General features: G+C 38.9%; 8 protein-coding genes across 11 annotated transcripts; 4 read left to right on the top strand and 4 right to left on the bottom strand.

Annotated features, from left to right (window-relative positions):
* Positions 1-224,916: 224,916 nt before the first annotated feature.
* Positions 224,917-255,812, bottom strand: LOC145982075 (phospholipid scramblase 1-like). Of its 2 annotated transcripts, none has more exons than XM_083115670.1 (9): positions 255,647-255,812; positions 247,905-247,963; positions 245,858-245,983; positions 242,030-242,140; positions 240,684-240,901; positions 235,825-235,989; positions 231,865-232,026; positions 230,415-230,491; positions 224,917-227,909 (listed from the first exon to the last, which is right to left on the bottom strand). In XM_083115670.1, exons 2-8 carry the CDS (start codon positions 247,939-247,941, stop codon positions 230,456-230,458), a joined length of 855 nt encoding a protein of 284 aa, XP_082971796.1. In that variant the 5' UTR covers positions 247,942-247,963; positions 255,647-255,812; the 3' UTR covers positions 224,917-227,909; positions 230,415-230,455. The 2 variants fall into 2 exon arrangements, with proteins under 2 accessions (XP_082971796.1, XP_082971795.1); XM_083115669.1 differs by having other exon boundaries at positions 224,917-230,097; positions 255,647-255,811.
* A 3,531-nt stretch (positions 255,813-259,343) lies between these two features.
* On the top strand, positions 259,344-292,385 carry LOC145981705 (phospholipid scramblase 2-like). The gene is made up of 7 exons (XM_083115107.1): positions 259,344-259,568; positions 273,237-273,329; positions 276,678-276,797; positions 279,437-279,591; positions 283,931-284,095; positions 285,508-285,645; positions 290,911-292,385. The coding sequence occupies exons 2-7, from the start codon at positions 273,272-273,274 to the stop codon at positions 290,950-290,952; spliced, it is 678 nt and encodes a 225-aa protein (XP_082971233.1). The 5' UTR covers positions 259,344-259,568; positions 273,237-273,271; the 3' UTR covers positions 290,953-292,385.
* A 31,110-nt stretch (positions 292,386-323,495) lies between these two features.
* LOC145981698 (uncharacterized) lies at positions 323,496-324,548 on the top strand. The gene is made up of 2 exons (XM_083115096.1): positions 323,496-323,899; positions 324,526-324,548. The coding sequence occupies exon 1, from the start codon at positions 323,585-323,587 to the stop codon at positions 323,888-323,890; it is 306 nt and encodes a 101-aa protein (XP_082971222.1). The 5' UTR covers positions 323,496-323,584; the 3' UTR covers positions 323,891-323,899; positions 324,526-324,548.
* A 4,636-nt stretch (positions 324,549-329,184) lies between these two features.
* LOC145981742 (uncharacterized protein F54H12.2-like) lies at positions 329,185-330,516 on the bottom strand. Its single transcript, XM_083115149.1, has one exon. It carries the CDS (start codon positions 330,514-330,516, stop codon positions 329,185-329,187), a length of 1,332 nt encoding a protein of 443 aa, XP_082971275.1.
* A 4,587-nt stretch (positions 330,517-335,103) lies between these two features.
* On the bottom strand, positions 335,104-339,342 carry LOC145981741 (uncharacterized). Its single transcript, XM_083115148.1, has one exon. It carries the CDS (start codon positions 339,340-339,342, stop codon positions 335,104-335,106), a length of 4,239 nt encoding a protein of 1,412 aa, XP_082971274.1.
* Positions 339,343-343,345: 4,003 nt separating this feature from the next.
* LOC145982048 (immunomodulatory peroxidase-like) lies at positions 343,346-458,741 on the top strand. 2 transcript variants are annotated; one of them, XM_083115631.1, is made up of 16 exons: positions 343,346-343,404; positions 396,684-396,908; positions 408,569-408,742; positions 411,174-411,391; positions 415,557-415,727; positions 417,410-417,574; positions 420,109-420,333; positions 420,837-420,964; positions 427,398-427,511; positions 429,956-430,088; positions 433,956-434,083; positions 438,837-439,039; positions 442,694-442,863; positions 445,806-445,914; positions 449,063-449,144; positions 457,882-458,741. In XM_083115631.1, the coding sequence occupies exons 1-16, from the start codon at positions 343,394-343,396 to the stop codon at positions 458,035-458,037; spliced, it is 2,412 nt and encodes an 803-aa protein (XP_082971757.1). In that variant the 5' UTR covers positions 343,346-343,393; the 3' UTR covers positions 458,038-458,741. The 2 variants fall into 2 exon arrangements, with proteins under 2 accessions (XP_082971757.1, XP_082971756.1); XM_083115630.1 differs by lacking the exon at positions 343,346-343,404 and adding an exon at positions 375,704-375,894.
* Positions 458,742-482,863: 24,122 nt separating this feature from the next.
* On the bottom strand, positions 482,864-542,738 carry Mcm3 (minichromosome maintenance 3). Of its 2 annotated transcripts, none has more exons than XM_083115637.1 (16): positions 542,542-542,738; positions 537,910-538,022; positions 533,929-534,137; positions 522,228-522,358; positions 520,507-520,606; positions 517,249-517,387; positions 512,438-512,671; positions 509,702-509,866; positions 505,395-505,593; positions 502,813-502,961; positions 499,712-499,867; positions 496,185-496,335; positions 491,774-491,914; positions 489,737-489,826; positions 487,924-488,090; positions 482,864-483,940 (listed from the first exon to the last, which is right to left on the bottom strand). In XM_083115637.1, the coding sequence occupies exons 1-16, from the start codon at positions 542,611-542,613 to the stop codon at positions 483,739-483,741; spliced, it is 2,418 nt and encodes an 805-aa protein (XP_082971763.1). In that variant the 5' UTR covers positions 542,614-542,738; the 3' UTR covers positions 482,864-483,738. The 2 variants fall into 2 exon arrangements, with proteins under 2 accessions (XP_082971763.1, XP_082971764.1); XM_083115638.1 differs by having other exon boundaries at positions 487,924-488,087.
* Positions 542,739-543,007: 269 nt separating this feature from the next.
* On the top strand, positions 543,008-576,101 carry LOC145981977 (androgen-induced gene 1 protein-like). Its single transcript, XM_083115491.1, has 5 exons — positions 543,008-543,251; positions 544,803-544,937; positions 545,296-545,513; positions 551,630-551,781; positions 576,021-576,101. The coding sequence occupies exons 1-5, from the start codon at positions 543,093-543,095 to the stop codon at positions 576,071-576,073; spliced, it is 717 nt and encodes a 238-aa protein (XP_082971617.1). The 5' UTR covers positions 543,008-543,092; the 3' UTR covers positions 576,074-576,101.
* Positions 576,102-576,716: the final 615 nt, after the last annotated feature.

Below are 576,716 nucleotides of genomic sequence, written 5' to 3'. Positions count from 1 at the left end.
CATCAGCTATTCATTGATTTCAAAAAAGCATATGATTCGGTCAAAAGAGATAAATTATATAATATATTAGTAGAGTTTGGAATACCTAAGAAGCTTGTTAGTATGATAAAAGTATGCACCAGTGAAACAGAAAGTAAAATTAGTGTGGGTATTAATGTGTGTGACAAATTTACAATTCATGATGGGTTAAAACAAGGAGATGCATTATCTCCATTGCTCTTTAATTTTGCCTTAGAATATGCTGGTAGGAAGGTAAAAGAAACTAACGAAGGAATAAAATTAAATGGTATGACTCAGTTGTTAGCATATGCAGATGATGTAGACTTATTAGGGGATGATATAAATACAATTAAGAATAATGCTAAAATATTTTTCAAAACTGCTAAAGAGATAGGTTTGGAAGTTAACAAAGAGAAAACTAAATACATGCTTACAGGTCTAAACCAAGTGTTAGGTAATAATCAAAATCTAATTATTGATAACAACTCGTTTGAACCAGTTTCAAATTCACATACTTAGAAGTAATATTAACAAATGAAAATTATATTAAAGAGGAAATAAAAAGTAGGCTTAATTCAGGAAATGCATGTTACTTTTCTCTTCATAAACTTTTGTCTTCTCTTTTAATATCTAAGAAACTGAAAGTTAAAATATACAAAACAGTAATTTTGCCTGTAGTACTGTATTATATGGGTGTGAAACTTGGTCCCTTACATTGAAAGAGGAACATAAATTGAGAGTATTTGAAAATAAGATCCTTAGGAAAATATTTGGACATAAAAGGAATGAGAAGACAGGTGAATGGAGAAGGTTACATAATTTAGAACTACATAATTTGTATTCATGTCCAGACATTATTAGAATAATTAAATCAAGAAGACTTAGGTGGGCAGGCCATGTGGCACGAATGGGAGAGGAAAGAGAAGTTTACAGGATTCTTGTTGGGAAACCTGATGGTAAGAGACCTGTAGGAAGGCCAAGACGAAGATGGAGGGACAACGTTGAGATGGACCTAAAGAAAATCGGTAGGGATGGAAAATAGTATATAGATCTTGCTCAAGATAGGGACAGATGGAAGGCCTGTGTTGCTGCAGCCATGAACCTTCGGGTTTAAGAAGGCTAGAGAGTTAGTTAGTTTAAGTCGCTTTTCTACTACTTTTGACTAATCGCGACGATAAATGCTGATGAGATTAATGAAGGGACGATCACAAACATATATGGACGACACAAGCCCCAATGAGGATTATAGCCAGAGACTCGCTAGTCTGCAAAATGCAGTACAGGGTGTACTACGTGGAAGGGTGTGTTTGGAATGGAGTCGACCTCCGTAGCAGAGTGGTTAGCATAGCGCTTTACGTCGCCAGAGTTCCCGGGTTCGAATCCTGGCCTGGGCGTTTTTTGCGAGTGTGTGTCTATCAATTTCACCATATCATCACAATAGAGCCGCTGTGGTCTGGTCTGTATGGTGTCTGACTGCCACACGGGAGGCCTGGGTTCGATTCCTGGGGTGGGTGATCTAAAGTCGGAATTTTTCCAGCGTTGTTCCCCCATAATGCGGCTCCTGGGCTCACCCAGCCTCAAATGAATGGGGGCAAGGATACCTGGGGGCAAGGGTACCTGCGGGCAACCGTGGGGGTAAAGGCGGCTGAAGCGTGGTGCTGATCACATCACCTCCAAAATGGCAGCGATCGATTGATTGATTGATTGAATTGTTTTATTTTACTTCGCTTTTGTGCCACTTTTGGCTAATTTGCGAAGATGGGAATGAGTGATGACATGATGAAATTGATGAATTGACACTCACAAACATCCATGTCCAGGCCGGGATTCGAACCCGGGACCCCTGGCGGCAGAGATCGAGAATATGTGGGGCCCTGCTTCCACATGTCCTAAAGTGCTATCTGCATGGGGAACTTTGCCTATATCCCCTCATCCTCATCTTCGCGATTATCCAAAAGTGGCAGAAAAGCAAAGTAAAATAAACAAAATCAATCATTAGAAAGCATTACCCGTTATGCATCCTGTGAACCTAATACAAAGTCAGTGAACACTTTTACTGGTAGTATTTATGTATCCCACTGTACGCTCGGAACCAGAATCCTTGGCTTCGAAAGTTATTTTTTTAGGTTTGATGTAAGTCTTTTCTACCATCACTGTTTGGCAACACTGCTTGAACGTGAGACTTGCATTTAAACGCCACTGCTCGTATACAGAAAGGCTCATCTTTGAGGTGGGTGGTGACTTCGTTGCAGAACGTCTTGGGTGGTCACTGTGGAAGACGTAAAGATCATCCTCGCTCTGTAGCGTCTCAGTGTTTAAAAAAAGTGAATCCCTTTCCTAAAGATCACACTCGGATTGATAACGTGGCAGATCCACAGGTTACAACTGTCCAAATCACGGTGGTTGCACAGGAAAGCAACTTTTAAGCTGGTTGGAACTTGTTTCGTCTTGTTTTTTTGCTTGTTGTCTACATTGAAAACTACCTGTTTTGCGGTTAACCATTCTCCGCTTTTATTTGTGGCACAGAGCCAAAATTACATGGTTTCGCATATTGGGAATGTGAGCAACGACTGAAGCAGTGACAACCAATTTGTACAGCTTTTTTTTTTATTGGAGCGAGCATGGGGCGTGACGTCATCTGCAAATTGTAAACGTGATCTTGTTTATGTTTATGATTTGACGGGGACAATGTTTGATTTCAGTCCACTTTGTGTTCGGTGTAACAACTGCTCACAATGTGCAACTGCCAGGAATCGAACACGGGACTCCTTGAGTACAAGACGATGTATTTAAACTATACAACATGTAATTCCGATTTACATGGCATTTCTGGGTTGTTACGATTCTAATGTGTTATAACAGCTACCAAAGAACAAAAAATATATAACTTATATACTCAACTAATATGAAATCCAATACTACTGTTATACGTAAATACATGAGTGTCACACATATATACTCATGCATGATGAACTGGCAACAATGTGCAAGTGCAATATTCTGTGCTTAACAACGAGCTATAAATATGTTTATGTCGTTTCTAGAGAACTGTATATCGATATTGGTTAATGAGAGGAGTTAATATAAGGTATCTGAACTCAATATGGCCTAGTTCCCAATATAGCCTATTTACTGTTTCCAAGTAGTTACAAGATTATTTCAACAGATGACGTTATGATGTGATTTAGACTATCTGAATGACATGATTGAACCTGTTGTCCGTACCTACATGCAGTAACTCGAAGACAAAGAAGCGAAATAGCCGAACCTCGTCATTGTGTTCTATGTGATCTAATATTGTATGTGGAAGTTATTATTTACTACATCTTCCAAGTAATAGGTGTTTACATCTCTAGGCCATATTATGATAGCTCATAATTTGTACTTTACAACAATGTGCTTAGTTTAGACTTTAATCTTAAGTCCTGTTTATAACGAAGGAAAAGAAACACTATATGAGATAGACTCAATATGGCCTAATGGCGCAATGGATATGTGCAAATGTGGCATTTGTTACTCTTATGTTGACGTAGAGTGTCTGGGAGTCACTAAGGATGATAAAGGACCTTTCATTTGCCCAGACTGTGATGTGTAATCCATGGTCTTCTGGTGACAAATTATGTCACGTCACTTCCTTGTTTATTGGTTTGTAAACATGTTATTTCTTTGTGCAAATCTCATGTGTCATTATCTAAATAAAATGTTTAAGTGTATCAATATACTTATCTACCTATAAAAATAACATTGTGGTACTTTCTTTGCAATTTCTGTTGCATTTTTTGATGTGAAATAAAATCTTCCCTGCACCCATGTTATTTTTTTGAACTGACTCCAATTTTCAGTAAACGTCCAGAAATGTTCCTCATTTGAATCATGCAACTAGTTTTACCTTTCTGACTTTGTACACCACTAGAAACAATCGCAAACCTTAGGTAGGCCATATTGGGTTCACGTACCTTACGTTGTATTATGAAGGTCATGAGGATAATGACGTAAGAATTATTGAAATTTAATTTTCCAAGATAAAATCGGACAATCACTCGTTTGCTCAAAAAATAGAAATCTCTGCATTTATATGTTCATATACTAAGAACAGAAATACTTTGTTTCTGTGAAATCCAGAATCTTCGTTGTTTTAATTCTCGTATGAGTAACAATGGCCGATTAAAGCTCGTTGAAGACTGATAGGTTTTATTTTATCTGTCATATCTGTTCTCCATTTATTCTTACATTAATTGACAATTTATTGTTTGTTTACACATTTAAAGCCCTCTATATGCTCAGAGTAGGGACTGGACATACAGTGCAGAGAGCCTCCCCCCGCGGATCGAACCCAGAATATCTGGATTACTAGCCAATAATTTTATGTCAAAATGGGAGCGGGCGAATGTGAGATACTGCATAATTTTACATGTTAACGAAAGTTCGATCTTCATAAATTGCTATGGTAATTTATTGTTGTTTTTATACAGGGTGATTCAGAATTCCTATTACACACTTCTAGGGGTTGTAGAGGGGACTTAGTAGATCAAGTTTTGATAAGGAACCCATGTCCAGAAACGTTCCGTTTTGGCACTACACAGATGACAAGATCACAAAATTTCACATCTCCAGCTTTACCTGCGTCACAACAAGAGCTGCTCGATGTGGCGACCCTGAAGGTCGTTGCAAACAGTGTACCTCCAAAGAATGTTTACAATTACACGCTCAAAAATACCTGGTGTGTGTGCTAAATCGTGTTTGCTGCAGCCAGAACTTGTACAACCAGGTATTCCTCCGACATTTCAGGACACTACATAAACAAGACTCTTCATGTGGCCCCATACGAAAAAGTCGAGGAGTTAGATCCGCGATCGTGGTGGCCAAGGAGTTGGTCCACCGCGACCTATCCACCTGTCCCCGTATGTGTGATTGAGATGTTGTCGGACGTCATGGAAAAAGTGTGCTGGTGCGCCATCATGTTGGAACCACATGTGCTGTGTAAACAGATTGTAAACAGAGAACGTTGGAAGCAGCACACATGACATCAGGTGGATGAAGACGTCTCCCTCCGTCAATGTGGGGTGCGTACCGTGAAGCGGGAGATGTGAAATTATATGATCTTGTCATCCGTGTAGTACCAAAACGGTACGTTTCTGGACATGGGTTCCTTATCAAAACTTGATCTACTAAGTCCCTCTACAACCCCTAGAAGTGTGTAATAAGAATTCTAAATCACCCTGTATATTTTAGAGGGGAGCGATTACATTTTCCCTCTTCTTAACCCAACCGTGGTGATTTAAAAGTGTATAATAAGATAGATTCTGTACTTCGAAAAGAAGAAGTTCAGAATGTTAACAAGGAACGGAACTTTATGTGCTAAAAAACACAGAAATATTTATTTTTTTATGTGTCATAAATCTTGAAAATATGTGATAAAAACAGGAAAATATGTGACAAAAATAAAAAAATTTGGCAACAAAAACAAAATATTGCATGCATTTTAAACACCTGAAATCAGTTTCTAAATGCTTACCTCTTAGCGAGCTATTTTTTGGAAGAGTTGCAGTGGATCACCATAGTTTTTCCAAATTCTCCATTGTAAATCTGTGACGATTATCTCTAAAAAGCATCTTATATTGTGAGAAAGATCGCTCCACGTCGCAAGAAACAATTCTTGCATATTTGAAGCACGAAATGCCACTAACGCTGAAGTTTTCCAAAGCTTCCTCTTCCTCTACTTCACCTTCCAAAACACGTGCAATTTGGCACAAAGTTTGAAAACCTTGTTTTTTCCCCAAAAATTCTGTACATTTAGACATTAGCACTTGTGCGTTAGATTCAGTGGGGGTAATATTTCCCCTTAATAGGATCGTAGGTGAGGCGCCAGAAGTCTGCCAGCGAGCGTGTTCAAAGACAAAACAAACCTAACACTTTCGATATGAAAGAGGTGCGGAGAATAAAAATTTTTCCTTCGAGGATTTCGAGGTAGCTGAAGTCAATGAGCGATTTTATGTATTTAAAATGAAAATTTGCAAAATATGTATTTACATACGGAAAACTGGAAAATATGTGTTTTTATGACAAATAAAATTTGCTGTGATGACATATAAGGCTATGATCAGAATGTTGTCAAAAACGAGGGTCTCTATCTTATAGCAGAAAAAACATTTATTTAACTAAAGTTCCGTTCCTATAACTTCCGCAACCAACAGATAACATTACCCGGGGTTACGTTTAGATTAAAGTGTAAGAATTTTCTGTTACGCTCTGTTAACTACAGATTCCTACAGAAGTGACTGCATGCTTTCTCTTCGTAGTGAATGCTTGCCTGTAACATATTATAACTGTAATTGTTGGCTTGTGGTGAGACAGGAAATGACGCATTATCCAACATCGCGAGATAAGTATAATGCAGCGGATTGCTTGTTGGCGTGGTAGACCTCAGGGGCTCATGTTACCCTAGTGGTTAGCGCTCCCGTCTTTGGTGCTTTCGGTCGCGGGTTCGATTTATTCAGTTACAAAGCTTCGGTGTTAAGGCGAGGAGGGACAATTACGCACTAGTTGTGCATTTATTTCAATATCGTCTGATTGGGCACTGCTATTTAAGAAAGGGACTAGTATGCAAAAGAGTATGAATTTCTCTCCATGTTGCAAGTGGAAACTGTTTTTCAAGTTGATTAGTAAGCTAGACACGATGTTTGAAAAATATGATTAATAAGTATTTACAGAATCCCATGTATTCCTTATGGGAAATTGACTTCAACTTCAAATTACGGCTAATCAAATGGGAGTTTCGACTTTTCCTTATACTACGACATAGTTCAACGTGTCCTTTTTCCGTCCATGTACTTTTCTACGACATTGGATGTTTAATATTCCCGAGAGAACGGAAAAAATGATGCTTCCATAAACCTAGAGCATTTCTTCTTGCCTCCTACGGCCATCCTGCCAGTGTTGCCAATCCTGATGTGCATAAAGGAGCTACATTTCACCATTAATAGAGCTATAGATGACTTACAAGGAGCTAGATTAACGAAGGCTGCTATTACCGTTAGCTTTAAAGTAATGGCAATTTATTCTTAGTTTTCACCGCCTAGATTTGGCGGCTTCACCCATCTCAATAATCCAATGATGTTCTTATGAAATCGAAAATAAAGGATTCCCGGATGATAATATTGTCATCTTCACCTTAGCCACAGCGCTATATATAAAAATACCTGGGGAGGAAATAGGGGGTGGGTGACGCAGCCTATATATGAATATCACGTCACGTGCAAAATGTACACTTATGGGCCGGAGCCAGTGGTGGCATCATGGTGGGGCAGAGGGCGGGTGCCACAGTTCACAGTCAACCGAGTGCACGAAAGAGCCAGATCTAGCTCCAAAAGAGCGAAGTTGGCAACAGTGATCGGCAGCTGGCCCAGCGAGAAAGACCTAAGGGAAATTGTCCCCCCTCGCCTTGGTTGACAAGAAGTAGAGGTAGGATTCAGTCTAGCGGCAATGGGACTTCATATGTTGACTATGCTTAACCAATGAAAATCCACGTAAAATGATGCGACGGACTTTGGTTACCAGCCTGAATAATCAAGTTGAAAGAACATAAAATAAATATTACTTCGTTATTCTATTCTTGGAACGCCAGGTCGAAATAGATCGGAAGAGTAGGTATAATCTCATATTAAAATTTCGCTAAAATCCATCCATGCAAAGACAGCCCGGTAACTGCTTCTTGCAGGCGAACGAGGACACAAATCTCCAAGGGATATCCATTGGATATCCACAATGTCCAGAACAGATCCATGGATATTATGGATGTCCATTGGATATCTCTTAGATATCCAGTTCTATGGGATATCCAGAACTGGATATCTGAAACGACCAATTCTAGGTATCTAATACATTGTCCAAACATGTATAGAAGTGGCTGTCAGAAATATTGTCCAATTCCAAATATCCAATACGTCTCCAGATCGTGTCCAAAATGGGATATCCAAAACACATCCAATTCTGTATATCCAAAACTTATCCAGACCTTGTCCAAAATGGGATATCCAAAACACATCCAATTCTGGATATCCAAAACATATCCAGATCTTCTCCAAAATGCGATATTCAAAACACATCCAATTCTGTATATCCAAAACATTACTAGATCTTGTCCAAAATGGGATATCCAAAAACATATCCAATTTCTGGATATCCAAAACATATCTAGATCTTGTCCAAAATGGGATATCCAAAACACATCTCATTTCTGGATATCCAAAATATATCTAGATCTTGTCCAAAATAGAATATCCAAAACACATTCAATTCTGGATTTCCAAAACATATATAGATCTTGCCCAAAACGGGATATCCAAAACACATTCAATTTCTGGATATCCAAAACATATTTAGATCTTGTTCAAAAATGGATATCCAAAATACATCCAATTTTGGATATCCAAAACATATCTAGATCTTGTCCAAAACTGGTTATCCAAAATACGTCCATTTCTGGATATCCCCTAGATATCACGTATGCGGACAAATGGATATCCATGGGACATACAGTGGATGTCTATCATATATACTAGAACTCTGGACCTAAATATCCAAGAGATATCCACTGGATATCTTTTGGATATGTGTGTGCTGTATGGGATGGTGCTTGGACCTGATGCCAGGATAACCCTCTTTATAGGGTCGTGTTGCCCTGTGTTTGCCCTTATGCGTTCTGAGTGTCCCTTTGCAGCCTCCGCTTGTAACTATGTTGGTATTTTGCCATTATATTAACAATTGATTTAGGAACTTTTTAACAAGCATATTTCATTTTATTTAAGCTCAATTTTGTTCTAGGGGCTTATCCCCATATCGTGTGACTGGCAGAAAAAGTGTATGTGCGGAAATGTTCATAATCAGTATCACAATCAATCAAGCCAACTATTAAAAGGGCCTCCCCGAGGGAGCAGTGGTATCGTTGTTGCCTTGTAATCAACGGGTTTCGGGTTAGATTCCCGATGAAGGCACATACTGGTTTGGATCCCACTTTAAACTGTAGATCCAGTCCCGATTAGACTTTCTGCGCATAAAGTGGACTCGAAAAGATACTCAAGCAATCAAAACCATGTATAGAAATTCCAAGTATCTGTAAGTTTGTGTAGCCGGTTCCCGTGGCGGAGTGGTTAGCACATCTCGCTACGACGCCAGGGGTCCCTCGTTCGAATCCCGACCTGAGCATGGATGTTTGTGAGTGTTGATTCATCAATTTTCACTCATCCTCATCTTCGCAAATTAGCCAAAAAGTAGCACAAAAAGCGAAGTAAAATAAAGCAAATCAATCAATATTGTCCCTCCATCTGCTTCTCGTCTTTCCACCAACAAGAACTCTGTGAACTGGTTTATTATTGATAATTAAAGAATATTCCTAAGGCGCTCGGTAATTTCAGTTTCGTGACAGAACCTAATGTCTGTTTACTTTTCCTTCAATTTCACCAACTGTCCACGGGCTCATTATTAACTGCCTGGTGACAGATCGTAATTAAAACATTAGCTACGCTCCGCCGAGAAACTGTCCCATTTATTCAATGGCCGCTGCTCCCAAAAACAGATTGACACCGTGAGAGAAAGCTGACCGCGGCTTGGTAAGACACTTCGCATTTTTACCTGGTTGAAATTCAGTAGGGGAAGAAAATATCCATGTTTATGGGAGACATTAAATCTCCAATCACGTTGATATAGGTCTGGTCTTGCAAAAACGAATTCCAGAAGACTCATGCCCAATGCATTTTATGTGATATTTATGTAAATACAGTAACATCTCGTTAATCCGGACCCCGATAAGCCGGACTTCGCTTAATCCTTGCACACACACACACACAAAAAGCAGAATGCAAGGTTTTAAATGTGACTAGAAGTCAACAAGAGAACTTCCCAAAAAAAGGGCAGTCAACCACTGATGAAATTCTGTTTCCGTCACTTTGTACTGTACTGTATAGTGTAATTAGGCCTATGCGCTTTAAATACACCATAACAAACGTGTTTTGTTGCTATAAAAAGAGTTTTAATGCACTTTCTACTGTTATTTTAGGTTATTTCAGTTAATCGGACCTCATTAAACCGGTCAACTTTTCCCCCCATTAATCCGGATTAATGAGGTTTTACGGTATTTTAACAATAACTATTATTATAATTGTAATATAGCACGTCATTTCACTGTAGTCGTTAATCTCGTCGATGCAGTAATCACAGACAAAAAAGAAAGATAACGAACGAAGCGTTCCGTTTCGTGAAAATTTCCACTTCGATTTCTTTGTTCGTTGTCTTCTTTTTCTTTTTTGTCTCCAACTACTACATCGACGAGATTAACAACTTCAGTGAAATTGCGTGCTGTATTACAATTATAACAATAGTTAATATGAAACTATTTACATAAACATCAAGTAAAATACATTGGACACAAGTCTTCTGCATTTGTCTTCCCTTTTAAAATTTTAACAAACTCAAATTGTAAATGATAGTCAGCTCGCCCAACCGGGACATTTTTAATTCAATACACGTGTCTTAATAATGTTTATTCAAAGATATTAAAAGAAACAATGTGTGCAAATGAAATATTTCCATATAGTTATTTTACGTATGATCAAGGAATGGATATATTGTTCATAACGTCAACAATATATCTGCTCAGCTTAAGAAAAATAAGCAACCATTAAAAGATAATCTTAATTTGTGTATATATCTGCTGCAGCTGTCAGAACAATCAAATCCACAAGACAAGACACATAATGAATTCTAGTTTCTGACACCAACTGATATTGTGCAAAGAATGCTAATTTCTAACAGGGATGTGATATTGTGTCAAACTAATTCTTCATAGTTGCGTTCTACTCATGCGTTCTACTATCTTTCCAATGTGGCTCAAAAATGGCTTAACTTCGGATTATTGATGAACGAACATACAATAAGGGCAGTTGCATTGTAACGGGTGTGACATGACAAATTAACATTCATTTCTTAATTATTTTCTTAGCACCTTTAAATATGTAACTCTTATCAATTCAAGTAATTTCACTTTCCTTGATGAAAGGTATTTAATTGCAGAATATTCCTCCCCTATCTCAATTCTCAGCTACAGAAAATACATTTTTTGTATGTGTGACACTTCTGAGATATGACTTTTAGGACCTTCCTTAGTCTTTCAGAAAACTCTGTGAAATATAAGGGTTTACTGAAACAATTTCTTTATATTTTCACAAAGAAAACGTTACTCGACATTTAGATGCTTTTAGTTTCTAAATATATTACTGTTTCTGTAAACATTTTTTGCCTGTGAAGGTGTGACAAAATTTGTGACAGGTGTGACACCATGCACATTATTTACTTTATAGGATTATGGAACAATGCAAAGGCTATGAATATTGTCATAAACAGATTCTACAAACTATGATTTGTTTGAGAAATGAAGGAAGTATGATGCTTCAGAGCCTAAGACACAGGAGCAATAAATGAGACCATTAGAACAAAATTAGAATTAATTAAGTTTTCTTATGGCATAACATTATATCATAATGAAACTAAATTAAGTGGAAATACCACACGTAAAATCCCACTCATACTAAAAATGTAATAGGTTTGAGCCAATATGTTATTTAAAAGCCATGAAACTAATATTTGTATTCCAAATTCTGCATAGTTTTCCCTTTAGTTTCATATATACAGAGAATTCCCTGACATTCGCTACGAGACTCGGCGGAAAGCGGCCCGGCATCAGCGCTTGTCTTTCCCGATGAACGGGTCCGCGACAGTCGCACGCTACACTGTTTTTCTTTTCGCTCTCTCTGCCTTCGCTCACTTTTCCTGTCTGTTGACATTGCAGACTGACGCCAGTATAATCCTACCTCGAAGTTGTGTTGTGTCGTGGCTTAATATGGCACCACAAAAGTTTACATTACAACAAAGGATTTATATTGTCGAGTGTTACTTCGGAAAGAGGAATTGTGGAGAAGTGCGACGATGTTTTGCAACGAAATTTCCTGGTGTTCCCGTTCCACATAGGACCACTATATTAAACCTCGTTAAACGATTCGAGTAACAAGGTCAGTTCTGAATAAAAATGGAAAGAAAAATGGGGAAATAAAGTATACAAAGACAATCCGCACACCATCCGTGAGTTAAAAGAGAGTATTGTACGAGAAATCGGGAGAATTACAGTAGACGAACTTGCACGTGTAAATGCCAATTTCCTTGGGAGATGCCAGGAATGTGTTGCAGCAGAGGGACAGCATTTTCAACACCTTCTGTAGTAAAGGTTAGTACACAATACGAAAACTGTAATTTTAATAGCCGACTCTAGCGACTGTCGCTGATCCGTTCACCGGGAAAGACAAGCGCTGATGCCGGGCCGCTTGCCGCCGAGTCTCGTAGCGAATGTCAGGGAATGCTCTACTAAGTGATACTTTGAATAAAAATAAGTTAACCTTGTTTGTCCGCTTTCACATGGAACGGTTCATAACACAACGCGGGCGAAGCCGCATGTGGGTTATAAATATAGATGCTGATATAAAAACAACATCGAAATTAGCATTTTAAACAATATCCGCGTTGAGCCCTTCTAAAGGTACATAGGTGCGTGCAGTACTTATGCTTGTCGCGAAGGCTAATGCAAGACTGGGGACCAAAAAAGCGAGACGTGAAAATTGAAGATGACGAGAAACCGTTTTGCTGAATTTACGATCATTTTACGACCAGTACCTAACGGAGAATGGAGTACGAGGCCTTAAATTATGCTAATGAGAGCCGCTTTGATATTTCTTAATGTTCGCAGCGAGGATTTTTGCAGGTGCGAATGGTCCGTTGGTCGAGGAGCTAAATACCGGGCTATGATGGCTACGGGCTGTGCCAATTGCAGCAAGGCTATGAGATTGCTTTTGTTCAATATTCTCACGTACTTTTAGTTGCTTAAATGGTGCAAAAAAGGAGGGAAATTTACTGAAGCCAGCTTGTTATTCTATTCTGTGCATGTGGAAAACAATCTCTTTTCTTTGAGGTGGGGCGGTAAGGTAAAGATCCCCGTGCACACTGCACCGTGCATGTAGGCACATATACAGGCACGTAGTCAGGGGAGGGTGGCCGAACCCCCCCCCCCGAAATCCTACAAATGTTTTGTTGGTTTAGAAACCTACCGCTTTTTAAAATTGTTTCGTAGCTGCAACGCGGCTGCTGAACTAACTCTCTAGCCTTCTTAAACCCGAAGGTTCATGGCTGCAGCAACACAGGCCTTCCATCTGTCCCTATCCTGAGCAAGATCTATATACTCTTTTCCATCCCTACCGATTTCCTTTAGGTCTCCATCTCAACGTTGTCCCTTCGTCTTCGTCTTCTTACTGGTCTCTTACTATCAGATGAGCTCCCTGAAATAAAATTCTGGTCACGGGAGTCTCACACATTATCGATCTCGGCCATTTCTGGAGGTGATGCGATCAACACCACGCTTCGGCTTTACCGGCTAGGTCAGGGGTCTTCAACTCGTCAGATAGTGCGGGCCATATTAATAATTTTAATGACGTTCGCGGGCCACGAAGTTACACTACCGTATTGAGAAGAGGTGCTGCCATTTACCATTTACTTAATCCGGTTTTTATGTTAAGTACTTAATTTTTCACGGCAAAGGGCTCTGCGGGCCATGGGTTGAAGACTTCTGGTCTAGGTGCTCAGCTACCCATTTATTTGAGGCAGAAGGCACAAGGCCGGAAAAATTCCAACCCACACCGGGAATCGAACCCGGATCTCCCGCGTGGCATTCAGACGCTCTACAGACAAAACCACTGCGGCTCCTATGAAGTGAATGCAGGAGGGTCGTTGGTTGTGATCATCGATCTGAAGTTTGTGATTTTTTCTCAGAGCCTCATGCATCTACATTTCCATGCGTGTGCCATGAATATATGTATATTTTTAACCGAATCATAAAGAACGTACATTAACTACAGTTAATTATGTACGTTAATTCCTTAAAAACGACCATTATTTTTTTTATTGGCTCATTTTGGATCACAGTGGAAATTGATTTTCTTTGACCATCATTTCTTGACTGAACCTTTTACAGTGTTGCAGTGTCCTACACCGTGTCCCAAAAGGTGCTTTACAACTTTGGTGTCATACAGCACAACTTGTAAGTGACATAGAGGAATATACTTTGTTATAGGTGATTCACCTGTCCTGGACAGAACATTTCCAACACGTTGGATTGGAAGAGATGGTCCAAATGACTGACCTCCTAGATCCCCTGACATTACACCCCTGGACATCTTTTCGTGGGGCTATGTCAAAGACGCAGTGCACATCACTCCTGTCAGAATAAGAGCTGCCATAGTTAGAAGAGATATGCTAGAGAGGGTATGGACAGAGTTGGAATTTCGATTAGATGTACGCGCCATCAGAGGTACGCATGTTGAAGTGGACTAATACACAACAAAACTTCATGCGTTGGTGAATCAAATGGGACATGGTATGTTTCATTATGTCAATTGTGAGTTGTGCTGTATGACATCACAGTTGTAAAGTACCTTTAAGGATACCCTGTATTTTCTAGTACGATAATTTATTCATAGTACTGACGTTAACGAATAGGTAAACAGTTCCTCCTAGGGTCCGTATGAGGGTTTTCTGAGGAACCTCGTTTGAAAACTCTGTTAGAAAGCATGTAGGTGGACTTGAAAGCAGTTAATGATTTCTGACAAGTCGTCCAATTGCTACTTGAAGAACAAAAACCATCGCAAGTGCCAGTTAAGGCCTTGAGTACTGCATCCGGGAGCTCCACAAGTCAAGGCGGTTTCAAGGCTTCGATTCGGGGTGAACGGACAATGTTCAGTCATCGTCGGAATCGGGAAGCAATTAAAAGAAAGGCAACTGTTCTGTCGTGCACGTGTGTGACCAACATGGTTTTTGGGGGTTTTAGGAAAGTGTGCTGCAACAGGAAAAACTACCCGTTGAATTTAGGAAGGGGAAAATTACGCATTTTTGTGACTACTCAGTGTTCACTACCCCTGTCCACTTCTGGTGACTCCATGGTATCCCATCACTTTTCGGTTAACATAGCAGCAGCAAAAGTAACGCCATCTTGTATGGGTTTCGAACCAGGGGACCTGGGTTTGCAACGTGGTAGGGTATTCTCTGCACTAAAAAGGCTGGCTGTAAAGTTTCATTATTAGACCGCAAGAGGGTGATCTGGTCTGTCACGCGGGCAACCCAGGTTAGATAATTTTCTGTTACAGTTGAAATCCTGATTCGAACGTCACTTCAAACGGAGTTCCGAAAAATCAGTTTCCCTCCGACAACCACATGTCAAGTCCGCGTGGAGCCCAGTGTACACACAGAAAACTAAATTCATCATATCGATTGATGCACTAAAGTGTGTTTTATGGCTTCTTCAAAGAATCTGATTCAAATTTGATGCATTTGGATGCATTTTTGTATGTCGTGGAAGAAACACCAAAGTGCATCATTTGATTCAAGTGAGGATTTATTTCAGTCGAGATGCACTTCAATGCATCAGTTGATGTTCCTTGATGCTCCTCCCTGCATCTTTTTGGTTGATGCATTCTGGTACATCAAAACGCATCAACTGATGCATTGAAGTGTATGTCGACTGATAGAAATCCTCACTTGAATGGAATGATGCACTTTGATGTTACTTTCACGACACAAAAATGCACCTAAATGCATCAATGTAAATCTGATTCTTTGAAGAAGCCATAAAACACACTTTAGTGCATCAATCGATGCATTCTGGTGCATCAATCTATATGATGCATTTAGTTCTCTGACTGTATCCTCCCCTCAAAGCTTTCCCACCAATAGCGTCCGTTTTAGGAGCTCACAGTACTTGTCAAGTCCACGTGGAGTAAATTAGATGTTGCCAACTCACTTTCTTCAAGAGATTTCTGAACGTAAGGTAGCGGTTATCTTTGCCAGGTTGCGTTATTGTGTTGTACAATTTTTATTATAGAATGTGGAGGAAACCATGGGAGTGTAACGTTGTCGCAGTTCGTGTTGTATGTTTTAAAACTTCAGGTAAAGGTGACAACAGCGCTTCTCAGAAAAACAAATGCTGGCTCGAAACCAGATCCGAGTCCGGTCGGCTTCCTCTTGGGCTGTCAAAGATACCGAACTGACGTTCGAATCAGGACTTCAACTTTAGATGATGCCTGACGCGAATTTGTTCAGTGTCCCTGCGTAAGTGCATCTTAGATTCTCCCAGCTTCTCATCCATACGTGCCTTTGGACGACCTTCGAAATTTAAGACGACTACAGCGTGATACTGATCGTAAATTCCAAAATATGTGCAGTGAGGATATTAAAACATATTCGCTAATGAATTATGCAATATATTTTGGAGGAATTCATCGGCAAATTAAAAGCATTTAGGAAAGAAAAGGAAGCCCTTAGGATTAGCAGGTATAAACACTAGAGCATTGTGCAAAACATTATTTGGGAAATACAAAATATTAGCCCTGCCTTCATTATACGTGAGTTGAAAATTTAATAGTGGCAACACTGCTGTATACTTTATGAAATGATATTATATGCGAGAACGAATATTACGACACGAAGCTCAATAGAACATGCACCTACATATAACACTCGAAATAAACAACATCTAAAAACAATCCTTCACCACACTAACGCTAGTTCAAGAAGAACCCGAACAGTGTTGCCAATTAAAATATTCAAACATACGCCAAGTGCGATAGAAAAAGAAAAAAAAATATGATAAGTTTGAAAAACAAATTGAAGAATTGCGTAAGATTGTAAATTACCAGGTGTATAAGCTTAAATCTGCTGTTTGCTCATAGATGGCGTTAGTGAGCGTATGAAGCTACCATGAGCACGCCATACCTGGTGTTTTTATGAGTTGGACATCTGCCAACACAAATCAGTGCACATCGTTAGCAGGTGCAGACAACAACAGACAGTGTTCCTGTGGTAAGCATGTCTAGTTTTGTGCCAGAAAAAGAGCATATGCGGGAAGCTCTGCTTTTCTGCTTCCATTTGAAGAAATCGGCTGCCGAATCGCATCGAATGCTTGTGGAGGCCTATGGTGACAGTGCTGTATCGGAAACAACGTGCAGGGATTGGTTTCGTCGGTTCAAAGACGGCAATTTTGACCTGAGCGACAAGAAGCGTGAAAATCGGCCCAGGAAGGTTGAGGACCATCAATTGCAGGCTCTTTTGGACGAGGACGATACCCAAACGCAAAAGATGCTTGCCGAGCAATTGGGTGTTACTCAAGCAGCCATTTCCATGCGTCTACGTGCCATGGGAAAGGTTCAAAAGATCGGAAAATGGGTGCCGCATGAATTGACCGATCGGCAGCTGGAGAGACGCCAAAACACATGCGAAATCTTGCTTGCCAGACAAAAAAGAAAGTCTTTCCTGCATCGGATTGTGACTGGTGATGAAAAGTGGATATATTTCGAGAATCCTAAACGCAAGAAATCGTGGGTTGATCCCGGCCAACCATCAACATCTTCCTCGAGACCAAATCGCTTCGGCCGGAAGACGATGCTGTGTGTTTGGTGGGATCAACAGGGCATCGTCTACTTTGAGCTGTTGAAACCTGGTGAAACTGTCACTGCCCACCGCTACCACCAACAACTGATCAATTTGCACCGTGCTCTGTGTGACAAAAGACCGGATTATCAAGAAAGACATGACAAGCTGATTTTCCTCCACGACAACGCCCCATCACTCACGTCAAGACTGGTCCAAAACTACTTGGAGACACGCAACTGGGAGGTGCTACCCCATCCCGCCTATTCACCAGACCTGGCCCCTTCCGACTACCATCTGTTTTCGTCGATGGGCCACGCCCTCGCTGAGCAGCACTTCGATTCGTATGCAGACGTCCGAAAATGGCTTGATGAGTGGTTTGCCTCGAAAGAGAAGGACTTTTTTTGGCGTGGTATCCACAAATTGCCCGAGAGATGGGCAAAATGTGTAGCTCGCGAGGGCAAGTACTTTGAATAAATTTCTTGTTGCTTTCTATGAACAAACCATGTGTTTTTCTGACTACAAAACAGCAGATTTAAGCTTATACACCTGGTATATAAATTTTGTAATTATCCAGGGTGATTATAAAGTTTCGATCCATTTTTGTGAAAAACAGATATTAGAATCAAACTAATAATGACAATGGAAAACCTAACATTTCTAGCATTGTACAATGTTAGAAGAAGGTGTTTCGTGAAGCGGTGCGTCGTTGGGAGTTTTGTGTGGACGTGCAGGCTGGGCATTTGGAATAAGACTAAGTGCAACCTGTGATGGATTATGTGTTACTCTGAGGTTGGTTTTACATTATCTGTAGAAGTTTTGATAGATTATGTGTTACTAAGTGTTAGGTTTTCCATTCTAATTATTGGTTTGAGTCTAATATCTGTTTTTCACAGAAATGGATCGAAACTTTATAATCACCCTGTATTTTTGTATTGTAATGAACTCTTTGGGATGTGGTTTATAAGGATTGATAAATTCATTCATTCAGTTCATTCATATCACCTCCCCAATGATCGAGATCAAATGAGTATGGAGTCCATCTCTATGTTGCTTCTTGGCATTCTTGGCTTACTGCAATGCACGCGGGAAAGCTCATGGTATATGAGTGAAAAACTGTCCCCTTGTGAGTCGACCAAGAGGCTCAAGAAGCAGTAACATGGCCCACAAGTAACAGAACTCTCATAACAGCAACTGTTGTACAGCTAGTGAAAGGTTTCTGCACATTTGGTCGCTTGCATTGCATTACTTCCCAACATGGTCGTGCGATATAGATCACCTATGTTAAGAAGACAATTAGTTGTCCGTACACTGCACGTAAATCAAGTTAGTGGGCGATCAGACAAAGCCATGCCAACCGACGCAACCTGCTTATCTTTTGTCAGGTTCAATGAAGCGTATTCACTTAAAAAACGAACAGTTTTCCTCCATAGGGAAAGGGGGGAGGGGTACAGCTCCCTTTTCGCAGAAGGAGAGCAGTGTTGCGTTCTACTTTTCAATTTATCGAAGTATGACCCCATACAGCTATCAAATCGGCAACACCACCTCTGATCTCATATTCAATCATTCCTTGGTGTCCCCTTCAATTTGTGTGTCCTTCAGAAGGTTACGAACGTAGAGGCAATACTGTGAAACTTTCTCTGGTCGAATGAAAGCAGCGTTGCCAACTCCCGATCAGGAAAAGTGCTGATTAAACTCTTGCATTACCCTAAATGAGACTAAATTGTGCTAGGATCTATTGTTATTATTAATATTAGTATTTATGTTATAATTATTTAATTTTTATTTATTATTTTAGGATGGCTTAGTTCTTTAGTTGTTTATGCATCTACGTATTATGGGGAGAGTTGTGAACATGGGTTGGATTTACTGTAGTTAAACAATATAAGCAGCGGTAGCTCAGTCGTTGTCGACTTCCGTGGCGGAGTGGTTAGCACAGCGCGCTACAACGCCAGGGGTTCCGGGTTCGAGTCCCGGGTAAGGCATGGGTATTTGTGTTTGTCCAGATGATAAGAAACTGAGAAACTGTAACAATTGAAAAGTGTAAAAGTGAGAAAAAGTGTGAATGGTAGGAAATACCTCCGTGTAGGGGGTATTTCCTTAAAAAAAAAAGTCGTTAGGGTATCTGACCATGCGAGAGACCCGGGTTCGATCCTCGGCGGGGGAGAACCGGGATTTTTTCCACCTGTTCAAGCGGCTCCGGCGCCCACACAGTGGGTACCTGGTGGAAACTCCGGGGGTAAAGGCAGCTAGGGGCGTGGTGCTGATCACATCACTCCCACCTTTGGCCGTGATCAAGAAAGTGTGGGGCCTAACTGCACACCCCCTATACACCTTAATAGCGTGGTGCAAAAGCACAGGGGAGCACTTTACTTTCCCTTTTTTGTAAACAATATTTGAAATTTCCCTCATCAAATTATTTACAATTGTTTAATCAATGAAATGGGTTCAATATAGCTTGAAAAAGTTGGATTAGGAAATATGTACCGATTTTTTTTACATAAAATGATCCTCTTGAGTTAAGTAATGAAGGGTCCCTATAGAAAAGATTAAAATGAAGAGAGTGGACCAGGGTGTGGCTGGAAAACTTGTCTCTGGATCGACTTTAAAGATACCTTGATTGATTTGCTTTATTTTACTTCGCCTTTTGTGCCACTTTTGGCTAATTTGCGAATGAGGGGATGAGTGATGACACGATGAAATTGATGAATGGACACTCACAAGCATCCATGCCCAGGCCGGGATTAGAACCCGGGACCCCTGGCTTCGTAGCGCGATGTGCTAACCACACCGCCACGGGGGGCGGCTTTAAAAATACTTGTGCTAGGTTTAACACCATTATGCCAGGGTTGGCATCACTGAATGAAAGGCATTAAGAAAGTAGGTCGTCGCAGATCATTTTTTTCTCTCTAAGAATCGAATATGCATGCGGAATTGGCTTGCTGAAAAAAGTGACCAAACCTTTCCCTATGTGGATTGTTTGCTTCGACAAAGAGCCACAGCTGTGGTAGATGTAAACTAAACATGTTGCTTGTGCACGTGCATTAATGCTTCCTTGTGGTAAATCAACACTGCATTGTAGTCGGTAGGTTTGTCCCCGGAGATTAAGATGCAATAACGGAGTCAAGTTTTTGCTTCGGGATGCCGAAAGCAGGACACTTTCCAAGCTTGCACCGTGTTGCTTTGCAATTCATTTGGGAAGAGATGGCTTTGTTTTCCTAGTGTGTTTCCGCCCTTTCACTGCACTTGGTGAGGCTTAGGTTCTTTCGGCCGTGAGCAAAGTGTCAAGGGTTCGTGCCCTTAGCGGTGACGGCGCCAGGGAAAAGTGTCTGGGGGAGGGGGGGCAGTCACATATGCATTTGAAATGTGTCCCATCAATATGACCCACCCTGTGGCTTACCATATTTTCTTGGGTCCAACCCAGGACATATTCGCGATCAACTCACTGCTGAATTTCATGGTTTTTTACAAGAATAAATTGAAATTACTTAAAAGCCTTAACATTTTATTGGAACATTATTAATGTTATTAATTATTATTATTGTTCTCCACAACTCTAAGTATTAGATACTAGAATTATGAAAATTGTCTACACTTAAAAAGAACTTTTGTTCCTGAACATCATTATTTTCTTTTAGAGTGCATAGCAATTCTTTGGCAGAAGATGGTATAAATTTATGGCTTTTTCTTTCCTGAAGTTGACAAATTAATTGAGAATATGTCTGAAATGCTTCTGTTCCTGTGATAGAATTAGCTTCCAAAAATATTTCAAATACAATTCACTTTCTGGATTTTCAAAAAAATCAAATAATAATTTTGGGCGTTTGTCACAAGAGAGGAAGTATGCGTTTAGCCCATCAAAAATGGCAAGAGTTCTTTCTATTGTGCTGCTATGGGATAATACTTTTTTGTTAACGTTAAATACACACTTTCTTTTGCCCATTGCCAAATGCAAAGCCCTTGTAAATACTTATAATTATCAAAAACGTGTAGACGCGTTACTTTCCACGCTTGCAAGACCACCACGCTCACGGAAGTACGAAAACGGAAGCGCTCGGAAGTCGATATCTCGAAGAAAGAAAAAGTATAATCGATCCTTGCCGGTCATAAATTCTGGTCGTGAATATTCAATACCGATAGCTATTTTCATGTTCAGATTCTCAAAACCCCGGACATTTTGCAATCCCGGACATCACCCCGGACAACACTAAAAAACCAGGACTGTCCGGGCTAATTCCGGACGTATGGTAAGCCTAAGTATGTAGTGTGTTTTGGGTTTGTGGACGTTTAATTTAATTCTTGATTACGAGTTAATCTCCCCTGCCCCCTTTCCCCCCTCTGGCGTCGTGGCTGGCCCTCCGGCTTGCTAGTCGTAAGAGCTTAATAGTGGTCGAGAATGAACTTTGCAGTTAGCAAGGTCGAAGGTTCAGGGACGGCGCTACAGGGGGGCTAGGGAGGGCTGAAACCCCCAGAAACAGGTCTCAGCCCCCCTGTATTTTTGTAGTACGGTAGATGCATTTCGACTAAAAACTTAAAAACTAGATGTTTACATTTTCCATTATAAATCTTCCATTGGGGCAAGTACAGTGTTCAAGTACATTTTCTATAGTTCGGTTTGATCGCAATGTAGTAGTGGTTGAATACGCCAACGTCGGTCGGTATTTAATATTCATAAATTGTTTGCATGTATTTAGAATAAATTTGCATATCATTAGAAAAAATACATTTATGTATTTGCATATTTATAACTTTTATGAATATATAATTATTTAATTTATGAAAAATATGTATAACATCATATGCATAGCGTTTAGTACCACTAATTACCTTCTATATACATATTTTTCATAAAATAAATAATTATATTCATAAAAGTTATAAATATGCAAATATATAAATGTAAATTTTTCTAATGATATGCAAATTTATTCTAAATACATGCAAACAATTTATGAATATTAAATACCGATCGACGTTGGCGTATTCAACCACTACCCAATGTTACTTTATTACAATGTGTTCTAAAATCAAGGGGGGGATGAAGCAGCTGGAAATATGCCTGGATAGGATGTGATACTAAGTAATTTGCCAATCATGAGGCGCAATCTTTGCTACGAAATCTGCTACCTGCCTGGTAGGTGGACGTATTCATTGGTTGTGATATTGTTCTTGGTTTGTTGGCATGTACTGCTAGATGTGTACAATAATTATCCTCTATAAATAATTTCACTATATTTCGAAATAGGTCTAAGTGGTGTGACAAATGGATTTTTATAAGCAAGGTGACATTCAAAATCTAAAACACCGTCATGTTTATTTTCTGTTTATTAGTTTCTCATTCGAATACCAACAATTGCATTAGTGTAGCGATGTTCTCTCATTGTCTCATTGGTTTCCTTTCATATATCCTTATCGCTTGAAATATTCTACAGGAAGAAATACGATGTTAAAGAATTAAATAATACACAAACTACCTAATTCTTAAATGCTAGGAATTGGAAATACAAGGGTTGGGGAGTAAGTCATGGCAAGTAATAATTCGACAATCGAAGGATGTATTAAAAATTTGTTATATACAACTGAAAGAGTATCCATTATGGATATTTTGTTGGTAGGAATCATGAAAGAAAACCCATTCAACCCTGTGACAGACACATGTATTAATGTACAAGTTACAAAAACCTGTCTGACCCTGTAACATACACATGTGCACATGTTACAAAAACTTGTCTGATTATGACAAACCTTCGAAATAATCTCCCGTATTGTCCACAGCACGCTGCCATTGATGTGGAAGAGTTCCTGCAGTGACATCTACGACGTGCTGTTAGGGAGAAGCGTCCAGATCTACTGCATAATGCGATCATACTCCACGATAATGCAAGGCCACATAAGGTAGCTTGTGAACGGGACCTACTGCGCAGCGTGCTGTGGACAATGCGTGAGATTATTTCGAAGGTTTGTCATAATCAGACAAGTTTTTGTAACATGTGCACGTGTGTATGTCACAGAGTCAGACAGCTTTTTGTAACTTGTACATAATACATGTGTATGTCACAGGGTTGATTGGGTTTTCTTTCATGATTCCTACCAACAACATATCCATAATGGATACTCTTCCAGTTGTATACTATAACAAATTTTTAATACAGCCTTCCATTGTCGAATTATTACTGGGTTGCCATGACTTACTGCCCAACCCTCGTATTAAAATTTGGCTCCCAGCCCCGATAAAACTGTTGCCTTGATATCAAGGGGTCTCGGGTTTGATCTCCAGTGGAGGTAACATTTCATTAGGTTGTTCGGATTCCACTAGAATCTGTAGCTCACGTCCCGATTGGCCCGTGCAAATAGTGGGCCTCAATACAAATTCCAATCAACTAATCATTGCAATACGGTGCGAAAATCAGCATGCTTGGGCAATTTTATTGCTCGCAGCCCTAGTCCTACATGTTAATTAATTATCATTTGTGAGGCTAGAAAATATAATTTCTACAGTAATTACCGTCATAGTGGCCAAATTTGATTCCATGCAGGACAATCAATCTTTGAAACACATCTAAAATTATTGATCCAATTTTGATCAGTATTTATGCATAATACATTCTGAAATAAAATTATAATCTTCAGCAGTTATTTTCATTAATCAAAATGCCAAGTGCAAGTGTTGCAACTATATTCGTTACTTTGTCAATATATTTGTCTCCTATTGGAGGTTAATTTCTAGTGATTGTTTCCCCCTTGAGAGTGGCACTTCCTAAGTGGACGATATTTCTCGCATCCTCCCCATTTTTAGCCCTAAGTTCTGAATTCCAGTCGTTGAACAAGACAACGTATGATATTTCATCATGGCAGAGAAAATTGTATCATTAACACAATTTTTATTGATGAGTGGTATTGTTTATTTTGTGCCTATTTTATGAAGTTAGTGCCGGTTTTCTGCAGCACAAAAAGCTACAATCTCTCGCCGCTCCCTACTGTTGTGATTTGGACAGTTTAGAGTTATGGAACACTATGAGGCAGAAAGGAACTCAAAATATATAAGGACAGGGTTCCTATGCGTCCTGGAAAACCTGTAAGTAGAGTAAATATGTACTTCTGACGACAACTTTGATTTCTTGACCAAACGACCACAAAAAGTTGAAAAACTCACTTTCTCTCCCCGTTCCGCGCCTCATTTATTACGCTGACGACGTTTCACGGGTGCAAAAAGGCTGTGATGAGTGAAAGAGGAGCTCTCCTCTTCTCCTCCTCTCCTCTTCTCATCTTCTTATTTTCTCATTTTCTCATTTTCTCATCTTCTCATTTTCTTATTTTCTCATTTTCTCATCTTCTTATTTTCTCATTTTCTCATCTTCTCATCTTCTCATCTTTTAAGGACCAAATGTTTGTAGATCGTGATCTTCGTAAACCTCTCTTCTTATCCTCTTATTTTCTCATCCTCTCATTCTCTCATTTTCTTATTCTCTCTACCTTTAGAATATTGTCGTCAACATTAGAGATGAAGTTGGAGTGCTGGAATCAAGGGGGCCAAATGTTTATATATGGTGATCTTCGTAAACTTTTCTCTCGGGGGGGGAAGGATGTGGCATATACACACGCGTGCGCTCTCATCTTCTCATCTTCTCATTTTCTTATTCTCTTATTTTTGAAAGATGAGTGTATTTTATCGTAATTTTCCAAGTCTGGGACCAAATGTTTATGTATTGCGACCTACGTAAACCTCTCCTCTCATCTTCTCATCTTCTCATTTTGAAAAAATGAGTGCACCTTATCGTAATTTTCCAAGTCCGGAGCCAAATGTTTATATATATCGTGATTTTCGTAAACCTCTCCTCTCATCTTCTTATTTTTGAAAGATGAGTGTATTTTATCGTAATTTTCCAAGTCCGGGACCAAATGTTTATGTATTGCGACCTACGTAAACCTCTCTCTTGGGGAGGGAACGATGTGCCACACACATACGTGCGCGCGTGCGTATGCCTCTTATTATTTTCCGTATTGTGGCGCAAGCAAACAAAATAATAATTGTTGTTTTTAGGATGCCTGGCCCCTATAACCTCGCCGGGGGTGCATGGTGGGGACGAAATCATCACGAGTTTAGATTTGTACTGTAAATATTGTCAAAAATTTAATCAATATTGTTTATTCTCGATACTAGAATCTTACATAAATTATTCTCTAAAAACAAAAATCGATAATCCTATGCCAAGCCCCCAAGGCACTCAGGCAATTTCTAATGTTCGCGTGGATAGCGACGCTCGGTAGAATTTTTCCTGTCCCACTGTGGAGCAATTGTGTTTCGTCGCCCAATGTAACATTTTCATCACGGACCAAACTATCCACAGCAACCCCTCCCCGAACCCATTCACCTTGCATCCTCTTTCGCCCGAAGAGATTCTATTTTTTTTCAGCTTTCCCACGGTTCTGAATGAAGAATCCATCACATCCCCGATAACAATAGAATCAGGGGGGAATATGACGGAAGCAAACACAGCAGCAACTTCCGCTTTTTGAGTTTTATACTGGGAATCGTTTGTTTCACACACCACACCCTGACGGGGCGTGGAATAGAGGCTGAGGGGAAATGATCGACAATACATACATGGGTGGAACTATCAACGTCCCGTTTATTGTTATTTGTCCCCACAGGATATTGTGCGCATCACAAAAGTTTTTTGTTGAAAAAAAAATATAGCATGAATAAATGAATCAGCCAACAAGGGTTTTATTTGCTAGAATATTAACTATAGCTCTCATTGTGTTTTCACCAAAAAGAGTTGCGTGGAGTAGGAAGGAGAGAAGGAGAAAAAAAAAGGAGTTCCTATATAACGTACCAGTTTCTTTTTTTGTACATTATTATCATAGTGAACGTCAATCGTGGCAGTTCAGTATTCTTAATTGTTTATCTGGCAGTATACATATATCATATATCATCGTGGAAGTTTTAGTGAGCTACAAGTTTTATTTTGAAGTCTCTCTATCTCTCTTGAAAGGTGAACGTCAATCGTGGCAGTTCAGTATTCTTAATTGTTTATCTGGCAGTATACATATATATCATCGTTTTCTCTCCACCTCTCTTGAAAGGTAAGTTTTTATTTTCATGATATATTAATATTTTTGTTTTGCGTCTGACACACACATATTCAGAGGAGTCATAAAAATTGACACATACTTACATGTCGTATATTTTTAACCCCCTACAACAGTGCACACACACATACATACATACATACTGTTTGCGTCTAATATATATGTGGAAGGAAAAAATATCTAGCATTTTTCAACTTTTTTTTCCTTCTGTTTCAGTGTGCTTTCCACTACCACCACCACAACCCCCCCAAAAAAATTTCTCTGTATATATAAATAACAGAGAGAAAAAATGGAACCGCAACCAGGTCCCTCCGGTCTTTGCGTTAAAGTGGCATGTCGCAACTGCGGAATATTAATTTCTAAACGTAATATTGCCAGGCATTTGAAAAAATGTCGTCGACCGGATCATGATGTTGTAGTCCCGCCGGCAAAGAAATCTCGCACTGATGGGCATGAATGCGGTGCTTTGAATAAAAGTGCACGCATCATGACCTATAAATCTGGAAGCGATGAAAAGTATGACTCGAGCATCTTCCTCGACAACGTGAAATCTCTGGTAGTCGATAAATTACGTGATTGCCTCGTCAATGTTGCAATTAAAATTCATCTCGTCTTGACCTTGCTGTATGAGAAAGTTGTCTCGTCCGAGTCAAGTACTTTTAGCTTTTACGTAGGGTGTGAAAGCTTACACGATGACAATAACGAGAATCTTGACGAGATAGTGACACGGCTATTTAAGCACTTGACACAAAAACAAGAAGAGTTTGAAGGTAGAGGAAGTGGGTGGAGTCTTTGCGGTCACAACCACATGTTAGAACTTCGAGTCTGCAATTTCAAACCATTACGCAGCACTCCTCAAAAAAAAACAAAAAAACAAAAAAAACAAAATGCAGTGTTGAACATACAAAGTAATGATCAGAAGAGTTTCCTATGGTCTGTCATCGCCGCATTACACCCAGCTAATAATGTTCACCCCGAACGCCTGTCCAATTACAGAGGATACGAGGGAAGATACGAGAATATGATGAGAGGAATTTCCTATCCTGTGCCCCTGAATAAGATCAATCAAATTTTAAAAAACTATAGAGAGGAAAAAGGAGAAGATATCGATATTTCTGTGTTTGGGGTTGACGATTCCGGCAATATTCGTGTGTTAAGACCTGCTAGAACCCAGAATAATGTAATTCGACTCTTGTTTGTAGATGGCTGTTACAGTTTAATTCGGAATTTCTCAGGATTAGTAGGAAGACAGATCACCAAGCATCACGATAAGATCGAAATTTGCGATCGATGTTTGAGAATTTTTCGCGAGGGAAAAAAGGTGAAAGAACAGCACAAGTGTTTTGGCTCCGTGAATGCAGAACCCGAAGATGTCATGCCGGAACCCGGAACCAAGATGAAATTTCAGAAACACCAGGCTCTTCTCCACCATCCCGTCGTCCTTTATGCCGACTTTGAAAGCTTCCAAGTTCCCATGACGTCTTGCGACCCTGATCCCTCTACCTCAAGCACGACCCAAATTTTTCACCACGAGCCTTGCAGTTTCTCCATCTACGGGGAAAAATTGAATGATGTCATCTTGTATTGCGGACCCGATGCGGCAAAACATTTTGTTGAGAAGATAGCGGAATGCGCGAGAGGACTTGCACCCAGCCTGAAAGGCTCTTACGTTTCTCCACCCGCTCTCACAACAGAACAACAACAGAGACATGACGCGGCGACAAGATGCGAGGAGTGTAACCAGACTTTCACCGCCGAAAATTACAAGGTTGTCCACCATAACCACCAGAATGGATTATTTCTAAGCACCATCTGTAATTCATGCAATCTCAAAATTAAAGAATCGCATTTTATTGCCGTGTTTCTGCACTACACGGAGAAGTACGACACGCATCTTTTTGTCAAAGAGCTCCACAACATAACTTCTCGAATCAGCATCATTCCGAGAACGAGCGAGAAGTATATTACAGTGAGAGTGTGGATCCCTCTCGAAGAAGAAAAAAGTGTGGAAGTGCGAATCCTGGACTCTTACAATTTCCTGTCCTCCAGCCTCGCAAGCCTTGCATCTCAACTTGGCGACGAAGATCTTGTGGCCACCAAGCAAATGTGTTTTTCGGGGAGAGATGAGAATTTGAATCTGTTGCGTCGCAAGGGCGTCTACCCTTACGAGTACGTCAACAATTTCGACAAATTTGACGAAACGGAACTTCCACCCCGGGAGGTATTTTATTCTTCTCTCACGGGGGACGTCTGTTCCGAAGAGGACTACGAACACGCTCGTAGTGTATGGACGACATTCAATTGCCAAACTTTTCGTGATTATCACGATCTTTATCTGAAATTGGACGTGACACTTCTGATGGATATTTTCGAATCGTTTCGTAAGAGATGCATCACAATATACAAGTTGGATCCTGCGTATTTCTTCACCACGCCGGGATTGACTTGGGATTCGATGATGAAATACACCAAGGTGGAACTGGGCCTCATCGCAGAGAAGGAACAGTATGCTTTTATGGAGAGTGCGATACGCGGTGGCATCGTCCAATGTCCCCGACGCCATGCTCAGGCAAACAACCCTCATACGCCTGGTTACGATGCATCGAAGCCCAACACCTATATTGTCTATTGGGATGTCAACAACCTGTACGGCCACTCCATGTCCCAGTGTCTTCCCATCAGCGACTACGCGTGGATGACCGAAGAGGAACTCTCCTGCGAGGATTTTCTCAACTGGAGCGAAGATAACGAATGGGGCTGTTTCTTGGAAGTGGATCTCGATTATCCCGAAACACTTCACGAGAAACATCATGGATTGGCCCTGGCCCCCTCCAAAAAGAAGCCACCTGGAGGATCGGAGCCAAAACTCATACTAAGCATGGAGAACAAGCGGAATTACGTTCTGCACTACCGACTCCTCCAATTTTACATAAGTCACGGCTTGCAGTTGAAGAAAGTTCATAGAGGATTGAAGTTCCGACAGAGCAAGTGGCTCGAACCGTACATAGCCGAGAATACGCGACGCAGAGCGCAATCGACATCGCCTGCAGACAAGGATCTGTACAAACTGTTCAATAACGCCATCTACGGCAAGACGATGGAGAACGTGCGTAATTACATTGACGCAACGTTGGTTACGGACGAAAAGAAATTTGAAAAGATCGTCGCATCCCCCTACTTCAAAAACTTCACTATTTTCGACGAGAATCTAGTATTCGTCGAGAGGAGCAAGAAGCAGGTGAAGCTCAACAAGCCGATTGCCATAGGTGCCACTGTCCTTGAACTATCAAAATTGCACATGTACCAATCGTACTACGATCAGTTTCAACCTTTTTATAGAGATAACATCCAAATATGTTACATTGACACGGATAGCTTCATTTTTCTAATCCAAACACCAAGCCTCGAACATGATCTGACTAAGATGAAGCATCTGTTTGATTTTAGCAACTTACCACCAGGCCATCACTTGCATTCGGCAGAAAACAAAATGACGATTGGAAAGTTCAAAGATGAAGCGGCTGGTAATTACATCAGCGAATTTGCGGGGCTTCGTGCCAAAATGTACTGTGTAAAGATTACAGAAGAAAAAGAGATCAAGAAGGCGAAGGGGGTGGGAAAAATAAGTACCAGCAAATTTAGTATGCATGACTACAAAGAATGCCTTTTTCATGGTAAAAGGCAACTCAGCACCGATCATCGCATTGCAAGTAAATTGCATGATTTGTACACGACGCGCGTAACCAAAGTAGCATTGGATGCAAGGGACAACAAGTTACGTGTTCTCAATTGTCAAATCCACACGCGAGAGTGGGGGTACTACAATGGAAGCGATAAATGTGACGTGTGTTAACCGTAACCCCATAGCCATGAAGTCTGCTGTGTTTTTGAAGAAGAATAGCATAGGGAGGAAAAGAATGAAAGTGGAAGCCCTCGGGCGATAAAAAATAAGAGTTGAATTTAATGAGCCTCGTTTTGGAGCGGGCTTAACAGCATAATAACAGGTTGCAACTTTTCATTGCCCGAGGGCTCCCACTTTCATTCTTTTCCTCCCTATGCTATTCTTCTTCAAAAACACAGCGGACTTCATTAACACTTAATGTGTTAAATAACTGGCAAGGACAATGAATCTCTTTGGTTTTCGCAAAGAAAGCAAGATGGACACTCCTTCAGCAAATTCTAATAACCTTTTACCTTCCGTGTTATCTAAACTCAATGGTCTACTAATTGTACATCTTAATAGTATATGGACGGAAATAAATAACGATGTGGGCAAGATGTTTTATGTTTTTAATAACAATTTACATTTCTATGAAATTCCGATCGACGGGAAACTTCAAATCACCGTGAATCCGGAGAACACAGGCGAAATCAAAATTTCTACCGGCAAGAACATTTTTCGAATGAAGCACGACAAGATACTTTCTAACATTACGTACGATGTGTCTGCAGGAGATTATCTTTACGTGGAACTCCTCGGAGACTACGACAAACTTATTCCTCTCTTCGTAGAATTACGAATCGTCTATCCTATTATAAATAACCGTTAACCAAAAATGCCTAACGACATTTTCGGCAACACCAAGCGTGTGGACCATGCAGAAGAGATTCTCATGTTGGACATTCGAGTTAAGAAGTTGAGGACTGATTTGATCGCTTTGCAGGAAACCTTAAACAAAAGTTTAGAGTCGGAAATCGCTACGCTCCAAACGCAATGTCTCGACCCTATTCTGAAAATCGATTCCGAACTGAAAACGCTGATAAAAAATTATGTCGACGTACCTTCTTACGACAGCGTTCAAAATATACAGTTGAACGTGGATTCGCTTCAAAATGATTTGGCCAAATTACAACAATTTCAATCGAAAAATGAAGATTTGGAAAAATTGAAACTCGAAATCGAAGAACGAACTTCCGCAATAGAAAAGAATTTCTCTGAACTTCAAACTGTGGTGAACGATATAGACGCAGAACGCTTGCATGTCGTTGTTTCCAAATTACAAGAAGAATTCACCAGCACGTTGGAAGAAATTAAATCCAAGTTGCAGACTTTGGAAGATACAATGACGAACCTACCATCGTCGGACGAACTGCAGGTCATCGGTAAAAGCGTTGCGAACATAAAAATTCAACTGGAGGCTTATCAAGATTTCGAACACATTCAAACCACCATTGCTACGCTTCAGGCGTCTCTGGAGTTGATCAACGAAGAAATTAAAAATATTCACGCTGAAGCAAGTGTGTTGACGAGTATTCAGGACACGTTAAGCACAGTTCAGCAGAAGATCCAATATTTGGAAAATTTGAACGTCGAATCCAATCTTCCTCATTTTCATCACGTACTGGACAACATACAGGGTGACTTGGAATCGTTACGAACGAGCGTGCCTTCGAGCGAAGATTTGGAAAAATTGAAAACGGCGGTGACGGCACTATCCGATTCGAGTGACATCAAAAGTTCGTTGAGCGATCTCGAGAGTAAAGTGGCCAATCTCCCTACCTCCAAAGAATTACACGCTTTGAAAAGGAACATATCACGTATGCTGAAACGACTGGAAACGGAAACGGCGAATGTGGAACAGATTCGAGACGAACTTGCTTCGCTGGTGTCGACGCTACCCACTTCGCAGAGCGTCGCCGACCTTCACACGCAGTTTACAGAGATGCGAAACATCGTGAACGATCTTACCGAGAAGAGCTCGAAATTGAATCAAGTCGAGAACCTTCAGAACATTGTGGTCAACATCAGAGATCAAGTTGGAGTGCTGGAATCAACGCAGGAATCAACACTGGCCTCTTTCGGTGCCAAGTTGCAAGAACTCAACGAAAGCTACAAGCAGTTGAACGTGGAAGTGAAAATCAAACCGTCATTTTCTACCGTAACGGATACCATAGTCGAGCATTTGGTGCCCGTACAAAACACACTGGGTCAGCTTCACAGCAACCTCGTTAGCATCGATACTAAATTCGCTAAACTGCATTCTCTGCAAGCCATCGAAATCAACAGCGTACCCAATCAACAGAGAATCTCCACGTTCGTCGAAGGTAACAAACTGTACATGTTGCATCCTTATCATCCGTACTACAAGTTTCTCCTCGATGGTACGATTCAGATAAACGAATTTTCGTACTGGTCTCACGGCAGAAAAGCTAGCGTTCCCACCATGACTTTGATATCGAATCGTGGTGTCCAGAAAGCAGGAAATATTCCTCTGGCACGTTGGAACGAAACGCGCAACATATATGAAATACACGAAGACGAAGATCTCACTGTTTTCGACGTGAGTGCCGGCGATAAGCTGATCGTTCAAAACACGAGCGAAGTACCACCCTCTTTGAATCCCATCACGCTTGTGCTTCTCTTCAAACGTAATCTCTAAAAATAATAAAAATGTCTAGGCAAGCTATCGTCCAAGAATTGCATAAACCTGCGCGCCGCAACTACAAACGTTTGGCTGTGGTAACCAAGGGAATTGACGACCTCTGGGAAAGTGACCTCGTGGAGATGAGTAGCGGCAAGTTAAAAAACGTACATAAATTGAACAAGGGCAACAAGTACCTCCTCACCGTCATAGACACGTTTTCGAAATTCGCATGGGCTCTACCTTTGAAGGCAAAAACAGGAACGTGTGTCACGGAAGCATTCAAGACAATTTTTCGCGAAAGCGGCGGTAGACAACCACGGTTTCTGCACACGGACAAAGGGAAGGAATTTTACAATGCCGTATTCCAAAAGTTTATTCGGAAACACAACGTTCAACATTACTCGACCTTCAGTGACGTCAAGGCCAGCATCGTGGAAAGATTCAATCGCACTCTGAAATCGCGCATGTGGTCACGCTTCACGCTTCAGGGAAGCTACAAGTGGGTCACTATTCTTCCGGAACTTGTTAACGACTATAATCACACACGGCACGCAACGATAGGCATGAAGCCAGCTGACGTTACCAGGTCTGACGAGCAACGTTTAATTTCTAGCGTTTACTGTCCAAAGTACACACCCACGACAAAAAAAGCTAAATACAAAATTGGAGAACAGGTGAGGGTCAGTAAATTGAAGCGAACGTTCGACAGGGGTTTCACACGAAACTGGAGCACCGAACTTTTTACCGTGGTTCGAGTTCTACGCGGGAACCGTCACACGTATATAATAAAGGACAGTGGCGGTGAAATTTTATTGGGGCGCTTCTATGAAGAGGAACTCTCTAAAACTAAATACCCCGACACGTATCTTATTGAAAAAGTTTTGCGCAAGAGAGGCAACAAACTTTTGGTGAAATGGCTGGGACTTCCGGAAACAAGTTGGATCGATTCAAACGAAGTGATTCTATGAGTACGTGGAATGTTGTGAAACGTTTACCTAATTCGGAAAGTCAAACGAAGAAAAAGAACGGTGAATTGCTTCCCGACAGCATCCGCTGTTTGATCGTAGGTCCTTCGGGGTGTGGGAAAACGACACTGCTCGTGGACAATTTTCTCCTCGCACCGAATTGGTTAGATTGGAAGAACAGGCACCTGTACGTGTTCTCGAAAAGTTTGGAGCAATCCAAATACCAGCAACTGATGAAACTGTACGATGGTCTGGACATTGCAACGTTCGCCTCGGAAATAAAACCACTTGACGATTGTCGTGAAAATTCAGTTGTTGTGTTCGACGACGCCATCCTGGAAAATCAAAATGAAATTCGCAACTTTTTCACGCAAGGTCGTCACAAAGGAATGGATTGCTTCTACCTAGCTCAAACGTTTTCCAAAATTCCAAAACAGTTAGTACGCGACAATGCTAATTTCATATGTTTGTTTCGTCAAGATCACACCAACCTCAAGCATGCCTACGATGACTACGTAGGCGGGGACATGAACTACAATCAATTTTCGGAAGGCTGCTCTTCTTGCTGGAACGGTGACGATTTCGGATTCGTGACGATCGACATGACGAGGAAACCCAACGACGGAAAATACAGAAACAAAATCAACGACTTTCTAAACGTTGCAACGTTGTGAGAAACGACGTATATAAATAACGTCATGAGGAAACGAAAAATTGAAGACGAAAATCTCAAGCTTCGCGATTACCTCGCGAAACGCTTCAAAGGTTGGAAATCCGAGAATCGCGGATTCTACGAAGAGAAGAAACGTCAGGATCAACCTGTGATCGATGCCATCAGCGGTCTAGGTAAAGAAATTAAAAGTGTCACGGAACAAAATAAAAATTTGATTAATGAACTCGTACCACTCGCAGCTAAAAGTTATGCCGTACCCACACCCATTTCAAGCATTCCTTCGACGCCGTTCGAACTGAAGGATGCACCGGCACGACGTCGAGCCATAGGCAGCACGTCGTCGTCTTCGGATAAAATCGAGTTGGGACCTTTGGCACGAGACTACCTGAGCACGGGGAAGTTCGACAAGGATGAAGTGTTCGGATTGTATCCCAGCATGGAAACCAACGAAGGCGGCGGTGTGGTGTGGAAGATTGGGAAATCGAAGGTGACCTTCGAAGGCAACGACATTAAAGTCAATTTAGGCGACAAGGATAGTTGGAACAGGTATCCGGGTACGGTGGGACTGTGGGAACTCGTCGCCAAAAAGCAGCCGAAAGATTACACCGACGAAGATTACCAGAGTTACAAGGAAATTCTGATCATGACGGATGCCTTGTACCAGAACAACGACGCCTCGCAGAATAGGGTGAAATCGAGCAGCGGTGAGAAGTACAGGAATCTCATCAAACCGATTTGGAACCAGGTCAAAACAGGCAGCGGCGTCAAACGCTACAACACGTTACCCAAAGAATTCGTTTGGGTGGACGACGTTAGGAAACTCGTGGACCGATTGTTGGTGATAGCCGGCGAGGAGAATGCAGGCAACCGTAATTTCTACAACGAGAAGGTTGGCATCGTGGACATGATCAGCACGAAACTTTCCAACTTCATCGTGAACGACGACAAGGGCATAGGTTACCTCATCAAAATCATCAACACGCTGCCTCCTAAATTTTGGAACGTGGCCGAAGGAAAGGGGCTTGTGAACGACATCATCAACAAGTTACCTTTCGAGATGCATTTACCAGGCTACCAGTACTGCGGACCGGGTACCAAACTCGAGAAAAGATTGGAGAGAGGAGACAAGGGTGTGAATCTGTTGGACGCGGCATGCAAAGATCACGACATCGCCTACAACACCACACAGATGGATCTGGATGCACGTCACGAAGCAGACAGAAAGTTAGAGCACGCAGCTTTCGAAAGATTCGTCAGCAGAGACGCATCGCTGGGTGAACGGGTCGCCGCACTGGGTACCACCATCGCCATGAACACGAAACAAAAATTGGGGTGGGGTATATAAATAACATACAGTAAAAAACAACATGGCTTGCATAACTGATTTGCCGCACGAACTACTATCTAAAATATTCAAAAAGATAGTAAACGGAGATGTTAATAAACTTGTAATCATAGCAAGAACGACGCCGGAATTTCGCATCCCTTGTGAAATGGTTCTCAAGGACCTTCTTCGGGAGATCAGCGGCCTGAGGTGCGGTGATCTCAACATTCTGCTTTCGGCTGCAGGGGAGAAATTGAACGATAGGTCGGACGAACTGTACGAGGCAAGGCAGGGAAGAAGACGGTATACTGATGATTGGTACAAGTCTATGCAGGAGACGGAAGATATCACTACGCACATCATCGCATTTTCCGAAGCACGGACTTTCTTCCTCTGTTAAAAAATAATAATATATATATATACATGTCAAAAACTTGATATATAAATAACACGCATCGTGAAAAAAAATAATCTTCGGTATATATAAATAACACACATCGTGAAAAACAATTAAATTTCTCTAACACCCACACTGAAATTTTTCTCTTCTTCGATATGACAACTGAAAAAATGAGTGATCTCCAAGCATTAAAACAAATGCTAAATTTGTCAGTCGAGTATGTAAAAATTCGGGAATTGGAAGTCGACAAATCTTACACGATAACTTCTGGTTCAATCGTTTCTACCCAGTATGGCCCCAAGGTACGCCTGTTGCTCAACGCACAATACAGTTTATTTTTACCAGATCGATATGTTAATATGTTATCGGACGAGAAGCTATCTATTTTAATCGAGAACAAAACTCGAATCGTGTACAAGGGGACAAAGGAACTTTTTGGCAAGAAAACAAAGCACGTAATAGAATTTGTGTAGCGACTGCGGGACCGTGAAAAAAAAATCTCAGAATATTTATATATAAATAACATACCGTAAAAAACTACACAAGAAAAAATCTCAGAATATATATATAAATAACATACCGTGAAAATAACACATAGAGCATCAACATGAAGCCCAAGGGTGTCGTGTACCAGATACCATATTCAAATCTAAAAAATCTAGGTACCCTCGATGGGTTACTCACCAAGAAACAACGCGAGAAGAAACGTTCTTGCTTGTCGAAAGGACACGGAATGAAATTGCTGCTCAGCACACCTCAATTGAAAAGATTGCAGCGTTCGCGGAAACAGCAAAAGATCGGAGGTTTCATATTCAGCATCCCGGCCATCCTGGCAGCATTGGGGGCCGTTGGAAGTTTGGCCGGTGGAAGTGCCGCCATTGCGAAAACCGTCATCGACTCGAAGAAGAACAAGGCGGAATTGGAAGAACAGAAACGTCACAACCTGGCCATGGAGAAGAAGGGGAAAGGTATAACCAAAAAACAAAAAAGCAACCTCGATGCTTTGAAGAAATATAAAAAAAAAGAAACAGAAGCACTCACCAACCGAGACATTGAATCTCTGATCGAACCGTTACAAATCAAACACTTCAGAGGAGTTTTTATGTCCGACTCGTTACCTTCGAGCGTTAAAAGAAGAGAATGCGGAGTAGTCAACTTGGACGGTCAAGAAAATCCAGGCACGCATTGGATATGTTACCACAAAAACGACAATGATAAAGCATTCGTTTTCGATTCTTTCGGAGGTGTTCCACCTACAAATTTAGTTCATTATCTGAAAACAAGCAAAACCTCCATATACTACAACGACGAACGCATTCAAGATTTCGGAGACGTGAACTGCGGTCATCTCTGCCTCTCCGTGCTCGCGTTTCTCTCTAAAATAAATAACCCTACGGTCGAAGATTTCCAGAAAGCATTGTGGAACCTGAAACAGCATCACTAGGATGGGCGTGTTCCATCTCACGAGCGAATCTTCAATCTTGAAACTCACGCTGCACGACGACATTGTCTATCCTAAATCCGTGGCTCTGCGTGCATTCTACAGCATGTACCTCATACCTAATGTTACGCAGCACAACAACAAAATTAGCGTCGGAAGCGAACACATCGTCGTCACGCCAGGACAATACAATCTTTCCACTTTGCAAGCTCAGTTACCCAAAGGCACGTACTTTTCTCAAAATTCGGTCACGCACAGAGTGGAAATCCTGTCGGCGACGGAGACCGTGGACCTGGGCACCATAGGAGAACTTTTAGGTTTCGAGAACAACACAAAACTCGAAGCTGGCATCAAGCACGTGGCAACAAACATTCCTAAATTTTTGGCCATAGAGACTCTGAACGTACACTGCAACGTGGCAGAAGGTATGATCACGAAATCCTCGGACGGATTGTTAGGAAGTCACAAGCAGACGGGAATCATAGCCACTTTCAAACCAAGTTCCGAATTCATGGAACCGATCATCTACACGCCCTCTTCGCCGATCTATTTTCCAGTATGTCGCAACCGCATAGACGACATAGAGTTGGTGGTGACGAACGAGAAAGGAGACGTGGTAGATTTCGCAGGTGCAACAACTACTGCCATCGTGGAGATCAACGTATAATAAATAACCATACATGTAAAATGGAGCAAATCGAAAGTTACGAATTGCAATCTTTCCCTCCCAACCGTCGCACGTTCGCCAATCTCAACGAGGCGAACAGGGAGATCGAATACGACGTTGACGTAGGCGATGGGTTCATTCATCCTCACAGAGCGGACCTCTACCTTCAATTCGACGTGGTGAAGAAAGAAAGCGGAGACACGTTTCCCGCAGCAGCAAACTTGATACTCGTAGACAACTTCGTGCCTCACCTGTTCTCGCAGGTGGAGGTGAGGAAACACAACACCGTCATTGACAGAATAGATTATCCAGGCATCACGTCGACGGCAGTGGGAACTTTGAAATTATCCAAAACGGATGCAGCATACTATCAGGCGGGAGGATTCGAAGCCGGGACCAAAATATCGACGAAAAGTCACACGGTGCTCTTTCCCATGCGTCTGCTGCCTGGTTTCTTCTCGGACTACAAGGAGATCATGTGGAAGGGAGGACTGCGCGTTACGTTTCGAAGAGCAGCCAACGACAACGACGCACTGATGCGATACGCTACTTTGGGTCCGGACGGCACCACGCCGATAGCCAACACTTTACCCGAAGCAGCGAAATGTGTCATCCGAAGCATGGAATTGAGAATGCCGGTGGTGGAATACGAAACGAACTACGCCCTCAAGTACAAAGCGGAGATCTTGAAAAGTCCGCAGGTGCCGATTCACTTTCACGGTTACCAGTGCATGCAAAAGATGGCGTCCGGAAGTCACATGGAATTCGACGTAACAACGCAGTTCAACAACATACAGTTCGACATGCCAGATTTCGTCGTAGTGCTCTTTCAGACCGGGAGGGACAAAAATCAGGAAAAAGATTCCAGCAAATTCGACGACTGCAAGATCAAGAACGTTTATCTGAAGAATGGACGCAACGAAGTGTTCCCGCGCGAGAATTACAATCTTGACGTGACCAAAAACGATTACCTCAAACTTTACGAAGCGTTTTCGGCTTACAAACGCGTGACCGAGGGAAGCGTGGACATGTACTACACGCCCAGCGAATTCAAAGCACGGAGACCCATGACCGTCATCAACACATCTAAGAGAAAGCAGGTGGTGGTCAACGATCGAACCAACATCAAGGTCGTCTGCGAGTTCCACGATGCCTTGCCCGAGGATACCCTATGCAGCGTCATCCTGATTGCAGAGAAGTCCTTCGCCTACGACGTGAAGAATGAGAGGATCACAGAGCAGTTTTAACAAGTTTTTAACATCTTTTCTTGCACAATAAGAAATTTTCTGCACTAGCACAATCAGTTACAATGCCACAATACGAATTTCACTAGTTCAGATCAGTTACAAATGTCAATTTCATTAGCAATCAGCTACAATATCTTTTTGCACTATAGCACGAGACAATCAGAAAATTTGCACAAAAAAAAATTGTTGTTGTTTTTACACGTGAAAATTAACAATAAAATTACTTTTTTATCGTTTCAGATGCTGTCGAAACATCAAAAACATATACACACACACTAGAAAATAAGCATGCAACTTTATTTGTAACACACACATACATTCTCCATCTTCATCAAAAAAATATTATAATAAACATAATTATTTTTATCTATCTCATAATAAAACTCTATATCCAAAAAATATCACAACATCAAATAACACTAGAGTCGTTAGTACACGTTGCATGCATTACGGAGGTCCTCTGTAGGGTTTCATGGAAGTTTGGGGGAAAAAAAAAAACACGTGAAACTCTACAGAGGTGCGGTAATCTATAACCGCAGCCATTAGAAAACTTTTACATTTTTGGTTGGGCACCACGCACCCTGGCGAGGTTATAGGGGCCAGGCATCCTAAAAACAACAATTATTATTTTGTTTGTTTGTTTGTGTTACAATACATAAGCGCGCGCACGTATGTGTGTGGCACATCGTTCCCTCCCCAAGAGAGAGGTTTACGTAGGTCGCAATACATAAACATTTGGTCCCGGACTTGGAAAATTACGATAAAATACACTCATCTTTCAAAAATAAGAAGATGAGAGGAGAGGTTTACGAAAATCACGATATATATAAACATTTGGCTCCGGACTTGGAAAATTACGATAAGGTGCACTCATTTTTTCAAAATGAGAAGATGAGAAGATGAGAGGAGAGGTTTACGTAGGTCGCAATACATAAACATTTGGTCCCAGACTTGGAAAATTACGATAAAATACACTCATCTTTCAAAAATAAGAGAATAAGAGAATAAGAAAATGAGAAGATGAGAGCGCACGCGTGTGTATATGCCACATCCTTCCCCCCCGAGAGAAAAGTTTACGAAGATCACCATATATAAACATTTGGCCCCCTTCATTCCAGCACTCCAACTTCATCTCTAATGTTGACGACAATATTCTAAAGGTAGAGAGAATAAGAAAATGAGAGAATGAGAGGATGAGAAAATAAGAGGATAAGAAGAGAGGTTTACGAAGATCACGATCTACAAACATTTGGTCCTTAAAAGATGAGAAGATGAGAAGATGAGAAAATGAGAAAATAAGAAGATGAGAAAATGAGAAAATAAGAAAATGAGAAGATGAGAAAATGAGAAAATAAGAAGATGAGAAGATGAGAAGAGGAGAGGAGGAGAAGAGGAGAGCTCCTCTTTCACTCATCACTGCCTTTTTGCACCCGTGAAACGTCGTCAGCGTAATAAATGAGGCGCGGAACGGGGAGAGAAAGTGAGTTTTTCAACTTTTTGTGGTCGTTTGGTCAAGAAATCAAAGTTGTCGTGGGAGTCACAAATTTACTCTACTTTAAAATATTCCTTCCAGGCATGGAAATGTTATAAAATTTCACATTTTTCCAAGCTTTACCTGGAATTTTGGAGATTGCCCTGGAAATTCCTTTGCCCCATTTTATTTGTATGAATTACAATAAGTTTTCATTTGAAACAGGCCTCTGTCATGACAGTGGTTTATTTACTTATTTCACGTTGCTGTCTACTGTAGTCATAGTTTTGTGATAAGTTTTATTTTTGTGATTGAAGTATAATGCCCCGCGCTTTTGCATTATTTTCTGTCGCTCAGAGGTAGAAAATATGATGATGATAATAATGGTTAAAAAAAAAGGGTTTGCTATCCTAAATATTCCAAGTTTTCCAAGGATATTATTCTTGTTTATTTGTAATACAAGATGGTAATTTTTTTATAAACTTAAAAAATAAATATAAACTTGTGTTTATTTTTTCTACCTTTGTATTTTTTCTGTGTTGTTGTAAAAATTAAATATCCTTCATTATACTAAGAAATGAAAGGTGTGGAAAGGAGCAGGTGTAGGGGAGTTGGGAGCCTGCATTAAAAAAATTTAGAGCTTTTTTTTTAATAAAAGAAAATATGTAATGATGTGTATTTTGCCATGCTAACTTTCTACACGGGGTGTAAGTGCACCCAATAGTCAACCTCACTTCCACGTAGTACACCCTGGACTGCAGACTAACGAGGCTCTGGCGACTGGCCCCATGGCCAGTATAATTTTGTTTGTGTTGTCCTGTGTTTGACCTTATTTGTGCTGAGTGCTCCTTTACAGCCTCAGCTTTTAACGAAAGTCAGAAGATTTTAATATTTTATGATTTTAGTTCTGCAACGTTAGAGTTGTTACGTGTAACGATAAGGGGCTGGACCCCGTATAATGTGACGGGTGCAAGATAGCCTTAGTGCTGACGCACCCAAAATTTTAAATTCAAATTCAAATTCAATTACTTTCTACACTTGTCCTGGAGCAATTGTAGAAAATCCTTGAAAAGTCCTGGAAATGTCCTGGAAAAAATGCATGATTTTGTGTAGGAACCTGAAGGACCCTTCAGCAGCAAAACTGCATACCCCCATCAACGGCTGCTTGCGACAAATCAAGTGTTACCTTCGTCATCGAATTGGTAATCCGAGTTTGAGTGCTCTATCTATTCTGTCCTTTGAGTTGCAAAATCTTTGGATTTAATCAAGGTTGTAGCAGCTCATAAAAACAGACCTACAGTATCGTCGTTTCTTGCTGTGGTTATTTTCTTATTTGAACAAAAAAGTACTCGCACACTATACGTAGAAAGTGTGTTACGTGTAGTATTTCTACGTACATTCAGCGAGTTAATAACGTTATGGTGTTATTCATGTGAATAGTAAGTCCACACATAGGCGCCGACTCCATGGGGGAGGGCGAACCCCCCCCCTCCCCATATTAACGATGTGGTGACAGAGCCCCCTAAATCATTTTGCTTAAGAGGATCTAATGTATTATTTTGCTTCTCTTGTAAAGTTTACTCTGAATTGTGCCACATGAACTTAACTTGAAATACACATTTGAAATGTTCTAGACCATCAACTTGGGGGGGGGGGCTATGACCAGAGACAACATGAATTATTACTATATACTAAGTATATAATTATGAGTATTGTTAACATTTTTACTAAAAAAAAGTTTCAAAAGAAGATGTGCATGAACTAGGAGAGTGGATGGGACGTTCGGACTACAAATGGCTCTCACATGACATTCAGAACGAGATCATTGATATATTAGGGAGATCTGTTTTGCGCTTCGTGGTAGCAGATATTAAAAGTCGGGAATGTTTTGCTATTATGGTTAACGAAACTTGTGATATATCCATCCGCGAACAATTGACATTCGAACAGTAATTGAAAATTTTAATATTTTTGAGGAATTCATGGGCTTTTATGAGATTCCGAACATTGAAGCCAAAACTTAAAAAATGGAGGGAGTGAGTCATTCATAAATTTATTTCAGTGATCAGAGCCCCCCGCCAATAATTTTGACAAGTCGGCGCCCCTGATCACACTCAATAATGGCTTAGGAGAAGAAAACAATATAAGTATTGCATTTTATTTGACATTAAATATTCGTGTCTGGAACAAAATGCAATGATTTATCTTTGGATCCGACTGTAAAATGTGTCACTGGTAAAATTATACCGTAGTAAAGTATCAAGTAAACATCTTTTAGCCGATATACGTTAGCCCCCCCTCCCCAAAGAATTTCACTCCGAAATCTGTAGCCCCCTCCCTCCCCCGTTATTACAGGGTGGCGCCGTCCCTGCGAAGGTTTCCATGTTAGCTTGTTTCATGTTTGTTGTGTTCTTGTAATTGTCGACCTCTTCTCTTCTTAATTTCTCTCTCCCTGTCTCTGGCTTTCCTCTTTTCTTCTCTCCCTCCCTATCTCACGTTCATCTTCCCCCTACATCTTCATTTCCCCTCAAAGTTATCTGGTCGGTAAAGTTTTCTGATAAACGATGTTCAGGTCAAGAACACAAAATGGAAATATCAAGTAACTTAAAAGCACAAACATAGATGGCAGCACACAAAACTCAATAACTTTAAAGTGGAATAAACCTTTCAGCAATGAACATTTTTCAATAAATGCGGTAAAAAAAATTGGACAAAAAACCTATAGAATATAATAAGTCATGAAATGAAATTGGGATTCAGCAGAGGGGCAAAATTAATGGCTACTTCTAAATAGCGCGTGTAGAATTTTATAATTTCTTCTCTAATGGTACTGTCTCTAGTACGGGTTATATAAGCGCAGGTCACTTTAATTGTTCCAAAACATGTGTTCGGCCTGTAGAATATTTAATCGACTCCTTCCAAGTACAAATTTGGGTAACAGTTCGTTATATCGGAGACACATTTCTTCATTTTTACAGAAGAAACTACTTACGGAAATTAGTTTCTCCAAGCTTTCCAACCTTCGTCGAGGTATTTTCTTCCATCGTGGAATATATTTGACCGGGAAATCATGTATTTTTCAGAGCAATATCTCACCGACGCACAATTGCCATTGCTTTCATTTGCTTGTCCTACGACAACCAGATGCTGCGTACGTTTGATGACGTAAGCCCCTGTCAGTGTTTCCAACCCCCTTTTTCACTATGCTTGCCTAACCTAACCTTATTGGAAATGGTTCGTGGGGCTATCCGTGAATGGTTCTTGGGGCTATCCGTCAGCTACCCGTGCATAATGTAAAATTTTCACACGTGACGAACACGATAGTAGGTATTTTTCGGTGAAGAAGGTTGGAAACACTGCATACCCATAACTTGAGTCAAAATGTGCCCGCCATATTGTGTGTTACAGAAGCGAAGAAAGCATAATGGCACCTTGAACTAAGTTCCGCAATACACAATTGGTAAGTACGAACCATGCAAGACACAAAATATCCAATTTTAATGTGTCTCCGATATAACGAACTGTTACCCAAATTTGTACAACACCTAACAGAAAGGAAAGAGAATTAGTTACCGAAGCACGTTTGGAGCTCGACAGACAGTCGTTCCACTGAGCAGTAAATCAAATATTTATCACCTCGCATAGCATTTATGATTTCTATATACCCCGCAGCCTGAAGCATTCTCCCACTGTACTGGAACTACGGATGCAAATCTCGAAAAGAAAAAACCGTCAAGGGGGAAAAAAAAACAATCTACTAAAATGTACTCGCTCGTACATTCTATACTGAGCGTTACACCAACAGAAAAAACTAGCCATGTATTTAATCAGGACGCTAAACGGTCGTTTTGGTTAACTCTTTGCCGAACGATTATAAAACGGTAACCTATAATTTATCGCCACAACGCTTCAGAGAGAGGATTTATTTCTTCTGGTACCGTGATTGAAGGCATATGTGGATGACGTAATAGTCTCGACGCCCGCGGACCAATGAGGGTCCATCAGAATTCTTCCAACGCACCCAAAGTGAAATGCGAGACCAAGATTGATGTCTTCTGGCCGCTTCTGACTGTTGGGACCTGTCTGTTTAGCAGATTCGCTCTCAGGCTAAAACCTGGTATTTGTTCACAATGAGGACTTCTGAGAGGCGGATGGTCAGCGAGCACTGAAATTACCATACAGGTCAGTGACGCGACCCGACACGCCCTCGGACAAGAAAATAACACATATAACTTGTGTGTGTGTGTGCATATGTTAGAGAGAGCTCCCCCCCCCCACACACACCCTGCGGTCTACTCCAGCAGCCACAACAATGTTTGATGGTCTGGTAAATACCTGCGTCTTGAGAAACCTGGGCCATAGATGTGCTCCCTGGAAAATACAATCGTTGAACGAAATACTTCCCCCATAAGACTACTAGTATTGACGCTCTCTGAGGTAAGAATGTTTTTCCATGCCTGTACATCGGCACCATGGCCATATATATATATTGAGAAATACCGTGAGGGCCCACTTTCAGGAGCCCAAGAATAACTAACTAACTCTCTAGCCTTCTTAAACCCGAAGGTTTGTGGCTGCAGCATCTATCTGTCCCTATCCTCGGCAAGATCAATCCAATCTTTTCCATCCTTACCGATTTCCCTTAGGTCCATCTCAACGTTATCCCTCCATATTCGTCTTGACCTTCCTACAGGTCTCTTACCATTAGGTTTTCCAATAACAATCCTATAAACTCTTCTTTCCTCCCACCTAAGTCTTCTTGATTTAATCATTCTAATAATATATGGACAGGAATACAAATTGCGCAGTTCTAGAGCCCAAGGATTGTAACATTTTAATAGTTATAGGCCGTAAATTATAAAAGTAATAACTATTGCTTGATACTGATTATTATAGTTCTATAATTATTATTATTTGCATTAAACAATTTATATTAATTGTAATCAAAATCTTACTTTTAAACAATTTAATTGAATGTACACCTAATACATTAATAGCATTATTATTATTATTCATTATGTTTATTGTATGAGAACATTGATATTTCTATTTTTAACTTTTTTAAAATCTATCAAAATATGTCTCAATTTTCACTTTTTTTTAGACAACATACAATTAATTATTGCTAATTAAAGGATATATTTCCCATAACAAATTCTGAAACAAGTTTAGGTTATGATGAAAATAGCATTATTGGAATTGAAGAATATGTGACCAGAAAGGGAGAGAGTCTCTCTCTTTCTATCCTTCTTTCAGAGAGAGAAAAGAGAGAGAGAAAGTCATCCACTATAAATAAACTATGAATATAATGTAATGATTATGTAATTAATGCAAAATGTTTACTAAATCAATGGAAGGGATTTGAACCCGTTAAACCCTCCCCTTACTAACAGTAGTTAGTAAAGCGAGGTCCGAATTTAACAAAAGTAGAACAAAACAAGAAGCAAGGAATTTGGTCAGGCAGCCAGGTTTAGGTTTCTGACTCATATTTCTTTAACCGTTGCAGATACGGGGAAGAGTTCCAAATGAGAAACATTCCACGTTTTGAAATGAGGGGGTTTTGTACCAGTTATATTTTTACACGTATTCGTGTTGTGAGGCTTGTCTTGCGCTCAAATTTGTAAAATAGGCCAAAAGTAAACTTGATTTGTTATTACAACATATATATTTCAATGAAACTTTAATATATATAACATTGGGGTATGGAAGGGGATTCTTACAGAATGTACAGAGTTATTTCTGTCAGACAAACTTTTGACCTTCCCAACTGTTTATCATGCATGCTGGGAGATGATGGTGGTACTTTAAAAAATATTTTTAGCTTTTTGAGAAGAGCGGGCCTCTTAGAAAGTTTTGAGTCTCTCCTTGCCTTTTATATGTATTGTGAACGTCCTGTGCAAGTCCCTTTACAACCGGGGCTCTCTACAGTCACTTTTAACTTGAAGGTAAGGGTACAGCGCCTTGAATAACGTAGTGTGGGAAACGGCACTGTTCTGCGCTCTCTGGTTGGTTCCACTCGAAAATGATTCGCTAGAGGCGCTGGTGTTGGACCCGGTGCTTGGTACTCGTCTGCTTATAATGGAAGTAAATGGAGTTTTCGCTGCAACGTCTGATTCTTTTACATGAAGCATTTCTATGAATGTGATAATTGCTATGATATTTGGTACAGTGGTCGCGAAGATATTAACAAACATTCTAGACAGTCGACCACGTCCTGTTATCGTCATACTTTCGTTAATAATACGGGAGAAAAAATACGCGTGGAATGCTCTTGGGAACTAAATTTTTGTGTATGAATTAGGTTCATTATTATCATCATTTCTTTTAAAGATATACACACTGAAGCATTTGTATTTTTGATATTTACTGTCTCTTTTCTTCCGCTTTAAACTAATCGCGGCGATGATGATAGTGATGATTGCATGGAACGACATGGGAAACCCCAAAAACACTTTCTCAGTGCCATCGACATGAGTGTAAGGCAACTTTCAAACCAATGGTACAAGCGACACGGGATGTTCACATTGTCGCTTCTGCGTCGCTCAAACTGGGCCATTTCCTCAATAGCTTGCAACATGTTGCCGTGGTTTGTTGTTCGCGCATACGCGATGCAATGAGTGTCTTGCTTTAGTGAGATTGCGCACCAAAGCGACAAGCGGCACGCGACACTTATCGCTTGAGGATTTCACCAACCGAATGCTGGCCTGTGCTTCCCGTCATGCCGCTACGATGTGAAATGTTGCTCTTGATTGGCTCGTTTCCAAGCAACATGTGTCGCTTCGGTGTGAAAGTTGCCTTGGACCGAAGGACCCGTGTCGCTTTGGTGTGAAATCCTCGTATCGTTTGTCGCGTGTCGCTTTGGTCTAAAATATCCTTGAGGAAACGGCGCAGCAGAGCTTGTGTCCCTACAGTTCGAAAGGCTGCATTGATTACCGACTGCTCGCTTTCAAGCGACACTTGTGGTTTGTCGCCTCGGTATGAAACATCTCTCAGGATACTATTTATGTTCTAATAACATAGAAAAATAAACTCTAATACACAGTCCAAGACCTAACGTCCGGAATCACATTGCGATGTTTCTTCATGTGTTACTCAGGCATGCTATTTATTTATTAATTTTATTTTACTCTTCTTTCAAAATTAATGCCGTTTCGTGACTGCAAATCACTCCACAAATATAACTGTTTCCATCAATTCACGTACCGCCTTTCAAGACAAACAAATCTACACAATATTTTCCAAAAACTAACAAAGCCGCATTACTTTCATTAGAAAATTAGCATCGATTCTGATCGCACTGCCATCTATGTTATCATCAGTCGCGGGAACCAGTTTCTTGGGTCGTTTTCCACACTACGTTATTCAAGGCGCTGTAGTAAGGGTTTTAGATAAAAGGGCTTTTCCTCGTACACTTTGAAGAATACAAAATAGCCATATGGTTTCGACGCCACATGTAGATTTCCTCTGGCGCTTTCTATCACTGCAAGTGGCTTCTCTTTTCTGACCGCGTCTATCTATTAAGGCTTCTTGATTGTAATTGACGTGGAGGTAACCTACGACCTACCCTATTCTAAGTTCGACTCATTTTTCTTCGGTCAACAGCCATGGAAAAAAAAAGAGACCGTTTCACTCGGGGCATTCAGTCCACATTAATGCCACCGGCAACATCAAAGAGGAGAAAGTCCATCCATGAAGCAATACTCAAATTCGACGAAAGGGGTCTTCCCAATCGACTAGATTTCTCTGCAGGTTTTATGCCTTCTTCCTTATTACTTAATGCTGTCCGGAGCGGATGTCCTCCGCCATCAATGTATTTTGCTTCCTTCCGCGCCTCTCAACAGCCATTATGCAAGACCTTCCTCTGGCCAAGGAAGAGGCCAGCTGTTAGGCGACCTCTATTCCCCCCCCCCCCGTTCACTCACAGACTGGACGTAATCTGCCCGACTTATGTTTACTAATGTCTCTCTTTCCTCTTCTGAAAGTGACACCGCTATTTGAACCTTGTAATTATTCCTTTCACATATGGAAATGGGTGGTTCATGAGGGAGAAGCAAGTTTGTAATCATCCGAGATAGCACAGTCTTTACCGCAAGAAGCAACTGTTAAGCCACCAAATGTTATCAACTTTTTATTACTAAAACCACGTTTACACTGAATGTTACCAACAAATGTTATTAACTTTTTGTTACTAACACTGTTAACAACAGATGTTGGCAATAACTTTTGTTAACATTTTGGCTGCAAGATGTCGAGTGTGGAGGAAATTGTACTCGCTGCGGCAGTATGTGCCATTTTGGAACAACAGAGGGGACCAAGAAAATTCTTGGTGAGACCTTCACTGCGGGCAAGAGCTAATAATAGCGGAAGTGACCTGTTGGTTTTTGTCTTTAAATTGTGGATAAGTTTGGTCCCAAAGGACAGGCTTCTCGCGGAACAGTTCATCTAAAGCCAGCATCACACGGAACTGGATTTCCAGTAGGTATGCCCTAGTTGACGCTGGACTGGCTACCAATTTGCAAGTTTTCGCCTCACACGATACTTATCAGCGTACTTGTCGATAGACTTTTGTTCCCATACGAGGGAAGTTGTAATGGCGGCCGCGTGAGATGTAAACAATGTAAGTAGTATCGGAATTAGATATGGCCGGTCGCTATTTAATATTCGCAATTCATTTGCACGGGTGTTAATTAATTTGCACGTACTTAGAACTAATTTGCACGTACTTAGAATTCATTTGCAGGTACTTAGAATACTTTACATTTATGTATTTGCATGTTTATAACTTTTTATGAATATATATTTATTTATTTTATGAAAAATATGTATATAGAAGGTAATTAGAGGTACTAAACGCTATGCATATGGTTTTATATTCATTACTGCAAAGTATGTAATGTATAAAATGTTAATATTAATGTTTATAATATTGAAAATAAGTTTTCTATGGTTTATGAACCGCTATGAACGGTGGTAATGGGTGTAGGTACAGGTCCAATTACGATTGGGGACGGTCCCGGTACTCGAACCCACGATATGCAACGTTAATAATTAGTACTATGTAATAATGTATGTTATTATGGTATGAAACACGATGGTTTCACATGTTAGACAGAATACTGTCTCAGAATCTCGACTCGGCGGTGATGCCAGACAGAGAGAATGAATTAATATTCAGCGCAGGTAGAGGAGAAAGGAATTTGGGGAGTGTGCGTTCAAGGTCAAATGACGTCAGAACGTCAGAACAAAGGAAGAACCCGATTGACCAATCAGAACCGGTTTTTTCAAGGTTAACCAGTACGCAAGAACAGGGGAAAGCTATGCAATACTGTAGGGCAGGGGAGGGATTCAACCAGACAACAAAGGATGTCTGGAATGGCAGCAAGGGTCAAATCTCTGAAGCTATGCGTCGCTTGTAGAACCGGTTTCCGCCGCCAATTAATATTCCGCTCAGGTTTGCCTTCAAGGCACAGGACGCTTTAGCGCAGGTTTTTTTTATCTGTACTATGAAGAAGGGAGAGCTATTAGGGACGGGGCCTACAGTTTTCACCATTTGCTTTTATCACGGGGTAACGAACCTAGGACCCTTTGATTATTGATTTAGGTAGTAAATGTATGTTACTGTGTGCTATTTAACTTAATTTTGAGTTTATTTTTTACCAAACTTTGACTTTATGTCAAACATTTTCACAGCTTATCCTTATTTTTACAAAAATAACACTATTTGTACTATTCAGGCAACATTTTTTATTAAATTTTGGACTCGCAAAGATATTTTTACAACTTTTTAACTTATTATTTTACAATTTTATGTTAATTTTTTACCAAAATAACACTATTTGTACTATTCAGGCAACACTTTTATTAAATTTTGGACTCAAAGACATTTTTTCAACTTTTAACTGATTATTTTACAACTTTAAGTTAATTTTTTACCAAAATAACACTATTTGTACTATTCAAGCAACATTTTTTATTAAATTTTGGACTCACAAAGACATTTTTTTCTACGTTTAACTTATTATTTTACAACTTTATGTTAATTTTTACCAAAATAACACTATTTGTACTAATCAGGCAAACATTTTTTATTAAATTTTGGACTCACAAAGACATTTTTTCAACTTTTAACTTATTATTTTACAACTTTATGTTAATTTTTACCAAAATAACACTATTTGTACTATTCAGGCAACATTTTTTATTAAATTTTGTATTTACAAAGAGATTTTTTCAACTTTTAATTTATTATTTACAAGTTTATGCCTATTTTTTTACTCAAATAACACAATTCTATCTGTTCAGGAAAGACTTTTAGTTACATTTTCGACACACAAAGTGTGTGTTCTCAACTTCTATCTGTTTATTTCACAAGTTTAGGCTTATTATTACCAAAATAACACAATTCAATCTGTTCAGGAAAGACTTTTAGTTATATTTTCGACACACAGAGTGTGTGATCTCAATTTCTATCTGTTTATTTCACAAGTTTAGGCTTATTATTACCAAAATAATACAATTCAATCTGTTCAGGAAAGACTTTTAGTTACATTTTCGATACACAAAGTGTGTGATCTCAATTTCTATCTGTTTATTTCACAAGTTTAGGCTTATTATTACCAAAATAATACAATTCAATCTGTTCAGGAAAGACTTTTAGTCGCATTTTCGACACACAGAGTGTGTGATCTCAACTTCTATCTGTTTATTTCACAAGTTTAGGCTTATTATTACCAAAATAATACAATTCAATCTGTTCAGGAAAGACTTTTAGTCGCATTTTCGACACACAAAGTGTGTGTTCTCAACTTTTATTTGTTTATTTTACAAGTTTAGCCTAATATTTACTCAAATGACACTATTTATATTATTCAGGCACCATTTTTATTACATTTTGGACTTTCAAAGACACACACACACACACACACACACACACAGAGAGAGAGAGAGAGAGAGAGAGAGATTTTTCCAAGTTTACAGGATTATTCTCCAAGTTTACTCAAATAACACAATTTAAATGTGTTTTGAATTATATTTTGTACACATGAAGTGTGTTTCGTCAAGTTTTACCCTTTTATTTTACAAGTTTAGGCTTAATATTACTCAAATAACACAATTTAATCTAGTCAGGAAGGATTTGTTATTATATTTTGGATGCACAAAGAGATGTTTTCAACTTTTTTACTGATTTTTTGCAGGGTACGTATTAATTTTTATTTATTTTGTTTTGTATCATATATACATTTCCAAATTTTTAACTTAGAGTTTAGTATTTATTTAAATTTTTTCAAAAACACTAAAGAAAAAGTACTTTTAGCTAAAATGTAAGCCACAGAATATATTATTATTATTATTATTATTATTAGGGTTTACTGATTTCCACTATGCTATTTTTGGTTCTGTATTTCTATATGTATTTATTTAGGTCCGGTTACGCCTGCTACGTAGGAAAGTTTGTTTATTTTAGAGTTTGCTGAGTATTTTGTTACTTTTATACTAGGTAAAGTTTCCAAAATATATCAGGTAGGGCTCCATCCATATACTTTTGTTTTTGCTGTTTGGAGATGATGCGATCAGCATCACTCTCCATCTGCTTTTTATTTTATGTACCCAATATTATTTTGAGGCTTAGTGAATTCTAGAGCCTATTTATGCAGGAGAGAGGAGAGAGGACTTGAAAATTTTGATCTCAGATAACCCACAACTATTTGTCAGAGTATTTTAAAGGATATTTTATATTTATTATGTGCCACTAGAATATCAAAGCTTGCTTAATTTTTATGTCTGTAACGCTGTTATTGTATTTCTAGCTAAGGCTTACTGGATAAAGTACACGAAATGTTTATCATTTCAACTATTTGCTTTTATACGAAGCCAAATTTTTAGTGTAACGAAAATTATTGTGTGTCTATAAAGACTGAAATCCCTTTCCCGATGGGTCCATAACTGGACGCTTACGAACATTGTTCCTTTTATTTTAAAAAAATATAACCATTTATCAATATATTGACAATTCACAGGACAAGACGAAGTTCACAGACGACTGACTATATGGACCATAGGTCCACTTGCTAAATTTTTTTCTATGCTAGAAGAATAATTTAGCCTTATAGCCTTTTTCAAGGTATTTTAGAAGTATTACTGGGTTTTTTGGGTGCATCAACATTTGGGTTATTTCCATTTGGTTTATTATACGAGGCTACAATCACTATATGTCTATGAGGACTAAAATCCTCTGATTGAAACTAAAACCTTAGGCTGTAACTAGGGACTTAGTATGTGTATAACGACAATTTATAGGACAACACGATCCTTACAAAGGATTGTAGGTGATGTAGGCCCACACGCCAGAGCTTTGTTAATCTGCAAGAAGCATTTACAGCTAATGCTACGAGGAAATGAGGTTGATTTTTTACTGTTTCAAAAGAATGCTATCTTTTTATACACCCAATATTTGCTTTTTCAAGTAACTACATGTGCCAGAAGCACTTACAGGCCAACTCTAACTAGACTTATGTAAATGTAGCAAGAACTATATTTCTGAGGAAGCACGCAAAAGCAGATTACCAGATTAAAGTATCAGAAAAACAGATTTTTCTATGCAAGTATATTTTTATTGACTGGATTATTTAACAGATCAAACAGGAAGACTGCAAAATTCATTAAATGTAGGTCTATCGTATAGGTGGTTTCAGAGATATAAAAAGAACAAATATAAGATTTCGCTTGTTTTGCTTCTGAGGCTAATCGCGACGCTAAGGGTAAATGGCGAGGAAATGTAACGGAGGAGAAACACTCCCAAGAGTTATGGGCTGCATGTAAGTTAATACCACAGAGATATTACAGTAGGTGTAGGTTCTACCACCAGAACTTTTCTATTATAATAATACTGGTTATGCTGTACTGTTAGCTAAAGATGCTGATATTTGAGAAACTTAAAAGCTTATTTGCAAAATTTTAGATAAATAATAATCTGTTAGACTGTAAACATATTTTATATCCATTCTGCTAAAGATCCGATGACAAAATTTAAAAATTGTAATCGCCCAGACAGGGACTCGAACCCTGGACAGATAGGTTAAAAGCCTAATGCTATACCAACTAAGCTATCTGGGCACAAGGTATTTTTTTTTTTTGAAAAGTTAGTTATGTTAAGAAATATATTGAAACATTTGAGAACACTTTTGGTCTGGTTCGACAGAGAAGGAGACAACATTTCCAAATTTTTACAGACTGGGTGTATTTTTCCACTATAGAGGCCTTCACTATATGTAATTCGAAACGCTAAAGTTCAGCTAGCTTCCAAAATCCAAAATTGAGGTAAAGATTGTGTTTGGCGAGATTAACAAGTTACAATTATATCCAGTTACGGACAAATAAAGCTAAAACTCTCAGATTTACTGTACTAGCCAAGTTTTAGTAACATTTTCCTTCACTATAGTACTAATACCAAAGAAATAGGTATATTTTATTTATAATTTGACAAAATGTACTAGTATTTAATTCACAAAGTTAGGTAAAAAAACAGTATTTTAAAAAAATATTGTTGCTGCCTTCAAATTTTATGTTATTTAGCCACTAACAACTGGTTTACACTGTTTGACATCCTTTAAATAGCAAAAGAAGGAATTATTTGTTTAGTATTTTTACTACTTTATATTTATTTAAGAAAACAATTGTACAGTTTAACTTAATTTTTAACAAATTGTTACTAATTTATATATCAAAGTTATGTTATTTAGAGTGTTTGAAGGCGTATAAAGTTAATATTTGTACTTATCAGTGCAACTAACAATTATATTTTACACACAAAAGATAATGTTTACAGTTAAATCACTTGAATCAGAGAATAATATTTTACAGTAATTGATTCATTCAGCACTAGTCAGTACTTTTATGCATCAGAAAGTTTTCTTAATTTTCTATTATGCATGCTATTTTGTGCTATTCTTAAAATGTATTTCTAAGGCAAACTGGTTTAATTTTCTGCTTATAATGGAAAGTTGACATAGTTTTCGCACAATGCTTTGTACATTTGTTATATTCACTACTTACAATTCAAATATTATGCTTATTTAATGTATAACTAACTAACTCTCTAGCCTTCTTAAACCCGAAGGTTCATGGCTGCAGCAACACATGCCTCTCATCTGTTTCTGTCCTAAGCAAGATCTATATACTCCTTTCCATCCCTACCAATTTCCTTTAGGTCCATCTCTACATTATCCCTATATTTTGTTTTGGTCTTCCTATTGGTCTTTTACCATCAGGTTTCCCAACAAGAATCCTGTATATTTTTTTTCCTCTCCCATTTGTACCACGTGATCTACACATCTAAGTCTTCTTGATTTAATTATTCTAATAATATCTGGTTCTTTAAAGACGGTAGAAAGAGAGTGAGAACAGATAGATTTGATAGGCGGGTGATCCAAAACATAATTTGAAACAAAATTATTTTGAAATGTTTGATTGTCTTGTGTTGTAGTTGTGCTGTCTAGTATGTTTGTGTAGTAGTTGTGCTGTCTAGTAGGTTTGTTTTGCGTAGTAGTTGTGCTGTCTAATTTGTTTGTGTTTGTCTTGTGTAGTAGTTGTGGTGTGTTTGTGTTTATATTGTGTTATAGTTGTGAAGTGTTTGTGTGTGTCTTGTGTAGTAGTTGTGCTGTCTAATGTGTTTGTGTTTGTCTTGTGTAGTAGTTCCTCCATTCATATTGGGGGTTAGGCGTAGAGCTGACAACTCTGCACTGTAAAAAGCCATGTCAAGAATCAGCAATATAAGGCCATGGATGTTCCCAAGGTAAAATATTCCGGAGGTAAAATAGTCCCCCGTTCGGATCTCCGGGTGGGGACTACTTTGGGAGGTCCCTGGACTAAGGATAAGATCTACGTTAGGAATAAGAAAAATATTAAATTAGGCACCTGGAATGTTCTGAGCCTTTACCGGCCTGGGGCATTTCAGTGTACAGTTAATGAGATAGTCAAGTATAAATTAGATGTAATAGCTGTCCAGGAAGTTAGGTGGCCAGGAGAAGGGAATTGTAAAACTAAAAATTATACTTTTTTCTATGGTGGTACTGAAAATCATAATTTTGGAACAGGCTTTTTTATAAATAATAGAATTATCTCGGCTCTTAAAACAGTAGAATTTATTAATGATAGGATATCATATGCAGTTTTACAGGGTAGGTGGTGTAAAATTATTTTAATAAACATACATGCACCAACGGAAGATAAAGATGATAATACTAAAGATGATTTTTATACAGAGTTAGAACAGGTCTTTTATAAATTTTCTCAGTATGATATGAAAATTCTGTTAGGTGACTGTAATGCACAGATTGGGAAAGAAGAGACATTTAAACCCACGATTGGTAAAGAAAGTCTTCATGAATTAAGTAATGATAATGGTATAAGATTGATTACTTTTGCAACCTCAAAGAATTTAATTGTGAAAAGTACCACTTTTAAACATAAAGATATCCATAAATATACCTGGTCTTCTCCAGATGGTAAAACTCATAATCAGATAGATCATATTCTCATTGATAAGAGAAGGCATACTAGTATAATTGACGTTCGTACGCATAGAGGTGCTGACTGTGCCAGTGACCATTATTTAGTAATTGCTAAATTAAGAGAAAGACTCTCAGTGATAAATCATAAGCAACAAAATCTAAAAGTTCTAAAATTTGATACAGGAAAGTTTACTGATGAAAGAATTAAGAAAGATTACCAAATTAAACTGTCAAATAGATTTGATGTTTTGCAGGATTTAAATGATGATGAAAATATAAATGAAACAGACGTAAATAAGAATTGGGAGCACATACGTAATGCAATAGAATCAGCAGCTAAAGAAAGTATAGGATACCATAAACCGAAAAAAAGTAAGCCATGGTTTGATAATGAATGTCATAATCTAATAGAAATAAGAAATCAGGCTAGACTTAGCTGGTTAAATAACTCTGATGATACAAATCTAAACAATTATAATAGAATAAAGCGAGAAGTTAACCGCACGTTTAGAAGTAAAAAAAGAGATTACTTGAAAAGCAAAATTAACGAAATTGAAACAAACAGCAAAAATAAAAATATCAGAGATTTATATAAAGGTGTAAATGAGTTTAGAAAGGGGTGGCAACCTAAAGTAAACTTGATAAAAGATAAAGACGGTGATTTTCTAGCTGACCCAAGCGATATTCTAAATAGATGGAAGAACTACTTTAATGACCTTTTAAATGTCCATGTAGGAGATAAAGCAGAAGTGAATGAAGTACACACAGCAGAACCTTTAGTCCCAGAACCTAACTTGACTGAAGTTAAAGATGCTATTAAAAGGCTAAAGAATAACAAAGCACCTGGCATTGATTTAATACCAGCTGAGTTAATTAAATATGGTGGAAATTCATTAATTTGTCAAATTCATAAATTAATTTGTTTAATGTGGAATAAAGAAGAAATCCCTCAACAGTGGAAAGAATCCATAATTGTTCCTGTGTTTAAAAAAGGTGATAAAATGAACTGCAATAATTACCGTGGAATTTCTCTACTCTCAACAACATATAAAATATTATCTAACATTATTTTAACAAGACTAACCCCATATGCTAATGAAATTATAGGTGATTATCAATGTGGATTTAAACGCAACAGATCAACTACAGATCAAATTTTTCACATCAGACAGACACTTGAAAAAAAGTGGGAATATAATCAAAATGTCCATCAGCTATTCATTGATTTCAAAAAAGCATATGATTCGGTCAAAAGAGATAAATTATATAATATATTAGTAGAGTTTGGAATACCTAAGAAGCTTGTTAGTATGATAAAAATATGCACCAGTGAAACAGAAAGTAAAATTCGTGTGGGTATTAATATGTCTGACAAATTTACAATTCATGATGGGTTAAAACAAGGAGATGCATTATCTCCATTGCTCTTTAATTTTGCCTTAGAATATGCTGTTAGGAAGGTAAACGAAACTAAAGAAGGACTAAAATTAAATGGTGTGACTCAGTTGTTAGCATATGCAGATGATGTAGACTTACTGGGGGATGATGTGAATACAATTAAGAATAATGCTAAAATATTTTTCAAAACTGCTAAAGAGATAGGTTTGGAAGTTAACAAAGAGAAAACTAAATATATGCTTACAGGCCGAAACCAAGTGTTAGGTAATAATCAAAATCTAATTATTGATAACAACTCGTTTGAAACAGTTTCCAAATTCAAATACTTAGGAGTAATATTAACAAATGAAAATTATATTAAAGAGGAAATAAAAAGTAGGCTTAATTCAGGAAATGCATGTTACTTCTCTCTTCATAAACTTTTGTCTTCTCGTTTAATATCTAAGAATCTAAAAGTTAAAATATACAAAACCGTAATTTTGCCTGTAGTATTATATGGGTGTGAAACTTGGTCCCTTACATTGAAAGAGGAACATAAATTGAGAGTATTTGAAAATAGGATCCTTAGGAAAATATTTGGACCTAAAAGGGATGAGGAGACAGGTGAGTGGAGAAGGTTACATAATTTAGAACTACATAATTTGTATTCATGTCCAGACATTATTAGAATAATTAAATCAAGAAGACTTAGGTGGGCAGGCCATGTGGCACGAATGGGAGAGGAAAGAGGAGTTTTCAGGATTCTTGTTGGGAAACCTGATGGTAAGAGACCAGTAGGAAGGCCAAGACGAAGATGGAGGGACAACGTCGAGATGGACCTAAGGGAAATCGGTAGGGATGGAAAAGAGTATATAGATCTTGCTCAAGATAGGGACAGATGGAAGGCCTGTGTTGCTGCAGTCATGAACCTTCGGGTTTAAGAAGGCTAGAGAGTTAGTTAGTTAGTTAATAATATCTGGACATGAATACAAATTATGTACTTCTAAATTATGTAATCTTCTCCACTCATCTGCCTCCTCATCTGTTTTAGGCCCAAATATTTTCCTAAGGATCTTATTTCCAATTACTCAAATAAGCTACATCATACGTAGTACATAAGAAGAGCAAATTAACATCATCAGCAGTAAACCGTCATGCAACTTCTACCTGCTGAAACAACTAAGTGAGTCTAATTTATCAGAAAAATGCCTACATTTCAGCCTAATTTACCTCTACATTAATAATACTACCAGAATACTAAGGCTTCAAAAGTGAACACTAAGAATAATGTTCAGACAAGTATAGGGCATCTTGCAAAGGATTATTACTCCCTACATCTACAAGTCAATAACAATTATTCTAAATACTACGAACTTGGACAAAATATAGTCAAATACAAAACACAAGAAGGAAAATAATTACAAGTAAAACAGCAGACACTCAATATCTCAAAGCAATCAGGTAAGAATATTCTACAACAAACTGCCTCATAACATAAAACTGCTAAGTCCCCAAAACATATACAAATACAATCAATAAAAACTACTTGAAAAGGGAAAACTGTCTGCAGTCTCACAGACTTGATGTAAAATAACAGCAAAACTTAGAAGCATGCACAGTCAATAGTGGTCAATTTGAATACAGTTCACATGCAAACTCTCATGAAAAGGTTCAAAACAGTCTCTCAGCTCAGTTCTCATCTATACTTGGACAACAAAATCCTGCAACAAATTCTCAGAAATCCTACCTTTCCTACCCTTGCTTGAATAGCTAAAGTGCAATCTTCATACTAAAATATTGAAAAAAGGCATATCTATGTACATAAAAGTGTGTACACATGTGTTTGTCTGTGTGTACTCTTAGATAAATTGATAAAAAAAGCAATATAGTTATAAATCAAAGACTATACCTTCTTCTTCTTCTTCTTTTCCCTTATGCCCACTTAGGCGTCGGGTCCTTTCAGCCACTTCTTGAAAGAAGTTCTATCCTGTGCCAGTCTTTTCACTTCGTCCGGTGTCTTCCCTCTCTTCTGTGCCAGTCCATAAATGTACTGGTTCCAGTTCAACCTGGGTCGTCCCCTTCCTCTCTTTCCTTCTGGTCGGGCCTCAAATATTTGTTTCGGTTTACGCTCTTCCTCCATCCTAATAAGATGTCCCAGCCAGCCTAATTCCCTCTTCTCGATGATTTCAATCAGTGGTTCCTGATTCAGGCATTCTCTTCTTATTGTTGTGTTTCGTATCATATCTCTCCTTGTCTTTCCTACAGTTTTTCTTAAGAATTTCATTTCTGTAGCAGTAAGTCTGCTCTCCAATTTAGTTTGCATTATCCAGCTTTCTGATCCATATAATAGCGTGGGGAGATAGACTGTTTTATATATTTTCATTTTTGTTTCTTTACTAATCTCCTTTTTACCTATAATGGTGTTACTAATATTATAGTACAGATTATTTGCTTTCTGAATTCTGTGATTAATTTCAGAGTCCATTTTCCCGTCCGCAGTTAGTATGGTTCCTAAATATTCAAACTGTTCTACTTGTTCTAAGGTCCTATTATTCCAATGAATGCGCATCCTTGCTGGTTCTTGTTTAGTGAAGTGCATGACTTTCGTCTTGCTAATATTGATTTCCATCTTTCGTTCTTTGAATGCTCGGCCCCACTCTAGGACAGCATTTTGTAGGCTGTTGCTATCTTTTGCTAGGAGAACAATATCATCAGCGTATACTAATGTTTGTACCCATACCGGTTTCATCTTATAATTTCCAATTTTGCATTTTCTTGTTGTTCTTTTGCATTGCTTTATAATTTGATCCATGAATAATATGAAAAGAAGAGGACTAAGTCCATCACCTTGTTTTACTCCTTTTCCCATATTAAATTCCTTGGAGGATTGTCCATTTATTCTAACCGTTCCTTTAACGTTCTTATATAGACTTTGAATTATTCTAGTCAGTTTTGACGTTACTTGGAACTGATGAAGGGCCTTCCATATTTGTCCTCTTGGTACTCTGTCGAAGGCAGACTTTAAGTCAATAAAAGCTGTAAATATTTCCCCTCCTCTGCTTAATATCTTCTCTATTGCGTTCCTCAGGGAGAAGATTAGATCTTGAGTTTGACGATGAGGCCTGAAACCTGCTTGTTCTTCTTCCAATTTATCTTCAACTTGTTGCCTTAATCTTTTTTCTATAATGTGTGAATATAGTTTCTGGGCGACTGGCGCTAAGCATATTGCTCTATAGTTTGAGCAATCGAGGGTACTTCCTTTTTTATGTATAGGAATTATTACATTCTGTTCCCAATCTTTTGGTATTTTCTCTGTTGCCCATATCAGTCTGTATAAATCCCATATCCATTTTACTATTTCCTTTCCTCCATATTTTATAAATTCTGGATGTATATTATCCCAACCGGGTGCTTTACCAGTTTTTAAAGATTTAATTGCCTCTTGTACTTCTTTTAGTTGGATTTCTTCCTCAGCTTCCACGTTCTCATTTTCTTCCCTCATGAGTCTTTCCTCATACAATTCCTCTTCTTCTCTAAAGGTTTCCGCATAATATTCATTCCACGTATCTAAAATTTCCTTCATATTGGTTTTCACCTCGTTATTCTTGTTTTTGATATTCCTTATTTTCTTTCCTCGTTTTCCTTTCAGATTTTTCAGCACATGCCAAAATTTTCTTGGATTATTTTTATGATTTTCTTCTATTTCCTTTCCAAATTGTTCCCAGGTTTCCTTCTTCGCTGTTCTCACTATCCGTTTTGCTGTATCTCTTGCCTGTATATAAGCTTCTTTGTCCTCCATTCTTTTGGTCTTTAAGTATTTTAGCCATGCTTTCTTTTTAATTGAAACTTTTTCTTTCACATTATCGCTCCACCATCTTGTCTGCTTCTTTTTATTTGTTATCTTTACTATTCCACATATTTCTGTTGCAACTTCATTGAGGCTTTCTTTCATTACTTTCCATTTATTTTCCACATTCCATTCTTGTCCATGGTTTTGTTCTTTTTCTCTAAGTTTTTCTTTCAGTTTCCTCTGAAACTCCTTTCTTTTATTTTGGGTTTCTAATGTTGATATTTTAAGTTTAGTAAGGTTTATCTTAATTGGTGCAGGTAGTGGTTTGAATCGGGTCGTCATTACTAGTAGTCTATGTTGAGTACCGAGTTCGGCGCTGCGAAAAACTTTTACATCCATTACATCATAATGGGTGTTTTTTGTATATACGCAGTAATCTATTGTGCTCTGTGCTCCTCTGCTAATTGCTTCAAAGGTAATTTGATGTATTCTTTTATGCGGGAAGAAGGAGTTTCCGATGCGGAGCTCGTTATCAATACAGAACTCCAGCATTTTATCTCCATTGCTGTTTCGGGTCTTTTCAGCACCATACCTTCCCAAACTTCCATGTCCTCGTCTAATTTCATTTCCCACTCTAGCATTCCAATCTCCCATTATAATAACGTTTTCCGTTACATTTCTAGCCTCATCTAATATTTGTTGGAGGGAGTTGTAATATAGTTCTTTTTCTAGTTCATCTTTATCCTCTGTAGGAGCATATACTTGTATAATGGTAATCCTACGGTTTAATTCCAATTCCAAATTCAGTCTTATTATCCTAGAGTTAACTGCTTTCCAGTCAGTTACTCTAGTGTTCAGTCTTTCGCTAACAATAATTCCCACACCTTCTTTTGCTCTACTCCTTCTTTCTACTCCTGAATACCTGAGAACATATCCTTTTTCCATGTCAACCTCTCCTGATCCTTTCTTTTTTACTTCACTAATTCCTAATATTTCTAATTTGTATTTCTCCATTTCCTTTACAATCTCCACTTCCTTTCCTGAGAGGGAGGTGATGTTCCAGGTTCCAAATCTCATAGTCCGTTTTACCTTGCATTGTCGTCGTTGTTTACTCTGTTCGGCTTCTATTCCTGTGTTTCTCTGAATATGTATTATTTCACTTCATGTGGGTTATTAGCCCTACGATGAAGCTAGGGCAGTGGGAGGAGTGCTCCCTTTAAGCCTCTGCCCTTGCTTGGTTTTCTTTCTGGGTTTGCTCCCATAGCCTTCGGGTCAAAACCCTTACCACAAGGCAGTGGGGTTGTAGCTCTTCCGCCTCTTAGGATGTTGGGACTCTACAGTCTTTTCCATCTCTAGAGCCGTTGGCCGGTTTTCTGTTAGGGTTCCTTCCCTTAGCCTTTGGGGATCCCTCCCCTCCCTACAAGGCAGTAGGGGCAGTGCTTATTTAATGGCGACACTTCCTCGCCATGTCACAATGCTGTCATTGGGCTTTTCTGGGTTTTTATTGAGTATGGACTTGCCAAAGACTATCCTCCCCAGGCCCTGTTAGCATTGTCGCCTCGGTCCGGGACTGCTTATTTGGCATTGCCTTATTCGCAGCTAACCACCATATCTGGTGGTCGTTCGCTATCCGCCACCTGCGACCCGCCCAGTTGCTGAGGCTCGCATCGGAAAAAAGCTTCATTGAGGCTTCTACCGCTGGGGACTATACCTAATAATATTAATTTCAAAATAAGCTGATAGAAAAAGATATAATAACTACAGTATAAGCTAGGAACATAAATTGAGAGTATTTGAAAATAAGATCCTTAGGAAAATATTTGGGCCTAAAACAGATGAGGAGGCAGATGAGTGGAGAAGATTACATAATTTAGAAGTACATAATTTGTATTCATGTCCAGATATTATTAGAATAATTAAATCAAGAAGACTTAGATGTGTAGATCATGTGGTACAAATGGGAGAGGAAAAAAAATATACAGGATTCTTGTTGGGAAACCTGATGGTAAAAGACCAATAGGAAGACCAAAACAAAATATAGGGATAATGTAGAGATGGACCTAAAGGAAATTGGTAGGGATGGAAAGGAGTATATAGATCTTGCTTAGGACAGAAACAGATGAGAGGCATGTGTTGCTGCAGCCATGAACCTTCGGGTTTAAGAAGGCTAGAGAGTTAGTTAGTTATACATTAAATAAGCATAATATTTGAATTGTAAGTAGTGAATATAACAAATGTACAAAGCATTGTGCGAAAACTATGTCAACTTTCCATTATAAGCAGAAAATTAAACCAGTTTGCCTTAGAAATACATTTTAAGAATAGCACAAAATAGCATGCATAATAGAAAATTAAGAAAACTTTCTGATGCATAAAAGTACTGACTAGTGCTGAATGAATCAATTACTGTAAAATATTATTCTCTGATTCAAGTGATTTAACTGTAAACATTATCTTTTGTGTGTAAAATATAATTGTTAGTTGCACTGATAAGTACAAATATTAACTTTATACGCCTTCAAACACTCTAAATAACATAACTTTGATATATAAATTAGTAACAATTTGTTAAAAATTAAGTTAAACTGTACAATTGTTTTCTTAAATAAATATAAAGTAGTAAAAATACTAAACAAATAATTCCTTCTTTTGCTATTTAAAGGATGTCAAACAGTGTAAACCAGTTGTTAGTGGCTAAATAACATAAAATTTGAAGGCAGCAACAATATTTTTTTAAAATACTGTTTTTTTACCTAACTTTGTGAATTAAATACTAGTACATTTTGTCAAATTATAAATAAAATATACCTATTTCTTTGGTATTAGTACTATAGTGAAGGAAAATGTTACTAAAACTTGGCTAGTACAGTAAATCTGAGAGTTTTAGCTTTATTTGTCCGTAACTGGATATAATTGTAACTTGTTAATCTCGCCAAACACAATCTTTACCTCAATTTTGGATTTTGGAAGCTAGCTGAACTTTAGCGTTTCGAATTACATATAGTGAAGGCCTCTATAGTGGAAAAATACACCCAGTCTGTAAAAATTTGGAAATGTTGTCTCCTTCTCTGTCGAACCAGACCAAAAGTGTTCTCAAATGTTTCAATATATTTCTTAACATAACTAACTTTTCAAAAAAAAAAAATACCTTGTGCCCAGATAGCTTAGTTGGTATAGCATTAGGCTTTTAACCTATCTGTCCAGGGTTCGAGTCCCTGTCTGGGCGATTACAATTTTTAAATTTTGTCATCGGATCTTTAGCAGAATGGATATAAAATATGTTTACAGTCTAACAGATTATTATTTATCTAAAATTTTGCAAATAAGCTTTTAAGTTTCTCAAATATCAGCATCTTTAGCTAACAGTACAGCATAACCAGTATTATTATAATAGAAAAGTTCTGGTGGTAGAACCTACACCTACTGTAATATCTCTGTGGTATTAACTTACATGCAGCCCATAACTCTTGGGAGTGTTTCTCCTCCGTTACATTTCCTCGCCATTTACCCTTAGCGTCGCGATTAGCCTCAGAAGCAAAACAAGCGAAATCTTATATTTGTTCTTTTTATATCTCTGAAACCACCTATACGATAGACCTACATTTAATGAATTTTGCAGTCTTCCTGTTTGATCTGTTAAATAATCCAGTCAATAAAAATATACTTGCATAGAAAAATCTGTTTTTCTGATACTTTAATCTGGTAATCTGCTTTTGCGTGCTTCCTCAGAAATATAGTTCTTGCTACATTTACATAAGTCTAGTTAGAGTTGGCCTGTAAGTGCTTCTGGCACATGTAGTTACTTGAAAAAGCAAATATTGGGTGTATAAAAAGATAGCATTCTTTTGAAACAGTAAAAAATCAACCTCATTTCCTCGTAGCATTAGCTGTAAATGCTTCTTGCAGATTAACAAAGCTCTGGCGTGTGGGCCTACATCACCTACAATCCTTTGTAAGGATCGTGTTGTCCTATAAATTGTCGTTATACACATACTAAGTCCCTAGTTACAGCCTAAGGTTTTAGTTTCAATCAGAGGATTTTAGTCCTCATAGACATATAGTGATTGTAGCCTCGTATAATAAACCAAATGGAAATAACCCAAATGTTGATGCACCCAAAAAACCCAGTAATACTTCTAAAATACCTTGAAAAAGGCTATAAGGCTAAATTATTCTTCTAGCATAGAAAAAAATTTAGCAAGTGGACCTATGGTCCATATAGTCAGTCGTCTGTGAACTTCGTCTTGTCCTGTGAATTGTCAATATATTGATAAATGGTTATATTTTTTTAAAATAAAAGGAACAATGTTCGTAAGCGTCCAGTTATGGACCCATCGGGAAAGGGATTTCAGTCTTTATAGACACACAATAATTTTCGTTACACTAAAAATTTGGCTTCGTATAAAAGCAAATAGTTGAAATGATAAACATTTCGTGTACTTTATCCAGTAAGCCTTAGCTAGAAATACAATAACAGCGTTACAGACATAAAAATTAAGCAAGCTTTGATATTCTAGTGGCACATAATAAATATAAAATATCCTTTAAAATACTCTGACAAATAGTTGTGGGTTATCTGAGATCAAAATTTTCAAGTCCTCTCTCCTCTCTCCTGCATAAATAGGCTCTAGAATTCACTAAGCCTCAAAATAATATTGGGTACATAAAATAAAAAGCAGATGGAGAGTGATGCTGATCGCATCATCTCCAAACAGCAAAAACAAAAGTATATGGATGGAGCCCTACCTGATATATTTTGGAAACTTTACCTAGTATAAAAGTAACAAAATACTCAGCAAACTCTAAAATAAACAAACTTTCCTACGTAGCAGGCGTAACCGGACCTAAATAAATACATATAGAAATACAGAACCAAAAATAGCATAGTGGAAATCAGTAAACCCTAATAATAATAATAATAATAATAATATATTCTGTGGCTTACATTTTAGCTAAAAGTACTTTTTCTTTAGTGTTTTTGAAAAAATTTAAATAAATACTAAACTCTAAGTTAAAAATTTGGAAATGTATATATGATACAAAACAAAATAAATAAAAATTAATACGTACCCTGCAAAAAATCAGTAAAAAAGTTGAAAACATCTCTTTGTGCATCCAAAATATAATAACAAATCCTTCCTGACTAGATTAAATTGTGTTATTTGAGTAATATTAAGCCTAAACTTGTAAAATAAAAGGGTAAAACTTGACGAAACACACTTCATGTGTACAAAATATAATTCAAAACACATTTAAATTGTGTTATTTGAGTAAACTTGGAGAATAATCCTGTAAACTTGGAAAAATCTCTCTCTCTCTCTCTCTCTCTCTCTCTCTCTCTGTGTGTGTGTGTGTGTGTGTGTGTGTGTGTCTTTGAAAGTCCAAAATGTAATAAAAATGGTGCCTGAATAATATAAATAGTGTCATTTGAGTAAATATTAGGCTAAACTTGTAAAATAAACAAATAAAAGTTGAGAACACACACTTTGTGTGTCGAAAATGCGACTAAAAGTCTTTCCTGAACAGATTGAATTGTATTATTTTGGTAATAATAAGCCTAAACTTGTGAAATAAACAGATAGAAGTTGAGATCACACACTCTGTGTGTCGAAAATGCGACTAAAAGTCTTTCCTGAACAGATTGAATTGTATTATTTTGGTAATAATAAGCCTAAACTTGTGAAATAAACAGATAGAAATTGAGATCACACACTTTGTGTATCGAAAATGTAACTAAAAGTCTTTCCTGAACAGATTGAATTGTATTATTTTGGTAATAATAAGCCTAAACTTGTGAAATAAACAGATAGAAGTTGAGAACACACACTTTGTGTGTCGAAAATGTAACTAAAAGTCTTTCCTGAACAGATAGAATTGTGTTATTTGAGTAAAAAAATAGGCATAAACTTGTAAATAATAAATTAAAAGTTGAAAAAATCTCTTTGTAAATACAAAATTTAATAAAAAATGTTGCCTGAATAGTACAAATAGTGTTATTTTGGTAAAAATTAACATAAAGTTGTAAAATAATAAGTTAAAAGTTGAAAAAATGTCTTTGTGAGTCCAAAATTTAATAAAAAATGTTGCCTGATTAGTACAAATAGTGTTATTTTGGTAAAAATTAACATAAAGTTGTAAAATAATAAGTTAAACGTAGAAAAAAATGTCTTTGTGAGTCCAAAATTTAATAAAAAATGTTGCTTGAATAGTACAAATAGTGTTATTTTGGTAAAAAATTAACTTAAAGTTGTAAAATAATCAGTTAAAAGTTGAAAAAATGTCTTTGAGTCCAAAATTTAATAAAAGTGTTGCCTGAATAGTACAAATAGTGTTATTTTGGTAAAAAATTAACATAAAATTGTAAAATAATAAGTTAAAAAGTTGTAAAAATATCTTTGCGAGTCCAAAATTTAATAAAAAATGTTGCCTGAATAGTACAAATAGTGTTATTTTTGTAAAAATAAGGATAAGCTGTGAAAATGTTTGACATAAAGTCAAAGTTTGGTAAAAAATAAACTCAAAATTAAGTTAAATAGCACACAGTAACATACATTTACTACCTAAATCAATAATCAAAGGGTCCTAGGTTCGTTACCCCGTGATAAAAGCAAATGGTGAAAACTGTAGGCCCCGTCCCTAATAGCTCTCCCTTCTTCATAGTACAGATAAAAAAAACCTGCGCTAAAGCGTCCTGTGCCTTGAAGGCAAACCTGAGCGGAATATTAATTGGCGGCGGAAACCGGTTCTACAAGCGACGCATAGCTTCAGAGATTTGACCCTTGCTGCCATTCCAGACATCCTTTGTTGTCTGGTTGAATCCCTCCCCTGCCCTACAGTATTGCATAGCTTTCCCCTGTTCTTGCGTACTGGTTAACCTTGAAAAAACCGGTTCTGATTGGTCAATCGGGTTCTTCCTTTGTTCTGACGTTCTGACGTCATTTGACCTTGAACGCACACTCCCCAAATTCCTTTCTCCTCTACCTGCGCTGAATATTAATTCATTCTCTCTGTCTGGCATCACCGCCGAGTCGAGATTCTGAGACAGTATTCTGTCTAACATGTGAAACCATCGTGTTTCATACCATAATAACATACATTATTACATAGTACTAATTATTAACGTTGCATATCGTGGGTTCGAGTACCGGGACCGTCCCCAATCGTAATTGGACCTGTACCTACACCCATTACCACCGTTCATAGCGGTTCATAAACCATAGAAAACTTATTTTCAATATTATAAACATTAATATTAACATTTTATACATTACATACTTTGCAGTAATGAATATAAAACCATATGCATAGCGTTTAGTACCTCTAATTACCTTCTATATACATATTTTTCATAAAATAAATAAATATATATTCATAAAAAGTTATAAACATGCAAATACATAAATGTAAAGTATTCTAAGTACCTGCAAATGAATTCTAAGTACGTGCAAATTAGTTCTAAGTACGTGCAAATTAATTAACACCCGTGCAAATGAATTGCGAATATTAAATAGCGACCGGCCTTATCTAATTCCGATACTACTAATGTATCACTTCACATTTTTAAAAGCCGATAACTATTCAACCGACAGGAATAACGTTTCGTATAAAACGGTATTAGATACAAAACAATGGCGCTGCTTAAATACATAATTTACAACGTTTACTGTACACGCATGGAAGAATATTTTAGTTGTTTCAAATGTAAACACCGTGAACTCGGCATAGATGGTGTAACTCAACGCGCCTTTTATGCTGTATACGTTATACATTGCTGGAGTAATACTCGGAAACCACAGACACAAACGCTCCTTTGCACACTCGCAGATTATCTTCACGTGGCGAAACTTTGCTCTGATTGGCTGTTCCACAGAATCCAGTCGAGGAAAGCAAGTAGGAATTAGAACATGTGCTATTCCTCCAAACCAGTCAAGCAGTCAGCCAGGCGGCCATGATTGCTACCTAGAAAGTTAGTTCAGCGCCAACTAGGGCATTCCTACTAGAAATCCAGTTCCGTGTGGTAGGGGCTTTAGTTGAGCACTTGATCCTTTGACCACTGCATCTCACTTAAAATATTTTCCATGATAAATAAATTACAAAACACACTGCGCACTCGCTGGCTGGCTGTCACTGGCGTGATGGTGGCGGGAGGGGAAGCGGGTAAAATGCTGCTAACATCGAAAGGCTCTGGTAACATGTGTTGGTAACAAGTATTGCTAACATTCTTTGATCTTTACCGACTTCTTGTGGATAACAAAATTTCTGTTGCTAACATGAGATGTTGATAACCAATTCACAAACGTTTTTCGAAATGTTACCAACATTTGTTGGTAACATGTGTTAGCAACTCCGGTGTAAATGCGGCTTTAGTTAAACGTCTAATTTAATTTATAATAAAATAGTGGGCGACAAACTTGATGCTTGCCTCCCTGATGGCGTAGTGGTAACGTCTTCGCCTTGAGGTGACGCGTTCGATACCCGGTTTAGGCACAGTGGTTCGGATCCCACTTTAAACTGTAGGTCCAGTCCCGATTAGCTTATCTCTACATAATTAGTATTTATATTAAAACTCAAGTGCCAGCCTCCGTGGCAGAGTAGTTAGGACAGTGCGCTAGGATACCAGGGGTACCGGGTTCGAATCTCAGCCTGGGTATGGTTATTCTTTGTGGTCGTACTTTGATCAGTTTCATATCACTCATTTTCATCTTCACGATTGAATTGAATTGAATTGACTTTATTGCTGCACTCGGAGAACTAAATGCATCATATCGATAGATGCACCCGAATGCATCGATTGATGCTCTAATGTGTGTTTTATGGCTTCTTCAAAGAATCAGATTCACATTTTTGATGCAGTTGGGTGCATTTTTGTATGTCGTGAAAGACACACCAAAGTGCATCATTTGATTCAAGTTAGGATTCTTTCAGTCCAGATGCACTTCATTGCATCCGTTGATGCGTTTTGATGCACCCAAAAGCATGTTTTTTGATGATGCACTTAAACTTTTCGTCTGAGCTACATAAACTCTGTAGCTCAGACCAAACGTTTAAATTCATCATCCAAAAAGATGGAGGAAGGTGCGTCAAGGAACATGAACTAATGCATTGAAATGCATCACGACTAAAATAAATCCTCACTTGAGTCAAATGATGCACTTTGGTGTGTCTTTCACGACATACAAAAATGCACCCAACTGCATCAAATGTGAATCTGATTCTTTGAAGAAGCCATAAAACACACTTTAGTGCATCAATCGATGCATTCTGGTGCATCAATCCATATGATGCATTTAGTTTTCTGTGTGTGGGCAAGGTTCAGCTGTTGCTGGTCTACCACCTAAGACCAAAAAGTACAGATTACAATTAAAATGAAATTCAAGATTACAAAGAAATTTGACAAGAAAGTACGAGGGGAGAGTGAAAAGTCTTGAGCCTCACAGGGAAGGTGTGTTTGAGCTATAATTTCTCATTAATAATCACCCCCCAGATCAATGCACTATGCATTCTGTGCTGCAATTTGTTTAGTCATCTGGTAGAATGATTTTTCCTTCGTCCGTGTGGAAGTGACGTCCTCGAAATGAATTCTTCATAGCAGGGAAAAGATGAAAATCTGACGGGCAAGGTCGGGGGAATAAGGTGGATGGGGAAGTGCGGTGAAGCCACACTCGACCAAAGCAGCCTGTGCAGTGAGGCCTTGCCGACAGATATACCGACGGCCACTCTCTTCTCTGACACTTCATTCATTTTCAACCTGACAAAAAATAGAAGAAAACATGTGAATTTCATAAAAGTTCGCACAGGGTGTCCTAAAACTCACACCTTACATCCTCCAAAATTTTAACTACCTAGCATCACTCCTTCCATGTGAGGCTCAAGACTTTTCACTCTCCCCTCGTACAATAAAATACAAAAGAAATAAAATCCCATACAATAGAACAGAATAAAAATAAAAAAATAAAATAAATTCAAGATTACAAAGAAGTTAAACAAGACAGTACATTAAAATACAATAGGAATAGAATCATATAGAGGGTGTTTCATAAAGTGCGCAGTTTTTAAATAGCTTGTCATTTTTTGCTTGAAGGTTGGCAACACTGTTCTTATAATTTTCGTTATCTCTTAACATTCCCATTATTAATTGAGCAATTGAGCGTTGCTCGATAGTGAACCTCTCCATGACAACTCAACTGAACATCTGAAGAGAAACAACAATTGCTCATTTAATAATCGGAATGTTAAGAGATAACGAAAATTATAAGAACAGTGTTACCAACCTTCCAACAAAAAAAAATGACAAGCTATTTAAAAACTGCGCACTTTATCAAACACCCTTTACAATGGAACAATGTTAGCAGTGAATTAGGTAATAAAGTAATTGAAGTCGAGGAAGTTGAAAAATTATTTCTGGCAGCTCATAGTATTTTTCATATGTTGATTTACCTTGCTTCTGTTCGTTGATCAGTGATTCACGGAGCATATCGCGTAAACGTATGAAGTTTTGATTTTTGGTTACATTTGGTAGTGCATTCCAGGCCTTAGGCGCTGCGTAACTGAGAGAGGCCTGATAGACTGAAGTTCTGCAACGAGGTATGCTGAAAAAGACAAAAGTGGCCGAAAAGCGAAGTAAAATAAACCAAATTAATCATATAAAACATTAAAATACTGACCAAGGCAAAATTTTATAGTATAAATGTCACGTACACAAACTGCATTGTTGTTGTTTGAGGTAGAGGATCATAGATGGCAGCGTGCAAAAAGAACGACGCATATATTTGATGATGCATAAAGCAGTTTTGAAAGTGGACCAGAGATGGCAGCACTAAAGAAAACGTCTACCATTGTAAAAATAGAAAAAGGAAAGCGCTGATGTGGTGAAATAATGATTGTAAATATTAATACTAATTATAATGAAGAAATAAATGAACTTAGCACAATAACAGACTATAAATAAGGTGGAAAGGGTAATTAATATTCAGTAATAGCATATGTGATCATTATATAAAAGTAAGGAAGTCCAATAGTAATTACGATTTTGAGTCTATTTCGGTTCCCACGAACTGAGAGTTTCGTGCGGCTTTTGGGTTGTTTTTCTCAGGTGTAGCGCCATTTCACGGCAGGCACCCAAGCACTTTTGGTAGGCGCATCTATTGCAGCTCCAAGTTAAGGTTAGCGCCGGCCAGGCGGCGATCTTTAACTAACCCCTTTCTCTTTGTTTGTCTGGGAGATCGATATTTCTGTCAATTTGGATAAGATCGACAAAGAAAAAATACACAATATGTAATAATTACAAGAAGCAGCAGCATTAGTAATTGCAAGAAGCAGCAGCATTAGTAATTACAAGAAGAAAAAGCCTTAGTAATTACAAGAAGAAGCCTTAGTAATTACAAGAAGAAGCCTTAGTAGTTATAAGAAGAAGATGCCTTATTAATTACAAGAAGAAGAAGCCTTAGCAATTATAAGAAGAAGAAGTCTCGGCGATTACAAGAAGAAGAAGCCCAAAGAAGAAGATTGGCTACAATTATTAAGAAATAAAAATAGAAGAAAAATATTGTATGAAAAGATTTCCAAAGTTATCTAATATTTGTACCCTCCGTAGTGGGTTAAATCTATTGTTTCTTTCCATATATTCGTAGTGTTAGTCACCCTGATCTGTACCCAGAGGTATCTCATCGTTTCTATCCTGTGCTAAGCTGGTAGATGATATAGTGAGAGGACGTGGAATAAAAAATATATATATACTAAAAATGTAACGTTTCCACCCTCTAACAGGATCTTCTTCAGACGAAATTTCACAATAAAGTTTCGTCTGAAGAAGACTAATTTTATACTATAAAATTTTCCCTTAGTCAGTATTTTAATGTTTTATTAACATGAAGAGAAGGCTTAACTGTGTTAACAAATCAATCAATTAGTCACGAAACTTGCAAATATCTACACAACAGCGAAAGCAAAACCACACGAAGATTCACGTGCTCTGGATGGAATTCCAATTCCAATTTGGAATATCATGGCGGTTTTTCGATGGTAGAGGAAACTTCGAAAATTCTAATGTGGAAACTAAAAATCCCATTATTTGCCTCTTCCTTATCTATAAAAACCCAATTTGAATTGACAGGCATAAGCGCCGATTTCTTCCGATATTTGGGGGGGGACAAAGCTAAGCAAGGCATAAAAACCGACTTTTTCCGTTTGGGGGGGCAAGTTCCCCCCCCCCCAGTAGTAGGGACAAGCTTGAGAAAAACCTTTCAAAAATTGTGATTACAATTCACTAGCTCTGAAAACACAAATACATATACGAGGGTATATCAAACTTTATTATCTGGACAAGAAATGAACTATATTTTGATTACATATATATAAGATGTTCGTTTCTAAATTCACTGTGTGCTCAAAAGAAGAAATACTGGCATGCTGAACACTATAAAGACTCGGCTGGGTGGTAGACTCCACATTTTTTGCCCATTCCAATAGAGAATCCCGTTTCTTTGAATGCAAAGTTCCTAGGTGCAAAGGTTTTGTAATCATAAATAGAAGAAATAATTCGAATTAGAAGTCTAAGGAATTAGGGACCAAAAGTGTTTTCACGCAAAATCCTCACTTAATTTAAGGAATTTTCATCACATAAATAATATGTTGTTCCAAAATGTTAAAATTTATACATTGGGCCCCTTACAACGGGGCCCAAGTGAAGTTTGGGGAGCCCGGGGCACCTCCGGCAACCCCCGTTTCGGCGCCCCTGTTGACAGGTGCCGGAAATTTTAAATATCTTGGGACCCGAATCGAGCCGTAGAATAGGCTCTGAATTAGAAGTAAAAAAGAAAAAATGAAGGAACATTGCAGTGTAATAGTAATATACTTGTACTTGTAATAGAAAGTAGGCTTTACATGCCCCGAATTTAGCAGTCAAAATGTAACCTTAATATTTTATTTTATTAACACAATATGTACTGTATAATTTGTATTCAAAACACTTCATCACATTTCAACACTGTCTTCCCACCACATTAAATGATGATGTGCCAGCACTTCATTAATTCAGCTTGAAAAAATACAGGGTGTTCATGAAGTCCCGGTACCATTACCAAAAAACAGAGCACGGAAACTACATGCAATAGAACAATGCTGTTGATTGCAAAATGACGGTCACCCCCTCATTGGTCCAAGGATGTTCGAGGTATTCTAGATAGGCATTTCCCTGGCAGGTGGATAGGCCGTGATGGACCTTGGCCACCGCGCTCTCCTGATCTCACACCCTTGGATTTCTTCTTCTGGGGTATGTCAAGGATGGAAAAGCGTATATAGATCTTGCTCAAGTTAGGGACAGATGGAAGGCCTGTGTTGCTGTAGCCATGAACCTTCAGGTTTAAGAAGGCTAGAGAGTTAGTTAGTTAGTTAGTTGGGGGTATGTCAAAGATTGTGTTTACCGCACTCCTGTTCCAGACGTTGCTACTCTTCGAAGAAAAATAACAGAGAGTATCCTAACTGTTACTGGTGATACGCTGGGGCGGGTATGGGCAGAAGGGGATTACCGCCTTGATGTTCTGAGAGCAACTTGAGGGGTGCACATTGAGGTGTATGACATATAAACGAGTTGTAGCTCATTTTGCAATCAACAGTATTGTTCTATTGCATGTAGTTTCCGAGCTATGTTTTTTTGTAATGGTACCGGGACTATATGAACGCCCTGTATATTTTTACTGAGTGAGTTATCACCAATTCTTGTCTCGTCGTTTGCCCGAACTTCTTTCCACAGAGTGCTTCCTTGATGGGTCCAAACACAATCACCCGATACGAGATCAGGTGGCTGTATCGCACGAACTGTATGCGGCCGAGCATTACCATGTTGGAATCACGGACAACTGAACAAAAGTTGGCGTTTTCACCAGATTGCAGGTTTCCAATTGTTCTGAAGTAATAGATCACGATTTGTTTTTGATATTAAATCACCTGGACATGGAACGTTCAAGGATTCTGCCTATTTATATAGTTCTAGAAATGTGTGAGCATAAGTTTCGCTGACCTGATGATACGAAACACATGCATATCATAGTGCCTCGTCATCCTGCGATGATAAGTGCCCATGTACAATGGGTCTTGTTGATGTATTCACATCAGAATGGTGGGCCTGTGACAAGTGAAGTACAATCTTCTAATATGGAAATTTTAGTTTTCTTACAAAATTAAGGCTAATTTTTTGACTCGAGTCCAGCGAAGGAAAGCTATGTTCTGTCCCCGTAGTATCTGGAGCAAGGCAACGAAAACAAGTCTCTGCGCAAACGCGAGACGGCTGGACGAGGGAACAGGGTTGCGGGGTGGGGGAAAGCGACTTCAGTTACAGATGACGCGTTTACTTGGCTAACGTCCAAGATCTGAAGAGAGCTGCCGCCACGAATGTGGGTGGGGATAAACAGCGGGCGAGTTGTTTTCGTCCAATCACACTCAACCTTCAGCCAATGGGAGCAGCTGTCATTCTGCTCGTCTACTCCACGTGGAGTCTGTCACATGACTGCGCATGCGCTGTTGCTGTACTTTGCAACTTCAATGTGGAGACCGTGGGAAGACGGAGGGACAAGGTGGCGTAGAGAAGATGTGTGGCAACACTGTGCGTTGAATGTGATTGTTGCAGCTGCTGGGCGCGCTCCGTAGACTTCAAAGCCAGCCGGTCGTTAACGTAGCTAGCGTGTCGTAGCGGCTTCGCCCATTCGCTTTCTCCCCTTCTCTGCCCTTATGCGCGGGCCTTGGTCCCGAGATTCGCGGTAAAAAGTACACACACAAGTTTTCTGAATGTCTTAAAGGAGAAATTCTAGCAAGATTTAATTTTTAAGAATACATAATAACAGCCGACCTGCGTGGCGGAGTGGTTAGAACGACGCTCTACGAAGCCCCGGCCTAATCATGTGTGTTCTTTGTGAGTGTCCGTCATTTTCAATCATATCTCATCCTCATCGTCGCGATTAACCAAAACGAGCAGAAAAGCGAAGTAAAATGAACTAAATCAATTCAACTTACAGTATCAACTAGCGATGACGATATTGGAAATTTGATATCGTCATATATCGTGAAGAAAATATTGTCACAGACTATAAAAAAAAGTAAAGTGCTCTCTTGTGCTTTGCACCACGCCAAGAAGGCGTAAAGGGCGTGTGGGGTTGGGGCCCCACACTTTCTTTATCTCCACCGAGCTGGGGGTGATGTGATCAGCGCCACGCTCCTGGCCGCCTTTACCCCCCGGACTTTCCTGCAGGTACCCACTTTATACGACGCTGGGTGGACGCCAGAGCCGCTTAAACAGGTTGAAAAAGTCCAGGTTCTCCCACCCCGGGGATCGAACCCGGGTCTCTCGCATGGTAGTCATACGCCCTAACGACTGAGCTACCGTGGAGACATACTATACGATATTTTTTCCGTATCTTGATATCGGTAATATATCGTCTCCACGATAAATATCGCCAAATATCGTGACGATATATTGCTGACACGATATATATCGCTAAAATATCGTGACCTGCGACGCCAAGGGTCCCGGGTTCGAATCCCGCTCGGGCTTGGTTGTTTGTGAATGTCCATTCATCATTTCATCACTCATCCCTATCTTCGCAAATTAGCCAAGAGGCACAAAACGCGAAGTAAAATAAACTAATTCAATCAATCCAAATATCGTGACGATATATCGCTGACACTATCATGGGCGTCCGGAAGGGGGGCAAGGGGGGCTGTGGTCTCCCCTGGAAAATGAAAGTCAAGCAAAAATTTTATATTTTTCACATATAATTTCATTTCAGTCACAATAATATGTGTTAATTATTACATGAATACGGTAAATTCAAATTTAAGCAATGTTTTTTGAGGGAGCAACACTATTATTGGAGATAATGAGCATTGTTTGCCCCCCTGAAAAAAAATACCTTCCTTGCCCCTCCCTGGAAAAAATCCTGCGGACGTTCATGGACACGATATATATCGCCAAAATATCGTGACGATATATCGTCTAGTTGATATCGTCTGGACGATATTTTTTTCAATATCGCGATAAATCGTCTGGATGATATATTGCCCTATCAACTTAGGTCTTCCAAAGACATTTTCGAAAAGTTCTTGCTGAAATAAAGGCTTACGGTCAAGCATTCTTTTTAGCTCAAAAAAGGGGCGGAAAATGGCGCCCTTGGAACCCGATCACGATTGAGCAACCCGCATCGTAATCACAGCTCCTCCGAGCTGAAATTCTCAACACGCCTACTTTGCATATACAAATAGGATGATTTTTTTTCGTAGCTCGGAACGGACAGACTTTCATTCACGACCGTACGTTCACATGTTCTTGGAGGGGGAAGGGAAACTGGGGCAAGTTTACAAATCGGAACAGCCTTGCGAATTCCGTTGCGTAACCTTGCGCGCACGTGCTTGGCCAATTGGCGAAACAATGCGACGAGCGCAGGTGACGTCCTCCATTGTTGTGACACGTGGTGGGTGCGGCCCCCAGGTATCGCTTTCTAAGATTGGCGTATGCTGAGTCCAAGACATGGACTACCTCACTATGACACGTGATCCTAGGCTATTGAGGAATGGAAAAGACTAGGCTAGCCTAATCCCCCGGTATAAGTAGTTAGGCACATCAATTTTGCTTTCTCTTAACGTCTTCAAGAAAGTCACGTTGCCATCCCAACGGCAGCCAGGTTGCAAACTTTTAAGAATTCAGGTTGCAAACTTCTAAAACCATTGTTTTTTTTATCTATCGTGTGCCTCTCAGTATGTTTCTTTAATAACTTCATATTATTAAATTTATGTGATAAGAGATCCGTGATTTAGGAAGTTTTTAGTTTATTGTAAACAGTCCTTCTCATATACGAGGGCCATTTTTTTTCAACTTCCGATTGACCATAAAAAAGAGACAAGTCTAAGCCAGTTCTTCAATGCAGGGAAGAGATGAAAATCACTCGACACCTTCTGGAGCAGTTTAAATGGGAAGTGTTTGATCACCCGGCGTAAAGCCCCGACTTAGCGCCGAGTGATTTTCATCTCTTCCCTGCATTGAAGAACTGGTTACGAGGCCAAAGCTTCCACACCAATGAGAAGCTTCAAAACAACGTTCAGGCTCATCTCACCACTGGCGGCAACGTTCTTCGCAGAGCGGATCGGAAAGCTCATCCCACGATATGACAAATGCCTGTATCTTCACGGCGATTATGTTGAAAAGTAACCAGGTATGTACATACATTTTGGTAATAAATTCATTTTGTTACTTACACTTGTCTTTTTTTTATGGTCCATCTGGGGTTAAAAAAAAGGCCCTCGTATATTATTCCATTTCCACGAAAGTAATGAATAAAGTAAAAGGTAACAAAAGCCATGAACTGAATAATAAAAATTGTTCCAGTATTTCAGTAGGATAAAGTTATCATATACAAACAATATTCCAAGGTTTTTGCTGAGATGTAAATTCTGGATGTGAAAATGTCGTGAAGACATCGAATTTAGGAAAATGTTGGAAAACTAAGAAAGTTTTTCTTTTTGGTCAAAAGTAGAAACCCAACACATTTTCCTATTTCCTTGCACGTAGTTTCCAAATAAACTTAATCGTGCATTTAGTGGTCAAAAAATATTCAAAAGTACCCAGAAAATGTGAAATGTCAGGCAATTTGCTTTTACTGATGTTTGCTATAAAGACCTAAGTAATTCTTCTATTATAGACTAACATAATACCAGGGATTTAATCATATGCTGTGCAAAACAAACCTTGAAAATCCTGTGTGGCTATGTTCACATGTTGTCCAACTTCCATGGTGAGCTGTGAGTTCTTTCCTTTTCCATTGATAATGCTTTACTGTTGAGCATATGTTCAACTCTTTTACTTTTATATTTCTGTGTACTGTAGTTTCTCCCAACAATAATCCTCGAACTGTCATTTAGTAACCTATAACATTGATGAAAATCTTGTTAAATCTCGGATTGCAACACTATTCCAGTTTTCCTGACTTTTCCAGCGTGAAAAAGTTTGTGTAGCTAGGTGATTCCATTAATATTTACACAATTAGCACATGTAACAATGGTAGTCTTGTACATTGTTAGTGTGACACTCTTTCCTCTTTTTGTGGAATACATTTCAATAAACTTTTTAGTTTCATAAAGTACATTATGTTATGTTTCAGCATGTCTCACTTCTTCAGAGCGTCCTCGTTCTTGGAAAACAACATTTACCAAACAAAGATATCATGCAATTCAAGGAAAACCTGTAATTTGAAGCGAAGATTGATTAAACCCACCACTGCCCACCAATATTAAAGTGCAGAGCACCAGTCGATATCACTGTACCCATGTCTCCCCCCCAACCACTGCCATTCCATCAAGGAGAAACAGTGCAGCGTCAGCAATAAGTAAGCACATCTTGCATGTATCATGCTCAACAGGTGTGCAAACTACTTAGAACTTAAGTACTAATAGGACCAGATGGCCCTACAACGAACTTAAGTGGTCACCTCCCCCACGCACAGAAAAGTAAAATGCATCAGTTGAAAGCTAAAATGCATCTAATGATGATGCAACCTGATTCTTGGCGAGAGCCCAGAAACACACCATCGATGCATTTCGGGTGCACCTATTCCATCTGGTGCATTTAGTTTTCTGCACTCTTGCACCCCTTTTGCGAGACATTGCACATTTCAAGTTCAAGCTACGAGCCTATACCCCATACCACCCACCCTGCTCTACCAAGCCACTGGCCAGTTGCAAAGAATGCCAAAAATGTGAAATCTTGTGGTGCCTGTCACTACATTATTAACCCACCCACCCACCTTACAATGAATTATCAGCATTATAATTTTTTGCCAACTTTAACATCTGAAGCCAGCCTCGCAAAAGCTTCGTGTCGGTTCACGACTTGTTTCCCATTATAAATCAAACATTGAACCATTAGAATAGAATATCAGACAAAAGGTACTTAGCATGGAACCAAAATGGTCTCTGAAAATTTTAAAATGATTCATTGGGCAAATATGCCTCCTATCACTTATTGTTTATTTGTTAGGTTTCCTATATGCACAGCATAGCCTATAGTGTTTCTATAAATTTGAACTATCAGACAAAGTTCAAATTAGCCAACTGAGTTGGAAACAATGTAATCGAATAACATTATAACTGTTCAACAATTAGAAAATGAAAAAATGAGCGCTCCAAAATTATGTATTCTAAAGCAACCATTGTTATTTTTATCTATCGTGTGCCTCTCAGTATGTTTCGTTAATAATTTCATGTTATCAAATTGTATGTGATAAGAGATCCGTTATTTAGGAAGTTTTTAGTTCTCGTATATATTATTTGATTTCCACGAAAGTAATGAATGAAGTGAAAGAGCACAAAAGCAATGAACTGAATCATAAAAATTGTTCCAGTAGGATAAAGTAATAATGTACATTCTTCCAAGGTTTTTGCTGAGCTGTAAATTCTGGATGTGAATTGGTCAAAAGTAGAAACCCAAAACCTTTTTCCTATTTCTTTGCAAGTAGTTTCCAAATAAACTTACACGTGCAATTAGTGGTCAAAAAATATTCAAAAGTACCCAGAAAATGTGAAAAGACAGGGAATTTGCTTTTCCTGATGTTTGCTATAGAAGACCTAAGTACTACATATTAAATTTAAGTAAGGGAAATATGCTTCTATTATATAATAATAATAATACGAGAGATTTAATCATATGTTGTGCAAAACAAACCTTGAAAATCCTGTGTGGCTATGTTCACATGTTGTCCAACTTCCATGGTGAGCTGTGAGTTCTTTCCTTTTCCATTGATAATGCTTTACTGTTGAGCATATGTTCAACTCTTTTACTTTTATATTTCTGTGTACTGTAGTTTCTCCCAACAATAATCCTCGAACTGTCATTTAGTAACCTATAACATTGATGAAAATCTTGTTAAATCTCGGATTGCAACACTATTCCAGTTTTCCTGACTTTTCCAGCGTGAAAAAGTTTGTGTAGCTAGGTGATTTAATTAATATTTACCCAATTAGCATACGTAACAATGGTTATGAAAAACTAAATATGCTGACCAAGGCAGTAATTTATTTTATTAAAAACATAAACTAACGTAACGTTTCAACCTTCTAGCAAGGTCTTCTTCAGACTCTGTATCAAGTACAGAGTCTGAAGAAGACCTTGCTAGAAGGTTGAAACGTTACGTTAGTTTATGTTTTTAATAAAATAAATTACTGCCTTGGTCAGCATATTTAGTTTTTCATAATCATGGAAACAAGGCTTAATGGAGTTGTAACAATGGTACACAGAAAAAACTGGTTTGTTTGGAATTACCAAAAAAGTTTGGTTGAGCTGTTTGGTTATGCTTTTTGTGTCCGATAACCAAATGTTGCTTGTAATTACTAAATAATTTTGTTTAAGAAAACCAAAAAAAAAAACAGACAAAATATGGTACTCGTAAACAAAATGATGCATATGTAAGTAAAGAGAAACAAAACGTTTGGTAAAATTTGCTATATGTGCGTGAGCGTGCTTTCGAATTTGAAATAACTTTAACATCTGAAGCCAGCCTCACAAAAGCTTCGTGTCGGTTCACGACTTGTTTCCCATTATAAATCAAACATTGAACCATTAGAATAGAATATCTGACAAAAGGAACTTAGCATGGAACCAAAATGGTCTCTGAAAATTTTAAAATGATTCATTGGGCAAATATGCCTCCTATCACTTATTGTTTATTTGTTAGGTTTCCTATAAGCACAGCATAGCCTATAGTGTTTCTATAAATTTGAACTATCAGACAAAGTTCAAATTAGCCAACTGAGTTGGAAACAATGTAATCGAATAACATTATAACTGTTCAACAATTAGAAAATGAAAAAATGAGCGCTCCAAAATTATGTATTCTAAAGCAACCATTGTTTTTTGATCTATCGTGTGCCTCTCAGTATGTTTCGTTAATAATTTCACGTTATTAAATTGCATGTGATAAGAGATCCGTGATTTAGAAAGTTTTTAGTTCTCGTATATATTATTTGATTTCCACGAAAGTAATGAATGAAGTAAAACAGAACAAAAGCTATTAACTGAATCATAAAAATTGTTCCAGTAGGATAAAGTAATAATGTACATTCTTCCAAGGTTTTTGCTGAGCTGTAAATTCTGGATGTGAATTGGTCAAAAGTAGAAACCCAACACCTTTTTCCTATTTCTTTGCAAGTAGTTTCCAAATAAACTTACACGTGCAATTAGTGGTCAAAAAATATTCAAAAGTACCCAGAAAATGTGAAAAGACAGGGAATTTGCTTTTCCTGATGTTTGCTATAGAAGACCTAAGTACTACATATTAAATTTAAGTAAGGGAAATATGCTTCTATTATATAATAATAATAATACGAGAGATTTAATCATATGTTGTGCAAAACAAACCTTGAAAATCCTGTGTGGCTATGTTCACATGTTGTCCAACTTCCATGGTGAGCTGTGAGTTCTTTCCTTTTCCATTGATAATGCTTTACTGTTGAGCATATGTTCAACTCTTTTACTTTTATATTTCTGTGTACTGTAGTTTCTCCCAACAATAATCCTCGAACTGTCATTTAGTAACCTATAACATTGATGAAAATCTTGTTAAATCTCGGATTGCAACACTATTCCAGTTTTCCTGACTTTTCCAGCGTGAAAAAGTTTGTGTAGCTAGGTGATTCCATTAATATTTACACAATTAGCACATGTAACAATGGTAGTCTTGTACATTGTTAGTGTGACACTCTTTCCTCTTTTTGTGGAATACATTTCAATAAACTTTTTAGTTTCATAAAGTACATTATGTTATGTTTCAGCATGTCTCACTTCTTCAGAGCGTCCTCGTTCTTGGAAAACAACATTTACCAAACAAAGATATCATGCAATTCAAGGAAAACCTGTAATTTGAAGCGAAGATTGATTAAACCCACCACTGCCCACCAATATTAAAGTGCAGAGCACCAGTCGATATCACTGTACCCATGTCTCCCCCCCAACCACTGCCATTCCATCAAGGAGAAACAGTGCAGCGTCAGCAATAAGTAAGCACATCTTGCATGTATCATGCTCAACAGGTGTGCAAACTACTTAGAACTTAAGTACTAATAGGACCTGATGGCCCTACAACGAACTTACGTGGTCACCTCCCCCACGCACAGAAAAGTAAAATGCATCAGTTGAAAGCTAAAATGCATCTAATGATGATGCAACCTGATTCTTGGCGAGAGCCCAGAAACACACCATCGATGCATTTCGGGTGCACCTATTCCATCTGGTGCATTTAGTTTTCTGCACTCTTGCACCCCTTTTGCGAGACATTGCACATTTCAAGTTCAAGCTACGAGCCTATACCCCATACCACCCACCCTGCTCTACCAAGCCACTGGCCAGTTGCAAAGAATGCCAAAAATGTGAAATCTTCTGGTGCCTGTCACTACATTATTAACCCACCCACCCACCTTACAATGAATTATCAGCATTATAATTTTTTGCCAACTTTAACATCTGAAGCCAGCCTCACAAAAGCTTCGTGTCGGTTCACGACTTGTTTCCCATTATAAATCAAACATTGAACCTTTAGAATAGAATATCTGACAAAAGGAACTTAGCATGGAACCAAAATGGTCTCTGAAAATTTTAAAATGATTCATTGGGCAAATATGCCTCCTATCACTTATTGTTTATTTGTTAGGTTTCCTATATGCACAGCATAGCCTATAGTGTTTCTATAAATTTCAACTATCGGACAAAGTTCAAATTAGCCAACTGAGTTGGAAACAATGTAATCGAATAACATTATAACTGTTGAACAATTAGAAAATGAAAAAATGAGCGCTCCAAAATTATGTATTCTAAAGCAACCATTGTTTTTTGATCTATCGTGTGCCTCTCAGTATGTTTCGTTAATAATTTCATGTTATTAAATTGCATGTGATAAGAGATCCGTGATTTAGAAAGTTTTTAGTTCTCGTATATATTATTTGATTTCCACGAAAGTAATGAATGAAGTGAAAGAGAACAAAAGCTATGAACTGAATCATAAAAATTGTTCCAGTAGGATAAAGTAATAATGTACATTCTTCCAAGGTTTTTGCTGAGCTGTAAATTCTGGATGTGAATTGGTCAAAAGTAGAAACCCAAAACCTTTTTCCTATTTCTTTGCAAGTAGTTTCCAAATAAACTTACACGTGCAATTAGTGGTCAAAAAATATTCAAAAGTACCCAGAAAATGTGAAAAGACAGGGAATTTGCTTTTCCTGATGTTTGCTATAGAAGACCTAAGTACTACATATTAAATTTAAATAAGGGAAATATGCTTCTATTATATAATAATAATAATACGAGAGATTTAATCATATGTTGTGCAAAACAAACCTTGAAAATCCTGTGTGGCTATGTTCACATGTTGTCCAACTTCCATGGTGAGCTGTGAGTTCTTTCCTTTTCCATTGATAATGCTTTACTGTTGAGCATATGTTCAACTCTTTTACTTTTATATTTCTGTGTACTGTAGTTTCTCCCAACAATAATCCTCGAACTGTCATTTAGTAACCTATAACATTGATGAAAATCTTGTTAAATCTCGGATTGCAACACTATTCCAGTTTTCCTGACTTTTCCAGCGTGAAAAAGTTTGTGTAGCTAGGTGATTCCATTAATATTTACACAATTAGCACATGTAACAATGGTAGTCTTGTACATTGTTAGTGTGACACTCTTTCCTCTTTTTGTGGAATACATTTCAATAAACTTTTTAGTTTCATAAAGTACATTATGTTATGTTTCAGCATGTCTCACTTCTTCAGAGCGTCCTCGTTCTTGGAAAACAACATTTACCAAACTAATTTCAAGCGAAGATTGATTAAACCCACCACTGCCCACCAATATTAAAGTGCAGAGCACCAGTCGATATCACTGTACCCATGTCTCCCCCCCAACCACTGCCATTCCATCAAGGAGAAACAGTGCAGCGTCAGCAATAAGTAAGCACATCTTGCATGTATCATGCTCAACAGGTGTGCAAACTACTTAGAACTTAAGTACTAATAGGACCTGATGGCCCTACAACGAACTTACGTGGTCACCTCCCCCACGCACAGAAAAGTAAAATGCATCAGTTGAAAGCTAAAATGCATCTAATGATGATGCAACCTGATTCTTGGCGAGAGCCCAGAAACACACCATCGATGCATTTCGGGTGCACCTATTCCATCTGGTGCATTTAGTTTTCTGCACTCTTGCACCCCTTTTGCGAGACATTGCACATTTCAAGTTCAAGCTACGAGCCTATACCCCATACCACCCACCCTGCTCTACCAAGCCACTGGCCAGTTGCAAAGAATGCCAAAAATGTGAAATCTTGTGGTGCCTGTCACTACATTATTAACCCACCCACCCACCTTACAATGAATTATCAGCATTATAAATTTTTTGCCAACTTTAACATCTGAAGCCAGCCTCGCAAAAGCTTCGTGTCGGTTCACGACTTGTTTCCCATTATAAATCAAACATTGAACCATTAGAATAGAATATCTGACAAAAGGAACTTAGCATGGAACCAAAATGGTCTCTGAAAATTTTAAAATGATTCATTGGGCAAATATGCCTCCTATCACTTATTGTTTATTTGTTAGGTTTCCTATATGCACAGCATAGCCTATAGTGTTTCTATAAATTTGAACTATCAGACAAAGTTCAAATTAGCCAACTGAGTTGGAAACAATGTAATCGAATAACATTATAACTGCTCAACAATTAGAAAATGAAAAAATGAGCGCTCCAAAATTATGTATTCTAAAGCAACCATTGTTATTTTTATCTATCGTGTGCCTCTCAGTATGTTTCGTTAATAATTTCATGTTATCAAATTGTATGTGATAAGAGATCCGTTATTTAGGAAGTTTTTAGTTCTCGTATATATTATTTGATTTCCACGAAAGTAATGAATGAAGTGAAAGAGAACAAAAGCAATGAACTGAATCATAAAAATTGTTCCAGTAGGATAAAGTAATAATGTACATTCTTCCAAGGTTTTTGCTGAGCTGTAAATTCTGGATGTGAATTGGTCAAAAGTAGAAACCCAAAACCTTTTTCCTATTTCTTTGCAAGTAGTTTCCAAATAAACTTACACGTGCAATTAGTGGTCAAAAAATATTCAAAAGTACCCAGAAAATGTGAAAAGACAGGGAATTTGCTTTTCCTGATGTTTGCTATAGAAGACCTAAGTACTACATATTAAATTTAAATAAGGGAAATATGCTTCTATTATATAATAATAATAATACGAGAGATTTAATCATATGTTGTGCAAAACAAACCTTGAAAATCCTGTGTGGCTATGTTCACATGTTGTCCAACTTCCATGGTGAGCTGTGAGTTCTTTCCTTTTCCATTGATAATGCTTTACTGTTGAGCATATGTTCAACTCTTTTACTTTTATATTTCTGTGTACTGTAGTTTCTCCCAACAATAATCCTCGAACTGTCATTTAGTAACCTATAACATTGATGAAAATCTTGTTAAATCTCGGATTGCAACACTATTCCAGTTTTCCTGACTTTTCCAGCGTGAAAAAGTTTGTGTAGCTAGGTGATTCCATTAATATTTACACAATTAGCACATGTAACAATGGTAGTCTTGTACATTGTTAGTGTGACACTCTTTCCTCTTTTTGTGGAATACATTTCAATAAACTTTTTAGTTTCATAAAGTACATTATGTTATGTTTCAGCATGTCTCACTTCTTCAGAGCGTCCTCGTTCTTGGAATACAACATTTACCAAACTAATTTCAAGCGAAGATTGATTAAACCCACCACTGCCCACCAATATTAAAGTGCAGAGCACCAGTCGATATCACTGTACCCATGTCTCCCCCCCCAACCACTGCCATTCCATCAAGGAGAAACAGTGCAGCGTCAGCAATAAGTAAGCACATCTTGCATGTATCATGCTCAACAGGTGTGCAAACTACTTAGAACTTAAGTACTAATAGGACCTGATGGCCCTACAACGAACTTAAGTGGTCACCTCCCCCACGCACAGAAAAGTAAAATGCATCAGTTGAAAGCTAAAATGCATCTAATGATGATGCAACCTGATTCTTGGCGAGAGCCCAGAAACACACCATCGATGCATTTCGGGTGCACCTATTCCATCTGGTGCATTTAGTTTTCTGCAGTCTTGCACCCCTTTTGCGAGACATTGCACATTTCAAGTTCAAGCTACGAGCCTATACCCCATACCACCCACCCTGCTCTACCAAGCCACTGGCCAGTTGCAAAGAATGCCAAAAATGTGAAATCTTCTGGTGCCTGTCACTACATTATTAACCCACCCACCCACCTTACAATGAATTATCAGCATTATAATTTTTTGCCAACTTTAACATCTGAAGCCAGCCTCGCAAAAGCTTCGTGTCGGTTCACGACTTGTTTCCCATTATAAATCAAACATTGAACCATTAGAATAGAATATCTGACAAAAGGAACTTAGCATGGAACCAAAATGGTCTCTGAAAATTTTAAAATGATTCATTGGGCAAATATGCCTCCTATCACTTATTGTTTATTTGTTAGGTTTCCTATATGCACAGCATAGCCTATAGTGTTTCTATAAATTTGAACTATCAGACAAAGTTCAAATTAGCCAACTGAGTTGGAAACAATGTAATCGAATAACATTATAACTGTTCAACAATTAGAAAATGAAAAAATGAGCGCTCCAAAATTATGTATTCTAAAGCAACCATTGTTATTTTGATCTATCGTGTGCCTCTCAGTATGTTTCGTTAATAATTTCATGTTATCAAATTGTATGTGATAAGAGATCCGTTATTTAGGAAGTTTTTAGTTCTCGTATATATTATTTGATTTCCACGAAAGTAATGAATGAAGTGAAAGAGAACAAAAGCAATGAACTGAATCATAAAAATTGTTCCAGTAGGATAAAGTAATAATGTACATTCTTCCAAGGTTTTTGCTGAGCTGTAAATTCTGGATGTGAATTGGTCAAAAGTAGAAACCCAAAACCTTTTTCCTATTTCTTTGCAAGTAGTTTCCAAATAAACTTACACGTGCAATTAGTGGTCAAAAAATATTCAAAAGTACCCAGAAAATGTGAAAAGACAGGGAATTTGCTTTTCCTGATGTTTGCTATAGAAGACCTAAGTACTACATATTAAATTTAAGTAAGGGAAATATGCTTCTATTATATAATAATAATAATACGAGAGATTTAATCATATGTTGTGCAAAACAAACCTTGAAAATCCTGTGTGGCTATGTTCACATGTTGTCCAACTTCCATGGTGAGCTGTGAGTTCTTTCCTTTTCCATTGATAATGCTTTACTGTTGAGCATATGTTCAACTCTTTTACTTTTATATTTCTGTGTACTGTAGTTTCTCCCAACAATAATTCTCGAAATGTCATTTAGTAACCTATAACATTGATGAAAATCTTGTTAAATCTCGGATTGCAACACTATTCCAGTTTTCCTGACTTTTCCAGCGTGAAAAAGTTTGTGTAGCTAGGTGATTCCATTAATATTTACACAATTAGCACATGTAACAATGGTAGTCTTGTACATTGTTAGTGTGACACTCTTTCCTCTTTTTGTGGAATACATTTCAATAAACTTTTTAGTTTCATAAAGTACATTATGTTATGTTTCAGCATGTCTCACTTCTTCAGAGCGTCCTCGTTCTTGGAAAACAACATTTACCAAACAAAGATATCATGCAATTCAAGGAAAACCTGTAATTTCAAGCGAAGATTGATTAAACCCACCACTGCCCACCAATATTAAAGTGCAGAGCACCAGTCGATATCACTGTACCCATGTCTCCCCCCCAACCACTGCCATTCCATCAAGGAGAAACAGTGCAGCGTCAGCAATAAGTAAGCACATCTTGCATGTATCATGCTCAACAGGTGTGCAAACTACTTAGAACTTAAGTACTAATAGGACCTGATGGCCCTACAACGAACTTAAGTGGTCACCTCCCCCACGCACAGAAAAGTAAAATGCATCAGTTGAAAGCTAAAATGCATCTAATGATGATGCAACCTGATTCTTGGCGAGAGCCCAGAAACACACCATCGATGCATTTCGGGTGCACCTATTCCATCTGGTGCATTTAGTTTTCTGCACTCTTGCACCCCTTTTGCGAGACATTGCACATTTCAAGTTCAAGCTACGAGCCTATACCCCATACCACCCACCCTGCTCTACCAAGCCACTGGCCAGTTGCAAAGAATGCCAAAAATGTGAAATCTTCTGGTGCCTGTCACTACATTATTAACCCACCCACCCACCTTACAATGAATTATCAGCATTATAATTTTTTGCCAACTTTAACATCTGAAGCCAGCCTCGCAAAAGCTTCGTGTCGGTTCACGACTTGTTTCCCATTATAAATCAAACATTGAACCATTAGAATAGAATATCTGACAAAAGGAACTTAGCATGGAACCAAAATGGTCTCTGAAAATTTTAAAATGATTCATTGGGCAAATATGCCTCCTATCACTTATTGTTTATTTGTTAGGTTTCCTATATGCACAGCATAGCCTATAGTGTTTCTATAAATTTGAACTATCAGACAAAGTTCAAATTAGCCAACTGAGTTGGAAACAATGTAATCGAATAACATTATAACTGTTCAACAATTAGAAAATGAAAAAATGAGCGCTCCAAAATTATGTATTCTAAAGCAACCATTGTTATTTTTATCTATCGTGTGCCTCTCAGTATGTTTCGTTAATAATTTCATGTTATCAAATTGTATGTGATAAGAGATCCGTTATTTAGGAAGTTTTTAGTTCTCGTATATATTATTTGATTTCCACGAAAGTAATGAATGAAGTGAAAGAGAACAAAAGCAATGAACTGAATCATAAAAATTGTTCCAGTAGGATAAAGTAATAATGTACATTCTTCCAAGGTTTTTGCTGAGCTGTAAATTCTGGATGTGAATTGGTCAAAAGTAGAAACCCAAAACCTTTTTCCTATTTCTTTGCAAGTAGTTTCCAAATAAACTTACACGTGCAATTAGTGGTCAAAAAATATTCAAAAGTACCCAGAAAATGTGAAAAGACAGGGAATTTGCTTTTCCTGATGTTTGCTATAGAAGACCTAAGTACTACATATTAAATTTAAGTAAGGGAAATATGCTTCTATTATATAATAATAATAATACGAGAGATTTAATCATATGTTGTGCAAAACAAACCTTGAAAATCCTGTGTGGCTATGTTCACATGTTGTCCAACTTCCATGGTGAGCTGTGAGTTCTTTCCTTTTCCATTGATAATGCTTTACTGTTGAGCATATGTTCAACTCTTTTACTTTTATATTTCTGTGTACTGTAGTTTCTCCCAACAATAATTCTCGAAATGTCATTTAGTAACCTATAACATTGATGAAAATCTTGTTAAATCTCGGATTGCAACACTATTCCAGTTTTCCTGACTTTTCCAGCGTGAAAAAGTTTGTGTAGCTAGGTGATTCCATTAATATTTACACAATTAGCACATGTAACAATGGTAGTCTTGTACATTGTTAGTGTGACACTCTTTCCTCTTTTTGTGGAATACATTTCAATAAACTTTTTAGTTTCATAAAGTACATTATGTTATGTTTCAGCATGTCTCACTTCTTCAGAGCGTCCTCGTTCTTGGAAAACAACATTTACCAAACAAAGATATCATGCAATTCAAGGAAAACCTGTAATTTCAAGCGAAGATTGATTAAACCCACCACTGCCCACCAATATTAAAGTGCAGAGCACCAGTCGATATCACTGTACCCATGTCTCCCCCCCAACCACTGCCATTCCATCAAGGAGAAACAGTGCAGCGTCAGCAATAAGTAAGCACATCTTGCATGTATCATGCTCAACAGGTGTGCAAACTACTTAGAACTTAAGTACTAATAGGACCTGATGGCCCTACAACGAACTTAAGTGGTCACCTCCCCCACGCACAGAAAAGTAAAATGCATCAGTTGAAAGCTAAAATGCATCTAATGATGATGCAACCTGATTCTTGGCGAGAGCCCAGAAACACACCATCGATGCATTTCGGGTGCACCTATTCCATCTGGTGCATTTAGTTTTCTGCACTCTTGCACCCCTTTTGCGAGACATTGCACATTTCAAGTTCAAGCTACGAGCCTATACCCCATACCACCCACCCTGCTCTACCAAGCCACTGGCCAGTTGCAAAGAATGCCAAAAATGTGAAATCTTCTGGTGCCTGTCACTACATTATTAACCCACCCACCCACCTTACAATGAATTATCAGCATTATAATTTTTTGCCAACTTTAACATCTGAAGCCAGCCTCACAAAAGCTTCGCGTCGGTTCACGACTTGTTTCCCATTATAAATCAAACATTGAACCTTTAGAATAGAATATCTGACAAAAGGAACTTAGCATGGAACCAAAATGGTCTCTGAAAATTTTAAAATGATTCATTGGGCAAATATGCCTCCTATCACTTATTGTTTATTTGTTAGGTTTCCTATATGCACAGCATAGCCTATAGTGTTTCTATAAATTTGAACTATCAGACAAAGTTCAAAAATGCCAATTGAGTTGGAAACAATGTAATCGAATTACATTATAACTGTTCAACAATTAGAAAATGAAAAAAATGAGCGCTCCAAAATTATGTATTCTAAAGCAACCATTGTTATTTTGATCTATCGTGTGCCTCTCAGTACGTTTCGTTAATAATTTCATGTTATCAAATTTTATGTGATAAGAGATCCGTTATTTAGGAAGTTTTTAGTTCTCGTATATATTATTTGATTTCCACGAAAGTAATGAATGAAGTGAAAGAGAACAAAAGCTATGAACTGAATCATAAAAATTGTTCCAATAGGATAAAATAATAATCTACATTCTTCCAAGGTTTTTGCTGAGCTGTAAAATCTGGATGTGAATTGGTCAAAAGTAGAAACCCAACACCTTTTTCCTATTTCTTTGCACGTAGTTTCCAAATAAACTTACACGTGCAATTAGTGGTCAAAAAATATTCAAAAGTACCCAGAAAATGTGAAAAGACAGGGAATTTGCTTTTCCTGATGTTTGCTATAGAAGACCTAAGTACTACATATTAAATTTAAATAAGGGAAATATGCTTCTATTATATAATAATAATAATACGAGAGATTTAATCATATGTTGTGCAAAACAAACCTTGAAAACCCTGTGTGTCTATGTTCACATGTTGTCCAACTTCCATGGTGAGCTGTGAGTTCTTTCCTTTTCCATTGATAATGCTTTACTGTTGAGCATATGTTCAACTCTTTTACTTTTATATTTCTGTGTACTGTAGTTTCTCCCAACAATAATTCTCGAACTGTCATTTAGTAACCTATAACATTGATGAAAATCTTGTTAAATCTCGGATTGCAACACTATTCCAGTTTTCCTGACTTTTCCAGCGTGAAAACGTTTGTGTAGCTAGGTGATTCCATTAATATTTACACAATTAGCACACGTAACAATGGTAGTCTTGTACATTGTTAGTGTGACACTCTTTCCTCTTTTTGTGGAATACATTTCAATAAACTTTTTAGTTTCATAAATTACATTATGTTATGTCTCACTTCTCCAGAGCGTCCTCGTTCTTGGAAAACAACATTTACCAAACAAAGATATCATGCAATTCAAGTAAAACCTGTAATTTGAAGCGAAGATTAAATTGCAGAGCACCAGTCGATATCACTGTACCCATGTCTCCCCCCCAACCATTGCCATTCCATCAAGGAGAAACAGTGCAGCGTCAGCAATAAGTAAGCACATCTTGTATGTATCATGCTCAACAGGTGTGCAAACTACTTAGAACTTAAGTACTAATAGGACCTGATGGCCCTACAACGAACTTAAGTGGTCACCTCCCCCACGCACAGAAAAGTAAAATGCATCAGTTGAAAGCTAAAATGCATCTAATGATGATGCAACCTGATTCTTGGCGAGAGCCCAGAAACACACCATCGATGCATTTCGGGTGCACCTATTCCATCTGGTGCATTTAGTTTTCTGCACTCTTGCACCCCTTTTGCGAGACATTGCACATTTCAAGTTCAAGCTACGAGCCTATGCCCCATACCACCCACCCTGCTCTACCAAGCCACTGGCCAGTTGCAAAGAATGCCAAAAATGTGAAATCTTCTGGTGCCTGTCACTACATTATTAACCCACCCACCCACCTTACAATGAATTATCAGCATTATAATTTTTTGCCAACTTTAACATCTGAAGCCAGCCTCACAAAAGCTTCGTGTCGGTTCACGACTTGTTTCCCATTATAAATCAAACATTGAACCTTTAGAATAGAATATCTGACAAAAGGAACTTAGCATGGAACCAAAATGGTCTCTGAAAATTTTAAAATGATTCATTGGGCAAATATGCCTCCTATCACTTATTGTTTATTTGTTAGGTTTCCTATATGCACAGCATAGCCTATAGTGTTTCTATAAATTTCAACTATCGGACAAAGTTCAAATTAGCCAACTGAGTTGGAAACAATGTAATCGAATAACATTATAACTGTTCAACAATTAGAAAATTAAAAAATGAGCGCTCCAAAATTATGTATTCTAAAGCAACCATTGTTTTTTGATCTATCGTGTGTCTCACAGTATGTTTCGTTAATAATTTCATGTTATTAAATTGCATGTGATAAGAGATCCGTGATTTAGAAAGTTTTTAGTTCTCGTATATATTATTTGATTTCCACGAAAGTAATGAATGAAGTGAAAGAGAACAAAAGCTATGAACTGAATCATAAAAATTGTTCCAGTAGGATAAAGTAATAATGTACAGTCTTCCAAGGTTTTTGCTGAGCTGTAAATTCTGGATGTGAATTGGTCAAAAGTAGAAACCCAAAACCTTTTTCCTATTTCTTTGCAAGTAGTTTCCAAATAAACTTACACGTGCAATTAGTGGTCAAAAAATATTCAAAAGTACCCAGAAAATGTGAAAAGACAGGGAATTTGCTTTTCCTGATGTTTGCTATAGAAGACCTAAGTACTACATATTAAATTTAAATAAGGGAAATATGCTTCTATTATATAATAATAATAATACGAGAGATTTAATCATATGTTGTGCAAAACAAACCTTGAAAATCCTGTGTGTCTATGTTCACATGTTGTCCAACTTCCATGGTGAGCTGTGAGGTCTTTCCTTTTCCATTGATAATGCTTTACTGTTGAGCATATGTTCAACTCTTTTACTTTTATATTTCTGTGTACTGTAGTTTCTCCCAACAATAATTCTCGAACTGTCATTTAGTAACCTATAGCATTGATGAAAATCTTGTTAAATCTCGGATTGCAACACTATTCCAGTTTTCCTGACTTTTCCAGCGTGAAAAAGTTTGTGTAGCTAGGTGATTCCATTAATATTTACACAATTAGCACACGTAACAATGGTAGTCTTGTACATTGTTAGTGTGACACTCTTTCCTCTTTTTGTGGAATACATTTCAATAAACTTTTTAGTTTCATAAAGTACATTATGTTATGTCTCACTTCTCCAGAGCGTCCTCGTTCTTGGAAAACAACATTTACCAAACAAAGATATCATGCAATTCAAGTAAAACCTGTAATTTGAAGCGAAGATTAAATTGCAGAGCACCAGTCGATATCACTGTACCCATGTCTCCCCCCCAACCATTGCCATTCCATCAAGGAGAAACAGTGCAGCGTCAGCAATAAGTAAGCACATCTTGTATGTATCATGCTCAACAGGTGTGCAAACTACTTAGAACTTAAGTACTAATAGGACCTGATGGCCCTACAACGAACTTAAGTGGTCACCTCCCCCACGCACAGAAAAGTAAAATGCATCAGTTGAAAGCTAAAATGCATCTAATGATGATGCAACCTGATTCTTGGCGAGAGCCCAGAAACACACCATCGATGCATTTCGGGTGCACCTATTCCATCTGGTGCATTTAGTTTTCTGCACTCTTGCACCCCTTTTGCGAGACATTGCACATTTCAAGTTCAAGCTACGAGCCTATACCCCATACCACCCACCCTGCTCTACCAAGCCACTGGCCAGTTGCAAAGAATGCCAAAAATGTGAAATCTTCTGGTGCCTGTCACTACATTATTAACCCACCCACCCACCTTACAATGAATTATCAGCATTATAATTTTTTGCCAACTTTAACATCTGAAGCCAGCCTCACAAAAGCTTCGTGTCGGTTCACGACTTGTTTCCCATTATAAATCAAACATTGAACCTTTAGAATAGAATATCTGACAAAAGGAACTTAGCATGGAACCAAAATGGTCTCTGAAAATTTTAAAATGATTCATTGGGCAAATATGCCTCCTATCACTTATTGTTTATTTGTTAGGTTTCCTATATGCACAGCATAGCCTATAGTGTTTCTATAAATTTCAACTATCGGACAAAGTTCAAATTAGCCAACTGAGTTGGAAACAATGTAATCGAATAACATTATAACTGTTCAACAATTAGAAAATTAAAAAATGAGCGCTCCAAAATTATGTATTCTAAAGCAACCATTGTTTTTTGATCTATCGTGTGCCTCTCAGTATGTTTCGTTAATAATTTCATGTTATTAAATTGCATGTGATAAGAGATCCGTGATTTAGAAAGTTTTTAGTTCTCGTATATATTATTTGATTGCCACGAAAGTAATGAATGAAGTGAAAGAGAACAAAAGCTATGAACTGAATCATAAAAATTGTTCCAGTAGGATAAAGTAATAATGTACAGTCTTCCAAGGTTTTTGCTGAGCTGTAAATTCTGGATGTGAATTGGTCAAAAGTAGAAACCCAACACCTTTTTCCTATTTCTTTGCAAGTAGTTTCCAAATAAACTTACACGTGCAATTAGTGGTCAAAAAATATTCGAAAGTACCCAGAAAATGTGAAAAGACAGGGAATTTGCTTTTCCTGATGTTTGCTATAGAAGACCTAAGTACTACATATTAAATTTAAGTAAGGGAAATATGCTTCTATTATATAATAATAATAATACGAGAGATTTAATCATATGTTGTGCAAAACAAACCTTGAAAATCCTGTGTGGCTATGTTCACATGTTGTCCAACTTCCATGGTGAGCTGTGAGTTCTTTCCTTTTCCATTGATAATGCTTTACTGTTGAGCATATGTTCAACTCTTTTACTTTTATATTTCTGTGTACTGTAGTTTCTCCCAAAAATAATTCTCGAACTGTCATTTAGTAACCTATAGCATTGATGAAAATCTTGTTAAATCTCGGATTGCAACACTATTCCAGTTTTCCTGACTTTTCCAGCGTGAAAAAGTTTGTGTAGCTAGGTGATTCCATTAATATTTACACAATTAGCACATGTAACAATGGTAGTCTTGTACATTGTTAGTGTGACACTCTTTCCTCTTTTTGTGGAATACATTTCAATAAACTTTTTAGTTTCATAAAGTACATTATGTTATGTTTCAGCATGTCTCACTTCTTCAGAGCGTCCTCGTTCTTGGAAAACAACATTTACCAAACAAAGATATCATGCAATTCAAGGAAAACCTGTAATTTGAAGCGAAGATTGATTAAACCCACCACTGCCCACCAATATTAAAGTGCAGAGCACCAGTCGATATCACTGTACCCATGTCTCCCCCCCAACCACTGCCATTCCATCAAGGAGAAACAGTGCAGCGTCAGCAATAAGTAAGCACATCTTGCATGTATCATGCTCAACAGGTGTGCAAACTACTTAGAACTTAAGTACTAATAGGACCTGATGGCCCTACAACGAACTTACGTGGTCACCTCCCCCACGCACAGAAAAGTAAAATGCATCAGTTGAAAGCTAAAATGCATCTAATGATGATGCAACCTGATTCTTGGCGAGAGCCCAGAAACACACCATCGATGCATTTCGGGTGCACCTATTCCATCTGGTGCATTTAGTTTTCTGCACTCTTGCACCCCTTTTGCGAGACATTGCACATTTCAAGTTCAAGCTACGAGCCTATACCCCATACCACCCACCCTGCTCTACCAAGCCACTGGCCAGTTGCAAAGAATGCCAAAAATGTGAAATCTTCTGGTGCCTGTCACTACATTATTAACCCACCCACCCACCTTACAATGAATTATCAGCATTATAATTTTTTGCCAACTTTAACATCTGAAGCCAGCCTCACAAAAGCTTCGTGTCGGTTCACGACTTGTTTCCCATTATAAATCAAACATTGAACCTTTAGAATAGAATATCTGACAAAAGGAACTTAGCATGGAACCAAAATGGTCTCTGAAAATTTTAAAATGATTCATTGGGCAAATATGCCTCCTATCACTTATTGTTTATTTGTTAGGTTTCCTATATGCACAGCATAGCCTATAGTGTTTCTATAAATTTCAACTATCGGACAAAGTTCAAATTAGCCAACTGAGTTGGAAACAATGTAATCGAATAACATTATAACTGTTCAACAATTAGAAAATTAAAAAATGAGCGCTCCAAAATTATGTATTCTAAAGCAACCATTGTTTTTTGATCTATCGTGTGCCTCTCAGTATGTTTCGTTAATAATTTCATGTTATTAAATTGCATGTGATAAGAGATCCGTGATTTAGAAAGTTTTTAGTTCTCGTATATATTATTTGATTTCCACGAAAGTAATGAATGAAGTGAAAGAGAACAAAAGCTATGAACTGAATCATAAAAATTGTTCCAGTAGGATAAAGTAATAATGTACAGTCTTCCAAGGTTTTTGCTGAGCTGTAAATTCTGGATGTGAATTGGTCAAAAGTAGAAACCCAACACCTTTTTCCTATTTCTTTGCACGTAGTTTCCAAATAAACTTACACGTGCAATTAGTGGTCAAAAAATATTCAAAAGTACCCAGAAAATGTGAAAAGACAGGGAATTTGCTTTTCCTGATGTTTGCTATAGAAGACCTAAGTACTACATATTAAATTTAAATAAGGGAAATATGCTTCTATTATATAATAATAATAATACGAGAGATTTAATCATATGTTGTGCAAAACAAACCTTGAAAATCCTGTGTGTCTATGTTCACATGTTGTCCAACTTCCATGGTGAGCTGTGAGTTCTTTCCTTTTCCATTGATAATGCTTTACTGTTGAGCATATGTTCAACTCTTTTACTTTTATATTTCTGTGTACTGTAGTTTCTCCCAACAATAATCCTCGAACTGTCATTTAGTAACCTATAACATTGATGAAAATCTTGTTAAATCTCGGATTGCAACACTATTCCAGTTTTCCTGACTTTTCCAGCGTGAAAAAGTTTGTGTAGCTAGGTGATTCCATTAATATTTACACAATTAGCACACGTAACAATGGTAGTCTTGTACATTGTTAGTGTGACACTCTTTCCTCTTTTTGTGGACACATTTCAATAAACTTTTTAGTTTCATAAAGTACATTATGTTATGTCTCACTTCTCCAGAGCGTCCTCGTTCTTGGAAAACAACATTTACCAAACAAAGATATCATGCAATTCAAGTAAAACCTGTAATTTGAAGCGAAGATTAAATTGCAGAGCACCAGTCGATATCACTGTACCCATGTCTCCCCCCCAACCACTGCCATTCCATCAAGGAGAAACAGTGCAGCGTCAGCAATAAGTAAGCACATCTTGCATGTATCATGCTCAACAGGTGTGCAAACTACTTAGAACTTAAGTACTAATAGGACCTGATGGCCCTACAACGAACTTAAGTGGTCACCTCCCCCACGCACAGAAAAGTAAAATGCATCAGTTGCAAGCTAAAATGCATCTAATGATGATGCAACCTGATTCTTGGCGAGAGCCCAGAAACACACCATCGATGCATTTCGGGTGCACCTACTCCATCTGGTGCATTTAGTTTTCTGCACTCTTGCACCCCTTTTGCGAGACATTGCACATTTCAAGTTCAAGCTACGAGCCTATACCCCATACCACCCACCCTGCTCTACCAAGCCACTGGCCAGTTGCAAAGAATGCCAAAAATGTGAAATCTTGTGGTGCCTGTCACTACATTATTAACCCACCCACCCACCTTACAATGAATTATCAGCATTATAATTTTTTGCCAACTTTAACATCTGAAGCCAGCCTCACAAAAGCTTCGTGTCGGTTCACGACTTGTTTCCCATTATAAATCAAACATTGAACCTTTAGAATAGAATATCTGACAAAAGGAACTTAGCATGGAACCAAAATGGTCTCTGAAAATTTTAAAATGATTCATTGGGCAAATATGCCTCCTATCACTTATTGTTTATTTGTTAGGTTTCCTATATGCACAGCATAGCCTATAGTGTTTCTATAAATTTCAACTATCGGACAAAGTTCAAATTAGCCAACTGAGTTGGAAACAATGTAATCGAATAACATTATAACTGTTCAACAATTAGAAAATGAAAAAAATGAGCGCTCCAAAATTATGTATTCTAAAGCAACCATTGTTATTTTGATCTATCGTGTGCCTCTCAGTACGTTTCGTTAATAATTTCATGTTATCAAATTGCATGTGATAAGAGATCCGTGATTTAGGAAGTTTTTAGTTCTCGTATATATTATTTGATTTCCACGAAAGTAATGAATGAAGTGAAAGAGAACAAAGGCTATGAACTGAATCATAAAAATTGTTCCAGTAGGATAAAGTAATAATGTACATTCTTCCAAGGTTTTTGCTGAGCTGTAAAATCTGGATGTGAATTGGTCAAAAGTAGAAACCCAACACCTTTTTCCTATTTCTTTGCACGTAGTTTCCAAATAAACTTACACGTGCAATTAGTGGTCAAAAAATATTCAAAAGTACCCAGAAAATGTGAAAAGACAGGGAATTTGCTTTTCCTGATGTTTGCTATAGAAGACCTAAGTACTACATATTAAATTTAAGTAAGGGAAATATGCTTCTATTATATAATAATAATAATACGAGAGATTTAATCATATGTTGTGCAAAACAAACCTTGAAAATCCTGTGTGGCTATGTTCACATGTTGTCCAACTTCCATGGTGAGCTGTGAGTTCTTTCCTTTTCCATTGATAATGCTTTACTTTTGAGCATATGTTCAACTCTTTTACTTTTATATTTCTGTGTACTGTAGTTTCTCCCAACAATAATTCTCGAACTGTCATTTAGTAACCTATAACATTGATGAAAATCTTGTTAAATCTCGGATTGCAACACTATTCCAGTTTTCCTGACTTTTCCAGCGTGAAAAAGTTTGTGTAGCTAGGTGATCCCATTAATATTTACACAATTAGCACATGTAACAATGGTAGTCTTGTACATTGTTAGTGTGACACTCTTTCCTCTTTTTGTGGAATACATTTCAATAAACTTTTTAGTTTCATAAAGTACATTATGTTATGTTTCAGCATGTCTCACTTCTTCAGAGCGTCCTCGTTCTTGGAAAACAACATTTACCAAACAAAGATATCATGCAATTCAAGGAAAACCTGTAATTTCAAGCGAAGATTGATTAAACCCACCACTGCCCACCAATATTAAAGTGCAGAGCACCAGTCGATATCACTGTACCCATGTCTCCCCCCCAACCACTGCCATTCCATCAAGGAGAAACAGTGCAGCGTCAGCAATAAGTAAGCACATCTTGCATGTATCATGCTCAACAGGTGTGCAAACTACTTAGAACTTAAGTACTAATAGGACCTGATGGCCCTACAACGAACTTAAGTGGTCACCTCCCCCACGCACAGAAAAGTAAAATGCATCAGTTGAAAGCTAAAATGCATCTAATGATGATGCAACCTGATTCTTGGCGAGAGCCCAGAAACACACCATCGATGCATTTCGGGTGCACCTATTCCATCTGGTGCATTTAGTTTTCTGCAGTCTTGCACCCCTTTTGCGAGACATTGCACATTTCAAGTTCAAGCTACGAGCCTATACCCCATACCACCCACCCTGCTCTACCAAGCCACTGGCCAGTTGCAAAGAATGCCAAAAATGTGAAATCTTCTGGTGCCTGTCACTACATTATTAACCCACCCACCCACCTTACAATGAATTATCAGCATTATAATTTTTTGCCAACTTTAACATCTGAAGCCAGCCTCACAAAAGCTTCGTGTCGGTTCACGACTTGTTTCCCATTATAAATCAAACATTGAACCATTAGAATAGAATATCTGACAAAAGGAACTTAGCATGGAACCAAAATGGTCTCTGAAAATTTTAAAATGATTCATTGGGCAAATATGCCTCCTATCACTTATTGTTTATTTTTTTAGGTTTCCTATATGCACAGCATAGCCTATAGTGTTTCTATAAATTTCAACTATCAGACAAAGTTCAAATTAGCCAACTGAGTTGGAAACAATGTAATCGAATAACATTATAACTGTTCAACAATTAGAAAATGAAAAAATGAGCGCTCCAAAATTATGTATTCTAAAGCAACCATTGTTATTTTGATCTATCGTGTGCCTCTCAGTATGTTTCGTTAATAATTTCATGTTATCAAAATGAATGTGATAAGAGATCCGTTATTTAGGAAGTTTTTAGTTCTCGTATATATTATTTGATTTCCACGAAAGTAATGAATGAAGTAAAAGAGAACAAAAGCTATGAACTGAATCATAAAAATTGTTCAAGTAGGATAAAGTAATAATGTACATTCTTCCAAGGTTTTTGCTGAGCTGTAAATTCTGGATGTGAATTGGTCAAAAGTAGAAACCCAACACCATTTTCCTATTTCTTTGCACGTTGTTTCCAAATAAACTTACACGTGCAATTAGTGGTCAAAAAATATTCAAAAGTACCCAGAAAATGTGAAAAGACAGGGAATTTGCTTTTCCTGATGTTTGCTATAGAAGAACTAAGTACTACATATTAAATTTAAGTAAGGGAAATATGCTTCTGGGTCAATCCATATGAAATCATACCAGCTGGTTGCTTGACCATTTTTAAAAAAGTGTATTTTTTGAGTGGTGTGAGCCTCATATATTGACAGTTCAGAACCACTTTTATTTTATTTTTACTATCACCGATTTGAAGATGGCGGGCATTCTTTTATCATGGCGCGCGTCATTTTCTCCATTCGTAAGCATCAGCGGCAACTTTTTTTTCTCAGCTCTGGTAAGTCCTACGACAATGAGACAAAATCTGTGATGTTAAGCACATTATAGGCTACAATTATATTTCTGTGTAATTTTCTAAATATTATTCCTTAATAATAAATTTTAAGGTTAAAATTGTGTATTTTAATCGCTCAAAATGACATTTTCGGACATTTTTTTGAGGGGAAGGCAGTTTACTTGACGAAATCTCAGCTATGTGAGAGAATGGAATGAAAGGCCGCAAAATGCAACTGCTGGAGGTTATCGGAATCGTGTTCAGCTGGGGTTATCTTTACGAGCATGAACAGCCCACGATTGCACAGTACTGATGTCTACACATTCATCCCCATAAAGTGTCCTCAGTCTCAGATGAATGTCAATTTCTAGCACATTTTCTGCGTTTAGAAACTCTTATCACTGCACGCTACTTCAGGTACTACACCGACATTGCATGGTTACATGCTGCCATTTTCCTCGCAATAGTTCAGCACCCCCTGGCGATAGAAGTTTGAAACCTTCAATTGAGAAGCGTGAAAGTCTTATAAGTGCAATGTATGGTTGCTCAAAATCCAAAATGCGTTTACAAGGTAACAAAGAAAATAAAAACATAGGAAGCGTTACATTTCAGCACGCCCTCGTATATATACTTTATTGTAGATCCATTTCAGGATTGTAATGTTGTTCATTGACATTCCAAATTACAGTTTGCAGAATTTCAACACAAAATGTTAATAAGAAATCAAATTAGGCATGCCATATTTAATGCAAAATGTTGAATATTTCACGAGTTTTGTATCTCCTAAACCAATTGAATCTCAAACTCAAAATTTTTACTGAAGTTACTTATCCTGAAGTACTGTATTGTATACAAATTTCAGATTTTTAAACAACTGCCCACCAGAGATATTTAACCCTGAACTTGGACTTTTTTATCCAAAAGTACATGTTTATGACCCTGTAGAAAAACAAATATTAAAGTCTCAAGCTTCAAATAATTTTGACGTACTCTATTGGTACGCAGGTACTTGCGCAAAAAAATTCAAGTGTCAAGTAAACTGCCTTCCCACTCAAAAAAATGTCCGAAAATGTCATTTTGAGCGATTAAAATACACAATTTTAACCTTAAAATTTATTATGAAGGAATAATATTTAGAAAATTACACAGAAATATAATTGTAGCCTATAATGTGCTTAACATCACAGATTTTGTCTCATTGTCGTAGGACTTACCAGAGCTGAGACAAAAAAGTTGCCGCTGATGCTTACGAATGGAGAAAATGACGCGCCCCATGATAAAAAAATGCCCGCCATCTTCAAATCGGTGATAGTAAAAATAAAATAAAAGTGGTTCTGAACTGTCAATATATGAGGCTCACACCACTCAAAAAATAAACTTTTTTAAAAATGGTCAAGCAACCAGCTGGTATGATTTCATATGGATTGACCCTTCTATTATATAATAATAATAATAATAATAATACGAGAGACTTAATCATATGTTGTGCAAAACAAACCTTGAAAATCCTGTGTGACTATGTTCACATGTTGTTCAACTTCCATGCTGAGCTGTAAGTTCTTTCCTTTTCCATTGATAATGCTTTACTGTTGAGCATATGTTCAACTCTTTTACTTTTATATTTCTGTGTACTGTAGTTTCTCCCAACAATAATCCTCGAACTGTCATTTAGTAACCTATAACATTGATGAAAATCTTGTTAAATCTCGGATTGCAACACTATTCCACTTTTCCTGACTTTTCCAGCGTGAAAAAGTTTGTGTAGCTAGGTGATTCCATTAATATTTACACAATTAGCACACGTAACAATGGTAGTCTTGTACATTGTTAGTGTGACACTCTTTCCTCTTTTTGTGGAATACATTTCAATAAACTTTTTAGTTTCATAAAGTACATTATGTTATGTCTCACTTCTCCAGAGCGTCCTCGTTCTTGGAAAACAACATTTACCAAACAAAGATATCATGCAATTCAAGTAAAACCTGTAATTTGAAGCGAAGATTAAATTGCAGAGCACCAGTCGATATCACTGTACCCATGTCTCCCCCCCAACCACTGCCATTCCATCAAGGAGAAACAGTGCAGCGTCAGCAATAAGTAAGCACATCTTGCATGTATCATGCTCAACAGGTGTGCAAACTACTTAGAACTTAAGTACTAATAGGACCTGATGGCCCTACAACGAACTTAAGTGGTCACCTCCCCCACGCACAGAAAAGTAAAATGCATCAGTTGAAAGCTAAAATGCATCTAATGATGATGCAACCTGATTCTTGGCGAGAGCCCAGAAACACACCATCGATGCATTTCGGGTGCACCTACTCCATCTGGTGCATTTAGTTTTCTGCACTCTTGCACCCCTTTTGCGAGACATTGCACATTTCAAGTTCAAGCTACGAGCCTATACCCCATACCACCCACCCTGCTCTACCAAGCCACTGGCCAGTTGCAAAGAATGCCAAAAATGTGAAATCTTGTGGTGCCTGTCACTACATTATTAACCCACCCACCCACCTTACAATGAATTATCAGCATTATAATTTTTTGCCAACTTTAACATCTGAAGCCAGCCTCACAAAAGCTTCGTGTCGGTTCACGACTTGTTTCCCATTATAAATCAAACATTGAACCTTTAGAATAGAATATCTGACAAAAGGAACTTAGCATGGAACCAAAATGGTCTCTGAAAATTTTAAAATGATTCATTGGGCAAATATGCCTCCTATCACTTATTGTTTATTTGTTAGGTTTCCTATATGCACAGCATAGCCTATAGTGTTTCTATAAATTTCAACTATCGGACAAAGTTCAAATTAGCCAACTGAGTTGGAAACAATGTAATCGAATAACATTATAACTGTTCAACAATTAGAAAATGAAAAAAATGAGCGCTCCAAAATTATGTATTCTAAAGCAACCATTGTTATTTTGATCTATCGTGTGCCTCTCAGTACGTTTCGTTAATAATTTCATGTTATCAAATTGCATGTGATAAGAGATCCGTGATTTAGGAAGTTTTTAGTTCTCGTATATATTATTTGATTTCCACGAAAGTAATGAATGAAGTGAAAGAGAACAAAAGCTATGAACTGAATCATAAAAATTGTTCCAGTAGGATAAAGTAATAATGTACATTCTTCCAAGGTTTTTGCTGAGCTGTAAAATCTGGATGTGAATTGGTCAAAAGTAGAAACCCAACACCTTTTTCCTATTTCTTTGCACGTAGTTTCCAAATAAACTTACACGTGCAATTAGTGGTCAAAAAATATTCAAAAGTACCCAGAAAATGTGAAAAGACAGGGAATTTGCTTTTCCTGATGTTTGCTATAGAAGACCTAAGTACTACATATTAAATTTAAGTAAGGGAAATATGCTTCTATTATATAATAATAATAATACGAGAGATTTAATCATATGTTGTGCAAAACAAACCTTGAAAATCCTGTGTGTCTATGTTCACATGTTGTCCAACTTCCATGGTGAGCTGTGAGTTCTTTCCTTTTCCATTGATAATGCTTTACTTTTGAGCATATGTTCAACTCTTTTACTTTTATATTTCTGTGTACTGTAGTTTCTCCCAACAATAATTCTCGAACTGTCATTTAGTAACCTATAACATTGATGAAAATCTTGTTAAATCTCGGATTGCAACACTATTCCAGTTTTCCTGACTTTTCCAGCGTGAAAAAGTTTGTGTAGCTAGGTGATCCCATTAATATTTACACAATTAGCACATGTAACAATGGTAGTCTTGTACATTGTTAGTGTGACACTCTTTCCTCTTTTTGTGGAATACATTTCAATAAACTTTTTAGTTTCATAAAGTACATTATGTTATGTTTCAGCATGTCTCACTTCTTCAGAGCGTCCTCGTTCTTGGAAAACAACATTTACCAAACAAAGATATCATGCAATTCAAGGAAAACCTGTAATTTCAAGCGAAGATTGATTAAACCCACCACTGCCCACCAATATTAAAGTGCAGAGCACCAGTCGATATCACTGTACCCATGTCTCCCCCCCAACCACTGCCATTCCATCAAGGAGAAACAGTGCAGCGTCAGCAATAAGTAAGCACATCTTGCATGTATCATGCTCAACAGGTGTGCAAACTACTTAGAACTTAAGTACTAATAGGACCTGATGGCCCTACAACGAACTTAAGTGGTCACCTCCCCCACGCACAGAAAAGTAAAATGCATCAGTTGAAAGCTAAAATGCATCTAATGATGATGCAACCTGATTCTTGGCGAGAGCCCAGAAACACACCATCGATGCATTTCGGGTGCACCTATTCCATCTGGTGCATTTAGTTTTCTGCACTCTTGCACCCCTTTTGCGAGACATTGCACATTTCAAGTTCAAGCTACGAGCCTATACCCCATACCACCCACCCTGCTCTACCAAGCCACTGGCCAGTTGCAAAGAATGCCAAAAATGTGAAATCTTCTGGTGCCTGTCACTACATTATTAACCCACCCACCCACCTTACAATGAATTATCAGCATTATAATTTTTTGCCAACTTTAACATCTGAAGCCAGCCTCACAAAAGCTTCGTGTCGGTTCACGACTTGTTTCCCATTATAAATCAAACATTGAACCATTAGAATAGAATATCTGACAAAAGGAACTTAGCATGGAACCAAAATGGTCTCTGAAAATTTTAAAATGATTCATTGGGCAAATATGCCTCCTATCACTTATTGTTTATTTTTTTAGGTTTCCTATATGCACAGCATAGCCTATAGTGTTTCTATAAATTTCAACTATCAGACAAAGTTCAAATTAGCCAACTGAGTTGGAAACAATGTAATCGAATAACATTATAACTGTTCAACAATTAGAAAATGAAAAAATGAGCGCTCCAAAATTATGTATTCTAAAGCAACCATTGTTATTTTGATCTATCGTGTGCCTCTCAGTATGTTTCGTTAATAATTTCATGTTATCAAAATGAATGTGATAAGAGATCCGTTATTTAGGAAGTTTTTAGTTCTCGTATATATTATTTGATTTCCACGAAAGTAATGAATGAAGTAAAAGAGAACAAAAGCTATGAACTGAATCATAAAAATTGTTCAAGTAGGATAAAGTAATAATGTACATTCTTCCAAGGTTTTTGCTGAGCTGTAAATTCTGGATGTGAATTGGTCAAAAGTAGAAACCCAACACCATTTTCCTATTTCTTTGCACGTTGTTTCCAAATAAACTTACACGTGCAATTAGTGGTCAAAAAATATTCAAAAGTACCCAGAAAATGTGAAAAGACAGGGAATTTGCTTTTCCTGATGTTTGCTATAGAAGAACTAAGTACTACATATTAAATTTAAGTAAGGGAAATATGCTTCTGGGTCAATCCATATGAAATCATACCAGCTGGTTGCTTGACCATTTTTAAAAAAGTGTATTTTTTGAGTGGTGTGAGCCTCATATATTGACAGTTCAGAACCACTTTTATTTTATTTTTACTATCACCGATTTGAAGATGGCGGGCATTCTTTTATCATGGCGCGCGTCATTTTCTCCATTCGTAAGCATCAGCGGCAACTTTTTTTTCTCAGCTCTGGTAAGTCCTACGACAATGAGACAAAATCTGTGATGTTAAGCACATTATAGGCTACAATTATATTTCTGTGTAATTTTCTAAATATTATTCCTTAATAATAAATTTTAAGGTTAAAATTGTGTATTTTAATCGCTCAAAATGACATTTTCGGACATTTTTTTGAGGGGAAGGCAGTTTACTTGACGAAATCTCAGCTATGTGAGAGAATGGAATGAAAGGCCGCAAAATGCAACTGCTGGAGGTTATCGGAATCGTGTTCAGCTGGGGTTATCTTTACGAGCATGAACAGCCCACGATTGCACAGTACTGATGTCTACACATTCATCCCCATAAAGTGTCCTCAGTCTCAGATGAATGTCAATTTCTAGCACATTTTCTGCGTTTAGAAACTCTTATCACTGCACGCTACTTCAGGTACTACACCGACATTGCATGGTTACATGCTGCCATTTTCCTCGCAATAGTTCAGCACCCCCTGGCGATAGAAGTTTGAAACCTTCAATTGAGAAGCGTGAAAGTCTTATAAGTGCAATGTATGGTTGCTCAAAATCCAAAATGCGTTTACAAGGTAACAAAGAAAATAAAAACATAGGAAGCGTTACATTTCAGCACGCCCTCGTATATATACTTTATTGTAGATCCATTTCAGGATTGTAATGTTGTTCATTGACATTCCAAATTACAGTTTGCAGAATTTCAACACAAAATGTTAATAAGAAATCAAATTAGGCATGCCATATTTAATGCAAAATGTTGAATATTTCACGAGTTTTGTATCTCCTAAACCAATTGAATCTCAAACTCAAAATTTTTACTGAAGTTACTTATCCTGAAGTACTGTATTGTATACAAATTTCAGATTTTTAAACAACTGCCCACCAGAGATATTTAACCCTGAACTTGGACTTTTTTATCCAAAAGTACATGTTTATGACCCTGTAGAAAAACAAATATTAAAGTCTCAAGCTTCAAATAATTTTGACGTACTCTATTGGTACGCAGGTACTTGCGCAAAAAAATTCAAGTGTCAAGTAAACTGCCTTCCCACTCAAAAAAATGTCCGAAAATGTCATTTTGAGCGATTAAAATACACAATTTTAACCTTAAAATTTATTATGAAGGAATAATATTTAGAAAATTACACAGAAATATAATTGTAGCCTATAATGTGCTTAACATCACAGATTTTGTCTCATTGTCGTAGGACTTACCAGAGCTGAGACAAAAAAGTTGCCGCTGATGCTTACGAATGGAGAAAATGACGCGCCCCATGATAAAAAAATGCCCGCCATCTTCAAATCGGTGATAGTAAAAATAAAATAAAAGTGGTTCTGAACTGTCAATATATGAGGCTCACACCACTCAAAAAATAAACTTTTTTAAAAATGGTCAAGCAACCAGCTGGTATGATTTCATATGGATTGACCCTTCTATTATATAATAATAATAATAATAATAATACGAGAGACTTAATCATATGTTGTGCAAAACAAACCTTGAAAATCCTGTGTGACTATGTTCACATGTTGTTCAACTTCCATGCTGAGCTGTAAGTTCTTTCCTTTTCCATTGATAATGCTTTACTGTTGAGCATATGTTCAACTCTTTTACTTTTATATTTCTGTGTACTGTAGTTTCTCCCAACAATAATCCTCGAACTGTCATTTAGTAACCTATAACATTGATGAAAATCTTGTTAAATCTCGGATTGCAACACTATTCCAGTTTTCCTGACTTTTCCAGCGTGAAAAAGTTTGTGTAGCTAGGTGTTTCCATTAATATTTACACAATTAGCACATGTAACAATGATAGTCTTGTACATTGTTAGTGTGACACTCTTTCCTCTTTTTGTGGAATACATTTCAATAAACTTTTTAGTTTCATAAAGTACATTATGTTATGTTTCAGCATGTCTCACTTCTTCAGAGCGTCCTCGTTCTTGGAAAACAACATTTACCAAACAAAGATATCATGCAATTCAAGGAAAACCTGTAATTTCAAGCGAAGATTGATTAAACCCACCACTGCCCACCAATATTAAAGTGCAGAGCACCAGTCGATATCACTGTACCCATGTCTCCCCCCAACCACTGCCATTCCATCAAGGAGAAACAGTGCAGCGTCAGCAATAAGTAAGCACATCTTGCATGTATCATGCTCAACAGGTGTGCAAACTACTTAGAACTTAAGTACTAATAGGACCTGATGGTCCTACAACGAACTTAAGTGGTCACCTCCCCCACGCACAGAAAAGTAAAATGCATCAGTTGAAAGCTAAAATGCATCTAATGATGATGCAACCTGATTCTTGGCAAGAGCCCAGAAACACACCATCGATGCATTTCGGGTGCACCTATTCCATCTGGTGCATTTAGTTTTCTGCAGTCTTGCACCCCTTTTGCGAGACATTGCACATTTCAAGTTCAAGCTACGAGCCTATACCCCATACCACCCACCCTGCTCTACCAAGCCACTGGCCAGTTGCAAAGAATGCCAAGAATGTGATAGCTTCTGGTGTCTCTCACTACATTATTATCCCACCCACCCGCCAAACTTGCAATGATATCAGTATTATAAGTTTGCCAACTTTAATTTCTGAAGCTTCCTATATCTACAGGACTTGAGTGTCCATTTTGAAATCAGGACTTGAGTATTAATCTTGAACTGAAAATTAAAAAAACTATATATTTGGACAAATGTTCCTCTTATACCTCATTGCTTCCTATTATGTGATCAATAATTATATGTGTTCCTTTTTTAAAATTGTATGTATCGTTATAACTATAAAAAAATTCATAGGCAAATGTCTCAAATAATTAGCTTACAATTACCTCAATTTTTCATTCTTCCATCATACATTCCTCAATTTTTCCAATCCCCCTCCCTTCAGTGAAGCTGCTGCTATGAGTTGAGTCCTTTTCCAGTCTTGTCTGAACTAATGTTCTTATCTGCTGTACGAGTAATATATATCTACATTGTGTTTACTATTTAAACATTTAACAATCACTTAGGAACCTGAAAGTGCTTGTTTGTAAATATTATCCATTATTGAAACAGCAATATCGTTGAGTAATTGTTGCACATAGTCCATGTCCCAACTGTCGCGCAACAATTAGGGAATGAAAGAGAAGGATAAGCTGTTAAAGTATTGATTGATTACTCGCGCTGCGACGCCAAGTGTCCCGGGTTCGAATCCCGGTCGGGTTTGGTTGTTTGTAAATGTCCATTCATCAATTTCATCATTTTATCACTCATCCCCATCTTCGCAAATTAGCCAAGAGGCACAAAACGCGAAGTAAAATAAACTAAATCAATCAATCAATCAATATTGATTGATTACGGAAGAAATATCATCTACATAAAGGCACACCTTGTTAATACGGGAAATGAACGAGTGGCTGCTCCCAAGAGTTAAAAATTAACTTCAAAATAAATGGAGGCAATCGTGCTCCGTACAATTACAAACCACGGGTAACACATATAAATGACTTGTAGTTCAGTCACAAATTAAACCTTGGTACTATTCATATAATTTACCAAGATCAGTTATAACTTTGCCCCCTCTGAGATTTCTTTTAAGTGTAATTTATAACCTATCGTACCCAAGGTATTGAGTAAGAAGGCGTTATTCTTAGCATAGCATAGCAGGAAAGAGAAAAAGGAATGCGGAATAAGCACTTAGGCAAACGTTAGGGTATTGACTTGAGAGACGACTATGGAATGAGCGTTGGAATCGTGAGGGAGCGAGATCAGTTGGCGAGAATACGAGAGAGAGTAAGGACTGCGGATTGTGAGAGAGAGAGAAGGGAAGTGGGAAGCGATTATTGGACAATGGTGCGTGAACAGATTGAATTCTGACAGGAAGGTCAGACAAGTGTGGAAATAACCTTCATTTATTTGTGAGGCAAGTATTATCATCTTCTTATCGATATCCATATCGGTTCAGTCATGGAGAGTACAGAAATCCAATTATTGCACATGTGAATTATTTTGCCATTCCTTTGAATGTAACCTTTCGCATATCACATTTAGGCCAAGCGAGTGATAACCATCTGAAAGATGAATGATGAATAACTACATCACACAATCGAAGATTCAAGGTTCTTGGTTCAATCTCAACGCAGTTTTAACATTGCGTTACGTAACAAAAGTATTGTTTTCTGTGACAGGCTGCAAGTTACAGCAACTACTATTATTAATAATGTTCATTGGCGGCGATTAGGAGGGATGTGGGGGCAGTTTCCCTCGCACTATACTAAACCTTATCTACCAATGGAAAGTAAACTGTCCTTGGCCCTCTTTTTGTTTGGGAGCCCAATCGCCGCCACTATTATTACTATTTGAAATAGGGTACGTTTAAACTTAGTATTTAACACTGATTATCTAACTATAAAAACAGCTTTTTGTCCGACATAAATTAATATGTTAAGTAACAGTTATGCAAATTGTACAGCTATGGAAATTACAAATGTGTGTAATTTAAAAAGCAACATAAGAAGTAGTAGTAGTAATGAAAAATAATAGCAATAATAATATCACTACTGGTAGTAGTATTAGTAGTAGTAATAATAAAAAAGTTTCTATGACGCTGCCCCCTCTGAGATAAAAGCCTGCTGGCGCTCTTGCCTAGCACGCTTGCACATAACCTCAAGACAAACCTACATATGTGGGGAAAGAAATCAAGATGGCACACATTTTTTCTTTAGAATGTCCATGAAACGAAGAAGTTTGTGAACCCCTGGGCTAATCTGTAGAACATGGAATTCAGCTTGATTTCTATTTACAGTGCTATGTCTTGTTTATGCAATGCTAATGTAGGTAAGAATTGATGCTCGGCCAGGTGAGGTACCCCCTCAGTTCGTCCCTCCCAATCGTAAATTCTGGATACGCCACTGATTACTTATTACTCAGTGTAGTTTCAGACAAACTTAGAAATAAAGTCGAAGCTTATCTCCCTCGCGTGCATCCTGAAAATATGTTTGTTCTTTTAGTGTGGCACCTCCCTTCTTCAGAAATGTTACTTCAATGGACAATATTTCTCGCATCCTTAACATTTCTAGCCACAAGTTCTGAATTATTCGTTAAGCAAGAAAACGAAACATACTTCATTTTGGCAGAGAAAATGGAATGATGGATTTGTAGGAAGCGACCATACTTGCCGTCCAAGTAATTCGTCACGTAGCTACAATATGGTCGGTATTGCTGCTACAACTATTTTCTTCTTCTTCTTCTAAGAGAACCAAACCCAACAAGCCTAACCTAACCACCACAGATTATTACTACCCCATAAAGCTAACAGCCAATGGCAATGCTTTAAACAGTTGTAGCAGCAAATATATGACCGCGGTAGAGACTTGTTAAAAATTGATGAATGTAGCTCTGGAAAGAAGGAAAATCACTATTATCGACACTCCAAAGTTCGAAAGAGCAGAGTTGCCAGTTCATCGCAACACCAGTGGTAATTTTCGAAGGGTAAAAAAACCCAATAATATCTGATGGGAGGGAGAGCGATGAAATTCAATGAAGCAAAGGCAGCGCCTTTCTCCTGTTACCTAATTCTCCCTCCCCTCCCCCTTCGCTCCCCCCGCCAGAAAGATCTTCGACGTTAAACACTTCATTGCAGAACAGGATCGTTGCGTCACTGGCCCCGCCCACCGCAGCAACTGGAATTGACGGAGACCACGCCCAGGACGAAACTGGAGGACTCCTGAACCCCCCCACCTTGCCTCGGTCTTCCTAAAAGAGATTGAGCAGGCGATATGGGAATATTGATCGTGTTCGGTAAAACACTATCACCGGAGTTCTTGCTCAAACAATTGTTCACAGGAGGAACATTTTTAGCAGTAACAAGTAACAAAATTATAAATAATACATACAATAATATCATCACTACATCTGTGCGATTGTATGGGCCATCGGCTTGGAAAGTATGTAGCAAAATATGGTGAAATATTTAGTTAACTAAACAGAACTGTGCAAAATATGAATCTTTCTGAAATGATACTTATTGCACATACCGACTCACTCACATTCTAAATATTTAATAAAAATGAATAACCATATATTTCACGAACACCGGATGAATATAAGGAAGTGCCGAACAATATATTTTTAATTTTACAAACATTTACGAATTTTAAACAAGGATATTGCACTTTCTTGCTCATGTTTACGGAAACCAGAACAGTGGAAGGTTCAACAGCCTTTGTGATGGTTTATTTATTCCGAACTCTGTAATGGTTTCTGTACCACATATTCCATAACTCTCATGAAAAAAATTGGCAATCTTGGAACTGTGAATCATTCAATATGGTGTTTAAAAATAGACCGGGACCCAGTGACGGCAGCATAAATAAATTCTCTGTGACGTGCAGATATTTTACTATCACTAAATCAAACAAAATTATATGTTTGGTCTAAAATAGCATTGATGTATCTGGTTTTCCTTCTTTAATCGGGGGTGCGACCGTCCTCTACCCCCTATGGCGCCGCCACTGACCCTGACATTTAAAAAGTATACCTCAAATATTACACATCGTTGCTATTATTATTATTTAAGTTTACTCCTGTTAAGTAGATGATAACACTTTTAAAAAATAAGAAAATGAGATTCTGTATCCTCTTTGTACATTTCATTCACATCGAAGACGACGTGATACTATTTAAGAAGGGGAAGGGTACTGAAACACATCGAGCAATGAGATCTAGTGGCAACATATTTTTTAAGCAGTCAACCTCACGATTGTTTTTATTAGTGTCGCTTTTCTGCCACTAGGCTAGTCGCGACCATGTGTATGATTGATGATGTGATGAAGGGAACACCCTTGCCCAGGTCGGGATTCGAATCCTGAACCCTGGACTCTTGGTGTCGTTGTGTGCTGTGAAGACCACTCTGCCACGGAGGTCTGCTAACAACACGGTTGAGCACTTCAGAAGAATATCTTAAGGGTAATAAGCTCAGTTCATAAAAAAAATATTTATGTGGGTCAAATATGAGAGACTTATCCATGAAACTTCGTTCTTGAACGAGCAGGGGTTCCGACTGTCATATTTCCCTGGCCAGTCCACGGTTGCAACTTGACTTCTGTGGGGTCTTCTTTCCATGAGTTCTCTTGCGGCCTGTTTCGTGGGGAGCTTTGCAAATCACGCGGACCTACGGAGACCGGAATGTGAATCCGACGTAAAGTTTGCAAGGAGCGTTGTTATTATTCATGATACAAGTTCCTTGCCTGGACGGCTTTATCTAAGGCGGGATCTTCAGCCAATCCACGCTGTTCGAGCGCCACGGGAGAACGTCTGTGCAAAGATCTATTGCCACGTTTTGTATATTTTGTGTACACTGCAGTTTACGAGTGCTTCAGTTGTATGAATAAATAATAACTTGGCTGCGAATTCGGGCTTAAATTCCATTATCCTTCCCTAGCAGGAAAATGTAGACTTTTTAAAGTTTAAAACCCATTTTAGGCCACTTCTGACGGAAGTACATGAGTTTTATAGTGCCTATTTAAAAGATAACTGCTTTCTTGTACGCCTGTAACGGGAAAATGATGGAAAATGCGTTCAACATCTACATATTCCGACTGGTTTAACATTTTTAAACTTTCTTTTCCCAATGTCCATCTATCTTATCACTTTTCGCTATCGCATTCTGCATCTGCTGGTAATAGCCAATGAGAGTGCACTTTGCCTACTGTTATTTTATCAGCTGATCGTAAACGGCAAAAGTAACAGTGGGCGTATTGTCCACCATTTCCGTTCAGTCCGTTTTCAACAATGTATGATCATGTCTCACATCAGCAGAATTATATTCCTTAAAACAACACAGGGTGTAGAATAAAGAACAAACATAGCAATGGGCAATTTGGTAACTATTTTCTTTGCTGTCGCATGTACGGTGGCATACTTGCCTGGCAAAGTGTCCACCAGTAATTTCGTAGACCTTTCTCATTCATTGTACTCTACATGATTTTAATGAATTAAATTTTTGCTGATACTGGTTCAAAAGTTTGTCAGCTTCTTTGCTGGTTACATTTCAGTTCTTGAACCTTGCATTGCGTAAAACAAAGTGAACGAACGTGCTGATGGACAAATTGCCTCGTATTATTTATGCATTCTTTTCTACAATATGTATTTTGGGGTTAAAGTTTGTTCTGTTTCCGGATTTTTCATCTTTGTTGTAAGTGTGCAAGGGTCTTGTCTGCGGTGTTTCTTCTGTACGTGAAAGCACCAAGGTCTTTATCCCACATCATACCCAATTGGATATGAACGTAGAAAAGTAGAAGTAATACCATCGATTATCATGGATGGATAACTCGAGGCCTTTTCTCGTTCAAAATCTCTCATTTTCGACACTCCACCAGATGGCAGACCATTCAATCAAACGAATCATAATTATTACCTAAAACTAATATTCGGTATTTACTCTAAATGTAATATGTAAGGCAGTGATGTGCGTCTACGCGTAAACAACGATAGTCTACATTCTACACGTAGACTCTTTCATGCGCGTAGATGACGTAATCTATGTAAACAACATGGCGAAAGGTGATAACTTAGCAAAGGGTGCCATGGAATTGAGAGAAAATTATACTGCTTATCAGTTGCTGATGTGTGAAGCGAACTTTTCATACTCTTTCTTCCAAATTCGAACAATTTCTCACCTAGGAAGAAACCTAATATAGGAAATATTCTAGTGTTTTATGGGAAAAAGACCACACTTGCCTCACGACTGCCATCTGTTGTTGTTTTTTGCATACTATTTATCTTCTTCCATAGTTGATAATAGAAGAGAAGAGAAATTTGTTGTAAATAAGGATTCTTTTTATTTCGTTAGTAAGCAATATAGTTGAAAATGTCACTTTCCTTTCATGAAACCCTTGAAAATTAATTTTAATGCACTTTAGATTGTCTACGTAGTCTATGTAAACCCAATGTAATCTACGCGTAGATTACGTGTAGACAACGCATGTAGATGTAAATTTGTAGTCTACGGCACATCACTGATGTAAGGTTAGTTTCTACATCGAATTTGTAGTTCATTGTAGCTCTTTTTACACTAAATAGCTGTGTCAAAGAGAAGATGCTTGTTTTCTTTATGAGTATAGAGGTTAAACGTGATTGACTAACTTGTTCCCTTTCGTAACAACAGTTTGGAACGTTTCGGTAGATGGCTCTAGTGAACGTCTCTTACGTACGTAGATTGCATGTGCCGAGCAGCAAGTCTAAACGAATAAACCCAGTGGAAAGATTGATATCGGTTGAACTATCACGGGTGGTGTTGAATAGTGCATGGCCTCTTTATCCGAAAGAGATATGATGGACACTTGTTAAAGACATGACAGTGCTCCTCCACCGGGAGGGGGGGGGGGGGGGCAGCGACTGGTTCCTGGAGCACGTGACACGATCCCAGTTGAGTAATGAGTGCCCCACCCACCCAACACACAGGCTTCTCGCCCACGCATCGAGTTATCTTTTCGTGGAGCCACGGCCACTGAACAGTGGGACTTGTCATTCAATAACCACTTTTAATCACTATGGGCCTGAAGTGGTCTGGAGTTTCCGTACAGGTTAGAGAAACCTTTTCTTTCTTTGCAGAAAAAAAGTTTTTCCAGAAATAAATCTGTATGCTCTATGATGTTGCTACAGTATTATGATACTGAAATACACTCGAGACAGAATGACAACAGCGTGTAATGAAAACTTGGCTTCTTTTTATCACCTAGAACAATGAGTAATTCTCGGTATAACCACAGACAAAGTTGTCTGTGGTATAACTATGGGCAAGAAAATGGCATAAATTAAGAATGAGTCCTCGACTATGACTTAATTAGTAATTCTTCCGTTTGTCACCAATGTATTTCTTTCTGGTTCTATTTCTGGAGGAGACATGTTTCACTGTTGCGGGGCAGTTTACAAAGTCTCGATTAGGCTTGCTGAACGATCAATTTGTGTCCCTTCAAGATAATTTTGCTGCACACAGTTTTGACACTAATGATGTCAAAACTTTATAAGTAGGTTAATTTCTTCATTGCACATGATTACTGTGTATTTGTCTGACTTTTTTAGTCATGTTAGACATGTAATTTGTAAAATTGTAAATTGTGATATGGTAAGTAGACTATCATACTCGTACTAAATTCGGGGTCCCGGGTTCGATACCCGGTGAAGGCAGGTTCGGATCCCACTTTAAACTATAGGTCCAGTTTCGATTAGCCTTAATGTGCACAAAGTGGACTTAAAGCTACAAATCAATCAATCGTACTAAATTCGGCGGACACATTAATGAACTTATAAATTGTGTTTATTCATTTTCAATGTTTTTTTTATTTAATTTACTTCAGTCAATGGTTACTAATAATAATGAAGAATGAGAACAAGGTTATGTTTTTATACTCGCTTCGGTACCAGCACAATTCGTCACAGGACAATAACAAGCTTTAATGTCTCGATGCATTACATAGATTTCAATGTACACTAACAATTAGGAAAACACACACGCCGCTTACAAGAACCTGCGGACATGTAATTAAAACCGCTTGTCAAATATCACGCAATGTTATGTTCGTGATGACAGCAAGAATTTGAAAGGAAACTGCCCGCTGTTAGCTACCATGCGACGGTTTCGGGGAACAAAGAAAGTGCCGAACAAGATATCATCCAGCAAGAGGGACTATTACCGTCTACTCGCGTTATCTCGCCAGCAGAGAAACAATGCCATGATTGTAAACTTGTTGATTGTGTTATGTCTTTCTTACTTGGTTTAAGTTTTACATTTTATTAGCATCTTAAGCGGGGAGGAGGAGGAAAATCCTACACACACAGCTATATATACAGGGTGTTTCAGGGATGATGATACAAACTTTCAGGGATGATGGAGAAGGGCACATGTATCAATTTGAGATAAGGAACTTTAGTCCGGAAACGACTTAGTCGAAAGTTATAAGCGAAAATCGGTGTATGAAGATGTAATACTTTTATTACCTGCACAAGTTTCACAAGCTGCTACATTCACAACAGTTGTTCAAAGTGGCGTCCACCAGCTTCGCTGCGGGCATGACATTGTCACACAAAGTTCCGGCGTACCCGTTGGAACAACCCCGGGGTCCTTCGAACAATGTCACAGGCAGCAAGAATTCTTGCCAGGAGATCCTCTTCAGTCTCGACAGGTGTCTCGTACACAAGACTTTTCACATGACCCCACAATAAGAAATCAAGTGGGGACGCTACTTTGAACAACTGTTGTGAATGTACCAACTTGTGAAACTTGTGCAGGTAATAAAAGTATTACATCTTCATCCACCGATTTTCGCTTATAACTTTCAACTAAGTCGTTTCCGGACCAAAGTTCCTTATCTCAAATTGATTCATGTGCCCTTCTCCATCATCCCTGAAAGTTTGTATCATCAGCGCGGAAACACCCTGTATACAAATACATAATACACATTTATAATGTGCATCCGCAGGATTTTTTCATGGAGGGGCAAGGAAGATATTTTTTCAGGGGGGGGCAAATTAGGGACATTTTCCCGAATAATAGTGTTGTTCCCTCAAAAAAAACATTGCTTAAATTTGAATTTATCATATTCATGCAATAATTAACACACATTATTGTGGCTGAAATGAAATTATATGTGAAAAATGTATAATTTTTGATTGACTTTCATTTTCCATGGGGAGGCCACGCCCCCCCCCCCTTGCCCCACTTCCGGACGCCCATGAAAGGTAGATTGCTGCTACAACTGTTTTAGGCATTGCCATTGGCTGGTAGCTTTTTGGGGTGTGGTAAGAATCTGTGGTGGTTAGGTTAGGCTTGTTGGGTTTGGTTTTCTTAGAAGAAGAAGAAGAAGACGAGAAATGGTTGTAGCAGCAATACTGACCATATTTAAAAATATACACAGTGCGTCGATTTGAAATCGAGACTGGTGATGTTAAAAATAAACAAGTTTTCATAAAAAGTCGCTTACCTTAGATCATTCAAAGTAGGACCCTCCTGCATCCACACATCGTAGCGCAATGCCTACCAGTGCATGGAAGGGATGCTACGAGTAGAATTCGTTTTGTGTAACGCTTTTTAAAATCCATATCGTAGCCTTCTTGATTGTTGGTACATCATAAAAGTAGGAACCTTTCAGTGCAGATTTTGGTTTAGGAAATAAAAAGTAATCCCACAGAGCCAGATCCGGTGAGTAGGCAGGATGTGACAACACACAGAGTCGATTTAGGCCCAAAAAGTTCTTCGCAATCACAGTCTTGTGACTTGGGGCACTGTCATGAAGCAGGCGCCAGATGCCATCATCCCGATACTCGGGCCTCACAGTGTTATTCCTTGCATCAAACGTTTCAGTACCTCAAGATAAAATGCAGCAGTAACAGTCTGTCTGAAATTTCAGTCTTCAGTAATGATTGTCCTCACTTACTCAACCAATTTTGGTGTTCTCACTGTCCCTGCTACACCTGGACGCTCGTCGTGTTCAATTGGCTCCCGTCCTTCACTGAAATGCCTGAGCCATTCAAATACACGCGTACAGGATAAACAATTGTCTCTATAGACTTGCTACAACATGTGAAACGTTTCCGCAGCAGTTTTACCCAAGAGCAAACAAATTTTGATGTTTGCTCTTTGTTCCATTTTGAAATCACGACGCACTTTCACGACACGTGCACACATTCAACAACACCGTAAGCGGCAATGTCACTCAAGGTCAACGAGCTCTGTGTCGATTGTTCATGAGATACCCGTTACTTGTTCGCACCACAGAACGCTTGCGCAGTGGCGCCACCTACCGAGAAAAAAATAGTCTTGATTTCAAATTGCCGCACTGTGTATATAAAGGAATTATAATTTGTTACTTTTATATCAGATATTTATAAAGTAGCATGCTAATTCCTTTACTAACTACTAACTGATTAAAGAGATAAAGAGATCCGTGGCTCAACAGCCCTAGAAGAGAAAGCCTATCTCCCGACTTCCAGTCTTCCTCCCACAATCCTACCTAAAGGTGTGGAGTTCTTCAACCAGTAATTAATTGGGTGGCAGCACGTCGAACCCTCAGCCGGTATAAACATTTCCGAGACCGGGTTACGATACTCACTCGTAGCTCCACAATTTCCTCACTAAGGTGAGTTGCCACAGGCAGAGAAACCAGAGACTGAACCCAGGCGGACTCGAACCCATGCCGTCCCGCAGCCGGATCCCTTAGATCGCACGGCCACGGAGGAGGACCTAACTGGTTAAAGATGTCAATAAATTACGAAATAGTTGTATTATGTGTCAGTTTTTGTTTAGTTTTGGCTTCCTATTAATATAAATCAATCAGATTTCATAGTTATACTACTTTGTATTTTTTTAAATATTATCCTTATTAATGTATATTTGAGGTCAAAACTAATTGCGTATCTTTTGTTGTTACAACAAAAACTCTCCCCTAGGAAATGTTGGTGGGGGAGGGGGAATTTATGAGGCCATGATTGTTGATGGGGAGGGGGAGGGAATACCTCGGGATTTCGCACCTTCATCTTAAGACATGTATAGGTTGTTCTTACTTTCAAGCAAATTAATTAGTCAACGAAGGTCACTATTTATATTTTGAGCCTAACAATGAAAAAACAGGAATTTGGCATTGAAAACTGCTTTATTGTTTTTCAAGGTATTCTCCTTTATGGTCAATACACTTTTGCATTCGTTCGAACCATTTGTCAAAGTAGTTTTTCCAATCTTCTTGAGACACCTCCATAATATGGTTTTTGAACGCATCAACGGCGTCTTCCGCCGACGAAAATCGTTGTCCACGCAATTTATTCTTGACATTCGGGAACAAGAAGAAGTCATTTGGTGCCAAATCAGGACTGTACGGCGGATGACCCATCCATTCGATTTTTTGACTGTTCGTAAAGTCGATTGTTAGACGAGATGTGTGACAGCTGGCATTGTCTTGATGAAGAATGATCCGACGGCGTTTTTTTTGTTTTCCGTATTTGACCGAAGACCTCTGGCAAACAAATTGTTGTGTACCATTCAGAGTTGACCGTTCTACGTTCCTCTAAAGGCACAGTTGCCACATGACCAGTTTTCCAGAAAAAACAGGCGACCATTTGTTTCGATGTGCTTCGAGCGTGAACAACTTTTGTTGGATTGGGTTCATCTTGAAACACCCATACAGTCGACTGCTGTTTACGTTCCGGCTCATATGCATATATCCATGATCTCATATATGTCTTTTGAAGCACCACGATTGTATTTATTGAGCATTTGTTTGCAGCAATTGACGCGAGCGTCTTTTTGAGTTTTTGTCAAATTGTGTGGGATCCAACGAGAACATACCTTTCTCACAGCTAAATGATCATGTAATATTATATGTATGCTGGTGGAACTAATGCCTATGGTTGCCTCAATCTCGCAGTAGGTCACATGACGATCTTGCAGTATTAGGTTTTGCACAGCATCAATGTTTTCTTGAACAACTGATTTTGGACGACCTTCGAGAATCTCGTCGGTGAGCGAATGGCGGCCACGATTAAATTCGTTATACCACCGTTTCACAGTGGCAAAGGATGGGGCTTCATCGCCAAATGTGGAAGTAAGTTGATCGATGCACTCTTGTCTTGATAATCCACGTCGAAAATCGTAAAAAATCATCGCACGAAAATGTTCACGAGTTAATTCCATTTTATTGTTGTCGCGCAATCTCCAAGGCAACATAAACAACACAAATGAAGATATTGACAAAACATTTGAAGTACGTTATGGTCAATAATGCCAGACGATTCCGTGCAAACGTCAAATCGCGCCTAACTTCAATCAGTGTTGGCAAGGCTCAAAATATAAATAGTGACCCTCGTATTTTGTGGATTTTTGAGTCGTGGCCACTTGCCTTTTTCTGCAAGGGGATTGGTTATGCATTGCACCTTCAGTAAATAATATTTCCCTCTCAAGTCGTTCGCCTTCAGCTTCATGACTGGTTAACTTTCAGAGTAATGGTTGATTTACAGCTCGGTTCACAAGCACAAGATTTAACGGAAATGTCCTGAGAAAGTGTGCCTAAATACTCGTACGAGGTTGTACGTAAAGGCGAGACAAGCTGGAGCACTGATAGGGCATTGGTTTAAGAGAAGTGATGTCACGGAGTTCTTTCAGTATCTTCTGTAATTTCAGAACGTTGTAGGTGAAACTTATACCCTAGCTGTTTCATGCCACTCACGATAGAGTAGGTGGAAATTATTGTAATTTCGCTCTGCTACACGCGTTTCGCGATCATCGTTATTGCCTGATTCAATTGTTTTTATATGGCGACTTTTCGGTTGTAGAGTTGCTAGCATAGTTGTAGAGTCGCTAGCTCGGACAGCAATGCAAGATGCAGACGCCACATGCATGGTCTACCAATAGAAAATTGAAAAGGTCCTACAATTTAACAAAACGTTCCACTGACTTAGGAGACAACATATGTAAAAATTTGCAGAGTGTAAGGATCCATTTTTTTTTTAAATAATAAATTTAGAGAGAATTGCAACATATTTTTCACATAATTCAAAATTAATTTCACTAGACTAAACAACTGCAACTCTTCTAGCTTTTGACTCAAATATCCAATGAAGCAGCTTTTTAACGCAGTAAATAGCTACGTAATAATTTATAGTCAGAGATCACATCACACTAATATGAAAACTGTATTAACGACCTTTTACAGTGCACAAAAACTCAAACCTGGATTGACAAAGATGCTGCATAGAAAAACCAGAGTTTTGCGTTGGTGACGATCACAGATATATTCGCTACCAATTCACCACTAGGTGGCGCCATTTTAGGTGGAAGTAAAGATTAAGCAAAGGGGGAAATATCCCACCTAGTGAGGGAAGTTTTAGAATCAGGTTATGGCAATAGTGTCTCTGATTCCTGCGATTTCCCAGGAAGTAGCAGAACGTCAGGCATATATTCTTCAAGTGAGCAAATGATCTTGTTCTTCTGACTCGTAGTACAACTTAGGATTCCCCCTCTCCCTTCCCCGGGCCATCCGCCATAATGGACTACCTAATGGCCTTGTTTCCTGTCTTCTGATATTATGATAATCGGCGCAGGAACATCTTTTTAGGAACCTGTTCCGCGTTCGCAAAGTCGTAATATTAAATGGGCCAAGTCCGCGGCTGCATGTAGTTCGCGTAACATGCTAATATATTTTACTTTCGGCCTCATCAATAAATCTTACGTTTGGGAGGAAAGAATGGTTGGATAGCTTAAAAGAGCCATGTATATATCATTATAACAGTGGCGTAATTAAGAAATTTTCCTTGAACGTCCCCAAATATTATGTTTATCATTTGTTGGCTTACAAATTCACATATTATTAAAAGAGTGCATTGTAAACATATACAAATATACAGAAAACTTCATCCCCCTTCGAAATTGTAAAAGCACCAGTATGTATCTTTGGTCTGATTAATGATGGAATTATAGAAGATGCAATGTTTTTACGTGGCGCCGCTGGTGGCCAAGCCTGGAACTACAGTTTGATTTCGCGTTATGTCTTGAAAAATGTGGCCCTGGCAATTGCAGTCTCATCTCATAATCTGTGACTTTTTCTGTGTCGTCCATATTCTGGTTCAAGTGTTGTGTGTAGTTGAATTGTAAATATGTACTTGTTAAAACCTTAAGCTTTTATCACCAGCCTGCATAATATATTGTTTTGAATTTCATATAAATTTGTAAGTCGTGGGACTAGTATCATATATCGAAAAATATTTTTCGTCTTACGTTGGTAAGTGCTTTCTGTGCAAATGAACTCAGAGGTGACATAAATTACACAAGGACGGTCTTGAATTGAGAATAAATCATATATTCAACAAAATGAGTTCTCTCGGCCATCACAAGTTTCATGTAAGCAAGTACAGAACGTGGTGAAAATAACTTATAATTATTTAAAAGAAACAAGATGAGTGATGCTGGTTGTAAGTATCTATTTCATGCCATTTTAGCGTATTGATAATTTTAGATTTGTTTTTGTTACCCATTTTCTCTTTCCCCATATTTTTATGAACCAGTGATTCGCTGTTGAAAATGTGTTACTTTCCTTTCTCTCGATGAAACAAAGAACGTTTGAATAAATATCGCCAGTGTGTCGTTGTCTCTAAATTATATCCTTTGTAATTTTGTTCATTTACGATTGATGATGATTATAACTGATGACTGGATGAAAACTTAAGAAATATGGCCAGTATGGAGCTTTCAGAGGTGAACGTTTTCCATTTTCTTCAACGTATGAAGTGTTCGATATTACTTCTATTCCCCTGTGTTTCGCCTGATTACGTTTTACCTCATCAAGTATGTGGTTCAAATCACCTATGAATATATATACCTGTAAGTTACCGTGTATGGTATTTCCCCCACCCCCTTGTTAGAACATGCCTGAAAGTATATTCAACACCTTCGATGTTAGATTGCGTATAATTAGACCTTTTGAAACTGAGAGAAATGGCTCCAGTACACAGATACAAGCCATTTGTTCGTATCTAGAAGAGGAAGAGAGGATGATAGCCAAGGGCATTATATCCAAGCTTTACGCAGGAGCAAAAAAAAATGATACCTTTTTCCATCCAAAGATGGCTCTGTAGTATTTCATCACTTCTGCCTTGCATTTCAAAACACCACGTTGGCTACAGGATGTCGAATTGGCCACGGTATGTATCTCACTTGAGGCACTTTCATATTTACCTCTTTTTTACCAAGCCTTTTCTGTCGGACACACGTGTAAAAAAGCAGCACGTGATTAATGGTATGGAGAAGTAATAATCTCCCTTGTTACGGGCTGACGTCATACCTGTTCGCTGAATGTCTCAATTTTACCTAAATTCTTCTGCACACACGCCTGTTTAAGAGTCAGTTCCTGCTGTTGTCCTGTGATTTCTTTCACAGAGAAATGTCGTGGAATGATGTCATCTCAAACCTTTCTAAATATCTCCAAAATTACTGTTCGATGTGTGCCAATTAACGATACCTTTATTGGGGCGGGACGAGACCGAGAACGATATACAGACCTCTTAAAATCGAGAGGAGAACGAGAACTTGTGTAAGAGACTCGATGTCATTCGAGACTTTGGTGTATTGATAAATGTACATATCCAAATTCGCTTCACTATCCGGCTTTTTTAAACATACGAAGCGGATATCTACCTGATTATTTTTGGAAAGGTATTTTGTTTATAATTGCAAAGTTCATCTATTGGAAATTTTAGGCCTTTGGTGCGTGGTTGCGTACATTTATGATTAAAATGCAATTTCTCGATTGATTGCCACGTAGTCTACCTATATGACGTTACTACTTTATGCACAGTAAGGCTAATTGGGACTGTATCTACAGTTTAAAGTGGTATCCGAACCACTATGAGCCTCCACCAGGAATCGAACCCGGTACCCCATGATTACACTGCGCAATCGGGAGGCCCACTATAAAGAAGAACTCTGGAAGTTTTACTCACATGACTCGCATTATAAAGATTCAACATGGGAACCACGCATAACGCGGAAAAGGTCCTAAATCAAGTACTTGCTATGCACGAGACAACAAGTCTTTGTCAACGGCTTCGAACATAGGCGCCGACTCCATGAGGCTTAGGGGCTCGAGAAAATGTTAACGATGTGGAGACAGAGCCCCACAAATATTTTGGTTAAGAGGATCTAATATATTATTTTGCTTTTCTTGTAAAGTTTACTCTGAATTGTGTCACATGAACTTAACTTTAAATGCACATTTGAAATGTTCTAGACTAGACCGTCACCTTTGGGGGGCTGAGACCGCTAAACCATCAACTTTGGGGGGGGCTATGACCAGAGACAGCAAAACACATGACTTATTACTATATACTAAGTATGTAATTATATTGTTAAAATGTTTTACTAAAAGAATTTCAAAAGACTATGTGCATGAACTAGGGTAGTGGATGGGACGTTCGGGCTACAAATGGCTCTCACATGACATTCAGAACGAGATCATTGATATATTAGGGAGATCTGTTTTGCGCTCCGTGGTAGCAGGATATTAAAAGTTGGGAATATTTTGCTATTATGGTTGACGAAACTCGTGACATATCCATCCGTGAACAATTGACATTTTGCATTCGAACTGTAAATGAAAATTTTGATATTTTTGAGGAATTCATTGGCTTTTACGAGATTCCGAACATTGAGGCCAAAACTTAAAAAAGGGAGAGAGTGGGTCATTCATTAATTTATTTCAGTGATCATAGCCCCCCCCCCCAATAATTTTGACAAGTCGGCGCCCCTGGCTTCGAAGGCACTAACAATTCGCATTTTGTAACTCTGGCAAATCTTTCTGAAGGGTGAAACATATGCATCACTACCGAAACGCATGCGGAAATATCTTTGCACCATTGTGATTGAATCAGTTCTCGATAGCTCCAATACACAATACGCCTTCTACTGATAATTGGCCATTTTGCGACACTGGCGAAACTGGTGGAGCATCGGGTAAGCAGAATATGCCCACTCAGTGGGAATAAAACTTCCAGAGTTTTTTCTTTATATTGAAGCCTTGTCTGATTTTCTATCATGAATAGTAACGTCATACTTACTGTGTAAAGTTGAACCATTCATTTTTAATTACCCTGTATTATTGTAATATATATATATATATATATATATATATATATATATATATATATATATAATATACACACTATGAGAATGGGGCCTCCCCGATGGCGTAGAAGTAGCATCGTCGCCTTGTATTCAAGGGGTCCCGGTGTCAATACCGGGTGGAAGCACAGAGAGGTTCGAATCCCACTTTAAACTGTAGGTCCAGTCCCGATTAGCCTTAGTGTCCATAAAGTTGACTTAAAACACCAACTCAATCGATACATATGAGGATGAGTAATGATGAAATTAATGAAGGAATACTCACGAAGAACACCCATGGAAGCGCCGATCGATTTGTACGCATCCAATGATGTTCCTCTCGATCGAAGAATTTTTACTATTTAAAATGTTAAGTCATATACATTGTTTACAGTCACACACACTTGTGGCGTGGAACTTGCTTCTGATTGGTTATGCTGCACGAGATTGTAATAAAATAAAGACCGATGATTCTATGTTGAAAATATGCCATGGAATTGTTGGTATATAACAACAAGACATAAAGTCAAGAGATGAAACACTAAATTCTGTTGTGTGAGAATTAAAGGCACTTCTTATAGAAATTTGAACTTGCATTGTATTATAACAGGAATATGAATACGAGACCGAACGCCGCCGACAAAACGTACACTTGACCGGCTACCTGCGAAGGGTCTTCTAACGAGTCTAAAAATATTTGCGATGCGACAAAACGTACCACTTGATGGTTTTGTTGATTTCCATCACACTTTATCCACGCTTTGGACTGGCAAAATTACTATATAATGCATATATAGCTATTTTGGCGTGTTTAAAATCAGCTGTGGTTAAGCTGTCGTCCACATTTTTTCTTTTGTTTTATCTTTTCGTCTTTTTTTCGGTTTTCGTTTTAGTTATGTCAGTTCTAACCTAACCTTACCTAACCTAACCTACCCTACACTAACTTTTGTCGTGTAGGTTGCCTAGAGTATCGTTCTAAATCTTGGTAATTGGCATGTCTTCCTCTCAAACCCTTTTCTTCGCCTCTTGCATACGCTTCTTCACATCTAACTGAGCATCATTCGGGACTCCACAAATTTGATCACTCGACGGCCCACTAACCACTTTATTCTCTTTTGAAGTGGTACGTTTTGTCGCGGAGTAAATATCTTGAAGGTAGGTGTTTATCTGAGCCGTACGTTTCGTCGCGAAAACCCAAGTGGTACGTTTTGTCGCTGGTACATGCTGTCGGGACACCCAGGAATATACTATCGAAGTGGGCCCAGGCACTTTCTGCCCCCCCCCCCCCCCATTCATATGGACACATTTTATGTATATTTACGTCTATAAAGTATTGTTTATACCGATCTTCTCCTCCCCAAAATATCTTAAGTTGGCGCCTCTGTTTCAGACCGAAGCGACACGCGACACATGTTGCTTGGGAATGAGCCAATCGACAGCAACATTTCATGGCGTGGCCATATAACAGACTCCACAAGCCTGCGTTCGATTGGTGAATTCCTCAAGCAACACGTGTTCCGTGTCGCTTCGGTGTGAAATCTCTCTAAGGTTTTTCCACTTTCCATCATGCTGTAGCACTCTGGCCGTAGCAGAAATGTCATGTAAAGCTGGTCTAAACAAGCAGAGAAGATGATCAGGATGTGGCAACACTTTCAGTTGCTACCTATGGTTTCGGCGGGAAAGGGATGGGGTGGGAACGTCCAGGGGTGCCCCACAAGGGGGGATTATGGCGCTGGTTGCGCCATCAAGATTTTGGGGGGGATTATTCCCTTCAAATAATATAAAATACGACATTTATATATTTTTCCAAAATATGTAAAGATTTTACACCTGAAATGCACCATATTTAATGCATTAGATGAAGGGGACGAAGGAGATATCCAACTTTTACATTGACATGTGGATTCTGGGGAGGGATTCTGAATTAAATTTGGGGGGACAGTATCCAACTGTACGTCTTAGATTATGGCGGGTATTTGAGTTAGAGGGCGGATTGAGCATTAAATTGAGGGGGTGTCCAATTCATTCTTGTGTATCGCTATTGTCTTAGACTGTTGCGAAAATTCTGGTGTGGAGACTGAGAATTATTTTTTTTTGGAGGAGGCAATATCCACTCTTCAATATCAACAGTAAGTCTAAAATTAATTTAGTATTACATTTAAAGGAGGAGATAGAAAGCTATTGATGATGTGTTAAATCTTAGATTGTCAAGGGATTTCTGTCGAGGAGAGAGAGTTCGAACATTAAATTTTGAAGGCTGTATTCAGCGCTATGGTATCCACACGTTTCGACACCGAACGTGCCAAAGGAGAAGCTAGAAAACACTAGAAAGTATTGACATCCTATTAAATTAATATTCTTGAAAGCCCGCAAAGAAATGGATGTAAAAAAATTTCTTGCTCGCTTCGCTCGCAATGTTGTGTTGCTGGGATGCGTGTTTGGCACTTTAAATGTAAAGTTTTTATACTATAGCTGCATTACAAGACAAGCGATATTCTCGATTATCAACAACGATTTTAGGGGTGGTCTTGAATGATGGGCCCCCTGTTTAGGGAGGATGGGCAGATCAAGTATAGTGTTCGGTAAAGCTAAGAAAAAAGTTAATTTGGGTAGACACGCTGTCGTAATTTAATGCTTTGTGCGGATTACGATATGGTTTGAGGGCGCAAATGATGTGATTTGGGGGGTGATGCATGACATGATTTTGGAGGGGACGCATGGCATGACTTTTGGAGAGATGCGCCATTGGCCTTGGGGGGAGGATGGGCACCCCTGGGAACGTCAAATCTTGTCACGGAGAATAGCTGCATGTTCTGATGTATTTGTGGATCAAGGACTAGCACAGCAACGGGCAACCATAAATCCCCCCCTCCTCGCAAAAAAAAACCGTTCACAACTTCGCGTAACGTATGCATTTCCCTCGATCACTGCCCGCAATGACGTCATAATTCACATGTTCCGCAATTCTTCGCCAGGTGGAGCGCAACGCGAGCCAAATCCGTACCGAAGGGGGCGGGGCGATGCAGGACTCTTTTTGTGTCCGATTTCGGTGAACGTTTATCGCCGGATAACACCACAACAAGGACCGCAGTCCGACCCCACCCATCGGTGCAACGAGGTAATAGCAGGTTATTAAACCCTGATTACTGGCTTTGGTGGCTTTCACTGGACTGTCCTGTGCAAACACAAGCTGCGTTGAATCATGCCCTTTATCAAAACCACCATTTTTATCCCCGTGAGGGTGTGCTTTCAAAATTGGGTCTCGAATCTTTCTTTGCACGTTCTATCGTGAACAAGTTCGTTTTAGTGTGAAGGGTTGCAGTTATGTCCTAGACTGAGGACTTTCTGATTTGGGGGGTGCAAGGATTACTTGCACAACCATGATTGGCGTAGTAGCAGTGCAGTGGCGTCATCACAGATTATTGGGGGGTTCAATAATCAGGTCAACTCTGTTTCGGTGGTAATGACAGACAAGATTATCTCATTCTTTCTTTCCATTCATTTATCTTTTTTTCTTTCTTTCTTATTTTATCCACTTCCGTCTGCAGCTCCCTTTCCTCTTATCTTATTCGTATACAGGGTGGACCATTTAAGTTGATATCTCGAAATATCTAACAAACGGAGCGTTTTAGATAGAAATGTTTCAAATAAAACTTCATTGACTTTAAAGGGAAAGAGAATGCAATGCCATTATGTATATTTTAGTAAGCGGCCATTGAAGGTCATTCGAAGATCACTCAATTTTCATTTAATATAAACCTATTTTTGCTTAATATTTGTATTCCTCTTACCAAAATAAACAACTTTTGTATACCCAACATGGAAAGAAACAGTAGGCGAATTGTCCACCACAATTTTCATTCGGTCTGAATTACACAATGTGTTGATAATTAATTGAAATAAAGACGTCAATAAGCAGAGAACAATGCCTGCTTCGAACCAACATAGTTTCATTCCTTAAAACAAGACAGGATGTAGAATAAAAAAAGTAATTAAAATAGCGGTCGACAATTTGCCTACCATTATCTTTGCCGTTGACTGTACAAACCATTCTTCCATTCAGCGCGTAGTGCCACAGATATTTGACAAGTAAAAAGTGATAACAGAAATTCATACAATTTCATAAGCATTGAAATGTTTATTATTTATTTGTTTTGTTTTTTATTATTATTTGAGCATGCTTTGTTTGTAAGATATTTAGAGTTATCAATTTAAGAGGTGTACTCTCTCTCTCTCTCTCTCTCTCTCTCTCTCTCTCTCTCTCTCTCTCTCTCTCTCTCTCTCTCTCTCTCTCTCTCTCTCTCTCTCTCTCTCTCTGTGTGTGGGTGTGTTAGGGATTTAGGCTCTAATTATTCTTAAAACAGTGATAGAACCTATAGGCTACTGTAACTGACAACCTAAGAAAACTCACCTTGTTCACTTACACTTAATAACTGTCACACTTTTGTGATATTAACTGACAAGGAAGCCTCTGATATGTAAACATTGGTAAAAGATTAAGCTTCTATAAGTTGGACAGTAAAAATAATCAGCTACCGCGACCAATTTCGCTCATTTTCCTTCAGTATGACATCATATTAGGTTTAAAAATCGCCGATTTGTGCCCTAAAGTTAAAATAACCACATATTTAAAGAGGAAATACCGTTCTTCCTTTTAACAAACAAAAAGAACAAAACAATGCTGTTCTGTGACGTCAACCTTTAGAACCAATTTTACCTCAGAAAAGTTTAGGACAAATCCTGCTACTAATGTTAATTATTAATACAAACGAACAGTACACGGTGTATTCACTTTTAGAAACAAAATTACAATGTTTGCAGGATGTTTCAAAATGTAGCCATACGTTTCACTAACATTTACTTAAAACCCGAGGTAAGAAAGGAAATTCCAGTTTCAAAAGGTTAGTCTTGCGTAACACAACTGATCTATTATACCTGAGAATTTGACGTTGTGGGTGCATGGTTTTCCGTAGCTTAAACGCAGTGGCGCAACCACGAGTTTTTGTCTGGGGGGGCAAGTACCAGGATAAACTTACCAACAATAATAATAATGGCATTGTTATTATTATTAGCCTATTACTAGTGGTAGTAGTGTAGTAGTAGTATGAAAAGCGTTATTATCCTCATAAATTACGCAAAGAGGGGGTAGAAGTCGATGCTAAAGCATTTGTTTGGAACAAACGTCAATTTCACATTAGCTAATAATGGAAAACGAGCACACAAATTGTATTTTTGAATGGCAGAAAATGGATGATAAATGCATACATATAACATGTATGACTTTCATTTACATAAAATATGAATATACATATGCACCAAGCTAACATTAATTGTGTACGTATTGAAAGTTTATTCAATATACAACAGATATTATTTAAATACATTACATTACAGAAAACAGTGATAATGCGAGCGAAGCCAGCAAGAAAATTTTTAGAGCCAATTTTTGCAATTTAAAACAATATTGATTTAATAGGGAAGAAATAATTTGACCGGTCGCCATAGCATTCTCTTTTTTACAACTTTTTCATTTAGATCGCTCGGCATCCATGGCCGACTCCAGCCGCCCCTGGATTTTGCGAAACATATTTTAATTAGCATAAAATTTGAAATCGAAGGGGGCAATTGCTCCTCTGTGCACCCCCCCCTGCAGGTGCCCTTGGTCGTCAATGTTTGCCCCCTAGAATTTACTTCCGTCGAAGATTGTGCGGGCAATGACCCCTTGCTCCTCCCTGTAGTTGCGCCACTGCTTAAACGTACCTATAAATATTGAAGGATGTTGAGAGGAAACGAGAGTTTGACTGTGAAAATAGCAGAGTTACATGTAAGTACATATACAAAATTTTGTTGTTTAGTAACATGAAACTTTTATTTTCTGCTTCTAGTTTGTTCTTCTACCTGGTACAGTGGGATCCATGAGTATTACCGTGCAAATTGTAAATGCTTGTTCGGAAAACGCGGGCTCGCGTCATAAGGAGTTCAGAAGCATGGATGCTAAGGGTATTCTGCTGATGGACTTTTTGAAGCGAGGAAGAACAATTTATGCTGACCGTTATTGTCAAACATTGGATAAACTGAAAAACGCAATTCGACATAAGCGACCAGGTCTCCTGTCAGCTGGTGTCATTCTTCTTGACGATAACGCTCGCCCCCACTCAGCAGTGCAAACACAACACAAAATTGAAGAATTGGGGAGGGAACGGCTGCCCCACCCTCCATACAGCTCCGATTTAGCGCAGAGTGATTTCCATCTTTTTCCGGTGTTAAAGTCTGAATTGCAAGGTTACCGTTTCGAAACAGATGAAGAAGTGAAGCGTAATGTGAGAATAGTGCTCAATAGCCAGAGCCCTGATTTTCTTGCAAAGGGTATGGACAAATTGGTGCAACGGTGGGACAAATGCCTCAATCTCTATGGGGATTATGTGGAGAAGTGAGGAAGGATCCTCCTACACATGTATGTATAGTTTTCTAATGTATCTTAAAAATAAAATATTTTACAGCATACGGAAACTTATATATTGAACGACCCACGTATGTCAACACAGCAAATTTTATTTTACATAAAAACATATATTTTCCAGTTTTCCGTATGTAAATACATATTTTGCAAATTTTCATTTTAAATACATAAAATCGCGCATTGACTTCAGCTACCTCGAAATCCTCGAAGGAAAAATGTTAATTCTCCGCACCTGTTTCATATCGAGAGTGTTAGGTTTGTTTTATCTTTGAACACGCTCGCTGGCAGACTTTTGGCGCCTCGTCTACGATCCTATTGGGGGAAAATATTACCCCCACTGAATCTAACGCACAAGTGCTAACGTCTAAATGAACATAAATTTTTGGGAAAAACCAAGGTTTTCAAACTTTGTGACAAATTGCACGTGTTTTGGAAGGTGAAGTAGTGGAAGAGGAAGCTTTGGAAAACTTCAGCGTTAGTGGCATTTCGTGCTTCAAATATGCAAGAATTGTTTCTTGTGACGTGGAGCGATCTTTCTCACAATATAAGATGCTTTTTAGAGATAATCGTCACAGATTTGCAATGGAGAATTTGGAAAAAGCTATGCACTGCAACTCTTCCAAAAAATAGCTCACTAAGAGGTAAGCATTTAGAAACTGATTTCAGGTGTTTAAAATGCATGCAATATTTTGTTTTTGTCACATATTTTCCTGTTTTTATCACATATTTTCCTGTTTTTATCACATATTTTCAACATTTATGACACATAAGAAAATAAATATTTCTGAGTTTTTTAGCACATAAAGTTCCGTTCCCTAGTTATTTACTCTCTTATCATTTTCTCATGCATCTGAAGTTTTGTAGAGAAATGAAGGGGTTGTAGCTCCTTCCAACACCCAGTGGTAAAACAAGGTGGACTTGTAGGTCCTAGGTGGACGGTGGTTTGAATTCCACTTCAGTCTGTAGGTCCAGTCCCGATTAGCCAATAAAAGAATCAAAATTTGACATTTGGGGAGGGGGAAGATATCTCTCTCCAACTGGGAAAGAATTCGGAAATGCTCGGCTATGTCGAAAAATATCCATTTTTTTGTAAAAAGTCAAAAACATGTTAAAAAGTTACACAATAGTACCAACATATCTTGACATTAAAAAGCCCTTTTGAAGTAGCCGAACCTCCTCTTGTAGCCTTCCTCGCTTTTGGAGAGGATTGAAGGTTTGGTTTCTGGGATGAACATTAGGTTTGTATTTTGTTATTTTAGCTACTTATCTTTTATGCTCCTTTTGGGTAACCGCGACTATTAGGATAAGTGGCGATTAGATGAAATTGATGAATGGACACTCGTAAAGAACACCGAGGCGAGGACTCGAACCCAGGACTTCGGTGGCGTTAACGGCCTCGGCCACCGAACCGGCGCTTGGAAATGAGATATTAGCATTGTTCCTCAACGACAAATGACAAATATATAAGTTGCTTTGTTGTGAAATATGAACCTTTGAGCTTGATTTAGTTATTCTGGAGACTTTACGGATCAAGAGGTGGCAAATTTTCAATGACAAGTTCTGTAACCGTCTTAAAATTAGGCAACACACATATCGCCTTACAGGGAATTCAGGATCTACGTGTCCCATTATCAATGCCGGTGAGTGTACATCAAAATCGCAAGTTGCTTAAAGGTCCAGGAATTTTGAATAAGTCCAATTCCGGTCCAGGACAGAAAATCAGCAATCGTAAATGGGTTCTGGATCGTAAGGAACCTTTTTATCTGTAAAGTATTTCAATTCACCTTTTTTCCGGATCAATTTAAATTCGGTCCAGGAACCGTTTTCCTGTTTTAATTTAAATACGGTCCAGGAACAGTTTTTTTAATTAAACAATATGCACAATTTAAATTGTGCGAGATACGTACATGTTTTCAATTTTTAACAAAGTAATACGATCTGGTGCACTACCTGCACTCGGAGAACTAAAAGCATCATATCGATTGATACACCAGAATGCATCGATTGATGCACTAAAGTGTGTTTCATGGCTTTTTCAAGGACTCATATTCATATTTGATGCATTTGGGTGAATTTTTGTATGTCGTGAAAGACACACCAAAGTGCATCATTTGATTCAAGTGAGGATTTCTTTCAGTAGAGATGCACTTCATTGCATCAGTTGATGCGTTTTGATGCACCTTGATGCGTTTTAATGCACCAAAATGCATCTTTTTTGATGATGAACTTAAACGTTTCGTCTGAGTGACATAAACTCTGTAGCTCAGCCCAAACGTTTAAGTGCATCATCCAAAAAGATGCAGGAAGGTGCATCAAGGAACATCAACTGATGCATTGAAGTGCATCTCGACTGAAAGAAATCCTCAGTTGAATCAAATGATGCACTTTGGTGTTTCTTTCACGACATACAAAAATTCACCCAAATGCATCAAATGTGAATCTGATTCTTTGAAGAAGCCATAAAACACACTTTAGTGCATCAATCAATGCATTCTGGTGCATCAATCCACATGTTGCCTTTAGTTTTCTGTGTGGGGGAAGTAAACCTACAAAGGAGATAATTCCCTGACTTCTCATTCTTCTTTTGCTCTGGTAAATCATCAACTGAACGAACAATAGCAAATAGGGTATGAGGTAATCCTTCACTTGAGAAGAAGCGGGTCAAAGAGGGCACAGGGTGTTAATCTACCAGAAGTTGTTCCACCTTTCTTTCTCATATCATGTTCTCAAACACGGTGCTTACACCCAGCGCCACTCTTCCATGTTATCAGATCGAGGATCATGTTTCCGCGAGTCTACACCCTGGATCGGCGCTTACAAAGGTTTCCCGCGTGGCAGGGGTGGGATCAGATCAAACAATGAGTCGATGCGTCTGCCTGGCCGAGGGCACGCGACCCCGGCCATCATCGGTTGAATTGGGGGACCATGGAGGTCATGTTTCAGCAATGGGAGTGGCTGACTGTGTGTCTTTTCATAACAGATTCAACAGTTCGTGATGAACATTTCATTAAGATGGGTTCATTCATAACAGACGCAAGGTATGGCTTTCAGTGAAGGTGATCTCCCCTAATATTTTCATAGGTACGATAGTGTTGCCAACTTTTTTTGTATCAAAATAAGGCAGACTTTGATGAGACGTCAGGTCTACTATGTATAAATAAGAAATATGCATTGTTTAACACCATTTTCTGTCCTGCTACAACATTTTGTGTCACACCATATCAAGTTTGGGGGCTTTTAACACTTGATTAGGTGTTTTCTACACCAATTACCGTGTTACACCACTATTGGTGGCAACTTAGTTATATATTTTTTAGAGTGTTATTCTAAATAATATTTAATTCCGTTAGTTTCCAATATTCCAATCTTTCAAATCTTTATGATCAACATTTTCACCTAACTTGGAAAGATTTTTCTTGAATCAGATTCGTAAAAGTTCTAACACAATACACCATGCAATTAACTATATAATTGGTATGAAGTTAAAAAAAACAGCCGTGAATGGTATTAGTTCATTTTACGGTTGTTCCAAGCGTTTAAACACACTCTTTGATGTAACGATTCGGAATCATACTAAAATGTCTGATGAAGAGAACATGTGTTCTCTCGAAATGTTAGATCAAATGTAACAACCGTGAACTACAAGCAGTGTGCGAATTAACAGGGGGGTACCGGAGACCTTCCCCCCCAACAAAGATTTTTATCCCCGGCAGAAGATATATTTTAAATCCTTGCCAGAAATTTAAAGAAAATGGAATTGACAACATTTAGTATGCCATTTCATAACTATGAAACAACACCACTGAAGAATCATTCAGTAAAATAGTTTGCATCTTAGTTCGCGTATGAAGTTCTATTTTTAAATAGACCAGTGGTTCCTGGTGCGTCGTGGCTGACTTACAAGGTCGCCGCGAACTGTTCCAATATTTTCACTGAAATGATATGATTGTTGCAAATGTTTGCTTATTTAGTATTTTTTACATGTAAATTGTTTCTGAATTTGAAAACTGTGTTTATTTTTTTAACTAAGGCAAGCAACCGAACCACACTAACTGAGCGTTACAAGTGTTGGAAAGCCTGACTAGGGCGCCGCGGAAAAATCGTGAAACACTAAACTCCGTACCATCTAACTGTAGACCAGGCGAACGAGAACAAGTCTCTGCGCAAGTAGTGACGCGTGACGGCTCCACCAATGAACAGTGAGAGAAACGGGATTGTGCAAGCGACACAATCATCCCCTTCAGTCTGAAGGAAAACATTCACCCCGCATCCGTGAACAACGGACCGAGGCGACAAGACATTTGTTCGAAAGGTTGCATTGACTACTGAAAGTTCGCTTCCAAGCGACTCGTGTCGCTTGTCGCCTGTAACTTTGGTGTGAAAAAATCTTCCTCGCAGGAAACTCTTCGAACCGAAGCTCCACGTCTCGCTTGTCGCTTAATTGTTGTTCTGCTTAGGCCGTTTTCTGGATACCGTGTATATAGTCGCGAGGGTTGTTATCCGCGCATGCGCGATGAATGCTTGCTTATAAACTGAAGTGTCCCTGTCGTTCGTTGCTTCAGTGTGATACTTCCGTGTCACTTGTCACGTTGAACAAGCCACAGGAGAGGAGCGACGAGTAACATGTTTCGCTTGGATACGAACCCTCAGTAAACGTAACCTTCCGAACCGAAGTACCACGTGTCTCTTGTCGCTTCCGTGTCGCTCAAATTGGGTCGTTTTCTTAATATCGAGCGTAGAATCGCCTCGATCTGTTGGTACTGCCCGTGAGGTGAATATTTTTATCATAGACGGAAAGGAAGGGAATCCTGTCGCTTGTCACTTTAGTGTAAACCCCCGTGTGGCTTGTCGCCTGTTTCTTCTGTCTGAAAGCTCCCTGCGTGTACGATGGATAAAGAGTGGATGGGAGCTAGAAAAGGAAGGTAGATTTTATACATTATCTAGCTATTGATAATCAACAAACTTTATTTGATATACTCATGTTCTTATGATTAAGGAATGATATTTATTCTCACTATAGCTACAGTGAGCAAAGTGATTACAGGTTTAACCCATTTTCGAGAATAATATTTTGTGTTGTTTCCCAGTTATAACTTTTGTTTGTATAATATCCTGCATTACTTTACGAGGCGAGACACGAGGCGAGACGAGACAGACAAAATTCTCGTCTCGTCTCGTGGGCAACACTATTTGCAACGCTGCGCTTTCACTACTCGATTTTCCTCCTCCTCTACCGATATGCGCGGCCCTGCTCTACAGTTAGCTGGGACAGGGTATAGGGGTGCCGTGAAACGAAAAAGTTTGGGAACCTCTGAAATAGACCATTGTTTATTTGTTTATATTGTTGTCATCTGCAGAGATATTACGAAAAGCACCCAGATTAACGCTTTTACTCTGTCCACTGTTATATAAATGACAAAAAGAAACCGCCGCCATGGTAAGTAGAGTTGATTTCGTCAGCTTTATTCGGTAGAGCTATTATAGATCACATTTCTCGCCGCATTTTCTCACCGAGTTGAACGGGCAATAGATATTCGGTCAGGTTTTCTCAGTGCAATAGTTCTTTTTGTGGATGAGTTTGGGTTTTCTCAGAATGTCAATAGAAACAAATATGATGTTATATCACAAGTACGCCAGTGAGTGGGTATCCCCTCCCTCCCTCCAAAGCAAACAGCTTAATTTGCACACCGACTACAAGATGAATAATTATACAAAGAAAATTTACATTAATAATTATTTGATCGTTATTTCTATTTAATATCATGGATACCTTCCCCCTACAAAAAAATTTAGGGATCCACTAGTATTGCTCGGCAAATTGTCATGACTATTTTCATTAATTGTTCTCTTACTTCCTGTGTGTTTTTAAGCGATGGAGTTTTATGTATGCTGGTGCAGAAGTTGTCAACAACTTGTTTTGAGTTTTCTTTTAATTCTTGAAGCTCTTATTGGGTCAAATAAAGTGCACGAACATGGTGATGGACAATTTGCACGGTAATGTTCAAGGATCCCACTGGACCAACTACTCATATCCGTGAATGCATCTGCTTCAACGACATTGCGAGACCATAGTCTTCTGAGGTTCAAGTCCCGACTTAGGTGTTCCTTCTTAGTCAGATTCAGCTGGTCATCACTCTTTCCCACCAACCTGAAGTGGTGGAAAGACAGCATAAGCGCAGAATACAGATACGGGTACTTTTGCAATGATCGCAGCACGAAGCCCGACTCAAAGCACCGAACTGGAGCACCGCAGAGTGATAAATATTGCCGAGATAGAAACAAACGAAGAAAAAGAGACCGCAGGGCGTTGTCCATCGAACTTTTTTACCTCGTAGTCTTCCACTTGGTGCATGCCGACTGCATGATATGATATGCGCTGTTCTTTTTTGCTATTTATTTGCTTTGGGATCTGTGTACGACTTTCACCGGATGGTTCCACGCGATTTTATCTGCATTGAATTCCGTGAGTTGAATACTTTTATTCTCGATCGACTATCACCTGAGGAAGATTTGGTCAATAATAATTATGCAATTTTAACGACAGACATTTAAAAACCAAACCAGGTAACTGCATCTAAATGTATATCACTGACAAGTAAACGTGAATGCGTTAAAAAAAATAAACATTTCTGGTCTTGCAATTTGACAAATTCGCAAAGCCCTTAGTTTTATGACAAGAACGCTTAAACTGGGTTTGAAGTCGAGGGTATTTTACCAGATGTTGTTAGCATGAAATAGCTACAATGTTTAACCTGTTAAATTGTTTACGAAACAAGATGTGAATCCTACCTATCTTAGAAATTATAAATAAAAAATAAAACTTTATCAAGAATGATAAACTTTATTAATTTCGATGAAGCACTGTCGTCTTTGATAGAAACAGTCGTTGATCCTAGGCAGTAAAAATTATTAAGACCAATCTGGTTGATTTATTTCACCTCTTTTTATTTCTATGCTTTGACGGTGGCGGCACCACTGAACGGTTCTGAGATGCCATTTTCATTTAAAGAACATTAAACCACCATTGACAAAAACAGTTGTTGATCCTCGGCAGTATAAACTATTGAGGTCTATAATGTTGATATCTTCGACTTTTCCAATTTATGTGTTTTGACGGTGGCGGCGCCACTGAACGGACTTTTTATGTAAAGATCATTAAACCACGATTCCCTCTCGTGAAAATGAATGATGTATGTGATTAAAAGGTTACACTTGAACACAATCACACTAATCATCGACGTGACTAGCATTTTCATAACAAGAAAATTCCTAGACGCTCCTAGTAATGCCATTCACAGGAACATGATATTAAAAGTTTCCTTCGACTCTTGGGGATCGGGGCGTTGAGCTACGGATTTCCTTTTGCGGATCAGCTGTGGGTGACTTGTGGTTGAAACATGTGGACTGGCTAAGGTCGCTAGGGGAAGATACCCGGAAAGATATCAGGACCTATATATCCTTTCACTTTCCAAATCGGAAGGCGGTGCAAAATTGAAACGTATGTAACAGCCTTGAATTCTGACCCGCGTTGCACTTCAAGTAAACTACATCACATATCACCATTTCGTCTCCCTTTAGACTTTTGATTTAAATGCATGGTGTTTATTTCACATAATACCACGCCAACAGAAGCATCCGTATTCCCGAGGAATTCATTTTAGGGTTCAGCCAAACTTCGAGACGAGAATTGGATAGACTTGTAAAAGTCGAGACAAGAATAAGACAAGAACTTTCAAGACTTGTCAAAACGAGACGAACCGAGACTTATTGTCCGAGGCTCTAGATCTCGTTCGAGACTTTGGTATGATGTCCGAAAATACTACCGAAACCAAAATCACTTTACTATGCTACTACATTTATTTAATTAACAATTCATATATTTTGTTTATGATAATTGTCAATCTGTAGTGACAGTTGTAAGCTTGTGCTGCATGATTGACTATGTGTTCAGGAGAAAATTACATTTTAAATGTTTATAACATTGAAATCGAGGCATCAAGCACATAAACTTTTTTAAGAAAGGAGTATAGACTAAGGTAAGACTGAATGATGTTACTTCTTTAAATACTGTATATTAGTTATTAAAATGAAAACCGTGTACAGTCCGTTGCTCTTCGTACTGTATATATATATACTATCTAATGTTTTCTGCACTCTTCACATCTAAATCGAAAATGCTAATCCGGAACGTTACATCAAAATGCTTCCGTGTATTGTCCGCTATCAAAAAATGCTATAAATTTTTTTGGAAGCATTTATGTAGCATTAAGCTAGCAACACTGTTAAAGGAAATATTTCCGTTTCCAGTGGGCCTTTATAGGGGTGTGCGGGATCCCGAAAAGTCGAGACCGGCCGGGATCGGGAAAAAAATTCCCGTCCCGATCCCGACTTCAGGAAATGACTTCTCGCCTTTTCGGGATCCCGAAATGGTCGTTTTAAAAAGTCGTTAATTCTCGACGTTTTCTGCATTGTAAGTTTCTGGAACTTATCGGAAATTGTTAATTTTATATTCCAGAAATGCAAAAACAATCAAAGTGAAAATGACGTGTAGAATTCGAGATTTCCAGAGCTTCGGGAAATTTTGAACATTTCCGTCCCGATCCCGTCCCGACCAAAAAACGCCTGTCCCGCACACCCCCTAAGCCTTAGTCACGTTTGAGGCCCAGCAGAGACCTCTGCCGTCCAATACACAAAACTGCAGCCGGGAGATAATGCAAAGGTAATGTACCGTACAGCAAACGTTGCGAATTCCCGCAACAGCGTGCAGCGGTCAACTCGGAAAACAGCAAAAGGCAATATTTCATTCCCAATCGCTTCCCGAGCCACGCGCCTCTTAAAGATATTGCACACGGGACGAATAATTCTTATGAAAGGGGAGGGAGGGTTTTGCCTCCAGGTGCAAGTCTGCGCTCGGAAAAAAAGCGGGAGAACGGACCGCCAATATTTCATAACCGGAGTCGAGAACAAAGCTCCACGCCCCCCCTGTCTCGTGGGCTCTCTTGGAATGACGTAAGACGTTGTTCGCAGGCACTAATCTATCCAGTTAACATGTGGTCGTGGCCCGGATATGTTTCGGCGGGAAAGGGGGCGCTACATTCAGAAACGATCGAAGGTCTTGTCGGTTTGTAATGCCATCCTCAAGTTTGTGAGTAGTGGATGTGTGGAGTAGAGTGAAAGGCAATGTCGTTTGATTGATTGATTTGGTTTATTTTACTCCACTTTTCCTCCACTTTTCGATAATCGCAAAGATGAGAGGATAAGTAATGATTTGAGGAAATTGATGAAGGTGCATTCACAAAGAACACCCATGCTCAGGCAGGGATTCGAACCTTGGTCACTTGGCGCCGTGGTAACCACTCTGCCACGGAGGTCGGCAAAGAGGCTTTCAGACCGAAGCTACAAGCGAGACGCGACAGGGAGGTGGGTTCACACTGAAGTGACAAGTGACACTAGCTCATTTAGTATATACGCAAGCATTCATGTACAAACAGCGGATCAACCCGACACAATGCACGTGTATAGAAAACGGCTCAGTCTGACACGCAAGCGACAAGCGATACGTGTAGCTTGTCGTGTCGCTTCGGTTTGAAAGGTTGCATTTATTACTGAGGACTCGATTCCGCACGATACGTGTAGCTTGTCGCTAATCACCTGCGCGTGTCGCTTCGGTCTGAAAGTCCTGTCAATGACCGGTTTCGTTAATTTTCCTATTGTATCTGTGTGTTTTTAAGGAATATTTTTGTGTGTGTTTCGATTCAATTCTTGAAGCTCTCATTGTGACGGACAATTTCCTTGATAATACTTACGCATCCCACTGAACAGTAATGCATTCTCAGTTTACAATAACAAAACCTCCGAAACCTAACTATTATAACGGTCAAATATTGAGTGACAAGTAATTAATCTAATTGCCCGTTAGTAGGAATTAATTGCAATTGGTAATATTAATATCCGTCGCGAATACAGGTGTCTAGCGAACTGTCTTAGCCAGCACTAGCTTGCTCAACCACCGTTTTTCGCCCGAATTCGGATTTACATGCATTCTTATGGGAATAACAAGAAAAATGCAACTTCTAAACCAATGGACCGAATTGGATGAGATTTCAACCAGCGGAAGAACACATCATCAAAGTACTGATTCCAAGATTTGAGCCTAATCAGAACAGAAATACGGGAGTTATGAATTATTAAAGATTCATCGTTGAATTGAAAGGGAGACGCTACCCTACTGAGTTGCCCTTGCTTTCCGTGACTGAATACAATAGAGGAAGATTTAACCTAATCTCTGCGCGAGGGGCTGATACCAGAGGTTAAGGACCGGAGTGAGCATTGACCAGGATAGGAGGACAACGGTCAAAGCACCAGAAACAATAAACAAGCACCTGATCATAGAGGGTACAGCGTCACTACGTTCAAATCTGGAATAAAAGGGATGATTTGGAATAGCGAGACACAGTTTTGCACAGTTTTGCCTACAATCGCCACCGGAGTGTGAGCTACGTGCGACCAAGCTGCGAGCCGCAATCAGACTCGTGGTCTGGATTTGTTTTTCCTCGAGTGAGTGTTTCAGAGCCATGGAGTAGAGCAGAATAGAACCAGGGGGTCCTTCTCCCCCTCGCCGTCAACGCATCCGTGCACATACGTGTGGTTATGTGAGAATAACGCCAGACACGTCCACCCGTGTCAATCGTCCGAAACAACGTCCTAAGTAGTAAAAGTTAATAACATTTGATATCCATGTGAAACCGCGAATGGCTCATCGCGTATGTTCGTCTCATCGCCCAAGTCGCGTATCTGTACTTACGAGTGACCGCGAAGAACTGACCTATTATTGTGCAAGTTGTCGTATGGAGTCGACAGTGTACGTGTACCGTCCTGGACGTCCCTGCGAAGTGAACGAGTGAAGCCAGGATCCGATGATGCCAGATGGAGATGCCGACTGATCCACTTTCGCCAACCAGGATAACCGTGAAGTGCAACACGGGAGTGTGGAGGCCTTCCAGAACTGTAGGACCACTTTCACCCAACCCAGGTCAGAGGGAATGCAGCGAAGGTAAGATCCAACCATGTGCGTGTGTGAGAAAGATGACGACTATCTACCGCGAATCTGCGTGAATCAAATCATTGCTTAACTTAATTCAGTGCTATGGCATCCCTAGGCATCGGTATTCCGGCGGAATAATCAATTTAAAGATGAGAGTTTATGTTAACAGCAAACAATAGTTCATTGAATATATTTATACCTTCAGAAAAGATAGAAGGGGTTCGCACAAGGAACAATTATTCACTTTATACTTACAATCCTAAACGATAAATTGTAAAAGGCAATGTAGCCAAGACAGAGCAAGAGTATGGTCAAAGTAGTAAGTAATCTAACCTTTGTATTTGTCATATTGTCGCAATATGCCATAGAATGAGAGAATGAATGTGAGATCGAGTGAAAGAGGGCAAGATGTAATGTCTATTTATCTGTGCTTTAATATATATGTATATTCAGAAACACCGTAGTATTATGTAACGTCATTTCAGGTATTTAAAATCAAATCCTCCTAGGTTTATTCTTGGTAACTCCGACTGTTAGGCACTTATCCTGACCGTATTATAATTCATGTAATGTTTAAATTCGCCCAGCAGGTGAGGCGAGCGATTCTTCGTTGTTGCGTTGCTAAGCTCAGTTCAGTTGAGTTAATTGAGTTAATTAGTTAGTTATTAAATTAGCAGCCCGTGACACTATACTGTGTTCATTCAGGGTACTATCGCTCAGGCAAGTTCACAGACTACATTCTGTACGCGTGTCTTAAAATTATTTCCCCACTGCTGACAGCACTACAAAAAACTTTTTATCACTTTATACCCGGTTTGTCATGCGTTTTATAAAGGATATTTGTCAGTTTATGAAATTTTCTGAAACCTGCCTGAGCAAATAAAGTTACCGTATTTCTCCTTTGTCAATATAGGGCGCATTGAAATGGAGTGTAAAATTCATATTTTATACACTAACGCAAAACAGTGATGTATCAAATACACCTTATGTACATTAAAACGAAATGTAACATTTACAAGGTAGAAAAACAGATTGTAGAACACATGACGTTCTGATTCAGAAAAACTTTTCAATTCGTGCTTCCTTTTCCTTTCCTACATAAGAACTCTCGGCAATATTATGTTGTATATTTAAACTTTATTGTTTAGGAATAGTAGAAAAATGGGAATGATAGTGAGAGAGGGACCTTCATCCCTGTGTAAAGTTAACCACAAATTGTGTTGCAGTTTCTTTGGACTTCCTTTAAGGATATCTCCAGAAGTGACAAATGCAATAAAAATTGAATTCCAGTACAGTAAAGCGAGTCACTTGATATTCAATCAGTGAAAGAGGAAATGCAGGAAATGTTTCCTTTCTATCCGCCGTGGAAATGGAAAGTTCAATTCGTTTTTAACTTCCTTTGCTCGTTTAATTCCATCGGTGTTCCTATTCATCCAACATGTCCATGCATGATCGCCGACTTTATTTATGCCTTCACGACCCCCTGCGAGTCCTTACGCCTTTCAGCAACATTGGGCGTGCCCCGAGCACCTCAAAATGAACAACCTATGAGTTTTCAGCTCCATCTGTGAAGCACGATTCTTAATATTGCACTTCCCCCTTCCACCTTCTTCTACGGTCCTTCTTTTTGCAAACGTCAAGAGAAAGTCTGGAGGCAAATATTTCGCATTGACTTCTTCCTCTCTGTGAAACAGTTCTCTTTGGCAATCTGTTTAATCTTATTATGTTGGTTGATGCTAGACGTAAACGTGGCATACTGAACTGATATTTCAGTTTCTAGCTTCTAATAAAGAATTTTGTGTAGTTCGTAATAGTGTCAGAAAATTATAAGTATGACCTACCAGATGACGGTAAGAGATTTTTTAACAGGGTACTGCACTCATGTCTATAAAGCTTATGCTGAAACCACTAGCGCCGCCAAGCGGAGAGCGCGAAGAGGTTAGCTGTAAAATCTTGCTTGCTCGCTAAAGGTTGCGTATGTCGACTTTTCATCGTCGATATATATTGTTTTCAACGGTGAACTTCTGTATATAATTTCACGAAAATGTAGTATGTCGTTCTTTTTATTATGTTTCAAAATTCTATGAATTTCAAAGGTGACGTCATCTCGTCATGGTCGTTGACTGCCTCTGATCGACTTGTCTGGATATATTCATCTTGGACAATTGACAAATGCAAAATGGATGTGCGGTGATGGTTTGGCAGATTATTGGATTCTTTATAGTTTCGCTAGAAAACATAGGTTTACAATCTAAACAGCCATGATGACCCGTACGACAATTTAAATCAGTAAGACCTCGTTATACCATAAGAACAGAATGGAATACAACACTCAATAAGTCATTAGTGTTTCGAAGAAAGTGAATGATATTCAACAACAGTTTGGAACATATTGTGGACAGAGGGGGATATATTGAAGTAGGAATGCAGGTGCATCGGGCAATGTCATTGCTGAGTAATGGAAACTGAAAGACATTGGCCGGGAGGAAGTCGTGGCGTTTGGGGAAGCTAGAGAAGGTGGTGTTGAGGAGTAAGTGGCGTGCTGGAAGTGAGGAGTTGCCAGGACAGGAGATATAAAATATTAGGTAAGTGAGAGGGGTCTACTTCTAGTCCACATTCGGGTCCGCTTGGTCAAGGTGTTAAATAAATATTTGAAAAAGGTACGAAAGCGAGTGTCTCTACTATTACATCCCCGGGCTGCCAATAGGCAGTTCAACAATATATATTAGCAACAGTACCTGAATTCAGCAACTTTATCTAGAAATCGCAAGCGCGATGTGAGCCAAAAATAAAGAAGAAGATTTGGCAGATTCATATTTGTTTGTGTATTATAGTTTGCAAACATCACTGATTAATCTTAAAAATCACAATTGCTCTGCAGTCTCTTTCAAAAGTGAAACTTTTACCCCTAGCGAGTGGTTTAAAAAGACGCTGGTGGCAAGGTGAAAAAGTGCAAAGCTCAAAATCTCCTCTATTAGTGAATCGTGACAGCATTTTTGAAACACTTGGTTGCTCTGATTGAATGGTAAGCATTTGGTGCGTCTGGTTCCCACCTCGTGACCTCTTCAGCCGAGAATGACTGACGTAAGAATAAACGGCGGTTGAAATGAAGTGCCACCGTGAAGTGTTTCCATCCGTGTTTGACTCCGCCCTCTTTACGGAAACTTATCTGGGCGAGGTCCTTGTGACGGGCACAAAGTAATTTGATATCGATATCGTGTGGCATCAGTAATGTAGTACCAACTTGGTGTATTACCAGCATGGGGAAGTTTTGGCGAAGTGTCCTAGGCAGGATTGTTAAAGGTCCAGGAATTTTAAATATATTCAATTCCGGTCCAGGAGAGAAAATCAGCAAGCGTAAATGGGTTCTGGACCGAAAGAACCTTTTAAATTTAAAGTATTACGTTAAAGAATATAGAAAACTGTGTAATCATCCGTTATTAGCTCAATATTATGCTTGATGCCGGTAAGTGAGATTTAAGATCTAGGCCTGCGCTGGAAGCGAAATGCGCTTCTGACCAGAGATATAGCAAGCAAATGTAATGGCAAATTGTCCATCCTCACGTTTACTCATTCTGTTTTCCGTAACGGGGTTCAGGAATTGAAACACAAAAGCACGAATAAACGTAGAGCAACCTTTGGTCCCACACAGTCCCATTCTCTAAAGCACATGGAAAAATAATAAAAATAGCGATGAATAATTTGCATCTGACTGAGGCAGTAGCGCCAACTTTTGACAAAATATTGGGTGAACTGAGCTCGGAGATTTGTTTATAATTGTATACTATCAAGGACGTATTTGTGTGTGTGTGTGTGTGTGTGTGTGTGTGTGTGTGTGGGCGTGGCAGGGGGGCCAAGGTGGTCCGGACCTCCCCAAAAAACATCAAGTAAAATAATTGAAACAATGAAAATATTTCAATTCGGTCCAGGAACCTTTTCTCGGGATGAATTTAAATACGCAACTTGGACCGAATTTAATTTGTGATAGAAAAAAATTTTCCGGTCCTGCAGCGGAACCCAATAGAACCCATTGGAATTTATAGGTTCCTGGTCCCTTGTTCTATGTTTAAATTCCGAATAAGGAATACTTGTTTCTTCACCAATCAACCACCAAACGCGCGTGAAAAGAGAATCTGGTGACCATGATTACATTAGGCTATGCAACTATGTTTCACTATGATTCAAGTTTAATAATGATATGTGCCAATCCAGAAATAAGTCGTGGTTGCACAAATTTAACAGAAGCAGAAGACTCAACCGCCTTCCTAACTGGTGGTGGCATTAGTTATTGATGGAATAAAAATTGGTCAATTCATTATTCTATGGCTAGCAATCACGATGTTGAAGTAATGTACTTTATCATACAAGGTGACTCACGAAATGATCCCCCATTTGTTCTTGGTTAAAAACTATATTATAATGAAGGATATAACACGAAAATGGTTGCACTTTGGGAAAATGTACTACTGCACTACATGCTCAATATGACCACCGTTATTATTGGTAACCTCAGTCAAGTGAACACCAATGTTACCAATTACAATCCAGCACATGAGTTTCACTGCAAGCTAAAACCATAAGTCTTTTCAGTTCCATTAAATCTTGCGGCTTTTTTTTTCCGGAAAACCTTTTCCACACCATCCAAATGAAAGTGTGCCTCCTCAGAAAACCAAACGTTGTTCATTGTTGGAGTTGTTATCTTCAGCCCAACTCATTTGTGAGTTTTTGCACCAAAATAATCTTGTATCTGTGCTTGTACGGATATACATGGAGATCATTTTTAAGAGTCCGTTGAACAGAGCGTCTTGGTATCTCTAGTTGCATTGCTGCTTTCTAGCCGATTTGCCGGGACTCCTCTGCATATTGAACTTCAATATTCTGAGGCGAACACACAGGTTTGGAACGATCACGCTTCGATTTCAATATTGTTCCGGGTCTCCCCGATGGCGCAGTGGTACCGTCGTTGCCTTTTAATCAAGGCGTCCCGGGTTCGATGCCCAGTGGAGGCACACAGTGGTTCGGATCCCACTTTAAACTGTAGGTCCAGTTCCGATTACCCTTACTGTGCATAAAGTGGACTTAAAACACCAACTCAATCCAATCCAAATCCAATATTGTTCCTTCCATTCGAGACTTTTCATGCAGTTTGTGGATCGTTTTCTAGAGGGGCTCCACCGAGTAAGGAAATGTGCACAATTGCTGTTCGCTGTTACGTCGTAAGTACAGTATAACGTCGTTAATCCGGACCCCGATAAGCCGGACTTCGCTTAATCCGGACAGGCAAATGGCGCAAAAAAAAGCAGAATGCAAGGTATTAAATGTGGCTAGAAGTCAAGAAGAGAACTTCCCAAAGAAAAGGCAGTCAAACACTGATGAAATTCTGTTTGCTGCAGACTTTGTACTGTACTGTATAGTGTATTTAGGCCTATGCCCTTTAAATACACCATAATAAACGTGTTTTGTTGCTATAAACGAAGTTTTATTGGCTATAGGATGAGCACCACTTACAAGTGTAGAAAAGGAGAGGCTATTTGATTGAACAATCCGATTTGCCTACACTTAAAACAATGGCAAGAGGGGCTTATACCCCAATTCTTCAGGTGTGTTATGCCCTGATTTTTTAAGAATTTTGAATTCTAGTGTAGAAAAGGTGAAGCCTCTCAGACAGATTTGCCCATACTTAAAACAATGGCAAGAGGGGCTTATACCCCAATTCTTCAGGTGTGATATGCTCTGAAGTTTTAAGAATTTTGAATTCTAGTGTAGAAAAGGTGAAGCCTCTCAGACAGATTTGCCTACACTTAAGACTATGCCAAGTTCCATATGATCTTATTGTTTTAAGTGTGTTTTTTCTGTCAAAATCCCAGGAGACCCAGTAGAGTGTGGTGCATAGCCCCATGGTTTTTATTGCCTTGCAATCAGGAGGCCTCTGGGTTTGAGTCCTCATAAAATATGAAGCCTCCCCTGATGGCAAAGTGTTAATATTGTTGCCTTGTAAACAAGGGGCTCGGGTTTGAGTCCTGATAAAATGTGTAAGATTGAAATACATGTTGCAAAATAATATCTCCATACGTGAGATTTTGAGAATAATTATTGTTAGTTGATATACAATTGATAGCTCCCAGATCTGAAAACCTGGTACAAAATGTTATACAACAGCATAAAAAGAGCAAAATTATTTTATATTGGGGATCACCCGAGCCTAGTTATTGTTTTGGCATAGTTCTGTTTTTTTTGGGACCAAGAAATTTTATATAAATAAACAACAAAAATGCCAAAACAAAAATATTGCAATCAGTGTAATAAAAATATATCTAGTTCTCATTGGGCCAGGCACCGGCATAATTGTGATCGTAAGAAATGCAGAAAGGCCATGAAAATGTGTCCAAGATGCCACAAAATATTAAGCAAGGCATATTACAAATGGCATAAGTGTAATTCTTATGTACAGTCATCAACATTGCCCTCACAACCATCCACATCTGGTCTGAAAAGGAAGCATGAAGCACCTGTTAATGCTGGACCTGCAAAGCAGCCACGCTATGAACCCATCCATAGCAGTTTTAATGCCCAACTTAGGGATCACTGTTTTAAATCAGAGCCAAGATGTGGTATTGAGAATTTTTTGAACAGTGTAAATCCTAATGTGCAGGCAATTCTAAATGCACAAAATGGGTCTTATAAGCTGTCCCTCAAATTGTTTACACAATATAAGAAGCCAAATGGCACAAAATTTACACAGCCCCACATAACAGAAACTGTACCGGTATATTCAAATGCAAATTCAGACAAAATAATAAGCAGTTTGATAGATCAATTGAATATTAAACACTCTGAATTTGCTGCAAAAGAGTCAGGATGGAGCCTATGCGGATCTCCACACAAGTTATATGTTAATATTTCTGAATTCAACCCATTACAAGGTTCCACTTATGTGCCATTACCTGCCAATATTAAAAACAAAACAGCCGTGGTTAATATAAAAAATAATGATGATAAATGCTTTTTGTGGTGTATTTTAGCTGCTTTGTATCCAGTTTCAAGGCATCCTGAGAGAATAACTTATTATAAACAACATGAGCACGATTTTGATGAGGCAATGGAGGGTTTAGAATATCCAATGCTTGTTCAGAATATTGATAAATTTGAAAAAAAGGCCAGGCACATCAATGGCAAGCAATTATCTATTAATGTATTTACTTGTTCTAGTGGCCGTGACAATTGCTTGATAGATCCTCTCAGAATCAGTACACTTGATGATGAATCTGCTGTTCCGATTGATCTGCTCTTAATTGAAAAGGATGGCACAAATCATTACACTCTGATACATAATCTTGAAGCTTTAGTCAGAACACAACTAGACAAATCCAATACAATATTCAAGTTATGCAGAAGATGTTTAAGTGTATTTGATGGTCAAAAAATGGTGAAGGGGGTTCGGGAAGTTAATGCAGAAATTGCTAAAAACAAGTTAATTGAGCATCTGAAATACTGTGGCAATTATAAACCTGTTCATATGGTGATGCCTAATCCAAGTGAAAAAGCAAAATTCAAAAAGTTTGAAGCCTTGTTGGAACACCCAGCATATATTGTCTGTGATTTTGAATCAAACCTCAAACCTCTTGCATTCTGCAATCCAGATCCTGAAGAATCTTCAATTACACCATACCAGCTACATGAACCTTCCAGCTTTTATTATGTGGTTGTACAGGATGGTGTTGTTAGTAAAGAAAATTTATACATGGGAGCAGATGCCATCAAAGAATTTGCACTTAGAATAGAAAATGAGTGCCATGACATAGCATCTAATGTTCTATTAAAATCAAAACCCATGTTGCCTTTAACAGAGAAACAGATTGAAGATTTCAACAATGCAGAAAAATGCCCGGTATGTGATTCTGAGTTTTCAGATATAAATATCAAGGTGAAACACCATTCTCATACAGATGGTAAATTCTTAATGGCCCTGTGTAATAGCTGCAATATTCAGATCCAGAGACCAAAATTTGTCCCCATATTTTGCCATGGAGCATCCAATTATGATTTTCATCATTTGATCAGATACGAGGGGTTTGACAAGCAGAATTTAAATATTTTAGCTGAAAATGATGAGAAATATATTGCTATTAGCAAAATAATTAAAGTTAATGGTGTTCCTATTCACATAAGATTTCTTGATTCTTACAGAATTTTATCTGCTAGCCTGGCTACACTGGCCACTCAATTATCTGATGATCAATTCAAAATCACATGTGCCTTGTTTCCAAATCAGGACCTGAAATTAATTAGGCGGAAGGGTGTATATCCATATGATTATGTTACAGATTTTTCTAAATTTGATGAGTGTTCTCTGCCACCACAACAAGAGTTTTACAGCAAAATCAGAGGATCTGGAATCACTGATGAAGATTATCACCATGCCCAATTGATGTGGAACAATTTAAAATGCCAGACATTTGGTGATTATCACATGGCTTATTTAAAACTTGATGTGACCCTCTTAGCTGATATACTTCAAGCATTCAGAAAATCATCAATGCAAAATTATGAGCTGGACCCAATGTATTTTTACAGTGCCCCAGGTCTAGCATGGGCTGCAATGTTTTTAAACACTAAAATGCAATTGGATCTAATCCAAGATCAAGATATGTACTTGTTTATGGAGCAATGTATAAGAGGAGGCATGGTGCAATGTTCTCAGAGATATGTCAGAGCAAATAACAAATATATGCCTGATTATGATCCAGCACGGCCATCAAATTATATACTGTATGTGGATGCAAACAGCCTGTATGGTTATGCCATGATGAAAAAACTGCCATATGCAGGGCTTGAATGGGTCGAAGATTTCAATATTGAAGATCTTAAGGATTTTGATGACAGTAACTATGGCCTCTTCTTAGAGGTTGATCTGACAATTCCTGATGATTTACACAACACATTTTCTGATCTGCCCCCAATTCCCGAGGTTAAGTGCTCACTTGGCTCTAAAAAGAAGAAATTGATGATGACACTGGAGCCAAAACAGGGATATGTCATATATTACAAAAACCTCCAGTTCCTGATGAATCATGGTGTTCAAGTGACCAAAATTGGCAAAGTTTTGAGGTTCAGGCACTTAAAATGGTTGAAGCCATATATTGATACAAATACAGAGCTTCGAACATCTGCAAAGAGCCAATTTGATAAGGCCTTGTTTAAATTGATGGTCAATTCTGTATATGGCAAAACTATTGAAAATGTCAGAAAACATACCGATGTTAAAATAATTACTGACCCCAGCCTGAGCAAAAAATTGGTTGCAAAGCCTAATTTCAATTATAGAAGAATTTATGATGAAAATATGGCACTTTTCAACATGAAAAAAACAAAAATTAAGTTTGATAAACCTATTTATGTAGGGGCTGTGATATTGGAATTGGCCAAATTACACATGTTAAAATTGTATTATGATGTGTTGAAACCTTTTTTTGGTGATTGTGTAAAATTGATGTACATGGACACTGATAGTTTTGTTCTTGATATTCAAACAAAAGATGTTTATCAAGATATTGCACAGCCTGAATTGTTTCAATACTTTGATACCAGTGAACATACAGAGATTCAACACCACAACAAAAAGGTGCCTGGCAAGTTAAAAGATGAGACACTTGGTGATGTTATTGTGACAGTTGCTGGGTTAAGGGCCAATATGTACAGTTTTGAAACATGTAGTGGTGTTGTTGCCAAAAAAGCCAAGGGCATTGGCAGAGTAACTGTTGAAAATGAGCTCCAATTTGAAGATTATAAAAATTGTCTCAAATCATGTAGCACAATCAGAACATCAGAAAATAGAATTCAGAGTGTGGATCACTTATTGACTACAAATATTGTAAGAAAAGTGGCTCTGGACCCACATGATGATAAGAGATGCATTTTATCATGTGGCATACATACTTTACCTTGGGGGCATTGTGATTTGAAAAATGGAAATCAATGCCCAATTACAGAGCATGATTTGAAATAAATAAACATGCCTATGAACTTATTTGGGTTCAAAAAACAAGGTATTATGGACCTGCCGACACCACAACCCTCTTCTGATATGATATCTAAACTGAGTGGTTTCTTAATTATTCATCTGAACAGCATACTTACAGATGTTGATGATGAAACAGGCAAAATATTGTACATATTTAACAATAATTTAAATCATTACCAATTACCTGTAGGTGGGCAATTGCAATTTATTACAACCCCTGAGGGTGATGTCAAGATTTCAGTAGGGAGAAATATTTATAGAATTAAGCACTCAAACATGATTTCTGGCACTGTATATACTGTTTCTGCTGGTGACTGCTTATATATTGAGGTCCCTGGATCATATGACAAGCTTATACCCTTTTTTATAGAATTAAGAATCAGATACTCTATAATAAATAACCACTAAAACAAAAATGCCTAATGATATATTTGGCCATACAAGGCATGAAGATCACAGTGATGAGATTCTGATGCTTGATGTCAGAGTCAAGAAATTAAGAAGTGATTTACAAGCTTTACAAACCACACTCAATGCCAGTCTTCAATTAGAAATTACAAATTTACAATCACAATGCATGGACCCTCTTCTTAAAATTGATTCTGAACTCAAATTGCTGCTTCAAAAATATACTGATCTGGCAACATTAGATAATTTTCAAAGTTTAGAAGAAGCTGTAGCAGCTCTTCAAGCCAAATTTAAGACCCAGGCCACCAATTCTGAGCAATTGAAACAACAATTGGAAGAGCAAATAAATAATGTCCAGGCACAGCTCCAAACAATTGTCAAAAGCATAAAATCACAAGAAGATTTTGATCTAGTGATTTCCACTCTAAAAGAACAGATTCAGTCACTCCAAATACCTAATCTGGACCCTCTGAACAATGCCATAGCCGAGGTTAAAGAAAAAATTGAGACACTTGAAAATTTTATGAACAACTTGCCATCTTCTGATGCTTTGAATGCAATAACTCGGAGTGTAGCAAATATTAAGCTGCAACTTGAAACATATGAAGATTTTGGAAAAATTCAAAGTACCATTACCCATCTTGAAGGTACAATAGCAGCAGTGCAAAGTGATTTGGCAAATGTACAAGAATCCCGATTGCCTGGGATTGTAGATACCCTTGTTAGTGTCCAGCACCAAATCACAAAGCTTGAAAACCTCAACACTGAATCTGAACTATCTCATTTTCATCACTTGATCGATGATATCCAAACAAAACTTGAAATTTTACAACAATCAACACCCACTCAGGCAGATATAGCCCTGCTCCAAAATGCTATGCAAAATGTGGCTGATGCTTCTGAATTAAACAATGTAAAATTGGCACTTGAATCTTTGCAAAATACAGTATCAAATCTTCCTACATCACAGGAACTTAAAAATATTAAGAGGGCAGTGAATAGGATATTGAAATCAGAAGATATCAAGAATATCCAAGCAGAGATCAAACATCTCACTCAGACAGTGGCCACTCTACCAACCAATCAACATATTAATGAACTGCATGCCCTGTTTGAGGATATCAGAAGACAGGTCCATGATCTTACTGCTCAAAATTCAAAATTGGCAGTTGTTGAAAATTTGCAACAAATTGTAGCTAATATCAAGCAACAGCTAGGAACCATGGAATCCAATCAAGCAAATGCCCTGTCTGTTTTTGCCACCCAGCTTCAAGAGATTGTGCAACAATACAAGAAACTTATTGTGGACATAAAAATCAAGCCAGGCCATGATGATGTTGTTAGGACCATCAATGAGCACCTTGAATCTGTAACAAGCAGATTGCTTACAGCAGAAAAAGAAATAACAGGCATAATCGAGAATCCAAAACATACAGTAATTCTTGAATTGTACAGCATCCCCAACAAAGAATATGATTCTCCATTTGCACCAGGTGGCAAAATATATATGCTGTCCCCTGCACAATTTTATTACCAGTTTTTTGTTGGGGGCACATTGAGACCAATCAAGATCAAATATTGGCTTCAACCACAGGCACACCACTACCCCACCTTATCAATAACAAATGCTGATAACAAAGTGAAAATCACCAGTGTAGAATTGGAGGATTTTACAGATCCCAATACATTAGAAACAGCATATGTTGAAGATATGGGACAAATTATATTTAGAAAATCCTGCAGTATCAGCTGCTGAACACCCCATAGTTGCAATATTCTTGTTTACATATTATGTCTAGAAAAATTATTGTTGATGAATTACACAGACAGGCCAGACATAATTTTAAGAGACTCCCAGTAGTCACAAAGGGCATAGATGATTTATGGCAAGGGGACTTGATTGAAATGGCAAGTGGACAGTTGAAAAACTTAGACAAAATCAACAAGGGCTACAAGTATCTACTCACTGTAATAGATACATTTTCAAAATTTGCCTGGGCTGTGCCACTCAAATCCAAGACTGGAAAATGTGTTACAGAAGCCATCAGGACAATCATCAATCAGAGTGGAAGATCACCGCGCTATTTGCAAACAGATAATGGCAAAGAATTTTATAATTCAGTGTTTCAACAATTTATTAAAAGCCAGGCAATACAACATTATTCGAGTTACAGTGATCTCAAAGCCTCAATTGTAGAGAGATTCAACAAAACCCTAAAAAATCTTATGTATAAACAATTTACACTTCAAGGTAATTATAAATGGCTTAATATTCTTCCAGAACTTCTACATAAATATAACAACTCGGTCCATTCCACAATCAACATGAAACCCTCTGAAGTAACTTCATCTGATGAGCAAAAATTGATCAGGACTGTTTATTATCCTAGATACCAGCCAACAACAAGAAAGGCCAAATACAGGGTGGGTGATCAAGTAAGAATCAGCAAATATAAGCACTTATTCAAAAGAGGCTTTACAAGAAACTGGAGCACTGAATTATTTACAGTGGTTCAAGTTAAACCCGGGACCCTTAACACATATATAATAAAGGATCATCGAGGAGAAATTCTCAAAGGCAGATTCTATGAAGAAGAGCTCAGCAAAACTAAACAGCCTGACACATATCTCATAGAAAAAATCATCCGCAGAAAAGGCAACAAGTTATTTGTCAAATGGCTAGGACTTCCAGAACACAGCTGGATCGATGCAAACAAAATAATAATATGAGCACCTGGGATGTTATAAAAAGGCTGCCAGAACCTGAACAGCAGATTAAGAGAAATGGCAAGTTGCTGCCTGAAAATATTAGATGTCTTATTGTTGGGCCATCTGCTTGTCGTAAAACTACACTAATGGTTGATAATTTTTTATTGGCACCCAACTGGTTAGACTGGAAAAACAGGCACTTGTATGTTTTTTCTAAGAGCTTGGAACAATTAAAATATCAGCAGCTGATGAAGCTATATGATGGATTGGATATTGCCACTTTTGAATCAGATGTTAAGCCACTCCATGAATGTCTCGATAATTCTGTTGTTGTGTTTGATGACATTATATTGGATAATCAAAACAAGGTTAGAATTTTTTTTACACAGGGCCGACACAAAAACATTGATTGTTTCTACCTGGCACAGACTTTTTCTAAAATTCCGAAGCAGCTGATCCGAGACAACAGCAATTTTATATGTGTGTTTCATCAAGATCATACCAACCTCAAACACATACATGATGAATATGTAGGTGGGGACTTGAGCTACAATGACTTTTCCAAGTTTTGCAGCAGGTGCTGGAACCAAAACAGTTATGGGTTTGTCACAATTGATATGACAAGAACACCCAATAGTGGCAAATACAGAAATAAAATCAACAATTTTCTAGACATTGAAACATATATAAATAAACATGAAAAGGCCAATTATTGATGATCTTAAATTAAGAGATTATCTTGTAAAAAGATTTAAGGGATGGAAATCAGAGAACCGGGGAATTTATGAAAAACACAAACAAACAGAACAGCCCATAATTGATGCTATTAGTGATTTAGGTAAAAATATCAAAACTGTTACAGAGCAAAATCAAAATTTGATCACAGAGCTTATGCCTGTAGCTGCTAGGAACATTTTAGATTATCCATTCACCCCACTTTCCAGTATTCATACACCTAGTCCTATTGCTCCTAGAAGAATTGAAGCTACTCAGGATCCTATTGAATTGGGTCTTCTTGCTCAAAAATATTTAACCACACCTAAAGACAATAAAGATGAGGTGTTTGGCTTATATGCTGACACAGAGCTTGATGGTAGCATCATACATAGAATTGGCAACTTCAGAGTAACATTTATGGGAGATGATCTGATTGTTTATTCAGAATCTCGTCTCGGAGAAAAAGGTGCTTTTGTTAAGTACCCCGGAACACCTGGGTTGTGGGAACTGATGACTAGGAAAAGGCCTGGCAGCTATACAGATCAAGATTATGAATATTACAAAGAAATATTAATAAAATCAGATGCTCTATACCAGAACAATGATCCCACACAAAAAAGAGTCAAGTCTAGCAGTGGGGCAAAATACAATAATTTAATCAAGCCCATATGGTCACAGATCAAGACTGGCAGTGGAATCAAACAATACAACACCCTGCCTAAAGAATTTGTATGGGTTGATGATGTCAGGAAACTTGTAGATAGGTTATTGGTGATAGCTGGGGAGGAAAATGCTGGCAACAACAATTTTTACAATGAAAAGGTTGGAATTATGGACATGATAAGCACAAAATTGTCTAATTTTATAGTGAATGACACTAAGGGGATTGGATATCTTATAAAAATTATTAATACTCTACCACCTAAATTTTGGAATATTTCTGAGGGTCGGGGCCTGGTTAATGACATTATAAACAAGCTGCCATTTGAACTACACATTCCAGGCTATCAGTATTGTGGTCCAGGCACAAAATTGGACCATAGATTAAACAGAGGGGATCCTGGTGTAAATCCCCTAGATGCTGCTTGTAGAGACCATGACATAGCATACAACACACATACTGATCTTGACAAGAGACATGTTGCAGACAAGAAATTAGAAGAGGATGCATTTGGTAGATTTGTAAGCAAAGATGCTTCTTTAAGTGAAAAAATAGCAGCATTGGGAACCACCATAGCTATGAACACCAAACAAAAACTGGGGTGGGGGCTGTGAATATGTATATAATAAACCTACAATGAAGGCCAAGGGTGTTATGTATCAAATACCTTATGCAGGTCTCAAATCTCTTGGGCCTATTGATAGCCTTTTGACCAAAAAGCAGCGCAAGAAAAAAAATTCATGTATTGCAAAGGGACATGGTATGAAATTGTTGCTTAGTACCCCCCAATTAAAAAAATTACAGCAATCCAGGAAAAAATCACATGTAGGGGGTTTCATATTTACTATCCCGGCCATCTTAGCTGCTCTCGGGGCTGTTGGGAGCTTGGCTGGGGGATCAGCTGCCATAGCAAAAACAGTAATAGATGCCAAGAAAAATAGGGCAGAATTAGATGAATTGAAGCGCCATAACCTGGCCATAGAGAAACAAGGCAAAGGTGTTAAGAAAGCCATGAATAAGTTTAAAAAAACAAGAGCCGCTTACAAACCAAGATATTGAAGCTTTAATCAAGCCACTGGGCATCAAAAATTTTAGAGGTGTGTACATGTCTGATTCTTTGCCAGAACAACCACTCAACAAAGAGTGTGGCATTGTTAATTTGGATAAGTACAAAAATGAGGGCACTCACTGGATTTGTTATCTTAAATATTTAAAAGATGAGGCATTTGTGTTTGATTCATTTGGAGGTGTTCCTCCTGAAAATTTAATAAAATATCTAAAATCAGCTAATCTTTATTACAATAATGCCCATGTTCAAAATTTCAAAGATGTTAATTGCGGACATTTGTGTTTATCTGTTCTTAGATATATGTCTCAAATAAATAAACCATCAATTGAAAATTTTCAAAAGGCCTTGTGGTATCTGAAACATCATGGGGGTATTCCATCTCACCAGCCAAAATTCAATATTGAAACTCAAATTACATGATGACATAGTGTATCCCAAAACAATAGCTCTCAGAGCATTTTATGGCATGTACTTGATCCCTAATATTACACACCACAACAACAAAATTGCAGTAGGGGATCAAAAAATTGTCATCACTCCAGGGCAATATAATCTATCCACTCTAAATGCTCAATTACCCAGAGGTATAGTATTAAGTCAAAATTCTGTCACTCACAGAGTAGAGATTGTATCTGCTACAGAAACAGTGGATCTGGGTACTATAGGAGAGCTGTTAGGATTTGAGAACAACACAAAACTTGAAGCGGCCATCAAACACACTGCTATTAATATACCTAAATTCTTAGCCATAGAGACTCTGAATATTCACTGTAATGTGGCTGAGGGTATGATCACCAAATCAAATGGCATAGGCACTCACAAACAAACTGGCATCATTGCAACATTTAAACCTAATTCTGAATTTATGGAGCCCATCATCTACACTCCATCCCCAACATTATATTTTCCTGTGTGCCATAATAGAATAGATAATATTGAATTGATGGTCACTAATGAAAAAGAAGAATTAGTTGATTTTGCTGGAGCCACAACAACTGCAATCATAGAGATTAATATTTAAATAAAAATACATACAAAAAAAATGGAAAATATTGAGAGTTATGAGCTACAATCATTCCCCCCAAACAGGAGGACATTTGCAAATTTAAATCAACCCAACACAGAAATTGAGGTTGATCTTGATGTAGGGGATGGCTTTATACACCCCCACAGAGCAGATCTATACATCAAATTTGATGTTGTAAAGCTCGATGGAACAGATTATCCGGCAAATTCAAATATAAGATTGGTAGATAATTTTGTGCCGCATCTGTTCTCTGAAATTGAGATCAGAAAGCATGGTGTTGTTATAAACAGAGTGGATTATCCCGGCATTACCTCCACAGCTTTGGCCACACTAAAATTATCCAAAACCGAGGCTTCTTACTACAAAATAGGTGGATTTGAGGCTGGTGATAAAATTATATCTAAGAGCCACACAGTGCTGTTCCCTATGCGCCTGTTGCCAGGATTCTTCTCAGATTACAAAGATATTATGTGGAAGGGTGGTTTAAGAATCACATTTAGAAGAGCTGCAAATGATAATAATGCTTTGATGAGGTACAGCACATTAAACTCTACAGGGGAAGCTCTGCCCAATACCCTACCTGATGAAGGCAAATGCATTATTCAGACTATGGAGCTAAGAATCCCAGTTGTTGAATATGAGGCCAGTTATGCTCTTAAATACAAAGCAGATATAATAAAAAATCCACAGGTTCTTTTACAATTTTATACATATCAATGTGTACAGAAGCCCGCATCTGGTACCTATTATGAGTTTGATGCTACAAATTCATTCTCCAGCATACAATATGACATGCCTGATTTTGTAGTGGTATTGTTTCAGAATGGAAGACACAATAATCAGGAAAAAAATTCAAGTAGATTTGATAACTGCAACATCAAGAACATATATCTTAAAAATGGCAGAAATGAGGTATTTCCTAGAGAAAATTATAATTTAGACATTTCCAAGGATGATTTCCTCAAATTATATGAGGCATTTACATCATACAAAAGGGTCACTACTGGCAATACTGACATGTATTACACACCAGATGAATTCAAAACACAGAGACCCATGTTTGTCATCAATGCTTCAAAAAGGAAACAAGTTGTGGTGAATGACAGGACAAACATTAAAATTATCTGTGAATTCCATGAGGCATTACCTGATGACACCATATGTAGTGTTATTCTCATAGGGGAAAAATCATATGTTTATGATGTAAGAAATGAGAGAGTCACAGAACAATTCTAGAGGGCCGATTCAAACACAGAATCCCCTTGATTACAAAGCAATAATACCAACATTTTGCTGTCAGGGAGGCTCAGACACTCTGCCAGGTTTCGAACCTGTGGCCTTTTGATTATAGAACATATAGGCCAAGGAATTATGTCTACACCACATCTGCATATTGCAGAGAAGCTCAAATAACACAGTACTTCTGCCTATTCTGCAGAAAAGCTAAAATACAATTCAAAATGGGATTTTGAAATGTGCAGTAAATATTCAGAGTCCCTCTCAGGTACATATAAATACAACTGAATTCTTTCAGGCAAACATGCAAGCGGGCAACTAAGAATTCACCTTGGAGTTAATGACACTGATGGAAGGCATGCAAGAGATATAATCTACACTGTGTCCTTTCAGGGAAAATTATATGTCAGCAGATATAATCTCCCAGGCGTGCAATTAATTGCCCTGGCCGGGGCATGTGACTGATCAAAAGATTAGAAGAACATGCAGGCACCTGCACATGTCTTATTGTATTGATCGGGGATGTTTTGCAATGAGAATATATAGTATTTGGCTGAGCTAGTGTTTTTATACCCAACAGCAGTAACTAGGCTGGTGATCCCCAATATAAAATAATTTTGCTCTTTTTATGCTGTTGTATAACATTTTGTACCAGGTTTTCAGATCTGGGAGCTATCAATTGTATATCAACTAACAATAATTATTCTCAAAATCTCACGTGTGGAGATATTATTTTGCAACATGTATTTCAATCTTACACATTTTATCAGGACTCAAACCCGAGCCCCTTGTTTACAAGGCAACAATATTAACACTTTGCCATCAGGGGAGGCTTCATATTTTATGAGGACTCAAACCCAGAGGCCTCCTGATTGCAAGGCAATAAAAACCATGGGGCTATGCACCACACTCTACTGGGTCTCCTGGGATTTTGACAGAAAAAACACACTTAAAACAATAAGATCATATGGAACTTGGCATAGTCTTAAGTGTAGGCAAATCTGTCTGAGAGGCTTCACCTTTTCTACACTAGAATTCAAAATTCTTAAAAAATCAGGGCATAACACACCTGAAGAATTGGGGTATAAGCCCCTCTTGCCATTGTTTTAAGTGTAGGCAAATCGGATTGTTCAATCAAATAGCCTCTCCCTTTATACACTTGTAAGTGGTGCTCATCCTATTGTAAATCCCACTACTCACTTTCTACTGTTCTTTTAGGTTATTTCAGTTAATCCGGACTTTCGTTAAACCGGTCAACTTATACTGTATTCCTTTGTACGCCAAGTTGTCTACTTTAGCCCCCTAGCGGCAGCATATTGAATTACGCTCCACATTTCAACGAGTGTCTAGCGCCAGCCTTCGCAACTTGGAAATGCATGCTAACAGCACCAAACCTGACCTGCCTAACCTATCCACGTATAAGAGCTCGAATAGATGAAACTTAACCTGTGTAACCTATTTACATGCTTATATCTGCTTTTATATGCCTACGTGGATAGATTAGGCAGGTCAAATTTGGTGCTGTTAGCAGCGCCGGCTCAAGGGGGAGAGCCGCCGTGCCATGACACTACCCTCAGAAGAAATGCATACCTAGCCCAAGAATTGTTAAATTAATACATTGATAGTTTACAGACAAGGAGATTCGAATCTTGCAATCGGTCAAGCTGACGTGACGACCGCCCCAGCCTCCTCACTGCATCGCCAGCTGATTCGTACCCTCGGCGAGGCAGCGGTCCGCGCCACACAAGAGCTGGCCTAACCAAGTTGAAACACGTGCAGAGGGTCGGAGAAGTCTCGGCGAGTAACATTTCCACCATGAGCCGGGAAGAAGGTGGCAGGGGGTGGTGTTAGCCAATGGGGTTAGACCATAAGACACCACCCGTGCCCGTTTTCGCTTGGCACAGCGAGGGAACTTTCTCAGTGTTGACACAGTTGCCATCTTCAGAGATAAGTCGCTAAATACGACGGATTTGTAAGACCCGTTGGGGAAGTAATTCGTGAAAAAGGTACTATCTACTTTTCTGCCAACTTTTGGAGAAACGAACCTAGTATTTTTCCAAAGTTAAATGAACATTTTGATAATAGATAGATGCGCCTAGAGGGCCATCCATACTTTTTAAAAATATAAAAGTAAAAAAATCCTATGGTGGTGCGAGTTTTCTTTGGCATTTCGACAATTTCTTTTTAGATCAAATGTCTAGAATATTTTCAACATCCAGTTGGAATACGTGTGCATGGGAAGGGGGGAGAAGGTGAGAAGATTTGTTTTCCCTTCCTCTTGTAATTGTGTTTTTAGTGAAATGTCCTGTAGTGTATAAAGATAGGTTAGTGAGTGAAGATGAATCGTATTAGTGTGTTATTACTTAAACCCACACTGTTTTCCACGTTACCAAACGAGGATAAACAAACATCTTGGCCAGTGGGGCAACCTCAAGGAGGGGGCGGGGGCATTGCGGAGTTTTTTTTTTCGATGTCTTGATCACGTTGGCACTACCCATCATACTTGCCGCCGGCCGCCACTGGCTGTTAGCATGTATTTCCCAAGGTGTTAATGCTGTCCCTAGCCGCTCGTCACATTTCATAATGGAGATGGCTTGGTCGGTGTCTCTCTCACATAACATAGTAAAAGTATCAGGAAATAACTAACAATCTGGCATAATTTGGTCCAACAATTAGTCCTGAAACTAAAATTTTGTACATATCAGTTGTCAGTACGTGCGGGGGGAGGGCGCTGACGATGTGGTTAATCTGACCTCCACACATTTAAGTCCTAGTTTGTATATTGATACTCGTTCGTGGACATGGATAGGTGATATTCTTTTTTATCTTTAAAGAGTTTTTGAAATTTGTTGTTTCATTTAGAACATAGGAACAAATTTCTTCAATATTTGAGAATAAATAAATCCTAAAAGCTAAGCCGAAACAAGTTTGAAGCGTCATCACAACATATTTTTTCCAGCTTCCCAACACTTCGATTCGACTCGAATGCGCATGCGCGGTAATAAATATCCAAGCACAACGGCTTGGGATTGGTCTTCATTATCCGGATCGAGATTTATCCCCCACTCAACATTAATTTTTTATCATTTAATTAAAAAGTAGCAGATATCATCGGGAGCCAAAGGGTGAGCCAGTGGGTTCTGATAATTAATATCACTTCTGATGAAACCAGGCGAAAGGGGAGGGGGTAATTAAATTGAGACTGACCGGGTAGCTTATGTGTGCGTTATCAGATTGGTAAGCAAGTGTTGCAAACCATCAAATTAGAAAAAGAACTAGAATAAGTCACGGGATGGGTCTCACCATAATTTCTACACGGTTGTTTACTAATTATATTTTAAAAGTTATATCCGGTATTCACTAATTGTTATAATAATGAAATAAGCCATCTGTATTTCTATCCGTTTGCTGACCTCGGTGGAGAAGTGGTTAGCACAGCGCGCACCAACGACGGGGGTCCCAAGTTCGAATCTCGGCCAGTGCATGGATGTTCTTTGGGATTGTACCTTCATCAATTTCGTCATATCATCACTGAGGCTCGTCGTCGCGATTAGCGAAAAGAGGAAAATGTGCGAAGTAAACTCAATCACTCAGCAAGTTTGAAATGATTGAAATGTTGAATACGTTATGCAATCCTGCATTAAACACGGTAAAAGTATTCTACCTAGGTAAACATCAGCACTGACGAATTCAGCTTTAAGAATTCAATATAGCATAATTTGATTGAAAATTATTTCATAAAATTTTACAGATATTTCAGCGGATCAAGTAAATTGACCCAACTTTTTTATAAAAACTGATGCATTTAATGCATATTCAATATGCATTTGCAGGTTTGCTTGATGCTCAATTTTCACGCACTTTTTTTTGCGTGAAATAATACGTTTCATCTTATGTGTCTAGAGCTGAAGTCCCTATCTCTCCTAAATTACGGCCTGTAAAAAGGCAGCATACATAGAAATTAAGAATAGGCTGAAGGAGAAAATAACTTGTACTTCGAACAGTTTCTGTAATCCTAAAAAATACAACTGGATTTTGCCACAAGTATTGCCAGTTGGCAACACTTACAACAGAGCGCTCATGTTGGGATGGAACGTGAAAATCACATCCCCTCTTCTTCCCGAGAGGCCGGTTTGCTCTTTCGTTGCTCAGAAAATGAGATCAGCCTATTACGAGGGACCATGAGATCAGATCCGATTATGCAAAAGGATATTTTCCACTTACCGGGTCCGCATCGAATGATTTTTAATGATGGCTTTCAAAGTAAAACCGACTGGATATAATTTTTCCAGCTGCCCCACGGTTGAAATTTATTCTATGTTTTCAATCGAGTTTCTCGTTATGGCGAGCCAACCCCGAGGAGGGACAAGAGGAGGCAGTCCCCCTAGGCGCTGCGTGTCAAGAGAAGCCGTGTCAGATCTTGTTTATATATTTATTCTTTATTTTTAATGACTGAGTTACGACATAGCCTGTAATTCCATTCAACTATTATTGGCCTACTTTCAGTAACTATTAAAATTTGGGATTTAAATCGAAAAGTTTCCATCACATAAAAACAGTGTTCAGGTCTAATTTTCTAAATTGAGAAATCGTAAAAATTACTCTTTATATCTTTGTTCCTTAAGTCGCAAGAGGCTAATAAAAACTAGTAATTTGAAAATTTAGGATGGGGAGCAAGTGGTCCCATTTCCCCCGTTACGCCTATGATTAATATTTCTTACTTCAAAGAAAATAAAAAATATTCAATGTATTTGCAGGCGTTTTTTGTTATTTGGCGTCACTTTCCTACCACTGTTGGCTAATTAGACACGGACAATAACAAACCAATACACATCAACAACATACGTGTAATATATAGTTAACAACTAATGTATGTAATGGATGCTCGTTAAATTATGATTAAACAATTCTTTAATGCAGTCCAATTGTAAGTATTTCATATTCGCATGTGAAAATTCAAAAGAGAAATTGTTTTGAAACATTTTACGTAATCATAGTTTCAAGAATTGAAAAAAAACGACAAACAAGCTTCTGACAAACTCTGCACCAGAATACGTAAAACTCTATTCCTTAAAGAACACCCAGGTTGTAAGGAAAACAATACGTAAAACTCTATTCCTTAAAGAACACCCAGGTTGTAAGGAAAACTTAATGAAAATTGTCATGGACAATTTGCCAAGCAATACTTGTGCATCCCACTGTACTAGCGTCATTGATAAAAAAGAATGATATCGTGATGTGAATGTGTAAGTCTGTACACACTCCAGTAAAGATGGACAGGATTCTTTCAGCAGCTGAACACTTCCTGCGGTGTATTTTTAAGGCCTCCAAAATACAAACAAGTGTAACAAAAGACACTAATTGCTTTTAATAGTACGACCTGTAGCTAAAAGCTATTCTCACTCTTTTTCGCTTTCCTCCTTTCTCGGCAGTATAAATTATTGAGACCTATCTGTTGATTTCTTAGACCTTTTTTAATTCTGTGTCTTGACGGTGGCGGCGCTAGCGAACGTTCTCTAAAATGCAACTGTTCCATACGAAATAACATAAAAACAAGTTCTCTCATTCGCATCTGAACGGAAACTGTTTGCAAGGGACACAATGCAAGTGCCGTGAATGAGCAGAACAGACGTGAAAGGAAACACACGTAACAAATGAGCAACCTAGAAGTGAAGGGGGAGATGTTATACTTGCCCTCCAGTTGTCGACATGTCTGAGTCGTGACTGGACAAGAGGGGTGCCTGGAAGGAATGCTGAGGGGCCGGAAAGACAGGATCAAAAAATTATGCAGAAGAAAAAGAAGAATAACAGAACATGTACAGTCGTCAGAGCTTATAGGCGAGTAACTAATGTAAAGTGCTGGGCAATGTATCTACGTAAACAGTGGCGGTCGTGGGTAATTGAAACAGGTTAGAGCCGGGGTAACAAATTGATTAAAAGAACAGTTCATCGCGACACACACTTCTATCTTCATGCTTTCTGCTTCTTAACATTTTCTATATTTAGTCAAAATCTATTTCTTGATGCTTTTATTCTATTTCTTGGCGATATTATTTTTGTCTGACTCATTTTCTATCTCGTGCAAAACATTTGGTTCTTTCTTATGACTGGTCTGACGCGTGTGTTCTGATAAGCTGATGTTAGAATTAATCGCCATTTTGAGAAACATGATCAATCGTGGATTCATTTGTAAATTTTTGGTGGCTTCGCATGCTCTTCTAATGTGCAACGTTTCACACTTTTATGACAAAACGCAATTGTGAGCACAGGCTCTTCAACTATCAAGTTCTAGTTTTAAGTTCCTTCCATGGTACGCAAGTTCAATTAAATTCCTTCTTTTGCCTTTTACATTCGGTAATCGTTTAACCTAAAGGTCGAGTACATTTAAAAGTTTCCGAGTCAAACTTCATGGTCAACAACATCTTTATCACGGTTTAATACGCCATGCTATCTGTAACGAAGACCACAGAAGCTTCATTCCAATTTCTTGTCTCCTTCAACGAACGACATTAAATTATCTTGATTTTTCTTGCATTCCTGCCTTCTTTTTATATTCCTTTCCATTGTCACTCTCTTACCCTCTATTTCTCTATTTCTTTCGCTCTTTTCTCCCTCATAACTTTCCTTTTTATTCTTTTTGATTCTCTATTCCCTCTCCCTCTTCCCCCCTCTCTTTTTACCTTTGTACTTTACTCTTTCTCTCCTTTACTTTTACTTTCTATCTTCTCTTTTGTCTTTTTTCTCCTTTAAGATTCTGTTTCTCTTTCTCTTTTCTACCTTTCTACTTCCTCTTCTTCATTTTTCTCTCTTCTCACCTCTTTCTTTTCTGTCTCTTTTCTCCTTTTTGAATCTCTATTTTCTCTCTCTTTTTCCGTTCCACTTTCTTCTCTCTCCCTTACTTTTTATTTACTCTTCTGTTTTCTCTTTTCTTCTTTTGATTCTCTATTTCTTTCTTTTCCCTTCTCTCTTTCTTTCTTCTTTCTATTTCCTCCTCTCTCCTTTTTCGAATATGTATTTTCTTCTTTCCCCTTCTATCTTTTTATCTTCCTACGATTGTATTTTTCTTTTCTTTCTCTCATAACTTCCCCTTTTGTATTTTATCTTTTTCTTTCTAGTTTCTCTTCCCTTTCGTATTTTCCCTCACTTTCTGTTTACATCTTTTTCTCTTTCAACACTATAATCAATTACCATCCCATTCAAAGGCGTATTCCACTTACGTGCAAAGGCAAGTAAAGAACCTTAAACGTTTGACAAAAAAGGGGTAGGGGGAGCTGCATTGCAACCGACACCTGCATTTTACGCATAGCCATTATGTAAACTTTCAACCAAAAACAATTTGCAGACTGCCAGCGGTGTGTTATTACTGGGTGTATCCATGTCACAATATTGATTCATCTTGAAGCGCGATCCTAGTCCATTGTGAGAAGCAACAAAGGCTTCAGCCCACGTCGTCGTGCGCATAATGGAGGATTCTTGTAATTGGTGTACTTAGCAATTAATATCAGATGGAGTGAGACCACCTGTCTCGTCGAGAATCTCTGTACCTGACGCGAGTGGTTCAACGAGTTGTTTTTAACTTGCACCAATCCAAAAGAGGTCACGAACGCTTTCCATTTATTATGTAAAACATGCTGTAATTATTATAGTTGAGATATATATCACAGAAGCGTACGTTAAAGAATATAGAAAACTGTGTAATCATCCGTTATTAGCTCAATATTATGCTTGATGCCGGTAAGTGAGATTTAAGATCTAGGCCTGCCCTGGAAGCGAAATGCGCTTCTGGCCAGAGATATAGCAAGCCAATGTAGTGGCAAATTGTCCATCCTCACGTTTACTCATTCTGTTTTCCGTAACGGGGGTTCAGGAATTGAAACAAAAAAGCACGAATAAACAGAGACCAACCTTTGGTCCCACACAGCCCCATTCTCTAAAGCACATGGAAAAATAATAAAAATAGCGATGAATAATTTGCATCTGACTGAGGCAGTAGCGCCAACTTTTGACAAAATATTGGGTGAACTGAACTCGGAGATTTGTTTATAATTGTATACTATCAAGGACGTGTGTGTGTGTGTGTGTGTGTGTGTGTGTGTGTGTGGGTGGGTGGGTGGGTGGGTGTGGCAGGGGGGTCAAGGTGGTCCGGACCTCCCCAAAAACATCAAGTAAAATAATTAAAACAATGAAAATATACTTGTTTAGCATTTGTTGTACAGTCGAAAGTTATGCATTTCCACCGAACGTACTGCAAACCAATGATATTGGAATCATACGGCTGTGAATGACACTACCAAAGCAGTTTTATGTACAGTACTACATAAAATATGAATCAAGGAACTTTACTTTGAGTCCACTGTGTGACTGTCTTCTACATTCACAAATAACCAATATTTACTTTATTTCTATTGTACACCTGTTTACAAAATTAACAGGGAACTATTGGGATTCAGAACGCTGTATCAATGTCGATATTTTTTTTTATGTTGTTGATTTCGATTCGTTTTTGTTATGTAAGGAGATTAATTTAAAATGTCTTGTGTTAAAAGATTGCAAATGTGTTTGTATCGAATGATTTAAAGTGAAATAATATTTATGAAGTTGAGTTGTGTTGTTTAATTCTTGCAACATTATGGAAACCAGTTGAGCGATGAGGACTTGTAATTTAATTTTAAAATTGCTTTATAGTCTGCTCATCCTTCGCGTAATATAGATAGGGATATTCAGTATAATGCATAATTGCAACTGGATCTAACATATTTTTTGTTATTCAGTAAATATTCAATTCTTTATCTTTATATCATCGGCCTCCGTGATGGTGCAGTGGGAGCGTTGTCGCCTTGTAATCAAAGGGTTCCGGGTTCGATACCCGATGAAGGCACAGAGTGGTTCGGATCCCACTTTAAGCTGTAGGTCCAGTCCAAATTAGCCTTACTGTGCATAAAGTGGACTTAAAACACCAACTCAGTCAATCATTATAACATTAACTTACAAAGACAGTTGTTTTTTATGTAAATTTTGACAATGTTACCTATCGTACTAGATAATGAATATGAACTGTTCTGTTCTTACACCATCTTTTTTACATATTAATGTTTAACATTATAGTATTAATTAATTTACATATTATGAATAGAACTATAAATTATATTAACGTATCAAGATTTATATTCCTATTATCATCATCATATTTTTGTTATTATTTTTTTTAATTTGAGATACTTGACTTGGACCCCGCCCCCCAAACATATTTTTCTAAATACGTGCCTGAATAATATATGTCATTCGTAAGATGAGATATGCCCTAAAATGTCTTCTCTAGTTCCTTAGACAGGAAATTTAGGCTTTTAGGTTTAAAAGCAGTTTCTGACCATTGTTGACAGAAAGGAATACATGAAATTAATAGTGGCTGATTTTGCCCATTCTAGTCATAAGTGCCTATTTCGAATATAACTGCTTTTTGAGTGTCTAAAATAGGAAAATGATGAAAAATCTATCTATGATCATAATTTTTAGTCTATTTTGTATTTTGGGTGCTTTTTTGCCTGCCTGTTTGAAGGGTTTTAAGTGCTTGGTTACAAGCCTTTATCTTCCCTTACTTTCTTTATAACGATGTGACCACGAATAGTGTAAGTAATATAAGTAATATAAAACACTAGAAGGAATCATATTGGAATGTAAGAAATTATTATGAAATAATATGATGTAGTCCATCGCAGACCCGCGACTCCTGTGATCGTTCTCCCACGAGAGGAGAGGGGCAGATTGGAACATGTTTCCTTATAGGCCGAGTTGAACGTATGGAGGGGAAGATGCGCGAATGATTTTGGCGGAAAGTTATTTTGTTTGTGGTCGCTCTATAACACTCGGTCAGTAATTAAGTAGTTATAATTCTTTAAATGTATAATGATGGAGCATTTTGTTTCCTAAGTACGGGGATTTTATTTATGAAATGAAATATAGTAACGGGTAAATTATTGGGTGGTCTCGAGCCCCAGAAGACTATATGAGTTGGTACCACTGGTGTTGGAAATTTTCTCCCAACAGGGATGACAAACAGTTGAGAAGATTAAAAGTCTGCCTGAGGAAAGCATATTCAGTTTCAACAATAATGTGCTGAATTCTCAAAACAACGTTACAAGCGCGACACATTGAGGTGAAAACATGCGAAATATGTAGAATACATTACTGAAATATGTAAGTAGTGCTGCCTCCTAGAGGAAGAAGACGCAAACTAACTCTTGCTGTTCAATAGTCTGTGCAAACGGAACTGAGAGATGGATTCATAATATGCAAAGCTGTTTGTTTGTAATTTACCTAAAGGAAATGCAGTTAGCTGTGCAATGTCTGTGTTTCCATCGCACATTAATGTCAATATTTTTCTTCTTCCGTCGTTTCTTTCATTCCCTTACCGTTTTTTGGATTAGAGTGCATTTCTCGAAAACTCCCCAAGGGCAGTAATGAACGTGTACCGTAAAAACTTCATACGTTTGAGTGAGCAAGCATACTCGTACACTCTTTGGTACAACCAGTAGTGGCGACTTGGTGCCGAAACTAAGAGGGGGGAGGGGCAGGACAGTTTACTTTCTCTTGGTATAAAAGTAAACTAAGGCTCTGTCCGAAAGGTACAAAGTACTTGAAGTATGGTCTTAGCGGAAGTGACGTGACCTAGTACAGTTCGAAAGCGCCAAGGACAGAAGTACGCAAGTGCACAGCTTGCAGTACAGACGAGAGCTGACTAGGTCACGTGATTTCCACACTCGTAGCAACACAGGTTAAATATGGTTAAATATACGTTATGCGCCAGCAAGTTGTTTTAAAGTTCTTATAATGTGTAGAAATGTATGTGTACGAACATTTGAAAATACTATGTGATTTCTATGATGAAAAACAAGTGTTTAAAACTTGGGGAAAACAACGAGTACTAAGTTTTATCTACTGATCGTATTTGGCGCTGCACTCGAAGTGCAATTCCAAAGACTTTCCTTCCAGTCCACGACTTGAAGACCGCACTCCAAGACCATACTCGGAGGATGCTCGCTTCAAGTACGGTCTTGCACCTTTCGGACACGGCCTAAGCCACAAGGCTTAGCATTGGGAGGTCATAGTGCGGGGGCACTGGGTAAAACACAGCCGGTTTGCAATTTTATGAACAATGCGAAAAGAAATCGTTGATTGTAATAGAAATTCGTACCAAAATAATGTTAATTTTTCTCTCACGCGCCTGCTCTAGTAGGCCTATTACCTGTATTGAGAAAATCCTGCTACAAGAAATTCGAAATACATACTTGTCATTATTAACAGCCATTAACAAGGGTTAGGTGGTAGAGCAGCCTACGTCTGAACATCGCCCGCTAAATAAAGGAATTATTATTATTATTTACTTACGTGTTTATTGGGTTATTTGCAATACCTTACTATGTAGTATATTGAGTACAACAATGTTAATACATGTTTAACAGAAAATCATTAATAATGATGCACGTGCTTTAAATATATTAGACGTCGCTATGAAATATTATTTTATAATTAAGGCGCTCTTCGTGCAGTGGGATCCATGAGTATTATCGTGCAAATAGTCCACACCATGTTCGTGCACTTTGACCCAATAAGAGCTTCAAGAATTAAAAGAAAACTGAAAACAAGCTGTTGACAACTTCTGCACCAGCATACATAAAAATCCATCGCTTAAAAACACACAGGACGTAAGAGAAAAATTAATGAAAATAGACATGGATTCCATTCCATCCCGTCCATTTTAACTCGTTTTCTAATTGGACAGTCATCTCACGTTTGGCCATTTGCTGCAAGTAAAGGGCTGGATCCTCCGCCGTGCCGTGTCTGTAATGTCGTTTTAGATGTTCAGCATATCCTTCTCGGATGTGTTAATTTCAATTTCGTCAGACATAATTTTAACGTTCCCAATAATTTATCATGCATGTTGGAGACGATGACAGTGTATAAAAAGGAGCACCTGGTATGAATTTTATACTAGAGAATATTTCCCAGAATAGATTGAAGGCTTCAAAATTCCCATATGTGCTCACACATTAATTCGTTCACTCCTTCACAGGGTGGAAAAACTTACTTTTAGTTGCACCCAGGCTCGTAGCCAGAATTTTATTTCGGGGGGGGCTCACCCCTATCAGCACGGGCTTCGCCAGAAATATTTGTAGAGGGGGTTAGGCCATAGATGAAACTTGATTAGTACAAATAATAATGACAATAAAAATTATTGTTATTTAACAATAACAACTATTATAAGTTATTAAAAATATACCAATTTTAATCTAATTGTTATTATTAGATAAATGTAGAGACTTTGCTACTAGACCCACCGTATCAGTCAATATCTAACACAATAGCTGTCCATTATTTTTCTTATATTTTGTGCAGTTAGTGTACTGAAAATCTTAGTTCTTGTATTTTGCTATTAACTTTTACACAATCGTTCAAAAAAGGCTTTAACAGGTAGTGGTAAAACTTACATAAGGTTCATATTCTGTGACCTCTCACAAAACTAACCTTGGAAACTGTGGATCCATGTATTCTTTGGATTAAATGGTAGAATGTAAAAATATAAACCATGGTTCCTCTATTATACGCTAAACGTTTTTTCGATGTAATGCAGTTTTTACTGTGGTTATAATTTTATTTCTGTTATTAACAATAAAAATAACATTCAAAATTAGATATTTGTAAGATTTCGGGGGGTTAAGCCCCCTTAGCCCTTCGCCTGGCGACGTGCCTGGTTGAACCAGTAGGGCCTCACCTGTGGAGTAGTGGTAAAGTCATTGCCTTGTAATCAAGGGTGATTTGATGGGACTAAACCTACAGTTTAAAGTGGGATCCGAACCACTTGTGCCTCCACCGGGTATCGAACCCGGGACCCTTTGATTACAAGGCGAAGACGCGCCATCGGGGAGGCCCTTGTCAAGGGGTCCCGGGTTCGATACCCGGTGGAGGCACATAGTGGTTCGGATCCCACTTTAAACTGTAGGTCCAGTCCCGATTAGCATTACTGTGCATAAAGTGGACTTAAAACTCCAAATCAATCAATCAATTAATCAAACACTTTAAACTGTAGTGTTTTTAGGCGTTGTTTTGGCGTTTTAGTTGTTACTTAGGCTTTTTAGTTCTTACTTAGGCGTCTAAGGCGTTGTTTACGCGTTTCTAGGCGTTATTGAGGCGTTTTAGGCGTTAGTTAGGTGGTTTAGTAATTAGTACTTAGGCGTTTTAGGCGTTATTGGAGCGTTATTTAGGCGTTTTAGTCGTTACTTAGGCGTTTTCTTCGTTACTTAAGCGTTTTAGGTGTTATTTAGGCGTTTTAGTCGTTACTTAGGCATTTTAGTCGTTATTGAAACTTTTTTAGGCGTTGTTTTGGCGTTTTAGGTGTTTTAGGCGTTACTTAGACATTTTAGTCACTAATTAGGCGTTTTCGTCGTTACTTAGGCGTTTTATTCGTTACTTGGCCGTTTTAGTCGTTACTTAGGTTTTTCAGTTCTTACTTAGGCGTCTAAGGCGTTGTTTACGCGTTTTTAGGCGTTATTGAGGCGTTTTAGGCGTTAGTTAGGTGGTTTAGTAGTTACTTAGGCGTCTCAAACGTTTTTAGGCGTTGTTTTGGCTTTTTATGTGTTTTAGGCGTTACTTAGGTGTTTTAGTCGTTACTTAGGCGTTTTAGGAGTTATTCAAACGTTTTTAGGCGTTGTTTTGGTGTTTTTATGTGGTTTTAGTCGTTACTTAGGCGTTTTAGGCGTTATTTAGGCATTTTAGGAGTTATTTAGGCGTTTTAGTCGTTACTTAGGCGTTTTGTTCGTTACTTAAGCGTTTTAGGTGTTATTTAGTCGTGTTAGTAGTTACGTAGGCGTTTTAGGTGTTATTTAGTAGTTTTAGTCGTTACTTAGGCGTTTTAGTCGTTATTCAAACGTCTTTAGGCGTTGTTTTGGCGTATTTAGGTGTTTTAGACGTTACTCAGGTGTTTTTAGGCGTTAATTAGGTGTTTTTAGGCGTTATTTAGGCGTTTTAGTCGTTATTGAGGCTTTTTAGTCAATAGTAGGTCCAGTCCCGATTAGCTTAACAGCAAACTCAAACCTACAAAGTAAAACGTTGCACCAGAGCTGATAGAAGGGTGAGTTTGCTCACCAATTTTGCGACAGAGAAGCGTACCGCTTTATTTCTCAAGCAAGTTTCCTCCAGCCTATCAAAACACGAGTAATTAATAGCCGTGTTCGACTCGAATCCAGGTGACACTTTCCACAACACAGCAACGTGCATTCCTATTTACACCCCTCCCCCCTCCTCTTCAAAGCAGTTCCCCGCCAAACATGAATATGCCATTAAGCTTCAGCTCGGAACATTTCTCGGTGCTCACGTAACCCTACCCGTATTTGGACGATGGCTGCGACCAATTAACAAGTTTTCCTCCCAGCTTGCTTAATTAGCCCTGGGGGTCTCTGGCCCCGGCTGGTCACGTTTCTTTATTTATTTAGGGTAATTTGTTTTATTCCTTCCGTCGAAGATTTACGATGATTCTGAGCGGAGGGACAGAATTGAATAATTCAACGTCGTCTTGCAACCCAGCCTGGCCCCGCCTGCTCTAATTTTAATAAATACATCTCGGGAAGAAGTATAAGATAGGCAACAGATAGCAAAATTGCAATTTACTGGACGACTTTTTTCTCAGGGATGTTTTGCAACCACGTTGTCATTTATGAGCGAAAACTTACTGCCTGTCGCGTTGACGTTTTAATTTAAACAGTGAATTTTTACACGTATCACCTAAATGGCGATTGGACATCAGATGCAATTCATAAATCTTGGACGTGCTGTATATGTTGTTCTCATTAGTGTGCAAATTATGTTACTACGGAGAGAGTACAAATTGTTCTTGCGATGTCTGATCGGGTATTGGGTGCAATTTGTAATGTGTTTGTGCTTTTCTGTGCGAGCCGTACACTGTACAGTGGGATCCTTGGCTATTTTCATTAATTTTTCTCTTACATCCTACAGTATGTGTTTTTAAGCGATGGATTCTTATGTATGCTGGTGCAGAAGTTGTCAGCAGCTTCTCATGGATCCCACTGTACAGGGTGTTCCAAAAAATGTGACATCATTACAGATGTAAATATCTCGGTAACTACATAGTCAAGGTAAATGCAAGTACACAGGTGTAATGTTCAACTTAAGAAGATTTATGCATAAACATTTGAATAAGAGATTAAAAGGCATGTGGATGTCACAAATGATTATACACAAGTGTTCAATATACGGATCTCCAACGCCTGTAACGTGGCACACGAAAATATCCCGAAACTGCTCGATTATCTCCCGATACTGATGGACGTATAGATCCTTTTGCTCTGCACAGAGAAAAGAGGCGGCGCCAGGGGGTGCTTGCACACCCCTTAATTTTCTTCCGCACCCCCTTCAACACCCCTACGTTCAACTGAAAACACTGACAATTACAATGTCATGTCGTCATATTGAGCGCCGAATGTTAGGTACTGAAGTAAGACCGTTATTACTGTATGAAACATGCAAGCATTGATACTACTCTGAAAGAGATGCCGATATACAAACCTGGCGTCAGCCTCTATAAAGTTCAGCGGTCGTTTTTTTTCCTTTCGTCCTTATTGTTGTTATGCATTTTTTCTTCTCTTGTTTCTTCAAGAGGCCGTTTGTGGTTTTCGATAATTGCCCATAGCTTAATGTGAGTAATGATTTTTTTTTTCCTTTTTCTTTTTTGCATTGTCGATAAATGGTTTATTTTCCGTCTACTTGTTCTTCCTCGCACTGGAGCAAAGATTTCAGTTGCTTTCAAGGTAACACCAAGTCGCGCTAGAGAAATTATTAAATGCGAGTTGCAACGTGAAGGGTAGTTTTCTTCTTAATACGTTCTATGTATTTGTTCCACGTAACATGTCTAGTAAAAATACCAGGGGCGTATATTCTAGGCAAGCAAGGCTATCTGCGAAACCTGAAGTCTAGAGAATAAAATTCAGGAGAAAAATCGATCAGAAATTGTAAATATTATTATTCATATCAGTGAGATGCTGATGCTGATTCTGGAGCTGGCAACCTTATTTCTTATGAGTTTGCAACCTGATTTCTTATGAGTTGGCAACCTGATTTCTTATGAGTTGGCAACCTGATTTCTTATGAGTTGGCAACCTGATTTCTTATGAGTTTGCAACCTGATTTCTTATGAGTTGGCAACCTGATTTCTTATGAGTTGGCAACCTGATTTCTTATGAGTTGGCAACCTGATTTCTTATGAGTTGGCAACATGATTTCTTAGGAGTTGGTAAATTTATTTCTATTCATAATCTAGGACCACGTGTCATAGTGAGATAGCCCAGATATTGGACTCAGTATACGTCACTGAAACGTACCATTTCAGGCTTTTTTCAAAAACTGTTAGGAAAAGGCCCAATGTTCATGAATAAATTTTCGTTGTTGGGGATAATGCAGCAGAAGGGATTTTAACGAAGACGAAGTTGCTGTGAACTTCGCGTTTTGTCCTGAAGTGGCAGACGGAAGGAACAATGTACTATGTATTTTGTAATCCCATTGGTTACATTGAAAAGGTTCAAAAATTGTGTTTTAAAGGCAAGGATAATTTCATTTTGTATTTCACTACATAGTTCAATAAAACTGTAACGTGTATCTGAATGTTTACACTGTACGACCACTTTCTTAAGAGTATCATCATGGACGTCCAGGGGGAGGGCAAGGGGAGCACAGCCTCCCTGGAAAATGAATGCCAATCTAAAGTTATATATTTCACACATACTATAATTTAATTTCAGTCAGTAATTTATGTTAATCAGTGGCGGCGATTAGGAGTGCTATTATTGCCCCCGCACTATGCTAAACCTTATCTACCAAGGGAAAGTAAACTGTCCTCCCCCCTCCCCAGTTTTGAATGGTTGCATACGTGTTTCATGTTTTCCTTATTTTCAGCATCGCACCCCCTAAATTTCTTTCCGCACCCCTCAGCACTCCTAGTCTAGATGAGTAATCCTGGCGCCGCCGCTGGCAGAGAACCATCCTCTTCGAACTTTCTGTGCCGTGTCCATATCTACATTGCAGTTGGTACATTTTTGGCAAATTCTCTCACAAATGCACGCTGCACAGCCTTGTTCGACTGTGTTCGAACATACTCTAACACAAAATGCACTTTCTTTTCCAGTGAATGGCATGTCTATACCTGTAAAGACCATACCACGTTACACGATGACTTTTGAGGTGTTTCTACACATACTGTCAAATTTTCAGTTCTTAACATTCTGAACAATACTTTATGTTGCCTATTGTTTTGCCTATTTCACCTTACGCTGCCTTTTACAAACATTTTTGCCTTTTTTTGCCTCTTTTGTCATTACGACAAGGCATTTTTTAAAATTATATTTCTCTTCTTCTATTTGATTTCGTTTTTCAATAACCCTTGTTATTTGTAAATACATTTTTAAAGATTTAAGAAGAATTTAAGTCCTTCTCTTCAAGTTTTAATGCCTCTTCTTCAATTTTCACTGCCTCTTTCTGAAACTTGACTGCCTTTTTCTTCGACATACACTGCCTTTTTTCCATTTTTCGTTGCCTTTTGCATGCCATTTTTAATACTTTTCAGTGCCTGAACATCCGGGCTCTGATTATGAAATGATATAAAATTTATTGAAACACCCGGTACACTACATTTTTCTTATTCTTGCCCTACTTTAGAGCCGAGGTGGCTGAGTTGGTAGAGCATCTGGTTATCACGGTGAAGAGCCGGGTACGAATCAGCAGACTGGAAGTAAGAGATAGAAAACACTGGTGAGAAAGATGTGGAAGAAGCGGGTGAAAAATCGAGAGATAAGCAAACGAAGAATGGATAGAAAGAAAGGCGCCTAGGAAAAAGAGAGAATTTTAACATATTTTGTGCACCGGAAAAAAACATTCTCGGCTACGAAACTGCCCTGTGTACACAAAGCAATCCATTAAGCATGTCCACACCAGTTAATTGATTTGCTGTGAAGCATTGTTTCGAGTACAAAGTCTCCGAAGATGTCGGGAGCTAATTTTATGCAAACAGTAAACCGTTTGTTTGTCTTTTAAAGCTTCGCCCCCCGAGGCACGAGGCGCTCGCATCAATCACGGCGGTTGGTGGGAGGGGCGAGAGGGTGCGTTCTTAAAAGACAGAAAATGGCTCCCAGTCAATCATGATTGCGCTGAAAACGGGGAGTGTTGAGGTTGAACGAATTATAATCTAAGTCACTGCGTTAGTATCTCTTTCATAGGTGGCATTCAGAGCTCCAGATATGGACTTTCCCCGGCTAAATAATGTAAGATTCTGACTATTCCTATCCCTAAAGCAAGGTTAGGCTTACCATATTCTTTTGGGTCCAACCCAGGACATATTCGCGATCAACTCGTTACTGATGCATTTTTTTTTACAAAAATATATTGAAATTACTTAAAAGTCTTAACATTTTATTGGAATATTAAACTATAAATTGTACAAGAAAAAATATTAACATTATTTTCTAAAATCAATCAATTATTTTTCAAATCTTTAATTGAATAATACATTTTCTGATGTTTAGGAAACCTCTCTGTTCTAGTTAGATTTATCTGTTAGGTGATTCAGTTGTACTTTTCACTAGACATGACTTTTTTCAGAAATGGCTTGTTTGTTTTAATAACATCATAAAATTCACAACATGAAAGTTCTGCATTAATTTTAACATTGAAGTCTACCTCTTTCTGCAGACTAAATATTCCCCATAATTGAAAGTACTCTCTCAACTGGAGCAGAGATGTTCCTTGTATCAAAAACTTGTAGACGAGTTACTTCACACGCTTGCAAGACCACCAAGACGCTCACGGGAATACGGAAACGGAAGCGCTCGGAAGTCGATATCTCGAAGAAAGAAAAGATATAATCGATCCTTATAATCGATCGATCCTTGCCGGTCATAAATTCTGGTCGTGAGTATTCAATACCGGTAGCTATTTTCATGTTCAGATTCTCAAAAACCCGGACATTTTGCAATCCCGGACAGCACTAAGAAACCAGGACTGTCCGGGTATTCAAGGGAAAAGGAGAGGACGACATATGTCAAGAACGAAGTGGGTGAAAACATTCGTACTACTTACATACGAAACCCCATCAAGTCAAGGATTGCCCACAGGAGGTGAATAGGAATTTTTGGGGGGGGAACAAAATTGTATACCAATTCTATATATCTTCACACAAAAATGGGGGGGGGTCGTTTCGTTTGATTGACTTGTTATTGATTTTTAGTTTTGGTTATTACGTACAGTTTTTCTACCTACCTGTGAGTGATCGCGGCGATAGGGTTGAAATGAAACACCACCTCTTATGCCTTTAGAATCGGTTTGGATGTTCTCATTAATACAAGGTTAGTCGAGCAGACAAACTGCTAAGAATAAGGTTTATTACACTAACAATGGCAGTGAGCCTGTGCAGTTTTGTACGTTTTATGTTAGCAAACGTGAAAGTGAGCCTAAAGTAAACATATATTGCTTAAATATGTCTGTATTATATTGTTCCGCAAATTTTGACTGACCAAAATAATTTAAGTAAATAATTCCGCATAAAGGGGGCGGGGCGAATGTTCTATCTTTTTGGGGGGATGTGCATCCCTCAACGTATCAAGGAACATCTGTGAATGTCCGTAGAAACGTGTAGTTTGTGTACACTGGGAATCTAAGGAACCCCCCCCCCTTACGGTTATGCAACCCTGAATTTTATATCATCTAGTTTCGCCAGGAAGAGCAGCTCGCGAGAAACGTAGTGTTTCCAACTCTTGAATCTAGCCACAGATTCACGCGACCGGGTGGAGATCTTGCTTTCCTCTTGATTTGATTTCAACGGACAACAAGCTTATTTTGAGAATGTCTCTGGTAATAATAACAAGTGTTATTAACATTTATGCTTGAGTTTTTTATTATTCTTTTACCACTTCCAAACGAATATGTGAAGGAAGAAGGTATCACGGGTTACGTTATCGCTCGGATACTTGACACCTCCCATGAGAGTCCTGCAGACGAAAATATAGCGTTATGACTAATTCTGTTATCTATTTAAAAAAAAAAAAAAAAAAAAGCCCCTTACGATAGCCTAAAGTCGCCTTGTAATCAAGCGGTCCTAGATACAATTCCCACTGGTGGCCCAACACTCTAGATCATAAGTTCCGTTTCCATTAATGTATCTGTGCATAAATTGAAATAAAAAATTTTCTTAAAAATTTACGTGTGCTCGGAACAACCCTTGAAAGGCAAAAGTAAAATGACGTGGAAGTTGTGATTGGTTTTTACATCACTCACTAATGGTTACCCCGAACTCCATTGCTGCAGTTATTCTTTTCGAGATCTTTTTCTCGTTGGTCCTGCCACCATAGGTAAGTCCAAAGAGAAGATTCTGACCCCCATAACCACCTACACATTTTTTTTTTTTTTTTTTTTTTTTTGCAATAACTCTTTCGGCATTTTTTCTTCAGAGTTATTCTTTTTGCTTTTAAATGCTTGGCGACATCTGTTTTGGAAAAAGTTCCACGAAGTTTGTTTTAAGTGTAAATGCATCTGGACATACAGTGTGGAGTGAGATTCAAACAACAAATATGAGCTTCCGTCGCGAATCGAACCAGCGCTCCTTTGATTATGTTTTCTTTCCACGTTTATTAAAATTTGCTTCCTTCAGCCTACTTCCGATTGTCGTATATTTCAATTCGTATTAGTTCTTTTTCCCGTTTTTTTTTTTCATTTGCATTGTTCGAGCCGTGATAACTATCTCTCTTAATCTGGTTATTCAAATACTTTTTATACTTTTTTTTCCTTTTCTTTTCCTTTCGCACTCATTACAGATTCGGTGTCGCGCCTTTCCATATTTTCAGTAATGTAATTCTCCTGTGTATAATTCCTTTGACTATTTTTAATTTGCCCTTAGTCCGAATCAAGAAAATATGTTAGGAGATGTTTCCCGTGTAGATCTTATTGTATGGTGGTGTATATTTGATGCCAGCTTTTTCTTGCGATAAGGGTGAAAGTGCAAGGGTATCATTCATTAACCATGGTGTGAAGGGGGGGCGAAGGGGTGCCAGAAACCTTCCAGACGGAATATGCTTGAAACGAAAAGTAGGTGCAGCATTTGACCGTACTCTTCCATCAGCAGGAGGGGTGCTGAAAAGGCTATCTGCGAGCGAGGGGAGGGTGTGGCGAGCAACACTGCCACAGCGAGTCGCTGTAAATGATTTCATCGTCTGTGCTAGATGAAACCGGTTCTTGGTGCTCCTATATTTTTCCGATACATTTCTGCCAGCCTTTTTAGCGAAGCGAGGTCATATGTTCCAGATTCGAACTCTGGTCAGGCATGAATGTATCACTGAGTTTGTCCCGTCACAATTTTATAAATTGATAATTCATCCGTATTATCGCGATTAACTCAAGAGGAAGAAGAGTGATGTAAAATAACCGAAATAGAAATTCATACATTCGTGACTGGTGCTAGTGTAACGACGAAGTTAACTCTTTATAAATGATGAAATATGTAGCCCTTGCGCTCAAATACACTTATAACTTGAAAAAAAAATCCAACTCATTGCTGATCTCTAACTACATTTGGAATACAGCCAAGAGCAATGTAAAGCAATGCAATTACATTGTGAATGTTTCACATCCTATAGTCTTTCTTTTTCTCGTAGCGGGGGCGGGGGTTCATTCATTTCAAATATCTAGGAAAGGATTTAGCAGCAATCCGTGATATACTTAAATATCATAAAATGCTGCGTAGCCAGGGTTCTTGGGCCCTAGCCTGTGATAATTATGAGTTTTTCTTTTTCGTTGTTTCTTCAATCTTCATCAATTTCCCTGGAGCATCATTCATCCTCTGTCGCCATTGGCTATATGTAAAGGTTGACATAAAATGAGTAAAAGTCGAAAAGAAAACACAAGGATTTGCTTTTTTCATAGCTCGCCAAGCATGCACATTTCCGCATTTTATGCTTTCAGCGCTATCATTATTCTTGGCAGGCAATGGAATTGAAGCAACTCTCACAACTAACGTAAACTACATGTCACTCAGGCATGACAATTCTCGCGGGCAAAGTGATTTTTTTGTATTAGCACGTGGTAGCGCAATAACTATCTTCTGGCCTCCTAGATTTAAATCCGAACTTTTTATTCCAGTTGAGTGATTGACTCACAATTTCGCCATTGAAGGTTTGGGTTGTATTTGGGTTATACGTATTGTGTTGTTGGTGTGCTAGGAAAAAGCAATCCCAAAGGTTCTCACTGAACAGAAAATTGTGTGTTTTTCCTCTCTCTCTTCCAACTCCGTCCCTATCTCTCTCTCACCCCACGTCCCCACTATTTAGGTAAACTGTTGTTAGAAACATATTTTCCGAAGAATATCCACATTGAAAATAATATTCCCCAATTGTTTTGATAGGACATTTCTATTGCTCTGAACGAATTATCTCCGTGAGAGGACTAGGGGCTCCCCGATGGCGCAGTCGTAGAGTCGTCACCTTTTAATCAAGGGTTCACGGGTTAGATACCTGGTAGAGGCACATAGTGGTTCTGAACCCACTATAAACTGTAGATCCAGTCCAATTAGCCTTTCTGTGCACAAAGTGAACTTAAAAAAAAACAATTCAATTCAATTCAATCATCTTATCAATATTTTTAAATCTGCATGCACCTGCTTAATTTAATAGATTATACATTTATATTCATTGCGGGCAGAAATGTGAGAGAAAAAGATGCATTTTTTTCAGGGAATGATGAGTCAATAATAATGTATATTTTACGGTTTATACTCTATTATATTGCATTGATTCAATAGTATCCTTATTTCCTAAAGCAAGCGTGAGTTTCTTTGCACACGCCACGCAGGCCCTGCTTGATGTAAATTTCCCATGCAGTAACGTCACGGTTGCCTTTGGCACCACGCTTTGGCTTTAATTCGAGCCCCGGTGGGTGCTTCGTTCGAGATCCTGCAGCAGTTTTACTCGTATCTATGCCTTGAGCATGTCACTTGCAACGGAACCTATAAAATGAAACTTTCTGCATCGGAATGGGCGTGAAACTCTACATGCACCAATGATAAGGTGTGGACGATTCATGCGTCAGGCGTTGGATTCGGTGTTACGAGGAAGAAGGTGACCAAGGAATGAAGTCAAGACCCAACAAAGGCCGGCCGAGGAAGACAACCAGGGAAGAAGATGCAGGCATCATTGCGATGAGCGAGGGCAATCCCTTCATGGCTGCAACGAAGATTCGCCAAGAGTTGAAACTGGAGTGCCATGCTGCAACAGTTCGACACCGTCGAGCGGCAAAGAATGAAGCAATGACGCATTTCCATCACGAAGCACGGATCAGTTTTGCTTTACAATATTTACCAGCTCCTCAAGAAATTTGGCAGAACGTAATTTTGAGCGACGAGAAAGTATTTTCGTCTGATGAAAATGGTCAGGTTTATGTTTGTAGGCGCAAGAACACTCGCTACGGCTATGAGAACATTTCTACCCATCCTAGGAGCGGCAGGATATCCGTGGCGGTGTGGGGATGGATTGGTGCTAGTGTGTTCGAGAATAAATTCGCAGGAATACGTCGCAGTGCTGGAAAACCACATGCTTCCCAGCGTGCGAGAGAGACACCCTAAAGATGAGATTCCTCACGTGACTTTCGATCAAGACAACAGCAGCGTCCATACATCGAAAGCGACCACCACCTGGTTTAATCAGCAGCCAGGAATTTCAAGAGTAGATTGGCCAGCGAAGTATTTCAATCGAAAACATTTGGGCGTTGATGGCGAGAGTGGGAACCTAGACAGCTGAGAACAAAGAAAGCTCTACTGGCTCACGTGTTTGATGTCTGGAAAAGTTTAAGGAGAAGAACAAACATCTGCTCGTGGAATCCTTGCCTCGTCGACTAGATGCAGTGCTTCAATCCAACGGCGGGTGGACACAGTATTGAAACCCAGCACGGTTTATCCGGTCCTTTTCTACATTCCAGAACAAAACTAATGACACACATCTCCGTATGCAACTTAACTTTCCAATTCTTTCTTATTAAAACCTTGGGGGTGCTCATGGTTACTTTTTCGCACACCTGAACCATTATATTATATTCTATAATATTAATATTCACATTAGTGAACAGATTTGATTCACATGAAATTCAAATGCACAGCACACATGTATCCATTCCTAACACTTAACTGTTAGTTACATTACACCTGTCACCTTGCCACAGTTCTAAATCAGGGGTGGGGCATTATGGCGCAGACTGTGATGGAAATTTGACTGAGTAAACAGGGCCCAAGTTGAATTACGTCATCAATTAGCCATTACTGTTATACAAATAGTAATTTGTAGATTGTAAGGGGAATTGTTACGGGTAATAAGTAATTTTGGAGTGGGGGGGGCTTAGATTGATAGGGAAATTATGGTGGGCGATTAATGAAGTTAGTGGGATTTTCAGGTAGCGGGATTGATAATTATTTTGGGGGGCAGGGAATCCCAAGTCTTGTGTATTACTATTACGTCTTAGATTGCTTATTTGGAGAGAGCAATATCAACAAGAAGTTTAAAATTGGCATGGAAATTTTGTTGGGAAGTTTGAGTATTAAATTTGAGGTGGAGGGGAGGGGAATGAAGTTTTGATAAAGTGTTACGTCTTAGATTGTGAAGGGATTTCTGACGATTAAGAAATTGACAAAGATCCGGGCGGGACTCGAACCCGGAAAATTCGGTGTCTGGATCGTTAGTCCACCACTAACAGCGCTTGGCCACAGAGCCGGTTCTCTTTGGTGGCCAAGCGCGTTAAGTGGACCACTTCCGATCCCACGAAATTTCCGCGTTTGAGCCACGGCTTCAGTATTGGTATCATGGTATCAATTTAATCTAATCGTTACTCATCCTCATTAGCCGAAAGTGGCAGAAGAGCGACTTATAATAACAAAAGATACAAAAACAACTTTAACACTCTAGTAATTTCTGATCAATAGATGCGTATTAGCTTTGATTGTTGACTCTTTAAGTGCCTCCCCGATGGCGCAGTGGTAGCGTCGTCGCCTTGTAATCAAGGGGGTCCCGGGTTCGATTCCTGGTGGAGGCACATAGTGGTTCGGATTCCACTTTAAAATGTAGGTCCTGTATTATATTGATACAATATCTTCAGGAAAATAAAATTGAATTCTGCCTCTGAGTGAGTCCATGATATTGTTTATGTTTGAAGGTAATATATTAAACATGACTATCAGCATAACCGAACGCATATAATCAGATGATTTATTAGTGTTACCAGGCTAAAGGTGGGGAGTGCGGCCTGTTGCCTCTTTCATTACGGAATTCCACAGGTAAAAATTGATCAGCTCTTATTGCGAGTAACCATTATAGGCTTAGACCAAATTCTGGCGTTTATATTTCAATTCACTTCCTCAACAAATCCTTTCTCGATTGACTAGATTTTAAGCGGAGCGTCATTCAGTTGTCTGTGAGTTATCTTTTTGCAGAAGCAACAGCAGCTCGCTCGCACCCACGGTGCCCCGCCCACTCGACGAGGCGCGTTGTCTGTGCAGTGTAGAACAGTGACAGTGTTGCCTCTCTATTCGATCTTTGTATTCTCTTTTGCCTGCCACTACACACACATTTCAGACAATTCTTCCCATACAGCAAATGGAAAAGCAATCAGGCAACTGTTAAATGGCTCTTTTCTAGATTTTGTATTAACACTTTCCATGGTCAAGATATGTTAACTTGGGCCTCCCCGATGACGCAGTGGTAGCGTCGATGCCTTGTGATCAAGGGGTCCCGGGTTCGATACCCGGTGGAGGCACAGTGGTTCGGATCCCACTTTAAACTGTAGGCCCAGTCCCGATTAGCCTTATTGTGCATAAAGTGGACTTAAAACACCAAATCAATCCAATATGTTAACTTGGTTCTGTTTCGTATTCCCACAATTTTTGGGTATTTTAACATTTTAATTTTCATCCGGTTCATGTTTGTATGAAAGAATATGGTGGGAAAATACACAACTTGAGACAATATCACTAATAATAATTGGCCGCCGCTGTGCCCGAGCGTGGTAAGCCGTCGGCTTTTGATCTCGCTGCCGAAATTCCCGGGTTCGAGTCCCGGCCTGGGTATGATTGTTTATTAGTGTTCCTTCATGAATTTTATCATACACTAATCCTCATCGTTGCGATTAGCCAAAAGTAAAGTAAAAAAAGAAAGATGATAATAATTGTAATAATAATAATATGGATCTAGCCCCCCATGGTTTCTTTATGACTGTCCTTTTATCAATTTCATCGAGTCATCATTCATCCTCATTGTTGCGATTAGCCGATAAATCTTAGAGAAGCTGCGAAAAATAAGATGTAAAATAATAACAGAATTTTCTCCGCAGAAGGAAAAATAAATACTCCAGAAAACATGCAATGCAGGAAAAGATTGTCCTGTAATGTGAGTCTGTAAACCAAATGTAACTCACGAATGAAGAAGTTTACGTGAAGGTTTCATCTTCTACGAAGCAGTACAGGCTTGGATGGCGCAGTGGTAGCGTCGTCGCCTTGTAATCAAGGGGTTCCGGTGGACGCACAAAGGGGTTCGGATCCCACTTTTAACTGTAGGTCCAGTCCCGATTAGTCATACCGTGCATTTTGGACTTAAAACACCAAATCAACAACCAACCAACCAATACAGGGTTGGAAACACTACAGTTATAGGTTTGGAAACACTGCTCCTCTCGGGAACTACTCTACCAGGCGAAACTAGATGATATAAAATTCCGGGTTGCATAACCATCAGGGAGGGCGTTTCTTTCGAATTCCTGTGTACCAAGTAACTTGATGAGTTGATCTTTCATGTTACTTTTTATTTATTTATTTATTTCCTTCAACTGAGAAATTATCTCCTTTTACAGAAGATTTGCCAATAAAAAAAAAACGCATAATATAATACAGTGAGACATAACACAGGTAGAACACACACAAATATAATGTAATATAAATTACTAAACTATACTATAGAATAATATAACACCCAATTAGCAATTTAGAAGCGCCCAAAACAATACACAACAAGACAAAAAAAAAAGATGTCATTTTTATTCATATGCAGTGATATATTACTAAGTATATAACACTAAATCTGATAATTTATGTTGTAAACACTTGTCTTAATATTTTTATGTACTCATTGATTGATATACTAAAATCAAGATTAGATTGCAATATAGATATTTTGTTGTACGCAAAGGACATTCTAAATAATGGCGAATTCTTGAATCTTTCTGTTTTAGGAATATCATAAGACATCAATTGCCGCAGCCTTAAGCCACATTTCCTTGCTTTGAAACATGTTTTGGAGAAAAGTAGGGTTATCTATGATGCCAGTCATTGTTTTGTACAGAAATATTTGTTGTGTTATTTCCCTCCTATTAATAAGACTTTCATAATTAAACTCATTAAGTAAGTCATTGTATGATAAGTTATTATAATATGATGGTACATTATACTTTTTGTAATACAAATATTACATCAATAATTGTGAATTACATTCATTACAGCAGTCACAGGTGTGTTTTTTGTTTTTGTACCATTCATTTTGAATTGCCCTGTATTGTTGCTTAATGTTATCAAAGTAGCGCGAAGCACTGATAGGTAGAAACGAGCAGCTTCCAAGAGCGATCCAGTACCAAGCACTGGCATCGCGTTGTGTTTCACGAACGAGGCCTGTCTGCTGAGGTCAAGAGTTGCACCGCGTGATTACCAGGTGGAAAAATAGCAGATGAAATGGGGAGATTAGCAAACGCTTGCACATCGGTAGGAACTTTGCACTTTCACTGCCTGCTTGCAGTGCCGTTCCAGCAAATCTCGCTTACAAAGTGACTGTTATGCCTGTATTTATCTACATATATACTAGTGTGTGTGTGTGTTGCGCGTTACGATGCCAGGGGTTCCGGGTTCGTATCACGGCCTAGACATGTTTTTGTGAAGGTCCCTTCATCAGTTTCATCACATCATCACTCATCCTCATCTACGCGAATAGCAAAAAGTGGCATAAAAGCGAAGTAAAATAAACTATATGAAATCAAATCGTTCGAGCCTGCAGCACAGAAAAGCATAAATAGAGGTTGTGTCCAGGTTGTTACGGTCAGGAAACCATAAATTCCAATGGGTTCTATTGGATTCCGCTGTAGGACCGGAACTTTTTTTCTCGCACAATATAAATTCGGTCCAAGTTGCGTATTGTATCATTAAAAAAGTTCCTGGACCGAATTTTAATTGAACTGGAAAAAGGTTCCTGGACCGTAGTTAAATTTAGCTGGAAAAAAGTTTCCTGGACCGAATTGAAACACTTTACAGATAAAAAGGTTCTTTACGGTCCAGAACCCATTTACGCTTCCTGATTTTCTCTCCTGGACCGGAATTGAATTTATTTAAAATTGCTGGACCTTTAATAACCTGGTTGTGTCTAGTTTTCGTACAGTAATAGGCGAGCTGTCAGTTTTCAGCTGTAGAGAATATTGTAAATTTCATGGTAACTTCTGTGCAGAACAGGGATGGAATCAAGAGATGGAAGCAGTATGAAAGAGAAAGAAAGAATGAGAAAGAGAGACAGAAAAAAATTAAAAAAGATATGGAAAGAATGAAAAAGAGAGGGAAAGATAGAAAGAAATAGAAATAGGAAGAAATAGAAAAAGAGAGAAAGAAAAATGGGAAAGAGAGAAGGAAAGAAAAGGAATAACGGGAAAAAGAGAAAGAGGAAAACGGGAAAAGATAGAGAAAGAAGAAGGAAAACGCGAAAAAGAGAAAGAGAGAAAAAGAAAAACGGAAAAAGAGTGAAATAGAAAATGGAAGAAAAAGGAAAAATAATGAAAAAGACATTGAAAAAGGAAAACGGAAAGAATGAAAAAGAGAAAAAGGAAAAATAATGAAAAAGAGAGGGAAAGATAGAAAGAAAAATTAGGAAGAAATAAAGAAAAACGGGAAAAGAAAATGAAAAAGAGAGGAAAGCGGGAAAAAGAGAAAGAAAGAAAAAGGAAAACGCGGAAAAGAGAAAGAAAGAAAAAGGAAAACAGAAGAAAGAATGAAAAAGAGAAAGAAAGAAAAAGGAAAACTAAAAAATAATGAAAAAGAGATAGAAAGGAAAAGGAAAAGTGAAGATAGAATGAAAAAAGAGAAAGAAAAAGGAAAACGGAAAAATAATGATAAAGAGAAAGAAAGGAAAAGGAAAACAAGAAAAAATGAAAAAGAGAACGATAGAAAAAGGAAAACGGAAAAATAATGATAAAGAGAAAGAAAGGAAAAGGAAAACAAGAAAAAATGAAAAAGAGAACGATAGAAAAAGGAAAACGGAAAAATGAAAAAGAGAAAAAGGAAAACTGAAAAAGAGAAAGAGATCAATAGAAAAACGGAAAAAGAGAATGAAGAAGAGAAAACAAACAAAACAAAACTATAGATAGAGAGAGAGAGAGAGAGAAGGAAGGATAGAAAAAATGAATTGAGAGAACATTTGTAATCCATCCACCGGAATCGGTGGCTTTCCACCATGTTGCCCGAATAAGCCACCCAATCAAAAGGACTGCTCATCCACTAGCATTCAATTACAGCGTACGTGCCAAAGGATAGAACATCGTCTTAATAATGCATTTAAAGAACCCTAGGATTATGAAATCATGTTTCCTCAGAAGTTCTAATAGAATCACGCGAGTCGTTTTTCAGGGTGCTTTTGGGGTGAACCCTAATTGGCAGCTAGGTGGCGCTGTTCGATTGACGAGGCCGAGATCTTTTTTTATCGTCTCCAACCCTACGCGGTACCACGAAGCTCTAATCTGTCCAAATTACTCGTTTCACACTGCGGTCAGAGCAGGCGGTTAACTTCTATAATTGGCGCTTATTACGCCTTCTATAAGCAGCTGATTTTAGTAGCTGCATGTTTTTTCTCAACTGTCTTGGCCACAAGTAATATCCGAGGCAAAGAACTCCTGACTGCTAAAGGTTCTCGTTCTGTTGTTAATTGGGGTGCAGAAATACATGATGGAACAGTTGCTTTTTTCTGGTTTAGAAGTAGCACCACCTCCCCCTCCCCTATCAACCCATGGGATTTTTTTCAGGGGCGGGTGGAGCAAGGAATTGTGCACCGAAACACTGCTACAGTTTGAAGCTATCGCAATCCTGCAAAGATCTATACCAATCTTACTTGTTTGGTTTGCTTTGAGTTGGTGTTTTAAGTCCACTTTATGCACAGTAAGGCTAATCGGGACTGGACCTACAGTTTAAAGTGGGATCCGAACCACTTGTGCCTCCACCGGGTATCGAACCCGGGACCCCTCGATTACAAGGCAATGACGCCAATCTTACTTGTAATTGCACTAATGCATATTTTTTTTTTTATAAAGACGAAAGTCGGTTTACTTTATAAACCTTGAGCTGCTGAATCCAAATATAATAATAATAATAATAATAATAATAACAACAACAACCATGGCGCAACAACCCGTGAGGACCTACTGTCTCACTCCCACCTGCTGAACTCGTTTTGCAATACGCAATTGAACAGAACAAAATGCATAATGTCAAATGCACCTTTCGAACTTTTTGTCGAAGGATAATTGTGTCTAAGTGAGCTTTTCTATAGTTAATAAACTAACGATTTGTGTTGTAGGGTAGTACTCACACTTGAGAGAAAATTATATACAGGGTTATTCAAAAAGAAAGAGCAGATTTCAAATGTTCATTTTTCACGAACTATAAAAGAAAGAAATACGTGCCATACATCAATGGCTAAAGGAAGGTTTAAAGTTTTATTGTGTTGCCCGAAAAACATCAAAGCGGTACTCCATTTCTTGCCACACGCGAATTAACTGGTCCCTAGTCATTGAATTGATAGCTACAACAATTCGATGTGTATTGAATGGGATTACCGTAATAGGCAGTATTATAAAACTTTGAACCTTCCTCTATCCATTGATGTATGGCACGTGTTTCTATCTTTTATAGTTCGTGAGAAACATACATTTCAAATCTGCTCTTTCTTTTTTTAATAACCCTGTATTATACGCTCCTCACAAAAAGTTATTGTTATATTAGGCATTGTAGTAGCATTAGTACATTAGGCATTAGTACATTAGTTATTGTTATCTAGCTACGGCTGTGTCCACATCAGAATCAGCCCACATAGTGCCACAGGCGAAAGGGAAGTGTGATATATTCTCAGCGGATTTGCATTCAATGCAGACCTCGGCCAACCCTTGAACATTCACCTGTCTGTAAAATTTGTTTCTGGTTTTCCACGGTGCGGGGAGAACATGCGTAACGTTCCACAACACTCCGTCCGACAGATGGAGTTGGTGATTCTGTACGGCGCATGAAACTTCGCTACTTGTCACGAAGCAGCGAAATATCCTCACGGCCTAGGTCGAAAGGTCGCAAACGTTTCCCTCCAGGGCGATCGTGAACATATTGCTCGACCCGAACATGGTCGATAATTCTTTTCTTGCGGGGAGGGGGAGGCAGGGAGGGGAAGAGAAAAATTGGCGTGCTAATCGACACGTGGCCATAACACTTTAGCAGCAAGTTGTGCAACGCCAATCTCACCGTATTGCTCCATGCGGGCTGCTACGTTTGGTTATCAACAGAAGCTATCCATCACGCCGGCCAAACATGATGGCCTCCTTTGTTCGAGCAATTGGGAACAAGACCCCTCATTTACCTAATGAATCTTTATTGAATTCAGCCTCACAGGCTGCAATTGGTTTTGGCTCCAGAAGAACGACAATGCCTCAGGTGCACCAGATTCAGAGGGTCCAGTTAGTTTCAGCAACCTTCATTCTCCCCCTCCATTTCAACACCAAGCTTATTTCAAGGACAATTGGTTCAATACAGATATACAGTAGAAAGGAGTTCGAACAGTGCAGACAAGCCACTAATGTATATAAACTTCTACAGCATGTACAGCGTGTTCAGATATTATTCACTTCATAAATGTTGTCCATAAAAAAAAGTTTATAAGCATGTGGAGTGGAGGTCGTTATTATTAGCATGAAGAACATCTAAAAAAAATATTCCATGTACTTGGCAATTCTCGTTACCATAATGCATTGCGACAAAACATTATTATTTAAGCAAAATATTCTTGCTAGAATCGCTGGACATGAACATTTTACTGAACGTCTTGTGTGTAGGATGAGGTGACTTTGTGTCAGGTGAGGTTAATAGACACAACTACAGAAAATGGGGTTATGGTATTGGTGGAATTGAAGTCCAGGTTCTAGGAGGCCGTGGTATCAATCACCGTGAATATGATCCGCAACACGTGGAGTGAATTCATCAATACACTTTATTGTGAAACCATTCAGTGTCCATTTAGAGGTTTAATATTAATGTGAGGTATACTCACATAATGCTATTTCTGCTGTTTCCGAGAAACTTTATGCAGTAAAGATATCTGGATCTGTTATCGGGTGAATATTTTATGTACACCCTGTATTTTTGTTAATTTTATGTAATTGTTAACTCTCACATCCACTTGTATTCTTGTTCCCTGTACCGGCCTCTGTGGCGGAGTGGTTAGCACATCGCGCTACGACGCCAGGGGTCCCGGGTTCGAATCGTGGCATCAATTTCATCATATCATCACTCATCCCCATCTTCGCAAATTAGCCAAACGTGGCACAAAAAGCGAAGTAAAATAAAGCAAATCAATCAATCAATCTTGTTCCTTGAGGCGGCAGATGAAGTGAGTGGCGTGTTGATGAAGAAGAACCTTTTGATGCTTAGCCTTGTTCGTTATGTCCACTCGTGTCTTCCCATTTCGCCCGCAGGCGCATTATATCAGATTTCACACGTAAGTAAAATTTTTGTATATGGAGTGTGGTGTGTCTGGGGCAAACTGGAGGTAACATGCTACAGACACACCATCCGAACGTTTACGAATTCATCTCTCGAGCTGCAAAGCGGAATGAAGGGTTAATTACCATGTTGGATGCTGCTAACGGACAGAATCGACGGAGGTTATTTTTTTCCTTTCAGTACCTAAAATTTCCAGGCAAAGGGAAAATTCCCTCGACTCAGAATATCCGGCGACACGGGAGGTACGCGTAACCGGTCCACTTATGCTCAGGTGCTCTAATCGGGACTGGATCTGCAATATCAAATAGGATCCGAAACACTGGGCTTCCGCCGGGGAGCGAACCCGGGACCCCTCTATTACAAAACAACAGCGTTATCACTATACCGTCGAGAAGGTCCATTATTGATGCTTAGGTCGATAAGTGGTGGCTCCTGTCGGGAGTCGAATTTTTTTTCCACTCAACTTGTGAATGCGGTTTCATTTCTTGATCTCTGATTGGCTGTTGTGATTGTGAGAATGTCTTATTTCCTATTTTTTTAGCGCAAATTTGCTGCTTTCTAATCTAACCAAACCTAACGTACAGCGCAAACAAGATATTCTCACAATCACAACACCGTAACTTTCCAACAGCCAATCAGAGAGCAAGAAATGAAACCGCATTCACAAGTTGACTGAAAAAAAAAATGCAATGGTAAAGAAGGGTGTAAGGTAAGTTAGGCACGTGGCATCTGTTGCTGATATGTTGAACTGCAGAAGATACGAAGTAAGACATCTCAGTGTGATGAATGGAGCAACTCATTAGATACCCTGGGTGGGTTTCTACTTGAAAGGCGATTCTCTCGAAATTAGGGATGGCTAGATTAGGGATATCGGAAAAATTTTATCCTGATTTGAGATATCCGGATTATCCGTTACAATCGAAACGGATATCGGTAATGTGACCCGGATGTCCAATCAAAATCCTTCATCGTTGCGACGCAGAGTATTTTGTGTGTGTGTGTGAGCGCGCGCATGTAGTATATACTCACATGTGTATATACATGTGTTTATCAAATTAATTTTAAAATAAATTGCGAAATACACAAAATCGAATGTCATAAATATTTGTTTATATTCCTCACTTTATCCTGACTGGCTTCTGCAGAACGTATATTTTCGAACTACTTATATTACAATCATTATATAAGTAATTACTTTGTGCTGAATTTACTACGTGATTTTTTGATCGTTCTATAGGTGTTAAATGTACATTCATTAGTTCCTTTAAAGTAAAAGTACAAACTTTTTTCAATAAACATGTCACGCAACGTGGATTTTCCCCGTTTTGGTCTGTTCCTTGACCTAAACAGGAATTTGAAAAACATTATAAGCACTGTTTCGTATTGAATGCATAATTGTCATGTCGTTCTCATAGCTTAAAATACTATGGCTGGGATAATGGCATGGGGAGGATCATGACATGTATCTGAACTCTTAACATTTTAGTTACGGCACTGATCTTCAAATGCTAACCACTAAGTTGCAACACTGCGTTACATATTTGCAGAAAAATTAACATTTCCTTACCAACATTATCAAAACCAGTACGTTAAGTCATCTTATCAAGTTGGTTTTCTGCAAGATAGCATCTTATTCGGACCGTGTAGCAACATTGTGAAGCTGTTGTGTGTTTTGGAGTGTTCTACATTCCGAAGTACGAATAAAACAGGCCTCCAGATCTATTCCAAAAGGGATATGTGATATACCACGCTCAATCAAAGGGCCAAAAATTCCGCTCTGAAGTATCACCTCTTGCTCGATATATCGCTTTCCAATCGCACGCAATCGAAACACCTCGAAGCGTTTCGGTTAGATCGAGCAATCATAAAACCCGCTTCCCCCGAGAGGAGATGCGCAGATACGAACCTGCAATTTCCCAGCCAGTCAGTTCCCGTCGACAGCTCTGTTTGGTGCTTCACTCCGGCCGCGTGGAGGCGCGCGGAGCGCTTCGGACGAAAGTTGATCTCGATCGTCGATTATGACGTGCAGTCAAACTGTTGCCTTCAAGGGAGTGTGTAGCCTGTATCAAGCGTTCTGCACGCGTTATGTGGCAATTAAAACCACACAGTCAGAGCTAAGAATAAACCCGAAACTCTTATCTAGCATATATAATCTATGTATCTACCGATTCGACCTCAACCAATTAGTTGTTGCATACGGTTATTGTGAAAACTGTTACATATCATAAATGATATTTCAAAACATATTGCACATTTGTGCATAATGAATTGGCAAGTATGGCCAAGTGCAGTATTCTGTGCATATCAACAAATTTGTTTATAGATATCGTTTACTTAGAACATGTAGGACTTTCCGATACCGTAATGGCAATGCTGTCGCCTTGTAATCAAGGAGTCCCGGGGTCAATACCCAGTGGAGGCACATAGTGGTTCGGATCCCACTTTAAACTGTAGGCCAGGTCCCAATTAGTCTTTTTGTGCATAAAACGGACTTGGAAACAAAACCCAAACACCAAATCCTTGGGTATTTTCCCCTTCAAATGATATCAAATTAAACATGTTTCTAAAATATGTAAGTAAAGAAAGTATTTCCTTGGTTATTAATTTACATTTTTGGTCTCCAAGTTACTTTGCTACTAGATGTACCATATTTAATCCATTACACGAAGAAAATGAAGAATTTGTGGAGTATGTATGAAGTTAAATGTTCATTAAAGCTTAAAAAAATGACTTTCTGTAATAATGGTAGACATGCTGTCGTAATTAAATACTTTATGGGGATTATAGCATGACCTACGCTGCAAACACGTCAAGGTTTGTTAATTGTACAACAACCTCTGGCTTCATGGCACGTTACGCTAACCCCTCCGCCGCGGAGACTGGATGCGACGTTTCTATAGTGATGACATATGTTGAAAGGCAGGAACCAATCGCGATTTTGGGCGATGACGTGTGCTTACGTGATTGATAGTTCCAATCGAGTAGGCGGAGGGGTTAAGAATCGCCTGCCACCGTGTCGAATTTCCAAGCGTGGTAGGCGTCAGCCATGTTGCGTCAGGCAAAGGTTTCGAGAGCGAGTCTCCATGTGGATCACATGACCTACCTCACGTTCAACAACACGTGGGGCCATAAATCACACGCGTACTTGCTAGCGACACCCACTCCACTCTCGTGTAATCCTTTCTTCACTCTTACTCTTCATCCTATATCCTCGAGATCCAACGAGCACTTGGTCCTTCTCGAAAGTGTTAATTTCCTCAGGCACAGTTTTTAACCTTTCTAGTGATTTATCATCCATGTTGGGAGATTTTGGGTATTTCACGGGCTCATCAATAATACCACGTAACACTTTCTGAGTGTCTAATTATCCTCGAAGTTATGCAAAATTTGAAATTTCTTATCATTCTGCAACAGTTTTGTGTGAAGATGATAACATAAGACGTAATTTAATATTCTCATGTTGTGCAGTACAAACTTTATTTCACTGAAATTCGTTACAAAGTTATAGTGAATTTAAATGTGGGAAGGACTCTCTGGATAACCCTGTAATAAATAATAATAATATCACTCAATCTTACAGCTTTTGCAAGTTTTAAATCGCAATATTTGTTGTTGTGTTGTCGGACTGAGAGTTAAAACGTGATTAGAGTCGAGTTACTTTCGGAACATCTCCAGCGGGCTACGCGAGTCTGTCTAGCGAGCCTAGTGGGTGTGTGGAGCCTGAGCAGGGGGCTTAGCGATAGGTTCTGTGTTGAGATGACGTCAGCGGCTCGCTTCGTTGATTGGCTGCTTCGAGAGTTGTGACTCGTTCCGAAGCTTCTAATGCATACCAACCAAAGATGTTATGGAAATAATCTCCCTCTACCTTGTATTTGCGTGCTTTTTCCACTCTTGGTGCGCTTACGCAAACTGGAAAGAACTCCTGTACGGCTTTATCCAACTCTCGACCGGTTGGGTAGGTAGGGTTTGCCAGTAAAAGGAAGGTGGGATGAAGATTTTTTTATCTTCCCGATTCTCCGCCCCCTCGCCTCCAGACTGTTGCTCGCTTCAAAGGCCATAGCATCAGGTAGTCTAATCTATATGAACTGATAGGGGAATGGTGTCCTTTCAAATAAAAAACAAACCAGAACATCTCTCTTCTTTTGCTTTGTTGTATTTTCTTCAAGTGTGCCAATCTCTTGCCAGTAAATGCAACTGGAAGAGAACATGATCAGAAATGAAATGAGTGTGTGTGTGCGTCGTAATAATTTCAATGAAATAGGCCCTGCCTTACTCTTTGTAAGTGTTCCGTCATTAATTTCAATATAATCACTCATCCTCACTGGCGTACGCAGAATTTTGTTCGGGATGGGCTGCATAGTAGTTACATAGTTGCTTTCTGGGGGAGCGTACACATGATATTTCGTATTTTTAGAACTTTCCACTCTGAAAATTGGCTATGAGGGGTCATTTTAAGGTAGATATGCATTTACGACTCTGGTTTTCCCAGAGTTCACTGCCTTTTATTCGAAAATATTCATTTTTCTCAAAATTTCGGAGGGAGTTATAACCCCAATAGCCCTCCCTCTGCGTACGCCATTGCTCATCCTCATATAATTAGCCCAAAGTGGCAGAAAAGCAAAGTAAAATAAACCAAATCAATCAATCAATAAAAATCAAATTAAGATTAGAAATTACACAAAACATCTTCGAACAAGTGTTCTCGTGTTACCAGTCAGGTTAAGTCGATGTTGGCTTCCAACGTTTCGAGCGCATACATTGCTCTCATCATGAGGCACAATCACAGGCATCTCATCCTTTATGATGAGAGTAATGTATGCGCTCGAAACGTTGGAAGCCAACATCGTAACCTGGCTGCGGCTGATAACCCGAAAACATTTGTTCGAATCACGTCGCCAGGAAAGCTACAATTCCTACAAAACATATTGTTATCAGTTTTGCAAATCTTACTCTCATTGCAGAACACTTTTCTATCCTTTTAAATGTAAAAGCGAAGATAGAAATGACTATAGTGCAGGAGGCCTTAGAAAGAGCGTTTCGCGGGCTAACAGCAGACGTCGCTCGCACACTATTGCCGATATTCTCGCGTCGTCTGCCGAACAACAGGCCGAGGTAGCAAGAGCCTGAGGTCACTCACCCTTCCAGAAGGGTGGACCGAGCTAGCTGTGGCAACCGGGCTCGCTCATCCGCGGACCTGATTGGTTCTCGCAGACACACCCCCATATTGTCGTCTGCTGCAAGCCCGCGAAGCGATCTTTCTAAGGCCTCGTGCACTATAATGAACTTATGGAAGCGATAATGGGAAGACAATCATAAACATAAGCATCGTTCCTTTTGGGTTATTGAGAGAACTTCGTATAGAACCACTACCTTGCGTAAACTAACTCTTTTAATGAAATGGCTGAAATACTTTCTTCTTTAAAAAAAACTGCAATCGATATACTGTATCTGTGCGAAGGGGAAGAATGTGCACAGTGCTTTGAAGCAATTTGGTGTCGATTTGTGATGTGTATATGCAGATAGACAATTTGAAATAATTGTCTACCCAATATCATTTGATATCCCAAGTGTCGAGGTCACTGCATGCCCCTACTGTTCCGTGTGGTAATGCGCTAAAACTATATTAGTTTAATGTTATTTCCAGTCTCGTAACTTGTGGTATTATTCAACTTTTGTTTTGATATTCCAATTTCAGCATATTTATTCGAAATATCACAACATTGAGCCTCATTGCCTGGTTTGCTATCTTTATATTTTGCACCTCAAATCACAATTGCACTCCACTACCAAACCAAAGAAACCAAATCTACACAGTTCGCTTTCAGGTATTTCGTGTTCTGCTTCCTCAATTTCTTCACTGCATTCCCTCCAGAAAATGAAACGGGATGATGATAAGCATGTAATAAGGATTTGGATAGCTTTTGCCGTATCAACCTAACATCATCTTCTTCTTTGTCTTGTACCCGTGGCAGTGCCATTACTCAGCAGATACAAGCAGGCCTCAGGTGAAGAAACCAGTTCCCCCGCGACAACACCGAGCAGATATTTTGAAACGAGGAATGCCCTGTTTCCAGATGAAGTCACACGCTTCGCAAACTCTGGTCGAGGAGTGATCCAGACGTATTACATGATAAGTGCTCTCCTTTCTTTCTCCCGAATCAGAAATCTGCTCATTATAAAGACGAACAGGACAGGCTTGTCGTAAATCAAGATTAGTTTTTTCTGTCTTTCGTACAGTGCTCGGGCGAAACAACCCGCTATTCAGCCATGGGAAACTGGATTTGCTTAGCACAAACTAGGATTCTAAAAACACCCGCGTCTTTACTTAGATTAATCCTATCGGATTAAAAATTATAGATACTCGAGTTTTGACTCCAATTAAAAACTAACCAGTATACCTACATAAAAACGATTTACATCAAAATTTAACTTATTCAATTCTGCGTTAATCTATCCTTGCCAATATTTTTTCGAGTATGCCTTATATTTTTTATCGTCGTGAGAACAAAGCAAGTGTCGTTGTTTATTAGTTTTGCAAACGATCGCCATCTTTGAAATTCTGTAAATCATAAACGGGTTGTCCGATCGTTATGACATTTTAGTAGGGTGCAGGCAGAAAGGTTTTAAACACAATTATTAATTTTCAAAATTTCTCAAAAAAACTGTTATTTTTAATTTTGCCAAACCACTTTTTCTTGGTATTGGGTAGTCCTACAAATACAATATTGGTCTTGGTTTGAAGCTCTTTGCATCTGTTTTTTAAATGCATTATTATTGTCAATTCACATTGGGAAACCGATTTTATATAGATTTTTATTCAGCGGAGTAAAGCTGTAATGTATAGCTCGCCGGCAGTTTCCGCTATTCAACGGACATCGCTGTGTGCCGCCACGACGTGAAACGTTGCAGCTGATTGGCTCGTTTCCAAGCGGCGTGAAATCTCCCTTACACATGCCCAATATAAAATTATACATATAATATTTTCTTTAATTGATTCAGTTAGACTTGGATGAAAATAACAGCAAATAGCAGTTTGCGACTTAAGTGCCTTGGGGTTAGCACATCGCGCTGCGACGCCAAGGGTCCCGGGTTCGAATCCCGCTCGGGCTTGGTTGTTTGTGAGTGTCCATTCATCAATTTCATCATTTCATCACTCATCCCCATCTTCGCAAATTAGCCAAGAGGCACAAAACGCGAAGTAAAATAAACTAAATCAATCAATCAATTAAGTGTCGTGTCTCGAACACCCTACCATCGGAAAAATTATACAGAGCATTCCCAGACATTCGCTACGAGACTTGGCGGCAAGCGGCCCGGCGTCAGCGCTTGTCTTTCCCGGCGAACGGGGTCCGCGACAGTCGCTAGAGTCGGCTAGAAAAATTACAGTTTTCATATTGTGTACTAACCTTGACTACAGAAGGTGTTGAAAATGATGTCCCTCTGCTGCAACACATTCCTGGCATCTCCGAAGGAAATTGGCATTTACACGTGCAAGTTCGTCTACTGTAATTCTCCCGATTTCTCGTACAATACTCTCTTTTAACTCACGGATGGTGTGCGGATTGTCTTTGTATACTTTATTTTTTAGATTTAAGAATTTTAGCGGATCTAAATGCTGTTGTTTTTTGAACACCCGTTTCTTGTGAGAGGCGGCGGATAGATTTCCGAGGAGACTGTTCTAATATTTGTCCTATCTCAGTAAGTTTTTCCTCAGTAAGTACACGTGGGTTTTTCTTTCCACTTTTATTCAGAACTTACCCTGTTACTCTAAACTTTTTACGAGGTTTAATATAGTGGTCCTATGTGGAACGGGAATACCAGGAAATTTCGTTGCAAAACGTCGTAGCACTTCTCCACAATTCCTCTTTCCGAAGTAACACTCGACAAGATAATTTCTTTGTTGTAATGTAAACTTTTGTGATGCCATATTAAGCCACAATCTTCAACACACGAACACGACACAATACAACTTCCGAGGGAGGATTATACTGGCGTCAGTCTGCAACGTCAACAGAAGGGGAGAGAGAGCGAAAGAAACAGACTGTAGCGTGCGACTGTCGCGGACCCCGTTCACCGGGAAAGACAAGCGCTGACGCGAGGCCGCTTGTCGCCGAGTCTCGTAGCGAATGTCAGGGAATGCTCTGTAGATACTCGAGTTTGTTTTAAATACGGTCCTCAAGCGATACGTGTCGCTTCGGTGTGAATTATCCATTAGGATCAGGGTGGTTAAAGGTACAGGAATTTTAAATAAATTCATTTCCGGTCCAGGAGATAAAATCAGCAAGCGTAAATGGATTCTGAAGCGTGAAGAACCTTTTTATCTGTAAAGTATTTCAATTCGGTCCAGGAACATTTTTCCGGATAATTTGAATTTAATTCCGGATGAATTTAAATACGGTCCAACCAGGAACCTTTTTCCGGATCAATTTCAATAGGGTCCAAGTTCCGTATTGAAATGAAACACTTCTCAACTTGGACCGAATTTAAATTGTGCGAGAAAAAAGATTCCGGTCCTGTTACAGAACCCAATAGAACCTATTAGAGTTTATGAGTTCCTGGACGTTTAACATTAGGATTCTAAATGGCGATGAATGAATTATGTATTTTACTTTGCGTTTCTGCCACTTTTGGCTAATTACGAAGATGAGGATGCATGATAATAAGATGAAAAAGATGAAGGGACAATCACAAATACATATGGACATCAGCATACAACACCAAGTCTCATCGAAGATACTGATTTTTCTTCTTAAGCCTTTAATTTTGGCAATTGTAAGGAAAATAGCTATTCTACAACGTTCTTCCTCGCTCGGTCATCTTTTTAGCTCGTCTGCTCTCCGCAATGCCTTTTGGGAACAAGTCTACCAACAAGTACGGTAACGAGTATACTAGGAGGCGATAAAGCCCCTATCACACTGAACTGGATTTCTAGTAGGAATGCCCTAGTTGGCGTTGAACTAACTTTCTAGGTAGCAATCATGGCCGCTTGGCTGACTGCTTGACTGGTTTGGAGGAATAGCACATGTTCTAATTGCTACTTGCTTTCCTCGACTGGATTCTGTGGAACAGCCAATCATAGCAAAGTTTCGCCATGTGAAGGTAATATGTGCGTGTGCAGAGAAGCGCTTTTGTCTGTGGTTTCTGAGTGTTACTCCAGCAATGTATAACGTATATAGCATGAAAGGCGCGTTGAGTTACACCATCTATGCTGAGTGCACTGTATTTACATTTGAAACAACTAAAATATTCTTCCATACGTGTACAGTAAACGTTGTAAAGTATGTATTTAAGCAGCGCCATTGTTTTGTACCTAATAACGTTTTATACGAAACGTTATTCCTCTCGGTTGAATAGTTATCGACTTTTAAAAATGTGAAGTGATACATTGTTTTCTTCTCACGCGGCCGCCATTACAACTTCCCTCGTATGAGAACAAAAGTCTATCGACAAGTACGCTGATAAGTTTCGTGTGAGGCGAAAACTAGGAAATTGGTAGCTAGTCCAACGCCAACTAGGGCATACCTACTGGAAATCCAGTTCCGTGTGATGCGGGCTTTAGTAGCTGATGAGAAGGTATCACGCCACTAGCACAACTCGCAACTCCAGCAGGAAATCTATCCTCCTGAGACTCAGTGGCGGCTCGTGGTCTGGCTCTATGGGTGTGCACTTCAGTCTATCGTCCAGAAGTGTTATACCACCCCGTTTTTGCGTACATAATGAAGCTTAATATATTGGCAACCCAAGTTTTGATCACCTTTCACTGAAAATGGGGCCATGACATAGTTATACGTATTTCATTATTTTTTTACAAATTTCAAATATTTCGGAAATTATCCAGCTAATCACGAGAAGAGTGATGTTATTGTGCAGTATGTAATTCAGCATTCTATAAACTGACAAAATCGCTCAAAACGTAGAAATGCCGATCTACAATATCAATACTATTGTCGATTTGCAAAATATTTCGTAAGAACTTCCTCCCCCGCTCTGCTGATATTAATGAACAAGGAGAATAACAACATTGGCGTACACCAAAGAAGCCGATCCAACTACCACATGGAGGAAATCAGTTGTAATCTATCTAGCTGTTGTTTATTTCTAATGACATACTGATCAAAATAAGCAAATCAAGCGAAATGAAGATAATAAATGTTAAAGCAAATAACAGCACTAACTAAGTTCACACTGCCCTGCTTCGTAATCGTACTTCAGAATTTTCCTTCTCTTCCGCCGTATCCATATATTACTGCAGTTGCTACAGGCTTTGTAGCCAACTTCCCTCCAAAAATTCAATAACGTTAAGTCTGCTTTCGCTATGTACATTTTCCCTAAATAATTTTGTAACGCAGTAACAGCCACACAATGCAAAACAGCTGACTATTTGATGCACGCTCCCTCCCCGCGGGTTGATAATTCGGCTACTGCGCCACAGAGACCAAGATGCACGAAGCAAAGGCATGCTTAAAACACCCGTTTTGGTTTCAGTTGCCCTCCCCCCTCTCCTCCTTTTCTTCCCCTGTTATGCTCGGGACAATATACCATCAAAATTTCCCTTTCATAAAATAAAAATCCCTCAATTTGCGATGATGTATGGGTTGCATCGACTCCGTCACACGATCTCCAATGGAATGGGTTTGCAACACTACATTTGGTCGCACATAGATCGCTGTGTTTCCGGCTTTCCTAAATGATGCAACCTCCCCTCACACGGCGCTCAAGCCAAAACATCCAATCAGCGTCCTCTACGCGACTGCTGCAACAGCGTCATAGCGAGCGAAACTACCATTGTGTTCCAGCCCCGATCGCGGCCTGGTCTACGCGGGTTGATATCACTGATCGCAGGCTTCTCCACCATCTCTCTTGGTGGAGCGGCGTGGGAACACTTGATGTTTCGAAGGAAATAGAGTTCAATAAATAAGTATACTAATAATGATTTGCATTACAGATTTATTTAGGTGTGCACGTGCGAATAGACAGAAGCCGCTACTGCTGAGATTCATCCTTCACTTTGCACCACACTTCTCCTTACAGTGCACTTTAAGCTGTAGGTCCAGTCTTGAGTAGCCTATTTGTGCGCACGGGGGGGCAAGGGGGACAGTTGACCTTCCTAATAATCTCACTTAGAAATTATTGTAGAGAAATCTTATTAGCGTTATTAAACAATATTATTATTATCAAAAAAAAAGTATTTTCAATCTGATGTAAGTTCGCAGCAACTACGGCGGGTTTATTTCCTATGCAATTGGACTCACTTCGTTCTCCAGCAAATTACTTGTTATTAAGACTCAGCCATTTTATTCGATATCCTAGTTCTGTTACATCTAGTATGTGGTCGCAGAATAAATTGGTCATACACTGGAAATGAATATATTATGTGTAGTTGTTTTGAATCTGCTGTACGAAATCATGTTTACATGTAAATTAGTCTGATTAAGGAAAATTAAAGGGAAGAGGAACAGAGAACTTTTGTGCCACGGAAGTTGGAATTCTTCTAATAGAGTGATTTTCGGTGGGTGTGAACACACACTATATACGCCCCTGTTTAATATCTATCAACAATAAAACAGCGAGCTGGAATGAGGTTTTTCTTTCTTCAAGTGGAATTCATCAAGGCTTTTGCCCCCTTAATAAGAGGGTCTGCGCACGCCTATGCGCCTATTTGAGCATAAAGTGATTCGGCATTATTGACATAATCTCACAAGCTCTACACATCATCTGCAAGCCTATTAGAGTTTATATAACGTCTCATATTTCACGTCGCGATAAACAGACATAAACGACCCGTTGCCTTGTGATCTAGTGCCGCTCCCTGCTATAAGTGGACCAGCAAAAACAAGATGGCGCCCTTAGCGCGCTGAATCATCTCTAAGCACCTGCTCCACCTGTACTGGAAAGGGGAGGGGGAGGGGGGACTCTTCCAGTGGCTTACTTGAACGAATTCCGGACACCTTGTGCGACGCGGTAACTCGACACATAAATTACTTAGAAAGCTGTGGCAAACAGGCGATAAATTAGACCGCTGCCATGTTGCCTTCTCTCACTGTAGCCAGGCCCTGTGCGTGCATGTCGATTATCACATGGCCGGGTCGCGACACGTGATTAATCCTCAAGCCAGGAGTGCCGACTGGAAGGAAATGCCATTTGTTAATATCAGGAACAGATATGATAAGTTATTTATGAGTTAAGACAATCCAGTGGCGTATCTATGGATTTTGTAAAGAGCCATTATGTTATGGCTTCTTTTCGGCCTCAAGTAGGTATCTTTTGCAGCATTCGGGCTACTGAGGGTCCCCAAAACATGTATTTTCCTTTTTGCGACCTTTTTATTAACCGTTTAGTCAAATCGCAACGTCGAAGATCAAATTGATAGAACATTAACAATCTTTATGTCGCATTTCTGCATTTAAGGTCAATCGCGACGATGAATGTGAATGATTATAATTATATTGATGAAGGAGCACTCACAAATGAACACACAAGTATACTTCAGGACTCGAACCATGGAATTAACGAGGTTCTGGCACTTGTAACAACCAGTAGCCTATAGTTCTGTGAGGCTTGTGTTGTCTCCTGTGCACGTGTTTCTGATTGTCCTTTCATCTGTTTCATCCGTCACCCTTCATCCTCATCTTCGTGATTAGACAAAATAGAAATAAAATAAAACCAATCGAACCGTCTGTGACAAGATCTTAAATCTATCATTTAGCCACCGTGGCTTCTTGATCAACGAGTAAAGCCAGAATCACACGGAACTGGATTACCAGTAGGTATGCCCTAGTTAGCACTGGACTGGCTACCCATTTGCTAGTTTTCGCCTCACACGGTACTTGTTACCGAATTTGTCGATATACTTTTGTTTCCATAAGACAATCCGTAAAGATGGACGAGCAATTTGAAGAATGTTGTAGGAGAATTACTGATTTGTGCTTTTATTAAAAATTAAAAAGGAAAAGTATGGACTAGAGATTGGTTCGAAAATAATATAATAATCAATGCGCACCGAACAAGCTTTTGATGAACTCTGGTATGCATATTCATACATGAGATTCGCAGGATTAAAGCAAGAAAAGCCGGCCCCCGTGGCGGAGTGGTTAGCACATCGCGGCCTGAGCATGGACGTTTGTAAGTGTCCATTCATTAAATTCATCACTCATCCCCATCTTCGCAAATTAGCCAAAAGTGGCACAAAAGGAGAAATAAAATAAAGCAAATCAAATCCAAATCACAAAAAAAGTCAAACATTTATTAATAGTTTTTAATACACTTGTAATAATAAGGATTTTCATTTTCAGCGAATCATATTTGTCACGTACACATCTCATCGCTTTGCATAAATACCTAAATATTAATGAACTCAACACGAACGCACTGCATGTCATCTATTTACTTTTTTTCCAATCGATCGAGAAACTGAGAAACTAACAAAACAAGCCAGCACTCGGAAACCACAGACAAAAACCCTACTTTGCACAGATTATCTTCACATGGCCAAACTTTGCTCTGATTGGCTGTTCACAGAATCCAGAATAACAGAATAGAATAACAATTATTCTAACTTGTTTAATTTTATTCTGAATGTAACGTAAGAAAGAAATTAAGAACACTAATATTCTATATTTCATATTTGGTGTGAAAGTTGTGGTGGCATAAACTTCAACATTTTCTTGTCGTTAACGAGGAATTTTTGGGTGACTAATTCATCAAGTATCAGTTTATTTAATCTAAATGTTCACGTCAAAGACTATTTCCATTGTACTAACTTTGGACCCATCCGTTTACGCTAAAATAACCAATGATATTTTCTCCTGTGATCTCAACGTAAGCTACGCGGTTAGATTTTCTCACGGGCTCGTCCAGTCCGAATTTGCTATTAGCTCCCTAGCATTCATCGTTCATCACTTGTTTTCGCCGTTCTGGCTTTCCGATGAGATGAGGGTCAATGTAGACGGAGCCACATGTCCACGCTCCAAGTCTCCTAATCACTATGCTTGTTTCAACTTAAAAATTAAGTACCTGCGTTTGTTGATAAGACCGGCTGAAACTCGGGAAAGAAATAGTCTAAGATGTCTTGATTTTGTTACTGCAGCTGATCCGAAAACGTACAACCGCGATTCCACTGTATGATTTCCGACCGTGGCTCCTGGCAACCCTGACGGCGACACACTGTGCCGAAAGTGGGTGGGTAAAGAATGTGTTTTGGTAGCCACTCCGCGACTACATATGTGACGCACTCCCGCGGCACTTTTACTCATATGTGACGGCCCATGTGTGTACGTGTGTGTGTGTGTATCGTGGAGAACTACTAGCGATCGAGATGCAGGTATTAGGTAACAACTGTTCCGTTTCCCCGCCAGACGTAACGTGCTCGCTTTTTTTTCTCGCAGTAGCATAAGATAACTATGTATATGTGTGTGTGTGTTAGAGAGAGAGGGAGGTATCTTCGAGAGGGAGGTATCTTCACTAACTGAAACGTGTGGCGAATAATAACATGGTAGGGGCCGCCTCTGCAAACATCAAACGTTTCTTTATATGTTTTAGTATTCATAATCTTTCTGTATATACGTTCACCGTAATGTTGAGCTTACACAACGCACATGTTGGGCCTTCCCAATGGCGCAGTGGTGACATCGTCGCCTTGTTGTTAAGGGTCCCGAGTTTGATACCCTGTGGAGGCACAGAGGGGCTCCCATTCTACTTTTAAAACTATATGTTCAGTTCCAATTTACGTATTGGAGTGGTTAGCACATTCCTGGGTTCGAACCCCAGCCTGGGCGTGGATGTTCTTCGTGTATGTCCATTCATCAATTTCATATCACTCATCCTCATCTTCGCGATTAGCCAAAAGTGGAAGAAAAGCGAAGTAAAATAAACAAAATCAATCAAACCAATTTACCTATCTGTGCATAAAGTGAGCTCAGACTAAAAACCAAATGAAGTTGGATAAAGCATTCGTTCCTTATTTTGGTTTTGAAATCAGAATAGCGTGTTTACGGGCATGTTTATAGCCGCCGTGAGAGGAGGAAAGATGTGACGTGTGTCCCTTACGGGAGATTTCACACCGAAGCGACATGCTACATGTGTTGCTTGAAGATTGCACCAATCGGTCTTGTGCGGTCTGCCATGCCCCTACGGGGTGAAACGTTTGCTGTTGATTAGCTAGTTCCCAAGCGACATGTGTCGCGAGCCACTGGTCGGTCTGAAAGCTTCCTAACAGGATCTAAATCTGTGTTGAGTAATCAGATCTCAAAGCATGTGCTGATTTACTTGAATATCAAATCCAGAATTATTTATCAGATTCGGCTAACGTTTCTGAAATCACAGATAGGTCTATCTGGATATTGTGAATCCAGAGTGTTTCATCAGATTGCTAAATCTTGTTATACTGGTCGCATGTCGGCTAACCTTCTAAATTTCTGGCACTTTCTGTCCTCCAGTCGTCTTCTGGTGTGTGTGGCAAGAAACTAAGTTGCGAAGTAAACGCAGCAGGGGTAACATCATTCTCATGAAGCAACGTTGCCAGGCGTGCTACTGTTTTTGTCAATTTCATACTGATCTGTGGGTGGTCGTTCCGGAAACTTCATTGTCCATGACCACGTGTGCAATTGTACTATTAATACTCGTTAATGTCTGGTGCTGAAGATATCGTTATCGGAGAACTCTTATCTCTTTTCTACGTTTGGCAACATGTAGTGTATTCGACACTCATTTGTTTCCTTCCGCTAAGAGCGTTCAGTGCATTGTGACTCGAGAATGTCGAATGTCACTCGAAGACAATTCAACTGATCGCCGATTCCCCACTACAAGCTGGAAATGCGATCAGTTTAGGCAGCCGGATCTCAAATCACATTGATTTACGTAGATACCGAATCCAGAGTTCTTCAGTGGATTCCGAGGCAGTGTGAGCTCAAATCCTGCATTGATTTACCCGTATACTAAGTCCAGAGTGTAGTTATCATCTGATCTGAAACCATATTATTCAATCGGAGCTAGAATCTGGATTGGTTTACTTGGATTTAAAATATTCATAATGCTCGTTCAGTCTCTCCAAAGTGCATCCTATTACGAATCCTTAGCAGTGCGATGGGAAATTCCATTCTTGTGCTCTAGATATTAGGAGTCCAGCGACAGATGCCTATCCCAGTAACGGGTGTGTCAATTCGACGATGAAGAGTTCACTGAACCAAGCGCGATCGAAAAAGAACAGACGCAGAAAGTAGAACATTTCCTTCCTTTTTAATTCTTCCAAGTCACAGACTCCCCTCCAGGGTTGTCAACGGCGACATACTTCCAATCGAACCCACTCGATGAACGATAAAGTTCCCGGTACAGGCTAATTTCTCATGTCACGCAATATGTCTGCGACGCAGCTAATACCAGAAGCAAGAAAGCGAAAGCAGGGACACCAGAAGAAGAAGAGGACAGAGGGAGAAGAAGAGTTTGCGCAACGCAAGATCGGCTCCATAGGCGATCCCTGTGGAATGTCACAAAAGTAGATCGCCCATATATGCGACTTGGGCAAGCGGTTGTCAACCCCCGGCTCACATTTTAAATTCCGTGACCCTGAAGCCAAAAAAATGTCAACTTCTATTCCACTCAGTACGTCCTGGAAGCACAAATTAACGCAATACCATAGATAAACATATTATAGGCAGATGTTGAACTCGGGCAGCAAACCTGCGCTTGAAGTTCTCATATCGTCCGCTTGGAGGCGCCTGCTTTCACTTCTGGATCAAACTGTCAAACCAAAAATATAATATACGTTTATCTGTGGTAATATGTTTATCTGTGCTGGAAACAGCGCCAACTTTTGAGAAACATTGTATGACTGAACTCGGAGACTTGTGCAATACTGCAATATATGTAATAAGTAGGATGAAGATTTGCCTCAAAAATGCCTTTTTTCCTATTTTAGTAATAATTGCCCAATTCGGAAATAACAGCTTTCTGAGTGCCTGCTCCGGGGAAACGATGAAAAATCTGTCAATGTTCACCACTTTTAGTGCTTATTTTGCATTTTCCGTGCTTTTTTTGCCCTATTTTGAGAGTTTTTAATGCCTATCGATCCTGGTTACAAAGAAAATATAACAGCAGGCATATTATTGAGTAGGTTCGAGCAGGGACGTAAATAACACCTCCGGGGGTCGCATAACAATGAAAAATTCAGAAAGACCGATACTTGACAAAAGTTTACCTTTAAACGAACTGACAGAAGATCTTGGCTTTCTCGACCCATTGGATTATTTTAAAGTAAAGATTTTCTACCGTGTTTTAGATATTCAAGTAAATCAAGCAAACAATAGATTTCAGAGTATGAAACAAATCAAAGAAAGCTTCACTTTTTATGCCGCACTGTCGTAACGGAACACACCGACAGATAGTGGAATGAGATATTAATTTCTGAGAAATGCAGATGATGTATCTTGCACTACAGCTACAGAAATTGTTTGTTTTCGGAATGTAGTTTCAACTGAAATCAAAACAAGAGACATGTCGAACATCAGCGAAGTTGCAGAATTCATATTGGTACAAAACAAAATTCTGGCTATTAGCATTCCTGACGTATGCACTGCTTACAGTATATACCTGTGACGTCTTCACCAGCCGAGAGGTTGTTTTCCAAACTAAAATTCATCGAAAATTACTTGAGAAACACAATGACAAGAGTAAGATTGGTTCTGTTAAGAATCGAAAGCAATCGAGCTCGAAAACTGGACTTGACCAAACTAGCGTAAGAATTTAATTCCCTTAAAAGATATGGAGGACTGTTAATGGGCATTTAACAATATCGTAATTTTTGTAGTAACAGTGCATTTTGATTCATAATTACAATACATATATTTTTTTATAGTTTATCTGTTGTCTTAACCTTTGGTATCAGTTTTTACATTGATTCAAATTACATGTATGTATTTTCATATTTGTATATACGTAATATAAATGTAGGCGTGAATTAATATTTCAGAATGTTCTAGTAGGGGCGCACAACTGGATTAATCATCTGGGGGTACTGAGGGGGTGCGGAATAAAATTTAGGGGGTGCGATGTTGAAAATAAAGAAAGCATGAAATATGCATGCATGTTTTAGCAGAGGCACAATTTTTTCGGCCCGGGGGGGGGGGGGGCAGGGACGGCGCCAGAAATTTTCGACCGGGTGGGCAAAAGCTCCTTATTGATAGATTAGGGTGGGCAGTATAAATGTAAGACCATGTATGTGTACAGTACGTAAGACGTATGTATCCCCCTCTCTCTTACACTCCTGATTTTCCTCTTACTTCTTTTTCCCTTTTCTTGTTTTCCTCTTTATTCTTTTCTAATCTATTGTCACATCTTGTTCCATTTCCTTTCGCTTTGTCTCTGATGGACAAAATTATTTCAAGGAAGTGTTTACACATGCGCAGCCATACCCCAGCCATACATTCTAAATCATATTCTTTCATGTTAATATAGTGAAATAAATGTGAATTAGGTTTAAGCTTCTGTTGCAAATACAAGGCACATACTTCATTTTATGTATTCGGCGACAATGATAGAAAGTACGATGGTAGATAATCGTGAAGTTACTCGTAATTTAAATGCATGTTCCTGAGCATAGTATTTTCATCGTATGAGTTTTTGACTGAAAGACTTTTCTTACTCCTTTGGGGATCACTTTTCTTAGCTTACAAGGCTTGCACAACTGACAAATCTATCTGAATGTTTGTAGTAGCAGTGATTGGATGCCAACATTTGAGGGGCAAGGACAATATATTTTTTCTTGGTAGAAAAGGCTTGGCATAAAAAGGCCATAGAGCAGGGGCAAAAAGTGGCAACATTTGGCGAGAGAACTGCATCCCCCACTTCCCGGTTCTCCTAATCCTAATTATAACACCATTAAGCCTTGGTTCCATGATTTTGAAAAACTAAGTATGCTGACCAAGCCAGTAATTTATTTTATTAAAAACATAAACTAAACGTAACGTTTCAACCTTCTAGCAAGGTCTTCATCACACTCTGTATCAAGTACAAAAGTAATGAGATACACAAAAAGGGCATTATATATACACACAAACATTACTCCCTCCAGACTATTAGAAAGTTGTTTGGAACTTTCTAGCAGGTGGCTTTCACTTGCCAACTGTATGTTCACCTAAAAGGCTAACCATAAAAACTTTCATATAGAATGTGTTGGACTTTTTATCTCACGCTCTTTTTCCTTCATTTTCTCCCTTCTCCTCTCCTCTTTCTCTCTTGTCCTTTCCACTCTTTCTAACACCTTCTTCCATTCTTTGTTTAACTTTAAGTCCCCCATAATAGTCTGGAGGGAGTAATGTTTGTGTATATATAATGCCCTTTTTGTGTATCTTGTTACTTTTGTATTTGCTACGGTGTCTGATGAAGACCTTGCTAGAAGGTTGAAACGTTACGTTTAGTTTATGTTTTTAATAAAATAAATTACTGCCTTGGTCAGCATACTTAGTTTTTCCTAATCCTAATGTTTGGATTAAAATGAACGTCTTATTAGGAATGATTTAAAACACACGCGGAAATCAAATTCTTTGTTCATTGTCCATGAATTATTCCTAGGCTAATCAAAGGCTATTTTGACAGAATATCACTCACAAACAAGTAAGATCGAAAAATCTTTTCAGAATTGAAGAGATTATTAGCTAAGTTAATAACGGCGAACGCGATTTTTTTCATTGAAATTTGGGGACTTGGCCCCTCCCAACCTCGTTTTTCTCACTTGGGCTTTCTAAATTGTACACGGTCGCGTGCTCCGATGTTTTTGTTTTCAAACAAAAGTTATCCGAAGTAGATTGCTCAAATAGTCTCCGAGATATAAAGTTTTTCTGAAATAAGTGTAAAAATTTAAAAATCGCGCGCGAAGGCCACGGCGAGAGAGGGGTTACTTCCGAAAACCGGCTCGGCTGTTTAAAGGTTAAATATAACAAATCAACCACAACTTACTGTTCCAAAAATGGAGTTGCATTAGTTCATACCTCTTAGAAAGTTGAGATGGTAGTTTCAATTGCACAGCGTTTCATTAGTGGATCAAGTCAAGCCAGCTAATTCAGTGAACAATGATGTTGTTTTCCGAAAGTCTCAAAAATTTGTCTCAGGCAATCACCCTCCTAAAATGGACGCATCTTCTGTGGTGATAAAATGCCACGTTTGGTGCGAGTTCTTTCTGTATATTTTTCCCCAAAAGGCATAACGCTGTCGCATTATAATGAAGACGTCCTGTGTTCGACTTCCCCCTCCTTTGGTGGAAGCACAATGCACACTGGTTCCACGTTAAACTGTAGGTTTAGTCCCGATTAGCCTATCTGAGCATAAAAGTGGATGTAAAAACAAACTAACAAAATCGTCTTCTGGATACATCGTGACATAACTTTTTTCTTTACTTCAGCTGCATCTACAGATTCTGTTGACATTTTCGGCTGATTCATGTGGCAAAATTTATGTATGGAACGAGGATTTCTAAATAAGATAAGCCACTCATTAGCAATTGAATAATTCTGTAGCTTTTTCCATACATAACTGGTTTATTAAAATTTATTCACTTCGGTATTGTAGTGATTATTGTGATTTCTTCTTATTAGTAGAATGAATATAAAGTTGATATTTCGCATACCATATTGATATTTGAAGATAACAAGTATATAAAAATTGTAATGAAATAAAAAAAGGGACACTTCTGGAATTTTAATGCAGAGCTAATTAAAACTATATTATACTCTTTAGGTTTATGGCTTCAGCAACAGAAGCCTTTCATCTGTCCCTATTCGGGGCAAGATCAATCCAATCTTTTTGATCCTTGCCGATTTCTTTTAGGTCCATCTTAACGTTATCCCTCCATCCTCGTCTTGGCCTTCCTACTGGTCTCTTACCATCAGGTTTCCCAACAAGAATCCTGTAAACTATTTTTTTTCCTCTGCCATTCGTGTCACATGGCCTTAACATCTAAGTCTTCTTGATTAAATTATTCTCATAATAATAATTAAAAAGTCAAAATAATGTATTGTGTTGCCGGAGGAAGTAACGCTAAGATGATTATTTTTTTTGTTTATTTAGAGATTATTTTAACCATACCCAGGCCGGGATTTATATCCGTATGTGGAGAACTGGAACTGCAGTCCTCAAGTTCACCGTAAATTCTGATCTAATCTTGATCATACCCTGCATAATTTTGAGCCTCCTAAGCCTACTAACTGTTTTTAATCATGGAAGTATTCATTTGATCACAGTTTTTGTTTCAATAGCTCTAGTAATTACTTTCACTTTCTAATGACAAAATTGACATTTTATGGGTTGATAATATGTGAACATTTCTAACATAGATAATATTCACAAGTAAAATATACATGTTATGAACACCAGGATACACTTATTTATCGAATCATTCATATATCTCCAAGTATATGTACTTATTGAATTTGATTGGGTGGGCAATCGGGTGGGCACAGGAATTTTTGGGTGGGCGCTTGCCCACCCCTGGCGCCGTCCCTGGGGGGGGGGGAGAGTACCACGATAAACGTGCCAATAATAAAAGAGGAGAAGTCGGTGCTAAAGCATTCATGGCCTCCCCGATGGCGCATTGGTAGCGTTGTCGCCTTGTAATCAAACGGTCCCGGGTTCGATACCCGGTGGAGGCACAGTGGTTCAGATCCCACTTTAAACTGTAGGTCCAGTCCGATTAGCCTTTGCATGCATAAAGTTTGCTTCAAACAAAAACTCAAACGAGGCTCTGGCGCCTTGATCCACAGCCAGGATACTTCGAAGGGAGTGGGTCGCATGTTACCACTCAACATGGTTCATCCAAAGGAATATCGGGTCATCAAACAGGTACCTCGCCTCTGGCATTTGTGCCTTACTGCCTCTATAACCCGTTGCCTAAAGGAACGTGCTCCTTTGTATCAGCAGGACATTCAAGGTGAATGTTAGGGAGAAAAAATATATATCTTTCTCATAATCAAGGCCAACAGGAAAAGCACAAGTCGATTTCCGGTGAAGGGAGAGATTTTGGTCTCATTTATTTCAGTGGCTTCATCACACCAGTACAGTGATTTGCTGCTTTAAAGAGAAATTGTCATATTGTCATACCTCCAATTTAAGGCTCACAGATGAACATACAAGGTATTACACGTAAATTACCTTCAAATGACTATCACCTTCAAAATAATCACCAGAGGAGGCAATACACTTTGACCAGCGTTTGTACAGGTCTTGGAAACACTGACATTAACATTGACAGTAAGTGTTCGCAAAATGCGCGTGATATTTAATTTAATGTCCGCGACGTCGTCAAATCTTCGCCCTTTCATAGCCATGTTAAGCTTGGGAAAAAGGCCAAAATCAGCAAGTGATAAGTCCGGAGAATATGGAGGGTGATTGATCACTGTCACTGAATGCTTATCAAGGTATTGTTGTACAGACAATGCGGTATGAGGACGAGCAGTATCGTGTAACACAAAACCATTGGCCAGAATCACAGAGGTCCTTACCTAAACCGCTTCATCCTGTTCCTGAGTCGACCAAGCACTTCCTTGCACGAGTACAAATGAAGCATGTCTGACAGTTGCTGCGTGGTTAAACGTCTATAACCTCTCACCAGTGCACGAACTTTCTCCACATTGTCATCATTCCTTGAGGTTGAAGGGCGTCCTGATCTTGGTTCATCCTCGACCAGAGGCGTCTCCTGAACGCATGCGGTGCATGCTGCGCATGCGTCAATTGTTGGAAAAAGCTAATTTCTTCATATAGGAGAAATATTTATTTTACACGAGAGCGCTCAACTAAACTTATATTACATTTCTTGGATCTGAAGTGACGCATGCGTAAATTGTGGGAAAAGAATTATTACTTTCTTTCACTTCAGATCCAAGTAATGTAATATAAGCTTAGTTGAGCGCATGGTGTAAAATAAATACTTCTCATATATGAAGAAATTAGAATGTAGAAATGCTCATTAATGTCGCAGAGCAAGCTGTCCTTTTCCCCACAATTGACGCATGCGTTGAGGAGACGCCTTTGTCCTCGACACTTTCACGTCCTCCTTTGAAACGATTGTACCAGTCATACACCTGGATTCTTGATAATGCTGCATCACCATACACTGCCCGTATCATCTGTAACGTTTCGGTAAACGATTTACCCAATTTGTAACAAAACTTTATGCTGTAACGTTGTTCCATCTTGGTGCGCGTATTTTCTACGCCGTCTGCACACGACCTGCATCTGACGCACGCTTGCCCCGATACCGACTGCCTGTAACAGGTTGGAACATGCACTGATGGGAAGTTTAGATATAGCTCTTTGCACTGTTGCCAGAATACGGTACCTTTTTATTTGGTTTGGTTCTTTTTTTTGACAGTTCGGTTTCTTTATGGGCGGACCTTGTATGTACCGGTAATTTATTAGAACAATACCATAGTAAATAACTGCTATGGTTGATTTCTCCAACGACGAATGGACACTTAACACTAAATCGTCCAAATTCCTCAGCACACAAAATAACTTTACTTTTAAATGCTGTATCATATGAGTGATGCTTTGTTAATGTCAGTTTACACTTTACAAAAGCTCATGACCAACTCTTGTGTAGGCAAAGAGCACATGAAATGTTTATTGTTGTATTGTAACACATTAAATTTAGAGGTAAACAATTTCGGTAAGGCTGATTTTATCAATCGGTATTTCGGTAAAACAGCGAGGAAAGATTTGTACATTGAAACTGACAAATTTAATAACGAAATTCGCTCTCGAAAATTTTTCAGTTCTTAGATATTACTGTGAACTGAAAAATATTTTTCATAACGGCAAGAAAAACTGCTTTAAAAAAATGCTTTTAACTTATTCCTTTAGTTGGTGTTGCCTGTTTCGTGCTTCCTTTGACGTGCTTTAGAAAGGGGGTAGAAGGTGTCTCGCCCCTAAGATGTTTGTGATTGTGTGAGAGTACCAGGGCCGGATTAACCTATGGGCAACTGGGGCAATTGCCCCGGGGCCCCCACCAAAAGGAAGCTGTAAAGGGCCTCCATCAAAAAATCTTCTAACCAGTTGGCTATGGTTGTGAAAAATTATATAAGAAGTTGTATTTTAAAAATAAAAAAAAAATTCAATATTGTCGTATGTCTACACTCTTCTGATCCAGAAGAGTACAATAAGGAACACTCACGTCAGCGGGTGAAAAACGTCCGACTGAATCCTCTTGACTATGAAAATAAACCTCAAATCCACCTCTCGCCTAGTGAACATTTCAGAGTGGAAAGTTTTCTACCAGTGATTGATCAAATCACCTCATCAGTCTCAGACAGGATTTTCCCTATGAAACTGTCGCAAAGAGGTTCAGTATTCTAAATGAACTTGCAACTCCATCGCAAATTACATCTGCAGCTCGCGGGCTTGTGAGCATCTACGAGGAGGATCTGCGATGATCTGGAACCCTCGCTAGAGAATGAGCTGATACAGTTTGCACACCTAGTAAGCAGTAGCAATGTCAAACATCAGGATGACATCCCAATGAAACTGTCTATGTATAATATTGTATGTAAGGACCCGTTCCGCAGCACATTTCCCAATGTTGAAATATTCTTTAGAATGTACGTTGGTCTTAATGGTAACAAACTGCAGCGGAGAAAGATCTTTCTCAAAAAATGTAATTAGTGAAAAACAGGGCTTCGTGCTGCCATGGGACAGGATCGCTAATCCAACCTTTGTTTATTAAGCATTGAACATGAACTTCTTCGTGAATTGGACTTCGATGATATGGTAGATGAATTTTCGGCGAAAAAGGCAAGAAAAGTGTGTCTACTACAAGGTGGCGCAAAAGTTATCACCTGATTTTCTTAGCCTATGGCTTGGGTTTTAAATTAAACAAAGTAGTTTTTTTGTGTTAAACTTTCATTGATACAATTATACTTGTAAGTTTTGTCCTCAATTTTTAAAGATAACATCCAATAAATGACCACCATTCGAATTGATGAAAATTTGTGCTCTTTTTATTGCGTTTTCCATGGTGTTGGAAATCTGCGGGGAAATGTTTTCAATTTCATGCTGAATATTGTCCTTTAGTTGCTGTAACGTCTCTGGCTTATTCACATAAACCAATAACCTCAAATATCCCCAAAGGAAAATATCTGGAGCGGTCAAATCGGGGGACCTGGCCGGCCATGGCAAATCACCAAAACGGGATATTACTCTGCCGGAAAAGTATCACAATTTTTCCACGTTCTTGTGGGGTATACTTATTCATATTCGCACACAATAAATTTCGTGAGTATCTTCTATTTAACTGACAAAACACTACTGATATAAATATAAAGATGTCAAAATAAAGGTCAGTTCAAATAGGATGATGACTTTTGCGCCACCCTTAAGTGTTAAGCCTTTGGGAATTTTCTTGAAGAAAGTGTAGTTACTACAATTTCCACAATTGTCCAGTAGATGGACCGTGCATATGTAGTGACATATTTACTCTTAATTGCAAATAATATCATTTATATTAAATTATGTACGTAAGTACAGTCTACTGCTCAGTTTTCTGTTTCCGTCTGAACCCCCTAGTATGTACTAAATATTGAAATTACGGTGTTCACTCTTCATAATATACTGTAGACATTTAGACGCAGAATTTTAATGCTGCTTTATATTACTTTATATTACTGCACTATTCTCCCTGCAAACTTATCTGCGATATGTTCGGTTGTGAATGACTACTGATTCTAAAATCAGGTCTACCATTTCAACTGCTGAAAATTGGTGGTTAACATATTGAGCTAACAAAGCCCCTAGTAAATAATAATACCAAAATTTATCTCTATACAAAAAATTTAAGTATTTATTTTAATAGTTTTAAAAACTAAAATATTTCTGACACCCCCCTTATAATTCCAGGTTTTTAAGGCAAAAAGCCAAGAATTCAAGGGAAGATAATTATTAACAAATTCATTTATATTACATTATTTCATTATACATTTACATAAAGTTTTGGGATGATGATTTGGTGTTTTAAGTCCACTTTATGCACAGTAAGGCTACAGCACCTTGAATAACGTAGTGTGGAAAACGACCCAAGAAACTGGTTCCTGCGACTGATGAGAACATAGATGGCAGTGCGATCAGAATCGGTGCTAATTTTCTTATGAAAGTAATGCGGCTTTGTTAGTTTTTGGAATATATTGTGTAGATTTGTTTGTCTTCAAAGGCAGTACGTGAATTGATGGAAACAGTTATATTTCTGGAGTGATTTGCAGTCACAAAATGGCATTAATTTGGAAAGAAAAGTAAAATAAAATGAATAAATAAATAGCATGCGTGCGTAACACAAGAAGAAACATCGCAATGTGACGTCACGTCTTGGACTGTGTATTAGACTTTATTTTTCTATGTTATTAGCATATAAATAGTATCCTGAGACATATTTCATACCGAGGCGACAAACCACAAGTGTCGCTTATCAGTGCAGCCTTTCGAACCATAGGGACACAAGCCCTGACTGCACCGTTTCCTCAAGGAGATTTTAGACCAAAGCAACATGCGACAAACAATACGAGGATTTCAAACCAAAGCGACACGGGTCCTTCGGTCCAAGGCAACTTTCATACCGAAGCGACACATGTTGCTTGGAAACGAGCCAATCAGGAGCAATATTTCATATTGTAGCGGCATGACTGGAAGCACAGGCCAGCGTTCGGTTGGTGAAATCCTCAAGCGATAAGTGTCGTGTGCCGCTTTGGTGTGCAATCTCACTAAAGCAAGACACTCATTGCATCGCGTATGCACGAACAACAAACCACAGCAACATGTTGCAAGCTATTGAGGAAATGGCCCAGTTTACGCAACGCAGAAGCGAAACGTGTGGCTTATTGTGTCGCCTAGATCTGTTGTTGTAATGTGTGGTTTATCATGTCGCCTATCTGTTGTTCGCAAGCAACGCTTGCCAATAGACTGAAGGCACCATGTCGCTTGTCACTTAGTTGGGAACTCCCCCTGTAGCGCGTCGCTTCGGTCTCAGCACCCTTCCTTTAAGGAGCTTTCCGACCGAAGTAACAAGTAGCACGCGAATACGCCATATGAACGTGTCATTTGCTGTTTGGACCCTCATGTGCATATGAATGCTATTTTACAGTCTGGAAGTTTGTGTCACTAGTGTGACAGTATGAACATCCCGTGTCGCTTGTCCCATTGTTTTGAAAGTTGCCTTACACTCATGTCGATGGCACTAAGAAAGTTTTGTGGGGTTCCCCTTGTCGTTTCATGCAATCATCATTATCATCATCGACACGATTAGTTTAAAGCGGAAGAAAAGAGACAGTAAATATCAAAAATACAAATGCCTCAGTGTGTATATCTTTAAAAGAAATGACGATGATAATAATAATGAACCTATTTCATACACAAAAATTTAGTTGCCAAGGGCATTCCACACGTATTTTTTCTCCCGTATTATTAATGAAAGTATGACGATAACAGGACGTGGTCGACTGTCTAGAATGTTCGTTAATATCTTCGCGACCACTGTACCAAATATCATAGCAATTATCACATTCATAGAAATGCTTCATGTAAAAGAATCAGACGTTGCAGCGAAAACTCCATTTACTTCCATTATAAGCAGACGAGTACCAAGCACCGGGTTCAACAGCAGCGCCTCTAGCGGTATCATTTTCGAGTGGAACCAGCCAGAGAGTGCAGAACCGTGCAGTTTTCCACACTACGTTATTCAAGGCACTGTAGTAAGGCTAATCAGGACTGGACCTACAGTTTAAAGTGGGATCTGAATCACTATGTGCCTCCTCCGGGTATCGAACCTGGGACCCCTTGATTAAAAGGTGATGATGCTGTGCCATCGGGGAGGCCCCAAAAAAGTTTTATGTCCTCAACTGATTCATGTGAGCACCTACAGTATAGGGTGTAGTAAGTGGTAATTTATTTTTCCTTCATGAAACGTACAATCCTAATTTCTATTAGTACTTGTCTATCTATTATTATAGGGCTGCACTGCATGTTACCCTTCATCCAGGATGGCTACTCCCTGGGAACTATGCGTGATTTTCTCTCCGTGGATGTTGAAAATTGCAACTTTCAAATTTATTGAATTTATTCAAAGGTAATTTATCAATGCCCTGAGGCACGTTTTTCACAGCTTTCATTTTTTTCGAGAAAGGAAAAGAAAACTGCATGGAAAGTATGTTAGAACGTCTCTCAATCAGTTTAATTTGTTAGTGTCATTTACAGAACAATCTATCTGACAGATTTGTAACTTGTATTTGTAGATGTATTTAGAGTCGGAGTATGTAAAATGGCAAATAAACTCCACATCTTAAAATAATTATTTAAAAAAAAGTGTTTAATTGAATTGAATTAGAATATTGGAATAATTTGGAATCACAAAGACACTTTATATTGTAAATATATTTGTGTGTGGGTGGTGAGAGGCGGTAATACATAAGGCTGAGACAGAGAAAACACCTGCTTATACCCTTAGATATTTTGAAAGTTTTCCTTGAAAATCGGGAATTATACTTGAATTTTATCATGGAATTAGGTTGGCCACCCTGTTATCATATTTATGTTTAAAAGAAAAAGAAAAATTAATCTGTAAACATTTTATTCATATCTAGCAAACATATAATCACAGAATGTAAATTTAACTCTTAACATTGCAAGTGAAACATGATAGAAATATACAAATGCATTATCACACAAAAATGCAAGGAACATAGTATTCACTTCATGATCCACTAAAAATACATGAATAATGATCACATTGGCATATTGGAATTGGCACATACTCTGTATTTAAATCAATTCCAACTCTTGATTTCCTATCTGCAACAAATTTTTAAAATGAAATCGTACCACTCGCATTTATGTTTTATTGCTCTCCTGTAAGATAAAACAACAATTACAGGTTCCCGCATACCGTGTCATCCCCGATTTCATTAACTGCCTCTGTACCATGCTTGTGTTCATAAATACACGAAAACAAATCTTTATAACATATTCCAATGTGCACGTATTGAAAACCACCAGAGTCAAAACTGTTTCAAAAAAATTACAGGGCTCCGGAGTTGAACCAAAAGTATAAAAAAATAAGCTTAAATCCGACTTATCAAATTAAGCATTAATAAGCAAGATTGAATTTTTCATAAATGACAAGCATGTCATATTATCACTTGATTAATTCAACACAACCTGATTTTTGGTGGTTGAACTTGCTGAACCATACAGGATAAAAAAAAATTGTACAATTAAGAAAAAAATGCAACTGTACGTTTCATCTGCAGCTGACAACAACTTCTACTCTTATTATTTACAACAAGGCACCAAGAAGATGCTTACTCTCTGTTCTTTGTACATGAACTGACATTTTTCTACATTTTCCATTGTAGACTTTTGAAAGAAGTAAACACGACAGCAGGAGCGAAATGTAACTTTAAGACCTACAAAATGATTTTAACAATGTAACGAAAGCCTGCAAAAAGTAAAATTTACCTGAAAATGACTGAATTGGAAAAAAAAAATAAAAAAATTCTGATCCTACCTGAAGGAAATTGGACTGGTATAGTAGCCTTGGATTTTACATTTTCCCCATTTAAAGTTTTCTCAGCTTAATTCCCTGAAAAAACATTACATTTATCACAGTCTCCAAGGCCCTGAAAAATAGATTTTTTTACAATTTTGCCCATCTGTGAGGACATTGGAATCTAAACTTCCTGCTTCGTCAAATCCTTCTTGCATTTTTTTTTGACTAATACTGAATTTTTATAATTATATGAAATGACTATATATATAATATATTATGCCCATGAGACAAGAATAATAATAAAATGCAATCTCATATAATTGCTGTATGAATCTTATGTTTTTAATGTGGGAAAAATTAAATCAAATTGCAACTGAATCTTGTACTAAATGCACCGCCATGAAATTAGGCGGGTGGCAGAAGTTCGTGCTGTTGCCATGTCTGAGCACAACCCCGTGTGTTCAGAGGTTTAAGAGAATGAAAAATCTCGTAGAGCCACCTATTTTCATGGCCGTGTGTTTAGGACCTGATATCCCTTCACCCCTATCAAATATCTATTTTTTAAATGCCCACAAGTACAAAAATAAAAATTAAACACAAATCTGTGAGTAATAATATTTAGGCACATTTACTGTAATAACACAAAATGCACAATAAACTTTTGTTAATACATATTAAAGTATCACCATTTATACAGTATACAAAAGTATGCCCAGATGTTTACGGCTTACTCCATTACTGTGATTCCACACCACCACCAGTTAAGCAACAAAAGATTCCAGAAGAAAAAGTATTTTTTTTAAAAGTTGCAAAAGAGAAACTCCAAAAACATATTACAAATTACATCACAGACTACACTGAACTCAAAATACACTAAACAATTAAGTCTTTTCTCATTATGTTATTGTTCACTCCATGGATATGTCCATGCAAGAATAATGAGTTCATAGCGGAGACAAAACCTCAAAATGTGCTGGGGTGTTTTTTCTTGAAGATTTTCTAGTACAATACTCGACGATACGATAAACCGTAGTAAAATGTGTTCTACATCCACACATTTCCATTATTTATATAATACTGTTTGGCAACACTACTTTATACATAAAGTATGTTCTTATTTTAGCTCGAAATTTATTCGTAAATTCACTATGCTTTCTGTCAGTAGTGAGAATAACTACAAGTGTATGTTCGCTACCACAAAACAGTAGGGTTGTGTAGCACAGGAAATAAAAAAAATCCTGTTTGTAACAGAAAATATTCATTGAAAAATATCAAATTTTACAAGCTATTTTGCTCTGAAGAGTATGAAGTTTTCATATTTCCGGAACGAACTGTCGTTTCGAAGAAATTTCTGACAAAATGCAAAAAAATTGAGGAATGGCATTCCATAAACACTACAACACAGTGTTACTGTAAAACAAATAAAATGTTGCAATACCTTTCACAAATAACATTAATCTTAAACAATAAGCAAACAACTATGAGTGAAATTCATCCTGCTAGAATAAACTCTTCTCATACATTTTACTCTGAAGCTAATACAACTTGACTGAAAAAATAATTCTGATGTATTAATGCAGCCTTTTATATGTACAAAAATATATAACAAATTGAGGAAACTTACATTACCACAAATAGAGGTACTTCAGAATTCTACAAAAAGTACAAAAAGGCAGTTATATTAAATGCATGATGCGGTCTTTTTTTAAAAAAAAAATCATTGTAAAACTATACGGTTTGTGTTATAATATTGGAAAACGGTTCCAATATTATAGCTACATCATTTTATACCAGGGCTAATGAATTGCAGGGGTGTCATTGTGCTTCAAGACAATGCCAGGCCTCATGTTGCTAAGGCTATCCAACTTTTTTGGGAAACTCTAAAGCAGCCTGCATATTCTCCAGACATTGAAAGGTCGGATACCACTTCTTCCATTTGTTAGATAGCCATCCGAGGGGACGATGGTTCCAAACCTTCGACGAGGTGAACCACGCACAGGGCGAACATTGGAATCACGTTGCCGCTGCTGATGGGAATTATTTCTGATTTTCCATGTACGCCATTCTCTCTGCTGGGGTCAAAATCTGACATAACTTTATTGGGCACCTTATATTTGAGTCATGCTGTACAAATTGCTTAAATATGTGTATGAATTCCTTTCAACACATTTCACATAAATGGCAAAGGAAAACATACTGGCAGAATATAACACTTTTAATTTTCAGCCTTATATTATAATTAAGGAAAAATTTGTCTTTTGAATAAATAATATAAGTGACTGACACCTCTTTTATTGGTATTTATGGCACATATTTAGTTTTAAATATAAATTATTTGTTTTGATCATCATGTGGGGACTTAATTTGGGGCCTAAAAAATTTTCCATCTCATAAAAATAGGACCCAGGATTATTTGCTAAATAAATGTGACATTTGCAAAACCACAAAAATTACTCTTTACAAACCATGTGAGCTGGGTTTTTCTTCTTCCTGTTTTTTTTCTGTTATTCTTATTGTCATTTCTTTTTTCATATTGGGTATGGTTAATTATATTGGGTGTAAACTTCAATTTCTCATAGTAATAACAAAACTTAGGAATAAATATTATTAGCTTAGTGTTAAATTTCAATACTGAAGCTCATGCATTTGAATGGACATATTTACACTGTTCCATGAATAGAGGCTTGAGGACAAGTGACTATTCCCTGCCGTGAACCAATATCTCACCCTTCTCTCTACCTCTCCCTCAAACACAGTGGCCTGGTTGCAGTGTTGCCAGTAGCATAATGGTAATTCTCATAGAACCATAAGTTCATATGCTGTCTAAATTCGATATTCACAATTACAACTTTTAACTGTTAAGCCTTGTTTCCATGTTTAATATAGCACTACAATGCTGACCAAGGCAAAATTTATTGTAAAAAATACACTACAGGGTGGCTACGAATTAAGGGCACCTTTTGTCACTAACTTTTGTATTAATTGAGCTATTATTTTTCTTTCCTCTTTATCTTTCTTTACACATATGTAAAATCAGTGGATTTTGTTTAGAATGACAGCAAGTCACCTAAGTATTGAGCAGCATGTCAAATGTGTACATAGATTTTCCATTATCAATAACGTGTAGTTGAAGTTCAGCGACAAATGCTGCTGACCTCCAACACTTAAAAGTGACCCTATCTGAAGAATCAACAAGTTATGTGATGCAACTGGCTTAAAAATCTCATAAGCCACGAACAGATAGAAGGAAAGAAAATTACGTCTCCAAGCTAACATGGATTTAAATGGAACCCAAATTTATAAATATGTGGAAACAGCTAAAATTATCATTGTGATGTCTAAGTTACTATCTTCAGAAAATAAAGAGGTTGCCAATATTATAAATATGTTCTCATTGTTAAACAAAAGGTGCCTCCTTAATTCGTGGTCACCCTGTATAAATGTAACATTTCCACCCTCGAACAGGGCCTTCGGACAAAGAATTTATTGTGAATCTTTGTCTGAAGAAGACCCTGTTTGAGGGTGGAAACGTTACATTTATAATGTACTTTTTACAATAAAAATGCCTTGATTAGCACTTTGGTGTTTAATTATGAATGTTTATTTTACATTGTAACAACTAAACATTACTGTAAAACAAATGCCTCTTTTCTAAAGCCATTCTGAATGCAGTCGCTCAATTAAAAAATATATGTAGTTGAATTAAACTTTTTTGAACAATGTACGTAGTTACAGATCTGTCTTACAATTTCCCCCAGCCCACTGGTACAAAAACTGAGTAGTCGTGCACTGGGAGAGAGAAGCTTGCAAGGGTTACTATTTGCTAATTCTTAGGGGTTGGAAGGAGGAGGGCATGTCTTCCGGCTGCCTGTTAAAAAGTAACAAACTCTAGCCACTTATATTATTCATTCATAATGACATTACCACGAGGTCATTCACACTTTAGAACTTCTCTTGCCAAAGATTACACACCACTAAATAACCCTTTTCTTTATGCCTAGTTTGTTTAATAGAATGGTAATTAGGCATTCCTCTTTTTTTTCACATAATAATGTCTCGAAAGAGAAAAAATATCCATTTTATACAAAGGAATATGAACATTGAATTTCATACTACATAAACATGTTGGAATCCATAAGTACATAACTCTCACTTTACATAAACATACAAAGAATATAAACATGCATGGGAAAAAGTTACATATTCAAGTCCCACTTTTTCCATAGCTGGGTATATTTAACAATAATTACTCCATTCCTGAAAACAAAAAAAAATAAGGAAACGAGTAACAACATGTTTTCATCTTGCGAACTCTCTTAGTATAATGAACTATTTATGGTCACTCAGTAATGTCAGAGTACTGAGCGATATATTATGTAATTTTAACGGTTTCTCGCCTAAATTCAAATGATATACTAGTAATTATTATTAGTTAAAATTGATTGTTGATATCTGGAGGTTACGTTTACCAATGGTAAAAGTCTTCATCACTTTCAATTCCAAGTGAATAGAATTGCAACAGGAATAAGTCTAACAAAGATATTTTTTATAAGTAAGAAAATGTTCATATTTACCTTCCGTCTGTAATGTTTATTGAGCCAACGCAAACTTGTCCTTAGTTATTGTTTTGGTGTTCAAAATACATATAATCCTATAGATGAAAGAAAACGAAAATAGTAATGTAACAAAATGAAATATTTTTCACAATACATAAATACATAACATGCAAAATATTTCTTCATTAAAAAATCTGAGCTAATACACAGTAATCATTATTTTTTCTGATCCAAACAGAAAGTCCAACCAGCAACATTTTATACTGATCGCAGGCCCAACTGGCAGTCTGTACAAACTAAAAGATGTAGGGGTAACATCGCTCTCTCATTACAAGATTGCCAAGCGTACAACTGTTTTTGTCGGTTGTTTTTATTAGCTTCTTTGTACAGTGTTTGGTATTTTGTGTACTAATTTTTTGTGCTTTGTGTACTATTGTACAACTTATATCCAGCAACGGCGCTGATCAACTCCCCCACGTTTTAGTACGTTTGGCAACATGCTGTGTATACGACGCTCATTAGTTTCGTCCCACCAGGAACTTTCGGTGGCTTGTGACTCGAAAATGCCCAATGCCAGTCTCATTAAAAAAAAAAATACAGATATTCTAATGTAATAAATTCAGAAATTAGACATACTTAGAACCCCCCAGCATTTGGATAGTCTAATTCCCTGTTGTCTACAGATAGAGGCATGCACATTTCATTTGTGATGAAAACATGAAATTAGAAATAACACATTGTAATGTTAATTTTGATGTTTCTGAAAGGTGTGAGGTGCATTTATGTGAAATAAACTGCAAAATGCAAAATAGACTCTTAAAAACCAAATTCAAGTTTTTATTTACCGATGTGACACTTTCGGAAGTTTGAATTATCCTGTGAGTTATGCAATTCAAGGAAAATTGATTAATTCTGCTGTAAATATTTGAGAAGCAAAAATGGACTCTTTGACACAAGAATAAACCTAGTATTCTGATAACTACATAAATGTGCTACTAAAAGAGGTATGTTTATTTTGTGTAATAAGTGCAGTTTTTTAAATCAAATTTAGGATTATATTCACAATTTTAAAATCAAAATTTCATTTTATGTAATGCTTTTGATCCGATTTTTCACCACTTTTAACAATGAAATTTTATTTTATTTACGGCTTTTGAACCCAAAATTTTACTTTTTCATTTACCAAAAATATGTGCCTCTATCTATAGCTATCTAATATAAAATTACCACATAGTACCTCGAACTCGGTGGAGGCACATAGTGGTTCGGATCCCACTTTAAACTGTAGGTCCAGTCCCGATTAGCCTTACTGTGCATAAAGTGGACTTAAAACACCAACTCAATCAATCAACCACATAGTACCACAACCAGTGGTTTAGAAGTAACAAAATGCAAATTTAAGGCGGATTTAATAAATCTGCAGTAGAGAAATTGAGTTTGATGATTAAAAAAAATAGATTGAACTTACGATTAAGAAACAAGCTCCTAGCATAACGGCCTTCATTTTTACATCAAGGTCCATTGGAAAGGTTATTCCGAAGTTATCTGCATCCGTGAAGGCTTCTCTGATCAACCCAGTCCACTGCTTGGATATTTTCCCAACCTCAGTCAATCCATCCGGTAGCAATACCTGAGAATTCCACCAGAAAACAAGAGACTCAATAGTACTCAAAGAGTTCAGTACTGCACAAATTTGAAGTTAATCAAACATTACCCAGAAATTTAATAGAAAAATGTAGGACTTGAGAAATTGCTCTACAAACTGAGCTAGCCAGACTGGCTTTTTTCACCTGATTTTTGCTTCCGCTGGGAGATATCAGGCATCGTCGTCAGTGTTATACAGGCAACACATCCCATGTTAGTAACACTGACAGAAAACTATAACATACCGTATTTACTCATGTATAGTGTGCACTTTTTTCCAAAATTTTTGCTCCCAAAAACTGTGGTGCGTATTATGCACGGGATAATTCGAACAGCCAACATGAAACCGTACAGGGTCATTCCATGATTTTGGGACACTTGCATTGATTTTTCATGTTTATGGAACCCTATCATGTTATATATCGTTGGAAAGCTTAAATCCTGGAGTTTCTGAACATGGTAACAGTATTCCATTCAAGATAACAACACTAATGTGAAATGCGGTTGAAATAAGTTCATCACAAAATGAAGGAACGTTCTGATTTCTATGGTGCTTTGGATGAAAGAAAACATAAGAAAAAGAAAACAATAATTAAAATGTATTACTGGCCAAATAATAATATATATCTGGAGTGTGTAAATTTTGAATGGAAGAAATTTTGTGCTGCTAACTGCTAGTTTGAAGGTCCTGAATGTGCCTCATATAAATGTTACATTAGTCATGGAAAAAGTATACATCTTGAAGGTTTTTTTTTAAGGAAAAGTAATGAGCAAAATCACATATAAAAGTTTGAAGGCCATTTCACACGATATTTCACTTTGTAATGTCATGTTCTGTGACACCAAGAAAAGCAGTGCAACTCGGGCAGAATTTGAGCATGCACCTTCTCTCACATGGGATGCATATCAGCAGTATTTGTAGGGCGAGAAATAGTAGAAAATAACTTCCTGAGCACTGCAAATCCATAATGTAATTTTCATCTCGCTTTCTATTATTACAGAATAAATAAGGTGGTTAAAGAGTGAAAGCTTTGGTATGCTAAACACAGTGGAGGGAGAGGGGGAGGTGGCATGAGTTGGAGACATTGTTTACACAAGAGGATATTCTCCTCTTGGTCCACATAGCAACAGGTGACTCATTGAATACGTGATGTTATTCACTCTTGATCAGCAAAGCAACAGCTTTACAACCTACAACTAAGAAAGCTATTTCTTGAAACTGGATTGTACTGCGCATTATATACGAAATATAATTTTTTGCAACTTTTACCCATCAAAAACCAGGGTGCGCATTATACACGCACGCGCACTATACACGTGTAAATACAGTAATCCATGTTGCATGTGCAAGGGCACACCCTACCTACTGACTGTCAGACTCACTCCCACATGCCCCAGCAGAGGTGGGAAAACATGTAACCAGTTGCGGTGTGACGTGTGGTCAGCACGACAAACCCCAGACACTGGTATAGATTTCTTATGACCAGCTTATGCTATTCATTCATAACTCCCTACTTTCCTCACAATGGTGGGTGGTCACCAGTCCCATACACTGGCCGAAATCTCAAGACAAAGGTTGCTATGCTTCTCCCCAGGAGACTCGAACTAACACGTGTCCCATTGCCGAAGCTGCAGACTGGACAGCCACAGTGCGGGAGACTGACACACAATTCCGCACAGGTAAAACACTAGTTCAGACTGCATTTTTCACTTAAATTTCTAGGTAGTATTCTGAAATTAAAAATGGGATTTATTTTGTGGATATCATTCATAATATTAAATAAGGAAACATGATTAATATATACCTTAGTCTTATACATAGTCACTTGCCTTATTATTATTTCTTATTTGCAGCAGTACTCCCAAGGCTCACGCAAACATCTCCACACCTAAAATCTCCACTTCGAGCACTGGTTTGCAGTACAGTTGCAATTATGCTTGCATTATTGATTTTCCAACACTATGGAACACATTCTTACCCTTCACACATTAATGTTAATATTTATCTAATATGTTATATGCTAATACTGTGCAAAAAATCATAGATAATGAAAAAGATAGAAGCAAAATCAGAATAAAAACGTGAAATTTTGTAACTAATTTATGTAAGCAACTGAGTACATACGAGGGTCACTATTTATATTTTGAGCCTAACAATGAAAAAACAGGAATTTGGCATTGAAAACTGCTTTATTGTTTTTCGAAGTATTCTCCTTTATGGTCAATACACTTTTGCATTCGTTCGAACCATTTGTCAAAGCAGTTTTTCCAATCTTTTTGAGACACCTCCATAATATGGTTTTTCAACGCATCAACGGCATCTTCCACCGACAAAAATCGTTGTCCACGCAATTTATTCTTGACATTCGGGAACAAGAAGAAGTAATTGGGTGCCAAATCAGGACTGTACGGTGGATGACCCATCAATTCGATTTTTTGACTGTTCATAAAGTCGGTTGTTAGACGAGATGTGTGACAGCTGGCATTGTCTTGATGAAGAATGATCCGACGGTGTTTGTTTGTTTTCCGTATTTGACCGAAGACCTCTGGCAAACAAATTGTTGTGTACCATTCAGAGTTGACCGTTCTACGTTCCTCTAAAGGCACAGTTGCCACATGACCAGTTTTCCCAAAAAAAACAGGCGACCATTTGTTTCGATGTGCTTCGAGCACGAACAACTTTTGTTGGATTGGGTTCATCTTGAAACACCCATACAGTCGACTGCTGTTTACGTTCCGGCTCATATGCATATATCCATGATTCGTCACCTGTTACAATCTTATATAGTCTTTTGAAGCACCACGATTGTATTTATTGAGCATTTGTTTGCACCAATTGACGCAAGCGTCTTTTTTGAGTTTTTGTCAAATTGTGTGGGATCCAACGAGAACATACCTTTCTCACAGCTAAATGATCATGTAATATTTTATATATGCTGGTGGAACTAATGCCTATGGTTGCCTCAATCTCACAGTATGTCACATGACGATCTTGCAGTATTAGGTTTTGCACAGCATCAATGTTTTCTTGAACAACAACTAATTTTGGACGACCTTCGCGAACTCGTCAGTGAGCAAATGGCGGCCAGATTAAATTCGTTATACCAGCGTTTCACAGTGGGAAAGGATGGGGCTTCATCGCCAAATGTGGAAGTAAGTTGATCGATGCACTCTTGTCTTGATAATCCACGTCGAAAATCGTAAAAAAATCATCGCACGAAAATGTTCACGAGTTAATTCCATTTTATTGTTGTCGCGCAATCTCCAAGGCAACATAAACAACACAAATGAAGCTATTTATCTGATGATGTCTTTTCTGGACACATTATTATGTCATCATGATCTTGGATAGTCCCGCTCTCGATATATCCAAATAACATGGCTACTTTGGTAACAGAGGCGCCTGTAAGGCGGGCACCAACAATTTGCCCTCTTTGAAACACTGTCAGCTCGGACATGATTCAGTATCAACTGCACTGCACACTCTCTACAGCGCAACTGTCGACTACTACCAGTCCGACACGGTCCTCTCTCACGGCGCAAAACAAAAGAATGTCGCACCTCATCCGATTTCAAGTGGAAAAATTGAGTCGATATCACCCGTTCCGATGTCGTGGTGTTTCCATATTTTTGTCCATCCCCTGTAAATCGGATCAGTAAAATAATTGGGAATTTTACCGACAGAGTAACGATTAATTTGTCCCATCACTACTCATTAGCATACATCGCCATCGGTTCAGCACTAATATTCATAGCATTTTTATTTGAATTCATGTGGACATACCTTGAAATTCACATCTCTACAGCACCCAACGGTAAGGCAAGGACCTTGAATTTTAAGCACTTCATCCCCTGCTTCATTTAGTACTCTGAATTTTTGATACCAGCAGCTCCACTCTTCTTCGACCCTTCCTATCACATGTCCTGGAGGTGAAGAAACTTCAAGTACCTAAAAAGAAGTGCATATATGAATTACACAAAATAATAATTATAGTGTTTTTAGTTTTAAGTCCACTTCATGCACAGATAGGTTAATCAGAACTGGACCTACAGTTTACATTGAGATCCAAACCACTATGTGCCTCCACTGAGGTTTATTAATTAAAGTTTTGCAATAACTATGAAGATAAGTCCACTGCAGCATTAAAGTCAGTAGGGTTCGGATAATTATGTAAGTACATTTGAAGGGGCAGGGGGAAAAACGATGAATGTTCATTCAAGACGATTTGCCAGGAAATGAAAAACAAGTATTTCTATTCATAAATATGCCATTATATGCCAAAATAAATTATTTTTAAGAATCATTTTACACCCACAGATGTGGATAACCATAGGAAAATGTTTCTGGAGAATCAGAGGAAACCAAAAAAGAGTAATAAGCAAAATTATGCTGAAAAATGTTGTTTTTATTCTACATTGCAGGTGTGCACTAATGAACAAAGACAAAATGAGAGTAACACTACAACATTAAAAAGAGTGATGTTTGTTATTTATCAAACTATCATGAAAATGAAAAAAGTTGGATCAGTCTTGGGGGGTAACTCACAAACTATTCCTCATCATCAACTAAGTAGTCCACATAGAGATCCTCATCATTTTCTACTGTAGTGTTGGTGGTTAGCGTGGTATCGTAAAACTGTTGAGCCTCTGGGTTGGTGAGAAATCGATTCAAATCCTGGAGATTCAACACACGCACAACGAACGACTGGAATAATCTTCCCGTAGCGCTAACCCATTTCAGTGAGGCACACATTATTTAACAGAAAACACTCATTGTTCTTCACCCTTCGGGCTTTCATCGTTTTTCCGGCACTTCTCACACTTTTCCCCCCCAAGTCCGTTCACATTCTTATAGTACAGCTTCTGAGCTACAGATGGCGCTGCAATCTCAAAAAGGGCGAAAAATCGACATTCATCGTTTTCCCCCCTGGGTCTTCATTTGATTGTAACACAAAGGACGTGGCATGGTCCAGTGGACCAACAAATTGAATTTACAATTTCAGTTATTGCCATTTATATTACCCAATTGATCTAATGCTACAAAAATTTGTCACATATTCGTAAACGGTTTCATAAATACATTGTCATATCACTGTAACATACAAAAGATGCTTTAGTGGTTCAGTTATCACAGAACATACATGCAGTTACCCAAACCAAACAATATCACTGAAAATATCACACAAAATGTTTCTAATGGTAACACTGTTAAGCCTTGTTTCCATGTTAATAAAACATTCAAATGCTGACCAACACAAAATTTATTGCATAAAAAATATACACTAAAACATAATGTTTCCACCCTCTAACAGGGTCTTCTTCAGATGGAGATTGTGAATCTTGGTCAGCATTTGAATGTTTTAAAAAAAATTCTACACAATGTCACAATGAATGAAAAAGCTCAATGATAGTAAATGGAAATAAGTACTTCACTATCAGTTTTATCAGACTACAGCTCTGATAATTCACTTGTGCTTAAAACTTCAAGTGTGACGAGGATATTTCCACTAAAAGACTGATTGTCAACTCGGGTTCTTGCACAAGGATCTATACCGAAAGACTTATGCAAAGGGTGGCACGTGGTCCGTGGGGTTCACGATTGTCTAGTGCTCTGAAACTAAAATGTAGGAAGTGAAGTGGTTACTTGATATTACAAAATATGAAGCTACCGAAAAGGAGAAGGAAGTGTGTGTTATTGCTTCTGAGAACAAGAGCGTTGTTCTAGGCTGCAAGTCCCAGGGACCACACCATGCCCATTACGGGTTAAAGTAAACACATTTCCCGACATGTTCATATTTAATACACATAAATACACAATAGAATGAATGGCCCAGAACAGATGGCCTTGCTGTTAACAGGGTGGTAAGTGGAGGCGATAGTTCCTATGCCTTGGAATCTGAAAACCTACCGCAAGATTTGTGAAAGTTAATTATGCACAGTTACTTCATGCGAAGTGGAAAGATTGTTTAGTCAATAGAAAGCCCTGTTCTGTAACAACATGAGAAGTTGAAAATTGGAAATACATTTGTTGTTCCTTATGTTATGGCAATACTTTATTGAAAAAGAACAGAAATGTGTAAAATATTATGTTAATTATTGTATTTGTGTTGGTTTGTCTGATTTGGGAATTCGTTAAAAAAAATAAAACAGGATGGAAATGGTGGTAAGGTTACTTATTGAATTATTTCAGTACATAATTTTTAATATACATATATGTACACATTTTACTGTTTTTAATTATTAGGGCTGCAGTTATCAGTATTACAAAGCACTAATCGAAATTAGTCACCAATACCCACACACCAATTTAATCACCATAGTCATGAACAAAAAAAAGGGGAGGGAACAAGGATCATGCCCCCTGCAACAAGGGGTATGTCAGTTTGAAGTTATATATTCCGTACACACATTTCCAGTGACAATGCATTGAATTATTTTCCTGTAGTTTACGGTTATTACAAGCAAAAGAAAACAGTTTTTCGTTGTGATGTTTCAGGAGAACACACGCTCCCTTCATCAGACATTTATTTTCATTTTCAGTAAAGATACAGTTATAACAATGGTTAGCAATTTTTTTAAACAAAAAGAAACCATTATATAATGGATGTAGTCAGTGTTACATTGTTGTAATATAGCAACCTAACTGTGAAATAAAAGTGAAACAGACTGCTTCTTTTCAGGAGTTAAGTTGCTATATTACAACAATGTAACATTGACAACATCAATTATATAATGGATTCTTTTTGTTTAAAAAAATTGCTAACCATTGTTATAACTGTATCTTTAGTCATGAAAATAAATGTCTGATGAAATAAATGAAAATAAATGTCTGATGAAGGGAGCATGTGTTCTCCTGAAACGTCAGAACAAAAACTGTTTTCTTTTGCTTGTAATAACTGTAAACTACAGGAAAATAATTCTACAATGTGTACATACAAGAAACACTAAAATACATTGAATTATTATAAAAGTAAAAACAGGTAAAGCTTCCTTGTGCATTGCTTGACGAGTGATGATATGATGAAGGTGCACTCACATAGAACACCCAGGCTGCAATTTGAACCTGGACCCCTGGCATGGAGATATTGATACATACAGCATGTGAAGGTCGGGCCCTAAACATTCTCAACCTCATCCAGTGATGTGATCAGCACCATACTCCTACCATCTTTACCCTCCAGATACACTTTGATTAACCCTTACCGGGCAACCAGTGACTATCGGACACTGCTGCTTATATTTTTTGTGACATACTCCAAACGATACTTCCTGCGAACATGATATTTTTTGACTTTCTTTGTTTCACTCTTCTTTCTCATTTACAATATTTGACTTTGTTTGATAAAGAAGGTTAGGCATAAAAAATATTTTCCATTTCACTTACGTAAACGGGCAAGCAGTGTCTGTCGGACACGGTGTACAATTGATATGTGAAGAAGCCTACTTGAATATGTATTAACGAATGTTTAATAAAAAATAAAGTATTTAATAAGACTCACAAAAATATAATCAACATTAAAATAGAAAAAATGGAAAATATATGAGCAAATAAAACAATTTCGTCACACTACCTTCCGGCCTAACATGTTTCATATACTATTCTGCAAAAATAACAACATGCAATTACCATGACGATGATGATGAATACAAGAATTATGGACAACAATGTTGATTAGGTTAAATATCATGTTACTTGCTTGTTTCCACAGCGATGAAACATAAAAATCTCACACTAGAAGGGCAAGATCCATTTCAAACAATGCAGTGTCCGACAGACACTGCTTGACCGGACACGTTACAAAAATAGCTTGCCCGGATAAGGGTTAAAGGTTGAGTGAGCTTCAGATGCTGAATAATTGTTAGAAACTGCTAGAACATCTCTTCCATAAATCTAACCTGCATACCCAGCACTGCTGTCACACACCCTACCAACTGGCTCACTCTGGCTTACGAATTATTGTAAACAACATATATGTGGGTTGGAGATTTAATAGTGGCAACTATTTATTTACAGATACAAAAGAGATATATCTGTGCAACTTTTGCAGCCCTTCACCAGAATTGTGTACAACCATTGCCAGTGATGTGAAAGTCTTAGTATACCAGTAGTAGTGGCTGATCTGTTGAAGGTTCGAATGGAGCGGTCTATTGCCTGAAGAATATCTGGAACAGTTTGGAAGCAAATGCCACGAAGTGGTTCCTGCCAGCGTAGAGATGTCAATTTAATTCGTCTACAGTGTTTCAAAGGCAACAGATCCCATTGCGGTAGCACTTGCAGAGATGATTCCACACAGGCAAAACAGTGCCAGCAAAAAATCAGGCAAGACCGGGCTGGCTCAGTGGTGGAGCAATGGCACGGTATGCCAGAGACCCAGGTTCGAGTCCTGGTCGAGCTTGCATTTTTTGCTGAAATTTCTACATAGTACATCTCCTGTGTGTGCCTAATTTAATGAATGGGTAAATTAGGTATCAAACTAACGTGTGATATTTCAGTTTCATGGCGTATATGTAGAGCAGTGCTGCCACTATTAAATCTCCAACCCACGTAATAAGAATTACATAAGTCTTCTTGCATACAAACTTGAAGAATTCTAAACGTCGACAGTTATGAGCTACAGCAACACACTTGTCAAATTACTGTACCTGTAGACAGCAGGGGCAGCAGCATCCCTGACAATTCAGGGGTCTATAGAGATGGATAACTTCAGCCCCAAAATTATCGGTAATCTTCATTTCAAAGGGACGAATTGGACCACAGCATTGTCTTGTGAGGCAGTCCGATTCTTCCTTGGCCATGTATACTTGCTGGCCAATGGTGTTTTTTATCATGTACTTATTTTTTGTTTCGAAGCCAGTGAAAGCTGAAAAGAAATGAAAGGAATTTAAACCAATTCAGCCATTATATGTATCTTAATTTACTCAACTAGTTTCCATGCTCTGCTCACACTACTTAAAGATAAGGGCTACGGTTTGCATAAGGGAAGCAACACACAGCTTGTGTAATTTGAGGAATTCACCAATCAAACGTGTGCTGGCACTTATTACTTTGGTATGAAATCTCCTTGACGCATGCATTAATTTCAATTATCAAAATGCATTCAAATATACATAGCTTCTCCTCATATGGATAAATAAGAATTTTCATATTCTAATGCATTCCTTATGGAGAAAACAACTTCAAGTTACAGCTAATCAAATTGGAGTTTTCAACTTACTTTCAACAAATTAAATCTTCAACCTGCCCTCTTATTGTTCATGTGTTTTTCTACACCATGGGAAGTTTGGTATTCCTAAGAGAACAAGTCAAATAATACTCCACAAGCGTAATACTTCAACAATCCAGCTCACCGTTGGGAAAGGTCAGTGGGAGAAGAGTAGTTTAGGGTTTTCGCATCCGGCTGGACACAAACTGTTCCTCCTGCCCTTAAACTGGATATCTATGCATGTGCGAGATGGGTGAGACAGTGGTCATTTCGTAGCAGCTGCAGAAAACCACTGGTGATCATGGGATCACATGCTTATGCCTTTTAATCTAGTTTAAATTATTTTTAACAATGTTTTCACCTTTATACCTCATATTGTGTTCAATCTCTCATTCCTGAAAAATGATCGAGACTGATCCAAAAATTAAGTTGCTGTTGTTTGCGATTGATACATTTTAATTCTCTTTTCTGCCGCTTTTGGCTAATCGTGAAAATGCAAAACTTTAGAACTACCAACCTTTCCAAAACTCACCTGGTCAACAGCCTGAGAGAATATTTTTTACCAACAAATGTTCATTTGTATTTTTATTGTACATTAAAATGGTGAGTTGTGGAGGGCCAGAAGGACTAATACAATAAACCGAGAAGGAAATTGGAAACGCCAGACATTAGGAATCATTTAAATGTTCATGTCAGCAGGGCACATCTCTAACCAAAAATTTAGAAGATTCCCATTGTCTAGTGAATACTTTCAATTTCCTTCTAATTAGACGTAGACATAATTACCTTCTAAAAGTTCAACTTTTTGATGAACCAGCAGCTGATCTATCATTGCCAGGTACTCCAACCCAGGAGGGGCGTTGCCAATTCCCTGTGGAACGGGCATCCAATTCACACCTGGAACAGATGAATAAACACTTATAAATTTTTTACAGTGGTCTCCACTACCTACACCTAGCAATTAATTATCAAAATACCCCAAATTTGTTTCTATTTTAAATAATTGAAACCATGAATATAACAAATTGTCCTGAGAATGCAGTAAACGAGGTTTAAGTATTACCTACGTGAAGTTTCATGTTTTTGTATTGGACAATATTTTTTTTCAGATTAATTTCGAAGGTTGGTTGTAGGGGTGTGGGGGACAGAATTTTTTTGGTCAGGACAGAAAATTTTCTTAATCCCGACACTGGGATGGGAAAAATTTGACATTTCCTGACAAAGTTGGGAAATTTCGGGATGGGAAATGTTCAAAATTTCCCGAAGCTCTGAAAATCTCGAATTCTACACATCATTTGCAACTTAAGTGATTATTTATGAATTTCTGGAATAAAAACAGACAATGTCCGATAAGTTCCAGATACTTGCAATGCAGAAAACGACGAGAATTAACAACTTTTGAAAATGACCATCTGGTATTTCCCCAACTGCTCGGGATCCCGAAAAGTCACTTCTCGAAGTTGGGATCGTGCCGGGAAATTTTTTTCCAGATCCCGGTCCAGACTTTTCGGGATCCCGAGCAGTTGGGGAAATTTGATGATTTAAGTCCACTTTATGCACAGTAAGGCTAATCGAGACTGGACCTACAGTTTAAAGTGTAATCCGAACCACAATGTGCCTCCACCTGGTATCAAACCCGGAACCCCATGATTAAAAGGAGACGACGCTACCACTGTGCCATCGGGGAGGCCCGATGGATCACTGCCTTCTTTCACTACGGGTACGGTGGAGATGATAGTGTGTGTCTGTTTCGTTACTTCCCCGGCGGTGGCAGACTTCAAAATTAATCAGAAAAAACTATCAAATTGTGCGTGAAAACACAAAACTTCACGTAGCTAATATTTCCTTTTCTGATGTGGACATCTGCTTGTGGTGGTAAAACATGCCTTGGTCACACAACCAGTTTATTTTAATATTTACATTATTATCTTCATATGTATAATGTTAACTATATACATAAAAAGCCATGTTCAGAGTCTTTATTCTGTCATTGTCAAAGGAATTTTCTTTTTTAAGTACATAACGAAAATTTGCCTAAAATAATGATATAAATCCACCACCTCCAAATGTGCAATAAACATGGGTGGAAACTAGAAGCAAGGTCAAAATTACTGACTTCACAAATCGGCATCACAAATTGCAATCACCAAAACAAAATATTCAGACTTTACCAACAATATTTATTTTTAAAGCTGACAAATTACAGACCTAGATGAAAAAACTGACTTTTACTGGCCATTTTCCACCCCTGAGCAAAAGGGGTGTTACGACTTTTGCACGGTGTACTGCCACCACCAGATCAACTGTCATGAAGAGGATGAGAGGTTCGGACGACAAGAAATGATGATTCATTCTGAATTTATATTCAGTTCCTCCCTGTTTCAGTCACCATCATTCATTAGATTACTTTTACAGTTTTCTTGTAGATGTTTGCATTGTAGAATTTTTCTTCTGATTCACAGTTGCTACAAGCATGTAAAGACATCTTTTCATGTAACCTTTTATGAAAAAGCTACTTTACTACGTTAACCACCGCAACGTACTTGACGCAGTCTAACCTACTCTGAACTTCGACAGCTTGAAACTCGCCCCACACTGCATTGCAGCCTTAAAAGGAAATGGACACAATTTTTTTGTTATTTTCATAAATCTAGAATGCATTGTGGTCAATTTCTTTAACTCTCAATGGTCAGCGCATGGTGGATTAGACCCAAATACCAAAAAAGGTGCGAAATAAATCATCATACAGAGTGACCATGATATTTTGACAAAAACGGGACACCCCAAGGAGGTCAGTTTACTCCCACCGGAAAAATCTGTTAGGCCTAATTATAAAATTATTGTTGTTACTAACGTATTATTATTTATTAAAGTATGAATAACATAAATGATACATCATAAACAATATATAAAATATTATCTACCGTTGTCAAGAGCTAATAATTGTTATAATCTCGGTACGACATACATAGTGTTTCTGGTTCCTTCTGATCAACCTATGATGTTAGTCCTACACTGACGAGTAATGCCAGAAGTATTTATCAATCTTCTTGGGAACAACTTGATTCTTCCGAAAAACTTACATCACATATCTAACACAAAATGCAGGAATTGTGTATTGAGTTTCTGTCAAGACACAGAAATGTATTCTATTTAAGACTTTTCATGCTAAAAGAAAATCTTACATAATTTAATTTAAGAATTTTTATGAAGAAATTTCTCTTAAAGTTAGACTTGGTTGATTAAAAAGAGAAGGGTTTTAAAAAGATTAACGGGAAACACGGAGTTGAATGTCTGGGAAGCTTCGTTCATTGCAGAAGAACACTGGAATAAATTAAATAATGAAAATGGTAACATAGATCCAGTATGGAGTTTTCTTTTTCACAAATGGAGTAAGCCACCATCTTTAAAATTTAATGTAACAGAAAGCATCAAAAGGCTTTGTGAAAACAATCATGAATTTGAATTACCTGATGATATTTGTGATTCATAATTTAAAAAATCTGAAATAAAAATAAAACAGACTGCTTCTTTTCACAGTTAAGTTGCTATATTACAACAATGTAACATTGACAACATCCATTATATAATGGATTCTTTTTTTTAAAAAAAATACTAACCATTGTTATAACTGTATCTTTAGTCAAAATGAAAATAAAAGTCTGTTCTCCTGAAACGTCACAAAGAAAAACTGTTTTCTTATGCTTGTAATAACAGTAAACTACAGGAAAATAATTAGACTAGGTCTTCAAGCCAAATCCTACACTTTTATAAAAGTGAATAAATTGTGTTTTTTATGCAATATCAATGAAATGACCAGGACACGCCTCTGAAACAGGACGTATGATCACCTAAGTAGAAGACACCCTTCAGTAGCTTTCAGCATGGCTCTTACCACCTAATTGTGACCTCCTGGAACCATGGATACAAGAACTGAACGTCACTTCTTGTCGGGTTCATTCCACCCTTATGCATCTGCACTGGAGCACCAACTGATTTTCATTCTGACTGTTTCAGGAGTTGTCACGTGGCTATTATACTAACATAGCACAAGTGTAATATTTGTTTGAAAACATGTGTTTTTTATTGGCAGAGTGCAGAATGAGATTAGATTTCTCCTCAAAGCTTTTTCTGTGTCCCCTAAAAAATAGTGCACATTCTAAATCTCGAATAAGCATTTGTATCATATTCTTCTCTTTGGCAAGATGTTCAGAGATTGTCAATCAAGTAAGCGCAAAAAATGTAGGTGCCTCAGTAACAGCAGGAAGGCGAAAAAAAGTTCAGGGTCCATGAGCATGACAGGCAGGTGCCATCTCTAACATCGCCATTCCGAGCTCCTCGGTTCTCATGTTAACAGCCAGAACACAAGAAGCTATCTTCATCTGAAGAGTTTTTTGGGGGAAAGCAATCAGCCAGGTGATTTCTGGGTAAGCTTCCGAGCTTACGTCACTCTCATTTTCAGGGATTGAGGTGACGCAGCTCTCGGAAGACTATCCAGAAATCACTTGGCGCATTGCCCGAGAACACCAGGAAAGCTTCAATAATTATATTCATTCTGTTCTTTTACACTCATTGACCACTTTGAAACTTTTGAGCCAAATACTGACAGAATACCTGGTACAGAGGTTGGTTGTGCAACTATAGGCTGCCCCGATACAAGGTGCGGAGGCTTCCCATCTGCCCACGCCGCTTGAGGGTATCCCGGTGGAGCTTCGGTTGCAGGAGGGGCATAAGCATCATCTGAAATTAAAATTGCATTCATAATTTATAAAAAGTAGGCAATGCAATAAACTACCACAGAAACTACTAAACTGTTTATGCCTATTGCAACTTGGAAATGTGTACTACAGAGAAGCGATTTCATATTGGTGTAATGAGGTAAACATCGACAAGTGTAATGTGTTACTTTTGTAAGCAAAGTATAGTAAAGCATTACTTTTTTTTACTCAGTGTTATAGTGAGAAAATATTCAGTGTGATATTTGAAAAAAATTCAGTGACTTCACTTGAAGTATTGTAACATTATATAAATTGCATATATAGTTTCTTTCTGAAGCAAGGTGGATAATTTTTTTTCCACTTAAAGCATTTTTTATTTAAAAAAACCATGCTTGCTTGTATGATTTTTTGAACCAAACATACAGATATATGTTTTTTTTTATATAGAAAGGCTTTTCTGGTGAAAGGCCCTGTACAATATTTGAACAGTTTGATTAAAGCAAATAAAAAAAATATGTAAAAATACATTTTTTTTTCTATTTCTGATACTGTACACATGAACGTACTATGGAAATGTTTGTTGAGTGTTAATAAAACTATAATAATTTCAGTAACTTTTCTTCCAGTAAAAGTAAAATATTATGGATGTACTATATAATTGTATCTTAAAATATTTTAATATCAGCTACCATGTTTATTTACACTTTAATGATAATGACATTAGAGTTTAACATAATTAGTATCTCTTATATTATTCTACACAAAATGTTTGCTACTTTGCCTACGAAAATTATTGAATTTTAAATCAAAATAAATTTAAGTGTGTTTACAGCTTATATTTCCTGGCGAACGAGCTTGACCCCATCAATACATATATTTTGTTTCCTTTCTTGGAGCCTAATAAACACAATTAAATGATAAAGTGATTAATGTACTTTCACCGAAAGTGATTCTGATATCTACAAAATCCTTATGCACATTATTCTATACATCAATCCACATTGTTCTGAAGTGTTAAAAATTAGCAACCGGAAGGGATTCCCCCTCATACTCCCTTCAAATACCAGTGACGAAGCTAAGGCGTAAATACTGGGCAGGCTGAAAAATCTGCTTACCTTATATTTTTTTTTTATACAGCAGGTCCATGCGTTGATTTTTGTTGGTCGCAAAAGTATCAATTACTCTTTCCTTGAAGATGATGACAATGTTTTTTCACCCCCATACAGAATACAGGTATAACAATATAGCTTACTTGTATTAGAGCACCCTGTTAGCCAAGAATATTTCTTATACCATGAAAACTGAAACTTTCTATTTTGTCTTCCTCCATCTGCTATTTTAATATCTAAATGTGGTGTCCATCGCCTATCTTTGTAAGCACATTTGGTTTCATAAGTCCAATTTGAAAATGGTTTCTCTTTTAATTCCTCAAACACTGATGTCAATGTTCTCTCAGTATCAGCCATTTTTATAACATAAATACACTATGTGACACACACAAACACACACGTGCATGCACTTGCAGTAAATTAACATTCAACAATGCAGCACATGAACGATGCACTTTGCACAAGACGACTAAAAGCACAACAGGTTGGTTCCGAGGCTAGCAGTTATCACCCAGTGAATCGGCCGTCTCCTTCCTCCCACCTACCAGAGCTCACGCTGTAACTGCCTTTCGTCAAAAGCCTAACAGTTTGGACCGAACGCGCTCTCCTCTTTCTGGCCTGACTGCCGAGACATCTGGAAGAATCGGCAGAACCAAACGTTCGGATTACATAGTTCAATTCATTTTAACGAACTTTGATCGTTACAGGGCACAAGAACGTTTTAATTTCAGGGTAGGCTAAGCCTCGAAAGCCTCATAGGAGCTTCACCACTGTCAAATAGTACCCTGAAAACAGTGCAATACCACAGCCACTCACAGGGCTGTACTAACTTACCATTGTACCCAGGTGGATGTTTTGGCTGTTCCGACATCTGTGTAACTAGCTACCTCAACCTGAAAGGAAATAAAAGAAAATACTTTAACACTAGAATGGCGAAGGATCTGATACCTGCTAGAACAGCGGAAAGGGGTCACTTACTCCCCTCATAAGAAATGCATTTAAAATTCTAATTATTTTAGAATGGAACATATTTTTAATTTACATCATGTTCTGTGCTTTATGTATTAAAATAAAAGTGTTGAAGTACTTTATGATGCATTTTGATTACAATCCAAAATTATATTCATCATCATCCAAACACTCCAGAATACGTAACATTCAGTGGCGTGCATTCTGGGTAGGCTAGGTAAGCTCCGCCTACCCAGGTAAAATAACAATAAGTATATGTAAAATTGTAACATGCACAAGTGATGGAAATAAAACAATTCAATCCTTGTCGCTTCGTGTTCCGTCGGCTCACAAGCCTCGGAAGTGCAGTCTGTATCGGAACTGGGGCCCTACCTTGAGTATAGGTTCATTGAATGCAGCACCTACTGGCCCTTTAGTGAGCGTACAAACATGCTTTATCTAGTTGCATTGGCCAGTTTGCGCATGCGTTGTGGTGTCGCTGTGCTTCTCCATTGAATGCATTGCAGATGGCAGTAGGCGCAGCATACTAGTCATAGTGTGACGGGATAGCATGCTCTTATTTTGTGTATTGCTCTCTATCTCTCTGTGTATTTACAATGAAAGATATTGAATTGCAATGGCAGAAAGTGCGTTTGTAATTGATGTCACGCTTTACTGAGAAACATGATATTATAAATATAGACACATGTGCCAGCATGAATCATTACAACAGAAAGAGTATGTATACAATGTTTATGTAATAGTATGCCATAATAATACTAAATGTTCCTTTGTTCTTAATGTGTACAATGTATATGATTTAGATTGTGATGTTTACAAATATCAGAAGATAGTCCCTTTTTCAGATACTTTTTTTTCCACCCCAATTTCTATTCAAAAGCCATCAATTTATGGAATTTACATTAAAATAAAGTCCCTAAATGCATTCTACTAAGGTTCCGATTTCCTTCTACATTCATTCCCACGCATCTACGATATTTACTGTTGCTTGTCGACTGAGAATATCTTGTCCATGAGAAGTGCGTAAGGTAATTTTCAAGTTGTCCAAACAATCCTCATTACTTTAAGGAAGGTTGAAATTTCATGTGACAAAAAAAGGTAAAGTGTTCCCCTATGCTTAGCACCATGCCATGAAGGTGTATAGGGGGTGCGGGGGTAACACCCCACACTTTCTTGATCCGGTCGTGAGTGGGGGTGATGTGATCAGCATCACGCCCCTGACCGCCTTTACCCCCCAGGGTTTCCCCCAGGTACCCATGTTATTCGACGCTGGGTGGGCGCCGGGGCCGTTTTCACCGTTAGAACTTGTAAAATTTATTAAACATTTCACTTGAATTACCGTGTAAATAATTTGACACACAAGCATGCATTTCACATTTCTTTTGTAAAGGCGCAAGTACTTATACACAAACTAAGAGCGTGGTATCCCGTCACACTACGGGTATAGATCGACCACAAGGGAAAAAAAACCTTGGGAGGACAAGTCGCCGTGCAGCTTTCCCTTCTTCCCTCCACCTCGGGCCATAAGGAAGCATGGTCAACTCTCCCCCTCCCCTACTCGCGGGGGTACGGTGCACAGGACTCGCGGGTCTGCGCAGGTTGTTTTGCTCGTGGTTCCACTATAGTATGCTGCGCCTACCACAGTCTACAATGCATTCATGGAGAAGCACAGCGACACCAAAACACATGCGCCAACTGGCCAATGCAACTAGGTAAAGCATGTTCGTACGCTCACAACAGGAGTAAAGAAGGTTACAACTTGAATAATCTCACCATGGATGTACGGAAAGGGGGGGAAGGGGGCAAGCATGGACCATGCCTATCTGGAAAATTAATATCTACCTAAGTCTATATTTCATTTGAGTCACAGTAATTTATATTAATTATTATAAGACCCTTGAAGAAGCATGATAATTTCAGACTGAAACAGTGTTTTTTGAAAACCTGCTGACATCCATGGCTATCACAAAACATGAAATATCTCAAGAGTCATTTGCGTTCACTTGTTACGGTTCAGGCAGTGGCGGTTCCAAAACTGGTGGTGGGAACAAGGACAGTTTACAATTAAGTAATTCTTAAGACAGTTAAGTAATTTTTATGAGACTTAAAACATAGAAATCTGTTGATTAAAAAAAATTCAACATAAATAAAAATAAAACCATGTAAAGAAGGCATGTGTACCAATATTAGTTCGGCATTAAACAATAAGTACTTGCGCCTTTACAAAAGAAATGTAAAATACATGCTTATGTGTCAAATTATTTACATGGTAATTCAAGTGAAATGTTTAACAAATTTTACAAGTAAATTCAATAAATAAATTACTTTTCTATAGAAATTGGGGTGGAAAAAAGTATCTGAAAAAGGGACTATCTTCTGATATTTGTAAACATCACAATCTAAATCATATACATTGTACACATTAAGAACATTTTGTATTATTATGACACTTTATTACATAAACATTGAATACATACTCTTTCTGTTGTAATGATTCTGATTCCACAGTGTAATTTCTATCTTCAAACTAGTATATCCCCTCTCCCATTAGTGATAAAATTAAGGAAATAGGTTGGTATCACTTTCTATTGTTTCAGAGCTTTTCAAAGTGATCTTGTTTGAATGCTTTGTATTGGGCAAAGAATTTGTGAGGAAGTGAGTGTTTTTTGCTGGTGTTTGTGTTCTGAATTAATCGAAACGAACATGGATTATGGAGCGATTGATAAGGCAAAGTGCGGGTGCTTTACTGTTTGAGATTTTGCACAGATAGGTTAATCAGTACTGGGCCTACAGTTTAATGTGGGATCTGAACTACCATTGAATGTGCCTCAACTGGGTATTGAACATGGGACCCCTTGACTACAAGGCTACATTACCACTACGCCGTTTTGGAACCCTTAGCAATTTATATCTGCTTCGTTTAGCTTGAGGGAGAAAAGTGTAGCAATAAAAATCCTGGAAGCGAGGCGACCAACATCTGATTTACCTGACTTTAAACTAAACAATTATCTCAGGGAGGCATTGTGCGGCACTTACAGGAGTTTGGAATTTATTGTGGTGAGTACATCGTCCATGCATGTTTCTCTTGGATGAAGATTTTAATGTTTATGTCCCCTGTGTCGGAAGTGCCACCTTAATATGAATTGGGGGGAAGGGGGGGGGCAAAATTTGAATCAACAATTATATATATATAATATGTGTCTATAATCGCTTACCGCCTTTGTGAGTCCACGCTTCCCTACTGTTTAGGGTTGTTATTGAAATGCAAAGGGAACCAAACCTGGCCCACCTAAACTAACTATGACAGCATTTATTGAACAAAATCTTCAAACATCTTGGCAACAAGAAGAAATTTCACAAACACTACACAATAAAGGAACATATTCTGTGAACGATACCGGAAACCCTGTTGTACCTCACAAATGTGACCTACTGTAGGTAGGAGGGTCAGTAAATAAGATAATAGTAAAAGATTGGCTGTTGGCAAGTACAGAATTATGTAGACGTATTTTACTAGCCTACAGACTCACGCTCTTGAAAAACTTAGTTAAAACTGTAATATCTAATAGTTGGAGCAATTACAGAACACCGGAAGTATCTCAGATTGCTTTCAAATTCGGCATACTCACTAATTTTGGTGTCCTAATCAAGAATCTGCAGTTAAAAATTGGCGGTCACGTCTAGAAAATGCGAAATAAGTAGAAATAAGGGGGTCCGTGAACAAAGTAAACACCGGTGAATTATGAAGGAAACAACAATTTTTTGCAATGATTAACATTCAAAAACTATGTTTATGAATACCCTGAATTATAACTATGCTTGCCTAACCTAACCTTACGTCAATGGTTCGTGCAGCAAGTATGTGTTCCAAATTTACGGTAACGGTTCACATTGTTTTATGATTTCTCCTAGCACAAAGACTAATTATCGTATAATTTTGGAAATCATTGCGGTGGCTCAGTCGGTAACATGTCTGACTACCATGCTAAAGGTCCCAGGTTCGATCCCCGGCAGGTTCAAATCCGGGAACTTTTCTAACATTGGAAGCGGCCACGGTGCCCACCCAGCTAGGAATAACATGGGTAAATGGGGGAAACCCTGGGGGAAAACGGCAGTCAGGGGCATGTTGCTGATCACATCACCCCCAGTCACGACCGGATCAAGAAAGTGTGGGGTGTTACCCCCGCACCCCCTATACACCTTCATGGCATGGTGCTAAGCATAGGGGAACACTTTACCTTTTTTTGTCACACGAAATTTCAACCTTCCTTAAAGTAATGAGCATTGTTTGGACAACTTGAAAATTACCTTACGCACTTCTCATGGACAAGATATTCTCAGTCGACAAGCAACAGTAAATATCGTAGATGCGTGGGAATGAATGTAGAAGGAAATCGGAACCTTAGTAGAATGCATTTAGGGACTTTATTTTAATGCTAAGGAAACCTAACCTGCCTAACTTAACCACGAAAGCATGTATTGAACAAAACCTTAAATAATCGCTAAAACTCCGCAGTATGTGTTAACAGACGTACATCGAAATCAATCCATGTAAAAATTGCATTCGTAGCATGATGAAATTGCAATAAAACAAAAGGAACTTGGGCCCTCGTTTATTCTGTAATTGTTTACATTTGAACTTACTTATTCTGCATTGGGAAAGATTGTTTAACAAGGGATATCACTTTTTTTACGAAATTAGTATCTATTGTCGACATATCGAGTAATTATCATTTGTTCTTTCCTCGCTTCCTGAACACGCAAATGGCGGGCAAATCTTGACTACCGTTGTGTTTCAAACGGCAAAGCGGTGTTTCAACCATCTTAACAGAAAAATTGATAGTATGACCATCCACAAATAGCCCCAAAAACCATTCTCGATTATATAACCATGCACGAATAGCCCCAAAAACCATTCACGATAGCCCCACGCACCATCATGGTAAGGTTAGGTTGTTTTAGGTGTGTTTGGAAACACTTACCAGGGGTGGTACTAATTTGATATTCCCCAGACAGATTTCTTCATTGTTACAGAAGAAACTACTTACGGTAATAAGTTCCAGTAGCATTGTCTAACATCTGGAAGGTGTTTTGTGTGATGTGGGAATGTTTCACAACAGAAATTCATGTTCTTTGTTGAAAATTAATTCTCCGACGGACAATAGCATTTGGCACGTACACCTTCGTACATCATCACGCGTCGTGATTGTGTTTTGTTCATGTTCATTGGGTATCCAGTGTTTCGAACTGTCTGTGTTTTGCAACGAAAGTTAGAAACATGACATGTCGTGGATGCGTGGTGAAATTCAGGTAAGTTTTCCGTATCCTGGAAACGGATTTATTCAAATTTAAATGTTTGGGGCTCATTTGGGGGCAGGTGACTCCGGCCAATTTCTAACATGCCTTTAACAGGGACTCTATAGAGAAAGCCGGAGCAGAGACAGGGTCGTGGTAGGTCAATTACTCCAGAGGCGGAGCCCGAATCTGTGGGAAATTTGGACTCGCAAATTTCAAACGAAAATAAATTTCCCACCGATTCCGGGATGGATAGCCCCAAAAACCATTCACGGATAGCGCCATGAAACATTACAATTGTCTTCGTAAAACAATGCGAAGAAGTTTAAAAAAAAAATAGATCAGATGAGCTTTGTTCACATGTATTTCCTGGGTTCCGAAGGTTGAAACACTGCCTAACAAATGAAAATCGACAAAACACAAGCACGACGTGCAATTTTGTAGGAAGGTGTACGCACCATATTGTGTTTCAGGCAAGCGAAAAGACTACGAGAAAGAAGTACTCGTAATGTGAAAAACTGCAATAACTTTAATCAAAAAAACGTGAATACACCTTAAAGAAAGTTCTGCGAAGCAGATAGGTAAGTACAAATGTCAAAAATTGACAAAACGAGGAAGTTATAGGTGTCCGGGTAATATCAGATTTTTACCGGACATTATTATAGGAAAAAACATGAATTAGCGGCCAAATACATTGAAAAATGTGAGAAAACACTTCCACGAACTTCCGAAATTACACACAAACTCAATTCCGTAAGTACTTTCTCCTGTAAATTTCAAGAAATCGGATTCCTGGCTTTGATAGTTTTACCAAGCAACGCTCCATGGAACGGATAGCGAAGTTCACTTGTTCCATCATCAAATATGGCGACCATTAGTATCGACAATCATAGCGGTAATGTATGCATGGCATTTCGCATTTTCTAGACATGACCGCCAATTCCTCTAACGGTAACAGCATGGTATAGTGAAAACACATTTCTTCAAATTTACAGGAGAAACTACTTACGGAACTGAGTTTCTGTAGACTTTTGGAAGCTCGTGGAAGTGTTTTCTTTCTTCGTTCAACTTATTCGGCAGGTAAATCATGTATTTTTCGAGATAAATATATCTCCGATGCACGATAGCTCTTGCAACCATTACCGTTGAATATGTGAATCAAATGTTCCGTGTGTTCGATTATGTAACCCCCTGTTACGTGTAGCAACAACGCGGTAGTTTTACAAGATGACATGTGAAGGTTGCAATGTGAATTTTTTTTTCCAATTTAATTTTCTGTTTGCCTAACCTAACCTTCCATGAATGGTTTGTGGATCAATTTTCACTTACAAGCCTTCTGTGAATAGTGTGTGCGGCATTTTTCGGTTAATAAGTGAAGGTTGCATTGTGATTTTTTTTTTCAATTTAATTTCCTGTTTGCCTAACCTAACTTTCCGTGAATGGTTTGTGGATCAATTTTCGCTTAAAAACCGTCTGTGAATAGTTTGTGCGGCATTTTTCGGTTAATAAGTTTGGAAACACTGCATATCAGCTGACGATAGACGTGAGTCAAGATTTGCCAGTCATATTGTGTGTAACGAAAGCGAGTTAGCAACGAACAATAAATACTTGTAATGTGAAAAATTACGCTTTTTTTCAGGGAAAAAAGCAAAATCCCACGTTCAAAAATGTTCCGCTATGCATAACAGGCAAGTACAAATGTAAATAATTAGGAAATAAACGAGTGAAATGTGTTTTCACTATACCACACTGTTACCTTTGCAACTGCAGATTCGTGATTTTGAGGTCAAAATTAGTGAGTTTACCAAATTTGAAAGCAATCGGGGATACTCCCGGTATTCTGTAATTATATCAGAAAGTCTATAGCAAAGCATGACCATTAAGAAAACTTTACAAAAATCATGACTTTTAGTGAAGTATTCTTGCTTACCGACTCTCCACAATTACGAGTGTAAAGCTGTTAGCCACAGAAACTATTACTTAATAATAATGGACCAAGTTCCTTTTGTTTTATTGCGATTTCATCATGCTACGAACGCAATTTTAACATGGTTCGATTTCGATTTACTTCTGTTAACACATACTGCGGAGTTTTAGCGATTACTTAAGATTTCAATACTTGCTGAACTCGTGAATAAAGTACAGTGTGTAGAGTATCATTGAAGCCGTAAACATTGGCGATCACCACATGCTTAGTACTCATGGATTTGTTTACAATCTACAATACATGTGTTCATAGGTTACATTGCTAATGAAAAATAAAACTTTCGAAAATAAATATATACGTGCTCCCTTAATAAATGTTATCTTACCTTTTTTGATTTTACCAACAAGTAAGCGTGTATCACATATGTCAGTCTGTTGTTCACTTTATGTTGCGCAATAATTGCAATCGAAACTTCCTGGTGAACTTCCTTCTGAATCTGACACTGACAGTCAAGAAGAATGGCAAGAATCATGGGGGGTCTCCCTTATCGCCAAGCACAGCAAACTTTCGTGCTGACGTCAGACGAGGGTGTGTTTGCGTGTCAGAATTTTTTGTGTCGGTACGGGATCGGGACGGGAAAAATTCTCATGTTCAAAATTTCCCGAAGCTCTTGAAATCTCGAATTCACGTCATTTTCACCTTAAGTGATTGTTTTTGCATTTCTGGTACAAAAACTAACAATTTCAGATAAGTTATGGAGCGAAATATTTTGTGATGTCTCCCAGTTATAACTTTTGTTGGTATAATATCCTGCATTACTTTTACGAGAAGAGACAGAATCCTTCGAGATGAGACACGAGACGGGACAAACGAATATTTTCGAGACGAAGCAGACCAAAGTCTCGTCTCGTCTCGTGGGCAACACTACTTGTATAGTGCATAGTGGTTGTATATAATGCTATTTGGTAAGTATATGAACAATATGAGCGTCGGAGAGTGGGATCGAACTGGTCTATAGAACCCCCCTCCCCCCGAATTGACATCGTTTATTGCAAGTTACAAAATAGCATAACATTTGTTAGTTTTTTATTGTTAATAACGGAAATAAAGTCCAGTTAGTTAATATTCGAACAGAATAACCAAAGAAAAACGGCGTTAGATCGAAAAATTAAGGTTACGAAACAGGCACCAGGTTATGCTTTACAATTTAATCCAAAGAGTAACTGGTTCCACAGTTTTCAAACTTCCAAAAATTAAGTTTTATGTGAATGGTCAAACAACATACATTTATGACTAAAATTTCTCTCCTACTTTTATTTTTTTTTCCTTGAGGTACGTAAATCTTAATAACAAAATATATTAACTGTTCATTTCAATATACACTGCATGAAACGTAAAATAAATAAATAAAAACTGTTGTGCTGGATATCCACACTTCTGATGGATAGAGTATAAAAGTCTCGTCAAGGATATATATAATAATAATAAAATAATAATAATAATAATTGGGGGTGTGCGGAATCCCGAAAAGTCGGTACCGGGAAAATTCCCGTCCCGATCCAGACTTCGGGAAATTACTTTCCGACTTTTCGGGATCCCGAGCAGTCGGGAAATACCGAATGGTCATTTTAAAAAGTTGTTAATTCTCGGCGTTTTCTGCATTGCAAGTGTCTGGAACTTATCGGGAATTGTTTGTTTTTATTCCAGAAATGTAAAAACAATCATTCAAGTTGAAAATGACGTGTAGAATTCGAGATTTTCGGAACTTCGGGAAATGGCGATTTTTTTTCCCGTCCCGACCAAAAAAAATCCGCACACCCCTAACAATAATACGCTTTGAATTAATTAGTTTATGAAATTTAAAAATTATTATTATTATATTAACAATTATTACTGTTATTATTTCTATTATTAAAATTTCTTGCGACGCCCATGGTAACTATTATGAGTGACCCCCCCCCCCCCGAAATGTTTTCTTGCCTACGGCCATGGCATTACAAGACATAAGCGATACTGCTTAATTTAAAGCAGGTGCATAATTTGGAACCAAAATATATCGAATCCGCATTTCTAACTTCGTCACAGAAAAATTTTACTTTAACAAGTTAAATTTGCACTGAAGATAAAATCCACGTAATTTTTGTTGTGGGTTACTAAAATAATTACATTTACCAAAAGAAAACGGGGAGGGGGTTCTTTCAAAGAGGAACCGTATTATATTATCTTCCTGAGCTTTACTTTGTGGGGATGGCTTGAGTGCGCGAATAATATAATTTGGGGGGGGATGGGCATCCCTAGTTAGTTCTGGTAATTTTGTCCATGAATGTCATAGCAGAAAGGTAGAATTGTTTGAGGAAGACTGGTAGTCGGGAGATAGGCCAAGCGCTGTCGAGTCACGCATTATTATTTTTGAGGAAATTGCAAAAGTTTTCAACAGATTATTTTTTCTCACTTTATTTGGATTCCTCTGCGAAGTTTTATAGTGCATATAAATGCACATTTGAGACGTTAGAGTATAGCTGTTTAACCTTAAGGTGCATAGATTGGAAGTCAATTTAATGCAACCATTCCTTTGAACTTTGAGTAATTCACTGAAAATTTATTTATTTATTCCTTGTTTTGGATGGCGAAGTTAAGGCACAAGCCTTTTCTTCCGCTTAACTATCTCTATACTTTACATTTCATAACTTGATTTTTATAGCTGTTTGTGAAATTGTTATTTTACGTCGCTTTTCTTCCAATTTTGGCAATCGCGACGATGAGGATGAATAGTAATTAGATGAAATTGGGGAAGAGAAACCCACAAGGAAATATTCTTGTCCAGGCCGGAACTCGAACTTCAAACCGAAGGGGCGCAAAATATTTGTGCCCTCAATAAAAATTAGCTAAATATATTATATGTCACAAAAGCCTTGGTTTGTCTGGCTGATTTGGAGAATATTTCACTCGCAATGACCTCCCCTTGGATCCGTCCCTGTTGCCTAAGGACGTATTTAGAGGGGATCCAGTGGGTCCGAACCCCCCCGAAAGATTTATCAAGTATTAAAATTAAATAATGAAAAATATTCGTTTAGCCGTTGTTATATAATTTCCTCTGAACTTATTGTAAGACAAGGATTATATTGGGGATCATACGGCTTTATAAGACACGAAGGACGTATTTCGGGGGTCCGGACCTCCCCCCCACCCGAAAGACTTATTAAGTATGAAAATTAAATAATGAAAATATACTCGTTTAGCATTTGCTGTATAATTTCCTCTGAACTTATTGCAAGACAAGGGTTTATATTGGGATCGTACGCCTTTGAATGACATTACAGAGAAGATTTATGTACAGTGGGATCCATGAGTATTACCGTGCAAATTGTCCATGACTATTTTCATTAATTTTTCTCTTACATCCTATGCGTTTTTAAACGATGGATTTTTACGTATATTGGTACAGAAGTTAACAACGGCTTGTTTTGAGTTTTCTTTTAATTCTTGAAGCTCTTATTGGGTCGAATAAAGTGCACGAACATGGTGATGGACAATTTGCACGGTAATACTCATGGATCCCACTGTACATTACTACTCAAAATAATATGCAAACATTTTTAATCAGAAACTTTTTTCTCCAACTGCATGTAACATCATTTGTGTTATTCGATAAATATTCAATTATTATTTATCTATTTGACAATATTTTCATTGCCAGGGCATTTGTTTTTTTGTAAGTTATTCCGATTTTAACTACAGGTAAGCTACGTAATGAATATGCACTCTTATATCTCTATTCTTATACAGTCTTTTTACCTATTCGTGTAATAATAATATAATATTAATTTATGTACCGTATTGTAATTAGTATTAATTTGATTTAATATAATTATTTTAATTAAAACATTATTATTATTGGTTCGGATCCCCCGAAACATATTTCTAGATACGTGCCTGCTGTTGCTTACAAAATTGTTTCAAATTCCTACTGCCGTGCTGTTGCGCAAAGGAAAGGAAAATTGTCATACTTGATTTGACCTTGAAATTTTTCATGCTTGTTGTTTTTCGTTGCTAAGCTACCACTAGCCAAATATACATTTACTTCATAAGCATTATTATACATGTTACATTTGCACTTGTCCTCCGTTGACCGTGCGTGCAACTGAAACGCGTTGTTGTGTGCAGCCTATTTTTCGGGTTTCCCCGCGCAACAAGAGGAAATCGTGCCACAGGATGTCGTGGTATGTTGCAGGGATGCCCGGATGAGTAATAACTGACATTGAGGTTCTGCTTCGGTTTCGTCTTGTAAAACTCCACGGTTTTCGGAGGTAGGAAGAACTTTTCTTGTTCTAATGTGCTTTCTTTATAGTTTTCTGCATGTGTGTTCATTTATTTCTTGTTTTCATGTGATGTTTATATTTTTCTGCATGTGTGTTTGATTTCGACGACTGTTTGTGAAAAAACATATGAGTGGTCAGCTCAAGGTACATAGAGATTAGGTAAAGCCATCCGAAGATTGCCAATCTTGCACGAACGCGTGACGTCACCAGAGAGGGAGTGAGCTCGGCTGAAGCGGACGGTCCATAGGATTTATATGGGAGATTCAGAGAGCGAAAGTATATTATTACTTTTAGGAGGGGGAAAATATTAATTGTCATCGTCCAAGATGGTATTGAGGCATCCTTTTAATGATTAGTAACATAATTGAAAACGCGCTACTTTTAAAAGGGGGCAAAGTACATGTGAAAAAATGTATCCATATTCCTAAAACTTTCTGACCGATGCGCTACAAAGAAAGTTGCGTGTTCTCCTTTAGAATTTCGTCATTTTACAAATCTTAATATAATTTTAACAAAAACGTGGCATGCTAAAGAAGAATTAAAGAGTTTTAAAAAATAATTGATTAATAGACATAGTTTATTTTACTTCGCTTATCTATCACATATGACTAATCGCAAAGACGAGGATGCGTGATGATAAGATGAAATTGATGAAAGGAAAGTAGACCCATGCCCGGGCGGGGATTCGAACCTGCGGGCCTTGGCATCGTAAAGCGTTGTGCTAACCACTTCGCCACGGAGGTCAGCATTACAAGGAAAGAAACAGAAAATGACAATCATATGGCATCTATGTTTTAATATGCGAGGAGGTTATACAAGTAACAAATAATTATTACTAGACGTTGTGATGAAAATTATTAATATATCTGAAATATCGAGAGTTGACCTTGAAGTCTTTAAATGTACTTTTAGGGTTACGCAAAAACTTTACTCAAAATTGCTAGTGTAAATTTTTAAGCTATTAAAATTTGAAACTTATTCCTGTTCGAAAAAAAAACCCTGCCAAGTCAAATTAATATTTCGTATAAATACATATATTTTTCTTTCATGAGGCCAGGACAGTATTTGGAAGCAGTGACGTGCGGTGATGTCGACACTTAGGGTAGCAATCAGTGGCGTACCCAAGAGAGGTTGGTGTGGGTCATAATCCCCCTCCCCCCTTTAGGGCCTAGTATTCCTAAAAATAGAACGTCAAAGAAAGGAAAGGGTTGCAAAATGAGGAAGGACTACTGAAAAGAACCCCGTGTTAATCCCACCCACTTTCGAAAATCCAAAACATGTTGATTTGACTATTAAGCCAGAGATCCCGGGTTCGAACCCCGACCTGGGCATGGGTGTTATTTGTGTTTGTCCCTTCATCAATTTTATCGTACCATCTGCACGATTAGCCAAAAGTGTAGGAAAAGCGAAGTAAAACAAACCAAATGAAACAATCAATCAATGATTTGATTTATGCTACTTAGCGTCGCTGACACATTTGGTTAATCGCGAAGATGATACAATACAATTAATGAAGAGGCAAACACAAATAACACCCATGCCGAGGTCGGGGTTCGAATCCGGAACTCCTGGTGTCATAGCATGCAGTGATAACCACTCCCCCGCGGCTGGTTGATTTGGTGTTTAAAAGTCCACTTTATGTTCATAAAAGCTAATCGAGACTGGACCTACAGTTTAAAGTGAGATCCGAACCACTATGTGCCTCCACCGGGTACCGATCTGGGGCCACTTGGACTCCTCTACGGAGGTCGGCCGACAACAAAGATGAGTGGAAAGCTCTAACTATTCGGATACGTGGGTATCGGTAAAGCAAACTGCGTATTTACTCAGTGGGATGTAAATTTCAATTGGATTTTTGAAACAACATATTTGTATGTGATTAACGTTTTTGTAAAAAAATTGCATTGCTTGATTTCCCTAATTTCTCCATCTCACGATCTCGTTACTGAAGGATCCGGGCTCGAGCCCTGGCCTGTGCATGAGTGTTCCTCTGTAACCATTCTTCGTCCGTTTAATTTAATCAACGTTCATCGTCATGGCAGAATTTAGGTAAAGTGATGGAAAAGCAACGCTAAAGAAAGTGGGGAAAATACAAATAATTACCTCCCAGTGCATCTGCAGGGCACTCTGAAATCAGGAGTCCAGAGTTCTCTGTTTATGATTGTCCCTCGTGACTTCCATAAGCTCATTAGCTACTTATCGCGATTAAATCTATACAGCTAGAAAAAGCGATGGGAGGTGGCAAAAATTCAATATATTAGAGGAGATAAACAGGTAACAAAACATACTTTTTTCTACCTTTTTCACTGGTATTCATTTGGCTTTTTGAGTTCTGGGATACATTTTTCATTCCAAATTATTTCATTATTCACTGCAGAGTACAACACACAGGAACAAGAATGTGCGGTCGTCACGGGTTCGAATCCAAGCCTGAATTGTTCTTTGTGATGTCTCTTCATCAATTTCATCATATCATCCATCACTCATCCTCATTTTCGCGATAACCAAATGTGGCAGAAAGGTGAAGTAAAATAAACCAAACCAATTAGAACGCGCGTTTTCTTGCCCAAATTAATACATCCGTATTTATGACTGTTCAGCTTATCAATTTTTTATTGGAGGCCAAATTATTAGTATATTTAAATAAAACACTACTAAAACGAGAGCTAGATATTTGTTATTTAATCATTATATATTCCGTATTTGAAAAAAAGAGAAAATAAACCATAACATTTTTGTCTGCACATAATACAAGTACGTTCCCATTCATATACAAATAAAAATACATCCCATATTATACATACATATTGTACAACGTTTAAAAGGTTGTGTAAATACAGAGAACATAAGTACTGCAGAAAAATTTCCCCCGAGTTCTTTAGAGGATTTACAATGGAATCGAATGGAAACCAATCCCCTATCTGTCCTATTGGAGATAGACTGGAGGACCTGAAACCACGGGCTTTCAACCATGGGAGCGGGGGGTGAGGGGGCAAGGGAAGTACAGGCAGAAATCTTCCCTTTCGCTTCGGGCGGTTGTCTATACCTGGAACTGGTAAGGCGGAAGAAGAGCCAGCTAGGGTATTCAGCCTTGCCAGCTGATCACATCGAGGGATGAGAAGCGCGTGGAAAGAAGTGTTGCATATGAACTGAGGCTTCAAGGCAATAAATATTGTGATTTGAAAATAATTAGAGACGTGAGATTGATTGATCTATCTCTGCTAGACTAGCTACTCCTCAGTGCACGTCACTGTTTGGAAGGGACGGTGGCTTGGAAAGGCTATAGCCCCGGATCTCGATCTGCAAAGGGGCTTCCAGTGGGAAAACATCGTCCAGAAGAAGGGGCGAAATGATTCTTTTTAAATGGCTCAAGAATACAAAGATATAAGTGGACATTTGACAAGCTTAGTCTAAAACTTACAACTGAAATCGTACATGTGTGTGTGGGGGGGGGGGGGGTGGCGTGGCTACGTGAGGTAACACAGTGGAATATGATTCACAATACTAAAATTAAAATAAATATGTGGGAACAATAGGAATTAAAATATGTTGTAGCTAGAGACGGCGCAATAGAAAGGATGGAGGGGTAAATCATATTTTCCCGGGGCAATCATGTTTATTGTTCCGTCACATACGACACAAAAATGCACATTTTGGCTAAAAGAGCATTCATTCATTTTTGTCGTTATACTGGGGGCAGATAAGAGAGAGAGAGAGAAATTGTCCTCCCCCCCCTCCTGTAGTGTGGTCACTGCCTATAGCTATGCTGGAGAAGAATGCACCAATTAATACGTTATTAAATAAAACAGATACTTTTAAAACTTTTAATCAAATTATTTGTGAACTATGATTTAAATTTAAAGAGAGCATATACCTGTTTAATTTAATTTGGATGAGTTAACTTCTGAAGCCTGCCATTTCCGAGCCTTCTTCCGGTGTAACTGCACTGCCCTTTGAGCCCTAGTTGCTGCGTTCAGGTGGCGGAACAAACAAAATACTAATTAAAACAAATATCTGATATATATATATATATATATATATATATATATATATATATATATATATAAACAACTTGTTGAAGCCATTGACGGCGCCAAAGAAAAGACAGAAGAGAAACGTGGAGAGTGCAGTAATATTTTACGGGAAGCAGTCACGTTTATTACACCCTTTCATTTACATACAATATTAAAATGTTCTGCTTTTAGATCTCGCACAATGCCTTTTTCACAAAAAAATTTATAACAATCTTGTCTTTTCGTTTACTTACGCAATTACCGACTGGAAAGGCTGTGATATTTTAGATATCTTCCGTTAGTTTTCTGATAATAGTTTTCACAGCTTTCCATAGCATTTAGGTATGAATTCAGTTGACAAGAACAAAATAATCTTATTTTAAAACATAGAGCAAAAATAAATCCAACGCGCTTAATTTTAAACTCCCTTACATTGGAAGCCTGGAGAGAACATCCGGTCGAGAAGACCTACTATAACGGCTGGGGATACGTCGGGCTGACCCCCCGACTATTCCAATACTGGTTGAAGATCTCCACGCTTAGAGGTGACGAAGGAAAGCGTGGGAGGGAGATCGGCAGTCGGTAGGTATGCCTAGGCCCTTCATGGGCTGTTGCGCAACGGATTATTATTACACATTTGAATCAATTTTGTGATAAATTGATTAGAAATGATGAATCTTAACAATAAAAGTTGTAACTTTTCCCCTGCTACTATATTTTAGAAGATATTCGTTGTCAAATATCTCAATATTTGCATAAGGAACCAGCCTTTTCAGTGCCGAGCTTCTGGACGATGACGTAATGCATCCACGGACAACTGCGCATACGATCTACGCCGCCGAACGAGCACCCCCTGTGCTCAGCGTATTCTGCTGGTGTCGTAATTCAGCATATTGCTCCTAGATGGCAGGGCAGTAAAGGACCCAGAAGGACGGATAGTGATTGAATGGAATCATACCTGTCGCACCACGTAACGATTGTACGTTTGATTACAGAGAAATTTGTAAAGGTACATAGGACGGACGCACAGGGATGCCCACATGGAGCTTCACGACGCGCCTGTGTCATGGGATTTTTTTTTGGGGGGGGGGGCAACAATTTGCTATGTATATTCACACTGAAATGGGGAAGGGGGGTCGTTTCGTTTGATTGACTTTTAGTTATGGTTATTAATATTATGTAGTTTTTCTACCTACCAGTGAGTGACCGCGTCGATGGGGTTGAAGTGAAACTCCACACCTTACACCGTTAGAATTGGTTTGGAAAGGGAGGGGGCGTGTTGTTTGCATTAATACAAGGTTAGTGAAGCAGACAAACTGCTAGGAATACAGTTCAGGACATTTGTTTTAGTGTTCGATGATTTCAGACACGATTTGTTTCACTTGTATGTGTTCCTGAGCTACGACTGACTGTATGATTGTAAAATGTTACAAGTTATTGATTGACTTGGCTTTATAAGTCCACTTTATGCACAGTAAGGCTAATCGGGAGGAGGCCGTAAAATATTGTAAGTTTTCGTTGTCTATAGTATCATGCGCGCCGACTACGTGGGTGCTCCGGGGCTCGAGCACCCACATAAATAATCTTGTGGGTGCGCCGCACCCACAAGATTTTTAGTTTGATAAAAACAAAATAAAATAAATATTTCTCACTTGCCATTATCAAAAAATAATAAGCAATTAAAACATTGATATGGAAGTTAAAATTTCTAACGTCTAAAACATAATTGTTTCAAATGTGTTTGTGTAAAAGTAATCAAGCAACACATCCCCCCTTCCTTGCCTGTCTCTGGCCAAGTCAAAGGCAGTCTCCACAATAACAATGGAAGTATATTGACATTACCAAAATTGCAAACAAATTCATAAGTGCAAATGACGTAAGAAGGAATGTGTTTTGTATTGAAAGTTAACATGTCATGATGATTATTATTATTATTTGGTACATGAAGTTAGTCATTTCGTAGTTTCTGTTCACAACAAAATCCTTGCATAGTTCTTTCTGCAATACAATTAAAATTATTTGCATTTATGAAGATTTTTCATTTTAATTTGTATGAATGTGGTATTTTCTTTTAGTAACGTGTTGATAATATCATTGCCTCTTGCAATAATTGTGCATGTAAGTTGTTTAAAGTAGACAATACTTGATAATTACAGATCTAACCGCCATGCATATGCACCCACAGAAATTTTGGAAAGTCGGCGCCCTTGTATAGTATACGTACTTGGAAAACTTAATCTTAAAAAGATGAAATCGAATTATCTCGATTCAAACCAAAATCAATTACTTCGTGTTTATGCAAGTTATTTATGAAAGTTCAATCGCCGAAAGAAAAATTACAGTCCACCTAATTGTTTTACAAGCTTTGTATTGATGCAGGTAAAATAATGGCGATTTTTGGTGTACATTGACTTACAAATTAGGCATAATCAGTGGCGGCGATGGGGGGAGGGGGCAGTTGACCCCAACTTTTTGCCCTTGCAATATGCTCAATGTTATCTAGAAAGGGAAGTAAATTATCCTTCCACCCCAGTTCTGGCACGTTTCCACCCCCACTCCCGGGCTTAATAATATACGTCATACCTCTGTGCTCATTTTCGCTCTGGGCCGAGATAGCACGTGCCTGCAAACGGCGGGGATGCCGGCACTTTCGACCCGTGACGTCCCGCTTATTAGGGCCTCCCCGATGGCGCAATGGTAGCGTCGTCGCCTTGTAATCAAGGGGTCTTGGGTTGGATTCCCGGTGGAGGCACATAGTGGTTCGGATCCCACTCTAAACTGTAGATCGAGTCCCGATTAGCCTTAATGTGCGTAAAGTGAACTTAAAACAACAATCAAACGTCCCACTTATTCTTACGCACAATTCTTATTCTTACAAGACAATTACTTTTATTCAGTGACGTGCACTGAGGAGTAGCTAGTCTAGCAGAGATAGACCAATCAATCTCACATCTCTAATTATTTTCAAATCACAATTTTTATTGTCTTGGAAGCCACAGGTCATTTGCAATATCTTTTTTTCACGCGCTACTCGTCCCTCCGTGCGATCGGCTGGAAGGATCTACTGTAGCTGGCTTTTCCTCCTCCTCACCAGTTTCAGGTAGAAACGGCCGCCCGAAGGGAAAGAGAAGTTTTCGGCCTCTACCTCCCTTGCCCCCTCGCCCCGCTGCAATGGTTGAAAGCCCGTGCTTTTATGTCTCTCAGTCTATCTCATATAGGACAGATAGGGGATTGGTTTCCCTTCTATTCCTTTGTAAATCCTCTAAAGAACTCGTGGGAATTTTTTCTGCAGTACTTATGTTCTCTGTATTTACACCACAACTTTTTACACGTTATACAATATGTATGTATAGTACGGAATGTAGTTTTATTATTTATACGAAATGGGAACGTATTACGTACATATGAAAATGTTATCTTTCTTTTTTAAAAAAATATGGAGTACATAATGATTAAATAACAAATATTTGCTCACGCTCTCCCTTGCTCTCGTTTTATTAGTGATTTATTTAAATACACTAATCTCTTGGCCTCCAATAAAATAAATGGTTAAGCTAAACAGCCATAAATACGTATGTATTTATTTGGACAAGAGAATGCGCGTTCCAATTGTTGTTGGTTTGATTTATGTTATTTTACTTCGCTTTTCTGCCACATTTGGTTATCGCGGAAATGAGAGTGAGTGATGATATGATGAAATTGATGAAGGAACCTCACAAAGAATAATTCGGGCCGGGATTCGAACCCATGACGAGCGCGAATTCTTGCTCGTCTCTGTTCTGTTCTGCAGTGAATAATGAAACAATTTGGAATGAAAAACGTATCCCAGAACTTAAGAAGCCAAAAGAATATTATTGAAAAATTACAAAAAAAAATAATTTTGTTACCAGTTTATCCCCCTTTAATATATTAAATTCTTGCCACCTCCCATTACTTTTTTTTCTAAGCTCCGCGACAGGTAAAGTTTGCAGCAACGTTTAGCATATATAGACCCAAACATGCATGCAGAATGTATTACCGCTGCAATATTGCCGATTTGCTCACTGTGTATAAAGTGAACAGCTGGCACGGGAGATGCTGAGCCCTGTTCTCGCGTGTATTAGTACATAAAACCTGCTGCAAACTTAAACTGTCGCGGGCCTTAGCTATATACAAGGTAACCAAAAAAGTTCTTCCCGTTCTTGACGTCCAATTAATCATGCGCTCACAGAGAAGAAACGAAATGACGCACGTGCCTGCCAAGCGATCGGGAGTTAGTCTGACCATCGACTGTCAGTAATACGGGCACGTTGCACACACACAGCAGTTATAGCTCGTCCAGTGTCGAAGAGAAATGGAGGTATCGAAGCAGCTTGTCCGCGTGTGTTTGTTGTATGACTTTAAACTGGGCCCGACAGCTGCCGCATCAAGTCGCCGCATTTGCCAGGCATTCCGTTCGGGAGATATGAGCCTTTCGGATGAACCTCGCAGTGGACGACCACATGTGTTGGATGACGAGGCCCTGAAAGCAGCCATCGAGGAGCACAGTGGTCTAACATGTGATGAACTTGCAGTAAGGTTCCATGCTTCCGCTGAAACAGTCAGACTGCACCTACATGGGATAGGGAAGTCATACAAGTTAAGCAAGTGGGTACCCCACACATTGTCGGCAGCCAACAAGGAACAACGAGTGACAGCTTGTTTGTCCTTGCTCACTCGCCACCTGAACACACCCATATTTGATCACTTGCTCACTGGTGACGAAAAGTGGGCCCCTCTATGACACTCCCAAGCGTACCAGACATTGGTTGTCGCCACGTGACCCTGTTCCTCACTCCTCAAGACCACCTCTGCACCCACGAAAGGTTATGATCTCTGTATGGTGGAATTGTCGGCAAGTGGTGCATTACGAGCTCCTTCCACCTGGTCAGACCATCACTGCTGACCTCTACTCTCAGCAGTTGCAAAGGGTGCACCGTTCATTGCAGCAGAAGGAGCCGGCATTGGTGAATCGCAAGGGTGTGCTGTTCCTGCATGACAATGCCAAGCCACTTGTGGCAAAGAGGACCCGGGACACCCTTCAGCAACTTGGATGGGAGACACTACGCCATCCACCATATTCACCGGACCTTGCACCAACAGATTACCACCTGTTTCATTCCCTCGACAACCACCTCCATGGGAGATCCTTCGCAAATGAGGGAGACCTGAGGAACGCACTCACGGACTTCTTTGCATCCAAGCCCGCCGAGTTTTATCACCAGGGTATTGTGCAGCTGCAGGAACGTTGGCAAAAGTGTTGGATGCTGATGGAGATTACTTCGAAACCTAAAAGGTACGTACAGTCCACTGTATTGCTCTTTGTTTATCACTGCTCTAGAACGGCAAGAACTTTTTTGGTTACCTTGTAGATTTCATCGCCGCAATAAGTAGCTAATGAGGGAAGTCACGAAGGACAAACATAAACAGAAAAATCTGGACTCCTGATTTTATAGTGCCCTGCACATGCATTGGGATTTTTTTTTTTTAGCGTTACTCTTCCATCAATTTACCTTATTTGTGCCATGACGATGAACGTTGATTCAATTAAACGAGTGAATACAAAAAAAAAATGCACAGGCCAGGGCTCGAGCCTGGATCCTTCAGTAACAAGATCGTGTGATGTAGGAATTAGAGAAAACAAGTTATGCATTTGTTTATTAACAAAAAATCATATATAAAGATAATAATCCTTTGCGCTACAGCCCATGAAGGGCATTGGCTTACCTACCGACTGCCGGTCTCCCTCCCACGCTTTCCTTCGTCACCTCTAAGCGTGGAGATCTGCAACCAGTATTGGAATAGTCAGGGGGTCAGCCCGACGTATCCCCAGCCGTTATAGTAGGTCTCCGTGACCGGATTACGCTCACTCACTCGGAGCTCCCCAATTTCCTCACGATGGTGGGTTGCCACCGGCCCTATACACAGGTCGAAATTTCCCGAGGCTGAACCCATGCCGTCCGACAGTCGCAGTCCAAAGCAAGGTGCCTTATATCGCACGGTCACGGAGGAGGACCATATATAAAGATGGTGTTTCAAAAATCCAATTGAAAGATACCACAGAGGAAAAATGCAGTTTACTTTACCGATACCCACGTATCCGAATAGTTACAGCTTTCCTGTCTACTTTGTGTCGGCCGGCCTCCGTGGGGGAGTGGTTATCACAGCGCACTACGACACCACGGGTTTCGAGTTCGAACCCCGACGTGGGCATGCATGTCCCTTCACCAATTATCGTATCACCTTCGCGATTAAACTAATGTGGCAAGAAAAGCGACGTTAAGTAACAAAAGTCGAAATACTCTTTGTTTGATTTATTTTACTTCGCTTTTCTGTCACGTTTGGCTAATTGCGAAGATGATACGATAAAATTGATGAAGGGACACACACAAAGGACATCCATGGCCAGGCCGGAATTCGAACCTGGGGTATCTGGCTTAATAGTCAAATCAAATCTTTTTGATTTTTAAAAGGGGGAGGGGAAGTTGTGTACTTTCTTTAGTACACCTTTGACGTTCATTTCTTTTAGGAATACTGGTCTCTAAAAGGGGGGGGGGGTTGATCTCCATCAATCCGAAGATTGCTACCCCAAGTCTCGACGTCACCGCACGTCACTGTATTTATATTGCATAACGAGTACTAATTTGTGTTATGAGAGTTGTTCAACGTGGTGGCCAACTGCTTTCACACATTCCCGGGATATTTTGATGACATTTTGATTGTCATATTTGTTCTGTTTGTAAGTTGTTTTCTTGCCATTGTTAACCCGGCAGGACGAGTTATCGGTAAAAAAAATACCCCGAAGAAAATTGCTTCTTAAGTCCGAGTTTTAATTGTTTCAAAGCATGTAAATAATAATATCTTCAATGAATAACCTTATTTCATTAAGTTTGAACATTTTTATATCATTACGCAAAGATAAAGTTGAAAAAATGAGAAAGAAAAGACGGTAAGAAGAGCTATTTCTGCCATAACAGAACTAAGTACGAATGTTAATTGTTTTAATGCATGTAATTTGTAATATTTTGCATTGATTAATATAATCTTAATTTTGAACTTTTGAATTTAATCACACAATTGATAAAAACGAGAAAAAATAATTTGGAATACGAGACTAAAACGAAAGAAGGGCGTTGGGTGAACTAAAATTACCATAAATTAGACTTTTGTGAAAAATTTAAGGGGGAGGGGGTTGTTGATGAAATTTGGGGGCGTTTTGGATGTGCGTGGATAAAACACTGGGCATGAATGTCTTCGTGAGTACCCCTTGATCAAATTTTTCATCATCGGTCATTATCATTGCCGCGATTAGTCAAAAGTGGAACAAATGCGACGCTAAATAACAATAAAAAAATGAAAATTAAAAAGATGTGAACGAAGGCTATATTTTCTTTGCTTCAGGATAAAAGTTTAGGGACACGTTCCGGCTGCGTTACGTGCAACTAGGGGCATGGGCGTTCGGAAGGGGGGAGATGGGAGACCGTGGTCCCACCCTGGAAAATGAAAGTCAATCAAAAATTATATATTTTTCACATATAATTTCATTTCAGTCACAATAATATGTGTCAATTATTGCATCAATTTGATAAATTCAAATTTAAGCAATGTTAGTTGAGGGAACAACACTATTATTGGGGAAAATGTGCCTTGTTTGCCCCCCCCTGGAAAAAATACCTTCCTTGCCCCTCCCTGGAAAAAATCCTGCGGACGTCCATGACTAGGGGTATGCGTTACGGGATCGGGATAAAGTAGGGACGAGAAATGTTAAAAGATTCCAGACACTATGGAAATCTCAGTGGCGGATTAAAGACGTTCTCTCGGAGGGGGCGGACACCCCCTCTCTCCCCGAACTTTCGGTGCCTAGCATACTTCCGTCCCACCCAAACTACGGTCCTATCACGTATGTCATAAAATCAATGTTGTAACTAGTACGTTGGAGGATCAGGTGAGTGTCATGATTTGCTCCCCCCCTCCTTTCCCCCATACGAGATTATAACTATAACGTCACTAGTACACTTTCGAAGTTTGTCTTCTGATAAATCAAGGGGCACCAAAGCAAAAAAGAAACGATTTTGTTAAAAGCCCGCAAAGCATATAAGTAATAAGTAGACCTCGGATTTTTAGGTCCTAAAAAGTGTGCTTTTAGGTTCCTAAAATAGGCTCTAAAAATCCTAAAATAGGTTCTAAAAAGTGTGCTTTTAGGTTCCTAAAATAGGCTCTAAAAATCCTAAAATAGGTCCTAAAAAGTGTGCTTTTAGGTTCCTAAAATAGGCTCTAAAAATCCTAAAATAGGTCCTAAAAAGTGTGCTTTTAGGTTCCTAAAATAGGCTCTAAAAATCCTAAAATAGGTTCTAAAAAGTGTGCTTTTAGGTTCCTAAAATAGGCTCTGAAAATCCTAAAATAGGTCCTAAAAAGTGTGCTTTTAGGTTCCTAAAATAGGCTCTAAAAATCCTAAAATAGGTCCTAAAAAGTGTGCTTTTAGGTTCCTAAAATAGGCTCTAAAATCCTAAAATAGGTCCTAAAAAGTGTGCTTTTAGGTTCCTAAAATAGGCTCTAAAATCCTAAAATAGGTCCTAAAAATTCTAAAATAGGTCCTAAATCTTAAGTTAGGCTCGAAAAATCCTGAAGTAGGTTCAAAAAAATTTAAATAGTTCAAAATTTCTGAATACTGCTGATTAGGTAGTCACCAGCAATGAAAATGGGATACCTATATCACAGACAAAGGTGCCTATATCCTGAAATACGCACTATCTTGTATAATGTTATGTGTGTTGCCTAACCTTACGGCGATGGCAGAACTTACCATTGGAAAATTGCTATTAAAATCCACTCTTCGCTGTACAGTTAGGCAAAAATCTTTTTTCATGTTATCCACAGTCAAACTCCGCAATTGTGTCTGTGAGGATCATCTTATATGCTGAAAATAATCTTTCAACTAAAACATAGTCAGTGGTGCAAACTTCAATGCTGAAATGTTAGTTTGCAAGGCGTGAATGCCACAAAGCACGGAAGTGATGCGAAAGTGAGCAAGATCCCACAGATCAGACCACTTTGGATTGTACAGGTAACAGTGGCACCAGACATTTTGCTTTGTTTAGAGCTTTGCAAAATCACCATGGACTTGGAGGAAGGGAAATCGACAGAGGGTACGTTTCAAACATGTTCGTCATTGAATTTTCTCGTGACCAAAGCAAAATGCATAAACAGTCTGTAAAACCTTTAAAATATATAAAAACCTAAAAAAATGTTCGATTTAGGCACACAAACCTAAAATAGGTTCTAACAAGCGAATAGGTTTTTTCAGGCACTATATAACTTCATCAGTTGTTGCATTGTTTAACGAAACGCTGACGTAACTTATTATTTCTTGCATACCTGTAAAGGAAAAATAGGTAAAAAAAACTAAAATCCGAGGTCTACAGGTAGTGGTAAGTGATATATTATCAGACTGTAGCACAACAATAGAAAGGAATATTCATTCTAAGGTAAAAAAAAAGGAAAAACTGGATGGGGCGCTTGGCCACAGACCTTGAAGCACTGCATGCACTTTCTGTTTCTATAGAACTGTATAAAATGCTACAGCGTTTGTTGTATATATAGCTACTTATGTTACTTTTATATCTAGGAACCCAGGATAACTCACAAGTCCCAATCATTCTCATGGAACTTAAAGGAGCAGGTGATTTCCCTGTTGTTATTCAACCAGGAATCCCTCCAGGCAAGTCTTCTTCTTTCTCTAGATAATTAACAGATTTATACCTTTAAATCAATCGTAACAGTAGGAATAGAAAACTACTCTATGTGATCAAAAATATCCGGACACTCACTGGAATTAGGGCGTGAAGTTCGAAGCATCCTCCACTCTCGCAGGCATACTGGCAATCAGGTGGCGAAAGGTATCTTGTATCTTGGGGAATGGCGGCCCAGTCTTCGCTGAGTGCTGAGATGAGAAGAGCAGTGGATGTTGGTCGGCATGGTCTGGCACGAAGTCGGCTTTCCAAAACATCCCACAGATGTTCAATGGGTTTCAAATCGGGGCTTTGAGCAGGCCAGGCCATAAGTGGGACGTTGTTCTCTTGAAACCACTGTCCCACATGACCCTCTGTGTGGACGGGTGCATTGTCGTGTTGAAACACGCAATCATCATCCGCTAACTCTTCTTCGATGGTAGGCAGCATGAATGTTTGTAAAATGTCAACGTAATGATGTGCCATGACAGTACCGTGCAAAGCAACGAGGGGACCAAGCCCCTTCCAGGAAAAACATGCCCACACTGTCACCCCACCTCCACCGAATTTCACTGTCGGCACAACACAGGATGCTAAATGTTGTTCATGAGGCATTCGTCCCACTCACACACGATCATCGGATCGCCACATGGTATAACACGATTTGTCACTCCACATCACGGATTTCCACTGTTCTAACGACCAGTTGCGCCTCTCCTTACACCATGCGAGGCGGCGCTTCGAATTTCGTTGGGTGATGTGGGGTTTATGGGCAGCCGCTCGTCCATGGTAACCGAGTCGTCGTACCTCACGTCGCACAGTCATGCTGCTAGGATTACATCCTGCCCTGGTTTGGAATCCCTGTGTGATGGTGGCGATCGCTGATTGCCGGTTCTCTCGTACTACCCTATTCAACACTCGGCGGTCTCTGTCTGTCAACATGGGCGCTCGGCCAGAACGTTTTGCGGTTGTACACATCCCATTACATTTCCAGTTTACTATCACATTGGCGACAGTGGACTTCGGGATGTTTATGAGGGTGGATATCTCGCCCACTGACTTGTTTCTTCTGTGGCACCCAATCACTTCACCACGTTCGAAGGCTGTAAGTTCCTTCGACCGACCCATTCTGCTGTCTCGTGCACTATGCTGCCTGTAGTGGTCCCTTGCTTGCCTCACCTCGCTGTAGATGGCACCACAGAGTGGCCTACTATGCGCAACACACATTTTGCCTGGTGTCCGCATATTTTTAATCACATAGAGTATGTGATAAATTGATGTACTCTTTTCCAGATTACTATTGATTGAGTTGGTGTTTTAAGTCCACTTCATGCACATTAAGGCTAATCGGGACTAAACCTACAGTTTAATGTGCCTCTACCGGGAATCAAACCCTGGACCCCTTGATTACAAGGCTATGACATTACCACTGCACCATCAGGGAGGCCCTACTATCTAATAATAAATGCAGAATAACATATTGTGTGACCCTCTGTCCATTGTCACTTGACTTGTGAGAAACCATATTGGTGCTACCCTGCAGAATCCAGTTTCATTCCTCAAGGGGTCCCAGGCACATGGTTCAGATTCCATTGTGAGCTTTTGGTCAAGTCCCGAATAGTCTTTCTGTTCATAAAACGTTATTAAAACAAGAACTGAAACTCCAGTTTCGGTCATCCCCAAAGGCATAGTGGAAACATCGTCACCTTGTAATCAAGGGGTCCTAGGATTGATACTCGGTGGAGGCACAGTGGTTCGGATTCCACTTTAAACTCCAGTTTCATTCCATGCAGTTCGTGGAAATTTTGTACCTTTACAACAAAGGCTGACCTTAACATTTATTATGTACGCTATATGTAAAAATTAGTAAACACACATATATGTAAATGAAATGCTCACTGGCGAAGTTCTGCACTAAAAATATATAGCTATGTACATATAAGTTATGACTGAGCACAACAATGCAGTGTTTTAGCTGGTGAAGTATTTATTTATTTGGGATTGCTGCCACATTTAATTTACTGTACATAATCTTTCATGTTCTTTTTAAAAATTTGTTTATTGTATAACAATGAGAAAATCTTCAAGTTTTGTTTTCATGCACAAGACTTTTGTAAACACGGTCAATTGTGGCGCTCGTGTAGTGTTAAAGAAAATGGCGACTTTCACAGGTCCACAGACCTTTTACCCCTAGACTTCTGTATTTGGGGCTTTGTGAAAGACAAAGCTATGTGCCACCTATGTGTAACAGCTAAAGGAGATAATAAGAAACAAGCTTGCCTTGATGGACGAGGAGTTCTTGGGAAAAGTGTGGCAAGCACTCAAATTTCAATGTGTGTCTCATAACTGGTGGAAGCCACATTGAACATTCATAGATATTCATAGAAGCTTGAAGTGCTACTGATTAATACATTAAAATATCATTGCTATATTCCATATAGTTTAATCTAAATAAATACTTAAAGTTGTTACCCTATTATGATACACCCTGTATATAATATGGCATATTATTGTCACACACACAATTAGGGTTTCGTACAATTTGATTCTTATGTAAATAAACATTTGTATTTGTACATCCAGATTGCTGGCCTCTGTGCTGGAGTGGTCAGCATGGTGTGCTATGATGTCAGAGATACCTGGTTCGAATCCCACCCTGTATGTTCTTTTGTAAGCGTCCCTTTATCAATCTCTTCACTCATCCTCATCTCCGTAAACCAGGAAGCAAACATTTTGCACCCACATTCCTAGCCATCTATACTCCCCTGCCTGGAGGAACCTTGGTATGTGGGGACACCATAGCAAGGTTCATTACACATTACAGAGTAGTAATGAATAGCAGAACATAACACTAGAACAATTCAATAAATAATAATCACTAAGTATTTTTGTTTGTTTTAAATCACTGTGGGTTCAAAATATACACTCGTTGAAGTCTCCGTTGGAAATTGCCCTTTGGAGGTACTGTAAAATGAATAGCAACAAATTTCAGATTAACACATAATATCTTAGACATCTCCTGAAGAATGTTTAGCACTCATTCTATCAAGATATAGGTAGGCCTTTTGGTATATCATACACCAGGAAAATATGAGCTATAAGAAGTTTCGGTTCGTACATCAGGAACAGCTTTGCTTACAAGGTACTTTGCAGAGCAGAGAGAATGTATTGTCATGGGCGCTCACTTTAAGTCGCTGAAAGAATCTATCGAAATATCATCTCCTTGAACTTTAGAGCTGAGTAGCCTAATGCCTCTTAGTCTTACTTTGAATTTCCTATATTTTTACTTAATTCTTATAAAGTATCAAAATTTCCTCATGGTAACCACTTCATTTTAGCCCCAGCTGGTTGGTTGTCTGCTGGAACCACCTTCGCTGCCACAGACTGCCCAAGAGGCTTGGAACCTCTTCTTGGATTGGACCAAGTCATTGTAAAGGAGGAACGTCCATTTTTAAAACGTAAGTAGCATTACAGGTTGGCAACTCTTACATTAATGCCTTCCAGATTGGATCCTACCACATCAGAAATTTGGGTAAAAGTTTGTTGTTCTTGTATGTTTGTAGAAATTTGATATTATACCTTTCTTTCACTACTTTGGTTCATGTCCTTTCAAATTTGTTCCTTTCTCCTAATAACTGGGACTTTAATTTAGATGAGGCATAACTGATACATGACAGGGCACTCTTGACTAATTTTACCTTGTAATTTGAACATCTTTCAACCCAACTTATCTTTTACATGTTTTAAACTTTTATTAATCTTTCCTCAACTCCTGAAGAAGCCACAGGATGTTGTGAAACTTGGGTAACTGGAAAAGTAAGTACATGCCAAAACTGGACTTAGCTATTTAGTGAAATGATGGTATGTGGTGTAGGTTCAGCTTTGTCAAAAAGTAAAAGATTCTATGACTGCACAATAGTAGTTTGAAGCAGTTATTGATATATATTACAATTGTTCCATTACTTCAGGTTATACAGAACAACTTTTTACGTTTTTTATTTGAAAATTAATAAGTAATGTCCATATGCAGGGTGGTGCATATTGTATCTACCAACTTCAAATGACAACGGGACGATGTACTTGTACTAACTGTATATGGTTCTGAATTAAAAATATACACATATGCATTTAATCCAATGTTTAATGTGGACAATACAGACATCAGTACACCTTGAAAATAACACCCTCTAATATAAATGTCCTCCTTTTCTTGGACGCACTGATTGAGATGTGGGAAGGCTTTCATAGTGTGCATCACAACATTACCTGTGGCTCTCCACTGTCTAACCAACCTCAGAATGCTGTGTGCCTCTGGAACAGGTGCATGGCGATCTTCATTGTTCCACCACAGTGCCTGGTGCGTGTTTCAACAAAGGATTCCACCACCGCAATCCATAACTGCACCAGCCAACGCTCCATGGTATACTAATTGCCTGACTCCCAACTCTCCACAGATGTAGGTATGCTGCACATTCATGGCCGTCGGCAGGGAAATTTCCATCGTCTTTTTTTCGATTTATGGCAATTTATAAACAAAGTACTTTATTTCACCTCATTTTGCATCATTGTTTAAAAATGGTCTTGAGATATCGAATTTGGTACGAAACTTTCATAATTTGCAACACTGAAAATTTGTTAATTTGTAACTTTCACACATTCTGAAGCACAGACTAGAAATGATGCTTATACTACTGCACTTGCTGCTGCTGCTGTTACTACTACTAATATATAATAATAATAAAAATATAATAATAACAATTTAAAATACCGATAATTCAATAATTGACAAACTTCTGCATATGCCACTGGTCTGTATCACAATATTTTTGAGGGGAGGGGGGTGTCCTTGACATCTTCGATTCGACCCCCCTAGGAAAATTTCTGCCGATGCCCATGTGTACATGTGTATTTTGGTAAGGTTTCCAACTCATATTGGTAGATACAATATGTGCCATCCTGTATATTATTCTGTCTTTTTCTGTTAGTACAATAATTATACATTTGCAGTAATATATGGTTCATTAATGATGTGGAAGTATTGTTCATGTAGCTTATAGTCACAAGCATTTGTACAAGTTTGCATGCACTAAGTGGGGGAGTCCATTAGCAAAATAGGGGTGATGGCTGGCTGCAGGTGGAATGCAGATGGGGAAGCAGGTTTTGTGAATATCCTTTGCTGCTGAACACAAGCTAACTGGGAGAATACAGTGGCAGAAAAGTGGCATGGAGACAAGGAAGCAAATTACGTTCCACTTCAAAAGGGTTTGTTATGAGTTGCAACAGATTTCACAATTCACTAAGACAACAACAACAGGAAGTGGACAAACAAAATAACAATCCATGTTTCTATCTACTTCCCCTTCAGCTTTTGGATTTGTCAATCTTCTGCTGTCTAATCATATTAATTTTTTGATGAGAGATTTGAATTATGCCTTTTTCATTATCCTCAATATTTAGAGGCACATATTTTTGGTAAATATAAAAGTCCAATTTTGATACAAAAACAGTCAATTTCGGGTTCAAAAGCCGTAAAAAAAAAAAAATCGTTCTTACAGCAGTGAAAAATCAGATCAAAAGTGGTGTATTGAATGACATTTTGGCTTTAAATTGTGAATAAAATTCTAAATTTGATTTATTTAACTGCACTTATTACAGAAAATAAACATGTCCCCTCTAATAGCACATTTATGTAGTTACGAGAGTATTAAGTTTATTCCTGTATAAAGGGGTCCATTTTTGCCTCTCAAATATTTACAGCAGAATTAATCAATTTTCCATGAATTGCGTAACTTGCAGGATAATTCAAACTTCAGGAAGTGTCGTGTTTGTAAATAAACTCTAAATTTCATGTTTAAGAGTCTATTTCACATTTTGCATCATTTATTGACAAGACAGGTTAGGAAAATGCACTTCACACCTTTCAGAAACATGGAAGATGATCATTATAGCATGTTATTTTGTATTTCATGTTTTTGTCAGAAACGAAATATGCATGCCTCTACCAGCATTCCAGTGCATTTTTGCTTCCTTATTTGTGAACTTTCTAGTGCTTAGAAATCCATGCTTTGCCAACAATATATTTTCTTCTCCTCTCTAGGTCGCGTGTTGAAGATCTTGGATCCTTCAGACGTGTGTCTGTATGAAGCAAAGGATGACTTCCAATGTTGGAGTCAGAGAAGGGTCAAAATCAAGAATGCCGATCAGGAAGAAATTATGTGTATGGTATTAGAACCAGGTTGCTGCACTCAGCCGGTAAGTGTCTGCAACATTGGTAGATTGACAGATTTCTCACTGGGGGATGTGCCACCCCTTTTTAAAATGTATCTCCTCCCAAAGAACAAGAATCAAGGGCACCTGCAGGGGGTTGGAAACTAGCCCCCCCCCCATGAGATTTATGGAAAGGGTTACTGTAATTTGAATGGTGAAATTGTAGTGTTGTTTTACAACAACAACAAAAAAATGTTTTCCGATTCTTACAGAACGTAAGTTACAGCAAATATTATTACACAGTACACATGACTAGATTCAGCATGCTTACATTGAAATCAAAACAAAAAAATGAGCAGATTGGAACCCAAGACGAACGTTTTGATGTATGTGAATGAGCAAAATAGTCTTTTTTTTTTAGAGTGTTAATTACTGAATTCATAATTATAATTCATTCATTATAATTCATAATTACTTTGATGTGTGTGAATGAGTAAAATTGACTTTTATCTTTTTAGAGTGTTAACCCTCCGTCATCCGCGTCTTCATAGCAGCACAAATGTCCCACTTGCGGCACTCAGTGCTGCCTCATCAAAACAAACGTTATTTACGTGAATTAATGATGCAAATTGAGGTTGAATTACACTAGCTGTAGTTCTGTTTCTAGGATCTTTAACAGATACGATGACGCATAAATTAACAATAACAACAATTTATTACTGCCAAACGGTAAGTTACAAAGATGTACAATTTCTATAACGTCTTCACTCCGAGACTGCCATACTACCGACCCAGACTATTCATTCCCTTGTAATGTGAGCATAGTTGCCAGTCTGCAACATTCCCCCCCCCCCCCTTTGCAAACATTACGCACTAACAATAGTATTTCTTATTTTACACATCACTAGCTAATACTACATTATCTTGCATGAATATCCCCTTACATATTTTCTCAATTTTTGATTTAGTCACATTTTTAGTTAGTATATCAGCTTCTAGACTTTCTGAATTTACATGTTGAAGATACACATTTCCATTCGCTACATCCAGTTTTTCAAAATTATATTTTCTATTTATATGTTTAGTTCTTGCCTTCACAGTGTTACTTGAGATCCAATCAATTGCTGATTTACTATCAGTTTTAACAATCACTGGTCTATTTACAAAATTTCCAACATCTAATACTGATATTAAACTTATGACCCATTTTATATCACACAAACCTTCACATAGTGCAATCAATTCTGCCTCACAAGTAGTCAATCAACCAAATTCTGTAATTTGCTTTTCCAGCTGATGACTGAGTTTCCAACCTTGACAAGATAGCTAGTATGAGATTTCGCTTCTACTGCTGTACTCCAACTTGCATCCATGCATAATTCAAGCTTATCACTTCACTTGAAAAATTAAATGCATAATTGCACGTTCCTTTCAAATATCTATATACTCTTTTTAATGCTGTTAGATGTATTTCTCTTGGATCTTTACTATACCTTGACAATTGACTCACACAAAAAGCTATATCTGGTCTTGACCCTACAGATAAATACATAAGTGAGCCTAACATTTGTAAGTACTTTGTTTTATCAACTGGTTTCGACTCTTCAAAATTATGCAAATCTTGGTTCAAATCACCTGGTGTTTTTACTGGATTACAATCATGAAGTTCATACTTCTTTAATATTTTTAAAATACTGTATAACCCTTTTGTGACAACTGATAACCTTCTTCAGTTACAATTAGTCCATACCCAAAAATGAACTTAAGCTATTATTTTCTTGAATTACAAAATACTGTATTTCTGAATGATTTGCATTATCTTATCTATGCTTTCATTATTTGGACCTACTACCAAAAAATCATGAACATATACTCACTTCTATGTACAAAAGTTTTTGTCCTTTCAGTTTTTAGATACATGGATCACTTTCCAGTAGTTTGAAACCTATTTTGGTGAGAACTTCATTCAGTTTCTCATTCCAACAAAGACCTGATTGTGGTAACCCATACAAACTTCAGCCTCCCCGATGGCGCAGTGGTAGCGTCGTCGCTTTGTAATCAAGGGGTCCCGGGTTCGATACCCGGTGGAGGCACATAGTGGTTCGGATCCCACTTTAAAACTGTAGGTCCAGTCCCGATTAGCCTTACTGTGCATAAAGTGGACTTAAAACACCAAATCAATCAATCAATCAACCATACAAACTTCTTTGTAATTTACACACTTTCTTTTTATACCTATCTTCCATGAAACCTTCTGGTTTTTCCATGTATACTACTTCTCTTAAATAACCATATAAATATGCAGTTTTTACATCATAGAGTTTTAGTTTAATTTTGTAATGTGCTCCCACATTTAACAATACACATACTGATTCCATACTTATTACTGGTGAAAACGAACTCTCTTAATCAAGCCCTTCTCTCTGTCTGCAACCAACTGCCACCAATCTTGCTTTTCTTTTGTATGTATATTGTCCCATCCATGTTCTCCTTTGTACTAAATACCCATTTGCTTCTTACGACCTTCATGTTCTCCTCTCTGGGAACTGGGTCCAAACATTATGTGATTCCAGTGCTTGCATCTCTTCATTCATTGCAATATTCCAATTTTCACTGTATGGTGAACTCATAGCTTCATCGAAAGTTTGTGGTACAATATCTTGTGCAAAATTTGTTTGCTCTCTTGCTTTTATCCTTTCAGATCTCTTCACGCCTAGACTTTTAAGTTGATCTTCATTTCTTTTCAAATTTTCTTTGTGTCTTGTTTTTAACACTTCGTTTGTTTCTCCTTTCTTCCGTCCACTTCTTTTGGCTCCACTGTTTTCTATGGTTAATTCATCTGTTTGTATTTCTTCTGGTAGACCTTCAGGTGTTAAGTCAAGAAATATGTCCGGTCCTCTTTCTTCTACCTTCAATTCGTGCAAATGGACATTGCTGTTGTCATATTGCTTACTTTCCCTGTCCTCATCATGTTTATACTTCAAGTTGTTGAATTCCAGTTGCTCTTCCAAATTACAATTCACCATAACTCAACTGGTCATGAACCAAGAAAAGCTTTTCACTTTAGTCTCTGAAGATGAAAGACATTAACTCTCCAGAGACCTGGATCTTCCCCATAACTCAGCTGGTTATGAATGAGGAAAGCTTTTCATTTCAATCTCTGAAGATGAAAGACATTAACTCTCCAGAGACCTGGATCTTCCCCATAACTCTGCTGGTTATGAACGAGGAAAGCTTTTCATTTCAGTCTCTGAAGATGAAACACATTAACTCTCCAGAGACCTGGATCTTCCCCATAACTCAACTGGTCATGAACGAGGAAAGCTTTTCATTTCAATCTCTGAAGATGAAAGACATTAACTCTCCAGAGACCTGGATCTTTCCCATAACTCAGCTGGTTATGAACGAGGAAAGCTTTTCATTTCAATCTCTGAAGATGGAAGACATTAACTCTCCAGAGACCTGGATCTTCCCCATAACTCTGCTGGTTATGAACGAGGAAAGCTTTTCATTTCAGTCTCTGAAGATGAAACACATTAACTCTCCAGAGACCTGGATCTTCCCCATAACTCAACTGGTCATGAACGAGGAAAGCTTTTCATTTCAATCTCTGAAGATGAAAGACATTAACTCTTCAGAGACCTGGATCTTCCCCATAACTCAGCTGGTTATGAACGAGGAAAGCTTTTCATTTCAATCTCTGAAGATGAAAGACATTAACTCTCCAGAGACCTGGATCTTCCCCATAACTCAACTGGTCATGAACGAGGAAAGCTTTTCATTTCAATCTCTGAAGATGAAAGACATTAACTCTCCAGAGACCTGGATTTTCCCCATAACTCTGCTGGTTATGAACGAGGAAAGCTTTTCATTTCAATCTCTGAAGATGAAAGACATTAACTCTCCAGAGATCAGCTTCTTTCCCCCTAACTCACATGGTCATTAACTTGGAAAACCTCTTTCTTTCAGTCCCAGAAGATGAACGACATTAAATCTCCAGAGATCAAGATGTTTCCCATAACTCGATGTGGTCATGAACCGAGAAAAGCTTTCCACTTCAGACTCTGAAGATGAAAGACAATAACTCTCCAGAGATCAGGATCTTCCCCATAATTCACCTACCAATGAACTGAGAAAAGCTTTTCATTTCAGGCTCTGAAGATGAAAGACATTAACTCTCCAGAGTTCAGGATCTTCCCCATAACTCACCTGGTCATTAATCCAGAGAACTTCCTGACTTCAGTCTCTTGTGATGTTAAACCTTGAAAGTTCAGAATCACCATAAATCTTTGCATATTTTTAATCAGATTTTGTATATTTTCTCTGTTCTGTAGTTCTAATATTTCTGCTTCAACTATTTGTTGATGTATTCTTTGCATTTCAGTTTATTAATGTGGAATGTCCTCCAGGGTATCCAATATCTATAATAACACCTGAAGTGAAGTGCTGTGAGAGGTCATATGTCATAACCTACCCTGATGGGAGCCCAGTATTTGCTTTGAAACCAACTGGAACCTGTTGCAAGATATTTGAGGATGTAACGTACAAGGTATGTGCAAATTTTTGATGCAGAAATGATGTTGGTGTTTACTTGCATAGTGCCAAATTACTGATCTCGTCTGTTTACAACATTTTGATTCTAATTTACACATCATAAAAATACAATACATACACAAATGTTTTGATTGCCTTGTAACTGAGCTTGTCCAGAAATTTTTGTTTTTAAAAGCATATTTAGGAATGATCCGTTTAGTGCAGAAAACCAGGTGTAAATATCTCTTACGGTTTTCATGATATGCATTTTCAAAGTTTGGGTCCGTGACTGTAGTATGCACAATTGCTAGTAGGTGGTTTCCTGGTGCCTATTTTTAAAAGTAAGTAGCTGTATCTGTAACAGTTACTTTTGGCAATATAAGTAAGTTTATCAATAGTTAAGTTACTTTTACAGTACTGATTTTCAGAACTGGCGCCTAGCTTTGAAGAAAATTTTTCGAGCACTGCATATTACTCCATTTATTGCAAATTGTACAGAAATTGGCCAAAGAGAATTAAAAGCACTTAGGAAGAGAATTCAAAGCTAATATTATTATTTTTAGTGGTTCTTGATCTTATAATGTAGTAAAATCGTAAGTGGAAAATTACAAATATTTATTGCAGTAATAATGTCTTTCTTGTATATTTATCATAACTACAAATGGGCATAAATACAGTTGTGTATTGAATTAATAAAAATTATGCACACATCCTGTTGCCAGTGGCATGCCCACGATTTTCGAAAGGGAGGGGTTATGTGTACATTTTTTAAGCAGTCAGTCCTCATTTTGACATATTTTCGTGCCTTTGACATTTTTTTTTTAGAAATACTGGACCAAAAGGGGGTTGTTATAACCCCCACCAACCCCCACTTGGGCATGCCACTGCCTGTTGCTGTTTGGATTTGGATGAACAGCATGCAAACCTTATCTTTGACAGTTTTGCTAACATGTTTGATCCATTTTGTTCCATATCAGATGTAAACAAACACTCACAAGAGATGATGATGATGATAATAATAATAATAATAATAATAATATATTTCATTAACATTGGTCCATTATGTACTGCAAATACATTGTATTCTTGTTGTTATTTACGTCTCTGTGTCTGTGCATTATTGAACTTTATATTTGCAAAACACATATATTTCATTAAGTCCCGTGCAGTTGGAAAATCAAAGAATATGAAGCATGGAGACATGCATGAAATTTGTCATGCAGCATATGGTATTTTCAATTCAAGTTTTAAATATCAGGAAAGTATAAATTAATTTAGTTTTGAAAGAACAATTACCAAGTTTTCTAAAGATTAAGTTTCTGAATCTTGGCTGTAAGTACTTAATTTGACACATACTTTGAAAACAAAAGAAAATACTCATTTGAGTGAAATATCTATTAACTAACATGAATAACTATTTTTTTGAAGGTTGCTTCCTATTCCGGAGGTGAAGATGTAGGGGATGTAACTTGGCATAGGAGTTGGAAACAGCGTTTCACTGTTTCCTTTCCTCGAGATCTACATGTTATAATGAAAGCCACTCTTTTTGCAGCCTGCATTTATATTGTAAGTATCAACAGAAATTTTCAAAGAATTTTCAAACTGGGAGTATGTAAGCATGGTGTAATGTGGAATTCAAATTGGGTATTTCCCCCACCTGGAAATTGGTATCATAAATTTCAAATTAGAAGAAATTTAAATAAAGCTTGTGTTCTGTTAATTAGTATTCTGAGAGAATACCAAAAGTAAAAAGTATGTTACACTGAAAAAAATCCATCCAATGCAAGTTTTCAGATATCCAAAAATGAGATTTTTGTGTGGCAGGCCAGACAGTGTAAACTTCATGATTAAAAATTCCCCCTAACTTTCAAATATGTTTATTGAATGAGGTGTAAATGGTTAATAACAAAAGAGAATAACTATAATCGGAATAATAAACAGGAAATCGATAGAAAAAGCATGATTACAAACAAAACAGATGTATAGCTCTTCCTGATTGGCAAATTTGCATTGGTTTACAGTCCTGGTTAGTGGAAACAGTTTTCCGGATCAAGAGATTCAACTGTGTTACAGAGAAATAAATTTTTAACATGCTTTCATGGCAATAGTGATGATTATAATTGCCATGTCTTCCGGTACTGGTTTGAGGTTGGTTTCCTTTTCATGTAGAAGGTGTGCTTATTACAAATTGAACTGCATCACTAACATGGGTATTTTTTCTTCTTCTTCCTTTTCTTTGAATGTGATGGTGCTTGCACAAGAAATGAATGACTCATGAGCATTGTATTTTGGAAGTGCGAGACACTTTGCGGTGGCACTGTGTCACATTTCTCTTACAATGGCCCTGTTGCTTCCCATCAATCTCTGCCATAACTTGCAATTACAATAAGAAACTTGACACAAAAGTTTTATAAAGGTTGAATATGTAATGTCATCATTTCCTGCCTCTGGCTGGGTAGGCATAGACGTCAAGCCTCTCCATTTTTTCTGGTCTTCTACCACTCGTCTCTTTTCACGGTGTTCCAATCTTGTCCTCTTCTGCTGATGTTCTCCATTAGTTGCTCTTTCCACCAACATCTTGGTCTCCCCCTTCCCCTTATTCCACTCCTTGTGCATTGTAAGCTCTTACTGGCAGTCTTTCTGCATCCTCTTCATGTGTCTGAACCATCTCATCTGTGCCTGATCTATCCTGTCCTGAAGCTTCACCACACCCACTGTCTGTCAGATCTCCTCATTCCTTATTGTATCCCTCTAGTCTTCCCCAATTTACTCCTTAACAATTCCATCTCCACTGCCTGCATCTTTTTTTTTTTTGTCTCCCTCTGTCATTGTCCAAGTCTCTGCTCCATACGTCATTATTGGCCCTTAGTATGTGTTATACAGGGTGCTCGGAAATTCCCCTTACAACTCCAAGGGCTAGTAGAGGGGACTGAGTAGACAATATTTGGAATAGGAACCCATGTCCGGAAACTGTAACGTACCGTTTCCGTGCTACAACCATGACAATGTGTTTGTAAGGGAAATTTGTGAGCACCCTGTATATTACCTTCTTGCATTTATAGGTTTCATTGACTGATTGGTTTGCTTTTTGTGCCACCACTTTTTGTCTAATTTGCAAAGATGGAAATGAGTGATGACAGGCTGGAATTCGAACCTGAACCCCTGGTATTGTAGCATAATGTGCTAACCACTCTGCCATGGGGGCTGGTACATTTCATAGGTACATCCCTGTTCCATATTAATCTTCAAAGGCTTTGATACAGTACACCTCCCATTTGTCCTTTTCTGTTTACCTCCTCATCTATTCTTTCACTTCTCTCAATTATGCTTCCTTTCCTAGATATTTGAAGCTCTCCACTACCCTCAACTCTTCTATTTCATCTTTTTTGTGGCTCTGTTTCTTGTTGTTATTAGCACCTCACTCTTTTCTGCACTGAATTTCATTCCTGCCCTTCTAATTTCCTCATTCCAACTATCAAGCTGTCTCTGTACTTCTTCTTCCCTGTTCCCCCATATTACTAAGTCATCAACGAACAACGGGCCCTTCATCTCTTCCTCTCCTATCTTCTTCCCCACCTCTTCGTTAATTGCATCCATTGTAATTATGAAGAGCAGTGGGGAAAGAGCACTTCTCTGTTTTAGTCCATTACTTACACTGAACCACTCTGTTCTTCACACACCTCTGGTTGGCCTTGTATGTGCTCTGCACTCTACACACTATCTCTTCCTTGGCTAGTTTCTTTCGTAGAGCCTTCCAAACCTTTGTTCTGTCCATGCTATCATATGCCTTTTCTATATCTAGGAATGCCATAATCAAGTCATTTCCATGCCCATAACCTTTATGGTGAATATCAGATCTACTGTTGATCTGCCTCTTCTAAATCCATACTGTTCCTCTGTCATGTTCAGCTTTGTTACTTCCCTTATTCTTCTCTCAAATATTTTCAGATACGCCTTTGCTGAGTGGCACATTAGTGTTATTCCTCCAGTTATGTAATGCATGAGCTTCAAACTTCAAGCCCCCATGGTAACAGCAAGGAGGTTGCATTCTGCTGCAGCTTCTTTGAGAAGAACATGAACCGTGCATGTCTGTTGTTTGGAGATGATCATTCAGGACTATCCCTTTGCATGCATTTTGCCATATGTAGAGGTTCAACTCTGAAATTGTACCCAGCTTAGCTGGCTCGTTGCTTCTCTTTTTCAGCAAGATAATTTGTCATGTTTCGACCGCAAATACATTACTTATTCTGTAGATTTCAGCGAAAACAGGTAAAGTACATTGTTTATTGTTCATTCTCGAAGTGAATACCATACATCACTGGGGGTTCACTGCTCTTATGTGCTGCGAATAAGATAATGATCATTTTTAATTACCGTATTTACACATGTATAATGTGCACTTTTTTCCAAAATTTTTGCCCCCATAAACTGTGGTGCATATTATGTATGGAATAATTCAGACAGCCAACATGAAACCATGCAGGGTCATTCCACGATTCTGTGACACTTGCATTGATGATTTTTCATGTTTACGGAACCTTATCAGGTTATATATATCATTGTAAAGATTATATTCTGCAGTTTCTGAATAAGGCAACAGTATTCCATTCAAGATGGCGACACTAATGTTCAATGCAGTTGAAGTAAGTTCATCACAAAATGAAGGAACGTTGTGATTTTTGTGGTACTGTGGATGAATGAAAAGATACGAAAAAATAAAATAATAGTTAAAATGTAATACTGGCTAAATAATATGACATATGTGGAGTGTGTAAAGGCCTTAATGAAAGAAATCTTGCGCTGCTAACTGAACGTGCCTCTTATAAATGCCATGTTAGTCATGGAAAAAGTATAGAAGGTTTTTTTATAAAAAGTAAAGAGAAAATGAGCAAAACCACGTATAAAATTTAAAGGCCATTTCCCACGATTTTTCACTTTGTAATGTATTGTTCTGCAACACCAAGAAAAGAAATGCCATTCTGCCGAAATTCGAGCATGCATCTCCCTTCACATGGGATGCACATCAGTGTTATTTGTTGGGCGAGAAATAATAGAAAATAACTTCCTGAACACTGCAAATTTTGATCTTGCTTTCTACTATTACAGAATAAATAAACTGGTTAAACAGTGAAAGCTATGGGATACTAAAAACAGTTGAGGGAGAGGGGGGAGGTGGCATGGGTTGGTGACTTATTGTTTACACAAAAGGATAATCTCCTCTTGGTCCACATAGCAACAGGTGACTCACTGAATAGGTATGATTTCTGTTTACACAAAAGGATAATCTCCTTTTGGTCCACATAGCAACAGGTGACTCATTGAATACGTATGATTTCATACAGTTTTGATCGGCATAGCAACAACTTTACGATCTACAAGTAAGAAAGCTATTTCTTGAACGTGAACCTGGTTTATACTGAGCATTATACAAGGGTCACTATTTATATTTTGAGCCTAACAATGAAAAAACAGGAATTTGGCATTGAAAACTGCTTTATTGTTTTTCGAAGTATTCTTCTTTATGGTCAATACACTTTTGCATTCGTTCGAACCATTTGTCAAAGCAGTTTTTCCAATCTTCTTGAGACACCTCCATAATATGGTTTTTGAACGCATCAACGGCGTCTTCCGCCGACGAAAATCGTTGTCCACGCAATTTATTCTTGACATTCGGGAACAAGAAGAAGTCATTGGGTGCCAAATCAGGACTGTACGGCGGATGACCCATCAATTCGATTTTTTGACTGTTCATAAAGTCGGTTGTTAGACGAGATGTGTGACAGCTGGCATTGTCTTGATGAAAAATGATCCGACGGCGTTTGTTTGTTTTCCGTATTTGACCGAAGACCTCTGGCAAACAAATTGTTGTGTACCATTCAGAGTTGACCGTTCTACGTTCCTCTAAAGGCAAAGTTGCCACATGACCAGTTTTCCCGAAAAAAACAGGCGACCATTTGTTTCGATGTGCTTCGAGCGCGAACAACTTTTGTTGGATTGGGTTCATCTTGAAACACCCATACAGTCGACTGTTGTTTACGTTCCGGCTCATATGCATATATCCATGATTCGTCACCTGTTACAATCTTATATACGTCTTTTGAAGCACCACGATTGTATTTATTGAGCATTTGTTTGCACCAATTGACGCGAGCGTCTTTTTGAGTTTTTGTCAAATTGTGTGGGATCCAACGAGAACATACCTTTCTCACAGCTAAATGATCATGTAATATTTTATATATGCTGGTGGAACTAATGCTTATGGTTGCCTCAATCTGACAGTATGTCACATGACGATCTTGCAGTATTAGGTTTTGCACAGCATCAATGTTTTCTTGAACAACCACTGATTTTGGACAACCTTCACGAATCTTGTCGGTGAGCGAATGGCGGCCACGATTAAATTCGTAATACCAGCGTTTCACAGTGGCAAAGGATGGGGCTTCATCGCCAAATGTGGAAGTAAGTTGATCGATGCACTCTTGTCTTGATAATCCACGTCGAAAATCGTAAAAAATCATCGCACAAAAATGTTCACGAGTTAATTCCATTTTATTGTTGTTGTGCAATCTCCAAGGCAACATAAACAACATAAATCAAGCTATTGACAAAACATTTGAAGTACGTTATGGTCAATAATGCCAGACGATTCCATGCAAACGTCAAATCGCGTCTAACTTCAAACAGTGTTGCCAAGGCTCAAAATATAAATAGTGGCCCTCGTATACGAGATATAATTTTTGTCACTTTCCCCATCAAAAACCAGGGTGCACATTATGCATGCACGTGCATTACACACACATAAATACGGTAGTCTAATTTTGTCTATTTCAGGACTTAGTTATGAGACAGCAACAATCATCCAGTGACTCATGAAGAAGGAGGACTCAGTGATCCATGCGACAGTGGTGTAACGTTTGGGAGTCATCAATTATCTTGAAAATTATGTTGTAGACATGAAAATGTAGCATTGCATAATGGTTTGAGAATATTTTGTGGAAGCATGACCACATTTATTATTTCCCTAAATATGTCATATAGAAATATTTACATCATCGTTTAATGTTTGTTGAATGTGCATGGTTATTCGATCTGCGGGGGAAAGGAGGCCGGTTTGGCACCGCCACAGCCCTGATAAGCTATACGAAGTTTTTGCGAATGATACTGTTTCTTAATTTTTTTCCTTGGTTCGTAATGCATCATTAGTTTTAAGCATTGTTTTAATTTCTGGCAGTATGCTTCACTTTGCAAAATTAAAACTAACATTCTTGTATTAACGAAGGAAATATATGTACAGTCATGCAACCTTTTGGAGTTGAAACAATCATATTGATTTTCAAATGGGCTTGTTACATCCAAGGAAATTGTCCTTGACTGTACAAATGTACCATTTTGCAGTAGCTCGTATGGTTAACTTTCAACATTATCATTTCTGACACTAACAAATTGACTTATGAGGAGTACCGAACCCCTTTCCCCTCACTACTTATAAGAAAGGTGTAAATTCTCATTTTAAGAATACAATGTGGAAGTGGCCTTTGTGTAGGATTACCAGATGTCTCTAAAACATAACTTACATTTTGGTCTTGTATCATTCGTCCGAGAGGATTTTTTAAAAAAAAATCATCAATATCGTATATTTTAAGCATCACATAATTTTCATTCAGAAAACTAGTCTTTCAGCTGGGTTGGTTGATTTGTTCCATCCACTAAATCATACATAGTACAGTGGGATCCATGAATATTACCATGCAAATTGTCCATCACCACATTCGTGCACTTTATTTGATCCATAAGTGCTTCAAGAATTAAAAAAAAAACTCAAAACATGCTGTTGACAACTTCTCCACCAGCATACGTAAAATCCATCGCATAAAAACACATAGAATGTAACAGAAAAATTATTGAAAATAGTCATGCACAATTTGCCAAGCATGTACAATAGATACAATGATGATTTAGTGGATGCAATCAATCAATCTAGAAAATTCTAGAGAAAATTATGTATCTACTCAGGGGATTTATTAATTGGTATATGTAAGATACTGGAAAGTGCATTAAAAAAAATATAAAAGGTTTCTAATTTATAATGAAAAGTGCTGTGATCAATCATGTAAATATTGCAATTATTAAAAATTAATTATTTTTGTACACATACTGTTTAAATTTTGAATTATTTTCTAACATTTCTGTACACATTTAAATTAGTGTCCTATGTTGGGACAGTTTGTTCTATGTTTGTGTGAGTTTACATTACAAAGGTGCTCGTAATTAAGTAAACGTGTCTGTATATTATATTTTTGTCATATTTTTATGCCAATATACTATTTCAATAATACTGTTTGTTTTATTTTCTGAATCAGGTTTACAAGTAAGTGGATGTCAAGTTTTCCCTGATATTTATTTTTCATATAATCAGGTGGTATTTGTAGGGGGGATGAGGGGGAATTCCCCCCTCTGGAGCATCTACATGGTTGATAATTTTATTATCTACTAATCTATACTTGTCCCTCTCTCTGCTTGATAAATTTTATCAACACTTTTCTGTCTAAATTTTATCAACACTTTTCTGTCAGACAACTGGAAACTCCATTTGACGAAAACAGATGTGGCCTCAAGCACTGCTCTATTCCTGGAACTGTCAAACAAGTGGGCAGGGTTGAAGGCCACCTCCCCTCTTCCCTTTTCTTTGTCTATGCAATTTGACAGGAAAATGCCACCCCAATGAATGTGAAAGTTACAAATGAGTTGTCAGGTGACTCGAACGTGTCACCACAGAACATCTGTACTTGTATGAGTGGAACAATAGTACACATGGAATTTTTGAAGCGAGAGCAATAGCCCTTTACAAGGTCATTTTTTAAACAACAGTCTGCTTTTTTCTTAGAACAATGAGTTAGATTTCTTTGTGAAGCTAGAATGTTAGTGAAAAAAGTTAGCATTACGAGTTCTAGATTTGACAATATCAGGAATCTGCTTTCAAAATTAAATAAATCTAATAAAGCTGGTAGCGGTGAAGACTGTGTTGATCAAAGGAACGGTTCAGAAGATTTGAAAGTTCATCTACACAAGAAAGCAGTAGCTGTAAAGTGGTGAGTTTCTTTTGATTGTTGGTTGCCCATGAAAAAATCAACAAATGGAAAATTACACAGTCATGGCCTGATGTAACTAGTGATAAAAAGTTCCACGTACATAATGTTTGAACATCACCGAATTAAAACACATGGGCGAGTTGGAAGCTGTTGGAAATATTTTTTGGTTTCAGCATGAGCTGTCAAGTTGGTAGTTTTTTAAATTTTGCAGCAAGCTAAACACATTTAGAAGAAATCATGACTAAAGACATAGAAGAATCTATATTGAATTGATCAGTACCTTAACAACAGTTGATCATGAAATTACGTACACAATGATAGGAGTTAGATATATAGAAATGATAATTCACGGAGTCCCGGACTAATTAGGATTTCCATACACCCGCATGACATCATGAGTAATGCGTATTGTGTTCACATTTCTTTACATTTTTTTTAGACACAATTTTGAATTATGTATGTGTGTGTGAATTGATATGTGTGCTTCTATTTTTTAGTTCTTTTTTCATGCATTTCATTTATTCTAAATCATTTTGTCGAATACCTCTCACATGTAATCCTACTCTGTAATACCTAGTCCTGAGTTAGGTGGTAGAGCAGTCCTAGGCTGAACCTCGCTCAGTAGAAAATAAAAATACTATTCTATTCTTTTCTACTTGCCCAACTAATGAATTTTCAGAATTAACAAGCCAATGGAACTTGTGTTAAACTCCTGGGACCTAAGAAGCAAGTTAATCAATAATTTTTATGATTTCGCAAATGTAATAGTAATTCAGCAAAGTAGTCTTGGCGCTTTTTTTATGGGGTAGAAAACTTTTGGATCTTGCCCTCCCGTCCAACCCCAAAGGTGTCAAAATCTTATTTTAAAAACTAAGTCCAGTTCCAATTAGCTGTTCTGATCATATAGTGGACTTGACTTTTCTTTCTGTCAAGACACAAATTGAAATCGGCAATTTTTCAGCAATTATTAAAAATATGTTTTGTTCAAAGCTTAAGTAGAGTGACATAAAACGAAGTGTGAAGTGACTTTGGACCTAATTTTGAGGGGGCAGAATCAAACTGAGCCTAATTTTGAGGGGGCAGGATTAAACTTTGACCTAATTTTGAGGGGGGTAGAATCAATCAGCCTAAAAGTGAGGGGGCAGAATCAAAGGGCCTAATTTCGAGGGGACAGAATCAGATCGATTGATTGATTGATTTGATGTTTTAAAGTCCACTTTATGAACAGAAAGGCTAATCAGGACTAGGTCTACAGTTTAAAGTGGTATCCGAACCACTATGTGCCTCCACTAGGTATCAAACCCGGGACCCCTTGAACAGAATCAGACTTGGGGCCCCCTTGCCCCCACCAAGTTACGCCTATGACCTCATTTACCATATTTTGAATTCTAGGAAAACAACCCTACAGTCCCTCTTCTCTACCGGCCGGTGTATATATATATATATATATATATATATATATATATATATATATATATATATATATATATATATATATATATATATATAAACACACACAGGGTGTTTCGTAAGTTCGTTTACAACGCTTGGGAGGTGATTGTATGAATGAAAATAAGGTGGAAAGTTCATGTAACGAAATTCCGAAAACTGCTTTGTTGCCGAGTTATTGACGTTTGAAAACGTGGGAAAATGATTTCCCGAAGTGAATAATGGCAAAACGGGTGGAGAGAAGTCGTCGGTATTGGGCGGTCCACTAAGAAATTGGGTACGCTCTTGTCAAGAAATCACGCAGCAATGTTGTGCAATGTCGGCGCAAGAGATTCCCCAAAGGAAGCGAACAAAGATGTTGACGGGAGTGGGGTGGGTGTGCGTTCTGCGTGAGCTGGATAATCCATCACTGCAGTTAGCACATCTTCCACAAACCGTCGTGTTCGCACACTTCGCGGTCATCCAACTTCTCGACGAGGTGGCAACACTGATCCTGTTTCCCGAAGTCGAGTGTCTACAGTTTGAAATAAGGTGTGCGATAGTAACACCCTATTTGGAAAACGTGCCCCATACAGACGCCTTGCAGCACGGCTATTACTTCCAGCCTCCCCATAAATCAGATGCATGTCCGCCAGCTCTTGGGACGTGTATGCAGCCATCCCTTACACCGGGCGACAAGTGTTTACGGCCGTTAACACTAGTACACTTCACAGAACACGATGGGCTGTGGCTAAGAATTAACACGTAACACTGCTAGGTCAAATGTTTGCCCAACACTACTGTCCAAGAACTTCACGTCTTTCCATTCAACCGTGAATATTTAACATCTTGCTGCTGGCACAGCACCTGAAGCACGAATGGCAAAGACACGTGCACTCCTTCATGAGGAAACCTACACAGTTGGTGCCCCTAGCGGGAAATGTGGTACTTAATGTCAGATCACACGGACACCCATCTGCCCTTCAGGGTATGAAACCTATGACAGTTCATTTTTTTCGTTTTTACGTCATGGTGCCCTTCGGTCAGGAAATTTTCTTTGTTTTTTGGTGCCATTCAACACATGCCAATTTTCGTCGATACCAGCTCACGCAGAACGCACACCCACCCCACTCCCACCAACATCTTCGTTCGCGTCCTTTGGGGAATCCCTTGCGCCGACATTGCACAACATTGCCGCGTGATTTCTTGACAAGAGCGTACCCAATTTCTTAGTGGACCGCCCAATACCGACGACTTCTCTCCACCCGTTTTGCCATTATTCACTTCGGGAAATCATTTTCCCCTCGTTTTCAAACGTCAATAACTCGGCAACAAAGCCGTTTCCGGAATTTCGTTACATGAACTTTCCACCTTATTTTCAATCGTACAATCACCATTTTCCCTCTGAACCGATGCGGTAATGGCAGATCCAATCATCTGGTTACATCGGGGTAGGAATACCATTTTTGGCTGGGTTTTATTCTAAGGATTTAATTTTGGAAATATTAAGTATATCTGGTATATACACTATGTTGCCATTCGTCACCGGACACCCTATACCAATACGTTAATCCGGTCGTAGCACCACATCAGTATTGTGTAGGGCCAACTTTCGCCGCAATGACGTCCGCAACCCTTCGAGGAAGACTATCCTCCCATTTGCGATACGTGTCGACGGGAATCTTGCCCCATTCCTCCTGCAAAGCGGCAAACAGCTCAGTGGTGTTTTTTGGGCGGCATGGCCTGGCTCTCAAGCGGCGCTCCAACTCGTCCCAAAGGTGTTCAATGGGGTTGATATCTGGACTTTGGGCTGGCCAATCAAGTTTTTGCACACCCATGTCCTCGAACCACGTGTTGATAATGCCTGCCGTATGACATAGAGCGTTGTCGTGCTGAAACAGGTATGGGCCAATACCGAATTGTTCCCACAATGTCGGTAGCGCAGAATTGTCCAGAACTTTTTGGTACGCATCGGCATTCATGTTTCCCCGAACTAAAACAAGAGGTCCAATACCATACCACGCAAAGCAGGACCACACCACGATGCCACCTCCGCCGAATTTCACTGTGTGTACGATACAGTCCTGTAAACACCGGGCATACGCCACACCCACACATGTCCATCGGACCCCCACATCTGGTAGCGAGATTAATCACTCGATAGGATGGATTTCCATTGTTCGAGAGTCCAATGGCGGCGTTCCTTGCACCACTGTAACCGACGGGTTGCATTGCGGGCTTTGATATGCGGCTTGTGAACTGCTGCGCAACCATGAAAACCAAGTGCGACGATCTCCCGGCAGACAGTACGATCACTTGCAGCACTACTGGAAGCCGATCGAAACTCCTGTGCCACCATCGGTAACGACGCCTTCCGGTTTGACTTCACCACACGTTTCAAGCATCGACAGTCACGATCTGTTAATATTTTCGGTTTACTGGGTCTGGGTCGGCATGTCATGAACCCCTCTCGCTTCCACTTCACGATAACATCACTCACTGTCGACAGGGGTATCTGAAATTTGTTGGAAATCTCACGGGTCAAATGCCTAAACCTGTGGGCTCCAATGATCATCCCTCTTTCTGCCTCTCTCAGTTCGCGTCGTCTGTCCATATTGACTGCTGCAGATGGTATGAGGGTATGAGTGTATTCTCAACCGGCAATGCCTTTTATAGGTTGTATGACATGTACAGACAATCCCAAGCACTTTTTGAGGGGTGTCCGGTGACGAATGGCAACATAGTGTATGTGAGAGGGTGCTTTCGGAACATGGCCGCCATCTTGAAGTCCGCCATATTGGATCGAGGTCATTTTTCTCAAATGGCAAGGGGGTCATGTGGGGTATCAGAACACATTAGAATTTTCCGAGAAATACAATGCTGTAATTAGTTTTGTGGTAGCTTTAATGGTTCAAAAGTTATGGACACTGAAAGATTGCAACTGCGTGCTGTGGTACCCACCGGTGTGTCCTAGAGGATGTGCTCAATGTGGTTCCCATCGTGAGATCCACTCTGCATGAACCCGCATGAGCATCTGTGGGGGTATATGATCACAGGCCCACATGATACGGTAACGAAGGTGGTGTGTGTCACGGATTTTCTCGGAGTACACATGCTGTTCCAACCTAGTAACCCCATAAAGAGTGTCCAGGGGAGTGATGTCGAGAGATCTTGATGGCCATTCAACGAGACCACGCCGGCCAACAGACACAAGATGTTGCAACTTTCAGTGTCAATAACAATACCTTCGCAATTGCATTTCCAGCGAAATTCTAGCCTGATTGGAAATGGCACACCACCCCCTTTTCATTTCATAACTCCTTTAAATTTTGTGGAGGGTGTTAAGGGACTTTTTTCTCATACTAGTACATTGTAATGAGGCGTTTATGAGTGACACATATTATTTTATATCTTCTGATCCCATTACAGTCCCAGTTTGATTTTTTCATATGTTTTAGAGTACCGTACCTATAGCATGGTGTGCAAAATATATTTTTTCATGATTTTTTGCGATAACACGTTTTGAGATTTTCAAGGTCAAAGGTCAAGGTTATGTGACAAAATTTTCTTTTTATCAAAAGGTAGGCAGGGTTGTTAAATGTCATTGGAAAGCTTGTTCCATTCCGCTGCTGCTCATGTTTATGAATTTATCCTTCACTAAGCTGTGAGCGAAATAATATTTGCTGTCTACATTTTCACTCTTCACTGCAAACAAATTAAAGAAAATTAGCTTTACCTAATGTCAGGGGGGGACTGAGCCCCCCTGGCTACAGGTCTGCTGACTTGTAACAAACATATATAAACCGAGAAAAAGTAAGCCATGGTTTGATAATGAATGTCATAATTTAATAGAAATAAGAAATCAGGCTAGACTTAGGTGGTTAAATAACTCTGATGATACAAATCTAAACAATTATAATAGAATAAAGCGAGAAGTTAACTGCATGTTTAGAAGTAAAAAAAAGAGATTACTTGAAAAGCAAAATTAACGAAATTGAAACAAACAGCAAAAATAAAAATATCAGAGATTTATATAAAGGTGTAAATGAGTTTAGAAAGGGGTGGCAACCTAAAGTAAACTTGATAAAAGATAAAGACGGTGATTTTCTAGCTGACCCAAGCGATATTCTAAATAGATGGAAGAACTACTTTAATGACCTGTAAAATGTCCATGTAGGAGATAAATCAGAAGTAAATGAAGTACACACAGCAGAACCTTTAGTTCCAGAACCTAACTTGACTGAAGTTAAAGATGCTATTAAAAGGCTAAAGAATAACAAAGCACCTGGCATTGATTTAATACCAGCTGAGTTAATTAAATATGGTGGAAATTCATTACTATGTTAAATTCATAAATTAATTTGTTTAATATGGAATAAAGAAGAAATCCCTCAACAGTGGAAAGAATCCATAATTGTTCCTGTGTTTAAAAAAGGTGATACAATGAACTGCAATAATTACCGTGGAATTTCTCTACTCTCAACAACACACAAAATATTGTCTAACATTCTTTTAACAAGACTAACCCCATATGCTAATGAAATTATAGGTGATTATCAATGTGGATTTAAACGTAACAGATCAACTACAGATCAAATTTTTCACATCAGACAGACACTTGAAAAAAAGTGGGAATATAATCAAAATGTCCATCAGCTATTCATTGATTTCAAAAAAGCATATGATTCGGTCAAAAGAGATAAATTATATAATATATTAGTAGAGTTTGGAATACCTAAGAAGCTTGTTAATATGATAAAAATATGCACCAGTGAAACAGAAAGTAAAATTCGTGTGTCTGACAAATTTACAATTCATGATGGGTTAAAACAAGGAGATGCATTATCTCCATTGCTCTTTAATTTTGCCTTAGAATATGCTGTAAGGAAGGTAAAAGAAACTAAAGAAGGACTAAAATTAAATGGTGTGACTCAGTTGTTAGCATATGCAGATGATGTAGACTTATTAGGGCATGATATAAATACAATTAAGCATAATGCTAAAATATTTTTAAAAACTGCTAAAGAGATAGGTTTGGAAGTTAACAAAGAGAAAACTAAATATATGCTTACAGGCCGAAACCAAGTGTTAGGTAATAATCAAAATCTAATTATTGATAACAACTCGTTTGAACCAGTTTCCAAATTCAAATACTTAGGAGTAATATTAACAAATGAAAATTATATTAAAGAGGAAATAAAAAGTAGGCTTAATTCAGGAAATGCATGTTACTTCTCTCTTCATAAACTTTTGTCTTCTCGTTTAATATCTAAGAAACTAAAAGTTAAAATATACAAAACAGTAATTTTGCCTGTAGTATTATATGGATGTGAAACTTGGTCCCTTACATTGAAAGAGGAACATAAATTGAGAGTATTTGAAAATAAGATCCTTAGGAAAATCTTTGGACCTAAAAGGGATGAGGAGACAGGTGAGTGGAGAAGGTTACATAATTTAGAACTACATAATTTGTATTCATGTCCAGATATTATTAGAATGATTAAATCAAGAAGACTTAGGTGGGCAGGCCATGTGGCACGAATGGGAGAGGAAAGAGGAGTTTACAGGATTCTTGTTGGGAAACCTGATGGTAAGAGACCTGTAGAAAGGCCAAGACGAAGATGGAGGGACAACGTTGAGATGGACCTAAGGGAAATCTGTAGGGATGGAAAAGAGTATATAGAACTTGCTCAAGATAGGGAAAGATGGAAGGCCTGTGTTGCTGCAGCCATGAACCTTCGGGTTTAAGAAGGCTAGGGAGTTAGTTAGTTAGTTATATAAAATTCCATATCCCCCCCAAAAAAACCTACCTCCTAAAATGAAATCACTCCAAAATCAATCAGTCTAAGGCAGGCCAGGCACGTAGCCAAGGGGAGGGCTAAGGGGACTGAAGCCCCCCCCCCGATATCCTACAAATATCTAATTTAAGTGTTATTTTTATTGTGAATAACATAAAGTTATAACCACATTGAAAACTGCATTATATCGAAAAAGGTTTAGTACATAATAGAGGAACCAGGTTATAGTTTTATATTCTACCATTTAATCCAAAGAATAAATGGATCCTCCGCTTCCAAAACGTATAGTTTTCTTTGTGAGAGGTCACAGAATATAAACTTTATGAGTAACATTTGCCCATAACCGTTAAAGCCAAGTTAATAAAATACAATAACTATGATTTTCAGTACACTAACTGTACAAAAATATAAGACAAATAATGGATAAAATTGTGTTGCATATTCACTGATACGGTGGATCACGTAGCAAAATCTCTCCATTTATGTAATAATAACAATAAACTTGGATTGAAACTGGTATATTTTAATAACTTATAATAGTTATTATTGTCATTATTATTTGTACTAATCAAGTTTTATCTATGGCCTGGCCCCCTATACAAATATTTCTGGCTACACCAGTGTTGATAAGGAATGAGCCCCCCAATTAAATTCTGGCTTTGTGCCTGCCAGAAAGGTCAGTGTTCAGAAAAGAATCTCCAAGCTCCCAATCACAATTGCTACTTCATTGTTTCTTAAGCAGCTTAGTTTATAATTTACCAGTCAAGGTCACACTACCCTTTTGTAATATCCGCGGCCACGTCAGAGCGTAGAAAAGCAATAAATAAGAAAAATTGCTATTAAGCCGGGGAAACATGGCGGAAGTGTTTGCCAATGCGCCCAGAGGGTTCCGTGAAAACAGAATGTGACCTCCGCTCCGTCCTTGACCTTTTCCGACCGTCAATTGTTTTCCGTTTCGTTTTCCCGCCCACCTCTTCCTAAGTGGCCAGGGAGAGTGAGATTTTCGCGCGAGAGTGGAAGGGGGAGAGAGTCAAATGAGGTCATTATCTTGTTATTCAGGTGAAGAGCGAGTCGCGAGGTTTGTTCCTCAAGACTGACTACGCAAGGATGCTGGGCCGGTCACGCGATAGAATGGGTCACGCACCCACAACCCCCTTCCCCTTCAGAATTTGCTGCGATGTGCCTTTTGTTTCTTTGTTCATAGTAACGTGCCCATATACTATATTTCACAAACATCTTTATACACTAGTTTTACGGCGGTGGTAGAATAACCGCGAAACGTAACACAGGATTAAACGCGAAAGGAATAAAAGCGAAACGGATTAATCGCGAAACCAAAATTGAACACCGGAATAAACGTGAAAGGAATAATAGTTGGGATGTGACGAAGCTGAAAATTTACCGATGCCGATGTACTCACCGATAATTTTTGGAACCGATGCCGATATTTAACCGATTCCGATACATAAGATTATTAAACAGAAATGGGATGTTATTTTCTGAATGACAAAAATAAATTTTCTATGTACATTTCTATTGCATATCATATGTATATACATATATATTCTCAAGAGATGCGAATGCACATTTGCATCTACAAAATGTTATGTGAACCTTTAAGAATAACATGGATTCTCAAGAGATTTTACATTAGTACACAAGCAATGAAATGCAAAATGAATTCCTGTTCTGCCAGATTCAACTTCAGAAACACTAGTTTTGGAAGCACTTCAGGAAGTAACCTACTTCTTCTCTTACCGCAAATCTGTTCAGCAGCACTGAACACTCAATCACTGAATATTGATGCAGCAGGTATGCCCAAGTATGTTCTCAGCACTTGCTTCAGGTTTGAATACTCACTTTTGAATTTCCAATACAAGAGCAGATCCTGGTTCAGCAATGCACTGTTTTATTTCCGATTTATAGTTAGGTTGATCCTCTGAATGAGAGTTTGCAATAATTTTATTACAAAAACTCTACAATAATGATGAATCATAACCAAATTTTCAATAAATCTTACAAAACTAGAATATAAAACTTATTAGAAGGTAAAACTCTAGTATAATCTGTACCGGTTTAAATATCGGTTTTTTGCCGATATGTCAATTTCTGCCGATTTTCATACATCTGTAATCGGCTTCGGCACATCCCTAAATAATAGCGAAACGGATTAAGCACGAAACTAAAATTGAACACCGGAATAGGCGCGAAAGGAACAACCGCAGAACAAGAGCGAAACGGACTATGCGCGAAGGAATAAGAGGGAAAAGATTTAGCGCGAAACGGATTAAACGCGAACGGAATAAGCGCGAAAGGAACAACCGCGAAAATTTCACTTTCGCGGTTGTTCAGGCGACCCGTTTTACGATCTGAATTATAATCTTTCCCAACGAAACTGGTCCTGTTTCCTAAATTGGTCAGTTTACATATATTTGTACGCATGGGCGTCGCCAGAAATGTTTGTAGCGGGGGAGGGGCAGGATATTTATAAAACGTGAATAGTATAGACAATTATAAAAATAATTAACGTGGTTATGATTATTATTACAGAATAATAGCTAATCTAATAAAATAAATTAATTTTATTTCAATTTATTAATATAGTAGTATTATATCACTTTTCTACTCAATCCACCAAATGAGCGCCAGCACACGTGTTTACTGTTTATATTTCATACAGTTAATGTACTGAAATGCTTGTTTTTTTTTCGGTTAGAGAATTAGTGTAAAGTAAACTGTAAGCTTAATACGAAGAGTAATAGTTTCCACCAGGCGTGCCTTTATTTCATAGATCTGGCTCCAAAAGAGCTAAATTGGCAACAGTGCTCCGCAGCCCGCCGCGGAAGGGAGAACCGTGCGGCCTTAACTGCAAATAAATATAATAACAATTCTATTTTAGTTTTAGTCCTAAATATTATGTTGTTTGACCTCTGACGTGGAACTAATTTTTGGAATTATGTTTCCTGCGTAAACATTTTGGCGTACGCAGAGGGGGCTGATGAGGCTACAGCCCCCTCCGAAATTTTTAGGAAATCAACATTTTCAAATAAAAACTCGCGGAAAAAACTATAGCTGTAAATGCAAACTCCTCATTAAAATGGATCCCATTTTTGAGGGTAGAAAGTTCCAAATATACGAAATATATTATTGTGTGTACCGTCTCCTTAGAAAACAGCTATGTCCTATCCACCTTTAATATTCCAGCCCCTCGAGAAAAAAATCCTACGTAAGCCAGTGATTGCAGTATTCACTTCGATTATTTTGTCAGAACACAAACTAATTGAACGTTATTTATGTTATTAACACTAATAATTTACAGGCTTTTATACAGGGTGTCATTTTAATGGCGCCCACGGACCACGGAAACGTATAGAGGACATCAAAACAAACAACTTTTCTCAGTAACATTTCTCTCGTTGGAGCGTCGTTTCGTCGCTACAGTCGTTTAAAAAAGCCCGTTTTGCCGCCTGAATGCTGGCAACCACACACATTTGATTGCATTTGTGACGTCATATCCCGTCGTGAAGCGATGCGTTACAGGGTTGCCAGGAACACACATATTCTGTGAAAAATGACATAGCTACAATCAGCCACATTATGTACCGTAAAACAAAATTCCAAAGGTAAGCAACACATAATATAATGTATATTCAGGGCATTATGAGGCAAGTGACAAAATGGTTGAAAATACAGGGATATAAGTAGTAGTAAAACAAACTCTCCGACAACTGTGTTTATCTACGCACCGGATACAAATGTAATAGTTTGCAACTCTGAACAGGGCAGTATATTCGCTACTGATTCAACATTAGATTGTTACTTTGGTTGTACGTGTTTTAGCCGTAATGTAACAACGTGAACCTCAGATACTTCCGTTATCACCACAAAGTACCACAAGGCATCTGGACACAAACCTGTAGATATCAACCTTGCAACGAGATTTGCAAATATTTGACATGTAGCTGGGCGTAAACAGCCACATGTAAGTTGTAAGTACAATAAAAGTTATTGTTGTTGATATTTGACATGTAGGCTGAGACAAAATCCGATATTGACTCTTCATTTTGAATACGTTTTTACCATTTCTCATATCGTTGGTTCACTTCCCCCTTCCCCTGAGATGACTGCTGATCTTCTGGCTGGTAGGCTATGATGTTCGGTTTACTGGACGCGTTTCTCGCTTCGTTTTACAGCTAATAATGTGGTTGGTAGTTTGTCATTTTTCACAAAACTTGTGTGTTCCTTGCAACCCTACCGTGCGCTGTTTCGCAGCAGGAAATGACGTCACAGATACGATCAAATGTTGTGTTGGGTTGCCAGCATCCAGGCGGCAAAACGGTCTTCTTTGAACGGCTGTAGCGTCGAATTGACGCACCAACGTGAAAAATGTTACTGAGAAAAGTTGTTTGTTTTGATGTCCTCTACACGAATCTGTGGTCCGTGGGCGCCGTTAAAATGACACCCTGTATATATATATATATATATATAACAGGTTCGTGCTCCTATCCCGATGCCCAACCACTTGTGACATTTTGTTAACAATCAGGGTGTTTTTGAAAGAGGGATGAGGACAGTGCTCGAAGTTGAAATTTCTAGTTGGATGGAGTTTGGGATGGAGAGCTACAGTCCGGCAGAATTAACTTGCGAGAAATGGCCGCTCGGTGAGTGATGCAACTGCGCTCGAATTGGCTACAGCGGGGGACTTCCCGCTGTAACGGGTCAACGGGAACTCTGGGAAGTAGTATGCTGGACTGTAGTATGCATCAACATGGAGACAATACAGTAGGTGGTGGATGCAAATGCAAATTATGCTAGCTTGCAATTTTTTAGTCCTTCGAGCAGTTATTTATCTACATATCATTACACCCTCAAAATTCCTCAACACACCCTTAAATTTTTCACAAAGGTCCAATTTATAGCCATTTTGGATCCAAATTTACCCTTTCATCCCCATTAATCATACAGTCTTCCTCCTGTAGGATTTGTATAGTGTTGTAATAAATACATAAAAAGTTATTAATTTCTTCACGACATTACTAAAGTTTACCCCATTGCTTGAAAAGACGTTTCTGGAATCTCCACACTACATGAGTTTATCCAGAATTTTTACTGTATATGTAAAAAAGTTAATTCAGTACAAGAAAAGGACGGCTGTAATTTCTGTAACAACAAAAAAGCGCGGGCAATCACATTGGAAATTCACTAACCACGTTACGTACTTTCACATAATTTAATGTTAACACAGCTCAACTATAGCGATAAAGCTGGAAAAGAAGTACCAGAAAACCAGGACGTATACTGGTATACCACTGTGAAACATTTGGGGGAACTCAGTCCAACTTTTGACTAATCGCGAAGATGAGGATGAAACTGATGGGCAGATATTCGCACAGAAATCGCATTGCAGGAGGTGAACTGGTTAGGTCGTGAGTGCCGACCAAAACGGAGGCAACTAATACAAGGCGACAACGCTAACCAATACGATATCGGTGAGACAGTTTGGGCCCACATATCTTTGAACGCCACTATACATGGCCGAGGTGAGTCTAAAATCTGACGTTGCAAAGGAAGTTCCGCCCATTTTCACTGTTTTGGCGCATGCGCAGTTCGCCTGATTGCGCGTTCGTGTGCGCAGCAAGATATCAATGTAGACTCGCTGACTAGCTTCAATATTAAATGGAGCCGTTTTTAACTTAAGCGAGCTTTACCAGGAGTAGAAAAATACATGGCGCCAGATTTTCAAATTCAGTGCTACAGTCCCTACCAAAAGTTTAAGATCACCAACTTTTTTCATATAAATGAATCCTGACCGAACGTTTTTTGTACAAATATGGAGTGAAATTGTATGGTAGTAATATAGTGTGTGAGGCATATATTGTCGAAAAGATATTGGTATACGTCTTGTAGTTCTTGAGATACGAAAGTGGAAAATCCAATTTCTTAACTGAAAAATCCAGCATTTTGATGTACAGATGAATGTGTATACACGTAACCGACGTTGTTATGACAGTACTGATTTTTTTCCAGTATTGTGGAACATGAACGAAGGTTTTGGCGCAAAAAAAATCCAAAAAAATGTTCTCGTCTTTTATATTTATTTCTAAAATTCGCAAAATAAAAAAAAAATACAGCGAAAACTGAGAAGTCTTCAGACAACAATATCTTCCTCAGCGACTGCGCTGGAGTGAACACATTATATCAGTCATTAGTTGAAATGTGTGTCAATAGATGGCGCAGAAAGACATATCTCGAGTAGCTGCATTGTGCAAGTCCAAACCTGTTTTCGTTACGCTTGATGATAAACAGACTGTTTGAATCGCAAGCTACGTGATAATGGGGGGAAAATCTGTGCCCGTGGCCGTGAAATGGCAAATAATTGGTATGTACAGATGCAATAGGTCTCACAGAGAAATTGCAGTCGCATTGAATGTGAGTAAAACCTGCGTGGCGAACACAATAAACAAATTCAAGCAGCAAGGTGCAGTGGTTGATAAACCACGCTGCGGCCGCCCCAGGGTAACGTCTGTACGCGAGGACCGGATTATCGCGAGAGTGGCAAAGAATAACCGTAAAGCCCCTCTTCCAGCGATAATGAGGGAATTTGAAGATTCCACTACTAAAAGGGTCTCAAAGATGACCATTTCGCGTCGTCTGGGGGAATGTGGACTTGCGTCTTACGCTCCTCTCAAAAAGCCATTGCTCAACAATGTACATAAGAGAAATCGTGTGAAGTGGTGCAAAAATAAAAGAAACTGGTCCATGGAACATTGGGGTAAGGTCCTCTTCAGTGATGAATCGAGATAAGTGCTGTACAGCTTCCGAAAAGTGAGAGTTCTGAGGACAGCAACCGAGAAACTTCTCCCCAAATGTCTCGTGCCAGCTGTTCAGGGTGGGGGTCAATCAGTCATGATCTGATGCGGGACCGGGATTTTGAGATTCATTCCTGGCTCCATGGATTCACCAGAATACATCGAAACAATGAAAGATAACATGCTCCCGTCCGTCCAGAAGCACCACAACAGGTACTTCGTCTTCCAGCAGGACAACGCGACTTGCCACACGTCAGCAGCAACAATGGCTTGAATTCAAGCGAGGGAAATCCCATTGTTGCCTTGGCCAGCACGAACTCCGGACCTGAATCCTATAGAAAACCTATGGAATACCATTGGTCTTCGCGTAGCCAGACGCCAGCCAAGGAATGTTCAGGAACTTCGTGATGCCCTTACACTTTCTTGATCTTCATGTACCTTTCAATAACATTACATAATAATTCCAATTTTGTATTAAAGTGTTTATTTCATGAAAAGCAGTCGCATATGTACTTTTTCTGTTTGTTTGAAAAACACATGACAAAGTGGTCTTAAACTTTTGGTAGGGACTGTGTAACGAGTACAGTATTTTTTTTTTATGTTAGAGTGTTATTTGTATCACGTTCATCATTAAATCAGAATAATAAACATGCCATTATAAATCTTTTCACTGTCACTAGCCGAATTTTAAAATCTGCTGCGATATGGTAGATTCGGCCGTATATTAGAATGTATTGCATAATTATAATTATGCTGTTACCAGTTTAGTCTTCTTTAGCAACGCCATTCAGGCACAAGAATTAATTACATTTAATCCAATCTTGTATTAATTAATAAATTAGTTGGATTCATGGCTTCCTTAGACCATATTTAAAAGAAAACTGACTCCTGAATTAGTTTTAGCTTCTTTCTGAGCTCCATTACTATTATTGTACTACAACACAGCGAAGAACTTTTGATACTCGACAAACATCATGAAAAGCATTCGTTATTTTTGTAAGGGATATAGCAGCCGCTGCCTGATCACCAGTGCACGGAAAATCTGCTCGTCGGGAAATAATAATTGTTTGACGAGTCGTATTATCATGTCATACTATAATACCCACTCCTCCCAGTCTCTTCAATCACGAAACTATTGTTTCTTCTGGCCCTGTCCTTGTCAACTTTTGTGACTTCCAGCTCTTGTTCACTGGATGCACACCTCGCCCAATATACAGGGTGTTTCAAAGTGATTTGAACGATAAAAACACGTTCTATAAGTACAACATAATCATCGATCAAATATGCCGTGAAATACATTGGAACTAGGGTTGGCAAAATTTGTTTTTATGATTTGCTCACAGTTTAACAATGCTCACGTTGCAACAATTTGATAAAGCTGTTGAAAAATCTGTTAAATTCTAAAGAAAAATCTACCTCATTTCACACTTCTTAAAACCCTATATTATCTTTTTATATATTTGTACTCTACTTGTGATAAAAAGTTCAGTGTTTAGCTATTCCGCACCTACGATTTGCAGTTGCAAGACTTTTAGTGGCAAGGAATGTAAATCATTGTTTCTTATGAGAGTATGCGAACGTTTAACGATTCAACGAAAAATTAAAAGCATCCATCTTTTTCTTGCGACTGGATGACAACAAAATATGAAAGTGTCAGCAGAAACAGGAGTGGACATAAATTTGATTTGCAGCCTACTGGTTGGTAGTTTGAAACAAGAAAACGACTGGGGCAATAAACTGTATATATAGTAATTGTAAATTTTTATGAGTAATGTAGTAGAATATTTCTAAAGCTCGTGGTGAGATATTACCCCCACTCCCTTCATTACTTATCTGTTATAAATTGTCGAGGGTTCTATCCCTCAATATACCCCCCAAAAATTATAATAAAGTACGTAATAACATAACATGAAAAATTATCAAGTAATAAATTGTAAATCTGTGTTAAAGTTGCTAGTTCAGCAGATTTGCGAGGAAGTTTTGTTAAAGTAATAAGCAACATGAACATTGTTAACCTATGCTGAAAATTATAAAATTTCTAGTCATTTTTTAAACTTTTGCTTGCGCTAATTTAATACAAATAACAGTATTAGTGATAATAACGAGCAAACTTAACCTGTCTATCTTATTCACATGTTTATTTCTGCTATTAGATGCATACGTGAGTAGGCCCGACCCTGTGGTCGAGTGGTTAGCACATCGCGCTGCGACGCCAAGGGTCCCGGGTTCGAATCCTGGTCGGGCTTGGTTGTTTGTGAATGTCCATTCATCAATTTCATCATTTCATCACTCATCCCCATCTTCGCAAATTAGCCAAGAGGCACAAAACGCGAAGTAAAATAAACTAAATCAATCAATCAATCAATCATACGTGAGTAGGTTAGGCATGTCAGGTTTGGTGCTGTTAGCATATATGTATCTCCAGGTTGCTGTAACTGTCGCTATCCGTTCGTTTCCCCGTACTTAGTTTGGCGCTAGTGTCGGACATTCGAGACGAGCGCCACCGCTTCCATGCGAGAGCTGCAAATATGGCGGCGAATCAGCAAGGTTTTGCGCTTATGAATCATCATCAATCATTCCTTTTCTACGCAATTAATAGGCGAAGCAAAATAGTCAACTATAGTCTCTCTGTGTGTGGGTTGTCGACCATTACGTGTCCTCACTCCAGCAAGCACATGCTTCATGCAGCAGCCACAAGAATGGACAAGAAGCATACATGTTGGTCAACACTTTCTTACAAGGCAGGACTATGTTAGGCAACAATGTCATTGGAACGGAACAAGACGCATTGTTGTTAGCCGAGGAATCCTTGCGTCACATCTCGAGCAATTTTATTTCTTCGGTATGCAATTTCAAGTTACTCAAACCCTTCTTCCCTACTGCGAACATTGTCCAGAAAGCATATAACATATATTACAACTCATGTAACATGTATCGCAATCTGTGAAATTGAGTTATACTATGTATCACTCTTCCGAACAAGTTACTTGGTCTAGCCTCGAGTTATAATGCTTGTTTTGTTCTCGGTTTAATAGAGTATATAGAGTATGATAGAGGTCATTGAGGGGGGAAAACTTCTTATAATATTTTTTGTCCCTGTTTGATGTCTTGCTTCGACGTTAAGCTCAGCAAAGTTTAATTTAACCTGAGTATGTGCATGCACGCAGCACAGGTTCACAATCCACTAATGCATTGGTTTAGAGTGTACAATAGAATGCACAAGAATTGCTCCGCAAATTGTCCATGATTATTTTCATTAATTTTCATCCTTAATCCTATAGGCTTTTAGGGAATAGATTTTTATGTATGCTTGTACAGAGACTTTCAGCATTTTGTTTGATGTTTTCTTTCAATTCTTGAAGCTCTTAACTGATAAAAAAAAGTACAAAAACTTGATGGACCATTTGCTTGACAGTTAGGGACGTGCGGGACAGAAGTTTTTGGGTCGGGACGGGAAATTTTTTAAATCCCGACATTCGGGACGGAATTGGCAATTTCCCGACAAAGTCGGGAAATTTTCGGGACGGGAAATGTTCGAAATTTCCCGAATTCTACACGTAATTTTCACCTCAAGTGATTGTTTTTGCATTTCGGGTACAACTATTAACAATTTCCGATAAGTTCCAGACATTTACAATGCAGAAAACGTCGAGAATGACCATTCGGTATTTCCCGACTGCTCGGGATCCCGAAAAGTCGGGAAGTCATTTCCCGATCCCGGTCCCGACTTTTCGAGATCCCGCACACCCCTATTAGCAGTAGGCCTACTTAAACCAGGAATTAGTAGTATACAAGCATTACTCGGCAAATTGTCCATTAATATTTTCATTAATTCTTCTCTTGCATCCTACACGTTATAGAGGCTTGATTTTTACATATGCTAGTGCAGCGATTGTCAGCTGTTTGTTTGATGTTTTGTTTCAATTCCCGAAGCTCTAATTGCACGGAGAATAAACATGGTGATGGACAATTTGCTTGGTAATACTTATGCATCCCACTGCACTACAAACAAAATACATGAGTAAAGTCAAAGGTTCTCGTCTCGATTTTTACAAGGCAGCCACGGTCTCGGCATACTATACAAAATTCTGTTGCTTTTACAGCTTCCTTATGGCTTTAACCTCGCATAGGAAGACTGTCACTTTTTTTTCAACAATACGCAGTTATTTTCGACTTCACAAGTGAATGATGGGTTGTGATGCAACTCTTTCTTAACATTTTCATTGTTGCCGCATGACTCATCTGCAAGTACACAGTCATCAAATAGCTATTACATTGTTACTGGGTAGGTTAGGTTTCAACTGTTCAGTTACTGCGTAAAACGCAGAGCCGCAGCATGAGGGGGAGATCAGGGAACGACAACCCCGAGAACCGAAGGCATGGAACAAGCAAAAATATAAAAATTGTGAAAGAGTAAATGTTAAGGAGACTCATGGCGCCGTGGCCTTCATGCAAGAATTGGTTCTTGTTTATTGTTAATTATAATAATTCTTGTAATTATTCTAATTATTATATAACTGTCCCTACATAAACAACAAAGAAAGGTGTGATTCACTGCATAGAAGTGCATATGAGTTAGCATGTTCCTATCAGTTTACATGTATCTTAATGTACACAATTTCATAGTTACTTTCAAAAACTCAAACTGTAAAAAACTAGAAAATCCGTCAGTTTACATACAGATTCTTCCATCCAATTCTACATTTAAAAAGAAAAAATGAATCGAAATGCTTAATTTTTAATTTTAAAATGCGAAATTTACCATGTCCACTGATTGTTAATGAATTAGCATGATGCAACCACATATTTCATCAAACAACACAAGGGGCAATTAATGGGAACTCAAGGTAAATAAATAATCTGTAGTTCAGCCGCTTCCCGATGATGCTTCTAGAAGCAATTAAATGTATTTCATACTATTAAGAAGGAGATGCCCAATCTTTCAAAGAGGGAGGTAAATAACATGTAGTTCAGCCGTTTTCCGATGATGGCGCTAGAAGCAATTAAATTAAATTCACACTTTTAAGATGGAAATCTACAATCTTGCCAAAAGGGAGGTAAAGAATCTGTAGTTCAGACGTTTCCCGATGATGGCGCCAGAAGCAATTATATCAAATTCACACTTTTAAGATGGAGATGTCCAATCTTTCCAAATGGGAGGCAAATAACCTGTAACTCAGCCGTTTCCCGATGATGGTGCTAGAAGCAATTAAATTAAATTCACACTTTTAAGATGGAGATGTCCAATCTTTCCAAATGGGAGTTAAATGACCTGTAGTTCAGCCGATTCCCGATGATGGCGCTAGTAGCAATTAAATTAAATTCACACTTTTAAGATGGAGATGTCCAATCTTTCCAAATGGGAGGCAAATAACCTGTAATTCAGCCGTTTCCCGATGATGGCGCTAGAAGCAATTCAATTTAATTCATGTCCACTCTTTCCAAATGGGAGGCAAATAATTTATAGTTCAGTAGTTTTCCGATGATGGCGCTAGAAGCATTAAATTAAATTTATACTTTTAAGTTGGAGATGTCCAATCTTTACCAAAGGGAGGTAAATAACTTGTAGTTTAGCCATTTCCCGATGATGGCGCTAGAAGCAATTCAATTTAATTCACCCTTTTAAGATGGAGATGTACAATCTTTCAAAGAGGGAGGTAAATAGTTTGTAGTTCAGCCGTTTCCCGATGATGTCGCTAGAAACAATTTATCAAATTCTCACTTTTACGATGGAGATGTCCAATCTTTCCAAAAGGGAGTTAAATAACCTGTAATTCAGCCGTTTCCCGATGATGGCGCTAGAAACATTTAAATAAATTTCATACTATTAAAATGAAGATGTCCAATCTTCCCAAATGGGAGGCAAATAACCTGTAGTTCAGCAGGTTCCCGATGATGACGCTAGAAGCGATTAAATTAAATTCACGCTAGTAATATGGAGATGTCCAATCTTTCCAATAGGGTGGTAAATAATATGAGGTTCAGCCGTTTCCCAATGATGTCGCTAGAAGCAATTACATTAAATTCACGCTTTTAACATGGAGATGTCCAATCTTTCCAAAAGGGAGATAAACAATCTGTAGTTCAGCCGTTTCCCGATGATGGCGGTAGAAGCAATTAACTTAAATCCACACTTTTAAGATGGAACAATTCAATCTTTCACGGAGGGAGGTAAATAGCCAGAGATCGAATTGGAAACCGCTCGCACTAACGGCGAGACCGTTAAATTTTGACTTACAAGGAAGATCAGAAAATAATAGAAATGAAAAATAAATTATACGTTTGTGATGTAAAGGAGAAATTTTATGAAATTAGAATGGGAACGCCAAATCGGTAAGAGCAGGAAAAATGCAATGAACATAGCGACACGAAGGTAACAAAACGAGATAAGGAAGATAATGTGAAGAAAATTGCCGTTAACAAGGTAGTGGACGACAAAAAGTACCATAAGAAACTAAATAATAGACGGAATATAGAAGAGAAACACGACGGAAAATATTAGGAATGCGGTAAACAAGATACAGAAGTGGGGAAAGGGAGAGAAATTAATAATTTGAGAGGAATTGCAAAGGATGGAATAAGCAAGAAATAAGGCAATTACTGCGGTTATGGCAAGGAAAATAATATGATGTGAATATGACAAGAAATCCGCATGCGAGGGGTTCCGACAGTCGGTCGTTGTGCAGGGGTTATTATCTGTTGTTCATCTGTCGTGCTTTCAATTCACAGAGATTTTGCTCTCGGGCTCAACACCGCGGAACGGCATGCGTCACAACATGAGGCTTCTGTTGTACGGAAAACATATAAACATAGCCCATTTTGCTAATAGTTGCTTCCGCTGTTACTGAATAAATATGTAAGTACATAATGGAGGGGTCTCTCAAAGGAATGACCTAAAGTTAGGTGGTATCGAGATGAGACGAGAGGGTGACCAGATACATACATTCACAAAAGAGGACAGGGGATGGCAAAAATAGGAGGACAAAGTCATCAAAAAGAGGACACCGCAAAAAATGGCAACCATTACCATAATTTATGAATATAAACAATCCTACCAACACTAAGCCCACAGACACTACTCCGATGATCTTTTTCAGTAATTTCTTCTTACCTTGAAGCAAATAAAGGAATCTCCTAATCTATTCTTTAACACTTGACAATCACAGCTAAGAATATCTGTAATTTGAAGCACAGAATTTTGCTTCTTTTTCAATTCTTGGATAATATAATGATATATCCCCACAAGTCAATGCAAATGTAACAAGTGAGCTTCTCGAAACTTATTTCCAAAAAAGACAATTAAAAATTTTAAGTAGATTAGACTGAGACAAGAAATATAATTTTTAATGCCGTGAACATTTCAATTCAACAACAGGAACAAGTGACAACTTGGTATCAGCCACAGGCAGGCCCGTACCCAGGATTTTTTTGAGGGTGGGCAGAACCCATAGGTGAATTTCCATAAATTTTCTCTCATATACACTGTGTATATATATACACTGAACACAGTGCAAAACTCCCGTCCTTTGGCAGTGCTTTCCATAATATTTGGTAATAAATGTTGCTTCCTACATGCTCCACATATGCATTTGAAATGTGTCCCATCAATATGGCTCACCCTGTATATATATGTATGTATATGTATATGGGGTGTATAGAAGAGGGTAGGTAGAGAAATTTGCTCATTTTGTTACGAAATGTTGTAGAACAGCATTTTCTAACCTATATGTATGCAACTACGTGACAAATATTTACAGTTTACACTAACATTTGTTTCTGTCAGAGAGCGAGAAAAGAGTGTATGATACGGGTAGACTACATGTGTGCATAATGCAAACAATTCAAATATTCTACGAAAAGCAACATATGTGTGTGGTGTTGATTAGGATGACCAGATATTTGTTGACCAAAAAGAGTATAGTCTATAGGTTGAAGGTGCGCATGCATTTTGCTCTTTCACGGGGTCCGCAGAAATCCCGCGCGACTTCTTGACAGTCTAACTATCCTGGAAATTATGCAAAATTAAAACTTCCTTTTTATTTTACACTAATTTTGCACAAAAAACTATATTTTGTGACTACATAATATCTATTTTAATATTCTGATGCAATTCTTGAATATTCTCAAGCAAATTTCTTTGTATGTTAATTGGAGGAGAATATTTACACACCAATATTGATCAATATTTTGAACAAATTTTAATTATTGCAATTTTCAAATATCGGTATCGGTTCAAAGTGGTATCGGCTCAGCCCTAATCATTATCATTAAATTCCAATGAATTTGAAATATGTTTTGCTTGTTGATGGAATATGAAAATGACTCTTGAAATTGTTCATAGGAAATTCTTTTGAGTCAAGGAGTAAATACTTCAGTTTGTTGACATCTCGACGTTTTCCGTTCTGTGGATTTTAAGGCATTTTTACGCGTAAATAATGAATGAAATTAAATAGCAAGGAAAAGAGTATATTTGGGGATTTTTGCTAATTGAAAAGAGTATAGAGTATATGAACCTCTAAAAGAGTATAATACTCACCCTAGGTTGATAGATGAGGATTCTCACCCATTTTGCAAAGTCCCTGACTTTTCCAGGTATTCTACATAACTGTGTAATGATTAAACATGCTAAAAAATAAGAGTTACACTTCAAATTTGTAAGTTAATCAAATGAATCACGTTTGTTGAACATTTTTCAAAAAGGATCACAGATCTTGCGGTGCAGGTGGAGAGCTACATGCCCCTTATATGATTGGTTTTGTATTGCAGTCAATGAGGAACCTTTCTTCCATAATGTAAAGAGTATAGAAAATTCCTCTCTTTTCTAATTATGTGAAACATTAGAGACACTGTAAAAGAAGAAACCATTCAATAATCAAGGGGTTCCTATTTGTCGAGTGTCAAACAACTGTTTTTGACTACCTTAGGCCTATAGCAAGTAGTGTCCGAGCCGAGACAAAAAAGTCGGGACATGGATTAAAAGGGACTGTCCCGACTAAATCGGAACGTCTGATAGTTCTTTGCATCAATGGTTATAGAACTAAAATAGCCAAATATTGCAGACTGCAGACTTCTAGAGCCTGCCTCTGTCCAGAAACAACCTATTCATTTGTGCAAGGACAAAATCGAAATTCATGCAAAATTTAAAAAAACATCTACGTGATTTTTGTAGGTTTTTATAAGTTCAAATTTAAATTTTTCATGACTCGGGGTAGGGCATGGCCCCCCTGGCCCCCACCTTGGGTACGGTCCTTGCCACAGGTTCCGGGTTCGAATCTTGGTCTGGTGGACTCTGGTCATCCACATCATTAGTTCGGGGTGTTATGGATGACCCATGACCAGCTCTATGGAACTTACGTGCTGTCCATACGTCCCTTCATCTATTTCATGTTATCACCATTTATACTCATCTTCGCAATTTAACCAAGGGGTCCCGGGTTCGATACCCTGGTTCGGATGTAGGCCCAGTCCCGTGTAGCTTCTTTGTGCATGGAGTGGACTGAAAAACAAACTCGACAACAGTTACAAAAGAGACATCGGTCGGACACGCTACCTTACAATTTCCTTTCAAGATTTCTCTACCTCACGAGAATTAGTAAATGCGCAAAGTGTAATGTCTCAAATCCGCATTCAAGACGACACACGCCCCCAAATCGAGGATCATAATGGGTAACTGCGCTAAGTGCATGACCGGGATTTCCAAGAGAGTGTGCACATCACAGACAACATGACACACGTTCATTAAATCTCAACTCATCATCATTAAAAGCACCGATCTTTCCGCGAACTATGGCGAAATTCGCTGTCACCTCCAGGGCCTTAATTCACAAGGGGCAACGATCTAAGAAATGGCTCTGGACGGCTCTTTTCGTTGCACTTGGCGCCAGATCTTCAGACAATGAAGCCACTGGCCGCTATCACCTAACATAAAAAAATACAATTGTGAAACTATGCATTCTGTTCTTTCCAACTATAAGGACATTAGAAATACGTCAACGCAGGCCCGTAGCCAGGCAGGGGCCGGGGGGATCAGCCCCCTCCCTTGACATTAGGTAAAACTATTTTGTGTAATTTGTTTGCAGTGGAAAGTGAAAATGTAGACAGCAGTTATTATTTTGCTCACAACTTTGGTGAAGGATAAATTCAGGGAGCATGAACAGCAGCTATTACATTCGTTCATCTTGTTTATAAGAAGTCTTGAGTAGCAGCAAGTATTTAGGAGATTCTGCTCTCTAGACTTCAGAAAGTTTCTATCTGTACCTTCGTTGCTCCTGTTGCGATCTCCTATTTATACAGAAATATGTGACTTTGATGTAATTATGCAAATTCCCTCCGCATCTGCTTCAAAGGTTAACAGCTCCCAACTTTTGGGAATGGAAGAATAGAATAGAATATAATTTATTTCCAGTATGAGTCTTTACAGCTGTACATACCATACAAGGATGAAAAAAATGTTTTAGTATAATTTTCCTACACCCTTCCTCCTCTGTCTACTTCCACATTCACACTGCTTGGGAGTTCACAACCACTAATTCATTTCAACTCTTTCACTACACTTGCACTGTTACCTGAGTAATTCCTAAATTTTCTCACATTTATTTATTTATTTATTTAGTAGCCCCTCCCCCGTTTCACACATGTTCGCTATCCCCACTGAGCTTCTTTGCTCTCTTTGCCCAGGCGTAGTGTAAGAAAGTTCCCAGATTCCTTATTTGCGCCTCCCCCCTTCTCGGTCTCTCCCTCCTAATAACGCTTGTCATTATATTCTCAATGTTAGCTTCATTTATTTCCATGATATATTTTTGTCTTGCCTCCCCTGTTTCTTTGCACTGGAGGAGAATGTGATATTTCGTCTCGCCTTCACTGCATAGCGGGCATTCTACGCTCCCGTCCTCCCGTTTTAGTTTAACTTGTGCCCGTCCCCCCAGTCTGAACCAGGCCAATCCTGACCTTTCTTTTGCCCCACACAAATCCAAGTAGTTCCTCCTTCCCCATTCTCGATCCGTATCCACTATTTTCGCTGATGTTAACGATATTTTTGCGTCGCATTCTGCCAAAAGTTTGTTTGTTTGTTAATGTCTTCCAGTCTGGCATGTATGGCCCCTAGCATCTGCATATCAATTCTCCCATCTATTCCCTCTCATAATCAGATAGATCATATTCTCATTGATAAGAGAAGGCATACTAGTATAATTGACGTTCGTACACATAGAGGTGCTGACTGTACCAGTGACCATTATTTAGTAATTGCTAAATTAAGAGAAAGACTCTCAGTGATAAATCATAAGCAACAAAATCTAAAAGTTATAAAATTTGATACAGGAAAGTTTGTTGATGAAAGAATTAAGAAAGATTACCAAATTAAACTGTCAAATAGATTTGATGTTTTGCAGGATTTAAATGATGATGAAAATATAAATGAAACAGACGTAAATAAGAATTGGGAGCACATACGTAATGCAATAGAATCAGCAGCTAAAGAAAGTATAGGATACCATAAACCAAGAAAAAGTAAGCCGTGGTTTGATAATGAATGTCATAATCTAATAGAAATAAGAAATCAGGCTAGACTTAGATGGTTAAATAACTCGGATGATACAAATCTAAGCAATTATAATAGAATAAAGCGAGAAGTTAACCGCACGTTTAGAAGTAAAAAAAGAGATTACTTGAAAAGCAAAATTGACGAAATTGAAACAAACAGCAAAAATAAAAATATCAGAGATTTATATAAAGGTGTAAATGAATTTAGAAAGGGGTGGCAACCTAAAGTAAACTTGATAAAAGATAAAGACGGTGATTTTCTAGCTGACCCATGCGATATTCTAAATAGATGGAAGAACTACTTTAATGACCTTTTAAATGTCCATGTAGGAGATAAATCAGAAGTAAATGAAGTCCACACAGCAGAACCTTTAGTTCCAGAACCTAACTTGACTGAAGTTAAAGATGCTATTAAAAGGCTAAAGAATAACAAAGCACCTGGCATTGATTTAATACCAGCTGAGTTAATTAAATATGGTGGAAATTCATTAATATGTCAAATTCATAAATTAATTTGTTTAATATGGAATAAAGAAGAAATCCCTCAACAGTGGAAAGAATCCATAATTGTTCCTGTGTTTAAAAAAGGTGATAAAATGAACTGCAATAATTACCGTGGAATTTCTCTACTCTCAACAACATACAAAATATTGTCTAACATTATTTTAACAAGACTAACCCCATATGCTAATGAAATTATAGGTGATTATCAATGTGGATTTAAACGTAATAGATCAACTACACATCAAATTTTTCACATCAGACAGACACTTGAATAAAAGTGGGAATATAATCAAAATGTCCATCAGCTATTCATTGATTTCAAAAAAGCATATGATTCGGTCAAAAGAGATAAATTATATAATATATTAGTAGAGTTTGGAATACCTAAGAAGCTTGTTAGTATGATAAAAATATGCACCAGTGAAACAGAAAGTAAAATTCGTGTGGGTAATAATATGTCTGACAAATTTACAATTCATGATGGGTTAAAACAAGGAGATGCATTATCTCCATTGCTCTTTAATTTTGCCTTAGAATATGCTGTAAGGAAGGTAAAAGAAACTAAAGAAGGACTAAAATTAAATGGTGTGACTCAGTTGTTAGCATATGCAGATGATGTAGACTTACTGGGGGATGATGTGAATACAATTAAGAATAATGCTAAAATATTTTTCAAAACTGCTAAAGAGATAGGTTTGCAAGTTAACAAAGAGAAAACTAAATATATGCTTACAGGCCGAAACCAAGTGTTAGGTAATAATCAAAATTTAATTATTGATAATAACTCGTTTGAACCAGTTTCCAAATTCAAATACTTAGGAGTAATATTAACAAATGAAAATTATATTAAAGAGGAAATAAAAAGTAGGCTTAATTCAGGAAATGCATGTTACTTCTCTCTTCATAAATTTTTGTCTTCTCGTTTAATATCTAAGAAACTAAAAGTTAAAATATACAAAACAGTAATTTTGCCTGTAGTATTATATGGGTGTGAAACTTGGTCCCTTACATTGAAAGAGGAACATAAATTGAGAGTATTTGAAAATAAAATCCTTAGGAAAATCTTTGGACCTAAAAGGATGAGGAGACAGGTGAGTGGAGAAGGTTACATAATTTAGAACTACATAATTTGTACTCATGTCCAGATATTATTAGAATAATTAAATCAAGAAGACTTAGGTGGGCAGGACATGTGGCACGAATGGGAGAGGAAAGAGGAGTTTACAGGATTCTTGTTGGGAAACCAGATGGTAAGAGACCTGTAGGAAGGCCAAGACGAAGATGGAGGGACAACGTTGAGATGGACCTAAAGGAAATCGGTAGGGATGGAAAAGAGTATATAGAACTTGCTCAAGATAGGAACAGATGGAAGGCCTGTGTTGCTGCAGCCATGAACCTTCGGGTTTAAGAAGGCTAGAGAGTTAGTTAGTTAGTTAGTTTTATTCCCTCTTCCCACACCCATCCCAGCCCTATACTGTATAATTCCGTCTTTATTTTTGCTACCCATTGCCTCCCATTACCCCCCCCCTTTATCTGTGATTGTACACAGAGTTTCTTCAAATTTCCCCCCTCCCTGGTGATCAGTTTTGCCCAGTATTTAATGCTTGCTCCTCATTTTGGCATCCACTTCCTCTCTTAATTTTCCCATTTCCCTAAGTGCCCCACATGTTGCCGTACCCCTCCCTACTCCTAGCCCTTGTTTTAGGAATCTAGACTGTACGACGTTTACGGTTTCCCCTCCCTCTCAGACCCATAGTTCGATGCCATAGAATAGTGCTGCCTTAACTCTGGCCTCGTAGACCCCCTCCAGAATTTTGATAGGAATATTTGGTACTTTGTATTTTATGAGGCATTAAGCTTTGCCTCGAGTTCACGTCGAGACGGTTTGAGGAAAGGTCTTCAAGTAGTTAAGGGGTAGCCATAGCGCGATAACCAATCAGTATCGATTACCTTAATCGATTTCCAATAATCGATAAGTGATCAATACATTTTTTTTTTGGGTGAAATCGATTTTTTTAAAATTAGGTGTGGGTGGGGGGTGTTTCCAAATAAGGAGTTGTATGTAAGGGTATGTGGGTGTTGTTAACCTAAGATAGTGATTGATTGATTGACAGGTGTCATATTTATTTATATATTTTCCAAATAAGGAGGGGTTGTATGTTAGGGTATGTGGGTGTCCTAATAATATAGTGATTGATGTGGGTGGGGTAAATGATATGTTTGTAGATTGTTGTATTGTTAAACCTTATTATAGTTGTTAATATTATTGATAATAATATAGATTGATTGATCGATTGTTTCTATAGGTGATTGGTGACGTCATCATCGATTGTACTGGGTGATGTCTCTGGTTGTGTTGTCGTTGCTGATCTGTGCTTGGTGTGTGCGTGTTTGTGGTTTATATAGTAGCGGTGTGTTTGTGGTGGGGGATGAATGCGTGCGCATGCTCTGTGGGGGAGTGCAGGTGCTGTCGGCATCTGTGTGGATAGAATATTTTTAGGCTCTGCGTGGGAGCGTCGACATCTGTGAGTATTGAATTTTTTGCTCTGCGTGATATGTGGATCTGATGAAATTGATCTCTCTGTGGGGGTTCGTTGACATCTGGCGGATGCTCGGTTCGAATGCGTGCGCATGCTCTGTGGGGAGTGCAGGTGCTGTCGGCATCTGTGTGGATAGAATATTTTTAGGTTCTGCGTGGGAGCGTCGACATGTGTGAGTATTGAATTTTTTGGTCTGCCTGACATGTGGACGTGATGAAAGATAATACTCTGTGGGGGTTCGTTGACATCTGGCGGATGTTCGTTTCGAATGTCTCTCTCTGTGGGGGGTAGTTTTGGCGGTATGTGTCCAGTTCAAATATACATCTCTCTCTGTGGCGAGCGTTGGCATCTGACCAGATCGAATTTTTTGCTCTGTGGGGGATCGCAGGTGTGTGGATCAAATATATATCTCTGTGGGGGAGTGCAGGTGTTGTTGTTGTTGGCGTGTGGTTGTGACCAATGCGGTGTTTGTGTGGGGAGGAGTCTCCCACGATTTGTTGGTATAAATATGTTTGACATCGACGAGTTCGATGTGTCTGTCTCTGAGAGTGGAGAAGTTTTTGCTGCTGCTGCTGCTGCTGAGTCTGAGGTGTGTATATTGTCTGTCTTACGCATTACCGAAAGAGGTTTGTGGGTTGTGATGTCGTTGTATCTGGGGACTGTAAAAAGTAGTCGTTCAATTCACTGTCCATACTGTAAAGACGTTCAAGTGGTTGATTTCCCAGATTACGGGTATGCTCGTTACTACTGTGTGAATGTGAACTGTAGCGAGTATAGAATGTATGTGCTCCGTCGCGAAGGCAAGTTTTTGTTTATGCCTGGTGGGTTGCGGACGAGGTTGTCAGATGATTTTTTCTGTGTTTATTGCGGGGAGTTTAGTTATAAAAGTACTCGTGATTGTACAGATTGTTTTGCCTTTGACGACGGACGTGAATGTAGATTCAAGAAGGAAGTTGTGTAACGCAGAGTATTTCTGTTTTCGTTGTAGGTTGTTGCGGCTTCATCGTTGTTGTCTAAGAGAGATGAATTGTGCGCGTCCATGGATACGTTTCTGTGTAGATGTGGAGTCCGCTAGTATTGATGGGGAGTTATTAACGAGTGTAGAATGTAGGGAAGGGGATGTGGATATGATGTATGTCCCTCGTAGGACCACCCCAACAGTTCGTTGCAAGGTAGCTGTGAGTACTTCGTCAAAGAAAGGTGGCGACGGCGGTGGGTATGAAATGTGTGAATCGTTTGTGTTACACAAATATCACCCGTCATATTTTCACTTTAGTTTTCAGACTAGGGATATGTCTGTGATCAGAGATTTGCAGACAAAGGGGGAGGAGTGTGGTCCTTTGTATATCTACGAAGCGAGCGCGATAGGTGATAAGGGAAAATGTCTTTGTGAGGAGAGAGTAAATGTAAAGTTTGGTCGCCAGCTTTGGTGTATGGATGAATGTAATGTCCAGTATATTGTGGAGAAAGAGGTGCCAACGATGGGGGAAAGAGATGGTGTTGCAGTTCCGTTCGGAAATCGCGTTTCCACTCTGGAAATGTTTCTTCAGGGTAAAATGGAGGGACACGGTGTTGCTAGATATGGTTCATTTCAAAATATGTACATAGTAAACACGGCAAGGATGGATTTGCTGACCGCTGCTGCGGAAACAGCAAATCTGGAAGCATCCTATGTTATGTCAAAAATGTTGGGATTTGCTAGTCTGTTCCACGGGCGCCTCACCGAGCAGCACACATTAGGGGATTTCCTATTGAATACCACACATCCGAACCGTAATCTGGTGAAGCCGATAGCAATGAATCCGGGGGAGGGTTTACCGCTGGACGAATTAATGTACAGTCTCTGGAGGGTGCGAAGACAGATACGTGCCGGAGAGAGACCGCAAAGAAAGAAAGTGCAACTAAGTGAAACATTGTCTAACTGGCTACAGGATCGTGACGAGGTCGACAGAGACAGCGACACAGCCGAGAACGAGTGCAGCGACGCCGGCGAGAGCTACAGTAGACGAAGAAGAAGACGAAGGAAGGACGAGTTGAAAGTGATAGCGGAAGTAGAAGGAGAGTCCGTCCCACTGCTAGCATCAGAATTGTTCAACGAGTAATACAAGATGGTGAGTACAAATAAATAATAACACTTATATGTCGTTAGTAAAAAATAAAATAAATAAAAAAAGTACTTACGGGGAGGTTCTGTTTGAAGAAGTAAGCGTGTAGATGAAAAGAAGGGGAAATGAAGGATAGAGGGAGAAGAAGGGTAGAGGTTACTACTGTTGGGGGTAGTAAGGTAGTAGGTCATCAAAAGCAGGGACTAGGAGGCCGTCAACGGGTTGAAATACGGCCTCCTCTTCCTCCGCCAAGCTGTCCGGGGGTGAGGGGTTGTTTCTAGGAGGTGGAGGGGAGTAGTTGTAGGACGGGTTGGGGGAAGGGGGTGTCGGTGCATGCGGGTGAGGTGTGGGTGGTCTATGCTGCCGTTGTTGGGGTTCTTGGGGTTCTAAACGGCAGCCCATGAATAGGTTGACGTCACCCTGAACCAAAGGGTGATCGGGTGGGACGTAATACACGTTCCCCTCCCTTTCTACAACGCATCTGGCCCTCCGTACGACCCGCCCTCCTACTTCAACCGTTTCTACTTCTATAATTTCCCGGGTGACAACCTGTAAAAAATATAGGTAAATGTAGTAAAAAAGAAGTAGGAAATATGTTTTGTATTTACAAGTGTGTATTGTTTTCTTTGCAGACATCGCCACCAGTTTTGTTTCCCGGGGACTACTGTCTACCATGCAAAAGAATCCACGTGATGGGAGAAAGTTGTGGTGAGAACGAGATTGACGAGTCTGCGTACTATTTGGAAGCTCTGACAAGGAAAGAAGGAGGGATCGAGAACCTGATCCTAGCATTGGAGACAAAAGCCCAATCAATCGAGAAGGATATTCAAGGACTTGTGGCCCTGTACCAGACTATGCAGTTACTACAGAAGTCGTGTCCCAAAATAGAAATGTTTTTTGCAAGAGTTGTGAACGAGGAACCTATAAGGTCCTACTATACAATGCGAAGTGCGTATGATTTGTATAAACTATTCAAGAAGCAGAACTTCGCGGGAGCAGATAAGTCTCTCACCGCTAAATACAGAATGTAGTTATTCTCTAAGGATATTCAGAACTGGTGGCCCTGCCCCCCAAAATAGAAGTGTTTTTTTTTTTTGTTTTTGTTTGCTGAACCCATAAGGTCCTACTACACTATTACAGAATGTAGCAAATCGAGAGGGGATATATTCAGGACTATAAAGTCGTGCCCCCAAATAGAAGTGTTTTATTTCTTTTCATTTTCTTGCAAGTGTGTGTGTGTGGAGAACCCATAAGGTTCTACTACACTAAGCGAAGTGCGTGTGATATGTATAAGTACCGTAGAATGTAGAACGTGTGTGCAAAACTAAATAAAGAAAAGATTTTTCCCTGAACGCTGTGCGTGTTTGTTTGTTTACCTCAAACTAGAGTTTGAATAGCTGTGTATATGTACACTGTTTTGTTTGGTGAGAAAACTCGCACTGAGTCTATCCATGCTGATTCGAATCTATGTCGTTCCCCCCGGCTGGCGTGTGCTAACCACTTCGCCACAAGGGTCGGCAAAACTAACTTATGCGTGTGTAAAGAGAAGATTCGTAATGAGTGTATCCTTACTGAGATTCGAATCCAGGTCGTTTTCCCCCTCTGGCGTATGCTAACCACTTCGCCACAGGGGTCGGTAAAACTAACTTATGCTTGTGTAAGCAGAAGAAGATTCGAATCCAGGTCGTTCCTCCCGGCTGGCGTGTGCTAACCACTCCGCCACAAGGGTCGGCAAAAACTAACGTATTTGTGTGTGACACCTACTGAGGCGTCCGACTCTAACCACTTCGCCACAAGGTTCGGCGCTAACACAAGTGTATATATGCTACGAGTGTCGAACCAAGGATGAGAGAGAGATAGAGAGAAAACGAGAGAGAGAGGAATGGTACTTACGAGGGAAACCACATCGGGCGAATGTTGATGTTGCATGTTGCTAATACTCAAACTTTTCACGCGCACGTTTTAAAAGTACAAATGAGGGAAAGAATAGCGTATTCCGTCCTTTTATGCATTTAAAGATCTCTGCAAGAGGTTCATTTATCGTGGAGGGCATCTCCCCCAGATCGGCAACCGGCAGCAGGAACGTGTGGGGTGAGCAAAAACAATTCGCACGTGTGGCGAAAACCCGACAGTGTTGCAGCCCCCAGGGTAAAGAATACCAGATGTAGTTTTTCCCTCCGCGCGGGAGAAATGACTTCCAGCGGCGGCGGTGTCGATGACTAGGCCAGCTGTCGCTCGGGAGGAGGGGGGGAGCGACAGCGCTGCTGCCCCGCCAGATGTCGTGTTTTTCCTCTTCTTCGAGCCATTTCGCTCTTTCGCAAAGCAAGCAGGTCGGTCGACCACCTCGTGGATGTGTAGTGGTTAGCGCAGAGAGTCCGACCTGGTAGGAAAGAGAGAGAGAGAGAGAGAGAGAGAGGCGTCTGAGCCATATCTCTCGCTCTTTCTTCTCTCCAGTCGACCTAGTCTACTATGCTACGGCTAGGAGAGAGAGAGAGAGGGAGAGAGAGAGAGAGAGAGAATCACGCAAAGTGGTGTCCAATGGCGCCTTTGGCGCCATTGGACGGCCTTTGGCCGCCGCGCGCGCAGGGGGTTCCCTCGCTCTCGCTCTCGCTCTCGCTCTCTCTCTCTCTCCGCTCTTCTGGAAGGGATGCGTTGAAATGAAACACAACGGATATATGTGAACATATCATTTTAATTGCTCAAAACACACAAAAGCATACAAAATAAGAAATCATCATTAGCAGCAGCAGTATTCGTAGTAGTAGTAGTAGTTCAGGGTGCCACACAGGTAGTAGTAGTCTTAATAGGCACGTTCTGCATCACCATCGCCATAAGTAGTTAAGGGGTGCCACAAGTAGTAGTAGTGGTAGAAGGCTTGTTCTGCATCACAATCGACATAAGTAGTTAAGGGGTGTCCATGTCGTCAGTAGTAGTAGGTGTTGGTAGGTTCTGTCACTGCGCATGCCAACGTCGGAAGTAAGCCTTCATGATGGGATGATACAGCTCCAGAAATTCTTCCCATTGTGCGGCACTCATCACAACGCTTCCGTGCTCGTCCTGGAGGATCACCACAAAGTCACTCATGCAGTCTTTGACGATCACTCGGAACGTGGAGGTGATGACGAACTTGACGCTTCTGCGACGAGAACAATCCAGATGACGTTCGTGGAAAAGATGCAATATCGGTGACAGAGTCTTCACGAGCTCGATGTACTTGTCCGTGTCGAGGATCACCGTGGACTCATCCTTGCGGAAGATGACCGAAGTGGCATCCTGTTTGTCCACCACGGACACTTCCAGGCTCTCGTCAACGGCGAAAACGACCTTCTCCATGCTGCTGCAGTCACACACTGGGCGACGAACTTCTAGATTTCACTATATTTATGGTTTCTGCAGCTGCGCACGCACGATGCGCAGAAGGTCGTTGTGGAAACGTTGAAGTATGGAGCGACGTGGAGGGGGAGGGGGAAGTACCCTGGTTAGCTTGTCGTCCTCGGCGTGCCGTTGCACGCAAGCTGAGACATGTTCGTGGAGATGCTCGTAGAAGGTCATGTATGCCGACAGAAGTCGTCTGATGCTCAGATAACGGTAGAATTCAGCTTCGTTCCAGTGGATCTTCCTATCGCCCACGATCAGCATGAGATGGTGTTTGGAGAACAACGTCATGGTACCGATAGCCATACACTTCTCCTGCTGATCTGCAACCTCGCCTTCTTCTTCTTCTTCACCGGCGGCGATGTCCGGTTTCAGGTCGAAGCTGTACCTCTCGCCCGTCTTGAAGTATCGCGCCATAGGGGCGGGATCGAGCGCTAGGAATTTTCGGAACACGTTCCACTCGACGGCGATGTCCAGATGGTGAGATCGAAGGAACACGCAAGGAACACATCCTGCTTCCCTGCCGCCGCCGAAAACACGTCGATAACCGATCAGGATGCATTTGGTGTGCGACGGAGTGAGATACTCGATGCTGGGTAGGAGGAACAGACCGTCTCCACCGTCGGAACGTACTCTGCTGCTCTTTTTGGTCCCTTGGATGTAGGCGAAATCGTTGTCTTCTTCTTCTTCTGGTGCTCTCCCCCGGCTGTCGCCGCTCTCCGCTGTCAGCATCGCTGAACCTCTTCTTCGCACTTCCGTCTTCGACATCCTCCCTCTCCGCTCGACTCTCTGCCACATCCACGTCTCGCTCTCTGTACTTATGTGACTGCCGCTCCCGCTGCCAGCGCCGCCGCCGTCGCCGCCACGTCATCGATGGGGTTGCGTCACCAGACTCACTGCTCGACGACGACGACATCTGCAGCTGCTGCTACTGAAACAACAAGGAGGAGGAGGAGGGTGAGACAGATCTGTTTTTGTTACCACTTGTACTCATTGAACCGTTTGTAGTTGTAGTTAAGGATGACACATTTGCCCACCAATGCGTCGCGGAGCAGGTACTCGATTCTAGGAGGGTGGGAACGTGATGTGCTTTGGAAATCGTTGTCTTTTTCTTCTGGTGCTTTTCCCGCGCTCTCTACCACAACCACCTTCTGCTCCATCACAGCTGAACCTCTTCCTCTTCTTCGCACTTCCGTCTCCGACATCCTCCGCTCGACTCTCTGCCACATCCACGTCTCGCTCTCTGTACTTATGGAACTCGCTGTTCGACGTCATTTCTTGCTGCTGCAACAACAAGGAGGAGGAGGAGGGGTGCGTTTGTGGTTGTTGTACCGTGGGCGGCAGATCTGGTTGCAACGTGTCTGCAGTGGCGACGCTCTGCAGGGTGATCGGAAATAGTGGTTAAACAGGCGCACTACTTCCCGATCATTTTGCGTGAAACAATCGGTGAAATGCGAGTAAAACGGATATTCCGACGTTGACAGACATGCATGATGCAGGTACACGCAACAGTATTGTCCGCACACTGTGCTGAGGAAGCCCTGCAGTTGTCGAGAGTTGCTCCCCCACCGGATGCAATTGCGGTCCAAAAAGCGACGAAATGAGGGTCGAATAGGTTCGATCCCGTAGGAATCAAAGTACCGTCCGTAACCCTGGACGTCCACGTGTATGGCGACCCAATGTTGACCCTCTTTGCCGTATGGGTCGGTGTTGGCCACGAACACTGCAGGTTTCTTCACGACGACGACGTCGGCCAACATGTCGCTCGGGTACACCCCTTGGAATGCAGCCCGGGTTACGTGGTTTCCAGCGAGGGCATCATGGATCTGGGTCGTGTTCATCGTCCAAATAGTTCACATGTGGGCATTGAACACTGTTTTATAATTCTTCTTCTTCTTCTTAGCGATCTTTGTGGACTACCCGTCGTGGTTAAAGATGACACGTCTGTCTTTTGTAATTTCCACCGATGCGTCGTAGAGCAGGTAGATCAGACACGTCATCGCCCTGCTGAGAGGGTTCTTGAATCGTGCCTCGATGCGGAGTTCACCCTTTTCCGGAAGACTTCTACAGCTGTTGTCGTCAGCGAGATCCGGTGTCAGTAGGTAACACAGCATGAAGTAACCGTTTGCAAACATCTCCCTGGTGATCATATGACCTTTGTCGGAGTGATGGATGTTCGTCCCAGTGAAGAGTGTCTCGTAGCCTCGGGTGATCGCTCCACGCTCGAAATCCATTTCCAACGGTGCAGTCTGAACGAGTTGTTCTCTGACGTAGAGTGCAAAGTAGTTGAGGGACTCCGGCGTCAGGTGGAACGGGTTCGTGTTGGGAGTCCCCACGAACGCGTTGTTGGGCACCATTGTGAAGAGCAGGAAGGTCGGTATCGTGCCGTTGGTGATGTTGTTCAATGTCAGCGACTTTCCGCCCGAAGGTACAGTGAAGGTTTTCAGCTCCGAACGCTTGAAGAAGTATTTTGCGTTGCTCTTCTGTAACGCCATGCTGTGCGCCACCAGGAACGATGGGCTGATCGTGAAGTGGTTCACGTAGAGAGCTGCTTTCAGGATCTGGATTGTCACCGGCGAGGTTGCACCTTCTCCCCAAATGTAGAATTCATTCTTCGCCTTGGTCAGCACCACCTTCATGTCCACGTCATTCAGAAGGTACCGCTCCTGATTGAAAAAGTCCACGTTGAGTCTCGAAATCAGTTCCACCTCATTCTGGATTTCGCTCGTGTCGGCATCGTTGGCGCTCCCACCTTGGAACAATTCCCAACGCTTCTTGAATCCTTCGTTGGTGGTCGTGTTGGGTTCGTTATTTGTGTCCAGGTAGAAACCACTCGATGTAAGGTGAGTGTGCAAAGCGTCCTTTCCAAAGTTGACCACGTTGGTGAGATACGACTTATAGGGGTAATTGGTGCTAGAACCTGTCACCAACGTGTTGTTCAGGTAGACGCTAATTTGACTGAAGAGCGAGTGCTCCACATTGTTCACCACACCCCACTTCTTTGTTTCGGCTGCGTTGTATGTCAACAACGTTCCATCCGGTTTAGTCATCCGACACGTAACACCAAGACGTGTTGTTGGCAACCATCTGTAGGAATTGCTTGGTCCCTTGCTGAGAAACTGATAAACGGTCGCATTGTCCATCGACGAGATGGGGTGACATATTTCCTGGAAGTTCCCAGTAATCGCCGTCTGGAGACATGGTTCCTCGAATATATCCATTTCCGGTAACATTCCCTCCATGGTCATTGCGCTCGCTCGCTCGCGAGATCCACGTCGGGTAGCACAAACACTTCGACTGGAATCTTCGTCTTGGTTTCAGTGCCTTTATAACGTTCTAGTCTCTCTCTATACTAGGGCGCGGAGAATAGGTCCGTGAAGTTTCTTCGGTTGTGGCCGCGACGACGACGATGGTGCACTACGTTGGCTGTCCTTCGCCTCGTCGTCGTTGACGTCTTCCTTTTTGTGTTGCGTGCTGTTCTTCTTCTTCTTCGTCCGACCAGCCTCGTCGTCTTTCGTGCTCGTTTGCGTGGTCTGTTCAACCGCCTTCGTTTGATGCCCGAACCTGTCATCTGCTTCACTTTCGCCTCAGCCTTGTTCTGTAGATTTGTCCTGGACTCGTGCAGACGCTTCCGTACAATGTCGCGGACTGGTCCTTGCGACGTGGCGACATCTCCTAATATATTTGCTCCGGTCCGCAACGCTTCCTTACCCAACGCTTTAGCACCAGACACCACCAGCGGTTTCACCGTGCGGAACAACCAGGGGAAAAAAGAACCTAATATGCCGTGTCCACGTTGGTACCTTCTTCCCTGGTAGTACGGACCCACACCGCGACCTGTTTGAGCCTGGAAGGTATAGTAGTCGACGATCGAATTGGTCATCGTGACGGACTTTCTCCGAATGTCCATCTCTACTAACGTCTCGATCTTTTAAGGATCTCTCTGCTGCCGCCTTTGTCGAAAGTGTAGCACCACTAGGGATGGTATGTTGTTGGCGTGAAAAGGTAAGGGTTCGTTTTTATCGTTCCGGAACTCGATGTCGATGGTTTCGAAGGTGTATTTGTCGAGCGGGTGATAGTACACTCTGTCAAACTTGTGATGTGCCACGGTGCGGTTACCCAACATCGAAAAATCCTGGGAAATCACTCGCAACAGGCGGGACCTGACGTCGCCGGTGAATTGGTGCTCGATAATGTCGCAATACACAAAGACCAGCTGGCTGTTGAATGGTGTGACCGTGGGTGGGACACCGTGAAAGACGGATCTACCATCTTGATCCACCTTGTCGAGGTTGTATCTCAGGGCACTCGCGGTATTGATCATGTCGTTCTTTGTACCTTCCGCATCCCCCTTGTCCGGGAGGAGATTGTGAATGTTGGCCAACAGTTCGGTCGGGGAGGTGTACAGTTGCGGCGGTAGTTCCAGGATTTGATCGTGAAGACCGATCTTGATTGTGTTTCTTGTGGAGAGTACCTTCACGTTGTACGGGTAATTGTGAGACTTTCCACCTCCGCCGCCGCCGCCGCCGCCTTCGTCGCCACTTTCATTCATCTTCCTTTTCTTGTGATCCGGTGGAGGCACACGTATCACGTTAGGGTCATCTTCCTTGGTCTTCTTCTCCTCACCACCACCACCAATATCATCTAATTTTCGTGACACAGATCCACGTCCTACGTTCGAGTCTTCCTCCTCCACTTCTTCCTCCTCAGGGGTGGGTATCAGCGTTTCTCCTGGTATCGGTAACGTCATGCCATAGAAGAGGTCGACGTCATCTCTCTTTTCTCGTTCTCCACGCACTTTTTTTCTTCTCCTTTCGTCTTCCTCTTCGTCTTTGTGCACACCTTTCCCAAAGATTGCCTCTATGTTGCTGATGAAATCGTCGATGTAGGCGCGCATCTTCTCGCGAGGTTCGTGTTTCAGCGCATCGAACATCATCATCGTCAACTCCGCCACGTGGTCGTACTGCATGACAGGGAACTTCAAGAGTAGAGTCTCGTCCAAACGAACTACGTTGTCGAAATACAATGGGTAGAGAACCTCGGACAGACCCACTTCCCACCCCGGACCCAACTCTACGGGTTCCGGTAGTTTGGTCGTGTACCGGGCGATAGTGTTTCCGGGAAAATAATCCATTGAACTGTTGGACGGTAGGAACATCATAAATTCGTCGGACTCCATGGTTCTTGTTCTACCTCGTTCGCCGAATGTCCTCTTCGCCTACCCAGGAGGAAAATGACATGGGGTAGCCGAGCCACTTGACTTTATATTCGCGTTTCCCGTTACGAGTACGACGTTGAAGGATGCGTTCGATACGATACTCTTTGTCTGCGGGAACAATGATCTTCTGTAGTTCCTCAGCGTAAAAGGAACCCTCCAACACGTTTCCGTGTAGGTCCTCGACCAGATACACCGGTACAGGGTGGTGTTGTATCGTTCGGTGAACCTTGAAATGTTCACGCGACCAATTCGGTACATACCCCTTTTCGAAGGGGAGTTTCAACTTGCTCACGCGAACCATGTCGCCCACTCGGAGATTTGTATTTGTTTTTGTAGCTTTCTGCATACCTCTCTCTCCTTTCGTCAAGTTTTTCCACACCGTGTATATGTTACCTTCGTTCACATCCGCTGGCTTCATGCCTACACTTCTGTGGTACGAGTGGTTGTACCCTTCCACGAGTCTCGGAAGAACGTCGGTGTACTTGTATGTACCGCGAGCTGTGAAGTACTTCCACATTCGAGTCTTTAACGTTCTGTTAAATCGCTCCACAACGCTCGCTTTCATGTCCGTGTTTCTGGGTATCCGATGTTCTATCCCTTTCTCTTTCAGCAGTTTCTGGAAATGCGTGTTTTTAAATTCGGAACCTGCATCCGTCTGTAGAACCAAAGGTTTACGACCCTCCTCCTTCCGCAGTATGGCGGCGAAACCTCGTGTCACCTCCGGACCTGTTTTGTTTTTCAACGCCACGGCGGACGCCCGTTTTGAAAACACATCGATCACAGTCAACAGATACCTCCAACCACGATTGTACCTTTGAAGGTTTTGCATGTCGTTGAGATCCGCCTCCCATAGGTCGTCCATGTTTGTCACGTTGTACCTACTTCTGGGGTAATGGATGCGTTTCGGTCGGTGCACGGTGTACGTATCCTGTTGTTGGAGCCACTCCCGCACCTTCTTCTTCGGTATCCGTCTCCCTGTCGCCTCCCAGAGTTTCTCCGTCGTCGTGAAGGACTCCCCCTTCTCGGGAGCGTAGTAGACGTCGTGAAGCGTCTTGTTCACATCCTCAGCGGCTCCCATGCTACGTGTTTCGACCAAGGTCTCTTTGTTCCCACGGGTCGTCTTCGAAGTCGAAGTTTGATAGGTGTTCTCTCTTCTCTTTTCTTCTTCTTAACTCTCCGTTTCTCCTCCTCTTCTTCTTCCGTCGATTCAAACTCCTCCTCCCCCACTTTAGGCCACGACCACCGTTCCGTCTGTGCGAATGGAAACTGTCTCGGTGGTGTCTCGATCTTTTTATCTTCTTCTCGTTTCACCTTTGGTGGCGTCGCGCTTTCTCCACCACCATCACCTTCCACCACAACAGGTATGCTCACCGGTACCTCCCCTCTCCGAATCACTCGCAGATACTTGTCCAAGGTCTGTCGATACAGTGACCACTTTTGGTGATCGTCCATGATTTTAGAGCGAAGGATTTTTTGCATCTCCTGATCGAGATCCGACAGTTGCGCATTCAGGTCGTTGCCTTTTAACTTGTCGAACTGATCCGGGGTCATCATGATCAGTTTTCTGTACTGTGTCGACGACGCCATGTCTCTCTCTCACCGATTCAGGAGTGTTCCCAGCAGACCGCTAATCACGCTGCCCAACAGCACAGGAAGGAACCCTCCTTTTTGCACAAGAAGACGTTTTCGATGCCGCAGCGGCACCTTCTTGCTGGCGAGTTTGCGCAACACGTTTTTGTACTGTCTCAACTTGCGCTTGACCACCTTCGTAACGGGTACGTTCTTGTTCAACACGTTCAGGCAACACTCGGACAGGGCGTTCACCAGTTTCGGATCCGCCTCCTTGAGGATGGCCTTGCGAATCCGTGGGTTCGACGTTCGGAGAGTATGTAAAAGCGCTTTATTGGAGCGTATATATTTGCTCATCTCGGTCGTACGACAGACATCGATCGGGGTCGGGAACGTGAACCGCACAGTACCTGTATCTCTCTGGAAACAGCTCCGAACGTATACGTAGAGGCTCCGGTGTGTCCTGCGTGAAGTCCAGGAAACAATAACTGTATGGTTGTCGGGTGATATCGTTAAATACCTTTTCGAAGCATCGCCACTTGGAAGGGTATATTTGTCGCGCCAACGTCGACACCTGCAGATGGTCCCTCGGGTTCTTGAAGATCACCATGTAGTTAGCGTTTAGGGCGATATCTCGCGATTGGGAACCTTTAGGAAATAAATTCTGAGTCAAAAGAATGACGCTGATTCGATCGTGATGAGACATTTTGGTGAACAGGTCGGACACCTCGTGCGCGTTGTAGGCGTCGTTCATAAGATCGTCCAGGATCACCAGACATGGAGGGCTGGACCTCAAATCGTCGTAATTCGGCATACCGTTATGTTGTTCCACCCCTTCCACTTTGGGTGGTGCGAAGTTTGAACCAGTGCACCACACAATCCTCTTGAATCCTCCTCCATCGATAAGTTCACCTCTATTTCGCAACAGGTTCAACACAAAAGTCGACTTGCCGCAACCACTAGGACCAGCCACGATGCATCGGAACGGTTGTTTCCATTGGAGAACCATCGCAATGACTGTGTCTTTCACCGCATTTCCCCCGTTTTTCTATTCCTCCTCCTCCTCCTCCTCCTCCTGGACGCTACGGTAGCCGTATGGTAGGGTGTCCAACGTGGAATCTCTTATCCGTCGTTTTGTATTCACCACCTGATATGTTTTTTCCTGAGGTTCTGTCACTAGCACGAAACGTCGTTTTCTCGCAATCCGTCTGGGGTATTGGATGACCATTTTCTTTTTCTCGTTCATGTGCAGCACAAAATCTTTCACCACATCAAAGTTCAATTTCGAACTCGCGGCGTGGTCCAACGTGATACCCTTCATTTTTACCACGTGGAACTCCTTTGCCTTTGTTGGAGACCACACCTTCAGAGCATAATTCTTCGGACCGCCGGACACAAACTCACTAATGTAGGCACCTTCGCCGAATTCCGACATTTCGTCCGTCAAATCTCCCAGGTGGTCGCCCAACTGTAGTTTCCCGCGTGATCCTCTGGTCTCGCGAAATATCACGCTGTCCGTGTCGCAGTACAATATATCTTCCCCCACAGCGTCCAACAGCTTGTACAGACGGATCCTGGCGAAGGTTGTCGTGTACGCACCTATTGCGACGTTTACTTTGCTGTTTTGAGGTGCACACTCATTCAGGTAGTCCCAACTCACAATCACCGTGTCATCGTTGACAAACAACACCTGCTTCACGTTGACACCGGGTTCCGTCAACTTTTCAAAGAGATCCCGGGGTTCTCGTATGATCGACGTCTGTGGTTTGTTACTGTTCTGCGCAAATTTACCCCAAAGCGAGTTCAGGCACAACTTTGCAACAGCACGCAGTCCTGGATTCTTGTCGATGCGCTCCTTACGTAATTCGATCCCTTCGTGCTCTTTGTAGGTACCAATATACTCCTCCTTCTTCTCATCGTCCGTGCACCACACTGGCCAACCACTGCTCTCCTGTTTGATTTGCAGAAACGTGTTCACGTACTGAGCGAACAAACCCCCCTCACCTGTCGTCGGGTCGTAGACGCTCACCTCGTACCTCCACACTTCGTACACATCCTGAATCTTGTAACCCTTCTCGACGGCGAGGCGAACTTCATCCAGCACCCACGTTCCCGTGATTGCTCTCTCCGCATCCGTGTGGTCGCACTCTCCTTCTTGTCGGAGCCCCGTTGCGCAACTCCAACACAACGGAAACAACAGTTTCCCTCCCGTCTTCATAGGCAGCACTGGAATGTATAGGTCTCGAGGCGGAAGCACTCGGAGTTTGGCTATGCCGTCCATTTCCAATACCTCCTTTGGTGTCGGTGCTGATGCACCGAACAGAACCTCTGGGTGTCCCACGGGTGCCTTGGCGAACTTATTGACGGTCGGGTACAGCGATGTGATGTCGTAGTAGCGTATTTTCTCCTCCTCCTCCTCCTCCTCACCGACGCCAACCACTCCTCGCATTTTAAACACCTCCACCCTACCTCCATACAACGCATCCCTCGCCACCAGCGGAGAACTCCGAAAAAACGGATGTTCTTCTAGTTCGCGGCTGAGGTCGGGTCGGTCCCGCAGTATCCCGCGGAACGTGCACTCCCACATTTCCACCACAGTATAACCCAATAGGCGAAAGTTCGATGTCACCCTCTGCGTTCGCTCGTATCGAGCACCCATCGTATCCGCCGGGTCGGCTTGGATATTCTTCGACACGGGTCTCGATCGCTCCTTATAGCAGGATGGACATCCGTGAAAATAGCACCCGTGGAACTGGTAGATGGTCCTTGTGGTTTTGTCGTACCCATCCACAGCGATGCCATTCACTGCCACATGCTCCCTTTCTTTACCGGCATACTCCAACTCTACTTTCTCCGACTTCTCCAGATGCAGCAACCACTTCAGCGCGATCTTGCTCTGATTACTCACATTGCGGTAGCCGTCACGTGGAATCACGCCTATGGTGTTGTCCGAGAGGAAATGTCTTCGGTACGCCAGGGAGCATGCCGACGCTATGGTGAAACAGTCCTGTAGAATGTCCACATTGGCGATGTCCAGGAAATACCGACGTAATTTGAGCACTCCTCTTCGAAGTACTGTGACGTCCTGAATGCAATACTTGCGACACTCGTGGGCGTTATCGTACAACACACACTCCTTCGATGCTCTGTTGTACCACTCGTAGAATTTCTGGCGGTGTTGCGGCGACATGTGGTCCGGATCGAAGAACCGGTCGTTGGGGAAGGGACCCTTGTAGTCGCGATTTCCTTTGGTGTTGAACAGATGCGGATAGAACCCCTTTGTCTCCTCCAAATCGAACGTCTTTGAGAAACTCGACAGGGGCATCTGCAAGTAGTTCAAGGAATCCAGGAATCGCAACTTCTTCCCCACGCTCATAAACAGGATTTTCGTACCGTCCATGATCACCTCGGGAGCTTCCACATCCCTCTTAAGCAAATCGGACAACACAAACATACCGTCGTAGGCTCGGAAATTGTGGGCCACCAACACAATCCTCTTGAAGTAGGGTCGCTCCACGAACACGTAGTCCATAAACTGTCGCACAGGATCCTCTCCCTCGAAGCAGTGCTGGCGAATACCGCACTGTAAGCAATCTTTCATCATATCTGTGTCCTCGATGCATACACTGCACACTTGCTGCACCACACACAAGCATGGTTCGTGTACATATGTCGAAGGTCGACCGACATAGGGTGTGCACTGCGTGGCTTCGAAATCATAAAACATAAACAGGTATCTCTTGCAGCTGATCTCCTCACCACCTCCATTGTCCCTCTGCATGTAGCACAGATGGTTCATCTCGCGTTGTGATTTGCACGTCTTGCAATACCTGTAGCCGCAACGATGCTTTGCACTCTCCGGATGGGTGGCGTCCAACAATTGGTAACATCCCGTACAGCTTCGTATCTGCGTGCACACCGTACCCCCGCCGTAGCGAGTGCTTAGGTGGTTATTGTAGCACACATCGCTGTTGAACATCCTGTTGCATCGTTCGCAATGCACCACATCTTCCTTCTCGCACACGGGCGACGTGTGACACAGATGACACATATTTTTGCACACGTGCCGCAAGTTTCGGGAAAAAGCGTAACACCGTTCGCAGAAATAAGGAATCGAGAACGCAGCCACTGGATTCACAATGACGTCATAGTGGTTGTCTCTCTGATTCAGCAACAGGTATATCGACTTCTTTGCCTGAGGTACCTCCTGGGCGAACAACACCTCCGGCTTCTCCAGATCGCTGAACACAAAGATTTTGTACTCACTTCCAAAATAACGCTGGAACGCAGCCAATTCGGCGAGACCTCCCCCCGTCGACTCCAGTGATACCCCGGCCTTTCTACACAACTCCATCGCCGATGACGTCAACACTCTGCGACCACGTACAAATGCTTTGTGGTATTTCCGGAAATACTCAGGATCTGACTCTTTGTCCGCATACATCCGACCGATCACCAGGGCTTTGGCCAGACATATCTTCTCACCTCTGGTCTCGCTCTTCACAGTCACCACACTTCTCTTCACTTTTGCGTATCTCTCGTGCGCTACAAGCTCGCGCGAGTTCAGTTTTTGTCGTCCGTAACCGACAGGCATGCCAATCACGGACACACGCAGCTGTAGAAGATCCGTCGACAAGAACGTGGCGTTCGATTGCAACACCCTGGCGACCACATTCCATAACATATCAGCACCCAGTTGGTCTATTCTCCGTAACGACAAACCAATCGGTCGAACCGACTCGTCAGACTTGTTCTCCAACACCACGCCCACTTTGTCCGATGGTTTGTGTCGATCCACGATGTGGTTCAGCACAGCATCCAACCCCTCGTGCACCCAACTCATGACATCTCCGCTCTCGTCCGGCGACCTGAAGGTAAAGGTCGTCGTAGTGCACGTAGCGTTATACTTTTTCACTCGACGAACATTCATTTCTTTGATGTCCACATACTTCGTGTGGGGTGCCATTTCCTGTCCTTCTTCTTCTTTTTCTTCTTCTTCGTCGTCGTCCTCTTCTACCAGGAAATCGCGGTCGCCGCCGGTGTCGTCATCCCTCCTACTGGACGACGTTCCCGCTCCCTCCTGGTTTCCGTCCAAACTACGCACTTCGGACATCAAACGTTCCAGCAAATCAAGACGTCGGCATGGTTCGCCACGACCCATCATTCGGATAATCTCCTGTAGAATCATCCTCTTCCTCTCCGATCCTCCACCTTCTCCCCTTTCATATTGGTCCAACAGAATATCGCAGGCGCTCACGTATATCTCACCCGATTTCAACAACACCATAGCGTACTGGTTGACCTGTGGTCCTCCCTACCGCAAAAGATGCTCACACCGATCGACGGTCCCTTATATCCTACCCAAACTCCAGGGATCGCGCGCGCATGCGCATCTACAGCTGCAGAGAAAGTCATTCGATCCGCGCATCCGGCCACCTGCGCTCCCCCACAGAGCAAAAAATTCGATCCGCGCAGCTGGCCGGATGCCAACAACAGAGCAAAAAATTCGATCCTCGCAGATGGCCAGGTGCCAACACACACACACACACACACACACACACATTGTACATCAACTGCTCCACTTACCTTGTCCGTGCAACCACTCGTTCTGCGCGATGCACGTCACCAGCTCCCTCATCAGCGATGGCAACTCAACCAATCGAAGCAAAGTTTCGTAAAACATAAACTCCACTCCCGTCGTATCGTCGTCTCCGCCGGAACCGTCGACTAATCTACGGTGGTCGCGAGTAAAGTGTGCAAACATATGATACATATTTTCCGGCTGTCGGGCGTAGCTAACCCACCTTCGTATCTTCTTCCGCACGCAAACATTACAGTCACCATCTACACCACGGCCGCCGCAGACACTATTATGCTCCCTAACACACGGATGAGCCTCGCCGTCTGGGTAACCCTCGAAACAACCAATACAAAACACAGCGTACTCGGGAGTATAACTGGTCATACTGCGGAAAACACAGTACATATCCAAACTGTCGGGTAAACACGTACACGGCGACATTATCGAATTCACACAGACGTTATCGTCAAACTCCATTCCCCGTGCCTACTCCGCTTCAATATTCCCCACAAACATACCCCTCAGGAACGGACAGTACGGACTCCAACGCCTGTGCTCTTTCTCTGCACTATCCCCAAACTCCCAATTTCCTATCTCAACACCACAAAACACACACTTTACTACGTCCGGTAACCTAATAAAGTAAAAACCCGTCTTTGCTAGAGATTTCGGATTCATAAACCTAACACCCCACCTCTTAAATGTAGCCAATCGCGACCTCTCGCTATTCAATATACCTGTCTCGTCAGTACGAACAACACCCTCTCGGAGAAAACGACAGAAAACACCCACGCGACCGTCAAAACCTCTACCCATCGACCCCGCACGACTTCTCGCATTCATCCCCTCGCGACAAATGATCACAAAACCAAACCAAACCACTTAAACATACAAAAAACAAACAAACAAAAAAAAACACAATGTGCAGCTGCTTCGCACATCTGCTTCTCCTCACCTTACTCTCCTCGTAAAGCCCAAAACAACTCCGGACCGTTGAGCTTCTCATTACGTTCCAAACAACGTACAAGATCCTCCATCAAAACACTGTCCTCGATCATTCTCTGAAGACCACCGTACAATTCCATTACTGTTTTGTCGCAACCTCCACATACCTCCACATGCTTTGGCTCGTAATATGCAAATACATGCTCAGCGTTCGACGGATCGCGGAAATAGTCGCACGCGTTTTTCACCTTCCTTCGTATACAGTTCTCACAATTATCGTCGCGACTTTCCTCCGAATCACAATAACGAAAATGCTCCGTCAAACATACATGACCCTCCTGGTTAGGCGGCATTTCCCAACAACCAGCACAAAACACGGGCTTCCTTGGTGTGTACTCTTGCAATATCACAGCCATACAATACAAATCAATATACCCCGGAAAACAACCGCAACCATTCAACGCTGACGTTATCAATTCTGCTTCTTCACCCGACAACATCGCAACAGTTACTGAAACTACCAGACACCATTGCCGGACTCTCCCACAGAGAATCATTCGAACCTCGCAGGAAACAACACAGCTGCGCTCCCCCACAGAGATATATTTGGTCAGATGCCAACGCTCGCCACAGAGAGAGATGTATATTTGAACTGGACACATACCGCCAAAACTACCCCCCACAGAGAGAGACATTCGAAACGAACATCCGCCAGATGTCAACGAACCCCCACAGAGTATTATCTTTCATCACGTCCACATGTCAGGCAGACCAAAAAATTCAATACTCACACATGTCGACGCTCCCACGCAGAACCTAAAAATATTCTATCCACACAGATGCCGACAGCACCTGCACTCCCCACAGAGCATGCGCACGCATTCGAACCGAGCATCCGCCAGATGTCAACGAACCCCCACAGAGAGATCAATTTCATCAGATCCACATATCACGCAGAGCAAAAAATTCAATACTCACAGATGTCGACGCTCCCACGCAGAGCCTAAAAATATTCTATCCACACAGATGCCGACAGCACCTGCACTCCCCCACAGAGCATGCGCACGCATTCATCCCCCACCACAAACACACCGCTACTATATAAACCACAAACACGCACACACCAAGCACAGATCAGCAACGACAACACAACCAGAGACATCACCCAGTACAATCGATGATGACGTCACCAATCACCTATAGAAACAATCGATCAATCAATCTATATTATTATCAATAATATTAACAACTATAATAAGGTTTAACAATACAACAATCTACAAACATATCATTTACCCCACCCACATCAATCACTATATTATTAGGACACCCACATACCCTAACATACAACCCCTCCTTATTTGGAAAATATATAAATAAATATGACACCTGTCAATCAATCAATCACTATCTTAGGTTAACAACACCCACATACCCTTACATACAACTCCTTATTTGGAAACACCCCCCACCCACACCTAATTTTAAAAAAATCGATTTCACCCAAAAAAAATGTATTGATCACTTATCGATTATTGGAAATCGATTAAGGTAATCGATACTGATTGGTTATCGCGCTATGGCTACCCCTTAACTACTCTTCAATTTAGATGAAGCTTAAATGCTATTTCTCCCCCTTCCAGTTCTCTTCGGTCTGAAGATGCCATTGAACTACAAAGTTATTTTCTTCTTTAGATTCATTAAGTTTAAAGCCCGCATCACACGGAACTGGATTTCTAGTAGCAATGCCCTAGTTGGCGCTGAACTAACTTTCTAGGTAGCAATCATAGCCGCCTGGCTGATTGCTTCACTGGTTTGGAGGAATAGGACATGTTCTAATTGCTACTTGCTTTCCTCGACTGGATTCTGTGGAACAACCAATCAGAGAAAAGTTTGGCCATGTGAAGATAATCTGTGAGCGTGCAAAGGAGCGTTTTTGTCTGTGGTTTCCGAGTGTTACTCCAGCAATGTATAACGTATACAGCATGAAAGGCGCGTTGAGTTACACCATCTATGCTTAGTGCACGGTGTTTACAATTGAAACCACTAAAATATTCTTCCATACGTGTACAGTAAACGTTGTAAAGTATGTATTTAAGCAGCGCCATTGTTTTGTACCTAATAACGTTTTATTCGAAACGTTATTCCTCTCGGTTGAATAGTTATCGGGTTTTAAAAATGTGAAGTGATACATTGTTTACATCTCGCACGACCGCCATTACAACTTCCCTCGTATGGGAACAAAAGTCTATCGACAAGTACGCTGATAAGTATCGTGTGAGGCGAAAACTAGCAAATTGGTAGCCAGTCCAGCGCCAACTAGGGCATACCTACTGGATATCCAGTTTCGTGTGATGCGGGCTCAACACGTAAAAATCTTTAAAAATGAATACGAACAATTCAACTCAACAAGTTTGGAACTGACTATGAAAATGAATTATAATAAATCTGCACTAAAAGAACGCCGATTCGCCATCTCTCCACCTGCAAGGCTAGGAAAGAGCCGTTCTCATTTCCGGCCCGTATTGTCCTTCGCTAGATACCCATCAATTATTCACCTTGTGACGCTCTCCTCTAGACGGGCGGCGAGGACTCGAACCCGGTCGCAGAGGAAGCTGCTGGCGTGTCTAATGGCTCCCGTGGCAGGCCAAGGATCTTCCGAAGGAGGCCACGGGGGAACTGGATGGCCGCTGGAGGGGGCGGGGCCACACGACGAAAGAGTGACACTTGACATGCACCGAACAATCACACTGCGACACACGAAGGCCCCAGGAGTCAGTGTCTCGATTGTGACAAGTGTAGGCGGTGTAGGATGAGCGCAAGGTAAGTCGCAACGTTTTGTCGTACATTACATACATTCACGAGTGCCCACGGGGGGAGTAGGGGGGCAATGGCCCGGAGCCACACGATCAAAATTTTCGGGGAGAAATTTTTTCCAACAAATAACACAAACTTATACATGTGGGCAGGCAGGCATCTAGAAATGTATTTCAGGGGGGGGGGCGAACCAAGTGTCTCAATAATAATAATGTTTAAGTTAAAATTGTTATATTAGACTGCTGGACAAAAAAAAAACCGGACACCTTAATATTTGACATTTGAATTGCAATTACTAAAAAAGTAAAAAGTACCCTCCCCTTTGAAAATCCTAGGCACGCTATTAAGTCGTTAATTTTAATTTGTTTTCTGTTGAATATATTCAGGTTTTCTTATTTCCAATAATTTCTGCAATATTTAGTTAGCCTTCGAATCAGAATTTATGCATTAACACAAAAAATGCAAGTGTCCGGTTTATTTGTCCAGCAGTGTACATAAAATAAAATAGTATTAATTAAAATATTATAATTAAGTAATATTATATTTTTATTAGATGAATTAGGCAAAAAGATGGTATAAGGATAGCGAATAACAGCTCGCATTTATTATGTAGCTTACGTATTGTTAAGGTCTGAAAAATTTGTAAAGAAAGAAGTGCCCTGGCAAGGAAATCAATGTAAAATGGATAAAGAATTGAATATTTATTGAATATCAAAAAGGATATTAAATTCAGCTGAAAAAAATAAAGTTCCTGGTAATATTTTATGCATATTGTTATAAGTAGTAATAAATCTTGCATAAATCTTACCTGGTACTGTCATTCAAGCTCGTATGATCCCAATATAATCCTTGCCTACCTATTAGTTCGGCGGAAATAAATTACCTCGATTAAACAACAAGTATTATTATTAATTATATTTAGTAATTTTATTATTTCTTCATTTTTTCATCTTTGTACTTAGCAAGTCTTTGGGGGGAGGGGTCCCGACACGCGGACTATATTTTTTATATTAAAGAACTATTCTACTGATAGTTGAGCAACATTTTTCTTACAGTGTCTGTGGAATGAAATATGAACTTAACCCTGTTGATTAAATATAACTTCCCTTAATATACTTTCCCACATTTGTAGCTACAAGTGAACAATTTTGGGTCACGGGTAGGACAGACGAAACACTGCCTCTTTACTTTATAAGAAGTTTATTTTAATTTCTGTGAATTGTCAAAAGATGAAAAATAAATTATTTAGACAAAGAGAGAAGGTAATTGACATGTGAATATTCTTTTGGAGTTGAGGGGGGAATGTATCTAACAGTTAAAGGAGAAATTAATTGTTTTTTGTGTCACGGTGGGAAACAATACAAAACACAACTAAATCATAAACCATTAAAAATATGTGAAATAACTTATACTTTCTAACTTAATTATGTATAATACTTGAATTTACATCGAACAGACAATGTTAGATTGTTCAGTCACAAGATATGATAGAGTTACAGCGTTGCATTTAATTTTACAAATTCATGTTCAGGGGTACGTTCACATAGAATGCCCCATAATAAAATCCATTGTGCGCCAGCCCGGGTCTGGTGCGGGGCACATTCAGCTGCCAACAGTCACTAAAACTAATTTCCAGGAGCTCTAAACCTGGCCTCCTAACCTAACCGGACATGCATTATTAGAACTAAATGGAATTGTAGGTTAGGAATTGTTAGATCAGGAGCACCACGTTTAGAGCCTTTAGAAATTAGTTTTAGTAGCTGTTAGTAGCTGAATGTGGCCCGCAATAGCCCTCAAGTGCCAGGCCCTACCAGAGCGGCTCTTTCTTTGAGAGGCGCGTGGTCAGGACATCGAGTCCCATTGCCGCTGTTTTATAGCTTTCTAGACCGGGGCCCGCTCAAGAAGCTCCCCAATTGTCCTCATGACGCTGGGTCAACCCCGACATTGTTAAGAGCTCGAACCAGAAATCGAACCCGGGACCGCTAGCACCAAAGGCAACAGCGCTAACCATTTGGATACGTAGGGCCTCTTCAACGTATATAGCTATATACGTATTTTCCACAAAAAATGTAAAAACGTTTACCCTTGGCACAATGCTGCGATGAGACAGGATGGGTAGGACTCTTGATATATTTCCACAGTGATTCATTTACTATAGCTGGTTCAAAGTCATTTTTGCTGTCAGGCAGTGTCGGCGGTTAGGAGGGACACTGGGGGCAGTTGCCCCCCACTTTTTGCCACTTTTGTCTCCGGACTATGCTAAACCTTATCTACCAAGGGAAATTAAACAGTTCTCCCCCCCCCCCCCTCTGTTTTGGAACCCAATCGCCGTCACTGCTGCCAGGTGTACCATGTTTAAGCCGTTAATTTAAGAAAATGTAGGATTTAAGGGGGGAAGTGAAGTAAAGTGTTCAGTAAAGCTTCAAAAAAATGACTTTCATTAATATGATATTAGTAGATTAACGCTGCTATAATGAAACGCTTTTAACGGAAAATGGATTTGGATTTTCTCTGTATTCAGGATTTTTCAAATGAATAAAATGATCTGGTGCTATTGGCCTTGGAGGATATATTTGACCCTTGTTGGAGCTGTGGTGTACACTCCTGAAAAAAGTTTGGAATATTGTTATAAAAAGTACAAAGGTTTGGAATATTATTAAATTAGGCGATAGGTTTTGATTGATTGGTGTTTGAAGTCTACTTGATGCAGGCCCGTACCCAGGGAGGGGCCATGGGGGTCATGCCTCCCCCTCGAACCCTGAAATATTTAAATGTGAGCCTAAAAAAACTACGAAAATAACATCTTCGATTTTTCAAATTTGTACAAATTTCAGTTTTGTTCTTGCAGTGTCTGTTGGGTAGAAGTCTCCAGTCTGCAATATTGGGCAGTTTTAGTTTCATAATCACTAATGCAAGGCTACCAGACGTCCGATTCAGTCAGAACAGTGCGTTACTTTTAATTCCTGCCTCGATTTTTTCGAACTGCAGTCGTGATGTGAAAATGTCTCTTTATTATTTTTTTTGTTAACTCACATTTAGACATGTTCTTTATTGTAATAATAATTGCTAATGCGCAATATTTAATTTATAAATATATTATTTTCTAAACATATAATTATCATGACTTTTTAATGGCGCTCACATAAGAAAATTAAAGGAAATTTGAAAACATTGTTAATTTGCGGAAACAGAACTATTTGAACTGTTTTGTAATCTCTCTCTCTCTCTCTCTCTCTCTCTCTCTGTGTGTGTGTATATATATATATATATATATATATATATATATATATATCAGTGGCGTATGCTGAGTCTAAGACCTGGAGTAGCTCACTATGACAGCTGTTTCTAGGTTATGGAGGAGGGGAGAAGACTAGGCTCATTCTTGACGTCTTCAAGGAAGCCACGTTGCCATGCCGACGGTAGTCAGGTTGCAAACTTATAAAAATTCAGGTTGCCAACTCCTAAGAATTCAGGTAGCCAACTCCTAAGAATTCAAGTAGCCAACTCCTAAGAATTCAGGTTGCCAACTCCTAAGAATGCAGATTGCAAAGTCCTAAGAATTCAGGTTGCCAACTCCTAAGAATTCAGGTAGCCAACTCGTAAGAATTCAGGTTGCCAACTCCTAAGAATGCAGGTTGCCAACTCCTAAGAATTCAGGTAGCCAACTCGTAAGAATTCAGGTTGCCAACTCCTAAGAATTCAGGTTGCCAACTCCTAAGAATTCAGGTAGCCAACTCGTAAGAATTCAGGTTGCCAACTCCTAAGAATGCAGGTTGCCAACTCCTAAGAATGCAGGTTGCCAACTCCTAAAGTCCTAAGAATGCAGGTTGCCAACTTCAGAATCGCCATTATCTTCTTTTTTAAATCGGATTAATTCACAGTTTTTAATATATTTTTCTTCAGTATTTTACTTTCTAGGCTTCAGGCTTCGCAGATAGCGTAGCTAGCCCGGAATATACGCTCCTGATATATGAGTATATATCGGGTCTGGCACCTCCCTCAAAAAATCCTGGGTACGGGCCTGACTTGATGCACAGTAAAGCTAATCGGGACTGGACCTGTAGTTTAAAGTGGGAATCGAAACCGGAACGCCTTGATTACAATGCGACGACAATTAGGCCATACTTGATAGGCAGGGTACTCAGTGAAAGCAGGAGAACGTCCAGTAGACAGATACCATGTGTTGTTGATCCCATCTTGCTATCACCTATTGCGTAATATGTATAACAATATTCAAACTTTTGTGAGGAGTGTAATACGTCCATGGCGTGGTGGAGGAGGAATTCCTGTGAATAAATACCTAGGTATTATCGACAAGACAGATATAATCGCTACTTTAGCGGCATTAAGCCCATATCGCTTTATCGGTGAAATTGCCAATGAGGATAGTACAGTTTTCTTTTATATTGACTTGGTTTATTTTACATCGCTTTTCTGCCACTTTTGGCTAATCGCGAAGATGAGGATGAGTGATGACATTATGAAATTGATGAAGGAACATTCACAAATGACGCCAGGTAGGGATTCGAACCCGGGACACCTGGTGTCGCAGCGCGCTGTGCTAACAACTCTGCCATGGAGGTCGGCACGGATGGTACCGAAACAAGACTTGTCACATGTCATTCTCGGTCTCGTCATAGTCTCGAACTCGTATACGCACGTTGCAAATTATAAGGGAGAGGTTGGTGGACAGTAGCAGGCAAGACATCATGGCAGAATGTAGGGAGAAGGTAACGCTCGCCGCCGCACAACCGCCAGGGGTGTGGGTGGAATGGGGGAGGAAACGGTACATTGATACGTGTACGTACCAGCAAAGAAGTGGATTCGCCTGGTTCCTGCTAGGGGGTGGAGGCAACACAAACTCAAGGGGCCGGACGATCGTGCCATCTGCACGTTATGCGGCGAAGATGAGACGAGGGCTCACATCCTGCATGAGTGTGAGCATTGAGCAGACGATCCAGGCTGTATGTAGGGAGGAGAGGAGTGATATAACGAATGCAAACATCAAAGCCCTGGGCTCCTATTTACATGCAGTTTGGAGGGAGCGCAGGAAAATGCTGCAAGGAGTCGGTGAAAGTGAAGGTTACGGAACAGCAGTGGCTCAGGCATAGGTGGAGCGTGTAGTGCAATGTTGTGAAGGTAGTGATAATGAACAATCTCAAATGTAAGAAGAGAACCACTTTGCCATTTATGTACATAGTATGTAATTCTTTTCCAAATGTTTCTGTTTCTAAATGTTTCTAAATGTATGATCAATGGGGTGTATGTTTAAGCCGGGGTGTTTATATAACAATATTGTAGGATACGCACAGCCCAAGGACTTGTATCACCATCAATAAATATCATATCATATCATATCATATCTTACACAGCGTCATTACGTCTCGCAGATTTAAAGGTCACGATAAATAATTCCTTTTCCTTTTCAATAACGTTTTCGAATCCTCGAAAAAGTCTTTCTTTGTCTAAGATTGTACTAATAGCACTAAGGCTATTTCTCCCCATTTCAGAACTCCTTATGGACAACAATTTAAAGTCCAGCAAGAAACCAATATCAGTAGCCTTGAGAAAAACCTAAATCCGTGTACAACACTGTTGATTTATAGCAACAGCCTACAGAGGTGCCCATCCCCCCAAGGCCGAGGACGCATCCCCCCAAAATCTTTCATCAAAATCCCCCAAAAGAATTGTTCATCATAACCTCCCCCCAAAACACACACACACAAATATAGTTTGGATATAAACATGCAGTAATTGTTTTGCTTGAATGTTGATATAATTACAATTAAATTATCGAAATACGTAGTCTTAGACAACAAAAGCTGACAGTATGTTACAATTATCCAGCCAGTCGTAGCACAGGAACACATACAAGCGAAACAATATTGCCTGAAATAATCCAACACTAGTAGAACTGAAGTCCGCATGTTGAAGTTACGAGCCGCCTCGGAACAACCACAAGGAAACACCGGACAGTTTACCACTGGCCAAGATGCCAACAATTGCAAGATGCATGAAATTTGAATCCTTTCACTGCAGTTGAAATTAGAAGACTAAAGAAAGAAAAAGCCCTGCTCACTTTCATGTTTCCTGACACAAAACGTACAAAACTGCTCAGCCTCACTGCCATTGTTAGTGTGCTGAACCGTATCCTTAACAGTTTATCTGCTTGACTAACCTTGTATTAATGAGAACAGCAAACCCCCCCCCCCCTCCTTTTCCAAATCGATTCTAAAGGCACAAGAAGTTGTGTTTCATTTCAACCAACCCTATCGCCGCGATCACCCACCAGTAGGTAGAAAAACTAATATCCATTACTAAAGACCAATAATAAGTCAATCAAACGAAACGATCCCCCCTTTTCTGTGTGAAGATACATAGAATTGGTAGAAAACCCCTGCCGAGGAACTCTCAACGTGTGTGACAAGGAACTTCTTGAGAGTTAAGCGTTCCTCGGCAGGGGTTTTCATTGTGAGCAGGAACAGCCCAACATCATACAGTACTGGCGTTACACATTCATTGCCATAAAAAGCCTTCATTCTCTGATGATTGTCAATTGGGGGACACATTTTCTGCAGTTAGAAACTCTGTCACCACCCGCAGTTTCAGGTGCACCGACATAGTATGGTTACATGCTTCCATTTTCCTCGCTCTAGTTCAGCAACCCCTGGTGATAGAAGTTTGAAACTTGGAATGGAGAAAGTCTGAAGAGTACAATGCATGATTGCTCAAAATCCAAAATGTCTTTACACAGTCACAAAAAAATAGGAGGCATTACTTTCAGCCCGCCCTCGTACCTTGGTAAATATGCGTTTCCGGACATATGTTGATATGAACTTTTTTGTTCCTTTACTTATCAGGAATCACCTCCTGAAGTTTGTCCCTATAGTTTCTGTTCACCCTGTATACAAGTAGCCTTGAGAAAAACTTAAAACCGTGTACAACACATCCAAGAACTAACGGCATTGATGACTGGCATACAAAGGAGAGAGCTGATGGGGCTACAGCTACGATATCAATATCGAGATATATCGTCTGGACGATGTATTGATTAACACTAGCAAATATCCTCGAAAAACAAAGAAAAAAACATGAAAAATCTTGGGAGATCTCACCGTGCGACTCGAAAATTAATTGATTTATTTATTTTACTTCGCTTTTTTGTGCCACATTTTCGAAAATGGGAATGAGTGATGATATGATGAAATTGATGAATGGACACTCACAAACATCCATGCTCAGGCCGGGATTCGAACCCGGGACCTCTGGTGCCGTAGCGCGATGTACTAGCCACTCCGCCAAGGGGGCTGGCGCGCGACTGAAAAAGGATCGTTCACTCGAGTCAATTTCGTTTTCATCTGATCATCATTAAGAATCGACAAATTGTTAATAATGAAACGACTATGCAGAGTGACTTAGTAAAAGTCTAGTAGTTTCTGATTGGATAATAAATTGCAGAACAGTGACGTTGCCAAATGAAGGGGGGGCAGGGCGAATGTCCGCCACTAGACCAGTCCGCCCAGAGCTGCAAACAAGAGAAAATAAATAAATGCTCTTTTAGCCCCAACCAAGTGTGTGGGGAGGGGGGCAAGAGGAAGCCGCGGCCCCACCTGGAAAATGAATGACCACCTAAAAATTATATAGATCATTATTTAAAAATTTCATTTCAGTCACAGTAATTTATGTGAATTATTATAAATAGGTTGAAGGAACATAATAATTTCAGACTGAAATAGTGTTTTTTTTTTAAAGGGGGCATCACCATTATGGGGTAAAATATGCCTCCTTTGCCCCCCGGAAAAAATACCTTACTTACCCCTCCCTGGAAAAAATCCTAAGGACGTCCATGCCCCTAACATGCATTTTTGTATTGTTTTATACCAAATATGACTAGCTCGAGAAAATATTAATGCCTTCCCACTAGAAAAGGTCAGTCAGCAACACTTCTGCGTTGTAACAATTTCAATGACATTTCAAATGGTAAACGGTAATATTGTTCTCCTCCGTGGGCGTGCGGTCAAAGGCGCTGTGCTTCGGACTCCGACTGCGGAACGGCATGGGTTCTCGGCCTGTGTATAGGACCCACCAACGTGAGGAAATTGGGGAGCTACGAGGGAGTAGCGTAACCCGGTCATAAAAATCTCTTTTAACGGCTGAGGGTTTGACGTGCAGGCTTAGGAGTGGGAGAATGGATCAAATCGCACGTGGCTAAGCCCCTTCTCTGGTCCAACACCTCAATTTTTATGGAGTTAAATTAAATGTAATGCTTCTTAAGGCCATCCTGTAAACCCGTTCAACTTACAATGGAGATATTTAAGTTAGTGCATGATCCTAGTTGTCCGTGTCCGAAGTCGTGAAAATTTTGTATAAAAAGCTAACTTTTATTAGTGTAAACATTATTATTATTATCCATTAATTTTTGTACACTCTCTGAAGACTCATTCATCCCAATCGAATCCTGTCTGCACCAAAGTTCAGCTGAATCAACTCCAAATTATACAATAAAGAGCACACAAATTCTTGCTTATCTAATTTTAGTTTTTGTCACGTCTATGAGTGGGGCGGACCCACTATACCCTTCACCCTGAATTTTGGGTAGGCAGGAAAGCGGACTTACAAGGGAGGTTATCTAAGTGTCCCCCTCCGATTTCCATGAAACTTGGCAGGTGTATAGAGGGGACCAAAGGAAGAAATACATGTTTTCTTGTTTTGGCTAAAAAACGGTATTAGGGGGCAAACTCCACTCTCAAATGTCAAGATGAGGACAAATTGAAGAGGGGATCTGACCCCTGTGTAACCCTCAGATTTCCATGAAACTTGGCAAGTGTATAGAGGGGACCAAAAAAAGAAATACTTTTTTTTTTGTTTCGGATAAAAAACGGTATTAGTGGGCAAAACACAATCTCAAATGTAAAGATGAGGACAAATTGAAGAGGGGATCTGACCCCTGTGTCCCCCTCAGATTTCCATGAAACTTGGCAGGTGTATAGAGGGGCCCAATGGAAGAAATACGTGTTTTTGTGTTTCAGCTAAAAAACTGTTTTAGGGGGAAAACCTACCTTCAAATGTCAAGATGAGGAGGAATTGAAGTGGGGGTCTGACCCCAAAACCACGTAAATATGGCATAGGAATAACATAACGGAGGGTTTTGCCCCATAAAACTGTTTTTTTTTTTTATTATCGGAAACAAAAAAAAAAACACGTATTTCTTCCTTTGGTCCCTTCTATACATCTGGCAAGTTTCATGGAAATCGGAGGGGGACACTTAAATAACCTCCCTTGTTAGTCTATTTCACGGTGTGTTCAAGCCTAGTCTCGTCCACCTATGACGATGCTTCATTGTCAGTAAAAAAAAAAAATGTTCAGAAGGACACTGTGAAGATGCAGCCCTTGCACTTAATCAAAGGGCAACAAACCCCACAATTCACGGGTTTTTGCACAGATGAGAAAGATTTCAAGGCGACAAACGCGACGAATTCTTCCACAGCCGTGCACATAATGACCTCTCCTGTAATTACCCGCAACCCCAGAACTCGTTTCCAAAATCGCGAGCGTTCCTCACGGAATCGTTCGCTCGAAATGTCCACGAGATTCTCATCTGTCATCTTGCACGCTGCACGGAACTTCACGTCCGTTCTTGACAAGCAAGGAAGGAGGGGAAGTTCCTGTAACGCTCGCTTGATTTCGACGGCAAGAAAAAGACAAAACACAATCGCTGTTTCTCAAGAAAGAGCAAAACTGCCGTCCTGTAACGACGAAAGGAGCTTTTTAAAGATATTTATGTGAGCGCGACGTAATTCAATGTTTCCGTGCTGTCTGTGCAGTTGCAGGTTGAAGAGTACCGATGGCAATAAAAGTAAACGAGCCCAGCCTTCTGCACAAACCTGCGACCTTTGCTCACAAGGCATGACCTTGGTTTCCCAAATGTGTACGTTTTCCACATGGATGAGAACAGACACTTATCTAAAAATATATATTTCGAGAGAAGTCATTGCACGCTGTGCATCATATATAATAATAATAACTTTTATTATTAAGAAATAATAGGTACATTCAATGTGAAAGAGCACATTTCGTTTTCAGAAACAAAATAGTTTTTCGTTTTTCGCTTTTTTTGGTTTTCGAAAAACATTCGTACTTCCACTTTTACTTTTCAAAAAAATGATTTTTAGATTTTCAATTTTTCGAAAAAAAATAGGCCATCCCTATTTTATGTATAAATTCCTTATTGAATCACAAAAATCTAATATTGCCATTGTATGCAATTTGGATAGTCTACGTAACACAGCTTTGTATCAGGAGAGGCTTGTGAATCGCATTCTGCTTGGCATGCTCAGGTAATAAATAGAGCCTCTGTGTGTGTTTGAAGTAGATACGTGAAGCTGAAAGACCGCTCCATATTTTTAATCACAAGCATTCAGAACTTATTTTTTTTAATACTAACGTAATAAAAGTAAGACATCTACTTTTCTAATGGCGTTCATTTCAGTCATAGACATAGGAAAGCAAAAACATGTTACAACAAGTAGCTCAGGTTATTGTTTATTCAATAAAATTATTATTATTAAAGGCTTTCATTCTTGTGTTACAAATTGTTATGGTTGCTATAAAAAGTCTAATGTCAAAATATTATTATTGAACTGACATCACAAGTTAGCTTGAATAAAGCGGTATCTGATCACTCATTTTGATAATATCGTTGCATGTAAAGCATGTTAACTACAACAATTCCTTGAACAACCCTCAAACAAATCGCATGTAGTACCACCGAAAAAAATAATTCGGATGAAATATCATGTTTGTATGATAGTAAACATACAAGTGAATCATATTTGCTGTAAATAATTTAGACATTTATTTTAATTTGTTAATCAGATTTTTTTGAAACATCAACTTTCAATATCTCGAAACCTGCATTTTGTCACTTACCATGTTTTACACCAGACCCCTTCAAGTATCAAACTGGAGAATTCTTGAGGTGTAATTATGAAACAATTTCCTTTGCTAAAAGCCGCAACTTCATTGGTAAACTATAACAGAAGTATGCGGCAAATTATTGGGTGGGCTCGAGCCCAACAGGTCCATAAAAGTTGACGCCACGGACTGAGCTACTTCTTTCTAACAACCGTAACTCTGTTACTTTTAAAAAGTAATTTTCTAATTTGTATGGCCTCCCCGATGGTGTAGTGGTAGCGTCGTCGCCTTGTAATCTAGGGGTCCCGGGTTTGATTCCTGGTGGAGGCACATAGTGGACTTAAAACACCAAATCAATCCAATCTAAACTTTGTAACTAAGCTCCTCACACACACCTACTGCCACCCTTTTTGAGGTACTAAGACTTGTTTCAGAATTAGGTCATGGCGACAGAAACAAACCATACGACATGTAGCAGTTTCTCAAACAGGTTTAATAATTGAAATAAAATAGAGGAAAACTTTCCATAAGACTAACACACGGATGCGAAAAAGAAGAAAAAGTCTACTTACTATCGGAAACTGCTAACATGTTTGCGAAAGGTATTTGTGAAATACCAGGAAGTGAGAGGAAGCACAAGCCAAAGTTTGTCTAAATTGTTAGGAGGCAGTAAAACTCCTTTCCTAGTCCCAAGCAATGACCTACTAAATTGACTCAAAAATGTGTGCTGGCACGATTTATCCGTAACGGTGTACAACATTCTTTACTTTCCGGACATAACACTTATGTTATATTTTGCTGACCTCCGTGGCAGAGTGGTTAGAACAACACGAAACCACGTCAGGTGTCCCGGGTTCGAATCACAGCTTGGTCATGAGTGTTCCTTCAGTTTCATCATATTATCACTCATCCTCATCGTCGCGATCAGTTAAACGTGGCAGAAAAGCGACGCATTTCAAATTCAAATATGTTAGTGAGTTCCGTAATTGATGGGTCCAAAAAACATTCTATTTGGTCCCTGTAGCGGCGATAGCGGTTTTGCCTCTTTCCCTCAGAACGGAATAAATCAAGTTTCATAACTTTCAAGGAGAAAAATAATTAATGAACTACAGGGTGTCCCACGAACGGCGCAACTGGGAATTAAGAGTGGCGTTACTTTGTAACCGAAACCTGTACATACATAAGTCATACACCAAATGTTAGCCCTGTAGAAGTAGATATTTTTAAACATAGAAACAACAAACGGGGTGCAGTGTTGTTCATGCAGTGTTGCCAAATGTAAGTGAAAGTGTAAATTTATTTTTCCACAAAGCATGGAAAATTGCATGTCAAACATTCGTACGGAAATTTGGACGTCAATTTCCACATTGGGTAGGTGGACGTTCAGAGAAGAAAACCGATCGTTTTCGCGTATAGCCAATCCTGAAATGCCTCGTAAAGGCGTACCGGTCCAAATGGGTGTTTTAAAAAAAATTATGAGGTACAGTGGCAACACTGTTGATGTTTGAAGGCAACAAAATGTGTGTTTAGTGATGGTCTATGACATGGAAATACTGGAAACAGGAAAAAAATAAAATTTTCATTTTCTTTTTTTCCTGTTTCCGGTATTTCCATGTCATAGACCATCACTAAATTTTCATTTTCTTTTTTTCCTGTTTCCAGTATTTCCATGTCATAGACCATCACTAAACACACATTTTGTTGCCTTCAAACATCAACAGTGTTGCCACTGTACCTCATATTTTTTTTTTAAAACACCCATTTGGACCGGTACGCCTTTACGAGGCATTTCAGGATTGGCTATACGCGAAAACGATCGGTTTTCTTCTCTGAACTATAGATGGCGAAATAGTCCACCTACCCAATGTGGAAATTGACGTCCAAATTTCCGTACGAATGTTTGACATGCAATTTTCCATGCTTTGTGGAAAAATAAATTTACACTTTCACTTACATTTGGCAACACTGCATGAACAACACTGCACCCCGTTTGTTGTTTCTATGTTTAAAAATATCTACTTGGACAGGGCTAACATTTGGTGTATGACTTATGTATATACAGGTTTCGGTTACAAAGTAACGCCACTCTTAATTCCCAGTTGCGCCGTTCGTGGGACACCCTGTATTAGTAAGAACAACAATAACAATAATATTACATCTTTCATGCACGGCGGTAAATTCTACAAAAGTGTTAAAATAAACATATACAAATAGCCTGTGTTGGTATTTTCGACAATGTGAAACAATGAAGTTTCTGTAATGTGATCGTTTTGCTAAATATTTTAGTTTTATTATTTATTTTTTGTTGAAGAAAGTTCCACAAACAAATGTTCGATTACACTATAAATTATATTTCTTGTTAATTTTTATTCACTGTTCGCACAGAACTACATTCCATGCATGAAAATTTCTATGCTCAATGTGAAAACGTTGTTCTTAATTATTATGAACATTTCCGTCGTATCAGTCAAGTCAATAATTTGAAAAGTGCATTTATCTTCAAAATATACAAAATTAATCATTGTTAGACTCCATTCTTTAACTCGCCCTCTCCTTAACCGCAATGTTGGGACTCTTATCACCTCAACTGTTTGACCTTCAAAACAGTGACCCTGCTTCCCTACATTCTCATCATGAGAATAACTCTATATTTGACCTTACATCATCCAACTAATGTCTGAGAGAGTTACACAAGATATGACGAGTCGTCAACCATCCAAAGAACGGACGTGTTGTCAATGAAACCTCAGACCTTGCACTAGTTATGGATCGTTAGGGTTTCCAATTTCGAATGCGTTCCAGTTACATTCCACCCCACCTCCCCTGTTATTTTGCATAGTTAATGTTGGTTGGTTGCTGTAAACTTGCAGATCTCACACATATCCATAATCAACACGAACAAAGCCATCATGAAGATCGTCCTTGTACTTTATACATCGCTTCTTTCCTCTCACTCTCCTTGTGGGCAATTTGCTGCACATCGCTGGATCTTTCCGGATAGCAATCCTTAATTCGACTCGCGTCATCGCTACCTTGAAACGGGCGAATAAAATGGTGCAATTATCCCCTTCTGTTGGCCTTAGTGCGAAACGTCTTTCTAACAAACATCTCGAAAATAAACACTAGGTTAACAGGCGGCGCTGACGATTCTTAATCTATTGCCATTGGATGAACGAACAATTGAACGTCGTGAACGTAAAACACAGACTAGCACCTTGATAACATTTTTGATGTAACGACTTATCCAACTCAACGCATTCGTTGTGGAAAAGAACATCGTTACTCGATTGTTGAGGAAGACTGAACACAACTTGTTAACCCTAATCAATGGCGTATAAAATACAATATGTTTAGATTATAATATAGGTTGATTCAAAAGTTCTGCACCAGGCAAAAAATTAGCCTGGATTTGTGCCTGAAACATTTGCTGTTCGTCTTGTTCAAATAAAATACCGGAAAAACATTTTCATCCAAGGCTTCTGGCTATCGTTCATCAATCATCTGGAAATATTACTCCACACCGCCACACCTTCACGATAATGTACCATCATAATGACTGTCCGAACATCATCGTGAGAAGGAAAGCATGACGATGACTTCATGTCAACATCTGTTAACAGGCCTTCGCCTTGTTTTCGTGGTTTTGCGATGATGTTACAACGTTTAGATGGCCGACAGTAACTTCCTCACCATCTGCTGTGCTGGCCTTGCAAAGCATCCGCTGTTGTAACCCTTTGTTTCAATTGCTGATAATGAAAAGAAGGAAGTCGGTAAGTTGGGGGCAATTCGTTTAATATGCCTAGTAGGGGTGTGCGGGACAGATTTTTTTTTGTTGGGACATGATCGGGACGGGAATTTATTTTTACTCCCGACATTCGGGACGGGTAAAATTCGCCATTTCCCGACTAAGTCGGGAAATTTTCGGGACGGAAAATGTACGAAATTTCCCGAACCTCTGAAAATCTCGAATTCTACACGTAATTTTCAACTTAAGTGATTGTTTTTGCACTTCTGGAATAAAAACAAACAATTTCCGATAAGTTCCAGACACTTGCAATGCAGAAAAAGTCGAGAATTAACAATTTTTCAATAGTAATATAATTAAGCCTTGTTTCCTTATTAAAAACACTAAGTTGCTGACCAAGGCAGATTTATTAAGAAATAAAAACACTTAACAAGTAACGTTTCAACCCTGTATCAGGGTCTTCCTCAGACGAAGAACTAAACTAAAATGAAGAGATACACACACAGAAAGATTACATACATATAGCAGGGTGACTAACCACACAAAAACAAATCATCAGGACAGTCCTTATCTTGGACGATTTCTCCAAAGAAAATAAATTCCCATCGCCTCTTGACAGTTGACTAATGGGCCTACCAGACTGACAGGTGATTGACTGGTCAAGATTAGCAAGAGTCTGGAACTACCTGTTTATCATTCCCCCACTCCTCCAGCCTTTTTGTGTATAGATGAATACCTCCTCCCCTGGACTTCTTCTCTTCTCTTTCTTCCTTGTTCATTCTTCTACTTTTTCCTTCCTTCCTTCTTCTCATCCTTTCAACTTTCTCTAACACATTCTTCCATTCGTTATTCACTTTCTCTCTAAATTTTTCTTGCCAACTTCTCATTTGCTGGAATGTGAATTCTTTAGTAAAAATGGTGAGTCCATCTTCTATGGTTTCTTCTATTCCTGCAAGTTCCTCCTTTATTGTCCTTATTTCTTTCTTCCTCTTTCTTATCTCGTTCCATATCATTTATTTTACCAGTTTCTGTACTAACCTCTTCCATCTTCTGGTGCGACAATCCACTCCCTTCTTACTTATCTTCAGTCCGTTTGGTGTTGTGCTCTTCTCCAAACATTCCCTTTAGAATCTTTCTTGCTCCTGCTTGTGTATATCCTTCCTCTTCAAGTCCTTCCAGTCATTGATTTTCCTCATCAGACTCGGAAAATGTCCAATAGTAACATAATTAAGCCTTGTTTCCATATTAAAACACTAAGTTGCTGACCAAGGACTTGCTACAGATTGAAGAAGAAGCAGAAAGGGATAAGATTAGAAGAAGAACAGCAGCCATATTGAAGAAAGAAATGGATAAACAGAGAAGATTAGATAATTTGAGCCCGAAGGAAAGGGAGGGTATGAATAGAATCAAGACAAGGAACGATGTGGTGGTGGAACAGGCAGATAAGGGAGGGGCCACAGTAGTGATGGAAAAAGAATGGTACGAGAAGAAGTATGAAGACATGAAAGGGGACACGTATGAGGAGATTTGTGGAATGGAAGAGGAACGCAATATTAGAGAGAAGATCATAAAATATTGTGGGAGGAGGGGTTTAAAAAGTTCACGAAGGAGGCAGGAAGACTACCCAGTTTAAAAGGCTTTCCAAAGATACATAAAGAAGATATAAAGTTGAGACCAGTGATGGATTGCAGGGACAATATTTTGGAATCCTTGGAGAAGAAGTTGAAAAAGGTAATTGAAGTGTTAGTAAGAGAACAAGATAGCAGAGCAGTGAAAAACAGGACTGGGGATAAACCCGCAATGTTTAGCCTAGATGTTAGAAGCATGTTCCCCAGCATCAAAAGGGGGCATGTATTGGATATAGTGAGAAGGAAGATGTGGAAGAACATTATAAGGGAATGGGATAGTAAGAGAGTGGTGCAAGCCCTGGAAACCATTTTGGACAATGGGTACAGCAGAGTGGGAAGTAAAATCATCAAGATTAGTGAAGGTCTGAATATAGGCTCTTGCTTGAGCCCTGTGCTGGAGGAATTGGTTATGAATAAATGGGAGAAGGAAGTGATAGTGAAAGGAGGAGATAAGTGTCCTAGAGTTTATAGTTCTGTCTGGCCTCCGGAAGAAATTTGAAAGAAATCACAAATGTCTTAAACGTATTTTGAGCATCACGTAACTTCAAATTAGATGGAGAAACAGAAAATCTGAGGGGAGTCTGAGATAACGTGGTTCCTTGGAGAAGTATGCTTAAATCAAAGAGAGTGCATGATTGCTACTGGATGTTCGGAAAAACAATTACAATCCCAGCTCAGAAATTACTTCCCGATTTTCTAGATCCGGAAAAGTCCGGATATACGTATAAAAATGCTTATTTTGTGAAGTTTTATCGATACTATAAGTGTCGGTAATTTGTTCGAAGTAACAAGTTTTATTCCAGAAATTAAAAACAGTCCTTATTGGAGAAATAAGGCACACAATTCTGTTTTTTTCCCAGTGAATAGTATTTTTTTTTTTACATTTCAATAAACAAGAACTTCCAGACTTTGTTTACGAAATTATGAACTTTTTCCTTCCCGAATTCATGGATTGTTTTCCCTTCCTGGCCCCGTCTCGACGAAAAACCTTCTGTCTTGCATACACAAGTTGAAATCACATACGGCCGTGCTATTAATTAGCAGTTGAGGAATTTTGAACTCAACCGTTCACTTCAACATGCTAAGATGTCCTAGTAACCTATTTTATTTACTGCAAATGCGTTCGTTTCCAACATTTTGAGACAATTTGTCCTTTCCGCTGAAGAGTGATCTGATAGCCCTATGTGTGATGAAAACTGTTTTTTCTCAATTTCTGATATGATTTATTCCAGCATTTCCTTCGTGCTCGACCTTTGGGTTCAGAAATGTTTACAACACCCCCATCTCCCGCGTGTAAATAGCAGACAACAACACTCTGGAAGACCATAATGTATACAACTTGTTTGCTACATATTTTACGAAAATATTAGAATGTTAGCTTGATATAACTGTGGATTGAAACGAAAGAAATAAAATACCTGTTATATACACACACTGGAACGAGCACAGGCCTATACTGTGAGTCACTCCGGCAGTGAAGGTCACTGATCGAAGCAGTTGGTGCTTGCTTGTGCTATAAGCAGGCGCTTTATCTTTGTTCAAGGAAACTCTGAAATCTCCGTTACTTTTTTTCGCCAGACTAATGGTGAACATTTAGAGGAATGTAAGGAGTAGTATCGTATTCTATTGGAATTAGATTTCGTGACGTTTAAAAGATATTACATCAATATGTAAATCTCCTTTGTGACCTACACTGAACTTATGTTAAAGTTTCATTGACATGTGAAATCGGAAACTTAGAGATCCTCCTTCCTTACGATTTCTAAACAACCGAAGAGTGTGGTGAACGTGAAACTACTTATTGTTCGCAACAACGATATGTATTATACAAATGGTCTCTAATGAAAAACTCTATTACATAACAGGAAGTGATTTTTAAGACAATTCTACCACGTATCCAACGTAACCAATATTTAGATTCATTACAAGTTTCTCTTTGGCTTATCTTGTGTCGCATTTTTACCTCTTGCGATAATCGCGACGATGAAGATGATGGGTAATGATACGAATGGAATGCTGCATCTAAGCCTCAACAGGTTTCGAACATTGATCCTCTGGCTTTGTAGAGAGTTACGGTGATTTTTATTTTTATTTTCATTTGGTATTTTAAGTACAATTTATGCACAGTAAGGCTAATCGAGACTGCATTTACAGTTTAAAGTGGGATCCGAGCCACTATGTGTCTCCACCGGGTATCAAACCGGGGAGTCCTTGATTACAAGGCGACTCCGCTACTACTGCGCCATCGGGAAGGCTGAGAGAGAGAGAGAGAGAGAGAGAGAGAGAGAGAGATATTTCCGGTGACTACGGTAATGAAGAATTGAAAATAGCAGAACGACTAAGCTATTCTTTAGTCAATATTGGGATTCTTCATGAATATTATGAATGTCAGTTCAAATTTTTAAAAAAAAACCGTTACAATTAGTTATTTTTTCTCTTTCCACACATTACTTTGCTACTAGATATTTGCATGCTAAGATGTAGAAAGTGCTACATTTCCAGTGTGTGGAATTGAGATTTATTTCTGAGAATGGAATAGTGGAAAAAGGATCACCTCACATGTTCGGATCATACCCTCCCCCCCCCACACTAGGGATGGCCAAACGGATCCGGATCCGGGTCTGAAAGTTCCGGATCCGAGAGTTCCGGATCTGGATCCGGATCCGGGTCCGAAAGTTTCGGATCTCAATCCCATTATAATATTACCACACCTTAAAAGGTATTATGATCTTCGATTACAAAGAAATTTTTCATTAGTTAGTCCTACAAGAATTTTTTTCAAGTGTTGTTCCTAAAATACTTTGCTACGCATCGGCTAACACACTCGTGCACAAAAATAATCTTACTTGTTTAACATAAAATGTCAGAGGTGATTTTGTAAATGCCATTGAAACGAATAGGGTAACTTCGGTGAATAACGCCACCAATTGGTCATTTTGTTCTATAACTCATACATTTTTATTGTTAGGAACATGAAACTTACATGTTTAGGAGAATGAACTTTCCTCTATTGTGTAATAATAAAATATTGATTGCACTGTTATAATGAAAGCAAAAAAATACGAAATTCTGTGTTAATGCAAAATGGCGTTATTTCCAGACCTGTCGGGTAATAACGCCATGTTCTTAATTACAAGTAAAACATTCACATTATCTTAATTACAAATAAAACATTCACATTTTCTTTACTAAACTGTACTATGAAAAATAATTACTGTAGTAAGTTATTAGAAAAAGCATGTCTTTTTTGTCTTTTCGCGATACCCAGTCCCTCAAAGTTCTGCGAGGAATTTGGAACAAACGTGCAGCACAAGCTATCTTCATTCCTTGTTTGACGGCTGGCATAGATTGCCTAAAGTCATCTACTGACCATTTGGCCTGTATATTTCTACATTTTCTCGCCATCTGAAAGTGGAAATTAACCGAGAATAAATATCTGTACGCCTCGAAAGTAACTGAGCAAGGATAAACCTATTTTCGAAATCAACATTTCCTTAAATTTGAGTTTAAATTGAGTGGCGTTATTCCCCGACACGATGATGGCGTTATTTCCCGAAACAACAGATTGCAGTTTAACCAACTGTTCTAAACTTACGACACCGACCATGAAAACCGTACACACATAATTATCTTACGTAGAGTGCCACACACGTAAATTTGCCGTTGCGTAGAAACGAATTTTCGTTTCGTCTCCCTCTCTCTTAGCATCATGTGTTCTACCCTGCTCGAAAACCTTCGCTATTGTTGCCACATTGTCATTCCATTCCTGGACACACTCGCGCAAACATCATTGAAAACAATTGAATAGCGCTCCAGCTCGCGGTTCCCACCGTTCGGTAGGGACGCTAATGTGGCAATATAGCACGGCGTAGTGCTTGCTTCTTTTATGCAGTGCATGTTCATTGGCTAGCTAGTAACTAGTGTTGCCAACTCTAATAATGAAGCACTATTTCTGTCACGGAAGGGGTAAAGGCAGGTAAAGTGGCGGTGAGTTTTGTTGGATTGGAAGCACCATATTTTTATTTTATACTAAGTATTTGACCGGTTTGACGTTGTGTGCGTGTATTGCGTGTGTGTATGTAAAAGTGTGTGTTTGCTAATGAACGTTAAATTCCATAATGCCTCCAGTTCTGTCGAAGTTGAAATCAAAAACCTTGCATAGCCAAGCTCGGGAAATTCTAAGCAACGTGCACGAGTTCATGAAGGAGGAAGCCAGTCATGGTGTTAGCATCCCAATAAAGCATTTTCGCAAGAGAGCAGCGAACAGCAGCAACAAATTGTTCATATTTCATAATTTTGGAATTATTCAAAATAAATAAATTATGTGGCTCCAACATCATTTCAACTCTGGCTCCGGCACGTGTTCTTGTAGAAATTGCATAGAGGAGGCTGTCATTTTTGCTGCTTAATGCGATACATATTGTTTTCTGTGTTAAAATTGCCATGCTTTGATGGGTGACCAAGTTCATAGCAGGGCCGGCGGAAGGGGAGGGCGAACCGTCCCATCGCCCAGAGCGGCAAAATTTGAAGAGAAGAAAAAAATAAGCCTATTGAAAACTGTGATCGAGCGAGATATTCTTTTGCGCTGAATAGTATTGAAATAGCATAAGAAGTCTCATTATTTATTTTATATTTTGATGTTTTAGTTAGGAATATATTGATTTTCAATTTTCCGTTGCTGCGTAATGACCGGGGGGGGGGGTCGAAATAGAGCGGCATCTGCCGCCACCTCCCAGGGAGGCAAAATGACTAGCGCCGGCCCTGGTTCATAACAAAAGAAAAAGCCGCGCAGCTTATCGTCTAGTGGCAGTATATGTACTTGTTATTGTTGTGGAAGCCGGCATCCTTTGTAAATGTACAACAAAGGCAACCGACTGTCGCCGATCTCAGAGAGGAAATAATAATACTGCTTCAGGAGGAGTGTTATGGTGCAATTGTAGCGGTTTAACACGTTGGCATGTTATTATCTGCCGTTGCAGTTCCATACCAGTGTATACGGGTTTTGGGAGTGAAAAGTTAGAACGCCACCAGTGCATTAATGCAATGAAAAATAATATATATATTTTTTTATTTTGTTTGAAATCACTCAAATAAGGAATCGTATGAAGAAGTCTTCTTTGCAGCATTTTTGGTAATTTTACTTATGTGTTAGTTCATATTTTGCGAATTTTTAGTCCATATGTATGTAGCTACATACAAAGCCACTTGTTAGTACATATTAATCCTAGTCCTGGTATAATGCATGACGTTTAAAACTCAACGTTAGATAGACCTGAATTCTCTAATTTTATTGTTGTACGTAACAGCTGTGCATCGGCGCACTGCAGCGATTTTTCTATCTGCTCCATTAGCAACACTGCTTCTTTAGTTGTTTCGCGCATCGCACGGCAGAATTATCTGCGCTGGACTCTAATAAACGTATTGAGTACGTACAACATTGTTAACATTTAAAATCTAATCCTACAATAGAAAAACACTCATCTTTGTCGGCGCGATGAAAATGTGGACCCTTTTTCCTCGAAACGCAACTCAAACGTCTACACTGTTCAAAGTGTTACTCTTAAATGAAGGCTCGACAATGGCAACCGTTCTTATCAGCAATGCTACCAGGCACCATTGTTTATCGCAAAACGGTGAGTCACCCCTTAACTTTACATGCGTCCATGCTTTCAGAGTTGAAACTTTGAAATGGCGTTGTTTCCCGCCTGGCGTTATTCACCGAAGTTACCCTATATATTCATTCGAATGTATTGGAAATGAAAACACACATAAATGTGAGACATTCCATTCCAGGATGAAACCTTTAACACATACGTATAACAAGATAGAAATGTTATACAAAAATTATACAATTGTTCTACAATTACAGTTTTACAAATTAAAATAAAACATTATAATATATGCAGTGTTATATAATTACAAAGTGTAAGACTAACAAGGGAGGTTATCTAAGTGTCCCCCTCCGATTTCCATGAAACTTGGCAGGCGTATAGTAGGGCCCAAATGAAGATATACGTGTTTTTTTGTTTCACCTAAAAAACGGTTTTAGGGGGCAAAACCCCCTCAAATGTCAAGATGAGGACAAATTGAAGTGAGGATCTGACCCCTGTGTCCCCCTCCGATTTCCATGAAACTTGGCAGGTGTATAGTGGGGCCCAATGGAAGAAATACGTGTTTTTTTGTTTCAGCTAAAAAAACGGTTTTAGGGGGCAAAACCCCCTTAAATGTCAAGATGAGGACAAATTGAAGTGAGGATCTGACCCCTGTGTCCCCCTCCGATTTCCATGATACTTGGCAGGTGTGTGTATAAACGGGCCCAAATGAAGAAATACGTGTTTTTTTGTTTCGGCTAAAAAACTGTTTTAGGGGGCAACCCCCTCAAATGTCAATATGAGGACAAATTTAAGTGTGCATTTGACCTATGTGTCCCCCTCCGATTTCCATGAAACTTGGCAGCTGTATAGTGGGGCCCAAATGAAGAAATACGTGTTTTTTTTGTTTCACCTAAAAAACGGTTTTAGGGGGCAAAACCCCCTCAAATGTCAAGATGAGGACAAATTGAAGTGGGGATCTGACCCCTGTGTTCCCCTCCGATTTCCATGAAACGTGGTAGGTGTATAGAGGGGCCCAAAGGAAGAAATACGTGTTTTTTTTTGTTTCGGCTAAAAAACTGTTTTAGTGGGCAAAACCCGCCTCAAATGTCAAGATGAGGACAAATAGACGTGGGGAATATCTGACCCCTGTGTCCCCCTCCGATTCTTATGAAATTTGACAGGTGTATAGAGAGACCCTATGCCCCCTGTTTCTTCCTATGCCCTATTTACATGGTTTCTGGGTCAGATCCCTACTTCAATTTTTCCTCATCTTGACATTTGAGGGGGGGGGGGCTTCTATACACCTGCCAAGTTTCATGGAAATCGGAGGGTGACTGGTAATTAGATGTATTCCCTGAAAGGGGTTAAAGTAGAGACAATTTGCAATAAATTTGACCATATGATACCCCGTCCGAAAATTAGTAGTTTTCGAGATAATCGAGTTTCTATTGTTTTTTCTAAAAATGACAATTTTCCACATAAAAAGATGAATTGAGAAAAAACTGATAATTGTAGGGAACTTATTTAAGCGTTTTCGGATAGCTAACAAACAAGTGGTTCGTTTTAAAAAAAAGTTTTTTCCAAATAACAATCACATGTAAGTACCGGGTGGGTCTAATCTTACAAGTGATGATAAAAAAATGCACTCTTAGTTTACTTGGCAACTTATTAATAACAAAAATGGTATGACACGAACCGTACAAATTACTTAAATTACTTCCTTGAGTCATCAGCTATCCAACAAGGTACAAATGTTGCTAACATTTACATTTGTGTACAAGAAATAATACTTCATTCATCTTCATGTTTATGGAATCAATGAACAATACAATTAAAGAACATTACACGTCTTGCTCAAAGTGGGCAATTTATTGCAAATTGTCTCTACTTTAACCCCTTTCAGGGAATACATCTAATTACCAGTCACCCTGTATATATTATATATATATATATATATATATATATATATATATATATATATATATATATATATATGTATATTAGCAGGTAACAATATGTTATAAACACATTCTTACTTTCCAAAGAAGCGCATGTGGGATGGCAAAACGGATCCGGATCCGAAAATTCCGGATCAGGATCCGAAAGTACCGAATCCGGATCCGAAAAATTTTAGGATCAGGAACCAACTGGATCCGGATCTGGCCATCCCTACCCCACACACGCACACAAAGGATATCGGCTGTTGTTCTTATAATAACATGTATGAATTGTGTCAAGAAAAATTGGAGCTTATTCACATCCCTACGGAACTTGGAAGAAAGCCCACGTAGAGATTGGGAAGTTCTGTTCCGACAAAATCGGGATGTATAGTAAATTAAAAAGCAATGTCCTACCTTAAAAAGCAATGTCCTACCTTGTGCTTTGCACCAAGCCATGAAGGCGTGTAGGGGGTGTGGAGTTAGGGCCCCAAGCTTTCTTCATCAGGCCGAAGGTGGGGATGATGTGATCAGCACCACGCCCTTGGCCGCCTTACCCCCCCTTTCCCCAGTTTCCTCTAGGTACCCACTTTATACGACGCTGGGTGGGCACCGGAGCAGATTGAACAGGTGGACAAAATCCCGATTTTCCCCCGTCGGTGATCGAACCCAGATCTCTCGCATGGTAATAAAACGCCCTAACGACTGAGCTACTGGGGCACACATAGTATAGTAGCCTATGTAATTAAGGCAAGAATTGTTTTAGCGTTTCGTTCAACGTTTTTAGGCGAATTATTTTCGGAGATATAACGTGTAGCTCTTGTTGGTTCTGCGACCTGGCTTGAGAAAAGGCGATTTTCTGACGAACAACATTCCACCTGACAAGTCACGTGACTTTGTTACATTTCCTGTGCCTGTTGGCTTTTGCATGACAGACGAGTTGCTCTTGAGACAGACAGAATCACTCGATCACCTAAAGGTGCAATGTGTGTTGCCTACCTTTCCGGCATTGTTTACTGCCATTAAAGTCTTATGGGGAAGAACTTTTTTCCACCACTGTACATACGCAATACCCATATTCTACTTTTTTTGGGGCCTTTTGCCTGTACGGATTAACGAGGTTTTACTGTACTAGATATTTCGAGATTCGAGACAGGATATCATCCAATTCGGGACTACGAAGTCTCGTCTCTGTACCTAACGTATCATTCGGAATGCAATGGGTTAAAGGCTAACAGCGCTATATCTTACCTGTTTATCTAATGTTTGGCTGAAACGATCACTCACCCACATTCACCGTAATCCTCACTTCCAGCAGAGCGGAAGTGAAAGCCTAAACGTTTGTGATTTGATGCCAGCGGATCGTGTAATGCCTTCACCATGCGGGCGAGGGAGTTTTCCCATGAGGGCCTTGAGGAGGAGACATTTATGTAACAATTGGAGTAAGGCCTGTTGAACAATGTCTGCGCGTAGGACGAACGTTCAGGGTTGTCCGGCAGATAACGGTCTCTCGCTTTCTAACGCCGGGGCTTAATTTTGGCCCCGAGGATGCGTCAAGGATGGAGTCGAAATGAGGCATTAAGCTTTGCCTCGAGTTCACGTCGAGACGGTTTGAGGAAAGGTCTTCAATTTAGATGAAGCTTAAATGCTATTTCTTCCCCTTCCAGTTCTCTTCGGTCTGAAGTTGCCATTGAACTACAAAGTTATTTTCTTCTTTAGATTCATTAAGTTTAAAGCCCCTATCACACGGAAATGGATTTCTAGTAGAAATGCCCTAGTGGCCGCGGTGGCTCAGTCGGTAACGCGTCTGACTACCATGCTCAAGGTCCCGGGTTCGATCCCCGGCCGGTTCAAATCCGGGAACTTTTCTAACGGTGGAAGCGGCCCCGGCGCCTACCCAGCGTCGAATAACATGGGTACCTGGGGGAAACCCTGGGGGGTAAAGGCGGTCAGGGGAGTGATGCTGATCACATCACCCCCACTCACGACCGGATCAAGAAAGTGTGGGGCGTTACCCCCACACCCCCTATACGCCTTCATGGCGTGGTGCTATGCACAGGGGAACACTTTACCTTTTTTTTTTACCTTTGGCGCTGAACTAACTTTATAGGTAGCAATCATGGCCGCCTGGCTGACTGACTGCTTGACTGGTTTGGAGGAATAGGACATGTTCTAATTGCTACTTGCTTTCCTCGACTGGATTCTGTGGAACAGCCAATCAGAGCAAAGTTTCGCCATGTGAAGACAATCTGTGAGTGTGCAAAGGAGCGTTTTTGTCTGTGGTTTACGAGTGTTATTCCAGCAATGTATAACGTATACAGCATGAAAGGCGCGTTCAGTTACACCATCTATGCTGAGTGCACGGTGTTTACATTTGAAACAACTAAAATATTCTTCCATACGTGTACAGTAAACGTTGTAAAGTATGTATTTAAGCAGCGCCATTGTTTTGTACCTATTGACGTTTTATACGAAACGTTATTCCTCTCGGTTGAATAGTTATCGGCTTTTAAAAATGTGAAGTGATACATTGTTTACTTCTCACGCGGCCGCCATTACAACTTCCCTCGTATGGGAACAAAAGTCTATCGGCAAGTACGTTGATAAGTATCGTGTGAGGCGAAAACTAGCAAATTGGTAGCCAGTCCAGCGCCAACTAGGGCATACATACTGGGAATCCAGTTCCGTGTGATGCGGGCTTAAGTCTACTTTATGCACAGAAAGACTAATCGGGACTGAACATACAGTTTAAAGTTGAATCCGAGGCAATATGTGGCTCCATCGGGTTTCGATTGATATGTTGTTTTAAGTCCACTTTATGCACAGAAAGGCAAATCGGGACTTGACCTACAGTTTAAAGTGGGATCCGAACTACCACCGGGTTTCGAACCGGGGACCCATTGATTAGAAGGCGATTGCGTTACCACAACAACACTGAATATTTACACCATCTCTATATACACCGACCACTGTGGTGAAGTGGTTAGTACGACAGGGGTCTCCTTTTCGAATCTCGACCTGGACATGAGTGTTCTTTGCGAATACCCCTTCATCAATTTCATCACATCATCACTCATCGTCGCGAATCGTCTCTTAAAATCTTGCACTTTCATTTGTATAATTTGAACAGTTTATTGTTTGTTTGTTCGTAGTGGTTTTAACTATTGATTTTTTTAGTGATTTATTTTACTTCGCTTTTATGCCACTTTTGATTAATTGCAAAGATAAGAATGAATGATGAGATGATGAAATTGATGAAGTACGGAAACGGAACCGCTCGGAAGTCGATATCGCGAAGAAAGAAAAGGTATAATCGATCCTTATAATCGATCGATCCTTGCCGGTCATAAATTCTGGTCGTGAATATTCAATACCGGCAACTATATTCATGTTCAGTTTCAGAAAACCTCGGACATTTTGCAATCCCGGACAGCTCTAGAAAAAACCAGGACTGTCCGGGCTAATACCGGACGTATGGTAAGCCTAGCTAGAAGTCAACAATCGCATTCGTCGTATGTACGTACTGGATTGTCGTATTGCTTTACATTTTACTGTACAGTATAGTGTATTTAGGCCTATGCCCTTTAAATACACCATAATAAACGTAGTTTTAATGCATTTCCTACACTTCCTACTGTTCGTTTAGGTTATTGCAGTTAATCCGGACTTTCGTTAAACCGGTCAACTTATCCCCGCCCCATTAGTCCGGATTAACGAGGTTTTACTGTATCTCTTTTCCTTCAATTTTCTGACCCTTTCCTCCTCAGTGGGGGACCGGGGCTGATGCCCCCTAAAGTAGGGACAGAAATCCATGGCACACCTCCAAAGCAAAAATACAAGGGTTGGATAAAAAGTAATGGCAACACTGCTTTTCCGTGAAAGGGGCGAGTCACAGCGCCACAACCGTTTCGTGGTTGATAAAGGAATGTCAGACGAGGAAGTATAGTGAGTGGGGTGCGACTGTATGTTAATCAGTCAAAAACAGCAGTGCTCTGAAGCAGAGGACGAGAGTGCAAGCGCCCTAACAATATGTTTAGGCAAGAAGAACAACGTCTCTTAGGCAGACGGTCAACGCAGCCTACTACTGCACCTTCTTGCAACACCACCTTCGTCTCGCATTAAGAAGGAAGCGACGGCACGTTCTGGCACGGTGTCCCATCATCCTGCTTGACAATGCAAAGTGTCACACTGCGAACTCTGTGACGGCGCTCCTGCATAACTGGTAGTGGGAGGTACTGGAACATCCGCCGTATTCACCGGTATGAGACCGTGTGATTACGACCTTTTTGCCAAAATGAAGGAACCACTGGGCGGGAAGCACTACGACACGCGCGAAGCCATCATACGTGCTATAGGGCGGTCACTGCGGGACATCAACAGAGATGGGCGCGCTGACGGTGTACGACGCCTTCCATACGTGTGACAGAAGGTCGTAGAGATGAGGGGCGATTACATTGAAGGAATGTAACACGTGCTCCTCTGCCAATACAGTCAAGTAGCAATTATACCAGTGTTGCCATTACGTTTTATCCAACCCTTGTATATACTTTACACATCGCATATCTCTACTTTACACACAGACTCACCTACTAATTTAGTAGTTCTTGTTTCCTGTATACAGCCCTAAAACCTTTTCTTCCTAATTGCGGAAGCGGATTATCTCCATCTGAACCTCACGCTGAGCGGTCTTTCCGTCCATAAGGACTCTTTCTGTGTGCGTTGCCATTGCGTGATAAAGGTTAGGGACTGTGGCCTTGCCCCTTATGACCATGTCAAAGGAACAGGCAGCAAAGACTTTCACTATCTCCGCCTCTCTTGGAGGATTTTGCGTTTTAAGATTGGAGAGGCGTATCTGATCTTACCCTTAACTCGCGTGGTTTTTTTCTTCACAAAACTGTTCAACTTCTCTTGTTAAATTAACAAAAATACTATTCGAAACATTGGTACAGTAGAGCGTCGATTATCCGAAGTAATTGGGGGACATGGGTGTTCGGAAAACTGGTTTGTTCGGATAATCGAACTGTACATGTTTATTTGCCAAAAAGAAGTACTGTACAGTAAATTTATTCATAAAAACAGGCATCTCTTTAAGTATGTATTACAAAGTAACGTACAAAGGCAACTTTAGTAGGAATATATAGTATGTGGTACAGTTTATTAAACAAAAATATGTACATATTACATACGCATTTGCATGAACAATACACACAGTACACAAAATTAACGTTTAAAAAAATCCTTTATTTTGGTCTGTCTAAGCAAGCCTACACGCTTACGAGCACCTAAGTCACGTACTTTTTTCATTACAGATATCTGAAAGTGAGCGAGTACACAGTTCGGTTAAGCGGTCGTTCGGTTGACCGACGTTCGGATAATCGACGCTCTACTGTACTTATTTTCCCACTTCTGGCTTTTACCATCGTACTGTACAGTCACGGACACTTCTGGGTTGTAACGATCCTTTTGACTTCCTATTGGGATTGTTACAACCCAAAAGTGTCCATGACTGTACAATTACTGAGCAAGGACCTCGCGCATGAAAAAATCGTGGATAGGGGATTGACAAGTGTTCTGCTGTCTACACTATAGATGTCTCTAGTTGGAAAGGTGTATTACGTCCTCCATCTAGTCTCGGTTTGATTTGATTTGGGTCATTAAAGTCCCTATCACACGGAACTGGATTTCTAGTAGGAATGCCCTAGTTGGCGCTGAACTAACTTTCTAGGTAGCAATTATGGCCGCCTGGCTGAGTGCTTGACTGGTTTGGAGGAATAGGACATGTTCTAATTGCTACTTGCTTTCCTCGACTGGATTCTGTGGAACAGCCAATCAGAGCAAAGTTTCGCCATGTGAAGATAATCTGTGAGTGTGCAAAGGAGCGCTTCTGTCTGTGGTTACAATGTATAACGTATACAGCATGAAAGGCGCGTTCAGTGCTGAGTGCACGGTGTTTACATTTGAAACAACTAAAGTATTCTTTCATACGTGTACAGTAAACGTTGTAAAGTATGTATTTAAGCAGCGCCATTGTTTTGTACCTAATAACGTTTTACACTAAACGTTATTCCTCTCTGTTGAATAGTTATCGGCTTTTAAAAATGTGAAGTGATACATTGTTTACATCTCACGCGGTCGCCATTACTTCACTCGTGACCTCTAGGTGGGAACGAAAGTCTATCGACAAGTACGCTGGTAAGTATCGTGTGAGGCGAAAACTAGCAAATTGATAGCAAGTCCAGCGCCAACTAGGGCATACCTACTGGAAATCCAGTTGCGTGTGATGCGGGCTTTAGCGTAGCTTTTCTGCCAATTTTCACTAATCGCGACGGATTTCAAAATGGAGCAGAAGGATAAACTGGTATCCCAGTTACTAAAATTCTGTTCTTGTGATTTTGGCTTCGACTCCAATGGTGTGAGGAATGTTGCGTTCGATGAGGATGAAATTTATGAAGAGACACTTACATAACCTATGCTCAAGCCGGAATTCGAACTCGGGACCACTGCGGTCCAGCCTCGAGTCCCAAAGTGTATGCAGTGCGTCACCGCACGTACTCTCATGCCGACCTCCGCAGTGGAGTGTTTATCACAGCACGCTAAGAGGCCAATGGTCCCGGGTTCGAAGCCCGACATGAGCATGGGTGTCTTTTGTGAGTGTAACTTCATCACATCATCACTCATACTCGTAGTCGCGATCAACCAAAAGTGGAAGAAAAGCGACTCTAAATAAAATAATAAAATCAAACAATCTATCTTAGTGTATGGAAGTCATTAAGGCAAACATTTATTTCTCAATAACGTTGTTTTGTTTGGCAACTTGTTTCAAACGAAGCCTCGGAAAACGACATTTTATCCGGAATCTATGCACCATGCTTCATAGGTTTAAAATTATTACTAATTGATAAACTTTGTAATTACACTATATGGCTTATCTATAAATAATCAGATAGATATCTGCTTAATATACCGGGTGGCCAGAATTAAAGTTACCCAACTCAGAGCCCTCTGTATCCTGTTTGAGGCATCGTAGAACTCTGACATTTGGTGAATCCACTATGCAGATCATGGGGAAGAGGATGGCGATAGAAAAAAAAGTTTCAATTTTCCGCCACCAGGTTGAAATGTAGCGCTGTACTTCCATGATGTGTTTTAATAATGACGTAAACTGCTCCAATTGGTTATGGATTTGCCTTTACCTTGCAATAAACGAGAGATTATTTTCTCGCAACTCCCAGCCACTAACAAATGTCTTTCTAATTAATAACTCAGCTAAATCACTTAACGTGATTATTTGTACAACCCATCATGGAAGTACAGCGCCACATTTCAACCTGGTGGCGGAAAATTGAACTTTTCTTAATCGCCATCCTCTTCCCCATGGTCTGCATAGTGGATTCATCAAATTTCAGAGTTCTACGATGCCTCAAACAGGCTACAGAGGGCTCTGAGTTGGGTAACTTTAATTCTGGCCACCCGGTATCGGAAAAAGTCGCATGGTAAATTTGTCAATATCACACAAAGTCTCGTTATTCAGCATTCAGCTCATTAATAAAGAGAGCTTACCCTATAGGGGTAACTTGGAGGCACAATGCCCCCCCCCATCAAATCAAGTTCATTAACATTCCACAAGTTAAAGGTATTATTGTTAACCATCTGGGACCTGAAGTCATGTTCTGCCCACTCTCCCCAAGTTACGTGTTCGAGTGCTTATTGTGAGTATTCATCATTTCATTTAATCATCAATCATGCTCATCGTCGCGATTAGCCAAAAAATGCCGAAGAAAAACGACACTAATAACGAGAATACTAGTTAAATTTGTTCTCGACTGTTTTTTAAATTAAGGGATAATGTTGTTATCCTGTGCCAAATTTCATGCTGGTATCCAGCTATCAATGTGGTATCCAGCTATCAATGTACAAGAACATGCACTGTTACCAGACTTGCTTTCATCACATGATTGCAGCACGTCGAATATTGCTTTCACACGGAAAGCGAAAGTACAGCCTACTATTCCCTGATCCTGACAAGTCCTGATCATTTTATTGTGCTGTTCGTTTGTCCCAGACAGACAAGTTTAAAAGACAGTCACCGTTCCATCTAAGTGCATCGTCTTCTGTCGTAATCTACCCGCTTTAGAAATGTAATAGATCACAGGCTACTCTTACTGCTTTCGTTTCTTCTTCTTCTTCTGGCGTCAGCTGTGAAAAATCACAGTGCTCGTGACCTCGAAAGAGATCCACGGAATTGGAAAATTGATGAGAATTACGTAACTATTAGCTCGGAACAATGAAGCGGATGGGGCAGTTTCATTCAATTCCGATATAACAGAGCGCCACCATTCGGCTGGTGCAGGTGCACGCCCGCACGGAACGGCAATGAAATCCTTTGGCGGGAGAAAATGGCAACCTCGTTTTCGTTCCGATAGCGCTCGGCCCGCTCTCAAAAAAAGCTCAGTTGCACATTGACTGCCGGTGGGTGCGAACGGAAAACATGGTTAGGTTACGAAACCATTAGGATTATAGACAAACAGAAGTGTCTGTGTGAGTGATGACAATGTTGCCATATTAATATAGTTCCTACTGAAAGACTGTGACGTTTTAATGAAGGAGCAACAATTTACTTTGAACTATAAACAACGAAGCCTATCTTGGTTCACAGGAAGCTTGGTCGTCATGAAGTGGTAAGTTTACGCTTGCTTTGCAAATATAGTTCGTCCAAAATGCATGACTTGTGAGAAAGTAGTCCTTGATTTTTTGGGTTAATTCTCAATTTAGATCGTTCACAGAATATATTGACAGTAGGTATTCATATATACTTTAGTTAAGTGGTATGATTTCATCATGTGGACTATTTTTCCTGCGGAACAGCTCCATCGGGATTGACCAATAGGATTTGTCACAAGTGACATGCACTTATTAACAATGGCTTCGTTCTTGTAGTGAACGGAGAATAGTTTCGTACCGGTCATGGGTGTGTGTAGATAGCTTGGAAGCCCCTTTCATTTCTGATCAATGGGTGCATGGAGGCGACACTGAGTGGTAGGCGGCCGGAGCGTGGTATTGATCACATCGTTTGCACTATGCCTGAAATCGAGAATGTGTGCAGCGGAGGATTTTACCTTTGATTTTGCAACCCTTTTGGCAATTTATCCTCATCCATATTTTTATTTTTGGCATATTTCCTCTGTGCCATATTCCCTTTTCAAGTAATTCAAATTAAAGCATTGCCCTTGCTGGGGATGTATGCCCCTCCACTGGAAAATGTCTAGATATGCTCATGTAACAGGCTTTCATTGAATTTGCCCAATCATCCATTTCATCTTTATCTTAACCCAAGAAGTAGAAAAATGGACATAAAATAACCGAAATAGAAACAAAGATAAATTCAGATTGTTGTTTGATTATATTTATGGAAATTTTAGATCATACGTATAGAACCAGGATATTGCCCTAAATGCTTAGTTGGTTCCCGCGATCAGATTCGCATAATTTATTTTGCTGACGTGACTTCCATAGCGGAGTCGTTAGCACAGCACGCTACGGTGTCATGGGTCCTGCATTCGAATCCCAGCCTGGGCGTGGGTGTTCATTGTTATTGTCCGTTCATCAATTTCATCATATCATCACCCATCCTCATCTTCACGATTAGCTAAAAGTAGCAGAAAGCGAAGTAAAATAAAGCAAATCAATTAATCTTATGATTTCAGGACAGAAGCAGGTTACAGCGTAATATAATCATTCTACAGAGCCGCGGTAGCTCAGTCGTTGTCGACCTCCGTGGCGGAGTGGTCAGCGTAGCACGCTACAACGCCAGGGGTCCCGGGTTCGAATCCCGGTTCGAACATGGATGTTTGTATTCGCCCGTCGTGAATGAAAAAGAGATCTGAGATTACTTGATATGTATGATGTGCCTGAAATCAGGGCTATAGTCATAAGTGCAGCAAGTAATAATGATGGAAAGTGCAACGAAAATATCACTAGACCTCCAGGCAGAGTCGTCTCGTTAAAGCATGCGGTGCATGCTGCGCATGCGTCAATTGTGGGAGAAGGACAGCTTGCTCTGCGACGACATTCATGAGCATTTCTACATTCTAATTTCTTCATATAGGAGAAGTTTTTATTTTACACGAGAGCGCTGAAATAAGCTTATATTACATCTCTTGGATCTGAAGTGAAAGAAAGTAATAATTATTTTCCCACAATTGACGCATGCGTCACTTCAGATCCAAGAAATGTAATATAAGGTTAGTTGAGCGCTCTCGTGTAAAATCAATACTTCTCCTATATGAAGAAATTAGAATGTAGAAATGCTCATGAATGTCGTCGCAGAGCAAGCTGTCCTTTTTCCCACAAATTGACGCATGCGCTGCATGCACCGCATGCGTTCACGAGACGGCTCTGCCTGCAGGCAAGGAACATCCGGGAATGGGGTCAAGAAATCTATATTAAGGAAGCAAGAGGGGGAGTAGCATGGCTGAGATTGGAGTGGAGACACAGTGCGGTGAAAAGGGACGAAGGGATGTATGTATAATATGTAAGGGGAATGACTGGCCGGATCACCTGTTTATATGTTCGGGAATGCGCGCCCTGCAGGACAAATGGCTTGAGGGTTTGAAATAGGATGTAGTGCTAAAATTAGTTGTGGAACAGAGTGCAACAAATGTGGAAAAGTTGGAGAAAGTGGGAGTGTTTTAGGTGAAAGTGAAGGAAAAGAGAAGTGAGGCGAGGAAGAAGGAAGAACTAGTGGAGTGAATGATCCGTTGGGGGGAGGGGAAAAAATGTGTACATATAAGGGATAAACTAAGAGACAGCAAAATAGAAAAAAAATGAATGTAACAAAAGATTATAGATTATAGAAGCCTATGGCTCGCACATGAAATAAATGTAATTCTAAAAACTCATATTCTGGCGATAAAGGGTTATTGTTTGACTTCCTGTTCTCGTTAATCGAAAGCAGGAGTCGCGTGTAATAAGCAAATTACCCGGTTGGAAAGCTTGGGAACAAATGTAGAATACGGGAGATCCCGTTATTGTGTATTTTGCATGCGTGTTTACACATGGCGCCACGCATGGCTGGGCACAGGGGGAAGCCGGTTGACTGAAGAGAGAGATTAGGCGTGTTACATCACTCAATCCTGTTACAACACACGCACGCATTGGTCGGTAATGATCACATCACGGCATGGGAGCACGGGGCAGAAGTTCGTTCACAGCATCAGGGGTACTCACAGGGATCATGTCCAAGAATTTTTTCTCTATCCTCTCAAAGAAAATGGAATTGCCTGTGGAACAAACAAAACTCAAAAAATCATTCGAGAAAACAGTTACTTAAAGTTTGAAACAAATGTATCCTCCTTCGCGTCTGAAGTTCTATTTTTAAATAGACATTGTTTACCTGTTTACATTGTCGTCGAGTGCAGAGATTTTACAAAACGTTCCAAGTACAGCGTCGTTGCAAGTATAGTTTGACACGTCCTTTCCTCTTATACAAATGATTATTGTTCTTTCCTAATTACCTTTCTCGTTGTACAAATATTTATTGTTATTAATATTAATCTCTGTTATTCATTTGTAATTATTATGGTATTTAATATTTAAACCTATCACTGATAATGTCAGGATAGTGACTGACCTTTATGTACATATCTTGTATGAGCTGATACGATTGTGTTTTGTCTTGTTTAGTTTGGGCTTTGAGTTTTAAAGAGTGATCAAGCTGAATTGTAATATGCTGTTCGTTCTTTGAAATTCCAATGGAACTTCGCACATAAGTATTTTTATTTTGCTAAGAAGTAAAATATACTTAGTGAAAACTTGACTTTTTATTTGACGAACGAACAGATATTATTACTCAATACCCTGAGAGGCATCACGTGAATGCTACGAGTCTTCCTGTGATCATTTTTATTGTGTTCGTTGGAATAATTCTCGCCGCACGCCGTCATTGAGTTGAACGGGAAATATAAATTTGATAAAAGTTTTCTCAATGCTGCCAGTTCAACAGCTCTTTTGTGTATGAGTTGGGGTTTTCTTACAATCTAAATATACCTAGGTAGTAAGTCAGGAGTTCTCAAACTTTTTGCTGTCCTGGCTCCCGTCCGCTGCCAAAAATCTGCAAGCGCCTCCCCTTAATCATCATAAATACATGAGACCATGAAAAAGATCAACACAAAATCTCTTCGTGTGTATTTACTTTTGCTATACATACAAGTAATGAACATCTAACGCATGTGTTTAATACAGATAATGTAGAATTTTTTAATGTTTATAATCTGGTGTTAATTCATTCAGCGAAACGATATTCATGATCAAGGACGCCCTCACGATTTTTTCTCAGGGGGGGCATAAACGTTTTATTATTATTATTATTACATTATACTACTACTACTACTACTAATGTTTTTTTTTTAAATTACATACATTTGTAATTTCCATTTCTGTATATCTATCTACAATTTGCATAACTGTATTCTTAACACTAATTCATGTAGGACAAAAAGCTGTTTTTTATAGTTAGATAATCAGTGTAAAATAGACTGTAAGGATAAATATAAACAGTAAGAAAAGCTGGATAATATGTCTTAAAAACAAGCATATAGCAATGTTTGGATTTCTATAGGATTTGTAGTCCTGTTTCTAACAGCTTGCTCAGCGTACGAAAGCACTCGCCTCGCCAATGCTTTAATCTTTATTTTACAAAGCCTTTTGAAGGCTGACACCTTGTCTGAACATTCACAACATTCAGTTTGTGGAAAATATCAGAGAGTTATGCCTATTTCTGCACTAAGACACTATCAATGAAGTTTTTAGCATTGGCGTGGCTTTCTTCCACAAGGTACGAGTGTAGTTCCTGTCTCAGTTCAAAAACACGGGAGGAAGACAATGCCGAAGGACAAACAACGTGAGTTTCAAATGCAAAATATTTTTTGTTAACACATTTTAAATTTTCAGAAAAAAGGGAATATTTTTCGGAAGTTCTCGCGCCCCCCATGAAAAACTTCGGCCCGTCACAGTTTGAGTACCACTGTAGTAAGTGTTTCAGAATTACGTGAAAATGTTATCATAACATTTACTGTTGTAGGTTAACATCCTGTCCTAAGGTACTTACAACTGCAAAGCAACTGTGTAATTAACTAAATCGCAAATACGCCACTGGGTAGGCATGTCCCTCAAAGAAAGAAAAAAAATACATTGGTAAATCGTTACCTTTCTCTACTCCTTAACGTAAAGTGCAGTATGGATAATTTGTATGGAACTTTTTTTATATACCCTTCTCATTGTTTACAATTTAGAGGATGCTCACGGAAAAGCAACTTTCTTTTTCGGGTCAAATAGCTTTCCTTGACCTGCGCATGCGCATGGCAGTAATAACTTTTTATGCGGCATAAAATGCACGGAAACTGCCACAGAATTAGTGTCAACTTCTTTGATATCCTCCGCGGCTTGTGAGCTTCTGCGATAGCCTGATGGTTAAGGCCTTGTAATTAAAGCTCCGGTGACTAGATCGTCCGTGATGGTCGGGGTCAAATTACATTGGCCGACCTCCGTGGTGGAGTGGTTAGCCACGTGCTACAACGCCAGGGGTCCCGGGTTCGAATCCCGGATCGGCCATGGGTGTTCTTTGTCGGTGTTTCTTCATCAATTTCATCACCCATCCTCATCGTCGCGATTAGCCAAAAGTGGAAAAGCGACGCTAAAGAACACAAATCAAATCCAATTCCCGACAGTGCAGGGAACGGAAATTTGTTCTACGAAGCCTAGAATTCCAGGTGTGAACTCAGTTTACGACTCCTACTACTATTACTACTAATACACACACACACACACACACTCACCCCCTCTTGCCTTTTCAAGCTAGTCATTATTCCACCCCATCATCTCGTTTAAGCAACACAGAGATAGAAGCTGATGTTGTATTTATAAAACTTGTTTTAAATCAACTTTACGCTCAATTGTGGTGAAACCAACTGGACAGGGTGCGAAATCCCGGGGGGGACGGGGCGGGGGGAATTCCCCCCACCAACAATCTTGTCCTGAAATTTCCACCCCACCAAACTCTTCCGGGGGGAGAGTTTTTGTTTTAACAACGAACATAAACAATTAGTTTGGGTTTCGAATATACTTGACTGGAATAATATCGATAACATACAAAAAGAACGGACAACAAAGAGCCTCACATCTAAAGACACTGAATCCAGCAATCCCCAGAACACAGAAATTAGACCGACTTATTTCTTCTCCATTTCTAATCGCCTTTCGTTAGCAACCACGAAGTATATAAATATATTAGTAAAACACGTAATAGCACTTATATGTGAATTATATACAGGAAACTATTATCTTCTTATTATGTCTATTAATTTTTGTCCCTCCTCTCTTACGCAAATCATTGTTCATAGCATCATCAGTAGTATCTTCAATTTGCAATTACATTTTGAATGAAAGACAGTCCATATAATAAGATATTGTAATTTGATTATTTAATAATTGACATATATAATGACATTATATATATATACGTGTATATATATATATATATATATCTGCAGTGATTTCGCACCCTGCAACAGGATACAGTACTAACCAATATGAAATGTGCCTCCACCATGAATCAATTCGAGGCCCCTTTATTTTAAGGCGGAAGTGTTACACCACCGTTATCAGGAAGGCACCAGAAAGCAAAATAAATATTGATTGATTTGCTTTATTTGACTTCGCATTTTGTGTCACTTTTTACCTAATTTGCGAAGATGAGGATGATGGACACTCACAAACATCCCATGCCCAAGCCGGGATTCGAATCTAGGACCCCCGACGTCGTAGCGCGATGTGCTAACCACAACGCCACGGGGGGCGGCTGCAAAATAAAGAGGCGAGAAAGAAAATGAGATAAATGAACAAGCGATAAAGGGGTATATAGAAAGGAAGAGAAATACAGAAGTGAGATGAAGAAAGGGATAGAGAAATAAACGGACAGAAAGGAAAAAGAATAAAAATAAAGAAGCGAGAAAGAAAATATGATAAAGCGATAAGAAAGAGAATAGTAGAAAAATAAAGAGAGAAATAATAAAGCAATGAACAGAGATAAAAACAAAGAGAACTAAAGGAGCGAGACAAAAAAATAGATTAAAAAATAGAATGAGACAAAACAGAAGAAAATATAGAAAAAAATGATCACGAAGAGAGGATGTATGCACGACCAAAGATATAAGAAAACGCAGAAGGAAGATCGAAAGCTACAGGGTGACAATTAATGAACTATATGAAATAAAACCGTCATAATTTCTGAACGGTTCGCGTGATGACGTCCAAACTGCGTGGCTGGCCACAGGGCATGATGGGAATTCGTATGCGTATGCGCACGCAACGTGTTGATGTCGGCCATTTGCAAGTGAAAATGTCACGGTACAAGACAAGATGTGGTTCATGCAAGACGGAGCTCGACCCCATCGGACCATGAGAGTGTTTCACGTCCTGGAGGAGTATTTTGGGGACCGCATTCTGGCTCCGGGATACCCAGAGGTCACTGGAAGGGGACTCGCTTGGCCGCCATATTCCCCGGATCTGAACACATGTGACTCATTTTTGTGGGGCTACGTTAAGGACAAGGTGTACAGAAATAACCCCAAAACCATTGCCTAGCTGAAAACTGCCATTCAGGAGGTCATCGACAGCATCGATGTTTCGACACTTCAGCGGGTCATGCAGAATTTTGCTGTTCGTCTGCCCCACATCACCGCCAGAGATGGCAGACATATCGAACATGTCGTATCAATCCATAAGATTATATTTTATTTTAAAAGCCTCTCTGAATGCTTCATGTTGACCAGGGCATTCACTTGTTTATCTCAGTTGTCTCAACCTCTGAGGCATGTAAATAATGCACAGTGTTGTGCTATGTAAACCTCCTGAGGTATGCAGGATATAGGAAGTTCCATCTGCCTATGGAGTCAGCAGTTTGCATAGTGGCAGTTAAAATCACGATTCGGCATGGAGGAAGGGCTCCATGGCCTAGGGATATAGAGGTGAGACAAGCTGAGAGGGGACTGACTTTGGATTGGAATTGAGGAGAGAGAAGAGGTTAGGAGAGGAGTGGAGCAAAAATGAGGCAACACGCTGGTCAACCTATTAAGAAGCCAACAGAGGACTTAGTTTATTTTATTCATCGAAATTATCTTCATTCGTCAGATAGACAGGTAACTATCCTAAACCCAGCCATGATTCAGGTTCAAAGGTTCATAAAACCCAACGAGTGACCATTGTCTTTTCTAGTTGTTAAGTTCCTAAATCTTACTTGTACCTTTCGTACTGCCAAGCGTTAACTCATGTTAATGACGAGTGTTCTTATCATCGAGGATGAACGATGAATAGGTTACATCACCCATTGATTAATTGGTTAACATTCTTGGTAAGATCCCACGAACTTCACAGTTCGTTACGATGTCATAACCTAAATCCGAATGTCTGTAGTGCCGTTTACATGTGCAATACAGTTTGTGTACTACGTGGTTTGTCACTAATTTCAGTTTTACTTCATATAGTTCATTAATTGTCACCCTGTACAAGGAATGTAGAAATAATGAAACAAAAGTTGACGAGGGTAGTGAAATAACTCAATGAACTGTACGGGCGCCCTGTTCGAGGACACCCACCCTGAGTAGCGCGAAAGACTAATTTCTGATTATACGGAGCATTCCCTGACATTCGCTACGAGACTCGGCGGCAAGCGGCCCGGCATCAGCGCTTGTCTTTCCCGGCAAACGGGTCCGCGACAGTCGCTTCTATTAAACCTCGTGAAAAAGTTTAGAATAACAGGGTCAGTTCTGAATAAAAGTGGAAAGAAAAATGGGGAAATAAAGTATACAAAGGCAATCCGCACACCATCCGTGAGTTAAATGAGAGTATTGTACGAGAAATCGGGAGAATTACAGTAGACGAACTTGCACGTGTAAATGCCAATTTCCTTCTGAGATGACAGGAATGTGTTGCAGCAGAGGGACATCATTTTCAACACCTTCTGTAGTCAAGGTTAGTACACAATATGAAAACTGTCATTTTAATAGCCGACTCTAGCGACTATTGCGGACCCCGTTCGCCGGAAAAGACAAGCGCTGACGCCGAGTCCGGTAGCGAATGTCAAGGAATGCTCTTTATAAGCAACATGGCTATTTGTTTTTAAAACAGATGGATTTTTGTAGACAAATATTAATTGAAGTTATGCTGCTTAACATAAGAAGTATACTGCAAAATTATGTAGCAATTTAAGCTAAGAAATATTACTATTATTTTGATATCATTACGTACGTATTGCAGAGCAGTGGCATCTTGGGCGCCTGACTGCCACGCGGGAGACCCGGGTTCGATTCCCGGGGTGAGTGATCTAAGGTCCCAGTATAAAGCGGCTCTGGGGCTCGCCCAGCCTCAAATCAATGGGTACCTGGGGGTAACCCTGGCAGCGCCAAAAAAAACAACACCTCGTGCCACGTCCTCTCACGTGAGCATCTGCCAGCTTAGCACAGGGTAGACACAATGAGATACCTCTGGGCACAGATCAGGGTGACTAACACTACGAATATATGGAAAAAAACAATAGATTTTACCCACTACGGAGGGTACAATTCGTAATATATTCTTGAATAATTATATACAAATATTAGATAACTTTGGCAATCTTTTCATACAATAATTTTCTTCTATTTTAATTTCTTATTAATTGTAGCCAATCTCTTCTTTGGGCTTCTTCTTATTATTGCTAAGGCTTCTTCTTCTTCTTGTAATTAATAAGGCATCTTCTTCTTATTACTACTACAGCTTCTTCTTCTTGTAATCGCTAAGGTAAGGCTTCTTCTTCTTGTAATTACTAGGTCATCTTCTTCTTCTTGTAATTACTAGGTCATCTTCTTCTTGTAATTACTAGGTCATCTTCTTCTCGTAATTACTAATGCTGCTTCTTCTTGTAATTATTACATATTATGTATTTTTTCTTCTCTGGGCTTCTTTGTCGATCTTATCCAAATTGACGTAAACATTAAGAAAATCGATCTCCCAGACAAACAAAGAGAAAGGGGTTAGTTAAAGATCGCCGCCTGGCCGGCGCTAACCTTAACTTGGAGCTGCAATAGATGCGCCTACCAAAAGTGCTTGGGTGCCTGCCGTGAGATGGCGCTACACCTGGGACAAAACAACCCAAAAGCCACACGAAACTCTCAGTTCGTGGGAACCGAAAAAGACACAGAATCGTAATTACAATTCGACTTATTTACTTTTATAAAATGATCACTTATGCTATTACTGAATATTAATCACCCTTTCCACCTTATTTGTATCCTGTTATTGTATTAAGTTTATTTATTTATTTCATTATAATTAGTATTAATATCTACAATCATTATTTCGCCACATCAGCGCTTTCCTTTTTCTCTATTTACAATTGTATAAGTTTTCTTTGGTGCTGCCATCTCTGGCCCACTTTCTAAGCTGCTTTATGTATCATCAAATATAAACGTCGTTCTTTTTGCATGCTGCCATCTATGATCCTATACCTCAAAGAACAACAATGCAGTTTGTGTACGTGACACTCGCCGGGTAAAAATTTTATCTTCCTGTCCCTCTTGCGTCTCGATACTCCCAATTCAAGATAGTACTTCATCATGTGGATTCGAGGAAGCTGCCTTGTGTCTAAAATTAAATTGAAGAACACGCTTCGTGGTGACAGCCCTCTCTCCGGTTTCACGTTACGCCGGCAGAAACGATGAAGGGCAGGACAATGCCTTACTAACCTGCTGCTCTCGTTGCAGCGTGAAAGGATAGCGATTATCGCGCCATCCATCGGCCGAATTTGCATTTAAAAGCAATCGCCGGGGCTGTTATTGCGTCACTTCCGGTGCATTCATTGGAGAATTCCTTCCTCTTCCTTGTAAAATATCAGTGGATCTCTTGTTCTTGGAATTCTTCAGTTGGATAAGAAAATGAGAGCGACCAAGAGATTAAAACTTAAAACTTCTATCAAAAGTATTGGATTGCACCACTGCAAGACGAGTTAAGGCATGAAGTAACTTGAGGTGTGGCTGTTCAAAATTTTAATTTTATAAAAATCCCACATTTTCTTAAAGAGCCAAAACGTGCGTTTTCAACGTGTTTTTTTACGTAAATCTAATATATAAAAATGTGTGTATGTATGTATGTATGTGTGTTTGTTGGTTGGGTGACATGTAAAAATAATCGAAAACGACCGTTATTAGTGTGGAATCCATAGTTGTCGGGGTCGCTAAGATGAATAGTGACACTCCCGATGCCTTAAAACTCCAAGTCACCCCTGGCACACCTGGGGGTGGGGGTTGGAAGGGGGTGACATGTAAAACGACCGACATTAGTGTGGAATCCATAGTTTTCGGGGTCGCTAAGATGAATAGTGACACCCCCAATGCCGTTCAACTCCAAAACACCCCTGACACCCGTAGGGGTGAGGGTGGGAAAGGGGTGACATGTAAAACGACCGATATTACTGTGGAATCCATAGTTTTCGGGGTCGCTAAGATCAATAGTGACATCCCCAATGCCGTTCAACTCCAAGACACCCCTGACACTCGTAGGGGTGAGGGTGGGAAAGGGGTGACATGTAAAACGATCGATATTAGTGTGGAATCCATAGTTTTCGGGGTCGCTAAGATGAATAATGACACTCCGAATGCCATTCAACTCTAAGACACCCCTGGCATCCCTAGGTGTGGGGGTGGGAAGGGGGTGACATGTAAAACGATCGATATTAGTGTGGAATCCATAGTTTTCGGGGTCGCTAAGGTAATTGATGACATTCACGATCACATTTAAAATTAGTTACATTCTACGCTATAGTCAGAATTCATTATTTTCCTGTCTAATACAAGATTGGTATAAATAAATACCCGGGCATCGCCGGCTAATCAGCTAGTCAGAAATAAACTACCAAAATGTCCAAAATGAAAGAAAAGATGGAACAATCTCTCTCTTTCTTACTACCCACATTGGTGTTATCTTGTATGGCACTTAAAATATTTTTAAGATTCCATGGACCAAAATGGTTGATTTGGTTGATTTTACTTCGCTGTTCTGCTACATTTGGATAATATACATGGGCGTCCGAAAGGGAGGGCAAGGGGGGGCGTGGCTGTCCCTAGAAAATGAAAGTCAACCAAAAATTATGTATTTCACACATATAATTTAATTTTAACCACAATAATATGTGTTAATTATTGCATGAACACCATAAATTCAAATTTAAGCAATGTTTTTTTAGGGAACAACACTATTTTTTGGGGAAAATGTGCCTTGTTTGCCCCCCTGGAAAAAATACCTTCCTTGCCCCTCCCCGGAAAAAATCCCGCGGACGTCCATGATAATATACTGTAGTACACATTTTGGCTAATCGCAAATATGAAGATTACTGGTGATAAAATGTTAACCATAAAGAGACAATCACATACACACATGTACAGAACACAAAATAAGCCCCACAGATCATTATTCAGACTGCGAGTCCAGACACCAGGGCCTCGTTAGTCTGCAAAATGCAATCCAGGGTGTACTGCGTGGACGAGAGGTTGAGATTTGGATTCTCGAAGGGTTTCCTTTACAATCCCAATAATTGCAAACTGAATCCATCATTAGCAGTTGTGAATAGGGTTCAAATTGTGGCGTACATTCAGGATAAAATTCCGTTTTTTAGAGAGTTCGTAGCGTCTAAGTCGTTTGCCCCAATGACCTCTGCGCGCTATGAACGATGTACATGTTGGGGTGAAATTTATATATTTCATCTGGTGTTCCACAAGGATCTATACTAGGTCCCTTATTGTTTACGATTTATATTGCAGACCTACCCTCAGTTGTCAAATACTGTAACGTACATTCATATGCTGATGACACTCAACTAACCAAATCATTCAATCCAACAGAAATTGCCATAAGTATTGAATACATAAGTAATGATTTGGGTGCGATAAAAACATGGTGTGATGCAAATGGCCTTAAAATTAATGCTAATAAGTCATGTTATACATTTATTGGAACTCGAAATGCTATTGGTTCGGTCGAGCACACTAATACAACAATTAAAATAAATGATGATGTCATACCTAGAGCTCAAGTAGTTAAAAGTCTTGGACTGATATTTGACACTCGTCTATCATGGAATGAGCATATTAGCCGCCAAATCAATAAATCATTTGGAACACTTAGATTCTTGTTTAAATTTAACAAACTATTATCTTCAGAAGTCAAGCAGCGATTAGTTGAAACACTTATATATCCATTTCTCGACTATTGTGACGTAGTGTACTCTGGTAGAATAAATAAAACTTTACAAGCAAAGATTCAAAAATGCCAAAATGCGTGCATGCGGTTCATATTTTGCATCCCGAGACGTGAACATATTTTACCTTCCATAAATAATAAGAATATCCTCAATATGTACCGTAGGCGGCTACTGCATACATATTGCCTTATACATAAAATTATTACATCTGGCAAGCCGTCGTATCTGGCAGACATGTTGATCCCTCGCACCAGTATTCACAGCCACCATACAAGAAATAATTTCAAATTTAACCTTCCACTCTGCGACACACAGGCATATCAGTCGTCGTTTTCATATTCTGCTGCAAAAATATGGAGTGCCCTACCTAAGACCATGTCGAGCATATCTAAAATAGAATCTTTCCGAAACGAAGTAAAGAATTTTCTTTTGGCAGAGCAGAGATTGTGTTCAAATACTATGATGTAACTTGTATGTTTATGTTATGTATTTTGTCTACATGTTATTATTTTTACTTATTTTTCATTCATTTTATTTTATTTTTATGTAGTTATCTTTCACAATTTTTGTATCATTTTATTCATACAATTATTACTATTATTTTATCAATAGATTTTGTAACTAAATCATACAGTTTATTGTACACTGTATTAATACTGAAATAACATAAGAAATGTAAATTTAAGTGTAATCGATGACACGGGTTAGGTGGCAGAACAGCCTCAGGCTGAACCTCGCCCACGTAAATAAAGAATTTGAATTTGAATTTGAATTTGAATTTGAAGCATGGGCGTCGCCAGAAATTTTTGCAGGGGATGGGGGTCGGGAAAATTATAAAAGTTGAATAGTAGAAAAGTAATAAGTATTATTACCACGGTTTTAAATGTTATTTTACAATAATAAATATAAACTAACAAAAATAAATTGTATTCTAAATAATAATAATTATTATTATTATTATATAAATGGAAAGACTCGATCCACAAAACGAGTGAATACCAGCACAACTGTTTTCCATTATTTATTTTGCATTTTATGCAGTTAGTATCTGAAATGCATTTTGTTATTAACTTTTGCACGTCTCGTTCAAGAAAAGGCTTTAAATGTTGGGGAGATTTTTTTTCATAAAGTTTGTTTTGTGACCTCTCACCTACAACTGTAATTCTTAGAGTTTCGAAAACTGTAGAACCATTTGTTCTTTGCATGAAATGTTAGCATATAACCTTGTTCGTGTATTATCGACGCAATGTTTTCCATCCAATGCATTTTTACTTTGATTATTCTCTTCGAATACTAACAAAACGAACTTTATTTGGTGACAGTATGGTATAGTGAAAACACATTTCATCAAATTTACAGGAGAAACTACTTACGGAACTGAGTTTCTGTAGACTTTTGAAAGCTCGTGGAAGTGTTTTCTCCCTTCGTTCAACTTATGCGGCCGGTAAATCATGTATTTTTCGACATTAATGTGTCTCCGATGCACAAAAGCTCTTGCCTCCATTACGTTCGACTACGTGAACCAAATGTTCCGTGCGTTCAATGACGTAACACCCGGTCAGTGTTTCCAAACTCGCCATTGTTTTGCCAGAACATGACAATTTAACTATGTTTGCCTAACCTCACAGAACCTAACCTAACCTTGCGTGCATGGTTCGTGGGGCTATTTATGAATGGTTTGTGTATTTATGATTGTTTTGTGGGGCTATCCGTGACTGGTGTGTGGGGCTACACGTGCATGGTTTGTGGGGCTATCCGTGCATGGTTCGTGGTGTTTTCGAACCCGGAAAAAAATACAAAATGAGTAACACGAAAGTAGGTATTTTTCGGTGAAGAAGGTTGCAACACTGCAAACCCACTGATCATCGACAACGCTAGTCAAGATTTCTCCGCCATATTGTGTGTGAGAGGAACGAACAATAATTACTCGATATATGGAAAATTGAAGCTATTTTCGTGAAAAAAGCGAAATCCTACCTTAAACAATGTTTCGCAATGCATAATAGGTAAGCACGAATGTAAAAAATGACGAAATGAACGAGTGACATGTGTTTTCCCTATACCATACTGTTTCCCTTTATTTCTGTTCTTAACAATAAGAGTAAGAAACTTTCGACTTTCTTGTATCTTTAAATGAATAATGTCAATTTCCAAGGGGGGCACCGACCCGTTCGACCCCCTTCCCGACGCCCATGGGTGTAAGGGGTGACTTTCACATAAGCACCTAAATATCAACCCCTGGTACACCCTGAACTGCATTTTGCACACTAACAAGGCTCTGGCATCTGAACTCACGGCCAGTATAATCCTCAGTGGAAATTGTGTTGTATGCTGTCCATATGTGTTTGTGATTATCCTCTCTTCGCAATTAGCCAAAAGTGACAGAAAGGCAAACATCAAATTACAATCAAATTAAACGATGTATAGGTGGCTTTCATGCAGAGACATCTCCTGAACGCATGCGTCAATTGTGGGGAAAAGGACAGCTTGCTCTGCGACGACATTAATGAGCATTTCTACATTCTAATTTCTTCATATGGGAGAAGTATTTATTTTACACGAGAGCACTGAAATAAGCTTATATTACATTTCTTGGATCTGAAGTGAAAGAAAGTAATAATTCTTTTCCCACAATTGACGCACGTAGCGTAGCTAGCTAGCTCTAGCTCGCTCTCTCTCTCTCTCTCTCTCTGGAGCTGGTAACAGCATGGGGGTTAAAATGTACTTCTGTAGTCATAGATAAGATTTTATAATTATATCAAATTGGACAAGTAAGGAACCGAGCCATGGCTGCGAAGGGGGTTTTCACCCCCTAGGCCCCTGGAACATAAATTAGACTGACCTGTTATTTCTTCTCCATTTCTCACCTCCTTTCTTCGGAAATGAAATATAGAATTGACATGTTAATTTAATAGGATAACTAATGCCTCCTTCAATTCTTATTTTTTGCCCCTCCACCTTGTGAACAATATCACACACTACTTGAATGAAGATGACGCGGAATGCACAACCGACTGCCCTTTCATTAGCCACATTTCTTGAATGCTAATTTTTCCTTTTGTCGGATTCAACGGAAAAGTGTAGGTACATAAAATTTCTTCAATATCTATCTAAGTATTTCAGCTACATCTAGGTAGGGAGAGGGGGGGTGCAAATTCGGTGCATGGAGTGCGAAAATCTATACATGTCCTGGATGCTGAAATCTCTAGCTACATCTCTGATATGGAAATATTTCCTTTCCAGAGACGACCATTAACATATATACACCATTATAGAAACGTAATACAATAAAACTACGAAATTTTATTGATAATTATTAATAGAAAGCAATAATTAAATAAAATCTAACACTTATATAAAAACTTTTCACCGTCTAATTTCTTGTCATTTTGAACCAGTTGTTAAAGGAATTAATTTGTTAGTTTATAATATGTAGTAAAATTAATTTCCGTATTTAATGATATTAATTAATTATTTAATAATTGACATATTTCATGACAATAATACACACACACACATACATACATATTATATATATATATATATATATATATATATATATATATATATATATATATATATATATTCACGGTTACGGGCTTGCCCCCCCCCCTTAAAAGAAATCCTGGGTACGGACCTGTCTCGTTCTGATTATTCTCATCAAAATGGTGATGAGATCTACTACCTATCCACTTGTTCCCAAGATGGTTATTAGTGAAAATTCATGTCGAAGGTTTGTAAGGTGTCTTCCATAGCAAGCACTGAGGACAAAAAACATCTACGAAAGAAGTCGTTAGGTTTACAGCTGTTCATTGCCTGATAAGAACGCGAGAACTTCACATTTTAGGCCCCAACCTTGAGTTGCGTGGCCTTTCTCACTTGATGCTCCATTGTTTACTCTTTGCTTTTCCCATCTATCAATCTTTTGACTCTCGACCTCGACTGAAGGAACGGAAAATGTAGAACAATTCCATGAGAACAGGTTTCTCGCCCTTTACTGCTCTGAGGGAGAGAGGAGAATTCCATTTCGGTGATTCAAAGTCTCTATCACTTGGTTGACTCGCTGAGATTGTTAAAATCTATAATCTAAAGCCCCTATCACACGGAACTGGATTTCTAGTAGGAATGCCCTAGTTGGCGCTGAACTGACTTTCTATGTAGAAATCATGACCGCTTGACTGACTGCTTGACTGGTTTTGAGGAATAGGACATGTTCTAATTGCTACTGGCTTTCCTCGACTAGATACTGTGGAACCGCCAATCAGAGCAAAGTTTGAGCATGTGAAGATAATCTGTGACTTTGCAAAAGGGAGTTTTTGTCTGTGCTTTCCGAGTGTTGGCTGTTTTTGTTAGCAGCGAGATGATGACGTGCAGTGCATTCGTGTTCAGTTCATTAATATTTAGGTATTTAAGCAAAGCGATGAGATGTGTACAGTGGGATCCATGAGAATTACCGTGCAAATTGTCCATGACTATTTTCATCAATTTTTCTCTTGCATCCTGTGTGTTTTTAAGCGATGGATTTTTATGTATGCTGGTGAAGAAGTTGTCAACAGTTTGTTTTGAGTTTTCTTTTAATTCTTGAAGCTGTTATTGGGTCAAATAAAGTGCACGAACATGGTGATGGACAATTTGCAAGGTAATACTCATGGATCCCACTGTACGTGACAAATAAAATTAGCCGAAAATGAAAATCCTTATTATTACAAGTGCATTAAATTAATGTTTGATTTTTTTAAAAATTTCTGAATGAATTTTGCGAATCTCATGTATGAATATTGATATGCTACCCGAGTCCATACTTTTCTTTTTTAATTATTGATAAAAGCACAACATTCTTAAAATTGATCGTCCATCTTTAAGCCGTCTTTAGACGAAAGCATTTCCTTTTAACAGTTTTGCTACCATAAATGCTATGAATTACGCCATCTATGCTGAGTGCACTGTATTTGTTTACAATTGAAACAACTAAAATATTGTTACATACGTGTACAGTAACCGTTGAAGTATATATTTTAGCAGTGCCATTGTTTTATACCTAATAACTAGAGCCCGGAAGTTCAGGCATTTATTTTCGTTAAAATAGGCAGGCAAAAAGGCATTTATAATGTGGTAAATAGGCACTAAAAATGAAAAAAAGGCAAAATAAACCGAAAAAAGGCACATTTAGAAGTCGCTTACTTTTATCTATAATTTCTGGCAAAATGTTAAAATCTAAATTGGGAAGAGCATTTCAATTTTCTCCGTCTTCATTGCACATAACTACAAGGTGCTTTTTAAGTTCTCAACATTCATTGATAGTCGTCTGTCAGAGAGAATGTTTTTCATAATAGAAAATGATCTTTCTACTTCGACAGAAGTTATTGGAGCATACATAAAACAAGCTAATGTAGCTGGACTCATTTTGGTAACAGCTTTTTCACCTTTTAGAATATCACAAATTGTTTTCAATTGTTTCAAGTCCTCATTTGCGCTCACTAGCCGTTTGCACTTTTCCGCAACAGCTGACCCCTTTTCTCCTGGCACTTCCATCATATGCTCCATAGATTCCTCGTAGATTTTCATGGATGCTATAATTGTAATTGTCTCTGACAGAAGGTAAAAAAAAAAGGTAAAGTGCTCCCCTGTGCATAGCACTACGCCATGAAGGCGTATAGGGGGTGTGGGGGTAACGCCCCACACTTTCTTGATCCGGTCGTGAGTGGGGGTGATGTGATCAGCATCACGCCCCTGACCGCCTTTACCCCCCCAGGGTTTCCCCCAGGTACCCATGTTATTCGACGCTGGGTGGGCGCCGGGGCCGCTTCCATCGTTAGAAAAGTTCCCGGATTTGAACCGGCCGGGGATCGAACCCGGGACCTTTAGCATGGTAGTCAGACGCGTTACCGACTGAGCCACCGCGGCCACTAGCATGATATTAGCATAATATATAGCTGCTGATATCCAGGTTCCCTATCTCGTCAAGACTGGTTGCTGAGGTAAACTAAGCTCAATCGCAACTTCCTGAAATTTTCGGGTTCGAGAGGGAGATTTCAGAAATATTTTCTTTGTGTTCGAAATCAACCTGTCCACTTCAGCAGTCAATCATGCACAAGAAATGTTAACCGAAAGGCAATATCCTGACTCAGCATGAAATACTTTTTTCTCACACTTTTCTCCTTCAGCAATGTTGAAACATGCGTGAGTTCAATATTACTTAAATAAGGCGAAAATTATTCACATAATAAACGGAAGAAAAATAAATGCCAACAACGTTTTTTGGGAGAAAAATAATTTATATACACATTTTTTTAAAAAAATGCCAAATTTAATTGAAAAAGGCAAAAAAGGCATTATAATTAAAAATAGGCAGTGGGGTCCCAAATAGGCAAAATAGGCAAAATGAAAAGGCTTCCAAAACATTCGAAACAACATAAGAAACGTATATCCGGAAAAATGTTATCAATATATGCAGTAGATAAAAAGAGGCATTTTGCCAAACTTCCGGGCTCTACTAATAACGTTTTATACGAGACGTTATTCCTCTCGGTTCAATAGTTATCGGCTTTTAAAAATGTGAGGTGATACATTGTTTACATCTCACGCGGCCGCCATTACATTTTCACTCGTCTATCGACAAGTACCGTGTGAGGCGAAAACTAGCAAATGGGTAGCTAGTCCAGCGCCAACTAGAGCATTCCTACTGGAAATGCAGTTCCGTGTGATTCAGGCTTAAAATCACGGTCATGAAATTAGGCGGGTGGCAGAAGTTTGCGCTGTTGCCACGTCGGAGAACAACCTCGTGTGTTCGGAGCTTTTAAGAGAATGCAAGATCTCGTTGTAGAGTTGGTCTTTGTAATCCATGTGATACAAACTGACAGTATTTGCTCGAAAGGTCAGGGATGACCTTGACGTTGTCACACGGTGCTATTCCCATATGTAGCACCAGCGCAAATCTGCCCAGCCGCCTAATATCATGGCCTTGCATTTAGTTGGATTTGATTTTATCCTCATTATTTAGGGTCGCTCTTCTGCCACTGGCTAATTGCGACGACGATGATGATATGATGAAATTGATGAAGGAGAACTCACAAAGATCACCCATACTCAGGCCGGGATTCGAACCTGAGACCCCTATCCTCGCAACCACTCCGTAACGGAGGTTGGCTATGATCTGGTTTGTTCACACTGACAATTAAATAAGCCTTGCCTGTGGTTTTATTACTCAGTATTATAAGAAAGGGGGAAACTTTTTTGATACTTACAAATATATGCCCATATTGAAGTTTGCGTATTGCACTTGTAGGGGGTCACAGAGGGGCAATTTCACCACTCGATTTAGAATATTATGCAAATTAAAATACATTCCGTAAAAATTTCTTACTCGGTTCGCTGGCAATGCTTCCTTTTCTGTCTCATTAAGTTGAGAGTCGTAACTACGGGAGCAGCGGAAGTCGGCCCTGGGCGCCGAACGATCTAAATGAAATAAGTTGTAAAAGAGAGAATGTCATGGAGCCCCCTCAAACTGTTTGCACCCTATTAAATCAATATTGTTTTCAGTTTGCAAAAAAATGGATCTAAATTTTTCTTGTTCGCTTCGCTCGCAATACATATGTCGTTTTCTTCAATGCATGAACTTGTTTGGAGGAAAGGGAGCGGGCACATTTGAGAGACAATTTATAATATTTTTGCTTTTGGTCTATTATGAAGTGGCTGAATTGATTATATAATGTATTTAAATAATACGTTGCATATATGTGCATTAAAGTAACTTTGAATACGTGCACAATTTAGAGTTAACATGTTGCACATGTATTTTCTTATTCTACGTCGCTCCATGTTGCATATGTAAAACATATGTTGCACATGAAAGTTATACATATAAAAAAATAATTAAATTCGGAATGCATTTGTCATGCATTTTCTGTCTTTCAAAAATACAATTTGTGTTATTGTTTTCCATTATTAATGTGAAATTGTACGTTTTGAAAAAAAAATACATAATAACAAAAATAACGTTATTATCATTATTATTATTGGTATGTTTATCGTGATACTTGCCCCCCCCCCCAGGAATAAATTCGTGGTTGCGCCTCAGGTCAACTCTAAAAAACTTAACTTATTTTTGGACTATTATATAAAATTTGTATCATAAGGACTGCTATTTGAGTTTAACCTGTAACTCTTTTCCTCTCTTTGCAGGAATTTTTACACATTGTTTGTAACATGGACAGTGCTTCTACCTAACGGAGAGTCCCAGTTTCGATTCGACCGAGCCTTCGCTTCTCCCACCATCTTCCCCAGGGTTCGATTCCCAGGAGGTCCACGGGAGAATTCTGCCCAGCGAAGAGAGTGTGCGCTCATAATCCCAGACGGAGGGAAGCAGAATTTCCGTGACCATAACACAGGAACTTTCAACAGCGTGGAGTAAGTAGTAGACATAGAAAGTCGTTGGGCAAATGACTTGAAAGTAACCGGGATACATGAGTATTGCCGTGCAAATTGCCCGTCACCATGTTCGTGCACGTTGACCCAATAAGAGCTTCAAGAATTAAAAGAAAACTTAAAACAAACTGTTGACAACTTCTGCACCAGCATACATAAAAATCCATCGCTTAAAAACACGTTTGGATTTAGTACCACAACTCTCTTTCTTCTTCTTCTTCTATCTAACCCAACCTAGCGTCACCAATGACGTCACGTCAGCCAATCGGATTGCTTAAAACTGTAGTGGCAGCAATCACTAAAAGGTTGGAATTAGTATACCCCAACACTATCTTCTTCTTCTTCTTCTATCTAACCCAACACAGCGTCACTAATGACGTCACGTCAACATAGGATGTAAGAGAAAAAGTAATAAAACTAGTGGTGGATAATTTGCCGAGCAATACTAATAGATCCCACTGTACAGGTGATCATTTTGATATGTAACTCTGCTACAGTTGCTGTTACCTTAAGTAACTACAGTAATTTTACAGTTACTTTATTCTGAATAAACTGGATCCTCTCTGATAGCAGATTGTCGCCTTTAATCAAGGGGTCACAGCATAGGCGTGCGCACGGGGGAGCAAGAGGGGGCAGTTGTCCCCCTAATACTCAGAAATTTAGTGTAGAGGAATCTTATGACCGTTATTAAACAATATTATGCTCGTAAAAAATTAAATATTTTCAAGCCGACGAAAGTTCCAAGCAACTACGGAAGGGGAGGAAGGTGCATTATTTCCTATGAAATTGAACTATCCAACTTCCTTCTCTAGCAAATTTCTTCTTATTAACGCCCCCTAATGGCCGTGGAAATGAATAAATTATGTGTATTTGTTTTGAATCTGCTGTGCGAAACCATGTTCATATGTAACTTAGTTTAGACAGGAAATAAGGGGGCAAAGAATGTTAATGCCATGGAAGTTTCTAATAGTGACTTTCGGCGGGTCCAGAGAGACTCTACATACGCCTGTTCCATGCTCATCATACAATAAAACCAGGGTCGGATTAACCTATGGGCAACTGGGGCAATTGCCCCAGGGCCCCCACCAAAAGGAAGCTGTGAAGGGCCTCCACCAAAAAAATATTTTAACCAGCTGGCTATGCTTGTGAAATATTACATAAGAAGTTGTATTTTAAAAATAAAAAAACTTCAATATTGTCGTATGTCTATCACTAGCGCTCTCTCTCGGTGCATAAGTGAACTACGGGACACCTAACTTTATGCAGCGCTTTTGTGAACCGCGCTAATATAAGCTAACAGACGGCGGAACGAGTTGATTGTTTCCTTACGGCTAAATAAACTATCAGTGCTAGTACCATGTTGTGCCCACTCTTTGAATCGTGTAGGGAAAGCAACAGCTAATGCATGTCCTGCAGCTGTTCATTTCTTCGATTTTGTAAAACGGCTTTATGTGTTCTTCACATTCTTCACCATTATCAAACATTGGATAAGTTAAGACAAGCAGAAGGGAAATACTATGTTCCCAAGAGTTTAAGTGAGACTCGGTGGGCATGTAGAGCAGATGCCACAAAAGCCATAGTCCAAGGTTACGAAAAATTTAAGGAAGCTCTTGTCGAAATAGGCAATGACAAATAAGAGAAGGATATTGTAAGAAGTGAAGCGAATGAGCTCTCACGGCAGAAGTCATCCCTGGAAATAGCATTGTTAGCCGTCTTCTGGAATTACATTTTAGAGAGATTGATGCTACGAGCAAAACACTCCAGGATCCAAGGTGAGTTCTTCAGTCTGCCATTGACATTTTGAGATCTTTAAAGAAGTTCGTAGAATCAAAAAGGAACTAGTTTTCTGAATATAAGGAGATAGCCAGAAGAAGAAGTGGCACAGTAGAGCAGGCACGTATCCAGGAATTCCTTTCGGGGGGGCTCAACACCATTTTTTTAAGGGGTATAGTAAGAACCTCACAATTGTGTGTTTAAGACCAGAGGTGGCAATTGGGTTCCAAAACGGGGGGAGGGGGGTGCGGAGGGCGTTGCAAGGAAAGTTTACTTTCTCTTGGTAGGCAAGGCTTAACATTAAGAGGCCATAATGTTGAGGCAAAAAAAAATAAAAATGGGGAGCAACTATCCCTTAAATCGTTGCCACTGTAAGGCTATCATTTTAATCAGAACGTGAAATCGGAACATTTTCTACCACTCCACTCCTCTGTGCCGGAACCATCTCAGTATGTGGGTTTGTCCATTTCTTCTCATCAGGCATAAAATCATCTATGGTGTCTTTGAGTGTTTTTACGAAGCTGTTACACATGCACGGGATGGACAATCCACTCGACAACGCGAGATTCAAATTGTGGGCTGCGAACTGGACGCAGACAGCTCTCGAATATTTCTCTCTGATTCGAGCCTGAACACCACTAACGTATTTTGTCCTCCCATTTTTTCAGCTCTTATAAAAGCCGAAACCCAACAAATTGTTCAGATTCAGGCCTTAGCACTCACAAGTGTTCAAAAATGCCTGTCACAGCTTCCGCTGTCTTGTCATATATCGGCACGAAACAAAGGAAGTCTTCTCGAATACAGGTGGATCACGAAACAATTAATGCACAGTGAAAACCCTTCCGTTCCCAACACATCTAATGTTTCGTCTCCCAGTATGATGAAATGCTTACTCATTTATCTCTAGTGACGTGCCCAAGGGAGGTTTGGTGAGGTAATAACCCCATTTGACCCAGTATTCTTAAAAAAAAAAAAAAAAAAGGAACGTCAAAGACAGGGACAAAATGGCAAAATCAGGACTGACCACCAACAATAGTATGCGTAACCCCTCTCCCTTCCAAAAATCCTGGGCACGCCTCTCTTTATCTCGGACACATTTTTTAAAATCAACTCACCAGAAGTTTTTATCAGCGTATTGGAGATTGAAGTAAGATGCGTTCTTCCTGCAGGTTTGGATATGATCTTTAAGGGTGCTGTCGTCTGTCTGCCTTCACACCTAACCTTAACAAGGCCCTAATTTTCCATCCTTGTGACTTGGATTTTCAAGACTTAGGAAGGTTTCAGACCAAAGGGACACGCGATACGTGTCGATTGGAATGGGCCAATCAACAGCAACGTTTCACACCGTAGCGACACAAAAGGCCGCACAAACCTAATCTTCAGGCGACACGGTGTGAAATCTCCCTTATTAGGCCACTGTCATTGTCACCTCAAAGTAGTAGCTCTTGTTGACCACAGAAAAAATTATCCTCAACCGGTGATAATGCTCCTCAGTTTTCTTCTCTCTCCTATATTTTCTGTGCTTGTTCACTATACAGGAAACACCTTACGATTTGATATACACAGGACATGTACTATGTAGACATTTTAACCTAAAATCGGTTGAAGTCAAGGATGGCTAGGTGGCTTAGTTGGTAGAGGCCTGATTTGGGTCCTGGCAGAGCCTGCAATTACCGCCTAAAATGTCTACATATGCAACATCATCTTTCTTTCTCTTCTCGACATTCATAAAATTTTCGGCTGTCTCTTTATGGTAGTTAAGTGTTTGAATGTGTTTCGAACCCAGTAGGCTTAAACAAAAGTATTTTTTTATACCATGAAATTCTCGGACTGCTTATACGAAATTTAGTTCTGGCAAAACTAAATCATCATTCAAAACTTTAATTTTCAGTTGATCTATGCAGTTTATTTCTGTTTTAATAAACCACTCCAATATCCGGTATTGCTGAAGTATTCACTTTAGAGAGAGACCTTTATCTCTTCGGCCCTCGAACCGTGCTAGCGCTACACTGAGGCCCCGGAAGTTCCGCTGTCGTCAATGTCTTCATTTTCGTATCACTATATCTTATAAAGCAATCAGAGGACGCTGACTGATCTGATCATCAATCGACTGTGTGAATTGTCACACTTACTTCTGAAATCTCATTAACCGATTCTCTGTACAGATCAACCGAAAAATTGAATCCGCGTATTTACATCCTCATTATATTCTAGAACGTTCCGCAGATAAAACGATTCGTTAATATCGCCAGTACTTGACTCCTTCTCTCATTCAAGAACGTACCCTCTCCCGCCTTCCAGAGATTAGAAATCACAACGAATCGCCCTACGTGTGGCGCTACCTTTGTTGTGCAGCTTCCAAATGCTGACAATTTTCTACATAGTGCTCAAGTGCGCTGCGACAACACCGAAAGCTCAAGAAAAGTGTACGTGCAATATTATCAACAACAGTTTTATAGAACATTCTCCGTCTTGCCTCGATAATTGTCTATCTCCTTAAATCATCGTCACATTATTCAAAATGCCAAAAACCTTATTTTATCTAGTGTAAAATAAAAAAAATCATGGGGGGGGGGGGCCTCGAGCCACCTCAACCCCAGCTTGGATACGTGCTATTAACAGTGACAGGGTTATAGAACATTTTCCATCTTGTCTCGATAATTATTTCTCCCAAATTATCATCACATTATTCAAGAAGCCAAAATCCTAATTTTATCTAGTGTAAACAGAAAAAAAATCCTGAAGGGGGCTCGAGCCTCCTGATTCCCACCTTGGATACGTGCTATTGACAATAATAGGGTTATAGAACACTCTCCGTTTTGTCTCGATAATTATTTCTCTCAGATTTATAAATTTATTATCCTCACATTATTCAAGACGCCAAAAATCTAATTTTATCTAGTGTAAATTGAAAATTTCCTGAGGGGGGGGGGGAGCTCGAGCCATTAACAATAACAGGGGTATAAAACATGCTCCGTCTTGCCTCGATAATTATTTCTCTTCTTACATTATTTTCACATTATTTAAGAAGCCAAAAACCTAATTTTATCTAACGTAAACTGAAAAATTTCCTGGGGAGAGGGTCGAGCCCCCTGTGCCCCATCTTGGATACGTGCTATTATCAATAACAGGGTTACGGAACATTCTCCGTCTTGCCTCGATAATTATTTCTCTCCTTAAATTATTGTCACATTATTTTATTTCACACCACAAGAAATCAAAAACCTCATTTTAACTAGTGTAAACCTAAAACTTTCGAGGGGGGCTCGAGCCCCCTAAGCCCCCCCTCTGGATACGTGCCTGCAGTAGAGTACAATAAGGAACACTCACGTCAGCGGGTGAGAAACGTCCGACTGAATCCTCTTGACTATCAAAATGAACCTCAAATCCACCTCTCGCCTAGTGAACATTTCAGAGTGGAAAATTTTCTACCAGTGATTGATCAAATCACCTCATCACTCGCAGACAGGATTTTCCCTATGAAACTGTCGCAAAGAGGTTCAGTATTCTAAATAAACTTGCAGTGGCAACTCCATCACAAATTACATCTGCAGCTCGCGAGCATCTACGAGGAGTATCTGGAACCCTCGCTAGAGAATGAGCTGATACAGTTTGCACACCTAGTAAGCAGTAGCAATGTCAAACATCAGGAAGACATCCCAATGGAACTGTCTATGTATAATATTGTATGTAAGTACACGTTCCGCAGTACATTTCCCAATGTCGAAATTCTATTTAGAATTTATTTGGTCTTAATGGTAACAAACTGCAGCGAAGAAAGATCTTTCTGAAAAATGAAATTAATGAAAAACAGACTTCGTGCTGCCATGGGACAGGATCGCTATCCAATCTTTGTTTATTAAACATTGAACATGAACTTCTTCGTGAATTGGACTTCGATGATATAGTAGATGAATTTTCGGCGAAAAAGGCAAGAAAAGTGTGTCTACTATAACACTTTGGGAATTTTCTTGAAGACAGTGTAGTTTCTACAATTTCCACAATGAACCTGTCGGTAATTGTCCAGTAGATGGACCGTGTATATGTAGTGACATGTTTACTCTTAATTGTAAATAATATAATTTATAATAAATTATGTACGTAAGTACAGTCCACTGCTCAGTTCTCTGTTTCCGTCTGAACCCCCTTAGCATTTACCATATATTGTAGTTACGGTGTTAGCTCTACATAATATACTGTAGACATTTAGACTCAGAATTTTCGTCCTTTAACTTTATTTTACTTCGCTATTCTCCCTGCAAACCTATCTGCGATATGTTCGATTGTGAATGACTACTGATTCTAAAATCAGGTCTACCATTTCAACTGCTGAAAATTGATGGTTAACATATTGAGCTAATAAAGCTCCTAGTAAAAAAATATTAAAAAAATGGGGGGCCCCCACCAAACATTTTGCCCAGGGGCCTCCACAAACCCTGAATAAAACAGTGATATGAAATGAGGTTTTCCTTTTGGCAATTGAATTTTCATCAAGGCTTTGCCCCCTCCCCCCCAATCAGAGGGTCTGCACACGCTTATGGGTCACAGGTTAGATATCTGGTGGAAGCATGTACTGGTGCAGAACTGTAGGTCCATGGACGTTCGTAAGGAGGAAAAGGGGCCACCGGTCTTTCCATAGCCCAAGAAAACGGAAATATGGTAACACCGTGGGATTAAACAGTGGTTAAGGGTGGGGACGACGACAGTGTCACCTGTTGCTCACACGAATTGAAGAGCCAGATTGAAAAAAACATGTGGTGTACAGGCCCGTAGCTAGAACTGACCTCCAAGAAGGGGTGGCTCATTGGTTATCAGGGGGGGGCTTTGTGAACCAAGTCCATTTTTCAAAAGTTTAATAGTATTAAATGAAGGTAAATTGAGGACTAAAAGTGGTAAACGTTGTAAGTGCCAAAAGCGAAAGTGTTGGGAAATCGCATCGTTCTGCACATCAGCCCGTAAGAACGTTCGCACTAGTGACCTCTTTACACGCCCTTTGAACTACTTAGAGGGCTACCAGCCATTTTCCACGTTTACCACATTATTAGGCATGGCACATTTCACAGTTTAACGTGGAAAACTGTGTTTGAATTCTTTTGGCACTTACAGCGTTTACCAATTTTAGTCTTCAATTGTGTGTGTCGGGGGTCATTAAGTTAAATTAAAATATAAAATTTAGAAATATACAAATACTAGTTTTTTTCTACATTTTCTAAAACATGCATACTATTTTTGATGATACAGATATTTATATCATACATGTTAAAATGTACAGTCACGGACACTTCTGGGTTGTAATGACCTAATTTACTTTCAATGGAATCGCTACAACGCAGAAGTGTCCGAGACTGTACAATATTCACTTCAATCATAGTGCCTACCGTACATTCCACCCCCCGGCCAAAGCAATAAAACTTAGCATCTGTTGACATTTGACGCAGGTGTGGAAGGAATGTCAAACGAGAGACTGCAACAGGGGCAGGGAAGGTACAGATAAAGAAGGCTCCCTACGAAAGAACTTTCTAAAGTTTAGAGAATCTTCCAAACACTTGCCGCTGCTTAGACTTCTGCTCATAAACAAGATGAACGAACGAAGTTGTGAACAAATTAATATATTCTGTCTACATTTTCACTCTTCATCTCAAATTAGAATATAAAATAGTTTTACCTAGGGGGACTGGCGACAGTGCCAGGGGGGGCTGGCGACCATGTCAGGGGGTGGCTAAAAAATTTCCAACAATGAGATAGTGAAAATCCACATTCGCAGCAGGAGGAGACCCTTCATCATCAGCAACTCAGCATATTCCGTGCCATACCCCAGCGGTGCATAATGGGACATCTATGACGAGGCATTTGTGAAAGCAATTCGATTGGATTGAATTCTTTTACTTCTCTTTTCTACCACGTTTTCTAACAGGACATCTTTACCCTCGGACTTTCTTACCCGCTCAGCAAAAATATCCTAGGACAGAACTACCCCCCGGTAAAAATATCCTAGGACAGAATTACCCCTAATAAAACGATAATTTTATGATCCTCCGTCCTGAATTAGGGTAAAAACGTCCTAGGACAAGTTTACCCCCTACCCAAAACATCGATATTACGTGGTTTTGTGGTGAAAGGGGGTAAAAATATCCTAGGACAAGTTTACCCCCCTACCCAAAACATCCTTATTAGAGTTTTGTGGTGAAAGGGGGTAAGAAAATCCTAGGACAAGTTTAACCCCTAATCAAAACATCATTATTAGAGTTTTGTGATGAAAGGGGGTAAGAAAATCCTAGGAGAAATTTACCCCCCTACCCAAAACATCCTTATTAGAGTTTTGTGGTGAAAGGGGGTAAGAAAATCCTAGGACAAGTTTAAATCCTAATCAAAACATCTATATTATGTGGTTTTGTGATGAAAAGGGGGGGTAAAAATATCCTAGGACAAGTTTACCCCCTACCCAAAACATCGTTATTGCGTGATTTTGTGGTGAAAGGGGGTAAGAATATCCCAGGACAAGTTTAACCCCTAATCAAAACATCATTATTATGTGGTTTTGTGATGAAGGGGGGTAAAAATATCCTAGGACAAGTTTACCGCCTACCCAAAACATCGTTATTGCGTGATTTTGTGGTGAAAGGGGGTAAGAATATCCCAGGACAAGTTTACCCCTGCCCAAAACACAGTGGCGTATACTGGGTTAAGAACCTGGGCTATCGCACCATATCATAGTGTTCGAATGGGCAAAAATTTGTTGGTGGGGGCGTTTTTTTTTGTAACTCATTTGGGGTGGCGGGTTGAAGTGATGTGACTCTGTGATTAAAAATATATACCTCATAAATAAAACATGGAAATGTACACTGTCAGTAAGGAAAGGATTTCAAGAATTTCATTCTTATTTGCATAAATAAGAGGCCCATATTGTGAAATATTATGTAGGCCTATATACGAGAATAAAAATAAAATTTCAACCTACCTATTTTCACGATTTTAAGTTCGGGTATTCCTTGTTGGCGCAGTGGTAACGTCGTTGCCTTGAAACTAAGGTGTCCCGAGTTCGATACATGGTGGTTTAGATACCACTTTAACTGTAGGTCCGATCCCCATTAGCTTATCTGTTCATAAAGTGGACATAGAAGAAAAATCTACAACGATTTGGAGCTTATCGACATTCGTAAACCGAATAGACAGCTTGTTAATTATCTCCCTCATTTCAGTTCACTACACAACACAGCACACATCATTCATAAAAATACAATCCACTCACTACTGTATTCACACGCTGCCTCTAAATAAATTCCACGCATCAAGACCACGACGCGATCTAGACTAGAACTGCTCCTTGTCATTTCGGTAATTTTTAGATGCACTCATAAACCATTCCCGCTCAGCCAACAATTTTCTACTCCCCACTGTATCTCTAGTTGTTTGAAGGTCAACGACCTCTTTTTCAACTCCTCTGCAAGCGTTCAATGATGTTCCTGTCCCTGCCATATGACACACTTTCCCCTTGCCTGCGATAATTTGGCTTCAAAACCCCCCGTTCCTGGGAAAAATTGGTTTTCAACATTGACCCAGACTGTTGAGGAAGTTCAGAGGGTTCCCCCCCCCCGCCATATGCAACCCTGTTCTCTCTCCTGTAATAGTTTGGCTCCACAATTCCCCGATCCTGGGGAAATTGCATGCTGGGAAAAATTGGTTTGCAACATTGGGCCCGTTCCGAAAGTCGCACGAGTTTAACGCGTTAAACGAGTTATGGTAACTGGCCGTTCCATAAGTGCTTCCGTGCGTTTCGTGAGTTTCATTATGCTGTCCCAAAAGTCGCATTCCGTGCGTTTCGTGCAAGAACGAGATTCACCAAACGCACGGGCCAGGAGGCTGGTTTGTTCCGTGAAAATCGTCTGCTCCTTGCAGACAAAGCGCGTGCTGATGGATTCAAACTGTACTAGTTTGGAAAATGTATTATAATTTTAACAGATAGCGATATGAAGCAACATGCACAAGACGAGTATGCCTTGACCGTTCTTAGAATGTGATTAAAATGAGTAACAGTGGCCATAATAGAGTTTATTTTTGCTGTAAGGACATTCCTTCCTCTGACGCCATGTGGAAACTTTCTCTAAACAAAACGCTGCGCCTGCGCTTTCGCCTAAAGTGTCCCATAAGTCCGTAAAATAAATGGTTTCACCAGATTTACGAGCCCAGTTATTTTCGTTGAATGCGTTCGTTTCGTTAAGACTTTCGGAACGCACCCATTGATCGGGGTCCTGTCAAGCTTGACCATGGTGACCCCCGCGGAGTTGCTCGCCGGTGCTGGGCCAGGCGTCTCGCGAATTCAAAGAAAGCGGGCAGTGTTTTCAACTCCTCTAAGAAATCAGGTTCATCTTCTTATTGAAATGAATAGTTTATGCACATTTTCTGATATATATATTTTTTGTGTATTTTATTCACTGAGTCTGGACTTCGAACATGACCTAGATAGCCCCGAAAATATGCCTCTGACTTGCAGGTAAGGTGAAGTTCCTCATGCACACATGGACGTCTGCAGGATTTTTCCAGGAGGGGCAAAGGAGGCATATTTTCCCCCAAATAGTGATGCTCCCTCAAGAAACTCGGCTTCAGTCTGAATTTATCATATTCCTTCAATGCCCTTAAAAATAATTGACATAAATTACTGTGACTGAAATTAAATTATGTGTGAAATATATACTTTTTAGGTGGACATTCATTTTCCAAAGGGGGGCGGCCCCCCTTCTGGACACCCATGCCCAACCATATAGCACTGTGCCTTGAAGACACATTTAGGGGACGTGGAGGTAGGGCACAACATATTCTCGATGTTTTTCATTTTGGATGTGATGCAATCAGCACCATGCTCTGGCCACTTTTACTCCCCAGGGTTTCCCCCCTCCCCAGGTACCCATTGATTTGAGGCTGGGTGAGCCACAGAGCCACTTTATGTGGGGACAAGGCTAGAAAAATTCAGACCATAATTTGCGATTGTGCGAATTACTCACTTTGTGACAAATTAAGTATACTGTTTTTGGTATTTATTAAAATTCAGACCTTAGATCACCCATTCCGGGAATCGAACCTAAGTCTCCCGTGCGGCAGTCAGATGCCCTACCTACTAGACACCACATATCAATGTTTCATTTTATTATCTCTTGCCTTGTCAAATTAAAGACATTTTCCGGAGCTACCTTCAAGTGAGACACGCTGTATTTTCTCAGCCACACTTCCAGTTCCAAATTGGATACCAGCAGTGGCCAAGATGACAGAGGTCCATGGTTCGAATCCCGGCGTTAGCATGGGTGTTCTTTATGAATGTCCCTTCATCAACTTCATAAATATCATCACTCATATTCATATTCGCGATTAACCAAATGTGGTAGAAAAGCGAAGTAAAATAAACCAAATCAATCAGTAGTTGGATCGCCCACAACAATGACGTCTACTGTTGTTCAGAGGCGCTTGTGATTCAGGTAGGTTTTTAATGACTTGCCTCATGCAGAAAGGTATAAACACCAGAGTTCAAAACATTTGTGGCATAGTGAGGCATCTCATTTTCTAGCTAAAACATGCATGGATGATGTTTTATTGAAAACCCAGCTGACTTCAAGCAAATAAACAATACCTGTGGCGACTAATTCCATAAGTAAATTATTAAGCAAAAAAGGGCCGACCCTTCCTTCGGACTTGGCGTTCCCACCCGAAATGCCCATGCTACGCCACTGGATACCAGAGCTAATATTAAATTGATTTGTAAAATGAACCATGATTTTTCTACTATAAATCACATATGACATTGATCAAAACAATGTGAAAGCACACATTCAAATATTAATAGCATCAACTGTCACTAGTAAAGGTTTAATTTTTTGCAGAAATGCCTATGATGGGTCAGATGTATGCATCACTTATGATGACGTGGACACTGCTTTCCTGAGGGCGAAAAACAAAGTTGGGCTGAGGACACCAAAGGGAGGAGATGTGAGCATCCACGACATTGGCCTCCTGGGAACAGCTCTGCAGGAGACAACTCGATATCTGGCTGAAGAGTAAGTATGACCTTCATCTCACATTACAGTGTTTGACTTGTTACATTTAGGGTTTGGGACTGAGGTGGAAGACTAAATTTGAGAACTCTTTTACCATTTGCATTCTGTAGAATGTTGGAGTAATGAGATATCCATGAAAGTAGCTTGGTCCCTGATCAATTACTGGGGCACAACAGTTGACCTAAAAGCATGGTTGCCAGATCACTACAAGGGAAAAGTTGGACATGACATCCCAAAATGTAGAACACTAATCAAGTCATAGAAAAGTTTATTATTATTATTATTATTGCTATTGTTATAATAATAATAATAATAATAATAATAATAATAATAATAATAATAATAATAATGACTCCCTCTGTCCCATAATTATTGTCCGGTACACTTTTGTTTGTTGTCACAAAATACTTGTCCGATATTCGAACTGTGACATTTGTGTATACAGAAGAAGAAAATGAAACACGGGAATGAGTCATACAATGTTATTACTCAAGGATCAGTACAAGTTGGCCGATCAAGTATCCAAAAAAACATAAATAAAAAGTTACCATTTTGGCATACCGGACTATAATTATGGGACAGAGGGAGTATTATTATTAGTTACTGCTACTACTACTTTATAAATCATAAAATTCAAATTGAATTGAAAATACTTTGGCGTTGTATACAAGTTCAGACTCGAGTTTACTATACACTATCTGGCCATTCGTCACCGGACACCTGGAACGAGTACTTTAATCCGGTTTCAGGCGTCCGTCAGTATCGTGTGGGGCCACCTTTCGCAGCAAGTACAGCCACAACCCTCTGAGGAAGACTGTCCACCAAATTGCGATAGGTTTCGACGGGAATCCTGCTCCATTCCTCTTGCAAAGCGGCGAACAACTCTTTAGTGTTTTTTGGGGGGTGTGGCCTGGCTCTCAACCGGCGCTCCAACTCGTCCCAAAGATGCTCATTCAGGTTGAGATCAGGACTTTGGGCGGGCCAATCAAGTTTTTGCACACCCATATCCTCGAACCACGTGTTGATCACACCTGCCGTATGACATGGGGCATTGTCGTGCTGAAACAGATAAGGACCACTACCGAATTGTGCCCACAATGTCGGTAGCGCAGAATTGTCCAGGATCGTTAGGTATGCATCTGCATTCATGTTTCCACGCACTAACACAAGGGGACCAAGACCATACCAGGAGAAGCATGACCACACCATGATGCTTCCACATGCCTTTGGTGGGGTGTCCGGTGACGAATGGCCAGATAGTGTATATATAGAAACAGGATTCGCCTTTCAATAAACATCTATCACTTTGTTGATGAACAGTTTTTTGTCTTTTTGTACTTTTTCACAATGCACAGATCAATGAGAGTCGGAGACCAATTAACCTACTGTCCTTCATGGTACCTCTGCTCCATGTATTTACGTGCTGAAGGGTACTGTAAAATAGTAACAACAACAATAATGATGATGATAATAATAGTTGCTGTAACTTACGGCCTGTAAGCCACAGAAAACAATATTTTTTGTTATAAAATATCACAATTCCACCATTCGAATCAGAAGTCTCAGGGACGGGAAAGCGCCCCCCTGGCCCCCCACTGCGGGCACCCTTGACACTAATCATTTGTAGTAAATAATGCACATTGCTCGAACATGCTATCAAATAATGTAAAATTGACACAGTTTAAATAATGATTTCTTAAATACAGAATTTCTAAACTTGTAATCAACACTAAACAACACATTTCTTACTACACACATTTTCAGTCTTACTTCTCAGAGAAGCCATTTTTTCCCAAATTCCATGTTTAGTCAAAATATACTTATGAAACTCTGAAGAGTCAAATTCTTTGAAATTATACTGAGCCAGTACAAAATGTTTACAGACTGAACAAAATTTATTTCTGTGATCATCAGCATCTGCAGTCCATTATGCTGACATTATTAAAAATACTCTCAGCATTTTGCATTATGACAGCAAACAAAATATTTCAAATTCCTCTCGGATGCCGGACATAAGGCTAAAATGTAGAATATGTCTGTAAAAAAGAGGACGCCTGGAAACCCTATCTAAAAGGAGGTCCTTACCTGTTTCCCGGAGGGGGGGGGGGAGAGAGTGTAACAACTTTTCTCCTCAGATTTCAGCCAATGTATGGGACTGGTGGCCACGCCCACCATTGTGAGGAAATGTGGGAGCTATGAATGACTAGCATAACTTGGTCATCAAAACCTATAACAATGACTGGGGGTTTGTTGTGCTGACCCCACATCAACCCGTAAGGGTTGTTGTACCACAGGTTATTGTTACAGTATCCTACATAACCAGTGCAAATAACAATTTCTGTCATACTGTGAGAGAGTTCAAGATTTGATGCTGCTTTGCAACCATGTGGTGTTTCCTTGTTAATATGCATTAAGGTTTATTTATTCCTAGGTACAGCCTTTCTAAACATGACATACTGTTCGGTTTTCCACAAATTGACACTTCTAAGACTGTAATCGGCTCCTTCTGCCCCCATTTCCTGCGACGGAAGAAATGCGAGGTCAAAAGGTTCCGAGACTTTGATGGTTCCTGCAACAACCTGCAAAACCCTCACTGGGGTTCTGCCCGCACCCCTTTCCGAAGACTGCTACAACCTAAGTATGGAGATGGTGAGTCTGGGTGGTAAATTCTATAGATGTAATGCTATGAACATCACACACTATCTGTAATATATTGTCTCTATAATTCACGCTGTTATACAGAGTCTCTAACAATGCAATGGTTTTTGCATGAAAAAGTAACTAATACTTTTAATCAATCTTAGACAAACTGAGAGCATGAATCATTACATCAAAGATGTATACAATATACAAGGCATATTCGTAAAGTAAGTACCGTTTGCAAATATTGCCACTGTAGCGATGTAGTCACGACCGTGTGAGTTCTCGCTGACGTCCTTCATCCATTAGCTAACCACAGGCATGCGTGGGAGCAGATCATGCTTTTTCTTCGTAGTTTTCTGAAGGTTTGAAATGTTCAAGAAAATCAATCGGCCCGCTGACTGTGAAATCCAGTCTGTGATTTGTTTTCTCAATGCAAGTATGGTTGAATTGTTGCCTAGAGGACAGACCACCAACAAAGATGCCTTCCGTGACACATTAATCTTGGCTGCATCGTGCAATTCAAAACAAAAGACGCGGAATGCTTAGCGAAGGCATTGTGTTGCTTCACGACAATGCTCGTCCACATACGGCTCAACAAACTCAAAATGTCATCACGTCATTCGGCTGGGAACAATTTGTTCATCCGCCAACAGCCCTGACTTGGCACCAAGTGACTACCATCTCTTTCTTCATCTGAAGAAGAAGTTTCTTGCTGGTCAGCATTTCGACGAGGATGACGACGTCGAAGCAGCAGTGCATGGAAGGCTTTCGTCACAGGCGGGAACATTCTATGATGGGATACAAAAACTACAAAAACTAGTGCCACGCTACGACAAATACTTGAAGAATGGTGGAAACTACGTAGAAAAGTAGTTTAGGGTCTGTAGAATGCAATGCAAATAAAAAAGGTACGAAACTATTTTACTTTATTTTTTACATCGTTTCGGTACTCACTTTCCGAATATGCCTCGTACTATATCAACAAATTTAATTTTGATTTGTGTTATTTAGTATCACTTTTGGCTAATCACGACATGAGTTATGATATGGTAAAATTGATGAAGGGATAGTCACAAAGAAAAACCATGCCCGAACTGGGATTCGAACCCAGGACTTCTGGCATCGTAGCACACTGGGCTTAACAACAAATGAGAAATATATAAGCTAAGAATATGAAGTGAGGGAATGGTATTCCCCTGCTAGCAAAATTTTTACAAAGCATCCAGCTGTGTCATTGGCACCATGTTAAACCATAGGAGCATCCCCCCCCCCCCCCCAGCTAACAATTTTCACTTCAGGTGCTGTATTCAAGTTCATACTGAACTGAAATTTCAGAATTCTAGAAGAACTGTTTCCAAATTGTGCTTCATGGAGCACATGATGCTCTGCAAAGCATCTCCAAGTCTCCTTGAAAAGATTGGAAAAAATAAATGTGTCCACGTGGGTAGAAATTAATTATCTCATGCATTATCCTGTGCATGGATGTCTGCAGGATTTTTTCCAGGGAGGGGCAAGGAAGGTATTTTTTTCCAGGGAGGGGCAAACAAGGCATATTTTCCCCCAAAAATAGTTTTGTTCCCTAAAAAACATTGCTTAAATTTGAATTTATGGTGTTCATGCAATAATTAACACATATTATTGTGGCTAAAATGAAATTATATGTGTGAAATACATAATTTTTGGTTGACTTTCCTTTTTCAGGGGGGGGGGGGCTAAGCACCCCCTTCCGGATGCCCATGATGCTGTGAGCCATAGAAAACATTAGCTGTAGACCGAAATGCATATCTTGCATTACTGCAGTCAGTTTCACTCATCTGCAAGAATGTCAGCAAGTTCCCAGACTGCACATAGCGAAACCAGACAGACAGTTGATTGATTGAGTTGATGCTTATGAACAGTAAGGCTAATCGGAATTAGACCTACAGTTTCAAGTAGAATGCAAACCACTATGTGCCTCCACCGGGTATCCGGGACCCCTTATTACAAAGCAGCATTGAGGCTACCACTTGGGAGGCTCAGAGACAGACAGTGAATACTATATCTAAATCTCAATTTCTAACGAATTTCAGTGGGAAAAAATAATTTTAGATCGAAATTTAAGCTATTTAAAATTCGAAAAATAATTTGTACTTTTGATGCAATAAATTATTGACTAACAACTTTAAAAATACAGCTAGATAAAAATAGCCAAAAATATAAATGTGCCTTTGACATAAGGGCAACGAAAGTGATCCATAATTGAACACATCTTCCAACCACTGGTGCAGAATTTAGTAATAAAAACTTAAATCTTCAAGAATACCTGTCAAGCAAATAAGCCTGGTACATATTGTCAGGTTTGGAAACAGTCTGCACGATTGATGTTTGAAATCACAAAACACACCTGCTTCATGAACAAGTCTACGTCTTAAATTTGATAGAAATATTTGTGTTACAAATGTGACTATTATTTATGTGGGAGATGAATTCATCCATGCTAGGGATGAAAATGTATCTGTTGCCAGGGAGACTTGGGTCTAGGAAGGGAAGCGTTGGAATTCTTGATCCTGTTTTACTATTTTTTCCTGCATTTAACACCACTTTTCTTTACGAATGCTGTGCCAGGGTGGGGGGAGGGGTATGGCACCCACCAACCCAAACTCTTAGCATGACAGTTAATGTAAGTTCACATGGACATCAGATTTTTTAATTTTTTTTTCAAAGTGAGCCAAGCACAGAGTAGGCTGGCAAATCATTTTTAACCCATACCAGTGTTACCACAACAAAAAAGATTCTTTGGTTTGAAATTATCGCATTCCTGTAACAACCCATCCCGGTCTTACTTCTAATTACCAATAACTTAAATTAATGCCATTGAAATGAAATTATATGTGTGAAATGTATAGTTTTAGTCTGACACTCATTTTCAAGGGGAGAAGGAACTCTGTTCCCCTTGCCCCCTCTCCGGAAGTCCATGGTGCCAGACCACTACTGTCCACCACCAATTACGATTTGCTCCAACCAGATGCAAAATTTGGAATATAAATTTTTATTACATGCAATCTCCTCTTAATGATGAATCATATCTTCAAGGTTTCACACACAAAGAAAAGATGCAATCCCTGTTTTCAGCCTCCAAGTTAATGCAAAAGATAGGATATTTTTTCACATGCGAATTTCACATATAATTTGACTCAGACATTTTTCAAGGGCACCAATGGACCATGCCAGTTCATGCCATGTCACTGAATGGCAGAATCCACATCCATCCATCGGCAAAAAAATTTTATTTCACCTGAAGACAAGAGAAGAAGTACTCTTTCAAAATGTAGTGATATACTACACCAGAGATCTCCAAACTCTCCGATTCATGGACCTACTTTCACAGATTTGCCAATGCTTGATGAGCTACCAAGGATAAATTGAATCTTTTATAATTATTTACTGGTTCATAAAATCTTTAAAACGCATTGAAATTGTAATTTTTAATAGATAGACAGACAGATAAATCCAAATAATATAAGTCTTGTTAAACTTACATTAACAGGGTTTTTTAATTTATATATTCCATTTACACTAGTGTCCTAGATTCGGCATATAACTTTAGATTCAATGTTGTCTCTTACAGCCAGACAGACTGGCTCATTGAGTTAATTTACGGTGTCATGTGAACGAAACATTTCTCTGGTAGTTACCGAGATACTGATATTTGATATGGGCATACGGACTTGAACTGAATATAAGGGTGTTACTTTCAACCTTGCTTAAAAATTCCTTACTTTTTCTTTTGGTTCAAGAGTGATCGTCAACTTTGAGTCGTACGTGAGAACGAGAAAGAATCTACTATAGTATTGTTATTTTGCTTTCTCGGAACACTGCCCGGATGCCTACAGTGCGTGTACATTCAACACGAATACTTGACATTGTCCAAGTTCCCCCCTCTAAGAACACTGCCAGCTTCACGAGCCTCCGAAAATATCTCTGCGAACTACTGGTAGCTTACAATCAACAGTGTGGCGATCACTGTACTATGCTGTAAGTCAATTAAGATTGCATGCTAGTAGTAAGTGCACTGATAAACAATGTATACAATTACGAAGCATAGTAGACCTAATACATTAGTTAAAGTAAAGTTTTTTAATACATATAAGTTAAAAACTGACCTTTGAAGCAAGACTGTGATCCATTTTAGGAGTGGCGGCACCTCGGCTTGGAAGAGAGAGCTACCCTCTGCCGAATCCAAGAAAGGTATCGGCACATGTCCACAGAGATGGACAGGTTCATGACCATGCTGTCACTATCATGTTTGTGGCATGGGGTCAGCTCATTGACCATGACCTCACCCTTACTGCAGAGACAAAAGGTAAGAAAGAATTCAATTTTAATATTATGTGTAAATTAAACTACTTCAACACATAACCTGAATAAATGTCCAACAGTGAAAGTATAAACAGGCAAAGTAGCATTGATAAAACTTTCATTTCAAAGACATTGATCAAAGTTTTTAATTTTATGATTTAGGATGTGGCTACATACAAAAATAATGGCTTACTAAAGTGTAGTCATGGACGTCCGCAGGATTTTTTCCAGGGAGGGGCAAGGAAGGTATTTTTTTCCAGGGGGGGCAAACAAGGCACATTTTCCCCAAAAATAGTGTTGTTCCCTAGAAAAACATTGCTTAAATTTGAATTTATGGTGTTCATGCAATAATTAACACATATTATTGTGGCTAAAATGAAATTATATGTGTGAAATACATAATTTTTGGTTGACTTTCATTTTCCAGAGGGGGGCCACGGCCCCCCCTTGCCCCCCCCTTCCGGACGCCCATGAGTGTAGTGAATCACTGGAGGCTACATTGAAAAATTGGCCCCGTCTCACTCCCAAAAAATAAACATCTGATATATGAAAAAAATATAAATTTTCAACTATATATAAAGGGTGTTTTTTTAAGAGTGATAGAACTTTCGATAGGTATAGCTGTCATTTGTTTTGTTTTGATGACATGTTGTTTTGTCATTTCATATCAGTGAGCATTGGCAAATGATCATGGAAAGACTGACGCTGCAACAACGTTTACAAATTGTGGAAATATATTTCCAAAATCAATGTTCTGTTCGCCAAACGTATAGAGCACTTCGGAAATATCAGTGCTGTCAGTTAATTGGCCTCCAAGATCATGTGACCTAACGCCACTGGATTATTTTCTTTGGGATATGTAAAGTCTCTGGTTTATGCTGATAAACCAGCAACAATTGACGCTTTAGAAGCCAACATAATTCGTGTTATCACCGACATACGTCCCCAATTACTTGAAAAAGTGGTTCAAAATTGGACTGATCAAATCTGGTTCATCACAGCTAGTCGTGGTGGACATATGCCGGAAATTATTTTCAAAAAGTAAATGTCAGAAACTTATCTTTCAAATAAAAACAAAATTGGCTTCAAACTTATTTTTTTATGTGTTTTATTTCAATTCAAAGTTCTATCACTCTAAAAAAAACACCCTATAGTATATCGGGTAGATATACACTTCAACAGATTCCTACAGATTCAAATGCTTGAATATTGTAACAATTAAAAGTTATATGCAGAATATTTATAAATAATATATAAGTAGCCCATTACATTACTATACCAAAGTGCTGATTTAAAATATTAGAGTCATTTCATACAAGATATTTATAATATTAAAGCTCTCATTGAATTATAAAATTAGATTTTCTTGCACAATATTCATGAAAATTTAAATAAAATTATGCATTTTGTATAATTTACAGGATAATTAGACACTGGAAAAGAGTTGTGTAGCATTTTTGTAGGCTCTGCAAGAAAGTCAGTCTCCAAAAAAAAAAAAAAAAATACTGGCCAGTATCAGTGATTCAATTCAAATTGATAGTTTCCGAATACCAATGCCACAGGTAACAGTCATTATCAATATGTAAGCATCAGCTGAGCACTAACATACACACACAAAGTTAAAGAAAAATTAAAAAACTAAAAAAAATCAAGGCAAGAAATTTGTACATATTGAATTTCTTTTAGATCCCATAACGAAACTAGAACCAGATTGCTGTGTCACTGCACGACGCCATCCAAACTGTCTCCCCATTGAATTACCTCCTGACGACGAATTCTACCAGCTACACAAGCAGCGCTGCATGAGTATTCTGCGGTCGCAAGCAGGTTCCAGGCCAGGATGTCGGCTGGGTGAGTATTTCCTTCCCATCCCTCTCATTCTGTATAGCATGTGGATTTAAATATTTGTGTGTGACATAGTGAAGTATGTGTTCCCAAATTGTATTTGAAGCATCATTCACAATTCAGATTCCAGTGCACTAGCAAAGTGACATTCATTCATGTAAATTCGTAGATACTCTCACCAGTATATATATCTCCTCTAATTTTGTCTATGTACGTGCATCTACGATTTCAATTTTGGTTATTTTACACAGGTTAATAGCAACAATGAGAATGAATGATAAACTGGTGAGATAGACAGATGTCTTTGCACAGGATTTGTACTAAGACCCTAGCTTTGCAATGTAATATGAACTGTAATGTGTATTTATAAAGCTCTATGATACTATGAAACATTATTAAAGTTGAGAATACTTACAGATTCTCACCGATATCAATGCTTGAAAATTGTAATAATTAAAATTTGTTCAAATGTGTAAATATTGCCAATTATAAGCATCAAATTATCAGTTTTGTTTTGAAAATATTCAATAATTTCATCAGAATATTAAAATACCTCTTATGTAATCACAAAATATAGTTTCTCCACAGAATATTGGTGCAAAATAAATAGAAACTTCGATTTTTGCCTAATTTCCAGGATAACTAAGTGTTGTATAGTTGGATCCTTGAGTATTACCCTGCAAATTGTCCATCACCATATTCGTGCACTTTATTTGACCCAGTAAGAGCTTCAAGAAGTAAAAGAAAGCTCAAAACAAACTGTTGACAATTTCTGCACCAGCATACATAAAAATCCATCCCTTAAAAACACATAGGATGTAAGAGAAAAATTAATGAAAATAGTCATGGACAATTTGCACGGTAATACTCATGGATCCCACTGTACAGGATAAGTGTTGTACAGCTTTTCTGTGAACCCTGCGAAAGATCAAATGTTGGAAAATTATTGCTGGTATACCAACCAATACATCAGCACTATGCTCAAATTATGTACAGTGAAACCTCGGTTTTTATGTTCTTCAGGGGGACCAGATTGAAAAAATTAAAATGCAGGGAAATGCAAAATCGAGGAAAACTTTATATTTTGCTGTGTTGGGACTATCAAGATTGAATGTATAATGCGGGAAAATATAAAACTGGGGAACATAAAATCGGGTTTTCTCTGTAATTGTATTCAACAAGAGAAAGCACATATCTGCATTTTCACTATGTACAGCACTCATCATCTGAAGTGTACATTTAAAACTGCTTTCATTCTGCCATCCTCCACTGTGTAGTGGGGTCAGCGTAGCGTGATACAAAGCCTGAGGTTCCAAGTTCTCTCTCCTTTAATCTGTTCATTCACCCTTCCTCTTTGTTGCATAGAAAACTTTCATTCTCAGCTTAAAATTGTCAAAAGGAAAAAAAGTTACAAAAAAAAATAAATAGGTTGGGCTCATATGTAATTTTTGCTGGTAATCCGATATAAAATTATAAACGTTCATTAGAGAACATGAATGGTTAATTAACATCTTTAATTAATGTAAATGCAATGGGTTTTAACTTTGAAAAAGGGACTGAAAATTTGGATTATTACTTTGCAAAACTTTACAAGTACACGAATAATCACAAAATAGTAGAATTAAGGTTATTTATAGAATATTGGATCAGTAAAATTTTCAGTGGAGTCGCACTTCGGGCCATGCAGCCTAAGGCATCATGCTTTGGGCTCCGGCTACAGGACGTGCACAGGTTCGAGTCTCCTGGGGAAAGCGTTAACAACTTTTCTCCTAAGATTTCGAAATGTATATGGGACTGGTGGTCACCCACCATTGTGAGAAAACTGGGGAGCTACGAATGAGGAGTGTAATCTGGTCACGGAAACCTACAACAAGGACTGGGAGTTCGTCGTGCCGACCACATGTCACCCCGTAACTGGTTGGATGGTCTCCCACCCCAGGGAGTGAGACCGGCAGTCTGTAGGTAGGCACGGGCCCTCTATGAGCTGTTGTGCCAAGGGTTATAAATTTATCAGTTATTTTATTGGTACACCGATATTCCTTTATTAGCCAATCACAATAGTTCCAAATTCTGTAATATGTTCCATCCCTTCAAAAAATGTGTTCTTATTTATCTACTAGCTGATTGCCCGGCATTGTCCGGGTATTTATTTATCTTAAGGTTCTATTAGACAGGAATATAATGAATTCTAACTATAGTGTAAAATGAACTTGGAGTTGAAGAGCATTGGGAGTGTCACTGTTCATCTTAGCGACCCTGGAAACTATGGATTCTCCACTAATATCGGTCATTTTCGATTCATTTTGCATGTCACCCCCTCCCACCCCACTTCTAGGGGTGCCAGGGGTGTCTTACCCCAACAGTATTTCTTTCGAGATTCAAAGTGGTACGTGCTCCAAGTTTGGTTGAAATTGCTCCAGGAGTTCGAGAGTTATGCTGGATCAAACACACACACACACACATACATACATACATACATTTTTATGCATTAGAATAGAAATTAGTATTAAACCTAATATGTTGTTGACATTCTTTTTCAGGTACAAGAGTTCAATTCAATGCTATTACATCATTTATTGATGGAAGCTTCATCTACGGCTCTAGTCAAAAAGTTGCCGACAGCTTACGAAGTCTCAAGGGTGGATTGCTGAAGACACTGCCTGTTTTTCGCCAGTATGGACTGAAGGATTTACTGCCACTGAAACTTGATCATCCAGATGATGGCTGTATTCGACCCAGCAAGGATATTTTCTGCTTTCTTGCTGGTAAGTGATTTTACGAATTATACAGGGTAGCCACTCTAGGATCATGATAAAATTCAAGTATAATAAGTGAATCAAAAGTTTTCTATCTTTAAAAATAGGGTCCAGGACTATTTTATTCTAACAGTTAAATTTGCAAAATAATAAAATCTCCTCATTACTTTGCTCCTCAGGCCTAAGCTTAACAAAACTACAATTATTTTGTAAATTTTAATAAACCAGTAAATTTTAGGGGGCAATTGCCCCCCTTGCCCCCCACCAAGTTACACATATGACTGCAATTAATTTCTTTGAAATTCACATGCTGAATTCAGGCAACACTAACCAGTGATCAGGTAGAGTAAGCTAATTACTAAATTCACTCATTGTTGAACAGATATTCTTGTTGCCTAGAAATAGGTGTGAATGTACGAAATTTGTATTATTTTCTGGAAAATCTGAAAATACCATGGAATTTTTAAAATCTTAAAAGGAAAAGAAAAGTATCAATCTGTTTACATTTTCAGGTGACAACAGGGCCAATGAGCAACTGGTGCTGGCTGTCCTGCATACAATGTTTATGAGAGAACATAATAGCATTGCAACTGAGCTTTCTCGAGTTAACCCACACTGGGACGATGAGCGCCTCTTTCAGGTAATATAAGACAAATTTTCAATAATTAATTGTACTATGATTGTGTACAGTCACAGCCACTTCTGGGTTGTAACAACTCCATTTACATTCAATAGAATTCTTAGAACCTAGAAATTGGTGTTTTATGTCCACTTTATGCACAGTAAGGCTAATCGGGACTGGACCTACAGTTTAAAGTGGGATCCGAAGCACTATGTGCCTCCATCGGGTATCAAACATGGGACCCCTTGATTACAAGGCAATGGCGCTACCACTGCACCATTGGGGAGGCCACTAGAACATAGAAGTGTCTGTGACTGTACAGGGTGGCTCAATAAGTCACTTAACACCCCCAGTACAAGGCCACTGCGCCATGGAATGTGAAAATGGCGATGACCAATCATTGCCTGGCCAAGGGGGAACCACATTGACGCCACCCACACGGTCGGCGGCCATCTTGATGTCCGCCATCTTGAATTCAACTTCAGAATTTTAAATGGGAAGGGGGTCGTGCGAAATATCAAAATGGGCTAGAATTTCACGAGAAATGCAATGGTGAAGGTTTTTTCGACGTATCTTCAACCAGTAAAAAGTTATGACTGAATTATTGTACCAATTTGCTCCTTTTCGAGGTGTTAGAAAAATACCTTAAAATTTGTTTAGCGCATCGGTAATGCATCGAGATCAAAGTGACGTCTAGGGAGAGAAGTTCGCATGCCATTGCACACGATTTTAATCGGATATATCCACGAAGAGCTGCGCATTATGAATGGTTGTCGCGAACAATTTACAGTGTGATGCTTCCATTAAATTAAAAGTCCTTCACAGTGACAAGGCTAATGTTTATGTTTATAAGGAAGTTCATAAACAGAATATGTGACCCTTGACATCTGATAACTAACTTTGGACAAAAACTGGTTTATAACGTTCCCATAAGTGTTCTGGTGTTCTTCCCTATTAAAAAAAACTCTGTAAAAAGTACCTTCTTCCATAAGCAAGGATGAAAAAAACTGTTTATTTAACAAATCCAAGTAGCCCTAAGCATTTAAGGTTTCGTTGATGGAAAATCAACTAACCAATAGTGTTCCACACAGCACGCCACACCATTAACTTAGCAGCACTAACCATTGAGCTTTGATCTGTCGAAAATGGGTTATCAGATAAAAAGCATCGAATATTCTGTTTATGAACTTCCTTATGAACATAAACATTAGCCTTGTCACTGTGAAGGACTTTTAATTCAATGGAAGCGTCACACTGTAAATTGTTCGCGACAACCATTCATAATGTGCAGCTCTTCGTGGATGTATCCAATTAAAATCGTGTGCAATGGCATGCAAACTTCTCTCCCTAGACGTCACTTTGATCTCGATGCATTACCGATGCGCTAAACAAATTTTAAATATTTTTCTAACACCTCGAAAAGGAGCAAATTGGTACAATAATTCAGTCATAACTTTTTACTGGTTAAAGATACGTCGCAAAAACCTTCCCCATTGCATTTCTCGTGAAATTCTAGCCCATTTTGATATGTCGCACGACCCCCTTCCCATTTAAAATTCTGAAGTTGAATTCAAGATGGCGGACATCAAGATGGCCGCCGACCGTGTGGGTGGCGTCAATGTGGTTCCCCCTTGGCCAGGCAATGATTGGTCATCGCCATTTTCACATTCCATGGTGCAGTGGCCTTGTACTGGGGGTGTTAAGTGACTTATTGAGCCACCCTGTACAATAAGAATACCTTCAAAGTATTGTAAGTATAGAAGTCATTTGTGAGGTGGAGCCATAGTGGTCTAGTCGGTAGGGTGTCTGACTGCCACACGGGAGACCTGGATTCGATTCCAGCAGTTAAATTTGCAAATTTGCCAGGGGTGGGTGATTCAAGAGCATAAAGCGGCTCACCCAGCCTAAAATCAATGGGTACTAGGGGGCAATCATGGGGGTAAAGGCATCTGGAGCATGGTGATAGATCACATCACCTCCAAAATTGTTGACATTGATAATGTGAAGGGCCCTATTACCACATCCCCTAAATGTGCCTTTATAGCGCAGTGCTATATGCATGGGGAACTTTATATTTATAGAAGTAATTTGAAGTGATGCAGTCTGTTAGACTACTGAATGACTATCACATCATGCATTTTTGCCATTGCTTACCCTATTTTCAAACATAAGCAAGCAAGTGCAGAAACCTCTATAAAAATTATACAATGTCAAGAAGAAAAATCGTTCATATTATTCTCCCAACTTGAACTCAAAAAATCAAACCCATTACCTTATGAACTGACATAACACCATGTTACGACCTTACTTATTTTGTAACTTTGCAATGCCGTGTTAAAAAGAAAAATTGATATAGTGTTACCTCAAGTCATTGTTAATGTCCGTGATACTACATGTTGTGACGCAAATATGAACGCGCCAATCAAGGCGTTGTTGAACTAATGTATTCACCTTTCTGTAACTATCAAATGAAGACAGCTCGCTTAAGACAACGAGCATTTATTATGATGTAAATATAGATTTACCAATCAAAGATTATCAATGTTTGATGAACTAACCTAATTGTAATTAAATAATGGCGGAACATTTAAATTTGTATATATATATATATAAAAAAAGAAAGCCATTTAAAAAGTTGTGATCAAATATTATCGTTTGAGAATTGTATGATATGTTGATTTAACAATTTAAAATTTGAATATGAAATTGTATTTAAGACATGTACTTAATTGAAATCTAACCATATAATTTCTAGTGTTGTGTTATAAATGTTGATAAAGCATTAATATTTGGGAAACAATATGATTATTAGTTGTACTGAACTAATCATTTAATTTGAAATAATAAATGCAATTGGTGTATATATAAAAAAAAAATGTATAGGAAAGGCAAAGAGTTTAGAGAAAGAAAAATTTGTTTCACTTTCGTTTCTCAAATTTTCCTTTAAACTACAGAGGGGGGAACCTGTTACGACCTTACTTATTTTGTAACTTTGCAATGCCGTGTTAAAAAGAAAAATTGATATAGTGTTACCTCAAGTCATTGTTAATGTCCATGATACTACATGTTGTGACGCAAATATGAACGCACCAATCAAGGCGTTGTTGAACTAATGTATTCACCTTTCTGTAACTATCAAATGAAGACAGCTCGCTTAAGACAACAAGCATTTATTATGATGTAAATATAGATTTACCAATCAAAGATTATCAATGTTTGATGAACTAACCTAATTGTAATTAAATAATGGCGGAACATTTAAATTTGTATATTTCCAAAATGTAAGATTTTATCAGCGTTAAAGAAATAATTGTTAACTCAAATGAATATGTAAACTTTCTTTGTAAATTATTAATTGCCAAACTATGTATTTTTCAAATATCTTTCTGTTGTAATTTAGAGTATTGTAATAAGAAATTACCTAAAGACAGGTGTTCGAGGCTGGAACTTCGGGTATAAATACGAAGGAATTTGGTTCGTAAGGAGGTCTGTTCTGGTGTCAGTCTAGGTAGAAGTGAATAGGTGCAAGCCGCTCTTCTTTAAAGACCTAGACTGGCCAAATAGGAACAGTCTAATCTAGGAAGAAGTGAATAGGTGTATGCCGCTCTTCTGTAAAACCCTAGGTTTGGGCCATCTTAGTCTGACCTTTCTAGTAAGTTCGAAATTATCTATTAACCATTGATCTCCAAGTTCCAGTTGCGAGTTACCTAACCTCTGGCTGTAAACACTCAAGCAGTAAATAAACTTTTCATTAAAACTTCACGACGTTGGTTGGATTTGTTCTGCACCTACCCTGAAGATAGGTTTCAGTGTAGACCCTTAGAGACTCCATGTTCCCGACTATAGGAGTAAAGGGTGAGGAAAGTTGCTAGGAACGTAACAACCACCTACAATGATAGACTCTATGTACTGATGTTATACAAAATGGCAAGCATTCATGTCAGAATTAGATGGAAATGCTCTCCTTCATAGCGAGTATGCAAAAAGATTGTTGTGGTAGTCCCTCAGAAAAAGAAACTAGATATTTATATTTATTTGAAAAATAGCTACATAAATTTTACTTAAAAATATCAGATTGGTGAATGGTTTGTCATTATCTGAGAGATTAATGAGTCCAGTCCTAACAATTCAATAAATATTAAGATTTTTTTTTCAATTTTATAAAATACTCATAATATTGAACAGCTTAATTCGTACTCTCAGCATTGGAAGATATAAGCATAAAACTGTCAGTTTATTTGTAATATGGCCGATAATTTTGCCACTTTGATGTTTCATAATCTCCTTTCCTAGGGAAAAAAACTTATTGCAGTCACTTGGTTACGTATATTAATTCAGTTTTTCATGGAACATTATCAATTTTATGTAAGATTGGTAGAATATCAGTTGTTAATAGTGGTAAATTTTATTAGTATCAGTAATTCTTATGTGCACACAGATGCGTTCATTTATAATTTTTTTTGCATAATCATAGTTGCTAATCTTCTATATATATTAAAATGGATGTATGTGTGTATATATGTATGTTTGTTCCAGCATAACTCTCGAACGGCTGGAGCAAATTCAACCAAACTTGGTACATGTATGACTTACAATCTAAAAAGAATGCTGTGGGGGTAAGACACCCCTGGCACCCCTAGGGGTGGAGGTCGGAAGGGGGTGACGTAAAAATAATTGAAAACGACCGATATTAGTGTGGAATCCATAGATTTTGGAGTCACGAAGCTAATTGGTGACATTCACGATTGCAATTTTCATATGTGTACCAAGTTTGGTTGAAATTGCTCCAGGCGTTCGAGGCATTTGATTACTTTATAATTTGTATACTGTACTTATACTTTTCAATACCTGTAAATAAAATTAGTTACATTTTACACTTCATGGCATGGTGCTAAGCACAGGGGAGCACTTTACCTTTTTTTTACATTTTACGCTATAGTTAAAATTCATTATTTTCCTGTGTAATAGAAGATTGGGATAAATAAATACCCGGGCAATGCCAGGTAATCAGCTAGTTATAAAGATAAATTACAGATCTTTGTTACATGTGGCTTACAAGTTTCTTGTTAAAACCGATGTTTCGCGAGTTTTTTCTTTGCTGGTTCGTTCTTCAGGGCTCACCAATAGAATGACATTAGAAAATAAAAAGGTTAAAAAACGGAAAGAAGAATGACAAAAGGATCAAGTCACTTGATTAAAACCTTCCTCATTAACAATGCACATCTCTGCCCACTGCTTGAAGAAAGGCTAGTGTGCATTGTGACCCTTTTATTCTTTTAACCATTTTTTTTTTCATTTTTAACCATTTTAGTTTTTAATGTGATTTAATTGAAGAACTCTGAAGAAAGTTCTGGTGACAAACCAGAAACTTCAACAAGATCCAAGTAACCACCACTATTGGGCCAATGTCAGATTTTACGTGGGAAAGGTTGGCTTTATGTTGGTCGGCAAATTGACGTTGGTCTTACGTTGGGCCAACGGTTGTTACCAACGTTTGCCCAACCATGGAAAAGTTAGTAAAAATCATGCTAAGACAACTTTCCGGAGTATGCTGAAAATTCTAGAGTATAAAATAAGTGACGTGTAACAGTGTTTCTGTTCGAATATTTCAATCACAGCACATACTGGAAATATAATATATTTTTAATGAAAGTTGAAGCTATTTTTAACTTGCAGTCACTCACCAGTCCTTTGTCAGCTGTCATGGATGGAAGATGTGTTGGGAATTGCTTATTGTTTGTCTCGTTTGCTGTAGTAGAACAAGAACATTCTTACAGGTATTATTGTGAAGGTGGTTAAGAAATGTTATGTGCAGACTCAATTCCATGAAAGATGGAAAATTAAGTAAACTCTAGAAGGTTTTTGTGCTACCACTTGAAGGTATGGTGCCTTGAAAACAATGATACCATGTGACTGAGAAAGTGTTGTGCATTTTTTTTATTTTCATAAATAATTTGTACTATTGGTTACATTAGGCCTCACAATAAATAATGTATATATCAGAACACAAAGCTATTCCTTCTTTAGTTTTCAGTACGTTGGGCCAACGAAAAACCATATGTTGGGCCAACATAAAAAACATACGTTGGCCAAATGTAAAAACATATGTCCAACATAAAAACCACACATTGACCCAACTTTGGAACCAGGGCCAAATTACCGTTGCTCAATGGTATGTTTTTGGGTTGGGCAAACTGTTGGCCAACCATTTTCGGAACAGTTGGCCCAACGTTGGACCAACAACTTTTGGTTACTTGGGGAACCTTGTAAGCCCCATGCAAGTAAGATGTATATTTTATCTTTAATAAATATGCATTATTTGTAATACTAGATCAATGAATCCTGCTGATAAAATTTCATTATTTTTCATATATAAAAGTGTGTAGTAATTAATACCAAATTCTTAGTGTTTAAAAAGCAAGTTGAGTTAAAATGTAACTTCTACTTTCAGGAAACTCGTCACATCATTGCAGCATTAGTGCAACACATTACATTTACGGAGTTCCTTCCTATGTTGCTAGGCAAGGAAGCAATAGAGAAATATGAGCTTCTTCCTAGGGCAGAGGTAAGTACATTTTTGTGTATGTGCAGGTTTTTCTCATCTTACGTTGCTCTCAAGGCACTGTAATCAATGCATAAATAAAAGATTCTGCAGTTGATTACAACATTAAAATAGTGTTAAATCCTGAGAATGTAATGGCTTATCTAGAAACAAAAAGAAATGAAAATCCCAAATTTTTAGTTATTACTCACTCAGTCATAGCAGCCATCTTATAACCATGTGTATGAATGTTTGAATATGAATTATCCATATCCCAAATTATCTGCATCTATGAAAATTTTGTATCCAGGATTCAATATCCAAACTTTGTATCCAGGATCTCATATCGGAACTTCAATTCCAGGATAATATTTCCAAATCTTGGATCCTGGACCTAATATCTGAACCTTGGATCACCGATGGAATCATACCTAATAACCAGGACAGATATTCAAACCCTGGATCCAGGATCTGATATTAAAACCTCATATCGTGATCTAATATCCAAATCCTGAATCTAATGTCTGAATCTTCATTATCTGAATCCATTACGATCTGATCCAAACTTCAAAGATTAAGCCCCACCAATCCATCACACACCCTCACATTGAAGGGGGGTGCCAGAGGTTTGGGGGCCATGCAAGATGGTATTTGAATTCATGGAGTTCCAGATATTCAATAGACTGCATCTCACATACATATATGAAAAATTCTATTTAAGAAATGGATGCTTGCTAAGTTTGCTTTGATATTGTCTGTATTAATATCCATAGCTACAATGTGCTTTTCAATTTCCCGTGAAGTCAAATATAATTTCTAGAATTTAGTCTTCCATTTATTGAATGTGTATTATTCTCAATAACTTTAGTGAAGTTGTTTGCTTCATGTATGTACGAGGGCTAGTCAAAAAAGAATGAGAATGAATTTTTTACTTACGAAGGCAGGGTCCAGGTTGATATGGTATTTTTCGAAGTAGTCCCCATCGAATTGTATACACTTGGCCCAACATGTCTGCCAGTTCTGGAAGACATGCTGGAACCCGTCTTTTGACATCGTCTTCAGAAATGCCTCTGCCTTCTTCACAATGGCCTTTGATGAATCAAAATGCTTGCTTCGCAGATCCGATTTCAGATGAGGGAACATAAAAAAAAGTTATATGAAGCAAGATCTGGGCTGTATGGAAGGTGCAGGACACATTCAATGTTTTGTCGAGCCAGATATTGGGCAACAACGTTGGAAACGTGAGGGCGTGCATTATCCTGATGTAGGCACCAACCAGATGCATGCAGCGCAGGGTGTTTTCGACGGATGTGTTCAGCCAGGGTCTTCAAAACTGTCATATAATACTGCCCAGTAATCGTGGTATGCGGTACTTCATGTTGGTAGACCTTCCATGGTAGTCAAAGAAGGAAATCACCATTACCTTATTCGCCGACGGAACAGCTTTGACTTTCTTTGGCGTCCGAGATCTGGGTGACTTCCAGACTGTGCTCGCCTGTTTGCTTTTATGATCATAGAGGTGAATCCAACTCTCGTCACCAGTTATGATGGAATTCAGGTAGGCCTCATCATGCTTTGCTACCAGATGCTGAAGCTCCTGATAAACCTCCACTGTCACCTGCATCTGTTCAGGTGTTAGCAATCTCGGCACCCATCTTGCACATACACATCTCATGTGCAAGCGATCGTGTAGAATGGTGCACACTCTACCATGGCAAATGTGTAACACGTCCGCCAGTTCATATATTGTTATTTGGCGATCTTCCCGAATAATGACGGCAGCTGTGTTAACCATGATCTCATTCACTGCGATGGAGTGCCCTGACCACCCTGCTTTGTGGTTGAAACATGGCCCTCCTTAAACAGTTTGAACCAAAAAAACAGCAGTTGATTGTGGAAGAACATCTTCGCCGTATGCTTGCTGCAAACTTTTTGTATGCTTCCATGGTGCATTTCTGCGGACGGATGCAAAATTTCAAAGACGCATACTGCTCCTCACGAACCAACTCAATTTTCCATATGAGACTTCTGACCATTCGTGTTTTGTTTGTGCAGTGTTGCCAGATGCATGCACATACGTGCTTGCAATTTTATCTGCCGATTCCATGAGACACATTCTTCTCACGCAAATTTGTTTCACCGCTACATGTTCACTGTGTGATATAAAAAAAAATCATTCTCACTCTTTTTTTTGACTAGCCCTCGTATGTATATGTGTGTGTGTATGGTGGTGGTGGGCTACAATAGTCAGAGAGAAGTAGGTAGAGAGACAAGAGGGAACAAAATGTTTTCTAGAGGTGCCCGCCCCATTTAAAATGCCTATTTGAACTATAAGCTTGACCAATTACCGAAGTTTTTCTTGTCTATTTGTCAGGCAATAATATTTATTGCATAACCAGAGGGGGCACAAAATATTTTAAATATGTAAGTAAATGAATCTCTGTGGTTATTTATGCTTGTGTTTTTAGGGTTATAGTTCTGGCTACAATCCAGACTTGGATGCAACAGTGACATCATCATTCATCACAGCAGCTTTCCGGTTCGGGCATTCGCTGCTTCCAACAATGGTGGAGAGGTGGAGTCCCAACAACAAATATATTGGTAAGTTGGCACAGAAGGGACAATAGGTACATAACTTTCTAAAGTCTTCTGCTTAAGAACTTGCTTAACCCTGCATTGGTTGCACATGGTCTCTCGTTCTGGGTGTGTGATTTTAATGTCATTATTTATCAATGATTCTTTTGTCAACACCCTCCCTCTGTCTAGCTGAGTTTCTGACCTTTCTCTTTTACCCCACGATTTTGTTTTCAGTGTTAGTAAGATATTCGAGCCAATAGGGAGGGTTCGTTGAAACCCCTTGCTGTCTGAGTCCATGTGCAGCTATAGGTGTAACATATTTTTATTGAAAATCCGATATGCTGTTCAATGTCCGATTAACGAAGAGTACCTTTTTATAATTTAATAGAATTTCAATTTTTATAGTTTTATAGAATCTCAATTGTTGAAAGAAAAGATCTAATCGTAAGAATTGAGCATTTGGCGCTTTACACCATTAATTTGGCATATTTTAAATTCCCGGTCTCTGAGACCGTGCACGACCATCAACGTAACCTTTCTCGTGCGACCCACGAAGGGTTAAAAAGAGAGTCGAGCAAGTCTGGAACCCTACTTATTTTCCATCTGTTGAATCATATTTACTTATTCCTGCCATGATGATAAGGATTTAATTGGGATGTTTTCTTTGTATGTATTTTTGTTGTTTAGCATTGCTTTTCTGCCATTTTGAACTAATCATGAAAATTAGCATGAGTGATGATTACATTACATTGATGAAGGGATGTTCACAAAGGACAACCATGTCCAGGGTGGGACTTAAACCCAGGACCTTCAGTGGCAAGTTCCAGTGACGAACACTCTCTTGAAAAGAGAGGCAGCTGGAGCTACAAAAATTCCACTTACCCCTTCACATTTCAAGTATATGGCATAATCTGGGGGAGGGGATCTAATGGGGCTACAGAAATTTTGAGAAAATAGCAGTAGAGTACTTAGAAAAAACCAAGGGGGGTGACTCAAACCCCCTTAAAATGTTTTTCTTGTATGTACGCATTGCTTGCTTTGTAGAATTATTTTCCTGTAGTTTATGGTTATTACAACCATAAGAAAACAGTTTTTCGCTGTGACATTTCAGGAGAACACACACTCCCTTCATCAGACATTTATTTTCATTTTGACTAAAGATACAGTTATAACAATGGTTAGTAATTTTTTAAACAAAAATAATCCATTATATAATGGATGTTGTCAATGTTACATTGTTGTAATATAACAACTTAACTGTGAAAAGAAGCAGTCTGTTTTATTTTTATTTCAGAAAAAAAAAATTGATCACATTATTTTTTTATTTAAAATTATGAATCTCAAATATCATCAGGTAATTCAATTTCATCATTGTTTTCACAAAGTCTCTTGATGTTTTCTGTTACATTAAATTTTAAAGATGGTGGCTTACTCCATTTGTGAAAATTTCACGGCACACCTTTAAGCTCTCCAGGGCACTGCAGCACCTTTGGGAACCACTGTCATAGTGGATTCTGCCTCTGCCCATAGCACAGCTATGTGATATCTGCTTCAACAATTCCAGTCCTCTTTAATAAAAAGTCATGTGTAAGCTATTATATACATATACCATACGTGGATGACACACTTATCTATTTTTCACACTCACTGCATTGAGAAAAACATTCCACGCCAGCTGACAGTGGCGAAGCATGACATTTTTATGTAGTCATCGCAAGACTTGCCAAACGTCAGGGTCAATCTTTCAACCCGGGAAGGGGGAGGGGGCACTCCTACATTGATAATGATGAAACAGTGTTCGTACATGACGTGTGAAGTAGAGATGGCTAAAATCTATTCTTGAAAAAAAAAAAATTGTTAAACTTCTCTCTCCGAAATTCGGATTGCTTCCAAAATCCGGGTAGTAGAATTTTTGAATCAAGGTTTTTAGATTTTCAGGAATCCTGATATTTTTGGCCATCCCTGATGTGAAAGTAAGATATGTGAGGGAAAAGGTTCTGTTTGAGTAAATATGTCTATCACCTCGAGAACAAAAATCTTGATCAATCTTGTCATTTGTAAGCATAGCAAACACAAAACAGCAGGAAGTACTCCGTGTTTTGTAAACCAAGAACATTTTCCCCCCAAAAAAATCGATATTTGAACCGCAGGATCCAAAAAAATTAAAAGAAGAAATACTATGAAGAAAATAGAATGGATCCAGAACTGCTTTTTTTAAAAAAAATAATTTTCTAGCACTAACCGTGGGGAAATTTATGCTTTTGCTTACTTATATTTATTTTCTATGCACCATTACTTTCATCATGTATTCTGTGTAAGTTGCGTTGCGATACTCTTCAATACTTTTTTTTTGTCTTAAAAAACAAGAGCGTTGCATGCTTTACAGTTATGGACATTCTGAGAAGTTTCATCTTGATGTCACAGAAACCCTGCCATGTTCGTAAACAAGGAGGCTGAAAAAAAGGTCTCTCATGACCAGACCTTCAAAAGCGGGGGAAAAGCAGTCGAAGGACCTTGGATTCGCAGACCTGCTGCGATGAGCTGGCCCACCTGACACCATTGCACTCAACGGAAATGCAGCGGGATGATTGGGCATGGAGGGAGGGGGTGTAGAACTGGGCTCTCCTTTCGATGCGCTAAACTTAGTGAATCTCTTGCATATTTCTAGCTGTTTAATGGTGTTACTTGACTAATTTCGCTCAAATATGCGAATATTCTGATTTATTTTTCTTCTACCCTTAAATATTTAAAAAGCAATATTTTTATTATTTTGCTTTGTCATCGCCTCACCTCTGCCAGCTGACCATCCATCTCCTATGAAGGAGTTACGGAATTTTTCGCACTGGCAAATTTGAAATATGACCATGTGAATAAGGTGCTCGACCACTGAACCAGTGGGATGTTCTTTTCACTGAATATGAAATTAATGCCTAATAATATAAATAACATAAAATATCAGAAAGTTCACTTTTTATCAGTTGTTATCCTAAAATTTTTGCATTTTTCAATTTATTTTGACATTTATTTTTGGTGATTGTAACTAGAGATAAGCTAGATGGTGAAAGTATGGTGTTAAACTTCTATTTTCATCCCATATTTTTACTTATTTGTCCCCAAAAAGTTGATGTTAGGTACACTATATGCTCAGATATACTAATCACGACTGTCCTACAGTTTAAAGTGGCACTGTGCACAGGATAGAGATCCTTCTTGTAATAATAATAATCATTAGACCTATTATCAACAATGAAATAAGTTATATGATGCATGTGGTTAGCATATGGCTACCAAAATATATTTCTAGATACTTGCCTGTGACAAATTAATTTTATAATTGAACCATATGTATTACCATAACAATTCTGTAATTGACATAACTGAGAGCCGGCCCCCATGGCGGAGTGGTTAGCACATTGCGCTACGATGCTAGGGGTCCCGGGTTTGAATCCCAGCCTGGACATGGATGTTTGTGAGTGTCCATTCATTAATTTCATCATATCATCACTCATCCCCATCTTCGCAAATTAGCCAAAAGTGGCAGAAAAAGCGAAGTAAAATAAAGCAAATCGATCGAATCAATCAATCGACATAACTGAGACTAAAACTCCATGGTGCAACAGCCCTGTAAGGGCCAGGGCGTGCCAGAACAACTTTTTCTTTGTGTGATGCATGGTCAGTACATCGAGTCCCATCACCACTGTTTTCTGGCTTTCGCCCACTACTTTTTCCTTTGAAGTAGCATCCCAATTGTTCTCACGATGCTGGATCAGTGTCGAAATTTTGGAGGCCCCCATTGGGAATTGAACACAGAACTACTAACATCAAAGGCAACACCATTAACCATTTGTCCATGCAAAAGCCCGACATAACATCTTGTTTTTATCCTTCCAGCATCTCAGCGATTGAGTGAAATGTTGCGCCAACCGTTTGATTTATACAAAGGAGGATGGTACGATCAGTACATGATGGGACTGATCAACCAGGTGGCCCAAGCTATGGATGATGCAATTACTAATGAGGTAAGGTCAGAAGATACAAGTGGGTATACACTAACAATGTCATTGGGGTATATATGCAAAATGACAGAGCTTTCATAAAAATAAGAAAGGATGTCAGATGAAACTAAAAGAGGGGAAAACGTTGCACTAACTAATAAGGAAAAAAAATCTATGGATGCTACCGTATAGCAGACCCGTAGCCAGAATTGATCTCCAGGGGGGGGGGGGCTCACGGGTTATCAGGGGTGGCTTTGTAAATCGAGTCCATTTTTTCAAACGTTTAACAGTGTTAAATGAAGGTAAATTATGTGTGGGGGGAGGGGGTCATTAAATTACATAAAGTTTAGAAATATCACACAAATACTACATTTTTTCTATAACTAACTAACTAACTCTCTAGCCTTCTTAAACCCGAAGGTTCATGGCTGCAGCAACACAGGCCTTCCATCCGTCCCTATCTTGAGCAAGATCTATATACTCTTTTCCATCCTTGCCGATTTCCTTTAGGTCCATCTCAACATTATCCCTCCATCTTTGTCTTGGCCTTCCTACAGGTCTCTTACCATCAGGTTTCCCAACAAGAATCCTGTAAACTCCTCTTTCCTCTCCCATTCGTGCCACATGGCCTGCCCACCTAAGTCTTCTTGATTTAATCATTCTAATAATATCTGGACATGAATACAAATTATGTAGTTCTAAATTATGTAACCTTCTCCACTCACCTGTCTCCTCATTTCTTTTAGGTCCAAATATTTTCCTAAGGACCTTATTTTCAAATACTCTCAATTTATGTTCCTCTTTCAATGTAAGGGACCAAGTTTCGCACCCATACAACAGGCAGAATTACTATATTTCTCTATCTTTTAAAATATCACTTGAAGTGTTAATTGGCTGCTACTGAAATCATCCCTTACCACACACTCCATACTACGTTTGATGATACAGATATTCATATCACCCAAGAAAAGATGGACAATATTCAAGCATAGTGCCTAATGTACATTCCACTCCCCAGCCGAAACAATAAAACTCCCCTTCCTTCCCAAAACTTGGGAGCTGTTAACCTTTGACACAGATGCGGAGGAAATTTGCATAATTTCGTAAAAGACACAGATTTCTGTATAAATGGGAGGTCGCAACACGGGTAGCGAAGGTACCGATAAAGAAGCTCCCCTGTGCTTTGTGAAGTCTAGAGAAGAGAATCTCCTAAATATTTGCCGCTACTTAGACTCCTCCTTATAAATAAGATGAACAAATGTAATAGCTCCTGTTCATGCTCCCTGAATTTATCCTTCACCAAAGTTGTGAGCGAAATAATATCTGCAACTGCATTTTCACTCTTCACTGCAAAATTAAACAAAATAGTTTTACCTAATGTCAAGGGGCTGACCTTAGTGCCAGGGATGGGGGGGGGGGGCTGACGATAGTTCCAGGGGGTCTCAGCCCTCCCTGGCCCCTGCCTGGCTACGGGCCTGCTGTATAGTAGGGGGATTGGATTTCCTATCTTATTGCTCATTTAGTACACTTGAATCTTATTTTTTATCTGCACTAGTGTGTGTGTTTTTTAAATGGAAGCTGTGGATTTCTTTCTTGTGCTGAAAATTACATTATTAGGAAACCCATAATTTCCAATATCTCAGTGAATGGTAATAACAACAATATATACAATAATGAAAAATTTGGACTTTTACTGGAACCCTGCCACATGTATGTTATGATGTATATTTACATAGGACATGAATATTATAAGGCAAACAAGCACATGTATTGACTTTTTCGAAGTATATAATAGTTTATCCAACAATGCTTATTATTTTTAAAAATATTGGAAATACAGTGCCTTTCACTGTCGAGTCATCCATGAAGTGGCTGCTAGCACACCAGGCAGCGAGAGCGCATCTGCCAGCAAACTGGATGCTACATCCGCGTGAATGGAACTGCTACCTATGTAGTGAAATAAGCTTGTGCAATTACATTGATAGTTACAATTAAAATGAGCATGTGCTTTGTTACAGGAGGTGTTGGAAATGATGTCCTCCTGCATACACACATTTATGGCATATTTATAGGAAATTTTCACTAACACGTATCAGTTCCTGGATTTGAACCGGCCGGGGATCGAACCCGGGACCTTTAGCATGGTAGTCAGAAATCCGGGAACTTTTCTAACGGTGGAAGCGGCCCCGGCGCCTACCCAGCGTCGAATAACATGGGTACCTGGGGGAAACCCTGGGGGGTAAAGGCGGTCAGGGGCGTGATGCTGATCACATCACCCCCACTCACGACCGGATCAAGAAAGTGTCGGGCGTTACCCCCCACCCCCTATACGCCTTCATGGCGTGGTGCTATGCACAGGGGAACACTTTACCTTTACCTTTTTTTTTACGTATCAGTTCCTCATCTGAAATTCCTTCAATTTTTCCTGATGTTTTCTTTCAATTCTTCAGGTTTAAATGTTTGGTAGCTCACCATACACACATTTATGGCATATTTATAGGAAATTTTCACTAACACGTATCAGTTCCTCATCTGAAAAAAAAAAAGTAAAGTGTTCCCCTGTGCATAGCACCACGCCATGAAGGCGTATAGGGGGTGTAGGGGTAACGCCCCACACTTTCTTGATCCGGTCGTGAGTTCCTTCAATTTTTCCTGATGTTTTCTTTCAATTCTTCAGGTTTAAATGTTTGGTAGCTCACCATGCAGACGTCATGCAAATGTTTGTTTATTGTGCAAGGCACTGGAGGAATTTTTTAGTAGTATGTTCAAATCTTGCTCCAACGTCATCTAGTTTCTCCTGCATACACTGTTCCACCCTTCGCTTCTTAACAAGAACAGTTTTCGAACACTGTCTCAAAATGCCTTCTAGCTTCCCTACAAGAATTTGTAATGACGTAAGAGTCATACATAAAAAAATGTTGTTTTAAATTGTAGGTATATTAGACTGCAGAAAAGCACCGGTAATACGTAAACTAAAACAAAACAATCTAAAACACTTGTAAACACCTTAACACTTCACAAACACATACAAACTGGACACCAGCTATCCAGATACTGAAGCACTGACGTATCCAATGCCAAGGTCAGCGAACAGCTGTGGGTCTAAATGCCGGCAGATGCACTCTTCACGGCTGACTTGACTGTGAAAGGCACTGTGTATATATCTATATATATCTATATATATATACACACATATATATACTATATGTATAAATTAAAACATTACATTATGTATTCACTCAATTACACCCTGACCTGCATAAATTAAAACTGTGTAAAAAAGAGGATGTATTTGGTGATCATCTTCAACAGAGTGAACATACCATAGAAAGTTTAATATTATTTTAATATATCAGGAGGATTTCTACTAATTTTGACAAAATGAAATTCCTCGACTTTTCCAGACAATTCTAAAATAAATTTCCAGACCATTCTAGGATGCTTTAACATTTTAACTGTTAAACTGCATTTGCTCTTGAAGAGTTTATTCAATAGTTCCAAATAAATGAACAAAAATAAACTATTAAAACATTTACTGTGTATATAGAATATTTCCAATCAAAAGGCTGATTTAAATAATAATATACTTTATTTTTATTCCAAAATCCTGCCAAGTACAAAAACACTTACTTTTCCAGGTTTTTGGATGATTTTCAAAATTTCATGATTTTTTTTTTTTTTTGGTTGATTTTCCTGACTTTCTCAGATTTTTGTTTTTAAATAAACATTTTGAAACAATCTATTGCATACTTTAAAGAAGTAATATTTGTGGGTGCCTGTCTTGTAACATTCCTGAGTGGAGCTGGAGCATTGTATAAAATGTGATGAAGCACGCTGGAAGTAACCAAGAAAAGAAAAATAAATTGACTAAGAAGAAACCTTCTCCTGAAAGATGCACTTGAAGAAATGGTTGACAGAATAAGGATCCAGGGAAGAAGAAGAAGGTGCTTGATTGGAAATCCTGGATGTTGCAGTGAAAAGCCTGCATATTAAGGCAGAGTGAATGAATGAAATAATACATGAGAGACGTTTCCAGTAAAATATAGCAATTGTTAACACACTTTAACCCTCCATCAGGCACGTGGAGTACAGGTGTCCCTCATCGATATTCATTGCACAATTGCAACTATACTGCACATGAGTGCCCTTGTGAAGCTCAACATTCTTTTTCTTTGTTCTGAGCACAGTTGCATGGTTCTACTGCACTTCTTAGCCATGTAATATTACAATGCTAACATGAGTTGCATGCTTGGTGTACAGTTGTCCCCCACACACCTAAATATGTAACAAGAAAAATATCAATGCGTCGAAAGACAAAGCACACTGCAGATTCCAATGTTGTAAGGAAGTCGATTAGTGAGGAAGGGAGGATGCGTAGCTATGTATTAGTACCAAAAGTGAATATGAAAGTGACCCAAAGTAAACATGGCAATGATTTGGTTGTTACATACTTAGGTATGTGAGGGAGAACTGTACACTAAGCATGCGACAGCATTAACTTTATAAGATTACGTCATTTTGAAAGAGCAGAAGAAAGTTGCAGCTGATTGTAGAAGAAAGACACATAAAGAGCATTTGCACGTATGATCAGTATAATTCATGGTGTATTTCATACCTTAAAGATACTTAATATACACCAATGCATATTATAGAAAATGGTGTGCCCAATGGAGGGTAATTGGTACCCTATAGACAGACTGTACATTTCCAATCATGACAGTATATTGATGACTGTCAAGAGAGTATTTACTTCGTTTTATTTTTGTGAAACTTTCAGGTAACAAACCACCTTTTCCAAAAGCCCCAGAAACGATATGGGATGGATCTGGCGGCGATCAATGTACAGAGGGCGAGAGAGCACGGAGTTCCATCTTACAATGAATTCCGACAGTTCTGTGGTTTACCTCGGATGTATGAATGGAACGAAATGATGCACATTATGGAAAATGTGACTGTAACAAGATATCAAGATGTTTACAGGTGATTCACTATGTTACATATTTAAAAGTTTAGAATGAAACTTTAAATGTTCTCATCTGGGGCCAGTGCATCTAAGCCCCTTACACTGGTAGGTTCATTTTGTGGCCAGCAGCAAATAACTCTAAATTCCTCATCACTTCTCCAGAACAACTTTTGATATTTCATTTGCGTTTCGTCTCCCTTTTTGTTCCCATTTATAGCCACTTGACAGTACGGTATAACTGAATTTCAATGCAATACGACTATTGTACATTTGTCAAAATCTGTTTTTTTTTCCCTTTCATAAGGAATTTTAAAGCATATGTTTCTCAAATATGAGGATACATTCAAAAGACATCACTGTTTGTCAGAGACGGTTGAAGTTTGATTTATTCTTAGTGGAATGGCAAGAATTTTCAAAGAAAGTGAAATTTTGACATTCTAACTTCATACAAATACAATTATATATGGTTGGGCCCACAAGTGTCATTATCTTCGTGATATTTGAGTGGGGGGGGCATGGTATATAATATACAAAGGCTGTTGCAGAGAAGGTGAGACAGATTTTTTCCTGGCTTGGCAACATTGCCTTTGGTTTCGGCACTAGTCGTGTCGTGTAGGATGACTCATTCTGTTTCCGTAGCAAGTTGTCACATGTTGCGAAACCACGTTAGTGAGCAGCTGTGTTGATTTACGTGGAACGTGTTTCATTTACCTCTCCAGGTTTTTGTGTATAACATTTCTTTTCGTGATAAGTATTCAAGATGAACAGCGACATGCCATAAAATTTTGTTGGCATTTAGGGAAAAATGCAATGTTTCAACAGGCACATGCCGATCAAGACAGACTGAGTAGAGCCACAGTGTACCGATGGCACAAGTTGTTCTAAGATGGGCGCGAATCAGGCACTTTGCTTCCGCATCCTGGACAAAGACCGTCCGTGATTAATGAGATGCTAGTGAATACGGTTGCATACGACGCGAGCTTTTCAGGATTATGCGACGAAGAGAAAAATAGACATTTTCCCACATCCAGCATACAGCCCAGACCTTGCACCCTGCGACTTTTGGCTATTTCCACTTTTAAAGGCCACTTTACGTGGTCGTCATTTCATGACGAACAAAGAAGTGATCACCGCAGCGCAAGTTTTCTTCAGTTCGCTACTTGACGACGAATTTTCAAAGACATTCACAAAGTGGCAGGAGCGCATGGATGCTTGCTTAGCTGTCAATGGTGCCTATTTTGAAAATTTTGTACGTCTACTCGATATGGCTGATTCTGAATAAAAATTTTGAGGTTTTTAATTTTTTTGATTCATTTTAATGATTCTTGGAGGGGTCCATGTACATGCTTGTCTTTTAACTGCTACGCAGTCACGACTTTTTGACCTATTGCGCTCATTTCGGTCTCAATCGGCAGCTAATGAACCAAATTTTCACCCTAGTACATTTGCTAGCCAATGGAGGTCGCTGTTTTCCTATACAGGAATTAGTCTCACCTTCTCTGCAACAGGCTTTGTATATTCCATATGCACAAAGCATTTTTCCAGATGCATCTGTTCTCCTATGACACCCTTGGTTGGGCCATAGTGACTCACCAAACAAATATATTTGGGTAAAATTTATTTTCTTCTTCTGACTATGCTTGTTGGGACGGATTTCACTTCTCGCAAGAATGTCATTTTTCCATGAAAAACCAACTGGAACTCTCCATGATAAGTACTTTTCCTTCCACTTTCTTTTGTTATTCATCACTGCACATTTGAAAACTGTGTGGCTGAAATGTAGAGTTCAGTGTGTCTCAAAAGTCGTTTAATATTTCCTTGTTTGAACTGGAAGTTTCAAATGTATGTAATGATTGGAACTAATTTATATTTTCGTATATATCTTCTTCTTTATTAATTTATATTTTCATATATATATCTTCTTCTTTATTAATTTATATTTTCGTATATATCTTCTTGATTAATTTATATTTTCATATATATCTTCTTCTTTATTAATTTATATTTTCATATATATCTTCTTCTTTCAAACAATCTAATTTATATTAATTTCAATAATTATTAACTTATACCTGAAGGAGAGGTTTCCTCCTTGTTTTGTTTGTATTTTAATCACTAGGCACTAAAACCTTGTAAAACAGGAAGACAAATAGGCAGGAAAAAGTATGAAAATAGGCTCTTAAAAAGCAATATAGCATTAAAAAGGCACCAAAATAGGCACGAATATCAGTTTTCTTGGTTGCACTTGTACCGACTTGAAATTTTTAAATTTTATTGCACCTTTCTTATTTTTGTTTAGCTTTTCTGTCATTTTTGGCTAATCATGATGATGATGGTGAATGGTTGTTACATAAAATTGATGAAGAGACACTCACAAACAAGAGACAGCTTTATACAATGTACTAATAAAAGAGCGAAAGAAACAGGAATAAGACAAAATACAAAAAATAGGCATTTTAGGCAAGATTATGCAAAATAGGCATTTATAAACTAGTAGCAGGCTAGGAACAATATGAAATTAATGTAAAACATTAAAAAATGCCTAAGTGTTAATGAAAATGAATAAAAAGGGCAAATAAGCAAAAATTATACCCTATAAATCACTTATTAATTTCTGGAGATCACTGTCCCCATGGTTCAAACATTGGTGGCTTCAATATAAAAACTGTATTTTCTGCATAACATGTTAAATTTTTAACTTGCCCCAAAATATTGAATCATTATTGGAGGAGGGTACATTTAGAGAAGAAAACCATACTGATAATATTTTTTACACATAATTCCACTAATTATGATTAACTCCCTACTATACATGTAATGCATTCTATTTCAGCACAAATTTCTTAAAGATGCAACTAAAAATGCAATAATTAAATGGGATTTTCATGTTAACTTATTAATGTTCTTCTTGAAGGTTTGCATAACCACTTTTTGTACATGCAAAATATTTGATCTTATCTGTGACGTTTTGTTCTCGTTTCCCAGAACTTTTTCAAGCTACAAATACAACAACACAACCTCACATGGCTACTCAAACTCTTGCCTGAATAGTATAAATAGTGTTATTTGAGTAAGAATTTGCATAATCTTGTAAAATAATCAGTTAAAAGTTGAATTTTTTTTTGATAGCCCAAAATATATTAAAAAGTCTTGCCTGAATAGTATAAATAGTGTTATTTGAGTAAGAATTTGCGTAAACTTGTAAAATAATAAGTTAAAAGTTGAAATTTTCTTTTGATAGCCCAAAATATATTAAAAAGTCTTGCCTAAATAGTATAAATAGTGTTATTTGAGTAAGAATTTGCGTAAACTTGTAAAATAATAAGTTAAAAGTTGAAATTTTCTTTTGATAGCCCAAAATATATTAAAAAGTCTTGCCTGAATAGTATAAATAGTGTTATTTGAGTTAAAATTGGTATAAACTTGTAAAATAATCAGTTAAAAGTTGACTTTGTGTGTCACTATCCATGTGAGGTTGTGTTGTATGTGTAGCTTGAAAAAGTTCTGGGAAACCAGAACGAAATGTTGCAGATAAAATAAAAAAAAAACACAAAAAATAATTGTGTTAATTATTCTGTATGTTACCTTATGGAAAATTAGTAAAAATTGAGGCATATTAATGCATTAGCTTGTATGCTTTAATTAAGAAATAATATTCATCTCATTTTCAGGCATCCAGATGACATCGACCTTTGGTCAGGTGGTGTTTCAGAAAAACCTTTGCCAGGGAGTCTGGTAGGACCCACATTCAACTGTCTCATTGCCCAAAATTTCAAAAATCTAAAGTATGGAGACAGATTTTGGTATGAAAATTCAGGTTGGCCTAGTGCTTTCACTCTAGGTAAGCTACAGAAAACATGTACAACAAAAATTAACAAGAATATCTTTCTTTCAATTCATATTGAAGGAAATGGAAATTATCTCTCTTCGTAATGATTTTGAATTTTTTTAAACACATTTCAGTACAAGTGAAAAATAGAAAATGCATCGTATCATCTCTCTTTCTCTACAAGTGAGCAGGCCCGTAGCCAGGATTTTATTTCAGGAGGGGCTCATCCCTTATCAGGAAAGGCGTAGCCAGAAATATTAGTAGGGGGTGGGAGCAGGCCACTGATGAAACTTGATTAGTAGAAATAATAATAAAAAAAAAAAAGTAAAGTGTTCCCCTGTGCATAGCACCACGCCATGAAGGCGTATAGGGGGTGTGGGTGTAACGCCCCACACTTTCTTGATCCGGTCGTGAGTGGGGGTGATGTGATCAGCATCACGCCCCTGACCGCCTTTACCCCCCAGGGTTTCCCCCAGGTACCCATGTTATTCGACGCTGGGTGGGCGCCGGGGCCGCTTCCACCGTTAGAAAAGTTCCCGGATTTGAACCGGCCGGGGATCGAACCCGGGACCTTGAGCATGGTAGTCAGACGCGTTACCGACTGAGCCACCGCGGCCACTGTAGAAATAATAATGACAATCATAATTATTACCACAGTTATAATTTTCATTTTGCAATATTAACTATTATAAGTCATTAATAATAAACCAATTTTAATCCAAATTTACTATTATTATTATTTTACAAAAGGAGGGACTTTGCTACTTGATCCACCGTATGAGTCAATATCCAACACAACTGTTGTCCATTATTTTTCTTACATTTTGTACAGTTATTGTACTGAAATTCATAGTTATTTATTTTGTTATTAACTTTTACACATTCCGTTAAAAAAAAGGGCTTTAAAAGTTAGGGGTAAATTTTACTCATAAAGTTTCTATTGTGTGACCTCTCAGAATGAAAATTATACATTTTGAGAGCTGTGGATCCATTTATTCTTTGGATTAAATAGTAGAATAAAAAACTATAACCTGGTTCCTCTATTATACACTAAACTTTTTTGATCTAATGTTTAATCCTGCTATGGAAGTAACATTAATTACCACTATACACTATTTAAATTAGATATATGTAGGATTTCAGAGGGGGCTTCAGCCCCCTCAGCTCTCCCCCTGGCTACCTGCTGCAAGTGAGGTGTCCAAAAACTAGATGAAACAACTCCAAGAATACCCCCTTGGGGCTTGGGATTCAAGATTTATTTTAATGTGTTGAAACATCTGAAATGCATGTTATGCTACTCTGTTTCTTTTATGTCTGAAGAGAATGCAACTAAAATAATTTAGTAAGTATGGGACAGATCAGTTGCATAAGGGGCATTTACCGATCCAGTACTTCTACAAATAGCCTGTAATTTGTTCATTTTGTTGTTATTATTATTATTATTATTATTAACTCATATACTGTGGTTTTGTAAAATATAGTAAACATATAAATACAGCTTATTGTCCCTAAGGCAAAATTCACTACAGTCACCTGGTTATAGCTTAAGAGGCAAATCAATACAATATCAGTTATCAGTATATTTTATAATTGAACATTGTTGCTATTGGTAAGAATTTAGTACAAATAAATAACTGAACCACAATTTATTTACTGTAAGAATTGTTCTATATACATGGTGGTAGAGAGAAATAAGTTTGCAGTAAGGTCATCCATAATTGATCATATGCTTAACAATATTACAGGTAGTCACTATACAAGCATGCATTTTATGGGTTTGAATATAGGTTTAAAATATTTGTGTAGAGTATAGTGACCGCAGGGAATGGGGGAGGGGGTAGGTGAGCATAAGGCAAAGGTCATGAACTCATGTCAATGATTTAAAGTTCAGGAAAGGAATTTTGGAGCAATCATAAGGGAATTTTTAGTTTGTCCTAAGAACGATGCTGAAAAGAAAACAGCCAGATATGGAAGTGGAGGGGTCATTGGTGGGCTTTGGATCAAACGATAAAACTGTCTCAAGGAAGCTTCCCTCAGCATTATCTACCTGTTGTATTTTTGCCAAGTTTGAATAAGTATTTCAAAGTGAGTTGCTAATTTTGGTTTCTGAAGTTGCATGCCTGAAGTTTCTGGAAGTGGGACATTAGGCCCTAAATCCCTCCACTTCAAAATACAACCACGTGTCTATCTATAGCCATGGGTGCAACGTGGAGCTTAACTATGTTGAGGAAGAATCAAAAAGTTTTTCATCCCACAAAACTTGCATCCAGGATTATTTGCTAAATAACAGTTATGTTTGCGAAATCACAAATATTACTCTATTATTTTGCTCCTCGGGCACCAGGAGGTTAATAAAAATGCCCTTAACTTGTAAATTTTAATAAACTTGAAAATTCTGGGGGAGCAAGTGCCCCCTTTGCCCCTGCTAAGTTACCCCTATGCAGGGCCGGATTAAGGTGGGTGCTATTGATGCTGCAGCATTAGGCCCATTCCTGAAATAGGCCCAGATGAAAACAGACGAGAATTTTCCAAAAGCTGAACAGTTTTCTTTTGATATATTAACATGAAAATAAATCTTAGAATGAAATTTGGAGCCCCAATTCCGGACGCCTAGACACAGGGTTACTTATTATACATTTACTATTATTCTTTGCGCTGTGACGTAACTATAATGTCGGTGTGTTTATTGTTCACCGAAGATTTCAAGTTAATGCTATCAATTTTACGTTTAACAGTTTACATAGTAATTTGGCTGCTTTTTTTGCAATATCTTGGCGATTGTTGTCACTTTATTATTGTTCGGTAAGCGCAACGTAGTAAATTTTTCACCTTGAAAGTTAGTTGTACAGAAAAAAATTGCCAGTATGCAGAATCAGGCGTCTATAACATTATTGTAGGTTTCAGTGGCTATCTTTATCTGTTGCTCTGCTCATTACTGCTTATGTTCATTACAGAACAGCTGAAGGAAATACGTAAAATAAAGTTATCTCGCTTATTATGCAACTCAGGTGATAGGATAGAAGCAGTCCAGGTATATGCAATGGTTCTTCCAGATTACGAAATGTAAGTATAGCTTGTTCCACTATTAACATACTTGTTTGGGGGCGTTGGATTGCAATGTAACATGCTACAGATATAAATAAACATACTAACACTGAACCATAGCAGTTGGAGAATTGATATAATATGAAGGAGAAGAATAAAATGTGTGCCTGAGTTGTTAAAATATCAACTCCTAATAGCACAAAATGGTTCCCCACTGCCACACCCACTGTGCAAATTAAACTGTTTGTTTTGGGGGAGATGCCCAAGGCCGACAGCAGGATTTTCTCGGGGGGGGGGGGATAGTAAGATTTCATATCTTGCCCTTCTGTCATAGAAACTTGTATTGTTGTTTTTGTTGTTATTATTTTTGCTAGGGATGTGCCGATGCTGATTACAGATGTACGAAAATCGGCCGAAATTGACACATCGGCATCGGCAAAAATCCGATATTTAAACCGGTGCAGATTATACTAGAGTTTTACCTTCTAATAAGTTTAATATATTATGTTTTGTAAGATTTATTGAAAATTTGGTTATGATTCGTCATTATTGTAGAGTTTTTGTACTAAAATTATTGCAAACTCATTCAGAGGATCAACCTAACTCAAAATCGGAAATAAAACAGTACATTGCTGAACCAGGATCTGCTGTTGTATTGGAAATTCAAAAATGAGTATTCAAACCTGAAGCAAGTGGTGAGAAAATACTTGGGCATACCTGCTGCATCAGTATTCAGTGATTGAGTGTTCAGTGTTGCTGAACAGATTTTCGATAAGAGAAGAAGTAGGTTACTTCCTGAAGTGCTTCCAAAACTTGTGTTTCTGAAGTTGAATCTGGCAGAACAGGAATTCATTTTGCATTTCAAAGAACTGCTTGTGTACTAATGTTAAATCTCTAGGTTCACATAACCTTTTGTAGATGCAAATGTACATTCGCATCTCTTGAGAATATATATGTATATACATATCATATGCAAAAGAAATGTACATAGCAAATTTATTTTTGTCATGCTGAAAATAACATCCCATTTCTGTTTCATAATCTTATGTATCGGAATCGGTATCGGTTCCAAAAATTATCGGTGAGTACATCGGCATCGGTAAATTTTCAGCTTCGTCACATCCCTAATTTTTGCTATTATTATTATTATTACTTAACAAATCACAAAATTCATGAATCTAAAATACTTTGGGGCTGTATAGAAGTTGAGACTTCAATCTGCTACCTAGATAGAAACTGGATTGGCCTTATTTCCTTTCCATAGACATCTATCACTTTTCTGGTGAACAGTTCTTTTGTCTTTTTGTACTTTTTCACAACGCACAGTCAAACAGAAACCACTTAATCTACTACTGTCCCTCATGATATCTCTGATCCATGTTTTTACATGCCGAAGGTTACTGTAAAAAAGTAATAACTGAAAATGACGAGGTGTGAATTATCCAGGTCAAACCTCGACTTTTCGTAATCCTGAACAGCCGAGAAATTCCAAAGGATCTTATTTAAGAAGCTAATTATCGATATTTTCTGCACTATAAGTTTCTTGAAATTAACAGTTCTTATACCAGAAGTGCAAGAACAATCACTTAAAGAGGGAATATGGTGTACAATTAGAGATTTAAACTTGATCCCGAAAACCTGATCGGAAATGGAGAATTTTTCAGACCCTAACATCAGAACTGTTAATATTTCCTTCCAAATCCCATCCCAATCAAAATATTTACATCCTGTACACCCTAGTTATGGCAGTCATCATGATTCTAATGGCTCTTCTGAAAACGTTCTCTTGTTATTTTGTTGGACATGGTGGTGAATTGCTGTACCTGACAGCCTGTAAATCGCAGAAAACGATCTTCTTTGTAATAAAATTTTGCCACGATTTCACCATTCAAATTGCATGAACGTTTAGCAGATATCTCGGGGGATGCAAGTGAACACTTGAATACATATTCAGTGAGGTTGGTCAGTTCCAGAATGGCTCTTCTTTACCCAAGTAACCACCACCGTTGGGCCAACATGGGAAAGGTTGGCTTTACATTGGTTGGCAAATTGACTTTGGTCTTACGTTGGACCAACGAAAGTTACCAACATTTCCCCAACCATGGAAACGTGAGTCAAAATCAGTTTTACAGAACTTTTTAATGCTAAGACAACTTTCAGGAGAATGCTGAAACTTCTAGAGTGTAAACTAAGCGACATGTAACAGTGTTTCTTTTCGAATATTTCAGTCACAGCACATACTGGAAATATAATAAATTTTTAATGAAAGTAGAAGCTATTTTTAACTTGCAGTCACTCACCAGTCCTTTGTCAGCCACCATGGATGAAAAGATGTGTTGGGAATTACTTATTGTTTGTCTCTTTAGCTGTAGTAGAACAAGAACATTCTTACAGGTATTATTATGAAGGTGGTTGAGCAATGTTATGTGCAGACTAAATTCCATCAAAGATGGAAAATTAAGTAAACTCTAGAAGGTTTTTCTGCTATCACTTGAAGGTATGGAGCCTTGAAAACAATGATACCATGTGACTGAGAAAGTGCTGTGCATTTTTTTTTATTTTCATAAATAACCTGAACTATTGTTTACATTTGGTCTCCCAATAAATTATGTATATCAGAGAACAAACCTATCCATTTAGTTTTCAGTATGTTGGACCAACGTAAAACCATATGTTGGCCCAATGTAAAAACCACACGTTGGCCCAACATAAAAACCACATGTTGGTCCAACGTAAAAACCACACATCACACATGCACTATCGGCAGCCCAAGCAGTTGTCCAGTTTGCCTGGCTCTTTTCATAGCCCTACGTACATATCCCATAAAGTAAATTTTAAGTTATGAAAATTGTTGCAAATTGTATGGTGCATGTAAAAAGCATTTAGAAACGGAAAGATATGGAGGAAAAGGCATCTCTCTCTTATTACTTACTTAACAAATCTACACTCTAGCACTTCCATATAGAAAACAGTGGGATGGGTAGCATTTTTACACCAGTTTCAATACCATAAAGTAAGCCATAATTGTTTCAAATAAAGTTAAATTCATTAATTCAAGAATTGAAAGACAATAGATACAATGAAAATTCATCTTCTCTTCCAATATGATCTAGTTAAGCATTTTACTGCAGTAGATATTGTTTCATGTTTTTCTCCTATTTTTCAGCAATCCTCGCGTTCCGTGCAAGAGTAAAATATTACCCAGAATGGATTTTTCAAAGTGGAAAGAACTAGGACCACAACGATCTGTACGTTTTCATGTTATATGATAGTACATTTGCTTTACACAATCAATACGAATCTGTGATATTAGGATAATATATATATGTTAAGAAGGAAAATAATATTTGCAGAAATTTATGACTGCTTAATGATGTTTGTAATATGCTAGAGTAGCTAATTGTTATAATGTTTCTATCGATTATTTCCTATATTCATAAATTTGAATTGTTTTATGTGTTAGCTGCACTGAACATGAGCAGGATATTGATGCAGTAAGTCCACTGTGAAAGAGGGGTTTATGTAGGGAGGTGTAACAATACATTTAGAGCCAAAACGGTCATAATTTGTGCCTTTTTTAGGAGGTTGTTCCTCATGTGGATAAATTTTTTACAGGCTCTTATGGAGTAATGTCCACAGGTGGGGATCTGGTTGCATAAGTGATGTTACCAGATCACTTTAAAAGCAAAATGTAGGCGACAACAACATTCACAGCATATAATATATGTTACTAAAAGATATTACCAAATAATGTGAATTCAACACATTTTGAGTTCAAAGTTGAATATTTAAATGGATACTCAAGATTAATTGATTTGGTGTTTTTAGTCCACTTTATGCACAGTAAGGCTAATCGGGACTGGACCTACAGTTTAAAGTGAGATCCGAACCACTATGTGCCTCCACCGAGTATCGAACCTGGGACCCCTTGATTACAAGGCGATGATGCTACCACTGTGCCATCGGGAAAGGCCCTAAAAATGGATACTTAAATACAGTATTCCAAAATGTATAATCAATAATACTACTGTGTGTTTTTCAAGTGCAAACATTTCTTTTTTTCTTTTCTTTTTTGTTAGGATTGGGAAAAAATAGTTTCTTAGTTAGCATTAAGTTCGATAGGCTAATCAAGACAGGAACTGCATGTTAAACATTGTGCAATGTGCCAGGAATCGAACCCAATATCCCTTGATTACACAGCACCAGCTTTACCACTATCTCTTTGCTGCGGCCCAGGAAATAAACAGATAAACAAAAAGCTTACTAGTTGGAGAAGGAAAATGTTTGTCATTTCCAGACAGTCAAGAAATTTCCAGGATGGGAAATGTTCAAAGTTTCACGACACTGAAAATTATCCATCAATGAAGATATTATTTTGAAATTCTCTAATGAAACTTTTCGCTTTCAAGAAAATGCTGACAGTTGAGAATCAAGTACTTTAATGTATTTCAAATTTCCAAACTGTACAGGATCCTGAAAATCATAAAGTAATTTTTCAAAGCCAGGATTGGGATGGAATTTCTTTCGTCCCCGATCCTTGTGCCAACATTTCCCCTGATTCTGCACAACATATTTCTCCAAAGAGGAAATTGTTCTCAGAAGTTTTTGAATTTCACTCTGATTTTCTGTTTCCCCAACTGAAACATGCATTATCTTTAAACACTTATGTAATGCTCAAAATGTCGGACACATTCTTTCAAATTCCTCTCAGATGCTGATGCAAGACTAAAATACTGTCTGGCTGCCTTAGCCGAGACCATGGACGGAAGTGCGCATGCGCCAACCGGACGCATTCAGTGGCTAAATAGGGGTGACGGAGATTTGGACAGGAAGCGGGTTCCTTGAAAATCGTCTGCTGTAGAAACAGCAATGAAGTTTCAACGTAGTAACATCGCCGCCAAAATACATACAGAAATGTTTACGAATTATGTTAGGGTTAGGTAAGCCAGTCATATACTATATCAGCAAACAGAACATATCAGGAAAGTATTCATATCGTCACATTAGTAGATAAACTTGTTTGTAAACCAGTAGCTTTGTTTCAGATCCTTCAATTAAATTGATCTTCTTAGTAAATATTATAATTAGCACAAATGTACACAACATTAATCAGGATAGTATTTAATAATAATAATATTGTTGTATATAGTATTATAAGTATAAATGTAGTAACTGAATGGCTTGTGACATTTTCTAGAAAAACGAGGTTGTATTGTAGAATGTGCAACAGGGGCCAAAACGTCCCAATTTTCCTCATTCCACTTCGAAACGGTTTGTTGCCAATTGTAAGAGCCATCACAAACACAACACAGAAAGCGGTAAAAAACACAACAAGCAAACCCCCACAAGCGAAATACCACAGGGTAGTTCGGCGAGTGCTTCTCCCTGTTTCCCCTCTCGCGTTTGGAATCGTCCTTTCCAGGTAGTTTCGTCTTCCTTGGCCGGACTGTACATAGGTGTAGGAAATGTCTTGGGGGGAAAAAAGACACCTGGTAACCAAGATGGAATTGCCGATTCACAGTGAACTCACATGCATCAAAATTCCACTTTTGTGCACCACAGCTAAGAGTATTTTATGTTCATCTTTAATAGCTTGAAATGCAACAGAATGTTTTCTTTTAGCCAGGATTTAGAATAGATGATTGCAAATGAAATGTAATGTTTTATTTGTGGCTGTATTATCTTGATTTTTCTCTGTATGCCTACATTAAAATGAACAATGTCGCCAAAGGACTTCAAATTCTTAAAAGTTTGACTATTTTACAGCTGCTATCTCCTAAGTTATCGAGTTTATTTTTCTAAGCCCACTATATGCCCAGAAAGGATAATCAGGACTGGACCTACAGTTTAAAGTGGGATCCAAACCACTATGTGTCTCCAAGTATCGAACCCCTTCGATACAGGGTGATAACTAGACGTCGGAATTTAGGTTTTTAACCTATGTTTTCCTTTACAGGTATGTAAGAAATAATAAGTTATGTCAGCGTTTCGTTAAAAAACGCAACAACTGATGGAGTTTTATAGTGCCCTATTTTGCTTGTTAGAACCTATTTTAGGTTTATCCACATAAATGAAGCCGTTTTTTAGCTTTTTTTAATATATTTTTAAAGGTTTTACAGGATTTTAGTCACACAAAGGGATTTGCTTTGGTCATGAAAAAATTCAATGGACGTGTTTGAAAATTTCCCTGTCGATTTCCCTTCCTCCACGACCATGGTGATTTTTCAAAGCTCTAAACAAAGCAAAATGTCTGGTGCCACTATTACCTGTACAGTCCAAAGTGCAAACTTCTGATCTGCGTGGTCTTGCTCATTTTCGCGTCACTTCGGTGCTTTGTGGCATTCACGCCTTCCAAACTAACATTTCATCATTGAAGTTTGCACCACTGACTATGTTTTTGTTTTGCGGAGTTTGACTGTGGATAACATGAAAAACGATTGTTGCCTAACTATACGGCGAAGAGTGGATGTTAATAGCAAATTTCCAATGGTAAGTTCTGCCATCGCCGTAGGGTTAGGCAACACACATAACATTATGCAAGATAGTGCAATGTGTATTTCAGGATATAGGTGCCCCATTTTCATTGCTGGTGACTATACCTAATCAGTATTTTTCAGGAATTTTGAACTATTTTAAGTTTTTTGAACCTACTTCAGGATTTTTCGAGCCTAACTTTAGATTTTTAGGACCTATTTTAGGGTTTTTAGAGCCTATTTTGGGATTTTTAGAGCCTATTTTAGGAACCTAAAAACACTTTTTAGAGCCTAAAAATCCGAGGTCTAGTGATAACATACCACTCATCAGGGAGGCCCATATCCTCTAAGTGGTCACCTTCTATTAAGGAGAGGATTAATAGCCAATTTATCACTATCAGTTAAGTTAATAATATCATATCTGTAAAATCAACTATAATTTTCCCAACTCCATATTTCTAAGAGTATGCAATCTAGTTTTGCAGTTCTGTTATTTGTGAATCTCGTAAAAACAAAATTCATGTGTATAGTTTTGATTATGTGCATTTCTAAATATGTGGTGTCTTGATGAACAGGTTCTCTCAGGATAGCAACCAGGTGAGTTCTGGAAAGGTTTCCAAGCTCTCAAGAGCTAATGTCACTCTCACACCCTGAAGATAAGAGTGACGTTAGCCCTCAAAAGCTCAAAAATATTTCCACAACTCATCTGGTCGATAGCCCGAGAGAATCTTTTCATCATTCATTGCCAGAAAAGCCTCAAGACTTACTTCACATAGCGTCTTATGCCTAATTTATAATTTGGATCATGAATTGACATTAGATATATCACTATTTGCTTTTGGTTCATGTTAGTGCACACACAATAATATATTCCATGTATGTCTGTACATATATGAAAAAGTAAAATAATATTTTTTTTATACGAGGGTCATCCAGAAAATAAAGACTGTTTGGTTATACAAAATGAAAAACACAATATTTATTGGAAAAAAACAATTCTGTTACATATCTGAAGCTTCCTTCACTTCTCTACATAATCACCTCCTACATTTAAACATTTGTCGCATCTGGGCACGAGCTTCAGAATTCCCATGTTATACTCTTCTGCCGCCAGTTCATTAAGCCAGGTGGTCACTGCATTCAAACAAAAGACCGCTCGCGCATTTCCGCCAAAAGGCACTACGATCAATGGAGTTTGTTATTGTGAGACACTAAAAAAAACTACGGCGAGCCATCCAAAACAGGAGGCGAGGAATGCTTTCTGGAGGAATTGTGCTTCTGCACGACAATGCCCACCCTCACACTGCTGGTGCAACTCAAGAATTGCTGGATCAATTCAGATGGGAAATTTTTGATCATCCACCCTATAGTCTGGACCTTGCTCATAGCGATTTCCACCTTTTCCATAAGTTGAAAGAGTTTCTGGGTGGTAAACGTTTTGGAAGTGATGAAGAGTTGGAGAATGCAGTGACCACCTGACTTAATGAACAGTTTCATTAATTCCATGGGAATCCTGAAGCTCGTGCCCAGATACAACAAATGTTTAAATGTAGGTGCAGGCCCGTAGCCAGGAATTCTTTGTAGGGGGGGCGAAGTCAATCCTAGAGGGGGCAATTTCTTAATATATTGTGTCGCAATGGCAGATATAGCAGGGTACACAGAGGCACTTGCCCCCTCCCCCAAAAGAGATAAGTAACAAAAAAGGGATGATATCTTGAAACTGCAACGAACAATAAAAACTTCGACCAACATCAAATAGCAATATTTCGATAATATTTTTTAAAAAAAAGAACGTCAAAGGCAGGAAAATATGGCAAAATGAGGACTGACTACTTAGAAATGTAGACATAACCCCTCCCTTTCGAAAATCCTGGGAATGCCACTGCAAAGAATAGAAAATAAGCTAATAGGGACTGTATCTACTTGATATTTACAGGTCAATAATGTTAATACATGATTAATATATACGAACAGCTTTGGGCCTCTCTGCAAAACCGATAAGGGAGTCCTTTATAATTCATGCTTCATAATTATTCCTTCTAGTTTCCAGTATGCAAGATTTTTACTCACAAAGGAATCTATCGCGAATCCAACAACACCATTGTGTTGTTTTATGCAAGAAAAATAGAATTACTGTAATTACATAATAATGGTTACATATTATCTACACTTTGATCTAAAATTGTGTAAAAATTTGTAATACATTTTTTTGTACTTGCTAAAACATTAAAACATAGGTCCCTTAGTCCACCACGGACTCTATTTCCTTGAAAGGGGAGACTCTTGCATCACTACAGACAATGTTTACCTACTGGTTACGTTAACCATTTTGCAAAATATTGTGTGAATTGTATTATATTATAGTTGAAATACATGTTTTGACACCTGACAAACAAATAGGAATCCTTTGATTGATCAATGACTTCTTGGATTACGGTATCATCATTAATATTTCATATTAAGTTTCATAGAAATAAATTGTTTTAATAGGGTGCAAATAACTTGACGGGGCGCCATGGCATTCTCTTTAACATTTCTTTTTCCTATAGATTGTTTGGCTCCCAGGGCCTACTCCCACCGCCCCATAGCTATGGCTCTGAAGTTGGACTATAAGAACAGCAGACATTGCGAGCTAAGCGAGCAAAAAAAATTTACAAAATGTATTTTCATTTGAATAAAATTTGAAATTGAGGGGGGCAGTTACCCCTTTGTGCCCCTTACAAGTGCCCTTGGCAGTCTGAAAGAAAAATGCAAGAAACACGTAAAAACTAATTATATCATGAGTATCCAATTGTCCTGCTATTCTTAGATTCTCCTAGTCTTGTTTTTTTTACTTCAATGTTTGCTTCCCCTAGAATGGACTTCCGTCCAAGGTCAGGGGGGGGGGAGGAAATCCCTCCTGTGGTTGCGGCACTGTTTATGAGTGTCTCTTCATCAATTTCACGTCATCACTCATTGTTGCGATTAGATAGAAGTGGCAGAAAAGCAACGCAAAGTAACAAAAAGCAAATATCCACTCCCTCTCTCTACCACATGAATCACTATTACCAAAAGGTAGACTTGGGAAAGAAAAATTTAAGCAGTTCCAAGTTCATAGCAACACATCCAAGAAAAACATCCGACACCTTTAGGCACCTTTAATACAAGACTACTCAAAATGTCACAAGTGTTCTAGATACTGAAAATTGCAAAATCATTTTCCGAAGTCTGAATCTGGAAGGGAATTCCCCTCCCCCATCACGATACGACATTATACGGAATCCCCTACACCCTAATAAATCACAAAATCAATAAGTGCCTTTGTTATGTTGCTAGAGTAACACATGATATAATTGTAAAGATTATTGAGAACTTCAGGTAGGAATCTGTTCTGTATTTTTCACAGGGGGGGCAAATCAGGCTCTCAGAGGGGGCAGTTGCCCCCCCCTGCCCCCTCTCTAGTTATGGGCCTGAGGAGGTGATTGTGTAGAGAAGTGAAGGAAGCTTCAGGTATGTAACAGAATTGTTGTTTTTTTTTCAATAAATATTGTGTTTTTCATTTTGTATAACCAAATGGTCTTTATTTTCTGGATGACTCTCGTATCTATTACTACAGTACTTGGAAGTGTATTAATTTACCAAGAAACTTCAGTTCTGCAATTTAGAGCAACTATATTATTACATATCTAAATGCAAACAAAGGTCCCTTATTTGCCAAGCACACTGAAAAATCATGGGAACTACAGTGTTTGAAAAGTTATGAAACCCTAACTTACATTATGAATTGTTTGAACTTTAAACCACTATACTCAGTTCTTTAATATGTACTCATGGACATCTGCAGGATTTTTACCAGGAAGGAGCAAGGAAGGTATTTTTTTCCAGGGGGGCAAACAAGGCACATTTTCTCCAATAATATTGTTGTTTCCTCAAAAAACATTGCTTACATTTGAATTTATCATATTCATGCAATAATTAACATATATTATTGTGGCTGAAAAGAAATTATATGTGTGAAATATATAATTTTTGGTTGGCTTTCATTTGCCCCCACCTTCAGGATGCACATGTATGTACTGTTTCCAAGAATGATTCACTTCAGGGCAGTGTTTGTTTGATTGATTGAATTGGTGTTTTAAGTCCACTTTATGCACAGTACGGCTAATTGGGACTAGATCTACAGTTTAAAGTGGGATCCGGACCACTGTGTGCCTCCAGACCGGGAATCAAACCCGGTACCCCTTGATTACAAGGCAACAATGCTACCACTGCGCCTTCGGGGAGGCCATTCAGGGCAGTGTATTGTGCCATGTGTTGGGAGAAAGTAGTTATTATGGGTGGGGGATTGGGTGAGAGGCAAACATGTTGCAAAAATGTGTTGCTAACATCCCTAACCTAACAACATAAGCATTGTAATTATGAAAATAATGCATGTAAGTTGGTTAGGAGAGTTAAGTTTGGTGCTATCCGCTTCTTTGAGAAAAGAATTTCCGCAAAGTGTTAGCAGCTGGATGTGCCTCGCACCAAACCCAATGTCTGGGAGGGTGGAGCCTCGGCAACTGCTAAATAATCTCATACATTCTCAATCTTGGCCATAGTGATAAGCTCTAGGCACTTTGCCCTCAGGTATCCAATGATTAGCAGCTGAGTGAACCCCAGAACTGCTTTATGCACAGACAATGTCAGAAATATTCCCATCCGAGATCACTTGGCCTGGGAATCGAACCAGATCTAGGTTACATTTTAATTATTGTATAATATGCCAATATTTTACACATACATAATACATTTTCCAAATGATTGAGGGCACACTTCCCAGCACTAACGATGCACATAGTAATTGTAATTGACAGTTTACTGTTAGTTTTAGGGAACTTTCAGACCGAAGAGACAAGTGACAAGCAACAAGAGACATGTGACATAAGGGTTTCACACTGAAGTGACAAACAATAAGCGACACAGCCCCCCCCCCTTCCAGTCTCTAAAAAAGCATCCACTTATGCATGACCACCAGACCGAGATGACAAGATTGACACTATTGAGCAAATGGTCCAGTCCGAGTGCCATGTACACGACAAATTGCACATGCAGATTTGGTAGGAAAGGTTGCATTTATTTCTAAAGGTTCATTTCCAAGTGACAAGTTTCACTTTTGTTTGAAAGCTGCCTTAGGGAGAGTTCAGACTGAAGTGACAAGCAACATGCGACACATGCCGCTTGGGAACGAGCTAATCAGCAGCTATGTTTCACACCATAGTGGCATGACAGGCTGCAGAAGCCGGTTGCAATTGGTGAAACCCCCAAGCGACACATGTTGCCTGTCGATTTGGTGATTTCTCCCTTCGACATCTAGAAGGAGGAGATTACCTCCCTCTGCTCCCCCATTAAATACAGTAATCCCTTGACACACTCGCACACACACACACACAAAACATGCCATTACGTAGTGTGATCTTTGTCAACATTTTGGAAACTTACTTTTAAAGATCTAAATCTGAAATGTATTCAATAACACTATTTCTTTATTTTGCAGTTTACGTATGTAAAATACCCGGGTGCAAATTATAACCGGAAGCCTGGCGTAAGAAACCCTGTGCGCTTTCCTGCTCCCGACAAGAATATAAGACTGCCCAGGCCCCCGAGGCTGCAAATCCCTTTCAGCTGGTATTCTCGCTTGCTTTTCAGTTGAAACTTCTGCTTGCTGGTAAAGGTGATGGTGAATAACGATTGCTGTAGATTTTAAGAGCTTTCATCAAATGCTGGCTTTGAAAATATGCTATACGTTAAGTGTGATGTCATGGAGAAAGGGCATACTATGCTTGACATGCGTTCCTAACGGCACGGGGTACAGTTTTGCAAAAGGTAGCAGTTACAATAAGTTAATCATTAAGCAAAATAAATGTCAATAATAATTAAGGCTGAATCGATACCCATACTGATCACGATACAGGGTCTGCATAAAAAGTAATGAGACCAAATTCGGGGGAAAAAATGTATTGCTTCAAAATAGGACCCTTGGGTGTCGACACACTTCTGCCAACGAGTTTTCCACGCTTGGAAGGTGCCCTGTAAGTCCTTTTCCGGAATGTCCTTCAAGCAGCACGTCGAAGCCGCTTTGAACTCTGTTTCCATCCCATGGCGGTGTCCTTTGAGGGCTGTCTTCACTCGGGGGAACAAGAAAAAGTCCGCTGGGGCCAGATCGGGACTGTAGGGGGGCTGGAGAAGTGTTGTGATGCCGTTCCGGGCCAGGTAGTCGTTGACCACGAAGCAGGTGTGGCTTGGTGCATTGTCATGATGCAGCCTCCAATTGGCACAGATTTTTCTCATCTGCAAATCCTCGCTAGTGATGGTGTGCACAGTCATTTTATCAATTCCTACGTCGTCTGCAATCATTCGAACACTTAACCGCCGGTCTGAGTTCAACACATCACACACATGTTGCACATTGTCCTCAGTTCTGCTCGTGGACGGGCGTCCTGCGTGGGGTTCGTCTTCCACACTCTCTCGACAGTCTTTGACGCACTTGTGTCATCTCAAAACAGCAGCTTTTGATAGGCTTTCACTCCTGAACACTTGCTGGATCATGGCCAACATCTCCATACCCGATTTTCCGAGTCCCTCACAGAATTTAATGGCGTAGCGCTGTTCGATGGCACGTTGCATTTTTAAGCTTCGACCGGGCCTATAGACAGGGGTCCACTTAAACCACGATACGAACCGCACGGAAGCTCGTAGGCGACTGATGCTAGGTGTGTTTGGAAGCTTACTTCCCCTCCATCAAACCCACCTGGAGCGAGCACGCTGCGACGTACAGTCACGTCAAAAAAAAATTGGTCTCATTACTTTTTATACAGACCCTGTACTCTTACAGATTCTTACCAATACCGATACTGATGCTTGAAAATGGTAATAATTAGGGAACGAATTTTAAAGTGCAGCAACTTTCCAAAAATATAGCTGTTTTCCTACAGATCGTTTGAGACATGTATTTTAGAACATGAAATCAAGTTAAATAAACACACTTTGTTGCACCTTTTCATGACATTGGCACATTTATCCCCTTTAACCCCTCTTTGATGTTTCAGCACCTTTTTCATTCCTTTTCTTTCATGTTTTGTTAAAAAACTGGACAAAAAAATTAATGATTTTCACTCTTCTTGAGCAGCTACATAAAATCCTATAGTCTCATTTTGTAGAGCAGAACCAGAGCTATAAAATGGTATAATATAATCATTGTAGCCTCAATGGTTCCCAAGATAATGTAGCAAAACCCACGAGAGAAAACACAAAATTCAAGAAAACCTATTCGGCAGAACCACAGTTCTCTATTATAAACAGAAGGTGCAGGAAAAGAGAGCATTGAATAAAGGTATTTTATCAGCACTTTTTTGACAGCATCAGTATCAGAATCTTTTCCTCCTTTCCCGATCTTAATTTGGACCTTAAAATTATTTTCCTAGTAATAATGAAAAGCTGTTAAGTGTGTAAGTATTGCATTCCACTTACAAGCATCAAAATATAAGACTTTGCTTCAAAATATTAAAAAATAACATCAGAATATTAAAATAATTCTTATCTGATCACAAATTACAGTTTTCCCATACACTATTCATGCAAAATAAATGGAACTCAGAATCTTGCATAATTTCCATGATAATTAGACTCCACGAAAATGATGCATGGCATTATTTTTGGAGCCTGCAAAAATACAAAAATGTCGGAAAAGTATCGGCTCCTATTGGTAAATATAAATCCAACCAATACCAATACATGGCATCAGCATCGGTCGGCCCTAAGAAAAATATCACAAACAAATGTGCATTTAGACATCCAAGCATTTCTTAGAACTTAATGTTTTCACTAATCAAAACATTATTTTTGATTTCTTTTGGCTAAAATAATGTTCATCAGTCGGTAACGTGTCTGACTACCATGCTAAAGGTCCCGGGTTCGATCCCCGGCCGGTTCAAATCCGGGAACTTTTCTAACGTTGGAAGCGGCCCCAGCGCCCACCCAGCGTCGAATAACATGGGTACATGGGGGAAACCCTGGGGGGTAAAGGCAGTCAGGGGCATGATGCTGATCACATCACCACCACTCACGACCTGATCAAGAAAGTGTGGGGCGTTACCCCCACACCCCCTATACGCCTTCATGGTGTGGTGCTAAGCACAGGGGAACACTTTACTTTACTTTTCAGTCTTTCCTTTCTCTATTTATGCTTTATGCAGTTATATCAAGTAATATGTTTCTAGAGTACTTAAAAAGGTAATTATTTCAGAAGTTACCAAGAAAAATTCTAGCACAATAACTCTCATTTGACCCCAACAGCCCAAAGCCCGAAAGCGTAAAATGCCCATATTCAAAATGACATCACCACTGAAAGGGTTATGTGAAAGTGTCAGTTTTTCCTAACTTAATAAGTCTGACAGCATATTTTTTTTATTTAATCTTCTGGCAAGTAGGCAATATGTGGCCTATTCTACCCATGGTTTCCTACTTTAATAGGTTAGGATAATGAACTATCTTAAAGTGTTGGTTTAAATCTTTGGTAGGCGATATGTGAAATCTGGGATATTTATGGGAATGGTGGTTGCTATGTATTGTTGTTTCTTGAAATCTTATTCTCAAAAACATTCTTGCTCAATTTGAATTCATAATCGGTTTCAAACAGCTGTGAAATATCCACTGCAAGTGTTGATATCGAATAAAATGTGTGTACTTTTTATGGAGCCTTCCAGTAGAGTATTCTAAAAATTGGAGCTGATTTACAGCAACAATTCTTATTTATTGTATATATTTATATATGTTAATTAGATATAATAGAAATAAAAACCAATCCAAGTAAAACAAAAACCGAAGTCTGACAATTTCAAATTTTCCAGCAATTTCCATATATATGAAAAAGTTGGTTCCAAGCAGTAAACTAGATAACATGGGAGAGTATGCCACTGCAGTTTTCACACTAAAGCAATATGACATGTATCTCTTGGCATTTGAAAACATTCAAATGTAGGGTTAAGCAGCATGTAATGCTGTTGATTGGTTCATTCTCAAGTGACATATGTCATGTATCACTTGTCACCTTAGTGTAAAATATCGCTTCAGGAGACAACTCTCTCAGCTTTTGTGCAAGCTGACGTAAATTCAATTCTCAACAGGAACCCCAAAACTTTTTGATGATACCCCAGCATTGTTGTAACAGCGTGGCTAAGTCGATACCAATGCACCGATTCCAGGGTTGGGGTATGTCATGGGGTCCACAAAAGAAATCAATGCAACACTTTCATAGTGTAATTATCCTGAAAATTATGCAAAATTCGAATTGCAGCAGTATTACAAGAAAACTGACTTTGCAATTCAACGACAATTTAACATTGCAATGCAATTCTTCCATATTTTAGAGGAAGTCTATCATAAATTGATGCATATAATTAGCATTAATATTAATAAATATTTTGAACAGCTTATCATTGTTGCAACCTTAGAACATTAGTACCAGTGAGAATTGGGGAAGTATATTGGTATTGGTTCAGTACTATGAAACTACTTGATGCTATTTCCATCAAATGAATGTTCTGAGCTACGTCATATTTTCATATGAAACTTTAGATTTTGTTCTGCAAGTATATTCAATGATATTTTTATCATGGAATTTTTATAAACTCAGTATCATTCCAACATATTTTTGGACCAACTTTGAGACAATAGATTACTGTTAGTGAACATTCCCTGATACAGACTCGTGTACCTGGGAGTGTACGGAATATGTGTGGCATATATGCTTCCATTATACAGGCTTGCAAGTATGCCAAAGAAGGTGTTGCAACCTGGTGACATGCAGAACCACAAGAAACTTTAGGTAAATACATGACAAGATGTTTCCCTAATTTCACAATACCATGGGACATTTTCATATATACTGTAAGTTGAACAAATCAGATTCTAATCTTAGTTAGGATACTGCATGTGACAGCTATTTGAGACTTGAATGTCAATTGATTTTGGAATTATACTTGGTTTGGAGTAGCTTCCAAACACACGTAACCAGTTTTGAGGTTAGTAAGAATGCTTCAATTTGTGTGATTAAACTAAGCACCTCAAATTGTATGAAAAACAGACCATATTTTGGATGGAATTGAGCAGTCCCCTGTTGCATTCTTAATAAACAAATGGAAGTAAACACTCATATAAAATTACTTGTAAATGTCTAATATATCTTTCTTCTTCAAGTAACCAGAAAACTGGAACTTAATGAACATTAACTTCTTATGAGAAACAGGTAGTGGTTAACTTTACTTTCACATATTGCCTACCATGTATGTATATAAATTAAATGTAAATACTGTACATAATAATTAAATTGATGCTTGTAAATTAAGCTAAAAGATTTCATATGAATGGGATACATGAATGTTTCATAAATGTGTGTTGTAAACTTCTGCACTAAATGGATTGCTGAAGAGAATTTTGATATAATTATATACAAATTAACAGAAGACTAATTTAACTTTTCATTTTGTAATTTTAATATTGTTCCCTAATTATGCATGTGTATAAATTTTGAGTTAATTAATGTGATGTTATTAAATGAATGAATGGATGAAAAAGAAGTGTGTCTTGCTACTTTTTTTACGTTATGATAATTCTGAAGAAAACTGTAAAATAAAAAATATGGCTCAAACCATTAAGAGATTATACTGACCATGGTCCAGACGCCAGAGCCTTGTAAGTCTGCAAAATGCAGTCAAGTGTGTACTATATGCCAGAGCCTTGCTAGTCTGCAAAATGCAGTCAAGTGTGTACTATATGCCAGAGCCTTGCTAGTCTGCAAAATGCAGTCAAGTGTGTACTATACGCCAGAGCCTTGCTAGTCTGCAAAATGCAGTCAAGTGTGTACTATACGCCAGAGCCTTGCTAGTCTGCAAAATGCAGTCAAGTGTGTACTATACGCCAGAGCCTTGCTAGTCTGCAAAATGCAGTCAAGTGTGTACTATACGCCAGAGCCTTGCTAGTCTGCAAAATGCAGTCAAGTGTGTACTATACGCCAGAGCCTTGCTAGTCTGCAAAATGCAGTCAAGTGTGTACTATACGCCAGAGCCTTGCTAGTCTGCAAAATGCAGTCAAGTGTTTACTATACACCAGAGCCTTGCTAGTCTGCAAAATGCAGTCAAGTGTGTACTATACCCCAGAGCCTTGCTAGTCTGCAAAATGCAGTCAAGTGTGTACTATACGCCAGAGGCTTGCTAGTCTGCAAAATGCAGTCAAGTTTGTACTATACGCCAGAGCCTTGCTAGTCTGCAAAATGCAGTCAAGTGTGTACTATACGCCAGAGCCTTGCTAGTCTGCAAAATGCAGTCAAGTGTGTACTATACGCCAGAGCCTTGCTAGTCTGCAAAATGCAGTCAAGTGTGTACTATACGCCAGAGCCTTGCTAGTCTGCAAAATGCAGTCAAGTGTGAACTATACGCCAGAGCCTTGCTAGTCTGCAAAATGCAGTCAAGTGTGTACTATACGCCAGAGCCTTGCTAGTCTGCAAAATGCAGTCAAGTGTGTAGAGCCTTGCTAGTCTGCAAAATGCAGTCAAGTGTTTACTATACACCAGAGCCTTGCTAGTCTGCAAAATGCAGTCAAGTGTGTACTATACGCCAGAGCCTTGCTAGTCTGCAAAATGCAGTCAAGTGTGTACTATATGCCAGAGGCTTGCTAGTCTGCAAAATGCAGTCAAGTTTGTACTATACGCCAGAGCCTTGCTAGTCTGCAAAATGCAGTCAAGTGTGTACTATACGCCAGAGCCTTGCTAGTCTGCAAAATGCAGTCAAGTGTGTACTATACGCCAGAGCCTTGCTAGTCTGCAAAATGCAGTCAAGTGTGTACTATACGCCAGAGCCTTGCTAGTCTGCAAAATGCAGTCAAGTGTGTACTATATGCCAGAGCCTTGCCAGTCTGCAAAATGCAGTCAAGTGTGTACTATACGCCAAAGCCTTGCTAGTCTGCAAAATGCAGTCAATTGTGTAGAGCCTTGCTAGTCTGCAAAATGCAGTCAATTGTGTACTATACGCCAGAGCCTTGCTAGTCTGCAAAATGCAGTCAAGTGTGTGCTATACGCCAGAGCCTTGCTAGTCTGCAAAATGCAGTCAAGTGTGTACTTTGTGGAAGGAAGGCTGACATTTGGGTGTCTTGGGAAATGTAAGGGACAGGACAGATAAATCTGTCCAGTTTGAATTTCCTCAGAAATCACACTGAATTTCAGGCCATCCACAACAAATACTTTCTCCCGGACAGAGAAGAACTATGGATGGAGCTTGGTCACCAACTAGGTTACATCTGCACTGTTTATACAGAGTTTTTACAAATGATTGGAGCAGTTTCATGAGTTTGCTGTAGCTATAATATTTGACATATTGCCATGAAATTTTACAGTAATGGAGAAAAACTCTAAAAGTTTTCTTCTCTTGCAGGCATGTTTCGGATTTCTGTCGGGAGAGCGCAGCACTGAGCAGCGAGTAAAGATGCACTGAGAAAGCTTATGCTGTGCTGGAATTTCATGCATATCAGTCAGTCAAAACAGTGCAATGACACTTTAGAACAAAGTTCAAGAAAGATGCATCGAGTGTCAACTCCATTCGGCAATGGTATGCACAGTTTACAACTATGGGATGCCTCTGTAAGGAGAAATCAACGGGCCGGCCTCCAGTGAGTGAAGAAACTGGTGAGCGTGTGCGAGCGAGTTACACACATAGCCCACAGAAGTCGACGAATAGAGCATGGTTTCTGTGAAAAACTTGTTTATAGTGATGATGCATTTGGTGCATCTTTCTTGAACTTTGTTCTAAAGTGTTATTGCACTGTTTTGACCGACTGATATGCATGAAATTCCAGCACAGTATAAGCTTTCTCAGCGCCTGTCACCATATTTACTCACTGCTCAGTGCTGCGCTCTCCCAAAATCTGAAACATGCCTGCAACAGAAGAAAACATTTTGAGTTTTTCTACATTACTGTAAAATATGTCAAATATTATAGCTCATGAAACAGCTCCAATCATTCGTAATAACCCTGTACTTACCTGCGTAGTATTCTTTTTTATTATGTCCTGTTTATCATTACGTTCTTGTTCAGTTTGTCAGAGTGTATACTAACACCGTTTTTTTCTAACCACTTATTTTAATTGTATTGAAACTTATTAATGGATATTTGTTTTTTAAAACGTCTTTCAATTTAGTCTCCATCCCAAAAAAAAAAAAAATTGTTCTCGGAATTGAATTAAAAATGGAGAATCCACCATGCATGTAGATGCATTGTCTACTATGCATAAGAACACTACTTTGGGGTAAAACGGTCAATTCACAGTGCACTTTAATCCTTTGCTGGATAACATGATCACCGAGCATACATGCTTGACTTGTTCCAGATTTAATGAATAAACATAACAAGCACACCCCGGCCTCCCCTATGGAGGGGTAAGCCTCAGCAAACAGGCAGGTCGCAGGTTGAGGATAGCGAAAAACCATCAGGTGTGATGGTTAGCTGTGAATAAGACAATGTCAAATAAGCAGTTCCGGACCAGTAGTGGCAGTCAGTAATGTTTGTAGAGGGTGGTTTTGGAAGAACCATACTTATTAAAACTCCAGGAAAGCTCTATAATGACACTGTGACTGACATGGCGAGTAAGTGCTGCCATTAAAAAAGCAGGGAAGGAAACCTGGACAGGTGCAGGAAGCTCTCCGAAGGCATGGTAATGACAATCTACTTAAGGGAGTAAACCCTATACAAATCCTGGCCCTTCAGGTTAGGGATTGGATATAACGTTAACATCCCCATCCTGTAAAAAAGAGAATGGTTGCGGATACCTTAAGGCTTGACTGCACCTTGCAGCCAAATGGGCGATTTTTTTCAAATTTTCCTCTCCATTCGAAAAACCTCTTGGATATTTCAAAATATGAAAAATTACATCAGCTTAGAATTGCTTCTAGAGCATTGATGTGAATGTTCATGTAGTTTGCTTTCACTGTTATCTAGATATTATCAAAAGTTTCGGGATTAAGTAAGTCTATTAAACTTTTCATAATCTTCTATATATATAAAAATAGATGTATGTGTGTGTGTGTGTGTGTGTGTGTGTGTGTGTGTGTGTGTGTGTGTATTTATTTGTTCCGAACGCCTGGAACAATTTCAACCAAACTTGGTACACGTATCACTCTGGAAATAAATACTGTGGGGGTAAGACACCCCTGGCACCCCTAGGAGTGCGGTGGGAAGGGGTGACATGTAAAAATAAACCAGAACCACCGATATTAAATTCTGCCCAAACAGACATCCGTGACTCTATGCAATCTGCACAACGATAGTGTTTCTTGGGTTGTCTAACATTCAGGCTGTGTTGAGAATGCAATCCATAGTTTTCGTGACACTCCCAATGCGGTTCAACTCCAAGTTCATCACCGATCGGCAAGGAGGGTGAGAGGGGGTGTAAAATAAAATGCCACAAATGACCTAGATTAGTGTTGAATCCATAGTTTTCGAAGTCACTAAGCTAATTGGTCACATTCACGATCACATTTAAAATTAGTTACATTTTACGCTATAGTTAGAATTCTTTATTTTCCTGTCTAATACAAGATTGGGATAAATAAATACCCAGGTAATGAGCTAGTATCTAGATAACAGTGAAAGAAAACTACATGAAAATTCATCAATGCTCTAGAAGCAATTCTAAGCGTATGTGATTTTTCATATTTTGAAATATCCAAGAGGTTTTTCGAATGTAGAGGAAAAAATTTGCCCATTTGGCTGTCAAAAGTCCAGTCGAGCCTTAAGATTTCTCGGCCAAAATCGGATAACATGGAGACAGCTCAGTGAGAAAAAAGGCTCAAGATCTAAAAACCTGGCAGTCAAATGAAGAAGAAAAGTTGACGACCTAGATGAATGGAAGGTGATCAATCACACCAAGGACCTACAGGGACTAGCCATCACCCTTTGAAACTCAAGGCCATTTTGGTCAACAACCTCCCCTCATGATGTAGTCACAGACAGACCCTTGGGGGTCGACGACAAGAAGGGTGGAAATTCTCCACACCCTGCAAAAATGTTAGAATTGATTGAATTGAATTGGTGTTTTAAGTCCACTTTATGCACAGTAAGGCTAATCGGGACTGGACCTACAGTTTAAAGTGGGATCCGAACCACTTGTGCCTCCACCGGGTATCGAACCCGGGACCCCTTGATTACAAGGCAATCAAAAATGTTAGAGTTGAGCTTTTAGCTGTGTACTGTGAACGTATGCTTTTACAGGTGGATGTGCTTCCGCCCTACATTTAGTGTTTTAGTGGGGTCTTTCTTTGTTGTTTTTTGTACAAGAAGTAAACTTTTGATGGCATCATGCCATCTCGTTGTTCTGTGCCATACTGTAAAGGCAATTACGACAATGGGCCAACAGTGTTTTCATTTCCAAATGATGCAAAACGCAGAGAAAATTGGATTAGAGCTATCCACAGGAAAGATTTTACACCAACAAAAACTTCCAAGGTACTTTCAAGTAGCTAGTATAAAATGCATGTTCTTGTTTAAAATGGCGTTTTCAAGTTGCCTTTCTTTAAAATTATTACATGAGTAATTAACTAGACAAGAATCTATATTATATACATTCTTTAGACAATACAACTCTAGACATACTACTCTTTACGACAAAGACATTCATTTCAAACTATGACAAAATCGAGAACGAGACAAACATTTTCAGCTCGATACGAAACCGAGAAAGACATTTCAAACTATGACAAACCTGAGAATGAAGCAAACATTTTCAGCTTGATACGAATCCGAGAACAACATTCATTTCAAACCATGACAAACCAGAGAACTAGACAAACATTTTCAGCTCGATACGAAACCGAGAATGACTTTCATATCAAGCTATGACAAACCCGAGAACGAGACAAACATTTTTAGCTCGATACGAAACTGAGAATGACATTCATATCAAACTATGATAAACCCGAGAACGAGACAAACACTTTCAGCTTGATACGATACCGAGACAGAACTGAGACCCTGATATTTCAAACTCGTGATGAAACCGAGAATTTCTTAGGGGGTGCATTAGCCCTGTTCCTCTCGCTAGGAATGCCCCAGATTAGTATTTCACATTTGTTATGAGATGTAGGTTTTGATATGTAGATTATGTCTGTTAGAATATTTATACATAAATGCGTAATGCCTTAATTATGGTGACTATGCACTGAATACTTACGGAATTGATTTCCTAATGAAATACAAAATTCAGCCCGGGAGGGTGAATTCAAGTGATACATTATTGACTTGGTCATTGAATAAGTTAGAGCTCTGCATTGCAGCAAGGTTAAGAAAAGTGTAACCTATAGCAATTGCACTGGGTACTACTTTTTTTTTTTTAAAAAAAAAAAGAAAGATTTTTCTGTCTGCTGCCTCTCCAGGTTAAATGTAATGACGACAATGAATGAATAAATGTACATGTCTTAACTTGTTCAAAATAATCTCTATCTGAAAATCTGTATATCCTCCTAAATTTTGTCTATTAATACATTTCTTTAGAATCTGTTTCAATGCTAAGATCAAGATGCAAAGAATTGTGCATACATAAATGTAAATCACTACATTTGGAAGAAAAAAGTAGATGTTCGAACAGAACTAATCTATTACAATGTACATACGTATTACTTTATATTTTGATATGTTAAAATAATTTACTTTCAGTAGATTTGTATCGATTTGTATCTCCTTATTTGCTATTCTCGTTCTACAAAATCCTGCTCAACATTACATAGCAATTCTTTCCTGCTGTAGAAGCAATATCATGAATTGGGCTACGAATGAACAGCACTGGCTGCTGTAGGAAGGGTCGGATCGGCGTGACGTCACGAGGAAAGGGAGTGAGTGGCCTTCTAGCTCTAGGGGGTGATGGACTAGCACCGACAAGTATTCAAGTAAAGCAAGCACACAACAGAGAAAGAAATATGGTACGATAGTAACCTTCCACTGCAGGTACTCACCTGAATTAGACTGGAAGATAGATGAATACCCACCGACATGCAAGGAAGCAGAAAGAAAAGATGTGAAGAAGGAAATTATCACCCTATAAGTAAACAGAAAAGCAAAGCTAGAGCAAACATTCAAATCTCAAACCACACAAAGCACGTAGAGTCACAGACAATTCTGGGTTGTTACAATTCCCATCGACTTTCTATGGAATCTTTACAACCCAGAAGTGTCAGTGACTACACCTCTTAACCAGTTTTAAACCTAGATCTCTAATGACAAAAACTGACAAATGGGTTAACCAAAATAAACTTAAAAGACCAATCACATGCAAAGAACACTGCAGAAGCAATGTAGTAATACTTATGATGCATACTGTGTTATGAGAAGTTAAAGTATAAATGGAAAAGCATGCAATCAGCACCTACACAAGCATCTTAGCAAGTAAAGAGACATGCAATTTTATGTCATGACTTTATAGAATCAACTCAAAAGCACAATTTTTTTACTAGCTAAAATGATATTTCTTACTGATTTTAGAACAAGAATAATAGAGAAATAATTGAATTCCAGAGTTACTATCAGACCTCTAACCCAGCGCTACTCACCTGCGAATCTGTCATGCCGTTACTCGTGGGTAGGGTGACCAGACGTCCTCTTTTATCCGGACATGTCCTCCTTTTTAGGTGTCTGTCCGGCGTCCGGGCGGATTTTTTAGAAATCAGTAAATGTCCTCCTTTTTTGGAAAGAGTATAGAATCGACCGTAACAAATGTGCTCCACAGAGAATGTTTCCACACATAACGATCATCATATCACTTGGGGCGCGTTAAGTATTCGAGCAATGCTCACCTAGCATAGGAGCTGAACACGATCACTTTCCCGACTGAGTCATTAGTAAGGGTGTGTGGGATCCAGAAAAGTCGGTACCGGGATCGGTTTAAAAAATCTGCCGTCCCGATTCCGACTTCTAAATAGAAATCATTTCCAGACTTTTCGGGATTCCGAGCAGTCCGGAACTTCCAAATGGCGTGGTTCATCCTTGATGTTTTCAGCATTGTAAGTGTCTTGACACTTCTCGGAAATTATTAGATTTTTTATTTAAAAAAAAACACAAAAAAACGTGAATTCCACAGCATTGGAAATTTTTTCCCGTCCAGAAAATTTCATGACCTAATCGGGAATTTGCGATTTTTTTCCGTTCCGAACGTCGGGATTTAAAACAATTTCCCGTCCCGAACAAACAAAGTTCTGTCCCGCAACTAGTTGCTTCGCAATCTGATGAGGATGAGCGATGATATGATGAGATGAAGGAACACTCACAAAGAATACCCATGCCCAGGCTGGGATTCGAACCCGGGACCTCTGGGACACTCCACCAGAGGTAAAGTGTAAGGTGGCTGTCAGTATCCCCTGCTGTTGAAGAGTACTAGAAATGTTCGTGGCATTAAAATCATATTTCTTGACCCAATCTAAACTACAATGTAAATTAGGTTCTTGGAAATAAGTTTCAGCGAAGCTTACTTGTTACATTTGCATTCACTTATGGGGGATATTGCATTCTAATATCCAAGAATTGGTAAAAGAGTAAAATTCTGTGCTTCAAAGTATAGATATTTTAGTTATGATTGTCATGTGTTAAATAAGATTAGGAGATTGCATTCGTTGCTTAAAGGCAAGAGGAAATTTCAAATTATTGAAAAAATCATCAGAATTTTATGTCAGCAAAGTGTTGGTACTTTATTTATTAATGAAATTATGAGTAACGGCAAATGAGTCGCCATTTCTTGCGGTGTCCTCTTTTTTATGACTTTGTCCTCCTTTTTCATAATGCTCTGTCCTCTTTTTTTGAATGTGTGTCTGGTCACCCTACTCGTGGGTGAATATGGTGGTGCTAAATTTGTCTCAGATCAGGAAGTTTATGCAATATATGTATATTTTGTTGGTCAATAATACACATTTGAATGCTTCACTTACTTCATTTAAGAAGCAAATATAATCTATTGTAACTCATTACCACACGAAAATTCAGTTCCTTGCGGGTGAGCACCGTGCTCCCATCTTCTCGCATCTCCGACACAACTGAAACAAGAATGGGCCGAGAGTGTTAGCAATGAATCATATTTCGTATTGTGGTATTTTATTGAAGGAGATACTCAGCAAGGAAGGTACACGAGAGCTTGGCTCCCACACTTCCACGGAGCTCGAATTACAAGCATTTGAAAACGAAAGGAGAGCAGCGCTCATCCACGAGTAATGGCATTAATAAATTTTACATTCCTGGTCATAGTACAATATTAGAATACTTTCCTCAATTTTAGATTATCCTGCATCTTAAGTTCTCTAGCACCAGTCCCCTGGAGAACATATGATTGAAGCTCCACTGTAATAACTGTGCACAATGTTCTAGGCAAGATAAAATTGAACTAATTCACATATTCTCTTAAACTGCAATTTTGTTTATACTGTGTAGAATAATAATAATAATAAAAAAGCAAACATAATTGCAATTTTTTAAATCTGTCTATTGTTGAGAAATTTCTTCCTTAATTCCAACAAAAGGCATCGGTTCAATATGGAAAATTATACTAGGGCTGAGGTGAAGATACTGACACCAATAATGGAAAAATTATAACAATTCAAAGTACTTCAGTTTTCCATTGGGACTATACCAAAGCAATCTTCCAGTATTTTGCCAAAATATTAATATTAATTATTTTGCAAAATATAATAATTTTTCATTGTTTAAAATCAAATACTTACTTGTATTCAGCCAAACAGAATTAAAGAAAAGAAACCAGTATAACGGCCGCGGTGGCTCAGTCGGTAACATGTCTGACTACCATGCTAAAGGTCCCGGGTTCAATCCCCGGCCAGTTCAAATCCGGTAACTTTTCTAACGTTGGAAGCGGCTCCGGTGCCCTCCCAGCATCGAATAACATGGGTACCTGGAGGAAACCCTGGGGGGTAAAGGTGGTCAGGGGTGTGGTACTGATCACATCACCCCCACTCACGACCGGATCACGAAAGTGTGGGGCGTTACCCACACACCCCCTATACGCCTTCATGGCGTGCTGCTAAGCACAGGGGAACCAGTATAACAGTACTACATATTGAAATAAGAACTAAGATAGCAGATTGCTTATTTGTAATAAAATATTTCATTCCAAAGTTACCAGATTATCTTAAGGTATTTTTATCCTCTTGCCAAAGAGACTTTATGGTCTGTAATGTATATTTCTTTGCTTCTATCCGTGAAAATATAAGTATGTGTATGTATATATATATAATTTCCAAACTCGTTTCGGTTATTTCTTGATAAGTCTTTCTTTCACATTTGTGTTTAATTATTAGCATTGACATTGAATTTAACCTCATGCAGTGTTCTACCAAAACTCATTCTTGTCATACACGTATATTAGGATTTACAGCTGCACTGTAATATATGTATCCATAAATTAAATAGTCAAAAGTTTTAAATCCACTTCATGTACAGATAGGCTAATTGCAAGTGGACCTACAGTTTAAAGTGGGATTTAAACTACTATGTACTTCATAATTGGGAAAAAAGACACGCGGTAGTATATAAATACGGAGAAACTAGTACTCACTTTTATCTGCAAAGTGAGTACTAGTTGCTCCATATTTACTATGTACTTGCACTGGGAATCAAACCTAATACAGTGGAACCTCGATTTTATGTTTTTCAGGGGACCAAGCAGAAAAAAAAACTCAAAATGTGGGAAAATGTAAAAATGAAAGAAAATTTTAGCATTTTGCTCGATTTGGACCATTAATATTGAATGTATAATGCTGGAAAATGTAAAATCGGGGTTTCACTGTACCTATTTTTGGATGTATTTTCCTACGTGCTTCAGAATTTCCTTTGTGTAAATCATTTTACTCCTTATTTGTTTTGAGCAAAGTCTTGAGTGAAATTCTGCTTTCAATAAAAATAAATAATTCAATGCTATTTTTGAAAATTATACTTTTATTCCCGTATTCGAGAATCTGTGGTGCTAGTGTTGTTGCCACTGATCCCTGAATGGATTACAGCATTTGTTCACATTTGTCTGTACAAAGTCCTGCACACGACCTTGTTCAGAATAGAGGTAACTTTGGATTTGAATTGAAAATGAAAATTCAGTCTCTAAAAGTGCACTTGCATTGCAAAATTTTGTTGTTCTTCGTACCTAGTGTAACCCTGCAGATATTTGAGATAAAATACACATTAAACAAATTTAAGTTAACATGGAAAACTCTACTATGTGAAACATATTGTTCCCTATCTTATTTATGAAAGCAAGTTAGTGGCGAGAAATTATTGCTACTCCTAGTGAAGGCTATCACTAGGGATGGACAATATCGGAAATTTGATATTGCGATATATCATCACGAAATTATTATAACAGACGATACAATACTATATTTTTTCCATATCGTGATATTGGTGATATATTGTCTCCACGATATATATCGCCAAATATGATTATATATTTTGCTGACATGGTATATATCGTCAAATATCATGATGATATATATCGCCAAAATATCATGACGATGTATCATCGACACGATATATATATCACCAAACTATCGTGACAATATATTGCCAACATGATATATATCACCAAAATATTGTGACGATATATTGTCTACTTGATATCACCTGGACGATATTTTTAAATATTGCGATATATCACCCAACACTAGCTATCACATTGACCTATTATATTTTACGTTGCTTGTCTGTCACTTTTGGCTAATTGCACAACCGCGCGGTTGTGTCGCAAGATCTTTTGGAACACATTGAAGACAACCCACAGTTTTTTGATAATGTCATTACCGGAGATGGAAGTTGGATCTTCGAGTACGATCCCGAAACAAAACGGCAGAGCACCGCATGGCACACTCCGCAGTCGCCTCGACCAAAAAAGGCGCGCATGTCCAAGTCCAGAATCAAAGCATTGCTGATTGTGTTTTTCGACAAGAAAGGTGTGGTTCACGCGGAATTTGTGCCTGCAGGACAGACAGTCAATGGCTCCTTCTGCATGGCGGTGTTAAAAAGGTTGAAGAGAGGGTCAACCGAGTGTGACCAGAAATTGCCGCGGATTGGAAGCTCCATCATGACAATGCGCCATGTCACACGTGCTTCGTGGTTGAGAGTTCCTGACGAAATCTGGCATCGCAACGATTCCTCAGCCTCCCTACAGCCCCGACCTTGCCCCCGCAAATTTTTTCCTCCTTCCAAGAGTGAAAACAGCCCTCAAAGGACACCACCACGGAACCCTGGATGCGGTCAAAGCAGCTTGCACGCGTGCTCTGTAGGCTGTTCCAGTTGCTGACATTCAGGGAGCGAACGACGCGTGGAAAACTCTCCTGCAGAAGTGTGTTGACGCTCAAGGGGCATACTTTGAAGACTACTAAAGGTTTGTAGCAATATCTGTAATAAAATATTGTTTTCTGGATTTATTCTCATTACTTAAAATACAGACCCTGTATATCGCTAACACAATAAATATCACCAAATATGATTATATATTGCTGACATGGTATATATCGTCAAATATCATGATGATGTATATCGCCAAAATATCATGACGATGTATCATCGACACAATATATATCACCAAAATATCGTGACAATATATTGCCAACATGATATATAACACCAAAATATTGTGACGATATATTGTCTACTTGATATCACCTGGACGATATTTTTCAATATTGCGATATATCACCCAACACTAGCCATCACATTGACCTATTATATTTTACGTTGCTTGTCTGTCACTTTTGACTAATTGCGATGATGATGACAAGTGAGATGAATGAAAGGATAATCGCAAACATATATGGACAAAACATTAACCCGGTTAGGTTACTGACCCAGTCCAGACGCCAGCCCCTCCCTGATGGCGCAGTGGTAGCATTGTCGCCTTGTAATCAAGGGGTCACGGGTTCGATTCCCGGTGGAGGCACATAGTGGTTCGGATCCCACTTTAAACTGTAGGTCGTCCCGATTAGCCTTACTGTGCATAAAGTGGACTTAAAACAACAAATCAATCCAATCCAGACGCCAGCCACAGTAGTCTGCAAGATGCAGTCCACGGTTTATTACGTGGAAGGGGATGACATTTGCGTGCTTAAGAAAGTCACCCCTTACACCCCTGGCTACCATACAGGGTTATTACAAATGATTTGAGCGGTCTCATGAGTTTGCTGTAGCTATAATATTTGACATATTGCCATGAAATTTTACAGTAACGTAGAAAAACTCAAAAAGTCTCTCTCTCCTGCAGGCATGTTTCGGATTTCTGTCGGGAGAGCACAGCACTGAGCAGCGAGTAAAGATGGCGACAGGCGCTGAGAATGCTTATGCTGTGCTGGAATTTCATGCATCTCAGTCGGTCAAAACAGTGCAACGACACTTTAGAACAAAGTTCAAGAAAGATGCACCGAGTGCCAACTCCATCCATTTTGAAGATCCTATGGAACGATTGCAACAGAAGCCTCACCGCTTACAATTGGTACAAGCCCTGATGCCCTATGATGAAGTGGTTCGGAAGGAGTTTGCTACACAAATGCAACAACTGATGTTGTGATGGTTTTTGTGAAAAGCTTGTTTATAGTGATGATGCCGACTGATTTCAGCCCAGCATAAGCTTTCTCAGTGCCTGTCGCCATCTTTACTCACTGCTCAGTGCTGCGCTCTCCAGACAGAAATCCGAAACATGCCTGCAAGAGAAGAAAACTGAATTTTTCTAACATTACTGTAAAATTGCATGGCAATAGGTCAAATATTATAGCTACAGCAAAGTCATGAAACCACTCCCATCATTTGTAATAATCCTGTAGTGTGAAACTGCTCTAGAAATAATTTTTGGCTTGACAAAGGCATATTTTATGGATTTAATGTGTTGCAGTGCTTGAAACATTGCAATCAAAACTGAACACCATGGTGGTTTGAAATTTGGAAACATTTATTGCAAAGTGAATGCAGCTTTTGAGCAGTTTTGTCTTGCAATTCCTGTGGGAACAGCATATGAACGCTATCAAAATATGGTGGAGGATGCTTCGGGGGTGGTTGTTGGTTTTAAGTCACTCTAAACAGAAACATGTGTTCAATAATCAATGTACTTTTCCTATGTTTTTGTTCAATTGCATCCACATGCTTGAACATACAAAGCAAGCATCCCAAGAGTAGTTACAAAATCTCCAGCCAGATGTCACATCTCTCTTCTTCCATTTTCATCCAGGACAAATATTTACTGCTCTCTCAAACTTTTAACTAATATTTCTCTTCACGAGAATGGTTGGAATAATAATGAATAAAAAGAGGGGTACAATTTCACATTTTGGATTTCAAAATATACTGAAAAGATTAATTTAAAACATGTTTTTCATATTTTAGCACTCTTGGATTCAGGTATATATAGATACTCAACTAAAATGGTTGACTGGACATGAAAGGAAGGAAGAAGAATGAAGACTGATAAATCAGACAAGAAAAATACATTAAGGAAATTTTTAAAAATATCTAGGATAATACAAAAAATGAAGTTGAAAAAAGATTACGAACAGGGGAAAGAGTTAGAATTATACTTCCAAATTAAAAAAACAAAAATGTTGATCCTTTATCGTGGATATATAATTTGCAACTGCAAACACTAATATATATAGGACACACGAATGTCGAGCATAACAATGAGTTGGGAAACATTTTTGATACATGATTTTTATTTTTCAAAACATGTAACAGAGCAACAGCATGAGGCTTCACTAAACAAGCCTAAATTAATTGCCAACACTGATACTTAAAAAATGTGATTGAAGGAATTAAAATTATATACCTTGGAAATAACCTAAACAAAAATAAATCTGGAAATATTTTATTTCCCATGGGCAAACAAGGAATATATACATCAAATACAGTAGCACCTGGTAACAAGTTAATATGATGATGTGGCAACAATGAAACCATATGTTTGTCACAAATACCCAATCTGCCATCTTGGATATGAGGCTCCCATGTAGCCAAATGGTTAATGCTCCCACTTTTGATGAGAACCAGTGGCAGCCCAAAAATTCCGACGCTGACGTAGCATCATGGGGAAAAGAAGTAACAACCTTGTTTCAAAAGCCAGAAAACTATGGTGATAGGACTCAGTGTGCTGTTGCACCATGCAGTTTCGTCTTTTGTCATCCTGGATATGTTTCAGTACAATATGTAGTTTAATATGCACTATACACAGTGTTTCAAAATGATTTGAATGATTTAAACTTATATTTTATTCATAAATGGTCAAAATGTAAATTCACACGTACGTAGTGTAACTGTCCAAGTTTCAATGGTTATCGCGAAGTTAACTCACAAATGCTCAATGTGAGCACACTTCGTTACTCTGCACATATCAATATGGTAACTGTTAGCTGCACACTAGTGTGCTGCAATAAGCGTTTTTCGCTCGAGCTAATAACGACCAAACGAGCGAAATACACTCGAACCGTATAGGGTCAATCCATATGAAGTGGTTGCTTGACTATTTTTAAAAAAGTATATTTTTTGTGTGGTGTGAGCCTCATATGTTGACAGTTCAGAACCACTCTTATTTTATGTTTACTATCACAGATTTAAAGATGGTGGGCATTTTTTTTATTATGGCACGTGTCATTTTCTCCATTCGTAAGCATCAGCGGCAACTTTTTTATTTCGACTCTGGTAAGTCCTAGGACAATGAGACAAAATCTGTGATGTTAAGCACATTATAGGCTACAATTATATTTGCGTATAATATCCTCAATATTATTCCTTCATAATACATTTTAAGGTTCGATCCCCGGCCGGTTCAAATCCGGGAACTTTTCTAACGTTGGAAGCGGCCCCGGCACCCATCCAGTGTCGAATAACATGGGTACCTGGGGAAAACCCTGGGGGGTAAAGGCGGTCAGGGGCGTGATGCTGATCACATCACCCCCATTCACGACCGGATGAAGAAAGTTTGGGGCGTTACCCCCACACACCCTATACGCCTTCATGGCATGGTGCTAAGCACAGGGGAACACTTTACCTTTACCTTTTTTACATTGTAAGGTCAAAATTGTGTATTGTAATCGCTCAAAATGTCATTTTTGGACATTTTTTTTTAGGGGGAAGGCAGTTTGTTTAACACTTGAATTTTTTTGTACCTGTGTACCAATAGTGTGTGTCAAAATTATTTGAAGATTGAAACTTTAATCCTTTTTTTTACAGGGTCATAAACATGTACTTTTTGTTAAAAAATTCCAAGTTCAGGGTTAAATATCTCTGGTGGGCAGTTGTTTCAAAATCTAAAATTTGTATACAATACAGTACTCCATGATAAGGAACTTCAGTAAAAATTTTGAGTTTGAGATTCATTGGTTTAAGAGATACAAAACTCTGTGAAAAATTCAATATGTTGCATTAAATATGGTATGCCTAATTTCATTTCTTATTAACATTTTGTGTTAAAATTCTGCAAACTGTAATTTGGAATGTCAATCGACAACATTACAATCCTGAAATGAATCTGCAATAAAGTATATACACAAGGGCGTGCTGAAAAGTAAAGCTTCCTATGTTTTTATTATTTTTTTTGTTACCTTGTAAAGGCATTTTGGGTTTTGAGTAACCACACATTGCACATATAAGACTTTCCCGCTTCTCTATTGAAGGTTTCAAACTTCTATCACAAGGGGTGCTGAACTATAGCAAGGAAAATGGCAGCATGGAACCATGCAATGTCGGTGGATTGCCGAAAGTAGCGTGCCGTGATAAGAGTTTCTAACCGCAGAAAATGTGATACAAATTGACATTCATCTGAGACTGAAGGCATTTTATGGGGATGAATGCGAAGACATCAGTACTGTGCGATCTTGGACTTTTTGTGTTCATAATGAAAACCCCAGCTGAAAAACTCTCAGCGTATGTGCGAGAACGGAGTGGAAGGCCACGTACTGCAACTGATGGAGGTCATCGGAATAGTGTTGCTTACGAATGGAGAAAATGACGCGTGCAATGAAAAATAAAATGCCCACCATCTTCAAATCGGTGACAGTAAAAATAAAATAACAGTGGTTCTGAACTGTCAACATATGAGGCCCACACCACACAAAAAATATACTTTAAAAATAGTCAAGCAATCAGTACCACTTCATATGGATTGACCCTATAGTAGACGTATTTCCGTAATTTGTCTATGGTAGTGGGGCCTCAAATATGGAGCATGAAGTAAAAGACGAAGTGAAATTGAAAAATAAGTGAACATAGTCCATGTTAAAATGCAGTATTGTATGTTTTACTGAGATATGTCAAAATTAAATAGATTATTATGGGCTGAAACTGACATTTTATGTTTCTACGATTATTGTCACATTGAAATGATGTTCGATTGAATGACGTTCAACTGCATTTTATTATTTCGCAGAATATGATTATCCTTTTCTGTAAGTGAACAATGATGTACACGTACTTCTTGCACTGTGATACGATATTTGTAATTGCTTAGGCAGGTCTGTCAGCATGTGTATCCATTTTACGTTTCCGTCTGTAGAGATTGCATACTTCCATATGTGCTGTATTTGAAATCTTACATAATATACGAAATGATTATTTAGAATTGTAATTGCATAGAGTGGTTTCCTTCCATTTATCAGTTTTAGGTTGACAGCAGTGGCATCTCGTGGCCTCAAATTTGGCCGGGGCTTATTTTTTAAAGAATTTAAAATATAATGACAATTCACATGAATTACAAAAAATAGGTATTTTTCTTCTTCTAGACTACAAAACTGGACTTATTTTTTAAAAAAAAGTATTTAAAAGGTAATAACAATTCATATGAATTACAATAAACAGGTATTTATCTTCTTCTAAACTACAAAATTGGACTTATTTTTTTAAAGAATTTAAAATATAATGACCATTCACATGAATTACAAAAGAAACGGGTATTGCTGTGAAACGTACCTTTCTACGAACGTTGGTTCTCATTTAAACAAGAACTGTGCTCTCCTGTTCTTATGCTCAGCAAATTTTTAATTATTTTTTCATTGAAGCCCTCTATGTTTGCAATGTATTCTTTCTCTATTGTAAGCACTGCCAAGGCATTGAGTCTGTCTTGTCCCATTGCATTTCTTAAGCAGGTTTTAATATGCTTCAATGTGCTGAAACATCGTTCAGATACAGCTGTTGCCACTGGAGATGTTAAAACTATGTTTGTCATTTTTACTGTTTCTGAAAAGGTATCCTCTAAATCATTTTCAATGAAAAACGAATGCAATGTACTGATAGAGTTTATGTTTTTAAACTCTTCACTACAATAAAGAACACGAAGTTCACTCTTTAGTTTTCCCTCTTCTATGAAGGGATAATATTTGGCTAAATTCTTACACAAATCATCGAGAAAATCAGACTTCCTCCAGTCATTGAATTTTGCAGGGTCAAATAAATTGAAACACTACAAATGTTCAGTTGCCCCAAATCTCTCTTCGGCTTGATGAATAATTATATCGCAGCACTCGATAGCGCATGCTGTTTTGTTAACACAACTCATTTTGTATCACGGCTGATGTGTATTTATTTACTTTGGATTCCTCTAAATGTTCATGCAAACTGTTATCTAGCTTAGCAATCTCATTTACTAAATCTAGGAAGATGCCTCTGTTTAAAGATAGTTCTCTTTCGTTATGTCCTCATAGTGCAAGTTCATGTCGACCACAGAATTTTAAGCAATCTATAATTCTATTTAATATATGCCTATTTGTCCGGACTAATTCATTGTGCCTTGTAATTGACAGTCTATATCCTTCATCGATTTGTGTTCGAACATCAACCTTTCCAAACAAACTCAATTTTAACGAGTTTCCAATGTGCGAAGAACTAGTTTCATGTGACTTAATTCTTTCAGAAAGATGTTTAGATCACTTACACCATGAACTGTCCATGAAGCATCACTACCGAACAAAAGGCAATTAAAACAAGAGAGAGTTTTCATGATCTCGCTAGCTGTCAACCACGGTTCTCTATTGTACCAGTATGGATTGAAAGAGCGTGATTGTGATTTATGTTTTTGTATTATGTAACACTCGGATGGTCAGGACCTAATTGTTTAACAACAAGTTTTTCTTGGTCACTCAATGTCTGATATGGTGTTGCCAACAAGAAATCCAATTTGTTCATAGCGAATAAAAGCCACCACAATGCTACACTACAACACGCGTGATCGAACGAACGCGACGCCACGGAAGTAGCTCTGAATCAACATCCAAACCCATTGCACTCCTCCCTTTGCTCTCTCTGCTAGCAAGTGACCTTCACTGCAGCGTGTAGCGTAGAACATGCCTTCCTTTGCGACAAGCCCCGAGATGATAACTGACATCAATGTTGCTAGGAGCGCTGTCGTATCCATTGCTGCTGACGATGAACTTACGTCGGTAAAAATCGCCTTTTAAAAGATTGTGTGATAGTTATGTATTATGGTGATTGAAAATTACGTCAATACGCCCGTTTTTCTTTAGGGGCTAAGCCCCGGAAGCCCCAAGGGACGAGATGCCACTGGTTGGCAGTGCTGCTTCTGAAACACGGGACGATGCCAATCATTCCACTAAGAGTGTGGTACGTTTGAGAGTAGGACGTTCGAGCATGGGAGATTCGAACGAGTTTGAGCGAGCGAAAGTGGTCTGATGCAGTACACTACTGCGCACCCAATCCATCAATGTGACGTGCAATCTCTCATTAAGGAACTCCCTTACAATAGGGTGGAAGTGGCATTGGGCTCCATCGAGCTGAAAAAGTCTGGGTAAATATCTGATATTGCCCGAACGGATTTCTTCAAATTTACAGGAGAAACTACTTACTGAAATCAGTTTCTGTAGAATTGTCGAAGTTCTTGGAGGAATTTTCTTTTCTCGGAAACTGAAAACTTCACCATAGAATGCTGCAGAACAAGAAATAATCACTTGTTATGTAAGAAACTTGCATTCTCTGTAACATTATGCTGTTGTTTCCATTATGTATGTGCAGATGGCACGAGCGTCGAAAGTCACGCGGTCTCACCAGTGTTTCCAAACGTGCCTTTTTTTACAAGAATTTTTTTTAACTATGCTTACCTTACCTAACCTAACTCAACCCACCTAACCTTGCCAGAAATGGTTCGTGGGGCTATTGTGAATGTTTTTTGGGGCTATCCGTCAATGGTTTGTGATGACATAATGAACACGAAAGAAGGTATTTTTCGGTTAAGAAGGTTGAAACACTGCATACCTAACTCCAAATCGACAAAACACAAGCACGATGCACGATGATCCATGATGAGTGCACACCATATTTTCTGTTACCCAAGCAGAACAAGGAAGACAAATAATGACTCGTAATATCAAAAGTTGACACTATTTTATGGAAAAAGACATAACTTCACCTTAAAGAATCTTCCGCAATGCAGAATAGTTAAGTACCAATGCCAAAATTAACGAAATAAACGAGTGAGAGGTGTTCGGGCCTTAACGGATAATTACCAGTCTGCACTGTCATGTGTCAGCTGTCGCATAAGCCATGTAGTCAGCATGTTCACGAATGTTTTGCCAGTTCTGGCAGCCATTTTACAACTGCTCAGCCTGACACCTGGTGGCAGAATTTAGAACTACTGGGACCATTCAGAAGAAAAGAAGAAAAAAAGGATGTGTTCAAATTGTATGTCACAGCATATTTGATCAGTGATAATGTTGTATTGCTCATGGAACATGTTTTTATCGTTCAAATAATTTTGAAACAGCCTGTATTATATTATCAATTCCCATATGCTTATGCTACAACTGGACGATATATGCAAATATGTATAATTCTAATTTTAATAAACTGAAAATTCTAAATAAAGGCGATTGTGTTCAAAAAATTCTAAATTTGTACTCCAATAGCGCTAATGTTCATACTCTTATTTTAAAAATGCTTAACCATTTATTTTTAGCTTTATCTGTAGCAAGCACTCTTTTATCATAAGACTCTTGATAAAACCTCATAAACATGCTTATGAATAAATAATTACACTTAAAGAGTTATTAGTTTTGCTGTCACATATTTCATTGTAATAATATTTTAACTGTTTCAACAATGATGACTTTATGAGTTGAAACATTGTTAACAAATGTATGCCAGAAAAAATTATTAAAAGTGAAAATATTTATTCATAATACATTTAACTGCAAGCTTTCTTGCTCCAAAATAAATGAACCAGTTGCATAGCAACGAAAGCAAATAAAACACATTCTTAATCTTAAAAAACAAAGCTATATAAAATAATTTTGTGCATACATTATTATATCATTTCCATTGTACACTGATGATAACTCTACAGGCAATTAAATTAGGATCAATACGTCGTCAGCCAACATCACTTGATTGGCATCCTCCATCTTGTTGACGGCAGCCGTGATTTCGGACTCTGTAAATGGCTGCGATGCATGCTGCTTGTTCAAGAACTCTTTCACGCGATCCATCGGCACTGTCTGGGCATGCTCCTCTCTAAACAGCTTTATGAGGCTCGACTTGAAAGCATTCAGCCTGAAAAGAAAAACAGGCTCCTTTCAATGCAATGAAATTGTTGAATGTTTGCATAAAACTGTCTTGCAATAAGATATACCTAGAGACATGCATATTTCATTTTTGACGGAAACACTAAATGTAAAATAATGTTAATTCTTCATGTTTTGAAAGGTGTGAAATAATGCATTTTGTATAATTTTAATGGTACTTAGACTTAGCAAGTGTTGGATGGCATTTTTGCAGACATCATGGAACACACAGACTATGGAAAATATTCGCTGGTATCAGCAATTAATTCCAAAAACTAACTTTCTGATAGCAGTATCTCTGGCACTGGCTCAGCCTTGAATTGGAATATAAAATTTTGGGTGTGTCAGCACTTAGGCTATTTTCCACCCGTCACTTTACGGGGTCCAGCCCCTTACCTGAACTCAAATGTAACTGTAACGTTATAAGACTAAAATATTCTGACTTAGGTTAACAGAACTGTTTTTTTTTTTGTTTTTTTTACTTCCGAGTTTTTTTGCCTCTTGGCTAATTTGCGAAGATGGGGATGAGTGATGAAATGATGAAAATTATAAATGGACATTCACACACAACCATGCCCGAGCGGGATTCGAACCTGGGACCCTTGGCATCGCAGCGCGATGTGCTAACCACTCAGCCACAGGGTCCGGCTAACAGAACTGAAATGTCATGTTGTAACTAAAATATTCTCACTTCAGTTAAAAGCTGAGGCTGTACAGAGGCACTTAGCACACATAAGGACAAAACACAGGATAACACACACACATTCCTACGAAGATTATACTGGCCAGGGCAAGTCGCCAGAGCCTCGCTCGTCTGCAAAATGCAGTGAAGGGTGTACTATGTGGAAGTGAGGTTGACAATTGGGTGTACTACGTGGAAGGTCAAACCAGCTCAGCCTGGACACTATTAAATCTGTAGGTATATACACTCAGTAAAAATTAAGCTTATATGTAGGGTCATGCATATTTCGTTTTTGACGAAAACACAAAATGTGAAATAACACACTGTAATGTTAAATTTTCATGTTTCTGAAAGGTGTGAGGTGCATTTTCCTACCCTGTTTTGTCACGAAATGATGCGAAATGAACTGCAAAATGAGAAATAGACTCTTTAACACGAAATTTACAGTTTATATACCGACACAACACTTTCGGAAGTCTAAAGTATCCTGCGAGTTATGCAATTAATGGAAAATTGATTAATTCTGGTAATGATTAATGTGTTATTAAGAGGGATATGTTTATTTTGTGTAATAGTGCAGTTTTTAAATCAAATTTGGGATTATATTCACATTTTAAAAACCAAAATGTTATTTTATATACCGCTTTTCACCACTATAACAGCGAAATTTTATTTTATTTTTTATTTACCACTTTTGAACCTGAAATAGACTCTTTTTATACTGAAATTTTCCTTTTTTATTTACCAAAAATATGTGCCTCTACTTATATGTATAGTTTCACTGCATAAGCCTTCAGAGTAAGAATGGAAAAAGTTTACAGCAAACTTTATTAGATATTGCAACATTTGTTTTGAAAAATGGTATTTTACAATGTTTTTCTGCCATTTCCGGCTGCTCATTAACGATGTGGCACAACATGGGTGCCACTTTTTATGACTATTAAATCTGTTAGCCACCTAGTTTCTCATTATATGACAAAAAAAATTTACATTCCTTATATTAGTATACCGTATTTACTCATGTATAATACACACTTTTTTCCAAAATTTTTTCCCCCAAAAACTGTAATGACAGCCAACATGAAACCGTACAGGCTCATTCCATGATTTTAGGACACTTACAATGATTTTTCATGTTTACAGAACCCTATCATGTTATATATCATTGTAAAGCTTGAATCCTGCAGTTTCTGAATATGGAAACAGTATTCCATACAAGATAACGACAATAATGTGAAATGCGGTTGAAATAAGTTTATCACAAAATGAAGGAACGTTCTGATTTTTATGGTACTTTGGATGAAAGAAAACAAGGAAAAAGATAATAAAAATTAAAATGTATTAGTGGCCAAATAATATGACATACATGGAGTGTGTAAATTCCTTAATGGAAGAAATCTTGTGCTGCTAACTGCTATTTGGAAGGTCCTGAATGTGCCTTATATATATATATGTTACATTAGTCATGGAAAGAAAAAGTTTATATCTTGAAGTTCTTTTAGAAAAAGTAAAGAAGGAATGAGCAAAGCCACGTATAAAAGTTTGAAGGGCATTTCACACAATTTTTCACTTTGTAATGTAATGTTCTGCTACACCAAGAAAAGCAGTGCAACTCTGGCGGAATTTGAGCATGCACCTTCCCTGACATGGGATGCGTATAAGCAGTATTTGTTGGGCAAGATATAATAGAAAATAACTTCCTGAGCACTGCAAATACCGTATTTTATTACAGAATAAATAAGGTGGTTAAAGAATGAAAGCTTTGGGATGCTAAACACAATGGAGAGGAGGGAGGTGGCATGGGTTGGAGACTTATTGTTTACACAAGAGAATATTTTCCTCTTGGTCCACATAGCAACAGGTGACTCATTGAATAGGTATGATGTCATCCACTCTTGATCAGCATAGCAACAGCTTTACAACCTACAACTAAGAAAGCCATTTCTTGAAACTGGATTGTACTGCGCATTATATACAAGATATTTTCTTTTTTTTACTTTTCCCCATCAAAAACCACGGTGCGCATTATACACGCGTAAATACAGTCCCACTCAGACCAATTAACTCTTTCACTGCAGAATTTTGGCACGCTTGTATAGTTTTTGCCACTCAGTTTTTTGGGGGAAATTTTCAGAATTGCATAAATTTGCAATAAATTATTCTGAAGTACTGTTATGAATTCTACCACTATTCTTCCCCCTTGGTGGTAGATTTTCATTGTTATTGAAGTGAATAAAGGGGCGTGCCAAAGGAGGGGTGGTAGGTAAGGGTCATAACCCTTCCTTTTGGTCCAGTATTAAAAAAAAAAAATGAGATGGCAAAACGAGGGCTGACTACTAACAAAACTATACGTACCCCACTCCCTTTCGAAAATTCTGGGCACCTCGCCGAGTGAATAAATGATCCTTGTTGCTGTTGTTGTTTACATACACACGGATGTACATGTTTCTCATTTGTACACAACCAGAGAGAGTTATTTTTTTGGAAAACAGTTCAAATGCCATACACTAGCATTGCCTGCTTTTTCGTACAGCAACTTTGCTTGACATCAAGAGCGACGAGAATATTTTTGAAATCAACTGCTGTTGCTTTCTGTAAGTTAGGCATATTGAAAAAATTGACTTAAGTCGCTTGCAGCAGTGAAAGAGTTAAAGGGGGGAAAATACACAATATTTATCCCCACCTTCTTCCTTCGTGTGACACAACAGTAAATTTTAAAAATCCTGGCAAAACCTTTTTGAACATTAAAGGTTATTTGTAGCTTGCTGGTCCACATGTAAAACCTCTGGGATCATAACTAAAGTAAAGGTTATCATTGTATTTTACAGGCAATTAAAACTAGAAATAAACAACAATTTATATTAGAATTGGGACGATATGAAATTTTGGCCGATACCGATACAGTACCGATAGAAAATTAGAAATGGCCCTGGAAGAACCTGAAAGGTTCATTGACCTCCTTAAAAAATGTGGGCTTCAAAGTGACTGCAGTGCAAGAGAAATTGCATACTTAGACATTTACTTTTTAAAAAAGTAGGGCATGGAGATTATCCATAAAAATTACAACAAAATGGCAGAATTTTGTGCTAAACTATCAGATATTTATTGATATATCAGATCGGTAAAATAATCGGTAATTTTACCTATATACCGATATGCCTATATCGGCCGATACAGATAGAGTAACGATTAATTGGTCCCATCCCTACTTTATATAAATGAAGCCATAACTTTGTAAAGATATTGTAATGCCAGCACAGAGAAAGGAAAAAAAAACAACTAAATTTTACCTCTCATCTGTGATTGCAGCCTCACTCTGCGTACTTGGTGTGTCTGTCCCAGTCTTCTGTGACTGGGATTTATCTGTACCATCATCCTCTTCGTCCTCTTCGAAGGTTTCATCGTAATCGTAAGGATCATATCCTTCCTCGCCTGGTTTCTTACGTGGCTGGCGCTTCTAAACAAAACGAAAACTCAGTGTTAATTTTACTAAATTTGCAACTGGTAACTAAAATTCGCAAAGCCCACATTTGCAGTTGAAACTCAATTGCTTTACTCGCATATGTCTAAAAGACTTTTTTTCTGCTACAAAATACACAAAACAAACACTTTAAAAGTCTGCCCAAGCTTTCAACCCCCATCCCCGAGTCATAATCATGGCTGGCTAAGAGAAAAGATGCAGCAGAAGTTCTGATGTCGATACTTGCTGCATCTGCTTGTAGATGGGTTTTCAATTTGATTGTGTTGTACCAAGATGAATAAAGATTCCCATGTATGTTGTCATTTAGATTATTTGAGTTTCTAACATCCTGTTCTATTTTTTCTTTGGCATGCACTAGCCGCGATAGCTCAGTCGTTAGGGCATCTGACTACCACGCGAGAGACCCAGGTTCGATTCCCGGTGGGGGAGAACCGGGATTGTTTCCACCTATTTAAGCAGCTCAGTCACCTACCCAGCGTTACATAAAGTGTGTACCTGGAGGTAACTCTAGGGGGTAAAGGCAGCCAGGGGTGTGGTGCTGATCACATCACCCCCACATTCGGCCGTGATCAAGGAACTGTGGGGCCCTAACCCCACACTCCCAACAGTTGTTCCAGCTAGAGACTGGACTTGGAATACTATTTTTATCTTTTCTGTCAAAAGGCAAAGGGGTCACATGAACTGCTGAACCAATCGGCTTTGTCAAGTTGCCAAATTTTTCGTTTAGAGTCATTTTTGAAACAGGGCCAAGCACAGCGGTGCCTAATGGTTGCCGCAGTGCAGCAAGTGAATGGGTCTCCGATTCCCTGACTCTCCCTGAAATGCGAGCGAAGGGGGCATGTTGACAGGAAGAGGTGTCGTGTACAACTGGATGAAAATCAGGCATGTAGCAACCGGTAGCAACACCGCCTTTCTCCCCTTGAACTGGAGGTGGAAAATCTGAGTTTCCTGAAGCCCATTCTCTAGCCGGACTAACTTTATACACCTTCATTGCATGGTGCATAGCACAGGGTAGCACTTTACCTTTACATGCACTAAAAAGGAAACACAATCTGGAGGTAATTGGTGGTTGGTTTCAATGACATGCTTGGAGAACTTGTAACGATTTCCTTTTCTCCAAATGTACTTTGTCGCATTCACATTTAATACATACACACCAGAATTAATTACAGGATCTTTGTAATAGTTTTTAAAACTTATCAACGTTATATGTAATTGAAGTCACAGATGAGAACTTTGGGAAGAAGTTGAAAGCTTGGGGCAATTTGCCTTTTTCATCATACTGTTTTTTATACTGCACATTGTAATTGAACAAAATAACAATATTATTCTTGGCAGCATTCATCATAATTCACCAAGAAGTCCTTGTATATTCCCCAGAAAGCAGGATTGAAAACAAAACAAAATCACAAATTGAGGCCTTGAAAACTTTAACACTAACCTTCCTAACCATTTCAAAAACAAAAAACCCTAACAAATTACAAATGAAAAAAAAAGCACTTATATTGACCATTTTTCACCCATATTTGCATCAGAAATGAAGATTTCTCCTCTAAAAATTGACAGCTGTACAGAAAAGAGGTGAAATTGAAAGAATCCATACATTTAAAACAAGTACTTACAGATCTCTTTTTCTTCTGAGTTTCATTTCCCTCTTCAGTTTCTTCATCTGATTCATTCTTTCGTCTTCTCTTCTTTTCTTTCTCAAGCACCTGGGAAGAGAATGGGAGCATTACAATTATTACATCTTCCTAAACATGTGGAATTATCAACTTCAAAAAAAGGTCCAGAATTTGCTTACTATCGGATTTTAACTTTCACTGTTGCACTTATACCAATCATTGTTAAGCAATTTTCACACAGTATATTTCCAAAAGTACCTTTATTAAATTTGAGTACTGAAGCATAAGATAATCCTGTCATGGATGGAAAAAAGATTATTAGTCCGAAAGTTGATTTTATAGAAGGAAATAACATGAGGTTAGGTTTGAGATGACATCAACATTTATCACTAATGCAGGCCACATCAATATCACATGGGACAGAATTATTCCTAGAAAAAAAAATCACAGACAAGAATTCATTTATTTTAATTTACAAGTTCTGGCAACTACGAAAAGCACTTGATTTTCCATAAATTTTCAAAGTTTTTGGTTTTATTTTTAAAATTCCAGACTTTTTCAGGACTTCAAGATCAGTGAGAATACCAAGGGTCTGAAAAAAGTAGCACCCCTTATCTGTACTTGAATTTATACCAAACCTTTCCCAGTATTTAGGAGCATGCATATTTCGTTTTTGTCGAAAACACTTGTAGTGTAATTTTTCATGTTTTTGAAAGGTGCGAGGTGCATTTTGCTACCATGATTTTGTCGCGAAATGATATGAAATGAACTGCAAAATGTGAAATACTCTTAAACACTAAATTTAGGGTTTATTTACTGACACCTTTTGAGGTCTGAATTATCCTGTGAGTTATGCAAATCATGGAAAATTGATTAATTCGGCTGTAAATATTTGAGAAGGAAAAATGGGACTCCTTTACACAGGAATAAACTTAATGCTCTGTTAACCGTATAAAAGTGATATTAAAAGTGAAATGTTAATTTTGTGTAATAAATAGTTTTTAAATGAAATTTAGGGTTTTATTCACCATTTTAACACTGATATGTCATTCAATTAGGGATGTGATGAAGCTGAAAATTTACCGATGCTTATGTACTCACCGATAATTTTTGGAACCGATGCTGATATTGAACCGATTCTGATACACAAGATTATAAAACAGAAATGGGATGTTATTTTCAGCATGACAAAAATAAATTTGCTATGTACATTTGTATTGCACATCATATGTATATAAATATATATTCTCAAGAGATGTGAATGTACATTTGCATCTACAAAAGGTGGTTATGTGAACCATTAAGAAGAAAATAGATTCTCAAGAGATTTTACATTAGTACACAAGCAGTTCTTTGAAATGCAAAATGAATTCCTGTTCTTAATGTTGGAAATTTACTGCTGCCAGATTCAACTTCAGAAACACAAGTTTTGGAAGCACTTCAGGAAGTAGCCTACTTCTTCTCTTATCGCAAATCTGTTCAGCAACACTGAACACTCAATCACTGAATACTGATGCAGCAGGTATGCCCAAGTATTTTCTCAGCACTTGCTTCAGGTTTGAATACTCATTTTTGAATTTCCAATACAACAGCAGATCCTGGTTCAGCAATGTACTGTTTTATTTCCGATTTTGAGTTAGGTTGATCCTCTGAATGAGAGTTTGCAATAATTTTATTACAAAAACTCTACAATAATGATGAATCATAACCTAATTTTCAATAAATCTTACAAAACTAAAATATAAAAGTTATTAGAAGGTAAAACTCTAGTATAATCTGTACCGGTTTAAATATCGGATTTTTGCCGATGCCCATATGTCAATTTCTGCCGAATTTTATACATCTGCTTCGGCTTCGGCACATCCCTACATTCAATATATAATTTTTGATACCGAAATATGACCAGTTTTTGTACAGATATCTTGATCTTTTATTTACCATAAATATGTGCCTCCACCGATGCCATTTATGCTCAGACAAGACCCTGCTTTCAGTTCAGCAGAGATGAAATGTAAGAAAAACTGGCTGGTATCTTACCTTTTTGAAATATGCATACTGCACTAACTCAATGGCTGCTTGAGCATCTTCCAGGTCCACCGTTCTTGAAAGTCTCGCTTTGGCGTGTGAGGTGGAGAGCCGAATCAATGTCTCGAGTGTTCGAGCAGTCACTGGTTGGGTCTGGAAATGATCATAAATAATTAGTACTGGTAACAACACTATCATGAAGATCATTTTTAGCATATAAAATGGAAATGTAGGAAGTCAAGCCTGAAAGTTCTTTTGTTGGCGTTTCTTATATTTAAGCTTCTCAATAAAGACTAAATGAGACATGAAGATGAAATATAGTGAACATAAAAAAAAGTAAAGTGCTCCCCTGTGCTACGCACAACACCATGAAGGCGTATAGGGGGTGTGAGGTTAGGGCCACACACTTTCTTGATCTCGGCCGAGCTGGGGGTGATGTGATCAGCACCACACCCCTGGCTGCCTTTAACCCCACAGTTTTCTCCAGGTACCCACTTTATACAATGCTGGGTGGGCACCGGAGCCCCTTGAACAAGTTGAAAAAGTCCCGGTTCTCCCCCGCCGGCAGATCAAACCCGGGTCTCTCGCATGGTAGTCAGATGCCCTAATGACTGAGCTACTACATGAGAAATTACCATTACTCGCCAGCCAGATTACATTCAAATTTGCAGCTGCAAAAATACCATGTAACACTTTCGAAGAGATTAATTATTCTGGAAGTTATGCAAAATTCGAATTTTCCATTTATTTTGCACCAATTTTGTGTCAAAAATCGTATTATGTGATTAGATAACACAAATTTTAAGATTCCAATGTAATTCTTGAATACGTTGAAGCAAAATTTTGGTAAATTGATGCTTAATAATTGGAATGGAATACTCACCCATAATTGGAATTGAATACCCACCCATAATAATTGGAATGGAATACCCACCCATAATAATTGGAATGGAATACTCACCCATAATAATTGGAATGGAATACTCACCCAATCACCAGAATTAGTGACAATAAGTATGTGTGTGACTTCAGCACTAACAAATTAGATTTTTTTTTTAAGTCTACATTTCACATAATTTAGCAGATATGGACTGATGTGGAATTTATGTCAATGCAGATAAACCACACAATACCGATAACCAGTTTCTTTTTTTTGGTGGTACACAACAATATGCCATACTGGCACTTTTCATAGATGAGATTAAAACAAATACAAGGCCTGTTCAAGTTGAAATCAACTCTCAAAGGTCACAGATTCCAGACAATAGAAGAGATCAAGGGGAGGGAATTCGCTACAGAGTCTACAGGCTATTCCAAAACTGGAGTTCCAGCAGGCATTCCAGAACTGGAAAAATGCTGGGAGCGGTGTCTGCGCAGTGGATGGGAGTACCTTGAAGGAGACAGGTCGAAATAGCTGGTGAATATGACAATTTTCACAATTTTGTAAAAGTTCTGTTTTTTTGAACAGGCCTTGTATTTTATTTTAATGAAAGAAATTGTATGTAACTATGTGGATGCATGACCATTTATGAACACAACACAATATCTTGAGAAGTTCTTATATACACAATAACACAGCCACAGTAATGACTAGAGACCGCATTTTAAAGGGAATTCCTTTTCTTTTATTTTTCAACATGGATCATGGAATAAATAACAACAATGCTGATGATTATCTTCCACCAACAAGATTACATGGCTTTGACTTCCGGTGTTTTCCCTTTTTCCCCGTTGTTTAAATATATTTTCCTTTTTGGTTCCTTTATTGACTACTTTTTCAGCCTACATTCCTTTTATCTCTTTTAAAAAAAAAACATCTTCCTTGGTCCCTTTATTGGCAAGGTATCAAATATTTTGTACGACTGCATTTTCCCTAAACAAAACATTAGACAATTGAGGAAAGACAGAACAAGCGCCTTCTACCATACCTTCCCTCCATGAGTGTTGGGACTATGTTGCAGTGATTGTTGCAACAATGCGATATGGGCTTAAGCAGTAACAAACGCATTGTAAGCGGCACACCTGTCGAGTTGAAAGTGTACTTATTTGCTAGATTATAACTTTTATTGTGAAGTTTATTAGAGTAGTTTTAACATTACTGTGTGACAGTGACGACCGTTTTGAGTGTCAGTGAAATGGCAAAGCCAGGTACAAGTGGCAGTAAGCTGTTGCAAGGAAGATTTCATCGAAACAGATGGTAAGATTCTACACTGTAAAGGGTTTTCCAATAAGGACGGGTCGATGTTGGCAGCCTGTGGCGGCCATGTTGTTTTGGTGGCGTCTGTCTAATCTGTTGTTTATTTTTCAGGCACTGATGCCAAATCACTATGGCAAGTTACACGATTGAGGAGCGCGTCCAAATGATAAAACTTTATTATCAAAATGAGTGTTTGTTAGTGCAAACCTTGCGTGGCTTGCGGCCATTTTACGGCAGACGCAGTGGCCCTTCAAAGTCGACTCTCCAATGTTTGGTGGCCAAATTCGAGACGACCGGTTCGGTAAACAATCAGCCAACACTCGTACGTCAAAGGAACGCCAGATCAGCTGAGAACATCGCCGCGGTCTGTGAAAGTGTGCAGGAGAACCCGATGCAGTCCATTCCTCGCAGTGCACAAGAACTCGGCCTTTCGCAGACTTCAACTTCGCGAATTTTGAGTCGGGACTTGAGCCTACACCCGTACAAAATTCAACTGACCCAGGAGATGACCATAGACCAACGCCGTTTGTTCCCTGACTCGGCTTCGGAGCGTTTGGAAGAGGATCCCAATTTTGGCCGAAAAATCATCTTTAGCGACGAGGCGCATTTTTGGATGAATGGCTATGTTAATAAGCAAAATTGCCGTATATGGAATGACGCCAACCCACACGAGGTTCACCAGGTGGCATTGCATCCACAAAAAGTTACTGTTTGGTGCGGATTTTGGGCCGGCGGCATCATTGGTCCGTACTTTTTTGAAAACGACGTTGGTGAGGCCATCACCGTCAACGACGAGCGCTACAGAACGATGATAACCGATTTCTTTTGGCCCAAATTGAACGATATGGACGTAGACGACATGTGGTTCCAGCAGGACGGCGCTACGTGCCACACAGCGGACGCCACGATGGACATTCTGCATGAACGAAGTGAGGGTATGGTTATTTCTGGCAGAGGTGACGTGAATTGGCCACCAAGATCGTGCGATTTGAACCCGCTAGACTTTTTCTTGTGGGGTTTCCTGAAGTCGCAGGTCTATGCCAATAAGCCGCAATCGACCGATGCCCTTAAAGTCAACATCACCCAGGCCATCGCTCAAATTCAGCCGGATCTATGCGGCAGAGCAATTGGATCACTCGGATACGTGCCACCGTGAGAAGCCACGGCGGACATTTGAACGATGGTATATTCCATACATAATGGCATACATGGGCCTTTCAAATAAAAAAATAATTTCGTTCATACCTCACACACAGCTTGTTTTATTCCATTTCAACATCGACCCGCCCTTATTGGAAAACCCTTTACATTACCTTGAAAAGGAGGAAATGAAAAAGGACTGTAGTTTATTTTTGCACTCCACTAAAATTATTATTTTAAATAAAAGCACAAAAAATACGAAAAGGGTTACATTAAATTTCTTATTTTTTTACTTTACTTCATATGAAATTTAATGTATCCCTTTTTACATTTCCTTTCTTTGAGCTGCGGTAGCTCAGTCGTTAGGGTGTCTGACTACCATGCGAGACACCTGGGTTCAATCTCCAGCGGGGGAGAACCGGGAATTTTTCCACCTGTTCAAGTGGATTCGGCACCCACCCAGTGTCCTGTAAAGTGGGTACCTGGAGGAAACTCTGTGGCGTAAAGGCAACCAGGAGCATGGTGCTGATCATATCACACCCACCTTCGGCCGTGATCAATAAAGAGTGGGGCCTTAACCCCACACCAACTATACCCCTATGCACCTTCATGGCGTGGTGCGTAGCACAGGGGAGCACTTTACTTTTTTTTGACAATAATTTTCCCTTTTTTGTTCATTTTAGAGTATAATTTTTCTCTTTAAAAATAAAGTTTCTAGTAATAACAAACCAAGTTGAAGAGTACAGGAACCTTTCTTCCCAGAAATAAAGCACTGCCAATAACCAATATTCTATCCTGTCTGGTTGATTAACCTCGTAAAGTAATGGTGAATGTTAAGCCCTATAAAATGAAACTGGCTATGTAAACATCCCTACAAGTTAATGGAAGTTCCACTATTTTGCATTCAGTGTTTTTTCAGATCTCTGAAGAGCATGAGTGCGTAAATATGAACAAATTCATTTAACAACACATGCATTTCTGAAATTTGCATGTTGATTTGAACTTTCTTCCTTTACTTGCAAAGCTGAAATGATATGGTACAATCATGGCAAAAGTAATAGCTAAAATTGTAAAGTGTGAACTTACCCGTGCTACATCAGAGTCCATCATGTCCTGCGAGCGAAGACGGGAGTACTCTTCAGAAATAGTCTCCGCAGCCTCGGATGTTAGTTGTGGCGAAAGGCATTTTGCTATGTGGATGTACTTCCTCATGAACTTCATGCTAATGATCCTATCTCTGTGTGAGGGGAAAAAATAACCAACTGTGAACTATATTGTTAAGTACTGTATACCTATGCAATGTAAATTTTTGATGCTTAATAAACACTTTCTTTTCAAGCAGGCCTCATCTCCAGGACCTGTTGGGTGATATGAGTCAAGGCAAGAGCTTATAAAACCTTTTCCTGTCCCCCAAAATAGGCAATTGTTAGGCTGGAAAGTTCATATGAACTAACTGATCTCTAACCGTTTTCTTAATACTTAACCAAAAACTCAATATGCTGACCAAGGCAGAATTTATTTTATTTAAAACAAACAAAACGTTCAACGTTTCAACCTTCTAGTAAGGTTTTCTTCAGACTGTACCAAATACAAATTAAATAAGGTACAAAACAGGAAGATATAACAGTTGGGCTGAAAAGTTCATAGGCTGACTCATAGATGGCGTTACTAGAATTAAATCCATGTGATTTTTACTTAGTACTAACCTTCAAAAGATACGTGTATAAATTTCACAGCTGCCGGATAATTAGTTCCTGAGATATAGCATTGTGAGTGAAGCAGCTTTTGTTATTGTGAAAAAATGGATAAAAAATAATTTCGTGTGTTAATAAAGCATTGCTTTTTGGCGAAAAAAAATACTGTTGAAGCCAAGGCTTGGCTTGATAAACATTATTCGGACTCTGCACCAGGAAAATCAACCGTTGAGAAGTGGTTTGCTAAATTTAAACGAGGCGAAATGAGCATCGAAGACGATGCACGCAGTGGATGCCCCAAAGAGGCTGTTACCGACGAAAACATAAAAAAAGTCCACAAAATAATTTTAAATGATCGTAAAGTGAAGTTGATCGATATAGCTGAGACTTTAAAAATATCAAAGGAACGTGTTGGACATATTGTGCATGAATATTTGAACATGCGAAAGCTGTGTGCAAAATGGGTGCCGCGCGTGCTCACAATCGATCAAAAGCAACAACGTTTTGATGATTCGGAGCAATGTTTAGCGATATTCAACCGTAATAAACACGAATTTTTCCGTCGATATATTACAATGGATGAAACATGGCTCCATAACTACACTCCAGAGTCCAATCGACAGTCAGCCGAGTGGACTGCACGTGATGAACCGAATCCAAAGCGTGGAAAGACGCAACAGTCGGCTGGCAAGGTTATGGCATCAGTATTCTGGGATGCGCATGGTATTATATTCATCGATTACCTCAAAAAGGGCCAGACCATCAACAGCGATTATTACATAGCGTTGTTGGAGCGTTTAAAGGATGAAATCACGAAAAAACGGCCCCATTTGAAGAAGAAAAAAGTGCTGTTTCATCAAGACAATGCACCGTGTCACAAATCAATGAAAACGATGGCAAAATTATATGAATTAGACTACGAATTGCTTCCCCATCCACCATATTCTCCAGATCTGGCCCCCAGTGACTTTTTCCTGTTTGCAGACCTTAAAAGAATGCTCACTGGAAAGAAATTTAGCACTGATGAAGAGGTAATCGCCGAAACTGAGGCCTATTTTGAGGCTAAAGAGAAATCGTACTATAAAAATGGCATCGAAAAATTGTATGACCGCTATAATCGTTGTATCGCCCTCGAAGGCAACTATATTGAATAATAAAATCGAATTTTGTCAAAAAAGTATTTTTTACTATGTTAGCCTACGAACTTTTCAGCCCAACTGTTATATGTATAAACAAAAACCACTCCCCTCCACTCTGTTTTAAATAAAATAAATTCTGCCTTGGTCAGCATATTGAGTTTTTCATTAACATGGAAACAAGGCTTAATAGTGTTCATTAAATACTTGGAACTTAATACTCTGATAACTACATAAATGTAGTTTTTAAATAAAATATAGGGTTGTATTAACCATTTTAGCACAGAAATGACCAGGTTTTGTACCGAAATCTTATCTTTCATTGACCATAAATATATGGTACAACTTTGCAATATTCTAAACATTGTTGCAAATACACTAGGGTTCCCACTAATTTGCACAAAATTAAGTAACTAAATTTTCCAGGCTCAAAATTTTAAAATAAATTTCTAGACCATTCAGTGATAATCTGATATGCTAATAAATGGTTTTCTAATTGACCTTTCTGGCTTTCTATTTGAGAGAATCAAGTTTAGTTAATATTTTCCAAATGAAATGAATAAAAATAAACTTTAAAGAAATGTTTATATACGAGGGGCGTTCAAGTCAATCGGGGACTTATTTTTTTTTCAGGTTTAAATAGACGCCTAGGCTGGAGGTTTTGTATGCAGTAGGAACTGGCAACTGTGTGTTGTTACTGGTAGGCGGCGCTTATTTCCCGCGCTTCTGCATAGACCGTTATTCAAGATGGCGGACAACAGTGTGGACGTCTACATGGAACAGCATGTTGTGATGAAGTTTTTTAATGAACGAGGACAGAAAACCTGCTGAAATTTACAGAAGACTTCAGGCTCAGTACGGTGATGAGACACACTGTCGCAGTAAGACATTTGAATGGTGTAAGCGCTTCAAAGATGGCCGTATCTTTATTACTGACGATCCCGGTCGTGGTGGATCACAGCCCACGCCAGTCATTCCTGGGAACATTCAGCGCGTGGAGCAGCTGATCCTGGACAATCGTCGCATAACCTGTCGTGAAATTGCAAGTATCAATACTATACTATCAGCAGTGAGTATTACTGCAGTGTTCTGCGTGATGTGCATAAGAGTTTATGGAAGAAACGTCCGGGTTTCATCACAAAGGGTGTTCTCTTTTTGCAAGACAATGCACGACAGCATACCGCTCAACGCACATTCCAAACATTCCAGGAAATCGGCTGGGAGATATTACCACACCCCCCTATAGTCCTGACTTAGCGCCAAGTGATTTTCACCTGTTTGGACCCCTGAAGGAATTCCTTAGAGGAAAACATTTCAACACTGACGATGAAGTGAAGAATGATGTCCTACAATGGTTCCGCCGTAATGATAAATCTTTCTATGCCGAAGCATTCCAGTCGTTAGTTAAACTCGGGGATAAGTGTATAACTGTAGCAGGAGGTTATGTGGAAAAATAAATCCAGTTACCACACTTTGAAATTTGTTCTTCTATTTGTTTTAAAAAAAAGTCCCCGATTGACTTGAACGACCCTCGTAGAATATCTACCATCAAGAAGTTAGTTAAGGAAATGTAGAATTTATTTTCACGTCCAAATCCAGGCAAACACACACAAAAAAAAAAGGAAAAAACTGCAGAAACAACAAAAAAAAAACCTTCATTACAAGACAACAGGTTTACCATTATGCACTAGAAGTTTGAAGTTACTCCAAGTAAGCATTCACTGACAAATTTCACAGAAATATGCATATGTATGGCTTTGTGACGTGGAAACATGCAACTTACTTCTTAGATCTTTGTTGTCCGTGCAGAAGGGAGTCATATTTCTCAAAAACTGGGACTGACTGCTCCTCTTCTTCGTTGATGTCAGGATTCCGAGTGCTGAGAATGTCGACTGTCGAGCCCATAGGGAGGACCTCGCCATCCTGCTCTCCTGGTTTCCTAATAAAACATTTCACCGCAATTATAGCCTGTACAATCTACCAGAGCTTTGCTTTAAAATATTCAAAGATTCCCTACAATAATCAGTACAAAAAAAGGTAAAGGTAAAGTTCTCCCCTGTGCTTAGCACCACGCCATGAAGGCATATAGGGGGTGTGGGGGGTAACGCCACACAATAATCAGTATACTTGATGTAACTAAAAAATGACTTCCACCCTATTTTTCCATTGCATGTATCTATTGCTTGCATTGTAGAATGACTTCTCTTGTAGTTTACAGCTCTTACAAGCACATAAACACACACATTGACTACATTGTTATAACTGTCAATTAAACAAGAATAAATGTCTGATGAAGGGAGTGTGTGTTCTCGTGAAACATTACATTGAAAATTGTGTTTATGTACTTGTAAGAATCTTAAACTACAAAATAAATAACTATATGTAGCTTGATTTTATTTGTTGTTATTTAGCACTGCTTTTCTGTCACTTCCGGCTAATTGCAAAGATGAGGATGAGTGATGATATGATGAAGGGAAATTCACAAAGAACACCATTGCCTAGGCTGGGAAATCCCAGGTTCAAACTTTTGCAAAAGGGAAGAAGGAATTAAAACATCTTAAACAACAACACAAGCAATTTAAAGTTCAGAAAGGGTAAAGTGGCAGCTGTAGTAATAGGAAGCCTTTTGATTTGGATGACTTCAATGCAGGGTTGCTACGATTTGTTTATTCTGAAGTTACCTGACATTTCCAGATTTGCCAGTCTAAAAAGGAACTTTTTCAAGATATTTTTATTATCATGATTTTTCATCTTGAGCCTGTGTTTTTAAACTTTAGCGGTCGACTGGTCGAAATTTTGACCACCACATGTTAACCCCTAAACACTGAATGGTCAATACTTAAACCAGCAGCACGTGGCAGCAATTAACGAGCAATTTCTTTAAAACTACACACGATATTTCAGTTCTGTCTTTTTTGTTCATTAGTTGAATTACAAAACAATACATACATTGTTACTATTATTAACCAGCATGCATTTTCTCTTTTGTTACTATGGGATAAATTGAAGATAAAAGTCTATAACTGCTAAACCACTGCATATTTTTGAATAATTTAAATTCTAAATTTAAGAATGAGCAAAAAGCAACATTTCAAGTATCAAGTATCAAGACTGAAAATTAAGGGTCTACGGAGAGGCAGGGCCAAAGGACCAAAATTCAAAATTCCGTAATTTCACAAACTTTTTGAACCCCGTAATTTCCAACTTGCCGCTGCTGATTTCATATACATCCATATTATATCTTTGCACATCAGTCTGGCATTCCTCTGTTGAGCATTTTTAGCATGTGTGATTCTTATTTGAAGGAGCCGGCCTCATGGGACACCCCCAACCTGGAGGACCAGGATTTGTATCACATTTGCTCCCTTAGAACGGTTGCCTTCACAACGGCTCAGGAATCCGCTCCACCCATCTCGTAACCCTGAGGATGAGACCCTTACCAGGTGCTACCTCCCAGTTTTATTTATGCAATTAAAAATGTATTACAAAATAATTTCCTCTCAAAAAAATGAGTTATATTGGACAATTATTAGACCTGTAACAACATATGCCTTAAACGTGGGTCCCGAAAGATAGCTTAATACAAAAACTACTAATATATGAAAGGAGAATATTGAGAAAAAATATTTGGCCCCACCAAAATAAGCGATGGCTCTTGGAGAATAAAAACAAATCATGATCTGGAGAAGTTGATTAAGCACATGAATATAATCTGATTCATAAAAGCCCAAAGATTAAGTTGGTTAGGGCGTATCAAACGAATGTCTGATGAAAGAACGGTCAAAAGATATATAAATGGAGACCATTTGTCAAAAGGGCAGTAGGGCATTGAATTGCTTCATGTTACTTCACTTCTTGTGCCACTTTTAGCTAATTTGCGAAGATGGGGATGAGTGATGATATGATGAAATGGACACTCACAAATATCTATGCCCAGGCTAGGAATTGAACCTGGGAACCCTGGCATCGTAGCATGACGTGCTAACCACTCCACCATGGTGAGCGGCAGGAAGATGATGTAATAAGTAGAGATGGGTGATATCAGAAATTTGATATCACAATATATCGTCAAGAAAATACAGTCACAGTTTATATGATACGATATTTTTTTGTATCGTGAAATCTGCAATATATCATCTCTACAATATTTATCGCCAAATATCGTGACAATATATTGCCAACACAATATATATTGCTGAATATCATGATTATATATCACCAACATTATATATATTGCCAAATATCGTGATGATATATCGTAGGGATGGGACCGATTAATCAGTACTCTATCAGTATCGGACGATATAGGCATATCGGTGTATCGGTTTATCGGTAAAATTACCGATTATTTTACCGATCCGATATATCGATAACTATCTTATAATTCAGTGCAAAATTCTGCCATTTTGTTGTAATTTTTATGGATAATCTAGATGCCCTACTTTTAAAAAAAAGTAATTGTCTAAATATTGAACTTCCTTTGCACTGCAGTCACCTCGAAACACATGCTTATTAAGGAGATGAATGAACATTTCAGGTTTTTCATGGACATTTCTAATTTTATATCGGATCGGTAGAATATCGGCGGTAAATTTTATATCGGTACTTTATCGGTATCGGCCCATCCCTAATATATCGCCTAGACGATATGTATCGCCAAAATATTGTGATGATATATCCTCCCCTGGACGATAGTTTTTCAATATTGCGATATATCTTCTGGACGATATTACCACAATGAAGATCTCAAATTTGAAGAAGGATACGCAGGATATAATTCAATGGAAGAAAATTGTTGAACAATCCAAAACTCGAAGAGTTGTAGCGCCAAGTAAGAAGAAAATTATATCTGTGTGATGAAAAACACAATAATATCTACAGTACCTGTATCTGTGCATCCTAACCACATGATCAGATATCATGCGATCCTGTTCTGAGTCCACCAAGTCCAGCATAACAAACAGAAGATCGAATCGAGACAGGAGCGAGTCTTGCAGACCTATGTTCTCCATTGGTGTTTTGTACTGGTCATACTGGAAAGAAAAAAATTACAAAGGTTGTCATAATACAAAAATATTTTTATTTGTTTTTGTTAGGAATGCCGTTATGAAATTTTTGCTAAGACTTTTCATGTCCTTTTTTAACGAATACTGGACCGAGTATGACAAGGGCCTTCCTTTACTTTTAATTAGGGATGGGACCGATTAATTGGTACTCCATCGGTAGAGGCACATATTTTTGGTAAATAAAAAAGCAAAATTTAGGTACAAAAACAGTCTATTTCGGGTTCAAAAGCAGTAAATAAAATAAAATTTCTGTGTTATAGCGGTGAATAATCACATCAAAAGTGCTATATAAAATGATATTTTGGATTTAAAATTGTGAATATAATCCTAAATTTGATTTAAAAACTGCACTTATTACTAGAGGCACATATTTTTGGTAAATAAAAAAGCAAAATTTCGGTACAAAAACGAAGTCGATTTCGGGTGCAAAAGCGGTAAATAAAATAAAATATCGGTGTTATAGCGGTGAAAAATTGGATGAAAAGTGATATATAAAAATACATTTTGGTTTTAAAATTGTGAATATAATCCTAAATTTGATTTAAAAACTACACTTATTCCACAGAATTAACATTTCACTTCTAACAGCACATTTATGTAGTTATCAGAGTATTAAGTTTATTTCTGTGTAAAGGAGTACATTTTCGCTTCTCCAATATTAACAGCAGAATTAATCAATTTTCCGGGAATTGCATAGCTCTCAGGATAATTCAGACCTCAGAAGGTGTCGCGTCGGTGAATAAACCCTGAATTTCGTGTTTAAGAGTTAATTTTGCTTTTTGCAGTTCATTTTGCATTATTTCGTGACAAAACATGGTCACAAAATGCATCTCACACCTTTCAAAAACATGAAAAATTAACACCACAATGTGTTTTTTCAAATTTCGTTTTTTCATCAAAAATGAAATATGCATGCCCCTACTTATTACACAAAATAAACTTATCCCTTCTAATAGCACATTTATGTAGTTACCAGAGTATTAAGTTTATTCCTGAGTAAAGGGGTCCCTTTTTGCTTCTCAAAAATTTACAGCAGAATTAATCAATTTTCTGTGAATTGCATAACTCACAGGATACTTCAGACTTCAGAAAGTGTCGCGTCGGTATATAAACGGTAAATTTCGTGTTTAGGAGTCAATTTCGCATTTTGCAGTTCATTTCGCATTATTTCGTGACAAAACAAGGTAGAAAAATGCACCTCACACCTTTCAGAGACATGAAAAATGAACATTATAGCATGTTATTTCATATTTCGTGTTTTCGTCAAAAACGAAATTTGCATGCCTCTATCGGTATAGGCCGATATAGGCATATCTGATATATATCGATAAATATCTTATAATTTAGTGCACAATTCTGCCATTTTCTTGTAATTTTTATGGATAATCTCCATGTTCTTCTTTCTAGTCTAAATATTTAACTTCTCTTGCACTGCAGTCACCTTGAAACACACATTTATTAAGGAGGTCAATGAACATTTCAGGTTCTTCCAGGACCATTTCTAATTTTATATCAGATCGGTAGAATATTGGTTATCGGTATCGGTAAATTTTATATCAGTACTTTGGTTATCGGCAAAATTTCATATCGGCCCATCCCTACTTTTAATTGTCAAAACTAGGGCATATAAATTATGTTTATATTTGCAAAAATAACAAAATGGCAGAATTTTGCACAAAATTGCAGGCCATATTTATCAGCTGATACAGAGAATCAAATAATCTGTTCCATCCCAAACTTTGTGGTATTTTTATTCTGTATATTTAGACACAAAATGACAATGAAAGAAATGGCATGCATATTTCGTTTTTGACAAAACCACTAAATGTGAAATAATACATTGTTGTTTTTTTATTTTTTTATGATTTTGAAAGATGTGAGGTGCATTTTGATACAATATTTTGTCATGAAATGATGCGAAATGAACTGCAAAATTTGAAATAAACTCTTTAAACACGAAATTTAGCATTTATTTACTGACACAACACCTTCTGATGTCCGAATTATCCTGAGTTATGCAAATCATGAAAAATTGATTAACTGCTGTAAATATATGAATAAAAAATGGGCTCATTTATACAGGAATAAACTTAATACTCTGATACCTGTATAAATGTACTATTAGAAGTGAAATGTTAATTTTGTGTAATATGTCAAATTTTGCTTTTCATTCACGATTTTAACACCAAAATGCCATTTAATATAAAACTCTTGATCCTGAAATATGTCAAGTTTTTGTACAGAAATCTTCATCTTTCGTTCACCATAAATATGTAGTTCTATGAATGATTATTTAAAAAAGAACAACTATGAAAAAAAACATTCACGCTTTATCTCTGGTTCAAATCCAGCACAATAAAACAACCAAGAACAAGCAATCAAGACAATCCATCTACTTACTCTTCCATACACTGGATTAGCAGCAGCCAGGACTGAGCAGCGGGCATTTAGTCTTGCGTGAATCCCAGCTTTAGCAATCGTGACTCTTCCCTGTTCCATGACCTCGTGAATTGCTGTCCTGTCCATGTCAGACATCTTGTCGAATTCATCGATGCACACAACACCACGGTCAGCCAAAACCATAGCACCTGCTTCCAACCTAGATTAGCAATGACAAACAGAACGTCAGAACTAAACCCTAAATATGATTTTAGAACACAACAAAACATGAGTTTACACATCAATGTATTTGGGGAAAAATCTTGCATCAAAATTCGGAGACAAGATTAAATTTTGCACAGGGGATTTGCAAAGTAAGAATTTTGTATAAAGTTTAACTCTGATTTTATGTTTTCCTGCATTATAAAGGGTGTTTCATAAAGTGCGCAGTTTTTAAATCACTTGTCATTTTTTTGTTTGAAGGTTGGCAACACTGTTCCTATCATTTTCGTAATCTCTGATCACTCCGATTATTACTTGAGCAATTCGCTGGCACTTGTTCAGTTTAGTTGCCACATTGGCGCGGTTCACTATCGAGAAACTCGTCGTTATCTTGAAAACACATTACACAAAATGCACAGACAGTTCGTAATCTTCGCACGATCTTCGGACGTAACTATGCCCCCACTGCAACAACAGTTAGGAGGTTGGTGAAGAAATTTGAGATATCCGGGTCAGTTGCAACCATAAATTCACCTGGCCCAAAACTTAGTCGTCGCACAGATGAAAACATTGCAGTAGTGCAAGACAGTGTGAATGTTAGCCCCGCGAAGTCACGTCGCCGTCGTTCACAACAGTTGGGGATATCGGTATCCTCAGTGCAACGAATACTGAAAGAAGACCTTCATATGCACCCTTACAAGGTTCAGTTGACGCAAGAGATCAAAGCAACCGATCATGCGAAACGAATAAATATGCCATATGGACATATGCCAGACATCATTTCTCACTTTTAAATCGCATACGGGCATCACTTTTCACTTTTTAATTATTAAATCGTAGTGAATGCGTAAAAAAATAAAAATGTCAATTTTCAGGCAATTTTGGCTGAGTTATTGCATTTTCAAAAACTGCGCACTTTATGAAACACCCTTTATATTCAATCTTGATGATCTCAACACAGCAAAATGTTACAAAATGTTCCCCAATTTTACATCTTCCCTTAAGTTTTTTCAGCATGGTCTCCTGAAAAACATAAAATCAATTTTCCAATTATTGATGATGTTGCGGTGGTAGTGGTAGTAGTAATAGCAGCAATAATCATGGAAATAGCTTCTGCAGGGTGGCCACTCTAGAAACATTCAAGTATAATTCCCGGTTTCCACGGCTAAATTAAAACAAAAAAAAATTAAGGGTACAAGCAGATGTTTTCTCTACTTCAACCTTACATATTACGTATTCAATATATTAAAAATATAAAGGTTCTCTGATTCCAATGTATCAAAAAAATAAAATTAAATTAAATGGTACATATATTTAAAATATTTAATTTAACCTGCGGAATTTACATTTGCCATTTCAAATACTCTGACTTTAAATACATCTACAAACACAAGTCACAAATGTTCGGGAAATACTCATGTACCAAATATTGTAAACTGAATAAGAATTTCAAACTCAAATTGACCTAATCAACTTCGAGATTCTTATCTTGCAGTAATCTTCCGTCTGTCAGATTGTTCTGCAAAGGATATTAAAGTAAACGAATGGAGAAAATTTTGTTTTATTTCCACCCAGGTTTCTTTTCTATCCTTGATAAAAAAAATCGAAACTGTGAAATACTTCTCAGAACATTTATAAATATATGTACAAATTTAATGAGGTTTAGATTAATAAAAGTCGCAATTTTACACGTCCACAGAGAAAAATCCACGCATAATTCCCGGAATCAACAATTGATGCACAATTCCTGGAATTCAAGGAATTCCCAGTGAGTAGCCAACCTGTGCTAACACCACATACTAAGCAGAACATGTTCATCTTACCTGTCAGAGACTAGGAACTAGGGATGGGACCAATTAATCTGTACTCTATCGGTATCGGCCGATATAGGCATATCGGTAGAGGCATGCATATTTCGTTTTTGACGAAAAAACGAAATTTGAAAAAACACATTGTAGTGTTAATTTTTCATGTTTTTGAAAGGTGTGAGATGCATTTTGTGACCATGTTTTGTCACGAAATAATGCGAAATGAACTGCAAAAAGCGAAATTAACTCTTAAACACGAAATTTAGGGTTTATTCACCGACGCGGCACCTTCTGAGGTCTGAATTATCCTGAGAGTTATGCAATTCCCAGAAAATTGATTAATTCTGCTGTTAATATTGGAGAAGCAAAAATAGACTCCTTTACACAGAAATAAACTTAATACTCTTATAACTACATAAATGTGCTATTAGAAGTGAAATGTTAATTCTGTGGAATAAGTGTAGTTTTTACAAATTTAGGATTATATTCACAATTTTAAAACCAAAATGTATTTTTATATACCACTTTTCATCCAATTTTTCACCGCTATAACACCGATATTTCATTTTATTTACTGCTTTTGAACCTGAAATTGACTCTGTTTTTGTACCGAAATCTTGCATTTTTATTTACCAAAAATATGTGCCTCTACATATCGGTGTATCGGTAAAATTACCGATTATTTTACCGATCCGATATATCGATAAATATCTGATAAATTAGTGCAAAATTCTGCCATTTTGTTGTAATTTTTATGGATAATCTCCATGCTCTAATTTCTAAAAATGTAAATGTCTAAATATGCAACTTCTCTTGCACTGCAGTCACATTGAAAAATGTATTAAGTAGGTCAATGTACCTTTCAGGTTCTTCAAGGACCACTTCTAATTTTATATCGGATCATAATAATATCAGTTATCGGTATCGGTAAATTTAATATCGGTACTTTATCGGTAGAGGCATGCAAATTTAGTTTTTGACGAAAACACGAAATATGAAATAACATGCTATAATGTTCATTTTTCATGTTTCTGAAAGGTGAGAGGTGGATTTTCCTACCCTGTTTTGTCATGAAATAATGCGAAATGAACTGCATAATGCGAAATAGACTCTTTAACACGAAATTTACCATTTATATACAGACGCGACACTTTCTGAAGTCTGGAGTATCCTGTGAGTTATGCAATTCACGGAAAATTGTTTAATTCTGCTGTAAATATTTCAGAAGCAAAAACTGACCCTTTTACACAGAAATGAACTAAATACTCTGGTAACTACATAAATGTTCTATTAGAAGGGATAAGTTTGCTTTGTATAATAAGTGCAGTTTTTGAATCAAATTTTGAATTATATTCACAATCTTAAACCAAAATGTCATCTTATATAGCACTTTTGATGTGATTATTCACCGCTATAACACCGATATGTTATATTATTTACTGCTTTTGAACCCGAAATCGACTATGTTTTTGTACCGAAATTTGGCTTTTTTATTTACCAAAAATATGTGCCTCTATTTATCGGTATTGGCCAAAATTTCATATCGGTCCATCCCTACTAGGAACACAAGAGGAAATAAAAAACACTTGTATTAATAACTAGCTATCTCTCTAGCCTTCTTAAACCCGAAGGTTCATGGCTGCAGCAATACAAGCATCTGTCACTATCCTGGCAATATCAATCCAATCTTTTCCATCCTTACTGATTTCCTTTAGGCCCAGGGCCACATTTATGTGTAGGCTATCTAGGCTGCAGCCTATTCGACCCGCACCAAAAAAAATAAATTAAAAATTTTATTTTTGAATAGACTAAAATAAAAAAAATGTCTGTTAATACTGTGGTGCGGGTAATACTGTACTTTTATAATCCGATTATTTGGGAAAGTACCGACTGTTTACTTCAAATTACAATATGTTATTTTTAAAACTAAAATATTATTTTCAATTGAAATATTATTTCCAAAAAATTTCCTCCGGTAAGGTCCTGTAGGTCTCTACAGATCCTAAATATGGCCCTGTTTAAGCCTATCTCAACGTTATCCCTCCATCTTCGTCTTGGCCTTCCTACAGGTCTCTTACCATCAGGTTTCCCAATAAGAATCCTGTAAACTCTTCCTTCCTCTCCCATTCGTGCCACATGGCCTGCCATCTTCTTGATTTTATCATTCTAATAATATCTGGACAGGAATACAAATTGTAACTTCTAAATTATGTAACCTTCTCCACTCACTACATTGCTTTTAGGTCCAAATATTTTCCTAAGAACTGTATTTTCAAATACTCTCAACAAGAATAATACCTCCTTTCTCCAGTTTCCTGATCTGTTGTGACTGCCGCTGTGAGACCGACACCAGAAGAACCTCGCCCAGTTGTTGGAATGGCTCTAGGCGCTGTGCACAAAACGTACCTCAAAAGTTGTGATTTGGCAACACTTGGATCTCCAATCAACAATATGTTGATGTCACTGCAAAATAATAATAATTCAACATTATTTTACAGGATCTAAACATTCAAAATAAGATTCCACATGTGACAATCAGTACAAGATGGGTGAACTCACCATAAGTTGCATACTAACTGGTCAAATTTTATTGGGCAAGTAAAGTTTGGCAAGAATCATGGGTTGAGGAAGGGAAGTAACATTCTGTCTTTGAGGTCAAGTAATTCAGTGGTCAAATTGCAATCTTGCCACCAAAGAATGTGGGTTTGAGCCCTGGTCAGGGCATCAGTGTTACTTTGTAAATGTTTCTTCATCAATTTAATCAAATTATCATTAATCCTCATCATGCAGATTTAACAAAACTGGGAGAAGAGCATGCAAAATAAGAAAATACTATGAAGAGGGTATTCCAGCATTATGTATGTGACCTTTCAAACACAAAACGTAAGGTTCTAGACATGAGATTTGATTAAAATATTCATAATGAACTATTTCATAGAATTATGAAGTACATTGTGGTGTCTGCTAAAAATGAAAAAATATATATAATGACAGCCTGAATGAATGAAAAGCATTAACGAAAATGTGTTGTGTGTGTGTGACGCTTTAAAAATGTAGCAAAATTTGACTTCATTTTCTGTGAAGTATATAGGTTACTGATGCCAATAATTTTAATTGGTGAAATATGCAGATTATACGCATTCACAAACATTTAAACCTTAACGCAATTAAAAACACTAATAATTTTCAGATTAATTCATTTTTTTTACAGGGAGTAGGACCACTTTTCGTTGAATGCATCAAAGTTGTTGCAAACATGCTCGAAATTCACTCCTTTTGTATAATGATCAAAATTGCTGGTGTCATTTTTCTCCAAAATTCAAACAAAAGAAAAAAGCAATGTAAACACAGGGCATTTTGTCCTTCCCAGAATATCATTGAATTACTTTAATGCTACAATTTTTATGGTATTTTTCGGGACATACATGTAAAAATTTGTGAAATTCATGATAAACATTGCCAATTCTATAAACGACCAAACTCAACTTATAATGTATGAAAATTTATTTGGCATATCATTTTCATCAAAACTTTCTGTTCAACAAATGATTTGGGGTATTTTGACTATTGTGAAAACTATGCAACCACTCAAAATTATATTTACACGAGGCTAGAAAAATATCCTAATATTGCAAACTTTTTCGTTTCACGGCACCCTCAGTGTTTCAAGATTTTTCCGTGGCCCCCAAGTGAGAATATAGACTTATCTAATTCAAGATTTTTCTGTGGCCCCCAAGTGAGAATATAGACTTTTCTAATTCAAGATTTTTCCGTGGCCCCCAAGTGAGAATATAGACGTATTTAACACTTGCAATGATCAGTTCGTGTGGTTAGGTTCAGCGTTTCTTTCAGAAAATTTGCTTCGGGGGCATTCAGAGAACCGGGAGGGCATTGTGAATCTCATCTGCAAAATACAACATATGTGCATTTAACATGAGAATTTCCAGTGGTCGTTCGTGGTTCATCAATGAACTTGACGCTGAGCGTTACAGGTGGGAAATGACGTACTAACAAAAATAAACTAGGATGTGGTGACTTAAATATACTTAGTAATTCAATGTGGAAAGACATAGATTTTTCTTTTTATTTGAGTTTCTTTTTATTGGTCTGTTGTCTAACATGTACGAATATTATCTTTTGCTATTAGCATTACAATAGTAAATAGTAAATTACAAAACATCACCTACTTTTACATTTTATCATCCAGAACAAATTCCACAATGGTGAACCATGAAAAATATTATAGTTATTAAACTCAATAGAACAAATCATGCAATGCTTAAGATGGCATGAAGAATTTACATCAACCTTATCCTGCAAGCTTTCTTCGTGGCATATAAATCTACTGCTTTCTTCAGAAAATCATCAGTTGGAATCTTGGGTCCCTCAATGCTTATTATCATGCAATGCATTAAAGTTCCTGGTAGCATTCTACTTCTTGTCCTAGCTAGTATCCTATTCATAGCACTGAAAGACCTTTCTATGCTGGCCGGCTGTCGTTACGGGAATGGTTAGAAGGACTTCACATCAACTCGCAATATCCCACGTCAGCTTCTAAGATTTTCAACAATGGATTGTCAGCTTCTGTATATATTCCATTATCAAGCATTGACTTGACAAAAAATTTGTAGGACTTGAGGTCAGCAAGAACTTATGTAAGTTTGCACATGTGTGGGCGTTGTTATTTACAGATGTAAATATAAAGGTAAAAATATTCGCCACACAAAGTAATGTGGTCCGATGCGAGGGAAACAACGGTAGTAGAAAAGTTTTATACTTTGATTTTGTTGTACAATGTTGTCCGGGTGGAGCGATAGATTCCCTCCAGGGGTGCTCTACACCCCCGGAAAAGGTGCCTGAAAGAAACACACTGATTAGGTTGCTTGCCTTAAGTAAAGTACTAAATAAGCACACATTTGGATTAAGTGACATTTCAGGAAAAATATTGGAACATTTCGTGGTTCAGCCAGCCATGGCGCCCTCTACATTGAAGTAAAGATAATGTGTTTTCGCATATCTTAAAAGAACACCTACCCTCTAAGCCTCGTTCCATTTGGAAGAACCTTCTCTACTCCTCCCAGAAGCAAGCACAATATGGCCTGTTTTATGTAAGCATGTCCGTGAATGGAAGGTGCGAGAGACCTGGCCAATACTTCAAATATGTCTGGCATCTTCGAGAGCTTCTTGCATTTCTTCACATCGTCACGACTCACCTGCGGAGATGCTTCTTTGGAGAACAGAGAGATGTGATTGGCAATCACAACCGTGCTGAAATCATAAAGAATTAAAAATTACATTTTATTCACGACTTATTACTATAAACTGAACATTTTGCATTACAAGCAATCATTTTGATCATCAGACCAAGGGTGGGTAAATTTTCTTAATAAATATCATTTTGATGACTTTTTCTTTATTTAAATAGATTTTTTATTTAAAAAAAAAGATTAAAATTGCTTATATGGTTTTTCGCACCAAACATATAGAAACAGTGGAACCTCGATTTTACGTTTTCCAGGGGACGAAGCTGAAAAAACTTAAAATGCGGGAAAATGTAAAATAAAGGAAACTTTTGTAACACTTTGCTTTGTTGGGACTATCAAGATTGAATGTATAATACAGGAAAATGTAAAATCCAGGAACGTAAAAGCTGTTTTTTTTATATATATAAATGCTTTTTCTGGAAAATGGCCCTGTACAATATTTAAAAAGTTTGATTAAAGCATATAAAGAAATACAGTACATGTAAATATACATTTTTCGGTTTCTGATACTACAACATGTTTATTTACAGTTTAATGATAATGACACTATTTAAGTTTTAACGATTAGTATTTTGTATATTATTCTACACAAAATCTTTGCTATTTTTGCTTTTAAAAATTATGGAATTTTAAATCAAGATAAATTTAAGGGTGTTTATAGTTAACAGCTCCTTTCGTATGAACTTCAGCTCATTAGTACATGTATTCTGTTTCCTTTCTTCGAGCTTAACAACCATTAATTGAATACAAGATTAATGCACTTTCACCAAGTGATTCTGATATCTACAAAATCCTTATGTACATTATTCTGGTTGCTCTATCAATGCAACCAGATAACAAAATTAAGTGGTTTGCTTCCCCTACCATCCTACCACATCCAACCGCCCGTACAACATCCAAATAGCACCCAAACCAACCTCCAAAATAGCTGACCAACTAAACAAACAAATGATTCTTCCTCTCCCCCCTCAACGACATATTTTTGGTAAATAAAAAAGCAAAATTTCGGTATAAAAACAGTCAATTTCGGGTTCAAAAGTGGTAAATAAAATAAAATATCGGTGTTATAGCGGTGAAAAATTGGATCAAAAGTGGTATATAAAAAGACATTTTGGTTTTAAAATTGTGAATATAATCCTAAATTTGATTTAAAAACTACACTTATTCCACAGAATTAACATTTCACTTCTAATAGCCCATTTATGTAGTTATCCGAGTATTGTTATTTCTGTGTAAAGGAGTCACTTTTTGTTTCTCCAATATTAACAGCAGAATTAATCAATTTTCCGTGAATTGCATAACTCTCAGGATAATTCAGACCTCAGAAGGTGCCGCGTCGGTGAATAAACCCTAAATTTCATGTTTAAGAGTTAATTTCGCTTTTTGCAGTTCATTTCGCATTATTTCGTGACAAAACATGGTCACAAAATGCATCTCGCACCTTTCAAAAAAATTAACACTACAATGTGTTTTTCAAATTTCGTTTTTTCGTCAAAAACGAAATATGCATGCCCCTACTCATTACATTGGCAGATCCATCAGGCCCATCAGTGAGAGAATTCAGGAACACCTACCAAATGTAAAAACGGCTCAACCACCACCGGACTTGCAAAGCATTTCAAATTCCACAATCATAAAATCGAAAAGTCCATGTCAAATACAAAGCACACACTCTCATACACAAAATTCAAAGAAACTCACGCCATCATGCATTACAACCATGAACTCAACATAGATAGTGGTCAGGCACACCATGCCTGCCTTCCCTTACTGCAGCAATTAACACTGGTGAACAGCAGATGACACATACGTAGACATACAGGCGACAACAGCACACCTAGCGGCAATTTAGGAAGAAACAGCAGAAATGTGCCAAGCAAAGACACAACAAATTCCAACGAGGATGGTGGCAGTCGCTACCGAAATTAATAAAAAGAAAATGACTTAAAACAGCTTCGCGGAAAACGTGAGTACCTGAATTATCTATTACCATGTCTCTCATTCCTATACAGGAAAACCTCGTTAATACGAAGTACCCTTTAATCCGATAAGATAGGATTTATAATGTATTTCAGTACGGATAAATCGAAATGCGGATAAGTTTTAATACGAAGTTGTTTACAAGACCTTCGGCAAAACTGGTTTCGCAATTCGAAGTAGGCACCTGCGTAAGTTGACAAGAGAAGATCGAATGTGGAGAGAGCTTGGACGTTATTTTAACTTGACCTTGACATGTTGCCTTGTCCTAAGAGCTGCTGACAACTCTAGGGAAGCAGCCCGAAATGCCCACTGGACATTGACATTCTTTGTCAATGTGCATGGCAGGTCAAGCTCTTTCCCCGCTGAATGCGCCACCTTGGAAATATTCACAAGTGCCAGATGAGAAATGCGAGATAAGATAGCAGGAAAGTTCCAAAACAAGACGCGTGGCACCTGGAAGTGTCACCCATCTGTCTAGCTCTGAGCTCGAGATTCAGCAATTTTTCCTGAGCCTGGTAGCCGACAACTTCCAGTAACCACTTTCATTAAAAGCGTGTTCTTTGTGCCCTGTAGAACTTCATAAAAAAGGGAAACTAGGCCAACCCGCTTAATGCGTTGTCATCTAGGTTTCCCGCAAAAGTTGACTGTGATCTTACGTATGTTGCAACTCCCGTTTCCCGCTTCATACGTTTCCCAACTGTGCCGGTCATAAAATTTGCCAAAAAAGTGTTCTGTTGGCTGCGTGTCTTCTCCCTTTTTCCTATCAGCAAACGGGGGAAAGGGGGGGAGGTTGTTAATTGTTTCGGCCACGAATATCTTGCTCGTTTGCGCACACGGGCTACTTTCCTTTGGCGCCTAAAATAAAGCAACCAGTTCTGAATACATTCTTCAAAACGAACAAAAACCGCAGGGTAAGAAAAAGAAAAGTCACCCCCCCCCTCCCTTCTCCTACAGCAGCTCATTATCCGCCACTGGTGTGCATGGTAATGTGATAATTGCAGAATTCAGGTCCCTCTTTCTTGTTTGAATGCAGCTGTCTGGATAGGAAATATTGCCCGTATTCTTGTCTGTTGCATGGTAAAACTTAATGCAAGGATCATTTTTCTTTTTCACACTGCTGAGAAAAGTTTGGTCTTCACCACCTGCTGCTCTAACTTCCAGCTGGTCTCATTGTGTTTACGCTGCAGCTGGCACCAGTGTTTAGTCTAGCATCTGGAAAGTTGTCGCTTGCCAATAACCGCAATGACTCATCCAGCACCAAGGATCATTGTTTTGAATCTCGCAAAGCTGTTTTGATTTGATGATAACAAAATTCGATCTCCAGAAAGAAAAACATGAGTTAAAACAACTTCATGATGCACATAAAGTTCGTAAAAAAACACCTCAATGCTTAATGTAGGAATACGAGAGGAAAAGTTTTGGCAGAGAAAGTATTTAACCTCCAGAATACTCCTGAATCCAACAATAAATTGTCGATTAATCTGAAAATACGCAAGTTTCGTACAGCTTGTTTTGAGTTAATTTTATGCTGATGAGCTAAGCGGAACTAAATATACTATACAGCTTAAAGGTAGGATCCAAACCAGAGTGATTATTGAGTGTGGCGCTGTTTAATGTGTCCTACGATACACATTAGGTGCAAACAGATAGCAAGTTGAGTGTTTCCTTTTTCAGGGTGGATTACAATGTAAGTTGAGGCAGAGTTTGGACTGATCCCGGGGGGGCGAATATGAAGGTAACTGATGCAAAGAAAACGTGACTTTTTTTTTTGCAATGTGTTTTAGACAGCCGAACCAGAATGAAATTTACCGCCCCCCCTTTTTTCTTGTGCCAGGGAAAGGTTGTGTTCTCTCCCAAGAGAATCTTCTGTGACCAGTTAATCCTGTAGCGGACAATGTTCTAGTGAACGCACATAAAATCCAATATTCCTTCTGTCAGATTATCTCCAGTCTCTTGCTCGCGCCAGTGTGACTACTGTCAAGATTCTTCAGAGTTTCACTTCTTGCAATAAACGAGATTGTTTTCTTTTCCGTAGGTCTCTGTGCAAACAAGTTTCTTATGAACTAAAATTGTAAAAATTTCGTGGAAGAGCAACGACTTTGCACAATTGAAAGAAAATACAGTTTTTTAAAAGACTTTCCACAACATGCATCCTGTGCATAACCGGTTGTACAACTAGGTAGGATAAACAGTGTTACCATCTCCTTGGAATCTCTGTGTCCGCGTAAGCTCCGTGTTCTCATTTTGTGTAACATTTTTTACACTTTCTTTAAAACGTACAATAGTATTATTATATAGTACATATAAAGCTTATTTTCTGTGCTATCACTAATTATAAAACATCCGTTGTGGGGGTAATTTATACTCTACTTTATTTACACCTGAAAAACAGGTGCCATCTTGAAAAGTTTGGATAACTCGAAGTCGTTTAATTCGAAGTTGACACTTTTTGGTCCCTTGAACTTCCTATTAACGAGGTTTTCCTGTAGTAGGAATAAATACCATTATTGGCTAGATATAGATGTGGCTACAGCTAACCAAAATAAATCTAATCTACGTATACATGCAAGAGAAGTAAAGCACATGTTACAACCGACTCACCGAAATGCTCCTGAGGTGAAGCTTCCTTGCTTTGCAGGCAGACACCTGTAGGTTCCAATGATCTGCACACGGTCACCAGGTTTGCACACGTCTACCAAGTCATTGTCACATATGACATCCACAGAGCGAGGGAGCTGGCCTGAAATTAACTTCCATTTAAGTATTGCGCAACAGAGGGCATTGTTAGCTAATACAGTAAATTCTGATATTGCTTCTAGGGCAGTAACTTTGAACCAACACTCTTGCAGATTCCAACCGATACTGATGCTTCAACATTGAAATATTCATAGATATAAACATTCCATTGCAATTTTCCATTAAGCTTTTACATTTAATTCTGAAAATTACTTTTGCCAAACAATATTGGTAGAAAATAAAAAAAATATATAATTTTGTATAATTTAACTCTTTCCGAACGGGACTTAGAATATCGATTTTACCCACGAGATGGGAGTTTTTTTAAAAAAATCCTACAAAATATGTTGTTCATTATGTTACTGTTTAAGAATTTTATCTAAAACTACAACACTTCTCTTTTCACACATATACAATATGTTACAATTTACATAAATTTTCTCACATTTACGATTTTATTACACTTTTTTTGAAAGTGAAAATATAACTGTATAAAAGTTACTGAAAATATATTTTGAATATGTAATGTAAAATTAATTAATGAAAATAACGTAAAAACTTTGTATTAGGATTAAAATCATGACTAACTGTGAAATTAGAAGCGGAAACAACATAAGAATTTTTTACAATGTGGACATAAATTATTAAATACTATTTTCAAGAGTTCAAACAAAAGCGCAACTTAATTCGACATGAGTGGAAGTAAAATTCTGCAGAGAAGAAAAGTGACATCTAGCAGTTGAAATTTGAATATATACGGCATTAGCTTAGCAGTAACTGTTTTCACTTTTAAATTTAGGTTTCATCAAGAATATTTTCCCTATCAAGGAATTCTTGGCCTAATGATACCTAACAACAGTAATTTTGTTCATTAGTTGCAAAATGCAGATTTTTTTTTAAAATCATATACCTAAAAATAGTTTGAAGCTTTCGTGGTGGCAAATGATTACATTTTCTTGGGTTATTGAACATCTGAGTTACGGTAAGATTTCACAGCTTCTGAGAGACAACATTACTTGCAATTTCTAAGTTCTCAAAAGCTTTCCACAGCTCTCATTCTTAACACTGAAAGAAAACATTAATGGCATACAATTTGCATTAAGCAGGATCACTTGTACAACTCTCACCCTCTCCAGTCTTAGCAGGGTGAGCACTCTAGTACCATGAGAAAATACAAGTATAATCCCATGTTTTCAAGGCGAACTTTCGAAAAATTCAAGGGTTCAAGCAGATATTCTCTCAATTTCAACCTTACATATTACAACCTCTCACGACACACATACACACACAAATATATTAACAGTATAAATGGTCTGTGTGATTCCGAAGTATTCAAATTGTCTAATTAAATTAAACTAAATGTTACGAGATACATCAATATTAATGTACGAAAAATGAATTGCTTAAGAATTTCAAACTCAAATTTATCTAACTAATTTCAAGATATCTTATCTTGCAAATAATCTTCAGTCTGTCAGATTGTTTTGCAAAAAGGACACTAACAAATTGAAAGAATTCTATTTTTTCCCCAGGCAGCTTTCTTTCTTTTATTTCCATTCCTCGATAAAAATAAAAGCAAAAGTGTGAAAAACTTGCTTCAGGGCATTAATAAATATGTATAAATTCAATTGGATTTGGATTAATACAAGTTGCAATTTTTCACGTCAATGGAGAAACATCCACACACAATTCCTGCAATTCTCGGTGAGTAGCCACCCTGCTTAGCTACAATAATCCTAAAGCATAATAAAGGCAAAAACTTTAAAAAACAATTTTGTCTGGATATGCTTTATTGTTCAAGGCATGCATATTTTAGTTTTTGACAGAAACATGAAATGTGAGATAACATACTGCAATGTTCATATTTCTTTATAGATTTGAAAAGTGTGCAATGTACTTTCATACCATATTTTGTCATAAAATATGTAAAATGAAGGGGAAAATGTAGGGATGTGACGAAGCTGAAAATTTACCGATGCCGATGCACTCACCGATAATTTTTGGAACCGATACCAATATTTAACCGATTGTGATACATAAGATTATTAAACAGAAATGGGATGTTATTTTCAGCATGACAAAAATAAATTTGCCATGTACATTTGCACCTACAAAATGTTATGTGAACCTTTAAGAACATGGATTCTCAAGAGATTTAACATTAGTACACAAGCAGTTCTTTGAAATGCAAAATAAATTCCTGCTCTGCCAGATTCAACTTCAGAAACACGAGATTTGGAAACACTTCAGGAAGTAACCTACTTTTCTTATAGCAAATCTGTTCAGCAACACTGAACACTCAATTACTGAATACTGATGCAGCAGGTATGCACAAGTATTTTCTCAGCACTTGCTTCAGGTTTGAATACTCATTTTTGAATTTCCAATACAACAGCAGATCCTGGTTCAGCAATGTACTGTTTTATTTCCGATTTTGAGTTAGGTTGATCCTCTGAATGAGAGTTTGCAATAATTTTATTACAAAAACTCTACAATAATGATGAATCATAACCAAATTTTCAATAAATCTTACAAAACTAGAATATAAAACTTATTAGAAGGTAAAACCAGTATAATCTGTACCGGTTTAAATATAGGATTTTTGCCGATTCCGATACCGATGCCGATGTGTCAATTTCGGCCGATTTTCACACATATGTATACATCCCTAGAAAAAATGCAAACCAAACTCAAACACGAAATTTAAAGTTTATTTACCAACACAATACGTTCAACAGTCTGAATTATCCTATGAGTTTTGCACAAAGAACATCACTTTATTCTGCTACAGAATTCGAGGTGAAAAATAGGGTTCTGCACAGGAAAAACTCAATAATGCTCCATGCAAAACTCCAACTACATACATGTGCTATTAGAATGGATTTTTGTTGTAGAAGTGTGGTATAATACAGTAGTTCTGAAATCAAATTTAGGATTAAATTGACCCTTTTTACACCAAAATGTCATTTTCTATACAGCTTTCGAACTGAATTGTTTTTTCAGTATCTTCAGTTTTTGTACTGAAAGCTTGGTACTTCATTGACGATAAATATGTGCCCCAATTTATTGTCATGCTTGCAAGTTGAAGTATGAACTTTTCATATGCTGAGGAAAACACTTTACCTGCTGGAGCCTTTTCGGGCATTTCCTGGACTGATATTGTTTGATGATCTTTGTAGGTCGAGAGTCCATACTCGGTTTCCAAGAGGTTTCCGTCCTCATCCTGTAATAGAAAAATGAAGATCACAGTAGTATTGTGGGTAATAAATGTTAGGTTTGACTGTATGTACAGTGTGTCCATTTCCTTGCGAGGCTGAGATCGGGAGAAGTCTGGCTGGCGGCACTAGTAAAGATGCAGACATTTTCAACCAGTAATGTCCCGCTTATTTTTATGAACATATCTTTAGCAAGCAGATATTTATCACGGAATTTCTGTGCAAATTGCCTACACACGTCTTGACACAAGTCTGTTTTCACGGAAGTGTCACACATAAAAAATCTTTGTTCTAACGTGAACTTTGCGGCTGGCATCTCAATCGCCTCACTTACACACAACACACACACAGTGCAATTACACAAGGAAGTACCATGGCAAGTATCCAAAAACCACACTCTTCTACACAGTACGGAATTAACACGCTCTTGGTTCAAGGTCTGTTCCTCACTCCATTCGCAGCTCTGTCCAGGGCACCTTTAGTCACAAAGGAAAGAACAACTCAAGATCGGAGCTTTCAGATTACAAACAATCTTTACGAAAACCATTGACATTTAACGGTTTAGTCTGCAACGTAATCTTGATAGAGTGTTGCACATTCAAAACCTCCAAATGATTCCGAGCGAAGCAAATGCTATCGAGGGTAAACTTAACCGGGATGTTACTGGTCGAAAATGTCTCGGCCTTGCAAGGAAATGGACGCACCGTATTATGCATAAAAAAAAAAATTATTCGGTAAAACTGCTGATACTTTTACTGATCACATATTGTTATAATTAGTCTAACTGAATGCACTATTCTTTCATTTTGTTGTTAAAGTCGTCGATGTAAAGGCATTATTATAAAAGGGAGTTAAGGCTACGAGGGACAGTTTCCACGACCAGCCAGTTACGAGAACCCAAAACTTCTCCCCTACCGATCTTTCCTCGGGGGAATCTGGGAAAAGAGAAGTCTGTCCACTGAATGGTTGTAGGAGAGGGAAAAAACTTAGTATTATGCTTATGGAAGTAGTATTTTACTTATTTATCTTGTAGTCTACAGTTGCTATGCTTGTAACGACCGTAGACTACAACAGAAATAATTCAACAATGGAAGCAATATGTACATGCAAGAAAACATATTTTATTTGTTCTCTTTGAAATATCAAACTTCCCATGATGTAGAAAAACATGTGAACAGAAAAAGAACATGCTCAATATTTCATTTGCAGTTGGAAAAGTCAAAATGTCCATTTGATTAGACGTAACTTAAGGTTGAAGTTGCCTCTCCATAAGATATAAGAGATCCTGTAAATACTTATTCATCATATTCTTCACGGATCATATCTGGTTTAATTACTTAAACCGCTTCTCTTCATGTGTAGTTTGAAGCCATCATGCACGCACGTTGTCTGCAGTAGACGATTCTCACCGAACAAACAAGCCTCCTGGCCCGTGCCTTTGGTGAATCTCGTTCTTCGAGATGCACAGAATATGACTTTTGGGACAGCCAGTTACCATAACTTGAACGCATTAAACTTGTGCAACTTTCAGAATGGGCCCATGATAATTTAGAAAAAAATGTTGCTTAGTAATTTTTGCATGACGCTCGTACGTTTACAATTCAGATATTTTTTTTAAAAAAAACTTACTGCAGTTGGATATGCAGAACTAGTGGGGAAAGCCTCATATGAAGTCAAATCAGTATAACGTCTCTCAATAAACTTCTTGGTTGCAGGACAGTAGTGAACACTGCGCACCACCTTTGGTCTCACCAAAGAACCTAAAAAAAGATATTACAATCCATTAGTAATTTACAGTGCATAAATTTCATCTAAACACATAAGAAAAAATATATTTAAATATATTGAAACTACACAGATACTACAGCTGAACCTTGATTTGACTATTTTCAGGAAACCAAGATGAAAACTTAAAATCTGGTGAAATATTACAACATTAGCAAATAAATGTCTGATGACACTGATAAACAATGAAATACTCCTTTAAATAAAACTAAGTCATCTTTATGTATTCAGATGTGCTGATAACGAAACCCTGTAATATGGACAGAACAGAAAGATCATACTACGGATTGTTACTTCTGTTTAACAAACATAGTGGGATATAGTTCAAAATCAAAACATTGTATATTTTATCCTGATGTTCCTTCAGCCAAGAAACCTATGAGTCATGATTTTATACCAACTCCTAAGCCTCCTAAAGAATGGACAGTGGATGAAACAGAACCAAGCAATGCTTCTCCAGATGACGAACCTGGACCCTCATATTCAAACACCGATCCATATTTTCCTGATCCAAATATACCTCGCTTTATTTCCCAATCCGAACTAAATCAGGGTGGCTACAAACAAGCCGAAATTAAATTCCCTGACTTTTCCAGGTTTTCCAGGACAAAATTTGCATTTTTCCCTGACAATTACAAACTAAACTAAATCGATGTTTTTGCAAATGGAAATAATAAACTCATACAGATCCAGGTGTGGATTTGTTAAGTACCAATATTATCTTCTATGAAATTGACTTAATTTCTCTATTCTCTATCATTTGAATTCAAACTGCAAAATAGTGAATTTGGAAAATTATTACAATAACAAGCTAGGGAAGGATTACGGAATTTTGTCACACGCAGTAAGTTTAAAATAAAATACTTGATTATTTTTAAAGTTAAGACTAAATGAGATTAGAGTGAAGAGTGATTGACTAAGAAATACATTTTGTAATTTATCAGTCCCCTTATCCAGTCTTGGTATTATATGTTGATATTTCCACTGAGGTTTGGAACCCTCTGCTTAAATAACCATGAGTGCGGACTCATTTTTCAATGCATAAAACTACTTCTCTCTTCTCTGTAAAGCAAACAACTTAACTCTTGCATATAAGTGAAACAATTGAATCGAACAAAATAAAGTGTCATATTTCCTTACATTATCAATGGGATTTCTGCTTCAGTACTGTATATCCAAGTGAAGTACTGTGAAACTGACAACATGCAGTTATAGGCTACCATTAATGCTGACGAAAAGGGTATGTAGGTATTTGAAATTTAACACAAGGAATTTATAGAATTGCATTGCATAGGTACCTGATTTAGCTAACCACACATTAAAACAGGAACACTCTAATAATAAAAGCTTCTGAAAGTTCATATACGAGGGGCATACTGAAAAAAGCACTAGTGGTCGGAGAGCGACACTCACACACATGCAGGCAGGAAGAAGTGACATGTAGCTGTAATCTGGTACAGTTGCAATGCAGCCATTATAGGACAGTTCTAGGTTAAAGATTGCAGCTCTCATACAGTCTCCCACCGACTGCGATGTAGCCTACATTGCACGCTCAGAATTTGGCACAGAGCCACCAGCAATCGTGTGAGGTGTGCAAACCGGACGTCGTGAGTGATAGTATGGTCAGACGATGGTGCAGACAATTCACGGAAGGCCAATCGAATGTGCACAACCCCATACAGCTGAGTACACACGGGCCCTTTGCATCACTTCAGGTGAGAGATCTTGGACCACTCCCTGTACAGCCCTGGCCTTGAATGTACCGACTTTCATCTCTTAGTTCAACTGAAGAGGTTTCTGGCAGGGCAAGGATTTGACAGCTACACTGTGGTAGAGATAGTTCCAGTCTTTGCTGTCAGACACATATACCATGGGCATACAAGATTTAGTGCCATGCTACGACAAATGCCAGAACAACGGTGTTGATTATGCCGAAAATTAGGTTAGGACTCACTGTTACTAATGCAATAAATTACAACAGATATTCTTGTCTTATTTATGCCTAATCGGAAGGGACCTTGATATTTTGTTATTTTTTTTTTCAAATTGGTGTATTTTCTTATTTTTCTATTTTTTACTATACGGTGTTATTTTTCCCAAAATTCACATTTTCATTTTAGCTCATTTTCTGGCAAATATCTGAAATTATACCTTCATGGTGTTTTTAAACTACTGTTTCAAATTGTAAGTCACATGGCTTACACCTCTTCGTGAGAGTTTGATATCTTGAAAGTTATTTTGGGAACGTTATTTTCCATACCACTTTTTCAATTTTAAGGTAAGGATTTTAGATAATGGAATTTTCCCCGTATATACTGCAGGGTGCATAATGACCTTAAGTGGCCACGCACCCAAAAAATTAAAATCAATCAATCTCACGTGACAGATACCGATATATTATGGCACCAAAAATTAGCATTATCTTTTTTTTCACTTGTTAGTGTTACGTTTCCCAAAATTCGCGTTTTTGTTTTAGAACATTTATCTGCCAGATATACCGAAACTTAATACTCCATTGTGCTTTTAAACTATTATTTCAAATTGTAGGTCACATGGTCTACATACTTTCGTGACAGTTTGATATGTTGGAACAGATTTTTGAGGAAGTAAAAGTAAAGTGCTCCGCTGCACTTTTCCATGAGGGTGTATAGGGGTGTGGAGTTAGGACCCCAAAACTTTCTTGACCACGAAGGTAGGGGTGATGTGATCAGCACCATGCTCCTGGCTACCTTTATCCCTCAAAGTTTCTTCAAGGTGCTAGCTTCATATGATGCTGGGTGGGCGCCGGAGTAGTTTGAATATGTAGAAAACATCCCGGTTCTCCCCCACAGGGGATCAACCACGGGTCTCTCGCATAGTAGTCAGACGCCCTAACGACTGAGCACCATTATTACTCGCTCGACAAATGCCGATGGTGCGCACTTAGCTTGGTAATTCAAAACATATCTCGTGCGACAAATCTGAAGATGTGAGTCCTGTGTGACGGTAGATACGCACTCGATCTCCTGTTAGAACCCTGCTACTTTGCTCTGTGATGCATATGGTTTTGATAGTTGAAAAAATCGTGGGAAATACATGATTTAATGTGGCTGTCTGAATTATTCCATGTACGTATAACTCTATAGTTTACTCGAGTAAAATGTTGGAAAACTTGCATGTTCTATGTACAAAAACATGGCCTAGAAAAGACAAGAATGTAGTATTTCATGGAATTTTTCGTTGTTTTAGGACATTTCTTTTTAAAAAATCGCTAAAAACGGCAACAATTCGCATTATTTCGATATTTCGAACGGGCGAAAAATGTGTCCAGACATCACTGCACATTCCTAAACATAACTTCGCAGCAATTACCATTTTTCACGGTTTTGCCGTTTGCGAAAAATCAATGTACCTACTAATTGGAAATTACTTTCTGGCCACCCCTCGTATAAATCAGTAGATGGAATGTAAAAATTTAGCAAGGCTGGCAGAGAAAAGTCAATTCTTGAAGAAAGTGATTTGCTTTTATGATGGAATGATTCGAGTAAATATGATATTAAAATATTTACGTATTTATTATTAGTATTTTATTTCATAATATTGGACATTAACCTTACTCAGTGAGAGATTAATGACCATCTCTCACGAGTTTAAACAGACAGAACAGAGAGTGGCGTTAATTTCATTGCGATACTAGTGTTGCAGTTAATTTGAGGTTGGGAGCATTCACTTGCCAATTTTTATAATGTTAACCAATGCAGATTTATGTTTCACTTTTTCGTGATAGTATTCAATATATATCCCGTTTGGTTGGATTCTTCTTGATATCTAAGAATAGTGCAATGCCATTGTAAACGTATGTTAACTTGTGCGAAACCAGTAATACGTCTGGATAATGAAAGAAAACCTTCGTAAGCACTGCTACATTAAATAAGAAGTGAGCCAGAAGAGTAATAAAATTCCAACAGCTTTCTTGTTTATGCATGCTGGATGTTGCAGTCCATGCAATTTCTATCGCATGTTGTAGTGACATACTTTGTCGAGTGGCGATATTCGACAAAAATCGTATGAATCAATGGAACCTATTTGTTTCCATGTTCCTTCAGTTTGCCCAACAAAATGCCTTACTACGACGTCCGACAACTATCGGACGGCGCCACCCGCTCTTATCCCCTCCATCTGTTGACAAATTCCCTTACTACTCCCATACGGACAAGAAAAAATGATGATTCTATGCATTTTCCATGTAATATTTAGAGGCTTAACCTTTACTACCCCGATGATACCATATGGTATCACCAGAGTAAGGTCGTACTCACCCGATGATACCATACGGTATCATGGTGCTGATTACGAAATGAATGTGCTTTTTGGAACTTCATACTCTTATGTTTGGGTGGAAACTGACACAGGTCTGGAGCAAGCCTGGGAAATTCATATTGATGACCAACCTCCCTCCTCCCCCCTCCGCAACATATCCATGACGCATTTCCGAACAGAGATTCACATTTTGGCTCATTGTTCAACTTGTATGGCACCCAGGAATATGAAACATGTTTTAATCTCTTTGAAAACGTCCATTCTTTGAAGAGAATACTAAGGTTTGTGCCTTCTCCCCAAACTAGAGGGAGAAGAGGGGGCAAACTCCAGATTTTTATGTTTTTTCATTAAAATTCGGATGTCGCGCCTCCCAAACCTCCCCCCCACCCTCGGTTCGGCGTTCTGAATTGTACACGGTTGCATGCTCTGATGTAAAACAAAACTTATCCGAAGTAGATTGCTCCCATAGTGCCCGAGTTAAAAAAAATTTCTGAGCAATATGCAAATTACCTATTTTTCGTAAAAAAACAGAGTTTCACATTTTGGCTTATTATTCAACTTGTATGGCACCCAAGAACATGAAACATGTTACGTTCTCTTGAGAAATGTCCATTCTTTGAAAATAATACTAAAGTTCGCGCCCTCTCACCAAAATAGCGGGGGAAGAAGGGGCAAACTCCAGATTTTTATATTTTTTCCATTGAAATTCGGGGGTCGTGCCCCCAAGCCCTCTTACTCGGTCCGGCGTTCTGAATTGTACACGGTTGCATGCTAACAAAACTTATCCGAAGTAGATTGCTCCCATGCCCGAGTTATATCAATTTTCCTCCAAAAATTCAAATTATTTATTTTTCGAAAGAAAAATAATCACATTTTGGCTTATTATTCAACTTGTATGACACCCAAGAACATGAAACATGTTTCAATCTCTTTAGAAATGTCAATTCTTTGAAAATAATACTAAAGTTTGCGGCTTCTCCCCAAAACAGTGGGAGACGAGAGGGGCAAACTCCAGATTGTTATGTATTTTTCATTGAAATTCGTGGGTCGCACCCCCCAACCCCCTCCTCGGTTCGGCGTTCTGAACTGTACACGGTTGCATGCTCTGATGTTTTAGCTGCAAAACAAAACTTATCCAAAGTATATTGCTCCTATAGTGCCCGAGTTATAACAATATTCCTCCAAAAATGCAAATTACCTATTTTTCGTAAAAAAAAAAAAAAATTCACATTTTGACTTCTTATTCAACTTGTATGACACCCAAGAACATGAAACATATTTCATTCTCTTAAGAAATGTCCATTCTTTGAAAAGAACACTAAAGTTCGCGCCTTCTCCCCAAAATAGCGGGAGAAGAGGGGAGCAAACTCCAGATTTTTGTTTTTTCCATTGAAATTCGGGGGACGTGCCCCCCGTCCCCAAGCCCCCTTCCTCGGTCCAGTGTTCTGAATTTTACACGGTTGCATGCGCTGATATTTTAGCTGAAACACAAAAGTTATCTGCAGTAGATTGCTCCCATAGTGCGCGAGTTATAACAATTTTCCTCCAAAAAGTGTCCGAATTTAAAATTCCCGCCTATAAGCCCAGGCGAGAGAAATTTCTCTCTCTTTCTCTCCTCCTGTCATCACCGGTTTCTGGCGCCGTGGTTGTGTTGCTCATAAAAGGGGTATAAAAGTTGAGGCCGAAACTTACGAACGAGATTTCCTGTTCCCGTGCAGAGTTCCATACTGATATCTTTAAATAAATAAAAAAATAAAATAAGAAAAAAAAGTCAATGAAGACGAAATTCCCTGACATTTCCCTGACTTTTTTTGACACCTCAAATTCCCTGACTTTTCCCGGTTTTCCAGGTTTTCCAGGTCTGTCGCCACCCTGTAAATGATCTAGTCAGAGACCTCAACCTTTCTAAAGTTCAAGCGGAATTATTAGGTTCTCGTCTCCGAAGGTGGAATTTATTACAAGATGGTGTTTAGGTGTCATATCGGAAACGCCAACAATCACTGACACATTTTTTTTCTGTTAGTAATGAGTTAACTTACTGCAATGATGTAGAGGCCTTCTGCAAGAACTTGGAAGGAGTCACAACCCAAACGAGTGGAGACTATTTTTAGATTCATCTAAGATTAGTTTAAAAGTAGTATTGTTGCATAATGGGAATATATACCCATCAGTACCCCTTGCCTATTCTTCCACCATGAAGGAAACGTATGAAAATATGGATACAATATTAAAAGTGATAAATTATGAAAAATATGGTTGGCAGACATGCGGAGACCTCAAAATGATTGATATACTGTTAGCCATGCAGTCTGGGTTTACAAAATTTTGTTGCTTTCTTTGCGAATGGGACAGCCAGGCAAAAGATAAACATTACAACATTGTGGATTGGCCCATATGGAAAAAATTAATTCCTGGAGAGAAGAGTGTTAGGAATCACCCTCTACTTGAGAAAGACAAGATTTTGTTACCACCGTTGCATATAAAGTTAGGCCTGCTGAAAAATTTTGTTAAGGCTTTGGATAAACACGGTGAGGGTTTTGGGTACTTGAGAAAAACATTTCCTAAACACAGTGATAGTAAGTTAAAAGAAGGCATATTTATTGGGCCACAAATCCGTGAGATCATTCATGATGACAACTTTGTGGAATTGCTAACAGAAAAAGAGAAATGCGCATGGTTAGCTTTCAGACAAGTATGCAGTAATTTTCTTGGAAATGTGAAAGCTGACAACTACAAGGAACTTGTTAAGAACTTGTTGAAGTGTTATCAGCGCATGGGGTGCAATATGTCCTTGAAAATTCACTTTGTACATTCGCATTTGGACTTTTCCCCCCTAACCTGGGCGCAGTTAGTGATGAATGCGGCGAGAGATTTCACCAGGATATTTGTCATGGAGAAACAATATGCAGGAGGAAAATCGGAATAGAACATGTTAGCAGAATACTGTTGGAACCACAAGGAAGAGGTTTCTGGTGGCAGTTACAAACGGCAGAGTTCAAGAAAGAAATTTTGAAAATGTGAGTAAAAATGTGTTTTTTTTTCCTTTTTTTGCATGAAATTTCTTAATTGAACAGTCAAAATCGGTCCTATATATATTTTTTATTTTTTTTTATATATTTCATAGTTATTCACTTCAATATTTAAATCTTATTTCATGAGCAAACAAAAATAATTTCAAATTTCGATGTATTATTATAAAGGGAATTAAATTTTTATTAAAAACAAAATATGAAAATTCAGGGAAAACAATAGGTGATACAGCATTTTTAATTATTATAAATAATCACCTATTTTCGTTCAAAGGAGCAAAAAAAGTTTGAATTTGTTCATCAGTGTGATTGGAGTGTGTGTTCTGAAGCGTCACAACGAAAAACTGTTTTTTTATGCTTGTAATAACCATAGACTACAAGAGAAATAATGTTACAACATATTGCTTTCTTGGAGCCACGAACATGGAATGTTAACTGTTAAATCCAGGAACATAAAATCAGGGTTTTACTGTATAAGTGTATACCTTTCAGTTTTCTGTTGAAGGGCATGTATCAAAGAATATATAGCAAAGAAATTTTGAAGTACATTGCTACTAATACTGATGTTCATTTCATAATGCCTGTGACAGCCCAGATATACAGGGTGTACCAGAAGTCATAGCGCAATCTGAAACGGTGGAAAGCACACGATACTTGCCTATTATGCCTTCCATCCTGTGTAGGAGCATGCTTAAGCAAAGAAACCTTACAGTGCACAAGGAGACAAGCATACTATGTGTACAAACAATGAAGTCAGTGGTGGATCGTGACCATACATTTGCAATTATCTTGCAAACGGTTCGTTTGCGACTCCATGTTTACCAAGACTTTTTCGTTTCTACTAACACGTACTTGTTACCATTTCCGTTTGCACTATCACTTCTGATCCACCCTGTATAAAACACTTAGCAAGACCAGTCATTATTTAACGTGCATCAAAAAAGATGAAAAGAAAAATATTAAACAAGAATGAACCATGAACGAATTGTGGAAAATAGTACATGGATATATTTTACTGCACTTATCTGTCACTTTTCACAAATTGCAAAGATTAGGATGAATGATGATATGATGAAAAAATGCTCACAAAGAACACCCATGCCCAGGCTGGGATTCGAACCTGGGACCTCATGCATCGTAGCATGCTGTGTTAAGTCTGCCACAGAGGTCGGCAATAGTACACTGAGACTACATCATAGTTGGCTAAGTTCAACACAAGAAAAGAACATATTGTAGTTACTTTATCACACAGTAAAGAAATCCACTAGTATCACATCTGTTCTGTGTAGCTTTACATGCACAAGTTCAGTCTCTGTGCTGATGTTTTCTCTAATCAACAGATTCCAATGCTTTACGTATTGCACACGAAAAACACAAATAATGGAGGAGATATTTTATCCTAAAGTATGACCCACGTAAATGAAAACCTGATCTCCGAGTACTTTCGCAGCTTTTTATTAGTAAAAACCATTTGTGTGCACATGAAAATAGTGAAGGAATGTCGGAAATTGCTGACAGCTCCAAACCTGACACACAAAACATAACGTAACAAAATTATAGCTGATATTGTGGAATGTTGTGTTGGGTGCTATATTCACTTGCATGAAGCCTTCAGGCTGTTCTGCTTCACGGTACGGTAACATCCGAATGTCACGAGCCGGAAATAAAATGCATTGTCATCACAAAAATGCCAGCCAGCTACCAAGTGACGAGAGGTTGCAAAGGTAGTGTGAAGAGAGCGGGCAAGGCAAGTGGTTGGCCTCAGTGGTGCAACTTGTGAAGTGCATCCGTGCAAAGGTTGGGCAGTGCCCAAAGTACACATCGTCAACGGACCACACGGCGCCGACGCGACCAAGCTGACAGACCAGATCAGGTACAGTGATGACACTAGTAATTTAAATATCAGTGTTTAGTAGTTCAAACCCGGCTCGGACGTCTTTACTGCCTTACCTGTTCAGCCTGTGTATAATAAATAGGTGAAGGACAAAGGAGCCTTAATTATTCCCCTTCTCACATTAAAAGCCCTCTCGGTGGAAAGCTGTTAGGCTGGCGAAGGACCTAACGTAACACTAAGGTAAGAGATGTACTTCACAACACATTTCATAAGCCAAAAGCAACTGAAAATGTTCATACACAATTTTTAATAAAACATGAAATATTTTTGACTCTAAGGGTACCTTTAAAACTACCCGGTAGAGGCACATAGTAGTTTGAATCCCACTGAAGACCCGATTACCCCATCTGTGCATGAAGTTGATTTAAGCATTTAAACACATTTATTTGACAATGTTTTAGGAGAACAAAACCTTCACTAAAATAATTAATTTCAACATGTAAAAAAAGTAAAGTGCTCCCCCGTGCTTTGCACCATGCCATAAAGGCATGCGCATGCACTCCGGTACAGCAAGGCCAGCAGTGGTGGCACACAGCATAAATGTTACAAATTAATTGGTTTCTCATTATTTCTTCCAGGTTGCCTCAACAGAATATGAACCTGCAAGCCTCCAAGGTTCGTCCTTTTCCGATATTGGGCCATCAACAGCCTCTCGCGGCATGTTGACCCTGACGTAGTATCACCCTGGCAATGCCACCAGAAGCCCGAAAAATACCCCGGCGACCTTGAGGGATCCAATGTGAGGAAATGTTGTGTGGAGACAAAATTTGTGTTCCAACCCATAAGGGCTGGAAGAAAGCCGAGATTGCGATCGCATCAGTCTGTTGATGACCTCAGTGTTGCGAACTTCACGATAAAGTGTCCAAGTGTACTGTATACTGTCAGCAATGTAGCATAGCCACCAACCTAGTTAAAATTTATATTCATAAATAAACTACAAAGTTTCAAAACACGGGAGAAACACAAAAATATGATAGCTGACATATGGATGACATATTCTATGTGAAGATAAAAGTTTCTGAGGATTCGGTCTATTAAGACAGCTACATGTTCATGGACACATCCACTAAATAGAGGTGTTAAAACTCGGTGGCCGCGGTCACGCTTTTTCAACCACTTTGTGAAGTGAAAAGTTACGGTATTTCAGGTGGGTGAATTTCTATTTGTTTGCTTCAAAAACTTTAGTGTTCGCATTGTTTGCTATTTACTACGGAAAGAACTACATGGTGCCAAAGTGGATTTGTGAATATTGCAATGTGTGAAAATCTTGAAAATTGTTTCAATCATCCGTGATCGCCTGTTGCAGTAAATACGTTTGACAACAGACCAACTGAAATTTGAAAAAAAATGAACAACTGCGCCAGGACATTCATCTCTCCCTTAGAGACATTATGGAAACAGTACCAGGTAGAGTGCTCATTTTTTCATTATAACGTACCATGTAGAAGCAATGAATTCTTTGTTTTCTTAATTTTTGGGGATCTGCTTCCCCAACGGAAAATGCCTCACACTTTCTTGATCTCGGCCGAGCTGGGGGTGATGTGATCAGCACCATGCTCCCTGGCCACCTTTATCCCCCCCCCCCCCGAGTTTCCTCCAGGTACCCAGTTTATAAAACACTGGGTGGGCACCGGAGCCACTTGGAACAGGTGGAAAAAATCCCTATTCTCCGGCCAGGGATCGAACCCGGATTTTTTCAACCTGTTCAAGCAGCTCCGGTGTCCACCCAGCATTGTATAAAGTGGGTACTAGGAGGAAACTCTGGGGGGTAAATTTGAATATGACACAAAAAATATACTGAAATGCTATTTTATATACAGCTTTTGAATTCAAATTAGGTTGTTTTTGACTGACAACTTGATATTCTATTGAGTGTGTCCCTCTATTTATTGTCACGCTTGCAAGTTGAAGTATGAACTCTTCATATCCTGAGGAAACACACACTTTACCTGCTGGAGGCTTTGCAGGCATTTTATGGGTCATTGTTTTCTTATCTTTACACGCCATTCAAAGGTTATAAAAAAAATGCAGGATTGCTGAGTACATTTCAACAATTGTTGACTGAATATTATAATTTCTCTTATTCGTTAAGTAATAGCAGCTTAAAATCAATAATGTGAATAACTTTAATACCTATTATATTCCTGTTCCTGCCTATCTGGACAATGTTTAGTGCCTAGAACTACAGGCTCTAGCCGTAATGTGTGAGGTCATCATCATGGAGATCTCATGCTAAGCCTTAGCAATGGTAGTGGCAGATTCACGAATCTAGATGTTTAATTTTGTATATTCTAATCAAGGTGTAATGTAAAAATTTACTCACATTTTGTGATGATTCCTTCCACGCACACCAAATTGCCCAGGTAGCGAGATGTAAGTGTCCGTGGCGTTACATGCTTATTTCCAAAGCTCCCCTCAAAGGCCACGAAGAATTCTTCAGTTTTTTTGGCAAATGTAGGGTCCACACTGCCAATGTACTCCTTCAAAGCCCTCTGAAAGGCCAGCTGCTCTTCAAATGCATTGTTCAGCAGGCTACAAAGAAACAAGAGAAACAAATTTGTGATGAATGCAGAAAATGTGGTTTTAGTATTACTTACATAAAGTTTGGTGTTTCCACGTTGTGAATTTGGATGTTTTCCAATCGGAAAATATTCTAAATCGTAATGAGGTAACACCATACTTAAAGTATGCACGAGAAACAAACTTTGGAATGTTTCTACGAGTGACAATAAACTTTTATTTATTTATTCATGGAGACCTTAACATCTTGAATTTGTGGTAGCACCAAAAATTTGGTCTCTTATGTGATTTTCAGTAACTCACAAACTTTACCACACATATGGCAAAATTAAAAAATTTGCACCTGATTATTCGGAATCTGAGAAACATGGTAATATGTAAATACATCATGCAAAGTTATTTTGAATTTCTCTGTAGAATACACAGGGTTCTTAAAGGTACTTGAAAATACCTTCATTGAGTGATAAAAAATCGGTACCCTTGACATCTGTACCCCCAAGGGAATGTGACATATTTTGCATGGTCTATGAAAATTGTTGTTGTTTATGAACATTTTCAGTTGATTTTAGTTCTCGGAAATGTGTCATTGTGAAGTAAAGTATGTCTGTTACCTCAGCGTGCTACTTTACGGTGAAGCATCAGAGCCCGAAAGCTTTGCACAAGTGAATATAGCACCCAAAACAACATTCCACTACAGCAGCTATAATTAATTTTACATAGGTTAGGATTGCAAGGTTTGGTAATGATAGTTATTTTCAACATGTTCTTTCACTATTTTAGTGTACATGCCAGGCCCATAGCCAGCGGGGGGGGGGGGGGGGGGGGCTGAGCCCCCTGGAACTGCCTTAAGGCCCCCGTCTGGCATTGTCATCAGCCCCTGTTGACATCAGGTAAAACTATTTTGTATAATATGTTTGCAGTGAAGAGTGAAAATGTAGACAGCTCACAACTTTAAGGATAAATCCACAGAACAACTTACATTCGCTCATCTTGTTTATCAGCTGAAGTATTTAGAAGATTATCTAGAGTTCTTTCACGTGGGAGCTTCTTTATCTGTACCTTCACTGCCCCGGTTGCAGCCTCCATTTAGACAGAAATCTGTGACTTGGACGTCATTATGCACATTCTCTCTGCATCTGCGTCAAAGGTCAACAGCTCCAAAATTTTGGAAACAAAGGGGAGTTTCATGGCTTCAGCCGGAGGTGGAATGTACTATAGGCACTATGACTGAATATTGTGCATTTTTTTGTGTGATATAAATATCTGTAACATCTAAAGCAGTATGGAGTGTGTAAGGGATGATTTCAGTACCAGTCAATTAACACTTAGAGAGATATTTTAAAAGATGTAGAACAATGTAGTATTTGTTATATTTATAAATTTTATGTAACATAATGACCCCTCCCCCACATACTTTACCTTAATTTAATACTGTATTTTTTTTAAAAAAAATGGAATTAGTTTACAAAGCCCCCCCCCTGAGATCAATTCTAGATACGGGCCTGGTACATGCAAACAGTTTTTACTAACAAAATGAAGAGAAAGTACTCCGAAATTGCAGGTTTTTACTCACGTGGGCAATTCTTTGGGATTAAATATCTCAGTTACTTGTGCTTTCCTAATGCTGGAACCACTTTTGGTATGAATGTAGAATATAGAGAATGCCAATTCCTTTTCTACTTCTTATACTCACTAAATATGCAGTCCTGGTAATGTATCTAGAGTTAAGATTTGGGGGTCACGTTCTTCATTACCGTAATCATTCTCCATACATAAACATAACAACCATGTTTGATGATATGAACAAGTGACGTTCGCCATTCGTTGCGCTGTCTACAGCGTTGCCACACTGTTCCTTCGTTACTTGCAGAGCATTAGTTGAGAAGAGCATGTGGAATGCAGACTTTGATTAGAGGTAGGTTTGGCAACGGTGTTCGAGCATTCTAGAAAAATGGCATCTTGCGCAGTGAGGAAGCTAGTGCTACAAAACTTATATGTTGTTACATTATGTGCCCATTGGGAAAAGATTTAAATGATATCCCCATGAAACTTTTTCCGGTAAGTTTAGGGTAAGAGGGGTCTCGAATTTTGTTAATATTTGGTCTATTAACTACTTTTGGCCTTCTGATCAGTACATTAGTAGCTGCACGAACCATGCACTGGTAGCCCCACGAACCATTCCCGGTAAGGTTAGGTTAGGAACGCTTAGTTAAAATTTTGTTCGTAAAACAATGCGATATAGTTGTAAAAAAATAAAAAAAAAACTATTTTCACGATTTCCAGACGTGACCCCCGCATTTTAACAACAGATTCGTGATTAGAAGGCCAAATTTAGTTAGAAACCAAATATTAACGAAATTGGAGATATTCTCTATAGTCTACATTCGCTCCCCACTTTTATATTACGTAAAACATTGAAATCTGTTGATTATAAAAAAAAATCGACGTTATTCTCGAGGGGGTACAGTGGGTCAATGAGTTCAAACAATCCTTGTATACAAGTTCACATCCCTTCTTTTTTTACATATTTCAGTTGACTTTTCATTGGGGAGGAGAGAAAGTATGACCAATGCCTTAGTCCCATTGCCTCTGTTTTCCTAACTTTTTACAACGGGGTCTGTAAATTATTATTTTCAATTGTCCTCAAGATGCATCCCATTTGGTTACACGGGAGGTCTGATTTACATACAAAGTTATCAAATTTCTGGGAAAATAACATGAACAGTTGGAAAAGTAACATCAATTTTTGCAAAAAAAAATAAAAAAATATATTTTTTTTCCACTTCCAACCATGCCCAACAGGCTGTGGTTCTGTGAATCAGATATCACATGTGTACATGTTGATACATACAATCATTTCAAATCCAAGCGGTACTTGTTTACTATCCTTCGGATATATTTATTTTTACAGAAGAAACTACTTACCGTAATAAGTTCCTGTAGCATTGTCAAACACCGGGAAGGTGTTTTGTGTGATGTGGGAATGTTTCAGCTGAAATTCATGTTGTTTGTTGAAAATTAATTCTCCGACGGAGAATAGATAGCCCCACGAACCATTGGTGCGTGGATAGGTTAGTTCTGTTAGGTTAGGAAACATAGTTAAAATTTGGTGTCGTGTTAGTATCAGGATCTAGAAATTGGAAATAATTGCGAACCATTGGCGCTAGCCCCACGGACCATTGGCACGTGGTTAGGTTAGTTCTGTTAGGTTAGGAAACACAGTTAAAATTTGGTGTCGTGTTAGTATCAGGATCTAAAAATTGGAAATAATTGCAAACCATTAGTGCTAGCCCCACGAACCATTGGCATGTGGTTAGGTTAGTTCGTCTCAGGCAAGCGAAAAGGCCTATCAGAAAGACTTACTGGTAATGTGAAAAATTGCAATTAATTTCATCAAAACAACGTTGATACACCTTCAGAAATGTTCTGCGAAGCAGATACTTAAGTACGAATGTCAAAAATTAAAGAAACTAAGTAGATATAGGTGTCCGAAGGATAGTAAACAATTACCCCTTTTTTTACTCCAACAAATAAGACTTAGCAACATATGTAAACTGCAATGACGACTTTTTCAGAGTTTCAAATTTACATTCACAATCATTTCCAGTAATCTGCAAGGCTTCCTAATTCTCCTATGAAACTTGTGTTAATTAACCATCTCAAACCATTACCACTAAAACCTCAATAAATCTACTAACAAAGAACAAATAAAAATATGTCACAGCTTTCGTGATCAGGATACACTAATGCTTCTATGTATAAACTAACATATTTGCACAATTACCTGTTAACTCTTGGACGATTTTTTCTACGTAAATCATTAATATCAACCAGGAGCCTCTTTGAATTTTCAGCCACCATATCTTTGACCTTCTGGGAGTAGATTCCATCGTCTTCCTAATAGAAGAAAATAGTAAAACCTATTATGGTTGATATTTATCTAGAATCTATTAACAGAAATGGCAATCACATTTTTTTACTGAAAAATATCAACACATCATTAAAATATGACCTATTTAGAAAATGTTGTAATCCAGAATAATCTACTCAATATAAAAATGTTTTAAAACTTGCTCTGAATGTGACTCCCAGTATATACATGATTATTGCTGATAGTGATTTGTTATCCCAGTGGACAAGCGAGTTGAATGATTATGTCTTGAGATCAAAGGTCTCCTAACTGAAATTACTTTCATACAGAAAACAAGAAACATAGATGAATATTCGTTTGCAGGGGTATACAAATACAGGGCACCCAGTTTCCATGCCACATGAAAATTTTCAAATTCAGTTTGAAAAAAAAATACTTCAAGTTAGTTACCTTGTTTTCAATAAAGACTAGTTTTTCTCTTTTATGCTTGTGTGTTTTCTGTGCATTATTAAATTATAATAAAAACATGCCAACATGAATTTTCGAACTGTTGCAAGCTGAATTTTAAAATCTGCAGCGATATGGTCAAACTTTCAGTGAAAATGCAGACTCGGTCAGGACTTTAACCCAGGTCTCTGACATACATGCAATATCTCTACCAACTTTGTCCAGAAACCCGGTTTGAGTCCGGATCGAACCTGCATTTTTTGTTAAAATTTCTATATAGTACATATTCTGTGGCAAATCTTAACAAAAAAAATGGGTTGAAAATATTTTCTGCTTATTTCCTGGTCACAAGTACGCAAAGAACGGCCTTTTGTAGTAAAAATGTCGAATAGTGCCTAAAATATAGGAATGTCTGCTTTGGAAAGAGTGGATCAACCATAAAATCTCACCAGACAAACTTTGAAGCTTGTCCAATTGTATATCACCTATCATCTCTTCATGGTAGAAATAATTAAACAGAGTGACTATTTTCACTCGGTGGTGAAGCTAAATTTTGAGCTCTTTTCACCAGATTTTAAACTGCATGTGCATGCTACATGAATGTGTATATTCTTTAGTTATTGACGTGTATGAAGCTCACATCGGTGTGAATTTATTTTCGTGCAGGAGACAAGTCCTTCTTTTCTGTTTGCCATGTAGTTGGAAAAATACCGCACAACGTTCTCATATGGACTGGTGCTGCTAATATGTCATATGAGTAGGGAGCGGAAGTTGATGGCCTATAGAATGTCCTAACAAATGGGAAATAATGATGCAAAAGCAAAAAGTGACCATTAAATTTGTTAGTTTCAGGTTAAAAATTGAAATGAAAAGGAAATTAAACAAAATGCAATCTCCTTATCTGATCTTAGATTTGAGTTTGCCCCAGACGGACACCTGGTGGTTTCACCCGACACAACAAAGATTGTCACCAGTTCAGCATTTCTTTTGCTCGAGATATATATCGGCCTATGTTCACCTTGGTGAAAAGACTCAAGAATATTACCAAAATAAAAGAAGTGACAAAATATGATGAAACAATACACAGAATATTGCGAAAAATGATGGGAAAATGCTGAAAATCGGGGAAAATGACCTAAAACCTGAAAATTGGCAAAAAAAAATGCAAAAAAATGCACTCTAAAATTAGCTTGGTAACAGTTCGATATATCGGAGACACATTTAAAATGGATATTTAGTTTTGCATGGTTCGTACTTACCAATTGTGTATTGTGGAACATAGTTCAAGGTGAAATTATGCTTTTTACACAAAAACAAACAATTTCTCACATACAGAGTGATTTTTTTTATTCCTTTCTTCGCTTCCGGAACACACAATATGGCGGACACATCTTGACTCACGTTGTGGGTATGCAGTTTTTCAACTTTCTTCACCAAAAAATACCTACTATCGTGTTCATCAACGGTGGAAATTATACATTATGCATGGGTAGCTGACGGATAGCCCCACGAACCATTCACGGATAGCCCCACGAACCATTCACGGATAGCCCCACGAACCATTCACGGATAGCCACACGAACCATTCATAGATAGCTCTACGAACCATTCACAGATAGCCCCACGAACAATTCACGGATACCTCCATGAACCATTATGCACGGTACCTGACGGATAGTCCCACGAACCATTTCCATAAGGTTAGGTTAGTTTGGTTGGGTTAGACAAGCATAGTAAAAAAAAAAAAAAAAAAGAGTTTGAAACACTGACAGTGGCTTACGTCATCGAACATGCGGAGCACGCCGTTCACGTACGGGAAGCATGGCAATTGTGAGTCGGATATTTCTCTTGAAAAATATATGATTTGCCGGTCAAATAGATTCCACGATGAAAGAAAATGGTAATTGTCTGTTATATCGGAGACACATTTCTATCTAATATTTTCAGTTTTAAATGGTTCGTACTTACCAATTGTGTATTGCGGAACATAGTTGAAGGTGCCATTATGCTTTTTACACGAAAATAACTTCGATTTTTCACATTACGAGTAATTCTTTTGGGTGCTTTCTTCAGTTGCGGAACATATAATATTTCGCGCACAGCTGAGGATCATCACGCGTCATGCTTGTGTTTTGTCGATTTGGAGTGGGCATGCAGTGTTGCAACCTTCTTAACCAAAAAATACCTACTTTCGTGTTCATTATGTCATCACAAACCATTGACGGATAGCTCCAAAAACCATTCCCGATAGCCCCAAAAACCATTGACGGATAGCCCCGAAAACCATTCACGGTAGCCCCCAAAACCATTCACGATAGCCCCAAAAACCATTTCCGGCAAGGTTAGGTTAGGTTGGGTTAGGTAAGCATAGTTAAAAAAATAAAAATAAAAAAATTCTGGTAAAAGAAGGCACGTTTGGAAACACTTCTTCCTCTCGCGAGACCGCGTGACTTTCGACACTCGCGCCATCTGCAGGTTCATAATGGAAACAACGGCATAATGTTGTCGCTTCGCACAAAAGGCTACTTTATTACATCAAAAGTGCTTATTTTCTGTTGTGCAGCATTCCATAGTGACAAAATACCTCCACGAAGTTTGATAAATGCAACAGAAACTCATTTCCGTAAGTAGTTTCTCCTGTAAATTTGAAGAAAAGTGTCTCCGATATAACAGACATTTACCAAGAAAATACCTCCATGAACATTGGAAAGCTTGGAGAAACATTTCCGTAAGTAGTTTCTTCTGTAAAAATGAAGAAATGTGTCTCCGATATAACGAACTGTTACCATTACCTTTTTTGGGTTCTAGACGAAGTGTAATATTGTGTATAGGTACTACTTTACTATACCTGAGACACCTGGGAATCATTTCTTTCGCACTTTTTTACATTGCTAACGTACTATTCTGCATTCCTGAACACTTATTTAGGTGAAATAATTTAATTTGTTAGGAAAGTAATGTATATTTCTTACATTTACGAGTACTTACTGTTCTTGTTTATTTCCACACACAACATGGCGATAGCTTACCGTTGATCGTTCCTTGAGCCACAAAACCATTGATGTTAGCCCAAAAATTCACGATAGCCCCACAAACCATCACGGGGACGAGGTATGCCTACTAGGTTAGGTTAGGCCTGTTAGGTTTGGTTCCATTAGCACTCCTTTCATTCAATTTAGCATATACGGACAATACGAGAGCGTATTGTGCTCTCATGCAGGAAGCAAATGGCGGCAGCAGCAATAGCGCGTCGGAAATAGATTTTCGTACAAAACCACATGCATTCGCATTAAAATGAATCAAAATTACATTCCCGAACATCAACAACGCTACAGAAAATGATTTGCGTAAGTACTTTCTCCTGTAAATTTGAAGAAATCTGTCTCAGGTATAGTAAAGTGTTACCTTGTGTATATTTAATGGGCATCATGTCAGAGATGTCAGAAAAAAAAATGACATTTCATCAACTTCCGCTCCCTATGAGTATGAAGGGATATTAGGTTCCTAAATGCTTTTGTTGTTTGGTTAGGCAGGTCGGGTTTAGGGCTATTAGCATTAAAATTACTTCAGTAAATAATTCGCAACAACTGATCATGCAATTTCTGGTTTCAGCACTTTCTGCTATTCTCACTACCTGGTGACAATATTAGTCACACCCATTTTAATTTAAAATAACTTCTTAGTAAGTTCAGCAACACTGCCAATGAATATATAAGATAAAATACAATATTATGGTATGATTCAGGTAATTATTTTGCTTGTTAAAATAGACACATACTCTGTTCTCAGCAGCTGGTGAAAATAGCACCACATGCTATTTTCACCACCTAGTGAAAAATAGTCTAGGCCATAATTAAGTTATAAATGAAAATTAATAAAGAATCAAGTATCATCAGTTTACGAACCATGAAACAAACTACCTGCAATGTGCACACAAGTTTCAATTTCGGTGAAAAATAAGGTTTTTGAACTTGTACCTATTAATACACATTTTCCAACCATAAAGGTTGCTCGAAATTACTGATAACTCTATTTCGAGCATCTGCACAAAGAAACTTCCAAGTGGAAGAATGGTCTGTTAACCAACAAACAACTTACCTCATCATCCAAGAAGTCCAAATATTCTCTTTGGATATCTCTCAAACGATGGTCTACCTCCGGGGCTGCCATCTTATGTATGAATTATTTCTAGATACAGTTGAAACTAATTCTTTCTATCACTTATTTTAATAACGTGAAAGTTTTCACGGACAATTCTTCAGGTCTTTCCTTAACAAGTAGCCGGAAAACGCGGGAAAAGCAGTTGCCACGATTGGCTACTGTTGAATCGATACAATTATCGATACCTCGATCCAAGTCCGATATGAGACCACATTGCTCAAGGAGAAGCTATTTTCAATTTTTGCAATAAATAAATTTGGATTGTACTCTTTATGGAGCAATAAACATAATGTATATTTGTATAACATCGAATCTCCAAAATTCTGGTTCTTCCGTTTAAGTTAATGAGTACGACCTGGTAATAGTGTCGTTGCCATGGTGATTGGTTCCAATATGACGCTGAACTTGATCGCGCGTTCGCAGGAAGAAAAGTTTTGTGCACGCACCTGTTGAACATTTTGTCATTACGTTATATAGTTAAGAGAAAAATGTTAGATTTTTTAATATTCTTATACCACTTAATAATATGTGGCGCATTCATATTTGCTCTCTTTTTTCGATGTTTTATTATGCGAGTTCCCACTGAATTACAACACCTTCTTGCCAATGGAATTAAATGTCTGTCTTATCTTACACTGTGGAATCTGGTTAGTTTCATTTCAAATAATATTGTGATCTTTTTATTTGTTGTAATAGTGAGGAAGACGAAAATCCCATTGTAATCATATACACGCAAATTTCCCAATATTTAATTCTTTGATTGATTTGGTGTTTTAAGTCCACTTTATGCACAGTTAGGCTAATCGGGACTGGACCTAGAGTTTAAAGTGGGATCCGAACCACTATGTGCTTCCACTGGGTATCGAACCCGAGACCCTTGATTACAAGGCGACGATGCCACCACTGTGCCATCCCAATATTTAAATAGCAGCTTTTAGGAACTGATAGACCAATCTGTTTAGATCTGTAGTTAGGTGAGATTTGAGTGGAATGTGTGCCCACCACTAATGATTACAAGGTGTGGTCATTAACTGCTCTATGGGAGAGGTGGGTTTTTGTTTTACTTTTTATTTTATTTATTTGGGGGGGGAATAGGGATATAAAGTTCTAGGCCTCCGCTGGAGGAAAATTGCTTGGAAAAGGGGACACGAAATAAAAAAAAATGAGGCATATAAAATGTAGTAAATATATTTTAAAAATAGAACTAACAGTCTGACATAAATGTTGTGACTGATATTGAACTGAAATTCCATGCATCTTATCAGGTGCCAGGTAGCTTTGGACTCTGTAAGACTCTCTCTAAATTATGATACTTCATAAGCAATAGGGACAAATTCATCACTTCAGTTTGCTGGGCAGAATGGTATTGGATTGAACTACTGTATTTGCCGGCATATAAGATGTACCCCCTTTTCTGAGGAAAAAAACTTTATCGCTGAATTCTTAATTAATTTACAGTATTTCTAACGTAAAGTAACATGGAGGTCTACTTGCAACAAATAACTTACCTGATCTGACTAGAAAAAAATACATTTTTATCACCGCAAGGAATCAAGAAAGAAAGAAATAGTGTAAATCAGAACAGAGAAAATTTCCAGAAATAAAGGTTATCAAAAACTGACTATCGGCGTTTTACAGACCTATTTCTAAAGGAAAAAAGTGCATCTTATATGTCGGCAAATACAGTACTAATTATGATAGTAATTTACAGGACATAGTTATTAATAGTAATATTTCCTAAGATATTTTAGTACTGATTTATTACTTTATTAGAAATGCAGTTTTCCTACCAAAACCAGCAACAACTCAGAACTAGGACATTTTATTCTGGAAAATCATAAATATCCACATCGCTTTAAAGCTGTTTTAAGATATGTAATTTGTTTGTAAGAACAACATATCCTCTTCCCTGATACTTACAAAAACAGTGATTAAGTCTCATCTATAGTTATCTTTATTGGCGGACTCTGTCCCTGTCTAGGAGCTGGGTGGTCAGCTGGCACTGAATATTTTTTTCAACATAGTGTGGAATTAAAGATAAAGTGTCATACATGCTAGTATAAGGCAGAAAAGACATACATATGTGATATGTGAAGGTGTGGCTGGAAGTTTTGTAGTTGTCACAACCCCTCTTTTGAATAAAGTGTTCGCCATTGTTATCTTTATTACAAAATAACATACAAATTGCATTCTTTCAGATTGTTCAAATCAGTTATTATCTTGCATGCATAATAGAGGATTGTGGAAAACTTCAAGGGATATCCATTAATCTTACACACGTAACTGAAGTGAAAGATTTTATTTTTGCATCCTTGGCTTTTCCAATGTCTATGGTGAGTAATATTTAATCCACATGATTATTTCTTTTATATAAGTTAGAAAATTATTTTTCATAAATTCAGTTCTCAAATCTGAAACTCCCCTACCTTTGAACTAAATTTTATATTTCTAGAGCATCCAGAATCAACCATTATTTACTGTCTTAGTTGAGAAGCTACATTTACATAAATCTACTTATATTTATTAATAATTCTATATATAAAGTATGTACAACATTTTAATTTTGTTTGCAGTTTGAAGCAGAGGAGAAATTTGTAATATTTAGAAATTTTGAAATCCATCATTTAAAAGAAGAAATATTGCTTTTTTGTAGTAAAAATATTTACTTTGTTTCTGTATCTTTCTTTGTAGATTGTATGTTTCACATTCTGGGGCTTCTATAACTATGACCGTGAAATTATACACCCTCGATCTTTTGATGGGATTTACCCAGTGTGGCTCAATCACATATGCCACACAGCAATTTTTCTATGCATGGTTGGAGAATTGATAACTTCACATCACACCTATCCAAAGAGAGGAGCAGGAATATTTGGAACATTAGCATTTATTTTGATTTATCATATATGGTAAGAATACATTTTCATGTGGTATCTACTAAAGTAAATTATCTTCCCTTTCCTTTGTAATTGTACATTTGATGTTGGTTTTTCCTCTTTAACAACTATTCAGTATTTATATTAAAATACCTTCCAGATAGTTGTGCATATGTCTCATCAGTAGTGCATGGGAAACGTTGATAGTAGTTTTCCTTCATTCCATTTTTGTTTGTTTTAAGTCCACTGTATGCACAGGTAGGCTAACCTGGATCCTTTGAATTCAAGGCGATGATCTTACCAGTTTGTGAGCCTCCCCGATGGTGCAGTGGTAGCGTCGTTGCCTTTTAATCAAGGGGTCCCGGGTTCGATATCTGGTGGAGGCACATAGTGGTTCGGATCCCACTTTAAATTGTAGGTCCAGTCCGGATTAGCCTTACAGTGCATAAAGTGGACTTAATAAACCAAATCAATCAATCAATCTTACCAGTATGCCATCGGGGAGACTTTCATCCCATTTGGACCATTCCTTAAACACACACACACACATACATATTATCTACATACATAAAATAGGGTAAAATATATAGAAGATAATAGTCATAGACCCCTAACATGATTCCTAAACATGACATTGTAGTGCATTGTATGTTCCTTCCATTCTTTTATTTGTATAAAATTTTCACAAAATTCGTCATAATCCTTCACCATTTTCAGTCTCTGGTTTCGTTGACATAGAAGTCTGTCCATATCCTTATGATCTTTCACCACTTCTCTCTTTTCACTGTGTTCTAATCCTGTCCTCTCCTCCTTTAGTCTCCACTCCCTGCTCTTTCGACCTATATCATTGCTTGGCTTTCCCTTTTACTTTTTATCAACTTTGTTGTGGATGTTGCCTCTGGCCTCCTCCTATTCATATGTCCAAACCACCTGAATTATCCCTGATCTGTTCTTCACCACTCTGTCAAATCTCCTCATTTCCTGCGTTTTTCTTTCCTTGTCCAAGTCTGTTCCACACATAATTTTCGATACCTACCAGTGCTTGAAGTTGGGGGAAACATGGGGGGATGATATCTCCCCAGCAGGCATGTCGCCTGATAATGTGCATGAGCACATGAACACTCATGTATATGACTTAAATTACGTACATATTAAATGCACACAAACATAGACCTACATATATTTATTTGAAGAAATACTATGTTTGATGTACGAGTATATACACAATTTACTCTGATACGACTTCTTTCACGTCTGATAACTTCTCTAGATAGTTGGTAACACTGACCCCCACAGTGTTCCATGGAGGGCGTTGAACGCAATTGCTGTGCGTGTTGCATAGAGCTGACAGCTAAGGGGCTGTTTGCCACTATATCCCAAAGATGTTCACTTCGCTGAGCGAACACTGATGCAAGCATCAATACTTCTTACATTCGGCACCAGAGTGCAGGATATACAAGGCATGTCTAGGGGGACTCGAAAGTGTCTGTGCTACATAGTTGCAAACTTTAGCGAGAATTCGCTAAACCTGGCAGATTTTAAGGGGGAGAGGGACAATTTCCCCATGGTCCTTCTTGTATTACTTCAAATATAGCATGAATTTTGGGGAAAATTGTTGAAAATAAGTTGAACTGTTATTCTCACTTTTTCAATTGAATATGAAGTTACAAGGGAGAGGAGTAAATCTGCATTCAGTACAAAAACATTATTATGAACACTCGTATGCGAACCGCACTGCTCCCCAGTTAACAAAATTTGCATAAAGGATTCCCCCAGGTGGGTTAATTCGTGTTAGCATTTCCCCCATGCTTCTTTGACTCCATGTTGAATCATTGGGATCCACCAACTATCTCCAAACTCGACCAAGCATTCTCCCCCTAAGAATTTCCACTTCGAGCAAGGGCGCCTGCAGAGGGGGAACCCTTGCCCTCCCTGAGATATCTAGAAAAGTGTCACATAATTCTATAATGATGAAATTATAGCATAAAAACATGTATAAGGGGGTCCATGAAGAATAGCAGGTTAAGTGCCTATTCAAATTATCTTAGTGGTGGGGATGCTTTGTGATAATTTTCTTAACCGGGGCAAAGCATCACTCTACATTTTCCCACTTTGAGCACGGGGACCCCGGGGTGGGTCCGCAGGGTTGTGGATAGCAGAACGGTCTGTAGATATGCAGACTTGGGGCAATGATGGCAAGACTAGAGTCCCCCCCGAACCAAGGTGGCCAGGTCATCAGAGCGTGGGAGTGTGGTTCATGGCAGCACTACACTCATCAAATACCACAATGCTTGATAACGACCTGGTGTCATGGCGAACAAGCACCGCCAGTAAATAAGTGCTGCCCCCGCTGCCTTGCAGATAGGGATTAGCCCAAAGGCTAAGGGAAGGAAAACTCTGACAGAAAACCATGGGTAGAGAGCGCTCTGTAAGGAGTGGTGTAAACCCAACACAAATCCCGATCCTCCAGCTTGGGGGTTGAGGCATTGGGCTGACAACCCAATCCTTGGGAAAAATTGCCTATTGTCCAGAAACCCAACCCAACAATGAGCCTTGGATAAGCTATGAAACTAGACGACGAACACAGCTACGAGTTAAGGCAAATGATCTGAGGATGGCAACATGGAATGTGCAAACAATGCTACAGGCTGGCAAATTGTCAGAAATTGTTGATGAATTCACAAAGTATAAATTGCATGTTATGGCACTGAAAGAAATAAGATGGCCTGGGAGTGGTCAGATAGACAAGAAAAGCTGCACAGTTTTGTTCAGTGGTGCGGAAACTAGAGGGCACAGGGGTACAGGCTTTATAATATGTAAAGAAGTTAGCCGAGCGGGTTAAGGCGTTCACTCGTCTTGAGATCGTTCGCTGCGGGACACGTAGGTTCGAATCCGGCTCTGGTCGGAATTTATTCGGCCTACGTATAGGGCCGGTGGCAACCCACAATCGTGAGGAAATTGGGAAGCTCCGAGTGAGGGAGCGTAACCCGGTCAAGAAGACCTACAACAATGGCTGGGGGTTCGTCGGGCTGATCACCCATCACCCCAATACTGGTCTAAGATCTCCACGCTATAACAGGTGACGGAGGAACAGTGTGGGAGGGAGACCAGCAGTCGGTAGGTAAGCCAAGGCTCTCAAGGGCTGTCGCGCTGTGGGTTATTAAAAAAGTTAGGAAATTATTGATGGAATGTACACCAGTAAATGATCGACTGTGTAAAATCAGACTTAAATGCAAGTTTTACAACATCTCCATCATTTCTGCTTATGCACCTACAGAGGATGCAGAAGAGCTGGACAAGGAAACATTCTATGATGAGTTAGACTCATTAAATGAAAGCACAAATAGACATGATATGCTACTTGTCATGGGTGACTTTAATGCAAAAATTGACAGACAAGCAGACGTTAAATAGGTGGAAGGGAAGAACTCTTTGCATTTAGTCACCAGTCAGAATGGCTGGATATTAGTACAGAACTGTATACAAAATAAGATGCTTGTAAGAAGTACCCATTTCCCCAGAAAGGATATCCACAAAGGCACCTGGAAAGCTCCTTGCAGAACATATACGAATCAGATAGACCATTGTCCAATGTAGGTAAAATTAAAGGAAAACAGAGGTTTGGATAGGATGTAGAAAAGTTACAGAAGGACAGCTATAAGATAACTTTTCAGAAAGACATACATCAGCAGCTACGTGATGGGAATGATACTAACAACATTGAGAAAATATGGAATGATATCAAGAAAATTCTATCTGAAACATCGGAAGAGATACTACGACAAAGGAAGAGATCTGATAGAAAAGATTGGTATGATTATGAGTGCAGCGCAATAGTACAGAAGAAAAACGAATTGTGGAAAAAGCTGCTGCAAAGGGAAACAAGATCATCTATGGATGCATACAAAAATGCTAGGAAAGAAGCCACTAAATTATGTAGGAAGAAAATGAAACAATGGATGGAGGAAAGAGTAAGGAAAATTGAGGAACATCAGACAGAGGGTAATACGAGACAAATGTACAAGCCTGTTAGAAATCTTAGTACTGGATATCAACCAAGGTTACACATATGTAAAGATAAAGATGGGAAGCTACTTATGGATCAAAGTAAGTGCCTGGAAAGATGGGCAGAATTTTTTCCGGAGCTCTATAAATTTAACTTCACAGATATTGTGGATGAAGCTCCAAGTCACAGAATGTGAGTTAGAAAGACCATCGGTCGATGATGTGAAATGTGCAATATTGAAATTAAATAATAATAAAGCACCTGGAGAAGACTTGCTCCCTGCAGAGGTATTTAAGAGCAGCGGAGAAGCACTCTGGAAGAAAGTCCACTAGTTAGTTTGCATGATATGGGACCAAGAGAAAATACCCAGTAGCTGGAGATATGGAGTTATCTTTCCAGTCCATAAAAAAGGTGATAAAATGAATTGTGGTAACTACAGAGGAATAACCTTGCTAAATATTGGATACAAAATATTCTCCAATATTCTGTACATGAGAGCATCTAAAATAGCAGAAGAAATGCTAGGGGAATATCAGTGTGGATTCCATTCAAATAGATCTACTATAGATCACATCTTCACCATAAACCAAATTATGGAAAAGTTCTATGAGCATAATATAGATCTGCACCTTCTATTTATAAACTACCAGCGAGCATTTGATAGCTTGCACAGAGCAGGGATTACTAAGGTATTATAGAAAGTAGGATTCCCTGATAAATTAATAAGACTGATTAAAATTACTTTAGAAAATACAAAGCTGGAGTCATGGTGCAGCGTGAAGTCTCACCAACTATTATAATAGAAATAGGGTGAGACAAGGGGATGCACTGTCCACTTCAATTTTTTTTTATTGTGCTACGTGATATTATCGGTCCACTGCAAAAACGAGGGAGCATATTCTACAAAACAACTCAGATACTCGCTTATGCTGATGATATTGTGATAATATCATGGACCCTTGCAGATCATAATGGCACTTTCTTAAAGATAGATAGCAAATCCAGAGAAACTGGACTATTAATTAATGAAACCAAAACGAGATACATGCGAATGTCCAGATCGCCAACCAGACGAAATCCCATGGATCTGAATGTAGGCACATACTGTTTTGAAGGAGTTTCCATTTTTATCTACCTTGGAGCCCTTCTACATTCAAGTCCAAGAGCCTCTCCAAGAACACAAAATTAAGACTATATAGGACACTCATCAGACCGGTGATTGATTGAGTTGGTGTTTTAAGTCCACTTTATGCATAGTAAAGCTAATTGGGACTGGGCCTACAGTTTAAAGTGGATCCGAACAACTATGTGCCTCCACCGGGAATCAAACCCGGATCAGACCGGTGATAGCTTATGGTGCAGAATCCTGGAAACTTGCATCCAAAGCAGAAAGCAAGGTAATGTGCTTTGAAAGAAAAATCTTACGAAAGATTTTTGGCTCAATTAAACATGAAGATGGATCCTATAGAATTAGGAATAGCATGGAGCTAGAAGAGTTGATCCAACATGAACATGTGGGGAGATACATCAAATCACAACGTTTGACATGGGCAGGACAACTGATGAGAATGGTGGAAGACAGGTTACCACACTTGGTATTAAACCAGAAACTATGGGGAACAAGACCAAGGGAAAAATGGATTGATGCGGTTGAGAATGATTTGAAAAGGATGAATGTACTTAATTGGAATAATGTAGCTGAAGACAGAATGATGTAGAGGAAGATTGTTTGGGATGCCAGAGCCCACCAAGGGCTGTAGTGCAACAAAAGAAGAGCACTGGCACACACTCTATGTTTTATATTGCAGCCATGCTTTATTCTTAGTACTTTCTGGCCCTATTTCCTATTGTTATCTGAATTGAATCGAACCCAGGACCCCTGATTACAAGACAACAACATCAGGGAGGACCAAATATTAATATTAATAAGGCATTTTATAAAAGGCTACACTAGTACCACCTGCACCACTTCTTACTCTTGAACCATAAACTAGTGCTGTGCTTTAATGCTTTTACTTATTGTTTGTTGTCATTTGCAAATTAAGACTTCTTTGATTTTGAAAAACTTTCAAATTTAATGCTAATTGTATTATCGGCATGCAAATAATTTAAATATAACACCTTATTGTATGTGTTATTCTAGGTCATTTCTGTACTATTTTGTAACTGGGCAGTGGCTATACGAATTTTCTGCATTAATGAGTTGGCCTCAACGGTTCCTTTTCATTTTATTACAATCAGCTGTGATGGTTTTCATTTACTTGGGTGCAGAGTCTCTAAATAGTTTAATCTGGGGTAAGTAAGTATTTGATAGTTTCAATTTCAATCCTAGGTTGAATTATGGTCAACGGTACCAAACATAGTAAAAGAAAGACACTCTTGACACTCCTCAGCAGAGGAAATGTAACTTTTCAGATTTTTTTTAATGTCTGGTGACCCCATTTTTCAGAATTGCGCAATATCTGTACTTTAGTTTGCAGTACAATGGCCCAAGTAAAAACCATATGTTGGCCCAACATAAAAACTACACTTTGGGCCAACATTGGAACCATGGCAAAAATTACCGTATGTTTTTGGATTTGGCCAGTAGATAGTAAATATGCCTTTCACCGCAACTCTGATTTCTTGACCAAACGACTACAAAAACCTGAAAAACTCACTTTCTCTCCCCGTTCCGCGCCTCATTTATTGCGCTGACGATGTTTCACGGCGCAGAAAAGCAGTGATGAGTGAATTTCACTCTCTCATCCTCTCATCCTCTCATTCTCTCATTCTCTTATTCTCTCATCTTTTGAAGGATGAGTGCACCTTATCGTAATTTTCCAAGTCCGGGACCAAATGTTTATATATCGTGACCTTCGTAAACCTCTCTCTCGAGGAGAGAACGATGTGGCACATACACACACGCGCGCGTATGCCTCTCATTATTTTCACTCTCTCATCCTCTCATCCTCTCATCTTTTGAAGGATGAGTGCACCTTATCGTAATTTTCCAAGTCCGGGACCAAATGTTTATATATCGTGACCTTCGTAAACCTCTCTCTCGAGGAGAGAACGATGTGGCACACACACACACGCGCGCGCGCGTATACCTCTCATCCTCTCATCCTCTCATCCTCTCATCCTCTCATCTTTTGAAGGATGAGTGCACCTTATCGTAATTTTTCAAGTCCGGGACCAAATGTTTATATATCGTGACCTTTGTAAACCTCTCTCTCGAGGAGGGAACGATGTGGCACATACACGCGCGCGCGCGTATGGCTCTCATTATTTTCACTCTCTCATCCTCTCATCCTCTCATTTTCTTATTCTCTCATTCTCTCATTCTCTCATTCTCTCATCCTCTCATCTTTTGAAGGATGAGTGCACCTTATCGTAATTTTCCAAGTCCGGGACCAAATGTTTATATATCGTGACCTTTGTAAACCTCTCTCTCGGGGAGGGAACGATGTGCCACACACGCGCGCGCGCGCGTATGCCTCTCATTATTTTCTGTATTGTGACGCAAGCAAACAAATAATAATAATTGTTTTTTTTTTTAGGATCCCTGGCCCCTATAACCTCGCCAGGGTGCGTGGTAGCGGCGAAAATCATCACGAGTTTAGATTTGTACTGCGAATATTGTTAAAAATTCAATCAACGTTGTTCATTCTCGATGCTAGAATCTTACATAGATTATTCTCTAAAAAAAAACGAAAATCGATAATCTTATGCCAAGCCCCCAAGGCATTCAGGCAATTTCTAATGTTCGCGTGGATAGCGACGCTCGGTAGAATTTTTCCCGTCCCTGTGGAGAAATTGTGTTTCGTCGCTCAATGTAACATTTTCATCACAGACCAAACTATTTTTCGAACCAACCCAGAAGCCTTCGCGCAAATTCGAAATTGCCTGATTGCCCTCACTCGAGAGTGGTTTGGAAAAATTGAAATCAATTTTTGATTAGTTGAGAGGAGCATCAACTCAAACGTTAGCTGCCATCCCGGAGCTTGCACAGCGAGAAATAATCGTTTCGTCCGAGGTGAGATTATTGTTTTCACGCAACGTGCAAAGTATATTGCGAGCATTTCCAAAACTGACATCGTACAATAATGCAATTTTGAAAAAAAAGACAGGTGTCGAACATTCATCGTGGCTTCGAAGCCTCACCCATTTTTTTTGTTCCGTACCCGCATATTGGGGGTGATTCACAATTTCGCTCGCAAGTTTCATCTTTTTTTGGAAGCGTGCACTCGTTTGGGTGACGTTATCTTTTCGAAAGAATTATCATCACATTCACAAGAATTGATCGCAGTACTACCCGTGCTGCCACCAGCTTCGACGCATACGACCGCCACGCCGTCGCCGCCGCCACATCCACAGCAGCCCCTCCCCAAACCTATTCAGCTTGCATCCTCTTCCGCCCGAAGAGATTCTATTTTTTCAGCTTTCCCACGGTCCTGAACGACGAATCCATCACATCCCCGATAACAATAGAATCAGAAGCGGATGCGGCGGAAGCGAGCACAGCAGCATCTTCCGCTTTTTTTGAGTTTTGTGCTGGGGATCGCCCGTTTCACACACCACACCCTGACGGGGCGTGGAATAGAGACCGATGGGGAAATAATCGACAATACATGCATGGGTGGAACTGTCAACGTCCCGTTTATTGTTATTTGTCCCCCACAAAATATTGTGCGCATCACAAAAGTCTTTTGTTGAAAAAAAATATAGCATGAGTGAATCAGTCAACAAGGGTTTTATTTGCTAGGACATTGACTATAGCGCTCATTGTGTTTTCACCAAAGAGAGTCGCGTGGAGTAGGAAGGAGAGAAGGAGAAAAAGGAGAGGAGTTCCTATATAATGTACCAGTTTCTTCTTTTGTACATCATTATCATAGTGAACGTCAATCGTGGCAGTTCAGTATTCTTTTAATTTGTTTGTCTGGCAGTATACATACATATCATTGTGGAAGTTTTAGTGAGCTACAAGTTTTTACTTTGAAGTCTCTCTATCTGTCTTGAAAGGTAAGTTTTTATTTTTTCATAATATATTTATATTTTTTGTTTTGCGTCTGACACACACATATTCAGAGGACTCATAAAAATTGACACACACCTCCTACAACAGTGCACACACACATACATACATAGTGTTCACGTCTAATATATATGTGGAAGGAAAAAATGTCTAGCATTTTTCAACTTTTTTTCCTTCTGTTTCAGTGCGCTTTCCCCTACCACCACCACCATCACAACCCCCCCCCAAAAAAAATTTCTCTGTGTATATATATAAATAACAGAGAGAAAAAATGGAACCGCAACCAGGTCCCTCCGGTCTTTGCGGGAAAGTGGCATGTCGCAACTGTGGGAAGTTGATTTCTAAACCTAACATTGCTAGACATTTGAAAAAATGTCGTCTACCGGAACATGATGTCGTAGTCCCGCCGGCAAAGAAATCTCGCATTGATGCGCATGAAGGCGGTGCTTTGAATAAAAGTGCACGCATCATGACGTATAAATCTGGAAGCGATGAAAAGTGTGACTTGAGCATCTTCCTCGACAATGTGAAATCTCTGGTAGTCGATAAATTACGTGATTGCCTCGTCAATGTTGCAATTAAAATTCATCTCGTCTTGACCCTGCTGTATGAGAAAATTGTCTCGTCCGAATCAAGCACTTTCAGCTTTTACGTAGGGTGTGAAAGCTTACACGATGACAATCACGAGGATCTTGACGAGATAGTGACACGGCTATTTGAGCACCTGACACAAAAACAAGAAGAGTTTGAAGGTAGAGGAAGTGGATGGAGTCTTTGCGGTCGCAGTCACATGTTAGAACTTCGAGTCTGCAATTTCAAACCTTTACGCAGCGCTCAAAAAAAACAAAAACAAAAAAAAAAAGGCAAAATGCAGTGTTGAACATACAAAGTAATGATCAGAAGAGTTTCCTATGGTCTGTCATCGCCGCATTACACCCAGCTAATAATGTTCACCCCGAACGCCTGTCCAATTACAGAGGATACGAGGGAAGATACGAGAATATGATGAGAGGAATTTCCTATCCTGTGCCCCTAAATAAGATCAATCAATTTTTAAAAAACTATAGAGAGGAAAAAGGAGAAGATATCGATATTTCTGTCTTTGGGGTTGACGATTCCGGCAATATTCGTGTCTTAAGACCTGCTAGAAGCCAGAATAATGTAATTCGACTCTTGCTTGTAGATGGCCGTTACAGTTTGATACGGAATTTCTCACGATTAGTAGGAAGACAGATCACCAAGGATCACGATAAGATCGAAATTTGCGATCGATGCTTGAGAATTTTTCGCGGGGGTAAGAAGATGAAAGAACAGCACAAGTGTTTTGGCTCCGTGAATGCAGAACCCGAAGATGTCATGCCGGAACCCGGAACCAAGATGAAATTTCAGAAACACCAGGCTCTTCTCCACCATCCCGCTGTCCTTTATGCCGACTTTGAAAGCTTCCAAGTTCCCATGACGTCTTGCAACCCTGATCCCTCTACCTCAAGCACGATCCAAATTTTTCACCACGAGCCTTGCAGTTTCTCTATCTACGGAGAAAAATTGAATGATGTCATCTTGTATTGCGGACCTGATGCGGCAAAACATTTTGTTAAGAAGATAGCGGAATGCGCGAGAGAACTTGCACCCAGCCTGAAAGGCTCTTACGTTTCTCCACCTGTTCTCACGACGGAACAACAACGGAGACATGACGCGGCGACAAGATGCGAGGAGTGTAACCAGGCTTTCACCGCCGAAAATCACAAGGTCGTCCACCATGACCATCAGAATGGATTATTCCTGAGCACCATCTGTAATTCCTGCAATCTTAAAATTAAGGAGTCGCATTTCGTTGCCGTGTTTCTGCACTACACGGAGAAGTACGATACGCATCTCTTCGTCAAAGAGCTCTACAACATAACTTCTCGAATCAGTATCATTCCTAGAACGAGCGAGAAGTATATTGCGGTGAGAGTTTGGATCCCTCTCCAAGAAGGAGGAAGTGTGGAAGTGCGAATCCTGGACTCTTACAATTTCCTGTCCTCCGGCCTCGCAAGCCTTGCATCTCAACTTGGCGACGAAGATCTTGTGGCCACCAGGCAAATGTGTTTTTCGGGGAGAGATGAAAATTTGAATCTGTTGCGTCGCAAGGGCGTCTACCCCTACGAGTACGTCAACGATTTCGACAAATTTGACGAGACGGAACTTCCACCCCGGGAGGCATTTTATTCTTATCTCACGGAGGACGTCTGTTCCGAAGAGGACTACGAACACGCTCGTAGTGTGTGGACGGCCTTCAATTGCCAAACTTTTCGTGATTATCACGATCTCTATCTGAAATTGGACGTGACTCTTCTCATGGACATTTTCGAATCGTTTCGCAAGAGATGCATCGCGATATACAAGTTGGATCCTGCGTATTTCTTCACGACGCCGGGATTGACTTGGGAATCGATGATGAAATACACCAACGTGGAACTGGGACTCATCGCAGAGAAGGAACAGTATGCTTTCATGGAGAGTGCAATACGCGGTGGCATCGTCCAATGTCCCCGACGGCATGCTCAGGCAAACAATCCTCATACGCCTGGTTACGATGCATCGAAGCCCAACACCTACATCGTCTACTGGGATGTCAACAACCTGTACGGCCACTCCATGTCCCAGTGTCTTCCCATCGGCGACTACGCGTGGATGACCGAAGAGGAACTCTCCTGCGAAGATTTTCTCAACTGGAGCGAAGATAACGAATGGGGTTGTTTCTTGGAAGTGGATCTCGATTATCCCGAAACGCTTCACGAGAAACATCACGGATTGGCCCTGGCCCCCACCAAAGAGAAGCCACCTGGAGGATCATCGGAGCCAAAACTAATACTAAGCATGGAGAACAAGCGGAATTACGTTCTGCACTACCGACTCCTCCAATTCTACATAAGTCACGGCTTGCAGCTGAAGAAAGTTCATAGAGGATTGAAGTTCCGACAGAGCAAGTGGCTGGAACCCTACATAACCGAGAACACGCGCCGCAGAGCGCAATCGACATCGCCTGCAGACAAGGATCTGTACAAACTGTTCAATAACGCCATCTACGGCAAGACGATGGAGAACGTGCGTAATTACATCGACGCAACGTTGGTCACGGACAAAAAGAAATTTGAGAAGATCGTCGCGTCCCCCTACTTCAAAAACTTCACCATTTTCGACGAGAATCTTGTATTCGTCGAGAGGAACAAGAAGCAAGTGATGCTCAACAAGCCGATTGCCATAGGTGCTACCGTCCTTGAACTATCAAAATTGCACATGTACCAATCGTACTACGATCAGTTTCAACCTTTTTATGGAGATGACATCCAAATATGTTACATTGACACGGATAGCTTCATTTTTCTAATCCAAAACACCTAAAGCCTCGAACATGATCTGATTAAGATGAAGCATCTGTTTGATTTTAGCAACTTACCATCAGGCCATCACTTGTATTCGGCAGAAAACAAAATGACGATTGGAAAATACAAAGATGAAGTTGGCGGGAAGTACATCAGCGAATTTGCGGGGCTTCGTGCCAAAATGTACTGTGTAAAGATTGCAGAAGAAGAAAAAGAGATCAAGAAAGCGAAGGGGGTGGGAAAAATAAGTACCAGCAAATTTAGCATGCAAGACTACAAAGAATGCCTCTTTCAAGGTAAAAGAAAACTCAGCACCGATCATCGCATTGCGAATAAATTACATGATTTGTACACGACGCGTGTAACGAAAGTAGCACTGGATGCCAGAGACAATAAGATACGTGTTCTCGATTGTCAAATCCACACGAGAGAGTGGGGCCACTGCAATGGAAGCGATAAATGTGACGTGTGTTAACTGTAACCCCATAGCCATGAAGTCCGCTGTGTCTTTTGCCATTCTTCAAAACATACGGAGGAAAAGAGAAAAGAGGAGCCCTCGGGCGATGAAAAGTTGCAAGCTGTTATTATGTCGTTAAGCCCGCTCCAAACCGAGGCTCATTAAATTCAACTCTTACTTTTTTTCTTCTTCATCGTGATCTAATGACATAATTACAACTTCCAACTTTTCATCGCCTGCGGGCTTCCCTTTTCTCTTTTCCTCCGTATGTTTTGAAGAATGGCAAAAGGCACATCGTGTTAAATAACTAACAAGGACAATGAATCTCTTTGGTTTTCGCAAACAAAACAACATGGACACTGCATCACCAAATTCCAATAACCTCTTACCTTCCGTGTTATCTAAACTCAATGGTCTACTAATTGTACACCTCAACAGCATATGGACGAAAATGAATGACGATGTGGGCAAGATGTTTTACGTCTTCAATAACAATTTACATTTCTATGAAATTCCGATCGAGGGGAAACTTCAAATCACCGTGAATCCGGAGAACGCAGGCGAAATCAAAATTTCTACCGGCAAGAACATTTTTCGAATGAAGCACGACAAGGTACTTTCTAACATGTCGTACGATGTGTCTGCAGGAGATTATCTTTACGTGGAACTCCTAGGGGATTACGACAAACTCGTTCCTCTCTTCGTAGAATTACGAATCGTCTATTCTATTATAAATAACCGTTAACCAAAATGCCTAACGACATTTTCGGCAACACCAAGCGTGTAGACCATGCAGAAGAGATTCTCATGCTGGACGTTCGAGTTAAGAAGTTGAGGACTGATTTGATTGCTTTGCAGGAGACCTTAAACAAAAATTTAGAATCTGAGATCGCTACGCTCCAAACGCAATGTCTCGATCCTATTCTGAAAATCGATTCCGAACTGAAGACGCTGATAAAAAATTATGTTGACGTACCTTCTTACGACAACGTTCAAAATATACAATTGAGCGTGGATTCGCTTCAAAATGATTTGGCCAAATTACAGCAATTTCAATCGAAAAATGAAGATTTGGAAAAATTGAAACTCGAAATCGAAGAGCGAACTTCCGCAATAGAAAAGAATTTCTCTGAACTTCAGACCGTCGTGAAAGATATTGATGCAGAACGCTTGCACGTCGTCGTTTCCAAATTACAAGAAGAATTCACCGGCACCTTGGAAGAAATCAAATCCAAGTTACAGACTTTGGAAGATACCATGACGAACCTACCATCGTCAGACGAACTGCAGGTCATCGGTAAAAGCGTCGCGAACATAAAAATTCAATTGGAGGCGTATCAAGATTTCGAACACATTCAAACCACCATCGCTACGCTTCAGGCTTCTCTGGAATTGATCAACGAAGAAATTAAAAATATTCACGCTGAAGCGAGAGCGTTGACGAGCATTCAAGACACGTTAAGCACGGTTCAGCAGAAGATCCAATATTTAGAAAATTTGAACGTCGAATCCAATCTAACTCATTTTCATCACGTACTGGACAACATACAGGGTGACTTGGAATCGTTACGGACGAGCGTACCTTCGAGCGAAGATTTGGAAAAATTGAAAACGGCGGTGACGGCGCTATCCGATTCGAGTGACATCAAAAGTTCGTTGAGCGATCTCGAGAGTAGGGTGGCCAATCTCCCCACCTCCAAAGAATTACACGCTTTGAAAAGGAACATATCACGTATGGTGAAACGACTGGAAACGGAAACGGCGAACGTGGAACAGATTCGAGACGAACTTGCTTCGCTGGTGTCGACGCTGCCCACTTCGCAGAGCGTCGCCGACCTTCACACGCAGTTTACAGAGATGCGAAGCATCGTGAACGATCTTACCGAGAAGAGCTCGAAATTGAATCAAGTCGAGAACCTTCAGAACATCGTCGTCAACATCAGAGATCAAGTTGGAGTGCTGGAATCAACGCAGGAATCGACGCTGGCCTCTTTCGGTGCCAAGTTGCAAGAACTCAACGAAAGCTACAAGCAGTTGAACGTGGAAGTGAAAATCAAACCGTCATTTTCTACCGTAACGGATACCATAGTCGAGCATTTGGTGCCCGTACAAAACACACTGGGTCAGCTTCACAGCAACCTCGTTAGCGTCGATACTAAATTCGCTAAACTGCATTCTCTGCAAGCCATCGAAATCAACAGCGTACCCAATCAGCAGAGAATCTCCACGTTCGTTGAAGGTAACAAACTGTACATGTTGCATCCTTATCATCCGTACTACAAATTTCTCCTCGATGGCACGATTCAAGTGAACGAATTTTCGTACTGGTCTCACGGCAGAAAAGCTAGCGTTCCCACCATGACTTTGATATCGAATCGTGGTGTCCAGAAAGCAGGAAACATTCCTCTGGCACGTTGGAACGAAACGCGCAACATATATGAAATACACGAAGACGAAGATCTTACCGTTTTCGACGTGAGTGCCGGCGATAAGCTGATCGTTCAAAACACGAGCGAGGTGCCACCCTCTTTGAATCCCATCACGCTGGTACTTCTCTTCAAACGTAATCTCTAAAAAAGAATGTCAAGGCAAGCCATCGTCCAAGAATTGCATAAACCTGCACGTCGCAATTACGGACGTTTGGCTGTGGTAACCAAGGGAATCGACGACCTCTGGGAAAGTGACCTCGTGGAGATGAGTAGCGGCAAGTTAAAAAACGTACATAAATTGAACAAGGGCAACAAGTACCTCCTCACCGTCATAGACACGTTTTCGAAATTCGCATGGGCTCTACCTTTGAAGGCGAAAACAGGAACGTGCGTCACGGAAGCATTCAAGACAATTTTTCGCGAAAGCGGTGGCAGACGACCTCGGTTTCTGCACACGGACAAAGGGAAGGAATTTTACAATGCCGTATTCCAAAAGTTTATTCGGAAACACAACGTTCGACATTACTCGACCTTCAGTGACGTCAAGGCCAGCATCGTGGAAAGATTCAATCGCACTCTGAAATCGCGCATGTGGTCACGCTTCACGCTTCAGGGAAACTACAAGTGGGTCACCATTCTTCCGGAACTCGTCAGCGACTATAATCACACGGTGCACGGAACGATAGGCATGAAGCCAGCTGACGTTACCAAGTCCGACGAGCAACGTTTAATTTCTAGCGTTTACTGTCCAAAGTACACACCCACGACAATGAAACCTAAATACAAAATTGGAGACCAGGTGAGGGTCAGTAAATTGAAGAGAACGTTCGACAGGGGTTTCACACGAAACTGGAGCACGGAACTTTTTACCGTGGTTCGAGTTCTACCCGGGAACCGTCACACGTATATAATAAAGGACAGTGGCGGTGAAATTTTATTGGGGCGCTTCTACGAGGAGGAACTCTCTAAAACTAAATACCCCGACACGTACCTTATCGAAAAAGTTTTGCGTAAGAGAGGTGACAAACTTTTGGTGAAATGGCTAGGACTTCCGGAAACGAGTTGGATCGATTCGAACGAAGTGATTCTATGAGTACGTGGAACGTCGTGAAACGTCTACCTGATTCGGAGAGTCAAACGAAGAAAAGGAACGGTGAATTGCTCCCCGACAGCATACGATGTCTGATCGTAGGACCTTCGGGGTGCGGAAAGACGACACTGCTCGTGGACAATTTTCTCCTCGCACCGAATTGGTTAGATTGGAAGAACAGGCACCTGTACGTGTTCTCGAAAAGTTTGGAGCAAACCAAATACCAGCAACTGATGAAACTGTACGATGGTCTGGACATTGCAAAGTTCGCATCTGAAATCATTCCACTGGACGATTGTCGTGAAAATTCAGTTGTTGTGTTCGACGACATGATCCTGGAAAATCAAAATGAAATTCGCAACTTTTTCACGCAAGGTCGTCACAAAGGAATGGATTGCTTTTACCTAGCTCAAACGTTTTCCAAAATTCCAAAACAGTTACTACGCGACAACGCTAATTTCATATGTTTGTTTCGTCAAGATCACACCAACCTCAAGCACGCGTACGATGACTACGTAGGAGGAGACATGAACTACAATCAATTTTCGGAACGCTGCTGCTCTTCTTGCTGGAACAGTGACGATTTCGGATTCGCGACGATCGACATGACGAGGAAACCCAACGACGGAAAATACAGAAACAAAATCAACGACTTTCTAAACGTTGCAACGTTGTGAGAAACGACGTGTATAAATAACGTTATGACGAAACGAAAAATCGAAGACGAAAATCTCAAGTTGCGAGAATACCTCGTGAAGCGATTCAAAGGTTGGAAATCCGAGAATCGCGGATCCTACGAAGAGAAGAAACGTCAAGATCAACCTGTGATCGATGCCATCAGCGGTCTAGGTAAAGAAATTAAAAGTGTCACGGAACAAAATAAAAATTTGATCAACGAACTCGTGCCGTTCGCAGCTAAAAGTTACGCCGTACCCACGCCCATTTCGAGCATTCCTTCGACGCCGTTCGAACTGAAGGATGTACCGGCACGACGTCAAGCCATAATAAGTAGCACGTCGTCGTCTTCGGATAAGATCGAATTGGGACCTTTGGCACGAGACTACCTGAGCACGGGAAAGTTCGACAAGGATGAAGTGTTCGGATTGTATCCCAGCATGGAGAGCAACGAAGGCGGCGGTGTGGTGTGGAAGATTGGAAAATCGAAGGTGACCTTCGAAGGCAACGACATTAAAGTTAATTTAGGCGAGAAGGATAGTTGGACCAGGTATCCGGGTACGGTGGGACTGTGGGAACTCGTCGCCAAAAAGCAGCCGAAAGATTACACCGACGAAGATTACCAGAGTTACAAGGAAATTCTGATCATGACGGATGCCTTGTACCAAAACAACGACGCCTCGCAGAATAGGGTGAAATCGAGCAGCGGCGAGAAGTACAGGAATCTCATCAAACCGATTTGGAACCAGGTCAAAACAGGCAGCGGCGTCAAACGCTACAACACGTTACCCAAAGAATTCGTTTGGGTGGACGACGTGAGGAAGCTCGTGGACCGATTGTTAGTGATAGCCGGCGAAGAGAATGCAGGCAATCGTAATTTTTACAACGAGAAGGTTGGCATCGTGGACATGATCAGCACGAAACTTTCCAACTTCATCGTGAACGACGACAAGGGCATAGGTTACCTCATCAAAATCATCAACACGCTGCCTCCGAGATTCTGGAACGTGGCCGAAGGAAAGGGACTCGTAAACGACATCATCAACAAGTTACCTTTCGAGATGCATCTACCTGGCTACCAGTACTGCGGACCGGGTACCAAACTCGAGAAAAGATTGGAGAGAGGAGACAAGGGTGTGAATCCGTTGGACGCTGCATGCAAAGATCACGACATCGCTTACAACACCACTCGCACGGATCTGGATGCACGTCACGAAGCAGACAGAAAGTTAGAGCATGCCGCTTTCGAAAGATTCGTCAGCAGAGACGCTTCGTTGGGTGAAAGAGTTGCAGCACTGGGCACCACCATCGCCATGAACACAAAACAAAAATTTGGATGGGGTGTATAAATAAATAACATGCAGTAAAAACACAACATGTCTTCTATAACAGATTTGCCACCCGAGCTACTATCTAAAATATTCAAAAAGGTAGTAAACGGAGATGTAGGAAAACTTTTGATCATAGCAAAAACGACGCCGGCATTTCGATTCCCGTGTGAAATGGCCGTCAAGGACCGTCTTCGGGAGATCAGCGGCCTGAGGTGCAGTGATCTCAACATTCTGCTTTCGGGCGCAGGGGAAAAATTAAACAAGAGAATGGACGAACTGCACGAGGCAAGGCAGGGAAGAAGACGGTACACTGACGATTGGTGTAAGTCTAAGCAGGAGACGGAAGATATCATTACGCACATCATCGCGTTTTCCGAAGCACGGACTTTCTTCCTCTGTTAAAAAATAATAATAATATATAAATAACACACATCGTGAAAAAAATAATCTTCGGTATATATAAATAACACACATTGTGAAAAAAAACAATTAAATTTCTCTCTAACACTCTGAAATTTTTTCTCTTCGATATGACGACTGAAAAAATGAGTGATCTCCAAGCATTAAAACAAATGCTAAATTTGTCAGTCGAGTATGTAAAAATTCAAGAATTGGAAGTCGACAAACCTTACACAATAACTTCCGGTTCAATCGTTTCTACCCAGTATGGTCCCAAGGTACGCCTGTTGCTCAACGCACAATACAGTCTATTTTTACCAGATCGATACGCTAGCATGTTATCCGACGAGAAGCTATTTATTTATTTATTTATTTATTTCAGAAATTGAACGCAACAGGTATATTACCCATTAATGGCGTTCATTATACAATAATTTTGTGATAACATTATTGAAATATTGCACAGATGAATGTAGTATATAGACAGAAAACATTTAACAAACATATAAATCTTAGGTTCTATCGTAATTTATGTAATTTTAGTATACTCCTTTTCAAAATTGCGGTCGGGCAAAATAAGTCCACGCTGTTTTCACTTTTGATGGTATCATTAAATGTTTTACACATATTCCAAATTGGGGATATTGTCAGAGCGTTGGTTCTATTACGACGCAGGCTGAAGAGTTGCGTTCTTGGTCGTAATTTGCTTGAGGGGACGTAGAAGTCGAGCTGTGACAGGGCGAAAGGAGCTTCGATGAGATTATTTAAAATTTTGTGGAGGAAAATGAGCTGATGCATGATGCGTCTGTTGTTGAGAGTTGTTAGGTTAAAATATCTGAGAAGGTTCTCACGGGATTCCATTTGAGGGTATATACCATCTAGTTTGTACTTTAAGTGTCTTAAGAATTTACTTTGAATTTGTTCTATTTTGTTTATATCTTGCTGGGTTTGAGGGTGCCACACTATGCTTGCATATTCAATTTTCGCTATAACGTAAGCATTATAAAGCATCATTAAGCTTCCGACATTTTTGAACTCTTTGCATGTACGCATTATAAATCCCAGAAGTCTGTAAGCCTCGTTTGTTACAAAGTTAACGTGCGCGTGAAATGTAAGTTTAGAATCAAACAGAACTCCTAGATCTTTGATTGTTTCTACCCGTTTTAATTTTTGTTTATTTATGCAATAGTCGTATTTTATTGATGTAGTGTTTCGAGTATATGACATTTGGTAACATTTTTCGCTATTTAAGATTAGTTTGTTGCTTTCGCACCATTCCACAAGACTGTTTATGTCCGCTTGTAACTCGGTACAGTCACCGTAACTGCAAATTCTTTTGTATATTTTTAAATCGTCCGCAAAAAGTAGTTTACCCGATTGATTCAGATGTTCGTGAAGATCATTTATGTACATGAGAAAGAATAAGGGACCAAGGTTAGAGCCTTGGGGAACTCCGGATGTAGCTTCAAATTCATCGGAAGTATTTCCCTGAAACGTTACGTACTGTTTGCGGTTTGTTAAGTAGGATTGACACAATTGTAACATCGGATTCGATAGATTGTATGATTTCAGTTTTTCTATTAAGATTCTATGGTTTACGGTATCAAACGCTTTCGAAAAATCTGTATATATTACATCTACTTGAGCTCCGCTATCCATCGCGGTTGCGATAAAATGAGTTATTTCTGATAGGTTGGTACAGACAGACTTTTTACATAAGAAACCATGTTGATAAGGAGAGATCACTGATCGTATGTGAAAAGAAATGTGCTTGTAAAGAATTTGCTCTAAGAGCTTGGCAGGTGCTGCCAGGACTGCTATCGGCCTGTAATTCTCTACATCATTTTGCTTATTTGTTTTTGGTATCGGGGTAATTTTTGCTAATTTCCAAATATCTGGAAATGTTGAGGTGGAAAGTACAAGATTGAACAGCGTGTGCAGGGGGTATTTGAGTATCTCACCGCATCCTTTAAGTATGTAAGGCGGAATTTTATCGGAACCAATAGATTTTTTCGGTTTAAGATTTTTAATGGCATCTTCGATTTCTTTAAGACTAATATCTGATAGGTTTAGTTTATCGATTTCACTGTAAGATTGAATATTCAAAGTCTTATTTTTTCCATCATCCTGCCGGTACACCGATTGAAAATATTTAGCAAACGCTGTTGTTACTTCTAGAGTGTCAGAAAGTACTTTACCTTGATATTGAAAAGGTTCTGCTCTTTTTTGTTTTTTCATATTTTTGGCAAAGCTGAAGATGAGATTAGGGGTATGAAGTATGTTATACTCTGTGCTTGAAATATAATGCGTATATGCTTTTTGAATCCCTCGTTTAACAATATTCCGAAGTTCTTTAAATTTCTCATGATGATGTTCAGCGTGGGGAGCGTTATTTTTCCATTTTTGCCTATGATATGCTTTTTTCCTGATATTCTTTATAATTTCCCGTGAGAACCAGCTCGGAAATTTCTTCGGTTGAGTTTTCGTTGAAGGTACGCATTTGTTAAATATGTCATACACCATTTCATAGAACTTATCAATAGCGGCATTAATATTAGTGTATTTCTTCAGATCATTCCAATTTACAGCTCTCATAAGATTATACATTTTTAAAAAATCTGCATTCCTAAAGTTATAGTTATATTCTGCTTGAATTGAATTTTTCGTGATAGATTTAAATTTAGTCATGGAAATGTCAATATTTAAAGCTGGGTGATGAATGTCTTCTGGTACGAGAGGATCGGATTCCCTTGTGACTGTTATGCTATTAACGTTACTTAAAATCAAATCTAACGTTCGTTGGTTATCATTTTTTATGTCATTGAAGCTGTTCAGTAGGTGGAGTGACATGAAATGACTCAATTCTACGCAAGCTTCGTTTGAAGATAAGAGATTGTGATCCGCCCCCTTTATCTCAGGAAAATTAAAATCCCCTGCAATAATAAGGGAAGACCCCTGCTCATAAAGTGATTCTAAAGTTTGATAGAAGGAACTGTATACAGATCGATTCGTATTTGGGGGGAAATAGGCAGAATATATCTATCGTCAATTACTTCCCTGTCACTGAACGATGGATTTAACCATGTTTCCGTAGCCATGATTACATCAAAATCGTTATTTAATACACTCAGGTAGAATGTTTTGAGTTTAGTTCTTAAGCCCCTCACATTTTGGTAAGAAACACTTACACTTGCAGTTCCTTTATCGACATAATTGCTGGTCACGTGACCATTACCACTTCCTTTTTTACATCTGGCCTCACCTCAGGGTCTCGTTCCTTGGTTGCTTCCCTGGCGCTTGGGATATCGCTGAGTAGAGGGAGGGGGAAACTGGTGACCTATTTGCGATATCCGGTTGTTCTCTTCTTTCCTTGTCCCGTTGGAGGTGGAGGGGGGAAACGGATCACCGCATGAAGATGGTTGGAATGCGGTCGTTGTCACTTGTGCTCCCTGAGACGTCACATTTCCATTGGTGGGGGGTGGAGGGAGAGCCTGTTTCTGGGAATTAGACGCAGCTGAAGGTTCTCGGGTCTCGATGCATTCTTGAAAGTCGCCATGGTTGTCTTCCAAGTCCCAAATTGTATATTTTCTGCCGTTGACGTTGAGATATTTATATTGCAGATGAGCTCTACATCCTTGCTGTCTGGCTTCGAAGAGATGCTTTTTAAGTCTCTGTCGTTGTTGCCTAACAGAAAATGAATAGTCCTGTTCGATGTAAATATCTGAGCCTTTCAATTTGCTGCTACTTCCAAGAATTTTCTCTTTCTCCGTATCGCGGAGGAACTTGCACACAATGGGACGAGGTCTTCCGGACCGCGTGCTTCCGGTACGATGAGCCCTCTGGATTGCGTCCGTTGGTAGGGAAAGATGAAGTCTTTCTTCGACTAATTGTCGCACTGCGCTAGCCGATTCATCCCACGTCTCGTTCATTTTTTCATGCATGCCGTGGAAAACGAGGTTTTGTCTCCTCGATCGGTTTTCGAGATCGTCCAGATGATCCTCCAGAGTCCGAACATACGATTGAAGCTCGCCGATGTCACACTTAATCTTGCTTGTCTCTGCCTCAATCACGTCAATCCTTCCAACGAGTTTGTTCACAGTGACGGTCAGCTGCTTCACCTCACACATAATAACATCATTCGAACTTTTCACTTGAAGCATAACTTGCTTCAGTTCCATAATTTCGCTTGAGAAATCAACATTGTTACGGGGGCCTGGATTTTGCTCGATGCCGCCTATAATGAGCAATGATAGCAGAACCACTCCATAAGCATGGTACACAGTTTTCGGAAAAACACTTCCCTTTTCCATTCGGATGTTTGGGCACCAAGCTGCGCGAAAGAGGCCGATCGCCTGCCGCCACTGCCCCAAGGAATTTCCCATCTTGTTCCGCTTCGCTGCACTCTGGAGACCACCGAAAACACGTCCGTTCGCTTTCACTTCTACAGCGATCGAAGTTCCTTATGTGCAGTGTTGCCAACAGCAGGAGAGAAAAACGGGCTAAATCGCACCCAAAATGGAGCTAAAATTCACATCCAAGGGGCTAGATTTACAAAGGTGCTGCTGCGTACTAAAAAAAAATCTGGTTCTTAATTTTTGGGAGTTTTGGTGCAAAATTTCTGAAACTCAAGCACGCACGAACCTCACTTTTAATCGAGAACAAAACTCGAATCGTGTACAAGGGGACAAAGGAACTTCTTGGCAAGAAAACAAAGCACGTAATAGAATTTGTGTAACGACTGCGAGGTCGTGAAAAAAAAATCTCAGAACATTTATATATAAATAACATACCGTAAAAAAAAAACTACACAAAAAAAAATCTCAGAATATATATATAAATAACATACCGTGAAAATAACACATAGAGCATCAATATGAAGCCCAAGGGTGTCGTGTACCAGATACCATACTCCAATCTGAAAAATCTAGGTGCCCTCGATGGGTTACTCACCAAGAAACAACGCGAGAAGAAACGTTCTTGCTTGTCGAAAGGACATGGAATGAAATTACTTCTCAGCACACCTCAATTGAGACGCTTGCAGCGTTCGCGGAAACAGCAAAAGATCGGAGGTTTCATATTCAGCATCCCAGCCATCCTGGCAGCATTGGGGGCCGTGGGAAGTTTGGCCGGCGGAAGTGCCGCCATCGCGAAAACCGTCATCGACTCGAAGAAGAACAAAGCGGAATTGGAAGAACAGAAACGTCACAACCTGGCCATGGAGAAGAAAGGGGGGAAGGGCGTCATGAAAAAGTTTAAAAAAAGAAACAACAGCACTCACCAACCGAGACATTGAATCTCTGATCGAACCGTTACAAATCAAAAACTTCAGAGGAGTTTTCATGTCCGACTCGTTACCTTCAAGCGTTAAAAGAAGAGAATGCGGAGTAGTCAACTTGGACGGTCAAGAAAATCCAGGCACGCATTGGATATGTTACCACAAAAATGATGATAAAGCATTCGTTTTCGATTCTTTCGGAGGTGTTACACCTACAAATTTAATTCATTATCTGAAAACGAACAAAACCTCTGTATACTACAACGACGAACGCATTCAAAATTTCGGAGACGTGAACTGCGGTCATCTCTGCCTCTCCGTGCTCGCGTTTCTCTCTAAAATAAATAACCCTACGATCGAGGATTTCCAGAAAGCATTGTGGAACCTCAAACAGCATCACTAGGATGGGCGTGTTCCATCTCACGAGCGAATCTTCGATCTTGAAACTCACGCTGCACGATGACATCGTCTATCCTAAATCCATAGCTCTGCGTGCATTCTACAGCATGTACCTCATACCTAACGTCACGCAGCACAACAACAAAATTAGCGTAGGAAGCGAACATATCGTCGTCACGCCAGGTCAATACAACCTTTCTACTTTGCAAGCTCAATTACCCAAAGGCACGTACCTTTCTCAAAATTCGGTCACGCACAGAGTGGAAATCCTGTCGGCGACGGAGACCGTGGACCTGGGCACCATAGGAGAACTTTTAGGTTTCGAGAACAACACAAAACTCGAAGCTGGCATCAAGCCACGGCAACAAACATTCCTAAATTTCTAGCCATAGAGACTTTGAACGTTCACTGCAACGTGGCGGAAGGAATGATCACGAAATCCTCGGACGGATTAGGAAGTCACAAGCAGACGGGAATCATAGCCACTTTCAAACCAAGTTCCGAATTCATGGAACCGATCATCTACACACCCTCTTCGCCGATCTATTTTCCAGTATGTCGCAACCGCATAGACGACATAGAGTTGGTGGTGACGAACGAGAAAGGAGAGGTGGTGGATTTCGCAGGTGCAACGACTACTGCCATCGTGGAGATCAACGTATAATAAATAACACACATAGTGTAAAATGGAGCAAATCGAAAGTTACGAGTTGCAATCTTTTCCTCCCAACCGTCGCACGTTCGCCAATCTCAACGAAGCGAACCGGGAGATCGAATACGACGTGGACGTAGGGGACGGGTTCGTTCATCCTCACAGAGCGGACCTCTACCTTCAATTCGACGTGGTGAAGAAAGAAAGCGGAGACGCGTTTCCCGCAGCAGCAAATTTAATACTCGTGGACAACTTCGTGCCTCACCTGTTCTCGCAGGTGGAGGTGAGGAAACACAACACCGTCATCGACAGAATAGATTATCCAGGCATCACGTCGACGGCAGTGGGAACTTTGAAATTATCCAAAACGGACGCAGCATACTATCAGGCGGGAGGATTCGAAGCAGGGACCAAAATATCGACGACAAGTCACACGGTGCTCTTTCCCATGCGTCTGCTTCCGGGATTCTTCTCGGACTACAAGGAGATCATGTGGAAGGGGGGACTGAGAGTCACGTTTCGAAGAGCGGCCAACGACAACGACGCACTGATGCGATACGCTACTTTGGGTCCGGACGGTATCACGCCGCTGCCCGACACATTACCCGAAGCAGCCAAGTGCGTCATCCGGAGCATGGAATTGAGAATGCCGGTGGTGGAATACGAGACGAACTACGCCCTCAAGTACAAAGCGGAGATCTTGAAAAGTCCGCAGGTGCCGATTCACTTTCACGGTTACCAGTGCGTGCAGAAGATGGCGTCCGGAAGTCACATGGAATTCGACGTGACGACGCAGTTCAACAACATACAGTTCGACATGCCAGATTTCGTCGTAGTACTTTTTCAGACCGGGAGGGACAAAAATCAGGAAAAAGATTCCAGCAAGTTCGACGACTGCAAGATCAAGAACGTTTATCTCAAGAATGGACGCAACGAAGTGTTCCCGCGCGAGAATTACAACCTCGACATGACCAAAGATGATTATCTCAAACTTTACGAAGCGTTCTCGGCTTACAAACGCGTGACCGAGGGAAGCATGGACATGTACTACACGCCCAGCGAATTCAAAACCCACAGACCCATGACCGTCATCAACACCACAAAAAGGAAGCAGGTGGTGGTCAATGATCGCACCAACATCAAGGTCGTCTGCGAGTTCCACGATGCCTTGCCCGAGGACACCGTGTGCACCGTCATCCTGATTGCAGAGAAGTCTTTCGCCTACGACGTGAAGAACGAGAGGGTCACGGAACAGTTTTAACAGGTTTTTAACATCTATTTTCTTGCACAATAAGGAATTTTTAGTACTAGCACAATCAGTTACAATGGCACAATACGAATTTCACTAGTACAGATCAGTTACAATATCAATTTCATCAGTTATCAGTTACAATATCTTTTTTTCATCACTATAGCACAAGACAATCAGAATTTTGCACAAAATATTTTGTTGTTTTTACACGAGAAATTTAACAATAAAATTCTTTCTTTTTTATCGTTTCAGATGCTGTCAAACATCAAAAACATATACACATACACACACTAGAAAAAAAAGCATGCAACTTTATTTGTAACACACACACACACACATATTCTCCATCTTCATCAAGAAAATATTATAATAAACATAATTTTTTATCTATCTCACAATAAAACTCTATATCCAAAAATTACAACATCAAATAACACTAGAGTCGTTAGTACACGTTGCATGCAATTACGGAGGTCCTCTGTAGAGTTTCATGGAAGTTTGAGAGAAAAAAAAAACACGTGAAACTCTATAGAGGTGTGGTAATCTATAACCGCAGCCGTTAGAGAACCTTTTACTTTTTGGTTGGGCACCACGCACCCTGGCGAGGTTATAGGGGCCAGGGATCCTAAAAAAAACAACAATTATTATTATTTGTTTGCTTGCGTCACAATACAGAAAATAATGAGAGGCATACGCGCGCGCGCGTGTGTGTGGCACATCGTTCCCTCCCCGAGAGAGAGGTTTACAAAGGTCACGATATATAAACATTTGGTCCCGGACTTGGAAAATTACGATAAGGTGCACTCATCCTTCAAAAGATGAGAGGATGAGAGAATGAGAGAATGAGAGAATGAGAGAATAAGAGAATAAGAAAATGAGAGGATGAGAGGATGAGAGAGTGAAAATAATGACAGGCATTCGCGCGCGCGCGTGTGTGTATGTGCCACATCGTTCCCTCCCTGAGAGAGAGGTTTACAAAGGTCACGATATATAAACATTTGGTCCCGGACTTGGAAAATTACGATAAGGTGCACTCATCCTTCAAAAGATGAGAGGATGAGAGGATGAGAGGATGAGAGGATGAGAGGTATACGCGCGCGCGCGCGCGCGTGTGTGTGTGTGGCATATCGTTCTCTCCTCGAGAGAGAGGTTTACAAAGGTCACGATATATAAACATTTGGTCCCGGACTTGGAAAATTACGATAAGGTGCACTCATCCTTCAAAAGATGAGAGAATAAGAGAATGAGAGAATGAGAGAATGAGAGGATGAGAGGATGAGAGGATGAGAGAGTGAAATTCACTCATCACTGCTTTTTCTGCGCCGTGAAACATCGTCAGCGCAATAAATGAGGCGCGGAACGGGGAGAGAAAGTGAGTTTTTCAGGTTTTTGTGGTCGTTTGGTCAAGAAATCAGAGTTGCGGTGAAAGGCATATTTACTATCTACTTTGGCCCATTTTCAGTGCGGTTGGCCCAACGTTTGGCCAACCACTTTTGATTTACTGGCTTATTACTTCATTTTGGAAATACAAAATCAAATGTTTAAAATTTATTCCATAACTATGTATATCAAATGCATCTTGTATAAACTTCCATGTTTTTTAAATGTCTCATTGAAGACTTGCTACTTTGTAAAATTTTAATTTTTAAATATTTTATTGTTTTACAAATCCACACATTTGTTGTTATTACTTTCCTACTTGGTTGCATTGTGAATAGAAGTCAATATCCTGAGATGAGTAACGCTTTTGTGATGATAAATGTTTATTTCATTTATTGATTTCGTTTATTTTTACTTCACTTTTCTGCCACTTTTGGCTAATTGTGAAGATGAAAATGAGTATGAAATTGATGGAGAGACATTCACAAAGAACACCCGTGCCCAGTGGAATTTGTACTTTGGACTCTGGGAATCGTGGCATGCTGTGGCAAGCAATCTGGCACAGAGGTTGATGGAGATGATAAATATAAGCAACGGACAATGGCGAAGCGTGACATTTTTGCGTAGTCATCACAAGACTTGTCAAACGTCAGGGTCGAACTTCCAACCTGGAAGAGGGGGGCAATATCTCTTCACAGTTAACGCCTATTCGACGTAAAAGCTCACTACAGTGCCATAGACCTTATGACTACAAAAAACAAATTATGCAATTCCATACGATGGTAATTTTGAAATCTGATTAATGAGAGTGATGATTTTACTCTCGAAAGCTTGGAATCTTTTCCATAACTCACCTGGTCGATGGACGAAGAGAATCTTTTCATCAAAGGAGAAAATGTCTTCAGTAAAAATACTGTTTGAAAGCATTGCAAAAAATGCACACCTGTTAACATTAGATGGTTCGTCTAACATAATTGAAAGAAAGTTTGATTTTTCAGTTTATTTAAAAATGGTTTCACTCACAACATCACTTATTACATGTATTAGATCTTTGCATTGCATGCTTTACAATGATGGAAATAGCACTCGGAAAAATTAATCCTGATGACATCAGAGAAATCCTGCTGATGGGAGCTGAAAAAGAAGGGCCTTTTATGATGAGACCTTCAAGTGGTCGTTGTGTATCTTCCATGCATAGACAAACCGAGCAGGTAGAGAGATTCGCACATTTTCTGCGATGACCTGGGCCGGCAAACACCATTGTCCTCAATAGGAAACGTAGAACGAGTGTTGGCCACGGGGAATAGTACTGGGCTCTCGTTCTGATGCGCTAAACTTAGCGAATTCCTTGCATATTTCTAGCTGTTTCATGGTGTCGCTTGGCTTATTTCGCACAAATATGAGAATATTCTAATATTTTTTACTTCTCCTCTAAACTATTTAAAATGCAATATTTTTTTATTTTGCTAAGTCGTCGTCGCATCTGCCTCTGGCAACGGAGATCCATGTCATATTGTCAGTGAGTCCTTATGTAAACCTAGGTCTTCTGTCACCAAGTAACACTGTTGACCAGAGCAAATTATGGGGTAAAACAAAATACTGGAGGGTAAAAGCATCACTAGAATATGCTGCAACAAAAGTTTAATTACTTTTCCTAACAGCTTCAATTTTATGCTTTACTTATATAAGCTATATAAACACATATAAATTATTAATAAAATCACCATTAAAAATGAAAATATAAAATAAATATTAAAATTATTAGAATTAATTAATTGAATATTTAAGGAACCACTCCTTATAAATTCATATACTGCCTTGATCCTGATTCAAGAGAGGATGTAAATATATCCTTGTATAACAGCTGGAAAAAAGTTATTCTACTCCTCAAGAGCTGATCGTTACTTCATCACTGCCTACAAAAAAGTGGTCATGGCACCAGTTAAGAAAGCAATAGAAATTGCACAATCTTTGAACCAGTGTTACAAACTCCAATATCATGGAAATTGTTACAAATGAAATTATGATTATTCGGTACAGAAGAACAAAACAAATCCATCAGGCTCACATCTAATTAACAGACTACTTCTGCCGTTTAGCGCTCTCATCCTTGGTGCAAGTGGTCCTGGGTTCAATTTCCAGTGTAAACCCCCAAAATTTTGGTGCTGACTCGGTGTCATAAGGAGCTACTTGCAAGTAAGAAATGCAGCCTCCAGTCTCAAAAGCCAGAAAATACAGGCATGGGACTCGATGGGATGGCCATCACCTAGCAAAATGCTACTGGGCAGGCCCTGGCACTCAGGGCTGTTGCGTTATGAAGTTTTTTATATTTTATATATATATATATATATATACCAAACATGGTTTTAGTCTTCATAAGATAAGTCCAATATCGTAGTGTGTTCAGTTTGGGGAAAATACCTATATCGAAAATGCACAACACCTTCCTCCCTGATTTATACCGGTATATTTCCTCCAGATTAAGGTGTAGCCATATTGTGTTTACGAAAATTATTTTGGTCTTTTGGAACATAGTTTTTTAGTGTGAGTTATGTTAATGTGTAGTATAATTATACCAATTTTATGGTGTTTCTGAAAAACGTAAAAAGTTTGCTTTGTATTAGCATATTTGGTTGTTTTACCATGTGAAAATTAATCCCATTTGGGGGAGCAGGGGCGAAGATGCAGGTATTATATTTTCAAATCAATGTTACCAATGAAAACTAATCACGAAATATGTAACTTCCGCTACTTTAAAAAATTCATCAGTGAGAATATAATAAAAATAGTATGAAAATTGTACTTTCCAGAACATTCCCTTGGATCACGTAACTGTAAGTCAGGCTGTGAGCATGAATTGTGATGGTGTTGAGCAACTAATACAAGCATATATTATATATGTGTATAGAATATGTATTTGTCGTCATATGACACAAGTCAGTCATTATTGATTGTTCGAATGACTAACATATTTATAATATTCAAGTTATAAGCTAGTGTATGTTTGAGAAAGGAACAAAAATAAAGAATATTGTTGCCAAAAAATGCAATAGAATTATTTCATCCTATAAGCATTAGTCTCTTTGTTTAATGACATTAATAAGACACATATTTGTCGGGTGGACTGTGACCCAGTCATGCCGCCCTCCATAGATTGACAACGTTTTAGTGTTTCTGACATCTCTGTAAACTGTAACATAAGCTTTTATCAGCCTATCTGATCTGTATAGATATTTTAGAGAAACATAGTGGCTGGGTTGTAGGCTGTTGCTTATTGGGTAATGGGTATAGTCTGGGATATTGATGCTTCTTATAATTGAACAGCCCTGGACCAGCAAAAGGTCACATGGGAATAACAAAGTGCCCCTTTTTCTGACATCTGGCAATAACAGAACCACCTGATCAGTAGCGTATGCAGGATTTCATCAAGGGAGAGGTTATTTCAGAAACTTTCTCCAAATTCACATTACCCATGGGCGTCCGGAAGGGGGGGGGGCGTGCCCCAC

This window comes from Lepisma saccharinum, chromosome 30, assembly GCF_977018435.1.
Source record: "Lepisma saccharinum chromosome 30, izLepSacc3.1, whole genome shotgun sequence".
NCBI lineage: Eukaryota > Metazoa > Arthropoda > Insecta > Zygentoma > Lepismatidae > Lepisma > Lepisma saccharinum.
This window is presented reverse-complemented; position numbering and strand designations above follow the sequence as displayed.

Bases quoted from the DNA above. Each gene is read 5' to 3' on its own strand.
- LOC145981698 (XM_083115096.1), top strand. From the start codon at position 323,585: ATGAATCCGGGGGAGGGTTTACCGCTGGACGAATTAATGTACAGTCTC.
- LOC145982075 (XM_083115670.1), bottom strand. From the start codon at position 247,941: ATGTCGGAACAGCCAAAACATCCACCTGGGTACAATG. The intron at 245,984-247,904 runs GTAAGTTAGTAC...TTTTAATTTCAG, and splicing joins ACATCCACCTGGGTACAATG to ATGATGCTTATGCCCCTCCT. The intron at 242,141-245,857 runs GTATTCTGTCAG...CATCTGTTCCAG, and splicing joins ACAACCAACCTCTGTACCAG to GTGTGAATTGGATGCCCGTT.
- Mcm3 (XM_083115637.1), bottom strand. From the start codon at position 542,613: ATGGCAGCCCCGGAGGTAGACCATCGTTTGAGAGATATCCAAAGAGAA. The intron at 496,336-499,711 runs GTAAGTTGCATG...CCCCTCACACAG, and splicing joins GGACAACAAAGATCTAAGAA to AGATAGGATCATTAGCATGA. The intron at 491,915-496,184 runs GTAAGTTCACAC...GATCATTTCCAG, and splicing joins TGGACTCTGATGTAGCACGG to ACCCAACCAGTGACTGCTCG.
- LOC145981705 (XM_083115107.1), top strand. From the start codon at position 273,272: ATGGAACTTAAAGGAGCAGGTGATTTCCCTGTTGTTATTCAACCAGGA. The intron at 273,330-276,677 runs GCAAGTCTTCTT...ACTTCATTTTAG, and splicing joins TCAACCAGGAATCCCTCCAG to CCCCAGCTGGTTGGTTGTCT. The intron at 276,798-279,436 runs GTAAGTAGCATT...TCTCCTCTCTAG, and splicing joins GGAACGTCCATTTTTAAAAC to GTCGCGTGTTGAAGATCTTG.
- LOC145981977 (XM_083115491.1), top strand. From the start codon at position 543,093: ATGTTAGATTTTTTAATATTCTTATACCACTTAATAATATGTGGCGCA. The intron at 545,514-551,629 runs GTAAGAATACAT...GTGTTATTCTAG, and splicing joins ATTTTGATTTATCATATATG to GTCATTTCTGTACTATTTTG. The intron at 551,782-576,020 runs GTAAGTAAGTAT...TGTACTTTCCAG, and splicing joins TCTAAATAGTTTAATCTGGG to AACATTCCCTTGGATCACGT.
- LOC145981742 (XM_083115149.1), bottom strand. From the start codon at position 330,516: ATGACCATGGAGGGAATGTTACCGGAAATGGATATATTCGAGGAACCA.
- LOC145981741 (XM_083115148.1), bottom strand. From the start codon at position 339,342: ATGGTGTTGTTGAAATCGGGTGAGATATACGTGAGCGCCTGCGATATT.
- LOC145982048 (XM_083115630.1), top strand. From the start codon at position 375,815: ATGAAGGAGCAACAATTTACTTTGAACTATAAACAACGAAGCCTATCT. The intron at 420,334-420,836 runs GTAAGTGATTTT...TTACATTTTCAG, and splicing joins TATTTTCTGCTTTCTTGCTG to GTGACAACAGGGCCAATGAG. The intron at 434,084-438,836 runs GTAAGGTCAGAA...TGAAACTTTCAG, and splicing joins ATGATGCAATTACTAATGAG to GTAACAAACCACCTTTTCCA.